The sequence below is a fragment of the Meriones unguiculatus genome, chromosome 6, assembly GCF_030254825.1.
Source record: "Meriones unguiculatus strain TT.TT164.6M chromosome 6, Bangor_MerUng_6.1, whole genome shotgun sequence".
NCBI classification, from domain to species: Eukaryota; Metazoa; Chordata; class Mammalia; order Rodentia; family Muridae; genus Meriones; species Meriones unguiculatus.
Window position 1 is genome coordinate 21,650,981 of NC_083354.1, and position 481,276 is coordinate 22,132,256.

At 42.6% G+C, this 481,276-nt stretch overlaps 6 protein-coding genes, 1 long non-coding RNA gene and 1 other non-coding gene across 23 annotated transcripts; 5 read left to right on the forward strand and 3 right to left on the reverse strand.

Moving 5' to 3' along the window:
* Window positions 1-2,594: 2,594 nt before the first annotated feature.
* On the forward strand, window positions 2,595-60,981 carry Aph1b (aph-1 homolog B, gamma-secretase subunit). Of its 2 annotated transcripts, XM_060384849.1 has the most exons (7): window positions 2,595-2,903; window positions 4,122-4,292; window positions 10,606-10,676; window positions 11,340-11,462; window positions 15,937-16,064; window positions 54,199-54,260; window positions 59,287-60,981. In XM_060384849.1, exons 1-7 carry the CDS (start codon window positions 2,791-2,793, stop codon window positions 59,300-59,302), a joined length of 684 nt encoding a protein of 227 aa, XP_060240832.1. In that variant the 5' UTR covers window positions 2,595-2,790; the 3' UTR covers window positions 59,303-60,981. The 2 variants fall into 2 exon arrangements, with proteins under 2 accessions (XP_060240832.1, XP_021494013.1); XM_021638338.2 differs by lacking the exons at window positions 54,199-54,260; window positions 59,287-60,981 and adding an exon at window positions 22,646-23,443 and having other exon boundaries at window positions 2,601-2,903.
* Window positions 33,852-85,775, reverse strand: Ca12 (carbonic anhydrase 12). 6 transcript variants are annotated; one of them, XM_021638332.2, is made up of 11 exons: window positions 85,436-85,775; window positions 81,940-81,960; window positions 53,907-54,086; window positions 52,745-52,890; window positions 49,622-49,717; window positions 48,614-48,677; window positions 48,173-48,330; window positions 46,926-47,052; window positions 38,004-38,036; window positions 37,132-37,219; window positions 33,852-34,563 (listed from the first exon to the last, which is right to left on the reverse strand). In XM_021638332.2, exons 1-11 carry the CDS (start codon window positions 85,662-85,664, stop codon window positions 34,461-34,463), a joined length of 1,245 nt encoding a protein of 414 aa, XP_021494007.1. In that variant the 5' UTR covers window positions 85,665-85,775; the 3' UTR covers window positions 33,852-34,460. The 6 variants fall into 6 exon arrangements, with proteins under 6 accessions (XP_021494007.1, XP_021494008.1, XP_021494009.1 ...); XM_021638333.2 differs by having other exon boundaries at window positions 38,004-38,033; window positions 85,436-85,774; XM_021638334.2 differs by having other exon boundaries at window positions 33,852-36,462; window positions 85,436-85,774.
* Window positions 85,776-185,263: 99,488 nt separating this feature from the next.
* On the forward strand, window positions 185,264-263,102 carry Usp3 (ubiquitin specific peptidase 3). Of its 6 annotated transcripts, none has more exons than XM_060384854.1 (15): window positions 185,267-185,573; window positions 211,103-211,163; window positions 215,627-215,758; window positions 228,971-229,054; window positions 231,413-231,494; window positions 233,269-233,351; window positions 234,786-234,899; window positions 237,906-238,019; window positions 246,934-247,080; window positions 250,202-250,308; window positions 250,404-250,484; window positions 259,995-260,113; window positions 260,384-260,497; window positions 260,593-260,660; window positions 262,385-263,102. In XM_060384854.1, the coding sequence occupies exons 1-15, from the start codon at window positions 185,483-185,485 to the stop codon at window positions 262,548-262,550; spliced, it is 1,563 nt and encodes a 520-aa protein (XP_060240837.1). In that variant the 5' UTR covers window positions 185,267-185,482; the 3' UTR covers window positions 262,551-263,102. The 6 variants fall into 6 exon arrangements, with proteins under 6 accessions (XP_060240840.1, XP_060240839.1, XP_060240837.1 ...); XM_060384858.1 differs by lacking the exon at window positions 185,267-185,573 and adding an exon at window positions 186,128-186,216; XM_060384855.1 differs by lacking the exon at window positions 185,267-185,573 and adding an exon at window positions 190,279-190,312.
* LOC132655027 (U6 spliceosomal RNA) lies at window positions 209,716-209,822 on the reverse strand. Its single transcript, XR_009592610.1, has one exon. It is a non-coding gene; the product is annotated as a U6 spliceosomal RNA (small nuclear RNA).
* Window positions 263,103-264,890: 1,788 nt separating the features above from the next.
* Fbxl22 (F-box and leucine rich repeat protein 22) lies at window positions 264,891-271,706 on the forward strand. 2 transcript variants are annotated; one of them, XR_009592239.1, is made up of 3 exons: window positions 264,891-266,676; window positions 268,798-269,678; window positions 270,577-271,706. XR_009592239.1 is itself a non-coding variant. In XM_021638326.2 (2 exons), the coding sequence occupies exons 1-2, from the start codon at window positions 266,258-266,260 to the stop codon at window positions 269,177-269,179; spliced, it is 801 nt and encodes a 266-aa protein (XP_021494001.1). In that variant the 5' UTR covers window positions 264,891-266,257; the 3' UTR covers window positions 269,180-271,706. The 2 variants fall into 2 exon arrangements, 1 of the variants encoding a protein (XP_021494001.1); XM_021638326.2 differs by having other exon boundaries at window positions 268,798-271,706.
* An 830-nt stretch (window positions 271,707-272,536) lies between these two features.
* On the reverse strand, window positions 272,537-436,378 carry Herc1 (HECT and RLD domain containing E3 ubiquitin protein ligase family member 1). Of its 4 annotated transcripts, none has more exons than XM_060384850.1 (79): window positions 436,221-436,378; window positions 414,780-415,735; window positions 411,087-411,182; window positions 404,490-404,684; window positions 402,902-403,213; window positions 399,828-399,924; window positions 399,206-399,349; window positions 394,579-394,706; window positions 390,326-390,470; window positions 389,951-390,122; window positions 387,832-387,966; window positions 387,372-387,537; window positions 386,911-387,036; window positions 385,853-386,074; window positions 385,416-385,568; window positions 385,158-385,290; window positions 383,533-383,724; window positions 381,158-381,379; window positions 378,615-378,788; window positions 375,426-375,540; window positions 375,216-375,336; window positions 373,262-373,433; window positions 367,558-367,870; window positions 367,009-367,129; window positions 365,387-365,438; window positions 361,200-361,265; window positions 357,059-357,327; window positions 353,566-353,781; window positions 352,520-352,640; window positions 352,055-352,292; window positions 351,772-351,959; window positions 347,038-347,193; window positions 345,515-345,621; window positions 344,898-345,008; window positions 343,163-343,339; window positions 340,009-340,248; window positions 339,531-339,614; window positions 336,662-337,182; window positions 333,715-334,490; window positions 330,973-331,171; window positions 327,712-327,872; window positions 326,241-326,357; window positions 323,200-323,431; window positions 320,990-321,114; window positions 319,320-319,519; window positions 318,134-318,406; window positions 317,375-317,423; window positions 316,531-316,731; window positions 315,300-315,474; window positions 314,156-314,426; window positions 313,821-314,034; window positions 312,696-312,952; window positions 312,066-312,193; window positions 310,384-310,511; window positions 308,347-308,547; window positions 306,675-306,805; window positions 305,221-305,420; window positions 304,912-305,017; window positions 302,123-302,269; window positions 301,688-301,789; window positions 298,556-298,729; window positions 297,106-297,399; window positions 295,651-295,716; window positions 295,359-295,484; window positions 294,357-294,495; window positions 293,122-293,303; window positions 292,314-292,469; window positions 290,909-291,031; window positions 289,743-289,845; window positions 287,342-287,511; window positions 286,122-286,260; window positions 283,385-283,554; window positions 282,121-282,290; window positions 281,743-281,908; window positions 280,756-280,832; window positions 279,122-279,374; window positions 278,526-278,678; window positions 276,049-276,354; window positions 272,537-273,176 (listed from the first exon to the last, which is right to left on the reverse strand). In XM_060384850.1, exons 2-79 carry the CDS (start codon window positions 415,707-415,709, stop codon window positions 272,991-272,993), a joined length of 14,676 nt encoding a protein of 4,891 aa, XP_060240833.1. In that variant the 5' UTR covers window positions 415,710-415,735; window positions 436,221-436,378; the 3' UTR covers window positions 272,537-272,990. The 4 variants fall into 4 exon arrangements, with proteins under 4 accessions (XP_060240833.1, XP_060240834.1, XP_060240836.1 ...); XM_060384851.1 differs by having other exon boundaries at window positions 312,696-312,901; window positions 319,299-319,519; XM_060384853.1 differs by lacking the exon at window positions 361,200-361,265 and having other exon boundaries at window positions 312,696-312,901; window positions 319,299-319,519.
* Window positions 388,093-388,374, forward strand: LOC110552701 (ATP synthase subunit g, mitochondrial-like). Its single transcript, XM_060384860.1, has one exon. It carries the CDS (start codon window positions 388,093-388,095, stop codon window positions 388,372-388,374), a length of 282 nt encoding a protein of 93 aa, XP_060240843.1.
* Window positions 436,379-436,399: 21 nt separating the features above from the next.
* On the forward strand, window positions 436,400-452,071 carry LOC132654603 (uncharacterized). Its single transcript, XR_009592240.1, has 3 exons — window positions 436,400-437,141; window positions 448,476-448,566; window positions 451,618-452,071. It is a non-coding gene; the product is annotated as an uncharacterized LOC132654603 (long non-coding RNA).
* Window positions 452,072-481,276: the final 29,205 nt, after the last annotated feature.

Genomic DNA, 481,276 nt, shown 5'->3' on the forward strand with positions numbered 1-481,276 from the left:
CACCTGCCCTTACATGCAGATACCCATATGCAGACGTACACACCTACACATAATTAAAAATAATAAAAATAAGGCCAAGTATAGTGCCACATGACTTCAACCTCAGCATTAAAGAGGCAGAGGCAGGCAGATCTTTATGAGTTCAAAGCCATCCTGGTCTGCATAGTGAGTTCCAGGCCACCAGCACTACCATGAGACCCTGTTTCAAAATAATAATAGTAATGATAAATCTTTTTAAAAGAGAAAAGTATTTAGTAGAATAAATGGGCTATAAATGTGAAGGTAAAAGATGGCAAAGATGATGTTCCCATAAGAAATAGTTTATTTAAAGACCTTATTTTCAGAAGTGATAAGCAAAATGCTTTCACTAGTTCCCAACTTTTTCTATCTGTCTTGTCTTTATTGAGGCTTTCCAAGAGTTATTTAAGATAGCTGCATTAGTTATTTTTCTCATTGCTGTGACAAAATGCCCAACTGAAACAGTTTCAGGGAGCAGTGGTTTATTTTGGCTTACAGCTGTTGAGGGGCTTACATTTCATTAGGGTGGGGAAGGCACAGCAGGAGCAGCTATCACAATGCATCCACAATCATGAAGCAAACAATGAACACAGATTGAACTGGGTTACAAGACCTCCAGGCCCATCCCGAGTGAACTGCCTTCTCCATCAATGCTCTACCTCCTGAAAACAACTTTCCTCAACAGTGCTGCCAATTGGGGACCAAGTTTTCAAACACATCTGCCTAAAGGGGACAGGTCACACTCAGACTACGGCAGTAGATATTAAAGAATGTATAGGTGTGCCAGGTTTGGTCTTCAAGATAATTCATGAGGAATTCTTACTGAACATGAATAAAGATGTATCTTAAATATGAATGACCAGGGAGCTTTATAACCTTTATTTCAAGCCTCTCATAAATTGCTAAATTAATAGATTTCAGATGCTTCTATGTTTCATTTCTAAAATTATTCTATTCCTTGAAAAAGTAGTGAGTTTCTTCTAGACCCCGGGAAGTAACAGTCTTTTCCCTCCAAAAGCTTACATTTAAATAGGAAGACAGATGCGCCAGTGAAATGGACTTGTGACTAAGAACATAGCGAGGTGATGTTAATGTTGTTATAGGGATAGCCTCATTTCAAAGGGTTTAAACAGTTGTTTATTCTGGAGCCAAATCTGAGTGATCTTGGCCTGCGAACACGGATTTGGGTTGCCCCAAATACTGTGTTTTAACATGAAAAATGGGTACATGAAGTTTTCATAGTTACAAAACAAAGTAATAAATCAAGGCCCTTTTCAGATACATTAGTGGGTCGCTGAGAAACAGGGACATCTCTGCTGCAGGCCTCAGATATTGCCAGCTGATGACATTCTTAGCTTTTGGGTTGGTGAGTAGTCACGTGATAGTCGCAAGGACATTAAGGCAGGTGCAGAGATGGCCCATACATAGCCATTAAAGCAGCTGGATAGCCTGAGATAAGTTGGCTCTGTATCTACAACATTACAACTTTCCATAATCGTGAAGTTGTAATTAGTCAATATCAACCTTGTAGAATCTTTAACATAGCTGTGGCTGTTTGTCCTGAAATTGAATTCATACATGCTGAAAGAAATGCCTTAAAAAATTTCAGTTTTCGAACGGGTTACTGGCAGGGAAACCAGATTGTCAGAACAATTCATCAGTATTTCATCCCTTTTCCATCGGGAAAGATTCTATCGCCTGGATCATACCCCCCAGTCTAGATGTTTACATCTGGTGGAGCACGACATTCCTGCAACTATGCGCATGGAAAAATGTACTTCAAAAATACTTATTTTAAAAGGACTCTTGCCCCTGTCCTGTTTACTTAAGTTGACCGTTAGCACAAAAGTGGGCTAGTGACCTCCCCTAGGCCATGTCACAGCCGGCCGGCACAAGTGACAATGTGTACCCATGGGTGAGAGGGCACTGAACACATCTTGAAGTCTCCGGTGAGGCACGCTCTGCAACGCATCGGGGTCTGAGGCTGGGTGCAGCTCCTCGGAACCTCTGAGGTTTAGGCGCTGGACGCTCCACACCCAAATTCCCGCCCAGCGCTGCCCGCAACTTTCATTGCTCCAGGAAACCATGCCCAGCCTGCTCCGACAGCACGCGAAGCCCCTCGCGGCCCCGACCCCGGAGCGCCGAACGCTCGCAGAGCCCCTGGAGGCCCCCGCCCCAGTCCTGGCTGCACGCGGAGCCCCTCGAGGAACCGCCGCTCTGACCGCGTACGGAGCTTCTCCAAGTCCCCGCACAGATTCTGACAGCACACGATCCCCTCAGGAAACCGCCGTCCGATCCCCGCAGCGCCGTTCGCTCGCTCAGTTCCCGGAGCGCCTCCTGAAACCACCTCCCAAGCTTCGCCTCCGCGCCCTTCCTTGACTGGCCGCTGAGCATCACCACGCTCCCTCTCCAGAGTCCCGCCCCACCCCCGGTCCTGCCCGGCCGTGTGGCCTCTCGAGGCTCCGCCCCCTGGGGTCTACCTCCGCTCGGTCCAGCCTTCCAGGGCCTCGAGGCCCCGCCTCCCGCTCAGCCCCGCCCTCCACGCTGACGAGCCCGGGAGCACCCTGAGGCTCCGCCTCCCGCTCAGCCCCGCTCCTCACGCCGAAGAGCCCGGGAGCATCTTGAGGCCCCGCCTCCAGAGCTCCGCCGGGCCCCGGGCTCTGACGGAGCACTAGGCGCTTGACAGACCTGCCCCGCCCCGCATCCCGCTAAGACGGCGGCGTGAGCACCTCGGGTCCCCTTAGGGCCCCGGGACTGGCTTCCGCGGGCGCCATGACGGCGGCCGTGTTCTTCGGTTGCGCCTTCATCGCCTTCGGGCCCGCGCTCGCTCTCTACATCTTTACCATCGCCACCGACCCATTGCGCGTCATCTTCCTCATCGCCGGGTGAGGCTGCGCCGAGTCCCTGACGCCGCGGGCTCCCTCCCCTAACCTGGGTCCCCAACCCCCCAGTAGCTCCAGGGACCACTGTGGGACCACTCAGGGCTGAGAGGAGGGGAGGCTCCTCTGCTCCTGAAAGGGTCTGGGGAGAGCAGGCCGGTGGTCTGAGCAGGCGCGCCCTGCGGGTCTTGGCTTCTGTGGGCCAAGTGTGGGAAGGTGGAGATATATTCGTGTATGGAGCCCAGTGAGTCGTTCTCACTTTCGGCCATTAAAATCACCTGGGGATCGGTTGCCCCGTTCTCCGACTCAGAATGCCTGTGAGGGCTTTGGGCTCAGAGTTTTCTTGTAGATCCCTGGCTAATGATTGGGGTGCAGCCAAGGGTGGAAGCAACACCCGAGAAAACGCAGCAACACCCAACTAGGCATGTCCTCCTCAAGAGCTTGGTAAATCTTGGTCTCTTTGCACCTGCTGAGAGTGTCTGGGACTTGGCATCGGGCCAGCTCATTAGCTAGGCCAGGGACTCCAGCCTACCTGAGTGTCATTTTGATTGTACTAAAGAGCGCTCCATTGCTATTGTCATTAAAAAACAATAGAGTCTGTTGAACCAAAGGCTTATAAAGCTTGCTGTCCTCATTAAAATCTGCGTGGTGAGGGGTTGGGGGACGACGGGTGGTATGGCGGTGGTGGTTTAAGAACCAGGCCTGGAAAACAACTAGACCAGAGCACAGGTTTTCAACATCTCAAGTTTACACACTGGAACGCTATAAATACAGGTTTAGGTATTCATTTTCTTTCAGAAAAGATACTTGTCTTTACAGATAAGTAGCCATTAAATGAGTATTTTGTAGTGAATTTTGAGGATATGAAAATTGCAAGAGTCACTGCTTGTATGTTGCTATGGGCACGTCAGAGGCAAAGCGTCACAGGAAAAAGCACCACCAACCAAGTTCTGCTTAGCCAGTCCTTGGCCGATGGTGTCTTAGTGTACACACAGCAGGGTCACTGTTATTGTTGAGCACATCTGACATTCCTCTTGGACTGTTTTTCTCACTAGGAGAAAAAAAGGACCATTGATTAGCAAATGCTGATCCTGAAAATCACTTCAGGATTTTTTCTACTTAAAAAAAAAAATCAAGATATTAGTTTCTTCTCAAGTAGATTTAAAGTCATTGTTTATCCTGTGCTTCTGTTAACTTGTGATTTTTTTTTCTTTTATATTCCAGTGCTTTCTTCTGGTTGGTATCTCTTCTGCTTTCATCCGTGTTTTGGTACCTAGTGAGAATCATTACTGACAACAGAGATGGACCAGTACAGAAATACCTGCTCATCTTTGGAGTGTTGCTCTCTGTCTGTATCCAAGAACTGTTCAGGCTTGCATATTATAGACTGTTAAAGTAAGTTAGATGCTTGTTTTATTTTCCCATTTAGACTTGAATTATGATTTGGTGATTGCAACATTTCTACCCTGAAAATATCAAGTATTTAAACTTATGACCCAGCTTGTCTGCCTACCTTCCTGACCTCCTTTGGCTTTCCCTCCTTTTTCTCCTTCTTCCTAAAAGTGTTTCTTGAGAGTTTTCTCAATGCCATACACTTGTAGAAACTGGGGGTACGAAGGTAGTTTAGAGACAGAAGCTGTGGTGGTGCTCATCTTTATCCTAGCACTCGGGAGGCAGAGGCAGAGGCAGAGGCAGGTGGATCTCTGTGAGTTTGAGGCCAGCTTGGTCTACAGAGTGAGTTCCAGGACACCCAGAGTATAGTGAGACCTGTCTCAAAAAACCAGAGGGGGATGAGAGGAGGAGGAGAGAGAGAAGAATAGAGGAAGGAGTCTGGCATCTTGGAGTTTATAATGGAAGGAAACTGGCAAAAAATCAATGAACAAGAAGATACGTTGTTTTAGAAAATGAGAAGTACCTTGAAGAAAAATAACCCAGAGAAATAATTACTGAAACAATAAAGAGCCTTCCCATTTGTACTTCATCTTTCCCTAAAGTCATTCTTATGGAGATTATGCCTTCCATTATTTTGACTATCAGTGGGAAACAGGGGCTCGTTTTAAAAATATTTCAGATCTTCAAATGAAAAATATATCTTGTTTACTTACTTATTTGTTTTCTGAGACAGAGTTTCTCTGTGTAACCTTGGATATCTTAGAACTCCCTCCGTAGATCAGGCTGTCTTTGAGCTCAAGAGATCCACTTGCCTCTGCCTCCCAAGTACTGGGACTAAAGGCATGCACCACCATGCCCAGCTCCCCTCCCTTTTTGTAAGTGCTAGCTGTAAGTTCTCTTTTGGGGACTAGGATATGGTTATCTGTTAGACCCATGAGGACCTCACATGAAAGCATTAATTTGAGAAACAGCTTGAACTTGGAGCCTATGTTCTTTCAGAAAGTCATGAGATTAGTTTTGCTTATGTAGTAAGGCTCAATGGAATGATAGATGTGCTGTTCTGTTTTCATTTCTGCTAGTGAGAGGCTCCATAGAGTTCATAGATGAAACCTAAATGAGCCTTATCGACAACACCTTGAATAGGCTTTTGGTCATTTGATTTCCTAATATATTTCCTAATATTATTATTCTGGATTAAAAAAAACACTTTGCTTTTGGCAGTAGATATTAGGTTTCCTTTTTATAATCAAACAACTGAAGTTACAAATTGAAACCAGGAAGCCATTTCTTAGAAGCAAAAACCATAGCTTTGGGGTGCCTGGCAAGATGATAGATAGTTCAGTGGGTAAAGGTGATTGCTACCAAGCCTGATGACCTGAGTTCAATTCCTGGTGCCCAAATAAATGTGGAAAAAAATAAAGGATTCCCTCAAGTTGTTTTCTGACCTTCACATGTGTATCGAGACATTTATGTGCTCACCAGTGTGCACATGGAGAAAATAAATAATAAGTAAGCGAAAAGGCTTAAAATAAAAATTGCTAGTCTCTGGGAAAAAGTTAAGGAATATTAAGTAAATATTGAAAGTAATGTTAAGGACTGGGAATGTAGCTTAGTTGGGAGAGTCCACACTAGAATCAGAATCTGGTGGATTTGATCCCCAGTATTACTTTTTAAAATGACAGAAAGAAAAATAGAAAGAGAGGGAAAAAGTAACATTTCAAGCTGAGCATGGTGGCCATGTGCCAGAAGTCCCAGCTGTTCAGAAGAGAAAACCTTAGGCCCAGAACTTTCAAAGAAACAAAGAGTAACACTTAAGTTTTTGTAAGAAGGACATCTAATTGTGTTGAATGTTTGTGGTATGCAGAAATTAGTTACTACCATCCTAAGATTTAATTTATTGTTGTTTTTATTTTAAAGTACTGGAGATAGAGTGCAGGATCATTCACACGGGAGGCAAACAGTTCATACCCCTTAACCCTAAATCTACAATCTAAATTTTAACTGTATATTATTATTTGAGATAATCAAATGGTTCTACTTTTGGCCTGTGCCACTGAAATTTCAGCCACATGATTGTCCTAGGGTCCCTGTCAAGGCTCAGCACAGCTCAGTTCTTTACATGAATCTCCAAAGGCATGGCTGTAGCTTCTAAGTCTTTCCCTACTTTGGCAAAGGACATGCCCCCTTTTGTCAGTGCCTGCTTTTAACCACATGGTTGTGCCGCAGTGTTATCCAAGCAGTCCCTGGACCAGATGTTTTCTAAGTAACTCAGCCTTACAGTGTACCAAGTTTTCAACCAGCATTGACACTGGCCTTTGCACTTCTACATGATGGTTTTAATTTTTGAAAAAGCTTAATTTCTAATACGGTGTTACAGTTTAGGACATGGGTTTAGAAACCTCTTATTTCAAGACCCAACTTCACCAGTGCCAAAATCTGGATGTGAAGAAGAAATCCTGGCATTTCAAAGCAGGCTATCAAACTAGGAAGTTGAGAGAAGCCTCTTTGGCTTCCTAGGGTATCCTTTGACTTTCTAGAGCTCTGCTTGTTCTTCCTAAAGGATGTTTGGCAAATTTGCAAACAGGTGATCAGAAAAACATGCATTAGTAGATGCCTTTGTTTGCGTTGCAGAGTTCATATTTAATAAGCTTTTGGTATATTCTACAAAACTTCCTGTCAGGCCTGGTGAGTAATTCTAGTACTTGTGAGATGGAGGTAAGAGATCACGCATTCAAGGGCACCTTCAGGTACTTCCAAGTTTAGGCTAACCTAGGTAACATGAGATACCATCTCAAAAACAAAAACAAAACAATCCCCAAACAAATCAAACCAAACTTCTCAAATTCCTGGAGAATTGACCAGTGTTGGATGTTGCATAGCTTTGTTGAAGCAAGTTTGAGAATTTTGACAATTTCTGTAGAACCAGTCTCTCTGTAGAACCAGTCTCGTATGCTATGCTGCATTCAAATATAGGGATTTGGGTTTAGTCAAATTTTGCTTACATAGCCCAAAATAAGTTTTGAGCCTTTTAGCTTAAAGGACTACCTTCATCAGAGTTCTGAGCCTTTTAGCTTAAAGGACTACCTCAATCAGAGTTTTCCTACCCGCATTTGCTTCCAAAATTAAAATGTTGAGCATTTCCACCCATTTTCTAAACCTTTGCAATCAAATAAGTTTATTTCATGAGTCAGGAATAGTTACTTCATTGTGAATGAATTAATGAATGAATATTAATAATGGGAACTATTAGTGCTACAACATTTCCTGTCATGAACTCTGTAACACAAAATGAGGAAGTTTATCAAACTTTTAAATTAATATATTCAAGACATATGAGTGTTGTGGTTTTGCTTGGTTGGTTGGTTGGTTGGTGAATGAATTGTAACTTTCAGCCACAAGTGGTGGCTCTTTCCACACAAATGTTAAAACTAAAGTTACCGTGGCCTAAAAAATGACTGTTTATTACCTAAAACAAATGTTTTCATAACTCTTTGTTGCCTAAAAGTGTTGTGCAATGCCTAAAATATATAGAATTTTTTTTCTTGGCTTGAAATTTTTGTAACCTAATTCATTTTTATTCTAATAAAAATACATATTTAGTGAGTTTAGAGAAATCTTACATTTACAGAAAAGAAAAAACCCCTGCCATGGATTTGTTTGTCCCTCCCTCACTGAACTATACCTTTCACCCCACTACAGTTTTTTTTAAAGAAGTGTTACTGTCTTTTACATTTTCTAAAATGGTGTTTTAGGGGCTACAGCTGTAACTCAGTTGCAGAGTTGTTGCCTATCAATCAGAAAGCTCTGGGCTCCCTCCCCAGGACCTAGTAAAATGGGCTTGGTGGAACACACCTGTAATCCTAGCTCTGCAATGATACGGAAGCTAGCCAGTTGCATGATACCATCTCAGAAACCAACCAACCAAACAAACAAACAAAAACAAAACCCTCAAATATCTTAAATACATAAATTTAGAAGTTGGGTAAACTTCCTCATACTCTGTTCCAGAGTTTGTAAGAGGAAATGTTGTGACACTGACAGTTTCCTGCTAACATTAGGAAGTGAGAAAGCACAAAACGCAGTGAGTTTTCATGTTTCTGATGAACAGGATAGTGACTGATGTGCTGGGTGGGATATCTTCTCTGGTTATTGACGTCTAGATTCTGTTACATTTGTTACTAGATTCCAAGAACAAAAATGAAAAGTTCTAATTCTTTACAATATTAATTTTGTGAAACTATTGATAAATCATGTTTTTTCCTTCTTACTTATTTAAGACAGCATCTCACTATGTAACCTGACTGGCCTGGAATTGGCTCTTAACCCAGGCTGGCCTTGAACTCAAAGAGATCCAACTACCTACCTCCCAAGTGCTAGGATTAAAGGGGTGCTCCATTATGAAGGGTTCTGCATAGAAATGCACCATTTGAGGTTTTTTTTTTTATCATTTTGTTTTTGTCTCTATTTTAGTCTGAACTTCTGACCTTGCTGGGATTTCAGACATGGGACACCATGCCTAGAAAGTTAATATATTCCTTATCGCAGTACCACAGTGTGGCCAATAGAGAAAAACAGCTTATGCAAAACAGAAATCCTCCCAAATTTATTGGTTAAATTACACTGGTACATATGCTGATACAGATTATTACTACTGTATAAATCATAAGGTTTAACTATCATTTAAAAGAATTCCTCTGAAAAGTGGGCTTCTTTTATTAAGAAAAACTGTACAATTTAGTTGGTTGCTGTTCCAGAGACAGTCACATTAACTATCTGGGTCACATTTTCCCTACCAAACAGTGCTTCCAGTGGACTAGACTGAAATAGCAAATGGTTCCTTTTGAGTCTAGAAAAGTAGAGCACACTTCACTATGCGTATAGCTATTTTGGTTGAATTCTATCTTATCAGAACAATGATTAATAAATCAGTGACATTTGTATTTACAGAGGTCCTATTTTTATATCACGAGCAGACCAACAGTAATAACTCTCTGTTCCTTGATGTTCTAACATTTATTTTAGGTTGGCCTTTGGAGTAGCGTATCACTGTATAACTCAGATTGGCCTTGAACATGCGGTAGTTCTACTCCCTCAGCCTCCTACGTGCTGAGACTGCAGACGTGAGCCACCCCACCTGGCTTCCCTGAAGCTTAAGTTAACGCAGCAGCTGGGAGATGAGTATGCTCTGGTTAACTTGTGTCTTCTCAGAGTTCATCTCACCTCCTTTTGTCTCAGCACTGGCTGACAGGTCATTCCAAAATACTGATTCTTCTGTTACTATAAAGTAGATGCACTTTATAGGAAGTATAATATGAATATCCTTTCAGCTTTTAAATGATTGCAGAGCTTCTGGGCAACAGAGACAGTAGTATAATGAACCACAGCAACCCCAGTGTCTGCATGGTGAGGTGGGGAACAGAGGCTGATTTTTGGTACATTTGTGATCTGGCTGTAACAGAAGTGTAGATGTAATTAATCACTCTGGATTGATTTCTTACTGAGAAGTATTTTTCTTTTCATTTAAGTATTTATATCCTTTTGTAAAGGCAGCATTTTGTCATATAATAGTATATTTATAAAAATAGCAGACTGCCTTTTCTGCTGAATCCTATGGGAATATGAATCAAATATGTAAAATATTTTAGAATCAGAAGACTGTATGATTAAGTACCAACCTGAGAATTTGGCTCCTCAGTATATCATCTTCTTTAATAAATTGCTGTGGGGAGTAGTGGGAAAAGTTGGGGGGCAGGCTGCAAGTGTTGCTCGGTGATAGATCTTATTCATAGTATGTGTGAGGTATGGGTTTAGTTACCATACCAAAAGGAAAACAAGGCTGCTGGAAGGGTGAGAATGATTTTGGTTCTTTGGAGTGGAAGGTAGAAGGGAGATTGGGAGAATAGAGCCACAGTGGAAAATACAGCAGAATGCCGATAAGTTGGAGATAAAGATATAAAAGATTGAGAAAAAGAAAATTCAGAGTGGTAGGTCCTTCAGGATAATGAGATAAGTATTTATTGACCTCAGAAATTAAAACATTGCTATTATTCCCAGTGAACTTAGTCTATACTGGCTTATGACAAATAGTTTTAATTTCTCCTTTTGTGGAGACATCAGCTAAATGAAGTTGGTGGAAATCTCATTTAATTTCAGTTTTTGAAATGTGCTGGGTTTGACTTAAGTGAATTGTGGGCTTAGGATGTAGCCTGGTCAGAAGCCTCACTAATATCTGGTTTTGAAGGGTCCTGTACCCTGCTTAATATACTACTTTTTAAAAAATAAAAATTTAAAATTTAAAAATGTGTTTTTATTTTAGAAAAGCCAATGAGGGTTTGAAAAGCTTAAACCCTGAGGAGACAGCGCCCTCAATGCGACTGTTGGCCTATGGTAAGTTAGATCCTGTGGTGTCATGAAGAAAAATAATAGAAGTGCTGGAGAGATGGCTCAGCTGTTAAGAGCACCTACTGCTCTTGCAGAGGATTTGAATTCAGTTCTCAGAACCACATGGTGCCTGACAACCACCTGTAACTCTAGCTCTAAGGGGCCCAACATTCGCTCACCATGCACACGCGCACTGGATGTAGGTCTCTACGTGGAGTTAGCTCAGTCTGGCCCAGGAATCCCACCTCACAGTCAGTCATCCCCTCACAGTTTGGCTACAATAAACCAAAGCTGGACCTTTGATACCTTACTCCCTCTTCCTCTCTAGTTTCTCTGTCTCTTTGTTCATTTATCTACTCCATCCTGCTCTGCACTTCCTTTACTCCTCTCTTCTCTTAGCGATTCCAGAGCTGGCATGAGCAGGTGTTTTTGTTGGTCGGTTTGTTTTCCTTTTGCCTTCTACCTTCCACACCAAAGAACCCAAATCATTCTCACCCTCCAGCAGTGCTTTTCTGTTTTGGTGTAGTAACCAAGCCCAGGCCTTACATGTGCTAAGAAAGAGACCCATTTCCCTGCAGTGAAATGTATTATCCCCTAGTCCTTGCAAATTAAATGTGAACCAAACTCATAACAGGAAAAGGGTTTAACGATGTTTTTCTTCCTCTTTAGTTTCTGGCTTGGGCTTTGGAATCATGAGTGGAGTGTTTTCCTTTGTGAACACCCTGTCTAACTCCTTGGGGCCAGGCACAGTAGGCATTCATGGTGATTCTCCTCAGTTCTTCCTGAATTCAGGTATGTGTCAGCTGTGCATGTCCAGGGTTCTGCTCTAAAGGACATTCCTCATTGCAGCCCATCAGCTTTGAAATTCAGGTGAACAGGGATTTATGTCCAGCCATTTAAAGGCAGTGTATTCTTAGGTACTGCAAGTGAGGGTCCCGGGGGTGGGGTTGATTGGAGTGCTTTAAAACAATACAGGAATTTACCTTGCATAAGAGGGATATATTTATTTTTATAGTCGAGGCATTAGCAGCTATGAAATATATTCTCTTTGTTTTGGGATTTTATATTTATCTTCAACATAAGCCTGTAAGCCCTTGCTTTTTCTTCTTTCCAGTGCTAGGTACTCAAAACAAAAACCCTAGCCCTAAATTCTAATGGTGGATTAATCTACAACTCAGTGAATTTTACAGATAGGCAGTGTGATTTGGTCTTTAAATTCAGAGTGAAAAGTAGACAAATTAATCTTTTTATGCAAAGATGCAGTAAAAAGACCAACTCTTTACACATTTCTTTTTATTCACCAGTTACAAGTTATGATAACAAGTTTGTTTTATAGTCAGAATATTATTAAACTTCACTTTGTTTAAAAATAGAAGAGAAATATGTTGAACTTATAGTTGTCTAGACCCACAGTTATGTCATTGAAATAAGGAACTCGCATACTAATTTTTTTCAATTAAATCAATGTTCATGCCCTGACCAAAATGTATTAGGGAGCTTACCATCTTCTAGGGGACTATGACCAAAAGGATAAACAGAGTTTCAGTAGCTTTACTAGAATAAAGAGTCAGAGAGAGAGATGGCCGACTTAAAAAGCTGCAGTAGTTTAGAGACATCACCTATCATCACGCCCCTGAACCTGGTGACAGCCCTCCCTGGTCCCCGTTTCCTTGTTAAGTTAAACCTTAGCCTCTCCCACAGGCTTTAATGCTGCCACCCTCTGGGCAGCTGGCAAGCCAGTCTTCCCTGTCAGGAAGGTCTCTGACTTTCTGAGGCCACAGCACACAGTCCAGACCCTTAACCCTGGCTGTGAGTAAAAGAAAGGGTTAATAGCCGTGATTTTATTAGAGCTGCCTCCAACGTAGACCACCTCCATAAACATTCCTGAACTTGGGCATTCCTGGCAGGGATTTCAATGATCATCATGCTAGATTTTAAAGAAAGAATCAAAAGACGTTTTAATGGCTAAAGTCTGTTACTGCTTCAGTTTTGTGAGTTTTCTAAATACTATTAAAGAGGCTATTTTCTTTCCACCTGCCTGTATTTCTGATTTTTGTCCTCTAGGTGGTGCTAACTCCATTCAGCATTCCAGGCTGATTTAAAGGCCAGCTTAAAATTAGTCCCTTAGAAAGTGGATTTGTTCCTAAAATGGTAATTAGAATAAGAATATGGGATTGTTAATTAGCATCTCTATCTCCGTCAATTGTGTTAATAACACACATACTGTATGATACCTGTATATACATGAATCTTTATGTTACACAGGCATAGTTTATGAAATGTACCTGTTAGTCCTTTGTTATCTATGGTTGTAGAACAGGCCAGCTATAAATTAGACTCATTGCCACTTCCCAGAAGTGCTTGGTAGGGAAGAAAGTATGGGATTGGGGTTCCAAGTACAAGTCATATCCTAGCTCATTAACTTAATTTTGGGGGACAAGTCCTTTCGATTATTTAACTCTGCACTCTATGAATTATTTTAAAGATTTCTCCATGCTCTCTGCCCATGATAGGAATAAAAGCAAATACAAAATATAATATAAACGTTACAGAAAGGAAGGCCGGCATTGACTCATATGGAAACAGTGAAGTTCTTTGCCTTTTTCATGTGTTCCCCAGCTGTGAATGACTGATGTGACTACTGTTTAATGCCTCTCTCTAGTTGTGTTCTAAACTATATAAGCAAGAGCTATGGCAACTTGTTCATGGCCATCCTCAGAGCCTCGTGGAGTTCTTTGTTACTACATGGTGCTTAGAAATATTTACTGAGAATTGAAGCTAGTCACAGCTTATGGAGGAAGGGCCGTTTGAATAGACATTTATTTAAAGATGAATGATACCAGGAAGGGGCTGCAGGGAAGGATGTTCCCAGCAGAAGCTAGAGACCTCCTCTCTATAGGCCTCCATTTCCAGTTCTTTCCAATTTTTTTTTTCAATTAAATGAATGTTCATGCCCTGGCCAAAATGCATTAGGGAGCTTACCATCTTCTAAGGGACTGTGAGCGAAAGGTAAATAGAGTTTCAGTAGCTTTACTAGAATAAAGAGTCAGAAAGAGAGATGGTCAATTTAAAAAGGTGCAGTGCTTTAGAGACATCACCTATCATCACTCCCCTACACCTGGTGACAGTCCTCCCTGGTCCCCGTTTCCTTGTTAGTTCAAAACTTTGCCTCTCAAGTGAATTGAATCCTTAGTGTGGCCTGCCAGGGCCTGATGTGTAGACACTGTTACAGAGATGTGACAGCTTACTCTCCTCTAGGCAAGCACTTATATGTTTGTCTGTTTTTCCAGACAGGGTTTCTCTGTGTAGGCTTGGCTGTCCTGAACTCACTTTGTAGGCTAGGCTGGCTTTGAACTCATAGAGATCAGCCTGCCTCTGCTGCCCTGAGCACTGGGATTAAAGGTGTGTGACACCATACCCAGCTCAGTTGTGTCTTTTAATATTGTTAGTGAGTCTCTTACTTCATGTGAATAATATGTATTTTCTTTTTAAAAAAATATTTTTTCTTTTTTCCTTTTAATTAATTTATTTTTTATTACAGTTTATTCACTTTGTATTCCAGCTATAGCCCCCTCCCTCATCTCCTCCCATGCCCCTCCCCAAATCTACTGATAGAGAAGGTCCTTCTCCCCTTCCCTCTGACCCTAGCCTATCAGGTCTCATCAGGACTGGCTGCATTGTCTTCCTCTGTGGCCTGGTAAGGCTGCTCCCCCTCAGGAGGAGGAGATCAAATGTATTTTCACAGCCTGTTTGTTCTCACTCAGCACCATGTTCTTTAGATTACTCTTGCTGTGGGTCATATATAGTAGTTCAGTGTGTGAGTACATTGTAATCTACTGCTCCGATGTGGTAAGGGTGAGGATTCTTTGTTATCGCAGCAGTGCTGGTCCAAATCCTTGTGCACATTTATGAGAATACCTCCTTGGCAGGCTTCTGAAACTCAACCATGCATGGGACTCAGGAAGGCTGTTTAAAGCAGCTTTGCTGGGCTCCTGCCCCTTTGCTTCTGATTCACGGGTGGAATGGGTACCAGTAAGTCACATTGACAACAAGTCCTTGGATAAGTGATTTTTTTTTCAATATCATAACAGTTATGAAAGAGGAAAGCCATCTGTAAAAATTACATTCAAAATATTTAGCTCATTTGTATTTGGCAACCTTGAAGAAAATACTATCTATCCTATCTAGGTGAGTCTAAAGCTTTGTATCTAAATCACTCTCTGTCATATTTTGTGTTTATCTACTTAAAAAACAACTTCCTAGACCTTAAAACATTTTCTTAAGTCCTAAACAATTTAAGCCCAACTAAAACTATAACTTATGTAGTCTTAAACCCCATCAGAGACTTGAGAAGGAATAAAATCATTACTTAACTAGGAAGTACAGGCAAGCAGCTTAGAAAGTTTATGTCTTGTCAGTTGGCTAGTGGTCTGTTGATCTGAGAACTAACTGGTATGGAGTACAGATAGAGTATATACTGTAGCTTGAACTTTTTGATGGACTGAAATAGATACAACTATTCTCCTTTGCTATGCCAGGCTATTTTTCCTTCAAGCAGTGTAGAACAAAACTCGAGACTGGGATTTTTTCTGTATGGCCGGTTAAAGCTCATGTTCTCTTTATTATATGGCAGGAAAAAGAAAATCTATATGCCCCTTTTCATGTTAAAGTGTGCAGAATATATGGGACTTGCCTGATTTAAAGAAAAAAATGTTATTTCAGAACACAGGACGCATACACAGGCAGTATTCCAGAGACATGGAGGTGCCGATTTATTGCCAGTTGCTTAAAACGAATTTAAGATAATTTTAATGACTTTTGATGGGTTTTTTATTTCATTCTCTAAAAAATTTTCTGAAGATAAATTTCCCCTTCAGTGTGGAAACTTGTTTAGACAGAGGATGTTGTACTCAATGGAGAAAATTCTTTTTAAGTAGGGCCACAGGCTAATTGAAATTAAGCTGTGTAGATTTTGTACTAATCTCATTGCAAACCTCAGGGAAACTCCTTGAAAGCCAAGTTGGCTTTTTGTCTAACAGGTTCATATTCTAGAGGAATAGCTGCTACAAAGGCTGGGCTCCCTTCCAGACAGATATGCGTCTTCAAAAGTTAACGTGGAGTTCTTCTCAAAGACATCTCTGTGCTCTGGAGGTCAAAGTCTATAGCAGCAGCTAGGGCCCTCAGAGCTGCTGCATGGCAGTGGGGCTTGGCTGGCTCTGGTGTATGTTGTCTGTAGACTGCCACTCACTGCTGACTTGTCTTTCAGCTTTCATGACGCTGGTCATCATCATGCTGCACGTGTTCTGGGGCATTGTGTTTTTTGATGGCTGTGAGAAGAGTAAGTGGCACATCCCCCTCACAGTTCTCCTGACCCACCTGCTGGTGTCCACCCAGGTGAGTTCTGTCACTGTGTTATCGGAGCTTGCAGAGCTCAAGTGCAGATGAGGGTGGATTCCACTCCAGAGAGAGTACACACTCATGGGGAAGTGAGGGCAATTTAGGAAAGCTCTGTTACAGCAGGTCATGCAGGTTTTAGCAGAGTGACAGTCACTGTGAATTTGGGAGTTTTCCCATGGCTGTCCTTTAAGTGGACATATGGTCAAGCCTAAAAGAATTGGCATCATTCTTGTGTTATAAAGTGTATCTGCAGCAATCTTCTTCATTACAAATTCCTTAAGATACAAATTTGAGTACATTTAAATCATCACATGAAAATTAGCTTAACTTGACTGGTTAATCACTTCCATTTTGTTTTTGTTGTTGTTCTGGCTGTTGTGAAGCTTTCTTGACTGTGTGCATAGAACTTTCCCATACTGTGAAGTCAGTTGGTGTGAATATTTTTAGTGCTTGATAGAAATTGCTAAAACAGGCTTTGTAAGATGGTGACCCTTTCCATGTTCTGACCAGTAGCAGAAATGCTGGCTCCACTCCGCGCTGACATTATAGCAGTGCCAGTCCGCAAAGTAAAGTTTCAAACACTTGTCAGATTTATTTTTAAAGCAGTATGTAATGACTTTGATCTGACTGGTAATTTGTCATTCAAATACATGACAGTTATCAAAGTGATCTTGCCATGGCCCTGTCTAGATCCTTTGTACATTTTATGTACAATATTAAAACAGTTTCCTTATGCCAGGGAGATGGTAAAAGTGATCCATATTTTGAGATAGGATTTCACTATGTATGGGGCATATGAGAGGAAGAAGAAGAACCAAGGATATGTTCAAGGATTTTGGCCTGAACAACTGAAAAGATGAGTTGTCATCAACTGATATTGAGGGCTGGAGAAGGATGGTCAGTAGTTCTATCTGGGGCCCATTACTTTGGAGGTGCTCTGTTAAACATCCAAGACGAGAGGTCAGGTAAAAGTTGGATAAAAAAAAGGGGGGGGGATAACTTTGGGGGAGGAGTTTGGTTGAGGAAAGATAATCCAAAGAGCTGTGGGTAAACAGAGAAGATGCTCAAGCATGGGGTCCATGGTCTCCATCATTGAGATTGGGCTAAAAAGGAGCCAGCCAAGAAGCACAAGGAGTAACTGAAAAGTAGGGAATTGGGAAATTCCAGAGATCTGGGTGTCCTGGGAGCCAAGCTCACCCAGGAGTAGACATGGGCTTTAGAAGCTTTTGGAATAAAACCTAGAATCTTTGTTTGATGTAAGGTTTATTAAATTGGGCCTTTGAAGCTTACCTCCAGCTGCTCTCCACAATTAATGTCATGCACCCCAGACACAGCATGCACATTTTGGTCCTGCCGTGTTCCATGCAGGATTTGTCTTTCCTATAACTTGGGAATGCTTTCACTGTTTGTGATACCTGCTCAGAAATCTGCAGACTGAGCACTACCATTGAACCTTACTCACTGCTCTCTTGTTCTTCACTAGAATTATTTTATGTGTTTTTTATGTCTCAACTAGTTTGATAATGAAAAGTGAGCTATTTTTCTTGTCAATAAACAAGTCTTTTACACATAAGGGTTGACTAGTAAACATTGATTAAAAACTAAATGGTTGCCGGGCAGTGGTGGTACATGCCTTTAATCCCAGCATTTGGGAGGCAGAGGCGGACAGATCTTTGTGAGTTTGAGGACAGCCTGGCCCATAGAGAGAGTTCCAGGACAGCCAGTGCTGCACAGAGAAGCCTGTCTCCAAAAAAAAAAAAAAAAAAAAGAAGAAGACAAAACACAAAACACCAAAATGGTTAACAATGAGTTTTTTCAATGTCAGATTTCCCAGAGTCAACAACAGTTTTACTAAAACAATACACACATGTTCGTCTTGCTGAATTTTCACAGGAACATACTTAGCACTGGCACGTAGATGAAAATCAGACCATTACAACTCTCCCCGGGAGCGGCCTGTGCTCAGTCACTGTCTGCTCTGTGGATCCTGCCTTGGGCTATTTCAGATCAATGGGTCTATATGGTGTTTGCTTGCGCATCTCTGCTCATTTTAGTCAACAATGTGTTTGTAACATTCCTCATTAAATGTATAGCATTCCACCATGTATAAACCATAATATGTATTCTACAACATAAGAGCATTTAGAGTATTTCCATGTTTTGTCTATATGTCTGTGTATTTTTATATTTGAGACTATCTCATCTTGTTTTCCCAGCTGGCCCCAAGCCCACTGCACTCCTCCTGCTTCAGCCTCCTGGTGCTATGGTAACAGGTGTGAGTCCCATGTCCTGGCCCTTTCTGATTTTAGTTTTGTGTGTGAGGTACATGTGAGGTACATGAGGTACATGCTGTTGTGTGTTCAGGTTGAGGCCAGAGGAGGATGTTGAGATGCCTTTCTCTGTGGCTCTCCACTTCATGTTTTAGACAAGGTCTCTCACTGAACCTGGACTCCACATTTTGGTTAGACAGGCTGAGCAGCAAGCCCCTGCCTGGCATCTACCTGTCTCTGCATACCCAACACTGGGGTTAGAGGTCCATGATCCTGCACACAGCACTCTTCTTTTCTTTCCTTCTCTTTTCTTTTCTTGAGACAGAGTCTCACTATGAAGCCCTTGCTGGCCTTGAATTAAAAGAGATTCACCTGTTTCTGCCTCCTGAGTGCTAGGATTAAAAGCATTTTCCCCCTTCCACACTCGGGCACATCTTATACACACCTTACCAGCTATACACACCTTCTTATGGGAGTTCTGGGGATCTGAATGCAGGTTATAAACAAGCTCTTGAAGCACCAAGCTTTCTCTTCAGCTCTCTAGTTCCTGACTACTGTGGTGATTATAACTATGCATTCTGCTACACATCAGCAAACAAATGTGGACACTTTTTCTTTAGATACATACCTAGAAATGGACTGGCTAAGGTCAAAGGAGTGCATCATCAGCTGGTCATATCACTCGATTTTGTAGCATGGTTGGATTGACATAAACTATAGCCATTTATTTATGAACTTCTGTTCTACGTCTGTGCCAATACTTGGTATGACTCTGCCTTGTCTTGCTGGGAATATGGTGGAAGCACACTGAACTTTTGTGTCCTGATAGTAACGTAAACATGTCTTCATGTGGCTGGTAGGCACTTGCATTCTTTCTTTTTTATGTCCCTGTTCAAATATTTTGCCTACCTCCTACTGTTGTTGTTGTTTTTTTTTTTTTTTTACAGTAAACTTTTTTTTATTTTTTATTAATTACAGTTTATTCACTTTGTATCCCCCCATAAGCCCCTCCCTCCTCCCCTCCCAGCCCCTTCTTCTCGCTTGCCCCTCCTAAGTCTACTGATAGGGGAGGTCCTCCTCTCCTTCCTTCTGATCTTAGTCTATCAGATCCCATCAGGAATGGCTGCATTGTCATCTTCTGTGGCCTGGTAGGGCTGTTCTCCCTTCAGGGGGAGGTGATCAAAGAACAGGCCAATCAGATTATGTCAGAGGCAGTCCCTCTTCCCATTACTATGGAACCCACTTGGATACTACGCTGTCATGGACTACATCTGTGTAGGGGTTCTAGGTTATCTCCATGCATGTTCCTTGGTTGGAATATGAGTCCCTGGGGAGACCCCTGTGTTCAAATTTTCTGGTTCTGTTGCTCTCCTTGTGGGGTTCCTGTCCTCTCCAGATCTTACTATTTCCCACTTTTTACTTACTTCCATGCACTTTGCCCATCAGTTGGCCTTAAGTCTCAGTGTCTGCTTTGATAGTCTGTAGGCCAGAGCCTTTCAGAGGCCCTCTGTGTCCTAGGTTGTTTCCTGTTTTCTTCTTCTTCTGATGTCTATCCTCTTTGCCTTTTGGGATGGGGATTGAGCGTTTTAGTCAGGGTCCACTCTCTTGATTAGTTTTAGATGCCTACTGTTGTTTTAATGTTTCAGTTCTTTATACTTCCTACAAGAGAATATTTTGTCAGGTATATGCTGTTGCAAACAGCTTCTGTTCATTGTCTTATCTTTCTTTTCTCTTTCTTTCTTTTTTTATTTTATATTCTCATTTTATAGCCCAGTCTGGACTAGAATTCACTCTGAAGCTCTAGCTAGCCTCAAGTCTGTGGCTATCCTGCCTCAGGCACCTAGACTTAGTATTATAGACAGGAGCAGTATAATGTTTCAAAGGTCTTATGTGTGTAATTCTGGGGCTCAAGTTAAGGGTTCCCTGCATGCACTCAGGCAAGCTTCCCGTGAAGTACATTCTCAGGCCCAGTTTTCCATTTTATGTTGTCTCATTTTGTTGGTTTTTAGCTACTTCATTTTTGTGTTCTGACAAATAACCTAGCTAAATTTCAGGTTTTAGGATTTATTTTTCTCATTTGTATTCTCACTTCCTGTAACAAAGATTTTACAATCTTTTGTAATTTTGCTTATAAGAGAAAATGGCTCTAAAAGAAATAAACCGAAGAAAATTCAAAGGACATCATCATTTTGCAATATGAATTAAAATTTAATTGGCTTCAATGTAGGATTAACCTGGAAAAGTTTCCATAATATTCCAATATCCTACCATTCCCAAAGTATGGCTCTTGAGGAAAGCATTCTTTCTGAGTGAGATGCTACCTGCAAAACGAACCCATTTCCTCGACCAGAGCTAATAGTTCAACTTTGGTGCCTTAGTCAGAGGCGTGTCCCAGTTGGGTGAAGATAAAGTGGAATGTGCTTGTTGTAAAGGTGTGTGGTTACAAATTGACCCAGTCAAATCTTTTCTTTTGTTAGGACCTGACCTTAGCCCTGCCAACAGATGCAATATCTGGCTCCCAGGCTAAGGCTGCTCTGCTCAGGTGGTGGCCCTGACCTGAGTACTTACCTCCTTTGGTTGTGGACTGTCATCTAGGACTGGTCTTTTCATCTTCTCCCCTCAGGCACATCTTACAAAACTTATTGGTCTGACCTTCACCCTTTCTACAACTTTTTCTCTTCTATCACAGTAACACACACCTCAAAAATTATCTCCACAAATTTTATCTCTACTGTAGTTCTTTTAAAACTTATTACATGTATGTATATGTTTGTATTGGTTTATATGTGTGTGTGTGTTTGTGTGTGCACACGCCCATGCGAGTCAGAGAACAATTTGCAGAAGTTTGTTCCTTCCTTTCACCGTGTCTGTCTCGGATGTGGAACTCACACCACTGACCCTTAATCTTGCATTGTCTTTTCCTGTCTCTGTAGCAGCTCCTTAGATACACACCGCCATGGAATGGCATTAATTCCATATGGAGGCTGTGCTAATGCTTTTCCTTGCCTTGTCCTGTCCTCTGAGTATTATTCTCAGACATCCAAGTGCTTATTTGACTTCTGCCTTTGAAATCTCGTGGCCTGTTACTCTTAACCATGATCTCTTTGGATATGATTTGTGTCCACCATTGCAAGCTTGTTCCTGCCCCTTCCTGCCAGTGCTCTTTAAACACTTTGCATACTTAACGCTTCATCTACCATGAAGCCAGAAATACAAGAATCAGCCTTGGCATCTCTTTCACATTCAGTGCATCAGTAAGCCCTGTGAACTGATCCTGTCCACTCTCCATCTGCACCACTACCTCCCTAAATCACTATCCTACCTCCTTCTCACCAGTGCAATCTCCTCGTAACTCATTTCCCGATTAACCCAGTCCCTTTAATCCATTTTATACACTTTAAAAATCAAAACCAATTATTTATTATCCCAATCTAAACCCTCTAGATGGCCTGTAATTGCACAGAGAAAAACATTTACATTGCTTAGCCACAGGCTAAATTTTCATCTGTACCCAGCTCTGCCCTAACCTTCGCTCCTTCTGTGGCCAGGCTGCACAGGGTTAGTTCATTCCCCTTCCTATCAGGGCCTCCATCACCCCTTCAGTCGATCACTAGTTCTCATCCTAGCATTTGTTACAACTAACTATTCTGCCTTAGCATCAATCACTACTTGAAATTGATTTATTTCTTCATTATCTATGTTACTTACTAGTATATAAGTTCCATCAGGGTGGAGACTTGTCTTCAGTAATGTCAGTCACAGCACCTGTTGGCACTCTGTTGCCATGCTTTGCTGCTGGGGGGTGAGCCCAGGGCTTCATGCATAATAAACAAGTGCTCTACCACTGAGCTATATTGCTGTTAGTATTTTATAATGAGTAAACCTTTGGAATCCATAGAAATTTCACAGCCAAAAACCTAACTCCATTTCCTCATGTTCCTTTGCATACTAACAGTTCATATTAAAATAATCTGGATGTACCTGACTTACTAACAAATTCTTAGGCCAACTTAATTAACACAGAAATGGATATAAACCAGGGCCAGGTGCTCCATGTGTTTTCTGTTCAGTATCCCATTAGGTTCTGGCTGAGAGCTGTCTTCTGGACTGTCATTTGAGTCAAGCAAAGTGCAAGTTCACAGACCACAGTCTGTTGAGTAGATTGTTCTCTGTGCTCTCCTGACACAGAGATGACATTCATCTCATGTTTGTGAGACAGTCCAGCTGTTGAAAGCATTGTGTATTTTCTTCTGACTCTGTTTTAGCATACTGTGCTTTTGCCCAGGCTGATTTATTTTTCCTTTGCAGACCCTCCTAAGTCCTCATTATGGACTAAACCTGGTATCAGCATATATAATCATGGTGCTCATGGGCATCTGGGCATTTTTTGCTGCTGGAGGCAGCTGCCGAAGCCTGAAATTCTGCCTGCTCTGCCAAGACAAGGACTTTCTTCTTTATAACCAACGCTCCAGATAATCCCTGCAGTCAGCACCTCCAAACAGCAACCTGTGTCTTTAGAGGAAGCACAACTGTGCCCTTTTCTAAAAAGCCCCTTTTCTCCTGGAACTTAGAAAGCAGCTGAACGGTCTAGCCTGGAACTGTCTGTGTGCTTTCATGCAGCAACCCCTGGAAAAGCTGCGGTGTGGCCTGTGGCCTGCGGCCTGGCTGCACGTTTGAGCTGAAGAAACAAAGACTGATGCTTCTGGGCTTCCCCTCCAGATTTGATTATCACGGATGCTCAGGACAGTGGAGAATCATTGGGGTCCAGTGGGAAGTTCCTAAGAACACCCAAAGGGAGTGAGGTTCGGTATTTAACTGTCCTGAGGCAGCTTCTGCTGAGCAAGTAAATCTGAATGTGGTAACCGGGGTAGCTCTTGTGTTTTTATGTACGGGTGTAACAGAAGACTAACAGGCTGTTCTGTGTGTGATGGCTTTGATGTCCTTCAGCAGCACCATGGGCTGTGCCTTTAAATGCAATAACCTGCACTGACATTATTACGTAGCCCAGGTAAGGTCTCTATAGAACTGTATTTTCCTCAAGGGCTCCCCCGCCCCCAATTTTGAACTTTTCTTCCTCAGGCATTAAATTATTTATTTGAATAAAAATCCAGCTCTTTAGGATTGATTATATACTAACTTCCTTGGGAGAATGTAAAATTTTGCCAAGTCTGTGAGCCTTCTCAGTTTAAAGCTGCTATATGTGCTGTCTGAAGCTGGGCTGGTGGAGGTAAAGCTCACCATTTTTATCTCTGAGAAGTGAGGCGGGGGGATGAATGTTGTATCTTTGGCAGAGCTTCTCTGGACCTTGTGAGAGTATAGCTAAAATACAAAGTAGTGTGATGCTGACACCTTTCATTTGCTTCTGCGACACTAAGCAGCGCCATCACCCAAAGGTATAGGGAAAGATTGGAGGTAGACATTAAGCTGCCAGATTTGAAGCTGGATGTCACTTTTCATCTTCAGCAAGTTTATCTGAGTTTCAGTTGCAGTGAAACAGCATTCCCTGTATAAAAATACCCAAGGGCTTTGCTCTCCTTCCAACAAGCCCTCTGATTTTCTTTGTAAGAGGAGATGCTACAGAACTGTGAGTGTGCTGTGGAAACAGTTCCCAGCCCAAGTCTTCGGGGGAGCTTCGAGTGTAAAGTAGAAATGATCTCTTCACAAAAGGGATACCTCTGTGGACCTAATATGCACCATCTGAAAGAACCAGGAGCGGCAGGAAGAGGGTTTGGCAGTGACACAGAAGCTGACCATGACAGCACAGAGGTGACAAGAATGGTGGAGTTTGAAATGAAGATGCAGCCACTGTTTTGAGTTAACAAGAATCTTACCCATGAACTAAACCTTAGTTGGTGAGCCCGCACCATACTTAAGTATTCGAGTGTCTCAAGTGTAGAAACACACGAGTAGTAAAGCTTCTAGCAAGACTACAAAGTACCTGAGAAACCTCTGTAGTTATCCCCTTAAAGGCTACTTCACCTCTAAGTGACATCAGTACCTTTGCTGGAGTTTGTGGCTGTGCAGCTTTATGTAAGATTTTCACTGGACTAGAAAAGACAAAAGAACAGAAGCTACACAGTGAACATCACGGTGCAGAGCTGAGAGCGAGAGGATACCCACAGATCTGCATGTGTTTCTACATGGGCATGGCGTTTTCCTTTGTTAAAAAAAAACCATAGTTACTTATTGATGCTGTCTTACAAGCCTTGTATATAGATATTTTGATAACATGTTTATCTGAGGAATGGAGAACCTGAGAATTTTACTGTTATTTATACTTGAGCTCTAAGCAAATTCTCTGAGTATTAGCATTATAATAGAAATGGTGCAATTATAAAAGCTCATTTAATAAAAACTCAGATGAAGGGCTAGTAAGATGGCTCAGAGGTGCAAGAGCAGATGCTGTTCTTGTAAGTTAAATGCCCAGAACCTACTTTGAGCAGCTCACAACCACTTGTAGTGACAGTACTAGTGGATACAAGGCATTTGGCCTTCAAGTGCAACTGTATCCATATGCCCACACAGGCAGGAACCTACATACTCACCAACAAAACCAACACATGTGAAATGGAAAACCTGCCCAGTGAAACCTGTCTTAGTTGAGGGAAATTATCGAACAGCCCTTGGTTGCCTGTGGTGTTCTTGCACTGAGTGTTGCTGCAGCTCTGACACAGCTGTCTCAGAGAGCCTGCTTTGCCCCTTGCCTAGGAAACCTGAGAGGCAGAGCTTACACATGCACATTGAAAGGCTGTCTTATTAGTAATTGAGGGGTAGGGCTGATGTGTGCTGCCCTTCACACAGGTTTTCTGTGCAGGGAGAAACGTGCACATGCAGTTAACCTTGGAATTATGAACACTGTTTTAGTGATCGAATAACAGACTCGGTGGCCACATGACTAGCAGGGATTGATTCAGTTGCTGTCTAATATGAGCCGTGTTTGTCTTTGGTTCTTTTGAAGCAGAACCCTTTAGGAGAGGTGTGTGTCACCTGTCTGTTCTGGCCTGCCTGACTAGCAGTGCCCTCTTCAGAGCATCCTGATGAAAGGTGCTAGAAGGAAGTGAAGGCAGTGCCTTCAGACTCCACTGAAAACAGCTTTTGTTCCCCGTGAACAAAAAGGATTCCTATACCTAGTTCTTGTTACATTAGCTTTAGCCCTGTACCCAAACTGGTGTTAACAGTACTGAAGCCTTGCTGAAGATTATTCACATATGCCACCATGCATGCTAAGGGATTCTATTTATGATTACGATATTTATCTTTTTAGTTAAATAATAGGCTTTACTTTAGTGTTTAGAGGAAATGGAAACTGAATCTGTGTATCATCCATAATGTTTTTATATGTTGAACCCATATGACTTTTATTCTGCAGCAGCAGACCTTCCAGGTTGTGTTTTTTTTTTCAATGGATAGTAAAGGAAAAAAAATAGTATTTCCCTTATTTGGAGTAGAGCATCCTTCAGTATCTGTTACTATAGTTATTGCCTTGTTAGAAACTTAGCTGTACATTCTGTTGTCTATCACTAATTTGTTCTGAGACTTTTTAAAGTGAAGTTTATTAGATAATTTAAAGTTCACAAAGCATGTCTCATATCTGTGTGTTCAGAAACAATTGGCACAGGGACATTCCTTGATGCTTCTTAAAGTAAGTGGGAAAAAAACCTTCAGAGATCTTGGAGCCTTACTTTGAAAAATCTCCTAAGTAATTGTGAAAGAGTGAACTTTAAAAACATCACATAGCAGTAGCTGAAGACAGAGGCAAGTGAAAAAGAGCATGGTTTAGCTTCTGCTAGGCAGCTTTGAATGGCTTAGTGTTTTCACTCCGCCCACCCCTTGCTAAGACGATAAAGCAGCGGTGGGGTCGTGTATGGCCTTTGCTCTGAGACAGGAGGCTCAGGAAACCGTGAGGAACTGTCTCTGGAATCCACATGGTAGTGGTTGGCTCTGTTTGAAATGAGGCTCTTCCAGGTTTATAGTGATCGTCTTCCCAGATAATCCAGCCTCTGGGTCAACGGCTCTGAACTACTAGTTTGTCTACAGGTGAAGGGGTGTGTATCTCTCAGGTGTCAGCCCAGAGCCAGGTTCAGCTTCACTGGCCCTTTCTCAGTAACACTGTGAGTCTTGTTAAATATCATCTGTTTGGCTTTTAGAATGGAGATTTCCTGATGATTATCCTTGGCATGTGAGAAGCCTCTAGTAGAAAAATATAAATATTTTGTTTCATCTCGTCAAAAAATAGAATAAAATAACCACTCAGCTGGCTTATGGTTCACATGAGCAGAACACTTGTATTCCATTCAACATACTCTAAGATGACCATTTCAACTTGTGACTTCCAAGACACTGAGGCTCAGCGCCTTGTATGTGTCATTGTATGTAACTTGTACTTGTCATTTCAGCATAAGTCTTGTAAAACTATACTTTTTTCCTAAGTGCTTGTGTAAAATCAGAAATGGAGTTTATATGCTCTTGAGGTTTGTTTGCCTTTCATACAACACTATTTAGATGGGTTTGAAGGATGGAAGAAAGAAGGTACTACAGAGATTTTTGTCACTGGAGAACTTGTAGTTAACTACACAGATTAAAACATCTAAGTTTTGGCCAATCATGAAGCTCATACCTGTCATTCCAGTGCCTGGGAAGGTAAGTTAGGAAGAGCACTGTCATTTCCAGGCCAGCCCGAGCTGCAGTAAGACCCTGCCTGCCTCAAAAACCTGTAACTATTGTGTTAAGGCAATATAACAATACTACAAATTATGAGTACTACAAAAAGCTTTAATACATACCATTTTAGATTTTAGGAGGATGGAAGGCACTGAGCAGCTTATAGAAATACAAAATAACAAGTACTGGCTGAGTAACCCAAGTGAGAACTGTAAAGCAGAACAGTTTGGAAAAAAAGGAAGGAAGGAAGAAAGAAAGGAAGAAAGAAAGGAAGGAAGACCAGGGGAGGTTGGTATGCTGGGAGCAAGAACAAAAGCTGTCAAATGCTGCTGATGGATGAGTAAGAAGAGCTGGAAGATGGTAACCTACAGAGAGGAGACACTTGCTGGTGACCTTTATGAAAGCAATTTCACTGTGGAGATAAGGCTGATGAGCTAAATGGAGGAGGCTCTAGAGGATGGGAGGACATTTCAGCCTCCGGGGTGCAGTATTACAGAATGGTGGGAGGATGGTCGGAGGAGGGTGTGGGAGCCATAAAGTCTGTTCTTTTGTGTTATGATAAGGGCTGTACCTGTGTTGGAGCTATTCTATAATGGGAATGATTCAGTAGAGAGGAAAACAGCTCCTAAATCAAAGTCCCCGGGGAGTGAGTAGAGAGGGATATATTTAGCATCAAAGCCTTATTAGATAAATACGAATGTTCAAAATCAGAAATTAGGAAAAAAAGGAAAAATAAAGCTAAAGGAAAAAAGAAAAGAACAGATAAGAACAAAAAAGTGAAACCTCACTAGAGATCTCACATTAATAGATACAAAGGGAACACTGAGGTGAACTTAATGTCAACAAATTTACATTTTCAGATGTGGGCTCTGCAGTTAAGAACAGTGTATGTACTCTTCTTCCAAAGTAACTGAGTTTCAATCCCAGCAACTGTGTCTGGTAGCTCAGAATCATTTATAACTCTAATTTCAAAAGGATCCTACACTTTTGGCTTCCATGGGCCTCAGTGCTCACATGCACACACCCACATATAGGCACACATACATGTATATAATTAAAAATAATGTTTTTAAATTTTAGATTAAATTAATGTCCAAGAAACACTCATAAAGCTTATTCAAGAAATAGAAAATCTGATAGTGGCTCAGTGGTGAAGAGCACTTGCTGCCCTTGCAGAGGACACAGGTTCAGTTCCCAGCATCCACATAGAGGTTCACAACTTTCTTTGACTCCAATTCCAGGGTTCTGACACCCTCTTCTTTCTTCTGAGGACACTATGTTTACATGGTAAAACATACAGGCAACCAAACACTCATCATACTATTGAATAAAAATAAATATACACTTTTTGAAAAAAGAAAAAATATAAAAATCTCTATCTTTTCAGACTCAGCTTTATTCTTGTCTCTTTTTCTGTTTCCGTGTGTGTGTGTATTTGTAGAGACTCGTGCACATGAATGTTGAAGTTTTATGTCAAGAATCACCCCTTGGTTAGATTGTTTTTCCATCTTATTATTTAATGAGGCAGGGTCTCTCAGTCAAACTCAGTACTTGCTAATATGGGTACTCTTGCTATCCAGTTGCTCTGGGAATTCCCTGTCTGTCTCCCACGGCTGGAATTATAAGCAGGCCACCACACCCACCTGGCATTTACATGGTTTCTGGGAATCTGAACTCCTGTCCCTACTCTTGCACAGAGTTCTAACCGCTAGCCATCTCCCTAGCCCCCTTCTTGATTTTTATATGGCTTGTCATTATCTGGTGAGAGCCAGAGATCACCTGGTAAGTAAACAAGCTATTAAGGGTGAGTTTCAGGTTATCTGCATAGGATTAGACTACATTGAATGCTTGCTGATTATTTGTACCAGAAGCAGAGTTTGCTGTCTGTTTGGGCCAGAAACTTAGGATTCTTTCAGGTGCTCTTGTTTTGATGTCCTATTGGCTGTGGCCTCCCTAAGTGCTTATTTTAGAGACTGTCTGTCTGGCAGCTTTTTCTGCTGTAACACACTGTTAGATACTGAAGTTCTGTTAGTGCAGCAGGAAGGTTGGTGTCAAGTAACAGTGGTTCTCAACCTTCCTAAAGCTTCCACTCTTTAATAAAGTCCCTCATGTTGTGGTGACCCCCAACCATAAAATTATTTTGTTGCTATTTCATAACTGTCATTTTGCTGCAGTTATGGATTGTCACATAAGCATCTGATATATGACCCACTCCCCAACATTGTGAACCACTGTTCTATAGTCTTAAAACTGTCAGCTTGTCAGTGAGGTTCATCCTGGACTTTCTCTTAGCTTTCTCCTTAGTGGATAAGATAGGAAGACTTAGAGAGGAACAGAATTGGAGAAATCCCCTTGAAGGCTCTGATAAATTTTTTTTTCCCTAAAATCAGGAATGAGGAAGACACAGGTCTACACTTACTCTACTTACATAGTACAGTACTTGAAGTAATAGCTACAGCAATAAAATCAGAGAAAAGATACACAGATATGAAAGGAAGAAGTCAAATTATCCTGTACATAAAAGGCTAAAGGGTTTTACCAGAAACCTCTTTGATCTGAAAACAGTTTCAGTAAAGTAGCAGAATACAAAAATCAACATACACAATCAGTAGCTTTTCTAAGAACCAATAATGAACATGCTGAAGAAGAAATCTGAAAAGCAATTCTGTTCATGATAGCCTAAAAATAGTCCTAAACCTAAATAAGGAGATAAAAGACATCAACAATGAAAAGTTTAAAACAAGAAGGAGGAGGAGAAGAAAAGAAACAAAGAATCAAAGTGATGAAAATAGTCGAAGGAAAGTTTCCCATGCTCAAGGATCAGAAGGTAGCACTATAATTTCAGCACTCTGGAGGCAGAGGCAGGAAGGTCGCTGCAGTGTGAGGATAGCCTGATCTATACAGCAAGTTCCAAGCAAGCCAGGGCTGCAGAGTGAGATACTTACCTAAAAAAAAAAAAAAAATCAGTATTATAAAAATGGCTATATTACTGAGAATGATTTATAAATTCAGTGAAGCCATCATTACAATGTCAATTATGTTCTTCATGAAATTAGAAAAATCAACCATAAACTTCATATGAAAGTACACTCCAAATTGCCAAAGATCCTAGACAGAAAGAGCAACACTGGGAGTTTCACTATGCCTGATTTCCAGTCATACTATGCATCCATAGTAACAGAACCAGCATGGTACTGCCACAAGAACAGACATATAGACTAATAGAATACAGAAAAGAACACCCAGAAATAAACCCACAGAGCTGTAGCTCACTAAGTTCTGACAAAGATGTCTTGAGAATCATACATTGGAGAGAAAGCCAGCCTCTTCAAATAAAGCTGAGAAAACAGAATATCCACATATAGAAGAATGAAATTAGGATATCTCACCCTATATGAAAATTCATTTAAAATGAATCAAAGACCTACTTATTCTTGGATATTCTCAAATACATCATTAGAGCTTCCTTTATTTAGTTGTGCCATGAAATTTTTTTCATCATTATTTTTTTTAACTTTTATTAATTACATTTTATTCACTTTGTATCCCCCCAAACCCTTCCCTCCTCTCCTCCTAATTCCACCTTCACTCCCCCTTCTTCACACATGCCCTTCCCCAAGTCCACTGATAGGGGAGGTCCCCCTCTCTTTCCTTCTGATCTTAGTCTATCATATCACATCATGAGTGGCTGCATTGTCATCTTCTGTGGCCTGGTAAGGCTGCTCCCCTCTCAGGGGGAGGTGATCAAAGAGCAGGCCAATCAGTTCATGTCAGAGGCAGTCTCTCTTCCCATTATTATGGAACCCACTTGGACACTGAACTGCCATAGGCTACATCTGTGCAGGGGTTCTAGGTTATCTCCATGCTGGTACTTGGTTGGAGTATGAGTCTCTGGAAAGACCCCTGTGTTCAAATTTTCTGGTTCTGTTGCTCTCCTTATGGAGTTCCTGTCCTCTCCAGATTTTACTATTTCCCTCTTCTTTCATAAGATTGCAGGTAAATGGTGGGAACTGGAAAGGATCATCCTGAGTGAGCTGTTCCAGAAGCAGAAAGACACACAGTATATACTCACTAATATAGACATATAATATAGGATTAACCTATTAAAATTTGTACATCTAAAGAAACTAATCAAGAGGGAGGACCCTGACTAAAATGTTCAATCCCCATCCTGAAAGGTAAAGAGGATGGACATCAGAAGAAGAAAACAGGAAAAAAGTTAAGAATCTGCCACAGAAGGCCTCTGAAAGGCTCTGCCCTTCAGACTATCAAAGCAGATGCTGAGACTTATGGCTAACTGTTGGGCAGAGTGCCATGAACTTTTATACCTCTGCACTTTCATTCTTTTTTAGCTCCAACTAGGAAGCATCTGATTTCAAGGTCCTTCTCAAGTGCCACTTCCCGTGTAAAGCTTACCTTACTTTATTAGATTTATAAGGATAAGTGGCTTTTTCTACCATGATCCTTATTTGTTTTATTCTTAAACTGGAGGATAATTTACATAAAATAAAATGAATATATACTGGCCTCTGTATACTCTTGTCACTCCTCTCCTGCAAAGACAGAGACCATTTCCTTCCCCTAATGCTTGCTCTTCCTCCTTTCAAACCTGTCCACACTGACACAACCAGTGGCACTTGTGTCTAACATCAGAGGTGTAAATTTTGCTTGTTTGGAACCCTCAAAATGGCTCAGTGGATGAAGGTACTTGTTATACAAGCCTGGTGACCTGAGTTCAATTCCCAGAACCTATGTAAAGGTAGAAAGAAAGAACTGAGTCAACAAACTTGTCCTCTGACTGCCACACAAACTCTGTGGCTTATATGCCCCTTCCCTAGACACAAACAAATATTTTTTTTTCAAAAAGGTTTTGTTTATTTTTGAATGTTGTATGTACAGAATAACATGATCTGTAGTTCTGTCCCTGGCTTCTTTTGTCCAGCAATTCCCCAAGATTCATTTGTTTTAGTAAATATCAGTATTTGAAACTTTTTATTTATAGAATTTAGTTTTGTGTGTATGCTATTATTTGTTTAGCCATTCTTCTGTTGATGGACAGCGTAGCATTAAGTTCAGGTTCATATATGTTATCGTCAGTGGCTTTTGTCTCCCTAACTGAGACTGTGAGCTCATTGATAGAGACTCTGTCACAACCATGTCACAATCACGCTGTACTTAGCAGACAATAGCTGCTCATTAAATCTTTGCTTTCAAATGAGACAGTATATGGTAAACTCAGCTGAACATGACTTTAATAGAGACGAGGGGTGTTACCTTCATTTCACCAGTGGTTGAAAGGAAGTGTTGGGCTTCTAAACTGTGTTTGTTAATGGCTGCATGGCCCTCCATGGAAAGGATTCAAATGATTCTATGTGAGTCACAAGGAGAGACACTAAGGTATGTGAGACCTAGTTTAGTCAGATATGCTAACTGGTTGTATTATATGTTTCACTAGAATATATATATATATTTTTTTCTCTAAGAGAATATATATGTATGTATACATACATACATACATACATACGCTTCTCTAAGCATAAATCTGATATGTGAATCCCAATGGGGTCATGATCCACAGGTTGAAAACTGATGATCTAAAGCGTGCTGTATGGCAATTTCATGTCACCTCTGTTGGATAGTCCTTTGGTTTGTCCTTCTTCTTTTCCATCTGTCTGTTCAAGTACACTTTTTTTTTTTTTTTTTTTTTTTTTTAGATAGGGTCTCACTATGTATTATTGAACTCTTGGTCCTCCTTACCTCATCTGGTCTTGAACTCCTAATCCTCCTTAGCTCAGCCTCCCAAGGGCTAGAAACACATGTATCCTGTGACTTAGTCTTCAAGGCCCAGCTTAGGTGTATTTAGATGAGGGAATGCCCCAGCTGAGGGAGGGCTTGAAGGCTTTCTGCCACTGGTATCTGTCACCTGCATGCTTCTCTGGCTTAACCCAGATGAGTCTTGGTTTATAGGACAGGGAGAAAGACTGCGAGAGAGGAGATGCTGCCTGACTCAGAAGGTGTCTTCCCAGCCTCCTGCCTAGAGGGATAAGAGAAAATCCCAAACATAAGCATTTCAGGGAGTCCTGTGTCTTGCTCCCAACCTGTCCGCATCCCTGCAAATGCCTATGACACTTGGGAGAGTGCCAGAGTGGAGAGCTGGAGAGTGCTTGGATTCTCAGCCGTCAAAACTTCTAGTTCAAAGCTGGGTCAGCTGCCGTGTCACCACCCAGAACATGTTACTCATGGATAGTTCACCGTTACAGAATGAAAACTGGAGGCTTCTCCAAATAACTCACACAAGCAACAACGGGACCGACTGTAACTTACACAGCACTGCCTCTTCAGCACGGCAGTATGTGAAATCTGGATTTAGACAAAAGGCTATTTGGAGGTGATAGTATGTTTTGCAAAGGATCCAAAGCAAGGAATGGGGCAGCCAAAAGAGGCTATCCACCTACTGTGTGTAGTATTCTCAGGTTCTCTTAACTCCTTGGCTATCCCTCCAGGCCCTGACCTTGGCCTCCTGATGCTCCTGTCTCAGCCTTCCAACTGCTGAGCAAGAGGCATCCCATGACTTGCTCTTGAAGGCTCTGTTTATACCCCTTTTCCCTCCTAAGCCCTCCCTAATTACTCCGGATTTCCCAGTCTCACCAATAAGCAGCTACATGACCCAGAGCTGCACACTCCGTATATCCTCATAACCTCCATCCTAAGCGATTTAGTCCATCTGTGTGTTTTCCTTGGAGCCAGATTCTAAGAGCTGGATGCAAATGACAAGACCCTTTGTTCTCATTAGTTACTCATCACCAATACTAATGCTTCATTCACTCTAACCTGGAAAAAAATCAATCTGATCTGAAAAAAAAATTTTTTTATTATAATTTCTCATATTTTCAGTGTATGTCTTCATTACAATCATTGGTACAATAAATATGGAAGTGCTAAACAGACTATCATCATAATGACCTATGGGCTGAGGCACAGGGATCCAGGGATACTGTCAACCCCTAGCACTTCCTCAGGGCCGATCAGGAGGCCTTAGAAAAGTATTGAGAGGGAGAGGAATAGAAACATGATCAAGACAGTAAGTGCAGCAAATTCTAGAATGTCTATTAAAGCCAGGGATGCAGGATTTACTATAAGCGAAGGTGGATGATAAAGAAAGAACAGAGAGACTCAAATTCTCCCGTTAGCGGCAGAGGAAAGATCTCGAAGCCAGAACCTTCCTTGTGTCCCCAGAGCATGCCCCCGGCCGCCCGTGCCTTGTGTTGGTTATGTCTACCTGCCATGTGCCCAGCCCTGTGCCCATCCTGGCTCTCCTAGGCACCCACCTTCCACCTCGCACAGCTGAGTTAAGGAGAGCAAGGTGAGCTGTGCACCATATACCAGAGCACTAGTTTCCCTCGGTGGTGGCCAGGCGTCCACAGAATGACGGGGAGTTGGAAGAAAGCTGCATCTTCAAGGGTTAAAGGTTGACAGCGCTGCTTCTTGGAGCGCTCTTTCTGGCTCCCTGGCTTTGTTTCAGCTCAGCCATGAGGATCGAACGAGGACTGAATGCCTGGACCATGCTGAAGGGGAAGAGGGAAGGATAAATGCCACTGCTTTCACCTCCTAGCACCTCTCCTTTTATGACCAGTCTTCATGCCAGGTACGATGACCTTGCTGTGCATAACTCGTCCATGTATAGTTCTTTGAGAGAGTATTGCTGTCCTGGAGTGCTTTATATTAGTTTCTGGCTGATGATTCTGGACCAGGGTCAGGAAGCCACTTAAATTGTGTTGCTCCTTCTTGAGGCTTATCCTTACTGTGGTGATGCCATCAGGCATGTTGGTCTCAAGGTTAGGGTGGCACCCAGACTCAAAGGCTGTCAGAGATTTTATGTGCATGCACATATACTGCACACACAGCTGAGCCCCCATCAGGTCACCTGTAACCTTGCCCACATGAATTATGCTACAAAGACACAGGGCTTGCTACTGAGAAATGTTGCAAAACTAGAAAAAGGGATTTTTATCAACACGGAGGAGTAGAAGAAAAAAAAAATATATTAACTTGTGCTTCAAGAGGACATTCTATGCTGTCAGAATGAGACTAATCAGAGAACTCCCTATGAACTGCAAGGAACTAGCAATTAGGGGCTGGTGGCTGAGGCTTCTTTTGAGCCATGAAACTGACTGCTCTCTAGAGGGTTCTCACTTCTGTGGGAGGAGCATGAAGAAGGGATGGAGTATTCTCAGAAACTAAGTGACAGAGTGGAAAGAACAGGGAGGATCTTAGAAACATTCTGTTGGCTTTGGTAGTTGAGTGCCGGGACCTGGGTTGGCTCTACAAAGATAGCTTCCTGCTTTGGCAGGAAGAAATAGATTTTAGCTAAACATTATCTAGATTTCCCCACATCCAGAGGAGTAGACAGCCCTTATACTGAGTGGGCAGTAAGGATATCAGACAAGGTAGAATTGACATTTGGGAAAAAAGGCAAATCTGCCCAGTATTCTTGCTTCTGTCTGCTTCCCATGGGTTCAAAACAGAAGTAGATCATTCCAGAGCTCACATCTACTCCAGGAGAGAGGAGGCAATTCGTTTTCAAGTAATGGAGTGAACTAGAAAGCATAACTGCCCTCCTGAGGCTAAGCAGGCAGTAACTTGGACTGTTTTTCTCATACTGGATATCTTGACTCCAGTTCTGACTTCAAAGAAAGAATCATGGACAACGTATACCCTCCCATCCTGTTTTCCCTCTGTCTCCTTTTCATTACCCACTAAGAAATAGAACTTGAGCATGCCTTGCTGTAAGGTTTGGTCAGTGTCGATAATCCAAAAGACAGGACTGTAAAAATGCCCTAATGTATTATAGTCTTCCTTTCTTTTGGATAATCTGATGTTTCCAGTCTCAACTCTTCCCCATAGGTATAAGGTCAGGCTGGAGGGTCTTTTAGAGCAGAAGGAAATCCAAGGAAGACAACTCCTCCCTGAGAAATGAGGCTGAGTTTTAAAAGTGTCACCTGAGCAAAGGGTGCATGTTCTAGTCTGGAAGGTTGGAGAATAACTAGAATGTTCAGGACACTAGAAATGTACCAGACAGAATCCTGGATACAAGTGTTTTTCACACCATAGTAGCCCACCAACAGGTCAGGTTTAGAATCTTCAGCTATCTCATGCAGCTGGAGAAGTTCACTCAATGCTCCTGACCCCTGGTTCAGTTCATCCCACTCCCTGGTCACCCTGGGGGGGCTGTGACAGCAGAACAGGGGAGGCCCAGCTGGGAGCCTCCCAAGAGACTGGGGGAAGGGGATACAGGTGAGCTCGAGAGAACACCTTGAGGTATTTCAAGTGTCCAGAGAGCCAAAGCATGTCCAAAGCAAGGTCCTTCCTTGGATGTCTGAGGGTGCCAGGGACCTCAGGCGTGGGCCTCAGTCTCCTTCTTGATGGCTGGTTTATAAATGACTCCCTTGTTGTCACCTTTTCTGCTACAGGAACAATAAGAACACAGTCTTGTTAGTCAAAAAGGAGAGAGACAAAGCCAGAGAGCAGCCTGGCTCAGGAATGGAATGAAGGAGTTTTGGAAGTCCTGATTCCTTTCTTGGGGACCTTTCCCAGGTCTGTTGGTCTTGGGAGAGAATGGTATCATACTGTGTTAACTAAAACAGAACCTATTCGTTTTCTGTTTTCAAGGCTGGATCATTCTAAACCTGCACTCTGAAGGTCTCATTATTACCCCCACTTCAAACTTCTGATGCCATAATTCCTAGAAACATTCTTATTTTTCTATACCAAGAGAAATAAATTACACACTTATACCTGGTATGAGTGAGAAATCAGGTTTTTCTTCATTTTTCTTTTTGGATTCATAGAGGAAACACCAGATGTAAAGATCTTAGTGCAAAGACAAACAAATCAGAACACTTGTCCAGCAAAGCTGGTAGGGTTGCCGCCACACCTGAGCACAGTAACCCTTAAACGGCCAGTGTTTCACACAAGGACGCCGGTGCTTGAGCGGTCTAGGAGCAGAACTCCCAGGATAGTGTTGGGTTACGCAACAGGGGTCTTCGGCAAAGTTGTCTTGCCAGGTAGACCAGTCATCGTGGGTGCATAAGCCACTCATTGAGAATGGGAATTCTGAATCCAAACCAACTCACCTTTTCTTCCTTTTGAAGAGCCAAATGGACACTGCCAAGACAATGGAGATGCCAAGAACACCAGCCAGGGCAACTGAAAGGATGATGCCTGGTGAAGAGGCAGGGAGCACATGTCACATTCCTCCCTTCTCCACATCTCATCCTCATCACAGCAATGGCACATGTGAACTTAGGTCCTAGCTCCACAGTCGTCCTTGGAACATTATCGTTTCCCCACCTCTGTTCTCAGATTCTGGCCTCTGGCTTTGTGGCACTGACTGGCTATTGTACTTAGAGGGGCATTTGCAAACTGTGGTGGCTTTCTAGCATGGATTCTCAAACTTGCATGAGGATCATGTTCACAATATGGACTTTCCGAAAGGTCAGCCCTTAGAGACTTGGTTTGCTCTATTAGACCTGGGACTCGGGAATACACATTTTATTTTCAAACATCTCCAGCTGATGGTCTGTAAACCACACTTTGAGAAACTCTGGGCTATAGAATAAGATCTACATTTGCTTGCTGGATGTAAGATCTCTTGGGATGACTCTATCAATGCTGTCCCCAATTTCCATTGCGGTCTCAAACAACCAACCCCATGGTCAAGGCCATGTGGCCAGCCACCTGACTTCAACATTGGGCTTAGGTATGTTTTTAGAATCTCTTAAATGGAATTTTTACATACACATCACTGTGTGATTCAGTCTTTCATTAGAGAAACATTTGATTGGCAGTTAATTTTTTTTAAATTAGAGAGCAGCTTGAGGGGTACCAGAAGCCAAAGCGACAGCAAAGAAGCAAGGAAGATAGGCTGAAAGGATCACAGGCCCAGATCACACTGAAAATCATGGGATCACCCAGTTGTAACATGCACACTCAGGAAGCCACATACCCAAACTCAGTCCTGTGTCGGTAAGGTTTTCTACTTAAAGGGGGGAGAAAAGATTAGAAGTTAATCTAGAGCCAGGGCATGATGCATCTAACCAGTGCATAGCAAAAAAAAAAAAAAAAGTTACCTTTTATTTTTGGTTGGTATTGCAGGGCTTATTCAGATTTGGGGGGTGGTTATCTTGGCTTAGGTTGGTGGGTTGATCCTACCTAGGGATCCATACTGTTTCCTCCTGTATCCCCTGTTTCTTATCATAGTCACTTTCTTTGCTAGGACAAGACTTGAGTTTTTAAGCGTAAAGGGCAAAAAGGCAGGGTGACAATGGGTAAGAGTCAACCTCCCTTGGCAAGCTGTTGTCTACTTCTCTGGTACCATCTTCCTCATTATGAAGCCTGCCATCAGCCTTCTGCTCCCACCTGCTCTACCATCATGCTTTGCTTCTTCCTTTTCCATTGTGGCTTGGCCCTACTGGACAAACTCCTCTGCTATGCCAGTCTATTTTCTCTGCTCAAGTATTATGACTTCCCCCAAAGTTGCTATTAGGAATAAGTAGGGTGAGCTTAGTGTTCTGAATGGGGCCCAGCCATTGAAATTAAAGTCCCACAGCCTACTGGGGATCTCCAAGTTCACGGTCCCCTGTGAGTACATCTTCCCCGAGCAGTCTCTGGACTCCTATAGGTTCTCACTGATCTTCTTTCTCTCAGCCATGTCCTCCATGTAAAGAAGTTTCTGTCTATATACACCCTCTTTTCTGGTGGTTTTCTGAAACTTGCAAAGCAGCTGTGTGTGTGTGTGTGTGTGTGTGTGTGTGTGCACACATGCCTGCCTGCCTGTCCCCATTCCCCCTGATTTCCTGTCTATTTGTAGTGTTAGTTCAGCTTCACACTGGAAGCCCATGTGTGACAGGTAGTGACACACAGAGAGAGCCTATGTCTATAAAGCCCATCATAGGAATCATGTCTCTAGGTGAGCCCTGGCCATGTGTGAGGTACCAGCAGAGAGTAAGAATTCACTCTTGGGGCTTTTGGCATACCCAGGCACAAGACCTGAGGCTGCAGCATAAGTTTTCACTCACCAGCCTTCTCCTGTCCTGTGGCCAGAGTCCGTCTGATTCCCTAGGAGCCGTAATACCTGTACACCTTCTTTACCACCTTACAGTGCCACATCCAGCCTGCCCAGCTTTTGAGATGAGCCTGACCCTCAGCTGCCCTGGCTACTGTGAAAGTAAACGGTCACGAGGACAGTGTCCCCAAGGGTGTGGACTGTTCGTGTTCCGGCTGGCCACCACCAGCTCTTAAGTTCATAGCTCTTAAGTAGCTCTTCTTGTCAGATAGCCTGCCCAGGCCTCCCTGGTGAACTGAATAGGGGGAGCAGTGTATGGTTTGAGATTTTTGGAGGGCAGGTTCCCACTTAGGGAGAATTTCATGCTTCTACTCCCCATGGCCTGGGTCCCAGCAAAGAACAACTTAGTATTTGAGTTTTCTGGGTTATGGTGCCCAGAGACCTTGTTCGTTTTTATCTTAAGCTCTAGCCGTCTCTTCTCTGGCTCTGATGAAACACTTTTGTTCCTCAAGCTCCAGGAGCTCAAAGGGCTGGCCCAGCAAGCTTGTCACCAGCAAGCCACCTGGCTAGGTTGTCTAAGCTGGAATGTCACTTTCACAGTCACCATAAACATGCGTGAGCCACATGGGCCCAAACAGCCACATGCTCCTACCACATAGCTGGAGGTACTTGTGTGCTGTGGTGTTGGTTGCTGGGCAAAGCCCACGGAGAGCTAGGCCATAGAGTGGAACTTTCTCCAGAGTGGCCCAGCTTGGTGGCTTCTCTGGAGGAAGAGTCTACCTTTCCTTGCTTTCTCTCCAGCATTTTGACAACAGCATAAGTGAACACAGTGCTACAACCCAAGTTTTTCACTCCTGGCTGGCCTCTTTTCAGGGACTAAATTGTTTCATCTTGGAAACAATGGGGTGAGCCCATTAATGAAGACAAAGAAAGTTCCAGAGACTGGGATAGGTGAATTTCCAGCTAAGGCTTTTGTGTTGTAAAAAAACAAAGCAGCTTGACCAAACAAGCTGAGAACTTAAGTACCAAGGAAGAAAAACTCTGAAGACCATGTCACCTTAACAGTTATACCTTTCTGTGATGTCTAAGGCAGGAAGATGTGCTTAGGACACCATCCTACCAATTTAGGCAGCACCCACCAAGGTCTGCAGAGACAGACCATGCTCAGTAGGTTTGAGGTTTACCGAAGATAGGGCCAAAGCATCTGCTAACTAAAGAGCCAGGGGGCTAGCAATGAGACTTTCAGAGAGAAATATTGAGGTGATTTGCGGACTAGAAGACAGAGTATTCCTCAGCAGGGACTCAGCCAGGTGAGGGCAGCCTGTGGACAACTAGAGTACAGATACCAAAGATAGTGTGGGATGGACAGAGCTAGAGAAGGTTATGTTCAGCCTAAACACAGATATAGGGTATTTCCAAACAGAGATCATGAGGTAGTTCCTAAAGAAGAACAATGAGACAGCTGGGGAAAATGGAGACAGGCTTGCTCTCAAAGGTGGCCCATCATAGCCAGCTGATGAGAACCTAGCAGAAAAGACTCCTGAGGTGTCTTCTAGGAGGACTCATGCCGAGAAGATGAGGGAGTGCTGCTTGCTCAGAGCCTCCATGGAGTCCTTGGGGACTAGCCAGAGTGAGCAGAGATAGGGCAACACAACACGCAAAAGGAAATTGCGCACAGATACAGACAGCTGCAATGTCCAGGAAAAGCAGGACACTTCAGAAGGTCAGGAATGCTTAACACAAAGACCTTGCTACCTGGATGGGCTGGCTCAGGAGCTGCATCTTCCACTGGCATCTGGCTGCACCGAGGATGCTGGTTAACTGCTTTTGAGGTGTTCTGAAGCCTCAAGTGCAAACACAAACAAGTCCAGCCCGAAGAACAAGCACTCATTTGCACATCTGGGCGCACCTGGAACAACAGCCTGGTATTTTCTAGCTCTATTTTTAACTTTGGTTGTTGGGTGCAATCTTCTCTTATTTCAAAGTCCAGTTAAAGCATGGACTGCTTTCGTAGGCAGCATGTTAGGTGGGATAGACACACAGGCCACTCTTCAGTGGTCCTCCAGTCTTATGAAGAAAAGCCAGGAGAGCTTAGGTTTACAGCAGTTCGATTGCTTAAGAACGTGAGATTGGCTTAGGCTGGTAACAAGTGACTGTTACCGTGTGATGTTCCAAAGCCGCAGAGTCAAGTGCCTGCAGTACTGGTCTCCCCTTCAGCACTCAGTGACCACCTAACCGGGCGCTATTCCTCATCAACCCTATACAATAACATCTACTAAGAAATCTGCCCAAAAGGCACCACTAGACAGACCATGGGCTGACTGGTTTATAAAACGGGAATAAGAACTGAGGGCTTTGTCTCCCAGATGGCAAGCACGCAGAGCACAATGCTCTGAGACAGGTGCCATGCCCAGCTCTTGTCCTATGAGTTGCGTTCAGTGGCCCAGGCTGTTAGAGCTTAAGGGGTAACGGGTAATTGGATGGGGAGCTGTATCCCTGTCAGCCCAGAGCAACCAAAAGCGTGTGTCAGTTGGCAACTTCCTCCAGGCCTTCAAGCCTCAGTTGCAAGTTTTAGTTTTGAATTACGTATGGTTTTATTTTATCGTTGTTGGCAAACTAAGAATAGAGCAAAGACAGACTTGAAGTTCAACAACTGGCCAGGTTTATGTGTAAACCATTCTAGAGAGAAGATACTTAGGGAGGAAAGGGAAAAGGAAATGGTCAGTTATATTCTTTCAGCAAGTTTATAACACACACCAGGCATGGTGCCAGGAATAAAGAATAAATGAGACATCAGGCATCCTTTCCTTAGGGAGCCCATAAGGTGTATATAATATTCTCTCTCTCTGGTTTTACTGTATTGTAATAAATAACTATTCAGTTATATGCCACATGCTTCCATAAAGATGAAGAAGTTAGATGAAAGAAGTTGAAAAGCCACCTCCAGGGTAGTGGAGAGAGGCCTTAAAATAATTTTGAGAATGAGAGAGTCATTGCAGACAAAGGAATAGTGTATGTACCTATCCTGTTTTAAGAGGCCCTGCAGCTGGGGCTGAGGCTGAAAGGACAGGGATGGGGGCCACAGAGAGCCAGTGTGAGAGGAGGGGGCAGGATCATTTCCCAGATGTTGTTCCTGAACTAGCCTGCTCTGGGTCAAGGGCAAGATGGAATGCTCACGGGGTTTTCTCTTTCTTTCTTTCTTTCTTTCTTTCTTTCTTTCTTTCTTTCTTTCTTTCTCTCTCTCTTTTCTTTCTTTCTCTCTATCACTCTTTCTTTCTCTTTCTTTTCTTTTTTCTCTTTCTCTCTCTTTTCTCTTTCTCTCTTTTTCTCTTTCTCTCTTTTTTCTCTCTCTTTCTCCCTTTCTCTCTCTCTCTCTTTCTTTCTTTCTTTTCTTTCTCCCTATAGTGCATAGTGTGCCAGAGGGATTGGGGTTTCACTTCTTAGCACATCTGATAACAGCTGCTGACAGTTCAGACCCCTGATCCAGATCTAGGAATCTGAAGGTAGGAACGTCTCTGATTTCTCATAGGATACCTTGGAAGAATCGATGATACTCTCCCATCTAACACCTTTTATTTATAAATAGAAACTTGAAGAACACAAGGTCAATAACCACAGAACATAAGTTCTAGTGTCAAAAAAAAAAATTAGCCATCTTAGCTGGGTAAGACTTCTCTCTTTCAAAAGTTTTTTTCTAAAACTATGCAGGTGTCTCTAGGAGAAGCAGGTTCTAATTACGTTACTCTGCAAATGGCCATTGGTTAGAGCCCCCCCCCACCCTGATGCCTAGCAAGCTCAGTAGTCCAGCACGTTCACTCATCTAAATGCCTCTCAGCTGGCTCTAGATCTCTGGTGAGTGACATGCAATTCCTCAGAGCAGGCTCACTAAAGACATGATTATAGAAACTTTTTGGCCTCCTGTGTCTCTCCAGTTTCCCTGCCTCTAATATGCCTAAAAGGAGCTAGACAGATATTAGTGTTAAGGTTTGATAGTCCCTCGCCTTGTTATCTATCACCATCAGGGCTCAGAGTTGGTGTCCCTGACTGAGAAGACATTAACCCATGTCTAGGCCCTGGCCTGTGCTCTTTGCAGCATCCTCACTTAGGGTACCTGGCTCTCAGGAAACTGAACTGGCCACAGGTGAGTCTTCTAGCACCCCACCTTGAGGACAAGCTCAAGTCTTCCTTGGAAGAAGCTATTTTTCAGAGCTGATTAACAGCACCTGGCTGGGCCTACTGGTTTCCATCTATACTAGGGACTCTAACAGTCAAAACAACCACCAGAAGAGAGCCTCATAAATGGAAAGGAGATAAGGGATGAGGAGGGTCCTGCAGAAAGGTGCCCAGGTGAAGTTCTCTCTCTTGCCACGTCTCCTAAGCTTTACCCAAATATATAAGAAGGATATTTTCTTGGGGAACAAGGCTTCTCTTGAGTTGGTTTATTCAGGATCATCATCCAAAACTCAGGCTTCCATGCCATAATATGCTAAAGACTAGAGATGGCTCCATGGTTAAGAACACCGGTTGATTTTCCCAGAGTTGCGTTTAATTCTCAACATGGTGTCTCACAACCATTTACAAATACAGTTTCACGGAATCCAACACCCTATTCTGATCTCATGGGATACAAGGCATGCACATAGTACACAGACATACATGCAGGCAAAATACCCACACACTTATAAAATAAAAATAAAAATTTAATTAAAAACAAATATCAGAGCATGTGATATTCAACTTTAGAATCCTATACTAATGGGGGGAAAACCAGTCCTAAGCCTACAAAGTCACTGACCAATCCCTGGGGGACAGTGTTTCTCAGTGGGACCAGTTTGCTCCTTCTCCCTAGAGAACTGGGCAATGTCTAGAGAGATTTTTTGAATGTCACAAGTGGGAACATGCCACTGGCATCTAATAGGTGAGGATGAGGGACCCTTGCTACTGCTATGGGGCACAGGGAAGCCTCCACTATAAGAACTGTCCTGCCCCATGTGTCAGTAGTGCCAGGGCTGAGAAACCCTACACTAGGCCACATTGAAGTACAAGCCCCTTACAGGCAGAAAGCAGGCTCTATACTTCTTTTATAAGAGTGTTCTAAGAAAGTAGCAGAGGTGAGTTAAATGGTTCAGTCCTATTTGTTCAATTTAATTAAATCTTGAAACACACACACACACACACACACACACACACACATTTTCTCTCCTGGAGATTCCCTTTATTTTCTGTTCTTGCAAAAATGTTTGGGTTTCTTAGCTCTTATTAATTTCCAAAGGAAACTCTACAAAATAGAGCCTAATTGTAAACAAGCCTCCATGGGAGAGTCTACAAATAACTGAACCCAAATCACTGAGGGGCTGTGTGTTCAGACAGCCTCACACTATAAACCTGGAACTGCATGTTAGCCAGACCTGCTCCAGCTTGGCTGTGAGAGGCCCTCGTGAATCTAGGCATCTGTGGGCAGAGGAGGATGGGAGCTGAGCCTAGGGGATGCTTCTTCATCTTGCCTCAGGGCATAGCTTTGTTTGCTGCCTGTGTCTTAGAGTGTGAGGAAGAGGAGTAGTTTGGCCAAGTTTCTATAATCAGTGTCTAGTGTCTTCTCCAAGCAGAAAGCTGAGCCTAACCTCACGGAAGCCACAGCTCTGGCTAAGCCATGCAGGAGGGCCTGTGGCAAAGCTGCATTTGGGCTTTGATCTTCACGTCCTAAGCCAGGAATTAGTCTTCAAGCTTCTGTCTAGAGCCTTGTCAATCTACTGCAGCAGGACTTGCAGGATTTACCAAAGCACTTAGCTACAAACCTGCCTATAGGGTCCGGCCTAGAAGCAGCTGCTTAGACCTGAGCCCATCTAAGAAGATGGCTAATTAGCGCCAATGCCACAGTCCATCGGTACAAGTGGGGGTTACTTTTAGTTGTCATAATCAAATTCCTGCATGGTTTCTTCTGATCCTCTGTAACTGCCCCCAAACACTGACCCTGCAATGTAAAGTTAGGATTGGCGGTTATTAGTATACATTTTGAACCATAATATGTTGGCACTGAAAGGATGTCAGAGCAGGTCTCCAGCCTGGCAATCCGTGGCCAAGGAAACCAACGACAAAGAAGGGTGTGCTCTGTTCACACCCTACAGCCAGGAGAAAATAAAGCAATGCCTTGAACTGAAGTCTCCTGACCCCAGGAAAAGCATCTTTCAAGAATGTATACAGACTTCTATGTGAAACAGCTCTTATAACCCTTGAGCCATAAGCAAACTCTTCCCTGATTTCTGTGGATGATTATCTTTATCTCTAGGCTTTTTAATTTAAGAACTGAAGTAATTCCATACCAGGTATGGTGCCTCATGCCTACAGTTCCAACCTCTTGAGAGGCTGATGAGGTCAAGGCCAGCCTGGACCTCCATAGTGAGTTGCAAGGCAGCCTGACATACAGGAGACCTTGTCTCAGGGATACAGAGAACTGAAGCAGTTTTGTTCAATACTACATAGTCCACGTAGAAGAATGGGGAAAGAAGAATGCTGTGCCTAGACTAGAGGGCAAATGAAAACATCCCAGGCATACAAGTCATTCCCGAGAAACCAAGTGGATTGCCACAGCCTTACACATTCCAGGATATAGGAAACCATCTGTTCCCGGATAGTGTTTCAGACTCAGAAACAGAAGAGAATGGGAATGACCTTAAGTGAGGGGTATCTGGAGAGGAGAATATGGGACACAGATCTTCAGGCATGAGGGTGACCCACAGAGATAGTCTACAGACATAATGCTGGCCATGCCAAAGGGTCAGTTGGGAAGGGCAGATTTCTTATGCCTCTGGTAAGGGCTTTGAAATACAGTCTTCACTGGCTGGTGACTAAGCTGAGCAAGTGACAATTACAATCTCCCATAGTAAGGGAGCATCAACAAACAGCACCAGGCTCCTCTGACAGATGGGCTTACAGATTATTTTAATCCTATTGATTCTATTGTTTGGCCCTATTGATCCATGAGTGACATAAGGAGGTGAGGGGGGCATGTCTGCCGACTCACTCTGCTTTTGACCATCCCAGATCCCCAAATTTAGCAAAGCTCAGGAAGGTGTGGTGAGAAAGTGATCTTGGAGGTTTGAACATGGGTGTGGATGGCAACATGCCCCACCCTCACCCCCACTGTCAGTGTACTGATGGAGGACTGAGCAAGTGAAACGTTAACTTTCTCAAGTTATAGTTACAGACCTAGAAGGAACAGTACGTTGCTAGCAGTTGGAATAAACAAAACTATTACGCTTTATTCAACTGGGAGTGTGTTCACTGGTATAAGCTCCAAGATTAAAACAAAAACAAACAAGCAAAACAAACAAACAAACAAAAAAAAGCTGTGACCCAGAGTGCTTTCTTGCCTAATGGGTCCTGCTACATTAGACGTTGAGCTGCTGTGGCCATGAACGTGGATTATACCCTGATCTTACAGAGAAGCATCTGTGGGTGCTTGTAGTGTGTAATCATCTCTCTAGGCCGAGGGCAGGGCTTATGTAGCCTTTGATGCCAAGAAGTTAGAAGCTTCTCCTCATGCAGAGGATTCCATGTGTCTTAGGATAACACATATCCTTTAGGGCAAAGAAGTCCCCAGGAGCATCTCATCCCCACCTGTGACTCCCAGACTTGATAAGAGCTCTGGTCAATATACCTCGGGGACCCCTGGCCTGGGCTTCTTTGCAAGGACTTGAGGACATGGCAAGCACGGGAGGAAAACTACAGCAGCCCACACACCAAAGCTCCTGGGTCTGCTCTGGTTCCTTGGCAGCATGTGACTCAGCCAGCCTCCTAAGGGCACTGTCTCCTTGGTAGGAAATGGACGCCTCCCTCTCCCACCCCGCCCCGCATCTTTCTCACCTTGTCGGAAGGAGATATACACCAGCCTCTCATCAAATTTCTGGACCCGACGGAAGTTGTTGACCATTTCTCTGGGGGTGGGATCATCCATGTGTGTGAAATACAGAGCCGTCTCCAAAGCCAGCAGCTGAGGGAAAGTGAAAAAAGGCACCATGAGCCGATGATGCTCAGTGGCCTGTCCTGCTGGGGAGAGGACTTCCAAGAAGCTCCTGGAATCAGCCCATGAGGGGCTTGGCAGAAAGCACTTGACAGCAAAGGGAAAGTCAGAGAATTGCATCTTCATCTGAGGGCCTGCTGAGTTGGGCTGGGCGCATCCCTGCTGTCAAGGTTCCTGATAACCCCAGAATCTGCCCTAAATGAAGGGAAAGCTGAAGAGGAAGATTCCTTAGCCTCTCAGCAAGACCACATGCCTTTCATGACCCTGAATTGGAACACAACTCTTAAAGCTGTAGGGGCTGGGCTCATTTGTATAGTCAAATCAGAATGAAAGACAGAAGGAAGAGGCCCTTCAGTGATCTGACTGCAGGCTCCCTGACATCTTCACACCCCCATGAATATGACACAATCCATTTTCTGGGTTAGGCTGCTGCTGCTTCCCCACACATTTCACCTCTGATTCAGCTCATCCCTTCTCACTTCCACCCACCAGCTGCCATTTATCGGGGCTTCTCGGCTCAGAAGTTCATAGTAAAGAGAATGCATTTGACAGTGAGGGCTGGCTGGGATGATTTGGGTGGGTGATTATTATGTAGCACCATCCAACCTCCTCTATGCTTTTCTTCTTCATGCTTTTAGGCTGTGGGGTAGCAGGATGAGCCTGAGTCAGCTCAGAAGTCAGGTGATCCCGAGAATGGCTTAGAGATGGTTGCTAATGACCTGGCTCCCCAGCCCCCAAACCAGACTGTAAACTCCGAGGGCAGTGACCCTCTCATCTCTGCAATGTGGGGCCCATGTGTTAACCTGGTGTGACCTTATTCTGGCCCAGCAAAGGAGCCAGGCTCTCTCCCACCTAAACACTGACTGCCAGCCAGCCAGCCACCGAGGGGAACATTAGCAAACAGCGTTGCAGCTCTCTTTAAAGAACGGTGGGAAGTGTGTTCATTTTCCTAGCTCAGTGTTTAACTCCTCTTAGAGCTTGCTCTGATTTCTACAGCATTTCCATGGCAGGTCCCATCTGGAGAGGCTCTGAGGAAAGTCTTTGATTAGCACAGCTTATGCCAGGAAGCATACAGACTCTGGCTTGCTACCTGTTCCTGGGAAATCTGCACAGGGTTTCGGAAAACTGTCCAAAGCACGGTAGGGTAGCAAGGAGGTGTGGTCAGGGAGCCTTCGTAGCGGTAGTACTCGCCAGGGCTGTTGGGCAGAAGTTCTTCAATGTTGAAGCCTGGGATGAACACTTGCTGGCCTGGAGAGATAGATGGGGCGTGAGGGTATCAGCCTGACTCCTGATAGGAGGGGCACGGCTAGACACAGTCACTGAGCTTAAACACTCAGATTCAGGCACAGTGAGTGTGCACAGTGAGTGTGCCATCTGACCCAGCATCACAGCACTGCCCAGCAGCCTGCTGCTCGCAACCTGGCGAACACAGATAGCACCCGCCCCTTACGCTGTTGCTGCTCTTATGGTGGCACAGGTGTGACCACATCCTCTGTAGCAGTGAACAAAGAAGTAGCCAAGTGCCCCTCACCTTTGTACTTCACATATTGAAGATGACTGAAGATCTTGTCATATGACGGGTTGGCAGAGCCTATCTGCAACAGAGACCAGGCAGGTTGAGCAGGGACAGAACAAGATAGGCTCCGCCTACACTGACAGTTACCATCAGAGGGCTGGGCTGGGGCCCTTCCCCAAAGAGCTGCCTTACAAAGAAAATTCTGCCCCATCACCAGATTGTTGAGTGTTAATATGGTGGTCTTGACCTTTGGCAGCAAATGATGTCTCATTTTCAGCTTGAGTGTTCTAATATATAGGTTGTGTTCTGGTTGTCCGACCTTAGCCTCAAGACTACAACCAGTCCATTTCACCTGGAACTTAGGGGAACTTTGAGTTCACAGACTCCAAGCTGGATAAGTAAGCACACTGGGAAATGGGAACATGCTGTCTCATTGGAGAAAACAAAGCAAGCTTATCAGCAGTTATTTCTTTCTCAAACTGCCCCTAACCCTGGCCAAGGTTTTGAGATAATAATCTTAGTATGTAGCCCATGCTGACCTCAAACTCTCAGTGGTCCTCCTGTCTCAACCTGTAACCTGCTGGGATTATAAGCATGCACCACAATGCCAGGATCCATTCTTGTTTTCTAAGATTAAATAATTCATTGCAGAATGGATTAAATAATTCATTACAGAATGGAGCTTGGATGCTAGGTGTTGTATCAGTGGTGGACGCACCTGATGGAACAGCATAAGGATCCCCACACCCCACAGGCCCTCCCCAGACCATGCAACAGGGACAGAGTCAGGGACTCATATTTCTCATGTCACAAAAGATACGTCTTCTTCAGCTGGCTAGAGACAGCGAAAGCTTCCTCTGAGGAAAGAGAGAAGCCTTAAGGAATAACCCCTACTCTAAGGGGCAATGCATGGCCATCCAGGAGCAGCTCACTATATGGACTGCTGTGCACGGAACACACGCCTCGTCCTGATAGCTTCCCGGCCACAGACTTTATGTCAGAAGCCCTTTGAACAGATCATACCTCAATGAGAACAGCAAGGACAGCAAGGCCTTCTGGCTTGTCACTGGCGGTGCTGAAGTCAGGGTACAGGTCAGAGTTGTAATGGACAATGTGCAGCTGCAACAGGAGAGAAGGACAGATGAGGGGACAAGCAACTCACAGGAACCTTTTTCTGCAGGAGAAAGAGAGAGAGAGAGAGAGAGAGACATCTGCCATGCCCCTCCCCCCCCAAAGAACTGATCCCTTACTATCTATCTCCAGTCCAGTTCCAGCAGGGCACATCCTATCTTATTCATTGACCCCTCATGTCTGATAAGGTACCTGGAAATTAGCAGCGATACATCAGACATGAATGAATGAATGAATGAATGAATGAATGGGTTTTTATTTTAACCATGAAAAGGTTTGGATGCTTTGGGGTTCTTCTCCCTTTGATCTTTTTTTTTTCTGGAGCCTGAGGCCAAGTGGTCTCCTGTAAATTGGCATCTCTATACTTGGTCTGGAAGCAGCAGGGGTGGGGCAGGAAACCAGTTGCCAGCTACAACTTAATCATAATTGATAATGCACAACCACTGGTGTTTATCCCTCAGGCAGATGAAATCACCGCACAGCTTTTACCAGCTCGGTCCTTAAGTCAGATTTTAAGAGTCCATGGAACAAGAATGACTTTCCACAAATGTAGACTTTTATCTTCTCAAAATGCAATTCTAAATGATGGTGGCTTTAATCAGATCAGACACTAATTATTAAGGCAAGGAGAAGTTTTTGAGAGGTCTCAGATTTAGAAAGTCTAGGCACATGTTATGACTACTGTTATTAGAAACTCTGGTGATGTTTAAACATGACTTTTAATCCTAAAGAGAGGATTACCCAGCCTTCGCAAGGCTTTGTTGTAGATAGCTCTAAATCAAACACATGCGTTTTCATCCCATGCTCCTGAGGCTATTGCATATCCAGATCTTTATCTAGATTTCTTTTTTTCCTAGTCGCTCTTCATCGCCATCATCTAAAGGAATTCAGCATAAGCTCTACTCTTTAATGTCATTGCACCACCCTCTTGCTGTTTTTCATTTTACTTTCTTATGTGTCTGCATGTGTTGCCTGCATGTGTATCTGTGTACCACGTGCATGCCTGGTTCCAGTGGAAGCCAGAGGAGGGTGTTGGTTAGAGTTACTTTACAGATGGTTGTGAAATGCCAGGTAAGGGCTGGGAATGGAACCAGGATCGCTTTGGGGGTGGTGGGCAGAATCTCACTGTGTAGCTTAAGCTGGCCTTGTGCTTGAAATCCTCTTGCCTCTTGCCTCGGCCTCTTGAGTGCTAGGGTTACAGGCATATGCCACATCTGACTCTCACGTTATTTCTTCTAAGCGATCTCCTGTTAAGGCTTCCTTAGGGGCCCTCGTTTCACTACCTTTCCACATAAAGGATGGCCTACCGCATGGCCCACGCCATCTTGGAAGGGCTTGGAGAAACAGTAGACTTCTATTTGTCTACATTACCCAAGATCTTTATTGCTTGACCTTTGACCCTGTGGTCTGCTTCAGCTCTGAATGTATTCAGACTGAGTTTAGAAAGAGGTTAAAAACTAATCTAATTCCCAGTGAGGGGCTTTAGAGTCTTCTGTAGTTCCCACTCAATAGAACCACTACCCCAAAGAGATTTTCTACACAGAATCTGACAGGCAGCAGCACCTGACGCTTTCTCAACGCTACTAGCAACCGTGGCCCATCAGGCTTGGTCTAATGATTAGCTCAAGCGCAGAGCATGCAGTAATTAGTAATAGTTTTTAAGATTTTATTTTTATTTATCTAGGCATAGTGGCACATGCCTTCAATTCCAGCACTCAAGAGACAGAAGCAGGCAGATTTCTGTGAGTTCAAGACCAGCCTGCTCTACATAGTAAGATTTAGGGCTGCAAAGTAAGATTTTTGTCTCAAATGTTAAAAAGATTGTGTGTGTGTGTGTGTGTGTGTGTGTGTGTGTGTGTGTGTGTGTGTTTGAACAGGTAAATGCAATGTCTGAGGAAACTATAAGGAGGCATCAGCTCCCCTGGAGATAGTTATAGGCACTTGTGAGCTCCCAAAATGGGTGCTGGGAACCCAACTCATGTTCTCGTAAGAGCAGTATGCTCTCTTAATTGCTGAGCCATCTCTCCAGCACCCCAAAAATATTTTTTAAATGCATAAACTCTCCAAACCTACATCCTAGCTGCCACTTTGTTCTCCCAGGGGGAAGCAGAAGCTTCAACATTGCAATTAACTTGCAAGAAATTGCAGTTCTCGAGCTCCCGAGAAGGAAGGGTCTGCTCTGAAATACGTGCGCCTCCAGTCATACCACTCTGTTGGGCCAGAATCACAGCCCCTCCACACTTGTAACAGACCCGTAATTAGCTTGAGACATCGGGCAGTTCAGCAGTTGCGAGCAGAGGAGGGAATGGTTGCACCATTGTTTACCACGGGACCTGCTGGCTGATCAACAGCATTATCTTGTCCCGCTCATTTCCCAGTACATACTCAGAGCCACACCCCCAACTCAGACCTTATCCTACCCTGTCACATTCTGCTTCTCTTCTCACTCTCTTTTGGCACTTTAGGTTAGAAGCTCGGGGTGACATGGCACAGTGCTGTGCCCACACCCCAAACCATGTTTTAGAGAATCTCTGACCATAGTGATGCCCTACACATCTTAATGCCCATCACTCCTTCATCTATGGCGAATGACAGGGACAGCCCTGGGTCAGTGTCCTCATATTCCCAAGTACAATGATATGGGAAAGGCATTTGTAAACAGCACGAGGTGTGAAGACCAAAAAGCACAGAGGAGCAACGAGCCTGGCAGTGATTAAGCAGTGAGCCGTGGCAGCCAGGCAAACTGTGAGGTCCTGTCGGCACACAGCAGAGGCATGCCTAGAGAAGGGCCGCATGCATCCCATCTGCAAGGCCAGCCTTCTCAACAGCCTCACACAGTGCGAGAAACAGGCAAACTCAGCATGCTCCAGCAAGGACGGGACAAGGACACCCGGAGAAGTGCAGGGCAGTGAGACCTTCCCGTCCAGCGGACAGGAGGATGGTGGGGACAGTGAAGGCCGCCATGGAGAGGGAGCCAATGCCAGGTTCTCCCTACCACACCGGCCACTCACTCACCTCAGCAGCAAAGTGCTTCCCGCTCACGGTGTGCTCAGAGCCGTGGGGGTCATTGCGGTTCCCCCAGTGCAAGTGCAGCTGTTCCGCCCTGTACTGGTGGGGCTGGAGGCCCTCGAGGTACATGTCCAAGTTCAGATTCAGTCTCACTGTGAGGAATGGAAGAGCACCCTTCAGAGCCCTGGCCAGCTGAAGCCTGCCAGATCAACCCTGCTAGAAAGCAGGTAGGCAGGCAACTCCCGCACAGGTACAGGAGCCACAGGAGCAAGTTGCAGACAAGAACCCTGGTGCCTCCAGGTCAGAGACATGGCTTCTTTCTCAGTGCAACTCCACTGGCACCAGAGCCTTCATGAGTCTCCCTGGAAAGCATCAAGCCTAGGCCAATGGCGGGTGTTTCTTTACATATCCATGTATCAGGCTCCTGTCTATGACAGTAAAACCTTCAGGGAAGACCTCTCCAATTTGGAGAATTACAATGGTATTTAAGAAGCACCTATACCAGGCATGGTGGTGCATGCCTTTAATCCCAGCACTCGGGAGGCAGAAGCTGGTGGATCGCTGTGAGTTTGAGGCCAGACTGGTCTACAGAATAAGTCCAGAACAGCCAGGCCTACACAGAGAAACTCTGTTACAAAAACAAAAACAAAACAAAAACAAAAAAAGCATTTACTATACAACAGACTCTGATGTACCCAATCCCTAGTGTTCACTGAACAAATCAGTAGGTCCCACTTCCAAATGACAAATCAAGGAAGTTAAAATTCCTACCTAGTCTGATTACTCATTAGTATCTGTGATGGTTGGTTGTCAACCTAACTACATCTGGAATCAACTAAAACCTAAGCAACTGGGGTGTGTGTGTGTGTGTGTCCACTCTCAGCAATCGAATTGCTGGTGCCCTGAATAGTTAATGATAACCCAGAATTCACCCTAGCATCTTAGTCAACAGACCAATGGGATCAGACCTATCTGCCGCCTCTCTGTCTCTCCCAGAGATGTGCTGCTCAGGAAGAATCACTGGATCCAGGACGTCAGCATCTCTTCCTACCCCACATGTGAGACAGTGGGTCTAGCGTGTCTCACAGCCTCCTCCTAGCCCTTTCTCCTTCAGGGGCCAGGGAGCTGAAAGAGTATCAGAGCTTTCTCTCTAATGTCCCTTCCTTACCTGAATGGCCATCGTTGGTCAGATTCAACAGCTTTTCAACAGACACATTGTAACCTTGGAACTGGAGGGGTGTGAGGCTGGCGTCATACTGGAGGATGTCACTGTGCAGGTCTATCGGGGACTGCAGGAGACCCCCACATGATGGGTACTTCTTGGACCAGTTCTTTTCGCCAGTAGGACCTAGGAAGAGAGACTCGAGCTGAGTTTTCCATGAGGAATTTTTCTCACCGTCTACTCTCTGTTTATACAATGGTTTCTTAGTATTGCTTTCCGTTCCGTTATCTTTCCATAGATAACCCCTCTATTCTACAAGAGGCGAGTCCCCCGGCATCCTGTGGACCTCATCCAAGAGTGGTAAGAGTCCACAGAAGTACTTGATACCTTTTTTTCACTGTAACTTCTATGGGGAAGAAGAGTTGAACAGAGGTAAACTGTTTTTGAAACCTGGGATACCAGCTTATAAAATCAGGCCTAGCAAACACTTCAAAACCACCTGCCATTAAAGTGCTGTGGAGGATGAAAACCTAGAGGAGCCCAGGCCAGAAACTACCAACCTAACCTCCGCTTTATTCCCACGTTGTCATAATACATATCCTCCTTACATGAAAACTAGCGACACCTAATAATATACCATCTGCTTGTTGAGCATCTATTATGAGCCAGAAATTACTCTAGGTCTTGAGGCCACCGGGTTGGACACTACAGGGACCTCCAAGCTCATATTATAGAAAGGAAAATTGATATTCCAGGTTGGTATCTGACTGACCATAGCTCAGGTAGGTCTTTGAGGCTCATGGATTCGAGTGTGATGGTCCTGATAGAAAACCCTGGGGATAAAGACTCCGATGCCCACATCTGGAGTGCAGGATGCAATCCAAAAGGGATGTTTGAAAATATTGAATAATTATAGGCCTGGGGAAACAAAGCCAAGCACGGCAGGGGTTTAACTTGAGGGAAGCCTGGTAATACTATAGTCGAAATATTGTAATCAAAATGACAAGTCCTCAGTGAGGAGAAGCAGGCTTAAAAAAAAAATCATCCAGGGCTCATGCTCCTTGGTAAATACTGGCCAGCAGTCACTCTTCTGTGAATAGAAACACACATTCTATGGGCAGATAAACTCAACCCATGAGTTGTGACCCCTTGGGTCAAAAAACGCTTTCACAGGGGTCACCCCAAACTATGGGAAAACACAGAGATTTACATTATGATCCACAACAGTAACAAAATGACAGTTATCAAGTAGCAATGAAAATAATTTTATGGTTGGGGTTTACTACGTGAAGAACTGTCCTAAAAGGTCTAAGCATTAGGAAGGTTGAGAATCACTGAAAACTATACCACTCCCACAGGAAAACGAATCTTGAAAGAATGTAAATCTGTGTTTAAAAGATTATCTTCCATGGTGATTAAATGGATTTTCAGACTAGTGGCAGACATTTCCCCCAAAAGAACTGAGATTCTGGGAGTCTAAAGGAGGAAAATGTCTCAATTGTGTCCTATGTGGTTTTTATTAGAAGTTAAAGCCACACTAGGTGTTTGGGAGCATGAAAAATGAGCGTGTTAAGGAGAGCAGAGCCAGTGTGGGCAAAGCCTTCAATAGAAACTAAGTGAGAACACTGGACCAGGAATGCCCAGAGAACAAGCCTGCAGGACAAGTGTCCACAGCCAGGTCGAGCTCCCTACCGGAGCTACCACCAACTCTGGTAGAGATGGCAAGGTTGGATACTGTATTCTGGAAGGTCCCTTCTGGCTCCTGGGATCCAAGATTTATGAGGATTGCAGGACTAAGCACCCTCACCCACTGCACCAGGCAAGTTGGGACGGCTTGCTCATGCCTGTTTGTGTCAAGGCAGCTCCAGATGCCCAGTGGGAACCAGCTTCAGAGGTGAAGGCACAGATGCCGGTGTTCCTGGGCTGGCTGGGGTGGAGACGCCACCTGCCCCAGTCCTGGCCTCTGTCCACAGGCAGGCTAGTCATGGGCCCCAGTCATGGGCCCTCATGGCAGCAGGGCCTAAAAAAGCCCTTTCCATCCCTCTGCTTCTTTCCCCATCAGCAGCACGGTTCACTGATTTTAGTAGTTTCAATCCTTCTAAAATCTATAACATTGACATAGCCAAGGGGAGAAGATGAAAGTGTTTTTTGTAGGTGAAATACTGATATGGAGTGATTTGTCTACAGTTAGACTTTAGCTTAATACCACAGTTACCCGGCTTGGATTACAAGGCTTTGGTGCCTTCTCTCTGAAGGTTCATCTGGGAGAGTTTTTTTCTTCCTTCCCTCCCCTACAGTCTCCTTGGAGGCAAGGAGTGTCTCCTTCATCCCCACATTTCCTCCAGTGCCTGGCACACGGCAGATCCTGACATGCTTGCTAACTCTCCCACCTGTCTCTTGCTTGTCTTCTAAGGGTGCTTGATTACCTGTTTGAAGTCCCCACATGCTCTTTTATTTTCCTCAAAAAAGAATTGGAGCCAGTTATGGCAGTTAATGTCTAGAACCTTGGTGCTGCTTCCTTTTCCTGCCCTCCCTCCCTCTCTCCCTCCCCTCTCCCTTCCCCTTTCCTTTCTTTCTCCTTTTTCCTATTCTCTTTCTGTCTCTGTCTCTTTCTCTCTCTCGTGTGTGTGTACAGGTACTCTAGATTACCTGCCCTGTGAGCTTCTGGGGAGATTCTCCTGCCTCTGCCTTCCATCTGAGCATTACAGGTGTGTGCCACCATAGCATGCTTTTTCACATGGGTCCCAGGAATTGAACTTGGGTCCTCAGGCTTTCACATTTAGCACATTTACCCACTGGGCCACTTTGCTGGTCCTCTGTAATCCTAGTCCTTGTGAGGTGGAGGCAGGCGGATCAAGAACTCAAGGCCAGCCTTGGCTACATAGTAAGTTTGAGACCAGCTTGGCTTCCTGAGGCCCTGCCTTAAAAAGAGAGAGAAAAGTTTGAAGACGAGTTTACTCCTTCAGGTTCAGAGTATCTCCCCTTGGCATTTCAGTTCACCGGTGTGAGGCGTGGTTCCAGATGGCTGGGACGGCCTGCTGAAAAGGGAACCTGCTTTCCATCCTATAGTGTGGGATATGGGCTGGCAAATATGACTCCATAGAGTTCGTAGGCTCACCATCACCACCTATGGCTTTTGTCCCCTTGTAGAGAGGGGGACACTGTCATACAGCTTCATGACTTCCTGGCTTGAGAGAGAGACACACGGCTAGGCACCTACACAAGCAGTATCAAGTATGACAGTGGCAGGCTCTTTGCCATCGTCCTCCAGTTTCTTTCCAGCCCATGTGACCTGCAGCCACAGTACACCTGGGGGAGTTACTGAAGGCCACAGTGTCTCACCTGAGTCTCAGCTTTCACAATCTTTTTTTTTTTTTTTCTTAACTCTGAGACAGTGTCTCATGTATCTCAGGCTGACTTTGTCCCTCTGGTGCTCGGCCCCTCTCTGTCCTGTGTTGGACCTCAGGCATATACCACCATGCCTAGTTTATGTGGTGCTGTGGATCAATCATTCCATCAACTGAGCTACACAGCCAGCCCCAGCTTTCCGACTCTTGCCGAGAGCCTGTGCTGGGAGCAACTCCTACAACGCAGCTCCTGTAAGCACTTGCCGTTGCTTTGGGTTTCCAAGGGACCTCTTCCACTGGTTGGACCCCATTCTCCTCCCCATGCTCAGCCAGAAGGCCACGCATATCTCAAAGCTTGTTTTCCCAAGTAAAAGCAAAGCATTGTTTCTTTCTAGTTCATGAATCCCCCTAACGGTGGCAAAAAAGAAGTGGACAGATCGTTGTCTTGAAATATAAAGTAGGATTAACATGGTGCAGCTCAAAACGCCTTGCGTGGCTCATGACTGGGAATTGTGAGGCACAAGGGTATGGGGCCCGCGTTATCTGAGGGTCAGATTAAAAGCAGAGAGAGATAAGCAAGGTGAACGCCATCACCCAGCTGTGGCAGCGTGCAAGTTAGAGCCGGTCCTGTTTCATCTTCGCCATCTGCCTGGATAACGCTGAAACAAACCGGGTTGGCTTCATCTGTGCAGGTCTCAGTAAGCTCAGAGCGAAAGCCCAATGCCACTGTCCCTCCCTGCAAAGATAACTTAGAATTTAATGTTACCAAATCCAATCAGCAGAAAGTTTTACAACTAGATCATTACTTCTTTCCTTCAAGGAAGCAAAGTTGGAGCTTACTGTGAAATGATGCTAACAGATTTATGTGTGGGTATCAGGGGACAGAGAAGGGCACTCAGGAAAATGCAGACTTCCAGAGTGACTCGTATTTAAGAGTCTTAGCTTTAGCTCAGACAGAGCATCGGTGGGTTCTGGAGTGATGCTGTTCAAAGGGTTTCTAAGAGCTTTTCTTTTTTCTTTTAGTAAATGTGATCATTGGGTCTATCTAAAAGTATTGGGTGTAACAGGCCGACAGGATTAAACGCAGAGATCATAAGGGATTATGGAATCTTTATTAGATTTAAGTTATGAAGAAGTCCAGACATGTTTTCACTATAAGCTCATACTCATGTTTGTAAGATTCTCAGAAAGTTACAGCTGGGGAAGAGGTAAGGTTAAATCCAAAGCTCATGAGCCAGCGGCTCTGCAGAAAAGAGCTTGGAAACCTGGTGGACTTGAGTTTGATTCCTGGAGCCCATGTAAAGCTGGGAGCAGAGAACTGGCTGCATAGTTGTCCCGTGGCCCCACATACATACATCACGTGATAACTTTTTTAAATCCAAATGTCATATATGCTTAGGCTTTAAGCATAACATTTCTTCTTAAATTTTATTTATTTTGCACCTTGCTCATGCCTGTGTACATGAGCGATTCACTCCACTGAGTTCATGTGGAGTCAGAGGACAACTTGTAGAAGTCCTTTCTCACCTCCCACCACGTGGGTCCCAGGGATCACACTCGGGGTAGCAGGCTTGTAGGCAAGTGCCTTTACCCACTGAGCCATCTCACGAGTCCTTCAGTGCTGTTTAGCATTCTTTTAAATTATTATTGTTGTTGTTACTGTTAGTATTTGTGGTACTGGTGAGTAAACCGATGGCCACGTGCATATCAGTCAAGTCCACTACCGCTGAGCTGCAGCCCTTAGCCTCTGCTATTTTAATGTTCCTATTTGCAATATCTTTATAGAAAAGGAATATTGCTTCTATGTGGCCAATACTCATTGTGAATTTTAGTGATGTTAAAATTCTTGGCTCTCGGCTGATGAGAGGTTTCAACCACTCTCCAAAGCCAGGGGGCTCCTTTCCCTTCTTATGTTCTCCCAATTTCCCCATCTTTCTGTCCAGCCTCAACTTCCCCTTCTTGAGATTTTGGCCCCTTATTTTTATGAGTCAATGATGACATAAAATTTCAGTTTTTGAAACTTCTTCACTATTGAACAGGAATGCATCGTGCTAGAGCCTGCCTACTCAGGATCTAAAGCCTGGACTTGCCTGTCCTGGAGGGAGAGGGCATGAGAAGGCCTCAGCCGGGAGGATCGTCATTCTGGGGGACTCAGCAATGCTTCAGTGTCATCTACAGGTGGGCCCCTAAGGAAGATGACAGTGGGAGGCGTGGCCTTCTACTACAACCAAGATCCTTGGCTGGCAGAGTAAAGTAATTTCAGCATGGCTTAGTATGAAGCAAAGTTGGAGCTGACAATGAGGCGGTTTTAACAGAATCGAAGCATGGATGTCAGGAGGAGGGAGAAGGACACTGACAGGACAGCAGCGCAGACCACTTGAAAGAGCGTTACCGGCTTATAAGTTTTTAATGATTTTTGCTTTGTTTGTAAAACTTAGTGTTCAGTAAGGTCCACACAGTGCACCAGTCAACGTGTTGGGCCCAATCACAGTTTGATGGTCAGAATGCCTAGGCCTTACCCCCGCAATACTCAAAATCTCAGCAGGGTGAGCCTGACTCGTCCTCTGCTCTGAGTGGGCCGAGTCACAACCTCCCATCACCACCTCCTCCACCTCAGGCTAAACCCTCAACAACTGAAGGGTACTCCACAGGCTGCTCAGTCTCTCTTTCCTCGTCACATTGCCAGGTTCCCTCTTTTGCCTTAATCGGATTAACCCCGTTCTCCTGCGGCAACCAGTCTGATCTAGTGGTGGCCTTGCCTCTGTCACCTGGTTCTTTCAAATGCTTCCTCATTCGCAACATGCCCTCCCCATTCTCCAATAAGAAAAGGCAGAAACTAGCTTTTTCACATTTTTTAAATCTCCCAGATTTCCAAAAGCCCCTGGTTTTTCCAGTAACATATTTTTCTTTCTCCTGTATTCAACCTTCCTTCCCTGACTTCTTTGGCCATCTGCATGGAAGTATATTTGAGTCTCTCCATTATGGAACAAAAGGAAAATGAACAAATACACAACAACAACAACAAACCCTTTGCAACCACCATTCTTTTCTCATCTCTTTTTGGCTGAATTTCTAAAGTGAGCTTAAGAGACCATGTATATCCATGATTTGTAACTGCCATTATGTGTTTGTAGGGACTGGCCTTCAAAGGCCTGAGACTTTGGAGAGAGCTGTAGTCTGGAGATAGCCTCAGGTGACTCGGGTGCAGAGAGGGTTGAGTTACTGCCATTGTGGGAATCTCCAGGCAGGTTGAGAAGTTCAGTCACAGAGGAGCAGACATTGGCTTTGACAAGATTTGAACTGGGATTTGAAACACGGATGAGCTTTGGAAAGCCACAGATTTTTCACACAGGACATTTGTGAAGTTTGTGGGCACAGCATGTTCAGATGGCGGAAAAGCAGTCAGAATGGGGGTGGGGGCAAGTTCCAGCCTGTCAGATCAGAATTCATCCAGAGCTGAAGACAGGATAGGATGGTTCACTGAATGCTGCAGACCAGAGCACAGTAGCCTGTCTGAAAATGACTCCCAGATAGTGAAAACCCCAACCGGACATTCTGAGATTCTGCAGGCTGCAAAGATGATGGGAGAGGACAATCAGCTATAAGAAGACAGCAGTCTGAGTGCCTGGCATTCTGCAGTGGACCCAGAGCAAGAGCAAGCCAGCTGTCCTAAAAGCAAGGTCTGATTTCTAATCCTGTACTCATCTGTAGCTATTAAAAATATCTGTGTGTATAGTATCTTTGCTTTCTTGTCCTTTGTTTAAGTTTTGTTTGTTTTGTTTGAGACAGGGTCTTACTATGTAACCTTGGCTGGCCTCAAACTCACAATGTACACCAGGCTGGTCGCAAACGGGACAGACCTCCAGTCTCTGACTCTTCACTGCTGGGATGTCAGGCTATGTGCAAACACATTCAACCCATTGCGTCTTGTTTTGAATTTTAACTACAGAACATTTTAAGCACTAGCAAAAGTAAAGGCACATAGTATGGGCTGGAGATGAAGCAAGAGAGGAGATGGTTTGCCTCAGTCCTCAGCATTGCATAACTCCAGGCATGCCTGTAATCCCAGGACTCAGGAGGTAAAAGCCAGACTACGTTACATGAGGCCACACCCCCCACAGAGAGAGACAGAGAGGAGAGTATAAGTAAGTGTAAAGACCATGTACCATCCTTTCGTGACTTCAGTAGTTTGAACTGTACTCTAACTTACTCCATTCTGTCTCCCAACTATAGAAGAAAGTCTGCTAATCCTGATAGTTTCATGTCAACTTGACCCAAGCTACAGTCATTTGGAAGGAGGGAACTTCAAGTAAGAAAATACCCCCACCAGACTGGCCTGTGGGCAAGTCTGTGGGGGCATTTTCTTGATTAATGATTGATGTGGTTGGGCCTGGTTCATGGTGGGCAGGGCCATCCGTGGTCATATGACCCTGATTTGGATAAGAAAGCAGGCTGAGCAAGCCATGGGGAGCAAGCCAGGAAGTTGCAGTCCATGGCCTCCTCTTTGTAGCCTCCGTGCTCAGAAGGTATCTAGGCACACAGCGTGTAGATGCATTATTGCTCTGGACAAATAATTTATGCGAATGCTTGAAGGATAATCTTATAACCTGTGTACAGACATGATGTCTGGGTAAAAAATATGTATGGGTTAAGTAATTTCTTATGTTTATATACCTGGTACATCCACATTATAGCATATATCATAATAACAAAAGCATGAACCATGTCATTACCCAAAAGGCTTGTTCACAGTTTCTCCCTGGCTATCCTGTGTGCTCAAGATTAATAACAATTTTTATTATTTTTTATTCTGTGTGCGTAAGGGTGTAAGTGTGTGCTTGTGAGTGAGGTGCCCACAGAGGCCAGCTGAAGAAGTTGGGATCCCTTGAAACTGGAGTTAAAGGCTATTGTGAGCTGCTTGTCATGGGTGCAGAGACTCACACCTGAGTCCCTGGCAAAGCCTCCTAACCACTCATCCTTCTCCCCAGCTCCAGAGTTTTAAAGAAAATATATTTTGTTTGTGACTTGACAGGATCGTATGGAGTTTGGGTTGACAACAATAATAACAAATAAAAAGTATATTCTTTGTCTCTGATTTTGAAGTTGGCCCTTGGAGTCCTTTTTTAAAAATTGGCTTCTCAGTCTTGCCTACTGCCCTCAACTTTGGTCATACTCTCTGAGGTCAGTGCCCTGGGTGTCTGTGTGAATGTTTAAGGCAGGCAGCTGCCTGGCAATTGGCCATGTCTCTCCAGACTGGCTACAACCGATCAGAACTTGCCTGTGTGGCAAAGTTGACATTCTAGATGTTGGTGAGACTTTTTGCCAACCAACATATTTTCCACACAATGAAAATGTGTAGGTTTTGGTTAGTCCGTCAAAGCTTTGGCTAGTTTTTCTGCATTCAGAGATCCAGGGAGAATAAAAGCAAGCCTAGACCTAATACATAAACGTGTATGCAAATGATCAGTGATTGCGTGCCGACTATGAATGTACACTTAACAGGATAGGTGGTAGTTACAGTAAAAACAGAGTGCAGGGGCTGGGCTGGAAGGCCGTTCGGGGAAGTACTTGTCCTGCAAGCATGAGGACGTGAGTCTGAGCCTCGGCACGTGAAGAGCGAGCGAGGTGTGCGTGCAATCATGGTGCTGGAGAAGCTGAGACAGGAGGATCTCTGGGGCACACTGGCTAACTAGCCTAGCCTAAAATTGGCAAGCCATGGTCCTAGTGAGAGACTATGTATCAAAAATAAGGTGGACCACTCCTGAGGAGCAACACCCAAGATTGGCCTCTAGTATACACACACACACACACACACACACACACACACACACATACACACATCTGAGTAACCATATACTGAACAAAGGAGAAAATCTCTAATTAATCTCCCTCTTGGACTGCTACTTAATTTTGAAGTTAATTTATTCATTTCCTCACAAAGGTGCCTTCTGTATGCCAGGTACTACACCTAATGATGGATGACGAAGCAGATCTACTTTCTGTCTTTGTAGAGTTACATTCCAGGGAGCAAGACCAGTAATGAGTCACAAATAAGCAAGCTCTACAGGTCAAATGATCGCAGTCTGCGGCTGGTGCTGCGAAGGAACTGAGCAAGGGCCATGACGGAGGAAACAGAGAAAGTGCTTCCTGAGGGAGGTGCCATTAAAGAACTTAAAGAACAGGAGAAATGGCCCATGCACAAAGATGGAGGAACAGCCTTCCAGATGGAAAGCCTAAGGCCTACAGGCCTGCCTAAGCTGTTAGCTGTGTGCATCAGGTGTGCGGGAGGCATGATCGCAGACAGAATATGGCGTCCACGTTCTTCCCATGGAAGACGCTGCTCTGGTGAGGCTGAGCAGGAACCATTTGACACCTACTTGTCTATGGGCCATCAGAGGCTGAAGGAGTCTTTTTCTCAGGGGAATGGTACCCACCTGGAGAGGCCATCCATCAGTCCTGATCCTAAGGCTGAAACCACAGAAAGTGCAGCTAAGCCCCCAGAATCCCTCTCAGAAGGGAAGGGGCCCTCTGTTCCCTCCAAAACCAACACCAAACCACATATCTCCTGGATGTTGTTTGGCTATAGAAGCTACATTTAAAAAATACATTTAAAGTACATTTCTGTCCCTGGCGTTCACTTTGGAAGTTATTTTAAAGAATATGGCTTCTCATAACAAATCAAGGCACACCTTGGCTGGACTTGGCCTGCTCCCCTGTCTATCAAGTGGTCAGACACAAGTATAAAGGCGAGAGCCAGGCAGAGGGAAGGAAGCTGCCAGGACCACGGGTTAATATTTGATGGCTGTGGCCTTTTGATTGTGTTATTTACTAACAGAGGTCAAGGAGTCTCACTGGCATGGAAACTTTCCCTTTGTTAATGTTATAGATGAATCAGGCCTTGCCTGGGACAGGGAGCAAAGGCTAGAGGGCCAGGATGACTCAATACTTATAAAGCTGCAAGTGGGCTGCCCCAACAGGCCACTTTTCCCCTTGGATTTTACCTTATAGGCCGAACAAAATAGATGGAATTTTCTAAAGAGGCATAACTCATCTTTTTATCTTTATTAGAATCAGCTTGGGCCTTGGAAAGTCTGCCCCTCTCTGCCATCATTTCTATTCCTGGCCTGGTGTGAGGAGCGGGCAGGTTGGGAGGGTGAGAAGGTGCGGTTCTCAATCAACCCTGCTAGCCACTGCAAGCTTTCTCTTCCTCCTGCCCCTCCACCCACCCTCCCACCTGCCTATAATCCTCTCCAATATTCTTCTCCAATATTGCTGGGGTAAGGGACAAAAGGTCTCCATGGTTATTCGCACTCTGACGTCAAGGCTTTTGTCAGGTTCTTTCTGGAGAGAAGCTTTTTATAGTGAGGGGGTGGGGTTTCCAAGATGCCAAAGGTAAATTATCTATTTGCTTTTGCTCCTCGGTTCAGCCACCCTCGTGGCAGGCCCTCAGGACTTGCTGTCTGAGTCTGTTGGTCACAGAGAAGCCATATCACCCGCTGAGAGTGCTGCGTGCCGCTCTCACCTTTCCTTTTCATTCCAGTGGGTAATCGTCTTTGCAGCTTCCCAGAATGTCTACCTGCTTACCCTCTAGTGCAGATCGAAATCCTTCCCCCCGCTCTGTGCTATGCAGGCCCTTTGTGCTCTTCATCCCCGCAGCAACTACACGGGCAAAAGAATGCTGGCCTTTCTACCCTAATCGAGTGGTTCTTAAGGGACTCCTCGAAAAGAAATATTGTTATCCTCATCATCTCCCTGGAGCTCTAACTGGGGCTGTAGCTCAGTTGGCAGGACACTTGCCTAGCATGCAGGAAGACCCATATTCCGTCCCTAGCACCATGTAAAGTGTCGTGGAGTATAGTGGAGTCATTCCAACTCTCAGGAGGTAGAAACAAGAGAAGTTCAAGGTCGCCTTTGGCTAAAAGGCAAGTTACAAGAAAAGCCTAGACCTACTGAACCAGACTCTGGAAGTGGGCACAGGGCCTGTTACTGAGTCTCACTTCCCCGGTGATCTTGGTGCTTGCCAAGGACTAAGACTCACTGCTTAGATTGGTAGCTTGCTATAAATTTATGAGATTCCTGCTAACGAGCCTGGACATCCTGAAGTGTTCCACACTTGAATAAAGTTCTTGAATAAAGGAACTTCAGTAAGTACAAACTAGTGCGGCAGGTTGCTAACATGACGCTAGCCCGCCCCCTAATGAAAATGAGCAGCTGCCTGTGCAAGCTCAGTGCAGGGTGTTCTTGCTGGCCGCCTTCGACCCGTTGACAAGGGAACTGTGCTACATGTGAACAGCAGACCGTGGCCACCAGCCTGGCCAGACAACAGTATTCATAAAGCCAAATGGTGCACATAATCCATATCTATCAACATATGAGGAATGAATAATAAGGAATGAATAAGCAAAACTGTGGCGTAGACATGCAATGGTATATTACCCAGCCATAAAAGGCCCATCTTACCGGGAGAGCCTAACCCACAGGACGCCTGAGGGCTTGGGTAAGCCTCTACATTTTCACAACAGCCGTCACAGAGCCAAACACACAACAGAGGTTCCTAGACTTTTACTCAAAGGTTGAAGAATGCTCTGGTTCACACGGCCTAGACTCAGAAGTGTGGTTGCCACACTTAAATGGGGCTTGTTACAACCCAGGCCTGAGTCTTTCTGAAACTCGGAACATTTCCGACACTGTAGTTTGGAGATGGAGCTTTGAACTCCACACGTCTGGAGCATCCCCTGAAGTGCGGCCGTTGCTGGGCTGGCTCCGCATTTGCAAACCACTGTCCTAATGCTGTATTTCTGAACCTTTGCCACACATAGGAACCTCTGTGAGCTTCTAATCTTGCCTGTCCCTGACTATGAGGTTTTGCTTAACTGGCCTTGAGCTGTCTTGGTGGTCCTAATATCTAGCTAAAGTTGAGAAGAGCTGCTGGATGCCCTCAGCCTATCAAGGCCTTGTGGTTGGAGCCAGGGCTGCATTTTCCTCTTGTGTCAAGGCAAGGTTGCTGTTTTGTTTTATAACAATAACCAAAAACATTTCTTGAGACAAGTTCTCATATGTTCCAGACTAGCCTCAAACTCCCATTTAGTTTAAGAATGACCTTGAATTTCTGGATTTAGGGCCCGTGGTGCTCACTGTCATGTCACAGAATCCATTGGCTGGACTTCTGCTGATCCTGCCCTTCTACCTCTTGAGTGCTGGATTATAGACATGTGCAAATACACTAGGTTTTGTGTGGTGCTGGGGATCAAGCTCAGGACTTCACGCATGCTAGGCAAACACTCTACCAACTGAGCTACAACTCTAGACTCCCTTTTAAAATTTTTAAAAATTACATTTATTTCTTTTTCTGTGGGGGGTCAGAATATAATTTGCAAGAATCAGTCTCTCCCACCACCTCATGGGTCCCAGGAATGGTCAGGCTTGGTGGCAAACACCTTTATCTGCTGACCCATCTCACTAGCCCCATTTTGTAACTATTCTTTTGTGTGTGTGGTATAATAGACAAAGAATAAAATATTCACAGCAGTGTGAAGCCATCAACTCTGTTTAGTTCCAGAACGTTTTCATCATGCCCAAAGGTCTCCTCAAACCAGTCAATAGGTTCCACCTATTCTCCCTCCTTCCAGCCCCTGGCAACCACTAATCCATTTCTTCTCTCTATGGAGTTGCCTGTTCTGTATTTAATGTAAATGCAATTGCATAGTTTGTGGTCTCGGAGTAGCTTCTTTCATTTAGCAACGTATTTTCAAGGCTCGTCCTTCTGGCATGCATTCACTCTTCATTCCTTTCTACAGCTGAGTACTATGTCATTCTGTGTACATACTACAATTTACTTATCCATTCGTTCATAAGGTTGATCATATTATAATTTAAGTATTTGACTCTAGCTAAGATTGCTTGTGTCCTTTTGTGGAAAGTAGTTGTTGGCTAAAGTAAAACATCGGTGGGTTCTCCCTCTTAGGTTTCAGAAAACACGCTGTGAATGGACCTGGAAAGCGGTTAGTGGGAAAAAGCTGCGGATCAAGAAGGCTGTTACTCATAGCAAGCTCCTGGGTAGAGAGAGAAACCATTTAATATCGGGAGCTATAAGACAATGTAACGATAACACGGAAAGGAGAGCCGTGGGAGAGTAAACACTGGGCGGAGGCCCCTGGCAAGCTGCTTCTCTGGCAGAGGGGAAGACCTGCAAATGTCACAGGTGCTTTTCTTCAGGGTGCAGCTGCCCTGCCTGCCAACAGAAACACTCTGCTCTCCCGCGCTCCCTCTCTTCAACCACCTTCCCAGGGTTCAACTGTTACACACCAGAGGCTGTGGCTTGACTGGCATTTGCACAGGGGTCAGAGAAATTTGGAATCTCTACTCTGAATGTCACTCTGGACTGATGACTAGTTGTGGCTTTTCTATGGTTGTCCACCGAGTGAGAACCTCCCCTCTGCTCCTGGTGTGGCTTCTCTCTGCTCTGACTATCTTACACTTGTCTGCCAGCCCTCTTCTGCATCTTCCTCCTGTTTTGACCTTGGCTGCTCACCATGCTCAGTTCCATGTCCACAGACCACTGGATCCAAATGCTCTCTCCTTTGCCCTCATTTTCTCCTCGTTTTCATGCTGTCTTGCAGCCCTTGATACTTTTCTTTCTCTTCCCTTTCTTCCCTTTCCATGTTATGAGATCTCACTGTGTGGCCCAGCCTGACTTCAGACTCTTCGTCCTCCTGCCTCTGCCTCCCAAGTGCTGAGATTACGGGTGTGTATCATTCTAAGCAGCCCTGCAGTCCCAGCTGATTCTAAAACTTCTCACTCTTTTCAGGACATGGCTTTGTCTGCATCGTCACCTCAAATCTCTTGTTCCTCAGAATCTCTGGGAGGCTACCTGTCTCATGACATTTTGGTTGTGAACCTATTAATGGCTGAGCTATCTCTCCAGTCCAAGACTACCTGTTTCTTAATGTGGGCTGTTTGGTGGCTTTTCCTTGGCTTTTTCTTCTTATAGATGCCTCTGGGATGACTTATTCTTATTCCATGTGATTCCCAGGGATCAGACTCGAGTTTGGTGGCAAGCCCCTTTAGGCACTGAGCCACCGTGCTGTATTTACCTGTCTTCATGTCTACTTCTCCTTAACTATCAGTCCACTCTGAACAGCTCTGGCTCTGATCCCCCTATATACCAAATGCTCAGCCCACAGAGCAATTTGGTAACAGTGGGGGGAAGGATAAATGAACACAAGTATCCAAAAACTCCCTCTGCAGCGGGGCAGAGTATGAAAACAAAGAAGCTGACAGGCTGGCACAGGGTGTTGGATTCATAAGCATGTTCACACCCTAGCGCAGCCTTCCTGGTATTGTGTGAGAGGGCATCTTGAAAACCCTTCTGGGCTGGGGGGATGACTCGGTCAGTAAAGTGCTTGCCATACAAGCATGGGGACCCGAGTTCAGACCTCTAAGGCCAATGCAAACGTCAGGCTCATTGATGCACATCCACAGCCCCAGTGCCAAGGTGGGACGAACAGACAGGCAGCTGCTCCCTGGAGCATCTTGGCCAGCTAGTCTAGCTGAATCTGTGAACTCCAAGTTAGATAAGAAGCTCTGTCTCAGGTGGTTAGATAGATGATAGATAGATAGATAGATAGATAGATAGATAGATAGATAGATAGGAAAGTGACAGAGAAAAACAACCAGTGTTAATCTAGGACTTACACACACACACACACACACACACACACACACACACACACTCTAAACCCTTCTTTTAGCTGAAGCTGTAGCTCATGGTAGAGTGCTTGCCTAACCTACAGAAGGCCTTGGGTGCAGTCCCCTGCCTAAAAGGAGAAGGAAGAGGAGAGCGAGGGAAAGGCAAGGGGAGAGGCATCTTAATAAGACAATGGGGGAGGGGCGGAAGCTACCCAGGGACATGCAGCATCAGCTATAGTTGAGCTGAGTCCTCTGCATTCTGTTGAGTGAAGCAACAGGGCCAATCAGACATACACACAGTGGCTCTATGCCCGGAACCCTGCTTTTGGAAACACGAACTTAATCCGCACCGGACCCAATTCTTGTTGCCTCACCTGCGGTGTTATTTTAGACAAGAACAGTGATTTTCGGTTGAAGCAATTTTCCCCAAGGGGAGCATTTGGCAATGTGTACAGTTGTTGGCTATTACAAGTAGGGGCATGCTGTCAGCATCTATTGGACAGAGGCCAGGCACGCTGAGAAACATCCTGTAAGGCACAGGACCACTCCATGACAGAAGTACCCCACTGCAAAGCTCAGTCAGAAAGAAATTCAAGAAGCCCTGGACTAGAGGGTTGTTCTTGTCCCACCAGGGGACAAGGAAGGAGGGACCAGAATCCACCCACTGAGAACTTGTTCTGGAAGGGAGGGGATGTTCTCACCGTCAGTCATTATGGGCAGAAAGGTGGAATGGAGGCCTGGCCTCAGAGGTGAGGGGACATAGTCACGGGGGACCGCAGCCCACGAAAGCAAGGCGGGTGCCTGTAGCAGGATGGCACTGTTCCCTGCCATCTGAAAGGGCAGGACACAATGCTCATGCTCAGGGAACACTAACAACACGTGTCTATTCTGGATTCCCCTCCACACCTTTTCTCTTCTCTTTTTTGCTCTTTCTTTCTTTTTCTTTTAAGAGAGAGAGATCATGTGTATGCCGTGATTTGAGTAAGGCTATCAGAAGACAATTTGCAGGAGTTAGTTTTCTATTTAAATTTTCTTAAACTCCAGGACTTAGTGGGTTTAAAGCTCTTTCTACAAAGCCATGATTCACTGAGCATTAACCATGTTCTGGGCAACTCCTTGATAAGGCGTTGACTAACTTTTCCTACAAAGAGCTAGATCAGAAGGATTTCCAGCTTTGCAGGTTCCACGGTCTCTGTTGAAATCCAGTTCTGCTGTTGTGGCATAAAAAGCAGCCACAGGGAGCATGCAGGCAAGGGACGGAGCCATGCTCTTGTGCAACTGAATTCACAGGAACTTTGAGGGCTGGATCACAATTCTGAGATAGTTCTGTGTGTACAGCTACCCTATTCTGTGGGTACCTTGCTCTCGCTTAGTAGAGAAGGTAAATGAGCTCAGAAAGATGGAGTAACACGTTGTGCTGGGTAGTTTTATGTCAACTTGATCCAAGCTAAAGCCAGCTGAGAGGAGGGAACCTCAATAAGAAAATGCCCCCATTATATCCAGATGTGTGGTGTTTTCTTAATTACTGATTGGTGGGGAGGGTGGTGCCATCCCTGGCCTAGCAGTCCTGAGTTCCACAGAAAGAAGACTGAGCAAGCCGTGAGGAGCAAGCCAGTGAGCAGCACCCCTCCATGGCCTCAGCTCACTCCTGCCTCCAGGTTCCTGCCCCATTTGTGTTCATCTCCTGACTCCCTTTGATGATAAACAGTGATTTGGAAGGGTAGGCAAAATAACCCCTTTCCTCCCCAACTTGGTTTTTGGTCATGGAGTCTCATCACAGCACTAGAACCCTAACTAAGACATATGGCTATTCACAGGGCCAGGGACTAGCAAGGCAGAACCAAGAACTGTGGGAGTCCTTGTCCACCATGATGACTTCTCAGCACAGTCTGGGCAGTGGTGAGAAGTGGCCAGGAGATAAAGCCTATGAGACAGGTGAGAGCTGGATGGGAGTGGGTTGTTACATAATAAGACATCCCATTAAGCGGTCCCTGGGGAGACCAGAAATGAGGAAAGGTAAGAATTGAACATAAGATATCAGCTTGGGCTGGGCTGCAGCTAGGTTTTCAGGGAGCTTGTGTAGCTCACAGGAAGCTCTGCATTCAGTCCCCAGAGCCTACAGACAGGAAGGTATAGCGGCACACAACTGTAATCTCAAAACTTAGGAAGTCAAGAGAGGAGGATCAGGAGTTCAAGGTCATCCTTGACTACCTAGCATGTTAAAAGCCAACGGGTCTACTAGTTGAGACCCTGCCTCAAACAAACAAACAAAACAAACAAAAAGACGTGAACTTTCTTCCCTTCCCTAGAGTGGGTTTGAGCTAAGGTGAGGTTGGAATGGCCCCTGGAGCTGACCCAGTGCTCCTAGGTTTCACAATGGGGAAGGCCTTCTGATAGCCAACCCTAGAGCACATGTGTGTATGTGTGTGTGTGTGTGTGTGTGTGTGTGTAAATGCTGTTTTGACAGTCCTACTTGATAACATTTGTTCATAGACTACTTCTAACAGTCTTTCCCAAAGGTACGAAGTGCAGTGGGGAAACCAAAGGCTTCGAGGCCGTCTACCCAGGCTGCCACTCACAGCTGTGCTAGCTGTGAGCCCTTGATTCTCAGAGCATCACTGACAGACTGTAGGGAGAAACCGCCATCTCACAGGCAGCCATGAGGAACGAGTGTCATTTCAGAATGGTCTAAACAATAGGTGAACTGTGTTACTGGAGCGCAGGGCTTCTAGAACTGAAGCGTCTCCGTTCTTCATCCTCCCCGATTAAGGGCCTAGTTTCCAGCCTTTCATGGTCCTCTCCTTTTGGTTCAACCCTAAAACATGCCTAGAGCTCCCCGCATGTCTTATTTTATGCCTAGTGTACAGCGGTTGGCTTTGTACTCCATTCCAGCCTGCTGTATCCTTTGAAACCCTACCTCCCTAGATCAAGTGTCTTCTCCTCAGTGCCTTTTCTGAATCACGAGCTTCGTCCATAGATATACGTCTCCCGAGTTCCCTCGCCCCCCCTCGCCCCCACCCCCAAGCCAGTCACAAGATCCTGGATCCTGGGCAGCCCCCACGGGGAAGGAGGATACCTCCTCCAGCACATGGTCACACCCCGCCCAAGTAACTGTCCTTCTGGGCATGTATGGCCCCTCACTGACCCATTAGCACTCAAAGGCCAGAGAACAGAGCCCCGCACACAGTGAGATCCAGATCCCAAGCTGCCCCTGGGGAAAAGGTCTTCACCAACAGTCCCCAGGCTCATGAGGCAGTTAGGTACAAGGACTGTGCTCAGACCCTGTGGTTCTCAAGTCTTCTACCAGAGATCCATTTCGAGCTAGGGACCTTCCCTGCGCCCTCCTTGCGGGGACTCATTTCACCAACAGGCCTATCAAAAGTGGACACACTTCAGGGAACAGCCAGCAGAAGAGAGGCTTTAAGATGGAGCCAAGCCATATGTGAAGCACAAACACGCAACCCAGTAACAAACTGGGAGGCCTGTAGGAGATGAAGGTGTCTGGACAGGGGCGGAGCTAAGAGCATCGTGAACATGGGTGGGCGAGCTGAGTCTCTCCTCCCACCATCTCTGCACCCAGCTCTTCTCGCATCAGGACCTGCTGTTCCACCCCTACGGAGGAGCCTGCAGGCCAGTCCCTCTGCTGGTAGGCTCCTTCACTCAAGCGCACCCCGCTGCTCTCATTCCCCACCATCTTAAGGCCCCAGAAAAGGGCACTGCTCAGGATGGCTCCCAGAGAAAGCTGCACCTCTTCCCCAGATACTGAGAGTGACAGTGGTGACTCAGATGCCACTCAGCAATCACCCCCGCCTGAGCCACCTTTCCCATGAGCACACTGAGCTCTATCCACACTGAGCTCTATCCAATGTTTGTTTATATCAACCGGTATTAAGTCTATTGTGTTTTCCTTAACCACCAAGGCTTTCCTCCCGCTGAGGGGAAGAAAAGCGACTTAGCGGGGTGTCATTTGCCTCTGACAAGCCTGCACGGTCTACTTTTTCTCCATCCCTGCATTTCCCCTAAGGCATGATGTGTCACGTAAGACTTCAATCCCCAGCCTAAAGCAAGCGTTGCCAAATGCCTGGGGAAGTGATTCAGATGAGAGTCAGGAGACCTGGCTCTGGCTGGACGAGGCCCTTGTGCTCTGCTCAGGCATTTGCCGACTCTGTTTGCTTGGCCTTGTTTGTAAATGGGCATGAAGTTTGGATGGCTACATCTGCACCCCATCTTCCCCATCCTATTGCCTATCCTATTGCCTACCAGGCAGTAGTGCCGGTCGGGTCGGGATGCCCGCGTGAGGACCCAGTGAAGCCGAGCTGGGAACGGCAGTCACCCACAGGAGGCTGCACTGTTAGCTGTCCACATAGCTAGCTAAATCTCTTCAGCTGGTCCGAGTCCATGTTGCCATTCCCTCAATCCAGAGCCCACTCCGCTTTCCTCACACTCCTCTGGGGTCCCTTTCTGTGTTTTCCACCCAATCCATTCTTCATCCCGCAGCCAAGATGGCCCCTCTCAAAGCTCCCGCATGGGTCTTCCACATCATAGGGTGCTCGAGCAGCAGCTTCCTGCTGCCTCCTTAGCTGGCTGACGGGGGCTCCTCTATCTCCAAGTTCCTTCTTTCTTCATGGAGGGTCTGGGTCATTCCCATAACAGACCAGCCTCCTAGCTGACGCTGTACAAGTTGTCCCTCTGTCCACAGTGCCCTTCTCTGGCTCTTACATGACCCTCACGACTCAGCTCACAATGATGCCTCAGTGAACGTCCCCTAATCCAGCGCTTCTCAACCTGTGGATCATGAACCCCCGGAGGGGAGGGGGAGAGTCAAATGACCTTTTCACGGGGGTTGCATATCAGATATCTTGCATATCAGATAGCAACATCAGGATTCAGAACAGTAGAAAAACTACAGTTACAAAGTAGCCAGTGAGGTTATGGCTAGGGAGCAGGTCACCACAGCAGGAGGAACTGAATGGAGGGACTGCAGCATTAGGAGGGTCGAGAACCACTGCCCTCTCCTGAGACCCTAGGCGGCAACTCTCTGCCCCGTGCTTTGAGAACCTGTCACTTGCTGACTCTCCAGACTGCCAGCCTCATAGCAGAGCTCAGTCCCGCGCTCGTCCACTTCCTGAGGCCCGTGTTTGGTGCTTGCTGTCCACTCACTGAATATCTGCACCAGGATGTAAACTAATCCTCTCGGGTGTGTTCAAAACCGCTGGTCTTAAAACCTCCGACTATTACATTGTAGCCAGCTCATTACCATATTAATGTCTTAAAATCGAACAAAAGTTGGCTGGGGGCATAGCTCAGTTGCTCACCCAGCATGGACAAAGTCACGGGTTTAATCCCCAGCACTGCATAAAACCAGGCGTGGTGGCAAACACCTGTAATCCCAGCACTTGGAAGGTGGAAACAAGATCAGAAGTTCAAGGTCATTCTCAGTTATAGAGTGAGTTTGAGACCAGCCTGGGATACATTAGTCCTTGTCTCAAAAAAAAAAAAATTATATATATCTATATATAAAGTTAAAAATAGACATTTATTCAAGTCGGAGCTGGTGTTCGTCCCTGGCCTTCCTGGTAACCAAAGCCAAGACGGGAAGCAGTGACTCGCATGACTGCTTCAGATCTGCTGCAGAACGTCTTTGTCACCTTGAGTGTCACCTCTTTTTCTTTCTCCATTTCTCACGCAGTTTTCAAGGACGGGCTGCTCCAAAAGAGCACCAGGACTCCTTGGCTCCTGTCACCCTTGTGTACAATAAGCAGAGCCCACTCCCGTCATGACCGAGGCCCGTCTGCTGGGCCATGTATCACGGAGGGAGGGACAGCAAGCCTGTCTGGCATGGAATCTGCACGTGTCCCCACGAGAACGGCAGGGGCCTTCCCCGTTCCGCCCAAGGTCCCGCAGGAGATTGGGTCACACGTAAAGCATTGCAAAAGCCTTGTAAAAGGCAAGGAGGGCCAAACAGAACCATCTGACTTGGAGGTGTGCCAACCCTGAGTCAACCTTTATAGACACAAGGAGGTGGCAGCCAAAATGTGTTCCTTCCTGGTTGGCATAAATCAGATGGCTGGCAGGGACCCGGGAAGCTTGCTGGTAAAGTGATACTTCTGTAAACTAAAAGGATACATCAATTACATTGCTAAAAGTGCTTTCTCTACCTACCCAGCACCACCTGAGCTTGGGAGCTGTGCACTGAGGGAAAGCTGGGCAGAGCTGTATTCAAGATCGATGGACACTGCCAGCCGAGGGTGGACAGCCACGGCCTTTCCCAGCCTGTGGCCTTCTTTGTCTTTAACTACTTGTTGAAATTAACCCTTTCTGCCGCTTTCTCCGTTAATCCTTAATTAGCCCTTAATTAGCCCTTAATCCCAGTACTAGAGAGGCAGAGACAAGGGGGTCCCTGTGAATCCAAGGCCAGCCTTGTCTACATCACAAGTTCAATGCCAACCAGAGCTACACAGTGAGACCCTTCCTTAAAAAAAAAAAAAAAAAGTATTTTTCTACAATGGCACATTCATTGAAACCAGACCTATTAGTGCCTGCCTGGAGCACACACACACACACACACACACACACACACACACACCAGCTTTGAATTCAGCTCTTTTGCCAAATTAAAGCTCACTTTTGGTCAGATGCAGAGCGAACCATGAAGACCTTGCATGGGTCTAGGGATAGGTAGTTCAGAGCCTCGCCATCCCTATGCCAAGTTCACTCCAATTCTTAGGCTCAGACACCCGGGATGGGGCCTGCTTCCTGGGAAACTGGCGCTTGGCTGAAGTGGCCTTGGATGTGCAGACAGGTACATGGTGTCTAAGTGCCAAGGACGTACCAGGAGATTAGATCCATCTTCATCCTGGTCTGAAGGACAAGCCAGAAGGAGCACTCTGGGTTGGGAGGCTCTGTGTGTTCTGTTCCATTCTCCCCTTCTCAAAAATAAGTATCCTGGGTGTGGGAGGGGCTACAGATGGGATACAAAGTGAATAAATTGTAATAAATACTAACTAACTAACTAACTAGGTATCCTTTGTTTAATAAGAATACAAAAGGGTATCTACTGTCTATAAAAACGCTACTTCAGAGAGAGAGCAAGAGAGAGATCCACATTGTGCGTTGGGTGCAAAGACGCGGCTTTTAGCTTTAAGGCAGCCTCTTTCCATGGATCATCTCCTTTGATCCTCACCTCAGCCCCATGACGCCCAAATGTGAGCAAACACTAGGCTCGTACAAAGGGCTAAAATAACGCTACCCAGAAGCGTTCCCGACCAGTGGACAGGCCTGCAGGCGAGGCCAAGACTCTGCATAGCTAACAGTCACACCGAGGCTGGTAGAGTTGGCCCGAGGACCACGCTCTGAGGCACACTGAACTGGATGCCACCACTCCGGGTTTCATAGCTAAGGAACTGAGGCACAGAGCAGTCAAGCTACTTTCCTAACACCAGCCAGAAAGTGGCCGAGTGGACATGCGCCAGGCCTGCCAGCTTCTGAAATCTCCACACGTCTACATCCCAGATTTCTGCAAAACTAGCCACCCACACTCATCACACCCAACTGTAGACACGAATACTGCCACCTCTGTCCTCTCACTTGGCTGGTAAGGCCAGCCATAGTCGCTATGACACGGGGATTTGGGGAGCCACAGGCCAAGGGCTGCCAGGACACACTCAAACCCCAGTTCTGCAACCCAGGAAAGATGAGGACGGTTGCAAGTGGGCAGACCACACCACACCCCAACAGACCCTGCACGTCACAGCTTTAATTAGCAGCAACTCAGACTGGAGCCCAGATTCAGTAAATGAGAGTGGGTCAGATTGCTGGCCTCAGGGAAATCCGCTGACACAGGGACAAGGTTCAGTTCTCTAATAGGAAAAGCGTGTCCGGCCTTTTCCAACTCTCGGAGGAATACTTTGGGCCTCTTGTTCACGCTCAGGATGGCAGCTGTGGGACACCGGTGAAGGACATGCACCCCCTTAATTAACTCTGCCTTGTAATTGTGTGCGCCCCCAGCTGCCGTTCTCAGCCTTTCGGCCCTTCCTTTGGCTTCAAGGCCTGCTCTTAGCGCAGTTTGGGGGTGGGGCCTCACAGGTCTCCATGTCTACTTTAGGGTAGCAAGTCAAGTTTGCCTCCCGGCCTCCTTTCCCGTGTTCCATTTCTGGGTCCTAAATTCTAAGAAGGGCTTGAAGGGCGTGTGCAGGGCCCCAGGGCACATGTGTTGGCAGCAGCTTGGTATTCCAGCAGAGGCAAGCAGAGGGCAGGTGGAGGCAGGGCCCGAAGGACGTGAGGGATGTGGGCATGATGTCTGCCGCTATGGAGGATCCCAGCCTCATCTCCTCATGCTCCTGTGTGTGCAGGATGAGCATGCACACGTGTGTGCACATGGATGTAGAAGCCAGGGTCCGTCTCCACCGTCCTTCTTTAGACTCTGCTAAGCCTGTTTTCTGAGACAAAGTCTCTCATTGGGACCTAGGGCTAACCAGGTAGGCTAGGCTGGACGGTCCGTAAGCCCCAGGGATCTGCCTGTCTGTGCCTCCTCAGCACTCGGATTACAAATGTGTCACCCTCCCAGCTCTTCTGTGGCTCCTGGGGCATGTGGACCATGAGGACCAGGTCCTCATGCTTGGGTGGTTAGCACCTTACTGGATGGGCCGTCTCCCCAGCCCTCCAAAGGAAACTCCTTAGGACGGAGACTCACTGTGCGTGGGAGGAACAGAGGCTCGGAGAAAGGACCGTGGTGCTGGGAATGCCTGACAGCGCCTGAGACACACCAAATCTTCCCCAAGCCAAAGCTGTCCAAGCTGTCCCGCGCTAGGCAGGAAGACCCGTGTCCTGCCGAAGCCCACCATTGTCCCTCCCAACACAGTCAAGCCCCCACGGATCCCAAACCCCACATGCCAGAATGGAGAGGCCAGCCCCGCAGATGCTCTGTGTGGTGATGACTTGGAGGGAAGTGGTTCTCTGTAGGGGAGGCCTCGGTGTCCATGTCTCCCAACATTGTGATGTCTTTAAGGTTCATCCTAAGTGCCTGAATCTCTTCCTATGCTAGCTCAGATCTGCAGACAACCAAACCAATGTCCGGCACCACGACCATTCTCTGCTCTTCGTCCAGCATTTCCAATACTGACATTCCTTTTTGGTTACTCCACTGTTTCAAACACACTGGCGTGTGTGTGTGTTGTGTATATGAATGTGTGCATGTGCATGCTCGTCCATGTGCCATGTGTAGAGGTTAGAAGACAACTTGCAGAAGTTGGTTCTCTCATTCTCATGCTCACCATGTGGGTCCCACCTGGGCCAGCTCAGGCCGTCAGGCATGGCCGTAGGCACCTTTGCCCACCAAGCCGTCTCTCTGGCCCACAGTGGGATTTTGTTGTTGTTATATTCTTGACATAAGACTAGCAAAACCTGCCTATCAGGGGAAAATGACTCTACCAGATAGCTGCAAACTTTCACTTTTTGCATTGAATCTAATGTATATACAAGCAAACGCATATATTATAAGCCAAGGGCTTAGTGGATTTTCATAAACTGAACCCGTTGTCAAGGAACTGAATATACCCAGCTGCCTCTGAGGCCACTTTCCAGTCACCTCCTCCTCACCACCCCCAGGGCTCCCAGACCTGCTTTAGCAGGCTGGAGTCTGTCCTCTGCTCACATGACAGCATGACTTGCCAGTCAGCCACTCAGCAGCGGATCAGGTAAAGTCCACCGCTCTGCAGGGCTGACTGGGAACTGGCTTAAAATGGGGGTGGGCAGAGGGGTAGGTCCCATCTCCTTTCCTTTCTTATGACTGAGCCTGGAAAGTTCTAAAGCCAGCCCAGGAACAGAGAGGGGGCAGGACTCGGCCCATCCTGGCTAGAAGACAGTCCTGTGTCTGGAGATCAACCTCGAGGCTAGTGTGATGGCTCAGGGCCAGGGACAGGGGTAGAATTACTTTCCCATAGACTTCTAGAAGCGCCACTTTGTGCATCAGGTAACGGGAAGGCCGGAACAAGGTGACTCAGCGTAGCTGTGTGCTGGGTTCTGGACCCTGCGGAAAACAGTGCGTGGCACTGGTTGGGCTTGTCATGTTCTGTTCAGCCCTTCCTGCTGGGAAACCACTGCCTTCGAGCACCGACTTCGGGCCTGCTCTCTACCTGTGTCATTCTGGGCACAGATGCCAAGTGCCAGCTGCCAGCCTGGACCTGTTGCCTACTGAGCTGTCCTTTCTGTCCTCCTGCACGTAACCCCATCAAGGGATGACTGTGCACCCCTCATGGAAGCCAGATTTAGGCTGGGTCTATAACCCATTTGGTAGAGTAAAAAGCACGAAGCCCCAGGCCTAGTCCCAGTGACACATTAATTGGACATGGTGGCACAAGCCTGCAATCCCACCTCTCAGGGAGTAGAGGTAGGAGAATCGGAATTCAATGTCATCCTCAGCTACAGAGGATGAATTTGGGGACCAGCGTGGGCTAAAAAGAGACCCTGTCTCGAAACAACAACAACAACAACAACAACAACAACAACAACAAAAGGCTAGGTTTTCCAACGTTCTTGCCACGCATTGTCAGATTTTGCCTTTTGTCCTCACCACAGAGCCATTCTAACTGCACAGTGCGGATGGCAGAGTCTGTCCAGGGCTAGGGAACAGGAAGAACAGTCCTGGGCCGGGATACGTAGCTACACAAAGAAGCCCTTCCTAGAACAACGCTGCTGGCAGCTGCACCTGCTAAGATGGCTCTGTTCCCACCTCGCTCTGCCCGAAGCCCGGGGGCTGTGGCAGAGACACAGGGAGCCTGGGAGAGGCCTGGCTTGTGTTTCCACTGTGTGTGTGATGCCATAAGACGTGGTGGGACGAGTCAACTCTGGCGAGAAGGATCTTGGGAAGCCTCTGCATACGACCCTTTAAGGGTGCATGGGACTCTCTCAGGCTTGGAGAATGGCTCAGTGGGCAGTGCTCATCTAGATCCTAGAGCAATGGTTCTCAGCCTTCGTAATGCTGTGACCCTTTAGTACAGTTCCTCATGTTACGCTGACCCCAGACATAAAAATGTTTTCATTGCTGCTTCATAACTGTAATTTGGCTACTACGAATTGTAACGCAGGTCTCTGATATGCAACCTCTGTGAAAGGGTCATTTGACCTCCTCAAAGGTGTCATAACCCACAAGAACACTGTTCTAAAGGCCTCAGCACAGCAGAAGTAAGTGAATAAATAATTCTATATCTTGGGGAATATTTTTTTAAATACAGGTGTCTGGGGTTCCTCCTTACATCCATGCTGAGACCCAGAAACCTGCATTTCATTTTCAGAAGGCATTCCAGAAGATTCTGATGTAGTTGGTGCCGAGATATAATCTGAGGAGCTCTGATCTAGACAGCTCCACACCCAGGGTTGCATGTGGGGAAAGTGAAGCCTAGAAGGCCCAAATGGCTTACTGAGAATCATAGAATCCAGTTGTCCTCCATTGTAACACACAAACACACAGAGAGAGAGAGAGAGAGAGAGAGAGAGAGAGCCCCTGAGGGGCCCAGCAGCCTAACTCTGTCTATTCTCCATTTGGTAGACTCTCACCCCGCTCTTCTGCAAGGTAGGTATGAAGACAGGGAACAGAACAGTGCTTTCACAAAGGTCCAGCACATTCAGGTCTCCCTTCCATCTGCCCGAGTATCTTTCTCCTAAAATCCAGATGTGCCCCCACCGCCCACTACATGCAGGACAAGGTGGACCTTCCCACCTCCTCTGCTTGACCTAGTCTCTCCAACGTCCAAACCCAGGACTGTTCTATAAACCCTTCTCCATGCACTTCCTTCAAATTCCAGCTTGCTCGGCCTCTGCCCATGTGATACCCTTTGCATCCGTGCTAACAATGCTTCTCTCACCTTGCCCAATCCTCCCATTTCTTTTAAGGCCCAGGTAGAAGCCAGGTTCCTTCAGGAAGTCTCTTAGCTTTCCAGCTTTCCTCTGACAATCAGAGCCCTGGACCATTCATTTGCAATCTGCTCTTACTGCCCATTATGTCCTGCTTTGAATTATGAACTTTAGTAATTCTCAGCTACAGAGCTCAGCATACCCTTCTAATTACCCACCCACCTAGTAACGTTCCTTGCACATAATAAGTACATAAAAGACGTTAGTAATAGTGGAGCTATGCTGGGGGGCGGGGGGCAGAGTGCCTGGAGGCTTGGCCTGGGAGAACGTGGCTTTCCTGTGCCTGCTGGGCTACCCAAACATTCCAGAGCCAGTCTTGGCACACCAAGGTCAGACTTGCCTGCAGTCTGCTTCTGCTCTCATTATCAACTTCCTTCACTGTGACCGCCCAGAGCCGTTGCAGCTCCTGGCTGTAATGTGGGGAGAACATCTGTGTTTTCTTCACTCACAGGGCCAGAGGACTAGGGGTCTGCCTTCCCCTTCCTACTCCCGCCAATGCTGACATTGCCAGGGTGACAATGCAGCCCTGACACCTGTGCTGCAGACTGGCCAGGCTGCCTAATATGCTCTTGACTCAGACCCCCAGAAGCCCTGGACCACATTTCACAGAAGACGGACCTCCCTCTCCACGGAGGCCTGACCATCTTCTCTGTATCCACAGTTCGCTTACAACATGGTCACAAGAAGTTAATTTCAGGTACACTGACAGCTTAAGTTCTAGGGCCGGAGCCAAACTTGCAGAAAGGAGCCCTTTCTTCTTTGTTCGTTGTAGGATACACACCCTACGAGGAAGAAGGGTTCTCTCCTGCCAGGGCCCCTGCAGCTGGAGGTCTGGGAGAAATCCTTCCTGGAATTTGGAAGTCTTAATCCTGAGTCCCACAGTTCAAATGCCTGCGGCAGGCTTTCTGCTTGGGGAAAATGCGGAATGGAACTCTCACAAGGAACCGTTCTCTAATGATGCCTCTTCTCTTCCAACAACACCAGCCCAGCTTTTCCCACTACCCCCATCCCCCAAATAACCTACACCAAGTTTCTAGGTTTCTTATTAAGTACATTCATCTCCTAATATATAAATATTTAAGAGCTCTACTTACCAACATAGGTCCACTTGGATCCTGTAAAGAAGAGGAAACAAATAAGCACAATGCAATGGAGCTGAAGGAGGTGATGAAGACACTGCATTACTTTTTAAATGGGTGAGACCAAAAGGGAAGTCAGTGTCCCTGAATAAGAACTTCCGACTTGGAGCCAGAACCATGACTCTTCAGAGCTGTGCTTCAGCAGAGCTCAGGATGGAGAGTTTATGGGGGTGGTTGTGGACTCAGTAGGAGGCTTCTGGAATAGCTGTTACCCCCAGACATCTTTAAAAAGCCAAACATTATTAACTGGACAGGGAATTCCACGTGACTTGAAACCCCAAAGCATTCAGAGTGTTGGTTCAGTGGGGCTCTCTCACCCACCCTCTCTTCTCTCTGCCAGTGGACACCTGCACTGGCAGGTGGGCTCCTTCCTCACAGAGAGACGGATGCCCATGCATTCTATCCCCTCCCCTGCTGGAAACGCTCTTTAGCGTCTCACTTCTTTCCACTCAACAACATCTCCTGGAGCACTCCTCACAGCAGTACCCAGAGAGCAGAAGACTACCTACAAATCGAAGAGGTTTTCCCCCGCGGGGAGCTGCCACCCTCCTCTGAGTTACAATGCCAGCAGTGGCAGGACCGAGGAGGGGAAACGTGCCAGGAATATAACCCAGCCCACCCACCACCTCCCACTCTACACGGTTCACGCCTGCAGGTCCCTCATTCCTAAACAGTCGCTGCAGGCCTCTGCTCCCGGCACCCAGCCTGCCCACCTCCTCGTCCCTCTAGAAGTGCCCCAAGCTGAGATGTGCTGTGTCCCCCGTACACTGGCGGACACGTGTAACTAGGGAGCAGTAGAATGCCTGAGCACCTCTCCGCTGTCTCTGGGTGTCTCTGTGGTTGGAGGAATAGCTGGGACACTAAGAACCTGGATCCCCTTTGTTTCTCAATACAATGTAGCGTCAAGGAGGAGCTGGCTGCTCGCCAGGAGCAGGAATTTCCTACTCAGGTCAAGGATGGCTTCTAAAAGCTGAAAGAGCACCTTGCCTTTTTATTTCTTTCTTTTTAATGTTGACCTCCTCTCTCTCATTGATGCTATTACTTCCTTGTTTCATTTCTTTGCCTCACTGCTAATTTTATTTATAGGTTTTTTCAAGACAGGGTTTCTCTGTGTGTTAATTTCATTTTTAATTTTCAAAGTTAATTGGTAATTTTTATCAAATGAGACATCTGCCCACAGTTTAGAGTCAGATGGCTCTACGAAGCTTTTTAACAAATATCAATCCCTTTAAAGTCACTTACCATTTACTTGCAACCTAGGACAACCATTTTGGATTCTTTTGAATAATTCTTTGTTTTCTCCATACCTTTAGAAAACATATTTATATTGTCCTCACTTTGATTTTGTAGATTCATGTACTATTTGTTGACATTTTATCTTGGAAGAGAAGAATTTAGTTTCCACAGGTGATGTAAACTGAGCTTTCATAGATCTTATACCTACTAAGAGTCTCAGCATAGTTGTCATTTCTGTACCGTGTTTCCATGAATTTCAGGAGCTTCCCAAGGTAGGGGTAGGATCAGGGTGGAGGTGTTGAGGGTCACGTTCTTCCTAGAATTGAACCATTACCTTTCCCAAAAAGGCTGGATTTGGGCAGCTCATGCCTGTTGGAACCTGCAAACCTGGCTGGCACTGGGCAGGGAGATGCCCTGAGGAAAGGGTATTCAGCAAAGTAAGACCAGGGGTTCAGGGGCTTGCCCTGTCTGCTTTCTGCCCTGAGTGCTTGCTGCTTCCAGGAGCCGATGACACCACATCCAGGCAGAGCGAACTGGTCAGGCTCTCTGCCCTCAGGTCAGGCAGAGCAGGCTTAATGGAACCGGCCCGGCCCTCCGCCACAGCAAAAACGAGCTCTACGCTGTCTCCAGAACCTTCAGCTTCATCTTGTGCTGCTTCTGCCCCTTGACCAAGGGCTTTTCTTGGGCTAACTTCCACAAATGTCACCCCCCCCCCCCCCGAGTATCAGGCAGAGTATACTTTGACCCCCTGACTCAGCTCATCTTCCAGCCCCAACTTTGGGTTAAGTGGCCTTCTGTCCACATCAGTGAATTTTGTTTGACCTTATCCCCCGAGGCAGTCAAGAAACCTGCCCAATAAATACCAGTATAAAAGCTGAAACTGCTCGGTGTGAGGTGAGAGTGGGGCTTTGCTGCAAGCGCCCCCTACACAGTTTGGAGGATGAGGAGGACAGGAGGGGGGCAACAGAGGAGGACGGGGAGCAGCTGCCAGAGAAGAAGAGACAGAGAGAGCCCCAGATGTGCGAGGAAAGACCAATAGGGAGGCCTCCTCTCCTTTGTGTGAGGTGCGTGGTACTAAGGCGACTTCTGGTGAACTTCAACCTCAAGCTCCATAGACTAGCCGAAGTTGGCAGCTTTTAAAACTGGCCCCCACTTTTGTGGAACTTCTCCCACATTCTGCTTCTTCCTGACTGCGTGGGGAAGGGGGCAGCAGGAAGACCCTGCCAGCCAGGAGGTGAAGATTCAGTAAAGGGGTGGCCTGTTGCCCAGAGGTCCAGCCTTCTCTACAGCGACTTCCAGGAGGAAGGGGTACAGAGCTCTGATATCACTAAGCAGGACCAATGCTCTCTCCCTGCTGCCTAGCCAGGGAGAATTGTTTTTTAGCCGTTATGGTCACTCTTGGTCCCTTCTGTCAATGTTCCAACCCAGGAACTGTACACCCACAAGTATTGCCCTGACGTGTGGCCCACTGTCACAGCAGGACCTAGTCACCACCTCCTCCCTCAGAAAAGCAGCTGAGGGAAAGAAAGGCAGGCTAAAGCTTGCTTTCCTTTTCTTGTTCCAAAGGAGTTAATTATCCAGGCTTTGGACACGAGCCCACAACTCGGGTTCCTCTTCCCGCCTCAACCTGACACCCTAACTCAGCACCCTTCCCCTTTGGGTTTCAGCCCCTTATTACAATTGGAAATAAGGGTGCACGTACACAAGCACGGAGGTTCGGGGTAGTGGAGTCCTCCAGGTGGAGGGCGGTGACTGGGGGTGGGCTGCCTTATCCTTTTGATCTGGAGGGGAAGCCTGCTGGGTCAGGCCTCGGAGGGTTCTGAAGGCCAGCCTGGCTCCCCTGCTTGCAGATCATAGCACTGGAGAAGACCGGCATTTCTCCGCGCTCTGCAGGTGGTTCCGGGATCCTGGCGAGCAAGTTTCCCAGCCCCGGCTCCAGAGCTAGTGGTGCTCAGAAAAGAGGGACACCCAACTGTACACCAGGCGTCGTTAAAAAGGCAACCAACCAGCCTCAGCAAAGCCGTGCACCCCGGAGGAAAAGCCAGCATCCTTCCTTGAAAGTGCGCGAGGCACTCGGCTCCTCCCCTGCTCCCTCAGCAGTGATTTTATTCTATCTTGCTAGAGCCTGGCAGCAAATCCTTCTCCCCAGGCACGGCTGAGCGCACAGGACTCTTTCCTTCATTCTTTCTTTCTTTTAAGCGAGCGGAAACTTTACCGTTCAGGGGGGCTGAGCTGGAAGGCTGCTCCTTGAGGATCACCAGCAGGAGGACGGCAGTCGCGTGCAGGCTGCTGTGGGGCATCTTTGTCCCGGCGCGACTTGAAGCTGCCACACGCTCTGGGGCTGTGAGGCGCCACCTGCGCAGCCTGGGACGAAGGCTGTGTCTGCTCCTGGCTGCCCCCAGGCTGATTTTTATGCCGCGACTCAACCCTAAACATGATGTCATCGTGCATGCAAGAGGGCGGGGGCAGAGCGCCCAGCCTACCGGAGGACAGGAGCCCCAGGTCCGAGGTGAGTTGCAGTCCTGACTGAAGCGGCCTTCGTGGCCCGCTGTGCCACGGCTATACCTGAGGAGCCAGTTCTCCCCAGGAGCTGTGGGAAGTCAGGTGACCATGTAGCGTTCACTTCACTGACGTGGCCGCATTCTGTTGCTGCCCTTACTTGAAAACCCCAGCGTAGGATAGTGTTTGAGCCAACGCCTCTCCAGGGCCCGAATGCCTGGTCTGGACACGGGTTAGCTAAGTAGCTGCGAATTGCACAACGCTTCCAGCTTAAGCTCTTCTCAACGAAACCGCAGAGACTTCGAATAGGAAAATGATAGAATGGGATTCACCGGAATGAGCAGCTTTACCCGGCGATTAGAATTTTTCCTTAGGAGGCATGTAGAGAAGGCTGGCTTCTTGTGCAAATTCACAGTGCCGGTCCACCCTCAGGGGGACGCTGGGGGAGATGGTGCCCTCTCTGGAGCAGTGGTGAGAGAAAAGGACGTGCATCGTTACTCAGGGTGTGAAAGCATCAGAGACCCGGCTAGGTGTTGTGTGTGTCTGTCTGGGTCAGTGGCCAGGCTGTTTCCAAAGCTGCTTTGCCATCAGTGGCTGCTCCCACCCACCTTTCTCCCACCTCTGCCTGCTTTGCAGTATGCGTGCTTCCGATCTAGACACGAGCCTGTGGGTCTGAGCTCCTTCGTGTTTAGCCCAAGTCGAGCTAAGTCTTACTGACCTGCTGCCCTGGTCCCCACATTTACTTCGTATATCTCCTCACCCCTGAGATCCTTCCTGCTTCCCAGGCTCCTCCATGTGTCTCTGCACAGCTGCAGGTCTGTGGGTCTTGGCTTCCTGCCCCTAGTAACCCTGTCCTCCTACTGCCTACACAAATGGCTCAGTATATAACGCCTAAGTCTGTAACATGGTCCATCTTGCCCTCTTCCTTGGGCCAAGGCCACCAGCCCAGCCCTCCCCAGTCTCTTGTCTGTTCTGACACTCAGCCTGTACAGACTCAAGCTGGCCTTGGTGACCAATGAAGCCATTTGTTCACCTAGAACTTGGAGAGACTGAGCAGCTGAGAACCTATCAGGAAGCAGGTGTCACCTACATTTCAAGGGGTGTTACTGTTCTGTCCCTAACAGCTAAGCTATTGTGTGGGTAATAAAAGGCTTGAAATCTCTTCGAGGAAGTTGTTACAATGACAATTCTGTCACAACTATATCCAGACCACAATAAGCTTAAGGGTGACCTTTTTCTCCACTATAAACGGCCTTGACTAAGTTCTGGAGTGGCCTAGGCAGTATCTTTAAAAGCTGAAATGGACTAGGGAGCATAAAAGCCAGAGAAACCCCTGCTGGTTTAGAGATGCAGATTCTGAGACCAGAGAGTAATTTAAGACAGTCTGAACCATACCCACACACCTGCCTGTGCCTCGCCCACGCCGGTGTTTTTCAGTATGTCTGACAACGTTCAAGTCAGCTTCTCCCCAAATGCTCACTTTAAAAGGATCCCCAAAGATGGAGAGGTGAAAGGAGAAAAAGGTGGAGTTAGTAAAATATTAAGACCGGATTGTAAACTAGGATTCATAGAGAGAAAGTTTGTGATGATTTTTGCATGTCTCTATCAGAAAGAGGGCTGGTTAGTGAAGAATGGCTAACAAAAGACAATCAAGAATATTGTCTTCGTGTGGTGGGTTATACCTGAAGTCCCAGCATGAGGGAAACTGAGGCAGGAGGCTCTCTGAGCTACAGAGTGAAACCCTGTGCTAACAAGAAAAGGTCAGGATAATAACTGGAGTGTGTAGAGGAAGAGATTGGTCAGAGGGTAAAACTGCTTGCTGGGAAATCCTAATGACCTGAGTTGATCCCTAGATTTCACACTGGAAGGAGAGAGCTGACTCTTTCAAGTTGTTCTCTGATCTCAACGTGTATGCCAAAGCAGGCTTGCCTCTTAGCCCCACAATAACAACAACAACAACAATTTTGAAAAGAAAGAGGGAGGTGTGGTGGCACGTGCCTTTATTCCCCAACTCACGAAGCAGAGGAAGGTGCAGCTCTGATTTCAAGACTAACCTGATCTACACGGTGAGCTCCAAGATAGCCAAGGCTGTATACCGAGACCCTGTCTCAAAAGAAAGAAAGGAAAAGGAATGGGCGGAGAGAATTGCCATAAGGACTTAGAGTGAATTGGAGGAGGAAATACTTTTAAAGGATCCGATGTAGGGAAGCAATTTGAAGAGGATAGAATGAACAAACCTCAAATGCGAGTCAAGATGAACAGCGCACTCCTAACCAGCTCACACCCCAACTCTGGACATCCTTTCCCTGTTTGTTATACAAGTGAGGGCCGGCTTTGACATCATCAGAGAGGGTTGTTGCCTACCCAAGAACAGCCCACTACTCATTGATTTAGAGTGAAGCTTCTGTGCACAAAATGTGGCAGCTGGACATCAGACAGACACAGGGAACAGCCCTTTTCCAGAGTGTTATGTCTAAGCAGACCTGAAGGCCAGGCTCAAGAGTGAAAGGGCACAGGAGAGTGGAGGAAAGAACACTAAACTGGCTGTCTAGAGGTCTGACTGAAGCAGCTGTGCCCCGGACCCCACTTCTGCCAATGTTCCTGTCTGTAAGAGGGGTAAGACCTGTTCCTGGGCCCCCAAAAAGAACCCATATATGGCTAGGAGGAGGGACAAGCCAGTGGAAGAAAAATGTTCATTCATTCATTCATCTTCTATGTGCCAGGAACTGTGTAGGCGTGGTTCTGTTTTTGGAGGGCACACAAACAGAAAGCAAACAATCACACGAAGGACACAGAATTATAATTGGTGCAATGGAAGGCAGGTGCATGACCCAGAAGGCCTCATTATGCCCTAGGGTGCTGACAGAAGACATCAGCAATGTGAAATCAGATTCCATGACTTCATAAAGCCTTTGAAATAACAGTGACTTCCAGGATCCTCTTTCCCAAGGCAGCTGCCATTGGGCATCTGCCTGTTCCATAAGCTGTTAGCCTTTGGGTGGAACGGTCAGGGGAGGAGAGCATGCATGCCTAAGTGCAGGTGCCCAAGGAAGTCAGAAGAGGGTGTTGGACAGTCCCGGAGCTGGAGCTGCCCCATGTGGGTGCTGGGAATGGAACTCAGTCCTCTCTGAGAGCAGCACCTGATTTGAACCACTCTCCAGCTCCAATAATTTAATTTCTTAAGGTAGAGATGAGCTCCATAGGGTTACTTGGTTGGGGAATTCACCTTTGCATGGAGCCAAAGAAAGGACTGCATGGAGGAAAACTAACATTTAGTGATTGTCTGCTGTTTGAATGATGGTGAGCGGCACTTTATTCTTCAAATCACCTGTGGGGTGGCGTTATGCTGTAGGAATCCGAAGCTTGGAGAAGCTCAATCCTTTCTTAACACAGGCTATATTCTTGACCCAGATAATTCTATCTCTAAGCCCAAGGCAGGCTTTTCCACACCTATCCCACCAATGCTTCAGGTGGGGTTGTTTTATGTTTGGAGATGTGTATTCTCTGATTTTCTAGATACTTCTGTATTTGCTGATAACAGGCAAAGTGTGCTCATTCCAAAGATCCATTCTCAGCAGGGGAAATGTCTGTGTCTCCCTCTCCAGAGGGAGGGCAGAGATGGAGATGGAGTGTCCTGGGGTGCCCCTGCTGGACACAGTGTCTGATGGAGCCCTCAGGACTCTGACTCCACAGTCAGACTCTGACTCTGAGTCCTCCAGCAAAGGAGGAGAAAGGAGTCCTCTGCACAGCTCCTTGTTCTGTTAATGAGCTGTGCTCTGACTGGGAAAGGGGGGCGGAGAGGAGGAGGAAGGTGAGGGAGAGGAGCAGGAGGTGGTAGGAAGGAAAAGGCTATGCTGCCTTTAACTGGTCAGAGGCTGAGGAAACTTCTGTGTCAAAACTTACACAGACTTGTTGTTATGAATGTGAAAATGCAGCAAGTTTTATAGCAGCGGGCATGGGTTTCTAACCTCTGTGTGAACTGTAGCCACCCTGCTCAGTTTCAGGCAGGATCAGTAAGAGGACAGTGTGACCTGGAGCAAACTGGCAAACTCTTAGCTCTGCCAGGAACCAGCCCTGGAGCCTTCACAGGCCTCTTGTCCTGTGCATGCCTCTGCTTTCTGATCTCGTAGCTGCAACAAGAATGCCTAATCCCACACAGGTTTGAGGCCATATGTGTGAAAGCGTTTTGGAAAAAAAAATCAAACACATCTCTCTCTCTCTCTCTCTCTCTCAACCCCCCCCCAAAGTCTGTACAATCTCGGTCTTAATTTTCTAACCTAAGAAAATGAAAACTGGGTTCCAGTGTGAGAATTCTCACCCATTACTGCCTCCAGTTACCATGGTGACACTGGTCCAGTTACTTGACCAATGAATCCTTCAGCTGCTTCTCCTGTTGAATATGGAATGATGGCTGTTAATGGGGGTCTTTATAAAATACTCTGCATAATTACTTTTTAAACGATAAAAGCCCACAATTCTACACACAGGGCAATTTTAAGAGAACAAACCTTGATGTAATATGCTTTACTCCTTTCCAAGGTGTCTGGAAAACGACGATTAGCTGACATGAAGGCTGCTTGGGAGGTACACTCTAACCACTGCAGCTTGGGTTCTTGCAGCCACCTCTTCCTGCACACCTGCTGGCTAGATCTGCCCTCCCTAACCCCGGGAGTCTCCGATCCTCTTCTTGGAATTGGTCCAAAGCTTGTCCTCTCTTTACAGTATAGTGACAGCTCACATTCCAGCAAGCCTGCAAGTGAAATATAAATCAAATAGTCCTGATCTCAAACCTGGCAATTTACACTGAGCAGACAGAAAGGCACAGGGGATGAAGACCTTGGGTTTTGCCTCTCAGCACCACCCTAGGCAAGCAGTCTCCTGTCTGAGGGGTGGTAACGGTATGACTGTAACCCCAGCAATCCAGAGTCTGTGGCAGGAAGAGCACAAATTCACAGCTAGCCTGGGCTTCACCGATAAGCCCTATTTCAAAAGTTTAAACTGATAACAACAATTACAAATCACGAGGATACAATGGCTGTAATAAGTATATCCCACAGGGTCATAGAGAGGAAGGAACATAACAAAGTAGGATTGTTTAATGTGGCTCAGGGACACATTTAACACTGCATAAGTATAGTTCTCTTAGAGGGTGAAGTGGTGCACGCCTGTAATCTCAGCACTCAGGGAGGCAGAGGCAGGTGGATCTCTGAGTTCCAGGCCAGCCTGGTCTATGAAGATAGCCCAGGACAGCCAAGGCTACACAGAGAAACTCTGTCTTGAAAAACCAGAAAGAAAAAAAGACAGAGGAGGAGGAGGAGAAGAAGGAGGAGGAAGAGGAGGAAGAGATGGGGTAGGAAGAAGAGGAGGAGGAGAAGGGGAAGAAGGAGGAGGAGAAGAAAGAGATGGAGGAGAGGGAAGAGAAGGAGAAGAAGCGGGGAGAAGGAGGAGAAGAAAAAGGAGGAAGAAGAGGAGATTGAGCAACTGCACTAACTTCCATGGGCCCTCAGGGATGAATAGGCAAAAAATTTCCAGATACAGCTTTCCCCATGGTTTTGCACTTTGGCCCCTCCAAAAATGTAGCTGATGTCACCACAAACCTAGTCTTTCTACTGAAATAAGATGCCATCTAAGCCGGTAGCCTTACAGCCACTGTACCCCAGGCAGTGTATGATTCGGGGATTTTGGACTTTGGGGGTATTTCTGAACTCAGAGCTGCTGCCACATAGTCTCAGAAGAGACTGTAAACTTCCTCTCCACTCTAGTGGACAATTTTCCTCTTCCATACTCCTTGCCTGCAGCTTCAGGAGTTCATGATCTTCTCTGCCTCATTTCAGGTACTTCCGAGGAAAACTGGCAAGCATCCCCCAGTTGCCTGCAAGTCCGTGTGCATCCGTCCCTACTAGGTGGGGTGGGGACGGTGTGGTTTTTCTACTTCTCTTCCTACTGTAGTTGGTGCACCAAGCTAGGCCTCCTCCTTTAGGCACTGAGGCCTAGCAGTGTTCAGGGCTGGGAGTGTGGAGCAGCAGTTTGTACCGCTGGCTTTGTGACAGGGATAGGCAACGGTGAGTAGAGTAAGCATCTCCCTGGACCCACCCATCAAACTGAGTCACTGCTCTGGCCAGCGGCCAGCCTTTCCTGGGACCTGATTTCCTCCCAGCCCCTGAGAAAGGCTAAAGAGTTAGCGGGTGGTTGGCCAACCCCCTTGGAAGGGCGTCGCGGTTCTCTCATGTGAGATGACTTGACCGATGAACTGAGGCTCTTCCCAAGGAGACGTGACATATTGAGACCACTGAGAGGGCTGAATACATCATAAAGCAACTGCTTTACACCACTCCACTTGAAGGTTTGGCCATTTTGTGGCAGTAATTAAATGACTAAAACCGAATTACTAGCTGAGCATTATGGCACAGGCCTGTAATCTCAGTACTTGGAGACAGAGGCAGGAGAATCGGAAATTCAAGGCCAGTGTTGACTACACAGAGAGTCAGTCCAACCTGGGCTCCTCGAGATCCTGTCTCGAAGACTGACAACAAACAAATGACTGGGCCCCTAGAGTCTACACTTTTTTAAAACCGTGACATACCAAGCTTTGTTCTGATATTGTTCATCTCTGCTTACCGCGCAGGGATTTTGTGAGTGGTGGAAACCATGGCAAGCTACAGTTAGAGTTCCTGAACGTTGAAAGAATCAGAAATTTTGAATCCTGCAAACTTGGACTCTGCTAGTTCTCGTTCCTCTGAGAGCTGGGGTGGCCTCGATCACACTGTCTTTATGACAGCGACTGTGCCACTTACTCCCCGGGAAAATGTGTGAAAATCTTTTTGTGATACTTAGGAAGGAAGATCACCGTAATTCCTAAATTACAAAGTCGACTGACACCTGCAACTCAGGAGTTGCTAGTGGAAGCATCAGGCGTGTCTGGGGAATGAGACTGCCTGGACCCATTTCACCTATGAAAACCAAACTAAACCAAATTAACACAGCCCCGACTCGGGGAATAAATAGATCAGACATAGTGAACAGTGGAAATCCCAACATAATTGCTTGTTGTTGTTTTCTTGTTGCTGTTTACTTGTGAAACAGGGTCTTGCTCTACAGCCCAGATTAGCCTTAAGTGCATCATCTTCCTGATTCCTGAGAACTAGATTGCAGGTGTGCACCGTGGTGCCCGGCTCAGAACAGTCTCGTGTGACTAGCTGTCCCTAGAGAGGGGAACAGTACAGGGAGAGAGCAGAGAATCTGTGGCAGGAGCTGTCCTCATTTGCAGCCATGGTCTAAACAAAAAAGGGGGGGGAGGGGCCGGGAGGGAAATGAAAGGTAATTCCAGAGTCATCCACTGGAGGGGAGTGGTGAGCAACATGATGATGGGCAAAGTGTTCTTGGAAGAGACAAGAAACAGAACATTTATGCTGAAATACAACAATGAAACATCTGGGCCAAATGAGTATTAAAAACAAAGTTACTAGCTGAGCTCTGGTGCCTTTAATGCCAGCACTGGGGAGGCAAAGGCTGGCAGATTTTTGAGTTTGAGGCCAGCCTGGACTACAAAGTTCCAGAACAGCTAGAGCTCCACAGAGAGACCCTGTCTCGAAAAACCAAAAGGAAAAAACAAAAACACCGACAAGGTTATTGAGGTGTAACTTTTTAAAGAAAGCCCAATAATCCACCCTACCTGCTATTCATTCTCAGTTTTTCTAATCTTGTTCTCCTTATTGTTCCAAAAACCAATACGGGGGCACAGGAGACACGGTTCATCAGTTCAGAGCACTTTCTACTCTTGCAAAGTACCCAGTTGGGTACCCCTCACCATTGACTCACACCTACAGGGGACCCAGTGCCTTCTGGCTTCTAACGAACTGCACAGGATATACGTACATCCATACACATAAAATAAATCTAACTTGGGAGGCAGGGGCAGGTGGATCTCTGTTAGTAGTCAGGCTGGTCTACATAGCAAATTCCAGGGCTACGTACTAAGATCTCAAAAAAATAAGAAATAAAATAAAAAACCAAAAAGCGCTAACCTTGGGTTAGAAATGTTTCCCAAACTATATCTTGACATATGTATCACACATATGATGTATATATTCTGATTGATATAGACATGTTCTTTATGTATTTTATATGTACCTGTTTGCTTTGTAGGGTTACCATTTACATTGTATTCTTTAATTGGTCTAAAGTTCATGTTTGTTTATGGAACTAAGAGTTAAGGGTCAAACATTTTTTTTCTATGTAGTGAGCCAGTTTCCCTACACTGTCTATGCAAGAACCCATTCCTTCCTGTTAATTTGTTTGCCATATATCAATTGTATATCAATGTGTTTATGGGACACACACACACGCGCGCACTCACATGCATTTTTGAGCACTTTCTTTCCTTTGATCTATTTAAATGATTCTGTTTTAGTGTTTTATTATCTAGCTGTGCTAGTTAGGGTTTCTATTGCTGCAATGAAACAGGAAGCAATTTGGGGAGGGAACCATTTAATTGGCTTTCACTTCTACATCACTGTTCATCACAGAAGGAAGTCAGGATGGGAACTCTGGTGGGGCAGGAACCTGGAGGCAGGAGCTGATGCAGAGGCCATGGAGGGATGCTGCTTACTGGCTTGTTCTCCATGGCTTGCTTGCTCAGCCTGCCTTATAGAACCCAGAGCCACCAGCCTGGGGTAGTACCGCCCACAAGAGACTGGGCCCTCCCACATCAATCACTAGCTAAGAAAAGGCCCTACGGTCTTGCCTACAGCAGAATCTTATAGAAGCATTTTTCTCAGTTGAGTTTTCTTCCACTCTGATGACTTTAGACTGTGTCAAGTTGACGGAAAACTAGCCAGCACGGTAGCACTGGAATATCCTGAGGTGAACGTTTCTTCTTGGCTCTTAGCAAAATGGACTAATAAAGTTGGGCATGATGACGCAGGACTTTAATCTCAACACCTGGTAGTCAGAGGCAGGCAGATCTCTGTGAGTTTGAGGCCAGCCTGGTTTAAAGAGTGTGTTCCTGGACAGCCAGGGCCATACAAAGAAACCCTGCTTGAAAAACAAAACAAAATGAATTTGAGGAGAATTGGTAACTGTTTATTGCCCACAAACATGGCATGTCTTTGCTTATATTGCTTATTTAGCTCTTATGCCCTTTACTAATTGTTGTGGGTTATTAGTATTTATTTATTATTGATTTATCTTTTAGTTATGCAGCGGTTATTCCTAAATGACCACACAGAGACTGCAACTTATTTAATTAACCAAGAGCGCAATGCTGGGCAATAGTTACTCCATCCTAAACCTCCAAGCCCACATAGTTTCCTATCATTCAGATTTTACCAACTATACTTGCTTTTGGTCATATCTTAGGTCCAGTTCATCTCTCCACGTGGTTCCAAGTCCTCTCCTGCTGATTTCTGCTCTTCTCCTGCCCGTAGTTCCAAGTCCTCTCCTCTCCCCCACTGGCTTCCTTCCCTTTTCTCTGGACCAGGATGTCCCACCCTATTCTCTTCATTGCTCAGCACTGGGGCTGGTTGTTTTATTGACAACACAGGGAACAAATGGTGGCATGTTTATTCAAACTTGAGACAGGTGATGCTTAGAATAAGCATCACAATGCAATGTCCAGATTGAAACCTGGACAGATAGTGGGGTAGAGAAATCAGCATTTGAATGAGCAAGGGTAAATTATATACATTCCACAAGAATATTATCCCAACAACTAATATTACATTTTTCTCAAAAAATTATCTTGGATTTAAATTTTATTGCATTTATTTATCTATTTATTCATCCAGTTATTGCTTTATTTAGTAGAAGGGAATGCTTGTGACTAAGCAATCCTATAGAAGTCAGAGGACAACTTACAGTCAGTTCTCTCCTTCCACATTTGGTCCCAGGGACTGAACTCAGGTCCTCAGGCTTGGGAACAAGCCACTGTACCTGCAGAGCCATCTTCCCAGCCCTGTTCTGGATTTTTTTCATAGTATTTTTATTGATTATATTTAGGAATTTCACATCATGAATCCCAAGCACACTCACCTCCCAGTCCTCCCAGGTCCACCCCCACCCTTGTGACTCCTCAAGAAGAAAAAGGAGGAGGAAAAAGAAGGAAGAAGGAGGGGAAGGAGGAGGAGGAAGAGAAGAAGTCCAATTTGTGATGCCCATATACTCACTGGAGCATGGTCACACTCCTGTGGCCAGCTCACCAGAAGCCGTCAGCTGTGGTTCGATACTCTTCATCACCCTTATCACAATTTTTAAGAGTTACCTTCAGTGGTTTCTGTCCAGGCTGTTACTGTTTGGTGGGGGAGGATGGAGGGGAAGATTGTCACGGAAGCCTCCTCCATGTCCCTTCTTCTGTAAGCAGATCTGTTCCTCACATCCTTGTTGAGCATGAGCATTCAAACGTTCTCCTGTTTCTTCTGTAGTGTGGGTCATGTCAGGTCTCAAGCCTGGGATGAGCGGCTAACTGAAGTGCCTATTAACATATCAGAGCTGATGTTGGATGTCACAGATCATCAGAATATCTGTAAAGTGAGGACAGTGTGTCGTTTCCTTTTAAATTCACATACCCGTTGCTTCTTTTTCTTGTTTTATAACACAGCCCAGGCCTCCAGTCCTATGCTGAGTGGAATCAGTCTCCACCTCTCTAACACGCCCAGATTCACAGGACCTGGGCAGTAGACGACACTGTCCCGAGCCTACTGTGCGCATGACTTTACCATCCAGTTCTCCTCTCTAGGGAGTTTTTTTAGGTTACTTTTTTGTGCTTATGAATATTTTGCTTGCATGTATGTATGTATACCACATGTTTACCTAGTATTTCAGAGGTCAGACAAGCATGTTAGATCCCCTGGAACTGGAGTTTCAGATGGAGCCATCATGTGGGTGCTGGGAACCAAGCCCAGGTTTTCTGCAAGAGCAATAAGTGTTCTTCACCACTGAGCCATCTCCCCAGGCCCCATAGCTTCAGTGTTTCAGATTTATTTTATTTTACTTAAAACGAAGTCTCAGTTTGTAGCCCTGACTGGCCTAGAACTTTCCATGGAGACCAGGCAGGCCTCAAACTCACAGAGATCCATCTGCCTCACGTCCCATGTGCAGGGATTAAAGGTGTGCACCACCAAGCCTGCCCGATGGAGGTTTCCTTTCCTCTATTCACCTACTCATCTTCAAAGCTCAGAGCTATGATGCCTCCTCAGACTCATCCCATTGGTAAGAACTATTGCTTCCCCGACTGCTTACCAGAGCCCAGATCTGTCAGGTTTCCCATATCATCTGTTGTTAGTTGTTTATCTGGCCCATTACGTGGTAGAGCAGAGTGCTTGATTGGTATTGCTAATCTCTGCTTCAGTTAACATGGAATAGTTGCTCAGTAAATGTTTGCTCATCACAGAAAATGATGGGGCTCACCAATGATAAGAAAAAGAAGCTATAATACGGATAAATTTATTCCTGGGCTAATCCTGGCCTCAGGAAGACTGAGTGGGATTTATAACACTGGTGTTCCATTTAACCTTTAGCAGTATGCAAATAGAATGGGAACACACACTGTACCTCCCTAATCACTCTCATCTGATTAGGTTCCTCAGCTGCCATGGCAACAGCGATTTAGCCTGGGCAGCACTGAGCAATATTTCCAGTGACACCTTTGAGGAGCCTGACACACAGGTATAATTATTAGAAGTGAGCACGTAGCCGGACCTTCCTGGGCCTCTGGTCTTGACCGTCTCTCTCAGCTGCCCTTAGGTGAGTGCCTTTACACAGAGCCGGAAAAAGGAACCTGCTTACAAGTGAAACCTCTGAAGCAAAAGGACCCATCTTTTGAAATTCTTAGCTTTAATTTATTTTCCACTTGTGGGTTGTGGGAGTGGAGACCTGCATGTGCCAAGCATGCATAAGGATGGCCAGAGGTCAGCTTTCAAGAGTCGTTTATCTCCTTCTACCATGTGGCTCCTGAGTATCCGGTCGTCAGCCTCAGGGACAAGGGAATTTATCCACGAAGAAGAAATGTATATGTTTTGTATATTAAATCTTCTCCTGGGCACTGGGACAGCACGGTGTGTGTGACACCTACTGGAAGATGAGTTGCTCTTTGCCCAGATACACAGTCTCGGCCACGTCTCCACAAACAGCCAACCATCAGGACCCAGGGCCAGGAGTGAGGCCAGCCAGCTAAGCAGTGAAATGCTTCTCCGGCCTAGATCAAAACCGATCGAGGGACAAAAATGACAAAAAGTCACTGATCTTCAGGCTGGTTTGTTATGCAGAGAGAACTAACTGGTATTTTGCCACAGGAAAGCCTAGTCAAGTCTGACTCCAGGATTCTGGTCCCCAAGTTTACTTACAGTTATTGTCAGTCACCCCTTTTCAAGTGTCAAGTTTAGACATGCAAAATTTAAACACATTATTTGGGATCTTAGGTCTGACCAAGCATCACCTTGAGTTTCTCAAGGGCAAAGAAGTCAACAAGAATTCCTGGAAAGGAGCTGTGTGGACAAAGGCAGGCTGATTAGGACTGCAGTGGCGTGGTGAGGTTGGAATGCTGCAGGTCCTCTAATTAACCTTATCTCAGCCTAGATTTAGCAGCCTGGATGGCCGTTCCTCGCCTACCTCTGTGTCAGCGCCAACATCCCATGGCTAATAGAGTAAAAAAACAAAACAACTTTTAGAGTCTATTGATTTAGCAGACCCCCACCTCCCACCAACTCAAAAGCTAAAGATATTATCAGATAGTATTAAGGGGCTATGAGAAAGCACGCGTGTGCACACACACACACACACACACCACCATCTTGCCTTTCTGGTGTTTCCACCAAAGTATTTCTAAATTGCCTTGATTTATGACTTTCTTTGTTCTGCTACTATAAAACTATAAAACTCTGCTTCCAAGTTGGGAACGTAGAGCTTGGGGTAACCTATCTCCATGATTTCCAGGCCTTGGTCACTCAAATTTAGCTCCAGAACAAACTGTTCTCCCTTTGAGGAGAAAGCTGTGTCTTGTTTTTGCTTTGTGTGTTGTCAAATGTCATGACTTCATTTTCTAGCTAGCTAAGTACATCGCTTTATTTTTAGATTTATGCTCAGTGAGGGTTATTTTCTGAAAAGGACTAAAATTTAGTGTTTCTTACAAAAATGGAAGGGAAAACTACGCTGTGGTCTACAAACTTCTCAAAGAGAGTATAGGGCACAGGTATTTCTAGTCAGAGGGTTTTAGATGAACAGACTTTCCTGAAAGATGGAGCAGAGCAAGGCTGGTATGTAGCTCAGTTGGCAGAGTGCTTGCCTAGCAAGCTTGAAGCCCTGGGTCCAGCAACCCGCAAGCTGGACATGCTGGCTCATCCCAAGGCAGGAATATGTGTAGGCTAATACAGAGATAAAGAATGCAAATGAGGTAGAGGGAGAGAGGGAGGGAAAGATAGAGATGGCCTGAGAGAGGAAGAGAGAGAGAGAGAACGAGAGGGAGGGGGAGCGAGAGCACATGAGCAGATGAATTGTACTTTAAGCTTTGGCCCCCGGGAGGCAGAGTCTCGCAGAGCTGCTGCTCTGGAGGTTGCATCAGCCATACTAAGGCCCATGTGATCGGTGGCCTCCTGCAATTGTGCAATGTGCAGCTCCTGCACTGTATGCGAGGCAATGTGGTAGACGGTTAATAATTGGATGAGTTTTGACTGGAGATAACATAAACCAAATTAGACTATCTCAACCAAGTAGGTTTCCTGAGCCCAAACTGCCTTGCTTTCATGAGACAAAATGAGAAAAACACTTGTCAATTGTATAGATAGATGAACGAGCAACTCAAAGAGACTCTTACTACATTTTGCAAGCTAAAGACAATGCAGATAGATAGATAGATAGATGATAGATAGATAGATAGATAGATAGATAGATAGATAGATGAAAGATAGGTAGATAAAAGATAGATAGATAGATAGATAGATAGATGATAGATAGATAGATAGATAGATAGATAGATAGATAGATAGATGACAGATAGGTAGATAAAAGATAGATAGATAGATAGATAGATAGATAGATGATAGATAGATGATAGATAGATAGATAGATAGATAGATGACAGATAGGTAGATAAAAGATAGATAGATAGATGATAGATAGATAGATAGATAGATAGATAGATAGATAGATAGATAGATAGATGACAGATAGGTAGATAAAAGATAGATAGATAGATAGATAGATAGATAGATAGATAGATAGATGACAGATAGGTAGATAAAAGATAGATAGATAGATAGATAGATGATAGATAGATGATAGATAGATAGATAGATAGATAGATGACAGATAGGTAGATAAAAGATAGATAGATAGATGATTGATAGATAGATAGATAGATAGATAGATAGATAGATAGATAGATAGATGACAGATAGGTAGATAAAAGATAGATAGATAGATAGATAGATAGAGCTCATTTTGGCTACTGGTGACACCTAGTGGTGTGTGAAACTGTGGGATTTCCTTGCAATGAATGATTTTGTTTTACACATTAGGTGCAGGAGTGTTTGGAATCAGTGGCGGATGCTGCTCCCATAACAGGCTCAGTAGTTGAAGCCAGACCCTTTTTAGGCCCTGGTGTGTCTGTGCCCCAACAGGAACCCAGCATAGAACTAGAGGTGTGATACCCAGATCACTCAAGACAGATGCTCTTAGCTGTCTGTGCCTTCAACTTTGTCTCAACACACACACACACTACACGGCATGAAAACCACACTCCCTTTCCAGCTTTCCTCTGGGGCTTTTACTCCTTTCTCGTCCTTCTCCGCTTGGGTTCATGATGCCTCCTCATCAAACGTGGAAAGCTTACAACTACACCACCCAGCATGGGAGCCACTATCCCACACACATCTATACAGAAATTAGAATTAATTGAAACAAAATGAAATTTAAAACGCAGTCCCTCTGTCTTACTAGGCGCACATCAAGTGCGCATGCGTAGTAGCGGCACTCCGCTTGGCCTGATGATAGAGCAGTCCTGTCTGGCTCGTCCTCACCGTACTAACTCCTCTTGGGAAGCACCGCTCCTGATCTCTTCCTTCACAACTCCCGTCCTCAACTGGCCGCTCCTGAGTCCGCCTGCCCCCTCCACTCCTTCCCTCCCTGCCCGCTGTCCAGGTTACTGGGTAGCTTTCTGCTTGCTGTGTATTATCGTGTAAACTCATTAAGGTGACCTTGCCACAGCGAGCACACACTATATAATCATATTGGACAGTTTATCCAAGACCGTGATTCACATCATCATGTTTTCCAAGCATCAAAACGCATCAAAATATTTTTAAGCTCAACACATCAACACAGCACTTAAAACAATTATACCACAGGCATTTTTCTTTTTTTAATCTACGAGTTTCTGCCTTCTTACCTTGTCTTTTACTAAAGTAACTTTAAAACATGAAGCAATGCCCCTTTTGTATTTAAAACTATCTAAAAACTATATTTTATATGCAGGATTGCTTTGAAATGATACACAGGAAAACCATAACAGATTGGCATTTAACTAGAATGGGGAGGCATTTGAGATTTTTGTTGAGCAACTTCTAATAGTATTTGAGTTTGTACTAGATGTGTGTGTAACTTTTTAAAATAAATTAAGTTCAAATTTAAGATGAAATCATAAAAGTTAAACTCACAACTCTGAAAGGATCAAACAAAAAATTCTAGAAAATTGGACTCTCAAGAAAAAAAAACGGAGTCTTTTTTTTTTTTTTTTTCATTTTTTAAGATCTCGATCATACCGCCCAGTCTGGCATCCAGCTCTGGGACTCAATGGAACTTCAACCTTCAAGCAACTGGAAGTACAGAGGAGCCTGTGTAGCTGGGGAGGTGATGTGCCTGAGATATACAGGGTCATGTATAGGAGCTGTGCGTGTGTATCTGAGGACATTTGCCAAGGATGCAAAACCTGAATAGCCCCAAATGACTGTCCATAGAAAAGTTGTGTTTTGAGACAGCCTGCTGGGAGCCCATTAATGTGCCCCACCTCTGATGGACCTGGGACAATGCCAAAAGCCCATTGGGTCTTCCCTTTGAAGGACTCACTGAGTCCTCTCTCTTTGGACAAGGCCTTGAGGAACAAAAATTTTTCTCAGTACTCCAACGATGCTTCAAGAATCTTCAGGGAGCTGGGCAGTAGTGGCACATGCCTTTGGTCCTAGCACTAAAGGGGCAGAGGCAGGCAGATCTTTGAGTTCAAGGCTAGCCTGGTCTACAGAGAAAGTTCTAGGACAATCAGAACTACACAAAGAACTCTGTCTTGAAAAGAAAAGAGAAAGAGAGAGAAATAAAAGAAAAAGAAGTTTAGGGAAGACAAGAAAGCAAACAAGAGTTCTTCAGGGTTCACTTCAGCCCAGAGGCACTTAAACATTTATAGACCTGTAGAAATATTTCTTAAGAAGGGATTTGGGGCCAGGATAGAACCATCATATCGGGGAAGTACTGTTGTACTGCTGGATTGAGAAAAAGAGAAACCGAGTCAGGGAACAGTAAACCTGGTGTGGCCCAAGACTTACTGTCACCACTCCTGACTTCTCGTAAGGCTGCAAGGCATGAAAACCATATAATCATACGTCCAGACCAAACTAGCGTCTCTTTGTGGATTCTTCTAAATAAAGCACTGCCTGGACCATGCAGGGAGTTGGCTTGTGGTTCTTCCCACTGTGGACTTCAATGGTGCCAGTCTGGCCTTGGGTAGAATCCTGGTCCTCCTCAAAGAACAAAGGTTTACACTCAGTCCCCTTGGACCACATAGGAGTCAGCTCCTAATGAAAGGCTCTCTGGAGCTCTATGTTGGGAAAGCAAACAGCAATTCGTTCCCTGGCAGGGCACCAGCCATTGTCCTTGATCCTGAGGAAGGCTGGCTGCGGATGATGGAGCAGTCAGTACTGTTGGTGCCCTAAGGGTCCTTGAAATATGGGTACCACACCTACATACAGAGACCTACACCGCTAGAGCCTCCACCAGGATCACCACAGTACTTACTGTTTCCACTGGGAGGCTCCTATGTACATACCCCTCTAGCCTCAGGAGAATATGAACACCTCACAATCTTCACTTATCAATTTGGTGATGAGTTTGTTCTGTGCGTGGCCTTGAAGACCCATCTATGCTAAAATTGTAACTGCCAGCGGCAGGTGGCTGCTGAGCTCCTGAAACAGGGCTAATCCTAATTAACCTGTGCTGTGATTGAAAAATCTGCATCTAATTTTAAATACTTCGCATGAAAAATATAGGCCGGAGCATAATTTTTATCGTAGTTGTATATTAAACATACAGTAGTTGAGCTTAATATTATAGACATACTTGGAGAAATATTAAAATTAACTCCTCTAAAGTTGGGCATGATGACACATACCAGCACTCCAAAGGCTGAAGCAGGAAGGTCTCAGAGTTGAGGACAGTTTGGGCTGAAAAGTGAATCCTGTCTCAAAAAAAGAGAAACCCTTTGTCTTTCCTTTTTTTTTTTTTTTTTAAGTGTGACTAGTACACCATTTAGGATGACCCCTGCAGTTTACATCAGATTTTGACCAGGAAATGTTGAATGACAGGAGTGGACCCTGCCACATGATTTGAGGTCTATGACAATGAGACTGATGATGCGATGCCTTTGCGCTGAAGTGGCCCCTGGAAACCATGTCACAGGTAGACACGAAGGAGGGGTTGAGAGATCAGCAGAGCAGGCGAATTAGTTCTACCCGGGGTGAGACACAATGGCTCTGCTCTCCTTTCTGTCATCCTGACGTAGCCAAGGCTGGCCTTGGACTCGCTATTTAGCCAAGGATGCCCTGCACTTTTGACCCTCCTGCCTTTATCTCCTGAGCCCTGGGATTAAGGTGTGTGCCAGCACGGCCCAACGCGCACGGTGCTGGGCATAGAACCCAGAGCTCCATTCATGCTAGGCAAGCAGGCTCCCTACAGAGCTTCATCCCCAGCCCCGTGCTTCCCTCTTCAGAGAGCTGAGTTCATGGCTCTTCTTCCTTCGCTCTTATGAGTAAAACTCAAAAAGCTGGCATTAAATGAAGAAGGCAAACTGAAGATACAGGCAACAGCTGTCTGTAAAACTGCATCTTTGGAAAGCGTCATTGTAACACTGCAAAGCTAGATGCTCATGGGAATGAGAAACAGAATCTAGGGAAGAGCATGTGAGGCCACTGGGGGAGGGGCAGTCACAATCCTCCTCTTTGATATTCATTTGTGCTTTTGTGTACCCTGGGTATGTTTCACAATAAAAGTGATTTAAGACGCATTGTTTTATACACTGATTAGGTACCAAAGGAGGCAGCACACATTTTTGGTGTCGGCATCCTATTCACAATTTCCTAGATTGTGCCCTATTTATTTCTTATAAACGTGAGGGTGGAATCATTAAAGTGCTACTAAGTGCTAAAAACGATTTTTTCTTTTAAATGTTCATACATGGATTTACACACATACACACATGTGCACAATGACTCATGGCACCATCCTGTTTGATTTCTCTCTTCTGCAAAACAAGCCTGTTGACACAGTCCGTGGCTTGCAGCACATCAGTCTGTGATGGCTGCCTGAGTGGCTGTCGTGTTGGCTGTCCCGTCACCTTGAACCACCCTGTGTTGATTTCCCCTGGAGCCGTCGTGCTGAGCATCTACTGGAGCAACTTGGTTTGTGCCCCAGCTGCCCGTGGGGGGGAGGGGCAGGTGTCCTCCTATGGCAGTCTTCAGACAGCATTCCAGCTGATCAAAGCCAGGGGCAGCTGTCTTGTAAGGTCTCGTCCCTAAACTCACAGGAGCTCAGCCTTATATGACTGGGTCAAAGCAAGCGGATGCTACTACAGAGTCAAAGGGCAGCCTCTTGGTGAGACGAGCTGTTAAAAACAAACAAAAACACCCATGGTCTTACATAGCATATATTAAAATAGAAGTTTAATGTTTCAAAATATACATATACCTAGCAAACTCAGAAAAAGTACTCTCAATTTCCACAACTTCCCACAAATAGTTGAAAAAAGCACCGGGTAGGCAAGATGGCTCAGTGTGTAAAAGCATTTGCATCCAAACTTAAGGACCAGAGTTCAAGCCCCAGGACCCACAAGGTGGAGGAGGGAACCAACCCTCTATCACCAAGTTGTTCTCCGACCACACACGCTGTGGCATGCTCCTGCTCATACACACATCTGTAAGTAAACACATATAATTCCAAAGAATACATGTGTCACTAAGTGCTATCACAAAATTGTTCTCAAACCCCAGATTTCAAATTCTATTTAAACCTAGAAAATTCCTTTTCTGTGTGCAAAATTTAAAAAAAAAAAAAGGAGAAGCTTTCTGTCAGTTAGAAGGAATGATGAAACACGGCCAAGAACTGAGTCCCCACCGGGGAGTGTCCAATACCGTTCAATGTTCAACCTGTACGCCCATGGCAAGGAACACGCTGGATTTTGTAGCTGAAGCTGCAACTATTTCCTAAGTGAATTTTGAGTGGATGTGGAATTTGTGTTTTAGGAAGGCGATTTCAAAGGCACGGAGTAAAGCGAAAAGGAACAGAAATAAGCAAGAAGAGAGATCCCTACAGTAGGGCGGCAGGTGCCAGTGTAGCTGGATGTCAATTAAATGTTGTTGTCATTATGGAAGAAAGGGGAGGAGTGATGATTTGAATAAAAATGGTCCCCATAGGCTCATATATTTCAATGTCTAGTCACCAGGGAGTGGAACTGTTTGAAAGGATTGCAAGGCTTAGGAGATGTGGCCTTATTGGAAAGGGTGTGGCCTTGTTGGAGAAAGTGTGTCACTGGGGGTGGCTTTAAGAATTCAAATCCCACACCGGGCTCTGGCTCTCCCTCTCTGCCTGTGGATCAGGATGTAGAGCTCTGAACTCTTAATTCTCAACGACTGCTTCAGTGTCTGCCTGCACGCTGTCATGCTCCCCGCCATGACGATAAACTAAACCTCGAAACTGTAAGCCAGCCCCAGTTAAATGCTTTCTTTTATAAGAGTTGCATTGGTCCCGGTGGCTCTTCAGAGCACTACAACACTAAGACAACATGGGAGGCAGCCATAGCTAGCACAGAAGAATACTGAGTTTCGAAAGTACAGTAGGCTAAAAAGTTTCCCTTCTAAGAGAAAAATTAGCATAATTTTAGAAGAAATTGTTCTGGAAAGTGGCTGTTTCAATCCCCAGCCCAGCCATTTGCGCTGCTGTGTGCCCACCACACCCTGGGCACCATAAAAGAACAGGCATTTCTTTTCTTCTAGTTCACGAGTGTGGCAGGCCAGCCAGTCTGTTTCCAAGATGGTGCCTTAAATAGTACATCCTCTGTGGGGAAAGAAAGCGGTACCCTCAGGCAGTAGATGATAGACCAAAAAGGAATCCCTGGGTCAGATGCTTGTACAAGGCGTCAACAAGGAGGAAGCCATGTCTTCAAAGACTGACTGACTGACTGACTGACTAGAACTGCAGTGTTATGGAGACGTTGGAATGTTGCAGGTCCAGAAATGAATTATGTAATTTCAACCTAGTTTTAGCCTCTGAACAGCCATTCCTCGCCCATGTCTGTGTCTAATAAAGAAAAGCCTTTTGGAATTTATTATCTGAGCATAGCACTAGCTTCCACCAGCCCAAAAGCTAACAGTGTCACCAGATAGTGTCTGGGACCTTCATTAATGCTTTCCTCATCTTGCTATAACTGCCTTTCTGATGTCCCCACCAGGATATATTTTTAATTGCCTTAATTTATGACTTTCTTTGTTCCATTACTATAAGGACTTCATGAAAGTTCTTCCACTTTGAAACATGGAATTTGGGACAATGTCTGTGTTCCCGGTCCATGATCATTCAAATTTGGCTCTTAAACTGTCTCTTATTCACTTTAAGGAGAGGACTGTTTTTTGTTTTGTTTTGTTTTGTTTTGTTTTGTTGGTGGTGGTTTGTTTGTTTGTTTGTGTATGTGTGTTTTGCTTTGGCAAATCACCTACTTTGACAAAAGTCCCCTAACTGTGCTGGCGAGGGCAGAGCTTTTCTGACTCAGTCGTTAAAGCCTCTGTTCATACTCTCACATTGGCAATGCTTGGAGTTTTGAGGAGACACATACAAGTGTAGCCATCCCAGACCTGATCCTCAGAGTCGATGTGACCATATCCAATTAGGGAAAGTACATCCTGAACTGGATTTGCACTCTGGGGTATCAGAGAAGGCTGCTGGTAAAAGAGCATCAGGAGAAGTCATGGGCTTGGTGATCCAGGCTGAAAACAAAAGGGAGGATTCAAGCCAGGGGAAAATGATTTTCAAAGGGTGATGTTTTGTGCTGAAGAATAAAGGAGAAAGCAAAAGAAGGACCCAAGACTTCATCATCCTAGACCAACAGCCCTGAAGGCCTCTTGACTGTAAGGCGTAAGGACCCAGGGCTGCTTTGCATCCTGGCCTGCCCTCACTACCTACTATTTGACCCTGAGTCACAGGATCTCTTTGCTTTGAGTTCTCATCTGTAAAGTGGGAGCATGGGTTAGTGCATGTAGTTAGACTGGGGAGAGGAACAGGCGGGAGGGCTGGAGAGATGGCTCAGCGGTTAAGAGCACTGGTTGCTCTTCCAGAGGTCTTGAGTTCAATTGCTGGCACCCACATGGGACCTCACAACCATCTATAATGGAGTCTGACGCTCTCTTCTGTCATGCAGGCGTACATGCAGATAGAGCGCTCATACACATTAAATAAGAAATATTTTTTATAAGAAATAAGGGCTCAGTGCTAGCTAAAGTCAGAACTTGACGCTGTGTTTGGAAGGCACAAGCTATACTATCACATTTCTTGTCTCCTCAGATCTTTGACATTTAAGCTCATAAAGTGCAGGCCCTGACTTAGACAGCTGCTTTGCCAGTCAGAGTGATAGCAGCCCCCCTTCAGTCGAAGATCCAGTTGGTCTGGAGATAAACAGTAGCATGACTTTACTTTTTTAGCATCTTACTGTCTTAGGGGACAGATAGATAGATAGATAGATAGATAGATAGATAGATAGATAGATAGACAGACAGACAGACAGACAGACAGATAGATGATAGATAGATGATAGATAGATAGATAGATAGATAGATAGATAGATAGACAGGCAAGCCAGCCCAAGGCCTCAGGCAACTCCAAGCAGCTCCCACAGTGTGCAAATGTGTTTCACTTGGATGTAAAATGCCAATTTTCTTAATGTGATTTTGCCCTCCCTGGGAGCCTTCAGAGATCCTTTAGATATTCGTTTATCTGAGTGCTCTTTGCTAGGAGATAAGAGAGTGGAGACAATAATCCACTGAGTTTTATCTTTAAACGTAACACAGTCCTCAGTGGTGGTTAGCTCACCTTCAGGAAATTGCCAAATACGTCCTGTGTTCCAGGCAAATGCAAGTGTCGGGTTGCGACAAAGGAAAAAAATAAAACACTGTCCTTGCTCTCTTGAAGAGGTATGGTCCAGAGGAGGCTGAAACCGCTATTCGAGTGTTTATGAAGGTCATAAGGCCATAGGCCAGGCAGGAACAAGGTAAGTCAGAGGGTCAAAAGGAACATAAGGAACAAAAAAATAAATATAAAAAACTAAAGGTCTTTTATTTATTTATTTATTTATTTATTTATTTATTTTGTTGTTGTTGTTGTTATTGTTTTCAAGACAGGGTCTCTCTGTGTAGCCCTGGCTGTCCTGGAATTCTCTTTGTAGACCAGGCTGGCCTTGAACTTGTAGAGATCTACCTGCCTCTGTCTCCCAGTGCTAGGATTAAAGGCATAAACCATCATATCTGGCCCTAAAAATATTTTAAATAAAACACCCCATTAAGTTACCAGTTTCCTTGCTCTGTGTTTTATTACACGACCTATTCACTCGTGTGATTTTATGGTGCAGTCACAGTGAAGCATGTGCTGTCCCAAGCAACGTGTTTTAAACAGGTACTTTGGCTAAATGCATCTCACCACCCTTACTTCTGAGTGCTGGTGTCCTTTCTCTTAGGATCCCCGTTGTGAGACTGCTAAGCTCTTTCTGGTTCCTTCCCAGCTGTGATGCAAGAAGACCCTTTACGTCTGTAGCTTGTTTTTTGTTTTTGTTTTTCTTTTTTCTTTTTTTTTTCTTTACCCTTGTTAGCTCTATTCTGAAGAACAGGATTGTTGGGGCCAGAGGCATGGACATTTCTGTTTCGAAATAAACTCTTTCTCCCATAGTCTGTATATTATGCAGTGTTTATCACACAGACCAACAGAACATTGGAGGGTAGGTAGAAAAATGCTTATAATGAGGGACTGGCTGTGTGGAAATTGATTCCCACCATTGTCCAGCTACAATCTAGAGACCCAGGGAAACTAGGTTACAGTTATAGTCCCATGCCTTCAGTCCAGAGCGTCAAAGGGCTGGTGTCTGCAGGCAGATGACGGCCCTGTTTAAGCAGAGTGGGAATCCAAACTTTCTCTGCTTCTCTCATCTATGCGTGCCCCAGACATGCTTACCTGCAGCAGGGAGGGTGGGTCTTTCTCTCACACAAGCGACCAATTCAAGTGCCATTTCTCTTGGAAGCAGAACTGCCCAGAAATACATGTATATTTTGCCAGTTATCTAGGCATCTCTTATCCTTGTCAAGTTGACTCATAAAATTATTTGTACCAGGCCATTCATAATGTCAGCAGCGATAAACATTCACATTCCACCAGAAGACCGTGCCCAGGTTAGTGGGTTTCCCCTAACTTGCTGTGGTGTCATTGCTGGGCCGTGATGCCACACTGCTATTTGGCTCACATTTCTTCTATTTCTTCTTCTATGTTCCCATACCCTTCCCTGCTTTACCCCTTACATAACTTTCCTGTTCACAAGAGTTGAGCAAGTTTCTCCCTGGCGGGGAGTTGGCGTCTTAGAGCAGCAAAGGGCCTCTTGGGACATAGAGATAGGTAACCTGTTAAAGTGGACAGAAGAGGGTTTGCCTAGAGCGTCGGTGAGACAGCTCAGTCAGTAATGTGCTGTCCCTGCAATTATGACGACCTCGCTCTGACCCCTAGAACCTATGTGTAGAAGCCAGGGGAGGTGCTGCACGCATGTAGCTGCTCTGGAGGGCAGGGACAAGCTGTTCCCTAGGCTCTCGGGACAGCCTAACCTAAGGGGTGGGGTGTTCTCCAGGCCAAGGGGCAGATCTTGTCTCAAAAAACAAGAGGTGGTAGCTGAGGAATGACTCCTGAGTTTGATTTCTGTAAAATCATATATTGACACGTGTGCGTGTGCACACACATACACACACATACACACAGGTACTCACTCACACACTTGAAGAAAACTGACGGCAGACCTACCAAAAAGGAGACTGAATGCCAGTGTGTGGAGACCTCCTTTTAATCCTATAGGGGCGTTTTGTTGTTTGTTTAATTGTTTTTTTTTTTTTGCAGTGTTATTATGGACAATTACTGGCCTGTTTTGGCTCTCACGCTTATGGAGCCAGCGATCAGGAAGGGTCAGCTCCATATGTCCTTACTACATCTAGCCAAAGTCCTGGGCTCTCTGGCTTATTTTTCACCTTAGAGCCCGAGTCCCATGGCTCCTACTCAGCCTGGCGGCTACCCACCTGCCCTGCCTCTTCTACCTGCAGCTCCACATCCCTGAACCCCAGCCCCCTCAGGTGTTACTCATTCTCTACGGACACACGTTCCGCCCACCAGGAACATAGCGATGGGCCTCAGGTTCTACAGTCACTAGCTTCCTGTCTCTCTTGGGGGCGGGGGGTATCATGAGGCCTGAGAAGGAAGCTTCCCTGTCTCTCCTCCTCTAACAGGAAAAACAATGAGCACCCTGAAACAAGCCACAGAAGGGAGGAGAATGGAGAAGTATCCTCAGGTCCTAGTCTGCTAGCAGAGTAGTCCCTGCTCTACGGCGCTCGTAGGTCTTTCGGAGAATCACTCTTCTTCTGGCTTTCCCCTGCCCAGAGCCCCATGGCTGCTGAAGGAGGCACTCACTGACACACAGCACGTTTCCTTCCTCGTGGGGAGGGCATCTGGCTCCGAACTCTCAAGAGTACTCATGCGCCCCGGGCTGCCCCATCTACGCAGATCTGAGGACCAGCGAGCCTTGCAGATGTCTGTGGCTCAAATGACAAGCCTCCCCCTGCCCACCCGCATGAGCAACTGCGAGTGTGCAGCAGGCAGGGAAGAGGAAACCCCTAATTCACAGGGCACAAGCACACCACAGTCTCCTCATGAGCAGGGTCGTGGTGGGAAGAGCCCCACCCAGGGGTCCAGGGGGAGGGGTGAGCTGGCCAGACATGACATCCCTAAAGGCATCTGCGGCTTCCACCTGGTCAGAGGTCTTGCATAGGGTGGCATCCCTGAATTCTAGAAGCCGCTGATAACCTACTTCCTGACAGCACAGAAGTGCCCTGCCCAAGCCGCAGAGCCAGTGTCATTCCCTCTAAATGCTCACAGGAGTTGAGGAGAGGTGGAGATGTCTCAAGGGGAGGATGGCGTGAAACCACGTCTGTGGAAGCCCTTTCTAAAGAGCTACCCAAGGGGGAGGGCTGACGACTGTGATTTCCAGCACCGGCCGCATCCCTCAGGCCCGGCTGGCGTGGAACGACGGGCAGATTGAGGTGGTTTTACAACCCTTCCTTACTTTTCAGACAAGGCTTGGTTAAATCACATCCTCCCAAAACCGGGTCTGACATGGGCTGTGCTCGTGACATCATTCAGATTTTGAGCTTGTCCACACACTGACCTGGCACACACCCTTGAACGAAATTTGGCAGTACCAAAAAGTAGGAAACAACTGGATATGATCCTGGACTATCAATTTTGCAATCAAATCATGAGAGAACTTGTCTCAACTTGACACTTAAAAACATCTTAGGGTTTGGTTGTTGCTGAGTTTCTTTAACCGGCACGTCAGACGGTCTAGGAAAATGAAAGGAAAAGTTGTGCTATGAAAGTTAGCGACAAGCTGAAGAATACAGGGAAAGACAATCCTGTTAGCATGTGTTAATGCTGGTGTGTACTAGAGACTGAGGATTCAAGTACGATCCTCGAGGTAACATAAGCACCATTTTAAAAACAAGTGTTATGGTTATTGGGGTGATCAATACATTGCCTGAATTTTAAAAAGAAAAATAACCTAAGCTTTATGTCCAGGTTAATCGGTGTGATGGTGACACTTCTCTCCCCAGACAGGAAGTCTACTGATCCTTGTCTTTTCCCTGGCTATTTCTCATCAGATTTTCCCTGGGCAGACCCAGTGTTAACATTAGCAGGGTTGAACTAGGGGTATGTTTTATGTCTGTGTATGTGTGTTTGGGGAGAGGGATACATGTGTGTGCCAGTGGGTGTGAAGAGGTCAGAGGTAAACCTCAGGCATCACCTCTCAGAATCTGTCTATCTTGCGTTTTGACATCCGGAAGGCAGGGGCTCTCATAGGTCTTCCGTCTCTACGTCCCCATTGTTGGGACTGCAAATGTATGCTGCCATGCCCACCGTTATTACATGGGTGCTTGGCATTGAACTTGGTCCTCATGCTTGGAAGTCAAGCTCTCTACCAACTGAGATCTCTATCCAGCCTCCTCCCCTGGGAATTTAAATGAGGGTTCCTAGGTCAGAGCTCATGCTCTCTCTGTAGGTATCCCTAGTTCTGGGCATTACATATATGTGTGCAGATAACCCTGTCCAAGCTTTATCCATGTATTCTACCAGCAAAGGCCTGCCCCTAAGGCCACCTCTTTGGCACATTACATCATATGTACCTTTTGGAGGATGAGTTTAAGGGAAAATTCATCAAATGCCCTGAAAGGGTACTTGCCATTGATTGTTTCAGCCAAGAGTTCTGTGGTTCCAGGAACCCAAAGGCCTGGCTTCCCTTGTCTGCTGCTTTGTGGGTCAGGGGAAAGGCCCAGCTAGAGGAAGGCCTTATAAAGAGAGTCTTGTAAAGGAATGCCATCAGCTTCCCCGGCCTGAGGAGATGCTGTCATTGTATTTAGTCCTGCTTGCCAATGCTAGCCCATGTAGGCTAGGGAACCAAAGGCAGAAGGCTTGGCTACCTGAGGTTGAGGGGGCCAGCCAGCATATCTGTGGGCCCAATGAAGGACCTTAGTAGGGAATTTGGAAAACCTGAGTGCCTTCATCTCAAAATCCTTCCTTGAATACTGTGAATGGTCCCCATGGACTCATCTATTTGAATTCTTGATCCCTGGTTGGTGAACTGTTTAGGAAGGATTAGGATGAGGTGTGTCACTGGGGGTGGAAGTTAAGGTCTCAAAAGCATGACATTCCCAGGGATCTCTGCCCCCTACTGGTCAATAAGGATGTAGGCTCTCAGCTACTGCCTGCTGGCTGCCATGCTCTCTGCCATGATGGTCATGACCCACTGGAACTGTCAGCCCCCAACAAGCACTTTCTTCTTTGAGGTAGTTGGTCCTGGTGTCCCTTCACAGCAATAAAAAGGTAACTGAGACAGAGACCAAAATCTGATCCGTTCTACATCTATTTAAGGGAGGAAAACTTCCCCCAAACTGAAGTGCTTTTATTTTTAGCTTCACAACAGTCATCTGGAAAATCTCAAAACAACTTGGAACAATTGCACAAATAGGCAAATTGGCAAGAACAGGGATTTTACTATCTAAAGGGCTGGGGACTCTCCCAAGACAAATGATGCTGAGGCCCTATGTCTTCCAAGGAGGAAGACCAGCTCCCTGAGAGGGGTGGCAACGGTGGCTGCTATGAGCTGGTTCTTGGTAAGCTCTGATTGACAAGACCCAGCACATTCAGGGTGGTGCAGAGGCAGACGAGGCCCTGGAATATCTAAGACCAGATGAACAGGCAGAGTTTGGGTTTCTAAGGACCAGAGTTTTCAAAAGAAAACAAGTCCTTTCATTTATAGCATGGTAGTTTGAATGAAAGTGTCCCCATATGCCCATAGAGATTGGCACTATTGGGAGGTGTGGCCTTGTTCCAATAGGTGTGGCTTTGTTGGAGGAAGCCTGCCCCTGGGGGTGAGCTTTGAGGTCTCAGAAGCTCAAGCCAAGGCCTAGTGGCTCGCTTGTTTTTCCTGCTGCCTGCCAATCCAGATGTAGACCTCAGCTACCTTTCCAGCACCATGTCTGCCTGTGTGCCACCATGCTCCCCACCATGATGATAATGGACTAAACTTCTGAACTGTAACTGGATTAAATGTTTTCTCTTAATTTTATTACTTGCCATAGTGATGGTATCCCTTTGTGGCAATAGGAACCCTAACTATCACATACAATAGCACCAGTGATAACTAGAGGGCTTGCTTTGCTCTCTTTCAGATGAGGGTCTCACTCTGTAGCCTAAGCTTGCCTGGATCTCCACTTTCTCTGTATCCAGGCTAAATAAGGGAAAAGCACTTAATTTAGGTTTTCCAACATTTCCTACTAAAGCACCCAGGGCCATTGCACAAAGCTACACAAAGAAATTGAGAAGTTTCTTTCTGACTCTATTTTGTTTTCCAAATGTACACAGATGTGCGTTTTCTTCCACTGAATTCCTCGTTTGGGAAATCTTGGGAGCCATTTCACATAACACCTCTACTTAGAAGGGCAGACTGAAGCAGAGGCATAGCCCAAGTTCAGATACTTCCGACTAGATACTGTGATTTAGTTGAAAAGCTGGACGGAGATGGCTGGTATCCGGTGTGAGGGTTTGGGTTTGGATCTGTACCTCTCTGGGTCAGCCAGCTGTGTCTGAGAAGTGCCTTGGAATCAGAGAGAACTGTGTATGCTTTCAGGAATAGGAATTAAGCATTAGCCATGCGTGCTGCTGCATGGCTTTAATCCCAGCACTGTCGAGGCAGAAGCAGGGGATTTGTGTATTCAAAGCCAGGTCCACATAGTCATTCCTGTTTCCAAAGGAAGGAAGGAAGGGAGGGAGGAAGGAAGGAAGGAAGGAAGGAAGGAAGGAAGGAAGGAAGAAAGGAAGGAAGGAAGGAAGGAAATAAAGAGGGGGAAGAAAGGAAAGAAGGGAGAGAAGGGAGGGATGATATAAATAAATCTTGACTAAATAGAAGGCTGTAGAGCAGAAATCCTCAACCTGTGGGTCATGACCCTGTAGGGTTGGGTTAAACAACCCTTTCACAGGAGCCACGTATCAAATATTTACATTGCAATTCATAACAGTAGCAAATTTACAGTTATGAAGTAGCAATGGAAATAATCTTATTGTTGAGGAGGGGAGCTGTATTAAAGGGCCACAACATTAGGAAAGTTGAGAACCACTGCTTCAGAGCCTAGACAGCTCCAGCAGGAGACACCCCCACAGGCTCCACTCAGAACCAGCGCCGTGGGGGAAGTCAAGCTCACGCATGAGACGGAAGAACAAATGAAAACAATGAGCTGCTGCCGCCACTGAGGTGCCAGTCCTGGAGAAAGGTGTTCACAGGCCAAAGCTTCAACGGCATTGAAGACTCATGCAAGATGGGCATGCTGGTGCACATCTTTAATCCCATCCCTCAGGAGGCAGGGGCAGGGGGAATCTCTGAATGTGAGGAGTCCAGCCTGGTCCACAGAGTACATTCAGGAACAGCAGTGGCTAAACAGAGAAACCCTGTCTTGAAAAATGAAACAAACAACAACAACAACAAAGAATCATGCAGGGTAAAAACTGCAGACTTTGTGCTCAAGACACTTAGTAATTCTGAGCCTCACACTCCTCCATAAAAGGATGATTATAGTTACACCCAAGTACCTATGGGGGATTGGTTCCAGGGCCCAATCCCCACAAGCATACCAAAATCAGGAGCCTGATATAAAGTGGAATGGTATTTGCGTAAGATTTTGGCACACTCCTGTGTATTCAAATCACCAATAGATTGCTTTAATACCTAGTACAATGGAAGAAGTTGTTAAACTGCATAGTTTGGAGAATTTTGTTAAGAAGTCTGTTAAGAAGAGAACATTCAGTGCAGATGCTCTCTCTCGAATATCTTTGCTCTTTGAGTTGTTGAACCCGCATAAAACCAAGAACAGACTGCGTAGCATGTCCCCATAAAGATCTTCTAAGCTTGCACAGGATAATGAAAATGAAGATGTTTTCTGCTTTAAAACACTTTACAATACGATGGAGGAACAATCACACATCATCTTGAGATCTGCTCAAATCATTGTTTGCTTTAGGCAGGATCTTTCTATGTAGCCTTGGTTGGCCTGGAACTTGGTACCTAGACTCACAGAAATCTGCCTGCCTCTGCAACTGGAGTGCAAGGATTAAATCTCTTTTTAAAAATAATTTTAAGGGTCTGGAAGATGGCTCAGTGGTAAAATCAGCTGCCACCATGCTTGATAACCTAAATTAAACCCTTAGGACCCACATGGCAGACGGAGAGAACCTATAGTCACGTAATGAAGAGAGGAAGAAGAAACGTAGAAGACGGATGGGGAGACACTGCGTGACAGGCATTATGATGCTGCAAGAATGGTCTCGCCAAAAGAGTATAAGAGGAAAAGAAGGACGCTCTCCTAGAAGCCAGTAAGGAAGCCCTTTGATTTTAGACCGCCAGAAAACAATTTCTGTTGCTTTAAGTTACTTCCTTAGTGGTTGTCGTAGTTACTTCTCTGTGACTATGCTAAACACCATGACTAAACTGAAGAAATAGTTTATTTCTTTCGTGTGTGTGTGTGTGTGTGTGTGTGTGTGTGTGTGTGTGTGTTTTGAGACAGAGTTTCTCTGTGTGTAGCCCTAGCTGTCCTGGAACTCACTCTGTAGACCAGGCTGGCCATGAACTCACAAAGATCCAACTGCCTCTGCCTCCCAAGTGCTGGGATTAAAGGCGTGCATTTCCAACTCCCTGCTGGTTAATTTCTTAATGGTTAATAGCTCCCAGTTCCAAAAGGAGAGCCCATAATGGTGGGATAGTGGCAGAAGCAGGAAGTGGAGAGGGTTATCTCTTAACCACACACAGGAAGCAGGGAGAGCAGGCAGGAAGTGGGGCAAGGCTACAGACCCCAAAGCACCCCCCCCCGCCGTGACATACTTTCCCCGGCAAGGCTGCACTACCTCCTAAAGGCTTTGTACTCTCCCCCATACAGTACCAGCAACTGGGGAGCATTTCCCATTCAGCCACCACAGTGGCGCTCTTTTACGGCAGCTCTGGAAGTCTAGCACGTCCATTTCCTCTGGCTCCAGCTGTAGTGGGACTGGTAAAAGTGACAACACCCTAGAGAGAAGCGTGTCAGAATGAGTCGTCACATCTTGAGCTAAAAACACAAGAGTCCAGGGTCTCACCATCTCCTTTGAGAACACATTCCCAGACACTAAGAACCTTCCACTAAGCTCCTCTTCCTCAAGGTCCCTAGGACCTCCAGGGGTCCAAGCCTACAGTAGGGACCACCAGGGTTATTTATCTAAGCCATTGCAGGATCTGGGAGGGTCTGGAGCTCTAAGAAGGGACGGGATTGGGTAGAGGAACTTCTGTAGGTCGGCCTGGACTGACGACCAGGGCATTAGTAAGGGATGTGAATATCCCAGAAAACACCAGCCTATTCCAGACCAAAGGCTAGCCCGGGTGGATTAGATCTCAAGGAGTGAAAAGGGTTAGGTGTCCACTATGCTGATGGTACTTTAACAGCCATCAGGAATCAAAAGGCAGCTCAGGATGATTGTGTTGAAAGGGTCCCTGCAGCTGTCAGACAGAGAAGCAAACCTCGCCAAGAGATGAGGATAAAACCTGGTGCAGATTGACCTCACCTGGATCAGACTTTGGGGACTCTAATGACAGGGGATCCGTTGTCAGCATATTAAAAACACAGGACTATCGGTGAAAAGGTTTCCAAGCAACAGTCAGTCCAATTCCAGGTGCACAATAAAGCTTAAGGTGTGACTACATGGAAACTCTTACAAAGCACGTGTGACCCTGAGGGTGGGGTCTACAGGTAAAAGGCCTAGAATCTACTGTGGTCTTTGAACACTAGCATAGAAGTCAGCAGGCCATAAAGTACATGTGGCATCTTCCCTGAGGATGGGTGATGGTCTAGAGAGGGTAGAGTCTGGGACGACCATTCTGGGGAATTTGGGTGAGGTCTTCCTCTACAGCAAAATGTGGGTGAGGTTTGCCTCCCCAGATAGCAAAACAAGTCAACAAAATCCATCCTCGGCTTTCTGGATGGAACCAGGTGTTTGATTTTTATTTCCTCCATTGAGGAGACACCCTTGGGTAATTAACATTCCTGGTTTTCTTGGTGCTCTTCTGTGATTAAAAAGAGCTCTGTGCACAACAACAATATGTAAAAAAATATATTAAAAAATTAACAAACTTAGATTATCCAGGGAATCCCAAGGCCTGAGAATATCTGTTATTTCGTTTAGTCCTCTCAGCCACCGCCATAGAGTTGGTATCATTCTGGTTTTGCAGATGGAAAAACCAATATGGAAGAATGTCAGTGACTTGCTAAATAGAGATCATATAACTTCTAAGCATCAGAGCTGGGATTTGAGTCTAGGTGTGTCTAGCCTCCAGCACTTGTGTTCTTCCAAAGATCCCACCACTGCCTTCTGAGCCAGGCTTATTCCAGCATTTCTAGAGAGGCCCATACGTCCGACAACCGAGAGGCTAAAAGTTCTTCAAAACCAGCTCTTGGGCTGGGGATAGGACAGAGCAAAACAAGACAAATGGGAGACGCAGGGGACCCTAACCCATTTCTGGTCCCTGATTATAGAGAGGCCTCTTGTTCTGCTTGTTCCCTTTTCCTCACACATAGTTTGATTTATATGCATCTCCCTCTCTGCCCAAATTTCTGAAAGCTGCTGTTTAGACAACTTGTCACCGTCTTCATGAGTTCATCTGTGTTTGCTGAAAGATCACCTCACAGCTGGGCTTCTTGGCTTTTAATTTTTTATTATAGAAGGAGATGGGCACAGGACCCTCATCTGAGTAGGTGAGGGTCTTCCAACTAGTACAACTCTAATTGTGCATGGTCTCAGGGAAGGAGTAGAGTATATAGGCCAGAAAGGACTAAGGGAGGGGGCTCCAATTGGCAGCCATGAGGAAATCATTGGGTCTGCTGGGAGCTGACCTTTCAGTGCAGCTGCTTTAGAGTCATCCATGCTCTACAAGTAATCAAAAAAATAATAACCTCACTTGTGGGCCCCAGGATGGGCTTTGACAGACTCAAACTCTGGTTTGTCATTGGGACTTTTTGAGGAATATCTTGCTTAGTTCCTCCCTGCCCCCAGGGTGGAAGTTCTCGTCAGAGAGGTCCTGATTTGAAAAGGCCTGAAGAGACAGAGAAGGAGGATAAAGGAAGGACACTTGCCACACATGAGAGAGATGTACAAGGACCTGGATTCAATATGAGAACAGCAGTGGAAGAGAGAGGGGAAGGGGGTGGAAGGGAGAGAGGAGAGTTATGCAGCCAAATGTTGATTATTTTGAGAGTATCCCCAAGAAAGAATCACAAGATGGGGAGTGTCTTGCTGGAACTTCTCCATGACAGCAAAGGAAGGATGAGGTCTCAGTTACTCCTCTGCTCGGTGGTACATTACATCATTTCCTAAAGGGTCAGACCTTGGTGCTCAGAGTCTCCGCACTGGACTCAAGGCCAGCCTCCTCTCCTTGTAAGCCACTCTCAACTGGCTTATAAAACCCCGCAGGGCTCCGCTCCTGAGTGCTGTGAAGCTAAAGAGCAGCAAGGCCCAGTGTAAAATGTGTGGATTGTTTACACAAAAATAAAAAGGAGACCCAGACTGTGGACCTGAAAATTCTTGGACTTAACTATGGTTGGTAATAGGAGAGCTTTGTTGTGTACCAAACACTTTGCTTTCCTTTGCCCCAGAGTTACTAAGTTCATGTTTGGGTGTTTCATCTGGCCCTTCAGGACAGTAAATTCATCCCCACTCACCCTGTTCCTGCACTTCTTTTCCACTAAGCATTTGGTCTGATTGTCTATTCTTGCAAGTAAAAATGAAGGCTGGTATTATCTAGTAGCGGTGTTATCTAATCCACTATCACAAATAATAAGACACAGACGCCTGCTAAATTGTGCAATTGCCTATTTTCCTTGGGCTGAGCAGATATTTCTACCTACACTATCTCAATAACCCCACCATCCACCTCCCAGCTCCGTCCAATGCTATCTGCCTATTCATCTTCATCTGCTCTACCTTCCATCCATAATCCCAAGATACTTGCTTATGTTTTTTTATCTTGGTGTTTTCTTCATTCACACCATCCTTGGAGTTCTTTCTCCCGGCCCATGTGATTCATGGTTCTTTCTCCATTGTGGCATCCTCCTCATCCTCCTTTCTTCTCATGATTCTCTTGAATCCCAAGTCCGGGAACCTTAGCCGTACCTGCCTCAGTTTGCCCTTCCCAGGTATAATCAACTGATCAGGTATAAAGTCTTAGGCAGGTTTATAAAACAAGGATAGGTGTATCCAGGCAGTAACCAGATCTTGAGGGCCAGAAATTAGCATCAAAATACAAGCATCAGCTCAACCCCCAACAGTCTATCTTGTTGTTCTTTCAGTTCTTGAAAGGTAGATTTTAAAATTATAAATGATAGGTTTTTTTTTTATTTTTGTTTATTCATTTTTCATCCCAGCTGTAGGCTCCTCCCTCCTCTCCACCCAGTGCCACCCTCCCTCCCTGTTTCCCCTCTTCCCCCTCCCCTGCTCCTCAGAGAAGGGGAGCCCCCTACCTACCCACCCCAGCATATCAAGTTGCATCAGGACTGAGCACATTCTCTTCCCCCGTGGCCTGCCAGAGGAAAGTGATCAAAAAGCAGGCAACAGAGTCCATGTCAGGGTCAGCCCCCATCCCCTTATTAGGATACCTATACGAGAACTGAGCTGCCCACTGGCTACATCTGTGTAGGGAGCCTAGGTCCAGTCCATGCATGGTCCTTGGTTGGTTCTTCAGTCTCCACAGGTCCCCTGGGCCCTAGTTAGTTAGCTCTGTTGGTCTTCTTGTAGAGCTCCTGTCCTCTCTGGGTCACTCTATCCTTCCCCCAGCTCTTCTACAAGGCTCCCTGTGCTCCGCCCAATGATTGGTTGTGGGTCTCTGCATCTGTTTCCATCAGCTGCCAGGTGGAGCAACTCAGAAGACTAGGCTCCTGTCTGTAAGCATAACACAGTAATGTAGGTTTTTTCTTTTTCTTTTTTTTTTTTTTTTTAAATACTGTGGTTCTCTCAGCTTTTGCTTCATGTGTTTTAAAGACTTGTACTGAAGTATACAAATGACTAGGATTATCATGTTATCTTCATGAATGACTCTTTTGTCATGAAATTACTCTCTTGATTCCTAGAAATAGACTTTGTCCTAGAATCTGACGTGGCATAATAAAACCATTTCCGTTTTCTTTGACTAAAATATGTATACAAGACATATTTGTATATATTTTCCATCTTTTAACTTTAACCCATTTGTAGTAAGATTTTACATATAACTAAGTCTTGTTTTTTAATCAATTTGGCACATACATATGTTTTCTTAAGGCTCAAGCCCAATTTATATTGGTCTAATTACCCCAGGGCATGCCCTCTGATTAATATACCAGGTGTATATTAATACACCTTGAAGAAAACTGACTTTCCCTCTGCCAGCTGCAATGAAATGCTTATAGCTCCTCAGCAAAGGGTGGGACTTCATCTCCACTCCCCCTCCTCCATCTTGAGATTCTGTCTGGCTTGAGTTTGTGTAGGTGTCACACACACCATGACAACCTCGATGGGTTCGTAGATGCATCTTCCCCATGTGTCTGGAAAAGGGTTTCCTTGAAGTCCTCCATCACCCCTCATTCATCCAATCTTTCCACTCCATCTTCTGCAGAGATCCCCTGAGCCCTGAAGAGAAGGGTGTAATATTGATATCCCACTCAGGTCTGAGCATCCAGAACTCTTTTAGTCTCTGCACATTGACCATTTGTACCCATCGTGTTAATTTCTGTCTATTGCAAGAAGCTTCCCTGATAAGGGCTGAACAGTGTCTTGATCTATGAATATAGTAATACGTCATTAGGAGTCATTTTAATATTTAATATGTCATATTTAATATGTCCATTTAGCAGAATGACAGTGGCAGGTTTTTCCCCTGAGACCCACGACCTGTCTAGTCAGGTCTTGTCCTCATTGACTGGGACTCAGTGGTAAGCACCTGACTTGCCTGGCATGTACAAGTCCATAGATTTGAACCCCTCACAGCCTCTACCTACAAAGCAAAGCCACTTGACTGTCTTTTAGTGTATTTTTGCCTCATTCCTAGCCATTTTGCCAGTCTGACACAAGCCAGAGTTACCTACAAAGAGGAACCTCACCTGAGAAAATGCCTCCCTCAGATTGGCCCACACGAAAGTCTGGGCCAATTAACGATTGATGGGGGAGGGCCAAGCCACCGTGGGTGGTGCAGAGGGTCCTGGGGATATAAGAACGACCTGAGGAGCAAGCTAGTAAGCGGTGGTCCTCCACAGCCTCTGCTTCGGTTTCTGCCTCCATGTCCTGCCTTGAGTTCCTGTCCTGACTTCTTGCTAGAAGTCCCTTATATGATGAAATAAACCCTTTCCTCTCCAAGTTACTTTTGGTCATGGTGTTTTATCACAGCAACAGAAAGCAAATGGAGGCAGCATCCAATAAAAAGCCTTCCATCATCTGGAAGAAGGCAGTGTGGTGCAGAAGACAGGAGTTCAAGACTAGCCTCCACCACGTATATATTGACTTTGAAGTCGGCCTGGGCTACATGAGAAGGAAAGAAGGGAGTGAAAGAGGAAAGAAGGAAAGAAAAGAGAGGAAAAAAAGAAGAACAGAAAAAAATTAGAGAAAGCAAGGGGAAAAGTAGAGGAAGAAATCCCCCGCCGCCCTTGTCTTTGTTCCTTGTTCTTTGCGTACTGTGTCTGCTTCCTCCGCTGCTTTTGCTCCTCTCTTTGCCTTTACTCAGTTCAATTGTGCTGTGCCTTGCTGCTGATCGCTTCGTGTTTCTGTGTTTGAAAGTGTTTTAGATTTCTTCATTCTCTTGCCTTAGAGTTTTTAGCGGTCTTACAGAGTTTGGGCCATTATTTCTTCTGATGTCATTCTTGCCCTGGGGCCTGAGACCCGTCTCTCACTGCGTGTGCATCACTCTGCTGGAAGTCACCCCCTGCCTCACTGTGCGTCCTTCATTTCTTCAGCCCTTTCCCCCCTTGATCACCTCTAACACCAGCGTTCGTTCCTTCTGCAATGGAGCATCTGTCATAAATCCTACCAGGTCCGTTCTTCACGTCAGAAACTGGAGCTGTCCCCTCCAATGGTCCCTGTGGGTACATATGCAGAACTTGCATGTCCACTTCTCATGTTTAGCATCCTTTGGCTTCTTGATCTGTCACATCAGTTTGTTCCTTTATACCGTGCTGTGTTTCTTGACCGTATTTTAATTTTTTTTTTTGAGTGCCTGCTCCTTTTTGTCTGAATGCCAAACACTGTCAATTTTACCTTGTGCCTTGTTAGATGTTGAACTTTTTTATTCACGGAGATACTCTTTGATCTATTAAAAGATACAGTTCAGTCACCTGGGAAGCATTTGATCATCTTAAATTTTGTTAGGCCAGAGTTGCTTTTAACTTAGGGTTAACCCACCCTCACCCCCCCCGCCAAGACGAAATGCTTCTTGATAATAGTCTTCTATTCTGCAGTTTTCTGTGCTGGCAGTTGGCAGGAAACATTGTTTCAGGCTGTAAGCTCTGGCCTCGGGTGGTCCCTTAGGTGCACAGGGTAATCAATACACGCATGAACACCCAGGGAAGACCCTCTGCAGACCTTCTCCGTCCTCTCACGGGGCAGCTCCCTCCTATTACTCTACCCAAACAAACGGCAGCCTCCTGGCTTCTCTGTTCCCTCGACACCAGGCACCCCGAGCTCTGTCAGGAATCTGCCGCTAGATAGCACAGACTGAATACTTTCTCCAGGAAACGAGCTCGGCAACTCGCCTCATTTGTTTCCCATCTCATCTGTTGTTGTTTTCAAAAACTTGGCCCAGTTTTTTTAGTTGCTTCATGTGGGAAGATGAATGAAATCCATATTGCCTCCTCTTGAGCGGAGAGAGAAGTCCTCTAAACTGCTGAGTGTCTCTCTGCACTCCAGAACATGAGCAGGCTGGCCCATGACTCAGACCATGCTGTCAGCCTACTTACAGACCTGTGCATAGACCCCTTCAGGCATGGGTACTCTTTAGAGGCAAACATAGGGGGTACCCTCGTGCTGACAACCAGACATTGTGCCTGAAACAAAGAGGCGAAGTGCAAACTGACATTTAATTAGACAGAAACTTACTCTGTTTTGTATCTTTCCCCAAGGTAAAATGAAGACAAAGTTGGACCCAGCTTTATTCACAGCTCATTAATGGTTAGCTCCTTGGCTCTTGGTAACACAATGCCCCCACATTCCCTCATACCCTAATGGTTTGGCCCATGCGCCCTTCCTCTCCTCAGCTCCTGTTAGCAGTAGTTAGTGATGATCCTAAAGCCAGGGGTGATGATGCATGCCTTTAATCCAGCGCTCAGGAGGCAGAGGTCAGTGGAGCTCTGTGAGCGTGAGGCCAGCCTGGTCTACACAGTGAGTTCCAGGATAGCTAGAGCTACATAATAGAGAGACCCTTCCTCAAACTGTGCAGGCACACATGTGCACGCGTGCATGCACATACACACGTGCACACACACGCACACACACACACACACACACACACCCCAAGTCCTAGATCTTTTGTCTTGATGTTCTAATATTTCCTAACCTCCAGAGTTGGACCATCAACAGCTGACAAGTTAGGAAACACAGAAATTCAGTTCCCAGAGGACACCTCTGGGCCCAGAAGTGGAAATCTAGGAAGATCCTGGAGTGTGGGGTGGGGTGGGAGGGAGAGGGCGGACATGTGCACACTGAAATGGAAAGGCCCTGCTCTGGAGTGCAGGTCAGGTGGCTACGGTGGACCCTGCCCAGTGCCAGCCCCAGCTATCTGGACTCTCAGTTGCAAGGCCAGGTGCAGGGCCTCTGCTCAAGCCCTGGCCTGGAAAACCAACCTGTTGTATTAATGGCAGCGACGACCAGGCAGAACCAGGAACCAGGAGCAGCTCTCAGCCAGGCTGGGAGGATGCACTGAGCAGTAACAAACCTGGCCTGACAGGCTCTTGGTCCCCCAAATCCTCTGCGGGTTCTTTAGTCTGCCTTTTATGGGACGGCCTTGTTAAGGCTGAGGCGGCAAGGGGGAAACCAACCTCTGTCACAGAGCCAGATCCACCACTCAGAGCTTCTCTGCGCTCCATTCCCGTCCATCTCCCACAGACCAGCGTGAGTGGGGGGGTGGGCAGACAGCTGGGTTGAGGGGTGTTTGCCTAGCCTGCCGGAGGCTTTCAAGAATTTCCTCTCCAGAATTGGAAGAAGGCGAAAAGGGAGACAGACAGCAGTGCAGAAGGACAGACCCTCAAGAGTGTGTTGGAGTAAACTTTCTGTGAGCTGACAATCACATGGTGCTCCCTTTGTTGTGGCTACTGCTGAGTGCAGTTGGCCAACAAGGAAACACTCTACCCTAGATAGCATCTTAATGCATGACTAGAGGAGATACCATCTTAGTGCATGACCCAGGAGATCTGGAACATGCCAGTCTCCATCAGGAGATAAGGGACTGGCTAGCACCGTTCCCAGTGTGACACTCACACAGAGCATGTGTATCCATTCAGTAAATATTTATGGTGTGTCTATTGCCTCAGCCCTAGGAGTGAAAGGCCAAGACATTGCTCTCAAGGAATTCTGTGTCAAGATGACATACAATTACAGAACACGTGTGTGTGTGTGTCTATATGTTTGGTATATGTGTGTGGTACATTGTGTGGGGCTATTTGTATGTACGTGCTGTATGTGTGTGGCATATGTTTACATGTGTGTATGTATGGTGCATGTGTGTGGTATATGTGCACACATGTGTGTGATGTATGTGTGTGTGTGTGTGTGGTATAAAGTGTGGGGTTATGTATATGTGTGTGCTGTGTCAGCCGGTGGTATGTGTAGTATATATGTATGTGTGTGGTGTATGTGTGTGGTATATGTGTAAATATGTGTGTTGTATGTTTTGTGTATATATGTGTGCAGTGTATGTGTGTGTGTATGTGGGGGTGTAAGGGTGTGGAAGGGGGACTATAAGGTGCTGACTGAAGCTCCTTCCAGGGAGAGAGGTGATAATGGAAAAGGAGGAAGGTGGATTTTGCCTTTCACTCTGTGTCCACATTGCTCATATTTTTTAAAGTTGTGTTTTATTATATTTTATTCTGTGTGTGCTTATGTGTGGGTATGTGCATGTAAACGCAGGTGCCTACAGAGGCCAAAAGACGGTACCATATCCCCCTGGGACTGCACTTAAGCTGGTTGGGAGCCAAGCAATGTGGGTTCTAGGAACCAAACTCAGATCCTCTGAAGGAAAAGAAAGCACTCAGCCACCGAGCTCTCTCTCCAGGCCCTTATCTACTTTTTTTTTTAAGTGCACAGTGATTATTGCTACTATATAATAGAAGGGAATAGGGAATGGCCCATAGGAGGATTACAGGGATGACTATGGAGTGAGCAGGAGTTAGCGTTAGTTCACGCAGGAAACTGCAAAGGCCTAAATTAAAGGGACTCATGCAGAGACCTTCCCCAGCAACCCAAGCTCTTTCCTCTGAGTTTTAGGCTTCTTAGAACGCCCACCCTGCCTTCTGTCCAACTTACCTAGCTTTCCTTTATTTCACCTGCATTTCTGTCTGCCTCTCCTTCTACCCACGCCTTTTTCATCCTTCTCCTGGAAAGCGGTAGCTCCTAATAAACACCTTCTACCCCAACCGAGCTCAGCATCTGCCTCAAGACAAGCTGTCCTGAGATGGTTGTCAAGCAAGTTAGCACTGGGTGGTTCTCTGTGGCTTCACCCCGCTGGGAGGCTCGAGGGACAGTGCAGTGCCTCAGACATCCTCCCAGAGAAGACAGCTGGGGGATTTAGTCACCAGCTCCCCTCAGCTGCTGACAGCTGTTGAGGCTTGGGGCCTGTCTCCTGTGGCCCTAGAGTTTCTCCAGCTGTCACTGTCAATGTTACATCCCAGCACTTATGGTGGCTCACAGCTACCTGTAACTCCAGTGCCAGGAGAGTCCTTTACCCTCTCTGGTTACTTGGAGCACCTGGATTCTCATGCATATACCTACACACAGGTTCACACACATACACATAAATAAAATAATAAAAAAAAATTAGCTTGGGGTTTGAAGCCAGCTTAGGCTACAAAGCAAGACACACACACACACACACAAAAAAAAAGTCTTCAATCTTCAATTTTCAATCTTCTTCATGCAACACTGCTATGCTATTTCTATGCTTATGTTGTCCATGCTTTTGATACTCTGCTTCTTAAATATCCATGTATATCTGTGCATTCATGTGTGTGCAGTGCCTACAGAGACCAAAAGAGGAACCCCTGGAACTGTAATTACTGACAGTTCTGAGCCTCCATACGGGTGCTGGGAATGGAATCCTGCTCCACTCCCAGCTAGAGCTCTTTCCTACCAAGCCAGCTCTCCAGCCCCTCATACTCTGTTTTTTAACTCACATGTATGTCCTTAAATGTTTCTCCGTGTCTCCAAAGTCCCCATAACCATCATTTTCATGGCTACATAATACTCTGTACAGTTGTCCTCCAACCATTTCCTTCTTCGGGACATCTGTGTTGCTTCTAAACTCGAGATATTCAAATAACTTAGGGCAAACATACTTGAGGTTTTGTTTATGTTAAATACAGCCTTAGCAGAAATTGCAGGGGTACAATTACTCAGTCAGAGGGTATGACTCCATAGACTTCACTGTGTAACACAGAGAACTCTCCCTTTGACAGGGGCTGTTTACTTAAAGCCCCAAGGTCTCATAAATGCCTAGGAATCTTCATTTTTAAATAAACTTATTTTGGGCTGGTATTTGTTTTGCTAGGCTTCGCTGAGAGTAAAGAAGATTGCTAAGAGTAGATTGGAAAATTCCAGTTTTCCCAAAGAGATTTCCTAATTTATTTCTTTCTCTCCCTTCCTTCCTTCCTTCCTTCCTTCCTTCCTTCCTTCCTTCCTTCCTTCCTTCCTTCCTTTATCTAAGGCACATGAAGAATTTAGGAGCCAGGCTGCCCTGATTTCTAATCCCAGTTTGGACACTGGTAAACCATCTAGCCTTAGAAACAGCTGGCTCTTGCTAAGCCTGTCTCCCCATCCTCAGTGTGTCTTCCCTAAAGGCTGTTCCAAGGATAAAATGAGAGCCATTCTGACCTGGCTGGGAAGTGCTCAGCAGACAGGAGCTTCCCTAGATCATCAGAAGCTTCACTTCTTAGACAGCACATCCTGGGTGTAACTCAACCTCTCAGGCCCTCAGGCCCTCAGGCCCTCAGGCCCTCAGCCCCTCCTCAGCCCCTCCTCAGCCCCTCCTCAGCCCCTCCTCAGCCCCTCTCAGCCCCTCCTCAGCCCCTCTCAGCCCCTCTCAGCCCCTCTCAGCCCCTCTCAGCCCCTCTCAGCCCTTCTCAGCCCCTCCTCAGCCCCTCTCAGCCCCTCTTAGCCCCTCTCAGCCCCTCTCAGCCCCTCAGCCCCTCAGCCCTTCAGCCCCCTAGCCTCTCAGCCCAGGAAGGGGAAGGAAGAAAAATCCCATGCCTACAGCTTCCTGGGACAAAGTAGATGCTGAGACTGAGGGTAAGGGGTGTAGACTTCTAACTGTACTAAATAGCTCTACTTCTAGTGAAAATATCTGAAGAAGCCAGATATGATGGCACATGCCTTTAATCCCAGCACTTGGGAAGAAACAAGCAGATCTCTATGAGTTCCAGGCCAGCCTGGTCTACCTAGTGAGCTCCAGGACAGCCAGAGCTACATAGTGAGACCCTGTCTCAAAAAAATCAAAGAAAAAAAAAAAAAAGGAAATTTCTTAGGTCTCAGGCATTTCCCTGCGTTCACTGCCTAGAGAGAATGTTAGTGTTAAGATTAGGGTAGGCCTTCAGGAAAGAGACCTTGGAATCCATCTGTGCCCCTGGTATTTGAATCCCAGACCTGCCAAACGCTGTGACGTGTGTGACACAAAATACTTGAGAAATACATTTACAGTGGTTCAAATAAAGGATTCCGCTGGGATTTTTTTTTTTTTTTTTTTTTTTTTTTTTGGATTGTGTTCCAGTGTAAAATCATTAAATTTGTCAGTGACTTCTGGAAACCTCCCCTTCTATCGAGGAGCAGTTCCAAAATATAGACAAGATTTGCTGCAAAGCAGCAGGCTGATAACAGAGATCCTGATGGCTCCACCTGGAACTCTCCTCTCCTTAAAATATACGTATTTCCCCCTACATGTGTCCGTTCATTTGTTGTCATAGTGAGGGGACATACAGCACAGCATGTGTGCGATGGAGTTGGTTCTGTCCTTCCACAGTGTGGGGCCCGGGGAATGAACCCACATCACCAAGCTTGGTAACAGGCACCTTTCCCTGCTGCGCCACCTCAAAGACCCCTCTGCTCCTTGCCTGATACCCTCCCCAGGAACTGCTGGGCACCGGCACAGGATGAAGCAAATTCAGGGAAAAGCAAAAGTTCATTTTGGAGCCACAGGGATGTTCAGACCTCGGTGAAACTAAGGAAACTAAGGCCCAGTCAGTCAGGCTGGTCACAATTGTTCTCGCCGTCCATGTCTGAGACAAAATTACCAGGCACTTTGTGTTTCTGGTAAACAGTGTTTGAGGTTTCATGTCAGTGTGAGCATCGTATATGAGAACATCTCTGGCCATGCAGGTAAATTACCACCTTGTTACAGTGATTCCTCCCCACCGAACTGAGATGGCCAAGGCCCTGGAGACATGCAAAGGTCTGACCTGGGAGAAAGTCATTCCTCTTGTCAGCAGGAGAGGAACCTCACACATCAGCTTCTTTCTGGACCGTAATATGGGGCCTGATTCCCAGATACCTCGTTTTGGCGATGGTTCCCTAGGCGAGGTGCCTCCCGTCATGCTGGTGACTTCCAGCCTGCTAAAGAGAGTAGGAGCACTACTAGCCAGTACCTAGAAGGCTGTGCTTCCCTGCTCCAAGCCAGGTTCCTTTGCTAGACGTGAGTGGAGCTGTATTCACACACCCGGTACCAAGGCTTCCAACACAGTGCTAGACCTCCAAAATGCAATTCTCCAGCCCTGGTTCCTTCCCGGAGCCCAGAGTCATACCTTCTGCCATCTGCTGGGCTCTGCTCAGGAGACCCGGCCTCCATTCTCAGAGGCCACCACTTGATGTATAACATGGGACACATCACTGATCACAAGTACCTGCTGGGAGTCACGTCCTTCATGACAAGGTTTTCTCCCCTGAGCTAGAGTCATTCCTCACTGCATGCCTAACAGCATGTCTCAAGTAGAATTTCCATCCACGAGCTCAGGGCAAAGACTCAGGAAGCCACTCCTCCTTTCTCCCACTCCACACCTGAGCCTTCACTTAGTCCTGCCAGCTTAGCTTGCAAAACACAGCCAGAAGTTGACCACAGTTCGCTGCCTATGTAATTTCCATAGAACTGTGGGCAACTCTGGGGGCTGAACCAATGGGCTTCTTTATCAGAATGATGTTCTCAAGTACATAGAATAAAACATGCAGGGCCACCAAGAAGACTGATCATACTGAAGGACAGAGCCCAAAATATGGTAATGGGCAAATCTAGGGTATATTGGTGGGCTGCTGCATGGCTAGCTATGGCACTAAATGAAAAGCCCTGGCGGCAAGCCTGGCAGTTGCCATAACTCCAGGTGATCCAGCACATGACGGCATTTCCAGAAACCCGTGGGCACTACGTGGAATATGTCACACCAGACCACCTGCCTAGGCATGGTGCCGCCCACAGTGGCCCTCAGAGACATCCCCACACACCCGCCTGATAAAAACGTGGCTAAATTGGCTCATTTTAGTTGATTCTAGGATGTGTCAAATTGACAGCTAATGCTAACTAGGGCACTGGCCTACATTTATCATTGAAGGGGATCTAAAATTAAGTTAGTCAGCTGGGACCATTGCTCAGTGGTAGAATACCTGCCTAAAGTTGAGGCAGAGGGCAATAGAATGAAGATACGTACACGCTCACACACACACATGCACCCATACAGGCACGCACACACATACGTGTGGACACACACGTGCATATTAAATGTTGGGGAAACTCTCTGGAAGCTGGCTGAGGACACCCGGCTGTGTCCACACAGCTGGTGTCTCTGGCTGGGGTTTCTGCCAGAGCCTCCATGCTCATCCTCGGGTCTCAAAACAGAGTTTCCTTGGGTCATTCTCTATGCAGCTATCCCATCGACTGCTTTCCTGTGTATGTCAGTCACTTCTCAGCCTTTGACAGCGTTCCACTGAAATCAATGAAGCAGAAATCCTCTCACAGCCAACAAGGCCCTGTGTGGTCTGGGCCCTCTCTGCTGCCTGCCTTCCCTCCTGCCAGCTCCCCACTCATTGCATTCTGGTCTATCCCATGGGGCCTTTGCCCAGTACATGTGGCTCTTTTCCTTCCTTGAGGCCTTGAGGCCTCACCCTCTGTTCAGTGTCATCACCTCAGAAAAGGTCTCTCCTGAGTCCCCCTCCCCCACCCCGCTAACAGCCCTCCCTCAGTCACTCTCTGTCCTCAGGGACAGCTCTGTGTCCTACCTAAAATGTGCCTTCTCCGCCTCTGTGCCCATCCTGTCTGTCTCTCCCATCAGAGCCCAAAACCTTTTCACCACTACTGGAGGACAAAACAGAGAGGCCACTATACCCAGTGGCTGGGCACACCTCTATGAAGTCTGGCCTGGTGGTCCTTGAGCACTCTGTGAGGGAGAGGGAAGCCAGAATGGGAGGAGCTGGCATGTCAGCAGGACCTGCCCACTCAAGTTGTCCTCTGCTATGCCTTGCTCCAGAAACTCTGCTGCCCTCATCACTTCCAACGCCCGCAGACTCCTGCCCGGAGCCTACAGTAAGTCTAGAAAAGAGCAGACCAGCAAGCAAAAGGAATCCTGCAGTTTAAACTCCAGCCCCCAGAAGGGACTGTATGAACTCTCCCCTTGCCCATGGCCTGCCAAGGTGGAAAGGTACATGCACAGAGGACACCCTGTCCTTTCCAGATCAGAGCCAGCCCTCTTGTCTTACTTCGTGCTTCATGCGTGTCCTTGCCCTCTAATGAGCACTTCCCTCTCCTGTTCTGGTCCCCTGGCTTCTTATCTCAATAGAAGCCCAACTGTCATCACCTCCCTGTAGCCATCATGCTGCCTACCCCAGTGGAGTCTCCTGGTACAGGCGCCTGCAGCTTGCAGAAGAAACCAGCCTCCACTTCCATAGCCTACTGCATCCCAAGTCGAACAAAAACAATGGGTTAGCTTGATCCAGCCGGATCCACCGGGTCTGGTTCCCAGTTGGAATCCTGTTGCCCTCTAGGGAACCAGGTCGAAGTGGTTCCCGAGGACACCAATGGCTCCAAGTGATAGTTAAATACAGGGATCTGGAGAGACAAAGGACCAGGAAGACTTGTATCAGGGCTGGGCTGGAAGCCATATCCCAGGCCAGAACATCAGGCCTGCCCCGGCTGGGACCACCTTCACCCAGACAGGGCTAGAATACAAACAGCTGCATAGCGTGTACTTAAAAGTTATGTCAACCTAACAGAGTGAAATACAAATGTCTGCTGTGCTCTCACCTTGATAAATATGCCTTCAGGATACAAATCCAAGTCTAAACTGAGAGTTTTCACACTTCTCAATGTCCCAAGTCTGAATGTATTAGCTGGAGAGAGTCCTCAACTATGGGTGCTCCTCTCCTATTTGTCCTCACTCCCAGCTCTGTCTCATGCCATGAGAGACCAACCTTAACACACACTAACACACACACACACACACACACAGCTGCCCTGGGTACCCCAGGACCTAGGCCAAGCATAGCAGTGAAGCACTTTGGCCTTGACTAGAAGGATGGTCAGAGAGGACATCATAGCCTACTAGTGAATGTGAAGCCATTTTGGAAGGAAACTGAGGAGTTTCTAGAACCCCAAGTCCAGCAGGAAACCAGAGGGCTGGACAGCTGCTGTTAGCCAGGGCTACCCTGAAAACAGGCATATTCTAAGCTGGATGAGTGAAGGTAGCTCTCACAAGGGTGGCCTGGAGGGTCAAAGCTTCATACACCCTGTCTGGCAGGGCAGGTGGAGGGTCGGAAGGGCTGGAGTGGATAGAATGAAGGAATCGGCCATGCTCCTGTTTCCGCACACAGGCTGTGTTCCAGATGTACTTGGCTCTCTGTGTCTGTCTCTGTGTCTGCGTTGCAGTTTGGAAGAGTGTAGCCTGACCTTAGCCAGATTTTTGATTATTTTTAAATAGAAACAGGCATTGAATCAGAGCAGCTAAACTCTAACACGGAAACCCACTGATAGAGCTGGCGGGAAGAGCTCAGATAGCCGGGGTGATATAGCTCAGTGGTAGAGCATTTGCTTTGCCTGTGCGAGGCCCGGAGCCAAAGCTCCAGCACTGCAAGGAAATCAGCAGCAGCAGCAAGAACAGAGTGTCTTATAACCGCATGGAAGCCTTGCCTGATTATACCCAGTCCTTTACGAGAACTTACAATATTGACTGTGGTGCCATGGCTTTTAAATTTGAGAAGTAATTTGGGGGGCTGGGGAGATGGATCAGTGAAGCTTGTGATTTGCACAAGCTCAAAGAGCAAAGTTCAGATCCCCAGAACCCATGTTAAAGCAGGGGTAGGTGAGATGGCCTCTTGCAATCCCAGCAATCCCAGCACTCAGTGTCCCTGCACAAGTCGGTTATTAGCTAAACTAGCTGGAAGTGGCAAAGTCCAGGTTCAGTGAGGGACCTTGCATCGGTGAAGTGCAGAGTGACCAAAGAAGATACTTAGTGTCAACCTCTGGCCTCCACAGCCACATGTGTGCATGCACACACCACACACACACCACACACACACACACACACACACACACACACACGCACGCACGCACGCACACACACACACACACACACGCACACGAAAAACAAAAAAGTACTTTCATCTCTGCAGCAAAGGGAAGAGAGAGGCCACTGGTCTTTGAATCGGAAAACATAGGCTGGGTGTTCACATGACACAAAATCCCTCTGTATCTGAGCTCCCTTGTTGGCAAAGTAATACAATCCTCCGCCTCCCCCAGCACACTGTAGAAACTAAATGGCCCATGTGAAAATTCTTTGCAAAGGTAAAGTAGTCGTGATATCATTTATTTGCCTGCTTGATACCAGTCTCCATTCAAACCTCACACGCACCCCGTCCATCTTCAGAGCAGCAACGGGAGACGGCTAATGACGTTATCGTCATTTCTAGACAAGGAAGCTAAGTCCAGGACCATCCGTCCTCAGATCTGTGGCTGTAAGTCTGTCCTCGGGGCCCATATGGTGGAGACCTCATACACTCTTCTGAAGATAACTGCCACCGCATTTTCTGCCGGTAACGTAGTCAAGCGTGCACACTATTTAAAAACAAGAGTAGACAAACTAGCAAGCCACACTGCCGAACACCAGTGTTTTACATTCCAGCCCCAAAAAAAGCAGGGTGACGAGTCCCAAAAGCTCCTTTAGTTGCCCCAAAGTGGCACCCGCCTCCTTCTATCTAAAGATGTCGCTCAGAATAGCCACAGACAGAAGCCAAAAGCATTTTGAGCAACTTGGGAGCTCAACTGAGTCACTGTCCGAGCTTTTTTTAGGTCGAGACTCTTCTTCTGAATAAGGCTCGGGAGAAGCTGGTGTTTTAAGCCGTTATAACAAGATGAAAATAGCTCCCCGGCTTCCCGCCTTTCTACCTGCACACCTGACTTACGGAAGCCGCCGGGCTGGTGGCCAAGAACTCATGGTTCACACTGTGGGTGGGGAAACACCCGCCAACAAGGCTGCTCTGTTAGCTTTGGACCGGCCAGCAAGTCTGGGCTCCTGGCCACGGGGCTCTGGTTTGGCCCCGCATAGCCTATATGTCTGAGACATGGGAGGCGACATGAGCAAGAGTCCAATCTCCTGCTCTCCAGCACCAGCCGACCCATCTATGACACGTCTGTGGCCTTGGGGAAACCTTGGTTTAGGACCATAGGTAATAGTGCTGCTCTTTTAAAGAATGTGATCCTGATAGAGATCTATACTAGAAATCCACTCAGAATCCCAGGCCTGAAAGAGCAACCGCCCTGAACAAAAGGACAAGTTAGAATCAGGGGGTGACTCTCCCCGACCCCCATCATATTCCACTAAACTGTGGGCCCTGTGAAGCAAGCATGTGTGTCCATTCACCGTGTTTTCTGATAAGCCCCAGCAGAGCCCGCTGGCTCCCCGGAGGCCTTCCGGGAAGAGTGGTGTGTTGTGTGGATTCGGCCTCTCCTCTAACCACTGGAATTAGGGTGCTCAGTTGGAGACAGCAGATGTGTCAGACCAATTCCACTGGGGAACTTCAGTCCATTTTTAAACTGATAAAGTAGGCATTAGGGGCTGGAAAGACGGCTCAGTGGTTAAGAGCACTGTTGCCACTGGCAGCCATACAGATGGGAGTGGCCTGCATTGCCACCTGAGGTGATATCTGTGGTCCGGGCTGCCTCCTGGGGTCTTTTCTGGATCTATTGTCCTACTGCAGTCAGGCGCCAAGTTCATGGCCTGTGTTGTCGCCAGAAACTGTGAGGAAACCCATGATCCGAGCTCCTCCTGACCGTAAAGAGCAAGGATGTCCACATCCTTGGCAGTGACTTCAATGACTGCAGAGTGCATTTGAGAAAGAGGGACACGGAAGGCTTCTGTGACAGCCCCTATCCCCTCAGCACTCCCTCCCCCTCAACACCCAGCCTCCCCCCCCAAAAAAAGTTGCAGCCTAAAAAAGGAAGTCATAAAAAAGAACCCTTAAAGGTCATGATAAAGATGCTGAGGTGCAGCTTTCCACAGCAGACAGGGGCCTGGGTGCAGGCCGGGTGGACCACTGGGAGTTTCACCGTGTTCCACTAAGTGAACAACACAAATTGTTTTTTGTTAATTAATTAATTTATCTATCTATCTATCAATCATACTTTTTTGTTGAGAGGGAGGTTACAAGGGCTGTGGGGCAGACATAGAAGGACTGGGAAGTGAGTGTGATCGAGTGTGTGAAATTAAATTCCCAAAGAATCAATAAAAATATTGGAAAAAATAAAAATAAAAACAGCACTGCCTGTTCTTCCAAGGACTCAGGTTCAATTCCCAGCACCCACATGGCAGCTCATGGCTGTAACTCCAGTCCCAGGAGATTTGGCTCTCTCTTCTGCCCGCTTTTGGCACTGAACGCATGTGATGCACAGACATGCATACAGGCAAACACCCACACAGGAAAACAAAATTAAGGAAAAAATTTTGAGTGGGCGTAAGCCCTTTTGTCCTTTTTCTCCTAAGGGCATATTTTAAAATGGAAACCGTCTTCCTTGTGTGCGCACTTGTGTGTGCGTGCTGCATGCACATAGAGGCCTAAGGTTAGACTCTCCCTTGATCCCTCTTGCACCTGACTCACTAAGGCAACGTCAGTCAAACCCAGAACTCACTAATATGGCTGGTCTCTCCAGGCAGCTTGCTCAGGAATCTCCTGTCTTCGTCTCCTGAGGTTGGCCTTACAGGCAAGCTGCTCTACCTCCCAGGCATTTCCACGGGCTTGGGGTATCTAACCTCCAGTCTTGACAATAGTGCTTTAGCTGCTGAGCTACCCACAGCCCTGAAATCACCTTTTCTTTTTCTTTTTCTCTTTCTTTTTCTTTCTCTCTCTCTCTCTTTCTTTCTTTTGGTGGAAGGGGCATTGGTTTTTGTGTTTTCAAGACAGGGTTTCTCTGTGTAGCCTTGGCTATCCTGGAACTTACTCTGTAGACCAGGCTGGCCTTGTAACTCCTTACAATCCACCTGCCTCTATCTGGCAAGTGCTGGGATTAAAGGCATGCATCGCCATGCCCAGCAAAAGCATCTTTTCTTAAGGGTTATGACTATTACATATGGAAGCCTCTTCCTCTTCCTTCAATCAGAAACAAGTTTTAAAATAATCAGAGCCTAAAACTATATAAATGTGGGGTGGGGTTTGGACATAATAGATGGTCTGGCTCTTCCTCTATCTCTGTCTCTAAGGAATTAGAGCCAGGGCCTCATTAATACCAGAATCTACACAGCTCAAGTCCTTCACAGAAAACAACTTCATGTTTGCATATAACCCCATACGGCTCCCTGTAACCCTCCTCTCTAGATCACATGAGTGTCTCATATACTGTAAATGCTATATACATATAATACTTGTTTTAGTGTATTGTTTAGGTTGTAACGACGAGGGAGGGGTCTATAGCTTACACATGATTAGAGCAGGAAATTTCTTTTTACACTTATTTTCATGATCTGGTTGGCTAACTCCAAGGATACAGAACCTGTAGATAGACAAGAGAACCACTTGAAACTAAAGGGGACCTCCTCAATGCCATCTTTCTTCTGTCTTCTTTTCTTTTAGTTTACTTTTGTTTCATGGGCATTGGTGTTTTGCATGCTTGTATGTCTGTGTGAGAGTATGAGTAGAGATAGTTGTGAGCTGCCCTGTGGGTGCCGGGAACTGAACCTGGGTCCTCCGGAAGAACAGCCAGGGCTCTTACCCCCTGAGCTGCTTTGTTTTAATTTATTTTATGTGCATTGGTGCTTTACCTGCATGTGTCTGTGTACCACGAGGATGAGTTACAGATAGTTGTAATCCCCACCCCCATTCCCCTCCCACCCCCTCTCCTACCCTGTTCCCTCCCTCCATCCACTTCAGATGTCTATTTTCTTTCTTCTTCTGAGTGAGAGTCAAGCATCCTCCCTTGGGCTCACCAGCGTCAAACTCGTACCACGCCTGTCTTATGTGATACTAGGGATTGAACCCAGAGCTTCACGCTTCCTAGACAACCCTCTGTGTCCTGAACTACATCCTCAGCTCCTGGGAACCCAGAAATTCGATATGAATCTGGACGCAACACAACTCAGTCCCTAACACTTACTTAAGCTCCTGTGTAGCCAGTCTCCAGATTCACGTGAACCACTCCCTCAGCTCACTATTAAGAGGGACTGAATCCTAACCAAGAAAACAGGCAGCAGTGGTGGTGCCTTTAAATGGTCCTGTGCAGGGCTCTGTGTCTGTCTTGTCTTTCACAGTGACAAGGATGGGGTGCCTGGAGGCCTGGGAGGGTGAAGGCAGCATGGACCCTCTGGCTCTTCCTCCCAAATGTCAGTGTTATAGGCACCCACCACACACCTGACTTGGCTTTTTTTTCAAGTTCTGTGAAGGAAGAGCAGCCTGCAGCAGATGTGTGGCGGCCTGGGAAGCCCTACATACTTCCTGGCTCTTTACAGAAATGTCTTGCTGACACCAGACTAACCTTCCCTGACGAGTGCAGCTTCCCACGGCACACCGCACCGGGAAAGACCTGATGACACTGCAACTCGGGGTGTTTAGAAATGGCATTTGCTTGGTGTGCGAAGTCGCAAAGTCCAGGTGTGCCCTGGTCACCTAATGTGAAGACGTGCTAGGAAGCACAGGTCATGTAAGCATCAAGAAAATGAGGGACTGGACAGACTGCTGTAAACCCTCCTGGCCCATCTGCCCACCTTCCTTGGCCTGGGCCTGGGCCCTCCCTGCTTCTTGACAAGAGTCAATCCCACTTGCTTCCAGCTTTTGTTAGGGTGAACTAAGATGGCATTAATATGGTTCACAATGCCTGGTACATGGCAGAGATGGGCAAGTCCGAGTGATTCTGGAAGAGGCTTCACTATTTTCATCACCACATTTGCTGATGTCACTGGCTGCGTTGGCCTCTCCAGGGATAACATGGCTTCCATCCCTCTCTTTGCAAGAGCCACGGAAACTCAGACACCTGAGCCAAACTTTGGCTTCTTCCCCAGAGGGTCCCAGAAGTGTCTGGTAACAATAGCTCAGGATGTGGAGATTCACACCACAGGACAAACCTTGGCTAAAGGAGTAAAGCAGGAGAGATGAAGGCGCTGGAGGCTCAGGGCTCTTCCACGCTCCAGAGCAGCTGGACCACCTTTCCGGAACACTCTCCACGGGCCTGGAAATCTGGCAGGTACCATCTAGGGTCTGGTCTCTCTTCTGCCTGCTCCTTTCCCTTTACTCTTGCTGAAGCCAGGCCTCTGAAAACACTGGAGCCAGCCTTTCCCCAGGCTCTGTTCTCCAAGAGCAAGCTAAAACTGCAGGAAAGCTGATGTTTGCTGCTCCCTGTTATTATTCATCAAGCGCTGTGAACCTTGATAATGTTCCCTCATCTCATCACCCTTAACAAACTGTAAGACAGTGATGTTCATTTAGTCTTACAAGAAGAGGCAATAAGAAAGAAAGCAGAAAGCCAGCTGTTAGCTGGAAAGGTAAAACAAGATCAAACGTAAAAGGCAAAGGAGGCAGGACCTTCCTCATGGGCCTATACGGTTCCTATACAGCTTCTACGGTTCCTCCAGCTTCAAACATTTGTGGAACCTGTAGCCACATCAGTGGCACGCCACCTTTGTTTGGACAGGTCTCTCTCTACTTGGTTGGAAGGGCAGCTCAGTCCTGTCAGGGCATGTGAGAGGACCTGTGACATTAGCCTGGACTTCCTCTGCAGCTTGCTGTCAGGCAAGGGCGCCCCGACCAGAGCTGGACAGAGGAGCCAGGATGCCCGAGAGCTCACACATGGTGCAAAGGCGCCCCCTAGGGGCATGCTGGAGTTGGAGAGCCTAGGATTCATGGCCCAGAATTCATTGGGGCAGCAAAACCTTTCTGTGCAGGGATAAGGAATGAAAACAACATAGGAGGAATATCAAATGGCAGAGAAACACTTAAAGAAATGCTCACAGTCCTTAGTCATCAGGGAAATGCAAATCAAAACAACCCTGATATTCCATCTTACACCCATCAGAATGGCTAAGTCCAAAAACTCAAGTGACAACACATGCTGGAAAGGTTGTGGAGAAAGGGGAACCCTCCTCCATTGCTGCTGGGAATGTAAACTTATACAACCACTTTGGAAATCAATCTGGCACTTTCTCAGACAATTAGGAATAGTGCTACCTCAAGATCCTAGTTATACCACTCCTAGGCATATATTCAAAAGATGTTCAAGTATACAACAAGGACATTTGCTCAACCATGTTTATAGCACCTTTATTCTTAATGGCCAGAATCTGGAAACAACCCAGATGTCCCTCAACTGAGGAATGGATACAAAAGTTGTGGTACATTTACACAATGGGATTAAAAACAAGGAAATTTGCAGGCAAATGATAGGAACTAGAAAAGATCATCCTGAGTGAGGTAGCCCAAAAGCAGAAAGACACATATGGTACATACTCACTTATAAGTGGATATTAGACATATAACATGGAATAAACATACTAAAATCTGTATACCTGATAAAGTTAAGCAAGAAGGAGGACCCTGGGTAAGATGCTCAATCCTCATTCAGAAAGGCAAATGGGATAGACATCAGAAGAGGGAGAAAATGGGGAACAGGACAGGTGCCTACCACTGAGGGACTCTGAAAGACTCTACCTAGCAGGGTATCAAAGCAGAAGCTAAGACTCATAACCAAAATTTGGGCAGAGTGCAAGGAGTCTTATGAAAGAAGGGGGAGATAGAAAGACCTGGAAAGGACAGGAGCTCCACAAGAACAGCAGAACCAAAAAATCTGGGCCTAGGGGTCTTTTCTAAGACTAATACTCCAACCAAAGACCATGCATGGAGATAACTTAGAACCCCTGTACAGATGTAGCTCATGGCAGCTCAGTGTCCAAATGGGTTCCTTAGAAAGGGGAACAGGGACTGTCTCTGACATGAACTCAGTGTGGCTGACTCTTTGATCACCTCCCACTGAAGACAATGCAGTCAGTCATGATGAGACCTAATAGGCTAGGGTTGGATGGAAGGGGAAGAGGACCTCCCCTATCAGTGGACTGGGGGAGGGGCATGGGAGGAGAAGAGGGAGGGAGAATGGGATTGGAAGGGGTGGAGGGAGGGGGCTACAGCTGGGATACAAAGTAAATAAATTGTAATAAGTTTTTTTGTAATAAATAAATAATAAAAATTTAAAAAAGAAAACAATGTAGGACTTCTAAAACCCAGGAAATACACGTGGAAAAACACAGGAACCCATTGAACAGGACAGTCCTAAGCAAGACATTTGGTATTGTAAAGTTTAGGGTAGAAAGCTAGATATTAGCTTTACGACTTCAGGTTTAAAAGAAAAACTCTTAAGATGCTAAAAGTGAAGGAAAGGCTTGAGGTCAATAGCGTTAAAATCAAGACCTTGTATCCAACAAAACTGTTAAGTAGCAGATAAGAGGACAAGCCAGAGGCTAGAGGATGGATGACTGTGACACAGCTGCAGGGAATTGGTGTCTGGAACCTACAAAGAGCAGCTACAGATCCACAATACAAGAATAGACACACAATTTTCATCATGGAGAATAGGGACTGGCTGGGTAAAGCGTCCACCCATGCTGAGTTCTTTTTCCTAAGATCTGTGCAAAACTGGACACTGTAGCATCCACATCTGTAAGTCCTAGACTTCCATGGCGAGACCAAAGGCCAGAGACGAGAGGATCTGCAGAACGCTGGCTCACGCAGTGGCCATGGGAACTTGTCTCAGAAGGTGAGGACTCACAGAGAAGGTATACTCTGCTCTCCACAATGCATGTGTATGCATGCGCACCCATGCACATGAGCGCGCACGTGCGCACACACACACACACATGCGCGCGCTCAAGGCACACCTGTAGTAGCAGCACTGAGAAGGCTGAAAAGGGAAGATTATGAGGAAAAGATCAGTCTGGGCTATTGTCGATAAATAATCAAGTAATAAACGTGAGGGGGCTGGAGAGAGCGCAGCAGTTATGGCTGCTTCCTGCTCCTGCAGAGGAGCCAGTTTCAGCCCCCAGAACCCACATGGCAACTTACAGCCTTTTACAACCCCAGTTCCAGGCATTCTGACACCCTCTTTCAACCTCCTCCAGCACCAGGCACATACGTGGTGTACATACATATAAACAAAAATAAACCACTTTAAAATTAGGGGGAGGTCGAAACGTGGATTTCAATCTTGCAAAATCATAGAGGCCTCACAAGCGTGAGGAGATGCCCAGCCCCCTTGGTAACAAGGACAGTGCAAAGGGAAGCCAAAATGCGATGTAGACTCACACACACACACACACACACACACACACACACACACACACCCGACCCGGTCGGCCGAAGACTGAAATGGGCGGCGGCAAGCGAGGGCGGAGGCGCAGGACAAGGAGCGATCTTGGGCACCGTTGAAGAGTGTTCACCGTACAGCCCCCGGGAGCAGCCTGCCCCTAGCTGATGAAATTCAGGACAGGCATGTCATACAACCCGGCAGTTCCACGTCTAGATAAACACTCTTCCCCGCAGCCAAAGACATGAGCAACCATTATTAATAACAGACCCAGACTGGAGTAATCGAAACTTCCATCCTCTGCAGGACCAAGAAGTCCCAGCGGACTCCCACGCCCGAACACTATCCCGGGCAATGGGTGAAGTACAGCTGTGCCCAGCAGCAGGAGGATGGGAACTGCGAGCTAGCCACTGAAGAATACTTACAACTCGATCCTCTTGATGAAAGCTCGGGGAGTGAAAAGAAAGATTACACAATGTGGTGCCTCACTAGGCACCACATGGGGCAACGCTCCGTTTTAAAAGCAAGGGGAGCTGGGGCAGTGGCTCGGTGGCTAAGGCAGCTTGTTCCACAAGTCCAGAGCCAGCCTGAACTACATGTGAGCCTGTGTAGAAGAGAGCTGGGCTTTCCAAAGGGCAGGCAGACTGCAATCAGATGGTGTGTGTGTGTGTGTGTGTGTGTGTGTGTGTGTGTGGGCCTGCCTGTGTGCCTGTGTCTGTGTGTTCATGTGTTTGTATCTGTCTCTATGTGTGTTCCTGTATATGTGTGTCTGTGTGTCCTGTGTGCTTATCTGAGCATAGAGAACCATCAGGAATAGTCAGTTTGAGTGGAGGCAAGAACAGGGAGGGCCTCCTCTGTGCCAGGTTTTAATTTGCAGAGTCTCTGTGGGCAGTAAATGCTGCCTTGTCAATCAGACACAGCCGAGAACACGCTGAGTGGCTGCAATTCTGGATTCCAGTGAATTAGAACTTACTGCTGTACCTAATAACCCCTCTGCAACATTTGCCTGGCATTTCAGTTTGCAAAAACACTCTCATGCGCCAACTCAGTCACTTCCCATAATCCTACAGAGAGGTAGTCAAAGAAGGTTATTGTATGCCTGTTTTATCTTATTTTAAAACCGGGGGCTCATGTATCCGAGGCTGGCCTCAAACTTACTGGGTAGTGGAGGGTGACCACAAACTGTTGGTGCTCCTCCAGGACCAGAGTGTCGGCATTAGAAGCATGTGACCCCCATCCCCAATTTATGTGATGCTGGGGCTCTAACCCGAGACTTTGCGCATGCTAAACAAACACTTCACCAACATTCCAAGCCCCTGCGTGATTATTTACTTATTAAGATTATTATTATCTGATAACATATATTTTCTATTAATTATTAAATTATAAATAAAATATCACATTTTATTATTTATTTAACTACAAGTGCGAATATGTGCACCTGAGCACTGTACTCAAGGAGGCAAGAATATGTTAGAATACCCTAACATATGTTGGACAGTGTTGGATTCCCTGGTGCTGGAGTTACAGGCAGTTGTGGATACTGGGAACAGAAACTCGGGTCCTCTGTAAGAGCAGCTAGCACTCTTTTTTTTTTTTTCTGTCAATTTTTTTATTTTAATTTTTATTAATTAAACTTTATTCACTTTGTATCCCCCTGTAGTTCCCACCCTTTTCCCCTCCCAAAACCACCCTCCCTCCTCTTTCTCCACGCATGTCCCTCCCCAAGTCCACTGATAAGAGAGGTCTTCCTCTCCTTCCTTCTGATCCTAATCTATCAGGTCTCATCAGGACTGGCTACATTGTCTTCCTCTGTGTCCTGGTAAGGCTGCTCCCCCCTCAGGGGGAGGTGATCAAAGAGCAGGCCAATCAGTTCATGTCAGAGACAGTTCCTGTTCCCTTTACTAGGAAACTCACTTGGATACGAAGCTGCCATGGGCTACATCTGTGCAGGGGTTCTAGGTTATCTCCATGAATGGTCCTTGGTTGGAGTATCAGTCTCAAAAAAGATCCCCATTCAGAAAGGCAAAGAGGAAGAAGACATCAGAAGAAGGATAAAATAGGGAACAGGACAGGAGCCGGCCACAGAGGGCCTCTGAAAGGCTCTACCCTGCAGGGTATCAAAGCAGATGCTGAGACTGATGGACAACCTTTGGGCAGAGTGCAGGGAATCCTATGAAAGAAGTGGGAAATAGTAAGACCTGGAGAGGACAAAAGCTCCACAAGGAGAGCATCAGCTAGCACTCTTAACCACTGAGCTGTCTCATCTCTCCAGCCTCACCTGTATGACTCATTTAAATAAATAAAAAAAAAAATCAAGCCGCAGAAAGCTACTGATGATCTTCTATTAGTCCCATCAAGCCCCTCTTCCCTGCAGCACCCTCTTCCCCTTCCTGGAACAGGTCCGCCTGCCCTGGGCCATACTCCTGGCACTCCCCAACTCATAAGGACCCTGTTTCTTTTACCTTGATTTATGCTGTCTTTGCTTCAATATGTGGATTTTTCTATTTTGTCTTTCTTAAGGAATTTTCCTTAGCTTTCCCACTGTCTCTCCAATGACTTTCTTTTTCTTTTACTTGCCTTTGTTTGTTTGTTTGTTTGTAGACGCCTTGCTGTGTTGCCTGGGCTATCTTTAAATTCCCGGACTCAAACAATCCTCCTGCCCCAGTATGCCCAACCAGGACTGTGGGTACATGCCACCTTACCCAGCTCTACGTGGAGTTCTGATTCCTGTCATGTGTTACCAGTGCTTTGACACTTGTCTTGACTAAGTATCTGTGATGTGACAATGGGCACACAAATTCTAGAGCACACCATAGATTGTGGCTGTTATCAAGGGCACAAGGGCACACTAGTCTGCAAAACTGCCTGGCCTCTCCAGAGCCAATGGCATGAGGACACTGTAAGTGTGAGAGATAACTGAGAACTCAACTGCTGTCATTTTATGTGGCCTGGGAAATTTTAAATTAGATAATCTCCACAGTAGGTGTTAACTGAATGACCATTCTCTTGTCCCTCCAATGACCCCAGAGAATAACAGTGAGCCATTAAACCAAAAGCCCTTGCTGACAGGGAGCCACACCCTCTCCGTTCCCCCAGGCTCAGTTTCAACATTTCCAGTCTATTTCAAGAAAAAGACTTACAGGCTGGGAATGTAGCTTGCCTAGCACACACAAAGCCCCGTTTTCCATTTCCAAGTGCCGCATAAACAAGAAATGGTGTCGGACACCTGTAATTCTAGCCCTTGGGCAGTAGACAAGAGGATGGGATGAAGAAGTTCAAGGTCATCCATGGCTGTTTAGCAAGTCTGAGGCTAGCCAGGGAAATATCACACACACACACACACACACACACACACACACAAAAAGACTTATGTACTGGCAAAATAGTTTAGCGAGTAAAAAGATACTATGAGCTACAATACGTTGGGCTCCCCAAAAGGAAAGGCTCAGAAGTTTTATTGCAGGGGGCACAGGCAAAGGAAACTCACCCCTAGCACTGAGCTTGCTCTGTGTCATCTAGGCTCAGAGCAGGCTGAAGGTAGGGGTCAGCACAGGAGGGACAGGGAGAAGAGGAAGCCAGGAGATAACTCCAGATTCCTTCCCACTGAGGTTGATGGAGGCTGGAGTTCTAGTCTTCATCTAACTTGCTGTGTGAGTTTCAGCAAATCTCTTTTCTCAGAAGGGCCTCCAACTGAGTCACTCATGGACGCACTCCCTGGTGTTTAGGACTGCTTGGGAACAAATGTACTCCTCAGTCACATGATCTTCACTTGCATTTTTATAACCTCGGCCAGTGTCCAACTCCTGTTCACACATCCTGAGAAATCATGTCCCGTCCATTGTTGAGTTGAAAGGCCAAGGGTGTTTTGGAGTCAGTTTTCTCACTTAGTGCTTCTGGGCAGATTCTAGATCCTGGAATGAGAGAGCTTCCTAGAGAAGATTCCAGAAGGAGGTGTTAACTGAATGAGTAGTCAGTGCCCTTCTGACTCTTTGGGTGGTTGTAACACAGTTTTTTGTTGCTCTTATATCTACAAAGAAGAGACGTATGACAAGAACCCGCTGACATTTTTAACCACAAGATAAACAGACATTTCATTCACAAGCAAGCTGTAAACAGCAAGTACAATTAAAAAAAAAAAAAAAAAAAAGAGTCTGCCTAACGCTAGCAAAAAAAACAGACCAAAGCAAAACTGGGAGCTCAAGCTAAGCTATCAATTCTCAGAAATGCTTTAAAGCAACACTCTTCCTTATCCCCACTGTTGCAAAAGAGCGAATTCTCTGATGTAATGTTGGTGGCACTGAAAACTCTCAATGCTTCTGGTGGGAAGCAGCATGATGGCACAGGACCACATTATGATCACTGAGAAGTAGGGCAATATAAACTCTGCAGTAAAACAGTAACATCAGCAGTAGCTATAATGGTGAGAGAAGAGCCCACAGGTTCTAGGCTTAAGAGAATTGCTGCATATATTCTGAAGACAGCCTCACATTTGTCTCTCCCGGGGTAGTCAGGGAGATTAGCAACATTGAGAGACGTTCAATATGAGAAAACTATCCCAAACATCAGGACAACACATGACTCTGATTGTAGCTCTATTAAAAATTAAAAAAAAAAAAAAGTCCATTCCTATTTCCCAAGACCAGAAGGTATTAAAATAAAACTGGCTAGAGTGCTTGGGAGTCAAGATGTTATGTTCTGAATTATTTTTAATTTTCTGTTTAGATGCCACTTTGACTTCAACGGAGTAGAGAAAAGAAAGCACAACAGTTTAAAAGAGAATTAATCTTTCGGCCAAATTCTCCACTAGACAATAAGAAAGGCAGGAATCCTGCCTAACTTCCTCAACAATATTTGCCAAAGTGTGTGGCTGGCACCGGCGCGGTGTTCTGTGAGTGTGTGGACTAGTCACTGGGGGCTGCCTGCCTCTCTCTCTGAGAGAATAACTGTGGAGGTCTCCTGCTTTTTGCTAACACCTCCACCGTCTCCAGAACCAACACACTTCCTTTTACAAACACCTTCTAGAAAGCTAAAAGGAAGACGTGCTCTCAAGGCTGCTATTTCATTTTAAGCCTCAACTGACAAGAATTCTGCAGATACACGAAAAGGAGACCTTATGTTGGAATGAGAGGAAAGACGGAGGATAAAGAGAGATTCTATGGCTTAGTAGAAAATTAAGGCGGAGTTTGACATAGGAACTATAAGGAAGCGCAATGGAAAAGGCTTATGTTTTTATAAACAAAGAGTCCCTAACAATTCAGTCTAAATATCTGGTAAATTAGTAGATGGGAAATTTGACCAGTTGCCTCCTCATCAGCCATTTCTCCTCTTTCTTAAAGGAAAGTAACAATTTCATTCACACTTCTGCTCTTCTGATAACTGAATGCTTTGGGGAAGATTGAGAGCAGGGTTGTTTGGGTGGCTAGGGTGTGAATCTAGATTCCCTAAACCAGGTATGGAGTTCTTGCCACTCAATATGATTTTATCAGTGAGGTAGGAAGTGAGGTCAGCAAGGAGGACCGCAACATTTTCTTTGTTTGTGGAAAGGGACAATGAAGAAGCTGGAGAGATGGCAATTAAGAACATTCACTCTTCAGGAGACCAGGGTTCAATTCCCAACACCCATGTGGTGGCTCACAACCATATGTAACTCCAGTTCCAGGGGATCCAACACCCTCTTCTGGCTTTCATGGACCCTGCATGCATGTGGTGCACAGTCACAGACAAAGACAAAACACGCAAACACATAAAATAAAAATGAAGGTTAAAAGAAAGAAGAAGAGAGAGACAATGGCAAAAATGTGTTTTTTTTTGTTTTGTTTTGTTTTGTTTTGTTTTTTTTGAGGATGTCTGGTCCCGAACTAAAACAGACCAAAAGTGATGGTGGCAAACACCTGTAATTCTAGCACTTGGGAGGCAGACATGGGCAGACCCCTAAGTTTGAAGCTAATCTGGTTGACATATCAGATTTCAGGCCAGCAAGGGCTACATAGTAAGACCCTGTCTCAAACAAACGAAAACCTAAAGCAAACATCTTTCAGCCCCAGAAGGAAAGCTAAGAGAACCTCAGGGAACTCAGACCATAGCCACTCCCTTTTGTAAGACCTCCCGGTATCTGCACACCAACACAAGCTGTGCACGGGTTCCATTCTCACCTCTGCAACAGCAGCCAGTGGTACAGAAGTGTTTGCGGAAGGGATGCCTGAATGGGAAACATCCTTGTTTGAAAAAAGAGAGTACTAAGGTTTTTGGTGCTTTTGATGTTAGCTTTTTCTGTTGTTTGTTTGTTTTTCAAGACAGGGTTTCTCTGTGTAGCCTTGGCTGTCCCAGACCCACTTTGGAGACCAGGCTGGCCTCTGTCTCCCAGAGCAGCCTCTGTCTCCCAGAGGGCTGGATTACAGGCGTGCACCACCATGCCCTGTTTCTGTTGATTTTTTTTTAAACAACCATTCAAAGCAATAAATGCTGTCTTAGGTGGTATGGCTCTAGGCACCAATGTCATGAAAAGTAGCAGTCAGACTTAGGTTTAAATCTGGCTCTGTTACTGGCTAGTCAAGGGCTCTTAGGCAAATTACTCACCTTCACTGAGCATACCTGTAAAATGAGCCTAGCAACCACTAAATTATAGGGTTGCCGTAAAGCTTAACTGAGAAACCACAGGACCTGGCACAGAAAGGGCCCAGTCAGTCATTTGTCACCTCCACAAATCCCTCTCCGGATGCAAGAACGAATCTGACTGAGAGGAGTTTCCATGGGCCAAGGGAGAACTCAGAGATGTCAACCAATCAGCCCAGCATCCAGCATTCACATCACCAGAGCTGAAACATACAGGCATCAGACGCCTCCCAGGTGAACATAGCATCATGCTGGGACCCTCCTGCCAAACTGGTACAATGTGAACTTATTGTAAGGAAACATCAAACAAACCCCAGATGAGACTTCTTATAAAATAACTAGCCCAGACCATTTGAGAAATGTCAATTGTCAGGAAAAAACAAACAAACAAAAAAAGACGAAGGAACTGTTCCACATTAAAGGACACAAAACACATGTGGCTTCTCACTGTGATGCACAGCCTAGGCCTCTCTCTTGCTATGAAGGACTTTACTGTGACAGTTTGTGAAATCCGGTAAGATCTGTATCTAGGCACTATCAGAGTTAATTTTCTAGTTTTGACAGTTATCTGGAATTACATATGAAAATATTCTTGGAGGAGGGAGGAGACTGTGAACCTAGCTTAGCCAGTGAAGTGTTTGAGCTGCAAGCATGAGGACCTGAGTTCGAATTTTAGAGCCCCTCAGCTGAGGAGGAGGAGGCAGAGGCATGCCAATCCCTAGGACTTGCTAGCCAGGCATACTAGCCAAACTTGTGAGCCCTGGGCCCCCAAAACACCAGGGAGACACGGCTCAGGAGCTAAGAGCCTGCTGCTCTCACGGAGGACCCAAGTTCAATTCCTGACTCCCACGTGGCAGCTCACGGCCATCTACAACTCCAGTTCCAAGAGACACAACCCCCTCTGCTGACTTCCTCAAGCACCAGGCACACACATGTGGTACGCACAATGCATGCAAGCAAACACTGACACACCGTAAGATAAAGGTAAAGACATCTTTAAAAAGCTTAAGTGACTAGCTCCTGAGAAGCCACACTTGAGGCTGACCCTTGCTTCTGCACATATATTCATACAAATACACCTGCACATGCATGCACATACACGTATACACATGAAGGGGGGAAAAAGGAAATGTCCTTGGTTTTAGGAAACAAATACACTGAGTGAATAGACAAGAAAGTCTGGAAATCACATGTGAACAGCTCAGGAAAAAAAAAAAAAAGGAAGTTCTATCTCTAGAGATGCAGATAGAGGAATATAAGGTTGAGTCAAACATGGCAAAAGATTAGCATTAGCCAGGTAGAGTGGCATACGTCTGTGATGGAGATACTTGGGAGGCAGACGCAGGGAGCTGAAAGCCAGGCTAGGGTACATGGCCACTTACCACAAAGCTGTGTGGTAAGAACAGAGCCCAAAAATAGCATAATAAAGCAGCATCTATAACAATACTTAGAGAATCTAGGTGAGAGGTATCTTGGGGTTCTTTGTACTATTCTTGCAATTTTAAATCTGAGATTATTTTTAAAAAGAAAATTCAAAGACGAAGGCGAAGCTGAATCCTGAAAGAGAGCAGGTATCTGGGGTAGCAGAAAAGAAGACAGAAAACTCATTCCGGATTGAGAAAAGCCTTCAGGAAGCCGCTGGGTGCTTGCAGGCCTGTTTATGTCACAGCGTGCCACACTTGAGCAGGTTGCAGACAGAGGTGTCACCATCTGTCACCAGGCAGACTACAGAGAAGGACACTGGGGTAGTTGCTGGGGCTTGTGAATGAGCAGGTCAATGGCCGGCAGGAGTCAGAGAAGCCTCAGCAGCAAGGATGGACTCGTGTAGGTGGGGCCCAGTTTCGAAATTCCTTGCATGCCTGCCAGGGCTGTGGGACTTTATCCTATAAGCTGAAAGTGGGGAGGATGACCTAATGAGAAATCTGTTGAAAAGTGAATAGGTAGGAGCCAGGAAGGCCTACAAGGTACAGAGACTGATGCTAAAGAAGGCAAGAGCTTGAACACCTTTTGCCCAGAGCTAGAAAGGCAGCACCCAAGGAGGCAAAAGGACAGGCCGTTGTTCGTCCTCTGATTCCAATTTGCTCTGTGGACATTGCAGAGGACAAAGGACAACTGGGCGATCTGAAAGGATAGACCGTAGGATGATTTTAGGAGGTGGAGAAGTGGGTGTGAGACAAACATCTGTAATACCAGCACTGGGGAGGCTGAGGTAGGAGACTCTCAAGCATGAGGCCAGTCTGCACTGTGTAGCAAGACACAGTTATTGTAAATCTAGTGAAACCTACATGTTAACTGTCCTGCCAACTTGGTATCATGCAGCCGCCACCCCCACGCCTGATTTCCTAAAAATCGGATGTGTCTGCCACACGGGCGCTATGGCCAGGCCTGCCATGACTTCTTCCCCTAGTTGGGGGGGCGGGGGGGTAAAGCCTGCTCATCAGGCTGTTTGTGTTACACAACAGTAGGGCATTATAAAGCAAATAGAGCCAATCCATTCATTGGTGGCTCAGCAAATATTTGGCTGATGTAACTGTGTGCTTAAGAGACTTGAGTGAAAGGAAAAGAGAAAGGGGGAAGGGTGGGAAACGTGGAGTTTGTATCGTGATGAGAGTGGCTTTTCTCACTGGGGGGGAGGGGAAGGGTCCTCACATTGTGCATCCAAATGACAGAGGGATGTGTTTCTCGTCCAGTTTGGAACGGAAATGGTATCTTTACGTCCTCCCAGCCTAGTGAGGAGATAGCCATGGCACAGAGGAGTGTTCTGAGCAGCCTCTGAAATGACCCCCATTTGGATGGGTTCCCCAAAGGCACCTGAGGGGTTCTTCCTCGGCTTCGTCGGGCATGGAGGTAATGGTGATGATAACGAGCTACGCACCTGTTACGTATCAGCCATCCGGCAAAGTGCCTCTCTCATTTTGCTCTACACCTAACACACCCTGCAAGGCAGACTCCTTATGCTGGAAGAAGTCGGGCTCAGAGAGACTGCTGGCTTGTCCAAACACACCCCCTCCCACACACACACACACCCGCCCAGCCACTGACGGGCAGAGGCAGAGTCTGAATTCAGATCTTTCTGTCTGTGAAAGCTGTAGCCATGCCTGTGGAGTGCCAGGAAGACCCAGTTAAATAAGCAAAAGCATCTGCCATGCCAGCAAGTCTCAACATGAAAGGTGAACAGGAACCACCGGGGACCTCATTAGATGCCCTAGCCCCAGGCCCCAGGCCCAATTCTCATTCATTAAGTCTTCGATAAGGCCTCCTTATCTGCATTCCTCACAACCTGGATTAGGAGCTGAGGCTGTTGGTGTTGGGACCTCATTCCATAGAGGGAGACTGTTGCCTCTCTCTGCTCTTTCTTTTCCATTCTGCATCTCTAAATCTCAGCTCCCAGAAGAAGGAGCCGGCATAGCAGCTGACCACTCCCAGAGCACCTTCCTTTGGTTCTGGGGAGGGGGAGGGGAAGGACTCAGAAGCTGGAGGCTGCACGCTCCATGCTGACTCACCCTAACAGAGCCCTGGTTTTGCCTGGCCATCTCTTCCTGTTTTTGTTTTTGTTTTTGTTTTACAGACTTACCTCTTTTAGATACTGCTGTCCCTATGGGGCTGTGGGCCATCTCAAGGCCTTGGGTGTCAATCACTAGGACTTCTAAGACTTTCACACTGAAGTATGGTCTGTGAGCTCTGTTAGCCTTTGGACTTTGGACAGGGAAGTAGAAACTTCTTCCAGGGAAATAGAGAGCAGAGGTTGTCCATGTTCCCTAGGATCCTGGCTCCATTTGAAAAACTCTCCCCAGTTACAGTTTGACAAGGGAGCATGTGTTTCAAAGACACGTGGGTACTAATACTTAAATGAGGTCTGTGCAGAAGAAAAGGAAGAGAAAGAAACTAGCAATGAGATCACACTCGCGTCCCACGTGAGAGGCATACACATCTCCCATGTGTGAGGCACTTCATTATTTACTCTTCTTCCTGATTTACAGTTGTTGCTTTATCAGGTGAAAAGCTGAGAGTCGAAGCTCAGTGACTACAGACATGATCATCCTGAGCCAGGATTCGAACCAGGTCTGCCCACGCTCTTTCTTCCATCACAGGCCCATTAGCTTATAGGGTTGATGTTTTATATACAAATCCAACATCCAGTTGTTGAGCTTTAGACCAAACATTAGGCCCACCCCATGGCTTAATAACACCATCTGTGGGTCATCATGTGGCGGTCAGTGATGGGAAGCCATTGCAGGTGTTTTTAGGGACTCTGGTAAAGGAAATCAGGATGGACAGAAGGAAAGAATCAGCATCAAGTAGTGGGTAGGCAGGAGAGAGATGCCAGGGTTCTCCCGAATCGGTACCCAGTGTGACCAAGAGCAGACCAAGGCAGTCAGAATCACAGCAGTCTCAGAGACAAGACACGGTGAGCTCAAGGGACCTTGACTCAGGCGAAGCCAGGCAGGAAATATTCTCAAGAGCCCGCTGCCACCTTCCTACTCAGGCTCAGCCTGTGTGAAGGACTTTCATGTCTGCAGGTGTCCGCCGGCCCTCAGCGTTATGCTAGCTATTGACACTTTTTTTTTACTTTTTTTTTAATTAATTAAAGATTCCTTCAGAGAGCTCACAGCTCATGTGCTAAGCAACTAACTAAGCATTTTTTTTAAACACAGTGCTTTGTAAGCCAGAGCACCAGTTCACATACAAACACAACATCCAGTGAGCACGTAGATTGCCAGAGGGGAGAGAGGAAGGGCACCGTGCTGACTACGATTTCACCCCTTCCACTCCCGACATCCTTGACATAACACTGCAGGGGACAGAAGATCGAAGAGAAGCTTCCTGGAGGCCCAGAGAGTATATCTTCACACTGAAGGGGGGGGGCTTTGCAGGCATGGTGGACACCCATTCCACACACTGTGACTTTAGTATCTTGTATCTCTCTTAGCTACAGCTGGGAGAAGGCCAGGGTGCTTGACACTGGCCTTTGGACCTTTCTCACTCTTGTCTGACAAGTACTAACCCTCATATATACCTCTCAAGGCAAATCCCTCCAGAAGAGCCAGGCTGCCCAAAGCGCTGGCATCTTAGGGCCTGATGGGTGACAAGACCCAAATTTGTGAACAAAAGCTTTCCCTGTGCCCTCTATATCTCTGTGGTTGTTGTTTTGTTTGTTTTGTTTTCATCTTTGTTTTTGTTTTGCCTCCTCACTGGCCTCTGGTTTTTTTTTTAAGTTTTTTTTTTAATGTGTGCATGCGTGTGTGTGTGTGTGTGTGTGTGTGTGTGTGTGTGTGTATGCGCGTGCGCGCGCGCGCGCACCATATGTATGAGGGTGGGTATAGAGTCCAGAAGAGGATGTCAGTTCCTCTGGAGCTGGAGTTACAGGTGGTATGAGTGCTAGAACCGAACTTGAGTCCTTTGGAAGAACAGCAATTGCTCTTAACTGCCAACTTTCCAGCCCCCTCTCCATTTTTCCCCCTAAATGACTATTTCCCTAGAGTGTCAATCATACAACCACCACAAAAGACAGGGGACAAGTGATAAGGGAGCCTTAAACCACAGTCTCTGTCCTCACTGAAAAGGGGAGGTGTGAGCTAGCCTGGAGTCAATGAAACTTGAGCAGGCAGCTGGAGAGGTCAGAGGGACTCTTGACTACAGCAGGAGTAGAAAGCACATTCTGAATCAGAACGAAGAATGGCTTTCCCCTTGGAGGACTAGGAGCAAGGGAAGACAGGTGGAAGGATCGAAAAGGAAGCTGGGATAGTATTGGGGTGACAAGAGTGTGCAGGGTGAGAACCTTTGGAATGGCTGGTTCCCACACAACTCCCAGCACCAGCGTATCTGGGTCCCTGCCTGTGGAAACCCTGTACAACACCCACCGGAATCAGCTCCATCTCCAGCAGTGCCAGGATGAGCCCGGGCCGAGAAGCCCCGGGGAAGTTACTGTGAACAAGTAGAGCAATCTTCCTCTGTCCTCAGCAGCATTCACGTCCCCAGACACCCCACACCCTGCCCTTGTACACACACGCGGCCTGGCTTAAAGTACTTCTGCTGAGAAGTAGCCAGGACCAAGAAGAGGAGGGACAATGACATCACGAGCTGCACAACAGTTGGGATTGTAATAACCAACGGAACTACAAGCCTTGAAAACCTTAAAAGGACTAGCGCCTAAGTTGTTAACTGAGAGCCTGCGGAGCCAGCCAGGCCAAGAAGAGTTAATGCCACCGCGGGAGTGCAACCAATCTGCCGTTGGCCCACATCAGAGTGATGATTCAGACAAACCCACTAGACTGGATTAATCCACAAGACAACTCTTGGGGTTGTTTGGTTTTTCAAATGTGGTGAAATTCACATAGCATATAGGGTTAGCCATTTTAAAATATAGGACTTAGTGGCATTTAGAACATTCACAGTGTCCTTTAACTACCATCTCCCAAGCTCTAGAACATTTTCACCCTTCTGCTGCTGTGAGTTGAATCTATGACTGAGGAGCTATGAAGTTTAAGGAAAGAGGAGTGACTGATTCCAGTGCGTTGTGGTAAAAAAGGACTTGAACCCAGACTTTCCAATTGCTGTGAGAGAAGAGGGGGCATTTGTCCTGAGACTGCCCAGTTCTGAGGCTGACTTCTTGCCACCCCTCGCCCAGACCCTGGCTAGAGTGTCTTGCACCCAAATAGGTAGGGCGAGACTCTGCCAGATTCCTTTCCCTCCTCGGCTCCAAAGGGTCCTCATTGGCATCCATGTGATGACCACGCTCCTGTTCTGTAACATAAACCAATGGTATCACCAGCAACTTGTCCTGAGAGGGCAGACCACACGAAGTGCTCTCCAGCGCTGGGTACAACTGCATCCCAGATCAAACTCTTCTTTATTTTCACTGCCTTACAGGTCTGCAAGGCACGAGGACCAAAGTTTCACCTCCAGACCCCAAGGTAAAACAAAAACAAACACACAAAAGGGGAGGTGGTGGCATTCACTTGTAACCCCAGAGCTGGGGAGGCAGAGATGGGCAGACTCTTGAAGCCCAGCCACTGACCAGCCAGCAGCCTAGCCTATTTGGTTAATTCCAGGCCAAAATATAAGGGGGGTAGGGGCAGAACCTGAGGAACAACCCTCCAGGTTGTTCTCTGGTCTCCCTGTGCAGGCACAGACATACACACATTCACGTACACACAAGAATACACACAAGTGAACAAGCATGCAAACAAGTCTGAAAAGATACACTATAACTACAAACAGTGACATGCTGATGACAGTGATTCATGGTTATGATTTGGAGTGTGGTTACATTTTCCTTTTGTTCATTTGCACATCTGCCAAGCTTCTTTGGACACAAACATGTCCCATGTAAGAAAAAGAGCAGTGAAGAGGTAAAACTCTTGCAAGGCCTCTGCTCTGCCTCACCTTGAGGACCTGGGCCTCACCCTGTTCTTCCTGCCTTCTCCCTGACATCTCCCTGATGTACTCAGGAATTAATCATCCAGCTAATGAGTGTATTCCACTTCTGCTCTCTCTAACCCCTGGTGAGTGCAAGTCCCTGATGCCCATCCGTCCTACCAGCAGTCAGTCTTCAAGAGGCCACGCTGGGGCTTCCTGGCCTGAGGTCCTGGGCTTTCTCCTACAAGGCAGCAGTATCAGTGAGTAGCACGGGCTGGCTGAAGGCTTTACGGCTATCTCCTCAGCTTCCTCCACTCACAAGGCCAATGTCTGGGCCACACATCTCGAAACTTTCTTATGGGTCCTAGCCCAATATGATTCCATTACTGTTAAGCAGATGTTTGATTGCCAGGGCAACCAGGAGAGGAACGGTACTCAGAGCAGCCTCCACTTTCAACTCAACTCTATTTTGTTAAACTCTCACCAGGCTCTGAGCTCGCATCACATCTGTGGTTGTAGGAGTGTAAACATTCCTCAGTCCTTCTGGGTTTTTTCTCCTCATCTTAGTGTGTCTCTCTTTGAAGGTCTAGCTGACATATCCAGTCTCTCCTGCAGTTTTCCAGCACGACTTGTTTTATTTTTACCGGCTCACCTTGATAACCTTTTCTCTTCCCTGCTGTCTTTGGATAAGAATTGCTCACTGAAAGTAGATGACTACTTTTTTTTCTCGGTGTATTAAAAGCTAACCAGGATGTCACAATTGGAAATTTCCAGTAGAGAGAATGTTTAAGAGGGCAGATTTAACTATGTTTATTTTCCCTCCTTGATCTGCCACCCCCTCTTGATTTCCTGTTCTAGCTCCATGGCTACACACACACACACACACACACACACACACACACACAGGCATGCATACAAACACAGCACAGAGGCACAGGCATACACAAACACACACACATACACAGAGGCGAAAGCACACATCCACAGGCACACACAGAAGCACACACACACACACACACACACACACACACACACACACACAGGGGCTGCGGTCTCTCCCAACTTCCCTGGGGGCAGCTGCCTATGGCCTAGCCTGTCTGGTGTGACTTCTCCCTCTCCTGGGAGGAGCCGAGACCTCAGCATGAGGGCCAGGAAGGTGGACCCCTCAGTGCTGACCAGGATCACACATTACCCTCTCATCTCAGCTGCTGCCCCAGTTTATTTATTTTTTTAATCTTTTCTCCCCCGAGTACTAGGATGAAAGGGAGGGGTTTTGCATGTGTGAGGCAGACAACCTACAGAGCTATGTCCCCAGCCCTTTAAAAATATTTTAAAACACTCTTTTATTTATCTTGTATGTGTATGAACAAGTATGGACACACTCCTGCTGTGGTGTGTATGTGGAGGTCAGAGACAATTTGGGGAGCTGGTTCTCTCCGTCTGCTCTGTGGGGTCTCAGGAACTGAATTCAGGGCATCAGGCTTGGCAGCAAGAGCCTTAATTCACAGAGACTCTCATGGGCCCTTCCTCCCTGACCCTTTTAAAACTGGCTGAGTGTACACGCTCGTGGGAATGCCTGCTTGTGTACCTGAAGCCAACATTAGGTGTCTTCCTCAATTGCTCTCTGACTTACTTTTTGAGGCAGGGTCTCTCACTGAGCCTGGGACTCACAAACCCAGCTATACACACTGGGCGGCAGGGCCAGAGAATCTTCCTGCCTCTCCTCCCCAGTGCTAGGCCCCCAGCAATGCGATTCTACCCCAGCTTTTGTACGTGGATGCTGAGCACTGAAAGCAGGTCTTCAGGACATTGGGAAAGCACCATAACGATTAGCAGCTCCCCAGCTCCTCTATCCCGTTTAAGCTTTTATTGTGAAACAGGGTCGCATTAATTTATCCAAGCTGGAGCTGAACTCACTCTGTGGGTCAAGATGGCCTTGAACTTGTAGTCCTGCTGTCTCAGCCGCCTGAGTGACTGGGATTACAGGCCTGTGCCACCAGGCCCTGGTTTCTTGCTCTAATCTAAATACCTTGGGTTCTAAATAGTTGGGTTCTATTTTTGGAATTATGTTACTAAGGGAGCTGTGTTCTGGGGAGTTGGCCTTCAGCAGCTTAGACACGATTGCCTTACCCAGCACCTGACACTTAGTTGTTAAGTAAATGAGGTCTGACTGAACAGAACCAAGCCCCATCAAACAGGCCGAGGACCAAGCAGCTCGGAAGGCAAGGGTGGGGATTCCTCAGTGGCAGGCCAGAGGGTTTTCCCAGCTCTGAGGGGAGGAGCTCACAGTGCAGGGCCCCTTCTGGGAGACTGGGGTTTCCCTTCTTAACTCTTGGAAGTCTTTTTGTTTTTTGTTTTTCCAGACAGGGTTTCCCTGTAGACCAAGCTGTCCTCGAACTCTCAAAGCTCTTCCTGCCTCCCCGTCTTGAGTGCGGTGCTGGGCGGGACTAAAAGCGTGCACCACCACCAAGCAGCTCGTGTTCTATAGGCCCCTGCTGGCCTCTCATAGTCACAGTCTTATTTATATATGTATGTTAAATACACGGCAGTTAACAGGGCGGTAGTGGTAAATGCCTGTAATCCCAGCACTCGGGAGGCAAAGGCAGGTGGATCTGTGAGTTCAAGGCCAGCCTGGTCTACAAAGTGAGGCCAGGACTATACAGAGAAACCCTGTCTCAAAAAACAAAGAAACAAAAACAAAACAAAACAAAAAACACTTGACAATTTTTCTAGTTCTGAGTACTAAAATAAGGAAACAGTTTCTGCCCTCAAAATGTTCCCCTTCTGCTGAAAGCAAATGGCCACAACTTTCCTCTTGCCTCTGAGGTTGGACTAATGGAGAAACTGATCCAGGAACCTATAAGCTTGAAGTATCAGTTCATGTTTCTCAAAGCTGAGTGGGAGGCTGTGGAGTCCCAATGATCCTCTCCTCCTTTGCTACCTAATACAGCTGTTCTGTGCAAAGCAGGGAGTCGCCTGAGGTCTTGCCCTGAAGTGATAAGGCTGAAACTGCCAAAGGGCATGAGGAAAGCAGGGGCATTCCTTTGGGGGGAGTGGAGAGCGTCCCTTGGATGGGGCGCACACAGCCCAGCTTGCTGGGATTCGAAACAGGAGCCCCAGAACAGGGCAGCAGCTCGCTGCACATCTGTACTCAAGTGCGATGGAAGGCCTGCCAGGGGAGACAGACATGGGCATAAACCTCTGCGTGAACGATGAATGACTGTGTAAATATACCACATTTTCTCCATCCGTTCTTCGGTTGAGGGACATCTGGGTTGTTTCCAGTTTCTGGCTGTTAAAAATAAAGCCGCTATGAACATAGCTGAGCAAGTCTCCTTGTGGTACGGTGCAACATCTTTTAGGAATATGCTCAGGAGTGGTATAGCTGGGTCTTAAGGTAGGGCTATTCTAAATTTTCTGAGAAACCTCCAGATCGATTTCCAAAGTAGTTGTACAGGTTTGCACTCCCAACCAGCAATGGAGGAGTGTTCCATTTGCTCCACATCCTCTCCAGCATGAGCTGTCACTTGAGTTTTTGACCCTAGCCATTCTGACGGGTGTAAGATGGAATCTCAGAGTCATTGTGATTAGCATTTCCCTGACGACTAAGGACATCAAACATTTCTTATTTTGTTTTTCTTGAGACAGGGTTTCTCTGTGTAGCCTTGGCTGTCCTGGACTCACTTTGTATACCAGGCTGGCCTCGAACCCACAGAGATCCTCCTGCCTCTGCTGGTATTACAGGTGTGTGCCATGCTGCCAGCTCCTTGAACATTTCTTTAAGTGCTTCTCAGCCATTAGAGTTCCCTCTGCTGAGAAGTCTTTTTTTTTTTTTAGCTCTGTGCCCCATTTTTTTAATTGGTTATTTGGTTTGTTAGTATTTAACTTCTTGAGTTCTTTATATATATATTTTAATATCAGCCCTCTGTTGGATATAGGGTTGGTGAAGATCCTTTCCCAGTCTGTAGGCTGCTGTTTTGTTCTGTTGACAGTGTCCTTTGCCTTACGGAAGCTTTTCAGTTCCATGAGGTCCCATTTATTGATTGTTGCTCTTAGTGCCTGAGCTGTTGGTGTTCTGTTCAGGAAGTTGTCTCCTGTGCCAATGAGTTCAAGGCTCTTCCCCACTTTCTCTTCTAATAGACTTAGTGTATCCAGTTTTATGTTGAGGCCTTTGATCCACTTGGACTTGAGTTTTATACAGGGTGATGGATATAGACCTATTTGCATTCTTCTATATGCAGATATTCAGTTATTACTCAGCTATTAAAAACAATGACATTGCTCTGACTTCTCCTAGGTGCCTCATCCTATCCCTCTTTCTCTCTTCTCCTATGCTGTCCCTTTCTCTCTCTCTTTCTCTGCCCTCACAACTCAATACTTCTCTTTGTGCCACAAACAAACAAACAAAACGTCATGGAATTTGCAGGTACATGGATGAAACTAGAAAAGAGCATCCTGAGTGAAGTAACTCAGACTCAGAAAAAGAACCATGCTACATATTCAATTATAAGTGGACATTAGCCATAAAGTACAGGACCACCATGCTAAAATTCACAGACCCAAAGGAGCTAAGTAACAAGTGTGGCCAAGGGGGGGGGGTGCTTGAATCACACTGAGACAGAAAATAAACATCTGGGGTGGATGGAGGGAGGGATGTGGGAGGGAGAGGGCTGGGAAGGGGAACAGGAAGGATCAAGCGTGAGAAGCACATTGGGAAAGAGACCTAGGCAAGAAATCTGAAATTGGAGTATTCCAGGAAACTATGAGGTGACCCTAGCTAAGACTCCCAACCATAGGGGATATGGAACATGAAATGGTCACCTCCTGTAATCAGGCAAGACTTCCAATGGAGGGCTGGGAATATCAACCAGCCCTCCTGGGTCACAGAAGGGTCACAGAATCTTCAACCCACAATTTTTCCTGCCTATAAGAGGTGCAGAGATAAAGAGGGAGCAGAAAGTGAGGGAATGACCAACCAATGACTGGCCCAACATGAGTCTCATGCCATGACAGAGAGCCCACACCAACACTATTAATAATATCTGCTCTACTTGCAGACAGGAAGGTAGCATAACTGTCATCTGAGTGGCTTCACCCAGCAGCTGATGAAAACGGGCAGAGACCCACAGCCAAACATTAGTCGAAGCTCAGGGAATCTCATGGAAGAGGGGGAGGAAGGATTAAAAGAGCCAGGGAGGTCAAGGACACCAGGAGAAAACCTACAACATCAACTGACCTGGGCCCGTAAGGGATTACAGAGACTGAACTACCAGCTAGAGAGCATTCACGAGATCGATGTAGGCCGTGCTACACATACATAACAGACATACAGCGTGGCCCTCGTGTGGGACCTCTAACAGCGCCAGCAGAGGCTGTCTCTGACTCTGTTGCCTGTCTTTGGATCCCTTTCCCCTAACTGGAGAAGATGCACCCAGTCCTGCTGCAGTTTGATATGCCAAGGTGGGTTGATGCTCATGGGAGGCCTCCACCTCTCTAAGGAGAAGGGAGGGGAGAGGAGGGCAGAGAAGCTTGGAGAGGCACCACCGGGTACCGTGAGTGAGGCAACGAGGGTGAAACATATATAAGTGGTTAGGACTAGTCGGGAGCACGAAGATCACTTTATTCTTTCTTTAAAAAAAAAAAACAAAACCAACTTATTTACCTTCATTTTATGTGCATTCATGTTTTGCCTGCACGTATGTCTATGCAAGAGTGTCAGATCTTGGAGTTACAAACATTCGTGAGCTGCCATGCGGGTGCTGGGATTTGAACCTGGGTCCTCTAGGAAGAGCAGTCAGCACCCTTAACCACTAAGTCGTCTCTCCAGCCCCAGAGACCACTTTCTTAATGTGCTAAGAGTCTATGGTCTCCCCTAAAGCAGGAGAATTTTAGGCTGCTGACGTGTGGCCCAGAGGGGCTGCAGAGGGCCCTGGGACCCAGCCCTCTCTCCCTGAAAGGACTAGGCTGAGCTCTACGACCTTCAGGTGATGAGGTTGGGACCCACCTGGGCACTTGATTTAGGGCCGGGAGTAGGAAGTCACCTTCTGCCTGGGTCTGTTCTGTGTGTCAGGAGCTTGTTCTGCACATGGTTTTCTCCATGTTTAATCTTCGCGTCCCTGTGAAGTGGGCATCGCTGTGTCCAATTCACAGATGAGGAGCTCGAGGGTCAAGAAGAGAATCGCTTACCCATAGTTATGCCGACACTAGGGGCTGTTGCCAGTGATGTCTAGAACTCACGTCTGCACCTGGGGCTGCAGCGCAGTTGGCAAAGTCCTTGCCCAGCACCCCGGAAGCCCTGGTTCACTCCCTGGAACTGCATCGCTGTATGTGCTGCATGCGGTGTGCACATCTGGAATCCTAGCCCTGCAATCCTGGGAGGTGGAGCCAGGAGACCCAGGAGTTCAAAGGTCATCTCTGGCTACATAGGGAGGCCAGCCTAGGACAGATGGGACTCCTATCTCAAAAATAAACAAATAACAAAGCAGATTTCCTCCAAAGTAGAGTATCATACCGGGCCTCAATTTACCCTTCTGTGAAACTGGTATAATATCTGCGCCACAAAATTTGAATAATTCATCATAGTGATTGATTTCTCTTGCTCCTTCTCTTCCTGTGCCCCTAGGATGCCAGCGTGCATCTCTCTGGGTGAGGCCCCTCTCAGGTACTTCTCGGGACAGTGACCTACTCATCGGGGACACAGCCATGACTTACGTGACCCACATCAGACCGTTCACTGTCTCCTGTCCCTGACAGTTACATGTCTTCATCCTCTGGTAACTTGTCGGGTCATCATCTCCCTGTTCGAGGTGCGCACTCTTCACGCTCCGCAGCCAGGTGTTTACCACAGGCAGTGAAACCAGCATTCACACACAGATACGGAGTGAAGAGGAAAACACCCAGCCTGGGGATGGCCTGGGTCCTTCTCCTCTGACACGGGAGAACTGTTGGTCCCACTAGGGTCTATAAAGCGGCTTCACTGGGCCGCATTAATGGCCTATATCTACAAGGCTGCTTCATAGCCCACCCATCCAGCTGGGGTTTGAGTGTAGTTGGTTTAATTCCCTCACTGTTGAAGAGCCTCGTTTAGCTGTGTTGGGTTAGCGAGCTACGTGTCAATGATGTCCAACTGTCTTTACTCATTTTGCTGTTTTTGTTGGTTTGTTTGTTATATCTGTTAAAAGGCCCAATCACAGCAAGTTTGCAGATCTGATCTCAACTTTGTGGTTCCTCATCCAGGCAGCACCACATTCTAACAAGCACAGCAAATGTTTCCTTAAGGGAGCGGAGGCTGGCTTCCAGACAGCAAAGAGCTGTGGGGCAGAAAAGGGAACTGAAAAATAAATAAATAAATAAATAAATAAATAAATTATGTTGGTTCTTTGAAAGTTATGTTCCCTGTGAAGGTTAAAGCCAGGGAACTGATCATAAAGGCTGACACTTCTTTGGGGAGAAACCTCCCTGCCCCTATCTCTGAGAACACGCTCTTTTGGCTGGTAACTTTGCATAAGTTAATAAGTAAATGCATTGCTTCTCCCCAGACATTTGGCTCACTCAAGTACAGTATCTATTCTTTTCAGTTTAATAAATAAATATAATTTAAAATTTTTAAAGGGATGGTGCCTGAGGAGTAACAGCTGGGGAATGAATACTTGCACACACATGAGCAAATGTACACACACACAAGAGAACTGGAAACAATAGCCAATACAAAACATATTCGCAATATATTTTATGAAAAATCATTCTCCTTTCTAAGTTTAGGGAAAGAAATGGCATCTCTCCTGTCCAGGAATGGAGAGATGAACTGGTGCTTAAGAGCACATCCTGCTTTTGCAGAGGACCTGAGTTCTGTTCCCAGCACGCAAGATGGACCGCTTACAACTGCCAGTAACTCCAGCTCCAGGGGATCTTTTGCCTCCGACCTCCTCAAGCACATTCAATCACACACACAATCAAAAATAAATATTTTTAAAAATTATTATCCAGCTTACTAGATACCAGCTGGACTCTGTGTATCGGTGTTACCACGTGTGGTTTGACTGGAGTGCGTAGGGAAGAGCTAGCTCCCACAGATCCGTAATTGAAGAGCAGGAATATTTTAACAGCCCCTTCAGGTAACTGTGTATGTGTCATCCAGCCTCTGGAAAACTCCACAGTACACTGACAGAATGAGAGTGCAAACTATTATGAAAATAGTCTTAACCTCACAACAGACTCCCTGAAAAGGCCTCAGGGACTCTGCTGTTCCCTGGGTCACACTTTCAGAACTGCCACCTTGGCGAAATTATTAGACATGCAAAGAGTTGTGTGTAATGGGAAGAGATGAAAACAGCCTCCTGTTTGTCACCGGTGGTAAGTGAGGCCTCACACCAAGCAGGTGTCTAAGAGGCAGACAAATGGATGAGCCTGCCCAAGCGCCGCAACGGGAGAGGCGAAGCCGAGTCACCTAGTTTCCTGTTGTGACTTGTGTCACATCAAACCTTCCTCCAGCTGGAGCCTTTTCATTTTCTGAAACACTTGACTTCAGACCAAAGATTAAGAGCCTGCTTCCTGTTTTGAAGTAATGTTTATGCTGCTGCAGTACCTCGCAAAAGCACGACTCAATAAACATGGGCCTCGGCCTTGGAGGGACTGACAAGTGAAACAATCTTCCCTTGTGAGATTTGGAAGCACAAATCTAAAGTGTGTTTGATGTTTAAAGCCGAGCCTTTTTTTTTACTGGCATAAAAATCTTTTGGGGGCAAAACTAACTAACTAACTAACTAAAAATAAAAATCATTGTCCTTCTTAACTCTAGTTACAAAGTAAAAACAGTGAAGAACTTTCTAGTGCCAAATAGGCCACTGAAATTATCCTCGTCAACACATAATCCTGTGGGTGGGTTTAAGGGAAGTCCTGTGAGTGGAACTGTTTCCCAATGGGCTCCACCCTCCACCAGTGCCAGCCCCACCCCTCACCCACACCCACACTCACACGGCTTCATTGTAGTGTGCTCTCTCAGCATACGGGGACAAATGGCCAAAGAGGTCTGAGCTGGGGCTGGAAAGGTGGCTCAGCAACCAAGAGCACCAGCTGCTCTTTTTAGAGGTCCCCGGTTCACTTCCCAGCACCTACATGGTGGCTCGCAACAGTCTGTAAACAGCTCCAGGGGATTGATACATTCTCTGGCCTCCATGGGCCCCCGGCACACACACAGCGCATATACATACAAGCACACAAAACACTCTTACACATAAAATAAAAGTGAAAACATCGGAAGCAAAAAGTCTGAACTAAGAAGAGAGTGCCAAAGGTCACAAGCTGTCCCTGTGCTTACAGGACACACCTATGCTGGTAGCAATCAATACGGGGAGGCCGCATGTATCCAGGCTCTTACCTGGGGGACACACTAGTGTCCCATCTAGATTGTCCATGTGCTCATATTAAAAAGTATGTTTGAGAGGCCAGACATCAAGATTTTCCATGCAGGTGCTCCCGTTGTTTGATGTCCCTTTGGCTGCACCACCATCCCTGAGACTCCCACTCGCTTCCCTGGTTCAGTTCCTAAGGTGCAGGTAACCAGGAATGAGGCGGTGTCTGTTCAGAGGAAACTCACCCAAAGGAAAGGACTACAGAGAGAAGGCTTGAGTGGCCACTTATATGCAGCTGAGGAAGTCTTGCCTAGTTGTTTGAAGCTTTTTAATCATTTGCTCTCCCTCTTCCTCCTTGTCCCTCTGTGATTTTTTTCCAAACGGCTTTGGCTATGTCATGACCCAAGTCTGGGGATGTAGGTTAGTAGACTACTTGGCTAACATCTGCCTGGCTAACACACACATATATATATATACTTTGTGTGTGTGCAAGTGTGTGTGTGTGTACACGCCCTTCCTGGCTCAAGTATGTACTTTAACTCTATCACAAAGATTCCTCCTGGTTTCTTTCAAAGAAACTGCTAATTGTTCTAAGTAAACTGTAAGGATGAAAGGAAAGAGAATTGTGCATTATTGGGGAGGAGGTGAGGAACAAAGAGTCCTTCAGGGATGCCTGAACCTAAGCATACATATGCGCACACGCATGTACAATGATCTCTGAAAGGTAGAGAGCAAAGCTAATAGTGATTCTTCCTTTCAGGAGAAAGAAGAACAAACCTTTTATTTTGTTGTATTAGAAATATACGGAGCATAGAAGGTATGCTGTTGTAACTATTTTAAAACGCAAACCCAGTGACTTTTACTATGTTCACAGAGCAGTGGGATCTGCACCGCTGTCTGGCTTCAGGACATCGCATCACCCCAAAGGAGACCCCCTTATCCGTGAGAAACCATTTCCTGTTCCCTGCTACCCCCAGCCCCTGGCTACCTGACCTTGCTCTACATCTCTCTGAAGTTGCCTCTTCTCCACATTTCATAGAAAAACAATGTTACAACAGGTGACCTTTTAAGTGCATGACTTTAATCCCAGCACTGGGGAGGCAGAGGCAGGCGGATCTCTGAGTTTGAGGCCAGCATGGTCTACAGAGTGAGTTCTAGGACTGCAAGACTACACAGAGAAACCCTGTTTTGGAAAATCAAAACCAACCAAACAAACAAACATGTGGCTTTTTATGCCTGGCTTCTGTGGTGGTTTGAATAGGGATGGTCCCCAGAGACTCATGTGTTTGAATACTTGGCCATAAGGAGTGACAGTGGTAGGAGGTGTGGCCTTGATGAAGGAAGTATGTCACTGTGGGGTGGGTTTCTAGGTCTCCTATGCCTAAGCTACACCCAGTGTGACACACAGTCTCCTTCTGCCTGTGAATCAAGTTGTAGAACTCTCAGCTCCTTCTCCAGTACCATATCCGCCTGCATGCTGCTCTTCTTCCTGCCGTGATGATAATGGAGTAACCCTCTGAAACCACAAGCCAGCCCCAACTTACATGTTTTCCTCTAGGAGAGTTGTCATGGTCATGATGTCTTCTCACAGCAATGAAGCCCTAACTAAGGCAGCTTCCTTCATTTGGCGCGTCTTCAAGACTTGCTTATATTTGCTGCTATTAATTCTTCGTTCCTTGCTAGGACTGAGTGAGAAATACTGCATTGTGTGGGGAAAACTTGTTTATGGTAGGTGGGTACTGGCGTCACAGCGTGCCTGTAGAGGTCTGAGGATAACCCTCGGGAGTCAGGGTTGGCAGCAAGCCTCTTTACTCACCAAGCCGTCTCGATGGTCTGTGCATCTGCTCATCGCCGACGACATTTGGGCCATTTCCAGCTTTAGCTATTGTGATTGGCACCATGAACTTTGTGTAGAGCCAAAAACCCTTCGGTGGCCTTCATCGCGTTGCATGTCTTACCTAACAACACAAAAGATTGTTTTTAATAAAATAACTAGAGACAAATGCATTACTCAATCACTGCGACTTGTCAGCTCTTCAAGAGCATTACTGAATCAACAAATGGGTCTCCTAGGACTTAAAAGAGGCTGAAGGGAGTAGAAAATAGAATCCAGTTTTAAAATAATCCAGTGGCTGCTGAAGCTGCAACTGCGCCCATCATTAAATGTTTCAGAAGCCTTGCCCTGGCGAGCGTGGGAAGGGCTGTGAGAATGTGTTCTTGATCCTTGTTTTTCAAAAAGGGAAAGCGGTAATTAAAGTTGGCTTTACCATGTGATTATGTTGACTTGGTCTGATGCACGGATTCTCCCCGGAGCCCCCGCAGCTCCACAGATATCCTCTAGGGGGCGGGCCCAGGAGACGCCGAGTCCCCTACGGAGCTCTGTGCGATAGCCAGGGGGAACTGGGCCAGCAAAGCCTTTGCACGGAGAAGACGGGGAAAACACCGTGACGAAGCATCCAGTGCTGGGAGGACACTTGGGAGACGCGTTTCTCAAGCGCTTTATTTTTATAAGCAGGGAGATGGCGAGCCAGAATAGCTGCTGCTGTCACAAACACTGGAGGCAGGAAGTCTGGAACTGTCTGCTATGATGCAACATGCAGTGCAGGGACAGAGACTTCGATAGACGGGGGGGCGGGGTTTGAATGTCGTCGCGCTGTTTTACTAACTTTCTACTTCCGATCCCACCACTTACATGTGTGACCCAGAGCCGGTAACTGAGTCTTTCTAGGTCACGTCAGTATCTGCTTACTGGGTCTGCTATCTCCAGATGGCAGAGACCTCCTTAAACCTTTGTATGAAGGAAATCCTCAACATGTGTTTGGTTGGTGACCTACTATAGTTCTCTCAAGGCCATGGTTCTGTTGAATAAATGAATCTCTCTCTCTCTCTCTCTCTCTCTCTCTCTCTCTCTCTCTCTCTCTCTGTCTCTCTCGCTCTCTCCCCCTTTCCTTTTCCCTCTCCTCCCTCCCCCTCTGCCTCTGCTTTTGAGACAGGGTCTCACTACATAGCTCAGGCTGATCTGACTGCCTTAGCCTTCTGGATTCTGGGATCTGTTGGTTTGCAGCATCCTGCCTGCCCCAAATAAATCTTGAACTTTTATTTTCTGCCTCACATCATCATCTGGGTAGGGGGCTCACGTGTCACCGCACTGAGCCTGAAGCTATCAGATGACAACTTCAGTTAGCTCTCTCCTTCCAGCATGTGGATGTCAGGGACTCAGGTGATCGGCTTGTATCTCCCGGGCTCCGCAGTAAAGCCTCGCTGGTGACATTTTCTCATTTGTAGGTTTACCCTGGCAGGGGAAGAGAATGAGAGTTCTGAGTATAAGCACCATAGTTAGGATCAAAAGCTCCTCTGTGGATCCCATCCTGTTTAGGCTCTGCTGTCTGCCTAAAAGGCATCCTTAGAGTTGTTCCAATGCGGAAAGGGCCACATCTTCCTTGCCCAACCCTACTCCTGCAACTGGACAGAGCTAGGTTTGGCTGTTTCAAATATCACTGACCCTCCTTACCCATGGCTATCAAATGCAAAGATTCAACCAACCATGTTTGAATATGTTCCTTTGGGTTTGTGTCTTTTAATTGTAACCAGAATAACTGGAATACATACAATTCTAGGGTCAGAGCACACATCTATGGTGCTAGGGTGAGAGAGGAGGGAATTCTTTTTGTTGTTGTTTGAGACAAGGTCTCTCTGTACAGTCCTGGCTTCCTGGAACCCACAATGTAGACCAGGCTGGCCTCAAACTCATAGAGATCTGCCAGCCTCTGCCTCTTAGTTAAAGGAATGTGCTACCATGTCCAGCTGGGAAAGCCATTCTTAAGAGTGAGGAAGGTGCTCTGTCTTTGCTGTGGTGGCTACCCAACTGTATACATGAGTCAAAATCTATAAACATATTCAATAATGGAGTGGTGTTTGTTGACTATGGAAAAACAGGAATCACTGAATCCCACCATCCACCATGGAGGTAGTAAATGGCTAATAAATTAAAGCTTTTTAAAGTTGGTCTATCAAACCATATGTTTTCTCTCGTATATGAATTCTACCCTCTAAGTTTTAAAAAAAGAACTTATGGGCTGGAGAAATGGCTCAGCAGTTAAGAGCACTGTCTGCTCTACCAGAGGTCCTGAGTTCAATTTCCAGCAACCACATGGTGGCTCACAGCCATCTATACTGAGGTCTGATGCCCTCTGCTGGCATGCAGGTGTACATGCAGAGGAGCACTCATACACATAGAACAAACAAATCTTTAAAAGAATTTATTTGGGGGACTAGAGAGATGGCTCCATGGTTAAGAGGACCTGAGTTTGGTTCTCAGCACCCATCTAGGGAGGCTTTCAACCTCCTATAACTCTAGGGGTGTTCCATGTCTTCTTCTGGTCTTGTGGGCACTTGCACACACATAGTACACAAACATGTATGCTCCGGCCTTCACATACTCCCATACTTTTTTGTTTAAGATTATATTTTTAATTATGTGTATACATGTGTTCAGGTACCCACAGAGACCAGAAACATTGGATATCCTTGGAGCTAGAGTTTCAGGAGGTTGTGAGGCATCTCTCCTGTGTGCTGGGAATGGAACTGGGGTCCTGTGCATACGCTCTTAACTGCTGATCCATCTCTTTAGCAACAAATGTAGGGGTTTTTGTTTGATTTGTTGGCTTGTTTTCTTAATACTTATGGTTGCACCTAGGGCCTCACGTGTGCTCAGCAAATACCACTAAAGTAAGAGGGCCAGCCCTCTTACCTTCTGATTTTTACATGAGTATAGTTATGGGGATTGAATGTGTGTAAAGGTAATAAACCTAGAAAAGGAAGAAGGGTGGGGAGGGTACAGGGTCACGTGACAGAGAAGTAGAAAGACGAATCTGGGGTCAGAAAAGACAGGCAGAATTTGGGAGTGGGGAGGATTAATCCAAAGAAAGAATGTGTAAAATGTATTAAGGAAACCTGCTATTTTTTATGCTATTTTTTTCTTCTTTTTTAAATTTTAAATGATGGGCACTTGGGCCTGTTGGCATACTCATTTAATCCCAGAACTCATGAGGCAGAAGCAGACATATCTCTTGTGAGTTAGAGGCCAGCATGGTCTACACAGTAAGTTCCAGGACAGCCAAGTCTACACAGAGAAACCCTGTCTGTGGGTGGGGGTGGGGAGCCAGGGGCAGCTGAGCAAGTGCACGATTTGCTCAGCACTAAGCTCCAGGAGTGGCAAACTTTGGCAGAGCTAAAGGCATCGTGTCTGGAATGAACAGTTTTTCTCCTGTCATAATGCTACTGTGTAACAGCCTTGAACATAGCACTTATATTGTTTTAGCTACCATAAATAATCCAACTGTCCAAGAAAACCATGTAGGTCATATGCAAATATTCCATATGCATATTCCTTAAGGGATTTTAGAGCCTCTATGAAGTGTAACCGGAAGGTTTCTGAAGCTAATCTCCCTCAATCTATGAGGGATGATTTACTATCAACCAAAATGTTTTAATGAGAACTGTCATTCATGCCCAGGTATTTGACAATTATGTAGACTGTCAAACATAGCTCCATAATGTGGTAGTAAATTTATTTTATTCCTTTGCATTATGAAAATCAAGCTATCTTCTCTAAGTCTTCATAATTTATACCTTGTATGTAACGACTTAAAAATTAGATTATAAGTCTTAATTCTTGCAATTCTCTTATTGGAGTAGAATGCGGTGGCACTAAGTCATATAATTTTTTTCATTATAGAAAGTGTTGCAGGGCTAGGGAGATGGCTCAGTAAATAACGTGCTTGCTGTGCAGGCTCAAGAACCTTAGATCAGATTTGCCAGCACCCGTAAAAGCTGGTCGTGGCAACACCAGCTTTTGTAACACCAGTGCTTGGGACGCAGAGACAGGCAGATCCTGCGAGCTCACTGGCCAGCTGATCTAACCCAAATGGCGAGCTCCAGGTTTAGTGGCAGAGCCTGTCTATAAATAACAAGATTTGCCTGGAGAGACAGCTCAGTGGTTAGAACACTGCTGCTCTTGCAGAGGACCCAAGTTTGGTTCCCAGCACCTACATCAGGCAGTTTACAACCACCTGCAACTGTAGTTCCAGGGGATCTAACACCCTCTTCAGGCCTCTAAGGACATCTGCATACGTGGGCACATGTACAGAGGAGCCTGGCACATATACTTACAAATAAATAAACAAATTAAGTAAGTGGAGAGTGGTAGAGAAAGACACCGGAATTTCACCTCAGGCTTCCATATGTCTACCAGGCACACTCACAAATAAATAAACAGATATTGCTCTTTTTAAAAAATGTTGCCAGCCAGGCATGGTGGCACACACCTTTAATTCCTGCACTGAGGAGGCAGAGGCAGGCAGGTCTCTGTGAGTTTGAGGCCAACCTGGTCTACAAAGCAAGTTCCAGGACAGCCAGAGCTACAAGGAGAAACCCTGTGTCTGGAAAAAAAAAATGTTGCCACAATTTACAAAATGAGGGGAAAGAAATAGAGAAAAGAAGTAAAACCTTTTCACAATCTCATCACCCAAGGACCGTTAGTGTTTCTTGGCAGACTTTAAAACATCTTAAATATATCATTTTACAAAGTTGAGGTCATGACATTTCTCTTTAAAAATATGCTTCTTTGCTGCATTATGATGAAATTTGTTCTTCAATCCAACATTTCTTAAGTGCTTGTTACACATTTAGCGATGGGGTGCAAAGATCAATTAAACAGCGTGCTGTACCTTTTTCCTTCCTAGCATTTCAGCTTCATCCACGGATAGAAAAGAGGGCACCCTGGCTTGACAGATAAAGTCAGGGGCAGGGCAGACCTGGGAGGAAAATCGAGAGCTAGGAGTCTGGGGAAACAAGAGGAGCCAGGTAGTGTTTGCCAGGCAAGTGAATCCTGTAGCAGGTGTTGTGAGCAGAGAGTTTGGTCCTTAGCGTGCCTGGGTAGCTCAAATTTCATCTCTCCTTAAGCCCTTTCTCCAAGATTACAAAACAAAAAACCAAAAACCAAAACCCCAAACACCTTATCTATACAGATGCTATGTGTGTCTGTGTGTGTGTGTCTGTGTGTGTTTTGTTTTGCTTGCAATAGTTGACCAATTTTTCAAAACCTCATTCCACCTGCTGTCCTTGGCCTTCTCTTTCCAGTTAGCTGAGAATCTACCCTTGACTTTGGGCTTTCTTCCTCTTGAGTCCTGTGCAAGCATTTTGCACCCTTCCTTGTCTGATTTCCTTGGAGCTCTTCCCTGGTGCAGTTAAGTGCTCAATTTGAGATCTTATGACTGAGTGAATGAATTTCCTCTTGAGGAATTCACCATTCCTTTCTTCCTCCCCCTTCCATAACCTCAGTTACACCCACGCCAGGCTCATTGACTCCTGCTCTTCCAGTCCAAATGAATTACCTTCAGGCTTCCACTCAGGCTGTTCCTTTTCCTGGCCAAGTGCCAGGTGCTACCTCCCAGAGGTGTTTCAGAGCACACCAGGCTCTTTTGGTCTTGGAGAGGCCAGTGAGCTCTTGGGAAAGAGGAAGAGAATGTCTGTGTACCTGGCCAGGACCCAAAAGAGCAGGCTGATCGAGTCAGAGCCCTCACACCTTGGACCTGCTCCAGCTCCACCCAAAGATTTTATCAGTGTGTAAATCTGGATACTGTGTGCACAAGCCTACCCTTCCCCCAGCAAGAGGCTACAGGCCAGGCAAGAAGCGAGGGTAAGACTCCAGTCTAACTTTAGGCAAGCAGGACTCACACTTTCTAGTCAAATCTGGATTTATTTGCATAGTGGCACCAGCATCATACTACAGAAAGATGTCTACGTGAGGCTGTGACAGAGAACAGGATAAAATGCTGGTGTGAAATGAGTAGCTCTGGGTTGTTGACCTCTTGTCTTGAGCACTTCGGGTCTCAGTTGCCTTGTTGGTGACAGGGTGGTCTCCAAAAGTCCCGCGGTGCCAAGGTCTTAGTCCTGGATCCTGTCTCCAGGGGATTTGGCTTCTCCAATGCTGACCATTTTGCCCTAAGAGTCAGCCTCACCACACTGGCCCCTCACAAAGACCTAGATTTAGGGTAGGTTGGTAGGATGTAGCGTAGAAGCAAGGGATCAGTTCATTCAAAGGAACCGAGCTCTGACACTCTCAAGATACTGAAAAGACCAAAATGCCCATATGGTGACGAGCCGCAGGAGCCACAGCTGCGGGTGGAAGTCCGTGCTATGACTCCACCGGGTTTTTCCATTCCCATCAATTACCCTTCCCCACCTCCCAAAATGCTGCTCCTGGAAGCCAAGGTGGGCTTGTTCGGCAAGGAGAGTGTCTCACAAGAGGAGGCTTCCCCTGCCTTTTATAACCCTGCTCCATGGCCCTCTGTCCTCCTCACCCGCAAAGCCAGAGAGACATTAGCCAAGTTCCTGTAGGGACAAATCTCATTTCTTTGTGTTTCAAGTTTCAGGTTCTCAGCAAGCTCAGTCTCCTTCTACAGCCTGTCAGTGACTCTAGGGAGGGCCTCTAGAAGTGCTAATCAGTAGCCTGTCTTCATGGAGATTAGAGAAAATGATTTCTCAGGGAGTATCTGACCTCTTTAGTCAGGAAGAAAATCTCCACCACTTCCAGGGCACGAAGCTACCCAACTACAATGTGCTACCCAACTCTTCAAAATCCCTTTAGTCTTTGCTATATCATGGTTTTGTGTGTGTGTGTGTGTGTGGTGTCTGTAGCTGGGGAACAAGCCTAGAGGCTTGTGCATGCTAGGCTAGCACTCTACCATTTATGCCTCAGCCATAACATTATCTTGCAGTGTGTATATACTGGTTGTCTATACTCTCCAAATGACCCATTCTGAGGAGGCTAGGTCAAAAGATAAAGTTCCAAAACACGGGGGATGAGGCTGGCGACTCATGTTTATCAGGAGCCTGCTGTGTGAGTAGCAAATGTCACACGTTGTACACATGATTGTGTACATTCCTTAGCACCTTATGGGGAGGGACGATCGTTACCCTCCATTTTATCATTTTGGGACCTCAGAGGCTCAGAGGGTAGTAAGCCTCTATCCAGGGTCGTATTGTTACTGGGAAGTAAAGGGACACAACAGCTCTGTCCAGCAAGCTGCTATACTCCAATGTCAAACATTTTCTAAGACCCTACTCCAGCGATCAGTGGCAGGGCCAGGATGATGATCTCTGTGCTAATTGTGTTCTTTTGCTGTGAGAAAGCACTGACCAAAAGCAACTTTGGGGAGAAAAGGATTTATTTGGCTTCTACTTCCAGGTCACAGTCCATCACTGGGGAAGCCAGGGAAGGACCCCAAGCAGGAACTTGAAACAGAAACCATGGGGAAATGTTGCTCTCTGGCTGGGTCCTAGGCTTAACTGCCAGTGAGTGGTGCTACCCACTGTGGGCTTGGTCCTTCCACATGAACTAATAATCAAGACAGTCTCCACAGACATGCCTACCGGCCAGTCCCTCAACTGAGACTCTAGGACAACACACAGTCACGTGGGTGAAGAGTGAGCAACTCATACCTCCAGAGTGCGGTGTCTAAACGGGTGTGTGAGGAGGAGGAACTCCAACAGAGACAGAGACAAGGGTTACCTCAGACAGACAGCCATGTGCTGTGGGGACATGTTCTAAGCAACAGTCATTTGGTGATTTTATTGTTGTTCGTACATCAAAGAAAGAACTCACCCAAACCTAGGTGGTACAGTCCGGTCCGCACCTAGCTATATGGTGTGGAATCTGTTGCTCCTGGGACCATTGTGAACAAAACACCATGATTACATCAAACACAAGAGACGATGATGCAACCCTGAGGTGTGGTAACCTCCAGATGTGTGGGAGGTTGCTGCCAGCACAACATCTCATTCCACAGTAAACATTGTTCATCAGTAGGAGTCGTCTCTAAGACACCAATAAGGAGCCTAATAAAATAAACACATAAACCGGCAACAGCCATTTATTATCAAGCATTTACTGTATATCATTACGTATGTCATACTTCGGTCCAGCCGTAGGTTTGCTTAGAGCAGCAGCAGCAGCACAAACACAGCGATGTTCTGCACTTTACCCTTACAGAAGCTGCGCTGTCACCAGGCAGGGGGGATCTTTTAACTCCATCGTGGTCTTACAGGGATACTGTGGCCTGCTGTGGACTGAAGGGTAATACAAGGCTCATGACCACACAGGCAGGGTGTCGTGGGAACGTGATGAAACTTGGGAAGAGGAAGGAGATGGAGGAAAAAAATAATTGAAGGAGTAGGAAAGAAGGGAGGAAGAAAGAAGGGAAAGAGGGAGGGGGAATAGAAACATAAAATGTGGTGGGTGGCAGGGAGTTTTTTGGAAATTAGGCGTTGGGTCTGGACCTTTGTGTGGGGTGAGCTTCTCCAGATGGAGTGGGTGAGAAAGAGGGATGGCCTGAGCAAGAAACCAGGGTGAAGACCTCCAGGGTTTGCTTAGCAATCCACCAGGGAAGTGTAGAGACAAGGGAGGCTGCCAGGTTGGTTAGGATCAAGTGCAGGGAAGGGTCTATGCCAAGGAGGCGCCTGAGCTTGCTTCTCAGGACAGTGGGAGCTGATGGGAACTTCTGAAAGCCTGCAAGCAGGAAGAAGCCATGAGCCGGCAGTGAGACCTGGAGATGGGAAGCTGGGATGTACCTCTTTCTTCCCTGGGACAGCCTCGGATGCCACATGAGGAAGAGGTTTGGTCCTGGTGTTTGGAACTCCAGTCTGCATAGGGGCTGAGCAGGAGGCCTGAGCAAGGATCTTTCAGGGGAGTATGTCCTGATGGGGGACTACAGGAGCATTGATGGTGCTGTGGCAACATCAGGTAATAGGCAGTGGAAATGGAAAAGGAAGGCATCATTGTGGGTGCTGGGCTCAACCAAAGGAAGATGTCCTTAGTCCTCAGGAACCCAGGTTCACCTCTAACTGTGAAACTCTTCTTGAGTAAGGGAGCATGGAGATGGGTAGGGTGTTTGAGACAGGATCTTGCTACATAGCTCAGGCTGGCCTTGAGCAATCCTCCTGCCTCCACCTCCCAACTGTTGGGATTGAAGTTGTATGCCATCATGCCTAGTTCTCTTTTATTAAGAAAATGTAAATAAAAATTTTCGATAATAGCAATAAAAGCTTGATGAAATTGTAAACCTGTTGTCAGAGACATTCAATTCACTGTAAGTTTTCTGATTCAGTTATAAGAAAAAGAGACAAATGATCACAGCAAAGTTAATAACATCATGTTGTCAAACACAAAAATATCTACCATTAATAACTCCATAAACAGTGATGTAAATATCAGGCACTCAATTCTAGGGCCTGTTGGCAGAGCATGGGAAATACAACATTGCCCATGAGTTTTCTCAACCAAAATTATGTTTTTAGAGGCCCCTGAGGAGCTCATAATATTCTTCAGTATATAATTTTAAAATCCTAAAAACAGTCCCCATCAACCTCGCCCTACAAATATTGCTGGGTGAGGAATAACATGAGGCTCTACTTTGTAAATTATTCAGTGTGTGTATGCGTGTGTGTTTGTGTGTGTCTGTGCGTGCATGTGTGTGTTTGGGATGCATGCCATAAAGCATGTGTGCAAGGGTAACCCGAAAGAGTTGGATACTAGGATTGAACTCAGATTGTCAGCGTGGCAGCATTTATCTGCTAAGTTGTCTCTCCAAAACTCAAAAGAAATAAACAGGTATCTAGTAAAAAGTAATTTTCCTTCCTCTTCTCTCTTTTCCCATCAAGGCTCCCTCTGCTGAGCCAGCAGCTGTTATATTTCTTCTTGGTCCTACTTCCAGGACCAGCTTTATGGTACATGGTTCAACAGGCACACATTTATTTGCCAGAGTAATGTAATTCCCTGAACGCCTCCTGTGTGCCAGGCCCTCTATCCTGGGCCACCATGCCTTTAGCTCATTGTTTTGAGCTTAGAGGCTGTGTTCTGTGCTTTTCCTCCTATTAGCATTTAGCTAATAGAAATAAATGTACATTTGGCACCAACTGTATACTCAGTGCTGCTCATTTCAGGTACTGGGAGAGGCCTAAGCTTTTTTTTTTTTTTCTTATTTAAACACCTGGAATAATTTTTATTGTATTGGATTATCTTTTTTTGGTCTAAGCAAGCTATCTTGCTTCCCAATAGAAGCAGTGTGTACATTCTGCATGCAGAAAAAGGCCAAGCCAAGCGCACGAAACTCTGATGTAGTGTGCAGAACCCAGCAAACAAGGGTTGAGGTAGCACTGGAGCTGCCAGGAGGACCCCACAATGCTGGACTAGTTTCTTTCTCTGAAGGTCCAGAGCCTGTTAGCTCTTTAATGGCTCTGCCCAAAGGGTGCTTAGTCATCTCCCATGGAGGCTTTGCTGCTTCTGATCTCTTTCTTTAGCTTGAAAACTCCAATTACTCAACAGGGAACTGAGAATGGCAAAAAGACTCCAAGGCCCCTTCCTGCTTTTCCACCATTGTTCTTTGGAAGGTCTCTACTGTTGAATAACCGCCTCAGATGCTGCCAGAAAATATTTATAACCAGGCCAGTGACTGTACAGAATTATTAATAATGTGGTTATAAAGTAAGCTTATAACCTTCGGAGTGATTACCCAAATGAGGGAATTATGGATGTTGACACCTTTGGAAGAACAGTTCCGGCCAGCGCTGGAAGCCCTGTTTTTCCTTTCCAAACGTTAAGTGTTTGGGTACAGGAGGCAAAGCAGAGATGGCCTCATTTATAAGCAGCTGTTGTTATTCCCGTTCCTGGACCTGGAGGCTCAAGGACGTGTGCCCACAGCCTGCTGGACTCCACAGTGTGGCTTCTCTCTAGTGCCCGTGGGTGGGGACCCATTTGGGGGTCCAGTGACCCTTGCACAGGTGTCACCTAAGACCTTTGGGAAACACAGATATTTACATTATGATTCATAACAGCAGCAAAATACAGTTATGAAGCAGAAAAAAAATTAATGTTATGTTTGGGGCTAGTACAACATGAGGAACTGTATTAAAGGGTCGCAGCATTAGGAGGGCTGAGAATCCACTGCATGGATTTCACCGGCTGGTCTAGGACTAGCAACTCCGTGCTCCAGGTAATTGAGATGTTCGTTTCGGGTTAGCTGAGTATTCTGATGGGGATGGGTGAACTTCTGAATCAGATTAAGGCTAGGGAAGAAGGTGGGGAGGCAGAGATAAGATTCCCTAAACCTGGGATTCTCTTCCCTCTCAGTGGCCTCTAAGCTCTTCCAGGACACAATTGTGGGATCCAGTGGTGAAGGAGGGTCCTGGCTGCACCCTCAGCCTCGCTTGCTTCAGGTTACTATACCCTGTGCTTTCAATTTGCATTTCCCAGATGACTAATGCACTTGAACCATCTTATAGATGTTTAATCATTGCTAGTTTCTTTCATCTTTCTAAATCTTTGTCCTCTACCCCACCTTCCAGGACCACAGGATGTGCACCCAGAAAAATGTCAGAGTTCCCCAGGATCTAGACGTCTCAAGACCTCCTCTGTCTCCTCTCCCTTTCTTGCCAGTCTCCTGGCAAGAGGTTCAGCCTTCCATGCTGGTGTGCCTGACTCTCTAGCCCAACTGGTGACTGGCGGACCTCAGCCTCTCTCTACCACCTCTGGGACCTTGCAGAAACTGTTCCCTCTCTGCCCTGGGCCACTACACCCTCCTCCTTTTTCAACCTTGCACATTTCACCTGGGGGACTGAGGTATCAAGCCAGTTCAGGATCTCATTCTGTTTCCTCCAGGAGGCCTTACTTGACACATCCCCTCCCCCACTCAGCAGGCTGGGTTAGTCGGCCCTTGTTTGTGGCTTAGTAACATCCTGTACTTCCCCCACTAGCACTTATCAGAGGCTGTTGCAATGGCCTGTTTGCTAGCAGCTGCTCTTATACCGTCCCTCCTATTTGCAGACAGGACTGTTTGATTCTCACGTTTATATCACAAAGCTTAGGGCAGCAGCGGTTCGTGTTTAATGATTTGGTCCAGATCCCTTTAAAAGAATAATTTAAAAAAAAAAATCTCTAAAACCAGGCGTGGTAGGGCACACCTCTCATCAAAGCACTCTGAAGGTAGAGGTGGAAAGATCCTAAGTTCAACATCATTCTCAGCCTCATAGTGAGTTTGAGTCTCACTTGGGATATATAATACCTCGTCTAAAAAAAGAAAAAAAGAGTGGGGCTGTCTCAGAGGCAGGAGAGAACGGGGATGCTGGAGAGATGGCTCAGCGGTTAGGAGCACTGGCTGCTCTTCCAGAGGTTTGATTCACAGCATCCACATGGCAGCCGCAGTTCCAGGGGGTGCAGAGGCACCGCGTGCAGATGGCATATAAACATACACCTAGGCAAAAAACCTGTAAAATAAAACAAAACTAAATAAAATCTCCAATAAAGAACAGAAATAAAAAAATCTAACTTTGTGCTAGTTATAACAAAACCGGTGATTTCAGGCCGCTGTGCCCCACCTTTCCACATCCATCCTCCTGACAAGGCCCTCGGGAAGCAGACGTCTACAGCACCCATCAGTCCTGTATATGACACCATTTCACAGTCAGGACTTAACGTTCTCAGCCTAGACGGCACTTTGAAACTGTGTGTAGTCAAGCAACCAATAACTGGGCTGGGGATGAGGCTGGGAAGCGAGGGACATCACAGCACTTTCCATCTGTAAGTGGCGGCGTGATGTCAGAAGGCCACACAGCACTGCGTTCTGTGTCTCTTCAGTGCCTGAAGGACAGCAAGTGTTGACGGAACGCTTGACGAGGGAGCACAGAAAGGGCATCCTGAACACTTAGAAGACACAGGGTTCCTTGACGCAGGGTCCCTTTGGGACTTAATTCAAGGTAGTGTTGTCTTCTGCCCCCTACCTGGTAGACCTCACTGGATAATGAAGTATTTGTGTTAAGAGCAGCTGTCCACATTGTCAGGTACAGCTGGTAGCTGCGATTTCCACTTAAATTCCATAGATAAAATACCCCAGCACTCAGGGAGGCAGGGGCAGGCAGATAGCTGTGAGTTCAAGGCCAGCCTGGTCTACAAAGTGAGTCCAGGACAGCCAAGGCTACACAGAGAAACCCCATCTTGAAAAACCAAAACCAAAACCAAACAAAAACCGGACAATGTTTGGTATGGGGGAGGGGAAGCTGCAAATTTTCTCTTTATGAATGGTGGGGACAGATTTGGAGTGAAAAATTAGCACTCACTGCTAGAGTGGACAAAGATGGTCTTTCCTCAGAGTGCCCCTGGTGGCTGAGTGCTATTATAGATGGGAGGAGGGGCCTTGGGTGATCATTTAGCTCAACTGACTTTACAAATGAGAAGATGGTTGGGCGCTGGAGTCCCACTGCTTTGCTTTGTCTGTCAGCACTTTTATCTGCAAAGCAGATCTTTGATAAAAAAGAATTTTTTTTTTCTCATCTGCTTCATTAAAGGAGCTTTCAGAGATAAAGAAAAGATTATCCAGCTTTTCTTCTTTTGGGTGGGTGGGTGGGAGCAGGGGACTGAGGCCAGAGGATGGAGAGTTCAAGGCCAGCCAGGGTTATATAGTGAGATTCTATCTAGATAATCAGAGTAATAGAAACTATGATGGTAGATAATTATGACGATGGCTGTGAGCATGAATGATTCTCCAGCTACTCATAAGCCTACCGTGGAGGCTTCTCATCAAGAAGAACGTCAGGTTCCCCAAACAGTGCTGCAAAATTCGTTTAAGCAATCATGTGTGGGAGGAGTGAGACCGCCTTCTTTGATAATCAAGCAGTTACTGTGTAAATTTATGTAATTATTTGACCTTTAAAGTTGTCTTTATCTTGAAAATAGTGGAGATAGTACCCCAGAGATTAAAGAAGAAATGAAAACTCTCCACATAGTCGCTAGCACTTATTTAATTATTGGGACTCAATAAATGTAGGTTTCTGTTCTTAACTGGTCCAGGCCCTTTTACTGACTACCAACGGGACCACTACATGTGATTGTTGATGTAATCACTCTCAAAGGGGACAGTTCTATCAACATTCCATCAGCAGATATAATCAGTTTTAATATCTGCTATTGCTAACTTGGAGCAGAGACTACACAGATGAAAATAAACATGTTTGCTCCCCAGGGAGACTGAACTGTGAACAGAAAATAATGGTGCCGTGTGACAAGCTGCAGGGGCAGGAGGGGGTGGTGGGAGTCGGGGAGAACAGTCGGAAGTCTGCTTGGGTAAATGATGGAGGGCTGCCCTGAGAAGGCTCTAGGCTTCACGGGGGTGGGGTGGGGGGAGGAGATAGCAGGTGGAAAAGGATGAGATGAGGGAGGACACAGGAGTTAGGAAACACATTCTGTATAACAAGGGGTTATTTTTGGAACTGTTGGAACAATAATAATTATAAAAAAAAAGCCTTAAGGAAAAGAGAGGAGGACAGGTGATGCTAACAGGAACGAATCAGGACTTCACTCCTGCAGACATGGGAGGTCTTGAAGAATTTGGTGCAGGAAAGGGATACGGAAGGGACGAATGGAAAGAAGTAGAGCGACAGAGGCCACCAGTGAAGGTAAATCGAGGGTAGGCTGGCTAGAGCCCGTAGGTTCCCAGCCGTCCCCACCCCAGTGTCTGGGGAAGCAGTACAGGGGGCTGAACACAGGCCCGTGCACAGGCAGAGTCAGCCTTACCGCTCTCTTCTCATCACTCTTAACAGGGTTATGGAGGCCCTGCTGTGTGTACTGAGTGCAGCTGTACTTCAAGAATTAGGAATCTGGGCAACACACAAGGACTGGAGAAGTCTATGTTCCCAGGGAGGCAGAGGATGATAGATAAGCAGGGACATCCAGATTTAAAGAGCCAGGCTCCGAGATGGAAGAGTCCTCAGGTGGCTCCCCTCCCTCAGCTTAACAACCCTCCCCAGTCTCCAGTGGTCTACCTTTGGTGTTCCGCCTTTGCTTCTAGGAAGACTGCTGTGGTAAATAATTAAACTAGAGTGTTGTGTATTTCCAGGGAGCTTTGCCTGAGCAAGAATGGTTAAACCTAGTTTACCTCAGGACCTAATTGGTCTTGGTAATTGGTTCTTGAGGGCCACAGATTCAAGATGTTACAAATCTAATGTTTTAGGAAGGTTGCAGTAACCTCAAGACCATGAGGAAAACCTCACCCTAGTTTCCATGTAACTAGAACCTTCCCCCTTTCCTCATTTCCTCCCTTCCCAATGCGTAAACACTCTTTATAAAGATAGCACTGCTGAAATTGTGCACGGCTTCCATGTACAATGTGCACACTTTGAAAACAGGCCCGCTCCTTTTGGTGGGCTTAAAGCTGAAACCCTGCTTCGAATGCACCTTTTTGGGCAGCTGGGTGGTGCATCGCTGGCAGCTGCCAAGCATAGCAGAGCGGGGGTGGGGGTGGGGAGCTGGAGGCTGGCACATCACCTTCAGGGGTGCTGGTGTGGAAGCCTTTGGTGTTGTTTGGTGCCAAAGGGATGCCAGCCAAGGAGAAGAAGCGAACAGTGTATTAAAAGCAGCTGCGGAAGCTAGAGGCTTGAAAAGGCAGATTTCCCAGTGTGCCCTGTGGTCTTCTTGAATTTGACATATTTACTCACTGTGGTTTTATTTTAGTTTTCTGTGATAACTTTCAAAGATGTAGGAAAATTCACTTTTAGGGTTACAAGTGAAAGACCTTGTTTCTTTGGATTACCTGTTATAACTTGTCCTCTAAGGGTCAACTGTCATAAGGGTGACTAATTTTTAAAAAAAATTCTGATTGAGTGAAAACACTACTAAAAAATTGTAATATTGTTTCTTTAGCAGTTTACAACAAGGTACTTTTCGGGTTCCTTTTAAATGTATAAACTCAGAACTGAATGCTAATTTTTACTTATCATTTCTGAGATTCCAGATATGTGCTCTACATTGATTGGGTCCACTTCTTAAGCTCCTCCCTTCCTGGATCTTTGGACCCATCCCCTTTTCATTCATCCACCCAACACGTATGTGCTGGACACCATCCAAGACATTTTGTTAGAAATAAAGCAGGAAACCAGGCAGACTTGTTTGCTCTCCTATGGACCTCCAAGGGGAAGACAGACATTAAACAAATAGTCACATACAAGAAGAGTGTTTTTTAAAGGCACTGTAGGGGCAGGCAGGGGCATGACACCCTGGGAAGCAGGGTCAGGAAAGGCCTCTTGCAGGAGGTAGGGAGTGATGGCTAAACTGGGGTCTAGGGTTTAGAAAAACAGTTTCTCAAAGGTTGAAAAGAACATGGCATTACACGCTAGTATGAAAGACAGCAGGGGGTCAGGCCCAAGCTCCATGCTCAGTGAGGGGCTGTGGATGTACTGAATGAGTGTGGGTGTCCAGAGGCCTCTGAGAAGGTCGATTGAGCCACACTTGTAAGATTAATATAGGTGGATGGGACTGAGTAGTTTATTCTCTTCTCTCTTCCCAAGGAAGTAGCCTTCACCTGCTGTTTTTTTTTTTTTTTTTTTTTTTTTTTTTTTTTTTAGAAAAACAAACTTTATCTGTTAATTACTACAAGGTAGGAATTTGCAGAGATAAGTAATGTTTTTCTTGGTGAGTTAAAGGCTTGAGGGAACTAGTTCAGGTTCACCATTAAGTAGCGGACAGTCAATATGAATACACTTTAGGCAGCTCACTTTCCACAGCTCCCCGCTGTCAAAACCGGTCCAAGCCTTGTTTTTTTTTTTTAATTTTAATTTTTCTTTTTTATATTAATTACAGTTTATTCACTTTGTATCCCAGCTGTAGCCCCTTTCCTCATTCCCTCCCAGTCCCACCCCACTTCCCTCATCTCCTCCCTGCCCCTCTCCCATTCACTGATAGGGCAGGTCCTCCTCCCCTTCCAAGCCTTGTTTTAACAGCAGTCATAAACCAGCTGAGGAGCCTTGACTGACGAATCTGAAATACCACGGTGGGCAGAGATAGCCCAAGTAGCTGGACAACAGCAGGCAGGAGGCTGTAGGGTGGAGATGAGGGGAGCACGAAGTGGCTTAAGGGGTGCTAGAGGCGTGTACTCCAGGGAGGCGCCCTGAGCTAAGTAACCACTATCCGGCCCAGCCGGTTTAATCATTTCCTGACCTTTGCTTTCTTGCCCGAAGGATTGCCACATCGGTCTTCCCCTCTCCCCTTGCTTGCCATCTGTCACGCGGCTCCTTCACCAGGTTAAACAAAACAAAACAAAACAAAGCAAAACAAACAAACAAACAAGCCCAACTTTAGGTTTGTGGGAGCCCCAGATATTCTCAAGGCCGAGACTGTGAGGTTGCAGGCTCTCGAAAAGCTTGTCCAATCTTCTTCTGGGGTCCAATCTTCTCAAAGCAAATCATGCTCCCGGTTTTCCCGACTGTGAAAAAAGAGTGGGGGAGAGGAGTTAGCAGCGGCTTGGGAGGCTGTTTTGGGGATTAAAGGAGGTATGGTATGCGAGGTGCCTGGCTGGACGACGGTGGTGGGCTTCTAACAAATGTTACACTGCCTCTTTTTTTATTATCTGGTAACACGGACCTCGCACAGCAACCCAGATCGTCATTTCTTTCAACGTAGAGAGGTGTAGGTGTGAGCATTCCCACACGGGGAGTCGTAACGGCAGGGTCCGGAGCCGGGCACACCGGCAGTCCTGCGGGCCCAGCTGTGAAGCTCCCGGAGTTCAGAACACAGGGGTTCCGGACGGCACCTGCTACGGGGAGAACCCGAAAGTCAGGGCTGTTGTGGGCGCTCTGCGGCCGGCTGAGCCACCGAGGGCCACGCCCCAAAGGTCCCCTCGCCGGCTTCTTCGTGTGTAAACGGGGCTACGGTGCCGGTCGGTGAGCGTGGTTTTCGTTTTCCTAGGCTTCGCGGTGCGGCCAAGTCTTCCAGCGCCAAGCCTCGCGGGAGCAGTCGACGCGCTGCGGGAGGCGCGGCGGTCCCGACCGGCCTGCCCCAGCCCAGGGTCCCCAGAATCTGCCGCCGCCGCCCGGGGCGGCTCGAGTTGGGAAAGTCACTTCACGCCCCTGCGAGACTCTACGTTGGCAGCGGGTGGGCGCCAAGTCCCCGCCCTCCGGCTAGCATGGAGGCGGGGCCGGGCCGGGGGCGTGGCCAGCGGGGTGGGCGGGGGCAGCGGGGAAGGCGGAAGCCTCCCGTCTCCGGGCGGCGGCGGAACCAGGAGTCCGGATTTCCACGCTCTCTGGAGCGGGGCGCCGGGAGACGGCGGGTGGCAAAACCCGGCTCCCGGAAACCCTTGCTTTCTTTGACGCAAAGGCTCGGGACTCGGCAGCCGCCGTCTGCCCAGCGCCGGGCCAGGGACGACCCCAGACGGAGCCTCCGGAGTCCCTCCGCCCCGGAGCCCCGGCCGTCCCCGCCGCCGTCCTCGTGGCCATGGAGTGTCCGCACCTCAGCTCCAGCGTCTGCATCGCCCCGGACTCGGCCAAGTTCCCCAACGGCTCCCCGTCGTCCTGGTGCTGCAGCGGTGAGTGCGGCCCCGGGGCTGGCCGGCCGCGCACCCGAGGTCCGGGCTCTGGCCCGGGCCTTGCCGTCGAAGGGCCGTGGGCGAGCGGCGCGCGGCCTCGGGGGAGGCCGAGGGGAGCGGGCCGGGAGCGCGGGCCGAGGGGACGCGGCGCGGCGGGCGCGGTGGCGGCTCCTTTGTTTCGCGCGGCCCGACGGCCGGGCCGGCGGAGGGGAGGCCCGCGGGGGCCTGAGGCGAGCGCGCCGCGGCGGAGTGACGCGGCGGCCCGCGTCCCGGGGCTCCGCGGACCGAGGGGCCCCGCGTGCGGCCGCACGTGTGGCGGGGCCGGGCTCGCGGTCCCCCGCGGGCCGGGCCGGGGAAGCGCCGCGGTGCGGGCGCAGCTTTGTCTGGGCTGCCCGGCGCGCGGGCCCCTTCGGGTGGCGTTCCTCCCGGCTCCCACAGGCTCCTGTCCGTCGCAGCCCCCGAGCCGGCTGCGCTGGGGGCGGATCAGCCTGGGAGGGTGAAGTTTGAAAACAGGCTGCGGGCTCCGAAAGCTCGGGAGGACGCGGCCAACAGCTGCTCTGGAGGGCGGCTCGAGTTTGATGCCTTCGACGATTGTCCCGAGACCGTCTTTCGAGTTGCCCGGGGTTGCATTGGGAATTCCCTTGTGCGTGTGAGACGCTTCTTGGGTTTATGTTATGCTTTTGAGTTGCTTAAGCGTTAACTCCTTCTGCCCCTCTGGAAGCCCCGGTGCCCTCTCATTGTCTGCCCGGACTTAAGGTCGGACCGGCCACCCGGCTTTGATTACTTCCTGGTAGGGCCCTGGTGCCGACGCAGGTCTTTGTTTATGAGCTTTAAGATTATCACTGGCAGCTTGGGCTGTAGTGTAAAATAGGAATCGTGTGCATCGGAAATGAAGTTCGTTTGCAAAGCTGGGAGACAGTGGTATGATTGAGGGGAGGTTTCTCATCCTGGGTTGGATTGGAGCTAGGAAGGTAGTTTAGAGACTGCTTTAATACTTTTGACAGGTTACTTCTTCAAAGGTGATTATGTTCTTGAAGCAAAAAAAAAAAAAAAAAAAACGGGGTGACACGAAGAAAACTGTCCTTCAGGATAAGGAATAGAAGTGACTGCAGTCTTCCGGAGCTCCAAGACGTGGTGTCTTGCTTACCTTTGTAAAGTCAGGTGTCCTTTTCTGCTTGAAGCCTTTAAAAATTAACCAGTTAATAGGTTTCACAGGGCACTATTGCGGTTCCTTTGGTTTTAGAGATTAGGTCTCTATTATAGTCCACGGTGACTTAGAATTCGTAATTTTCCTGCCTCAGCCCTTGGAGTGCTGGGATTATAGGCATGTGCTGCCATGCTGGGCCAGCATTGAAGTTCTTTGTGGGAATGCAAGAACTTGTGTGAGTGGGTCCTTACCTGTACATACATTTTCAACAGTGAGCCTTGAACTTGGAAAATAACAACAAAAAAGTGTATCACACATGGACTCGTGGTCTGCCCTGTTAGCTAATTAGCTATAGCTCTGAGGCCACAGCTGAAGTTTTTCCAGAGTTCTCTCTCTCTCTCTCACACACACAAGACCACTAGGAAACACATACACCTCACAAGGAATGGGGAACTTCCTCTTGTTTATCTGTAGTCAACTCCAGGGATTCAGAGGTGGGTGCGTGAGCACAAGCCTGATTTTTTTTTTTTTTCCTATGTAAAATCCCATTAAACTTAGAAATGGCTTCATTGTGCACATACATCTAAAAAAAGACAAGAATTATGCAAGTGGCAGATATCCTGTTGTGAGTCAGTCTTGCCTCCATCAGTCAGGGAGTCCACTTTGACTGGGGAAAAGAGATGTAGCAGATGAAGTCTCTCGAGGAATTCAGCACATTAAAATAGAGCATAACTGGGAGACTTGTGCTGAAAACAACCACAAATTAATAATGGAAGGGTAATTTCTGTTGGGGCAGGGTGGCAGAGACATGCAGCAAATGGCAGTCTCTGACCCCACTTTGGAAGGGTGGGTCGAATCACTTGCATTTGTAGGGCCAGTAAAGGTAGTTTCACAACTCTGTGGGTGTTTTCTTTCTTCTCTCTCAAGCTCATTTCATTCCGGCCTCCTATTTTAAACCTGTTCGCATCCCTTCCTTGGTACAATCAAATGTTATTGTATTAAGCTTAATCATGTTTTGCCTGCCTGTAGTTTGAGTAATTAAATGATTGGTAAATCTGTGATGCCTTAACTAACTAACTCATCATTTTGTAGTGTTATGTACTCGGGCTTTTTTTTTTTTTAACTTCAACACATTATAATGTACATATTTATTTATTATTATTTTTGATAGGAGATTAAAAGTGTAGCCAGTATATTGATATAATGCTCCTGACTGGTATTGAATTTTACTCTCACTGAGGAGGAAGAAAATGCCCATTTTGGCACCTGGACAATAAAAGTAATGCCCCTACCTTATTTTCTTTGGGAGCTCAAAATTATACCCCAGTGAAATAGCCAAGCAAATTGCAAAAGACCAAAGCCCAGACTCTAGCAGGCAGTACCTCCTTGGACCAGCACTTCTGTTTTCTTGAGTGTGAGTTTCATTATGTCATCTGGAAAAAGAGCAGTATTGTGCGTGCGTGCGTGCGTGTGTGTGTGTGTGTGTGTGTGTGTGTGTGAAACTGCTGCTTTCTGGTGTCTAAGTAATTCATGTTATCATTGACTAGAACATTTTTATAACAAGGACACTGGAAATTGAATGTCTAAAGCCCATTAAAAGGAGCCCAGACACATTGGCTGTATGCTGAATTGTTTTACAAGGAGATATAGAGCTCATCAAGAGTGGGGGTAAGGAGTGATGTAACTTCAGAACTAACTAGAGCTGTTTAGCCGTGGAGAGCGCTGTGTTAGGTTATGTATTGTATGCTACAGTACTTTATACAACTTTCTGTTGTAAGACCTCTTTATAGTCTCAATATTTTTCAAAGCCCTAGATATTTGTGTAGCTTATACCTATTAATATCATACTAGAAATTAAAATTAAAACTAAATATTTACTGACTTAAATACAAGTAACAATAATAAATCTAATACTTGTTAACAGAAATGTCAGTTTATGCAAAACATTTTCAGAACAAAATTTTAATGGGAATAGTTTCTTAAGTTTATATGTTTTTGTAACTTTTTTTGTTTTTGTTTTTCAAGGCAGTGTAGCCTTGGCTGTCCTGGAATTCACTGTGTAGATCAGGCTGGCCTTGAACTCACTGAGATCGGCTTGCCTCTGCCACCACCACCCCTGTTTTTGTAACTTTATTTTCCTGGAAGACAGCTGGGTTCTCACATCTGCTTCTGCATGCAGTATCTTGAGATATCATACTTCACATATTATCTAGGAAACTCCACTTTGTGCTCTTGAGTGATTGAAACGAAACATTCAAAGTAATATAATAGAGCTGGGCAGTGATGGCACATGCCTTTAATTCCAGCACTCAGGAGGTAGAGGCGGGCAGATTTCTGTGAGTTTGAGGCCAGCCTGGTCCACAGAGCAAGTTCCAGGACAGCCAGGGCTACACATAGTGAAACCCTGTCTTGAAACACAAACAAACCAAAACAAAAAACCACCCAAAACAAAGTAATATAGTAATATCTTTTCTTTCTTTCTAAATGTCATCTATGAAAATACCTTTGACCTTCTGGATCCACTGAAAAGGTACCCCTGAAGTCTTAAGGTTCAAGATCCTATTATGAGATCTCATAGGTAATACGTTAGGGACACCTATTCTTATCAAACTTGCATTACAAAATTAGACAAATTCATGAGGCTGGTGACAGGTATGCATTTATAAAGAGTTTGAGTTTGAAATACATTAGCTGAGAAACAGATCATGGGGTCTAGTGGTTGCTTGCTCTCAAAGAAGTTAGTCTAATTTAGTTGAAGAGTCAGGAAGCTCACTGGTTAGAAGAGAAATCCATGTAGTGGTTGAAGGTAAATGTTGAAAATAGCAATCTCCTAATAAGGTAAAAGCAGATTTCTGCCTAATTGTGGCTAAGAGCATTCCGGTTTTAAATTACACAAGTTTAAATGAAAACTGGGCCAGTCTCTCAGTTGTGTTCTCTGCACACACCAGATGTTATTTTCAGGAATCAGAGACTTGGGCATTCCTTATTTTTGTAGGTGGAACATTTAATCACTGACAAGACAGGGATAAAACATGAAGTGCTCAAAAATATATATCCTAAACAATACTGTTTTAAACTAAGGAAAGCCAAGTACTTGTTTTTGTTTTTAAAGATTTATTTATTTATTATTTATACACTACTGTGCCTGCATGTAGGTCTACACACCAGAAGAGGGCATCAGATCTCATTGTAGATGGTTGTGAACCACCATGTGGTTGCTGGGAATTGAACTTAGAACCTTTGGAAGAACAGCCAGTGCTTGTAATCTCTGAGCCATCTCTCTAGCCCCATGTGGTTTTAAGGGGTTTAAAATGCTGTTGATTTGGAGCTGTTTTAGTAGGGAAGTCAGGAGAATCTCTCCCTGATTAATTCTTCAAAAGTTGAGGAAGCCCCTAAATTTCAAGTACTCTCACCCCTCAATCACTCTATTCAAGAAAAAGGAATGATTGGACTTGTTCTGCAGTTTGTGTTTGGAGGGGTTATTGGAGATAAACCTTTACTTTTTATTTTTTAAAGATCCTTTTAGTAGGATGAGGTGCCGACTGGTTCTTTGTCCGGGGTAATAAATTTGTAATGGACCGATCTGATAAAGGTAAGAGTCACCTTGATGGACTGATGGGTTATTTCGTATCTTATTTCTCTCAGCCTACATTTAAAGAAGATGAGTTTGTCCCTTGGACTAAATTCTCTAAATAGGATCAGTTATTTAGTTCGCCAAGGTTTAATGCATTCACTACTTTTAAGTTGCATTCTATTCTGTGTTTACTAAATATCTACAGCAGTGGTGTACTCAGCGAACACTTGCTTGATGAAGTTTTTTCACATAGATTATGAAATTATGTGTAACCTCGTATCGAGAATAAATGCAGATGAAGTGAGTTTATTCCCCAGAATGCTTTCCCTACCCTTCTCTTGCCAGCATGTTATCCAGAAAGCTGGCTTGTAAGCAGCTCATGGTCTTGTCAGCACAGAATTTGTAGTCTTTGGCAGTGTGGGCTTATAGATGAGCAGATGGAAATTTAGTTGTCAGTGAACAGGGTCATTTAAGTCAATGGGTCAATAGTCTTCATACTGATTTGAATATTAATATTTGAACTTTGTGTACTTGCTGAAGAATTTGAACTATCTTGTAGTAATATTTGTAAAGATTAAGTCAATGGAGTTGTCTTTCTAGTCATGTTGGCAGTGCTCTTCCACACCCCAACCCCAGAACCTTAAACAGCCTCAGCCTGTTCCCACAGTCTCTAAGTGACTGGTAGTGGATTTGAAAACCCTGGAGCTGACCGTGTGCTCTGTGTTTGACAAGGCTGAGCCATGCCTGTTTCTTCTGTGATTATATGTTATTTTCCAAGCAGTATACTGAGTATATGAAGAACATCCTGCATGGCTTAAGCAGAGGGAAATGTTGGGCTGAGGGAGGAATTAGAACTTTTGTTTTCCTGGAGCTCATTTACCCTCAAGATAATTATAACCATTCTTTATATTGATACCATTAACAGTAAGATTTTATAATTCCTCATTGAAATTTAATTTCTAGTGGTGTGTGTGTGTGTGTGTGTGTGTGTGTGTGAGAGAAGCACTAGAGATTAGAAGTTAACTTTCAGGAATTGGCCCTCTCCTTCCCAGTGATGTAAGGTTATCAGGCATGGTGGCATGTGCCTTTGCCTGCTGAACCATATTGTGGGCCTCCTCAATTGCTGCAGTTCTTCACTGGAATATGAAAGATTTGTTTGTGCTCTTTCAAACTAGATGTAGAGATGCTAACAGCTTTATGGTATTCGTAGGCAGTAAGCAAAATAATGAGTACTTAGTATCTAAGTGAGTAATTTAAATTTCTCTTTTAAAATTTGAGTCCTCTTCTGTGGGAATAATTTACATGTGAAGTTTTCCTTAATGTTTATTTCCTCCTTGAGCACTTCCTTCTTGTTTAACATACATTTCCAGTGGGGGGAAAATCAGTCTTTGATTAAGCTGTAGTTTCAAACTTGTATAAATGTTTTGTGTTCAGCCCAGGCTTGAGAAGGGATTTAGTAAGAAGCTTTGCAGCAGAGAATGTGTGCTCTGCAGTCTGTTGGTGTTCGGTTTATTATATCCTTTTCAGATAGGAGAGCAAATGCTCTAGGTGTTTCCATACGGCTTTCCTGGACAGATGGCTGAGGAGGAAGTACTTTGATAGATTCTCAGTGGGGGCTGGTACTTGGAGGGTGTGCTTGTGATGAATCTTACCTTGATTGACAGTTGAGAATGCTGAGAATAGTTTCAACTGCAGTAACAGCTTGTTCATCTTACCTGGATTTGTCTTGTGCCAAGACCTCTCAAGATGCTCTGAGATTTTTATGTAACAGTCTGTTTTGGAAATGTAGGGAGGACTTGATGTCGTTGAGGCTCAAAAGGTATTAACCAAAAAAAGTATTCACTGCAGTCTTCTTTTGAAATCTGCGGCAATTGCTGAATGAACTTTGGCTTAGAAACTTGTAAATAAAAACCATCTTTTTAAACTACCAGGAGTCTGCAGATGTTATTATCTATAGTAATTCTAGATGTTTTCTTTTTTTTAAACATTCTTAAGATTTATTTATTTATACAGCATTCTGCCTGCATGTGTGCCTGCACACCAGATCTCGCTATAGATTGTTATGAGCCACCATGTAGTTGCTGGGAATTGAACTCAGGACCTTTGGGAGAATAGCCAGTGTTTTTAACCTTTGAGCCATCTTTCCAGCCCCCCCCCCATATGTTTTCTTATTGATTATTTTTACTGATTAGGAGGAGAACTGAAAACATATAAAGTAACTTCAAAGCAGCTTGGTAGCATTTAATTCTGAATAATTTAGTTAACCACCCATCCTTGTAGTTTTTCCTGATTTATAGATTGTGAAACTGAGACAAAGGTTAGGAGTTGCTTAAGATGTTCTGGGATATTAAAAGATAGCCCAAAGCTTAAGCTCAACTGTTCAAACTGTTACCTTGTCTTTTGGGGACTGAGGTCTTTATTTTATCATTCAGAAACTTAATGCTTAGTAACTTAAAGGACTTAAAGGGCTTGGAAACCTGCTTGAAATGAAAGGAGATACTTGGAAAATTTTTGATATAAGAATATGTTTTAAATTTTATATCTTAAAAATTACTCATTTTAAAATTTGGTATTTGACTTCTGTGATCCAATTGATTAAAGTGCTAGCAAATTTTCACAAAGAATTGTTTATATAAATGGGAAGAAAATAGCTTTGAAAGTCAGCTTCATTATGCTCAAGTCTTTTTATTTTTATTTCTTTTTGTAGACTGAAATTCACCACACAGACATAACAGTTCCCACAATATAGGTACAGAAAAAAAATGCAGTTTGGTTATTTAAAAAAAAAAGTCAGTTGAGTTCCCTTCCCCTTGCTGGTTTCATCTTCCCCTTTCTCTGTGTAGTCTTGGTTGTCCTGGACTCACTTTGTAGACCAGGCTGGCCTCGAACTCACAGAGATCTGCCTGCCTCTGCTTCCCTGAGTGCTGGGATTAAAGGTGTGTGCCACTGAGCCCGCCTGCTGGTTTTATTTTATTTCTAATACAGGAGGTTTTTGGTGGTGGAGTTTGTGCCCTGTAGAAGAGGGAGAGATTTCTGAAACTATGGAATTTTGCTTTTGCCTCTGATAATTTGGAGGTTATCTGAAATCTGCCTTTAAGCCACATGTTGGTTACATTTAGTTATAGGCTAATATTTTCCAGGTGTATTTCCTTAGAAGTTAATTACAATCTTTAGATTGCAGGTCTTAAGACAGATTCCCTCCTTGTGAGGCGCACTGAGGTGTGTGTGTTCACAGATGCATAAACACGTGAGCTCGGGAAAGCAGTTTCAGATTTTGAAAACTACTGTTGAAATTAAATTTGGGCAGTTGTGGTACATACCTTTAATCCTAACACTTGGGAGCTTGAGGCCAGCCTGGTCTACAAAGTGAATTCTAGGATCGCCAGGGCTACACAGAGAAACTCTGTCTCTAAAACAAAAAACAAAACAAACAAACAAAAAAAGGAAATTAAACATGTACATTACAAAATGAATGTGCACTTGTCTTAAATGGTTGTGTTAGATAGATACTTCACAATAAACTGTAGCTAACTTAATTTTACAAGCTTCTATGAGAAGGGAATTGGGTGTTTATTTTTAAGATAAACCAGTGCATGTGCATATCTTTTAAGAGATATTATAGCCAACTGGATTTTTATCTGCTTAGGATTGAGTAGCTCTATCAGTGATGTATTTTCCATTCTTGAGTCGATACTGTGTCTTGCTTTTCTTTTCTTCTAGATAACCTTCCTTGTAGAAATCTGCTTGCCTTTTTATCTTTGACCTGCCCTCAAGACTGGCTTCTAGGGACTTCTTATACTCTTTTTCTCATCCTTAAGAAGAGAGTGCTGTATTTTTGTAGGCTTGATGCATCTAGTTGTAAGATAGTACACTGTTTAGTTTCTTTAAGTCTTTCCTTGCTGACTAATAGGTTTCGGTTTTGACTTACTGATTTTGAGAGAGTGTCTCTCTCTGGCCTTGATCTGTGGCGGTGCTCCTGCCTCTCAGCCTCCCATGTAGCTCGGAGTAGGCCATCACACCTGGCTGGGAAGTAGTAACTTGGATAAGTTTTTGAAGAGCAAAGTAAATTTTTTAGGAAACAACTTTCTATAATGAAATGTTTCCCTATGGTCATAGATATTTTACAAAAATCTTTTAGTATACTAGGTGTTTTAAAGGAACCAGATAGGGAGCTGGCGAGATGACTTAGTGGTTGAGAGCACTGGCTACTCTTCCAAAGGTTTGATTCCAGCACCCACATGGCAGCTTACAACTGTATAACTCCTTCCAGGGAATCTGACACCCTCTTCTGACTTTCCCAGACAGCAGGCATGCACATGCTGTCCAGAGAAACAGGCAGGCAGAACACCTATACGCATGAATTAGAGACGTAAAAAGCTGTGTTACAGAGCCCTTAGAACAACTTTATTATTGATAAGAGAATTTAACATTTTACTTTCATGTAGTAAACTTTGGATTTAGTTGAAATTTGATTTACTTCAAGCTAAGTCTTTGAGTTAGTCTGGTTACTAACAGTGAGCTACATCAGCGTTTCTTTTCTTTTCCTCTCTCTCTACTTCCCTCCTTCCACTCCCTCTCTCCTTCCTTCCTTCCTTCCTTCCTCCCTCCCTCCCTCCCTCCCTCCCTCTCTCTCTGTTTCTTTCTTTTCTTTCTTCTGGTTTTTTGAGACAGGGTTTCTCTGTGTGGTCCTGTCCGTCCTGGAACTTACTCTGTAGACCAGGCTGCCCTGGAACTCAGAGCTCTGCCTGCATCTGCGTCCTAAGTGCTGGGATTAAAGGTGTGCACCATCATTGCCAGGCCCAACATCAGCATTTCTAAGTTGTAATAACATTCTAAATTGTAATAACAGATCAAGCCTCACCTGATATGTGTACAATAGCTACTTAGGTTCAACATTCATTGTGAGAAGTTAGTCCTAAGGGTTTAAATTCATTGTTTTTATTTATTGATTTTTAGTATTTTTGTTTGGTTGTTTTAGATCCTCATTAAAAAGTAGTTTTTCAGGTCTAAAAATATTTAATAGATATATATTTTGGAAGACTGTCAGATTTGAAATTGTATCTGTTCTAAAAAGAAATCCAACCTTTGGTTTTTGTTAAGTAATACTAGCTATTTCAAAAATAGTTAATTCTTGTGGAGTTGCAGGTGACTGGTAGAATATTGGGGCACTAGAGAGGTGGCTCAGAGGACCGACCTGTTCTCAGCCCACACCACAGGACTCACAGCAGCCTGTAACTCTAGCACAGGGGATCTGAATTCTCAAGGACACAGACACATGCAGATAATTAAAAATATAAATCTTTACAAAAAAATGAAATGTTGTAAATCTCATTTGGGATCATTTAAATAAATACATGCTTAATTTGTATTTTTTTCTGTTTCTTTGTAGACAGTCCCATTAATTTTAAAAGAATAAAGTTCCCATTCCAGCCTACCAGTAAATGTTAGTATGGAAATTTCCCCACTTTGTGCTTTAGCATTAACCTTTATTACAAAATCAAAAGAAACTAGAAAGAAATGTTAAACCTGTTGTTCTCTGAAGAAAGAAAGTCTTATGCTAAGAGATCTATAGATTTCAGGGCCTGGATAGATGGGTCAGAGGTTAAGAGCACTCATTGTTCTTCCAGAGGACATAGGTTCAATTCCCAAAACCCATATGTGGCTCATGACCATCCTAACTCCAGTTCCAAGGGATCCAGTGCCTTCTGGCCTCTGCAGACACTGCATGCACAGGGCACACGGACATACATGCAGGCAAAGCACCTACACACAAAACCAGGTGTTTTTAAAATGAGGTCTGTAAATATCATAGTTATTTTCTATACTTACAGGTAGGAGTTCTTCCTTAATGCATATACATTTTTTCTTAACTTGTTTTTATTTTGAAATAACAATTGTATAGTGCTTATATTGACTTATTTCTTTTAAAGAAATCATTACTATTTAACTGTGTATTGTTGGCAGAGGCATAGATTTTTTTTTTTTTTAGCTTGTGTTCTTTATTTATGTAGCATTCTGCCTGCATGCCTTCACACCAGAAAAGGACACCGGATTTCACTATAGATGGTTATGAGTCACCATGTGGTTGCTGGGAATTGAACTCAGGACCGTTGGAAGAACAGCCAGTGTTCTTAACCTCTGAGCTGTCTCTTTCGCCCCAGAGGCATAGTATTTTTACATCAGATCTTCTATACTAAATACACGGAAACATGTATGCTAGATTTTCTTAAGTGATTCATGGCTTTTGTTTTTATTCTCTATGTAATCAGCCTCTTAGGGGAAGTTATTTTTGAAACAATATTAAACTCTTAGTAATTTTTATGTAGCTATTTGTGTCTGGTTTCCCAGGCACGAAAATGTCCCATTCTGACTGTAATTTAGTGATCTGCTGTGGCTTTAATAGTTATTGGTTCCCACTTAGGTAGAGATTCAGTGCAGGATTTAAGCTGAAGATTGGCAGAGTAGAAGCAACCTTACAGATTTTTTTTTTTTCCAGAATAGGTCTGAACAAAAGTTTGAGTTTCTCAAAGAAGGAATAATAACAGGTTTCTTTAGCATGTTACAGTTTTGAGAATGTGGTTTCATTCTATATGTTGTTGAAAAGTGATTTTAGAAGTCCTCTTAAAATTAGAGTGAAATACTTGAGCCGTTTGGGCAATAAGCCTGATGATCAGTTTGCCTTGATGTGGGAGTCAGCAGGACCAGATGCCCTCTCTTTTCTAGCTCTGTAGGTTTCTGGATCTGTTAACATATAGATGATAAAGTTTGGCCAGCATTGAAATTACATTTGCTTTAGAAGAGAAGGAAAAATTAGTGTAAAAGTAATAGGAATTGGCCTGGACCCAAATGATGAACTACTATTGGAAATTTTATGCTTTTTACTATGTTTTAGGCTTCCCCCTCCCCCATGATTCTCTTATTATACTGCTTAGGATCTGACCCAGGCTCTTGTACACACTAGGCAAGCACTCTACCCAAGTCCTGACAATTTTTAAATTAAAATATTATTTGGGAAAGTTCATGAATTTCTATGACCATTACACTCTTTAAAAATTAGTCTTTAGAAAAACAGTTGTGGACTTTGATAGAAAAACAGTTTCCTTCTCGCCTGTCAGGCCTGCTGTCTATAGCCATCTCCCAGCTTTGCTCGGTGTGCATACTCTCTCATAACTCCCCGAGTACTTGGCAGAACCCAGTTATTGATGAGTTTGAGGCTTTATTTCTGGCCCCCTTTCTGCAGTCCATGACTGCTGTTTACCCTGCTGTTGCCTGTCTTCACTTCCTAACATAATGAGAGAACACATTTGCTTAATGAAGTGACTCATTTTTCTTTCTTTTTCAACATTCGCTTTTCCTTAATCATTGTCTGTTTTAGAATTGTTTAACTTTTGACATTTTCTCCCAGGTGTTCATATAAATTGGTCAAGGGTGGTGGCTGGTACTGTGTTCCTGCCTCTGTAGCAGGCTAGATAATCTTCCTTTTTCTGGAGACCTTTCCAGAACCCTCTGTACTGTGCTTCCATTAGGAATAATTGGTTCTAGGCTCACTGGGCAGCTTTCCTGTAGTCCCTTTGTTCTCTTACATGCGGCCTCCCATTTACTGGATCTCATATCTTTTCCTTTTTTTGTGCAGTATATTCTTTAGGTCCCTTCCCATGGAAGGTCAGTTTCTGACCGTTTACAAGTTTGGCATTTTATTATCTTTTTAAAGAGATAGCTTGGCTGAATATGGATTATTAGAGAAGAATTCTCACAGCTGAAAGGTATTGTTCTTTTATTTTTTAGGCTCACTGTGTTGCTGTTAGAAACCTGATGCCTTTCTCTTTTATATACACCCCCCTTTTTTTTTTTGCCTTGGTGTTCTGAAAATTCCAAATGTTATGTCTTGGCATGCATGCTTTCTTTTCTACTAAGGAGACTTTACATTTTTTATTTTTATTTGTGTGTGCTTATGATATGGGGGAGGTGCCCGTGTGAGGAGGTCAGAGGACACCTCTGTGGAGTTGGATTTCTTGTACATTTATGTAGATTTCAGGGGTGGAAGTCAGTTTCCAGGTTTGTGCAGCAAGTGCTTTCACCCTCTGAACCATCTTGCTGGCACTCAGTACGCTTTAAATCTCACACTCTTAAGTTAGGTAGGGGTGTGTGAGTGTGTGTTAAATTTGATACATTTCTTCACTGAAACTTAGGCACCCCCCTTTTTTTTTTGTCTCCATCTTCTGGAGCCCTATTAACCGAACGTAAGGTAAATTAGATAGAGCTTCTAATTTTCCTTTCCTTCCGGCATCCCCTTTTGGTTCTAATTTCTGGATGATTCCTTGAATTTTTTTTCTTCCACTGTTTCTGTTGAATTTTGATTATATCTTTAATTTTTAAGAGTTCTTTCTCATTCTCTGTCCATTCCACTTACAAAGTCCTGTTTTCATTTTATAGTTTCTTTATCCTTCTAGGACGTAAAGGTTTTTTTTTTTTTTGTTTGTTTGTTTTTGTTTTGTTTTGTTTTAAAGTGTTCCCTAAGTATTTTTATTTCTTTTGGGTTCTTTAAAAATTTTTTGATAATTTATTTTTATTTTATGTGCACTGATGTTTTGCTTGCATGTGAGGATGTCAGATTTCCTGAAGCTAGAGTTACAAACAGTTGTGAGCTGCCATGTGGGTGCTAGGAATTGTTCTTTCTTCTAAAGAGCAGCTGGTGCTCTTAACCACTGAGCCATCTCTCCAGCCCCATCCTCCTTTTTTTTTTTTTTTTTTCTTTTCTTTTTAAAAGTGATGCCAGTGAGATGACATAGCTGGCCAGGCTAGCCTTGGAACCTGCAGACCATCCTCCGAGAGTTGTTCTTTGACCCCCACACCTGAGCTGTGGCACATGCCTTTTTTTTTTTTTTTAATACACACATCACACAAATAAACACATTTCTTTACAGATCTGTTTTACCCCTGTCTTTTCATGTAAGACTAGCACTGTACAGCTCTGTCAGTGGATGGACTGTTTATACGAGCTTCCCTAAGAGGCGAGAAGCAAGCTACCTTCTTCATTGTAAGCAGACATTCAGAAGTCTGTATAGAGGCTCTCCCTGGATATAGTGTTTTGACTGTGACATACAGCATGTCTCTCCTGACTCCTTACCACCTTTGGACTCCTTGTTTTCAGCCCAGGCTGCCCCCTCTGTCCATGGAGTCCTAGTGTGCTGACCCTGTTTCCATCTGCACTCTCTTGGCACAAAGCTGCAACAGCCTCTTTGGGATTACTAGAATCTCCCTGCTCTTCAATTTTTTTTTTTTCTTGATTTACAGAGTCTTTTGTCTACTTTGGTGGCCTCATGAGTTCTCTTTATCTTGAAGGCTCGTGTTTATTTTAAGTTGAATAAGATTTTAGTTAGGGGAGAAGGCAAAAGGTTGGTCTGCTAAATGAGTTATTAGCAGGACATGGTGGTACATGCCTTTAATCCCAGCATTCTTGGAGGCAGAGGCCAGCAGATCTCTCTGAATTTGAGGCCAGCTTGGGCTACAGAGTGAGTCCAGGACAGTCAAGACTACATAGAGAAACCCTGTCTCGAAAACAAAACAAAACCAAACCAAAACAGAACAGAACAACAACAACAACAAAAAAGAAAACAAAACAAAAAATGAGTAATTATTGTGAATGTAGTTTGCAACATGGATCTTGGGTCCGGGAATGTGCCCAGTTGGCGTGGAACACTTTTTTTATTGTGAGCAAAAGACTGAGTTTCACCAAGAAAGAGGCCCCTGTTACTTGGAAAGTTCATTCAATAAACTGGATATTTGCACCATCCTAGTCAAGCAGAAGTTTAGCCATATTTACCTTCTTGGTGAGGACAAGAAGTAGTAGAGTCAGGGGATAGGGAAGCCCAGAGATTCTGACTGTGCCTTGGCTGTGTATGCCTATGTAGGAAATACAGTTGTCAGAGCATGTAACTACTGTAGTTACTATGCTGCAGTGTGTTTGCTGGACTAGTTCAGGATCACTAATGAAGACAAGTTAGTGCCTTATAGGATTCTTTGTATATATTAGTAATGCAATCTCACTGTATTTTTTGGTTTTTTATTTGATTATTTTTATTTTTTATATTAATTACAGTGTTTTTTTTTCACTTTGTATCCCAGCTGTAGGCCTCTCTCTCATTCCCTCCCAATCCCACCCTCCCTCCCTCATCTCCTCCCTGCCCCTCTCTAAGTCCACTGATAGGGGAGGTCCTCCTCCCCTTCCATCTCACCCTAGCCTATTAGGTATCTTTAGGACTGGCTGCAATGTCCTCTGTGGCCTGATAAGGCTGTTCCTCCCTCGGGGGGTGGGGAAGGTCAAAGAACTAGCCACTGAGTTCATATCAGAGACAGTCCCTGTTCCCACTACTAGGGAACCCACTTGGATACTGAGCTACCATGGGCCACATCCGAGCAGGGGTTCTAGGGTATATCCATGAATGATCCTTGGTTGGAGAATCAGTCTCAGACAAGACCCCTGTGCCCAGATATATTTGGTCCTTGTGGCTCCTGTCCTCTCCAGGTCTTACTAACTCCCCCTTTATTTTTAGTTTTTAAATTGAAAGTAAAAATTCAGTGTTTTTAATCGTAAAGCTAAAAATATACCTTTGATTTGGATGTAATTTTACTCTTAAAGAAACATCACACAGGGCATGATCTTAACACTCAGGAGACAGAAGCAGGCAGATCTTTGAGTTAGAGGCCAGCCTAGTCTATGTAGTGAGTCCAGGACAGCCAGGGCTACAGAGAGAAACCCTGTCTTGAAGATACAAACAAACAAACAAACAGCAATAACAATAAAAGAAACATTACTACAAATAGTACAAATAATCTCCATATCATCCTTATCTAGACTTGTCAATTGTTAAGATTTTATTTCCTTTCTATTTTCTTCATCATTTTTCCATAGGTACCTTCTGTTTATATATCCTACCTACTCCTAAATAATTTGAACACATAATGCTCCATTATCATAATTTTTTTTATAAGTACAAGGACATGATATGCAGTAAGATATTTAATAGCAATATAAAATACATTTTATATCCATATTTCTTCAGTTGTCCATATGTGTGCTTTGTATAGCTATTTCCACTTTCTGTTTGCCTCTTCATTACCCCATATCAAATCCAGGATCATGTGTTACTTGTAATTGTTCTAACTATCTCTCTTTCATATGAAATAGTTCTTTCACCCTTTCTTGAAAAACCTAGTTTACCTGTCTTATAAATACTACTAATTTTGACTCCTTCTATCTAGGGGTTACACCTATGGTTTCTCTCATTCTAAGCAAGTACTATACTACTGGAACACACCAATCTTTCTTTTTTAATTATGTTTATATATTTATAACATTTATAATATATACAATATATTTATAAACATATACAAGATAACATATCATCATAGTTGTAAGTGTAAGCATAGAACCTGTACAGGATCAAGCCAAAACCGCAGCATGGATAGACGAGGGGCTCTCAGCACCTGAAGGCTGCCGGAGGAGGGAATGCAGTTTTCTTGTGGGACACATCCCTTGAGAGACTACCTGTGCTCCTGTACATAGCCTTATGCCCACGTACATACTGGCAGCACTAACACACGTGCACACACATACGCTCCATAGATGTGCGGACATGAGAAGACAGCTTTTGGGAGTCAGTGCTCTCCCTCTTTACCCACTGAACCATTTTGCTGGCCTTACCCCCGGCTAGAAAAATAGTAACTTTTCTTCGCCTGATAGAATTGTCATCTCAGATGCTTACTACCTCCATCTGCTAACCTAGGCCTAGTCCTGGAAGCGTCTAGCCTCGGTACAATCTAACCTAGGCCTCGAAAGCTTTCAGCCTCTGAGACTTACAGCTGAATAAACTCACAAATGAACTCCGCCCTGGCTTCTTTGTTCTACCAGCTAATTTTACCTTCACTACTTGGGATTAAAAGTGTGTGCGAAAGGTGTGTCTATTCCAGCCAGAGTAGCTATATTGCTGGATTACAATCCACCTACAATAAACAAACAAATAAATAAGTAAAAATAAATCAGAATTTTAGTTACCTAGGCTGCATTTAAATTCGCTCTATCACAGGCTGGCTTTGAACTTGCAGCCCTCCCAGTGCTGGTATTATGTGCATGTGCCATGGCTCATTAATTGTTCTTGATAGAATGAGTTATTACTAGGATGGTCTCAAGATGGAGGTTTTCTAACTAATACTTCTTTCACATGTGTTGGCTGGTATTCCATAAAGAAGAACTTTCCTTTTTCCCTTGATTATGCGTTTGCTTACATACCATAGCACAAGCACAGATTTTCATTTATTCAGCGATACTGTTATCATTATTTTGAGACTCAACTTGTCTTAGATTTGGCCAGTGGGAACCTTCTTAATCTGTAATTTTGATGTGTCATTTTGGGTCTTTTTTTGGGGGGGTCTTTTCCTTTTTCTTCTTCTAATATCATAAGATGTTCCATGCATGTCTTGTACCCAGCCTACCCCAGACTTGGAATCAGTCCTTTCTCCAAGGAGCCCTCATTGGTTTTGGTTGGAAGTCATGTTTGTAAGCTAAGATCTCTTAGCAGAAAGATCTAAGATAGAAGTATGAATGAATAGGTATATTTACCACTGTTGGTGTGTATGTATGCATTTGTATGACCACGAGTTCCCATTGACATCCATGATTCCTTTCAATACCACAGGCTGACTCCTCTCCCTTCCATATTTGCTGCATATGTTCAGTGCTGAGAAGCTGGCTCTCATGACCTGTGTATGTATACTCACTTGCTTATCCTATAATCAGAGACAGTAATTCCAGAATTGCTAGCACATACCATTGCAAAAGATACTCTGGTCACTAGACTTGAGTTACACCCTGCTGGTCTTGTCTGTACGTGTGTACTATATAGAGCAGTGTGTTCAAAGCTGGGATTAGCTATCCTTCCCCTTCCAGATGCTCAGTTAAATACAGCTTGCCTAATTTGTGTGTATTTGATTTTCATTTTAAATTTCTCACCTGATCCTTGGTGCTTTTATTTCATATTTTGAGTACCTAGACCATTAACATTTAATTAACATTTGTTAATGTTTCAAAGGTTAAGTTTTACAAAAAGCTATTCTAATTAAGAATTTTCAGCAAACTATATATGCTTTCTATGTGTTGCTTTTTATCATTTACCATTTTATTTTATATATCAATCCATGTTTGTATGAGTATTTTTTCTTTTTCTTTTTTTGGTGTGGTGTGGTGTGTGTGTGTCTTTCTGTCTGTCTGTGTCTGTGTGTTTTTGTATGTGTAGAGGCCAGAGGTCAATGTCAGTTGTTTTCTTCTGATGCTTCCAACCTTGTTTTTTAATTAATTAAATTATTTTTAATAATAATAATTTTTTCTTCAGGTCACAGAGTAAGTTTTGGGGGTCACTTTTCTCCTTCCACTGTGGGTTTCAGGAATGGAATTTATACCATCAGGTTAAACCTGCTCAACAATTTTGGCAGCCCACCACCTTAGTTTTTAAGGCATGATATCTTTCACTGAACTTGGAACTCAATGATTCCATTGGACAGGCTAGCCAGTGAGTTCCAGAGACCCTCCTTTTTTTTCTTCTTTTTTTTGCCTCCACGTCCTCAGTGCTGAGATTACAAGCAAACTCCATCGTTCCCTGCTGCTGCTGCTACTTCTGCTGCTGCTGTGCCTGCTTTTTCTTCCTCCTCCTCCTCTTTTTGTTTTTGTTAATTGTCTGTTTCTTTTTTCCAGACAGGGTTTCTCTGTGTAGCTGTGGCTGTCTTGGAACTTACTCTGTAGAGCAGGCTGGCCTCAAATTCAGAGATCCTTCTGTCTGCCTCAGAGTGTCTGCCGAGTGTGCCGAGTGTGCCGCCGAGGTGTGTGCCGCCACCATCTGGCCATGCCCAGCTTTGTAAAACATGGGTTCTGGTGTTAAAACTCAGAGTCTCATGCCTGACAGGAAAGCATTTTACTGCCTGAGAGCCATTTCTTGAACCTCATTCCCTAACTTCTTTGTCACTTCCTCTCTCATCCAGTTGTCTGTCCGTTCATCCATCTGTCTGCTATTGATCTATCACTTTCTACTGTATCCCATTTATGAGTGTGTCACAGTGAAATGCAGCTGGTCTTCTGCATGTGAGAATGTAGGTTGGTTAGAGTACTTTGCACTTAACAATAATGCTACAACTAACAGCTTTGTATATGCAGGATGATGATGATGATTAGGCACCTTGCAGGATGAGTAAACATTTAACTTTTTGGTTGTGTGAGCAGTGTTATGTAAAAAGATTTCATAATAATGTAAGAGTTTTTGCCTACCCTGTCATTCCCATTTTCAGTGGTTTTATTAAAATAAGATGTCAAGGCTATTGAAGTAAATTCATTGTTGAAATTATTTTTCTGACTGGAAAACCTTGAAATCAGTTGAAAGTTACCTTGGGAGCATTCCTAGTTAAGAAATAACTACTCATATGGTTTGGGTCAAGGTTTTCATGTTGAGCAGTGGATTGTTTCTAATGCAAATTATTATCAGCGCTGTTTCGCCCTCAGACCACCAAGTGCCAGATGTTTCTGAGACTTTTTTTTTTTTTTTAATTAGTTTCCTCTGTATTGACTGTTAGCTTCAGGATTACAGAATGGCTGCAGGACAAGACAGTTCCGCATAGACTGGAAATAAAGATTTCAGCTTCTAGAAATGATGCCGATGAGTTGACATCCTCAAGGGGATGGCGTCTTATATTTTGAGAAATGTCCCAGTCCTCTAATCCGCTTTTGACTCCTATGCAGTGAAATAGGAAGGAAACCTGCTCCATTGCTAGTTATCCACGCAGAAGACTGTAGCATAGCTTCCCACCAGAGCTGACATGGATGGGTTACATATATGCTGACGTAGATGATATCAGGATAGGGGGTGGCTGGAGCTCCCAAAGCAGATTACCTCTGCCTCTGAGAAGTCTTCAGCTTCTGTATATAAACCAAACACTCTTACAGTTGGCTCTGTATGCCCTGTCATGGGAGAAGCTGGAAGGTGGGTCAGAGCACAGTGTCAAGTATCTAATGCCTCAAAAGAAGTATAATCTGAGGTTTCTCAGAATAGTTATTATATAACATAACTCAGAGAGGCAAGAGGATTGAAGGATAGGCTTTGTAGCTTTTCATGAGGAGAAAAGGGAATCCTGTAATTGTGGTGCTGTTTAAGAATCTTCACACAGAACAGGTGTATTCCAGAGGAACGGTGCTTTGGAACTTTTGAAGATTTGACCATCTATTTGTTACCAAGTTACTTTTTAAAATGTAATACAGGGAAAAATTAGAAGTGAGGCTTTATGCTCATGAAAGAATTAATCAGACTTAGGGCTGGGAAAATACATGGATTTGAGCTTTTGAGTTTCTGTAATACTGGTCAGTACAGAAAGATCACCAGTATAAAGTAGCTTAGTTCAAGGTAGACTGCCATGCCTTAATCTTCACTGCCTTTCCTGTAAAGAGGTAGTTAAGCCTTTGGACAGCCTCAATTCCTTTTGGGTGGAATCCCTTAAAACTCCCTTGTTCACTTAACTAGTTCCAGTAATGCTGGTAGATGGGAAGATGTTTCATGCTGCATGGTTATCTGTCACCACATCCTAGCAATTCAAAATAATTCAAAAATAATTGTGTGCTTTGCTTACAGTTTTGTGGGTCAGAACTTGTCAGGATTTCATCAGAGTATCTGTAGTTAGAACACCTTAACTCACGTGCCTCTATAAATGAGGGCTTCTTTGTGCTTCCATGATGTTGTTTCCCCCAATCTCTTTGAGTTCAGGCTTACAGTATGTTTGTTTCAGAGTAGCCTGACTTCTCACCTGTGGCCAACCTCCCTTTAAGCAAGCATTCCAAACAATAGCAAGGAGAAGGTCTGAGTTTCATAAGACTTGGATTTGCATGGAATTACCTGTGGTATTCAGCTGCCCAGGGCGGTCAGAAAGTCAGGGAATGAGAAGGGAGAATTCATAGTGGGGGCAATCACAGAATAACTAACCAGGAAGGGAAAACTGTTATGACAAATGCTTAACTGGCTTCACCAATGGATAATTTACTCATTTAATCGTTCAAGAGGACAGATTGCCAGCCTGGAGGAAGAAAAGGACAAAGGTAAAGAGAGATGAGTGAAAAAGGTTTTCAAGAAGAGTGGGCTGTGCTTCATAACTGTCTTCCTCACCTTGGCCCTGAACTCTTAGTTCTGCCATCTTTCCTTGAGGCTTTGTCTGGCATATCTACACACTTGGTGTCCACACTTGGGCTTCTCCCTGATTTGATCCCTGCCTACTTCCTATAGTCTTCCCTGGCACTCTTCTGGCCCCACAGCTGCCTCCTGTTGCTCTAGGAACTCCACTGTTGTCTTGTTCTTTGGAAACTTAATACCTATCGAGGCTTACATGCCTTGCTCTTTTTTTTTTTTAATTTATTTATTATTTATTCAGTGTTCTGCCTGCATGTGTGCCTCAGGACAGCAGAGGGCATCAGATTTTACTGCAGATGGTTGTGAGCCACCATGTGGTTGCTGGGAATTGAACTCAGGACCTTTGGAAGAGCAGACAGTGCCCTTAACGGCTGAGCCATCTCTCCAGCCCCGCCTTGCTCTTAATTTCAGGGAAAGTGGGTTAGTCTTATTATATTTCTACTTATATTTATAGACCCTTAATGATGAGTGATGCCAGCCTATTCTTAAATTTCAAGAGGAAAATACTTTTACTGTTGGATCTTATGTGGAATGTGTGCACCTACTTCAATATTAAATTAAATACTTTGATTATATTTTTACAAATCTATAGTTTTAATTTAGCACTATTATTTAGAAATTATAAATTTGCTAGTATAAATTGATAGTGCTACTCTCTTTAAACTTAATTATTGTTATGAGGGAAGTAATGTATTTTGAAACTCTTCAGACAGTATAGTTGAAAGTGAGAGCAAGCAGGTTCATATGTCTCCATTCACCATACTGTTTGGTTTTTGAGACAGGGTTCTTTATGTAGCCCTGGCTGACCTGAAACTTACTCTGTGGATCAGGCTGGCCTCAAACTCACAGATGTGCCTGCCTCTGCTGAGTGCTGGGATTAAAGGTGTGCAACATCACACTCCGCTTCCCCGTACTGTTTTTTTGTTTTGTTTTGCATAACTGTTTTTGACAGTTACTGTCTAGCCATCCAGACTTTAAAACAATTCTTGGGGAGTACATACACAGAAGCATTATAGTAAGTTGTCTTTTAAAAACAGAAGTGAAGCCAAGTGATGTGGTACATTGACACATGTGCTGCAAACCTTTAGTCCCAGCTACTCAGGAAGCTGAAGCAGGAGAGTAAGTCGAGCGGTTCCAGACAGGAGATGCTGTCTGCAAACAAAAAAGGGTCAACAAACAAAAACACGGCCTTCTGCTGTGGTGCTTTATGCCTATAATTTGGGCACTTTGGAAGATGAGTCAAGAGGATTGAGAATTTAGGGCCAATATGGGCTTCTTTAGCAAGACCTGGAAAAGTAGCATGTTTTGGACCCACTGCTTGTGTCTGTCTGTGCCTTCAAACACCATATGAACTTGAGTTCCAGCTGTCTTTCAGCAAATTAACAAAATATATAACTTCCCTGTACCTCTTTTCCTAATCTTTTTGTTTTGTTTTGTTTTGTTTTTCAAGACAGGGTTTCTCTGTGTAGCCTTGGCTGTCTTGGACTGGCTTTGTAGACTAGCCTGGCCTCAAACTTACAGTGATCCACCTGCCTCTGCCTCCTTGAGTGCTGGGATTTAAAGCCGTGTGCCACTGTGCTGCCTTCTCTTCTTAATCTTTAAAACAGGTTGAATGTAGTTCATACCTCCTGGGATTGTAAAGGGTTAAATGAAGGGATCGTCAAGAAAGTTGTAGTAGTTAACAGCATAATAACACTATGTGCTACAGAAATATTAGCTAAATGTAAGTTAACTTTATTTTAAAGAAGGGTATTGTTTGGGGTGCTAACATTTTCGAATGTTGTAAGTTTAAGATTATTCACGGGGGGGATGGGATTAAGGCTCTGTTTTTCTGTTGTCACAACAGTGTTTGTCTATGGTAGTTTGAATAGTGATTTTAAGAACCCCCCCCAAGTCCCTCACACTCACAGACATACTCCCCTGCTATAGTGCTGTTACTGATAGTGCGGTAGGATGCTTGCCTCTTCATGTTTATTTAGGGTATTTCACCTGCATGCTGGCACCATGTGTGTGCCTAATGCTCTTGGAAGCCAGAAGAGCATGTTGGAGTCCTTGAATGCAGTTAGAAATGGTTATGAGTTGCTGTGTGGGTGTTGGGTACCTAATTCAGTTCCTCTGCAAAAGCAGTGGGTGTACTTACCTGCAAGACCTTATCTCTCCAGTCCTTGTTTTAAGCCTTTTAAGAAAATTAGCTAGAAAGTAGAACTGGAAAAATTTTATTATGAGGGAAGATGATGCAAGTGCCCCCCCATAACCCACTCATAGAATTTTATAGTTTTAGTCATTACCTACTCTCCATTTTATAGTAAAGACATATAAAAGAGTCAGGATGCTCACTTTCATCTCTGGTAATGATGGAGAGCCAGAATCTGTGCATCCAATTCTTACCTTTCAGAATTCTCTTTTAAGTTGTTTGAGTCAGGGTTTCTCTGTGTAGCCCTGGCTGTCCTGGAACTCACTCCATAGACCAGGTTGGCTTCAAACTCAGAAATCCACCTGCCTCTGCCTCCTGAGTGCTGAATAGGTGTATGTCACCCTGCCCAGTACCTTTCTGATTTCTAACAAAAATTTTCTCTCCTAGTTTAAAGGTATAAATCTGATTCACATTAAAGTCTGGAGCTTTTGTGTCCATTTGCCTTTCCCGATATGCATTACTGCTTATACCCTCTTGAGCCTGGCTACCTCAGGAGAACAGCAAAGTTCTTCATTCCAGGACACACAGACTGTCCTACTGAATTGAGCTTGATTCTGAGGTGAGAGCAAGGACAGAGAAAGGTTCCAAGGCCATGGCTGAAGAGGCAGAGTGAAAGGGTCTTCCCAGGGCTGTGGTCTCATTGAAGAAGTCTAAGGGCCGAAAGGACAGCTCAGGACTGGACCCTGCAGAACACAGGAGATGGAGTGTCTTGTTGGGGGGGGGGTTTGTGTTAAGGGACTGCAGTTTGAGGAAGCTTTAGCATCTGAGTGATATGTAAGAATCTTCTTTTCAGATAGCACAGGAGCCTGCTGTGTAGTGAGGTCTAAGAGTCTGGCTCTTAAAAAGAAATATGGCTCCTTTGCCTTGGCAACACCTTGAAGTGAAATTAGGAGTATTAAAGAGTTCTTGTAGGTTCCCAGATTTAACTCTTTGAATATTCACAACTCTCTGCTCTTCTCATTTCTCTTGGACATTTAATATTGAAGTTTTTTTATTATTTTTTATTACACTTAAAAAATATGGAATGCTTCACGAATTTACATGTCATCCTTGCGCAGGGGCCATGCTAATCTTTTCTGTATCGTTCCGATTTTAGTATATGTGCTGCCGAAGCGAGCACAATATTGAAATATTAAAAAAAACTTTGCTCTAATATTTTTGTTTTTCTGAATAGACTTTGAATTCAGATTGTAAACATTATGGATTATGTGGCATGTGTGTGTGTGTGTGTGTGTGTGTCTGTGTGTCTGTGTACATGTGCCTGCATTCACATGTATATATGTTCCAGCTTCTCATAGAAGAGTCTGGAAAAAGTTCTGTTTCTGTGGAAAGTGTGTTCATATTATGGTTACACTTCTGAAACCTATCTATCTGTAAGTTGAAGCTTCCTTTAATAATAAGGTCTTAGATGAAGTAAACTTCCATGTTCTGGCCTGTTCTATTCTTAAAATGTTTGAGAGTTAAATTTACATTATTACATATTGGACTTTTGGTAACTGAATGAGGAAATAAAGAGCACTTTTTTTTGAAGTGAGTTGCTGGGAAAAACACAAGGACTCCAATATGTTAGGCAAGTGTCCTAATTGAGTGACAACAGCTCGACAACAATCAAGTAATCAACATTTTAAGTTTCCATACCCACTCCTTCCTGGGTCAGCTGTAATACTTAAAATGATTGTCCTGCTAACACCATCATCAAGAATTGTGTGCATTTCATTTGTTATATTATGCAATACTTTTAGAAAACTAGGATTAGGCCTAACTGTGACTTTAGGTTATACCTCTAAATAAAGGAAGAATAGCTATTTATAGTTGTATATAACCTGAATGGCAAAAATATGTGATTAAAAGAGACTTAAAAAGAAAAAGAAGGGCTGGAGAGATGGCTCAGAGGCTGGGAGCATTGTCTGTTCTTCCAGAGGTCCTGAGTTCAATTCCCAGCAACCACATGGTAGCTCATAACCATCTATAGTGAGATCTGGTGCCCTCTGCTGGTATGCAGGTGTATATGCAGACAATATTGTATGATAGATAGATAGATAGATAGATAGATAGATAGATAGATGGATAGAAAGAAAAAAAAAACCAACCAAATGCTTTTAATGGGAAACTAGCCTGTTAACTTGCTGACTACAAAGAAGATTAAGTAATAAAGAAAATGTGTACATGTTTAATTTATGGCTAGGCTATTTGAATTGAGTCAGTTAAAATGCACAACAGTGCGGATGTGCATTTCCGTTCTTTTTGAGTCAGCTTTAGGTAGGCAGTCATCTGTGTAAGCACATGCGCCAAGTACTGTGCGGCTGTGGGATTTATAATGAAGCACAGGATACCATTAGGGATTTGGGAAATGGAAAATAACACGATCCAAATGCTATGTTGTATTTTTCTTTTTATTAGTGTGCAGGTCCAACAAAAGCCCCTGGGTCTGTTTGACTTGTTCAGGTGTCCACTGTGGAAGGTACGTGACATATTTTTATTCATTACCCTACTTGCTTTAATAATTTGCCCCCAAGCCTTATATTGAAAGTGTATTTAAATACGTTTGTTAATCATAGCATGTCATTCTTTGTAGTGATCTCAGGTTGAATACTTGTTATCTGATACAAGAAGGGAAACTCTAGGGGAAATCCATTTATGCTGCTATGCAGAATTAAAATTTGGTGACCAAGAAAACCTACTAGTAATATTTGGTTGGGAAAATGAAACAAGGAAACTTTTAAAATCTTAAAACAAAAGTTTAGAAAATGGTTGTTTAAATTTTTGCTTGTTGTTTGTTTTGTTTTTCAAAAAAGGGTTTCTCTGTGTAGCCTTGGCTGTCCTGGATTGGCTTTGTAGACCAGGCTGGCCTCAAACTCACAGCAATACCTCTGCCTCCCTGAGTGCTGGGATTACAGACGTGCACCATTGTACCTGGCTTTAAAAATTTTTTACTAGGGTAAAATTTAAGCCTACTCTGGAGTAGTATAATTGAACCCATGTTTCCATTACTTAAGCAGTATCAGTGTGAAGCTGATCTTGTCTCACTTGCTATCTTGCTGTGTCAACTGCCTTTACTGACTTGTGTCAAAAATTTAAATATTTACAGATAATGGGATTACCTTTGAAAATGACATCTCTGTGTAGTTACTTATTTCTGTCTGAGCTATACTAAATATTTCATTATTCAGTTAAAATATTTTGCCTTCTGACATAGGGGATGTGGCTCAGTTGATAGAGTACTTTCCTGGCATACATGAAGCCCTGGGTTCTGCTCTTAGCACTGCACAAAACTTAATGTGGTAGTTATTCTTATGCTCCCAGCTCTCAGAAGACAGGCAGGAGGACAGGAAGTTTATTATTGTCCTTGCTGATGGTCAACCTGGGTTACAGGCCTGCCTTCCGTGAGACCCTTGCCTCAAAACCAAACCACACTTAAACAACAAATGTTTTGCTTTTTATGTAGATTTAGATAGAGGCTTCCATTTCAGTCCAAACCACTTCTGTCCAGTTTTTGCCTTCCAGATGCCATTACTTAGATAATTCAATAACTGATTCTAACACTAACTCAAGGATATTTTTATTGCCATTTAGCTTTAGAAACCACCTACTCTGAGAGCTAGGCTTGGTGTTTTCACACCTATAACTCTTAACATGCGGGAGGAGGATAGCTGTGAATTCGAGGCCAATCTGTTTGAGTTCTAGGACAGCCTGGACTAAAGAATGAGATCGTTCAAAAACTAAAGCAAACAAAACCCAACCAACCCCCCCCCCAAAAAAAAAAGAAAGAAAAAGTTGGGGGAGGAAGGAGGAGGAAGAGGAGATGATCTACTTTGAATTTCTTTTAGTAGTCACATACCAGGCAAATCACAGGGATTTACATCTATATTGTATTTATTTTTAGTATTTCCCATTGTTACTTTAAATCCTTATTACATAGAAAAGCATTTTTGTTGTTCAGTTATCTTGATTTTTATCATGATTTTTCATGTTGAGTATTGGAATTGAATATCTGTCTCATGCACACTTAAGACTACATTTGGAAAATGCTTTGTATCTTCATTGTGGCTGCTGTGGTTTCAAAATCTCCAGGATCTGTGAGCCTGAAAATATTCTGTACAGATAATTTTTTAAAAAAGACAAGTAGAAGGACTTAATTCCGCTCTGAAGAGTTAGGTTTCTCTCCTAGCTTTGAGAGGTGAGGATAACAATGTAGTAGGGTTGTGTGGCGCCTTCGGATGTCACAGAGTGCTCCATATCCAAATGTTGAAAGTCATATGACCGAGGAAAGACCAGGACATTTTTGAGGGGAAAAATTGGGTAAGATTAATATTCTTGACAAATAGGAAGCAACAAACAATTCTCTGGGCTTTGGGAAAGAAAGTTGACATTTTCTAGACACTGCAGGTGGATTTTTTCTAATCAATGGCAAAGGTAAGTTCAAGGCTAGGACTTTAACAGACATTTAGAGACGATGCTAGGCAGATTGAACAGAAAGTGGAGAACCGTCTGATTGACCTTGGCACCTCTTCTGTACTTCCAGTTATTGTTGCCAAATACAGAGTTTGTTTGTTTGTTTTTTTTTCCGCATAGTAATTTGAGACTGTTCGCCTACAGGGAAGTCTTAAATATATATTTTTTCAATTTAGTGTTTAAAAAAAATATGGTGTATCAGCACATCTGAGATAAACATTCTACTGTTCTTTACAATGCCATCCTACTTAGTTTTTAAGTTATTGAATTGTTATTGGGATCTGTGACATACATAGTAAACTTTGTTCCTTGTGCAATAGACCATATGTCTAAAGAAGTTAAAAATCTAAAACTGTGAAAGAAATACGTATTTTTAGGGAGGCTAGCTTTATACTGTTAACTTCTGACTAGTGTATTTGTTTATTAGCCAAACATTGCTAATGTTAGTGTCATTCATTAATAATTATACTTTCATCACTGATCTTTATAGGGGTTTAATTTTATTTCTTTTATCAAAAATTTAAGCTCCTATATTGGGCTTCACCACACCTCCATACATAAGTGCCATTTTCCTTTGTTCTCAGCCTCACAGGAACAATTTAGAGTACATTTGGAAACTACAGTATTGTAACTGAAGCTCTTCCCTGCGTGCACTATATAAAGATGATCAGGCTCCAAAGCCCTGCGATGTTTATGCCATTCACTATTTTTGTTGTGAAGGCACTCTTCATGGTGTGCACTGAGGGCAGAACATGAAGGTGTGTACGAGCTTACACAGACTAGAGCTTCCTTTTTCAGTTAAACAGCAAGTTCTTCCGAACTGCACACATTGTATTAATAGTGCTTCATATGCCCACTGTCTAAGCAGTTGGTTTATTATTTGGATTCTGAATAAACAATAGCTAAATATATAGGGGAAAGTGGTAGTGAACCACATTTTGAATCCTGAATTGTTTATAATCCTGAATGCCCAATAATCCATGTGAAACATGTACTGTAACCTCCATTCACAGATGAGAAAGCAAGTACAGAAATGTTAGTAACTCATTGTGCTTATATGAGCTCGTGAAGGAAAGGCCTGACTTTGAAGGCTAGTTGTAAGCACATACCTTTGTTATTTTGTTTTCAAAAAACTCAGTCCACTTTGGAGATAGAGGATCTTTCGTTTTGAAGTTCAGGGGGAGAAAGTGATTGAATTCTCATCCGAGGCAAAGGGTGAGAGTTTTCCTGGGAGGTGGAGGCTGGACTTGAGCTGCAGTGTACTACCACCTTTTCCCCAAGGTAACTGCAGCTCCTTGACCAACCACTGCACCTTAAGATGAAACTACCTGCTCGCTAGGTCTCTTTATTCTGGTGCTGATCAACCAGCATTTGTTTTTACCAGTGGAGGTTTTAAGTAATTGCCACCTTTTGCAGACTTGTTTTCAAGGAACTGGTATGATTTGGGTCGTAAGAGGTTTCTAGTAGAGGCCAGGGACAGCATTCTAGTCTTTACATGAAGGGCAGGTGTAATAAAATGATTTATTAGGGTTGGTGAGATGGCTTAGCTGGTAAAGGCTCTTGCCACCAAGCCTGATCCTTTTGGATGGATCAGGTAAGGAGGGAACCTACTTCCATGGATCATCTTCTGGCTTTTGCTTGCTTGTGCACCATGGCATGGACAGCCCTTCACCTGTAATAAAATATGGTTTATTAAACTTGAGTTGGAAAGTTACAAAATTGGTATGAATATAACCAACCACTGGTTGTGTTTGTTCACATGGAAACAGTAGTTTTTTGAAATTTAAGTTAATTTGTGTTTTGTTTGGATTGTTCTAAACAAATGCATTTCAATGAGTGTTGGTGATGAGGCATTCAGAGGGAAGGTCTGAAGCCATATTCAGGAGAACATAGATTGCCCTACTTACTGTGTAACTTTCATATTGGAGGTGCAACTTTAGCATATGGCTGTGTGGAAGGAGGTTTATTAATTTAGTGTACAGAGTTTACTTGTTTATTTTTTAATAACAACCTAAGCTGAAAAAACCTTTAAAAAATATATAAGAAAAGCATCAGCATAAAAGTTAATAGTGATAGTATAAATAGCACTGAAACCAGTTTGCTTATGTAATGCCTTTCCTCGCTTGGCCCTAATCTAGGTGTAACTAAAAATTGACTGTATATATGAGTGCTCTATCTGCATGTGTGGACAGTTAAGGGTATAGATGGTTTTGAGTTACCGTGTGGTTGCTGGGAATTGAACTCAGGAGCTCTGGAAGAGCAGACAGTGCTCTTAACCTCTGAGCCATCCCTCCAAAATTGACTGTAGTATTAAGTTGCAAATTTGAGTATTCTTGTTAAGTATTTAGCTTAATATATCACCATATATTTTTTCAAGAGTTCTCACTTAATTTGGTTTATAATGTCATCATCTTTTACTACTTTCCAAAGCAATATTTAAATTAAAATAAAAATTTCACTTGGCTTTGTAAGGTATGTGAATGGCCATGCAAAAAAACATTATGAAGATGCACAGATATCCTTACTCAACCATAAGAGATCAGAAAAGCAAGAGAAAGCTCAGCATACAGTGTGCATGGATTGCAGTAGCTACAGCACATACTGGTAAGTTAATATTTTCTGGAAATGGTATTGTTTTCACAAATGTGTTCTTACAAGTTAAGCTTCTTTGTTTGAAAGATTGTTTTGATAATTTTCCTTATCTCATTGTGGTTCTATTCTCTTGTACTTCCTGAGAGGTAAATGTCAAGAATTTAGTGTTACCAACTCAGCATTTCAGGCCTTTTTTCTCCATAAAATATCTTACTCTTTAAGAGGAGGTTGGAGACAGCCATGCCAGGTGGTGTGTGCTGGTATTCCTAGCATTCTGTAGGCTAAGCAAGAGGTCATCCTGCGCTACAAAAAAGTAGATCCTGTGTCCAAAAAAGTATGGGTTGGAACTGTTGGCCCCTTGTAATATAATGTACATGTCCATTTCATGTAAGTGGTAGTAAAGTCCTGTCTATTTTTATGACTACTTAGGAGTGAATTGTTCAGGCCACAAGCAGTGTTTAACAGTTTGTTACCCATGTGGCATATAAAGAGAAGTTTATAGTTTTTACTACTGTGTGAAGGAAATTTCTTTCCCTGATCATAAAGTATGACGAATAATTTTTTATTTGTTTTACTTTCAATTCTAGGGGTTGTTGATGTTGAGAGGGACCATTTAGAAGACTGTTTTAGAGTTATTTATTATGTATTTGCAAAGTAGTTCTCAAATTTTATATGTAGACAGTACTGAGCAGAAGTGGGCATTTAAGGTCCAGCTATAAGGATGGCTTTTGTTGACTTGCTTTTGGTGGGGGGGGGTGAGACAGGATTTTGCTATCTGACGCAGGCTTGCTCCTGCTTCATCCTCCCCAGTGCTGGGCTGTTACCGCACCTGTTGCCAAGTATTCACAAAGACCACGTTTTCTGTTGAAGGGCATGCTGGTCCTTCTGCAGTGTCTGGAGCTAACTGTAGGAAGATGTCTGCAAAGGAGAGAAAAGTAGACCAGTGTTTTTTCAGGTCTTTTAATGTTTTACAGGTCTACTAAAGGTTTAAGTTATTCAGACAAGGATTCTTTAGTGATCAGACCTGGAAGAGATAGAGGGGAGAGAAGCTTAGAGGTAGATAAAGACTTGAGTAAAATTAGTGTCTTCTGAGAGTATCCACACGCAGGGCAGTGTTCACTTACTATGGCCTACTCTTGTGAAGTACTCCTTTTTGCCACAGCTAAGCATTAGTCGTGTTGCTGCTGTTGCTGACCCAGCCTTATGTAAGTCTCTAACTCCACTCCCATCCTAGCCTTCATTAACCAAGAAGGGTACAGCTTCTTTGTTTATAGAATTATGTGTTCTGTGTTTATAACTACGTTTTTGCTTTAGAGACAGCAGAAATTGGGTCAATCTTGAATGTCTTTATCTCCCCTTCATAGTCATAGGTTATGCCAGTCTGTGGTGCAGGTGCTGACAGCATTCACTCCTGATTTCAGTTAGCAGTGTGCATGAGATGTTCAAACCAGAGCGTTTTAAGTACAGTTAAATCTGTTTTTTTCTTGCTATGGTAAAATTCTGAGGAAATGGTAAATCTTTGAGGAAATTTTAAGGATCAGCTTAATGGAATGAAATTATTTTCATAGGGCTTTACTATATGTTTTAGTGACTTTGCATTTTTGTTAACTGAACACTGGAATTTAGTTTCTTTTACATTGCTATAGTATACTAAAATAGTAGACATCATTTCATGGCCAAATTGATTTAGAAAATCTTGAACCTTGGGGTAGAACACACCCGAGAGTGGCAGGAGCTTCCTGGCCAATTGCCAGTCTTTTGTGTGCAGTTAAACAGAGCTGCAAGTGTGTGGATACCCAGAGCTGCTGAGATGCAGGAAGGAAGCTGCAGCTGCAGGGGTCACATTAGTGCTACGCCAGGGAACCACCCTGCGAAATTATACTCCATATAAATACCCCAAAGGAACTGGTGATTTCTGTGAGTTCACGAAGCTTTGGTTGAAATTAGTATTTTCCCCATCACTTAACTGTTACGGAGAAACAGATTTCTCTGAGTAAGAGTACTGTATCATTTCCTAACATAGTTTAGCAATTTCTTTGTACATCAGTTTCTGATGGCTTGGCTTGATTGATAGGATTAAAAGGTAAAAATATTTGTATATTTGAATATTAAGCATTTTGACTTCAGCTTTTCTTCCAGTTCTACCCCCTAGTAGTAAGGATTGAACCCAGTACCCTGGACATGCTCAGCAAATACTACTGGATTGTATCCCAGTCCCTTTTTTAATTTTTTTTTTTTTTAATTTGAGACAAGATTTTGCTAAAATATTCAGGCTGGCCTTGACTTTATAAGAGCCAGGATTTAGTCTTCCAAATGCTGGGTTACAGCTATGAGCCACCACACCCAATTGTGAAGCCCTCCTTACCACTGTATGGTTTGTATCACAAGATTCTGAGGCTTAACAGTTGTTTTTGCCTGTGTGCTCATGTGTGTGCACATGCGTGTGGAGTTCATAACTGTTCGGATATCATTGCTCAGGTGCCTTCACCTGGTTTTTTTTTTGAGACAGGATCTCTCATGGGACTTGGAATTTAGGTAAGACAAGGCTGGCTAACCAGAGAGCTCAAGGGATCCTCTTGTTTCTGCCTCTCCAGGGCTACAAACACCCCAAGTTTTTATGTCGGTGTTGGGAATCACACTCAGGTTCTTAGAGTATGTGATAAGTATTTTACCAACCACACCATCTCTCCAGCCCACTTACAGTTTCTGTCTTTATTTTCTTTTACCAAGAGAATTGCCCTGCCCTCTTCTTGCTTTTGAAGTTATTACTGAAAATTCCCTTCTCCTAACTCCAGTTACATGAGGTAATCTCTACTGAACTTCTAGCTTCTGGGACACTTGTCATTTCCTGTTATGTGTCAGTAAAAACCACCTCTTCGATCTTGGATGTCCCTCCTTGTCCTATGCAGACTAGGCAGTGTGGGTTTGCATGACGAAGGGCTGGGATTGGGGCGAAGCACTAAAGTGTTTGCCAACTACGTGGTGGGTTCAATTTTTACTACTGGGGTGGAAAAGATTTTCTTAGCAAGGGGGAAGTTGCATCAAATCTGTAACATTGTGTCCTCTGATCATCTTGGAGGACTGAAGCCACAGACAGAAGGACACATTCCTTTCCCTTTGAAGACTGGCAGCCTCTTCGTAACCCTGATACAAGCAGAGCCTCCACAGAGAAAGCAGATACTGTAAAGGTTTCTCAGGCCCACTCCCTGAGAAAATCCAATTAGCATAAAATAGAGTTAATGAAGATTTCAATAAAAGTGAAAATCTTCCCAAGATTTTCATATAAAGGTTATTTTTCAGTTTATTGCTTCAGTACTGTTTCTCTCCTCCCATCCTGTTCCCTTCCCTACCCAATATAAATGGAATTACATGTGCTGTACATTATTGCAGTTGAAAAGAAGTTCACATTAGTATTAGGAGGTTTGTGTAAGTAGACACATGAAGGTAACAGATTAAAAATACTAATATGATTCACTGATATCTGACTTCATGAACAGGAGCTGAATGTAGGAATGAAGAATTATGAAAAGATATTAAGATTACTAGAATGTCTTGTTCCCAAAGCATCCTTCCACACTATTGTGAAATATGAATTAATTTATATCTAAAAGCTGCTTGTATTTCAGACTCTTTTTTTACTTTTTATTTTTATTATACCTGGCTTACTTTATTGCTTTATTTATTCATTTATTTTTTACTTTATTGTTTTTAGCAGTTATGATTTAAAAAATTAAAAACGAGCTGGGCACAGTGGTGCACACCTGTAATCCCAGCACTCAGGGAAACAATTACAAGAGGATCGCTGTGAGTATGCAGCCAGCCTGGTCTACAAAGTGAGTCCAGGACAGTCAAGGCTACACAGAGAAACCCTGTCTTAAGAAAAACAAAAAATGAAAAATAAACCGAAAATTTTGTTGTGACATAAACTATTTAAATACAAAATGTTTAATCCCACCCCTTTTGTGTTTGTTTGTTTGTTTGTTTCTGACATGGGGTTTTTCTTTGTAGCCCTGGTGTCTTGGTGTCATTCTGTAGATGAGGCTGCCCTCAAACTCAGAGAGATGTCCCTGCCTCTGCCTCCTGAGTGCTAGGATTAAAGGTGTTCACCGAGACTGCCCAGCTTTCTTCTTTTTTTCTCCTTCCACCCCCTTTTAAGGTGGGGTTTTGCTCAATAGCCCAGGCTGCCCTCAAGCTCATGCTTGATTCCTGAGTGTTGGTACTCCTCTCCTGTTCCGTTTCCCTCCGTTTTCATTTCCTTTTCCCTGTAAGGGATGGGAGAGGGGTGGCAGGAGGAATCCTCACTCTGCTGCCAAAGCTGGCCTGGACTGCTGGGCTTAGGCACTCCTCCCGAGCAGCTGGAACCACGGGCATAGACACACGCCGGCAGTGCTTTAAAACTGGAAGGCAGAAAGAGATTTTTTAAAAACTGTTTTGAAGTTTAAAAGAAACTGTAATAGAGGTGACCTCAGATCATGAAAGGCTTTAATAAACCAGTGCTTATCTGCTTTTAACAGAAAATGGGTATTTTATCTGAGTGTACTCTTTCATTTCCATAATTGGATATTTGAGACCAAGACATCAGAATTTAACAAAAGAATTTAAATATACACTTGATTTCTAAAGACTTTGTTTTGGATTTTTAACTTTAAGAAGTTTGAAACATGAAATCATTAGAATGTCAGCTTGCTTTTTTTTTCTTCAGTGTCTGTCACTTATAATAAAGTGGTTGGTTATATTTGTAAATACTGAAATGTTATGCACTTAAATGAGAAGAAATTTAAAACTTAAGAAATCTACTGTCAGGCTGAAGAGATGGCTCAGTGATTAATAGAACTGTCTGTTCTTCCAGAGGTCCTGAGTTCATTTCTAGTGTCTATGGTGGCTCATACCATCTCTACTGAGAACTCATGCCTCTTCTGGCAAGCAGGTGTACATGCAGATAGAGCACTCATATACATAAAATAAATAAATCTTAAAAAAAAATCTACTGTCCCCTTTGTGATGGTACTTTCTGCATTCTGGATGTTTTCTTTTGTGGCATTATACATGCTTACTATATGAAATACTTGCTCCTCAGCATTATTTCACAAAGTCACTTCATTTGCATGATGGTTCCTTTTCATTTCAGATGGGTGTATGTTCTTCATCAAGAATTTGATGTGAAAAGTATGGCATTAGTAACTTCCATAATACTCTCAACAGCAACGAGGGGAGAGAATGCTAATGCCTTAGAGTGTTAAAGACAAGGGAGAGGTGGGGCCTTCAATCCCAGCACTTAGGGAGGCAGAGGCAGGCGGAGCTCTGTGAGTTCCAGGCCAGCCTGGTCTACAAAGAGACTTCAGGACAGCCAGGGCTACACAGAGCCTTGAAAAACAAACAAACAAACAAACAAACAAAAAGATATTTTAGCTATTAATAAGTAAAGTTAATTTCACTTGTAGTTAGCCAACATTTGTGATCAAAAGAAGCCCCATATTATTTTATCTTGAAACTAAAAATACATTTTATAAGTATTGAAAACTAACCATCATTTTTAATAAAACTACAATGAAGTAAAAAAGAAATTGTAAAACAGTGCTTTAACATAACACAGAAAGATTTGAGCTATAGATGATAAAATGCTGAGACTTCCATTAGTACAGAAACACTTCCTGCTACCACACATACCTCTGTTACTGTTATTAAATATTACCTGTCAGCTTCAGCTATGGAGATAAGATAGTAAGTGAAATAATTAGTCATATTTTTATGAATATGAGTTTTGGAAACAAAACCTGTATTTTCAAGTTATAAAATCTCTAGAAAATTCTGGAGGCTCTAATAAAAAAACAGCAGCTATATATTAATAGAAAATTTAGAAAAGCCAATTTATGAAAACAAATAGCTTTCTTTTTATTAGCAGTAATCATTTGAAAATTAGAATAATCAAATAAATGAAAAAATATTCAACAGAAATTAGCAAACTATTAACTATAGCTAGAAATTAATGTATTTAAGGAACTACACCCCAAAATGAGTGCCTAGTGTATATGTTGCTTTTATTTTGGTTCTCAGTGAGAATTTATTATGTACTGGAAATCTAGTTTTATCGCTGTCTCTCCAAAATAATGAACATGTTTGACTATATGGGAAAAAATAGAATTTTAATTAAAACATTTTTGTTTTGGGGAAAAAAAACTGGCTTTGGCACATATGGAAGGGCTGGTGGTCTGTAAGGGTGACGTATCTGCAGGAGCTGTAGGGCTCCTTGGGTATCTTCATGTGTGCTGTGCTGCCCTTACTGTTCTCCTCCTAAGATTTTTGTAGTGTGTATCTACCTAGTTTTACAGATTTACTGTTAGCCAAATGGACTCACATTATCAAGATTTTGTGAAAACAGAAACTCTTGAATACAATAAGAATACTGAATATATTTGAATAAGAGAATGACAAATGGTCATGAACCACATGAGATCAAGTCAAAAAACAGCAGGAATGAATGCAGTTAAAAACCGTTGTACGTTTACTCTCCCGTAAGCTGTCCGGCAGAGAGGGGAATAGCTTCAACATCACACACACCCTGCCTCAACTATTTAACAGTGCAAATGACTTGGGCCCACATGGTGCTTGTTTTCACTGTGTGGCAGTAGAGTCATTCAGACAGGCCCTTTTCCTTACGGCAGGATGTAGATATACCATACTGTGTGTTTAAGTAGGATTTTATTAACTATTGATTAGGTGAGGCTTAAAACTGCTGAGGTTTTTTTCTTTATTGCCAAGGATTGAACTCTAGTTGCTGATAAGCACAAGCACTCTACCACAGAGTGATAGCCTCGGCCCTGAACTACTTAAGTCTAGCTCAAGGAATTAAGGTTTGAGATGAATACACAGTGAAGATGCTTCCTTGTCTCATGGGTGAGAAACAAAGATATCAGTCTTTTTTACCCATTTCCTTATCCAGTGTCTGCAGATGTTACCAAATATGGTTCTAATTTTAAAAAAGTTTTATTTTTAATTCATATGCATATGTTTGTATCTGTTTAAGTGTGTCTCACATGCATGTGGGTGTCTGTGGAGGCCAGAAGAGGGCGTTGGATTCTCCTGGGGCTGGAGTTACAGGTGGTTTGTGAGCTCACTCATCATGGCTGATGGGAATTTAACTAGAATCTTCTGGAAGAGCTGTATTTCCAGCTCCCCAGCTTCTTTTTAATGCTCAATTTACCTAATTTTTCTTGTTTTGTTTTTTGTTTCATTCCCTACCCCCCCCCCCCTAAATAATTGAGCCTTTCTCTTTACCTGGAAAGTAGTCTGCTATAAGTGGAGCTCATATTTACTTGAAGTAAAAAAATCACTAAACAAAAGCTCACATAAGTATGAATATAATGGCTTAACAGTTGGCCCAGTGGATGGAGATAGTTGGTGGCTGCTGTGAATGTGAGGAGACTGAATTCTGGATTTCCTTGCAGTGAAGACTGTCTGAATTTTGCCCAGTTTCACCTATTCACAGTTTCTCAGTGCAAGTCACAAAGAAGCTAGGAGGGGACCTTTCTGAAGTGCCTTTTAAAGCTAGACTTTGTGGAACACTTGCATTTTCATGTACTAGGGCTTGTAGCTCTTAAGTCAGTGATAAACAAGCTATAATCCATAGAACCACAGAGTTGAGGTATAGAATAAGGGACTAGGGAGGGCAGATAGATCTCCTTGAGAAGGGGAACTAGGATAGTTATGAATGGATGGGGGTAGGGCTAGAACAGGAGGATCAGGTGAGGAGTGGGAAGGAAGAGGGAGGTAAGGTAGAGCATATGGAGAGAGATGTCTAAAATAGCCATTTGAGAGGCCATATGGAAACAATACAGTAGAATCTTCATAAAATATATACAGATATGAAAGCAATCTAATGAAATTGTCCAATGAGGGAGACAAGAGTCCTAACTGGCCATCTCTTGTCATCAAATGAAGCTTTCAGTACCAAGTTGTCTTATATCTAATTGAGTTGTTGCCAAAATGGAGAGGTCTCATAGGAATTCCCAAATAACCCAGGCTGTTGCCAGGACTACAGGTGCTCTGCTCTCCACAACCCCATTACTGAAGACACCTACACAACTCACTGAACATGGAGAAGTCGAGCTGGTCTCTACAGAGAGTCTTCACCTGTACCTGCTAATGTCTTTGGTACAGGAAGGTACTCTGTACATTGCCAAAGGAGAAATGTAAACATCAGCCCAAACACTAAATGCTACTGTTAAATAAGAAAATGACTCGTAATGACATTCTGCTATACTCATAGATCAGTGCTTTGCTCAGCCATCATCAGAGAAGCTTCCTTCCACAACAGATGGGAACAAACACAGAGACCACAGGACCAAATTATGCAAAGAGTGCGAGACTTTGGAACACTCAGCCCTAGAAAGGGATGTCTCCAGCTAGTCCTGTCCCTTAGGGCTCAGAAACCTTCGCAGGAAGAGGCAGAAAGTGTAAGGGCTAGAAGAGATGGAGGATACAAAGGCCCTCCAAATCAACTGGATCTACAACAAATAAACTGATAGAGACTGAAGCAGCATGCACAGGACCTGCACAGGTCTGCATAAGGGCCCCCAAAGCAGAGAACAGTAGTGGACACATGCTCCCATTCCTAACTCAGAAGCAGTATACAATTGATAACCACTTGCAAATGAAAATTTAGTTTCCTCCATGGGAGTCTCACTGGGGAAAGAAAGCACTCGTAAGGGCAGGCTGCATGTCCAGCAGTAGATGGCCAACAGAACACAAACTCAACAGCATCTTTGGAGGTTCCTTCCTTGTTATAGAATGTCATGTCAGCTTTTCATTTTCTCTCTTTTTTTTTTTTAAAGATTTATTTATTTTATGTATATAAGTGTTATATCTGCATGTACACCTGCCAGAAGAGGGAATCAGTTCACATTATAGATGGTTGTGAGCCACCATGTGGTTGCTGGGAATTGAACTCATGACCTTTGGAAGAGCAGACAGTGCTCTTAACCACTGAGCCATCTCTCCAGCCCTTCATTTTCTTTTTAATTATTTTTGTTTTATTTACATATACCCCCCCCCGTCTTTCTTTCTTTCACCTTGCAGGTCCTTTGCAAATATATTATGGCTTCCAATTTAGTGTTATTGTGGGATTCCTGAGTATGTGAATGAGGGGGTCTCTGTTTTTTGTGCATTCTCTTCGGCTCTTTTTCTTCTGTTTGTTTTGTTCAATTCCAAAGTGTTAAGTTTTTTTTTAAGATTATATTTTATTATTATCCTTCAGAAGCCTGTTTACATACTGTTGTATTTATATATTTAGGAATACATACATGCACATATACATATGTACACATATACATACACACATATGTACATATACATATATACACATAAATCTATATAATACACACGCGTGTGCACTCACACACATACATATATACATACATATATATACATGCATATCTATACATACATATATATACATACATATATACATACATACATACATACATATACATATATACATGTCACCCACACACAAACAAAGTAAAAAAGGCCATGAATTTGGGAGGGAACAAAATGGCTGCAATGGGAGGGGTTGGAGGGACGAAAGGGAAATGGGGGAGATGCTAGTATAATTTCAAAGAAATAAAAGCTATTATTTTAAAAATGGTAAGAGATGAGGAGTTTAATAATCATTTATTTATGTGCTGATTGTGTTTCCCTTCCCTTTACTCACTTCCTCCCCACCTCCCCTCTTATTAGATCTTCTCTCTTTCTGTCTCTCATTAGAAAACAAACGAGCATACTGGAAGTATCAACTGGGTAGTACCTCTTCTTTTTTGTATGTTTATTTTGACTGTGTAGCCATGTCTGACCGGGAGTTCACTATGTAGACAAGGCTGGGATCAATCTGCCGCTTCTGCCTTCCAAGTGCAGTTAAAGCGGCACCCACCTCAGTGTCTCCTATTGTTTTTCAGAATAGCTTTAGTTTTGAAACTATACTCCCATTATTTCCCCCATTTCCCTTTCCTTCCTCCACCCCCTCCCATGAAGCACCTTTTTTCTCTTTCAAATTCAAATTTTTTCTTTAATTGTTTTATATACATTGCATATGTGTGTGTATTCCTAAATATATAAATACAACTGGCTCAGTATGTATATGATCTCATGGCTGATCACTTGGCATTAGTACTTCAAGCCCCCTGAACATCATCTAATTTCTGATATCACTGGTTATGATTAATTTCTTCAGTTATTTATTTTTTCTGAAAGGCAACTTTTTATGTTAAAATACATTTTTGAAGCATTCTCCTTGTGTGCTTTATTACTGCAAAAATTTTTACACAGCATTTTAATTGTTTTTGCCATAGCAAGTTGCAATCACTATTCTTTAATTTGTGATATACCTTCTTCTAGGTATTTATTTTTTCTTCTAATCTCTATTTGATTTTTATCTCAATAGTATATCTTTATCTAAATGTTAAAATTTATGCTCATTCTGAAAAAACTCCTGGTGGCACATACCAGGAGTTGTGAGGCAGAGGCAGCAAGTCTCTGAGCTCAAGGCTAGCCTGTTTTATAGAATCAGTTCCAGAACAGCCAGAGCTACACAGAGAAACCCTCTTTTGAAAAAAACAATTTTCTCCCCATTCTTTTTGTGTGAATAGTATATGCATGCATGTGCACATATATAGTTGAATTTGCCTGTGTGCATCTAGGGGCCAGAGTCTGTATTAAGAGTCCTCTTCTTAAGTTGCCCTTGGTGTTGTCTTGTCTCTGTGCCCACCCCTCATACTCCTTCATACGAGGATAGGCTTATTCTACCATGCCATTTTTATATAGATGCTGGGTATGAACTTAAGGTCTTATATTTGTACAACAAATCTCTACAGCCCCTTCATTCTTAATTTTAATCTTGAAAATGGTTATAGTTAAGTGATATTTCAGTTTGCTTATCAATCATTAGTTAGGTCTTCCTGAAACTGGTGCTGTTTGCACACATGCCAATGTAAATATAGTACATTTCTCCATCATTTTGTAAGAATGTCTTTTGACTCTGTTGACATATGATTGATAGTGTTCTTTGTAAGGCTAGAAATGATGCAAACACTGCACACTGTTACATTCTAAGGATGAAAGCAAAATCCTGCCTAACAGGCTGAACTGTGGCTAATAGGGAAGGGTTTGACAGTGCACCACTTGTGAAGTAAACACATTAATGAAACTTTCTAAAGTCAGCTCAGTTCTCTGTTGGTGTTTTGCCACATTAGTACAGATCTACAATTTAGTAATGAAAGCAGAGTGTTTCATTGAGAGAGGAAGCAACTTGACCTACTTGAGGCTCAACAACAAGACAAGGTTACAAATAAGTCTTATATTTCAGTATATAAAAATGTTACTTTAACCAATATAATTTTATATCCTAGGCTGAATCCATGTCATACCAAAAGCCATACTTTAAGAAGCTGGGAGTTGGTGGCACACGCCTTTAGTCCTAATACTCAGGAAAGTAAGGCAGGTGGATCTCTGTGAGTTTGAGGCCAGCCTGGTCTACAAAGTGAGTACAGGACAGCAGGGCTACACAGAGAAACCCTGTATCAGGAAAAAAAACCTAAAAGAGAAGCAAACCAGTTAATATGAAATCATTTCTTTAAAAAAAGCAGCCATGTTTCGAGAGCAGTTAGAGGGTTACTTGTGATTATGTGTGGTGGCATCTGGTGATCTGAAGTTGTTCTTAAACTGCATCTCTTAGTGAATGCTGGCAATTGGAGTGGTTTTTGGTTTGAACATTTGGGTTCTGTTTTATCAAAATGATATGCATTAATTTACAGAAACATAAAATGAAAATATAATTTGTTCTTCAGGGAATGCTTAATGTTCACCGAGGTACCCAGGTTTTCAAAGATAAAGTAACATTGGCCCTTAAAATTGATATTGAGAGGAGGGATAATCAGATCTCCTCTTACAGGCATCTTGATTTTAGAAAGAATGGCAGTCCTGGGTTACGAAGGATTGCTCTGGATGTTTGTGGGGATGCTTGGAGGTAGCGCTGAGAACTTGAAGACTGCCTTAGAGAGGCCCTGACTGACAGTGTGTGACATTCCGAAGTCTCTGAGCACACCCACTTGAATTTGCACTGCTTTGAATAACCACGCCATAATTTTGTGTGTAACTGTTGTTTTCGATTACTTTCTCCTGTCACTTTCATTGTTATCAAGTAATTTCATATATGAAAGGGGTTCTGCTACAGATGACCTACTTTTTTCTAATTGTTATGTTTTCAAAATTTTGTTTGCTCTGAATTTTATTTTCATTTTTTTTGGTGCTTAATAAACAAATGGTTTTATACAAAGCTGCATATTAAAAACAAAACAAAAATTAAAAAAAACCTTAGTCTATAATTAATTTTTGTTAAAACTGACCTTCTTCTAGGAAAAATTAAATACCAATATTAAATACCAAAAATTAAATACCAAATCAAAGTTTATTTTGTGTAATTCCTTGAAGTCACTTATCAACTTGCTACCACATAGACTATCAATTTTTAAAAATATTTAAAACATTTTTTCTTCCCAGCAACCACATGGTGGCTCATAACTATCTATAGTGAGATCTGGTGCCCTCTTCTGGCACACAGGCACATATGTAAGCAGAATGCTGTGTAAATAATAAAGAAATAAATCGTAAATTTTTTTCCCCCTCAAAGCCTCACCATTGTACTGAAAGACGCAGCCTAGGCTGGAAGGTCTTCCCAACTCATCAGATTCTCTTTCTAGTTTAATGTTTAACATGCATTTCTTTTTCTATGTAGATATCCCTACAGGTTAACTACCTTTTCTCTACTTTTCACTTTAGTTTCTTCTCTTCCAAACTCCCCATTAACTTGGGTTGAGAAGTGTCACCGTAAGGTGTGAGGCTTAATGCCACCAGGGAAGAATGGGTACTTTTGGTTTCCTTTTCTGTGTATCTCCACTAACAAAGTGTATCTCATGTAACAGCTTATTTCATTTCCAAAAGAAGAACTGGAGTTTTTAAATAAAAACATGAAAAAACACTAGTGCTCATTGTCCACGAGGCTTTAAGAAAAGGCTCTTAAAATATTCCATTGTGGACCCCAAATCCTCCTTAAGCTCAGCCCAGCACAGTGACCTATAGAGCCCTGTGACTGCTGGCAGCAGCCAGGCCTCTCAGTGCTCCACTGATACACTTCCTCAAGGTCTTTACAGACACTGATTAGTATTTTCTTTGCAGTTATCGCTGTGACGATTTTGTGGTCAATGACACCAAGCTGGGCTTGGTACAGAAAGTGAGAGAACACTTACAGAACTTGGAAAAGTGAGTAGTGGTCCCGGAAGGGGGGCAGCTCAGAGTCACCCAGTGGGCTGGTTTTCTGTTTGTTTGGTTGGTTTTTATTTGTTTTTTTGAGAGCTTTGTAATCATCATGATGTGAATGCAGTTTGAAATGTTGATAGACAAAGCCTTAGGGTTAGAGATCTAAACTCTGCCTGTATTTCATTCAATACTAATGTAAACCATATCCAGGTCTAAGAGCCTGTTTTTAAGTTACTACCCACAAAGTTACAAGCTACTCAGTTCACTCACAGGGAAGAATTTTGTGGTTGCAAGGAAGCAGCATAAAAGGACATTAAGATAATTATAAAAGTACTGGCATTAGAACATTTTTTTGCTGAATTGAAGATCTGCTTTGAAAGATCTTTGAAAGTGTGTATTTTGCAAAGAAACTACAGCATAAGACCTCAGTTTGTATGTTTTTGTTTTTTTTTTTTGTTTGTTTGTTGGTAAAGAAGTACATAGATCTTGAAATTACAAAGCTGTGAATGCTTTGTGACCCTAAAGAAATTGAAGAATTTGTGAAGACTTGTCTTGCTATATCCAGATTGCTTATTCAGATAAAACTAAAACTGAAAATGATAAATAGGATCCCATATGGCCATTCTGCTTGGCCCTGTAATGCCAGCTGCCTTAAGTGAAATCTGTGTGGCTCATCACAGATCACGCACATTGTCAGGTCCATCTGATTTATTGGGCAGTTGGTTGGTGCACTGAAAAAGTATTGAGAAAATTGCCATCTGGAGCATCTCTTGATGCTGTAAGTGTAAATCAGTAGAATACTTCAAAGTAATAGACGTAGAGGAAAAAATGTTTTCTGTTGTAATACTATGTAGTCTTTGTGAACTGAAGTTTTTTAATGCATTTCTTGCTGCCTGAATAGATTATAAAACTGGAAAGAAGAACTAAAATAGTCTAGATACTTGTGTCATCTTTTGGCTACTTACTTTTCCAAAGTGCTTTTAGTTCTTTAATTGGAGATGAGCAGCATGGGATTATGTCTGATGAGAGACAGAGGTGCCGAAAAAGTCACTGAGAAACTGATTTTCATTTTAATTAACTCTAGTTTAAATAGCTTCATGTAATGGTGAGTGCCTGTTCTATTGGATAGAGTGGACTAGAGCAGTGGCTGTCAACCTTCCTGACGCTGCGGCCCTTTAATACAGCTCCTCATGGTGTGCTCACCCCAACCACAACATTGTTTTTGTTGATACTTCAGAACTGTAATTTTGCTACTGTTTTAAGTTGTAATATCAATGTCTGATAGTGAGGATATCTGAAATGAGACCCCTGTGAAAGGGTTGCTCAACTCCAAAAGGGGCCATGACCTACAGGTTGAGAACTACTGGTCTAGGGGACCCTACTGTCTTGAGAAAACTGAGAATAAAATACAATAACATATTTTTAAAAGCAGAATGCTTTATTTAGGTAGTTTAAACCCAAAAGGTATTAGTCATGTTCGTTAAGCGAATGGACAGTGTTCATATGACTTCCTCATTTTCAGTACTGGTAAAATAGTATTTTAATCCTGGGAGTTAGCCCCTGTATCTTGTCACCAGCTAGATGGCTTGAGGCAACTGATATTAGACCTGTGTTTCAAAGACACCGTAGTTCATGCGGAAGAAAAGTAAATATGTTTTTGGTAATTTTAAATGATATAAATGAATTGGCAAACTTAAAGCCTGTACTGTTAAATGGTAATTTTTATTTTCTTCAAATTAGTTCTCCTGGTTCTAACTTTAAAGAGATAGAGGATGGGAGATGAATTTTAAGCAAAATATTTTTGTTAAGAAAAAAAAAAAACGATCTTGAGATTTTTCTAATGTACTTAGGATTTACTCTGAAGTGTCCTTTGCAGTCTAAATTGGATGACTGAGCTTATACATGTCCTTGTCCTTGTGCTGTGTCATTCTTCAGAATCCTTTAGTCCACTAAGGCAAGTGAGTGAACTATGACAGATTATTTGAGACTAGCTGTTTCTTATCAGTCATGTAAGATCACGGTGTTTGTTTGTTTGTTTTGTCATGAGGAGCAGATCTTCTGGATTTTGAAGCTTGTATTGGGTAGGTTGAAGGAGTGGTGGTTGGGTGAGCCAGCTTTGTTTGAAGTAGCATCTAGCTCTCACCTGCTGTGGAGGAGCAGTGTGGATTTCCAGGAAGTGAGAAGCCTTCGCTCACTTCAAACACTAGGGGCCTCACTGGTTGCTTGATGGCCTGATAAAGCAGCCAGGCAGAACTGTGTGCAGGACTCTGTGCCTTGGACGCTGAGAGCAGCTTGAGTTTATCCTTTAGTCTACTGTGTATTCATTAATGTCTTTTTAACTGTCTGTTTATATTTTAATAGCTCAGCCTTTACAACTGACAGGCATAGGAAAAGAAAATTATTGGAAAACTCATCACTAAACAGCAAGTTATTAAAAGTAAATGTAAGTAATTAAAATTTATTTCTATGTAAGAGTTAATATCTAATCACTGTTTGTCACAGCTCTAATAAGTGTCCTTCCTCTTATAAACTTGTTAAATGTGTGCCTTGATCTGAAGTGTTTTGCAAAAATGTTTGCCACTTATTACCCACCACCACCACCTCTGTTTTTGGAGATAGTCTATGTAGCCATGGCTATCCTAGAATTCTCTATGTAGACAAGGCTGGCTTCAAACTCAGAGATCTGCCTGTCTCTGCCTCCCCAGTGCTGGGATCAAAGGCCTGCACCACCCTGCAAGCAGTTTTCTGTCTTTTGTTTTGTTTTTGTTGTTTTAGTTTGAGACAGGGTCTCACTGTATAGTCCTGGCCAGCCTGCAACTTTCTTTGTAGACCAGACTAGCCTTGAACTAAAAAATCAGTCTGCCTCTGCCTCTGAGGGCTGGGATTAAAGGTGTGGCCCAGCACACCCTGCACTTCCAGTCCAAGCAGTTCACTCTTAGTGCTTACCACCTAATTAGGCAGCTTCCGGGGGTTCTCTCTGAGAGATCCTTATTTAGAGTTATTGCTTTGATGAAACACCATGACCAAAGCAACTTGGAGAGGAAAGGGTTTGTTCGGCGTACACCTCCATATCACAATTCATCATTGAACTCAGGGCAGAAACTCAAACAGGGCAGGAACCGGGAGACAGGAGCTGTTGCAGAGGCCCCAGAGGGCTGCTGCTTATTGGTTGGTTTCCCATGGCTTGCTCAGCTGCTTATAGAATACAGGACCACCCGAGGTGGTCTCATTCACAATGGGCTGGGTCCTCCCTCACCAATCACTAATTAGGAAAATGCCCTACAGGCTTGCCTACAGCCAGATCTTTAATTGAGGTTTCCTCCTCTGAGATGACTTTAGCTTGTGTCAAGCTGACATAAAAACTTATCCTGCACTTCGAATACTAGTGGGTCTGACTGATCACTTCATGACCTGATAAAGTAGCTAGGCAGGATCCTGAGAGCAGCTTGAGTTTTTCCTTTCTCCTTTCTCCTAGGTTTTTTGTTGTTGTTGTTGTTTTTGTTTTTTTTGTTTGTTTGTTTTTTTTGAGACAGGGTTTCTCTGTTTAGCTTGGAAAGCACTCATTTTAAAGTTACTACATATTTTAAAATTACCCAGCAATATTTTTGCCTTGCATTTGACCTTTTGCCTCCACTGGACATGTACCTAACTAAAGTCTTAAGGATTTTTAGAAGAAAAAGCTAAGGTACTCTCTTAGTCATCTGACTAAGGCAGAGATGTTTTGGGTTGGACTAGAGGGTTTACCTCCTGGTGTAGTATTCAGATATCTTGGAGCATTTGTAGAACTAATCAGAAAACCAACCTTTTGACTTTTAAGAAGTTTAGGAAGTATTTTATGGTTATGGTTCATGACACATTGCTAGGAAAATATCTGTCAGTTGGGTATGCTTTTCAGTTAGAAGCTGGGGTTTACATGTTTGTGATTTTTATATTTTAGTAGACTCATGTAAATGTATTAACTTAGAATATATTTCCCTGCTTTCTTGCATCAGTGGTACTTACTGATGCTTATTTTCTCTGAAACAAACGCAAAAACATCCATGCCCTCACATAGCCTAGAGAATTTGTCTGAAATATTCACTGGGCAGACAAGGGTAAAGAGATGCTTCTAGATAGGCCTGGTGCTAGAGTTTCAAGCAGAGGCCTTGCCTTAGCTTAGATGTTTAAAACAACTAGCCACCCTTGGAACACTGATAGCCTCTTCTTCCATGTTACAGGGAAGTACAGCTGCCATTTGTGCCACAGGCCTTCGGAATTTGGGCAACACTTGTTTCATGAATGCTATCCTTCAGTCACTCAGGTAATGAATGCTACAGTCAGAGGTTTAAGTATTTGACATTACAGATCAAGAGCAAAGGCTCAGTGTTCAGAGCCTGCTTTCTGCCTCTAACTCTAGTTCCTGTGCTTTTCCTTCAGTAAAATAGAGTAGGAAGGAAGAATAAATAATGTAATTTCTCTAAACTCCTTCAAGCACGTTCTGTTAGAAAATCATGGTCAGCTCTTACTTCCTTTTGCTTCTTGAATGGCCACAGGAAGGATCAGGACACCTCTGTAAAAGGTGGGATAATAAATATTTTAGAACATGTGCATGTTTCTTTCCTATTTTATCCCAATCTCAGCTACTCAGGAAGCTAAGGCAGGAAGATGGCCAGCTCAAGCACAGGCTGGGCAACAGCCAAACCTCAATTAGCAAAGGAAAAGATAAGTTAAAAAAACAAAACAAAACAAACAACAACAAAAACCTTCATTGATAACATAAAAGTTCCCTGGCTGAGTGCTCTATCTGGCTTGTAGGCTTTAGTCTGTAGATCCCTGGGCTACAGGGGACCTGGTTTAGAGCTTATATCCACCACTAGTTAGGTCTCCATCATAGCCATAAGCACTTTACAACATAGCAGAGTGGCAATAAGAAAGTGGCCAATAGGGCTGACCTCAGTAGAAGAAACTGTTTTGAAAGTTTTAGTAGTTTTAGACTTTAATTGAGGCATCAAAGGCTGGAGTTAGTTATCTTCCCAGGGCACACTTGAGACAGAGCATGCTGAATCTGCTTTGAAGATTTTGCCTTTCCACTTATCTATTCTTCCTTAAAGAAATTCTAGTTACTTCTAGTTTGTTTCTGTATTTATAGAGCACATCTGTATTATATGTCACTATAAATCTTATATAGCATATCTAAATAATAATATTTCTATTGGATGGTTTCATAGTTTGTTTTATTTGAAGAAATTATTTTATTGAATACTTGGAAACAAGTACTCTAAAAAAGAAGTGAAAGCAGGATGTAGCTCAGTTGATAAGGAGCACCCCAAGTGCACATCAGGCCCTGGCATGAACCCCAGCACACATAAGCTGGGTGTGCTGGTGCAAGCCTGTAACCTCAGCATTTGGGAAGTAAGGCAGGGAATTAGAAGTCTGAGGTCATTTTTGGCTACCACATAGGAAGTTTAAGGCAAGAGAAGGGGAGGTATGAAGTGAATGAGTGAGGAGAAAGGGAAAGAGAAGGAGGAAGGGACAGGATAACCTATGATGGAGGGGAAATCTCCTCAAAGTTGTATATCTGTGCTATTTCTTAAAGTGAGGGAATAACAATGAACAGAACTGCATTATTTACTGTGTAATGAAGCAAATGAAAGATCATAGTTTAAAAATTCTTGTGTAGATTTTATAGAAACTTTTGCTTTCCTTTAAATTCTTTTATTTAAGAAATAATTTTTTTCACTTCCTTTTAAAATAGTAACATTGAACAGTTTTGCTGTTATTTCAAAGAACTGCCTGCTGTGGAGTTAAGGAATGGAAAAACAGCAGGAAGGCGAACATACCACACCAGGAGCCAAGGGGACAGCAATGTGTGAGTTATCAGAAATATCCTTTCTGGCTTTGAGCTGCAAAACAAATGAATCTCTCTGGTGATTTTTTATATTATTTGAGGTAATAATTAGGTTTTACAAAGCTCTTCTCAAATTGTGTTAATCTAGCTCATAATCTTACTAATTGTTCTTTTTTTTTTTTAATTCTGCTATTGTAATGGGAAGGATAACTTACCACTTCACCTGAGTCTTTGCAGGCAGGCATCTGTATATGCAAGACCAGGTGTGGGTATTTATAAGTATGGCTAGTTCATGTTAATCTATTGATCTGATAGTCTTAGGTAATTGGGTAATAAAATTAATAGTCAATTTGAGTTAATATGGAGGGATTGAAAACAGAAGTGGCACATTCAGACTGCACTGCCACTTGGCCCTTCCAGGGTTCAGAAGACCTTCTGTTACACTGATAGTGTAGTGCATCTTTTCCTTACCTTTACTGGCTTACCTGTATGCATGTAATGTTTTTTCCTGCTTGCCTGTTTCACTCCCCCCACACCCTTTTCCCACTAATTTTGAAAGGCCATTTTATGAGACACTGCTCTGCCTCAATGACTGAGAGGGAGGAGAGAGAGTGGGCTAGAGCATATTAGAATATTGGGTAATACAGAGCGATCCCCAATGTGGAGAGGGGTCATGCAGTGTGAAGGGTGTTTGGTGGCAGCATAGAGCATGAATGGGAAATTGCACCTGCATTTAAAGGGGCTTCCATTGTGTCAGAGGAGACAGCAATGAAATAGGAGAAAATGCATGTGTACAAAAGTTAAGAGAAACACTTGGTGTATTGGTGTTATTTGGAATTTGGTTACAGCCTACAGAAGTTATCTCTGGCCGATTTGGCCAAAAATGATGAGTCTGCATTATTGGATGTGTTGAAAGTCAGCCCAGAGCTAGCTCCAAAGCCACCATTTTGCAGAGCTGCCCTCCAAAGACACTGGTGCCTATTCTGTGCCTGGACTTGGGGTAGTACTTGTTCCCTCTTCCACCTCCAAGGAAAGTTTGGTGCTGTTCCTGCTTTTTTGTGTCACTTCACTTCTGCTTCAAGTGTACAGAACCCAGACCATGGAGCTTGCTTCAGCTGCATGGAAGGCTAAGCAAGCACCTTGCAGCTATTCTAGTGTCTGCTGGGAGTAGGCACATGGTTTGCATCCTAGGCACCTTCTAGATTACAGCGTTGAAAAAGAAGATACTAGGCTGTCTGAGATAACCTTCAGTCAAGTGTTCAAGAGTGGTTGGTTATATTGACAAATCTGGTAACTGAATTAAAAATGTATTAGTTTAGCTACATGCACAGAAAATCAAAATTAACTGTAACTTAAATATCCATGGTTTTATTTTCCCTTGTGAATTTAGAGGTTATCTGTCAAGCATTTTTTTGCAAAGTCATTAGGCTCCTTCTTGCTTAGAGGAGCATTTTTCATCCACATTAGCCCAGATAGTGAGGCACTTCCATTACTAATGTGTTTTAGCTATGACAAAAAGAAGGGATTGATAAGGACTACTTTTTTTTTTTTTCCCTGAGGAAATGCCCCTGGAAGGTGGCACACTCCTAGGTTTTTATTTTAGGAGTTCATATGATTGATAAGAAATGGAGATTCTGTGAAAGAAGTCAAGAATAGCTGTTGGGAGAAGAGCAGGAAAAGTTTTGCACATAATGACTGTGAAGTGATCAGGAAGATGTGCAGTAGGAAGTTCCTGTCAGAATTGGAAGGAAAGCTAAATAAAGGCTGTCCTGAAGGCCGGGAATGGTGGGCACACCTTTAATTCCAGTAGAAGCAGAGGAGTTTGAGTCTGAGGCCAACCTGATCTATATAGCAAGTTCCAAGATGGCCAAGGGTACATAGGGAGATCCTGTCACAAAACACCAAAAGTCATTAAGAGAAAGTCTCTTCTAGAGTTAGGTTGAAGGCTCACTGTGTGGCTTTAAGCCCAGAAGCAGCCTTGTGACCACATGCACTGTCTGGGGCAGAGGCAAACAGTTAAGTCTGGAAGTTCCCTGTGAAGTGAAGGCAGGAAATGGGGAAGGGATGTAGATTGTTTACATTTTTGTGTGGGGTTTGTTTGTTTGTTTGTTTGTTTGTTTGTTTTTGAGACAGGGTTTCTCTGCAGCCTTGGCTGTCCTCGACTCACTTTGTGTATCAGGACTCACTTTGTGAGATCCACCTGCCTCTGCCTCCCTGAGTGCTGGGATTATAAGTATTCGCCATCACACCTGGCTGCTTTGTTTATATTTTCAAAATGAACATGCTTAAGTAATTTGCTTGTAAATAATCCACTGCTTTACTGTTTTGTGTTTCCCTTAAATTCAGTGAACAAAATAATAGTACCCGGATAGACTCAAAGATGACTATATAGCTAAAAATTAATTTTGTCAACAATACTGCTATTTATATGGACTTTTAAAATGTTCTTACATAGCTGTCAGGCTTAGTTCAAAAGACTAAGCCCTTGAAATTTTTCATTTTTTATTATGTATTTTAGACAGCTGAGTCATATATGTTGAAATAATGGCCTTCAAAAATGCTAAAGCTTCCCAGAGACTCATACTCCAACCAAGGACTATTCATGGAGATAACCTAGAACCCCCTGCACAAATGTAGCACGTGATAGTTCAGTGTCCAAGTGGGTTACATAGTAATGGGAAGAGGGATTGTCTCTGACATAATCTGATTGGCCTGCTCTTTGATCATCTCCCCCTGAAGGGGGAGCAGCCTTACCAGGCTTCAGAAGATGACAATGCAGCCATTCCTGATGAGGTTGGATAGACTAGGATCAGAAGGAAGGAGAAGAGGACCTCCCCTATCAGTGGACTTGGGGAGGGGCATGCATGAAGAAGGGGGAGGGACGGTGGGATGGGGTGGGGAAGGTGGGAGGGGCTTATGGGGGGATTACAAAATGAATAAAGTGTAACTAATAGTAAAAAAAAAAATTTAAAAAAATCAGAAAAAAAAAAAAAAAAGCTAAAGCTACCGTCTTTCCCTCTATCCCAGGTCATTGGTAGAAGAGTTTAGAAAGACACTGTGCGCTTTATGGCAAGGCAGCCAGACTGCATTTAGCCCTGAGTCCTTGTTTTATGTTGTCTGGAAGATCATGCCTAATTTTAGGTAAGTATTGAAGAAGGGCGCTGAAGACGTCTGTGCTCTTTTCACTGCTTCTAAGATCTTACAAGGCTGCTAACACTACAAGTGCTCAAAACAGCACTTTTATTAAATGAACAAAGGGACTGAGTAAAAACTGCTTTATTTAAAATCCCCTAAGTAGCGTATGTGTGCTAGGAATATGTAATGGATGACAAAAGTTCCTTGATTTTTTAAAATTCTGCTCATTCTGTCATCTTCTTTCTTTCGTTCTCTTTCTCTCTCTTTCTTATCTTTCTGTCTGTCTGTGCATCGATGTTTTGCGGGTGTCAGAATCCCTGGAACTGGAGTTACAGAAAGTTGTGAGCTATCTTGTGGGTGCTTGGAATTGAACTCAGGTCCTCTGAAAGAACAGCCAGTGCTCCTCACTACTGAGCCATCTCTCCAGCTCTCTTTTTTTTTTTAATTTATTTTTTATTTTTTTATTTTTCTTATTAGTTACATTTTGTTAACTCTGTATCCCAGCTGTATCCCGCTCCCTCATTCCCTCCCAATCCCACCCTTCCTCCCTCATCTCCTCCCTGCCCCTTTCCAAGTCCACTGATAGAGGAGGACCTCCTCCCCTTTCATCTGACCTTGTTTTATCAGGTATCTTCAGGACTGGCTGCAAAGTCCTCCTCTGTAGCCTAATAGGACTGCTCCTCCCTTGGGGGGTGAGGAGGTCAAAGAGCCAGCCATTGAGTTCCTGTTAGAAATAGTCCTTGTTCCCCTTACTATGGGAAACCAATTGGTTACTGAGCTTCCACGGGCTACATCCGAGCAGAGGTTCTAGGTTATATACATACATAGTCCTTGGTTGAGTGTCAGTCTCAGAAAAGACCCTGTGCCCAGATATATTTGGTCCTTGTGGAGCTCCTCTCCTTTCCACATCATACTAACTCCCCTTCTTTCCTATGATTCCCTGTACTCTGCCGAAGGTTTGGCTATGAGTCTTAGTATCTGCTTTGAAACACTGTTAGGTAGAGTCTTTCAGATGCCTTCTGCGGTAGACTCCTGTCATATGTTCAATGCACATCCTATTTGTCTTTCTAAATGAGGATTGATCATCTTACCCCATGTCCGCTTTCTTGATTATCTTTTTTAGGTATATAGATTTCATTATGTTTATCATATCTTATAGGTCTATATAAGCGAGTATATACCATGTTTGTCTTACTCCTTTTGGGATACTTCACTCAGAATGATCTTTTCTAGATCCCACCATTTGCTCCAGCTCTGATTTTTTTTTAAAGTCTTACAGGGAAATAATTGCCACCTTGTACTGTTTATTATTCCAATTGAAAGAATGAAGTAAGGGCTGGGGTTCAACGGTAGAGCACTAGCGCCTGGTGTGTGTATGTGCGAGGCCACGGGTTCATTCTGTAATACTGCCACGCACAAAGAAGTGAAATGAAAGCAGTGGCAGTCCAGTGTCAGGCACTGTGCTGTGTAGGTTCTAAAGGTCACTTAGCTCACTAGCAGTCACACTTTGGGAGACATTAAGGCCAATCCTATTTAGTGACCTGCCCTTTCTCTGATAGCTTGTCCTACCTCTCTTGGTTGTCATTTCTGTGAGAGTTAAGATCATTACAGAAGTATAGTGCCCAGTGTTTGCCATATTTGGCTGATTTTATTCTTTTTTCTTAAATTTTATTTTTTTATTGAAGCAAGTTGTAGTTCTTAGAAGTCATGATTTGGCATCTTGCATATATCCTTCCTTATTTAAAAACACATTGTAGTGAAACTTAATATGTTTTGTACCTTTTAACATAGAGAAATGTTTAAAAGGTTAAAAATCAAAGTTCTGTAATTTACTGCGTACCAAATGAGTCCAGCCTTTAAATATATGACTTAACCACTGTTAACCTGTCTTTGTTTTCATTTTGGTTTGTTTGTTTTTTTCGAGAAAGGGTTTCCCTCTGTAGCCTTGGCTATCCTGCACTTGCTTTGTAGACCTGGCTGGCGTGGAACTCATAAGAGATTCACCTGCCTCTACCTCACATCCAGCTTTTTGGTTTTGTTGTTATTGTTTTGTTTGTTTGTTTGTTCTACAAACAGTTTCTCTTTGTAGCCTTGGCTGTCCTAGAACTCACTCTGTAGACCAAGGCTGGCCTTGAACTCAACAGAGATCTGCCTTCCTCTACCTCCCAAGTGCTGGGATTAAAGGCATGTGCCACCGAAGACACTGGTCTTTATTTTCAAGGAAACTTGTGTATCATTCTCTTTAGGTCTCCTCTCAGAAGAGACTCCAAAGAATTTTAGAATTTCCTAACTCTAAAGTAGGAAAAGTCAAAGTGAGGGTTTAGATGGCACTCCTCAGGCTCTAACTTAACATGTAACAGAGGTTCCCATTTATTGACTGTCTACTATGTGGCAAGCCCTAAGTACTTTATCCTTACTAAAAAGCAAGCAACAAAGCATTTTGGCCAATGCAGAAAGTATTACTCCTAAGTGTAGAGAAGTCAGAACAGAGAAGCAACTTGTTCAGTCTTACACATCTCCTTGGTGGTCTGACCAGAGTTAGAGCCCAGAGTGTTTAGGAGTTGGTTCACAGCACATGTTCTTTGAGTGAAGCCATGGTTCATTTTCCTTGGTTCCCAGGGTGATCATGGTCCTTCCACCTTGAATGTTTGACACATCCCCATATTTTGATACTATGTAATCTGCTTACATCCCTGCCCTTTCTGGTTTCTATAGCCCAACTGTGAGCATGGTTTAGTTAATGACTGGATTTACCGATTTTAGTATTCTACTGATGAATAAAGGAACTTGAGAAGAGATAGCCAGGTTGAGAAATGCATTTGAGTCTCTGGGGTGATTTCTGGTACACTGGAGTTCTGATGTTGCCTTAATTACTGCTGAGCATCAGCTGGCTTTCTTCTGGTTCTGCAATAATTGAGACTGTTCTTCATTTTCATGTAACCAAAGAATCTCCCTTTGTTGAAAGAGGGAGGTCTTGAGATTATCACCACACAGCACCCAGCAGTGAGTGGGGGGCACTTTTGTGTGGGTTCTGTGAGGATGCTGTAGCAGTGCTACTGAGCTCCTTGAGTGGGTCAGTGTGACTCTTAACCCATGGCCATGTGGAAGCTCATAACTGAATTATGCTCCTGTTGTATTTATTTATATCCCCAAACCATTTTTGTGTTTGTAAAGCCTGTTTTCCTTGATTAATACAAGGCAAGGTCTGGGGAAACTGACTCCGGAGATGAAATTTGAAGGATCAGAAACATAAACATTCATATAGAAGTAAGAATCTTTCATCTATGAAGTGATCGTGGGCAAAACCGTGAATGCAGCAGCTTTTGTGTACACATGAAGGCGACATTCCCCACTGGAACCAAAAGCCAGCTAACCTAGCAAGGAAATTTCTTCACATTTTGACCTTTTCCAGGGTGCATATCCATTTTATGTATGGCTTCCTAGAATGCCTAGCCTTGTTCATCTTTTTAGTAGGCAAAATACACATGGTTCAAAATTTAAAAGACTGAGATTAGATAGGTGAATGTTTTTTTTCACTATGGTTCCTCACTACCTTTCTGTTTTCTGGAAGCAAACAGTTACTAGATCTCCATGTGTGCTTTCAGTAATAGAAACTTTTATATGTTCATAAGAGTATGTAACTTTAAACGTGTGATGATTATATGTAATAGTCCCTTTCTTGTAACTCTGTAGATTTGTAGCTTTGTAGATAGGCGTGTGTGTGTGTGTGTGTGTGTGTGTGTGTGTGTGTATGTGTGTGTGTGTGTGTGTGTTGCTGTTCCCAATAGTGAACATTGCTGAGATGAACAGTCTTAGGTACATATGTATAGTTACCTGAAAGTGGACTTGCTGGATCAAAGTGTTTATGCTCTTGTAATTTGGATGGTCTTTTGTGATAGGGGCTGTTACTCCTATTTCCATCAATGTGGTCTTAGTGTCTGTTCACCTGCTTCTGCCTACGGAATTTGCTTTCTGATCCCCAACTCTTTCTTTAGGATCCAGCTATAGATACTCATTTCATGTAAGCCTCTTTAGAAATCAAATCAAGGAGGCTGGAGAGATGACACAGCAGTTGAGGGCACTGCTGCTTTTTTAACGGACATGGCTTCATTTCTAGCACTCACATAGCAGTTCATAACTGTCTGTAACTCTAGTTTCAGGGAAGCTGGCATTCTCATGCAGACATACATGCAGGCAAAATACCAATGACATAAAATAAAAATAAGTAAAATCAGCTTATGTGGTATTCGCTTACAATTTGTATCTAACTTCTGCTTCCATGTACAACTTGATTTGCTTTGACTTCCTAAAACATAACTCTCTGTGTTAAAAGATATTTTACATATGAATAGAACTTAAAATTCCACCGTGTATGCAAACAGTGTCAAGAGCCATTAATGGGCCAGGTGTGAAGACGCAGGTCTGCAATCCTAGCTCTCAGGACTGAGTCAGAAGATGGCAGGTTTGAGGTGGGCTACACACAGAAAGACCTTGTTCCACCTCCTGCCAAAAGAAAAAGAAAACTGATATGTTTTAGGATCTTAGAAGATGTTTATCCCAGATTGATAGACTTTGTAGAAGCATGTATTTTTCTCTTTCTTTTTTCCTTTTTTTTTTTTCCCTTGAGACAAGCTAAATAGAACTCGTAGATCTGCCCACCCCTGCCTCTTGTGCTGGGATTAATGGTGTGCGCCATCACTATCTGTCTTACTCCTGCTTCATGTGTGGTATTAGGGGTTGGACCTCGGGATTTGTACATCCTAGGCAAGTGCTCTACCACTGAGATATCCTCTGCCCTTTTTAGTTTGAGACAGGGTTTTATTAGGTTGCTCAGTCTGGCTTTAAATTTATGATCCTCCTGCCTGAGTCTCCTGAGTAGATGGGGGATATACAGGCTCCACTTGTGTAAAATAATTTTGATTCTTTTTCTTTTTGAGATGAGATAATACTCAGTTGTCTAGGCAGGTCTGGAGCTTGTTGATCTTCCTGCTTCTGTCTGATGAGTGCTAGATTTACAGGCATCCACACCCCCCTAAACACACACACCCACCCCACACCACACCACACACCACCACACCTGTCTGCTCCTATGCTGATTGGTCTTAGCCATCCTGGTAGATTATCCTTTGCTTAGCAGTACCAATACGTAGTATCACACAGATATGCCAATTGTAATATTTCATTATTCAGAATATTTGCTTTCACTCCCAACCAGGTGCAAAACAGATAACCATTTGTCTGGCAATTCTTTATCAGAACAGTGATTTGTCTTTAAAATGCTCATTTCTACTGTACCACAAGTTGTTGTAAAGAGACCCTGCCCTTTGCTCTGCTATACTGTGCAGCATCAGTGTGTCTTTCTTGGCCTTCCATTTAGAAAGGGTACTCCAGGCATCCTGTATTTGCAGTGTGATTTCTCCTATCACCATTTTGACAAGTCGTCTCTTAGTCTTTTTGTAGGCATCAGAGAGGAGGATAATCTTAGGTGTAATGCTTGATTGTAAAGAACCCCGTTACTATTAACATCTTTGTCCTTTCCCTTTGTCTTTTCTCTTTAATTCTGGTCTGTCACAGACACTGCATTTGGGTTTTCCTCATTAGTTCACAAGCAAATACTGGTGACACCTCTGAAATGTACAATATGCACGTCATTTATCCTAATTACAAAACAAGAGAAACCTAAGGTAGCTGTAGAGGATTCTGAAGCCTAGATTGTTGTATAACTGGGGAACAATTGAAGATATAAAATACTAAGTAATACTTAACAGATTCACTGGCTTATCTGGAAGTCTTTAAAATGAAATTAGTGATAAGGTTGTTGGGGAGAAGGCTCACTGGTTAAGAGCACTTGTTTGTTACAGAGGAGCTGGGCTTGTCCCAGCACAGACGTGGTGGCTCACACAGCTGCTAAGTTCAGTTCCAGGGGTCCATCAGCTTCTGGCTTCCTGTGGGCACCAGGCAGTCGCATGGTGCACAGACATGCATGTGAATATTCATACATAAAAGAAAATCCTTTTATTTACTTTTACTTTGTTGAGACAGGGTCTTTCTATGTAGCCCTGGCTGTCCTAGAACTTGATATGTAGACTAGGCTGTCCTTGAACTCACAGAGATCTGACTGCCCTAGCCCCACCCCCACCCCACCTCCTTTTTTTGTGTGTGTTTTGTTTTGTTTTTTTGTTTGTTTGTTTTATTTTGGATTTGAGACAGGATATCACTATGTGACTATGGCTGTCTTAGAACTCACTCTGTAGAACAGGCTGTTTTTTAATTCAAGCGATCTTCCTGCCTCTGTCTCCCAAGTGTTGGGATTTAGCCATATATTTCTTAAGGGATATAGTGTAAATGCATTTTTAGTGAGAACCAGAAAAAAAAAAAAAAAAAAAAAACAATGACTTTGGGTTTGGTAAATTTCAAATTTTTAAATAGCAACTCATAAGTTACCTTTATAGAAGAGTTATTTGTGAGCTCATGTGAGTTGAGAATTTTTGGGGAATTAGAGAATCACAGTGTAACTGGGAAATTCTTTAGCATTCATCAGGTAGATTGATTTTTAAAGGGATGAGTATATGTTCACCTGATGAAAATAGAAATTGTTCTACTACAAGGTATTGACTTGCATGGTACATTTCAGAAAAAAAATATGTGATTTAGATTATTTGGGAAAGAGTGAAATTTTTGTGATACGAGTTATAGGTAATACCAATCTTACCTTTGAGTCATGAAAACAAGTAGATGTGTTGAATTGGGTTAAAGCCCTTTCTTTGTATGTATATGAACTAGTAGCTTTGGATGTTTTGGACTATGCATTTTGACAGGTTTGTTTATTTTTAGTTTTGTTTTTTGATTTTTGTTATATTTCAAGACAGGGTTTCTCTGTGTAGCCCTGGCTGTCCTGGCACTGTCCTGTGTAGAAGAGGCTGGCCTTGAACTCACCACTACCTCCCAGCTGCACTTTAACATTTTAATTCACATTAACGTTAGAAGAATTTGAACATATATTGATAGGTGCTAATTATATATATATAATATTTAAGACAGCCTATAGTGAATAAATTGAGTTTCTAATTTTTAAGTTCCATTAATGGGAGACTTCATAATTTTTAATTTCTAGGAAAGGGCAAAAATAAATATTAAGGGAAACTGTGACTGGAAGAGTTTTTCTGTGTGAAACTTTGTTTGAAAGAGTGACTCTTAAAAGTCACCAGAAAAATTTACCAGTTAAGGAGAACCGTAAGTGTGAGATGTATATAGGACACTTTCTATCATAGTTTTAGAATACATTTTATATACCATTGTTTCTTTTATTTGGATCTCTTCATTGTTGTTGTTCACTAGTCCTTGATCTGGATTAGTGTAAGAATTCCATGAAGTTTCCTCTCCTAAATATAATCTAAAAGCAATATAAGAATATGTTGCTATGTGCATTCAAGCAATATATTATGGTGCATAATTGTGTATGAGTCAGTGTATTTTTAAGAGAACTCACTCTCTGGCCCAAAATGCATCTTTTAAGATGGATGTGCAGAATATTAACTCTTTGTGTGTACACTTATGGAGATCAAGGGTTGACAGCTGGTGTTTTTTTTTTTAAATGTGTTTTTGAGACAGGGTTTCTCTGTGTAGTCATGGTCATCCTGGATCTCTGTAGACCAGGCTGGCCTTGAATTAAGAGATCTGCCAGCTCTGCCTCCCAAACGCTATCACCAGCCACTGTCACCTGCCACCACCTCCTGGCTTCGTCTTTCTTTCTTTCTTTCTTTCTTTCTTTCTTTCTTTCTTTCTTTCTTTCTTTCTTTCTTTCCTTTCTTTCTCTCTCTCTCTCTTTCTCTCTCATTCTCCCTTTCTCCTCTCTTTCTTGTCTCTCTCTCTTTCTCTCTTTCTCTCTCTCTCTCTCTCTTTCTTTCTTTCTCTTTTTAAGTTACTTTATTTTAGTTAATTGGTGTTCTACCTCCATGTATGTCAGATTAAGCATGTCAGATCCCCTGGAACTGGAATTACATAGACAGTTATGAACTGCCAATGTGGGTATTGGGATTTGAACCTGGATCCTTTGGAAGAGTAGCCAGTGTTCTTAACCGCTGAGCAATCTTTCCAGCCCAGCTTGGTGTTTCTTAATTTATTTTTAAAATTGGTTAAAATTTTTTAAATTAATTAATTTTAAAAACTAACTCCCCTCCTTTTTTCCTTTTTATGTTTGAGCTGGGATCTCTCACTGAATTAGCAAGCTCTCTGATTCAGCTAGGCTGGTTGACCAGGCAAGCAAGCCGTAGGGCCTCGTGGGTTTTTATGTTTCACGAACATTGTTGGGGTGACAGGCATGTATTATGTGGTGCTGTGTCCAGCTGTTTTACATGGGTCTGGGGGATTGCACTCAGATCCACATGGTTGCAAAGCAAGCACATTATGGACTAAGCCATCTCCCTACTGGGCCCAGGTAATTTTCTTAGATTGAAGAATGAGTTTTTAAACATGTATAAGTGCTCTAAGTTTCTTCCTTCTTTTAGTATAGGCTTAGACATAGTTTTCAGGTTAGGTGAAGTTGTGCAATGTAAAGATTTGGGTCCTTTCTAGAGAGGACCCACAAGAGAGTGGGAAATTTCAGGGTCCATTTAAGAAGTGCAAAATTGTATGCTGTCTCTAGGACTCTCTTGCAGGATTTTACATAAAACACATGTCACCACCCCTAATTGTCCCTCAGCTTATCTCTAAAGTAGAGAGGTCAGTGAAAATCAGTACAAATCCAATTTTCTCTGGTATTCCATGGCTTTTAAAATTAAGAGAAATAGGTGTCAAGTGTGGAACTGGTGAGGACGAGGGGTGGGGTATTGGAGGCATGCTTGTGAGCATGGGGCTGCAGTCCTTTGTGATGTTGGATGGGCAGGGAGAGCTCCCCCAGCCTGTTTTTGTTTCCTTCCAGGGGTTATCAGCAGCAGGATGCCCACGAATTCATGCGCTACCTTTTGGATCACCTACACTTGGAACTTCAGGGTGGCTTCAATGGTGTTCCCCGCTCAGCGACTCTACAGGAGAATTCTACTCTGTCTGCAAATAACAAGTGCTGCATGTAAGACCTAGCTTACTGTTACTTTCAGAACCCCCAGAAATGTCTGCTGTTGTTGCTGTGTGTATGTGTGTGTGGTTTTTTTTTTTATGGGGGGGGAATGTCATGTGCTTTTAATTTTTCATTCTTATTGTGGTTCACATTACTGTGGGTGGGATTTTAATATAGTAAACAATTTAGCATTTTTCTACTAGATATACACATGATACTACTGAGGCGGAGACCCAAATCTGTAATCCCATAATGTTGGATTGTGAGATAGGACGATTATTATGAATCCAGCTCTAGGCTGTGTGAGATCCTGTCTCAGGCGCACACACAGTGGAAATATATTTTTAAGAAAACTGAATTTTTTTTTCTTGTCCCTTACTATGAACCAAGTACTTTGTCTTGTTTCCTTTACATTAACTGCATGAAACATACTCTGTCTGATATAAGAACAGTTATTTTAGCCAGGCGTAGTGGCTCACACCTTTAGTCTCAGCACTATTTATTATTCAGTCTGGATTCTAGTCACTTAAAAAAAATGACAGGGCTTTACTTTGTAGCTCTTGGCTAGCCTGGAACTCAGAGTGCTCCTGCGTCCTGCACGCTGGCACTGTGCTCAACCCTTTTCTATTGCCGGTATTCTTTATGTAGGAGAGGAATTTACAAGACACATTCTGCAAAGAAAAAAAGGAGTAGGTGGGGTTGACTAGTACTTTCTGGTAGCTGGTATCACTCTCATCCTGCAGTGCCACAGAAGAGTACTATGAACTGCAAGTCAGAGTGCAGTGTGGACAGGAAACACGATCCAGTCAGACTGTGTGTCCTCCTGGCACCAACCTAAAGATAGTGCTAAATGGAAATTTATATTTATAAATAATCATGGCATATTCACATATAGAAATACTGAATTGGGCTCTGTCAAAAATACCCTGTATGAAATGAGAGAGTATATGTCTTCATTATCTTATGATGCCCTGGGCCTTCCATTGGAATTGCAGTGTATAATCTTCATAGGATATGCTTTTAGGACAAATTTCAGTATTATTCTGTGTAAAGACTAGTAATTGCAGCTAGGCAGTGGTGTTGCGCCTTTAATCCCGGCCCTCACGAGGCAATGGCAGGTGGGTTTTTGAGCTCGAGGCCAGCCTGGTGTACAGAGTTCCAGGACAGCCAGGGCTACACAGAGAAACCCTGTCTAGAAAAACAAACAAACAAAAAACCCAAAAGAATAGTACTTGCAAGTTAGGAGAAGAAAAATATATCATCAAATAAAAAAAAAAAATCAAACTTTCCTTTTATTTATTTATTTTTTTCAATTCATAAGAGGAGGTGTTTCAAGATTTAGTGATGTTTGTTAAAAGCATTTCTTGAAGGGAGGAGTGGGGTGGTAAGATAGAAATGCTAATACAACAGAACAGCAAGCACTTTGGAAATTATTTATGAATCTTAATGACACATCCATTAGAAGGCTGAAACTTGATTTCTCCCAGGAAATGATTATGGGGAATGAGTTATAATGCACTTCTTAATGAAGCAGTTTCCATTTCAATTAAAGGTAACTTTGCATATGCACATTGGCATGAAAGGGTCAGTTGTAGTTCCCCATTTTGAGTAGATTTTGTATGTTCTTTGGTTATGACACATGTATAAATGGAAAACCTGAAATGGTTATTATGTTGTGTAGTTCCTAATGTCCGCTCAACCTTTTAAGATCTATTTCTTTTGTATGCAGTGAAGAAGTTGCTTGAGTAGGTTTTTATCTGCATCATGGCAGTAGCTTTAACTTGGTATGGTATAGAAACTGCTGTTCAGTGTAAGAGAAACTGGTTGCTACAGACAAAATGGTTATTTTTCTGGTTCAAGTAATTGCATATAATTTCACAAGGCTCACAAACAACTATTTGTTGTAATACCTTATTATTATCATTTCGACAGGGTCACACTGTACAGTCACTGCACATGCTATGTAGATCAGGCTGGTCTTGAACTCTTCTTCTTTATTTAAAATTCATTTTATATCCTGATTGTAGCTCCCTCCCTTGTCTCCTCCCAGTCTTACTGGTCTTGAACTCTGCCTGCATAGCCTCCAGAGTGCTTGGATTAAAAGTATGTGGCCTAGTTAGGCGTGGTGGTGCATGCCTTTAATCCCCACACTTGGGGAAGCAGTGGCAGGCAGATCCCTGTGAGTTTGAGGCCAGCCTGGTCTATAAAGCAAGTCTAGGACAGCCACGGCTACACACAGAAACTCTGTCTGGAAAAACAAAACAAACAAACAAAAAGTATGTGGCCTGACACTTGGCTATCATAGCACTATTAATGAGAGCAGACACTGAGCCACCTCACTATCCATTGATAGTGTCTTGGTTAAATGAAGGGCTTAGTGTGAAGAGCAGCTGCATGACCTGAGCTGAGTCCTGAGTCCCAGCATCCTGGTCTACAAAGCAGGAATAGCAGAATATATGCAACTGTGAGTGCTGACTTTACAAACAGGTATGCTCAGAATGGAGCACAGACACCGTGTCCACATTCAGGACACTCAGTACTCCAGGCGACCTTTCTTGTCCCCGAGCCTGTGCTAAGTCTGGAACCAAGACACAAACTTATAGGGGAAAAATTCAGCAAGAAGAGGTTTTGCTAATAAAGTAATGGCGAACTATTGAACTACTGTTTGGTGTTAAGGATTTCACCGTTAGCAAGTCTTGGAGTCAGGACTTTCACTTTTAGTGTTCATACTGCTGGAACAGAGGCATAACTGTTATGGAGCATTAGGGTGGTTACTTTTGCCTTGTTTGATAAGGTAGGGTAGGTATTTTTGATTTATACTGTTACTATGAAATAGTACTGTTTACAAGTGTGCAGTCGCTACTCAGTCTGTATTAAAGGTCTTTACTTTCTCAGGTTGAAGATATGCCATCATATCCTCAAGTAGTTTAGAACATTCTGTATCCTCAGCAAGGCCTTGTAGAGTGAAAGATGAAAACACAAGGCTTCTTTTCCTAGGGCTGTATTGGGGATGATGAAGCTGCCATCCTGTCCCATATACAGTCATACATGAGATATGTTTGCCCAGTGTTAATGTTTTAAGAGTCAATGGAGCATTTTTACTGAGCTGTTTCCTGTGTGGTGTTGTCTTTAGAAATGGAGCCTCAACTGTCGTCACAGCAATATTTGGAGGAATTCTCCAGAACGAGGTCAACTGCCTCATATGTGGGACAGAGTCAAGGAAGTTTGATCCATTTCTAGGTAAGGCATACTGGCAAGGTATATGATGCTCTGTTCTTTTGTAACCCCATAGTGAAGTCACATGCCTTTAACAACTCCGGTTCTCTCCTTTTAAGATCTCTCCTTAGATATTCCAAGTCAGTTCAGAAGCAAGCGCTGTAAGAATCAGGAAAATGGCCCGGTTTGCTCATTACGAGGTAAGGGCATTTTAATGTTGAGTTTCCTGTAAGGACTCACAGTCTATTCAGCTTTTTATCTGAATGTGGTTTACAACCATGTTGAACTTACTTCCCAGAGTCTATTTCGTAAGAACACGTCCATGCAGAATGTCAATGAAGGGTAACACACTTAGGTTTCTCCTAGTTTTATCTTTTTAATATTGGCTTTTTCTAGCCAAAGGAAGCAGGGTTTAGTTTATCCCACACATATCTACAAACAAAGGAGAGAATACTAACCAGAGTTTCGTCAGTTACAACAGTAATTTCAGAAAACAAGTGTCTAGGTAAGTCCCAAGACTGGCTTTTAATGGCAAGACCATTAAAATTCTCATATACTGTGGGAGATTTTTGAATTCATTTCTTCCATATTGGGTAATCAAAGAAAAAGACCTGATTGAAAATTTATGGAGAAAAGATCCAGATGGCTGTGATGAAGTGCCTTGTATGCAGTTGAGCATGTAAGGAAACCATGCAGCCCCAGCTGCCCTGGAACTGTGTGTAGACCAGGTTGGCCTTGAACTCACAGAGATCCACCCACCTTGGCCTCCCAAGTGCTAGGATTCAAGGTATGTGTCCCCACATTCAGTAGAAAAAGTGTATTTTGAGGAGTGATGTTTTGAGAGGTAGGGGATCGCTAGAAATTAGTGTGGAGAGTCAGGAGGGCACCAGAGACTAGGACAAAGCAGACTGCAGCACTTCAACAATCCTTGCCAGTGGCCCTTGCACTGCGAGAGGAAGGATAGACAGTAAGATGCTAGCAATCCCATCCTAACCACAGGTCCCCACAGTCCTCCAGCCTGAGCCCTTTGTGGGAAGAGCTGCTTCAAGAGCAACTCACCCTGCTACCCCAGAGCCCAAGCTGCCCACCAGGTACTGCTAGGCTACTATCCTACTTTAGGGGATAGAATGTATTCAAGAGAGTAGAAGGCAGCTCTTCTGAGTCCTACTCATAACTGCTGGTGCCAAAACCTCAGTATTATTACTGCTGTCACCTTGGAAAACTGAGGAAGTTCCAACCTCATATCCAGAAATACAGTCAAGACTGTCTCTCACTTGGCATTACTTGGATTGACCATGTAGGAACTAGAAAGGTCTCGCCTCCAATTTTAGGACCACAGATATAGAAATCTCAGTGTTATCCAGAATTGTCATGTTCTAGAGTTCCAGAACAGCAGACAAAGCCACATACTCTGGCACTACCCATGCTTGACCTGCATACACTATGAGTGAAGACAGAGTAAGAAAGTGACGAGATCTATAGGGCACTGCAAAGTGAACATGTGACTCTGAAAGCACCACAGTAGGATTTCCAAAGAGTGAAGGAAAGCTGGGAGGCGCTGGAAACTGCCCAGGCCAGAGCTGCAGGGACAGCAGACACCCACATTAGAAGCTCAGAGCTCCTAAGTCCAACAGAAAACCATTACCAAAGATGTGTTAGAGTGAACATGTCAGAGCTACAAAATAATCCTAAGACAGCAAGAGAGAAATAACTTGGAGACTACTTGTTATATTCATAGTAGTCTTTGTAGCAGAAATCTAATAGAGGCCAAAACAGTGTCAGACTATGGAAACCGTAGGCAAGTCCCTGATTAAAAGCTTTTTTGTATAAGTTGCCTTGGTCATGGTGTCTCTTCACAGCAATAGAGCAGTGACTAAGACTATGCAAGTGTGAGGAGGACCTATTGAAATGAATCCCTAGAATCCATGTCAAATCTGGATAAATGAGCATCTATGTCCCTAGCACTCCTATGGGAAAACAGGAAGTGGCAACGTGAGTGCTCCTGCAAACCCATTGGCCAGGTAGCTGGTAGCTATGTTATGAAAAACACATGACTGTGCTGCTCACTAAAAGTGAGCCTTTTGCACACAGAAAACCACCAAACTAATAAAAAAAAAAAGAGATAAAACAAAAACTACATAAAACAAACAGAAACCGCCAGATGACTGAAGAAAGCTACCTATCAGTAGTAAATGGTTTAAGTTAGCCAGACCAGAGACAACATGTAAACTAGACTAAACTAATTTAATTAACTCAAAATATATCACACAGCTGTTTTAAGGAAGCTACTCAAACACTTTCTTAGTTTCCAGTTCTGACCATCTCAGTAAACTTCTGTACAGTTGGAAAGCACATTCTGAAGCCAAGAGTTTCACTTAGAGGGTTAACCTGCCACTGTCAGTTGCATTACTTACTTGTTTTTAGTCGTTTCAGTACTTAAATACTCAGGAATTTGAATTCATGTATCTGTCTACTGCGAAGGAAAGATAAACAGCCCTCCTGCAAACTATGACATAGTTGAAACCTCCTTATAACCTCCTTTATGACTAATATGTCTTTTTGCTTACTTTCTTTTTTTTTTTTTTTTTTTTTTTGCTTACTTTCTAATGCAGAATTTTTAACGTTCTAACCTTGCTGTCTACAAGTAGCACACTTCATTGGTAAAGATGCACAGAGATCCAAAGTAAATGGTTAGAAAAGATACAAGTCCATTATATATTAATAAATGGATCAATTAAAAAGATTTAACAATTATATTTACTTCACATGGAACCACCCAAATATAAAGCAAACATTTCTAAAGGGAAAGTACAATCAATATAATAATACCTGGGGATTTTAACATGTCACTCTTCTCAGTGGAGAAATACTTAGACAGAAGATCTGCGTTGAGGTAAGCTGACTGTAAAGTAAATGGACCTAATGGGCATTTGCAGAATATTTATTCCAGTTGGAGAATACACATTCTTTTCAGCACATGCAGCACTCTCTTAATAAAGAGATTAAAATGGGTGTGGTGGCCCATGCCTATAATCCCAGCACTAGGGAAGCCAAGGCCAAAAAATTTCACATTTGAGGCCAGCCTGAGCTATGTGATGAGACTCTGTCTCAGAACAAAGCACTTAAAGTCACAACAGAGTAAAAGTGTAATTAAAAACAAAGGAAAATATACAAGGGAAACAACCAACTTGTTCTTAAATGACCTTAAAGACAGAAGGAAATAAAAAGTGACAGCACAGCAGGAGGAGTGCCGAGAGATGCATTACAATAGACATGTGCATCAAAAAAAGAAAAGGTCAAACCAGAAATAAAACCGAAATTCCCAAGACAGTACAAACGATCAGTTGGCTTTTTGAAAGAATAAATAAAACTGACAAAGCTATAGACGTAAGTAAGAAAGTGAAAACCCAAATAAAACCAAAGAGGAGTGATACCGTAGAATTATAAAGAAATTATGAACCATTCTTTACAACTCTAAAAAACTATAAGACATGGGTAAATTCCTGAACACAACAACCTTTCAAAATTTTACCAAGAAACAGAAAGTGTAAAGAGATCAGGAATGTGTTTGAAACAGTAATTGAAGGTCCATACGTCTCACCTCTGAACACCACCGCACTGGCCTGGTAGATCCCACACTTTGCAGAGAAATGGGTGGGTGGAACCAGAAGGGGTCAAATAAGTGAATAAGCTAGACACAAATATATGGATCACATGTTTCTACTCACACTTGAAAACACACACACACACCAACAACTTGAAAGCAGAAGAGATAAATACTGAGGAGTTGGGGCGGATGGAAGGGTAGATGGATATGATGTGTATCCGTTACAGTGAATCATTAATAAGCATAAGTAGCATGTGTTGCCTAGAACAAGTCGAGGTTGAAGGATTCTGCCCAGCATCTTTCCTGTGGAGATACACAGGAGCTGACCTACCAAAGCTTTTGTAAAATAGAAAATATAATATACAAATAAAATATTAAAAAAGCCACAAGGATGGTTCAACATATTCAAATTAATAAATGTGATACAGAATGGCAACAAAATGAAGGACAGAATCCCTGCAATCATCACAATATATGTAGAAAAGTTTGCTGAATTCTCAACACATTAGAAGTAGTCATAATACCAAAGACTGTATATTAATAAAAAAGCAAATAACTGACAAAGATAAGTGAAAGAACCTAGATGTTAGTCCACGTTGATACAGCCAACTACTTTTTGATAAAGATGATAAAAATAATACACAGGAGAAAGGAAAGTCTTTTTAATAATGACAAAATTGTATCCATATATTCAGAAGAATGGAACTAAAATCTTCTCACTGAATAAAAATATCAACTCAAAATAACCTCATCCCTCTTTGTAACCACTTTCATCAACTAAAGGCAATTCCTGGAGAGCTGGAGTATGCTGAAGTTTATTATGTAAAGATGGAAATGCATGATTATGTATAAGTCTTCTATATGATTCAAGTCTACTGCAGAGCTGGACCTGGACATTGTCCTGTTTGAGTATGTTACTAAGGGTTGAATCTTGCACTGTATTCAAACCCTCTCCTTCCAAATAAATTTGTATATTTATGGAGTCTTCACTGAGTGAAGTTTTGGCCTTGAGTTACCAATCCTATTGTTCCAGCACAAAATACAAACATTTAAATTATATTACATTTGTATGTATGGAGGTCAGAGGATGGTGTGGGGTAGCCTGTTCTCTCCTTCCACCTCGTGGGCCCTAGAGATCGTACTCAGGCTGTCAGACTTAGCAGCAGATGCCTTTACCACTAAGTCATCTTGTTCTCTAGATTGTAAGATTTATCCTTAACAACACTAATCTTTAACAACACAGATTTGTTCAAGCCACTTCATCTAGTTTCATATCTGCTCACACCTCCCCTCAAAACCACTCATGTTTTTATTTTCTTCATAGAATGAGTTTGGTGGCGTTCCTTCTGTTTTTATTTTGTGGAAGAGTTTGAAGAGTATTGGTCGCACATGTTCTTAATGCTTTCTTTCCCTCCCTGTAAATCTGGCAAAAGTAGTGAGCCACAACCATGTTTCAATCTGCATACTATACTATCTTAAAATTTCCTCCATTAAATAAACAAATTTGTGTGTGTAATAGATAGATAGATAGATAGATAGATAGATAGATAGATATTTAATAAACCAGTTCTAAAGGCCCACAAATCACAAAGTCAGGTTTATCACAGCAAGACTCCATTTCTTGGTAACACTTTTGTCTGTTACATTTCTAACAGAGGAGAACACAGAGATAGCAACACAGGAGAAAGGTTTCCTTTTGGCTCATGGTACAAGAGGCTGTAATCCATCATGGTGGGAAGGGCCCAAAAGCAAGGTTCTCTCTGTGGCACGGGGAGCTTGTAGTGTGACTTAACATTCACAACAGAGCCAAGTCTTGGCTGTCACATCCAAGGCTTATTCCTCAGTGACCCACCTCCTCTAGCCAGGCTCCACCTTCTAAGATTGCACAGCCTGCCCAAACAGTGCCATGGTGCACACTTAAACTATCAAGCTGGGAACTCTACTTCTCAATGTGGTCACTCTTCTGGAGGAGGAAGCCAACAGTCAAACACCAATAAGCCTCAGGAGCAGAAAGAACAGAATGTCAACATTTGCAGGTGAATTGATTACATGTCCCCGCCCCTCTTTCATACATAACCAGAAATCTTAACATATGCTAAAATGTGCCCTCAACCACTGAGCTATATCCTGAGTTCATCCTTCACCTTCAGTAGTAAGGATTGAACCCAGGGTTTCAGGCATACTAGGCAAGCTTCCACCACTGAGCTATAAATCTCCAACCCCATTCATCCTTCAGTTTTAAAAAAAAAAAAAAAATTAGAAGAAGGGCCTGGAGAGATGGCCCAGGGTTGAAAGCACTAGCTGCTTTTCCAGTCCCTGGAACCCACATGGTAGCTCACAACTGTAGGCCATTCAATGCCCTTTGCTGGCGTCTTGGGGTACTACAAACACATGGGGTGCAAACATACATGCAGACAAACGCCTATACACATAAAATAGAAAATTTAAAAAAAGGGAAGTAGAGGAAAAATTCATTTTGGTGACAGCAAAAGCCTCCCTATCGTAGTAGCAGCAAAACTCAAAAAATATTCAAAGATAAACTTAAAAATATGTAAGACCACTAGGCGTGGTAAAGAATTTCTGATAATCCCAGCACTTGTAACCAGAGTAGGATTTTGAGTCTCAGGGTAGCCTGGAATACATAAAACAAACAAATGATTTAGAGGAAGAAAGTAATAAGAGCCTCAGCCATGTCATGTGTGTGAAGACTCAGCTGGTAGCAGCACAGGTTTCTTCAAAATTACTGAATTGGTTCAAGAGTTTCTCTGTAGGCAGCCACTGCTTATGAGAAACTAAAAGAATGTCTTAAAAGTGCTAAAACAGCAGTTGACATAAAAAAATGTATGCATGTTATATGACAGAAAAAAATTCAAATCTGGAGCTGGACCAAATCAAGTCAGACATTGGCATAATTTCCAGTAGCATCATTGTCCTAAATCAGAGCCCTGGCTTTGGGTTCTATAACTTGCTAGAGAAGTTTCTTCATATCCAGGGCTATTATCTCTCAGAATGATCAGGTGACAATTCCAACCTCATACAGCAGGTGGGAGGTGGCTCTTGGGAAGATCTACCTGATTTGTCTTAGTGAATATTCTGGCAGAGTTCTTTTAAAGCACTGTTTATTACCAGAAATTAGAAACAACTGGCACAGATTTAACCCCAGTGACCTCCAATAGGTCAGGGTTGAATAGATTTTATGTGATTAGAGAGATAACATTAATAGCTGTACCAAAGAACAGTCATAGAATATTGTAAAAATTATTTCTGAGACTCTGTGTGTGTGTGTGTGTGTAATGATGAAATTTATGTAAGATAATGTGTGTGCCTTCATTTTCATGTGTGGGGGTATGCTGAACCCAGATTTACCTGGGTTGAGCCCAGGAGCTTGCTTTGATGTAACACATCCCTAAGGGTTTTATGTTTTTATGCAACTACAAATGGAATTGTCTTGTTTCCTTTTTGGCTGGTGTATTGTTAGTGTATGGAAGTGCACTCGTTTTTGTGATGACTTGGTATCTTGTCTTTTCATTCTAACAGTATCTTTTGCAGACCATCCATTTTTTAGTATGTGCTCTCCTGGGCTCTGCCTTTGGTATTGCAGCTACTGCCATATATATAGCCATCTAAACTGTTTAAATGCCATCTTGATCTATTTTGTGTTGTTTTGTGAGAGGTGCAATGCCATCTAGATGATGTTTTTAGCACGGGGCGTCTTCATGTAACAGTGTGCCCACAAGCCTTCCTGCCTTTGCTGTCTGTCACGTGTGAACTACTTGGGCTTCTTCTGTTCTCCCCATCCCACTGATCGTGTCTTGACCAGTTCCACACCATTTTGTTGACTAGTTGTATAGGGCAGTCGGTGAGGTCAGCGCTCCTCTGGCTGATGTGATGGAAGTTGTGGGCATCGTTACTGTTACTCACAAGACCCTTGGCTGGAATCTCTGTTGGAATTGCATTGACTGAGGTTTGGGAAGGAAGTGATGTCTTGGAAATGTTCTCTCTGCCCATGTACTTTAACTTCTTTGTTAGTCTTGTAGGACTTTCTACATAGAAAATCATCCCATTTACAGATTTTAACCTTCCTTTCCACATTGTCTTTTCTTTTTCTTGCCTCACTGCTCTGGCTGAAACTTTGAGGGCCATGTTGAACAGATGTGGCAAACACGGGGTCCTTGGTTTTTCACTGGAGTGGGATTATACCCTCGAGTGTGTGGGTATTTTCATATGTGGCTTCTGTCATGCTGAGTTCTTTTCTCCTAGCCTGAGAATCCTAGCGATTCTTCCCTCATTCCATGTCCCTTCTCTCACATCCCCCAAACCCTGCCACAGCCAGCTTTTTCACATGATACACCACATGCATCATGTAAAACACTCATGGTTAGTTTCAGAACTCAAGAGCACAGTGACCAGCCTAAGGGGAGTCATAGTGCCAGTGATCTCTACAGTTACAGAGACAGGGTGCTTGAAAGACTCTTTGAGGATGCAGCACCTTCTGTTACTTATACATTTGAGTTTAGTAGCTCAGGCTTGCTCTAGGAAGGGTATGGCTGAAACAGTATGTCTTCCTGGGGACCACAGGGTTAATGGGATCCATTAGGATCAAGCTGAGAAAAGAAGGGGAGGCTGAGAAAGGTTTAAAAGAGGAAGTGAAAACTGAGTTGAGGGGAGCCTATATGTGACTTGAAGGTATTAGAACCATGGAGCAAAAGTACAGTCACAAAAGTGGCCCATTAAGTACCAGGCTGCACATAAGCTCTGCTAGCCCTTGTCCTAACTACATTTTTCCCTAGGGGTTCTAGTTCTGGGACTAGATATAGTCAAAGCAGACTCTGACATGAAACTCTTTGAGAACAATGACATCATTGCCTTTCCTTGCCCAACCAGGTTCTGCTTGCTGCCCAATTTACCAAGCAAATTCACTGTTTAATAATATACAGCTTGGGCTGAAGAGATGGCTCAGCAGTTAAGAGCACTGACTGCTCTTCCAGAGGACCTGGGTTCAATTCCCAGCAACCACATGGTGGCTCATACCCAGCCATGAGATCTGGTGCCTTCTGGCATGCAGGTATACATGTAGGCAGAATGCTGTATAAATAATAAATCTTAAAAAAAAAATACACAGGTTAGCCAGGCGCAGTGGTGCACACCTATAATCCCAGCACTCAAGGAGGCAAAGGCAGGCAGATATCTGTGAGTTCGAGGCCAGCATGGTCTATACAGTGAGTCCAGGACAGCCAAGGCTACACAGAGAAACCGGGTCTTAACAAAAACAACAACAAAAGCAACACAGTTTATAAAGATAAGCAAAGAAATTAACATAAAAGCCAGGGATCACATATCAGGAAGAGGCTGAGGAAGTACCTGAGCTGGCTCTGGCCCACATCTGTATAGGTTTCTACTCCACAGCTCTGTCAGCTGCTGTGCATAGACTCAGGCTCTGAGAATTGGGTACACAGGCATTTGTATTTTTCCACACAGTGTACATATTTTTCACATACTTCTAAGTTACTAACTGCAGCACATGTCCAGAAACATTTTCTGTACAGGCCCAGTGAGCACAGAAGATTTGCATCTGCTCTTGCAGCCAGGCCAGGTATGACCAGAGCTTTATCTACAGAGCCAGGTGGCTGGCTAGACAGGCTTAGGACCACAGTTTAACAGCCCCCAGATTAAACAGCTAATGCAGCCCTGCCTTGAAATAGGCTGGACGGAGGGTTTGGATTAGTTCTCTACACTCTTTTATTTTTAAATAAGACTGAAAATTTTGATCTAAATTTAACTTTTTTAAAAAATATGCTTGGGTCACACATTGAGAGGAAATGGCTACTGAAATGTTGATTTAATCAGGAATCCATCTTTATTAGCATTTACATCATAAGTGTAAAATAAGTGTGACCATGTTTTAAGCATGGTCCTTCTTCTCAGCAAACATTTCTGGTCTGCAGCTTGCCCAAGAAGGGTTGACGTTTTAATGTTTTACCCAGCTTAAACATGAGCTTGAAACCTGGGTCATTTTGCTTCAAGGAAGTCTTTTTTTCTGCAGTGCACTGCCTCTGTAAAAGCCACCTTATTGTAATACTGTTAAAACCCAATCGTTTGGCAGATTGTCTTCGCAGCTTCACCGACCTAGAGGAACTTGACGAGACAGAGCTGTATATGTGCCACAAGTGCAAAAAGAAACAAAAGTCCACAAAAAAGTTTTGGATCCAGAAACTTCCCAAGGTCAGTGCTGTTTCAGTTAGGTTGTATTTTCATGGAGAAGATGTTCTTTTAGCACCTGTAAATTATGTGAACAGTTCTGGATTGGTCTGTAAGGTTTGCAGTCAGAGCTGAAACCTTGGATAATTTATAAGGTACACAGGAACAGAGCACTATCAGTAGCAGAAGAAAAACCAGGGCAGCTCATGCACTGAGACTGTCCTACCTACAGCAGGTACTGAAGGTGAGCTAACTCACAGCGTGTTCTCATTCTCTGTGCTCATCTGTCACTAGGTGCTGTGCTTGCACTTGAAAAGGTTTCACTGGACAGCATATTTAAGAAACAAAGTCGATACATATGTAGAGTTCCCACTGAGAGGCCTGGACATGAAGTGCTACCTACTAGAGGTAAGGCAGCAGGGTGGGGTCCAGGGGAGCGGGCCCTGCTGCCCTTGACAGCTGCTCCTGACTCAGCCCTTGATGCCCTCTCTTTTGTTCTGTAGCCAGAGAACAGTGGCCCAGAGAGTTGCCTGTATGACCTCGCTGCTGTGGTGGTGCACCATGGCTCTGGGTGAGTGTCAGCTTCTTGGAGTTGGGAGTACTTGGTGGCCACACAAGATGGCCTGCAATTTCTAGTCACTCACAGGTTGTCCCTGTACTCCCTAAAAATAGATCTAGAGTCATTAAAGGGGCTGCTGCAAAGAAGATGCTGCAAAGCAGGAAAGGCATATAAAAACGGAATCGGGAGCAGTCCATGCTCTACTCCACCACCACACATTGGTCTTTATGCCAACTCAAATTTAGGAAGTGACAATATTTGAAATAACTTATCCATGTCATCTGCTTTAATTCATTTTTAGCCAGGCACCATGGCACACACCCATAATCCCAGCACTTGGGGAGGCAGAGGCAGGTGGATCTCTGTGAGTCAAGGCCGCCCTGGTCTACAAAGTGAGTCCAGGACAGCCAAGGCTACACAGAGAAACCCTGTCTCAAAAAACAAAACAAAACATTCATTTTTAGTTTTGTTAACTAACAGCCTGATTTTCATGTCTTTCTCTTTTTTTTTGGTCCTGGAAGCTTGGGTTGTACTTTCTTTGGGTTTACCTTTCTGATTTCTGGTCTGATAAAGAATATTTTACTTTCAAATTTGGGCAAGCCACCAATAATATCACAGTCTTTTCACAGTCCTCACTGTGTAGACACTGTTCCACTGACTCGTCTTAACTTTGAGCTGGCAGGAGCCCGAGCCCTATTGCTTTTTATAAGCATCCTGTTGCTTCTAAGATTGTAGACATAAGGACAATCAGCTGTATTCCACATTAGTAGTTAACAGGGATGCTGTAGGAAATACTTTTTATATTCAACCTCATTGGTTTTCTCCTGGAATCTCTGCTAAAGATATATTTTGCTGAGTCAGTCTCTCAATTTGTCTTATCCTGCCAATCTACTGTCATGGTTTGTGTTGGCAATTATCTATTTTTTTTTCCTGACATACTATTCCTGTTTTATGGTTGCATTATGTTTTGCATTCTCTCTGGATTTCTGCATGGGATTCTACAGTGATTGTCTCATATATATATCCTCCCCACCTCCCGACTTATTTCTAATGCTGTTACTTTCCCCTAGGAAATGGGAGAGCAAAACTATGCTAAGGAACTTTGTAGCAGTTACTGAGCTCTCCACTTGCTCTTTTCACACCAGGCCGTGCTGACAGGCAGAGCCCTTAGTAACCAGGTCACAGGGGTACCTCTCTTGAGGGCAGACTGATTCTCTGGCGTCAGTCTTGCCTCTGTCCAGTGGCTTCTGCTCACGAGGCTGTCCACAGCTCTCTAGCTTCCACCCTGCCTCAGTGCCGTCTGCTTTGTTCCAGAAACTCAGTTTTGTGGTGGGTTGCTTTATTAGCTGTTTCCCAGTGTCAGTATATTCCTTGTCTGTGGGTTTAGAGGAAGGTAAACAGAAGAGCTCAACCACCATCTTAAACTAGAGGTCTCTAGGATTTTATTTTCTAATTATTATGCTTATTAAATTGATGACCTTTAACTGCTCAGCTGCAAAGGTCCTTTTGTGTCTTCTGTAGCTTTTCATCATCATTATTTGAGACAGAGTTTATAACTGCATAGCCCCAGTACTATGTATACCAGGCTGACCTCAAACTCACAGAGATAACTCCTGCCTCTGTCTCCTAAGTGCTAGGATTAAAGACATCTGCCACCCCCCAGCCATTTACTACTTTCCTTCTGTAGTCTTTTCCTTCATTTTTTTTTTTTTGTTTGTTTTGCCTTTTCTTAACAGAGTCGGTTCTGGACATTACACGGCATACGCAACTCATGAAGGCTGCTGGTTCCATTTCAATGACAGCACTGTAACAGTGACTGATGAGGAGACCGTCGGGAAGGCAAAAGCCTACATTCTCTTTTATGTGGAGCGTCAGGCCAGAGCTGGAGCAGATAAACTTTAATACCTCCTCTGATCATGATTCATCAACTATACCGGACAAACATTTCCAATTTTCCATAAATACTTGATCCAAGAGTTAATTTCATTATGCACTTTTCAATTTTCAGTTTGGGGTTTAGTTTGGTCAGTGGTAGTGACTTACTCAATATGGCCACCAACTAATTTTTGTTGTTCTACCAGAAAACCTCAGCAGGCATTTTGATTGGCTGCTTTAGTTGTAATAATTCGATTTTTATATGTAGTTTCCAGAACTTAGTTCTGACTTTTTATATTAATGTTTTCAGTTCTCACCAAGGCACATTTGCATTTGCTCTGTACTCACATGCTGAGAGCCACCCTACCTGCTGCCTTTTCACAGCAGCCAGGTCAGCGACTCCACAGTGAGGGTCGTGTGCGCAGGATCTGTGGCCCAGAGGTTTCACAGTGACTGCTCAGGAATTCCTTCTGACCATAAGCAGTAGCTGAAGGTCAGTGGACCAGGCCATCGCCACCGCCTGTGTCTCAGGCTGCTGTTTCTCAGCTTTAAATAAATCTGTCAGTTCCGTTGCATCTGTGCTGGAGTTCCGGAATTGCTCTATTTCTTGTTTCTGTTCTTCTGTTATATTTCCTTGGGGTAGACAGGCAAGGAACACTGGGAAGTGCAAATAAGTGTTTTAAAAAGCCCTGTGATTCAGTGTGTGGTAGAGGTGCGGGCTGTGAGGCAGATTGTTGGCCCATCAGAGTGGGCTGTTAGCCCCCAGAGCCGACCGCTGTGCGCTTGCCTCCAGGCAGAAGCCGAGTCATCTGTAGTCTGGGCTTTAACCCACTCCCTGCCTGAAAGCAGAGCCAAATCAAAGTATTCTGGACAAGACTAGTTTCTATTCTTAAATTCAGTAGCTTAAAAAATACTGTAGTAAGTGCTACTTGGGTTTAATCCAAATTGAAATTTGGCCTATTTAAAGAAGGCAGCTGGTGGCAAATGCTGGAGGCCAGTGATTGAGTTTGGAGATGGAGGTAATGACAGCCTGCATGTCAGAGTGCAGAACTCCAACATGGCCTGTTCCATGTTTGCCTCCTCAAAGAACAAAAATGCACTTCATGTAGACGTTTTAGTAATCCTGTTTTTCCTATTAAAAGAAAAGTAAGTTTGGTAGCTTTCCTTGGTGAGTGTAAAGTTGATGGAGCAGACATGGCCCAATTCCATTTTAATATTAGGTGCCCTCCCTCAGAGCAGAAGTTACACGTGGGATCAGCACTTTAATACAAACCTAACTTGAATCTGTCAGGACAATGGCCACATGTGGTTAAATTGAAAACTTGTTCCTCAGTCACAATAGTCATATGTCCAGTGCTGGGTACAGGACAGTGCAGGGCTAGTACGTTTCCACGGGGCGTAGGGTTCTCTCGCATACTGGTCTAAATTTCCATGCAGGAGGACACTGAGGAACTGCCGAGTTACATGAGGCAGAGGCATATGCAGTTTTATTATTCTATTGGTTTGATCCACAGATTGAGGGTCACATGATTTGTTTTAATATATTAGAATCTTGATAACATAGTTAAGCCTGAATTTGAATCTCATCTGACCTTGCACACAGCCCCTGCTAATCCAGGCTCGTCTGGAATTTATGTGTTGGCTTCTGAATGGGCAACTGTGGTGGCTTACACAGTGAGGACTCAGAGCTGACGCTGTCACAGCTCTGAGGTTGACGCAGCAGCGGACTGGACTCCTGTGTCGGGGAGAGTGCTCAGTAGAAGGCAACTGTGTTGGCATACAGGGGGAATGAAACATCTCTGGGAATTTTATAGCAGCTTTATTGCTTGATTTTACTTCAACGTTAATATCATCTGAGTGGCACTATCAAGACTACAGTCATTCGCATTGTGCATCTGAACACCCACGATGTAAATGTTCCTATTTGTGTTTTAATGTGTGGCCTTACTGCACCTGTTACAACCTCATTTCTCTGCTGTCTAGGGCTTTCTCCACATCATGCATTCTCGCCCGCATGCAGCTTTTTGCTCAGTTTACGCTGAGGCAGGGCCTCACGCATACCCTGTCCCGTCAGCCTATGGGATCAGGAAACTTCAAGTCCTCCCACACAGGTGGGGATAGAAACAGTTGTGGCAACACAAGTCTCTCTCCATGGTGGAGAAACCTATGCTTATCCACTGTATTCTACTCAGTGTGTAGTGACGACAGATGATGCAATTAAACCAGTCACATGTGCTGGCCCTGAATGAGTGTCATGTGTCTCACCTGTGGAACCTGCTCAGATTTATTTCTCTTCTCTGGTTTACTGTTTGTATGTTAACCCACTGTAACCTCCCCAGTCCCCCAAACTCTCCTGTGACCCTTCTACTGCTGCAGTCACCTCTTGCCCAGGCTCAGCAAAGGCTCAGATAAGAACTATTTCCACATCCACATCACAGCTCCCCTGTGTCCAGAGGCAGCCCTGAGAAGGGGGCACATGCTGTGACTGTCACCACTGGGCAGTAGTCCCCCAGGTGAGTGGTGGCTGTGCCAAGATAATTTCCCGTTAAAGCTTAGTAGTTCATACGATGCCAAGAGACCTTGTGCATGTGACGTGTTCACTCCAGCTGTAATCACGTCCTAGTCCCGCCTCACCAGCTGGGCTGTTTCGTGGCAAGTGGCATGGAAGGTCTCCCCTCTTTCCTCTTACTCCTGGATTGTTTCCATGAGAGCTAAGAAACGACAGAGCAGCAGACAGTAGGGGTGGTCCTGTAGTCTGCGTGGGCAAGAGCAAAGGCGGGCGGGCATCTCCGGGCTCTGCGGAGTCCTTCAGGGGGAGCTGGAGCGGTGTTAGGTTTCTCACGGTGTTGTACTGACAGCTTCGCGAAGTGCCTGCCCTCAGCTGCGCTGCAACACTTCTCACCACAGACACCTCACCCCTCCTAAAAAGCAGGGCAGCGGGAGCCGCATGCATGCATCTCCGTCCCTTTACACCTCTACTGCACTCTACGTCATTCACACCTCTAGTCCGTGTTCAAAATTAGAAACTGAGGAAAACTGCCTCTGCCCACTCTTAAATCTTGGGAAATACAGTATCTGGGACAGATAAACGAAATTATGCCCAAGAAAACATACACACACACACCCATACACAAGCTTTTAAAACAAAACACTTCAGCTGAATCTTCTGTGACAGTTCAGGGTAAAAATAGAGCCATTTGGGCCAAGGAAATCCTTTGCCAAGTAAAGGCGCTAAGGTTTGAAGACAGCTCAGCCTTCCCTGCAAACTGTCAATGTCCTAAGCTAAAGTAACTGAAAAGAACCTTTGGATTCCACTCACAGTTCAGGACCCGTCACCGCCCTTAATTTGGTAGATAGGACTGGCCCCCTCCTAGGAAGGGCACGCAAAGGAGCTGCGTGGACAACCTGAGATCTAACAGCTAACTGACCGTCACCCTGCCAGACAGAAAGACTGCAAGCTCAGGCAGCGCTCTTGTGGCTAATCACCTCCAGTGAAAACACTGGGAAAAGCCAGGAGCTCTGTGCTCAACACTGCTGTCAGCTCAGAGGAAAAGAAAGCCCTTTTAAGGAAACTTTGAGCTTCTATGGGCCGCTCTTCTGCCAGGACTTTCAGGCCCTTTGAACATAGGCCGAACCACAGATGGCTGTGCGTGTAAGTCTGGGTCCTGATATCCGCCCTCCCCACCCCAAGCACCAGTTGTTGGCCAAAAATAAACACCATTCCTCAGCCATATATGTCCACCAGTCTTGATCTGGGGAGGAGGCAGGAGGCAGGTCAGATCCTTGCTGGGCACACGCACGTGAGGCCACCACTCACCATGCACATAACGCAGCTCAACCGGGAGTGCCTGCTGTGCCTCTTCTCCTTCCTGGACAGGGACAGCAGGAAGAACCTCTCCAGGACCTGCTCCCAGCTCCGAGATGTGTTTGAGGACCCCACCCTCTGGCCCCTGCTACACTTCCATTCCCTGGCAGAGCTCAAGAAGGACAACTTCCGGCTGAGCCCCGCACTGCGCAGCCTGTCCATCTGCTGGCATTCTAGTCGAGTGCAGGTGTGCAGCATCGAGGACTGGCTCAAGAGCACCTTCCAGAGGAGCATCTGCAGCCAGCATGAGAGCCTGGTGAACGACTTCCTCCTGCAGGTGTGCGACAGGTAGGCCGCCTTGCCCCAAGCAGAGTGGCCTTGCAGGCCTGGGCGACAGGGAAGCACATCCCAACAGCAGTATGGCTCAGGCTCAGACCACGGCAGACAAACAGTGCCCAAGAGTTGGGTAAAATCGGCTCTCAGTCTCTGAGGTCCCGAAGCTGCTGCTGTGAAAAGGAACTGAGTTCGCTTGGCTCTATTTTTGGAGCAGCTGTCTTTCCTGGCAGCCACTAAGGGCTGGCTGGGTCCAGCTGAGCGAGTGTGGTCAAGGTCAAGCCCTGGGAGAGGACTCTCAGAGACATCAGTTGGTCCAGGCTTCTAATTTGACCAAGGCCTGAGACCTGCTGATGAGGAAGGAGCCACAGTGTGCAGGTAGCAGAGAGCAGTGAGCATCTCCACTGAGAAACACTCATTTTGCATAGTACCAGACAGAGTATTTCAATTGTCAAGGGCAAAAGAGTGCTCGGAGAGAGTGTTCAGTATCCAGTGTAGAAGCCCCAGGGTTTTGCCACCCACTTAAATTGTAATCTGAGCTAAAGTAAGTCCTTTTTAGCATAAGCATGACCTGAAAACATCCCGTTTTACCTTTAGACAAGGCCCCCTCCCTCGCACAGGCTGAGCCACCAAATGGATTGGTCACACGTTCCTAGGTAAGACAGCTTTGGCCAGCATGGCCCTGCCAGTTGCTGAGGAGAAGGAGCTCCCTGCAGGCTAACAAGCTGGGCTGGTTGCCCACTGCTACCACCCAAGGTTGACAGCCACTGTTGACTGGTCTCCACAGAACAGGAAATTACAGCGGCCTGCCTCTCCCTTGTTCTCTTTTCCCCAAGTTGGATTTAGGCTTGGCTTTGACTAGGCCAGGGCAGGCCATTTTGATGGGTTTTACTAGGCTTCAAAAAAAAAAAAAAAAAAAAAAAATTGAGGGTGATGGGTGGAAGGGGAGTGTCACAACCCCACATTGGTTCACTCTTGCTGGAAGATAACTAGGTTTAATCTCCCAGACCAGCAAGATTCAACCTCAGACTACAGTATCTGCTAAGCACTGGGTCCCTAGGGTCAGGACAAGTGCGAAGGGCACCGAGTTTCCAGTTCCGATGCTGACCCCAGACCAAGTGTTTGAACGTTTGCCTTACACCTTTCACTGCAAAAGGAGAAAATTCTCTCAGTCACAGGCCAAGAGGATGAAACGACACAGTAGAGAGAGGGGTAAAACGAGCTGGGGCTGTGAGGGGATTCTTCTGCTTTAGTCACTCTGTCTAAAACCTAAGGCCAGATCAGGCAATATGCGGAGGGCCTGAATGCACCTTTCGAACCATTGTGAGTACCTGTATCTTGCCCACAGAGTATCCACTTGTTAAGCCCCGGGAGTCACTCTGGGCCAGTCTCTTCATTTACAAAACTGGGTGTACGTGGTCAGCACTGAACGTGCAGTGAGGGCGGCATGGGCTCAGTGTGAAACGGTGCCAAGTCCCGTATATTTTAAATTACTTTTATCTTTCCAGGCACAGGAGATAGGCTGGGCCGGCTAGGTGCAGGCAAAGCACTAAGGGGTGGGTGGTGTGGAAAGGAACCAGTCCTTCCCATCCAGATTCAGCTCCTTGACCACCACGCCCAGACCCACTGGAGACACCTCCCAGGAGGAAGCCACGTGACCCTCCTGGTCTCCAGAAAGTGGGTTGTGTGCCTTTGCTCACTCAGACCTCAATTACCACAAGCGCATGGGTACACACGGCCCCATTCACCTATCACACAGAAGTAAACTTTGGGCCAGTGATAGTCGGGTCTCACTACAAACAACTTCCGCCTGGCTCTAGCTGCCTTGGTGCCGGCTGCTGCCCCAGGGGATGAAGCAACTGTTTCAGGCTACCGAGCTGAAGGCTAGACTCCAAACTATGGTTTTTAGTCACCAGCCATTACCCCACAGCCCCCGTCCCCAACCTCGCATGGCTTTCAGCCCGGGGAGGAGGAAAGGTCCACAGCTGTCCCTCCCAGAGACCCATGATCCCACAGGTTCAGGGACAGGGGCCCCTGGCCGCAGCCCTGGCCCCTCGGATCCGCGGCAGCCGTCTCCTGGGTTGGACCTCGAGTCCTGCCGCACCTCGGCCCCGTGTCACCGCCCTCTGCCCGCAGGTGCCCCAACCTGGCCTCCGTCACGCTTTCGGGCTGCGGCCACGTCACCGACGACTGCCTGGCGCGCTTGCTGCTCAGCTGCCCGCGCCTGCGCGCGCTGCGCCTCGAGAACTGCGCGCGCGTTACCAACCGCACGCTGGCGGCCGTGGCCGCGCACGGGCGCGCGCTGCAGACGCTGCACGTGGACTTCTGCCGCAACGTGAGCGCCGCCGGCCTGCTCCGTCTACGCGCCGCCCGCCCGCGCCTGACCCTGAGCGCCGAGCACAGCGCGACCATGATCCCCGACCAGCCGCCGCGCGCCGCCTCGCTTCTCCCGGCCGCGCCCCGGGGACAGTGCCCGCCGCACTCCACGGGCTCCTACGGAGGACGCGCACGCGAGTGAAGGAGCGAATGCTTGGGAAATGCGGGGTGGTGGTCTTTGAACGTCTGCCCCGCCCCCGTGTGTCCTGCCGCGCGCGCCCGTGCGCCCTAGCTGGCCTGGAGCCTCCGAACGAACCCGAGGCTAGGACCTCCGGGGCCGCCCCTGCCCGTACGGAGCAGCGTGCACAAGCCATTCTAGAAAACTCGCTTCCGTCCCTGCATGACTGATAGTTCTCACAAGGGAAGAATGCATGACCTTTAAAGATGAAAGTAGTAGCCGTAGTTAAGTGCTGACACAAAAACGAGACTTTTATTCCCTAGATTGGCTGAGCCTGGACTTCCAGGACAACCTCACTTTCGTCCACTCGTCCCCAAGGTCAGGACCCTCTGTTCACCCAGCGCCCCCCACTCCCCGCCGGACCTGGGACAGGCAGGCAGGATAATTGAACCCAGAGGGGAGCTCAGAGGGGCGCCTCCCTCCAGCAGCTGTAACCAAGACCACTTCATTTATCCGCAGGCAGGTTTTTCCAGTTTTCTGTGAAATGGTTTCCCGATCCCTACCCACAGGGCTCCTTAATGTGTTTCCCAAATTGGGGTGTGGGATGAGGAGGAAGCACACGAGAAAAAGACATTCTCTTCTGTTCCCATGCAGCCTCTCTTCTAGTGGAGGCTGTAATTGCGACAGAAGGCGGCTTGTGGGGGTAGGGTAGGGGATGAGTCGGGCAACCCTGGGTGTGGGGAGGCACTCAGAAGGGGTTCACCAACTAAATCTCATGGAGAAGGTGACACCTGAGCCACGAAGGGAGCCAGGGAGCCAAGCAAGCCATATGTAAAGTGTTACAGCCCAAGAAACTGCAGGGCGCCTGACTAGGAGCTCGGCTGGGATTGTTAACAGCAATGAGATCGGCTGGGAGGAGAGGAGGGGAGAACTGGATGGAAGGAGCTGTGAAGAACAGATTAGGCTCCAAAAGGAGCCTTTGGAAGTCACCTCCTGCTAGCAGGAGCCAGAACACCAAGCACAGGGAAGGCCTGTGAAGTTGCTCTGAACACTGTCCAGCCAGACACAGGCACAGCCTCCAAGGCCCTGGGGACTGCTGAGTGTCTTTCCTGCCGCTGCCAGGTTCTAAGCTGTGGCGTGTCTAGCCCAGAATCAGAGAACACACGGGTCTAGGGTAATGCCTTTTAATCTGTGGGGAACCCAGTGGATCACCCAGGGGAGTGTCCCAGCCATGAGGACGATGTTCCCCTTAGCAGGCAGGGCTCAGCAAGCGCGTGGCACCTTCAGGGAAAGTGGGTAAGTCGGGGCAAGATGGGGCTACCAGAACAACCGGAACGGGTCTTGGGTTTGATCTGTGCCTTCACAGGCTTATCAGACCACATCCTCACTGGAACCCGTCTTTTCAATCTCATGCTAGGAAGCTGAGTGCACAGCTTCTTCAGAAGACAGCCCACTGTCTTGGCTAGGAACTGCATAAAGATCTCATCAAGCCGGAGCCTGAGGCCAGCAGAGACCTGGGCCTACGTGGTGGGCCCCAGAGACCCTGGGAAAGTCTGAGGTGGTGCTCAAAACCTGTCTTGGAGGGACACACACCAGCTTCTGCACTAGCGAAGCCTCCTGGATCCTACTATGGCAGTGCTGACCTGTGACCCAGTACTTTCCCCAGATCTTTAAAGGGAGACCACCTTACCCTGAGAAACCCTCCTGCAAGCTCTCCCAATCAATGTACAACACTTTTTTTTTTTTTTTTTTTTTGCAAATACCAACCTTGCCAGACACAGCTTCTTCTAGCAAAGGTCACAATCTGGGAGAACCTGAACAAACCCACTTCTTCATAGACATATGGGAAAGCTTGTTTTTTTTTTTTTTTTGTGTGTTTGTTTTTGTTTTTTTTTTAAAAGCAAGAGGATTTATGTTTTCTTGAGATTAAGGGCATAAATCTGCAAGTATTTGTTAAATGAATGAGGCCACCAATTAAGGACCTACACAATTAAGGGGTGAATGTAACCAAGGCAAACCAAATCCCTACCCTTAGACCCAGCTGTTGCTCCACAGACAAGGAATACTAGTCTTCAAGAAGCAAAGAATGCAAGCAGGTTTCCAGCCAAGAGACAGCATGGTGGCGTGGAGTAAAAGCCCATTAGAAAACTCTTCTGGGCCAGCTGAGACAGTGCATTAGGTCTGAGCACCATCCTGGTAAGAGTGCTCCTGGCCTCTCCAGGCAGGGCATAGCCACTGTTAAAGGTCTGAGCCACAATTAAAGTAAACTGAAGCCTGCAGGCTGCACACTCTCGGCTCAGCAAGAGGGAAAACACTGCTTGTTACCAGGACGAAACCCAGAGGAGTCAAAGGGGCCGTAATCTCATCCCCACCGAGCATATTCTCTTAGGCTCTCCTGGCCCAGAGGCCCAGACATGGCCTTTCGAGCTCAAGCCCAGTGTTAAGGGCTTAGTCACTATCTAGAAGCCCCTGATGTCCCTCAGAAACATGATCCTTTCTCTAAGGCCCAATTCCAGATGAAAACTTCAATAAAATGATGTCAGACTTCTCAGCTTTATCAGGGATTTTCACTCAGATTCAGAAAGACAAACACCAGCCTTTCTACTGATAAATTCTTAACAGTTACCTGCCCATTTCTCTGCCTCACACCTTATTGGAGCAGGCTGTTGGCAATGACCTTTGCCTTGAGTCCACAGGAAGCAGCTTGTGGTACACATTTGGTGGGAGTAAAAGAGACAAGCTGCCCACTGGCCTCCAACTCTTTCTGGTATACTGCAGCAAGAGCCTCAGGGTGAGGTGGCCCCTCCCTCCCCAACATACTCAGCTAACACTCACGCACAGATGAGCGCCTGCCAATGACCACAGGAGCTGGGCTCAAGCACCAAGTGGGACTCTTTCTCAGCCTTGCACCCCCACACTAACCCTTATGAATTTACTCACTCATCCACTTACTGATGCGTGGTGATCCCTGCAGGTGCACAGCTGTCTCTTCTGCACCACCTTCCCCTCCCCCCTCGCTGTCCCATGCCGCCATCGGAGCTCACTGTCTCCTCCAGTTCACTGGCACAGAGGTGCTGCCTCACGCCAGGTGTGCTGAGGCTTTGCAGCAGGAGAGGTGGTGCCATAAAGCTCTGCTCTAGGGCCAGGGAACAAAGCCAGGACCCAAGATGCCAGCAGAACAAATGGAAGGCAGCATGCAAGTCCCGGCCTCCACCACATGATCCTCAGTAGTATCTTTCAGATAAAACCTGCCCCAGCTTCTGAATGGGCCAAAGAGCATCAAAGTGATACTGCTGGGCAGCCACACGTGTTCCATCTGGGCTCCTGTCTACCTCAACTCCTCGCCTGAAGCTCCCCTGGATCAACAACAGCAGCCCCCACTGATTCCTGAATCTGCTTTATTTCTCTGCATGAGGAACCCTGCACAGGCGAATCAAACTAAAACAAAATAAATATATGAATATTCATGTAAAACTGTCCTTTCTAATGAACAATTATACACAATGTACAATCTCATGTTCACTGGGTGGGCTTACAAAAATGTATCATTCCCAACTAACAATGCACCAAAATGGTTCCATGCAAACTTACTCAAAGTGACCAAAAATACAGAGGGAAGGAAACCTGACTGAGCAGTTTGTTTCTGCTTTTTGTTTTTGTACAATCACAGAAAAATAAAAACATCTAATTTCTTTGTTTCATTTGAAGTAACTAAATGTGGCCACTGTTTATGTCAGTTTATGTTCCTACAACATCTATGCAGTTACCATAAAAGTCAAACATCAAATCGCAAGTGAGCATTATGGAGAGAGGCGGGTGACGGCACCCTCATCAGTCAGTAGTCAGTGTCAGAGCCCTCAGCGTTGTCCACGTTCCTCGAGAGCATGTAGTTGTCCATGTCAATTGAACGGCAGTTGTTAATGGCATACCGCAGGCGCTCGGCCATGACCAGCTGGCTGGAATAGGGGGGCAGCCTCAGCTGGAAGAAGCAGGTCTGTGAGGTAGGCAGACTGTCGTAAGGCTGTGAAGGGACAGAGAGAGCAATTACTGAGTGCGGTGCCAGTCCAGGGAGCACGGGGCTGCTCACTACCACCCTCCCCAAGGCAGGAGAGCGCTTCTGCCTAGGCTGGGACCACCTGGCTGATTTACTTGGAAGCGGAGATTAGGTCTTAGCAGAAAGCACATGGGATCTACAGTCCTTTCCACTTCCAGTGGCCTGTGGTGGGAAGTGCTGGGCTCTTGGACTTGGGGAACACTGCACAGAACACGGCAGAGGGGAAGAGCACGGTGACAGTGCCCTCCTGTCCACCAAAGGCACAGACAGCATGACGGGGTGCTCCAAAGAGGGCACTTTCAAGCGCACTCTGCTGTACACAGTCTGCACACTTCTCTGCTGCTCACAGCTGGTGAGGAGAAACAGCGAGGCCCAGGCTGTGCCTTAGCTAACTGTCATCAGGAATGTGTGTGGAAAGCTGGGCTTTTTGTTTGCTTTGTTTTGTTTTTTTCAACACAGTGTTTCTCTGTGTAACCCGGATGTCCTGAAACTCGCTCTGCAGACCAGACTGGCCTTGGACTCAAAGAGATCGACCTTCTGTCTCCTGAGTGCTGGAATTAAAGGTGTATACAAACACCACCCAGCTTGGAAAGCTGGTTTTTTAAAATTTAGTTTAAAAAAAAAGCCTAAAAGGGGAAAAACAAAACAAAACAAAACAAAACCCACATGGCGTCTCACTATAAAATCTGGCTGGCTTGGAACTCACAAAGATCTGCCTGCCTCTGCCTCTGCCTCTGCCTCCCAAGCACTGAAACTAAAGGAGTGCTGGAACTATGCCCACCTTTTAAAGACAAATTTTTAAAATACACAACTGAAAATGGCTTCTGCTAGACAGCATGTTAAACATCTTCTCCCGCCCTCCCTGCTAACAACCATATTCTAAACTATTTGCAAGGACAGTAATGATCTTATGTAATTTCTTCTTTTAGGGTTCGTTATGTAGCTCAGGCTGGCCCTAGTGTGAGTCCTCCTTTGGTACTGGGATCACAGTGTGCACAGCTGGCTATGTGATATGTAATAGTAAATGTTTCTCTCCTTCCAGGGCTGGGTTGTGAGGGCCAGGAAGCGCTCCCTACTGGCCACATCCTTAGCCCTGCCCTCTCTCCCTAGCTTGGCATTTTTTTGAATCAGTGCTTCTCCTCAGAGTTCCCCCAAGCCAGGCTACATTTCAGCAGGGGTGGGGGGGATCTGCACCCTCCAGGTGTGGGAGCCGCTGATGACAGAGATACGGGCAGAGAAGCTGAGGACAGTGAGGAAGGGAAGGTCACTAGACTGCTCAGAGTACCTAAATGTGGACACTAGAGAAGTGATCTAAGAGCCACAAAAGATAGACCCCCAGTGGGCAATTTACTGAGGCAGGAGATTAGTGAGGTGGCTGGGTAGTCTGGGCACATTCAAGGCAAGGATCATTTCCAGAACTGAATGGAAAGGAGCTATTACCTCCTTCCCACTTCACTGTGCAACAACAAAACAGATTGACAGCTTATAGTTTTTGGCTAGTCATGCAGGAAATGCATGGAACGACTCTTTTCATAGCCCTCCCCCAGCACAGCAGTCCCAGGGAGCCTAGGCCACGGCCAGGAGCAGAGCTCCAGCTGGGGGCTGCAGGAGGCAGAGCTCTGTCTATGTGAATGGTTCTCAACATGTGGGTCGTGATCCCTTTCAGAGTCAAGCGACGTTTTCACAGTGGTTGTATATCAGATATTTACATTATGATTCATAACAGTAGTAAGATTAAAGTTATGAAGTGGCAACAAAGTAATTTTAAGGTTGGGTAAAATGAGAGGGTCCCCACAGCGCGAGGGACCGTACTGAAGGACCGCAGCCCCCGGAAGGTGGAGAGCCTCCAGTCTAGAGCAGCCGCCAGGAGCAGCGGGCGCCTGGAAGAACACAGGGCAGACGCTAACACTGAGCAAAGCGCTGCAGGTAGCATCTTGTTTTCCTCACCAGACCCCATTCACCCGCTCAAAGGACTGCCCACACACAGGGAAAGAGAAAGGGTTATGGCTGAGGAAAGAGGACAGAGCTACCCTAAGTGCTGTGCCAGAGGGTGGAGGTCAAGAGGAGGCCAGGCAGAAAGCACAGGAAAGAATTCCAGAGTGCCTGCTAGGCACAGGTGGAAGGGGCATGAAGGAGAGGATTCGCTATGTGCAGGCTCCAAAGCAGAAAGCGCACAACGTGCTGCAGAGACAGGCAGAAGCCCATTATGACCAGAACGCAGGGTGGGGCAGCGGTCTGACTGTGGGGAAGGCTAGCAGCATTTACCCTGGGGTCAGTCCAGGATCCCTGAAAGGTCTACAAGGAGAGAGGCACAGCCAGTAGCATACTTAGAAAGATGGCTCTGGACTGCAATGTGGGCTTCGGATTCCAAGCTTGTTTATTCCTAAGCCACCTTCAAAATGCAACCAGGCTGGGGATCTGCAGCTAGGGCCACTACCCTGTGCACCCACCTCCTATGGTGGCATGGTCGGCCGCCACTACTGCCTGTACACCAAACAAGACTGGACCCTGCAAGCAAGTTACACATGGAAAAGGCATTGGGGCCTGAGAGTCAGGGACACCTGAGGACCCCTTGCCCACTCAGATCTAATGCAAGACGAGGGAAGGGTGCTTGTGGCAACATGCTTTCCACATCTACGCAGGCCCTTTATTCACCACCACTAAGTGAAGTTCAAGTCTGATGCATCACGGTTTTAGATGTGTTATGAATCCCAAGAGCTAAAGCCTGAACAGGTAGGCCTTCTGGGGAGGTTAGACTTCCATTTCCCTAGCAGGCAAGCAATAAAAGAGGGGGAAAAGCGAACAGATTTTAAGCAAGGAAGGAAAACTGCCTACTTACCCTATCGACCTTCATGATCTGAAACCTCTGGGAGATGTCGGCGGTGTTGGCTGGCAGCCGGGAGCGCCCAGACACAAAGCGCATGAAGAGCACCCTCTCCTCATTGGAGAACTCCTCCAGCGTGCGCCACAGCCACTGCACCAGCTGGTGCTGCTCATCTACCTCGCGGTAGCGTACCACCTTCTTCAGGACTTCCACACAGATCTCAGGCATCCCGCACACCATCTGTTCCAGCTGTTTGGCCGTGAGGAGGGACAGCAATGGCACAGGGACAATCCAGGACATCCCTTCTCGAACTGCAGCCACCTGTCATGAGGTTGTCCATTTTAATACGTTTGTTGTGTGGAGAGATACTTATCATGACCACCTGTCCATTCTAGGTGTAAGTCCTGTGGCCAGGGCCACCCTTGCCTGAGTTCCACCCTGCTCTGAGCCTCTTACCTTCCTTCCAGTCTCAATTCAAAGTCAACATAGGAGCCTGCCTTCACTCCCTGCAAAACTTTAGTGCCTGGGGCCTTCTTCAGGGGCCCACACTCATGTTTCTAGTCACAGGGAGCCCCATGCTGTTCAGTGTGTTGTGTGACTGTTCTACCTCCTCATCCACGTAAGCACCTCTTAAGGACTGGTAGGGTATAGGTGGATATTCTTGTAAAAACTGTGTCCACTGAAAAACAGTTCTTGAAAAGCATAAAGAATGTACAATAGAAAGTCAATAAACGCACACAATTTAGTCAGAACATCTGGCATCCACCACTTACTATCATTTGAATTTTCTCACATGAAAAATGAGGTAAATATTGTTCGCCATGAGTAATGACAAATGATCTGGCAGTGTCAGCACCACTAGAGCCGTCCTGTTTCTGTTCTCAGAGCACAGGGCAGCTGGGTAGCTGCAGAACAGAGGAAGAAACTCCAGTTCTCTGCCTCTGTGGTACAGGAAGGCAACCCTACTTCAAATATTTCTTTTTAGGCCAACCTCAAACCATTTATTTAAAAAAAAAAAAAAAAAAAGGAGAAATACAAGCCCCCAGTCAGGAGCTCCACCCTTGGGGCTGTAAGTGGTGCTATGGTTACTGTGCCTGGGCTGAGGGACTGCCCACAGCATCTCTGAGGTAATAAGGGGCATAATCCGCTACAGACTATTAAAAGTAAGCCACCAAGGCCAGTAAGATAGAAAAAAAAAAAAAAAGAGCTGTTTGTAAGCAGCATGATACTAAGGTGTGAGGCTGGCTGCTTGGAGGAAGCAAGGAGATGACTGGGGACAATCACAGGAAGAACATTCAATTTTAAAAGATGAGGCGAAAGTGAAAGTGGAAGGGGCCAATTCACTGAGAGGAATGAGGACAGTGGGTGTCAGGAGCTCAGAGGGAAGGTCAGCAGAACCTGCCTGCAGGGAGGCCTGTGGTGGGGCCATTCTTATTTTCTCTAGGTTCTGTGCTTCTGTGAGGTGCTCACGATAACCCTTACTGCTTTGGCTCTGACACTGAACCTTTGCTAAACTAAAGAAAACAGTTTAATGACTGAACCGGCCCCAAAGTCAAACTCAAGGAAGGACCAGGAGTGAGAAGTATGGAACGTTAAGTAACTGTACTTTGGTATCCTCAGAGCCTAGATCCAGAGCTAAAAAGGACCCAAATAACCTTAAGATAAAACATTGAAACTATGAATGATCTTATGGAAAGAACCAACTCTGACATACTATCATCTCCTGTGGTCACTTATTCCTATTCCCATGATTAACTCAATGCTTATTTCAGGACAGAGCAAGGAGAACACAAATGAAATAGAAGATACTCCTCAGGTGCAGCCTTTCAGGCTGACTGAAGAAACAAGCCCCAAGCATCCTCAGGCCACCACATACACACAACTATGAGACAAGCTGAGGGCCTGCACAGTGAAGCAGGACTGTGGAAAGAGGTGCAACTCCTAGCTGCGACTCGCAGGTCCGCATCAGGAGAAGGAAAGAGGCTCTTATGAGGCTTTATGACCATGTAAGGGCCTAGAGAGATGGCTCAGCAGTTAATAGCACTGGCTGCTCTTCCAGAGGACCCAGGTTCAATTCTCAGCACCCACATGGCAGGTCACAGCTGTCTATAACTCCTGTTCCTGGGAATCTGACCCTCTTACACATGCAGACAAAAGACCATTTGTAGGACTGACTGACCTAGCTGGAGCAGGCACTAGATGGGATAGTTGTAAGAAATATGGGCCAGGTACGTGAGGAGGAGTGAGGAGTCAGGATCTCGATGCTGGGGTGAGAACTCAGCCTCATACAGCAATGATCAATTCAGAGCTGATTTAAGGATGGGGGTTGGGAGACATGACCTAAGAAGTCTCTGGATAAGGTCTGAAATAGAGATACAAGTGAATCTATGCGTACATGGCAAGTAATGCCCACATCTGGCTGTAACCAGTGAGTTCTGGTCTAGACAAACTGAAGCATCCCAGGCCACTTCCTGCATGAGGTTTCATCTCACCTGCCGGTCCATCTCATGAAGCCGATACTCAATGGCCCTCTCCACGTATTCCTTTCTATTGGAAAATGTGAGCGGGATACTATTTCCTCCAGGGATTATGGGAACCATTTTACCATCAGCACTCTGGCCAACAAAAGAATCAAGAGGAATCATCTGAGAAAAGAAAAATAAGAAATTTTATTACATGGTAGAGAGGATAACAAAAGGCACAGCTCTCACACAAAACTGTAAAAAAGTCAAGGCTTTAGTACCAAAAACAAGGCAGGCCAGGCAGGTCTGCCTGCTCAAGACCACGCTGGCTCGTCTGCTACAGGTAAAAAGAGGCACATCTTTGTACCAAACCAAGTCTGTTATGTTCCAGCTACCTAGGCCTCCCTCTCCTCTTGGTGCACCTGGTTGTCTACTCTGACATGCAGAAAAGTTGTTAAAGTGGAAGGAGCAGAAGCTGGAGGCTGGAGCCAGGTCTCCACATTAGCAGCGACCTGGGCCACTAAGGCTGAGCTACCCGGTCAGGCTGACAGAAAGAGGAAGACAGCTTCTGCCTCTACCCTGAACACTGATCGGTGCACACAGGAAGTCAGATGTGGCAGGTTTACCTCATGGAAACTCTCTTCAGTAATGCCGCTGTCTTCAATGTGAAGGATGCTGTTAAGGGTCTGCACATAGAGCAGATCCACCTCCTCCAGGTCCTCGAGGGTAAGTGGAACACAACACAATTGTTTCCACACCAGAGGGGCCAGGTGAAGGTCCAGAGGCTTCTTTGTACGAATGGCAACCCCCATTAAAATTCCCAAGAACTTAAACTGCATTAAATGTTCATCAAGACAAGCAGAGGGGTTAAAAAGGAACCTGCGAAAGAAAAGTAAAATCTTTTAGCAAAAACTTCCTCCCATTAGAAACACGTTCCCCATAGTTAGAGCATTAGATTGGGCCTGTGCCGTTGAGTCCAGTGGTTATTGAGCACGCTCGGCTGTTTAAAGTCTAAGCATCCCCACTGGCCCTCATTTGGTTCCAGGTGCTGGAAATTGTAAGCATGTGCCGTCACGGCACACTCACCTGCAGCTCTTTAGTTGCTCTAATCACGTGTGCGTGCTCACCAAGCTACATGACTATTGTTTTGGACAGCATCGGGACAACATTCTGAATCTCACTCTTAAGAGAGAGACTGAGCGCATGTCCATATGTGTGAGAATGAGCACGTGAGAGAGAGTGTGCACTTGTACATGCATGTGCGTGTGTGCTTGAGCACATGGCAGGTTTCTGAGTGTACGGAGGGCAGAGAAGGATGCTGGGTGTCTTCCTCTATTGCTCTCCACCTTAGATTTCTGAGACGGGGTCTATTACTGCTAGCTGACTTCAAAGTCACTGTGTGAACAAACCTGGCGTCAACTCACAGACATCAGGCTGCCTCTGCCTCTGTGTGAGGATTAAAGGTGTGTGTCACAACACATGTCTTTCGCCTCATTTTTTGAGACTCGATCTCTCACTAAATGTGAAGCTCACCTGGCTAGGTTGGCCAGCCACTGAGCTCAGACCCTGCCTGTCTCTACCCCCAGCACTGGAGTTCCAGGCACAAGCAGCCACACCCAGGTTTTATGTACTGAAGATTTGAACTCAGGTCCTCTTGTTTCTAAGTGCACCTACTTTCCAAGTCATCTCCACAGCTCATACTTTGTTTCTATTTAAGACAGAGCCTTGCTACGAAGCTCAGGCTGATGTTAAACTCATGATCCTCTTAGCTGTACTTCCCAGGTTATAGGCATGTCCCACCACACCCAGCTATACTTAGAAACAAAGGAAGAGCAGTAAATGGCTAGTAGCCACCTGCTCAAGAATGTCCCACATTCCGAAATCATTTCACTGCAAGATGAAAACCATTTAAACTTGCAAAGAAAGGACAGCAGTGGATCGTGACCAAGTAGCTCCATGACATGGCGTCAGCAAAGCTTTCTACATGAATCAAGACACAAGAAAGCTACACAGCCTGGAGAAACACAAGGGTACATAAGAGACCCTGAGTGTCCTCTTCCCTCGGGATTATCATCAATCTGTCCCTTAGTACTGAGCAAGGTTGGCAATGTCTGTTTCCCATCATGACAGGGTTGATGGCTGCATTGCCTTGGGGTTATAATGAGGATTTAGTGAGGAACATGAGTGAAGCAGTGAGAACAGGAAGCACTCAGTAGGTAACTGTCATTATTAAGACATTTGAGAAACATGCCCACCTTACCTGTCTCTATTGTAACCGACTTCTGCAGTAGCATTAGGAGAGGGTATGAGAAGGTCAACTATACCAGTCTCAAGTTCCTGCAGGAAAAGGGTTTTTTTTGAGAGATAACAATCAAATGCATCAAGAGAACAAACCAACTACACTGGAGGTAATACTGGAAAGGAGATATTTGGGAAACTTATAAAGCAATCTCTATAGTTTAGTTATTTTTGTGATTTCAACTTAAAGTAAAATTATGAAGTCCTCCCTGGGAGAAACCTTAAGAAGAATGAAGAACCAGCATGAGAGAAGCCAATAGTGAGCAGTGGTGTAGCTATGAACAGGGTATGGAGAAATTCCAAACTGTCTTAATACTGACAGCCAAGTGTTACCCACGCCACAGGGACAGAACTAATGGAACTGAACTAATCTTGAAGCAACCCACCAATGCGGCTTCTAAAATCAGAACTTTTTTTTTTTTTTTAAACATTGCTTTAACTCCAAAAAGAACGTAATTTAATTGTATGGGTGTTTTGTCTGCATTTTTGTCTGCCACATACGACCAGAATGAGAGCACTGAATCCTCTGGAGTAGAGAGTAGTGCTGAGAACCTACTACTGTAGGTTCTCTGGAAGAGCACAAGGTGTTCTTAATCACGGTGGTAGCTCCCAGCCCCTGTTTGAACTCTTTAACACACATTTTCTATTCTGGAGCCTGGTGGCCCACTCTGCTCTAAAGCACACAGTGGTCCTGGATCGGTCTCCTACTTGGTGCACTTGGTGTCACCACTGTTCTTTCTACTCCTGCACACCTGATGCTGGAAGGGAAAAGTCAATGACCTTGATATGCTAAGGTATCTCCACAAAACACTTCCTGAACTCACCACAGGCTGCTGCACAGCACTAGCAGGGGAAACACAGACTCACAGATGCAGCCATGCTGAACTGACAAGCACTGGATATCAAACACCATTAACAGAGTTTTCAGGAGGGATGCCCATGCAGGTACCTGGCACATCTCTGTGATGGTGTCATCAAACACTCCTCCAGCATCATCAGCCCCTTCTCCAACCAGTTTAACCTTCCATGCTCGGGAGGGTAGACGGAGGTCTGATGCATTTAGCTTTACCACTTGTCTCGCTATTTGAACAAAGATGGGCTTACACTTCCGACCTCTAAACAACAACAACAAAACCCATTAGAAATAATGTTAACACAACTCTTCTGCTCCACAGATTATCACAGAGATCCTTGGTGGCATCTTTTCGTTATGAATGGACATGTGAGCGTTGTCGCTGCCCTTTAGAACTGGAGAAGCTAGCGCACAGAGATGCGTTAACTGATTTCTAAACAATTCTAGCTGGTTGGAGAAACACACACCACCTACCTGGTTGATATTCTCTTTACAGTAATTTGAGGCCCATAATTTTTGCCTTGAACCATGGTCTTCCCTATGGAGCGCACCATGGGCAGCGTGTAGACTCTCGGAGCTAACAGAGGCCGCAGTTGTCCCTGTACGATGCCCCAGGTTCCAGCATTGTAATGAGAGGTGCTGCTCTGTAGACAACATGAAGAGATCAAAGATGGCATAACACAAGACTTCAAAGAAATAGCACTCTTAGATATAATTTCTTTCTGAAATGTCCTATAACAGCACAGATCTGAACATCAGTTGCAATTAGTAAATTTAAAAAATGATAAAATGTGATTAATATTTTTTAAGCCTTAGAAAATAAAGAAAAGGAAAAATACAGACAGGGTATAAAATCATCCATAATCCATCCACACAGAGATAGCACCATTGACGCCCTGCACTGCCTTTCAATCTGGGCATGTACACGTACATCCTCAACAATGTGAGAAACTATTTAGATGTTTCTTAGCTCCTTTTCTCACATGGCTTTGTATCAGACATTTCTCACTTAACTAGAACCAGCTTGTTGGCAATCTAGTACAGCAGAGCATCCTGCTGCCTGTCTGTTCCTGTGTATAAGAGACGTCAAGTCTTTACCTTTCTCTCCTAACTGATGATCCAAAGGTTTCTGACTGAGAGTTTTACAAACTGATACACATTTTGGAAGACATGCTTACTTATTAAATAACCTCATTCGCTTTCTTCTTAAATTGTGGGACCATTTTATAAAGACAAATTAGCCAAATTTACTTTATTTCCCCAACTTTCCTTTACTAGATTGAGAACGGTCCTTTGTGAAGAGAAGGAAGTCTTCTAAACTTCTCAGCTGACCTGATTCTTTGGTACCCTTTACTATGATCCTAGCAGCACTGTGTATTTAGATTTTTTCCCCCATTCTTTTTCCAGGTCTAGGGATGCAATCCAGCCTCCTTGAGAAGGCTAGGAAAACCCCTAACGTTTTGGCCACACACCATCCACTTAACATCATGAATTAGCTGGGCAGGAGATAAGACATGTTCAGTCACCCATGCTTCCTCCGGTTTTAAACAAATCAAAACACTTTCTGTTCACACACTTGCTCACAAATCAGCAATAAAATGGAATTACATCTGTTCTTCCTGTTCTCCTTGAGTCACAGAGCATAACAGGTTAGCCATGAGAGAAGTTTTCAAAGGCAGAAAGGGCCTGGGACCCGGAAAGCACGTCATGGGCACCCCTTCCCAACCCAGCACTTTACCTGGTTGTTGGGGCTGAGATTCAGTAGCCGCCATGATGAGTACATGAGGTCAGAGAAGTGGTAAAGCAGCCGGAGCCTAGCCCGCACGGTGTGAATGCTCACCTCCCTCAGTGCCCCGTACTGCGGGGGCACTGCATCAGGCAGGCCCAGCTGGAGAGGCACCGACACACCTGCCCAAAGCACAGAAGCACTTGTGAAGAAAAACACAGTGTTTCAATTCTGAGTATTTTGAAAACTTTCACACAGAACACAGAATAATCACTAAATGGACACCCAATCTCACTACCTACATTCTATATTAATATTTTACTATATTTACATATTCTACATGGATATCTATTCCCCTACCCATTAATTCATCCTAATTTTCTAGATGCTTTAGTACTTGTTGTGGTTTGAATGACAATAACCCCCAAAGGCTCATAGATTTTAATATCTGGTCACCAGTGTGTAGCACTATTTGGAAGCGTGTCACTGGGGGTTGGCTTTTAGTTTTCAAAAAGCCCATTCCATGGCCAGAGTCTCTTTCTCCAGCTGCCTGCGGATCCTGATACACAACTCTCAGTTACTTCTCCAGTACCATGTCTTCCTGTGTGCCACCATGATAATGGACTAAACCTCTAAAACTATAAGCAAGACACATTTCTTTTATAAGAGCTGCCATGATATGGTGTCTCCAAAGCAGTAAAACCCTGACTAGGACAGTACTGATCCTTAAAACTTAAAAAAACAAACATCGTAAGTTCAAGATCACTCTCAGCTACATGGGAAGTTTAGGGTTATCCTGAATTACATGAGACCATTTCAAAAATCCAAAACAATGAAACAGAACAAATAAAAAATTAAAACCAAACAAAAAAAGCCTCAAACAAACAACACAGGAAACCCAGTCTTTTCTCCTTTAGCAATTTCTGTTTGAATAAAGAGACAATAATAGTTGAGGTAGGGGATAAATTCTTCCTTTCCTACTGTCAATTTCATCTTAATGCATGCTGCAAATTAGGACCAGGTGTTCACCTCTTGCTGGCTGCTAATCTCCGTGACAGCCCTTAAGAAAATAATCTCTCCAAGAAGTATTCCCCAAGAACTTGTCGTGAAGTAGGGAGGTAAGAAAAACGGAAGAGAACTCTAAGGGCAACCACACATGGCTTCACCAGAGGCTAGCAAAAGGTGGATGAGGGTGTGGACAAGCAGTAACACAAATATGGCAACTACTGAAGAATGCCACAATTAAAGAAATGGCTGCATTGAGGGAAACAGAAGATACAGACAATCAGAGGCTTTATTAGGGAAACAATTATGCCTATGTTTGGTTTGGTTTGGGTTTTTTTGAGACAGGTTCTCTCTGTGTAGCTTTGACTGTCCTGGAACTCACTCTGTAGGCCAGGCTGGCCTTTAACTCAAAAAGATCTGCCTGTCTTTTATGCATAAGTTTTTGTGTGTGTGGCTATGTATTAAGTCAGAGGTCATTCCCCAGAATGACCATCCACCTCGTTTTTGGAGATAAGATCTTCTTCCATTGGCCTGGAGCTTGCTGAACAGGGAAGGCTGGCCAGTGAGCCCTGGGGTTTGCCTGTCTTTGCTTCCTCAGAACTGGGTTTACAAACTTGTGCCAACACACTCGGGTTTTTTTTTTTTTTTTTTTTTTTTTAATGTGGGTGTTTGGGCTCAAACGAGTCTTTATGCTTGTATGGTAATTACCTTACTGACTGAGCTATGTCCTCAGCCCTACCTTATATTTTTAAGTCTTTTTTTTTTAAATGACTGTAATGATTTTGTAATATTTAAAAAAATTTTAAAGCTAGAACAGCTACTATTCACATTCTGCAATGGAATAAAATGGCACTAACTAGACTTGTACTGCATCACTGAATAGACATCTTATTTCAAATAGCTAATGGAGTGAGGGATATGACACCTCAGCGTCATATTTTAAGTTTTTTGAGTCAGGGTTTCTCTGTGTAGTCCTGGCTGTCCTAGAACTCACTTTGTAGAGTAGGCTGGCCTCAAACTTAGAGACTCACCTGCCTCTCTGTCTCCTGAATGCTGGGATTAAGGGAGTGTGCCACCATTGCCCAGTTCACCTCAGAGCTCTTTATCTTTTCAATAAAAAAACCTTATAAAACAACTGTCACCTTTTTGTTGGTGTTTTTTGGCAAGGTTTCCCTACCATCCCTAGCTGTCCTTGAACTCACTATGTAAGTGAAGCTGGACTGGAATTCACACAGATCCCCTTGCTTCTGTCTCCCTGGGATTAAAGGTGGATCACCATGGCCAGTTTTATTTGTTACCTTTTTATCTATATGCACCTTTATTTATAAAGGTGCATGCTTTTAATCCCAGCACTCAGGTTGACAGAGGCAGACGATGGCTGCAGAGGCCAGCCTGAATCCTGGACAGCCAAGACTACATAGAGAAACCCTGTCTCCAAGAAAAGCCAAAAAAAAAAAAAAAAAAAAAATCTTTTAAATGTATATACACACACATATTTAGTAGATGTTCTAACAATAATCTTTGCTTGCCTAAAAAAATACTGATTTTTTTGGGGGACTAGAGAAAGAGAAAAAGAGAGGGCAGGAATCTTTGCTATACACTGAAATCTGTAGGAAAAATGCCTAATGTATAGTGTTTATAGCACAAAGAATACTTCAGAAGCCTTGACAGTTTCAGACAGATGCTGGATGCAGTCAGAACTGCCAGCAGAGTGCACCGAGGCACTGCTTGGCCTGTCTCTCACCTGGTGCTCTCGGTGGGACAGGTGGCGCTGTCCATGCAGCACTGTGGCACCGGCCCGCTGAAATCTGACGAATGTTTTTCCCTTGCAGAACTGTTACCAGGGTTGGTTCTCGGACATGGTTGGTATGGCCTAGGCCAAGCTAAAAGACAAATGCACAGAGACTGAAGAGACAGAGCTCAAGCCAATATAACCTATTAACATCTGTGTTACACACCAACATCAATAATGAAGTAAATTCCATATATATATGCATGTATATATATATGTATATATGTATATATATGTATATATATATATATGGAATTTACTTCACACATATATATATATTCCCCCCCTCTATCATAGTAGTCCTCACAGACTAGACTGTCTCCTAAAAACAAGGGCAACAGGGCCTGTCCAAACTTACAGATCATTCTTAACAACTGCTCACTCTCTTGGATTTCACTTCTGGAAACGGTATGAGTTCTTGGAAAGTGAAAAGAGAAGGATCTACAGAGCTCTTATGTAAAGCACACTGGCTTCTGAGTAACAATATACAGATATAAAATATACACAGACTCCAGGTCTCTGTTCTTGGCAGCTAAGTATTCAGCAGCAGGGAAGATCTTGTCACCATTAATTCTCTCATCAAGATTACTGCAACCACAATGACAAGCGACTTCCTGGTCTGCAGTTACGAGGAGAATGCTCATCGAGGCTGCTGTGAATAACTGACCTTGAACAGCAGGGTCTCTGATTCTGTGGGCAGTCAGATCTGAGATTATGGCAGGAGCGAGGATGGCTCTGCCTGTGGCTGAAAACTCCTGTAGAAGCACCTATCTCAGACATCTACCGAAGTCTTTCTCTTCATACCCAGAAGACCTACGCACATAACCCTGTAGTCTTTTCACATTTTCTTCACTTCCATTCCTGCCTTCACTCTTGTGACTACTGGGGATGACGAGATTTCCTGCACAAGCAAAAAATTCTCTGGACACTGCTGCTGCTGCTGCTGCTTTTTTGCTTTTCTAAGACAGGATTTCTTTGTGTAGCCCTGACTGTTCTGGAACTATCTCTGTAGGCCAGGCTGGCCTTGAGCTCACAGAGATCTGCCTGCCTCTGCCTCCTGGGATTAAAGGTACAGTGTGGACACTAATATTAGAGAATATAAAGATATTCTTGCAAGTAAGTAACACTGTCATATTTCTGGAGCGTGCGAGAGCAGCAAACAGGACACTCACCTGCCCTTCTGAATTGCTCCCCCAGGCGTAAACATCCCCAGTTGATGCTAAAGCAAGCGTGTGCTCGGCTCCGGCCGCCACATCTGCGATGGCCACTCCAGCTAAGACAGGGATCTGCTGGGGCCGATTGTGGTTCCGGGCGCGACCCTCCGGCAAGCCTATCAGGCGGTCTGCAGGGCAGCAAGAGGAAGCATTATGGATTGGGCACCTTGAAGTCTGTGTTTTGTAACAGGCCATTAACTTTTTGTGTTAGAATGGCAATGACGTACATAACTCACTGGGGCAAAACCTGCTATTCCAGAAAAACATACCAGACTTTAAATAAAAAGTCTGAGGCTATTCCTGAATGAAATGTTAGTCTTTTTATTTATTAAAAAAAAAAAAATCAAGACTAAAGTCAATATTTTAAGCCAAGACGCTTTTCAATATGAAAAGGACAGGCACATGTCCAACAAGGCCTTCAAGACTCTTGCATTCTTATGCCATTCAACCTGTCTTAGCCTCAAATTTCTCTCCTACGTCTCTCTTAACCAATATCCTCTAGGCCCATTAGGCATGGCACCTGACTTCCACTTGCACAGCTGCCCTAAAACTGTTCCTCAAAACCATGAGTGAGCTCCTGCCTGCTTGCTGCAATGGCCTCTCAGACGCTGGCTCATGGAATGACCTGCAGCTATCTGATTATATGTCCTGAGCTTTCCCCGGTTCCCCATAGACTCTTCCAATCTCGCCAATACACTACTAAAAACCGCCTGCTCTAATACTCCCTAGAATTCTACTCTACTCTTCACATGATCTCTGGGCTTCTTAAATCAAATGACTAAAGTTCAGCCACTATGTAATCAATGTCCTAAACTAGAAATGCACATCCAATTCTTCTGGAGTCCCAGCTCAAATTCAACCTGCTGGATATCTCCAACACATATCTAGAACAGAAGGGCCCATATGGTGATTACGATTTGAACATAAAATGGTCCTAAAAATCTCATGTGTTTAAGCTGTGGCCCCAAACTAATAGTGCTACTAAGAGGATGTTAACTTCATCAGTGGATTCTTCCACAGCTGAATGGTTACTAGGAGGTGAGACCTGGTTGGAAGAAGTGGTAATTAGAGGCATATCATTCTTCATTTCTCCTTACATTTATTCATTTAAAAATATTATTTATTTTCATTATATATGTGTGTGAGTACCTACATGCATGCTTAGAGCCCACAGAGAAAGGTGTTGAATCCCCTGGAATTAGAGTTAGGCATGGGTATGAACCACAGGATGTGTGTGCTTGGAACCAAAGCCAGGTCCTCTATAAAAGCAGCAAGTGCTATTAACCACTGACTCATATTTCCAGCCCCTTATTCATTTGCTGCTTTTCCTCCTCCTTCTTTTTCTCTTCCTGTGTGTGCACAGATACAGGCCATACTATGTACATAAAGGTCGGAAGACAATTTTCCCTTTTTTCCACCCTGTGAATTCTGGGAAGGAACTCGGGTCTCATGTTTGGCAGCAAGTGTCTTTACAGATGGAGCCATCTTGCCAGCCTGGAGGTATGTATTTGAAGGATTTTTTTTTTTTTTTAAAGATTTATTTATGTATACAGATGAGTGCACACCTGCATGCCAGCAGAGGGCATCAGATCATATCATAGATGGCTGTGAGCCACCATTTGGTTGCTGGGAATTAAACTCAGGACCTCTGGAAGAGTAGCCAGTGTTCTTAACCACTGAGCCGTCTTTCCAGCCCCTGAAGGATGTATCTTGTCTCCAGCCTTTCCTCTTCCTCTTTCTCTGCCTGATGCCTACAGAGACTAGAGGAGGATGTTGAATCCCTGGAACTAGAGTCAGGATCAGTGTGAACCCCATGATGTGTAGCTAGTCACAGGAGGTGAATAGCTTTGTTCGGCTATTCTCTTCTCCCAAGAGAAGCTGCTTCTTCACGAATCCAGAAGCAATGGAACCACAAAACTACAGACTGAAACATCTAAATCCATGAAACAAAACAATCTTTGTTCCATTGTCACAGTGAAGAAAAAGCAAACTAACACAATGACTAAAGTTAAGCTCTTTCTCTCCTGAGCCAGCTCATTCCTTACTCAAGGACTCAGTTTACTTCTTCACCTCTCCACCATCCACACTCATCTCCCAGTCTCTACAGCCTGCCAGCAGCAGAGAAGAGGAGGGAGAACTCTTGGCAAGGGTTCTTCCAGCAAGAGTGAGGGATCTCTCATGAGACTTAATGGAGGGAAGTTTGTTCTTGAAACAAAATTCATCAAATAGGAGCAGAAAGTAGCAAATAAACAAGGGTCACGTGGTAAACACCACTCAGAGAACTCTATAAACCAAGAAGGCAAATGTTTTTGTTTTTTGTAATACACACGTACAGAAAGTAATATAGTCTAGAATATACCTTGACCAAAAGTATACACATGACCATCCTTGGTCACAGCCACAGAAAACTGGGTTCCACAAGCAACCTTTTTAATTCCAATTCCACAAAGGACATCAACTTTCTGTAAAATAAAAGTATAAGGCATATGTTCAGGAGGAAAAAACAAATAAACCAACAAGCAAAAACTTCTTGAATTTTCCTATTGGCATTTATAACATCAAGTACTATCTCCAATAAAAAGGCCAATTGTCACTGACTTATATTTACCTAAATCATATTCTTAAATATTATTTTCTCCTACTGCTCTCAGTGGTAACTGAGTGTTGGGGGGAGAGTGCTGAGGCTAAGGAAGTCTGGCTAACATTCTCAGGAACACATGCGAAGTGGAGCATTCCATGAGGTAGCAGAAACCAAAGAAAACCATGACCATTTAAAGAACATGGCACAATTTTGTGAGACCACAAGCAGCTTCCTGTCAGTTTGCTTTTCTTTTTGCTTTCCCATTTGGTAAGAGCTGCCTTCAGCATTCCCCAGAAAGGAAGTTTTCTGCTTCTCTAAACTCCAATTTGAATATTCATCAAGCAACTATTAACATGTCACAGACAATATATGATAGCAAACAAGTTGAAAACAAAGTCAATCATGTCATGCTGTTTTATCAAATATGCAAGGAAATCCCATTTTATAACAAAGATTCACAGGAGGTTTGCGGAACCAAGGAACCTAAAATGTGACTAACTGTTCCTAGTTGATTTTATACGCACTCATTTCTTTTTATATAAATACATACACACACACATTTTTAAAGATGTACAATTCAATGGTGATGAGCTGGAACAGTGGCTGCAGGCAGAGTTGTAATATCTACTCATGAGTCCTCATAAGGACCCTGGAAGTTCCTGTTCCGTCTTTGCATGGGACAAGTCATAGGGCACTCAACCTGTCTGCGAAGACAGAGGCTCACACTTGCAGAATGTTTACATCCATTTTTCCTTAGTAATGGCTTATTTAAAAGTCAAGATCTAGAATGCTGGACATTTAAGAATAAGCAACTGAGGGCCTTAAACTCTTGTCACAATTACAAAAATGTTCAAGCTAAAGTACTTTCAAATCAAAAGATATACTGAGAAAAGCAAAGCCTAAGTTCTACTGTACAAAAACTAGGATTTAAGGCAGTAACTGACCTGAGGGGAAGATTTTGCAGTGGAATTTCCTAAGCCCAGTTTTCCATAGTCTCCATCTCCAAATGCCCACACCATGGAGCCGTCTGCTGACACTGCCAAGGTGTGGTTCAGTCCACAGGCCACCTTGGAGAAACATCAGACTACTCAGTGAACAGATCATCTAACCTGAACACAAACTCTATTCCCAGAACTTTTTCTCTTCTTGACTGAAAATTTTCATGTGCTGTTTCCGAAGAGTCTTACTGGTTTTGGTAACTGCTCCAAATGTTAACCCAAACACATCAACTAGAATTCCCAAGATCCCTAAATTATTACTTTACTTTCTTCAAAGTAAAATCCTTCAAGCATCTGTAGCTAAGAACATAAAAGTATAAAAGGCAGGAAAAAGTACATGTAACTCATTCAGTACACAGGCTATCTCAGCAACTACAGAGGGAAGTCAAGACATCTTACCCATTATTGAGACACTTTCAATGTGTATGCAAAGAGGGAAAAATTCAGCTATATAACTCAACACTGCCACACAGGAGCAACAAAAAAGCTGTTCTACATAAAGGCAGTTTTGTGTTGCTGCTGCTGTTTGCTTGCTTATTTGAGATGAGGTCCTGATACATAACCTAGGCTATGCCTGAACTCTATTCACTTTTGTATCCCGGCTGTGGCCCCCTCCCTCATCTCCTCCCAGTCCCACCCTCTCTCCATCTTCTCCCCCTATGACCTTCTACTGATAGGGAGAGGTCCTCTTCCTCTACTATCTGATCCTAGCCTATCAGGTCTCATCAGGACTGGCTGCACTGTCTTCCTCTATGGCCTGGCAAGGATGTTCCCCACCCCCATCAGGGAGATGTGATCAAAAAGCCAGCCACTGATTTCAAGTCACAGACAGCCCCTGCTCCACTTGGAGACTGAGTTGCCAATGGGTGACATCTGAGCAGAGGGTCTAGGTCCTCCCCATGCATGGTCCTTGGTTGGAGCATTGGTCTCTGGAGGGCCCTCTGGGCCCAGATTTTTTTTGGTTCTCCTTGTGGAGCTTCTGGTGCTTGAACTCTTGATCTCGCTGCTTTTCAGCCTTTCAAATGCGGGGATTACAGATATATGCCACCACACCCAGCTTTTTAAAAGACTATACAGCAAGGTGTGATAGCGTTTTTTGGATGGCGTTTGGGATGGGTTTTGGATGGATGGTGTTTTTAAACAGCCACATCCAAGACTAGGGGCCAAAACTGTGACTTTTTCACACTGGGAAAAACTCATGAAAAATTATAAAGTATGCCAAATAAAAGATACAGAGGTTAAACACAACTAGTGATTCTGGTCTTTCTGAATGATAGACGAACATCTACGTGCAAACAGAAGAGGTAAGAAATTACTATCAACTACAGCACCACATTGACTTATGCCATGCCTGTCCAATCTGATATCCTTCCAGGGCAGTCACTCTCTCCGGAAGTTTTTTGTTAGAGGTGTTTCCGAGACCCAGACGACCATAGTCACCATTCCCAAAGGTGAAGAGTTTGCCATCTGATGTCACCACTGCTGAATGCTTGAAGCCACAAGACATCTAGGACAGAATCAAGGAGAAAAAGGCTTGTAAGAAGGGAGACTAGGAAAGAAGGCAGTCGCTTTCGGCTAGGAATGTAGCAGTATAACTGGCTGACAAGTGAAGACTAAGGAGTCTACCTGCTCATGTACCCTCCTGATCTGCCTCAGCAGGTTCAGAAAAACCAAGCAGACCCAGGAAGAACTGTCATTATTCTTTTTGCTGTGTGTGCTAACCTAGACTAAAGGAGATAAATGAGAAAAAAATTTATAGTAAACTCTAGGGTGATATGTGATTTTACAGTATTATCTTTGATCACTAGCTGATCCTACAGACATGCACATCTCTTTACAACAAAACTTCACCACCTACCAAGAACTGTGTGGAGGACCTAATCCATTGGTGTTTTGTTTTGTTTTGTTTTTCCAAGAGCCTGCAGTTATCCTATCACAAACCAAGTCTGCTGGCTTGGAAAAGTTAAGTCCATTCTAACATTAAAAGCCATTTAATTTCTAAAAAGCTCAGGAATGAGCCTACATAACCAAAAATAGTGAATCTATTATACTGTCCATGAAATCTGTTTTTATACTATTCCTGCTAGCTAAACTTCAGAATGCTATTTAAAAACTCTGTATTTACACTAAAAGGCAAACTTATTCATTCTGTGCCTGACCTGCACCACTTCTTCTCCTTGTAAGGCCTCAATCTGCCTTGGCCGGCGCTGCCTGTCGCTGTTCCCATGGCCAAGTTTGCCATAGTCCCCATCTCCCCAGCTAAAGACTTCACCACTTTCTGTCAGGGCCATTGAGTGCCCATCAGAGCCACAGGAAGTCACCAGCTGTGTCACCACAAAGCCTAGAAGACAGAAGAAACACAAGAGGTACCAACTGTAAACTATCTCTCTTGTAGCCACTATAGAATGCCCTCAGATTTGAAAAGCACCAAAATAATACTGTGTGATAAGAAACTTCAAATAAAATTTATAGACATAACCTGGTATATCTGGGAGCAGTCACACAAATGATAAAGACGAGGGAGGACAAGAACAGCCATTACAGCCACTAAAGATGACATTCTAGTCACTCCTACAACTGCTTTATCAGGATTGTCTTATTTCTCCTTTCACACAGAGCAAGTGGCAGATACCACCATTCCCATTTTCCACAGTTGCAGAGATTGAGCTGCAAAGTGGTATGATGATTAGGACACGGGTCCAGAGCCAGGGACTAGAAAGAGCAGGTAGGAGCCCTGCCTGTGTTCCCATCTACAATGCAGCAGTCTATCACCCAGTTCTACAGGAATCTCCTGTGATCTCACTGAGAAGGCTTAAGTAAAAGCAATTACTTAAGAGTATTTGTGTTCTCCATGAAAAAGCATGCTCACCTTACAGCCTGTAGGCCAAATATATCCCAATATAGCTAGGGATGTGGCCTAATTAGCAGGTGACATCATGTCACAATGTTCAAAGGTTGGATAGCCCTTACTGCAAGCATTAGGATCCATGAGACCCTGCAGTGGCTTTTCTTGAGGCATTCTGTTTCAAGTGACACAAATCTCTGTCAGAGATATCCTTTAAACTCTCTAGCACAGTTGGAGATTTTCATGAAGTGTTTTTATGTTAATGAAACAGACACACCCACACACACAGAGATACCTAATTGCAGTTTTTTTATAATTTTAAACATTTTGTTTTCCTTGGATCTCAAATATATATGCTGCTAGATTGTAGCGCTCCTACTTATGAACTACATAAAATGTGGAAATTAAGGCTGTACAGAGTACCTAACTAGAGCCCAAACATAAGCAACCCCCCTTGGGTTCCACAGTTGGGAGGAGTTCCAGTAGATATGCACACTCCTACAGCCAGGTCACTGTTTTCTAACCACTTTAAATCCAGGGCAGCCTCACCTTGCAGGGCTGAAATGACAGTCAGCACATGAAGGTCATCTGAATTTCCTTGCCCTAATCTTCCATAGCTTCCTTCCCCACAAGCCAACACTGTGCCATTGGCCTGGATGACAAAGGTACAGTTCTGACCACATATAACCTAGTATAAAACACAGAATTAAAAACACTATTCTTATTTGAGTCAGACATGATCAAGATATATTGTGTACGTGCATGAAATTATCTAAGAATAAATAAAAACATTACCCCCCCCATTACCCTTATTGTTTATCTCTAACATTCAGGCATTTTAGGTGATTTCATGTACCTGAGGATAGCTCTACCACTTCTTTTTTCCTTTGTACCAAAGCAGAAAAACTGGCCTAACTGTGGCTTCCCTAGAACCTTTGATTACTATACTTCTGATAATAATCAAGGCACATATGAGGCCCATCTCACTGAAAGAGTTTAGACACATGAGATTTCAGTTAACTGCACAGTTAAACAACAACAACCTAAGGAAAGAAAGAAGAAAAGCAATGGGGAATTTTTAAAGCCTGGTGTAGAAAGAGGCAGAAACTGGAATGGAAACACATAGGGAACAGCAGTGAACTCTGGGACAGGTGAAGTGGCTTCAAGGATGGTATGGGAATACAGTACCATAACTATTACATGAAAGGAGGGGTATCAATAAAGTCTAAAGATCCTAGATAGTTTATATTCCCAAAGAGAACAGTGATTAAGATTTGCTCAGCTTCCATACATTTACACTGCACTGGCCTAGTCCATTGTGATATTAATTCACTACATTTGCAAGAGAGAAAATTTTAGAAACTTACTAAAATGTCTTCAGTACAATAAAACCTTAGCAAGCTTTTATTTGGAGACCACATATAAAATGAGGTTCCTTCATGTTTCACCACCTAGACTACAAAACTGATAAGCTTTAACCCCAAATAAGTTACTGACAGCAATTGGAATTCCCACATTTCTTCTTTGCTCTTCACTCTTCTAGTTAGTTACCTGTTGGGCCTGTGAGAAGGAAGGTGCTATAGCTGGTACCATTACATTTCTTCCAGCTTCGGCCAGCTGTCCATGCCTGCCAGCACCCCATAAGTAGACATCACATTTACCTCCCAGGTGCCAGTCCTAGAAAACCCACAGGCACCTAAAGTTAGGTTCATCCAGTTGCTCAAACAAATATACACTGAGCATAAGCATGTGACCTCTACAGGAAACAGAAGGACACAGAAACACATGCCTTTACAATCAAAAGACTGACTGAAGCCCACCACATAGGTCTATCTTTACTGACCTCGGGTCTGGAAGTGGCCCAAGACATAATTTGTTCATCCATGCCATTGATCCACTTGCTGTTATCCTGTAAGACAGAGCACACACCAAAACCAGTGATGCTTTGTTAGGACTCGTCTGCTCTGTTAGTGATAACGCTTTTCTGAAGAACATGGTGATAGCAGGACAAGTCAAGAGGACTTGTTCTTATTAGTTGTTCTCACTTTGTTTTGTGTTTAAAAAAGACAGGGTCTCACTGTGATGCTCAAGTCAGCTGGCTTCAAACTCTTGGGATCAAAATTCTCTTCCTTTTTCCTCCTAGAAAAGTTGGGGCTATAGGTCTATGCCTTCCCAACCAGCAAGTCCAATACCAAAGTATTTTCAAAGTTGCTTTTTACATTCTAATATTTACACACACACACTTTTTTTTTTTTTTGAGACAGAGTTTCTCTGTGTAGCCTTGGCTGTCCTAGACTCACTTTGTTGACCAGGCTGGCCTTGAACTCACAGAAATCCACCTGGCTCTTCCTCCCTGAGTGCTGGGATTATAGGTGGGCACCACCGCCTCACACCCGGCTTCAAATATTTACTTTTTTTTATACACACTTTCACTATCACTAGGTTCAAGGCTAATCATTCAGGTTTACTGAGTACCTATGGGTGCAAGGCCATGTACATAACTATCACCCTAGATTCTTTGTTTAGTTTATCAGGTAGCTCTTATCAGGGCTTCAGCTTTCTTATCTGTAAGATGATATTAGGGCCAAATGGGGTCCAAAAAACCCTGCTATATTCTGTTCTGTTGTACTTTATTTCACTCCTCTCTATTCTCTTATTTGTATGTGGTGCTGGTGCTGGGGACTGAACTCAGGCAGGTATGCTGAGTGTAACATTCACAACACCATGAAAGACATTTCTTGATTAAAAATGTTTTCAGATAGTTTTATTCAATTCCTGCTGTGTTTTCATTTTTATGTTCAAACACTTGCACAAATAAACCTTAACTAAGGTTAAATCAGGTGCTTGCTTGTACCCCCTTACATTGGCATTTTACCGTCATCTCCATTTCTACAGCTAGACAATATCAAATACAGTAAAAAAGAAAGGACACACTGAATGCTCTTCTGTATTCTCGCTTGATGCTGATTACTAACATGTTTAAAGCGTGGACTAATTCAGCATCTCCGTGTGGCATAAAGCCCATAAAATGAGCAGAGGAAAACTAAGCACATGTGTACTTAAGGCACTTAGCAAGCACCTACGGAGGAAGAAAAGAGTGAAGTATGGAACTCCTGTACGGAGTTGGCAGATTCAGAAGGCTCTGTCTCTACAGGCTTGAGCAGCCATACAGTAGGAAATATAATGAGTTTATCTAAGGGCTTGTCACTGCTGGTCAAGCCAGCAAAGGAACTGTGGCAGGCCAGGCAGCCATGGCACAACCTCCACTACAAGTAACAGCAGCTCCTGCTGCCCTTACCATGAGGAGGACTAGCTCATCCTCGGGAACAGGCTCCAGGTCTGGGACAGTAAAGGACTCTGGAAATGGGGCTCCATTGGTCAGGGCTTCTGCAGCCTTGATGGTAGTTGAGAAGCATTCTAACCAGGCCCACTCATTCGGATTCCAGGACGTAGGATCTGGGAGGCAGTTCTGGTGGTGTGGTGGCACTGGAGGGCTACACAGCAGCTGATCCAGATGAAGCCCCACAGCAAGGGAAGCCAGACATTGCATGTAGGGGCTATGAACAAGCTGGTCACCACAAACCACATGAGGCTAAGAAAAAACAAAAAAATGCTGGTGTCAGATATTCTGAATGAACTTACTATGTTATGAAAGCTTATAGAACTAGTAAAGAGAATGATACACATATATATGTTAGAGAAAATTGAGTGAAGATTATGTAGCATTCTCTTTACTAGTTATGTAAATACACATTTTATATGAAATAGTTATATATTTAAGTAGAGTTTTTTATTATGTACACAGTATTCTGCCTGCATGCCAGAAGAGGGAACCAGATCTCCTTACAGATGGTTGTGAGGCACCATGTGGTTGCTAGGAATTGAACTCAGAGCCTCTAGAAGAGCAGCCAGTGATCTTAACCTCTGAGCCATCTCTCCAGCCCATTTATATATATATATGTTTATATAAAATAAATTTTTATATTTAAAGACATATTTAGATAAAATAGAATATATAGTATATTTATATACAAATAACCTTATATAAACATACTGCATTAATAAATTATTCAGTATATTTATATGTAAATAGCCTTATATAATAATAGCATTCATAAAATAGAATATATAGTATAATTTATATATGTATAAATAACCTTATATAGTCGTGGCATTAATCAAAACTAAGAAACTTGTGCTAATACAGCATTACTCAAAGCAGAACTTTATTTGGCCACTGTAGCCCTTTTTGTTCCAGAATCCAACATGGGATCACACTAGACTGCACATGCGTGTGCATCTTTTGACCATAAACAAGGCAGATAACGTCAGTCACAGAGAGCTGAGCCCTCACACTTCTCTCCCTGCAGCAGTCAACCTTGGCAGTCATGAGAAGCAAGTTCTCTTTTATGTCAGTCTTTAATCACAGCAGAGCAAACCTATGACAAAGGCCATGAAGATGAAACCCAGGCAAATTCTTCAGTGAAATTACCTGGCCTTGGAGTCAACAAACCATCTGAAAGAATGTATCAACACTACAAACTTAAGGTTCACAGTTTCATTTTACTTAGACGAATATAAAGAGTGGGTTTAAGATTAACTGAACAACTGCTTCGGTGCAAGTGACTTCATTTCTGCCCATATCACTGCACTTATTTTCCTCAAACTTCATGTCTTTGGGTGGGTGGGTGGAGGGAGATCCAAATTACAAAGCACCAAGCACTATGGGAGTTAGGGTCATGAGTTACCTTTTCATAGGCATATTGCTCTTGAAGCATCATGGGTAGCCGTTCCAGGAATGCTCTCATGCAGGGAGCCATGTTTAATCCCAGAATACCCTGTTGTTTCAGGGCTGTCCTGCAGGTTGCTAAAATGTGATTGGCAGAAGCCCATTCTGCTGTACAGTTCACAACCAAAACATCCTAGTAAAAGTAAATCATGCCATATGATTAATTTCCCTATACAAAAGATTAAAAAATCATACCACCATCATTCAACCTGAGAAATTCTCTCCAGTAACTGGATTAACTACTTTTCCATTTTACAAGCAGAAAAGTCTATAGAACTTTTAAAACATCCAATTTTTGTCTAAGTTAAACAAATGAATAAAAATAGTAAGTGTGAATCACCTCAACAAATTTTCTTTAAAAACATCAATTATCTGCTGGTTCATGGGACTTGTAAGACAAGGCTCACAGTCTGACATGACTACCACACTAGGAGAACTGAAGAGTTGTTTCCTCGGAGCGCAGCGTGAGCCCAGAGTTGCCCTACTCCCCGCAGCAGGCTCAACAGCTGTTTGCAGTGCTGAGGGTGCTGCACACCACATTGCTAATCTTAAATGCATCCTAGGATTGCTTAGCGTGTAGTTTTACTTTTAGTAGGACCATTCACATAGGATAATAGCTTCTCTTTTAACACCATTTAAGCACATAAAATGTAAGTCAAACAGCACACTGGCTTTGTTCCTAAGAATATGAAGTTGACATGTGGAGTCCCATCTCAAATAATTAAAATTGTGAAGTAGGACATATTTAAAAATGTTTTCCATAGATTAGTTGAATTATTTATTGTAACAATTTACTTCATAAGAGTGTAGAGAATGTTGTCATTTTCATTTTACTGTTGAGGAAATTAAGCTCCATAAGTTTCTTTTATAAGATCACCACAATGAGGCATGGAGCCAAATTTTGAATATAGCTTGGTACCATAGCTATGTAAGTCATTACATGTAATAGCTTCCAGCAGAATATGTAGCCCTAATCATACAAATGTAGTAAGAATGTCTAGAAATATCCTGCATTTTGGAGGTAAACATTCCAATGTTGTAATCCTGACATATTTCTACCAGAGTAATCTTGACCAATTTCTTTGCTATTGTAATACTCAAAATATGTTTAAATTATTTCATTTTTGTTTTTTAAAAGGTGCATTATGAGTGAAGGTTATATATCTTAGTGGTAGTATTTAACTAGTATTGATGCCTTGGCTTTAATTCTCAGCACTGCAAAACTCTTTAACATTAAAATGAACAAAATTATTGTGCATGGCCTTGGGAACACGGTTAAGTGGGATGTACCAGGAAGCTCTCTCTCCTAGGAAGAATTGTGCTGGCAGGAACAAAATGAACTGTTTTAGATCTCTGGAATCTTATTTTAGTTCTCTATCTTCCAAAGGAGATATTGGCAAGCAATTGTTTGTTTGTTTATTTATTTATTTATTTATTATTATTATTTTTTTTTTGGTCAGGTTCAGCCTTAAATCATAGTGGCTAATGTCAACACTCCAGTCAACCCACAGATGTGTAGTAGACAGTCACACTTCTGTTTCTGGCATAGCTTTCTAGAGTTGCATGCACAATAAGTACTTTACTTCCAAGTCTCAGGGTATTTTAGATAATTTAAAAGTATGGGCTAATATTATTAACCCTATAATTATTGTGGCAGTATTATCTAACCCACTATTACAGTTAATAAAGACACAGACACCTGACAGATTGTGGATCAGCCTTATTTCACCTGAGACAGGGCAGATGTTACCTCTTAAGCTACTCAGTATTCCACAACAACAACAACAAATAAAAGGCTCCTGAGCAATAAAAAGCTTCAAATATCTTAAAATTGTAAGTGGAATAATTAAACAGGGAGGCAGAGGCAGACGGACCTCTGTTAGTTCAAGGTTAGCCTCATCTACACAGTGAGTTCCAGGACAGTGTCTGAAACAAAAAACAAAAAAACAGAAGAGAGAGAGAGGAGGAATAAAGGAAAAAAATAATTGAACAACTGACTTTCACTAGAATTTTGGCACTAAGGATAAATAAGGTTATTGCTCAATTTAATGCAGTACTCTTTGTTTTAAATTATTCTATGTTTAGTTATTTACCCTTTATCATCCTTTTATAAAGTATTGCTATGTGCAAATTGGAATAAACACTCTTACAAGAACAGTAGCTTCCTTAAACTTGCTATCCTTACTACATCTCCTCAGAAGTGATAGAATGTTACAGTTGTCATTCAGTATTGTAATATAAATGTCCATCAACAGCGGTATAACACAAAACAACAAATACGCCAAAAAGATGAGAGCCTTAATAACATATTTGGCTGTGAAAAATTAAAAATAATAATCCTGCTTTTATGTTTTTTAGTAAAAAACTCCTTTGTAATATTTTTCTAAAAACCAAGAAAATGATTAGTCATCACATATGCCAAGTATTTGATATTGTGTGTTCTTGTCATGTTTTCTGAAATTAGAGGAAAAAAAATTGTTTGAACCTTAATTTCTGTCAAATGACATGAAAACATGATTCTGTGTTGTGAGTTTTGTTATATTTCATTATCACAATGGATAGTGTATACTATGTACATATCGCTATACATTTATGTCAAGAAATAATAAAAATAATGACATTACCAAGTTTAAAAAAAAAAAGAGAGAGAGAGTATGAAGACTGCTGTACTGCACAACAGAATTTCTTCACAGCAGGCTGGCTAGCACTTTGCTAGAATCTTACATTTCAGAGCCATGATATATTTTGGATACTTAAATATCTTTGGAGATTTTTTTCCCACTATTTTTCTGACATAGTTTAGTGCTGCCAAAAATCATGTGAGAAAATTAGAATCTCCTATGTCTTCCAATGAAAATAAATTATTAAAAAAAAAAATCAATCCCTTTCAGCAAAGCCCAGGTGTAACAGAAAGGTGTGAGATGAGAAACGAGCATGCCCAGGGTTAACTCCCTTCTACTATTAGTTGCCTATCTTGGGCAATAGTAATCTTTCAGACAGCATTTGTTCTCTGTGTTGGGGAGGGCTTGAACTGTAATTTCTAAAACTTCTCTAGGCTCATAATCTATGGTTTGGTGTATCTGTTCGTTACCTTTGATCTATTTGAGCAGGCAGCTACCCCAACTTCTGGAATCCATACTGTGGTCTGAATAGCTCCAGAGCCTATCACAACAGTTTGCAAGACAGAGCCATCCTAAAACGAGATATATTTATCAAAACTCATTTCTTGACTTTAGGCACTGTTGACACATTTGTTACTTTACATTCACAAAATATACATTACAAATTTTAACTGAGCTGAATTCAACAACGTTCAATTTATAGCCTAATACCCACTTTTCATTTAAAAAATACTCATCAGTAAGAAACCCAAAGAACAGAAGATCGGTTCTTTTAGAGATGACTCTACAGGAACTTCTTAACTATCCAAGACACTGTTACATGAATATTCTTAAGACTGATTAATTTTTACTATATATGATCCAAACTAAAGTAAAATATTTTTTAAAAAAATCTGTATCCTTACCCTTAAAGACCAAATGTTCATAAGCCCTCCAAGTCCACCAGACACCAAGGCCAAGCCATCAGAACTGAAGGCCACAGTCCGAACAGGAGTGATGTGTCCCCGCAGCTGATAAACACACTTGGCTCCTGATGACTTCCGAAAGCCATCCTATAATTCATTGTTTTGAATAAATATTAGTTTAAAATATACTTCACAGGCCCAGTCTTGGAAATTTCACATTTCAGCAATACGAAACTGGGGATTGAGGTAGAGATACTTTCTCCCAAAAGTTACTTATCTTGATGAATAACAAGAAGGCAGTAACCCAGCTGTTTTATACTTTTTAAAACCAATTTTCTGTTCTTTAAACAAGCAGAAATTACTACATTTCAAAGTTCCAATCTGTGAGACAAAAAAATCTGACTTTTCTTGTGACAATAGTTTATTTTACAATTTTAGCTTCATATCATTTTTATTTTCTCACCTAATACTTACCACTGCTTGTGCCCACTCCATACAAATAGGATTTCCTATTGTTGGCTGACGGTTCTGCCTCTAAAACTATGTCTGTTGGAACACAGTTCAAGAATGGAGTTGGGAGAGAAAAATCCTCTGTGCTTGTGAGAACACTCCAAGAAAACAAGACAAGAGTCTTGTAACCTCAGTTTCTTCAAAACACAAAATTGTTCTTGGAATATGTTTTCAATGTTCCTCCCAGGTAGAGTAGATAGGAGTGAGTTTACTTCAGATGATTCATTACAACTGGCTATTGTTATTTATTTGCCAATACAGGAAAACGTTTTAACCATGTGTGGCTTGTCCTTGTGATTTGTACAATTTACTCTTATACAATTTACTTCTTAACCTTGGAGTATAAATTGTCTGATGCTCTGAATAAAGTTGGTTATTGCACGAGATTTTAGTCTGTCTCATTTTTAGGCTCCATTCTCCCAGGTTCCATTGGCTCTAAACAGTTAATGTCTCATCAACATATTCGTTCTGCCAGTTTTTGAAGTGAGAAGGCTAAGGCCAGTGCACAGGTCAACTCACTTGGACAAAAAGTAAACTATATTTACCTTTACTGATCTCATTTCCACTTCTGTAGCCCTTTCCTCTTATCATTTACCTCTTCATCCTTCTCTTTATATAAGTTAAGACTGATGCACTTATCTACCCAAAGGCCACTAAATAGAACTTTCAAAGAGTGTTTGTATCACAGGCAAAAGGAAGCTGCAAACTGTTCATAGATTCAGTTTAATCAGAATTCAGTTTTGTTTTGTTTTTAAAGAACTGCGAAATGCCAATATTAGTATCTAATTATTTAGAGTTTTTACTTAAAATGGTAGGTGGTTTGGCTCCTACTTAAAGCAATTAACTACTTTATTAACAATACGCTCTTAATTCTAGGGAGGTGACAATCAGCTGTGCAACAGCTGAGCACTTACATCAACACTTATGAAACAGGGTCAGGGCCTACCAGGCTCTGAAACATCTGGCAACATAAAAGGTTTCCCGAATACACCATGACTAAAAACTGCAGAATCCAGCACATAGGAATCCACGGTGTCTCTGACCCAATTGCCTTTGCATTGTATGACTTACGCCAGCCCTGGTTCTGAGCATGTGTGCCCTGCATTGTGCCTGTTCACACTGTTCAACAACAAGGAGGGTTTCAAGAAGCGTCTTGGTTAAAACTTGAGACTGCATGTTATAAACTATAGTGATTTTTACAAAGTTTTTGTTCTTACTAAAATGTAATAGCTGTATGGAAAACTGTGATTTGTATGGAATAGTTGTATGGAAAAGTACGGAAAACAGTGTTTTTGTATTTTTCTATTGCCATTCCACAGCAAGTATCAAACTATTGCATCTTTGGTATGTATTACATTTGAGTATTTGATTTTAAAATTTGCTGTTTAAGCCATTGATCAGTTTCATTAAAAAAAATCTTTTGGCTTGGAATTAAAATAGAATTTCTAAAAATTTTTGAAATGGTTCTAAATGCTTGTACTATGTATTTTATGCAAAAAGTGTTCTCTGTATTGACAATTATAAAATCAAAAATTAATTAAATCTAAAGGATAATGAAGATGTTCTATGTCTTCCCTTATCAAACACTCAACGAAGACTTACTTTTTAACATAAAAATAAACAAGCACATATATCCCAAAAGGATGTAAATTTGCTTTGCTCTTTAAAAAATGGTGAAATCACATGTACACCAAAGTGTCATTCTAACATAAATTTCATCATGATTTTTCTAAAATCAATGAATATTAGTTGTACTCACCTAATATATACCTACACCAGGGTGGTGAGAGTTTCTTAGGTGAAGAGGTTGAGAGCAGGAAAAGTTTAGGAAGTCCAGTTTGAGATGAAGCATGTGTGCTTCCTGGGGGGTTTTTGTCTGTGCTTTTTCTTCTCTATACTTTCCAATTCCCAGATTCATGAGTTTATGTAACGTATCTAGATGCCTTTGTAAGTATCCAGGCTCATAACTTTTCTTTCAAACTAATCATTCTGTGCAGGTGAAGTTCTGGCACTGATAAAGACACCCTGGCTGGGACCTCTCACAGTGTCACTCCATTGTACCAGACTTCACTCAGGACTAGTGTGTCCACAACATCCATTTTGTTTATCACCAAAATGATCACCGTATTAAACACCTCACTGCTACCAGAATGATGGTGTCCTTGACTTATAAAAATTACAATTATGTACAGTTCCCTGATGGGTCATGCCCTTCAGATAGAGGACCAAATACCTCACTGAGGAGGAGTTATTGTACTATGGTTTCAGCTACATATTACCTGACAATTTGATTCCAGGTCCCACCATCCTTCTGAGCTGGCCATACCAGTCTGTGTGGTATCTTGTGGAATACACCAAACACACACTAAGCCATTTTGACAGCCACTTAAAAAGAAAATAACAAAAGAAGAATATATTAAATGAAAATCTAAAAGTATGCTCTTTATTTCTCTTAGGTAATTTTATGGCGTTACACATTATAAAACAGTAATAGTAAACAGAAATTACTGAGAAGTAATACTACTGCAAGTAACAGTCTACACTTCCATAAAAACCAACACACAAATTTATACAAATTTATAACATACGTGGCCATCAGTAACTGCATCTTGGATCCTTTCCCTGGAAGGCCGCACCAGGCGATGCCATTTACAGTGGATGGATGGCAGAGCGAATGCAGACAGCGCCAGCATTCTGAAACAGGCCCCCAGAGTTTCACATTTTCTTCTTTGGCACATGTCATAAGAATATGGCCTGTCGGGTCCCATTTCATACTAACAAGAGTCTCCTTAAAATGGTAGGGAAAAAATCAGAGTAATACTCGCTTCATAGTGGGTACTTTATATTCATTAGTTTGTGGATGGTACTTTGATAACTCAATTGCTTTAAAATCAAGACCTTTTACACGAATCAGATTATTTCCGTATAATTCCTAGCCCTAATCAGCCCCTTCTTTAAATACAGTCTACATTACGTAGAAGCTGAATAAATGTCAAGTGTATAAATAATGCAAACGCGGCTCTGGAAAGATGCAGTGCCTTTCTTCTGCGTGTGTGTACTGAATAAATGTCAAGTGTATAAATAATGTAGACGCGGCTCTGGAAAGATGCAGCGCCTTTCTTCTGCGTGTGTGTACTGCATAAGTGTCAAGTGTATAAATAATGCAGACGCGGCTCTGGAAAGATGCAGCGCCTTTCTTCTGCGTGTGTGTACTGAATAAATGTCAAGTGTATAAATAATGCAGACGCGGCTCTGGAAAGATGCAGCGCCTTTCTTCTGCGTGTGTGTACTGCATAAGTGTCAAGTGTATAAATAATGCAGACGCGGCTCTGAAAAGATGCAGCGCCTTTCTTCTGCGTGTGTGTACTGCATTACTTTATTGACTGGTAACCACTACAATGTGAAAATGACAGAAACAAACAAATAAAAGCAATATCTACCCCAAATTAGTGAGAATCCTTATGAGAGCCAAGGCCATGGTTTGTGTTTCTATGTTCTGATCACTGTGCTTTTCTTCTAATTTTTTAATGATTTTAATTTATGCATGTGAGTATTTTGCCTCCCTGCATGTCTGTGCACTATGTGCATATCTAGTGCATGCAGAAGCCAGAAGAGAGCACAGGAACCCTGGGAACTGGAGTTAAGATGGCTGTGAGCTGCCGCAGTAAATGTCAGAAACTGGACCTGGGTCCTTGGGCAGCCTAGCCAGTGCTCGAAGACTTTGAACCATCTCTGTCACCTGCTTGGGTGGCCATGTAAACTCCAGGAATGAAAATCTCTGGGGAACCACCTTTGCATCAGTGAAAGTTCTGGCATTAAGGGAGACACTAGACAGGGGATATTTCAAGGGCGCTCCCATTTAACTCTCTTTGTAGCTTGATTTAAAAAAATTTTTTTTTTCTATGTGAACACATGGCACAAAGACTTTGTGTAACAATATAACATTAAATCATAAATGACCAAGGCAAAATATCTTCGAAGAAACCATTTCCAAACAAAACTACAAAAAAAAAAAAAAAAGCAGCTATCAAGATTTCTTTACCTTATGTGCATCAATGAGAACAATGCCTCCTTTCTCGAGTGGGTCCTTTGTTCCCATTAATAATTTTCCATCAAAATATCCTACTGCAAACGGTCTATCTTCACTGAACCAAGCAATGCAAGTGACAGACACTACCATGATAAAAACACAAGAAGAAAAGAGATTTTTCATTATCTAGAAACCTCACTAGATGCTTTGAAAAACATCTGTACTTCTATCAGCATAGCAAGAAAACTTCCACACAGCTAACAAATTACAGCTTCAGCACAGAGCCAATGTAATCCACCTTAAGAATGTCATTTATGAGTGAAAGAAATGACCTCACTTTTAACATTTCTTTCTTTCCCAGAAGGTTGTTAAAAGAAAAGAAGGAAGGAAGGAAGGAAGGAAGGAAGGAAGGAAGGAAGGAAGGAAGGGAGGGAGGGAGGGAGGGAGGGAAGGGAGGGAGGGGGGAGGGAGGGAGGAAGGGAGAAAGGAAGGAAGGAAGGGAGGGAGGGAGGGAGGGAGGGAGGGAGGAAGGAAGGAAGGAAGCAAGGAAGGAAGGAAGGAAAGAAGGAAGTGCCTTAGTATTAAGGCAGTACATCAGGTCCTTCTCTTTCCCAAGAGAAGTCTCTTGGGAAAGAGAAGGACCTGGTGTATGACCTACTATGTAGGTGTAGGACCTACTATGAATCTGAGAACTGAAGCAGCATCAGCCATAGGAAATCACCCACTCACTTCCTGTGAGATCCTAGTCAGTATTCTCGGGCTCTCAGGGCTGTCCACCCTAGCCTCTAACCACCACTGCTTTTCTGTAAGGCTGGGAAGTAGGAAATAGAACCTAGAGGCCAGAATGTGAAGGGGGCAGTGGGAAGGGGAGGATGAACAGATAAAATTGTACTTCTAAACCTTTCAAAACTTTCTAACTTTTGAACCCTATGAAGTTATCAAATTTTTAAAAGTGGATTGTAAGAAGTCCAAAACCACCCGCCATGGTGGCAAACACCTTTAATCCCAGCACTCGGGAGGCAGAGACAGGTAGATCTCTGTTTGAGGCCAGCCAGTGAGTTAGTTCTAGGGCAGCCAGGGGTGTTACACAAAGAAACCCTGTTTCAAAAAGCCAAAAACCAACTAACTAACCAAAACAAAAGAATCAAACAAAAAACTCAGAAAACAAAAACAAAACCTAACAAACAAATCTCCTGTCAAACAGAGTACCATATAAATCAGCACTATGACCTCTGAATTACTCAACTCCACCCAAATAACTGATAAAAACTGCTAGTAAGACATGCACTTACTCAAAGGTACTCAGTAAAGAAAAAACTCATCTGCTGAGTCTAGGAACCTTCCTCTTCCACCTTCCCTTTCACTTACTTGTTAACAATTTGTTCTACCAACGATTTTTCTCTTCCTCTACAACTCTTAACTTTTAAGGGATATTTGGATCCTGTTATGTTAAATCATTCACATAAAGGACAAACGACTAATATGGTGTAACTAAGAGAAATTTCCCTTTGACAGAGAGACACAGAGGAGGGAGAGAAACATTTCAATTCAGTAATTAATTAAAGTCAAATATGTAGTGGAAATATTAGAAACAATGCCAAAAGTAACATTCACTCAGCATTTATATTCAACCAAAACCCTTTTTGTCTTTTTGTCTACTCTCTTGAATAGTATAACTTCTTACCATCCTTTCGATAGCAGTGTTCCAGTTCTCGGCGCTGCATAGTGGACACATCAACAACTTCAATCAGTCCTAGAGACCCGTCCATCCGTCCCACCAGCAGTAACTCTGAAGATTCTCCTGACCAGGCTGTGGCTGGACCTTCTTCTGGCCAAGCCAGGGCAGACACCCAGTGAGGCTGAATATCTACTAATCCTTTCCCTCCTACAGAGAGAGAAATAAAAATGTTAACTCACACTTATTTAACTCGTGCCAGGGGTGGTGGCACACACCTTTAATTCTAGCAATCAAGATAGGTAGATCTCTGTGAGCTTAAGGCCACTCTGGTCTCCCCATGGCATATCAATATAGATATAGATTAGATATAGAGACAGACAGACAGACCGAACAATTGATCCCTGGCTGGCATGGAATTCAGTGAGGGATAGATATGTCCCTCAAAACGTATTTCTCAATCTCTCTCTGTGTGTATCTATCTGGAGACCCTTGTTGCAGTTGATCAGGAACTACTATATGGTTAAGCGTTAGCTGCTTGCCCCATAGGATCCTTGTCCTAGGAGCAGAGTCTTACATACTTAGGATGACACTGTGTGAACCTTGCCTCTCAAATTGTCCCTGATTGGATAATAAAAGTTGCTGACAGCTTATAGTTGGGCAGAAAGAGAAGGGAAGGTGGGACTTCCTGGGAGAAAGGAAGGAACTCTGAGGAAAGAAAAAAACTTTTACCAGGAGACAGACATGACTATGGGCCTGGAAGGTATAGCTATCCACATGGCTGGATGGGGCAAGTGGCTGGGTTAACTTAGATGATCTAGCTGAAAGTCTACCCAGCTCAGGCCTAAGCTTTGAAATATTAAAAGGTCTTGGTGTCTTTATTTATATGGATTAAGGGTCACCAGTGTCATACAACAGAACCTGTCTCCAAAAATAAGAATAAACAGAAAGTTCAAAAAAGAACAAGAGAAAAATATTATTAGCTAATACACCCAATGGAGCCTCCAATTCACAATAGTCTGTGAATCTAAAGGCCTGTGAAAACAAGATCTTTTATTCATGTCTTACACATCATTCAAGTCAACAGTCTTTTATGTACCTACTTATATAACAAAGTACTTCTATAGAAGACAGAATAAAAATAAATACACTTAATAGAAAACGGAAAACACTTAAGTGCTTTCCTATTGCTGGCAAAGTGGCACATGTTTCTTTTCCAGGACACTGGGAGAAGGCTGAAGGCAACATCACTAAGATACTTCTGCTTTTGGTTTACTTGTTTTTGACACAAGCCTCACTCTGTAGCCCGTACTGACCTCCAACACTCAGCAATCCCCCTGCCTCTGCCTCCTAAGTACTGAAATTCCATGGGCCAGTATGCTCAGTGACTGTTAATAATTACTGAAAACCCAAATGATGAGTAATTCACCTATGGCTAAGACTAGCTGCTCTTCTACTATGTGAATGACAACAGTCACTTCTTAACTATGTAAGAATAAGCAAATGCTAGTAAATCCAAAGTTACAGCAGCATTTTTTTTCCCAGAGAGGTACAATACAAAAGGGTGACTGAGATAGCTTTGTGGGTAAAGGCACTTGCTGCTAAGTCTAATAACCTAAGTTCAATCCTTGGGATCCACATGGTGGAAGGAGAAAACCAACCTCAAGTTATTCTCCAACACATTCACCATGCCATATGCATACACCTAAATAAATTAACAAACAAATAAATATAAAAACACCTAACAGAATTTTTTTTATCTCTGAAAGAAACATAAATAATAGAGCTATTTCAAGTGACTAAAAATTACAGAGCTTAAAATCCAGTAACTACTACTTCTCTCAAAGACTATTTCCTGCTGTATTAAAAGAAATTTTGGTTTACAAAAGTAGGTAACTAACACTCCCAGGAAGTGTATCCTGTGCAGTATTTTCATAGCTTTTCAACAGTTCATGGATTTCCAGGTAAAGCGAAGCCACTGCTTAGCCTCCAAGAGTAAGTGAGAGGAAGGCTGAGCCATACCCACTCCACTTGCACGACTCTTACCATTAACTTGCCAAATGTTTACCATCTTCTCCAAAGCCCCAGCTAGGTATTTGCCACTGATACTCCAGGAAACAGGTGAGAAGCTTGGGTCGCTGGGTGATCCAAGGCTTTCCTCAGCATCCCCTTCCCTAAAATGCAACAGATGAGTATATGGTTTCCATCCCCATTTCTAAATTATTAAGCTAGATTTCAAACTTTGAAGTAAGGGTGAATACAGACTAATTATCATAGGATATTCTTGGTCAGCAGTATTTGCCGTCACGGAGATGTCAACTATGAAAGAATGATGCTTCAACTACTCATAACTAGGATAGAATTTGTCAGCAGAGACATTCAGAATTGTTCTGGGTTGTAGACAGTTACCAGAGTATACTGATTTCTCTATGCCAAATTTATACAAAATGTTTCAGAAAATAAATACCCACAGGAAAGAACTGAGCTTCACCAAAGTCACTGTTGGTGTGACACAAATTAATACAGCCATTACGAAAATTAGTTTGGAGAGTTCTCAAAAATTAAAAACATAACTATCATATATACACTGAGAACTCTACTATTAGGATATTTGTACTCACATATTTATTACTATTTTTTAACTGTAACAAAAAAATTGGAAACCATCTAGCTGTCTTATCAACAGATGAATGTGTAATAAAATTTTGTTGTATATATGAAATGAAATAATACTCAGTTATAAATAAAAACATAATGCAAAATTTGTAGAAAAATGTACTTAGAATGTAAAATACCAAGTGAGGTCACACAATCTCATAAAAAAACAACACATGATCTTCCTCATTTGTCAATTCTAGCCAATAACATATGTATATGCAAACAAATGTATGTGTAGGCATAATATAATCTGTAGAAAAAAAAAAACACAAAAGAGGCTAAATACTAGGATGTGAGGAAGGACTAAAAGTGGGTAATGGACACGAGTTACACAAGCGGGTATAAAGCCAATTGTATTTTATTTCTAACTTTTGTGGAGTTTCTGTTTTTCATGGTAACAAGCAAATAAAAATATATTTAATAGTGTTAGTGTAAAATCTAGCACAACATTTCCCAGCTGCCATTCTAAGTGGGAAGTTCAATGGGATGCATACACTTTGGGCTTTGTTAACTTCAATGTGATTTTTTTTTATTTGAAAGTTTTTTTATAATAAAAAATTGTTAAATCAATTAAAAAAAATTAAAGAAATACTTAAAGCTAGATACAGTACTATAAGAGTGCAACACGCTGATATAAAAGCAATTTACTCTACTTCACAAAAAACTACTGAAGAGTGATAAAACAGTATACTAATTTTGATAGTATGTCAAAATTATATTTGATTATATTATATATTTGAGAAAACTTATATATAAGTTATATATAACTATATATAATTATTCATATTAAAATATGCTACATATAAATATATTTGTATATTTATAAAAATATATAAATTACATATTTAATATAACTAAAAATGTATTTCCTAGTAAGGCCCTATTCTAATTTTTTGTAAGCCTAAATAGAGTATAAGGATTTATTTCCTGAATTACTACTATGAAAAGTTAAACATACTCTGTGGAGACTTAGCAAAATCTTACAGTCTTACTGAGAATGGCTAATTAGCATAAACAAGTGAGGCCCGTGGAGCCCGCCTCCACTTCCCGCCAGTGGAACAAGCACTTACAGTCTACTGAACACACAGGTCTGCTGCAGAGAGTACTGCTTCTTGGTCACATTCCACACTCGAATAGTGCCATCGTTGCCACTGGTAGCCAACAGGCCTTTTTTATTACACCAAACACATGTCATTACCTAGAAAAATTAAAACAGATAAGCTAAGCCAAGTTTGGATTTAAAGGACTCCATCATTTGACGTTCTATAAAAGTTGTCTACCATGAAACTGTAAATACATCCATGATTGTGATTCAATATACGTGGTTTCATTTTCTCAATGCCTTGTAAAATACCTATTTAGAGTACAGCTTTAAAGTACTCTTCCAAGCTCCTTCAAATTATTTAAGGCCTATTAAAATCTTTTTTATACACTTTTATTTTATTTGTTATCATTTCTATATGTGTATATGGGAGAGAACACACATGCCACAAGTGAACAAGTGGCAGTCACATTTCGGGGGGTGGGGTGTCAGTTCTCTTCTCTACTGTGGGTTCCCTTTGGATCACATCAGGCTTGGATGGTAAGCATTTTACCCAATGTATGTGTATAAGAAAAAGATACACAGAAAAGAGACACCAAGACCTACGCTCTCAGCAGTCAGACAGGTAATCAACACACCTTATGCTCAAAATACATACTCTATTTTGATGAGCCTCCAACTTGATAACAGAGCATTTTCTAAGATCTCCTCCCATGTCAGCGAGTGTCTGTGGAGCAGTCTGGTTGTCACGGTCATGAGCAGCAAGAGTACGTACAAGCTGTTGAGCAGCCCATTGCCTGTGCTGTGAGGACAGCCTAGAGGAGAGGCAGCAGGCTGCCAGGGCATTAGCCAGCTCCAGAGGGCCTACAGCAGAAGGATCATAGGAAGGATGGGCATGCAATTGGGCAATAAAACCTGCTTAGACAAAACAATGAAATGATGCCCAGGTGAGAGTTGGTAGTGATGAACAAACAAAAATGGGTTAACCCATTTCTCTTATAAATTAGCTCTTTTGTAAGCAATTTTACTATGCTTATAAAATACAAAGTATTTATTTCACATCAAATTCTATAATAAGTCTGATCTACTACAAATTAACATTTTATTATACAGCAGTAAACAGTCCCTGCTCTAAGGATTGAGACTGGGAATACAGCAAACATTTTCTGGCCTATGCAAAGGCAATGGGCCCTTAAGAATAACTAGCTAGTGCCTGCTGCTTAACAGGGACATAACTGGAGTTATGGCTCAGCGACAGAGCGCATGCTCAGAACACACAAGGTCTTAGACTCCAATACTCAGCACCAAAGAAATAATTCTAGAAACTGGATCTTAATAGCTAGTAAAAGAACTACACCAAGAGATCCTAAAGCTCATCAACCTCAGCTAAATGTTCGTGATTAGAATGAAGATTAAAGGGTAACTTAAGCTGTACTTTCAAAGCGTTATCTTCAATACTATCTCTCCTTAAATTGTATTAAAGAGCCCTACCATGTAAGTTGATTCAAGCCATTATCTGTAACTACACTAAGTGATATATTTTCTAATATTTATTTCAATGTCTGTGCAAACTGTAATTCCAGTGCTTAAGAGACACAAGAGGAGTGCAGGTATGAGGACAACCTGGGACTACAGTTAGGCCCTGTCTCAGAAAACCAGGTTATCTCTAATTCTTTTTACATTACATTACAATTCTTTTTACATTACACACAATGCAAAACCACACTCTTAAGACATGAACTAAATCAATTAGAAGACTGTACTCAAACAGTATGAAACCTACCTTTCTTTTCTATTTCTGACTTATCATAATTAGGTCTCAGTTTGGCCCCTTTGTCTGCCAATAATGCCACAAGGGCCTGAGTTACAACAAAGTTTGGGGAGGTAACAAGCTTATTTTCTTCAGCAATTCCACGGAGAAAGCTGGGGAGAAACTTCCGCTGAATTGGATCATCAACTGTGGTGAGATTGACACCTGTTGCAGCAGAAATCAAGTTCTGAAGAGGCAATCAGGACAAATAGTTTATTTTTTACATATTATTGGAACAAAAAGGCTAATTTCAAATGTTCTTTAAGAATCTCCAGGATAGAGTGCAGGAATTGCTGAAGCGGCCTTACCTGTGTACACAGCTGCACCAGCAGCTTTGCAGCACTTGGAGTATTTGATGCCAGGCACCCCACCGCTGTGCTTAGGTAGGCCAGGCAGGAAATGGGCTTGCTGGCCTTGCTGTGCCCACCTCGTGAGCGCTCTGAGGTGCTGGCCACGGCAGAGGGGCTGGTGGAAAGCCCAGCTCTCCCTGCTGCAGCTAAGCACATTAACCGAACCAGCGTGCGGATATCTGTTAACCCCAGAGATTCAAGGCCAGCAGCCAGGCTACAACTGGAACCACTGTCAGACAAAGAAAACAAGTTTCTTTATAAATTCCCTTTTTATTTTTTTATTTTTAACGATTTATTATATATCCAGCGTTCTGCCTGCACGTACACCTGCAGGCCAGAAGAGGGCACCAGATCTCACATAGATGGCTGTGAGCCACCATGTGGTTGCTCGGAATTGAACTCAGGACCTCTGGAAGAGAAGCCAGCGCTCTTAACCTCTGAGCCATCTCTCCAGCCAAGAAAGCAGGTTTCTTAAGGAGCAACTGTGAACCCCACATACATACCATCCTCACCATAAACCCAAAACAAACAAAAGCTGTACCATCATTAATCACACATGTCCTTATATCAAAACATGATGTAAAATTGAAAAAGTCATGTAAACTTTTTCCTTTTTAGGAATATTGTAACCACTAAGAGTTATCACTAAATTGCTGGACTATGACTTTAGGACGGTCACAGAACCTACACTTTTAGTCTGGAAATCCCCAGGTAACCACTCTCTAGGTCAAGAAACAGAAAACTCCAGCAGCACCTCAAGGGGGCTCCTCACAGCCACTGTGCCTTCAGAAGTAACCACTGTCTCACGTCTAATCTTTATATAGTCCTGCAGAAACACTAGTTCACTCTTTAATTTCTACTTAGTACCAACTAAACAGCTCAATTCCCAGTTTCTGGAACAACAAAAAAGATACACAGCTGACGTTCTTACTAAATTGGCATTATTTCAACCTAAAAAGAACCAACTGAATAAATACCAATAATGACTAAGTCTAACCCAAATTCATTCAACGACATAACTGCAAGTTTTGAACGCTCTCTATCCCCGACCTGTGTGAATTCATCAGATGCTGGCTGCCTCACTTGGCACAGCAACACTCACCTGACGGAGAGAAGAGACAGTGCCCGCATGACCATGGTTCTCGCCAGAAGGACTTGAGCAGCAGCAGTCACCCTCCTTAAAGCCACAACTCGGTCATGAGGGTTTGCAAGGGCTGCTGCCTGCTCTCCTAATGTCACTCTTCCTGAGGAACTCTTTTCCACAGAGCCATGGCAACCTGAAAGCAGGATTTTGTTCAGTTCTCAACAAAGTAAGACTATTGACTTTGTGGACTATTGAATTTTTCCCCTCATTTTATGTAGGTTCTACTCTTCAAAGACATATAGCAAGACATGTGTTTTGTTCACCTAGAATTAGCAGAAAATTCCTTATTATGTTAAATATAAAAGATTTCTGAGTTAACAGAAGAAAATTTACATTAAATACAGGTTTGTTTTTCTTAATACTTTTTTATGTGTCACTTCTGATATTAACAGATATAGGAAAGGCATAGTTTTTTTAAAAAAAACATTTTTATTATATATATATATGAATATTTTGCCTGCAAGTATATATATATTTATGTGTGTGTGTGTGTGTGTGTGTGTGTACCATGAGTGTGCAGTGCCCAAGGAAGCAAAAAAAGATCATCAAATCCCTTGCATTGTAACTGGAGTTACAATGTGAACAGCCACGTAGGAACTGGGAACAGAACCCAGGATCGTCTGACAAGAGCAGCAAGTGCTCCCACCACTGATCCATTGCTTCAGCGCCAGGGAAGATACAAATAAAATATGCTTTGAGTACAAATAAAGAGCTGAGTCATTAATAGTGCCAATTTTTAAACTGTGATGTGTGTGGGAGGGTGTGCACATGTAAACTGGCCAGTCTAGACAAATCAATGAGCTCTGATTAGGTTCAATCAAAGACCCTGTCTCAAAAAAATAACATAGAGCAGGGCATGGTGGCGCCTGTAATCCCAGCACTCGGGGAGGCACAGGCAGGCAGATCTCTGTGCATTCAAGGTCAGCCTGGTCTACAAAGCAAGTCCAGGACAGCCAGGACTACACAGAAAAACCCTGTCTCAAAAAAAGAAACAATAAACAAACAAACAATAAGGTTGGAAAGAATAGAAAAAAAAAAAACCCTCCTGTTAAACCTCTGGCCTATACTCAGTGTCCCTCCCCCATCAACTCACTAAAGAGACTTGCTGGTGTGAGGTTAAACCATTATTTACCTAAGAAAAATATTAAAGCAGGCAATTAAATCAATGACAATCAGCCTTTCAGCTCACCAATTTGCATCAGAGTCTCTTCCATACTGTTGGTAGCTGTGACCATTGCCACTGATGCTCCCAGTGGGTCACTGTCAGGGAACTGAACTGGCTCTGGCACAATGCGCCGGTCATTTAAGCCAAGGGGTCCAGCAAGCAATTCAAATTCTTCTTCACCTGTAAGTTTTTCATCTTCATCAACATCTAACATGTCCCAGTCTTCTGGAATTCAAATAAATATATATCATGTGAATATAAACAGGGCATAGTTCTGCTAAGAATGGTTATTTTAACAAAAATCTAAAATGTTCAAGAAGTCAAAATCCAAAACCCATACCATGAACTATAGCACCATCTCCTGGAGACCTGAGCAACCTGCATTCCTGAGGCTTTTGAGACTACTCAAAAGGAAAGGAGTGGAATCAAAATCCACTGAAATCACTAGCAAATGTCACCACCAATCACAGAGGGCTCAACTAATAAACATCCAAGCCAATGAGGGTTCAAAAACAAACAAACAAACAAACAAAAACGCTCATCTCAATTTTGTATTTTTTTTCAACAATTAGTATGGTAAAAGTTTAAAATGTTACTTTTTTTTCCTATTCTGGAAAAAAACAAACAAACAAAAAAAAATTAAAAACAAAAAAACAAAAACCACCCCTGCAAACAAATTACCACTCTGTGGTAAAGCTGCCATTTCAGTTTGGGCTCTTTGTCCTGTGAAATGTTGTTATCAAGCGCACTAAGTAGTATGTACATAAACACAAACACACATGGTGGTAACGTTTAGTGGCAGATGGTAAGCAAGGAAGATACACAAAAATACATATAGAACAAGGAAGCTCTCAAAACAAACAACTACCTTCATACACACTGTCCTGCTTGCCAATTAGATCTGGAGCTTGTCCCTTGTACCTGCACCAAACATGAAGAACATCGTGTTTTTATATAAAGTTAGTACCCAAATGCAAATTAAGTCATTAGAATATTATAAGAGTTCATTAATAAAGCAGCAGAAAGTAAAAGTGTCTTGTGTTATGGGACAAATGAAGTAAAAACTGCAGTGTACGTATACATGCTTAAAGATCAATGGCTGCTTAACAAAACAAAGCAAAACAAAAACTGAGGAGATTTCTGGTCACCTCCAATAACTCTTTTAATCAAACTCTGTCCTAGGAAGTGTCAAAGATTTAATAGTTGCAGAACTAGAGGTCAAGTATATAAAGAGTCTCTTTTTTTCCTCAGAAGTTCATTTAAACAGAGCAGTCTATTTTTTTCATCAAGAAAAACATCTCAGTTAAGATATTGGAAAGTATTAATCTGAACTCTTGACCCTACACTTCTGAGGGTTAAAATGAGAACCCTGATCACAGCCTGCCAAGATGCTAACGGTTAACCCAGTCAAACTGCCATGAAAGGCCTGCAGCCATGTCACTATGCCTGGGGTCCCAACGGACCAAAATGGCCCCCAAATCTGCTAGAAATGGAATTCCATGACCTCCACAAGCTCTGTCCTCAATTCAGTCAAAATTAATTCTTTACATAAATAAAAAATACAGCTCCTATGTCTTAAGGAGATGCTCACATTAAAGGAGGCTGGCGTCTAGAGCACAATTTCAAGGTACCTTTCAGAGTTTGTGGTCTTGGTTTTGGTCTTCAGGGCTAGGTACTTCTCCCTGCAGCTGCCACACAGCAGGTAGTATGGATTTCCGCTCCCGCATTCACCACCAAACCAGCCATCCACATAGGAGCCATTGCTGCGGTAGCCTTGGCGGTTCGCACTGCGCCCGCAGCCGGGGTGGTTCCTCTTCATGTGCTGGTTGAAGCTGACAACGCTGCACTCACACAGCTCGCACACCACCACCTCTTCCCTGTCTTCAGACTCACAAACATGCTGCACAAAATGATTTCACATCAAACTACAGTCAACTCAGGGTAAAAGGGAGCCTATTTGTGACATAAAACTAGCTACTTTCTAATATCCTCTTATTAGAGGAAATTATATATTAATGCTACATAACTTTCTTTCAAATGAGAATTTAGATCACACAATGTAAAGGTGTTCTCTGCTCTTTTCTATTTGCTTAAGTTATAACATTAATATTACTCTACTGAAAAGAAAATGAATTCAATAATTTAAAGCTACCTCAAACCATTAAAAAAAATTCTCTAGTGAAAACTTTTTACCTAGCCATATAATAAAACCTATTTTCTGAGATGCTATTATGATTCATTATGTTATCAACCTAATCAAGTAGGTATGAGCTCACATATATGAGATTTTCACTATATAAATCTTCACTATAAAAATGTAATGCTAAATAGTGCATACACATAAACCCATGAACTTGATCCTGGATGTGGGGTATTTTAAGATCTGGGTAGTCACTGGTTCCCCTTACACTGACTAAATAGAAACTATGAAGGACAAGAGCATGCACTCAGATACGAATGTGATTAAAGCAACCATGTTAGATAACCCAGTAATATATACTAGGGCCTAATGTCAAGTTTTCAAATTTCTCTTCAACATCAGAATGAAGCATTACTACAATATGGCTCTAGTCATCTAGTCTGGGGAGAGAAGCAATAAATCAAACAGAGAAAGCAACAAGAAAGACTTTATCAGTTTGTAGGTATCAAAGCAATCCTCAAGCATTACATTCCCAAACCTCAGGAGGAGCTGTAAGGCTCTTTCAACTCTAGGCAAGGCTGCTGTTAGTAAGCTGTATGAACAGGAGGGCAGGAAAATAAGTCAGAGCAGCCCCCGCTGCAGTCACACACACCCAGGTAGGCCAATCCAGTACCTCTGGGATCCACATTCCCAGAATATCATTGTCACTGGTCAGGTCTTGTCCAAACATAGCTTCCATTGCTTCATCATCAAGATCAATTTCCAATTCCTCATCTAAATTAAAGTCATACAACGCCCCTGGGTCTTGCTGCAAAGATATTCCTTCTCTCCGACTTTGATTCCTGTGAGCCTGCACAGAGCGGTATAACCCCGCTCAGAACAAAACAAAAAAGGCATTTTATTTGCATGAAGAAATAACCCTGAGTACTTCGCCAGTTCTCAACTGCCACACATGTAGTAGAGAACCTACCTCAGCTACTTCTTTGGATTCCAAACCATACGCTTCAAATCACAACTATCACATGCTTCCTAATCTATAACACACGCTATCTCTCAGACTACTGATAAGTTTAAAGAAGATACTCCATACAAAAAGTTAAGAAGTTATATTGTTATTTATGTTACAAATATTATTAATTTGTTATAAATGTCAGCTGTTATTACTCTTCCAGGTTCATTCCCCCCACCCCAGGTTTAAATTTTATTAAATTAAAAGCAGTTGCTTGGTATGGTAGCACATGCCTGTAATTCCAGCATTTGTGAGGCAGGAAGCTAGCCTGGGTTTCATAGAGACCCTACCTCTAAAAGCCAAAAAAAAAAAAAAAAAAGAATACATCGCTGAAATATTCAAGGCTAGCTTCCTAAGAGAGGGCATGCTCACGGACGTCACATTAAAAGACCTGTTTCCAGTAGATGAACTCAGAAGACTTCCCAAATGCAATGGACCCACCACCTTCTTCTCAATTCCTACCTTCCCTTTAAGACCCCCATAGGTTCATTTTTTAAGATTCGGCCTCTCTTTATTTTCAAAAGAAGTTTCAAATTTCTTTCTCATGGTTCCCATAAATGATTGAATCATCACTTATGTTTTAATAATCAAATTCTTTTTAACAACAAATAATGTAGTTTCCAGCTTGGAAAATATATTTCCCTGTCGCTAGGGATATAGTTTAGTGGTAGAATACTTGCCTACCATGCATAAGGCCCTGAGTATGATCCCTAGCACTATGATGATGATGATGATGATGATGATGATGATAAAATAATGGAATAGAGATAGAGCTCTGCAGTGAAGTGTTTACCTAGGATGTGCAAGGCTCTGGGTTCAATTACTAGTACCATAAAAACCACACACACACAAAGAATATATTCCCATAACCCAAAGTAATCTTACAATTTACTAACGTATTGAGAGAATTTATTTTTGCTTCTCTAAGGGCCTAATGGTGAGGCTCTAAAGACCCAAGTATAACAGAAAAACCAGTGCCTGCCTTTGTGTGTATCCTGCCAGAAGCTTCTGACCACTGATGTTAAGAATTAAATATGCACCATCACTTCTCAAATTGTAACTGACTAAAAAAGCAGAGAGAAGCTACAAAATCTTTCAAAATATACAAGTGGTTACCATAAACGTTGATGCCTACAGGCAATTAAAGATAAACCTGTGAATGCATGCTATGGTATTAGTGAAATTATAGAGTACAAAATTATATGCAAACTGCTGTTCTAGTGGGGGGTAGCATCATTAGTTCACTTATTCTTTAGTTTGTATCTTCTTTAGTACTGCTTCTATGATTTTTAAATGACATCTTTTACCACGAGAGCGTTGTGAAAAATAATTACCTGCTCTTGCTAGCAATGTGCGAGCTGCTAAATCAAACTTGTGCCTTCTTGTTACTGCTGAGCGCCCTCGAGCTGGTGGTCCACTTCCAGAAGCTGCATTCTCTGTGTGATCTAGATTATCAGGGCTACAAAATCAAGAGCGAAGACAACACAACTTTTTAAAGTTCTCATGAAAAGAAAACAGAAGTACAAGCTTGTTTGTGGTATTGCCGTTTTTCACCAAATATCCTGAGAATAAAATAGTTTGTGCATGTTTGTGCGCGCACGAGAGAGCGCGCAAGGGAGTGTCTATGAGCATGTGCGTGGAGGTCAGAGGGACAACTTGGTGTTGTTTCTTAGCTACTGTTTTGGTTCCCCCCCCCAAAAAAAAAAAACAAAAACAAAAAAACAAACAAACAAAACAGGGTCTCTTAAAGCCCTGAAACTAACCAAGGAAGCTAGGCCAGCTGGCTGCTAGTGAATCCTGGGGATCCACTCATCTCTACCCATGGGAGGTGGGGGCTATGTATGTATGTGTGTATGTGTGTGTTGAGACAGGGTTTCACCATGTAACTAGCTCTGGCTAGCCTGGAAATTGCTATAGGTAGACCAGGCTGGCCTTGAACTCAGAGATCCACCTTTTCCTGAAGGGATTGAAGGTGTGTACCGCTATACCTGGCCATGCCTAGGTCTTTTAAAAAGGGTTCTGGGAAGCAAACTCTGGTTGCAAGTACTTTACCGACTGAGCTATCATCCCTTAAACAAGTTTTTAAGGCTTCAAAATTTTAAAATTAAAATTAAGACATTTTATAAAATACCATCATAACATATTTAGAAATTTTTTTTTTTGTTTGCTTGCCTTGCCATTCTCAATGTCTGCGGCTATAAAAGCATCCTATTAAAATAGACATGATTTGCATACAGTATTTTTGGTGGAAGACAGTTGCTGGGGACTAAACCCTGGGTATCGGGATACTAAAAGCATCTACCACTGAGCTATACCCTCAGCCTATGACAAAACTGAAATCTTTCATCCCTTGTGAAACCCTTTAGTTTTAGATATGCCATACACTGCTTCTTGGGCATTAATTTGGTCTGATTTTGAATTCTACCAACAGTAAAATGATGCTTAACTCATGTACAAGATCAAACAAGAAAAAAGAAAAAATCAAACAGGATCATAAATTGATATATGGCTAGTCTTTTGCCTAGAGTACAAAGGCTGGAATATAATCCCAAACCCTCACAACAAAAAACTAAAACAAAAAAAACCTTCAAACTAAATACTAAATGATTTAACACTTAACATCTGAAATGATTGAGAATCTGTGCCAAGGGGAAAACAGATACATCAAATTAAATTATGAAAATATTTATGGAACTTATAAAATGTTTTTCTGTTACGTTAAGACATAAGCCTTGATAACCTGCCCTTTTCTGGCTTCTATAGGCAATGGGCATGAATGTGGTGCATTGACACACATGAAGACAAAATATTTATACACATAAAATAAAAAATGTAAAATAAAAGAAAATATGGTTATAAGGTATGTAAAAGGAAAGTGACTGTAGGAGAAATTTTAGGACATTTTATTATATTTCATTATAGGATACATAAACTCTAGATATCTTTTCACAGCTTAAAAATCATATACTACTAGATAGTAAAAACTATAGGATTTTGAATATATCTATATCATTTGTATGTATTTATCTATCTATATTTGTATCTCTGTCTCTATATATGTATGTATGTATATATATATATACACACACGCACATACACACACACATATATATATCTGTGCTAGAGTACTTGCCTAACATTCATATAACTTTGGATTTGATTCCCAGCACTGAAGAAAACATTAAAATAAATGAAAATATGAATTCAATTTAAATGAAACAGAAAAGTTTATTCCTATGAAATTCTTTAATTATATCAGTTGGGTTTTGGGCTTTTCTGGCAGGGCTAAGGACTGAACTCAGGACCCTGTGCATACTATGCAAGCACTCTAGCACTGACAACCAAAACAACCAAAAAAATGCAAAACAAAACAATTTTTTTAGCCAATTGAATCAATTTCTAATATTAAAAATTCATAAACTTATAACTAAAATGCCAATCTTTTTATATTCTTTTAAAATTTACATAGCAGCAGAAGCATTTATGAAAAAAAGTGGCTTTAGTTGATGACACAAGAAACAGAAACAAAGAAGCTAGGATTTACTTTTCACTAAAGCCTTCCTCCATTTCAGCAGCATCGGCTGATGGTATGTCTCCTGGTGACTGCAAATAACAGGGATCATTTGACTTTCCACCACTCCCCAGAACTGCTGCTCCAAGTCTGGAGTCTGCTGTGCTGCTTGGCTGGGGCTCCTCTTCATCCTCATGCCCGGGGTGTTCTATCATCCACATAGCAAGAACAGTGATATTCTGGGCATCAGCCTCTCCTCGAGCACCTAGACAGGCACAAACAGTGACGGACACTGAATTTGGAGAAAGTAACCAATGTCTCATGTTACTAGTTCAAGAGTGTTTGTTCTAATGATTATATAATAGATCTGCTGTTTTAAAATCTTAAGAGGAGTGAGAAATGACTCAGCAGTTAAGAGCACTTACAGCTCTTCGAATGGATGCAAGTTCCATTCGAATACCCATGTCAGCCATCTCACAACAAACTCTAACCCCAGTTCCAGGGTCTCCAACGCCCCCTCTGGCCTCTGTAGTCACCTGCTTACACACATGTGCACACAAACAAAGTGTCTTTTGAAAAATCTTAACAACTTTAAACATGAAGGGGTACTGGATTTTGTCAAAGGCTTTTTCATCATCTAATGAGATGATCATGTGGTTTCTTTTTCTTTCAGTTTGTTTGTATGGTGGATTATGTTGATGGATTTTCATATGCTGAACCATCCCTACAGCTCGGGGATGAAGCCTGCTTGATTATGGTGGATGATATTTTTTATGTGGTTCTGGATTTGGTTTGCTCGTATTTTATTGAATGCTTTTGCATCTATGTTCATAAGAGAGATTGGGCTCAAATATCTTTATTTGTTGGGTCCTTGTGTAGTTTAGGTATCAAGGTGAATGTGGCTTCATAGAATGAATTTAGCAATGTTCTTTCTATTTCTATTTTGTGGAATAGTTTCAGGAATAGTGGTATTAGCTCTTTGAAAGTCTGGTAGAATTCTGTGCTGAAACCATCTGGCTTCTTTTGGTTGGGAGACTTTTAATGACTGCTCCTATTTCCTTAGGGGTTATAGGTCTATTTAAATTGTTTACCTGATTTTGATTTAACATTAGTAAATGTTATCAGGAAAATCATTTATTTTGTTTAAATTTTCCAATTTTGTGCTGCACAGGTTTTTGAAGTAAGATCTAATGATTCTTTGGATTTCCTCAATATCTATTGTTATGTCCCCTTTTCATCTCTGATTCTGCTAATTTGGATACTCTCCCTCTGTCTTTTAATTAGTTTGGCTAAGGATTTGTCTACCTCGTTGATTTTCTCTAAGAACCAGCTCTTGGTTTTGCTGATTTTTTGTATTGTCCTCTTTGTTTTTATTTTATTGATTTCAGCCCTAAGTTTGATATTTCCTGCCTCTGTTTACTCCTCTTGGGTATGTTTGCTTCTTTTTGTTCTAGAGCTTTCACATGAGCTTTTAAATTGCTAGTAAAATGCAGTACAGAGTTAAATGGAGAATTCACAACAGAGGAATCTCTAAAGGCCAAGAAGCACTTAAAGAAATGCTCAATGTCCTTAGTCATCAGAAGAATGCAAATCAAAACAACCCTGAGATTCCATAAAAAAAAAAACTCATGTGACAACACATGCTGGAGAGGATGTGGAGAAAGGGGAACCCTCCTCCATTGCTGGTGGAAGTGCAAATGTATACAACTGCTTTGAAAATCAATCTGGCGCTTTTTCAAAAAATTGGGAATAGTTCTACCTCAAGACACAGCTATACAACTCCTGGGCATATACCCAAAAGATGTCCCACCACACCACAAGGCTATTTGTTCAGCTATGTTCATAACAGCTTTACTCATAAGAGCCAGAAATTGGAAACAACCTAGATGTCCCTCATCTGAAGAACAGATTAAAAAAATGCATACTAAGTAGCAAGGAGGGCCCCAAAGAGGCTGTCTGAATGTCACTCAGAAGGGGAAACAGAATAGACAGCAGAAGTGGATGAAGAAAAGGAAATGGACAGGATTGGTGTAGGGAGGGAGACAGGGGTGGTGATCAGATGTGGGGAGAGCAGAGGCCCAGAGGTGAGAGAGCTGGGAGAGAGATGAACCAAGGTGGGGCCATCTCTGAGACAAGCTGGAGACCTGCGATAGGGAAGGCTCCTGAGAGGTTATGGGGATGACTTCTAGCAGGGGGGACACTAAGACTAAAGCGGCCACCTTCTAGCCAGGCAGGACTCCTAGTGCAGGGAGGGGAACACCAAGCCACTTACAAAACCTTTGACCCAAAATTTACCCTGCCTACAGGAAGTGCAGAGATAGAGAGAGAGCAGAGATTGAGGAAATGTCCAACCAATGACTGGCCCAACCTGAGACCCATCCCATGGTAGATAGCCAACCCCTGACACTACGAATGATATTCTGCTATGCTTGCACATAGGAGCCTTGCATAATTGTTTGAGAGGCTTACCCAGCAGCGGATTGAAACAGATGCTGAGACTCACAGCTAAACATGGGGCGGAGCTCGGGCAGTCTTGTAAAAGTGTGGAAGTAAGGAACCCAGAGGGCACAAGAACACTACAGGAGACCAATAGAGTCAACTAACGCAGGCGCTTACAGAGACTGAAGCATTAACTAAAGAACATACATGGTCTGGATCTAGGACCCCTGCACATCTATAACCCAATTGAAAGCTTGGTCATCATGTGGGTGCCCTAGCAAGTGGACTAGGGGTTGTTTCTGACATGGGCTTTGTGCCCTGCTTTTGGATCACTTCTTCATAGTGGGGCTGCCTTGCCTGGCCTCAGTCGAAGTGAATGTGCCCGGCCCTGATGTGACTTCATATGCTGTGGAGGGTTGGTATGGGGGCACCTTCCCATTTCTGAGAAGGGGAGGGGAGAAGGGGGGAAAGGATGGGAGTGTGGGACTAGGAGGAAAGGTGAAGGGGGCTGCATTTGGGATGTAATGTGAACTTAAAAACAATCTTAACATGAGTTATGACCTCTTAAATGCTTCCTTCAATAACATTTAGGATTTCTTGTATCTACAGATACTGAAATACAAAACATATCTCACCTGTAGCTTCCATGGCTTTGGCAATCTGCCGGAGAGAGAAGCCCATTTCCAGCAAGGGCACTGCAATTGCTGGGGGAGGAGGAGAGGTTGAAAGTCTGCTGCTTGGGTCTGACAAGGCTGAAGCAAAAGAAAGAGCAAAGTGGGCTTAAATACTACACACCAGAAGCAAAGCATAAACATTGCAACTGTGAGACTTCAATTTCCTAGAATTATTAGAACTAAATACAAGTTTACTGTTAAAATATGATAAATAAAGCTGGGTGTGGAGTTACATGCCAGTAACCCTAGCACCCAGAAGGATCATGACTTTGAGGCAAGCCCAATAGAAGGGTTTGTTTTTTTTGTTTTTTGTTTTTTTTTTTTCCTGCTTGCTTATTTGTTTAAAAACACATAAATGTATTGAGGCAAGCCCAACAGAAGGGGTTTCTGTTTGTTTGTTTTCTTATTGATTGCTTGCTTGTTTAAAAACACAGAGATATGTTGAGGCAAGCCCAGTAGAAGGTTCTGTTTTGTTTTGGATTTTTTTGTGTTTATTGTTTACTTGTTTGTTTAAAAACATAAGTGTGGGTAAACTTCTCACAGCAATATAGTGCTGTTGCACAGATAAGTAAATCTGCTCATAATAAAAATTTAAACATACAAAAATTTGCAAGAAGAGCACAAAGAATTTTTTTTCTTCTGAACTACTGAAGAATTACCAGCAAACCAGATGCTCTAATTTCTCTGAATGTTAACAGGTAATGCCTATTACCTGTAACAGGTAACACATCGAGTTTAGAGATTAGCAACGTCACCATTTAATCCAGCCCCCAGTCTAGTCCCACACCATGTACTGGTAATATTCTTTATAGCAAAGGATCTAGGATCATCTGTGCATTTTATCTGGTTGTCAGGGGTCTTTGATTTCTTTAATCTCTTTGGTTTGCCTCTGCTAGTACTAGGGATTGAACTCAGAGCCTTAAATGACAGGTAAGCACTCTTCCTTTCTATTTTTACTTTATATTTTGAGACAAAGACTCATTAAGTTGTTCAGAATGATCTTAAACGTGTGATCCCTCTGCCTCAGCTTGAGTTGCTGCTCAATCACTGTGATACATGAAATATTAATACTTAGTTATTTTGCATAAAGGCCTTCAATTTGGATTTCCTCTGATGCTTGCTTGTGATACTTTGTAATAGTGTGGGTTATGAATGAAGCTACACTTAGAAAGGCATTTATAGCACTGAATATTGGCCTATTAGAAAAGAAGGACGGGCATATATGATTAATAAGCATGTTACTTTTCTCTAAATGGCCATAATTCAATATACAACTTAAAAGATAGAAAGCACTGAGTTCGAAGTATAGTTCTCTTTCATTAAATCATTTCTTTATCTTCAATTAAGAAAAGACACAATGATTATAAATCAACATCCATACATCTAGAACGCAAAGAGGTTCAAGTACTGTAGCCTAGGACAGCAAATTCACCTGTGCGGTTAGCTGGCCTTGTAGACTGGGAATCAGGAGAAGTTAAACTCTGCCTCCTTCCTACTTCATCAGAAGGAGAGGTTGGCAATGACGATATTGGAGGAGTCTGTGCACGACGTGTAGGAAGTACAGTGGTGGTTGGATAACTAGAGAACATTTGCCTTTAAGAAAATAACAATGCTTAGCCAAAAACAAAAACAAAATTCCAACTGGGAAAGAACAGACATGTCACAAATGTTTTTAAAGAACAAATTATAACCAGAAAGACGGCACAAATTAGCTATAACTTAATACAGAGTGATAAGGGAAAGATTCTTCAGCATTAAAAGCAATTATGTCACAGAATACTCTTAACTACAAAAGTAATGTACTTTCCCTAAAAAAAATAGTAGCAACATATTGGGTAGTGATACAGAAATTACAAAAAGAAATTAACATTCTTTGTCTTTATGGTGTTTTTCTTCTACTATAATATCAAGGTGAGAAGGATAGTTTGTTATGAATATAGTAGTCATGAAACTAAAGAGGAATTTTAAGGACAAGAAACTTAAACTAGATCCTCTCCATGCATGATCCTTGGTTGATGCATCAGCCTCAGCAGGACCCCTGGGCTCAGCATTTTTTGGCTTTGTTGATCTCTTTGTGGTGCTCCTGTCCCCTCTAGATCTATCCCCTTCTTCCATAAGATTCCCTGCACTCTGCCCAAAGTTTGGCTGTAAGTCCCTGCATCTTCTTCGATCCCCTGCTGGGTAGAGTCTTTCAGAGGACCCTTGCTCAGATGTAGCCCATAAGCAGCTCAATCTCTGTGGGTTCCCTAGTAAGGGAAGCAGGGACTATCTCTGACATAAACCCTGTTGTCTCCTCTTTGATCACTTCCTCCTAGTAAAGCGACTTAGCCAGCCCACAGAAGAAGAGGATCCAGGAAGTCCTGATGAGAACTAATAGTCTAGAGTCAGATAGTAGGGGAGGAGGACCTCCCCATCAGTAGACTAGGGGAGAGGGGTGGAGGACAGTAGTACCGGGAGGAGATGAGGGTGGAGGCTACAACTGGGATACAAAGTGAATAAATTGTAAATAATAATAATAATAATAATAATAATAATAATGAAGGAGGAGGAGGAGGAGTAAGAAGCAGCAGCCTAGACTAGAGATATGCCTCAGGTGGTAGAGGATTTGCCTAGCATTCACAAAATCCTGGGTTCAGTCTCCAGCCCTGTATAAAATTTGGTGTGGTTGCATATACTATAACCCCAGCAATTAGGAGGTGTAGGCAGGAGTTCAAGATCAACCCTGATCTTTTAGAGAGTTCAAGGGTAGCCTAGGATACACGAGACCTGTCTCAGAACCAAAAAACAGATAGGAAACCTGAGGTTACTTTAAATATAAATCCACTAGCTATGAAATCAACACATTGATATCAAGTATTAGCCTATAGGAAAGTTAAAGAAATGGTAAGTGTGCGGTTACTCAGCACAGTTGAAAAATAGTGTGTGTGTATGATACAGCGGAGGGAGTTAACATGTGGGAGGCTATGGTGGTGTGAACAGTGTGTGGATGATGGGAGGGCGGACACTGACGAAAGGAGCAAGTCGGGCTACACCCCCTAACCAGGAGCTTTCTCTTCTCCGTAAGTGCTGGGGGGTAAATGCAGGGCCACTTGCATATGCAAGGCAAGGGCAGTGCTCTACCACCAAGCTTTAGTCCCAGCAATCAAGGAGGTTTCTAGCTTCAGAAGAGCACTGCTGACCCAGTCAACCATGGCACGTGGAGGGAACAGCAGGCTTGCGGAGTTTTGTGGGGATTACTGTAGCTCTGATCAATTCCAAGCCAGTAGTGGAGAAACACAGACTGAAAAGAAAGGAAGATTCTCAGGGTGTGGCTTTGAGTTCAATCTCTACTACTAAAGAAACAGGAAGTCATCTGGTGGGCATCTATTGCAACAAAGAGTTAGGACTCGAGTTTTTAACCCTATGCCCACTCTGGTCAGAGCCTCAGAGGAGACAAGAGGCCACAGATTCTCTGTGAGCACTCTTAAATGCAGGAAGCACTAAAAACCACAAGCATGTTTTATTAGCATCTCCTAGAATTATGACTCAGTGAGAGAGCTAATGAACAGGTAAACATCCGTGCTCCTCTGCACAAATATACTGTAGCAACTATCAAAATGTGAGCTGACGATCAGTAAAAAAAACAAAACAACAACACAAACACAATGAAAATGTAAACTATGGGCTCTACAGACCTACTAAATCTGATTTACTGCAGCATACAGTCCCAGAACTTTCAAGTAGCTCCTAGACAGTAAGGGCAGAGATGAGCTCCCCTTCTACTGTCTAGTTCAGTAAGAATAATGGAGATCTATCCGAGAGGACATGCAGAGAAAGGAGGATAAGGGAGGCTAGATTGCTTTCCTCACTTCATTTAAGCCACAGTGAAGAGAGGTCACAATAGTCTCTTCATGAAGAGCCTCTAAAGCTTCACAAGTGTGTATTTAAGTTGCAAACTAAACAAACAAAAAAAAAATTTTAAACAAGTTAACATTGTACAGAATTCACAAGCTTACTACATAGAATGGCTGAAGAAGCACCTTAAAACACTTTCTTTTCATTTGAAAAGTAGACTTACGTGATCATAGAGTGAAAATGAAAGTATAGAGCTGTTCAGCTGGCTCACAGGTGAATAACCTGAGCCCAAGGCATGATGAGTTCAATTCAATCCCTGCAACCTATGCAAGGTGAAGAGAACCAATGCCCCAAGCTGTCCCTGACCTTCACATATATACTGTAACATGTGTGTTGTCACGGCAGAGAAACATTAAAATAAACGTTTAAAAAAATATTCAAAAGGGAAAGAACCTGAGGAAAAATTATTTCATGCAGATGATTTTTCTTTATAGACTTTACTACTCAAAATTCAAGTACTGGACTGGCATTATGGCTCAGTAATGAAATATTTGTCTATCATGTAAGGGTCTTGAGTTTGAATCTCAGCAGCCACCAGCCCTCCGGCTCTCACCATGCCCTGCCCCAATAAAAAAAGAAAACGAACCAATTCATTTACTCTCTGAAGAGAACAAGTCTTTAAAAGCTTGGTGGTACGCACTCACACTCTCACTAAGACAGGTTTTTACTGTCCTAATATGATCCCAGGCACTTTCCAGCTCTACAATACCTGGATTTTGGCACACTCTGCGTACGAGAAGCAATGTGCTTTGAGAAGCACAGGCATCAGTGTGACAGACTTAAAGGCCAACTTCTCTACCTGAGAAGACTCAGCGGCATCACTCCTGGGGACTCAGATGCAGGCACCGTTTCTGTGTCGGTGACAGGAGTGGTGGCAGTTGTGGTGTCCTCCAGGGAGCTGCTCATAAAGGAAGTGGTGCTTGATGCTGATGGGCTGGTGGTAACTGGTGTCTGTGCTTGCTGAGCTTGGTCGCTCTCCTCAGCTTGTTGATCAATCTCTGCAAGTCAAAGGTTTAGAAAATAGTAAGGACTGGCCTTTTAAAAAAGCAACAGTCAAAAATGGAAAACTAATTTTAAAAGTTTCTAGGGGTAAGTGTGGTCATACACACCTGCAATCCCTGCATGTGGGAGCCTAAGGCAAGATTAAGTACAATGATATCCTTTTGCTATGTAGCAAGGCCAGCAAGACTACATAGTGAAATCTTGCTTCAAAAAACAGAGAAGTTTCTATACATGTTCTCTGAAGGAATTAAAAAAAAAAAACCACAAAAAACATTCTTATATACCGTTCTCCCTTTCTTTTTCTCTCTCTCCTTTCACTATTATTGCACTCATTATTCTAAATTCTATAGGCCCTTGCAATTAGTTCTGATTTTAAAGAATTCTCTTAGAAATGCATTAGAAGTGGGATGTGGTGATACACTCTTTTAATCTAAGCACTCAAGGGGCTGAGGCAAGAGGACTGCAAGTTAAAAGCCAGCCTCCTTAACCAGAGCCTGTCTCAAAAGACATGGAGAGGGGTCCTCTAAATATATCCAAACATTAAAACTATTTGCCTAGCATTTTGATGTTGATGCTTACCTCCAGTGTTGACAAGGGCATTTAAATACAAGAAGAATAAAAACCTTGACAGAAATTTCACACTGACTATGACTTGAAGGGGGTGTGTATGTTAAAAAAAAAAAAAAGTCTATCATATTTATAGTTTCCTTCTCCAGTAAAGGAGCAACAAATAAAAATAAAGCAACAGTTTCTACAAAAACAGCTAATTCTAGGGCTGGAAAGATGGCTCAGTAGTTAAGAACACTGGCTACTTGTCCAGACAAGTGAGTTCAATTCTCAGCACTCACATGGCAGCTCAGTTATGAGTTACAGTTACCATCTGAAATTCTAGTTGCAGGGGATCCAATGCCATCTTCTGGCCTCTGCAGGGACCAACCACACAAGTAATGCTCAGATACACATGCAGGCAAAACACCCATACACATAAAATAAAAACTTAACTATTTATAAAAATATAATTTTATTAGGTTCACTAAATGGCCACTTCCCTTACTAATCAACTGAGAACATGTCTACTTACATGTACCATGAACCTCTCCTATGTACTATCTAAACTAAGATGTAACAAGAATGAACACAAAGGAAAGGGAGAAGCAGAAATTATAAAGATCTAACCCTCTTTTCCCTTTCTCCTCCCCTTCTTTCTCTATTACTTTTTTTTTTCCTTTCTCTTCTACCTGTCCCTTTAGGTAGGGTCTCATGTAGCTAAGCCAGGCCTCACAACTGACTTATAGTCAAGAATGTCCTTGAAGTTCTGATTTTCCTGCCTCTATTTTCCAAATGCTGGGCTTCTAGGCTTGTGCCATTTCCCCCAGGATAGCATAAACTTCTTTTTTTATTTTTCTTTTTAAAGCTATTTTTATTTTGAAGTTATTAGTATTTGCTCCTACATTTTTTAATTTATTTTTTTATTAATTAGAGTTTATTCACTTTGTATCCTAACTGTAGCCCCTTCCCTCGTCCCCTCCCAATTCCACCCTCCCTCCCTCTTCTCCACCCATGCCCCTCCCCCAGTCCACTGATAGGGGAGGTCCTCCTCCCCTTCCATCTAATCCTAGTATATCAGGTCTCATCGGGTGCAGCTTCATTGTCTTCCTCTGTGGCTGGTAAGGTTGCATCCCTCTGAGGGGGAGGTGATCAAACAGCAGGCCACTGAGTTCATGTCAGAGACAGTTCCTGTTCCCATTACTAGGGAACCCACTTGGACACTGAGCTGCCATGGGCTACATCTTTACAGGGGTTCTAGGTTATCTCCATGCATGGGCCTTGGTTGGAGTATCAGTCAAGAAACATCATTTTATTCACTGCTGCCTCTAGAAATTTTCTAGGTTCTAGAGAGGTACATTCAACAAATAATCTTTGGAATGAATCTCATCTTTCTTTAAAAATTTATTTTATTTCCCAAACTGAGGATAAAGATAGGCAAAGCCAGAGTCTTTTTCACATAATACACTATCAATGAAACAGCACATATTAAAAACATCTCTGAGAAGTTTTAAGAATATCTTTTGAATCAGATCAATAAAAACAGTTGGATACCTTTTGAAGAACGAATTAAATATCAGTTGTTTTCATCTGTTTCTTTTTTTGTTTGTTTTTGTTTTTTGGGAGATAGGGTTTCACTCTACAAGTCTGGCAGTCCAGAACTCACTACATAGATCAAACTGACCCTCAACCCAGAGATCTCCCTGCCTGTCTCCTAAGTGCTGGGATTAAAAGTGTGTACCACCAGACCTGTTTTAATTTTAGCTTTCTAAAATTTAGTGAGTTATCAAATTCTAGTGTTTATTTAGATTTAAAACAGAAAACTACGTGCATACAATGATTGCTTAAGTAAAAATAACAAAATGACCATTTATCTTACAAAGATAAAACAATGTGCAAATTTCTTTGGCCAAAAAAAATATACTTTGACAAACCACTTTTAGGATTATATTACTTTTGACAGTTGTGAGTATGGTTTTATCAGATAACTTACCTTGCTTAATTTTGCCCCCAAACTGGTCCTCCAAAAGCCCATGGACCACCAGTTTGTAAATCATAGCTTGAGCTCGTTCCAGATCAGCTAACCCCAGCGCTCGCTTTATGGGTGACCGCATCACTGCTCGCTTCACCATGTGCCGCATCAGAAACTGGAGAGCGGCTCGCATCTCCACATCCTCGTGAACAACGGGAGAGCTTGCACAGTCTGAGTTGTGGCCATTTTCAGCTAGAACTTTTGGAATCAGCAAGAGTTCAGCGTATTTACTGCAGCCAAGAAGAGCACTAAGTGACTTCATAGCACCGAGGTAGAGATAAGAAAGCTGGACTGCTCTGATTTCTGACTGGGCTATGTCATGGGTTTTGGCTATATGTTCATGATTTTTTCTCTTTCCATCTGTTACTTGATGTTGGGATTCCACACCTGGCAGTGTTGGTTCTAAAGAAAATGAAGCTAATTCATTTTCTGATTTGGAGCTTGTGGTACCCTGACTTTTGACATCATCAGACATTAACCCTGTTCGCACTTCTAAAATGGATTCACTTTCAGGTTTCTGCTCAATGTCCCCCTTTTCCTCAGACTCATGACGGTGTTTCTTTTCATGTCGCTTGATGCTCTGTTTCCCCACATCTTCATGAATGCCTGTCAGATATGTTAGGTCCAGCAGCACAGAAGCTGTCAGGCCTCGGAATCGCGCCACATCAAACAGCAGTGGTTCACAGGGTTCCAGGTTATACAATGGAGTATCACTAGGCGACCAAAAAGTTGGGAAGCTTTAATAAGATCAGAATGACACAGGAAAAAGCAAGTGAGGGAAAGACAGGAGGAAGGTACAGAAAATAATGTAGACAAAACAAGACGCATCATGTACACAATGCAGAGAATAATTTACATAAACTGACATCATTACAGAATGAAAAAATAATATGAGGAAATAGAGATGTGATACTAAATGCAACAACAATGAAATGCACATGTCCTTTCGAATGAAACTATTTATCACTACGTATTGTAAAGTAGAGTGAGCAAAATTCCCATAAGGACCTAAGTCTAAATATCTTGAGCTTTGAAGGCATGTGGGCTCTGTTGTTAGCACTCAACTCTGCCATGATATTACCCAAGCAACCACTTATACACTAAGCAAAAGAACATGGCTGTGTGACTTTACTTACAAAATTGGAGTTAGGCAGATGTAGTCTTTTAGAAGCTAGCTGGGAAATTTACATAATAATGCAGTCTGTTGAATATGAAGCAGATCTTTGTAACTTCCTTCAGAGGAGACTTTGTCTCACTGAAAATTTTACTTTGTGGTCTTCAATTGATAATCATAACTTGTAGCTTAAGCAAGAATATGATTACATGTCCCTGATATTTGGCACAAGATTCCTGAAGTCTAAGAGCCACATTAATTACAGAAACTATAATAAAAAGCCCGCAAGTATCTCAAGTTTTGTTGTTATTGGCTTCTTATTGGTTTTGTCTAGCTTCCTAATATGATTTTCCCTTTGCCACATTGTTCTTTTTTCCTGTTATTAAGCATTTTACTATACTGTATATACATATACTAACAAGATATTGAATCTTTGGTGAAGCAAAGGTAGACACTTTTATGTGATTTTGTAAAGCTGTCACTAGGTTTCTTAGCATAGTGTGAAGTGGAGGGTGTACAATAAAGTACATTAATACCTGAAATTATATATAAACTTTACATATATGTGTTTTCAACTAAGAGAGACTATCACATTTATTTAATCCTAAAGTAGTACTACTTTCATTAAATACTATGGATCACTGTTTTAAGACAATGTTCTGTCATATTAATATATAAGAACTGCATTACTTAATATAGTCAACAATTACATAATTATTATTACCAATGAAGCCTTATTTTCCAATGATAAAACTATGTACTCAGATATGTGAGATTGTTTATTAATGGAAATATTTAACATTTTTGACTATATGAAGTTTATATTTGAAGCTCTCTATATTCAAATACACTTAAATACTTTTAAGTATCTTGCTTGTGTCAAGTAAACATAATTCTCATAACTATTCAAAATAATGTACATTGAGGGGTGGAGTATATGTGTTTTAAAAGGACAGGCTGGAGGTGATGACATGCACGTGTGCTCCCAGTACTCGGGAGACTAACCAAGGGGAGTAGGAGTCTGGGGTCTGCCCGGGTTACACAGCACATTCCAGGCCAGTTTAATCAACATTCAACCACAAGAAGAGTTGGGAGGAGCCCATCAGGGGACTGAAGGAGGGTTCAGTGGTTAGGGACACTAACTGGTCTTGCAGAGAAGCAGAGTTTAGTTTCCAGCACCCATATGGTGGCTCACAACTGTCCCAAGCTCCAGTTCTAGAAGAGGAAGTCCCTTCTGACCTCTGCAAGCAGAAGGCACACAGGTATGCAGGCCAAACACCCAATGCACAAAAAAATAACAATTTAATTTAAAAAAGGCAGATCTCATATGTTCATCAATCACTTAGCTGTTCCTATGACAGGGCCTTTTGAACCTAAAGTCTCATCAATAGATTACCCGGCTGGCTTTGTAATGTTCAAGTGTGTAATGGAAACGATCAAAAGGCAGGAGACAGGTGGGGCATAGCTCACTGACAGATCACTTGTCCAACATGCAGAAGACCAAGTATGATCTCTGGCACACATACCTCCCCGCACCAAGAAGCAGGAACTCAAATAAAAAATAGCAGTTAAACCTAGTGAACTTATCAGTTCATTACCAAGCAAATTTCAAAACCTATTTTATAAATCACTCATATTTTAGTAAACCCAAATGATGTATCTAGCCACACAGAAAACCATTTTCAAAAGTTAACTATCAGTTCACCTACAAAACATTATTACTCACTGTCTAGGCAATTGCCCATTTCACCATCAAATACTTATCTGCTAAAAGCATAACTCAACACATCATACCTGATGGTAATTTCTGCTTCATCCCACTGGACCTTGGCAGATGTGCTGCCTTCTTTGACCACTCCCAGCAGCGTGGCATGGCGCCCAGTTTGCTTGTGAACACACCGACCTCCAACTCTAAGACCAGCATCAACTCCTCCTATCACTGCTAGCACGGGCCACACCTCTATGCAAAGAGTCCTCAGCTGCGGCTCTGAGAGGTCAGCAAGACCATGCCTACTATGTTTACCTTTTTCTTCTTCTTTGTTCTCTTTATCCTCTCTCATTTCATTTTCCTCTCGGCTCTGAACCGAGCGGCTTTTCTTTAGCTTCTGACCTGACTCTTTAATACATATCTTAATTTTATGTAGCCTTTCCATCATCTTTTTGTTAATGCAGTAAGTCCAACGGTCTGTCCGGTGAAGGATACGGATAAGCTGAATAGTAGCCTCAGCTAGCACTGCTGCTACCGGACTACAAATAGGGTCTCCTGGAAGTAAATCCCGTGGCGTGCCACGCATCTGCATATCACATATTTTCACCTACATAAAAGAAGAGAAGGTGGGATAAATGATATTAGCATGTCTCCTTAACTATTTGTCAATATTGGTTCTAGCAAATAAAATCATAATTTGAACTAGTATTAATATGTTATAACATATCAAGTGACACCCCCCCACAACAATAGGCAGAAAACATTAGAGAACCATGGAAGTGATTAGCAATGTAGTCCTTTAGAATGCCCTACCATAAACAGGAGCCTACCACAGAGGGCCTCTAAAAGACTCTACCCAGCAGGATACCAAAGCAGATGCTGACACTCATAACCAAACTTTAGACAGAGTGCAGGGAATCTTAGGAGAGAAGGGGGAGATAGAAAGACCTGGAGAGGACAGGAACTCCACAAGGAGACCCAACAGAACCAAAATATCTGGGCACAGGAGTCTTTTCTGAGACTGATACTCTAACCAAGGACCATTCACGGATATAACCTAGAACCCCTGCACAGATGTAGCCCATGGCAGCTCACTATCCAAGTGAGTTTCCTAGCAAGGGAAACAGGGACTGTCTCTGACATGAACTCAGGGGCTAGTTCTTTGATCACCAACCCCAGATGGGGGAGCAGCCTTGCCAGGCCACAGAGGAGGACACTGCAGCCAGTTCTGATGAGACCTGATAGGCTAGGGTCAGATGGAAGGGGAGGAGGATGTTCCCTATCTGTGGACTTGGAGAGGTGCATGGGAGGAGATGAGAGAGGGAGGTTGACATTGGGAGGGGAGAAGGACTATGGCTGGGATACAAAGTGAATAAACAATAATTAATATAAAAAAATAAATATTGAATTAAAAAATGTCCTGCCATTTGAATCTTTTGTAGCTCATATGTTCCAAAGCAGTTACAACCATACAAAGGATAGATATGAACAAGGCATATGTAGCTGACTCAATTTAGTCCAAACAAATGTCTGGAAGAAACAGTAACTATCATCCTCAAATCTCTGGATAGTATTGAGTCTTGGAACTATCCTATATTGTTCTAAGGGCACAAATGTAAAATTAGAAAAATACACCACTGGGATAGTCCTAGTATGAACACGTACGGCAAGTAGGACACAGAAGTGAAGAGGAAGCTGGTGTGGTGCCCTGTAGTCACAGCACCTGGAAGATCCTGAGTCCAAAGCCATCCTTTCCCTGACAGTATACTTGAACCCTGGCACCAATGTCTTGTACAAAGTGGATTCTGATGTGATCTGCTCAGAATCATGCTTTCCAACATCTGTAAACCTTGGAGAGTTCACCCAGCCTTAGGATTCTAACCGTAAATGTATCTATTCTGTCTGGGGGATTTTTCTGATGACCTTCAAAGTCCCTGTGAGTTCAAAACAAGCCTGGGCTATGTAAAAGACCCCGTCTCACCTCCCTAAAGATGTTAAAAGAGCAGTCAGACTTGGATTTAAATCTTAACTGTTCACAATCTTGGCAAGTAATTCAAGTCTTAGTTTCCTCACCTGAAAAAGGACACTAATGACAGTACCCATCTCCTACTCTTATTTTAAAAATAAAAAAACTGATACAGACAGAACACTTAGTAGTACAGCACTAGGTTCATTGTGAATAGTTAATGCTAACTTTTCTTCTACAAAGAATAGTACAAGAGCTTCAGAATACCACCAGGGCAAAATATGATATCAGGTACTCAGCAGCCTCCATTTTACCCACAATTTATTGGCTACTTATTCAGGAAGTTCCCTGTCTTGTGAATGGCTAATCTTAGATTATACTTCCTTAAAACTTTAAATATATAAAGTATTAAATATATTTATAATTAATTTATATAGAACTACCACATATAATTTATTAGAATACCACCACTCTTACTAGCACAGGGAGACCCAAGAGATGCTTGTTTCTGCTTTTGTTTTAGATGAAAAGAACAAAAGCCGGTTTCAATGAGACTATGTCCTTAGTACTGTTCTCACCACGTTCAAATCTTACAGGGTCTGAGACCTCTCCCACATGAATGAAAGGTAGTTTCCCTACCATAACTTCAACTTCCATTGCTCTACTGATGTTACCTTATTACACTGGAGTACTGCTGCACTTCTCATATCTATAACTACCAATGAACCATAATACACCTAACATACTTCTGGAATTCTCACGGTGCCACTGTTTGTATGTTGATTTGCTATCCAACTAAAATGCCTTAATATGGAGTAAAAGACAATTCCTAAAATTATCTCCCTTCTAGAAAAAGGACTTCTATGGGTCAGGTACTTTTACTGGTACTGACACCTTACTATTTTAAGCCTTTAGTATCATACTAACATAACACTAATTTAAAATGACCAGTGTCCCATGTGCCTAAGTACAGGCTGGGCTTCTGTTACCTTCTCACCGGGGTTGCTGCTATAGAACATCACACATGGGTACAACTCTGCGGCATCCACATCTTCAAAAGCTAACTTGGGTTCCTAGAATGTAACAGAGGAAAAGCAAAGGATACTATGTAGCCACATTAAAAGTCAAAGGTTATAATAAGATAAAACAAAAGTTACTACAGCCATATACCAACTGCCCTTCCACCCAGGGAATGCTAATTTAGAATATGTAATCCTAAACTGATCCTAAATATGTGATCCAACTAAACTGTTGCTGGTTTCAAAAATCTGGTTTGATCCTTACCACCATCCTCTAAGTTTGACACTCATAAAGATTTAAAAAAAAAAACAGAAAGCATTAAAAGAAAATAGGAAGAGGAAAGTAAATAATCTATATACTAAATAACCAGTACTTGATAACTTGAATAGAATTTAAACTGGGCGGGGGGGGGGGGGAAGAGTAGTGTTAGTGAACAGGTTTCAGTACCTCTCCATTTTTCCCAAAGGAAATGGTCCTGGCTTCCATGTCTAACACACAGGTAATAAAATCTCCTTGAGTAAAGCTGGACAGCGTCAGAGTCTGCTCTCCATTGTGATACAGGTTTCCACTGTAAGCCCTATAGAGCCACATGTCTGAGGTAGTACGGTGATTAAAATCATGTACTGGCCAGCGAGAGACTCCAACACACGTGCCCTCATTACCTCTATTTTCCTTCACAATATAAAACTAAAAAAAGAGAGAAAGAAAAAACAACTCATAATGTTCACTAATAATGAAAAATCTGTGTGCTATTACTACATTGAGACTTAGACATGTTTATAAATAGTATTTTCATATTTATGAAAACATATTAACTTTCTTTTCAGCCTAAAAAGAAATAACCTAAAAATGAAATAATTTCAGCAGTTTATAAATATTTTTATAAGGCAAATTTATTCATCTTATAAAGAATAACCTTTGGTTATCTATAACATTTAAAGTAAACAATTTTAGCTTACAATTTAATTATGATGCTGAGGAGTATTTTAGAAAATTATTCATGGAAAGCTTCAACTTCCTATACATAGATTTTGTAACTACTCTCCGTGTATACTTTATTCAGAAAGGATGGGAAACTACAGGAGCTAACAACCTTCCTTCCAATCTTCAAGGGACTGACTCAACTCCCTGCTGTAAGGTTTGCTTCTGACTTACTGTGTTCACTGAGCTTTCTGGTTTAGATTTGAATGGTTTGATTTTATAACCTTCACCTTTCTCCTGACACACAGACATCTCCAAAAGACTAATATTTTCAAGGCTATTTATCAGATATACAATTGGAATAAAGTACTGTTTTATATTGTATATGAGTATATTACCACATGCATGCAGGAGTCTAAAAAGGTCAGAAGAGGAATCAGAACACCCAGAACTATAGTTACAAATGTCCCTGAGCTGCCATGTTGGTGCTGGAAACTGAACCAGAGCCCTCTGAATGAACAGCCAGTGTTCTTTACCACTGAGGCATCTCTCCATCCCCAACAGGTCGGTTTTTAAATCTTATTTTAGAAAGAAAGAAAAAAAAAAAGAAGTTGTAATTTTTGTCCTGACCAACTCCTAACTTTTCTGTTTAATTCTTTACCAAAAAAGTTTTGTATGAAATTCTTTTGTACTTCTTACATTCAATTCTTCTGTACAAAAGGATTTTTTAAATGCTCACGACTAAAACAATTCAAGTTATAATTACTAAATGGTACACCCAGTTTCTTATAGCACAGAGAAAACAAAAGCCCAGAGTCTAGGGAGGTGTGGAAAGGGCATCAAACATTACTATTTCTAACAACTATTCCTAACTGTTCTTCCTATGGAAGGGGAAAATCGGCACTGCGCTGAAAGCTGCTGTGATCACTTGAAACTCAAAATGATTGCTGGACCTCCCTCAAACCTGATTGCCGAGGTAGGCTCTTCTGACTTTCTCACAAAACACTGACAGTCTAGACACACACAAAGACAACAAAATTCTTCAAATATAAAGTCAAGGATAACAATTTTTCAAACTGACTGCTTGAAACAGTCCCTCTGAAGCAAGGAACTCAACTAACTGATTGAGAATGAAATAGAAAGACAGGAGAATGGAAGGCTCCATACGAACAAGCCCCACTGGGATGGTGGTAGCCTTACTTCTGACTATTGGTACGCAGACCAGAGGGGCCCTAACAATTACAGATGACTGGCTTGCAGTATACTAACATATGCTCCACAGGACTATATTTTGTATATGTACAGCAGCTCATAACAGCTGCTCAACCTCAGACTGATCAGAATTGTGTTCCGTTACACTAATACCTAAGCCAGACTTTAAAAGTTAATACAAGTCTAGCCTACGGGCACATGCCCATCATGGAAGCACTCTGAAAAACTAAGACAGAAATCCTGAGCTAAAAACCAGTTTGGAATACACAGCAAGACACTGTCTCAAGAAACAAATAGGAACAACAAAACATTAATACAAAAAGCTAATAATGGTGCAAGGTGCAGTGACACCTATCTTTAATCCCAGCACTTGAGATGCAGAGGTAGGCAGATCTTTTGAGTTCAGACCAGCCTGGTCTACATAGTGAGTTCCAGGACAGCCAGGGCTACACAGTGACTCTGTCTCAAAACAAAAAACAAAAACAAAAACAAACAAAGAATTAAGTCAAGTGAAATATAAGTAGTTAAGTCCAAGACACCTATATGGCACAAGTAAAGTCAATATTACAGTTTGGTCTCACAGGCTGCCTGAGTCCCTGCTAACAGTTTTACTGTAGGACATGATGGCCAAAAATCAAAGAGGTAGATTGCGTATAAAAGTGGTTGATGTAACAGAGAAAGTCCAGCTTCTAAGTTGGCCTTTGGCTGGCACCAGGCAACTTGAAGAATAAACTATTCCTTCCACTGATTTAAAAACAAACAAACAAACAAACAAACACCACCACCTTACTTAAATTATAAGGCTGGCTGTACAGCGCCTACCTTGATTTTCTAAGTAATAAGATTGATGTCACTTACCCACTTTCCTTCTTGGAACCTAAAGCATAAACACACAAATGTCCTGTACACCGCAATTATAAGCCTGCACCTAGTACAAAGCCTAGTCCAAAGTGCTGCATCTTAACAGCTTTCCCAGGCAAAAACATGACATATCTTATGGTATATTCTCACTAATGGGAGAACTGTGTGCCTGTGTGACGCTTTATTTCATACAATTTTTAAACCATCATTAAAAAAAATTAATTTTAAACTAAAGAAGTGTTACATAAATAGCAGAGTTCATGTATCTCCTTTACAGCTTCTACTTACAATACCATGACAGAGCATCATTTACAGAAAATATAAATCTTTTCAAAGATTTTATTTTTTAATTAAAGAACCCAGGGAAATGGAACCAAAAATCTTTTTAAAATACTTTTTTGAGATTATGAACACCATTTCCCCCTTCCCTTTCCTCCCCCCAAGCTATCTGATATGCTCCTTTATTCTCTTTCAAATTCATGGCCTCTTTTCTTTTCTTTGTTGTTTCATTCTTGTCTACAGTTGAGGCCTTCTGCTCTTTCCCCCATTAACATTATCCTTTTTAAAAAACTAAAAGTACAAAACAACTATTAAGAATGCTCCTTACCTTCCATTGATAGCACCCAGAAGTTACCCCGGTTGAGGCTAATCCATATCCTTTTCCTCCGCTGCCATGAGTTAAAATCTGTCCATTTTCTACAATGCAACACTGAGCTTTCTCTGGATCAAAAGAGACTTCTTGAATGGGAAGATTTTCATCTTCTTCCTCCAACTCTCCTTGCTTCTACCAGAAAGGAGGCTGGGTCAGTATTTGGGAATAAACAGACCTCTAATACATTCCTTGGTTTTATTTCACAGTTAAATATCTACCAGTTTTTAGTTACTGAGAAAGGCAGTAGAAATGCAGGGCCTATAAAAAAAGCTTATTGTTCATTTAGGTACGCAGAGAATAATCAAGTCAGTTACACAGACAGGAATCGAGGGTGACTCCGAGGTTTTTCACTTGCATAATAACTAGAACCTGGGAAAGTAACAGAATGCAATGGAGCTAAGGATGTTATTTTTAACATACTAAGTATGAGATGTTTACTAGTTATCATTCAAGCGGTGAGTTAAAAAAGACAGCACTGGGGGCTGGAGAGATGGCTCAGTGATTAAGAGCACTGTCTGCTCTTCCAAAGGACCTGGGTTCAATTCCCAGCACCCACATGGCAGCTTACAACTTTCTATAACACCATTTCCAAGGGATCTGACACTGTCACATTAATGAACATAAAATAAAATTTAAAAAAAGATAGCATTTAAAATTTAGGCACCAATGGCTTAGACAGCCAAATGAGGTTTCTCTGAATATGGAAAAGGGAAGAGGTGCAATAGTTGCAGGGCGTAGGGGGAATTATGACTGGGTCACACAATAACCCAACACTTAAATAGAGAAAGAAAAACCTAGGAGAATAAGAGGCCATTTTCTAAGGTAGAAGGAAAATCAGAAAAACTGTGAAATTGGGGAAAAGGTAAGAATGTATGTATATGAAGTAGAATTTAGAAGGTAAGTTAGGGGAGCCTCATGGCTACAAGGATGGGTACATAGAAGAACCAAGTAGGATGTGGACAAAAATGCAAACAGTGGGTCCTCTACATCTAAGCTTGTACAGCATAGAGTCAACAAACCATAGACTGGAAATGCATATGTTTTATACATAAATTAACTTGAAAAAATTTCCTAAGGCTTCAAAGCAGTTTACAAACGAGCACGCTTAGACTCTTATCAATTAGGAAATATGGTATCACAACTCTTTACAAGAGTTTGCACTGTATTATGTATCAGAGAAACTAGAAATGATTCAAAGTATATGGGAGAACTGCATGAGTTATAAATCAATACTATATACTGTTTTATATATGGGTCAGACTTGAACATCAACTGATCTGGGCAAGCACAGATGGTCCTAGAACTAACTCCCTATAGATACTGAAGAACAACTATAAATGTAATGTTAATACTTTATGGAATTTTGGCATCTTGCGGGATTATAAGCAATTAGATTGAACACATGCTAAGAAGTAGCTGACATGTGCTGATCCTTTGAGATGCTTAGTAGTGAGGACAAGAGGGAAGAACAAGAAGGCTTCATAGAAAAAATACGCTTTGAGAGGGGAGGGTGAAGGAGAAGCACAACTGAGACTGAGATGAGAAGAAGCCAGTAGAGATGATAAAATGCACAAAGAGGATGTGGAGCAAACTCTACAGCAAGACCCCTCATGGCAGGACCTGACAAGAGCTGGCACTAGGGTATTTACTTCTGAGACCTAAAACTACCATTTGGGGTAGAATCGATTACCTGCAATTTTATTTCTTGTTCTTTTTCCTTTATTTGAATAGCATGCTTGGCCTGAGCAATGGGAGTCTCCCACATACAGTCCGACAGAAGAGAAAATAATCGTTCAACAACCTGGTTTATTGAAGGGAAAGGATGATAAAATTTATAAAAAGAAAGGTTACATATTTTTTATGAGGCATCATATACTATACTAACTAATGGGACATGAAGACTGATTATACTAATATCCAACAGTTACTTCTGTAGTTCTATATGCAATCCTTTTATTTTTAAAAGATCATCAACTCATTACAAAATTGCTTTTACATCTCCTTTCTAGATAAAAACATCTGTTTCAGTTTTGCTGTCTCACACATTTCTCTCTAATCCTAAAATTCAATCTACTAGACATGCTGGATTGCCCTTTCCTTTTGACTTGGCATGTATTTTCTACTCCCTACTTCTTACACCACACAACTTATTTTCTTTCCCTTCATTAAGGATGAAGGATAAAGAAAGCAATTTCAGATGCAGAGACTATGTAACTGAAGACAAGACAAATTTATGACTAGAGAATTTAGTAACTCTCAGTTTGGGGTAATGTAAAAGTATTTTCCAGCAATTTTGAAAATACAAACCTGGGCCATTTGGTCATCTTCTACACCAGATTCACAAGCTGGCAGCACAGCCTCAAGGACATGAAGAGCAAGGAGCCTCGTTCTTAAGTTACCAACTAGAGGAATACCTGGGGACAGGCAGCAGATAAGTCTTGTTATCAATAAGATATGACTGGGATCCAGAGTTAAAACTGACCTAAAAAAATTTCCTAAGGCTACAAAGCAGTTTACAAAAGAAGCAGACCTGCATTTTAACCTACTGTCACATGAGTTCTGGCCCATCTATGTCTGTTGTTCTAGAAACATACTTCATGTACATGTTTCAATTTATGTCTTTATTGGACAAGCACTGCAACCATATGAATCAGATGTAGAATATGTATTTCACATACATTAATTCTAAACTCAGAGTCTGAATTATAACTCAGTTTAATGAGAAAACAGAGGCCTGAAGAGTTTAATAATTTGACCAAGACTCCTTCAGTAGAAGCACAATTTTTAAAACGTCTGTGAGTATAAAACCCAAGTACAGGTCTCATTCCCTTGCTCTAGTCCAGGTTCCATTTCAGAGCTTGGTAGGCTTTTGGTTTTTTTTAAGCATTCATACATGCATATATTGTATGTTGATCATAGTACCCTTCACTGTACATTAAGCAATTTGTGCATTTCTAAAATTAGAAAAGGTAGAGACAAAATTTTGGTATGTAAGTATTTGTTCTTCTTATAGACATACCAGTAAGATCAGGTGAACATGAATGAGTATCTTTTACCTTATGCTTTAAAAATGTAATACAAACTTCATGTCATTAAAGGAAGCTGTAAATTACACTAGATAATAAACATTGCTGAATTATATTGAGAATGTAAACATATATAATAACCTCTAACATGAGATACTATATTATGATTCAAACACATTAGGAAGAGATAATGAAAAAAATTCTGTAAATGGATGAAAATGATGCAACACTGTGACTATGCTTAATGCACTGAACTGCATACCTAAATGATCAAATTTAAATTTTTGTTATATATATTTTTTATCAAAACTGTGAATAGCAAAAGACTATCAGTAACCTGTATAAAACTACCAGACTTTTAGACTGGAAGTAGGAATTAAGTTTATTTTAGAACTGTCATAGATACTACACAAATAGACATCACAATCAAGGTAGCTGAAATTACCTCATGATAGAGAGGACAAATTCAGATCTGACCTGACAATCTAAAATGTGAGGTTAGACTCATAGTAAATTATGAAGTACATACAACTCTACTTATTTTCAGTGCATGTTATAATCTGAACAAATAGGACCAAAGTCTCTAGATTAAATCATAATTTCTCTAGCACCACTTGGCATTTTTAATTCTTTACCAATTGTTAACCCTGAAATTGGCACTTTCTATCAATTAAATAATCGGAAGTCAAAGCAGGAAAGTCTTGAAATCGAAATCAGGTACCCACAGTTATGAAAACTTTAGCACTACCTTAATAAAGTGCATGCAGCACATGAAACCCCTCTAAGCAAAGGCAGCAGACATACCTGAGGAGCACTTCTGAGACGCTATGTTGAGAAGCACCTCTGTCCACTTGGGGGAAGCCATTTTTGATTGAATTGCTTTTGAAGACACAACTCTGCGAAGAAAAACTAAAAAATCCCCGAGGTGGAGTTCAGCCGCATGTTGTTTCCTAAGAGTAGCTGCGCGGTGAAGGGAGAAGTCTAGATGTTAGCGGGAAGGCAGCAGGGTCAAGTTTGCCAGCTTACACTTCAACTGCATTAAGCACAAATCTAATGCACAGTCTAGGTTTTCAATATGCTACCAACATTTCAAAACTGAGAGTGGGAAAAGGTGAAAATGTAAACGAACCCTAATGAAACATCTTTTATATGTATGGATGAGAAAAGTAAGCATCCTAGAATGTGTATTGATGCTTAATCCTCATGGTTAATCCAAAACCTCGACTGCTTTTGGAATGACCTAGGAGATGCGCCTTTAGGGGTCCTTGTAAGGGTGTTTTCAGAAGTTGAACCGAGGGGAGAGACCCACCCTAGAGTGGGCAGCACCATCCCGGAAGAGAAGACTTGAGAAAGAGATCCATTTGCAAAGGGACATGCTACACTGACAACAGACATAAATCAACCTTCACAGGAAGGTGCATCCAGCATAGAAGACTTCTATCAGCTGAGACGGATGAACAAGACGATGACAGAACTAAACTGCTGGGAACAGCTGGAGAGGAAACTAAGAACTACTTCTTTACATTTCCTCCAAACAGTACCTTGTCTCTTTATTTTATACAAAATAATTTTTACAATATTAACTGGAAAAACGCAGCAGTACCAAGCTCTGTCTCTCCTGTCTCTCACTCTAAACATGCTCCTACACACCTCTTCAAGAGTCAGCTCCTCTTCTAGGAAGCCTTCTTCTACCCCTTGTACAATGTTTACTACAAGGGGTAAAATGTGTTTACTCTATCTCCTGCCTCCAGCAAGTACTTCTAGAATAAATTAGAACCAAATGTGGTGGTGGAGAAATAGGGTGAGGCAGGAGGATCATAACTTCAAGGCCAGTTTGGGCCCAGAGACCTCAAATATAAGCTGTTTGATACAACTTAAGTGATAAAATTCTATGTTTAAAATAAAGGTCATACTTTCCTTTTAATTCTGTATTTTAAAAGGATTGGAGGTTCTTCATACCTAAGCAGCCTGATTCTGAATGGTTGGCCATTAATAATTATAGCGTTAGACTCCTCCTAGGTGAGTTTCAAAACTGGGCCTCCTCTTTCTAGAACAACTGGGTCTAAGCCAATACCCAGTCATGAAGAAACTGTCTTTCTTTACTGGATATTAAAGGATCCCAATATCTGTTTTCTTAGATGGAGCATTGCTATATAGCTCAAGATGGCCCTGAATTCATGTCCTTCTCTGACCCTACCTCTATGGTGGGAGTTCTAGGCATGTGCCAGCACATCCAGCAAAGGATCCAATTATCTTGGAGCTTTATCGGCTGAAAACGAACTCTACAATTCTTTCCTGTTGTCTGTATATGCAGTACTCAGTACAGACAGGTAAGAACTCAGTACCTCAACAGCTTTTATCCCCCAGTGGATCTGAGAAAAGCAGAAAGAGGCAGGGACACTTTATTTTTACTGGTCATTTTGTGAGTTTGCCTAAGCTCTCTATATAAAGATAACTCTATACACACCTAGTGGGGAAAATCCCACTAGCTTGGGCTTGGAAACAAAAAGGCTAGTCCTTAATCAGAACCATATTACCTACGTTCTGCATAAAAGATTCAGACAGTTCTTTTTTTCTCTCTTTCTCTTTTTAAATTTTATTTATTTGTTTATTTTTTTTAAATTTATTCACTTTGTATTCCCACAGCAGCCCCTTCCTCATCTCCTCCCAGTCCAACCCCCCTCCCTCTTTTCCCCCTATGTCCTTTCCCTAGTCCCCTGATAGGGGAGGACCTCTTCCCCTTCTATCTGACCCTAGTCTATCAGGTATGAGTTTCTTATACTGTATCTGCTTGCAAGTTTACCTCTACCATGACCCTATGTCAATGACAACAGAAACAATACTTTATTACTTTGCATCTGTTTAGTATATTCTATTCCCCCATAAAAGTCAACAATATTAATATGGTCTAAATACCATTTAATTGCAAATATTATCTATGAAATTATTAACAATCATGAAACTTTCATTATGTGACAGATGTGCTTACATGGATCAAGCTATTCAGTCCTCAAAACAATCTTTACAAGTTTGCTCTGTAATTACCTTTATTTTATGGTTGATAGAACTAGAGCAAAGAAAGAAAGAAAGAAAGAAAGAAAGAAAGAAAGAAAGAAAGAAAGAAAGAAAGAAGTAGCTTGCTCTCTGCTATCTATCTATCTAATCCAGAAGGGACTTTTAAAGGGCTCCGAAAGTTATTGTGAGAATAAGACATGGTAACTCACACTCTTTTTGAAATAATGACCAATTTTAAAGCTTTATTCATGTAATTACATTAAAGACACAGGAGATAGTTCTACTGCTTCAGGCACAAATTCTACTGGAAACAACTACCTTCATTTCATTTCTTTTTTTAATTAAATTTTTATTTTTTTATATTAATTACAGTTTATTCACTTTGTATTCCAGCTGTAGCCCCCTTCCTCATTCCCTCCCAAACCCACCCTCCCTCATCTCCTCCCATGCACCTCTCCAAGTCCATGGATAGGGGACATCCTCCTCCCCTTCCATCTGACCCTAGCTTATCAGGTCTCATCAGGACTGGCTGCATTGTCCTCCCCTGTGGCCTGGCAAGGCTGTTCCCCACCTCAGAGGGAGGTGATCAAAGAGCCAGCCCCTGAGTTCATGTCAGAGACAGTTCCTGTTCCAATTACTAGGGAACCCACTTGGATACTTCGCTGCCATGGGCTACATCTGTGCAGGGGTTCTAGGTTACATCCATGAATGGTCCTTAGTTGAAGTATCAATCTCAGAAAAATCTGTGCCCAGATTTTTTGGTTTTATTGCTCTTTTGTGGAGCTCCTGTCCTCTCCAGGTCTTTCTATCTCCCCCTTCTTTCCTAAGATTCCCTGCACTCTGCCAAAGTTTGGTTATGAGTGTCAGCATCTGCTTTGGTATCCTGCTGGGTAGAGTTTTTCAGAGGCCCTCTGTGGTAGGCTCCTGTCCAGTTTCCTGTTTTCTCCTTCTTCCAATGTCCATCCCGTTTGTCTTTCTGAGTAAGGACTGATCCATCTTACCCAGCATCCTCCTTCTTGCTTAGCTTCTTTAAGTGTACAGATTTAGGTGTATTAGATTATATGTCTAATATCCACTTATAAGTGAGTATATACCGTGTGTGTCTTTCTGCTTCTAGGATACCTCACTCAGAATGATCTTTTCTAGATCCCACCATTTGCCTGCAAACTTCATGATTTCCTTGTTTTTCATTGCTGAGTAGTATTCCATTGTGTAAATGTACCACAATTTCTGTATCCATTCCTCAACTGAAGGACATCTGGTTGTTTCCAGGTTCTGGCTATTACAAATAAAGCTGCTACAAACATGTTTGAGCAAATGTCCTTGTGTACTTGAGCATATTTTGGATATATTCCTAGGAGTGGTATAGCTGGATCTTGAGGTAGCACTATTTCTAATTGTCTGAGAAAGTGCCAGACTGATTTCCAAAATAGTTGTACAAGGTTATATTCCCACCAGCAATGGAGGAGGGCTCCCCTTTCTCCACATACCCTCCAGCATGTATTGTCACTTGAGTTTTTGATCTTAGCCATTCTGATGGGTGTAAGGTGAAACCTCAGGGTCATTTTGATTTTCATTTCCCTGATGATTAAGGACATTGAACATTTCTTTAAGTGTTTCTCTGCCATTCTATATTCCTCTTCAGAGAATTCTCTGTTTAGCTCTGTACCCCATTTTTTTAAATTGGATTACTTGATTTGTTGCTGTTTCTTGAGTTCTTTATATAGTCTGGATATTAGCCCTCTGTCAGGCTATTGTTTTCTTCTGATGAGTGTCCTTTGCTTTATGAAGGTTTTCAGTTTCATGAGGTCCCATTTATTGATTGTTGATCATTTCTTATGGATGTGATAAGATACCCTAACAAACGTGAAGGCCCCTGCTCTCTATCCCTGAAGTCCCTGCTGCTGTGCCTTCTCTGATTTCATGGACTTAACCTGGAACTGTGAGGCGAATAAAACCTGTCTCCCCTAAGTTGCTTTTGTCAAGATACTTTACCAGAACTGAAAAAGAAACTAAAAAACCATGCTCACTACAAAACGAAGGATGCACCAGCAACCAAAAATTCTACTGGCCAACTATAAAAAAGAATTCTGTTAGTTCAGTTCTTCTGATTATGACCCTGATTATCAAAGCCCTTACTCTCAGAGAATCACTCAGGTCAGCACTTTGGTTAGAGGAGGTCTGTTAGAATTAAGTAACTCAAAAAAACATCTTATCCTCTCCCTGGATAGCCTGGAGAAACTAGTCACCCGATATTTAGGTACTTAAGAGCAGAGGCAGCCAAGAGAGGCTGGACCTGGAGAAGAAGCAGTGGCATTGAGCAGCATCAGCGGGGCCAGAGCATAGGTGGCTCAGGCAGAAGCTCATCTAAACCATACATAGGTGCAGAAAAAGGGGGTTGCAAACAAGTAAAAATCCTTTCATATCGCAACAGAAAGGAGCCAATGTTCCTATCATATGCACACCATAGAGACTCAGCAACTACCTGTACATAAGGAGAAAGGACAAAAAGCTTACACTTACCTCTGAAATCTTTCTTCTCAGTTTCTCCACTGGAGTCAACTTTTTTTTCTTCTTCTTCACCCTCTTCTTCTTCTCCAATAGAGGCCATAAATAGTACACCAGTTTGTGACAACAAATTTTTCAATTGACTACAGAGTAGATCCAACAAGGACTGAACTACTTTGGGGCTCAGTTTATCAGCATAGGTTCTATGTGAAATAAAAGGGAAAATTTACAAACAGGCACAAATACTACAGACAAAACAGGCCCCATATAGTTCTGTCAAGACTTTTGTAATATTTACCCAGTAGTGATGGCTAGAATCTGGAGCAACCTTGTACTGGCCACTTTCAAAGCTGTGCTAAGCTGGGAAACACCGGTCTTTGGCAGCAACTGCAGGGGCTGTCCTAACATGGTGTCTGTACCACATAACTGTGACAATACATTCAGCAGACCAGTGGAAATTGCCAAAGAAACATCTACTGGCTGATAATGAACACTGAGAGCAAAAACTGTAACCAAAAGAAGACGTTGTTGGGCTTCTAGAAAAAGAAAAAAAAAAAAGACTGTTGAGACTCTCTCTGGAATTCAATATTTACTAAAATAAACTCCAACTATAAATGATAGTATAAAGTAGTATTCAATTTTTAAGTATTATGCTCTTTATCTGTCAGTTGGTCTACTAATGTTAAACACAACATAGACAATTCTCTACCATAACCTCAGGCCAAAAATGTACATCCTTCTTTATTCTCAGGGAGCTACTCACCAATGTGATGCTTATTTGCTTGAAGGGCTCTCTCTAGAGTAGCAGACAACTGTTGATAAATTTTATGGACAGCCAGCTGGATTTCAATCTGAATATTTCTTTTAGCTGCTCTGATCCCATCCTAAATTACACAAAGTTACTTTTAAAATGATAACACCTTTTTTCAAAAAAAGAAAAAGAAGTAGTAATAACATTTTAGCCTTAGCATATGCTAGGGCTGTATGGTATTAATTATTCACTAAATTATACCATATGAAAGGTTTATAACAAAATTAGCTTAAAATGACTGTCAGTTTTTGCTTCCGTGTATTACACCTTCCTTTAAAGCAACTTTGCCTATCTAAATAAAGACATAAAAATAACAGTTCACAAGTGCCAGGTAAGGTGGCACCTGCCTTTCATCCTAGCACCTACAAAGCAGAGGCTTGAGGCTTCTTTGTGAGTTTGAGGCCAGCCTGGTACACAGTGAGTTCCAGGACAGCCAGGGCTGCATAAAAGGATCCTGTTTCAAGAAAACCAAAGCAAAACAAAAAAAAACAAAACAAAAAAAAAAAAAAAAAAAACAAAAGAGAGAAAGAAAGAAAAGAGAGAAAGAAAGAGAGAAGGAAGGAAGGAAGGAAGGAGAAGAAGGAAAGAAGAAAGAAAGAAAGAAAGAAAGAAAGAAAGAAAGAAAGAAAGAAAGAAAGAAAGAAAGAAAGTTGTTTACAAAATTAAAAAAGAAAACAGAGGAACCAGGTAAAATAATGAAGTCTAAAATCTTAAGCATTAAAAGCCATCTTCCCAAATTCTAACCCCCATCTAGCTCCACCCTATGTGGTTATGGATTAATAAAGCTGAGCAAGACAGAATCCAAAAGCACAATAGTACAATCACTCATGTAATTCCAACTGTATGACTTACAAACTCAGACAATGATACCTTAAAAAGTAACATAAACTTTTAGGATTTTAACCTTAGTCACACACATCACCAAGTTTCACATCATCCATCAGACACTGCAAAAAGATAAAGAACTGAATACAGAGCAAGTCATTCAGGTCACTTACTTGATAGTAATGCAATCGGCCACTCTCTCCTTTGGCTCCTGTGTGTCCAACAGTGCCTAAACCAAAACACCCTGCTAGAAACTGCAGTCTCACAGATGTGAGCAGGGTGGATGACTGCAAGCCTGAACTTGACCTGCTTCCTGTCAGCAAGATGCTACCCTTTTCCTCCATGCCAGACAATAGAGTGAGGATCTGGTGAAGGGCCTCCAGACGAAGCTTAAAGAAAAAACATTTGAGAGTTGGATACTAAACTCCAAGATTTCTGTATGTCACATGTAATATGTTACCTAAGACAAAGAAAATCTAACATTTTCTAGAAATCTGTTAAGATACACTTTTTTTATTACTGTTTATTAAATCAAGATGAATCTAAAGCCTCTCTAAGGATATTTTAATATAAAACAATACATGTAAAAGGGAAGAGTAGATTTGGGTCTGTTAGTACCGAAGATTAAACTCAGGATTTAAAATGTCCCACTAATAAATCATATATCCCAAGTTCCTACAGTCATAAATGTAGAACTTGGAGACTAGCTGTCAAGGCCAGACTCGTCTGCATGGAGAGTATTTTTAGGAAAGTTAATGAACTTCATGAGTCTCGGCTGCTTCAGATGCAAAAGGAGACTGATAGTTCAGTATCTGCCCTACTCAATGAGCTATTATGAAGCACACAGGTATCTGTGAAAAGTTAAAGCTACAGAGCTTTATAAGTACAAGCAGTAAGATTATGTGGGCTTATGTTTTCACTTTTCAGTGCCAGGATCAGAAGCACTTCTCTATGGTTTGTCCAAGCCTTGCTTAAGTTCCTGATTTTACCTTCTCTACCCACTATTGAACTACCCATTGCTAAAGTGGCTCAGCCTGAAAACAATGAAAAATTAAAAAATGAATTTGAAAAATAAAAAAAATTAATTTCTACTTTAAAATGTTTTAGATTTACAGAAAGTTGTAAAGACAGTTTTTATGTGAAGCAGTGATCTCATGATCATAAAATCAAAGTACTAATGATCAACTCTGAAAATGCTGAGGATGCTCTCCATCCAGCAACATCCAGTACCCAGTCAAGAGTAACTGCTTGTTTACTTCACTGAGTTTTCAGAATTATTTACTTTCTGTGTATGTCTGAGTGTATGTATGCGCACCTTGTGCATACAGGTACCCACAGAGTCCATAAGAGGGCATCAGATTTCCTTGAACTGTAGTACAGGTGGTTTAAAGCCATCTGAGGTGGGGACTGGCAACAGAACATAGGTCTTCCACAGCATGTACTCTTAATCACTAAGCCATCTCTCTAGCTCCCAATTAGATCAGGCTAGTCAGAGTTATATGGGGAGACTCTGTCTCAAGAGGAAAATAAGGACGGAAAAAGAACAAAAGACTAAATTCAATTTTAGATTAGATCCCCACAGTAATGATTACTACAGTAAAGATAAGCAAAACTTGGATTAAAAAGTCAGTCTCAGGACTAGGAAAATGGTCTGGTGGGCAAGAGTGTTTGATCTGCAAGCATGATGAACTGAGTTTAATACCCCAGCAACCATGTAAAAAGCAGGCCCACCTGTGTGGGTCTGTAACCCTAACATTGGAGGTCAGGAACAGGTGAATCCTAAGAGGTCACTGGCTAGCTAGACTAGCCAAAGCAGAGGTGAGCAATAAAGCAAAGAGCAACAGAGAACAATACCTGACTTCTTGCTCTGGATTCCACATATGCATGCCTAGGCTCACATAATCACACAAATTCATCTTATTACTGTACAAATTTTCTTTCCTCTTTGATAAATGATAATAAAAATTGTCTTAAAAGAAATTTCTTTAACATTTCTCAGTAAATGTTTGATTTGCATATGTATTTTATATACCTATATACTCAGGATTAAGTAAAAGTTTCTCAGGTAAAAAGGATAATGACTGGAAATTGCTCAAGAAGCCCTGATGTAAGACTGCATTAATCTGTAGTAGTATATACTCTTCATTTTTATAACCATGGCATGTTAGAAGTTCTCTTGGTATATCTTATAGGATGTTCCTGAATTTGGATTTAACATTCCCACCCTACTTCTCATAACTAGACTAGAGCTAGGGATTTGGAGAAGACAGCTACAGAGTTCAGTATTGTCATATTATATCAAAGACACATGATATCCACATGACTTGTTACTAGTAATCTTATTCATGATTGCTTAAAGTTTTATGTGCCAGATTTCTAATGTTACTATTTTTTTTTTTTCTCCTTCCCATACCCTATATTAGAAGTCCCTAAGAATATTCCATTAACAAGGGGGAAGAATTTAACTTCTTTCTTTCTTTCTTTCCTGACAGCCTTTTTCTGTATAACAGTCCTGGCTGTCCTGGAACTCACTTTGTAGACCAGGCTGGCCTCAAACTCAAAGAGATCTACCAGGTTCTGCCTCCCAAGTGCTGGGGTTAAAGGCCTGTGACACCATACCCAGCAAGAATTTAATTTCCATTGGAGGGAGGACTATCGAAGGTACTGTGGGCACATTAAAACAGTCATTAATATTTGGGGCTTACATGACTATGCCAACATCCTGGGTGCCCTAGTTTTCTCCTAAATGTCTCTATTCATCTGTGGGTTTTTACTGCAGCAACCATTATTGTGGGTATTTAATCACTAGTTCTTTGTTTTGCCTTCTTTTCTTTTCCTTTCTTTTGCCCTTGCTTTTATGATAAGGTTTCTCCTATGCAGCCCTAACTGGCCTGGTAGTGATTACATAGCCTAGACTATCCTCCAACTCACAGCAATCCCAGTGCCACCCTCCCTAGTGCAGGGATAAAAAGTTCAGAATGGAGGATGTGAGAGGCAGCTGAGAGCGAAAGACAGAGACAGAGAAACAGAGAGACACACAGAGAGAGACATAGAAAGGCAGAAAGAAGTCAAAAGCTCAACTAGCAGGCTAAGGAGACAGCCCAGCAGGTAAAGTGCTTACTACACAAGCACAAAGACCTGAGTTTGGATCCCAAGTACTTTACAAAACCTAGACCTGGTGGCATATGTCTGCAACCCCAGTGCTGCGGTTGGAGGTGAGGCACAGTCTAGCCAGACAGAGAACTCTAGATTCAGAAGAAAACTTGTCTTTGAAAACAAAAACAAAAACAAACAAACAAGAAACACAAAGTTGGGCCAGCAAGATGGCTCAGTAGATAGAGGTGCTTGCTGCCAAAACTGAAGGCCAGAAGCTCAATTTCTAGAAGCCACATGGTAGAAGGAAGGAACTGCCTCCTACAGTTGTCTTCAGAGCCCTGTGGCACAAGTACCATAGAGGACACTCAACTTAACCTCTAGACTACAACATCCACATGCATCACATCCTCTCCCCTCAACACACAAACACACACACACACACACGCACGCACACACACGCACACATGCAGGAGAGGGGGCAGTATGAAAGGAAACAAAGGGCAAAGATGTTTCAGTGGCTCACTTTTGGTCTGCAGAGTCTCTAATGAGAAGTAAATATCAACAACTTACTTCTGCCCTTAGTTGTTGCTGTTCCATTGCAATGATGGAGGCCTGCGGACTTGTAGACATACTTTCTTCTGGCTCTTTAAAACCTGGAGCATTCCCCACATCTCCACTCACAAAACTTACAACATTTTCAATCAATGTGTGAACTCCCAAAGACTTGGTAAGGTCAAAATCAGACTCAAAGGAGTAAGAGGAGTTGTAGAACCAATCTCTGGTATGTTTCAGGCGAGTCCAAGAGTCACTCAGAGATTCCAATTGACTATGCATAGGGCCTACATGAAAATGGGGGAAACGTCATCAACAGCAATCAACAGAGAAGAGAACATAGCCTCAAACGAGATGAGGGCTAAGTGCTGCTTCATACCAACTAGTGAGAAATGGGTACTCATGTCTGAACATACGCATGCATTAGGTGAATCTAGGCAAAATGCTTTGAATAAAAACAAAACAAAATAAACACACAAAAGCAAACAAACAAAAACTAGAGCAATGTAAGAAATAAAGAGAAAGCCTTGTTGATGTATCAGTATTTACGTAAGCACTTTAAAAATACAAGACCACAGAAAATAAAAGCAGAAGCTCTTCCTAAATGCTTAACCAAAAAGGCTCTGCAGTATTATACCACATCATTTCTCATGAGCAACAACAAATTAGGCACGTAGAACTCTGTTGGTAAAACTCAATCAAAAAAGGGTTTCATCTAATTTAACATTATCACTGCAAAAGTAAGTCACAACTGCATAAAATGTCTACATATCTGCAACAAAATGGTAACAGAAGTGAGTATAGAAAGGCAAGTAAACTTATAAAAAGAAGACACAGACATCACTTTTGGGTTACACTACCATAAGGAACGCTCTCACTACCTGCCGTGAGCTTATCTACCTCAGGTTGTAAAGCTCCTATGTAAAGGAAGCAAAGTTTCACCAACAACAGCACATGGTCTCTACGTAAAACAGTAATGGTATTACCAGCAGTACTGTGTAGCTAAATACTATTAGCTGGCTGGTGAGTATTTTTAAGTTAAACCTTTAAATAAACATCAAATTCTAACATGTTAGTGTACAAGAACAACTTTCTACATTACATGCCAAGTTTAGTTTTAAATGAAATATATTTATGTCCAACTCACATTCTTAGAAAGCTAAATTTGCTTAACTATAATTTGGGGTCATAATAAACCTTCTCATCATTATTCTATACATGGCCTGCTTTTGTATTTATGTATTTATATAATTTTTAATATAAATATAAAATTGACTAAAATTTTTATCAATTTGTTTTTCCAACTCATCTTTTCCTATCTCCTTCTACATAAATTTTTACTAGTCTGAATCTTAGGCTTATCATTCTCTTCCTTTTATTACTATTAAAATTTGTCTTACATGGACAGGTACTGTTTAACTGCAGTTATTATTCTACACAGGTATGTGCTGTGAGGGTGTGTGTGGATATGAACGTGTGTTTGCTGGATGCTCATGAACGTTTATGCACATAAATATAGATTTAACTTAGGGTGTCTTCCCGGGTTATTCTCCATTTTACTTGTTGTTGCAGGGTCTTGCTATGAACCACCCACTCAATGTTTTGGCTAGTCAGCTACCCAGCTTGCTCTGAGGATTCCCCCTATCTCTGTATGGTGGCCTTCAGATAGGTTCTAGGGATCCAAACTCTAGTCCTTACACTCACAAAGTAAGAACTCTGCTGATTCACCCACACAGTTACAATTTTAGCCATCTTTTACTTTCTAAAAGAAGTATTATTTATGTAATCATTTTAGATATACTTTTCCTATAATGTAATATTGCCTACATTAATTCAAATTCTATATGTAGCCATGAAGTATTATTTATGTAATCATTTTAGATATACTTTTCCTACAATGTAATATTGCCTACATTAATTCAAATTACTATATGTAGCCATGATTCATTTGTTTGGCTGCTTTCATGCAAGCATACCAACTTTCTGTATTAGGAATTTATTTTAAGGTACCCAACAAAATACACACACACACACACACACACTGTACTTGTTAAAACTATACCAGACAAAAAAGTTTGGAAAGAGTACTACTTACACACTAATGGCTGCAGAAACAGAAACTCTAATATAATATTTAGCATATAGTTCTGCTCTTTTACTATTACACTGGTGCCAGTTAAATCTTAGGGCTTTAAAATCATACATGGAAACTCATAATAGGGAACTAATATTATGACTATGCTACCAAAATAATTCAGCTACCAAAAGAATGTATGGTTTAAGTACCTGTTAAGTTTTCAATAGCTTCTGTGTGTGCTGGGGGGTAGTAATTGGTATGTGATAAACATGGAGAGTGAGTGTAGGCTAGCACATATCATGGCCCATAAGTGGAGGTAAAGGGACAACTGTGGATGTCTGTCCTTGCCTCCAGATGAGACAGGACATCTTGTTGTTTGCCGCGGTGTCTGCCAGATTAGCTGGCCTACAAGCTTCGAGGTAGTCCTGTCTTCCCTTCCTTCCTTTTTGCCATGAAGTGCTAGGATGATAAGCACATAGACGTGTAGGCGGTTGTGTGGCTTCTGAGCTGCTTCCAGAGCCCCAAGAGTTCTCTGTAATCAGGGCTCCCGGGCTGCAGACACAGCTCCACAATGGAGAGCTTGCAAAGGGTGTACATAGAACCCTGGCTCCATGTCCATAACAGGGGAAATCTTTCATGTTCAGTTTCATGGAGAAGAGAAACAACAATTTCGAAAAAATTTTCCAAATTGTACGTATAGCTTTCATATAATATAGGAAAAGTAAAACCCGCAGTTATACACTATATTACGTTAAAAATACTTTTTAAATAAAGCAAAAATTTAAGCAAAGATATCAAATGTCAGGTTTTGGTTCCTTGCACTGGGCTTGTTTTACTTAATAGCAAAATTTCAGAATAATAGTCTTTGTCTTTTAACACATGTAAGTAACTTTTCAGCACAAGTCCCTATTTTCCACTGTCCAGTGTCAGAACCACAGAAATAAATGAGACCTGAAGGCCTGACTTCCGCGTTCAGTTTCCTCATCTGAGGAAACGAGAAACTCAGACAAATGAGTCTATCAAAATAGTAAGACTGATTCCTTAATTCTACGTAAAGTAGATTTATAAATTACTGTTACCTAATGACTCGAAACTCACAGATCCATGGAAATTTCAATTGCCTGGTTAATTACACAAAGGCTCAATCACTAATCTACCAATAGTGAACTGCCTTTATATACAGAAAAATATTCCATGGAAGTACTGGGCATGCCCAAACTAAATCCCTTCTGAAAGCAGGGCTCAGAAAACTTTTTGTGTATGTGTAACATATTAAACAGTTCAGTGGTCCGTAAGGTCTCAGCCACAATTGCTCAATTCTGCTACTGCAATCAGAAAACAGACAGTCCATAAACAAATGAGTATGGCTGTATTCCAATTGTTTGAAAAACCTTAAAGGATAAAATTATTGTGTACATGATTCAAATAAACTCATTATGAATAAAATATAAGAGCAGGAAAGATATCATACCAAAGCACTGCAGGGGCACGGTACACACCTTTAATTTCAGCACTCAGGAAGAAGAGACAGGAGGATCTCTGTGAGTTCAAGGCCAGCATGGTGTACATGTGTTCTAGGCCAGCAATATAGTGAGACTCTGTCTCAAAACCCAAAACAACATAACAAAACAGTATGGGGATAAATAAAATAATTTTCAGTGAAATATTTAGTCTGACATAAAAAATACTTCAGAGCCCCAAAACTTAAATGTATAGAAATGAGAGAATTTTACGTAAAAAAAAAATATATATATATATATATATATATATATATATATATATATATATATATTAACTTTGGATCGTTCCATATTGTTTGATCTCAAAATAGAATATACTGTATCTGAAGACCATATCAAAGGCTTCTAGACCATATTTAAGATGAAGGCCAATGCTTACTACTAACTCAGAGGTTTAACAACTTAAGAAACAGTTCAGCAAGATACTGAGACTGTTTACTTGTCCTTACAACACTGGTTCTTAAATGGAATTTTCAAAATGAACATGGCAGAGTTGCAATACATACTTTATAAACCATAAAATATGTAGGCAAGCTAAAAGGGGAAAAAAATTTAAACATGCCATCATGTACTTGCTTGAAGCTCTTCTTTTTTCTGGGGCTCAACTGGCCAAAAAGGAGTAAATGCCCTACCACATGAGAATCAGAAGACAAAAGGAGACATTTGACACAGGAGATAACATTTACAATCTTTATGTAACTTGAAATGCACAGATAAAATAGCATTTCACCCACATACGCCATATGCTACCCCGTGAAACACACACTGATAAATGTTTCCAGCATTACTGTAGCAATAAAATGCTAACAACATACTGAAAGGCCTGACAGAAGGGACTCAAACTGTACTTTAACCAATAAGGGTTACCTAGTAAGACTTCTGCTACTGCTTCTTCAATTGTTGAGATTCTACCACTTTCACGATAACAGCTTCAGTTTACATTAGAAAAAGCAAGCATCAGCAAAAGGCATTAGCTTTCTGTAAATAATCAGCTTCATCTGCACAATTACAGCAAATCTTCTATTTCTCAAAATACCAAAATGTCAACATATTTTGTTAAGTTCTGTTGAGAATTTGATAAACTTATGAATAAATGAGTTCATATTTGATTAAAATAATGTCTGGTGATAGTGAGCAGTTTATAAGCTTTTGAATATCAGTTTCACTTTGTCCCTGAGGAAACAACTTGCTTCATCTGTTTCTTCTTAACAAAAATTTAAATTATCTTTAAATTTAGAATTTAGCTTTTTCTTCATTCCCCACTTGGGTCTTGCTAGGGTGCCAACAGTCTGCAACTCTTAGAGTCAGCCCCGCCCTGTACACACACCCTCCCCTCCAGCTGTCACTATAGAAACTCCTGGCCTACAATTTAACATTGGTGACTCTGAAAAGACAAACAAGGCGGTCTGGCTAAAGGTTATATGCTCCACTGCATTGCACCTTCCACATTCGCTTTCTTAGATCACAGTGAAACTTTAGCCAGAATTAAGGGCTTTAAAAAGAAAAAAGAACAAACATGTTTCATTAGCATGAATCTTAACATCCCTAATGCCAAATACAGAGTGAAGCACAGGTGATAAATACTTTCAAGGAGCTATTTTTAGAGGCACTAAATAGAGCATATATTGACCACTAATTATCATTTATACAGTTTAATTTTAATTTAAAAAGGTATAATGAAAATATTATTTCTCTCCTCTTCCTCTTACATGATTTTCAGTAAGTCATGACCACTAAGAACAATACATGAAAAGCTATTCAAGAGAGAAGTTTTGTATTTCCTCCTCAAATACTGGAAATGAATAAATACGCACGTAGAACAAATGCTGGCTAGACATTTGTTCACCATAGTATAAGCCACAATAATAACTCAACAAACAGTTTGGTCCAAACTGTTCTCATATTTGGAAAGTTCAACTGTCTCAGAGAAGACATGCACATTAAAGCTCTATGGCATCTGGTTCATGTTGACAAGTGAATAAGAAATACAATAAAAGATTTACTATAACAGCATTTAAAAGCAAAACAAAATATACACTTCCTCCAGTGTGTAGTCCAATCGTAATCACTAAATATGTAAGATTTGTAAAACTTTAGAAACACGTATTAAATGTTTTTAAATTTTTTAATTAAAGATTTATTTCAAATTATGTGTTTATGGGGGTAAGTAATCTGTGCACATGAATACCAGGGATTTTTGATTTGTTTTAAGACAGACTCCGTCTCCGTAGCTTCTCTCCTAACACCAGTGATCCTGAAAGCAGGAGAGCATGTGATCCCCTGGAGCTGGAGTTACAGGCGGTGAGCAAGCTGATACGGATGACAGGAACTCAACTCCAGTCTTCTGCAAGAACAGTGTGTGCTCTACACCACTGAGACGTCCCTCCAGACCCCTAAAATGTACTTTCAGTGTTTTTTAAAAAGGCATCTATTACAGTAAGTAACATAAAATCTATAAAGTAACATTTTTATTATGTACTAAATCTAGGATTTTGAGACTTAAAAATAACTATTTTAGATTACATTCTTAAACTAGTAACTCTCCTACTTTCTAGTCACTTGTCCCTAGGAATAAAATCAAGAGTAAATTTGTTCCCTAGAATCATTAGAAGAGAAAAATTAATACAATAAATTAGTACCAAATTAAGTGATATGATAAAATTTCAAATACCCACTTTTGCTTCCCTATTATAATTTCCCAAATGAGTAGTTATATAGAAAATTTCCATAATGGCCTCCAAGTGCTTTTTGGTTTAAAAACAACAAAAATGATAAATTCCAACAAGTCAATAGAGCAGTATAGTACTTCCTTGAGATTTTTAAGGAAGATTGTTTGTCCATACATGAAATTAAGATTAATGCACCACCAAGGTGCTGCAGGCTCACGGCAACTCGGGAGGCTGAGACTGGAGGATCCTAGGTCCAAGGTCTATAAATGATGTAAAGTGAGTTCAGGGCCAGCCTAGGCAGCCTGGAGGCCATCTGACAATGAAAAGTAGAATGAGGACTTGGTGTAGCTCAGGGGCCAAGTGCTGGCCTTGTAGGGCTAAGTTTTCAGGTTCACCTGCAATATCATAGACACCCCAACTCTCCACCAAATTTCAGGGATGGGGTTTATAAATCACAAGATGATCACATGACATCTTCCAGCTTGCTGCTCTGCTTCTCATGTGACTAGACACTGACAATTTGTGGGGTTTATAAATTTCTTCTTGGCTTCAAACCCTTGCAACACCCAGAATGAGGTATGGCTTATAGGTCGGGTGAAGTTCCAATGTTATTCAAATTAATTAATTTAATTAAATTTTTAAAAAGATTAATGGCTTAATTTGTTATCTATTTAGAGTTAAAGTTATAGTAAGTTAACATAGTTTTAGGATAATTTTGAAAAACTATCAAGGGGCAACAATTCTACGTTATAATTTTAATATTTTGATTAACAATTAAACTATGGACTGCCCTTAATTCAAAGATAAACATGCTACTTTCCTTTATTTAAAAGGTATTGCTTTGTTTCACCCTAGTCTGATTAGGAGGAATTAAATATTAAATGTATACTTCAAGAGCATTATAAAAACTTATAAGAAAATAACTACAGCCAGTGGAATACCACTTAAAAATACAGTCTAAGTGTATGATAGACTATGATTGGCCATTAGAAGGCTCTCAAACTAGAGGTTAGCTCCCTCTCCTCCTCAGCAATTCTGGAACTGGCCACTCCCTTGCATCATTGAGCACTTAGTGCTTTAGCACTCTTACTACCACTCCTGAGTGCTGGCATTACAGGCATGTGCCACCATGTCAGATTTAACATGAAACATTTCACAATATTCACCTCATTTAAACAAGCTAGAAAAATAAGTTATATTCCAAAAACATGATTTTTTAATCAAGTGAACTTCAATTTCCAAAGTATTTTAAAATAGAATGTATACTGCACATTATCACAAATAACATGTTTTGTGGAGGGTTCTGTCTTGTTTTGTTTTTTAAGAAACCCAGAATTTTCAATGTGTTGTAATTTCAAGACCTTTCAATAAAGAAAGAGTCATTTTAGTTTACAGGAGTAACAAAGTTTCTTCCTCTGAATATATATACATATATAAATTTTAAAAATAGTATGACCTATGGTGTTTTCTTCCCACATTCTTTTTTTTTTTTTTTTGTGGGGTTTTATTTGGTTCTTCTTACATCTATAAAGAAGCCTAAAACACCAAGAAAGGGTGGTTTCATATTGAAGAACAGAAGATTGAGTATCACAGAAAGAAATTTTCTTCACAAGCTTTCAGAAAACAACTACTAGTAGAAATTCTTAGTATTTTATATTTTTATAAAACCACTATACACATGGCTTTTAAATGAAAGTATTGGCTAATAAGAGAATACTAATATTTATGAGTGTTTTCAGTTATCCTTGGATTTATATTATCTAAAACCACTACTCTTTTCCTCTATTTGCATGTTACCTGACACTCATTAAGACAGAGCTACTAAGAAAAGGACAGGCAATGTTCCTGAAATTCTGTAATATTTTTAAAAAGGACTTTTTAACAAAACCCATGAAAAACAGACGGAACTAATTATTAACTCTTATACATTCCCAGATTTTAAATATATGTGCATTATAGAGAAAATTATCTTTCTTTTAACTTTCTAATAAAATACATCTGAATGGCTTTTTGGCAATGACATCCCAGTGACAATCAGATTTAAATATATCAAACAGAAAAACTTAATTTAAGCTGTTACCTCTCTTCCTATGAGATGATGCTAAATCCAAATCAACATTTCGTCGGCCACTCTACAAGTTAAAAAGAAAAAGGTTAGCTGTTAAAAGTTTTTTATTAATATTCAATAAAGCATTAAAAATAACCCATAATAGTTACAGTAATGTCCTATTCTTTTACCAATCAAGTCAGACCAAGAACACACCCACTGAAAACAACTATAGGAGTGAACATACATGGCTTCACAGGTACTAACTCAAGCAAAAATGTCTGAATTACCACATTGAAAAAGCGGTTGCACTTGCTGCTGCTACCTCCTCTCATCTTTACTTCCACCTTCCAGGTAGAGCATGACCATAATATTTTAAATACCAAAGTAATAATCTCCTAGTTCCCAAAGGTACTACTTCTTCCTCTGTCTTTATACGCCTTTCTTTTCAAACTTTGTATTAGCCTTGACTCAGAGTTCAGAGATCATCTAACAAATATACTAACAAAAAAATATTAAAAAATATTAAGAGTATTCTAAAATACTTTAAGGGTTTTTTTTTTTCTTGAATTTGTTAACATAGAGAAATCCCAAATTGGTGACACTGCAGACAGCCTAGTGGATAAGTAAATTCAGAAGAAACAGTTTCCTTTGTGTCTATCAGGTGGTGGAGAGTATAACCTGTCTACTCTCACTTGTCCATATGCACAACCAATCATACATAAGCCATACAATTAACTTAAGTTCATACGCTTCACAGTATAACAATTTCAACTGTACTTTGACAGTGTTTCACACAAAAAAAAGAATGTATGTCAAATAAGACAACAAAAGAAACTAATAAATGGATCACTTGGTAAATACTGTAGAAAGCCCTCATCAATTGCACATATAAACACATACCAGTGTACCCATCTGTTAGTAAACATATGTTGTCTTATCTGTCTCTACACACATCAACAGAAAGTGCTAGATCTTGGGCAATTTTATGCTAGATAAACCAAATCATTCAACCAGTCTCCTAAAGATATCACTGTTACGAAATGTTTTTATTACATGTACCTTTGCTCAAAGAAGAAATTAATCTCACCTCAAACCACAAAATGTTGGTAAGAATGACAATCTGAATTCAAATGATTCCAAATAAGGTTTGTTTTTTTTTTTTTTTGTTCACTAAGACAGAGTAGATAATTCACTATAAAATATATCTTGTAAAAGAAGGCTCAAACAAAGATTTATCACTGAACTAGTTACCTTTGTTTCTTTGAAAAAACATTATATTTCATTCACTAACAATCCAAAGGTACAGCTGGGCATCAAATATAGTAATAATGGGTTACCAACTACTAAAATAGAGTATAAGAGAAGAAGGTTACGAAAAGAAAAATCCACTATTGTACAGGCTAAAATTGGTGCAGACGAACTAATCCAGTGAACTATGCAAGAGTCAAATCTACGAATCAAGACTTTAGGAAGAAGTCAGGGCTGAAGATCAAAATCATTAACAGTCAAGTGGTAAATTATGTAACATAGCTATATTATTTCTATTACACATCTTTCAAGTTTGTATATGCCTAAACAAATATAAACAACTCTAACCAAAGTCTTATATATCTACAGATTGAAAGCAAGAGTCCTTCTTTAGATATACTTACCAGTGCATAACCCTCTTCATCTGATTCAGGTTGAGACAAATCAGATTCACTTCTTGATTTGATCAGTCTGTAATTTGGACTTGCGTGAACTAGCCGGCTCTCAGCAGTGAGACTTTCACTCCTGTCTCACATACACAAAGAAAAGGTTTTTGATTGGGGACTGTTAGCAAACAGAACACTGACTGGAACTAGCAGAACAAAGATAATACACAATGAAATGTCATTATGTCTGCCCACAGAAAGCCTAGCTCAAGTAAAGCATGAAACCCTTTAGAGTTACAATGAATACTTTTATACTGATAAACTAAATTACAGAAAGATGCAAGTAATTCTTAGATGTTTGTTAACTGTGGTTGTTTATATGTATGGGAAACTTCCTCCTCATGGATCCAGAAATTCACATTCCAGGCTAAACCAGCTCTACTGTTTATTTTAAATTCATCCTGGTCAACTTGAATTTCTTCCCGTCTTTGACATTTAAGAAGAGAAACTCCTTGCAAGAAGCAGCAAAAAGAAGAAAACAGCATCCCAGTTTCCAGTCATGCCCACCTGGTCATAAGTCCCGTGCCTTCAGAGGCACTCACGGAAGGCTGCTGCACCTGCCCCTCTTCCCTTCGCTTCTGAAGTTCATCAATCACAGGACTTACTCCTAATATCAGGAGCGCACAACGGTGGATTACAGAGTTGCAGGCCGCAGTGTACACATCCTGCCCCTCAGGAAGGTCTGTGCTGACCCTTCGCTCTTGCTGAGACTGTGGAGGTGGGTCCTCGGCTCGGGGCCCAGACCCTGCCCCACTGCTCATTCTATCTCGGTCTCGGCTACGAGCTACTTCTCGGGCTGAGAGGAAACATTGAAAGATTTCTGTAACATGCAACACAAAAACAAGGTCTTAACACATGGGGGGAAAAGAGCAAAAAAAAAAAAAAAAAAAAAAAAAAAAAAACACAACACCCAAATAAATAACAATGAACATAGTAAAAAAGTTTAGACCAAACTTACTGAAACAGGGAAAAATCAACTTTTAGGCAAGAAATACAGCATAGTAACAAAGTTATATCAAAGTGTCATTGCAATAGAAAATATTTCTATACTTTATAGAATTTAGATTTGGCTGGTTCTACCTTGAAAGAGTTAGGGTTGTGCCATTTTAATACATGTCAGATTGGTATATTAACTGCTTAGGTGAACTTGGAAAGGGCCATTTGGCCTGGCTTTTCCTCCATGAAGCAAGCTGTGTAGACTCTTTTGGGAGGAAATATTCTTTGCAGATAACCTCAATCACCAAAGACTGCCAAGTGAGACTAGGCAAACTCTCTAAAGTAGCCCTAGCTTCCACACCTCCCCCTGCTTCTCATATGTCTTTATAACGTCCTTGGAATTCTCCCCTGTTCTAGAAAGCCCCTTGTCCTCTCATTTCCTATATTAATTGTTTTTTATCAACAAAGTATAAAAGCATCAAGTTTTAGTCATTTCTTTTCAAATTCACTTTCTTGTGAGAATCCCTATGTACATACAAACCTAATGAAATTATATGCACTTTTTTTATTTTTAAAGTATTTTTTCATTATTTATTACAATTTATTCACTTTGTATCCTGGCTATAGGCCCTCCCTCATCTCCTCCCAGTCCCATCCTCCCTCCCTCTTCTGCCCCTATGACGCTCCCCTACAATCTCACCCTTGCCTATCAGGTCTCATCAGGACTGGCTGCATTATTTTCCTTTGTGGCCTGGTAAGGCTGTCCCCCAGGAGGAGTGATCAAAGAGCCAGCCACTGAGTCCATGTCAGACAGTCCCTGCTTCCTTTACTAGGGAACCCACATGGAGACTAAGCTGCCTAGGCACTACGCCTGAACACGGGGTCTAGGTCCTCTCCATGCATGGTCCTTGGTTGGTGCATGGGTCTCTGCAGGTCCCCCTGAGCCCAGATTTTTTGGCTCTGTTGGTCTCTTTGTAGAGCTTCTGTCCCCTCCAGGTCTTTCTATCTTCTCCTTCTTCCAAAAGATTCCCTGCACTCTGCCCAAAGTTTGGCTATGAGTCTCAGCACCTGCTTTGATACCCTAATAGGAAGAGTCTTTCAGAGGCTCTCTGTGGTAGGTCCCTGCCCTGTTATCTATCTTCTCCTGCTTCCAATTTCTATACTATTTGCTCTTCTGAATCAGAATTAAACATGTTCCTTAGGGTCCTCCTTGTCATTTAGCTTCTTTAGGACTATAGATTTTACTATGTTTATCCTATATTATATGGCTAATATCTACTTATAAGTGAGTATATATCATGTATTTCTGCCTCTGGGTTACCTCACTCAGGATGATCTTTTCTAGTTCCATCCATTTGCCTGAAATTTTCATGATTTCCTTGTTTTTAATTGCTGAGTAGTATTCCATTATATAAATATACCACACTTTCTGTATCCATTCCTCCATTGAGGAAATTCTTCAGGAGGTATCTCCATCCCTGATCTCAAGCTGTACTATAGTGCAACAGAATAAAAATTGCACAGGACGGGCATAGAAACAGACTGGTGGATCAATGTAATCAAACTGAAGACTCAGAAATACACCCACACATGTACGGATACTTGATTTTTTACAAAGAAGCCAAAACCATACAATGGAAAAAAGATAGCATCTTCAACAAATGGTGCTGGTCTAACTGGATATTTACATATGGAAAAATGCAAAGACATCCATATTTATCACCCTGCACAAAAAGTCCAAGTGGATCAAAGACCTCAAAATAAAACCAGACACATTAAACCTGTTAGAAGAAAAGTAGAGAAGAGCCTTGACCTCATTGGCACAGAAAAAAACTTCCTGAAAAGAACACCAACAGCTCAGGCGCTAAGATCAACAATCAATAATTGGGACCTCATGAAAGTGAAAAATTTTTGTAACGCAAAGAACACTGTAAACAGAACAATGACAGCCTACAGACTGGGAAAGGATCTTCGCTAACCCTGTATCTGATAGAGGGCTAATATACAGAATATATAAATAACTCAAGAAGTTAAATAGCAACAAATCAAGTAATCCAATTAGAAAATGGAGTACAAAGCTAAACAGAGAATTCTCAAAAGAGGAATATCGAATGGCACAGAAACACTTAAAGAAATGCTCAACATCATTAGTCATCAAGGAAATGCAAATCAAAACGAGCCTGAGATTTCACCTTACATCCATTAGAATGGCTAAGATCAAAAACTCAAGTGACAACACATGCTGGAGAGGATGTGGAGAAAGGGGAACCCTCCTCCACTGCTGGTGGTAATATAAATTTGTACAACCACTTTGGAAATCAATCTGGCACCTTCTCAATTAGGAATAGAGCTACATCACTCCTAGGCATATATCCAGAAGATGCTTGACCATGCAACAAGGACATTTGCTCAACTACATTCATAGCAGCTTTATTCATAATAGCCAGAAGCTGGAAATAACCTATATGCATTTGTAAATCAGCTCTTGTATTAATGTGATTCCTAGATTCAGTCAAAAAGGTCACATAAGAACTAAAGAACAACAAAGTGGGTCCCCTTCTCCAGAATTTCAAATCTTACTAGTGAGTTAGGTCAGTTTTACAAAGTGAGGTTCCAGCAGTAGCAGCAGCAGCAGCAGCAGCTATAGTATTTGTGCAACTGTGCAAATGCCAAGTATCAGGCCCACCCAAACTTTCTGATTCAGAAGCTCTAGGAATGGAGCCCAGCAGTGGAAACTCTTCCAATTGGTTCTGAAGCTCTGGGAAATGGTTCTCAACCTTCCAAATGCTGCAACCCTTTAATACAGTTCCTTGTGCTATGGCAACCCCAACCATAGAATTATTTCCATTGCTACTTCATAACTATAATTTAGCTATTGTCATAAATTGTAACATAAACATCTTATATGCAGGGTGGTTTTAAAGGGTCGTTTGTCATACCCCCAAAGGGGTCACAATCCACAGGTTGAGAACCGCTGCTGTCTATGTTAAGTTTCAAAATCAGAAAGCGTGCTTATTTCTCAAATGTTCATTATCTTTGTATGTAAAGTTGTCAGGTCACAAGGAAAACAGATACAGCTAAGTTTATGAATAATGAAAACCCTCTGCCTACCTTCGCAAGTTTATGTAATTTCTATCAACTGCACTTGGCTATGTTTTAAACAAATTAAAATGGAGCAACCACTGAAACTGCTTATGATGGGCAAGATTGCCTCCACAGTTAGACACCATCATCATGAAGGTCCATCTGAAACAGCCTATGCTGCTCCCAAGTATAAAATGGGCTAGTGAGTCAGCAAGGTTCTGAGGCTGCTGTTATAATAGTGAATATTTTGCAACAGCGAAACAATTTTTTGCTCAATTTTGGAACAAAAATAGTATTCTTAATTTAGGCAAATTTAGGCAAAAATTTAGGGTAATTTAGGCAAAACAGTTTGCAAAACAGATTCATCTGTTAATAGAGAAGTACTATCTAAAAGTTTGTACAACTGTACAAACTGGTATATGTGGAGGTCAAAAGCTACTGGCAGGAGCTGGTCTCTCCTTTTATCATATGGATCAAATTCATGTGGCCAGGCTTGGTGGAACAGCTTTTACCTACTGAGCCATGTTGCCCTTTAACCTCACAACCCTAAATTTACATTTAGAGAATTATATGACTTTTTTGTTATGCTGTAAAATGTTCCTTACTTACATAAAATCAAAGCAACAAGCTCTCAAGAGCTTGTTCACATAACAAGTTCACATAACAGATACTAGAATTTCCAACAGACCTGGTTCTAATTCGAGTGCTTACTAACTGTGGCTTTATGTACATGATTCTGCCTCCTTTTTTAATTTTTATATTAATTACAGTTTATTCACTTTGTATCCCAGCTGTAGCCTCCTCCCTTGTTCCCTCCCAAACCCACTCATCTCCTCCCTGCCCCTCTCAAAGTCCACTGATAGAGGATGTCCTCCTCCCATTCCATCTGACCCTAGCCTATCAGGTCTCATCAGGACTGGCTGCATTGTCTCCTTCTGTGGCCTGGTAAAGCTGCTCTCCCATCAGCGGCAGGTCATGTCAGAGAAATTAGGAATTAGTGCTTCCTCAAGATCCAGCTATACTACTCCTAGGCATATATCCAAAATGTGCTCAAGTACACAACAAGGACATTTGCTCAACCATGTTCATAGCAGCTTTATTTGTAATAACCAGAACCTGGAAACCCGGATATCCATCAATGGAGGAATAGATACAGAAATTGTGGTGATTCTGCCTCCTTATGCCTCAATTCACCTTTCTTTAAAATGTGACATTATTAGATCTTGAAGATTGCTATGAGAATTATTAATTACTCTGTTTGGAACCCCTGACAGAGTGCCCATTGTATCATTGGTAGCTCACAGGTCATAGCAAGTTCATACATTAGCATTCCCAAACAACTATTATGCTTTCTTTTATTGTAAGGTAATGTTACCATGTTGTTACTATGTTGTCCTCTCTAACTTCTTTTCCAGGAATTTTTGAATTGATTTTTAAATTTAACTACAGAAGCTCTCTCAGTTTAGCTTGCAAAATTCCACTAGTTACTCTCCCTATCTATGAATTCCTTTATTCCACTGTATTCTTTTTGTTGTTGCTATTTAAATCCTTTTTAGTTTTCCTTGAGACATCCCAAAATAATTCTTAGCAGTACACAAAATACAAATAATAATAAAACTAGTGGATATAGATCAATGGTACAGTGCTTGCCTTATGTGCAAGAGCCTAAATTTAATCCCCAGTGCCACCTCCTTGTAAGTTGAAAATACATATAGATGTCAAAACCAAATGTACAGCTGACCAGGAGTTACAGGCAACGAACTGAATATGCATATGAAGGTAAAATTGCTCAACATTTTGATAAAAATTTGAAAAGCTCTAATAATCTTCTTTAAACATATAAGTAACTATCTTTTTTAAAAATTATCTGGAGGTTTGGAATATAAAGTATTAAAGTTTTATCCACCCACCCAAGTTATTCTCATATAACTGTTCTACCATTGCTCTTATCTCCAATACCTACTAAAATAAAATAAATGAAATCTGCAATTTTAAAAGCTGCAAATTTAAAAGAACACAAAAGCATTAGAGTGGCACTACCTGGTTTCAAAAGTCCCCTGTAATGCTGGCTAATGAAAAGTCATACAGTGTCAAATGCTTTTAGAAGCACTACATAGACACTCTTTCTCTGTTTTCCTATTAAAAAAGAACTGCATGATATTCACTTATCCAGTAAGAAAAATGTACTTACTGCCAGCTGTCATTACTTCATGTTCCCGTTCTTCCTCCTCATCTTCTGGCTCTGGGTGACCGTCCTCCCTGTCTCTTTCAGCCTGCTCTTCCATTTCAGCTTCTTCATCAATGGTCCGGGTAAAGGAATGCTCTTGAGGATCAACGTCTGCAGAGTCTTGGTTGTCTGAGATCTTTAAAAAATAACAGGAAACTACACTGACTATATTTTTTCAAAGCTCTGAAAGTTTTCATAAAACCTGAATTTTATATCTTAGAAAATACTGCCGATATCAATAACGATACATAAACTTTCAAATGACACGCTGGTAAATTTCAAAAATTACACAGACTATATGCACACAAAATATATACAAACAAACATATAGTCTTTCTTGCCTGGTATTTTCATTGAAATGTCATACCATAAATTGATTCACATTTATTTTGCTGTTTGGCTATAAACTACAAAGCTGCAATGTTAAGTTACAACATGTTACAGGCACAAAAGGTGATTTTTATTATTTGGTTTTAGGATTTTTGTTATTGTTTGTTTGCTTGAGACAAGGTCTCTCTATTCAGCCCTGGCTATCCTAGAACTCACTATGTACGCCAGGCTGGTCTTTCTAACTCAGAGAACTGCTTGCCTCTGTCTCAAAGTGCTGCATTAAAGGGATGTGCCATTATGTCCAGCAAAAGGTGACTGTCTGAGTCTACTATCCCCTTCTCTATGCTATTACTCTGTTTAGGGGAGCAGAGCTAGGTTCAAACCCAAAGCCTTACGCATGCTTAATAAACACTCTGCCATTTAACTATAACCCCAGCTCACCAATAATTCTAAATAAGATAGCACTTTTTAAAATTTAACTTTGCCCCAACCCCCAACTGAAAAACCGAAAGTTCAAATCTAGTAAGAGTTATGTTAATGTAGTTTCCCATGGTGGTCATGCTACCCAACAGTTATCTAGAAAGAAGAAGTCCTGACAAAAGGTACTTGCAGAGTCACAAATACCGTAACTAAATAATTCATCTCATAAACTTCAATACAAAATACAAACTTTCTACTAGAATCATAATAAAGGCTATTTGTGATTTGACCAGTAAATAACTTAGAAATTACACTATATAGGGATACTTAGCAGTGATACCCATAGATCACATATTTTCTTTCATAATATATGAGTTTCAAACTGGAGCCTCAAGAAATGACAAATTAATATTTCCTATGGACTTTTAAGGTCATGCTCAAATATTCATATCCACAAATACTAACCCAGCACATGCTGAAGTCTTGACTATGCTTAAGAACTAAATTACAAAGAACAAAGGCTCTAGTGTGCCTCAGCTTTGAAGTGAGCACTGTGAAGAGGGTGCTCTGAGACTGTTTCTATAACTACAGGGTTGTACCACCAGAATCACCAAGCCCTTCCAAAAGCACTTATTTGTCATCAGGTTTACTCCTGGATCATCCTCAATGGTCTTAATTTTCACGTTCAGAGCACACAACTCTAAATATAGGACAATTAACTTTTTATCTTGTATCTTATCCCTTTTTCACCTGAGTATTTTTAATAGTTTCCAGTTCTTGTGTGAATGTTGGATTTTTTTCTTAATTAATCTGAGGTATCTGGTAATGTCCCTGATAATTTCTGGCATCCTAAGTTAAACAGGGTAATTCCAATGTAGCTTAGCCAATAAAAAAAAAAAAGGAGAATACTGCCTATGATACAAACAAGCCAGTTTATCACTATCATCTATGCAGTCTATTACTTAGCAGGCCCATCACATTTAATATAAATGAGGTAAATAAACCCTAACACTTTCATTCTTCCATTATTTTCCACTAGAAAACATGCTAGCATGTTTTTAATATCTGCACTGACTAATCAAGGCATATTTTTCTCTCATAAAAAATGTGGGGGCAACTCTAACAAGCTTGCAGGAAAACATAGAAATTAATCGATTTCCAACTTTACCCATCTGTCTCGTGATGATGACCTGGTCTGAATAAGTTCAAGGTTCTTGCAAGCAAGTAAACGACTTCGAACTTTGTATACACAACGGTACACTTCTGATAAGCTTTTACCAGGTTGGTATCTAAATAAAGAACCAAAATAGAAAAGTTACCTAATTTCTAACATCATGAGAGCAAATATTTGTCTGAGGATAGTTTTTAAGTTACTTGCCGGCTTTCTCCACATGCTTGACTAAGTAAGTTTGTGTGTTTGAGGAGTGCTGCAAGAACAAATCTAGACACAGTGTCCAAGAGTGACTCATTACTTAAAGTTGCACTGTCCCAATCTGAAAATAAAAATGACATTTAAAAGGACTCAGAAAACAGATCCCAGGTAATATTGAGCTTTATTTCTCCAACACCTGAATTTTACCAACATTCTGTACAACTATTTGACAAATGCACATACTGTTTCAGGTGCTACATAGTTTTGAACCATGACTCTGATCTTACAGAATTTGAATCTTGGTATGGATTATGGAAATGGGTGAGACAATAAGTGAATATGACAGGCAAGGGCTAAGGAGAGAAACAAAGGAAGGCGAGAAATGGGGGCACTGTGTTGTATAATCACTATTTCATACAGGGTGCGCTCAACAGATCTAAGTGAAGCAGGAAGAGAAATCTCATGGACAGAAGATAACATTAGGATAACCATGTGCTAAGAACATAGCTTGAGAATTTAGGAGGTCAGAATTGCTAGAGCTAAAGGAACATGTACAAGAGTGGTAGGAGAGGACATTAGCGAGCTGGTAGGGAATTAGATTATGCTGTCTCGCAAACCAGTGCACTTCCTCTGGACCTGACTTAAAGGAAGCAGCATTAGAGGGTTTTGAACAGAAAAATGACATGATTGTATTCCACAAAACCAAACAAAAAGTATCCCTGAAAAACATTAAACCCCAAATTAGTTTATTTGTTCTTAACTATTCTTAAGGCTTCTTCCCCAAAAGATAAAATGCTACATTTCATTTTTCACTTTATTTCCACATCTGGGTTAAAAATAAAAATCCAGACCAAAAACAAAAAAAAAAAAAAAAAAAAACTGACAATGCAATATGCATCACTTTATATAAAACCTTACAGTCCAGAAAGACTGTTATAATAACAGTGTATATATGCATACAGAATTTATCCACATCAGGTTTGTGTTACCTGTTCCACAGACCTGATTACTATCTGAGAACTGCTATCACATAATTAAAGCAGGACTCTAGTTTAAGCATGCAAATTCTCAACTTAAAGAGCAAAATACAGTAACACTGTATCTGTTTCAAATCTAGCATGGATTATCCTGCTTTTACATTTTAATGATGCTATATTCACTTTACATCAAACACTGCTGAATGCTTCTACTATTAAGCATGAAGTCCACGCTAAAGTATCAAGCATCCAAGGTTTTAAAAGTTCTCATTCCAACACAACAAATGATAATATGATATAAACCTTCATTATGGTTCAGCAAGAAAAATACCTGCTGTACAAGCTTAATGACATGAGTTCAACCTTCCAGAACCCAGGGAAGTAGGAGAGAACCTACCCCTCAAAGTTTTCCTTTCAACTCCCTGCATGTACCATGACACATCACACCTACACTCACACATGCAAACACAATGAATTTTTCAAAAAGAAATTTAAACCTAACTATATAATGCCACAGTATATTCAAATATCAAAAATGCGTCTTAGATAAGTAAATTTTTTATTCTTCGTTACTTTATCTTTCATCTCTGATATGAATCAACCTAACAATAAATGATCAAAAGATAAACAAAAATGATCTGTAGCTTCTTTTTGTCTGCTTTCAAAAACTGTTTTTATGTTACATTAATTTATTTATCTGTGTGAATAAATGCTATACCACACATGTGCATGGACCAGAGAACAACTTGCAGAAGTTGTATCTTTTTTCCCAAAATGTAGGTCTCAGGGATTGAAATCAAGTTGTCAAGCTTAGTAGCAAGTGCCTTGGTACCTGCATAGCCATCTCATTGGCCCTGTTTGCTTATTTTTAAGAAGGAGGTCTCACTATGCTGCCCAGGCTGGTCTTGAACTCATGAACTCAGTCATCCTGGCTCAGTCTCCCAAGTAATTGGGAGTAGAGGTGGTACCACCATGCCTGACTGAGCTAAAAATTTCAATGGTACCATTTCCTTTCCATTACATTACTTTAGAGAGAGAATGTGTGTGTGAGAGAGAAATACAGAGAGACAGACAGATGGACAGAGATTATGAGTGCCATGACATGTGAAAGTCACAGGACAAACTGCAGTTCTCATGTGGGTCCCAGGGATTAAACTCAGGACGTCAGGCAGGGCAGAAGCACCCACTGAGCCACTAGCACCAGCCATCAAGCTATCTTCCTACTGGTGTTTAGCTGAGCTAGTAATGGTAGCAGTATGCGGGAAGCTGAGGCAAGAGGACTAAGAGTTTAATGCCAACTTCGAGCTTACAACTCTGTCTTTAAAAAGAGAGGGAGATGTACAATATAAACCTCAGTTCATTTGTTTATAAAAGATAAAAGCCAACAAAAAGTAAAAACATTTACTTTTACCATCTGAGATTTCCAACATACAGAAGAAAACTAAGGATAGCATAAGAGAAAAAAAAAAAACAATATGGAAGAAAACAGAGACTACAGATGTGACTCTCAGCAATATGGGTGATTGTGCTTGTCTGGTTGGGGTTCTTGTTTTGAGAAAGGGCTTCCTGTAACCCACATTAGCCTCGAACTCACTACATAGCAGAGGCTGACCTTAAACTGCTCCTCCTGCTTCACATCCAGAGTGCTGGAATTACAGGTATGCACCACCATCTCTGGTTTTAATATGGATCACTGTTAAGCATGGGAACTAAGAATAAATCAAGGATATTGTTTGAAATTTACACATAAAATTATTTCTACTGATTAAAAAATATTAGAAATGGAAATGTCACTATAACTTGCATACTATTTCACTATTAAATTTAGTAGCATATTTTATCTCATATGGGTATTATTAGCACTTTGAATAGGCAAAAATTTTTATATATATTCAGTAAGTCTATAGCCTAGTCACCTAAATAAACATCCTCTAATATAATGCTTCACAGAATACTTTTATAAAATGGTTTATTACAAGATCTAACTTTAATACAATCAAATTTCTTTAAATGGGATATATGTGAATACAATAAATAACCTGACATATTTTCCACAAATAGAAAAACAATTATTTTTAAATGATACTTAATATAAAATCATTTTCCTCAAAAAAAGCAATAGGATGGCTCCTGTTATTTTTTTATCTACACAAACAGATATACTAGCTAGCACTTTGAGTTAGCTATACATGTACCCACTTCCTTCTCTTTATCTTACCTTTACTAACAGCGTAATCCTGCATGCTGATCCAAAGGCTTCTGGCAGGCTCTTTAGAACAACCCAATGCCAAGTCTACATAGACAGCAATTTCAGGCCGCAATTTGTAATCAAAAGGCTTCTGCTCTTCATTTCCTGAAAGAGCTACTTCTAGTAGGCAGCTCATACATTTATCTATTTTAAAAAATATAAAAAATTAATAATTCTATTTATTTATTTCTCTTTTTCTCCTGCCCTCCCTGTGTGTGCGTGTGTCTGTATGCCTGGTAATCAAACCTAGGTTACCAGTCCTGGCAGCAAACACTTTATACCTTGAGCCATCAATCCTCAAGTTTCCTTTTTAGGAATGTGGGTACGAAGAGGGTTGGAGGGGCTGGCACTAGGAACACAAGACAAGATTTCTTTAGGCAGCTTTGGAATGCACTCTGTAGACCAGGCTGGCCTCAAACTCAGACACCCACTTGCCTCTGCCTCTCAGGTACTTGGGATTAAAGGTGTGCACCATCAACACCTGGCTAAATTCCCAATTTTAAACTCCATAAATTTATAACTGCAAAAGAAAATCTTATTTACTCAATGAATACGAAATTATGTATTTGGGTCTAATTTAAAGTAGAGACTACTAAAGTGACGCCCTCTAGGAGGAAAAAAAAAAAGCAAATTAGAGGCCAGGATTGCAAAATGTACTAAGCACAACCTTGAAAACTGTTGTATTCAAAAATGCATAGTATCTTTTTTGAGAAAAGTAGGCCCACAGAGAAAGAGAATAAAACTTTTTCTCTTTAATAGACTTAAAGAAAAGCAAATCAGTTAATAGTGAAACAAAAGGGATACAAAATCTTTCTCTTTCTCCCCATCTATCCTACCTCCTTCTCTACCTCACAGACTCCCTCTCATTTCCTCTCTTCCTCTCTATGACTTTACCTTGTATATATCTGGGCCTTTTTCTTATTTGAAAAATAACAAAAATTAGATTTGATTCAGGCTAGCTAATTCTACTCATTATTTCATAGAATCAAATTTGGAAGTCCAAAGAGATTAAAATACCATTTCTAGATAAAACTACTAAATCATATTGGGGCACTGAATAAATCTTATGTTAAGTCTGAAAGCCAACAAAATAGAGAAATGGGAGATATGGAAAGGAATTCTCAAAGATATTACCAAGTTTTCAAAAACACTACAATTTCCACCTGCCATTCGTATCTATGGGTAGTGGCTGGGCTGGCTAGTTTTATGTCAACACATGCTCCAGCCCTCTGAAAACAGAGAACCTCAATTGAGAACAATGCCATCATAAGATTGGGCTACAGGCAAGCCTGTAAGGTATTCTCTTACTAGTGATTGTCGGGAGGGCCCAGTCCATTGTATGTCCACTCAGGGGCTAGTGGCCCTGGGTTCTATAGGAAAGCAGGCTGACCAAGCGATAGGAGCAAGCAGTGAAGTAAGCAGCATTCCTCCTGGCTCCAGGTCCCCATCCTCTTTGAGTTTCTGTTCTGAATTCTTGGATGATGAACAGTGATGTGGAAATATGAGTCAAATAAACCCTTTCCTCTCCAAGTTGCTTTTGGTCATAGTGTTCTTTTCATCACAGCAACAGTAACCCTGACTAAGACAGTATCTGAAAACTGGACACTGCTCTGCCCTGACAGGTGCTCTTCGGGTGCACTCCACTCAGCAGTTCTGAAAGCTTCAGAACACAAACAAATGTCTTTTCCATGACTTGATCAAAATGAGTGAAAATATTACAGAATGAGATCAGACCTGTATTTTTGGCTTTTTTGAGGTGGAGGTCTCCCATTGTAGCCGAACCTAGCCTGGAACTTATCACATTGCTTAGACTAAGCTCTTGTAACAGTTCTCCTGACTCAGTTTCTCAAGTGCTGGGATTACAGGGTGAGCCACCATAGCTGGCTCTACACCAGCGGTTCTCAACCTGTGGGTCGCAACCCCCTTGGGAGTTACACATCATATATCCTCAGTATCAGATGTTTATATTATGATTCATAACAGGAGGAAAATTACAGAATGAAGTAGCAAGGAAATAATCTCATGGTCAGGGTCACCAATCCATGAAAAACTGTATTAAAGGGTCATAGCATTAGGACAGTTGAGAACTACTGCTCAACATTTCCCCAGACCCACATTTTCCTACAGTTGTGGTTCATAACCTTCCTATCACTGAGACCCTTTAACATAATTCCTCATGGTGTGGTGACCCCTAACCATAAATTATTTTCATTCCTACTTCATAACTATAAGTGCTATAAACTGTAATATAAATATCTATATTTTCTGATGGTTTAAGATAACCCTGAGAAAAGGTCATTACACCCCCCAAAGGGTCACAACCCAAAGGTTGAGAATCACTGCCATATACCATGTTACAGAATTTAACTGCTTTTTGAAAACTGTACATTACAATTTTAGATCTTTTTATTACTAATGTGGAAAATGCATGAGTTCTGTTTTCAACACTGAGGTAAGAGATCTCCAAGGAGAAACAATGAAGGTGCTTCACATGCCTCAGAGAAGCATCTTACCTAACTGAGGGGTGTCCATTTCCACACCATCACTGAAAAGTGGTGTTTTCATCCAATACGCAGTATCCTGTTCTTCTGGAGTCACAGGGGAGCCCTGAAGCATGCCACCAAGACATCGCCCAATGAGGAGAGCAATTGTTCTTTCCAGATCCACAAGCCACACCCAAGACTGAGCTGGCTGAGGTAATGGCACACCAGCTGGGTCAATTACTTCTGGCCCTCCTAAAGAGAAAAATCAACAGTAACTGTGTCTTTACCTGTTACTTTTAAATTTTAAAAGCTTTCTCGTGGTCTCTAATCTATTATACTACAGTAAGATATTGAAGAAAATAATATTTCAAAGAAAGCGCATAGTATTTTCTATATATAAATTACCTGGTATATTAGATTAATTTAAAATTTACTCAGACATGTTAGGCTATCAAATAATTTTTCCACTGTGAAGTTACTAATTTTAAGATAAATACTAAACCAACACATGCAAACTTATCTCAATAGATTTTATTATACCAGCTAGATTAAATTTTACCATCTTTAGTCAGATTTTGGCACTATTTCTCCAAAGTGGCACTATTGTTTAATGCTCTGCTAGCTTGAACTCAGAATTAATCTTATACTAAGATCTATACTAATTAGATCTTATACTAAGATCTAGGCCCATGCTTTTTAGCAGATATTTGTTTCTAAAAGTTCTACACACATGCACACACACACACATATACACACACGCACACACACGACAGCAACAAAGATAACAGAAATCAGTGGTATAAAAAAAAAATTCCAAAAGGGAGTTATTTGAAAAGATTAATACTTTTAGAACTAGTAAGGAAAAACATACTCCATATACTTTAAAAATAGAAATAAAAAGGATGTATAGCAATGCCTGCATAGGAAAAATTTTAAACCACAAATGAATAAAATCAATTTTACACCAATAAATTTCAAGGCCAAAAAAATAATATTTTCTGAAAAATAACAATTTCTAAAACGGAGTAGAAAAAAAATTTTCATGATCCATGCACATGTACAATAAAAATATAAATAAATAAACCACAAGGGCCAGATAATTTCATAAATTACTTTAGCACTTCAAAAAAAGATAATCTTTATCTTACAAAAATTACATCAGAGAGTGAAGATTCCAAATTCATACTATATGGTTAACATAATCTTGACAAACTAGGCAAGAACAGCATGAAAAAGAAAAACTTTTTAAAAATAATCAGTTAACGGGGGAGGGGAGTGGGAGGAGAAGAGGTGAGGAAGAGTGGGATTCGGAGGGGACAAAGAGGGAGCTACGGTTGGGATACAAAATGAATAAACTGTAATTCATAAAATAAGTAAATTAATTTTTAAAAAATCAGTTAAAAACCCAAAGAATTCCAGAACAGAAGGATACTAAACTCACCCAAACCCAAGTAAGTTCTAAGACACTTTAGGAGAGCAAGAACAACCCTGCTGAATCACTATTCTGATATGGTCATGCATTTGGTACTTTGACCATTTCAATTCAGTGGTCAACAGAACTGACCACTGTCACAGCAAGCGGGCTTCAAGGTAATCCTGTCAGAGCCCATCACTTTCCAGAAAAAACAAGCAAACAAAACTCACAAAACCTCAAGGCCCTGAACAAGTGGCTTTCCCAAGGTTACACAAGAAATTACTAAGAGACTAAAATAGGCTTAATGGGCCTCAGTTTATGACTCTTTCCAATAAAAAAAAAGGACAATTCACTAATATGAAAGGTCTTTTTGTTCCAGTGGTAACATTTGACAGACTTAACACAGACCCCAAATGCAAACACAAGCTATTATCAAGTTTCTAGAATCACCAGCACTGTATGAATCAAGAATGAATTAGAATGCCAAGTCTAAAATCAAATGCACTAAAAAAATACTTTCTCAATTTCCATTTTAAAATCCAACCAGTTGCCTATATATCCAACCAAAATAAATGTTACTATCAAATAGATATTTAACATTAAAATATTTTATATTTGACTTAAAACACTTAAATCAAATATAATTATTCACTGTTTATAAATGTATTATTATTTTAAATACCTCAAAAGAAAGAGTATTGCTGACTAAATTAAGACACAATTTTGCTATCTGTTATAAGACACATTTTAATTTCAATTACGTCAAACTCTGAAGAACAGAAAAGCTTTATAATCACTGACCATAAAGATGCTTTTTGTGACATCCATAAGCAACTTTCTTAGCTACAGCATGGCAGGTGGTCACTTAGAAGATATCCCATTGTTTTGATCACATGAAACACCGTATCGTCAGATATAGTTTTATTTGAGATATGTAAGAAGAACAACCTTTCTCAAAGACATTATTTAACTTTTTACTGCCTGGACTTACCATGAAGAGGCCACTGTAATTCTTGGTCTTCTAAAAGAGCAGCAGCTGGCAGGAGTCTGTTAAGGCAATCAAGAGGTGGCAAGAGGTCGAGGAGGTAACTCAATAAAGGACGAGCCACTGACACGGGGAGTAACAGTAGGGAGTTAACAATCTGGCAGAGCATGCTGCCTGCAGCTGACACATAGATAACATCTATGAAGAGCAGAGAAATACAATGTAAATCAATGACCTCAAATAAACTTAAAAAAAAAAAAAACTAAATACTTCTTCAGTTTGGAAAGAGAGTAGACAAATTCAATATCTCTTTGTTCAATACCTACCTGACAGCTATTGTCATATTAGTATTTTGCCACCAGAAAATAACATCAACAGACACTATGGAAAACAAACTTACCTCGCATGCCAACAAACTCAAAACACAAAAACTGCTTTCTTAAGATACATTACAATTGCACATTCATTAATTTATCCCCACTTTAAAATTTTAGTCAAACATTGAGAGTATCTATAACAGACTAGAAACTAATTCAAAACAGAAAGACAGCCATGACCAAAGCAGCCAACAGTTGCCATCTTCCTTTGATGAGTAACATTCTAGTAAGGCAAGTTGTTTTATATTTTTCTAAATTAAAATAATTTTTAAAATTAAGATCATCATAAAATAGCTGTCCTTTCATAATGGGTATCACTTTTCAATCAAATTTGTTCCAGTATTTCCCTGTACTCAGGGCCAGGAGGAATATTCAGAAGTGAATCCAGTCTGAACGAACATTAAATTTATGTTGTATATAGAATAGCCAAACCAGAATAACTAATAAACAATAGTCTTGGTTCATCAGATTTCTTTTTGTTTTGTTTTGATTTTGTTTTTGTTTTAGGAAGTAAAACTTCAGAGATCAACAACAAAGAAAATACTCAGTAGGCAACTAAAGAGAGGCTCTGGTGCCTGGAAAGTCCTCAGCTAGGTGCAAACATGGGAGCACATGCATGGTGGTCAAAGACATTTAGACTAGATGAGCCTATTCAGAAAGAAAAGAGGATTAAAAGCAAAATTTAGAGGATCCCAAAGTGGAAGGGCATATCCAAAGGAAGAGAGGATAAATCCTTTAGCAAGTCCCAGAAAAACACTGGTCGAGACGGGTAAGAAAAAGGACTGTGGTACACAGAAGAAAGCTCATGGAAGAAAGCATTTCAAGAAGGAAATTGAACAGGGTGTGGTAGTAATCCCAGCCTTTGAAGGGCCGAAACAGAAGGATTGCTTTGAATTTAAGAACAGCATGTTCTAGAGCAGAACATTCCTGTCTCAAAAAGAAGGGAGGGAGGGAGGAGATAGAGGAATACTGCAGTAGATAAAAATGTTAATTTATATCATAAATTAACTGTTTGAGTTTATAGCACCCAATGCCTTTAAATTAGATCTGTTGAGACCATTAGAATCCTTTAAGATCAATCAGTATTACATCACCCCTAAACCAAGATGAAAGGAAACAAAATCAATACAAAGAAAACTCAGGATCATTTCTCCTCTATACAGAGGTGTAAGGTCTTCTTGAGGTTTTAGAAAAGTTCTAATAACTCTTGCTTTATAACCACTGGTTAAACGTGAAATTCAACACCAAACTCACCTCTTAATTTTTCTCCAACACTGCCATTCCAAGGACTTTCTTTAAGCAAATTTGCAGAACGTGAATAAATATCTGTGGCGTGAGGCAGCAAGAGTTGAAGATGTTTATGAAGCAATGCCACACTGCTTGAGTTCTGCAGAGAAAAAGTCTCTAAATCAACACTCTGAAAGATCCAAAATACAAAAATATTATGGCATCCCCAACTATCTGAGTTGTAGGTTCCCAATAGAGCACCATGAAAAGCATAGAACTGCATACCTCAGTAATGGTATTAATGTGGCAAAAAGCAAGCAGTTGTTTCTGTAGTGAACACAGCAATTCATGAAGATGAGCAGGCTGACTATTCTCTGAAGATGATGTTCCAAGAAGATATTTATCACTGTTCTTTTCTAGCTCTCCAAAGGCTTGATCCTAAAATGACACATAGTGAAGACTATATTTCACATGTTTTAGAAAACTATTTTATGTTTATTCTTCATTACATGAGAAACACTTAAGAAATTTTTAACATAAGTAGTTTTATAATTTTAAGTTACATATTACATGGACACTACAGTATTTCAGATATGACATGTTTTTCTCTTTGGGAAAGGGAATCTAAAATTTTATTTATATTGTTTAAATGTTGAAATGCTTTAACCTAAAAAGATCCTTACCCCTTAATCCTTTCTTAATATATTGAAAAAGCAAGGTACCGTATAAAACCCTAAATTTCTTAAGAGGGTCTTCATTAAAATTTCCGCCAGATGAGTGTCTGGATGGCAGGTCTGAGGACCATAAGGCTGATCTGACAGGTTTCCATAACCCATGCACACAGTCGAAAGGTCAGCAGCATCAGAAGGTGAACTATAGCCGAGAAGGGAGGCTACATGGGTATGATCTTGCAAACTTGTCAGAATTATATCCAGTTGCATTCTCTAAACAATAATGAAAAAGAAACATATAACAAGCATAACATTCATTAGAAGAGAGAAGAAAAGGATGTTAGGACAAAAAACTATACTAACAATGCTAACTAATCCACTTACTTGATACACAACCTTCAAGAAGTATATAATTATAGTAAAAACTTCAATTAATATCATTTGGGAAAATGTAAATTATGGGTTTTTAATCTCATCTATTATGATAAATAGATAAAATGATGTGCATAATAAATTAAGCACTGTAAGTAGACATTTGTTGGAAATGCCAACAGATACATACTCATATTATTCTACAAAATTAATGATGACAACTGCAAAAATTATACTGGAAAACATCTGTGGACATTACATTGCCAGTAAGTACCTTGTTTCACCTCTAATCTATAGCTCTACAATTGACTCTTCCACTTAGCTCAGCAAAGCACTTATTTTCATTTATTTCACTTAAAAATAACAAAAATTAAAAATAAGAACAAACCTCAAATGCTTTTTGCTAATGACCTTTTTCTTTTCAGAAAAGCAACTCCAAGCATAGGGCCAACAGCAGTAACACAAGAATGATTTCCACTCAGCACTTTACAATAAACCAAGCGTGTCTGGCTTGACACCATAATTAATACTAGAAAAATGAATCATGACTCTAAGAACAGACCCTGTGTATCATTTCAGTTCACTAGATATCCAACAATTCTCCCAACATCAAATAACCAGGCTGCACCAGAACTACCAAGCACTACTCTGTGAACATTTGACACTTGATTTGCTCTATTTTCTTCTCAGTCCAATTTCCTATGATGTGAATGGTTTCTCTACATGCAAAAGCTCACCTGTCCTTTGGATAAGCTTTCCCATCTATCAGGTCCTTGGGGCAAAAGAGAATGAAGTAATTCCATCCGTTCTCGTAATGGAGGTAACAGCATGGTTGCTCCCACTGAGAGTGTTTCAATTACCACCTAATATCCAAAAACAAAACAAAAAAGGAAAGAAAGAAAAAGGAAAAGTGCATTGATTAGCCTAGAGCTTCTCTTTTTAATAGCAACATAAAAAGTGATTGCACTAACTGTTGGGATTATATAAGTCTAAAGATATTGTGTAAAAAAAAAAATCTGTTTTTTAGTTAAGATAGTTTAGGAACATCTCCAGCACTTGGGAGGAGAGGCAGGCGGACCTCTGAGTTTGAACCAGCCTGTTCTACCGACTGAGTTCCAGGACAGTCAAGGCTACACAGAGAGACCCTGCAATTGATGATATCTAGTATGGAGAAGTTCAGGTCACAGATTACTCTTACCTCTTGGATTTCATCTGGGACAGTTGAGTCCATCAGCCTGAAGAGTAAATTTCGAAGTGGACCTGCTTGCCTCCCAAGAATACTGGTAGCTACCCCGCCCGCAAGGGCCAGAGCAAGGTGATTTGAAAGCAACTTCAGGCACAGCTTAAGAAAATTATGGTGTTCCCTGAAATAAAACAAGCTGTTGTGAATTTCTGAAGCATAAAAGTAAATATAATATCCAGTTTGAGGAACATTTTTTCTCTTTAAAAATTTTGTCAAGTAATGACCAATGATAAATTTTAAAATGTCATTTATGAAATTATATATAACCTTTTAAAACCACAAAGTTAGTAATAAAAGTTCAGCTCTTTTCTAACTTTATCAAGAAGACTCAGATAATTTGGAGAAAAACCAAGAATAAGTCAAAGGCTGAAAAGAGTAATTAATACATATGCCCATGTACGTATCTGCAACATACCGTGATGAAGGGAAAGGCAGGGGGGGAATCTCACTGTTTATTTTATCACAGTATCGCTCAAGAAAGGAACGCAGATGTGAGAAGGTGCTCTCTTCAAGATCTACACAATAAGGCCGGTGCCATGCAACAACTTGTCTAGAAGGAAGCATAAGAAAAGTATCTAATAGCCTTATAATGCAACTTCTATACACGATCAAAAGCAAAACATTGGGCAAGATGGGCCTTCTACCTCAGACCACGGCCAAGTTACTTCCTAACTTGATGGAGAAGGCTCCTGGGCTGGTGACTGCTGCTGTGACTTACTTGAAGCCTCTACTGGCCATATTTTGTCAGTATGCCAAGGTTAGCTGGTTCCCCAACCCTGCTGAAATCTCTACAGCTATTCAGAGAGGGAAAGAAATAATTCAAAGCGCTAAAACTGGTAGCTTCAAACAGCTTACAATTAAGGAAGCTGTGCTGAATGATTTGGTGGCCACTGAGGTGTGGACATGGTTTTATATCCAAGAGACAGATCATAGGCAAACATGGCATAGTTGGCTATAATGTTTGAAGACCAATCTTTAACATCTGATTTTATTTGAGTTCTTATTCTTGGACCATGTATAATGAGACTGCTATCTGAATAAAATACTAGCTATCGGAGAAAAAAAAAAAAAAAAACAAGACACAGTGGGGGAGACAACACAACAAAACAGCTTACTTGATTTAAAAGTATAGCAACTAGGTCTTGGTTTTTTGTTTTGTTTTTCGTTTCATTTTGTTATTTGGGAGTAATTTGTTTTGTTTTACAAAGAAGACCAATCAGAAAAAGGGCAATGAAGTTAAACAAATGTTTTAAATCAGTAAAGCCTAGTTCTGATTTTAGTTCATTTCCTCTTGATACAAAGACACTCAACTGTGTTTGTGATACACATGTGTTCACATGTGGTGTGTATGTGAAGGTGGGGGTGAGCCTCTATGTGTGTGGAATGTAGAGGCTGATGTTCAGTGTCTTCCTCAGTCACTCTCCACCTTATTTTTGTGTGCAAGGTCTTTCACTAAACCTAGAGCTCACTAACTTGGCCTAACAGTCCACAGAGTGAATTCCAGAGATCCATCTGTGCTCTCCACTGCACCCTTGGCATCGAGAGAAAAGACATTGTACTGCAGCACTTGGCCTTTATGTGGGGACTGGGATTCTGAACTCAGGTCCTCACGCTTGTAAAGCAAACATTTTGCTGACTCAGCCATCTCTTCAGCCTGACACTTAACTTTTAATTTTTAATTCTCTAAAGACAAAGAATTCAAAATGAGAAGACATTAAGTGTCTTAAATACAGCTTCTTCATTTTGAAATATATGTAACCTCAATATACACATGAAAAGGGATCCAAATGTTATTTCTATGATAACAGAGTAAATACTAGAAATTATATAGCCTTTAAATATGTACATATATATTCATATATATTTGTTAATCTTAAAAACACATGAAATTTTATTCTAAATTTAGTAATACTACTGTTTGTTATACTTTTGTAGGGTTGCATATGAAGTGTTTTGCCCAGCAACTTCTGGGCTGTGCCAAAATGTTCTGACTTACTTCGGGCCAAGGCAATGGAGCCAGAAGATCATGGATGGACACATGTAAACCAAAACAAATCCTTCCCACTTTTAAGGCGTTTATATAAATTGTTATAGTAGGCAAAGGTATTAACACAATTACCTACATAAATAATAATATTTCTTTGATACAAATTAAATTACTTTAAATTAACATATGAGTTTACATGAAAACTTTGCTGTGAAGAGTTGCAAATGATCCGTTTACTTTTCACACATACAATTTTACAAAAGAAGGCATCTTAGGATGAACCCAGTATCCTTTCCATGCCACCTGGACCTTCACTCACATGGTGTCCCATCAGGAACATCAGCTGAATAGTATGTATCTTATTATTTGTACTATTTAGGAATTTATTTTAATATAACATCATCATTATTACTAGTATTAAATTTAATTATTCAACTTCTGAAGTATATTGTGTAATGTTGACTCAATAGACATTCATAGTCCTAAAATAAATATAAGAAAATATTTTTTAAAAAAACTCATAAGAATGTTTAAATATAGCATTTACCTGTCCCTAGGGAGAGCAGTCCATGCCAAACTATGCGATGTTCCAGCTGAGATCTGCTGAATAGCTATGCCATCTAAGCCACTCACTTTCTTTGGTTTAGTAATAGGACCTGTGGAATTTCCCTGGCCACACTGCCCCATGGAGTTATTGCCCCACGCATAAACTTCATTATCTAAAAATAAAGACATAAGGCATGAAAGTTAAATTTAAATGGAAAACATTTAAGAAAAAGAACTCATCTCTTTAAAAACAAATGACCTAGAATATTCGTAATCCTTACACTAAGGAGGCTAACATAGGAAGATTTAAACTTTGTGTTTAGGCTATAAAGATGCTACCTAAAATACTAAAACAAACAAATAAACATGACTATACCATGCGAAAGAGACAAACAATGACTGTCTCCAATAGAAATATCAACTATCCTTGTGGCAGCCAATTCTTCAATGAGCTTGGGTCTCAAAGCGGTAGCTTCTGAAGAACCACAACCTAGACAAGCACCACAGCCCCAAGCATAGACCTGAAAAGACAGAATAGAGAACACGTTAATTCCTAAAACATGCAGACTAGGAACTAAAATTATCAAGGAGTGTAGTAACTTTCCGATATTAAATAATATAAAATATTAAAATAATATTTAGTGTTTTGATCATTTTAAAGACAATTGTGGTACCCTCAGGAGATTGATCGACAAGATAGCTAAAAAGCAAACATACCGCCCTTAGCTGCCTCACATGATCATCCCCACCTCATTTTCCAAACAATTCTCTCTCTAAAATGCAGACATAAAAGATAGAAATATTGGGGCTGGAGAGATGGCTCAGTGGTTAAGAGCACTGTCTGCTCTTCCATAGGACCTGGGTTCAACAAACAGCTCACAAATGTCTGTAACTCCAATTCCAGGTGGTCTGATACCCTCATACCACTGCACATAAAATTAAATAAATTATTTTTAAAAAGACAGAAATATTAAATTAGTAGCACACCCAAGAAAATTAACAGTAATTGTTTCTTAGCAAATATCTGCATCTTTCTTGTTTTATAAGAAAAAATTAGCTGGGCAATGATGGCACATGCCTTAAATCCCAGCCCTCAAGAAGCAGAGGAAGGCAGATCTCTGAGAGTTCAAGGCCAGCCTGGTCTACAGAGTTCCAAACTATGTCTTGAACCTAGCCCTCCCCCACCCCCTGGGGGGAGGAAAAAAAGTCACTGTCATTTATTGTGCTGTTTTTAAACACCCAACACCCAGTATATAAACAGATGAGCAAGTGGGATTAAAATAAACTGGTCACAGGTAAAATGAAAAAAAAAAAAAAAAAAATAGAAGAGCCTCTGCCAAATACCACTAATTGGCTTGCACTTAGCAAATACTGTTCAATCTAAGCAGTAATGGAAATATTATTTTAAAACTTCTACTTTTTCCCAGGCAGTGGTGGCACAGGCCTTTAATCCCAGCACTTGGGAGGCAGAGGCAGGCAAGGATCTCTTGAGTTTGAGGACAGCCTGGTCTATACAATGAGTTCCAGGACAGCCAGGTCTACACAGAAAAACCTTGTTTCAAAAAAACATTTCATTTACATGATTCGTACACAGAAGACTAGACCAAGGAATGAAAATATAAAACTTATAATATAAATCATAAAACTGGTGTTAATTATCACTCACAAAAAAATATATAAATCAGAAGTCACGACAGCTCCCCTGAACACCTTTATTTGTTCCTAATTAATAACAAAATGACTGGTGCTTGACTTAGGCTGTACAGGAAAAGATACATGAAGAAAAAAGAAATATGAAAGGAAGAATGTCTGCCAATTAGGCAATCCAAACTGCACAATCAGAAAACTGAACAACTTTTTCTTTCAATTGGCTTTGATTCGATTATATTCATCTTTATGTTTATACCAAAAGGGCTTTTTTGTTATGGTTATTATTTTTGTTTTGTGTTCAAGTTATTTTAGAAAAGACTGCTATGGATAGGCTAGATATCTCCACCAGAAGAGAAGACCATACATATATTTATATCAGTTATCAGAAAACATACTTCAGACAAGTACAGAGTGTAAGAAAACTCCAGCATAGCATAGGAGGTGTGCCCTTGTTTGAGGAAGTGCATCACAGTCGGGGTGGGCTTTGAGGTCTCTTATACTCAAGCTCCACCCAGTGTGGAACACAGTTTCCTTCTGCTGCCTTTGGATCAAGAAATAGAACTCAGCAACTTCTCCTTCTCTAGCAACATGTCTCCCTTGCAAGCTGCCATACTCCCTACCATGATGATAATGAACTAAACCTTTAAAACTATAAGTCAGCCCCAATTAAATGTTTTCCTTTATAAGAGCTGCCTTGGTCATGATGACTCTTCACAGCAACAGAAACAAGACAGACTTCAAGTCCAATACAGTAAGACCCTCTGAGCTTTCTTTTAAATATTCTTTTAGCTGAGCACTCATTTCAACACCTGCACTCTGGGAGGCAGAGGCAAGCAGATCTCTGTAACTCTGAGGCCAGCCTGGTCTACAAAGTGAGTCCAGAACAGCCAAGGCTTCACAGAGAAACCGTGTCTCGAAAAAACAAAAAGAAAAGAAAGAAAAAATATATATATTTGAGCCGGGCATGGTGGCACACACCTTTAATCACAGCGCTCAGGAAGGCAGAGGCATGCAGACTACTATGAGTTCAAGACCAGACTGGCCTACAAAGCAAGTCCAGGACATCCAACGCTACACAGAGAAACCCTGTCTCAAAAAAACAAACCAAACAAAAAAACAACAAAAAAGAATAAATATTTGTAGCTCAGTTGGTACAGTTCTTGTTTATCATGCAAAATGTCCCGGATTTGATCCCTAGAACTACAACATAAAAACAAAAACAAAAAACAAAAAAACATGCCTTGCATTTTGGGCATTATATCATACTGTATAAAAATACATTATCTTCATTTAAACTTGAGAGTTACATTTAGTGGCAAATTAGCACTGAGTAGGTCTGAGGGTACTGAGACAGATAGAGTAAGAGGCTCCACAGCTTTAACAGTAATCAGAATGGCTCATCAAAGTATTTCTCCCACTTTATTTCTATAAACATACACACTGGACTTCACATAACCTAATATGCTCATGACACAACTATTCTATATAGCAAGTAATTTGCAAATTCCTTTGGGATATAATGTTACACACTTACTATTTATAATTTACTACTAGCAGTTAAACATAAGAACTTTAAATTCAAATAATTTACACACAACCATCTGATACACAAAGCAGAAATTACTTTCTCTGTTATAGAAAGGAAGCATATGACAATGAAGGAAGGTCTAAGGTTTGCGTGGGGATATAGATGAAGTAACTGAGCACTTGCTGAGTTAGATCCATGGACTCTTACTACAAAACCTACTGTGAGGAACAGATGAACAATCATATAATAATACCAGAGTTTTAAAGTATGCAATTGACTCTATAATAAAATAAAATAAATAGCTTATATTACATTTTTAAGCAAATGGAATATTTCTGTCTCTCAAAGAATAATTCTTTTTAAGTTTTTTTAAAATATCTATTTATTTGTTTGTTTGTTTGTTTATATGTATATGAGTGCTCTATCTGCATGAACACCTGCATGCCAGAAGAGGGTATCAGATCACATTGTAAATGGTTGGGAGCCACCTCATGGTTGTTCGGAATTGAACTCAGGACCTATGGAAGAGCAGACAGTGCTCTTAACCACTGAGCCATCTCTCCAGCCCTCAAAGAATAACTAAATTAAATGTGAATTTCGGCTTTGCTGGTAATCTATTTTGGCCTGGTATACAATAGGCTCCTACATTCAAGGCCAATGTGGCTGGTGAACTCAAGGAAGAAAATATCACTATTCTTCACTATGTCTGGACCTCTTTGGTACCACCACACTTTCCATCTCAAGTTTTTTCGATGCTGTTGCTGTTTTTTGTGGTTTTTTGTTTTGGGGGTTTTGTTTTGGTTTGGTTTTTGGTTTTTCAAGACAGGGTTTCCCTGTGTAGCCTTGGCTATCCTGGACTTCCTTTGTAGACCAGGCTGGCCTCAAACTCACAGAGATTTATCTGCCTCTATCTCACGAGTGCTGGGAATAAAGGCATGTACCACCATGCCTGACCTCTTTACCTTCTTTTTCAATCATCTTACTTTTTTAGTTCTATCACTGGTCCCCTCAAGTTTTTGTTTTGTGTTCTCTCACTATTCTTTAACAGGAAGGAGCCTATAAGGTATCTCGATTTGGGTGAGACATTAAAGAGTTCTAAGCACTAATTGAATCAACTTACTTCAAAGAAGAGGGACCTAAAAGAGAATGCATCCAGGTCATACAAGCAGGTAAGAAAACCTGGCTTTTGAAACAAAATTAAGTATTTTTATCTCAATGTGTTGCCTTAAAATGCCTTTCTTACTCAGGCTCGGTGGTGCACACCTTTAATCACAGCACTTGGGAGGCAGAGGCAGGCAAATCTCTATGAATTCAAGGCCAGCCTGGTCTACAAAGTAATTTCCAGGACACTAGGGTTGAAAAGTTTTTCTTTTCTTTCCAAACTTCAAGTTAACACTTTTTAGTTACTTAGCCCATTGGCACGCTTATGTATGTTCATTCCTTAGTCTTACCTGCCCTGTTGATGTCAAAGCAAGTGAAGACTGGCTCCCCGCACAAACTTTGCGAATAAACATTCCTTGTAAAGCTTCAATAACTTTAGGTTTATATACTCTGTTGGTATCACCATGGCCAAGTTTACCTACATACATACATAAAAAAAAAAAAAGGCATTTTTCAAGTTGGGCACCTAATAAAATAATATAACTTTTATAACAATGAGCAGACAGATTTAGAAACCCATAAGTTTCTGCTAGCACACGACATTAACAAATGAACATGACTGTTGTAAGAAAGTTAACAATAATATTATTGAAAATATGATTGTATCTTATTCTCAATCCATAAAAACTATTTTAAAGAGACACAGAAGATATTTCCTTCTAATTTCTTCCTTTTTTAACAAAAAACTTTTTAAAGATTGTGTGTGTAAGGAAGAAGGAAAAAGGGGGAGGGGGGGAGAGAGAGAGAGAGAGAGAGATCAGAGGTATTGGATCCCCTGGAACTGAAGTTATAAGTGGAAACCCAAAGAGAAGTTCTAGCCAGCTCTTAACCACTGAGCTATCTTTACAGGCCTTATTTTTACTTTTTAATTTATATGTGCATGCATGTGTGTGTGTGAATAGGTTTCATGTGCAAGTAGGTTCCCAGAGAAACCAGAGGAGGGTGTGGGATCCCCTAGAGCTGAAGTGACACGTGGTTGTGTTACCTGATGTGGACGCTAGAAATCAAACACCAGTTGTTGGTATAATGTTCTTTTAAAATGTATATGCCTACAATGGAAAAAAGATAGCATCTTCAACAAATGGTGCTGGTCTAACTGGATGTCTACATGTAGAAAAATGAAAATAGATCCATACTTGTCACCCTGCACAAAACTGAAGTCCAAGTGGATCAAAGACCTCAACATAAAACCAGACACATTAAATCGGCTTGAAAAAAAAGTGGGAAATACCCTAGAACTCATTGGTACAGGAGAAAACTTCCTGAACAGAACACCAACAGCACAGGCTCTAAGAGCAACAACCAATAAATGGGACCTCAAGAAACTGAAAAGCTTCTGTAAAGCAAAGGACACCGTCATCAAAACAAAGCGACCACCTACAGATTGGGAAAGAATCTTCACCAACCCTTTATCTGACAGAGGACTCATATCCAGTATATATAAAGAACTAAAGAAGCTGAAAAGCAGCAAACCAAGTAATCCACTTAAAAATGGGGAACAGAGCTAAACAGAGAATTCTCTGTAGAGGAATACCGAATGGAAGAGAAGCACTTAAAGAAATGCTCAACCTCACTAGCCATTAGGGAAATGCAAATCAAAACAACCCTGAGATTTCACCTTACACCCATGAGAATGGCCAAGATCAAAAACTCAAGTGACAACACATGCTGGAGAGGTTGTGGAGAAAGGGTCTCCACTGCTGGTGGGAATGTAAACTTGTACAACCACTCTGGAAATCAATCTGGCGCTTTCTCAGACAACTAGGAATAGCGCTTCCTCAAGATCCAGCCATACCACTCCTGGGCATATATCCAAAAGAGGCTCAAGTACACAAAAAGGACATTTGCTCAACCATGTTTGTAGCAGCTTTATTTGTAATAGCCAGAAGCTGGAAACAACCCAGATGCCCCTCAACTGAAGAATGGATGCAGAAATTGTGGTACATCTACACAATGGAATATTACTCAGCAATGAAAAATAAGGAAATCATGAAATTTGCAGGTAAATGGTGGGATCTGGAAAGGATCATCCTGAGTGAGTTGTCCCAGAAGCAAAAAGACACACATGGTATATACTCACTCATATAGACATACAACATAGGACAAACCCACTAAAACCTGTGCATCTAAAGAAACTAAGCAAGAGAGAGGACCCTAACTAAAACGTCCAATCCCCATCCAGAAAGGCAAAGAGGATGGACATCAGAAGAAGAAGAAAACAGGAAACAACCTAGGAACCTACCACAGAGGGCCTCTGAAAGCCTCTGCCCTTCAGACTATCAAAGCAGATGCTGAGCCGGATGGGCAACTGTTGGGCAGGTGAACGGAATTTTAGGTAAGAACTGGGAAATAGTAAGAGCTGGAGAGGACAGGGTCTCCACAAGGAGAGCAACAGAACAAGAAAATTTGAACATAGGGAACTTCCCAGAGACTCATACTCCAACCAAGGACTATTCATGGAGATAACCTAGAACTCCTGCACAGATGTAGCCCAGGGCAGTTTAGAGTCCAATTGGGTTACATAGTAATGTGACATAATCTGACATAATCTGTGACATAATCTGACATAATCTGATTGGCCTGCTCTTTGATCACCTCCCTCTGAGGGGGGAGCAGCCTTAGCAGGCCACAGTAGAGGACAGTACAGCCACTTTTGATGTGAACTGACAGACTAAGATCAGAAAGGAGAGGAGAACCTCCCCTATTACTGGACTTGGGGAGTGGCATGCAAGCAGAGGGAGGAGGGAGGGTGGGATTGGGAGGAGAGGAGGGAGCGGCTTATGGGGGGATGCAGAATGAATAAAGTGTAATTGATGAAAAAAAAATGTATATGCCTTACCCTTGTTAATTCAAATGCTGATTTCCCCACCCCCAACTCTCTGGTTTACACAAATAAAGCAACTAGATACAATGTTGTGCAATGGGAGGAGCCAGAGGACAGGAAAGAGGGGAGGAGCTAGAGAACAGGAAGGGGCGAGAAGGTGGAGGAGCTGGAGGAGAGGAGAGCACGAAGAGAGCAGAGCAGGAGGAGAGAGCTAGGAGGACGCGGAGCATGAACCAGATCTAAGATTTCACAAAAAGCAAGTATAATGTGGGAAATCTAAATGTTAGGAAACTGAGGACATGGAGGTTTAGGAGGGAGTAAATATTGCCCAGCATTGTGTTCTAGGTTAACTAAAAACCCAGTCTCTGTGTGGTGATTTGGTTCTACAGCTGCTGAGGATTAACAGCAGCAATACCAGAAGTTAAACCCATAGTAAATATTAATAACCACTTACAACAACCAGTCCTCTAAAAGAGCAGTAAATGTTCTAAACCCCTACACCATGTCACCAGTGCCTATATTTCTAAATTTAAATGGTCTGACAGGCAAGCCAGGCATTGTAACACAGGTTTATAATTTTACCGCTAAAAAAGCAGAGGCAGAAGAACAGCTGCAAGTATGTCACACAGATAGATCACGTCTTTAAAGGAAGGAAGGAGGAAAGGCAGGCAGGCAGAAAGAAAGCCACTATAATCCCGGAATTTGGAGGGCAAGAGAATTGTTAAGTATTTAAGGCCAAGCCAGGACTAGTGGTACATGCCTTTAATCCCAGCACATGGGAGACAGAGGCAGGCAGATCTCTTGTGAGTTCTAGGCCAATCTGTTCTTCACAGAGAGAATAAATGAGAGAGAGAGAGAGAGAGAGAGAGAGATGGACAGACAGACAGACAGATATCTAGATGATAAATCTAAAAATAAGAATGAGTTTGAGGCCAGCAAGATCTACACAGCCAATTTCAGGTCAGAAAGGTATAAATAGTAAGACCTTGTTTCAAAACAGAAAAAAGTGGGGCTGGAGAGATGGCTCAGCGGTCAAGAGCCCTGACTGCCCTTCCAGAGGTCCTGAGTTCAATTCTCAGCAACCACATGGTGGCTCACAACCATCTGTAATGAAATCTAATTACCTCTTCTGGTGTGTGTGAAAACAGGGCATTCATATAAATAAAACAAATCTAAAGAAAAAAAAAAAAAAGCAGAAAAAAGTGCTAACAGTTTACATAATTTTTAAAAAGTTAAAGATTCAACTGTTTATGAAATAGAAAATGTGGAAAATGATTGAAAGCAGGAAAAATGGCTAACATAAAAATGTAACCTCACTAGAAATCAGTAAAATATAAAATAAATTATATTATTTTCACTACTTAAATTATCTTTTAAGTTACTTTTTTGTTTGGTTTAGTTTTTGGTTTTTGAGACAAGGCCCTGCTAGCCTCTAGCTTCCAAACCCTCTTGCCTCACCCTTGTAAATTCAGGTACAGAAGAACACCACCACACCAGCTAAAATGATCTCACTTTTCATACCTGGTATTGCTGATCTATGTGTACAAGGATTCAGACTGCTGACAGAGTAACTAATTAAAGTGGGCAAAGACCCGCTCACTCATGCAGTAGGTTTCTTTTGTTTTGTCTATCTTGCTGACAACCTTCTTGTTTTCCCATATGGTGGGGGCAGGGAGAGAAAGCACTGATTTTAACATTGGGGAAAAAAAAAAAAACAAAACTAGGGGACATCTTACTCAACAATGAGAAACTTATTTTATATACTGTCACATAATAGTATAATATTGCTCTAGGCCTTTCAAAAACTTAACATAGTACCATGTTTACTAATATAAATATTTCTATATTCGAAACAAGTTATAAAATAACATATATGAACTATACAGGCCCACTTTGGCTTCCAAAAAGGACATATATAAATGCATATGTATTTAGCAGTCTGTCTACCAATGTGAACATTGTAATAATGAAAGAAACATTTTGTTTTTATGACATTTGAGCTTTTCTATGCTAGGCATATATACTTGAAAAATATTTTTTCTTCAATTTTTAAGAAATAAAGCCCAAAGCTACCAATAGGTTTTCTTACATACCATTGTCTCCTCCTCCAAAAGACCACACAGTCCTTCCATCTTTGGACAAAGCAATCGTATGTGAACTTCCACAAGAAACTTCTCCTACATTACTAATGTCTTTTACTAACGTTGGAATGTTACGGCTGTTACTGTCACCATGACCTTAGATAAAACACAGAAATATATTAACTCCTTTTCTCTAGGTCATATTTTTCACAAGAGTAATGTGCTACCAGTTATTTTTAAATGCAATTAAAAGCAAAAAAGACAATCATCTCTATCTGTTCTACCTAAGTCTCTTAGGCTGCTCCTAACCTGAAGGCACACTGATTTTAGCGCATTCTAGGTTTCTGTAACAGCACTTGCCTTAATCTGTCTATAACACATCCACATTAACTTGTTTTCACTGACCAGCACATCATAAACTTCAGGGTCATAATGTTATGTTTGTTATGTTTCTTATCTCTTATGCCTGGTTACAGTTCTTGATAGATTTCAAAATCTAGAAATAATTATCTATAGGAATACTTACTTTGAGTTTAAAAGTAATAAAAGAAATGACCTATGAACTCATGCTCACTGGTTTAGTAATGGACTGTTTCCGTCTATGGAAATAATTCCAAATTGTAAGAATTCTTACCTAGTCTTCCGAAGTCTCCTTCACCCCATGTATATAATTCACCATCCTCTGTGACAGCAGCACTGTGTCTGTATCCAGCTGATACACAAACAACTACCTGGATTGTACATAAGTAAATCTGATAAGCATACAAATGCTAAAACACATACACAAAAGGGCTTTACAGGCATTATTAGCACAACTCATGTAAAAGCTGACATGAGGACAAGGCTGTTGACTAAAGCAATCACTTACTTTCATGTTCTGCTTGCTGAACCCTGAACCTTGGCTTTGACCCAAAGAAGAGAGTAAGTTTTCTTAACCCAAAAAGACACAATGTAATTTCTAGCAAAAGACATATCTGATCACTAGCAGGAATGCTACAGCATCAATTAAGTCTTTACTGAAGGAGTTGGAGAGAGTGCAACAAAAGTCAATGGCAACTTTTTAAATCTAAGATTAACAGAAAAGCTCTAGCCTTTATTGACCAACAACTCATTACATAGTAACTCAAAATGCTATCACAAATACAATTGGAAATATAAATTCATATCAAGATTCTCACAGCCCTTCTTCTTATCAAGAAATTCTTTGACTAATACAGTGGTTTGCAATCTTCTAGTACTTTGACCTTTAATACAGTTCCTCAAGTTGTGGTGACCCCCCCAAAACTATAAAGTTATTTTCACTGCTACTTCATATAACTAATTTTGCTACTGTTATGAATCATAATGTAAATATTTGTTTTCAAATGGTCTTAGACAATCCCTATGAAAGGGTTGTGACACCCACCAACCCCCAAAGGAGTCATGACCCACAGTTTGAGAACTGCTAGATTAGTAGGGCCAAAACAGTAAGGGCATACAACAACAAACCTTGGGGATCACTTATACTCGCTAACACTGACTAATGTTATCAGCTGCTTAGAAACACACACACACACACACAGAGAGAAAAAGTCAGCACTAATAACTCCCTATTTTTTAAACCTCCAAAAACAAGAATTCCAAAAGAATTTAAATGTGAGACTCAATGTTTAAAATGTGGACACCTAAGCCAGGCCTGTGATCCCAGCACTCAGGGAGGCAGAGGCAGGTGGATCTCTGTGAGTTTCAGGCCAGTCTGGTCCACCAACCAAGTCCAGGACAGCCAAGGCTATACAGAAAAACCCTGTCTCAAAAAAAAAAAAAAAAAATCCAAAAAATAAAATAAAATATGAACACCTAAAGTAGTCTAAGCATTGAGAAATTCTAAACTTTCCATTTGTAAATTAACTTAAATATTCTATTATTTTTTTCCACCATGACATTTAATCTATATTGCTGTACAAAGGGGATATTAAAAAGAATATAACTAAAGCAATGGAATTAAGAAAGAAGATATTAAAAGAACCAAAAAAAAAAATCACAATTGTTAAGAGTATTTAGCAGAAGAACCTTAGAGTTCCATATTCCATATCTTTTCAGTTACTGAAGCAGGGTATGCTTCGCTATGTTCACTGCCCTCAAACTAGCAATCTTAACTGTCTCTATCTGGAATTACAGGTATGTGCCACTACACCCAGCATACTCTGTACCTGTCAAGTATTTGCTGGTGTTTACAAAGTGGGATGTTACAAGACCCATTGTTTGGTGTCTTATAACTTTGATGAGTAAATTAAAATACTACAAGAAATAGCAGTGTGGAATTTATTTGATATCCATTTGAGAAAATGTCTCATGATGGAAAAAAATGTAGTATGTGTATTATTATAAAATTTGGAAATCTTAAAACAGAGAAACCCACATAAGTCTTACCTCTGTAAAGAAACGTCAAATAAAAATAAAAACAAGTTCTGTTTCTACTGGCACCAATTATTTAAATAAGACTCTTGACAATCACTTAACCACTCTAAATGCCTCATCATTCAAGGGCTAGAGAGATGACTCAGTCCATAAAGTGTTTGTATGAAAACCCAAGTTCAGTCACCAGAACTTCATTAAAAAGCCAGAAGTGGTGGCACATGTTTTTGATCCCAAGGCTGGCACAGTAGAGACAAAGGACCCTGGTGTTCAATGGGCAGGCAGCTTAACTTTAGCTGAGGCCCTGTCTCAGAAAACAAAGTAGAAGGACTAGAGAGATGGCTGGGCTATAAAGAGTTTGCTGCTCTTGCAAAGGACCTGGATTCAGTTTCTGGTGCCTGCACGGTTCCAAGAGATCCTCAGGTCTCTTCAGGCATTAGGCACACACACATACACAGACATACACCGAGGCAAAACACCCACATGCATAAAATAAATCTTTTTTGTTTGTTTTGTTTTGTTTTTGAAGACAAAGCTTCCTCTGTGTGGTCCTGGCTGTCCTGGAACTCGCTCGGTAGACCAGGCTGGCCTGGAACTCACAGAGACCCACCTGCCTCTGCCTCCCAGGTGCTGGGATTAAAGGTGGGTGTTACTGTCACCCAGCAAAATAATAAAATACATTTTCTTTATTTTTAATTATGGAGGAGGTAATGTACATGTGCATACAAGTGCCTACGGAGACTGAAAACACTGATTCCCCTTGGATTGGGGCCACAGGATAGCTGCGAGCCTCCTGACGTGAGTGCTGAGAACAGAACATGGGTCTTCTGAAGAGCAGTATGCATGTTTAGCCACTGCACTATTTCTCCAATCCCCCTCCAAAACAATATTAAAAAGTGGAATCCTGAGTCAGGTGTGGTGGCACACGGCTTTAATCCCAGCACTTGGAGAGGCAGAGGCAAGTGGATCTCTGTGAGTTTAAGGCCAGCCTGAGCTACAGAGTGAGTTCCAGGACAGCCAAGGCTACACAGAGAAACCCTGTACCAAAAACAAGCAAACAAAAAAGGGAAGGGTGGACTACTGCCCTAGAAACAACACTTAAGGGTGACCTCACGTCCCGCACACACGTAAAAACTAAAGTTGAAATTAAAAGGAACTAAAAATTGAAAGCTGCATGTAAAAATGTACTATAACCTATAAAATAAATACACAAAAAGATAGACAAGAGGAAACTCAGAAGAGAATCTATCAAAACCTGACCAATACTGTCAGTTACCACACCACTGTATCAATTTCTCAACCCAAAGCACATACCTTTCCCTGTAGTGGGCCCTGAATAAGCTTGGGGTATTTCTGGGTTGAACTATTCCCATGTCCCAGTTTCCCGTAGTCGCCATCTCCCCAGCTGAAGACTTCACCTTCTGTAGTAAAAGCTAAAGTGTGACCATCCGAGCCTTTAGATGATGAAACTTTTTTAATGGACCGGTGAGGCTCAAAAGTTAATTTTTTTAAAGTAGACTGATTATTGGAATCTCCAAGGCCCAGTCTCCCATAGCTGCCTTTACCACAAGCTCTGACAGAGCCATCTGTAGAAATGACAAAAGTGCAATACTGTCCAGCTTCAATCTACAAAAGAACACCAGAATCTTAAGTTAGAAAATGCTCTGAGAGATTCAAATACTTCAGGTCAGGTTTATCAAAACAGCAGAAAGGAAATCATTCAGAGCAGAGAATGACATGACCCTCCATAGAGAGCAGCAAGCAGAAAACCAGTGGCATTCTCAGATTAACCTCACGCTGAGTGTAAATTCATGTATCTTTTAAGTTATCTACCAGATCCATGACAAAAATGAAACAATGGGGCTCAAGAGATGGTTGAATGGTTAAAAGCACTAGCTGCTCTTCCAGAAGACCTGGGTTTGATTCCCAGCACCCACATGGTGGCTCACAACGACCTTTAACTATAGTTCCAAGGAATCTGTATCCTCTACTTACATGATATACAGACATTTGTGTACATAGGCTAAACATCCACATATGTAAAATTTTTAAAAAAATAAAATCTAAAAAATATAAAAACAAAGTAAAAATTATAACCTCATAATTAGAGAAGGGAAAAAAATTCTATAAATTCCTAAGAGTCTATTAAAGCAAGAATCACTCAGATAAAAATATATATTCACATATTCTATGCTCATTTAATTTAATGAAAATAAAGTATAAACTACAATATTGAACTACAAATATAAAAAGAGAAAGAAAAATTTGATCCTAAGAAAATGAAATGCCAATCTGAAAAATGGAAAAGTCCAGTTCTTACTAAGTAGTACTTGTGTGGAATAATGAAACCTACTTCCATTCACTAGGATCTGAAACAAGGTCTCTCCTTGTAGTGCTGGTTGGCCTGGAATTCATTATACAGAGCAAGCCACACCTCCTGAGTACCGACACCAAGGATATTTACCATGTTTACCTCATTAGGCTTTTTTAAAACACTAAGTCCCAAGTTAATATTTTGTATATAGAAATGGTATCAAACATATGATAAAAAATTCATTCTTCTGTTAAAATGAAGAACTGAGTGATACAGAAGTATCATAGGTAGAAATGCTCATTGGGCTGGAGAGATGGCTCAGAGGTTAAGAGGCTGCTCTTCCAAAGATCCTGCATTTAATTCCCCCGCAACCACATGGTGGCTCCCAACCATCTAAGATGAGATTTGGTGCCCTCTCCTGGTGAGCAGGCACACATGCCGATAGAATGCTATATAAATAATAAATCTTTTTTTTAAATGTTCAATCAAGAGTTTTTACTCATTAAAAATATATTCAACATAATTTAAGGCACAGAAGTATATATATCCCATTATCTACCAGTTCACAAGGAATATAAGAGAACTTACAGTCTGAGCATCAGAGAAACTAGGAGCCAGTTTGGGTTGTAGTATTTTCTCCTGTGTGCCTTCTACCAATTGATGGCTGCTATTGCTTCCCCAAACATACACCTCACAAGTTTCAGAAACAATGGGAGCATCACCAGTCTGAATGCTATCTGGGCTAGCACATGTTCTTGAGTAGTCAGAAGCCATTCTACAAACCTATTGAAAATTTAAATATACAAAAAAATTTACCAATACATTTTTAATTTTGTTTTACATATTCTCTAAAATTACTGATTTAACTTCTAATACTCTAAGCTACTCACATCCAACTTTACATACAGATGGCTAAAATATTTACTAGCACAGAATGAATAACTAAAATGGGAAGAGGAAAATACACAATCAAGCCTCTTTAAATAAAAATGTTATCCCATACAAATTTTACAGAAAATCAAAGTTCATAAAGACAAAGTAGAAAAAAAAAACACCATTGATAATGTTGTCACCTTAATACAATGTTACCTTTTATTCATATGCACATTCTTTAAGTCATTACCATAAATACAGAACTGACAAATGACACAGACAATAATGCAAAATTTTCAGCCTATCTTCATGCTTGAATAAACAATATTCCATCTAATGTTAAAAATCACAACTAGCCACTTTGCTGTAATGGAAATTCAAATCCTAATCTGTGTTATGTAGACCATTTACTGACCAGGCATGGGGTACACTCCTTTAATCCCAGTACTTGAGAGGCAGAAACAAGTAGATCTCTTGAGGCCAGCTTGGTCTATACAGTGAGTTTCAGGACAGCCTGGACTACACAGTGAGACCTTGTCTCAAAAATATATTATGTTACTGTATTTTGTCCCAAAGCATAGGAACCGAGGTGATCTTCTGACTGTTGCAACCAAGAAATAGGTCTATATCAGAATATCAATCTCACTAAAAACACACTGAGTATTAAGGTTTAAAGTATTTTACAAATTGATATTGCAGGAAAGAGGAATGCCATTATTTTAAAACCAAATCTTCAATCAGTGGAGCTAAAATTAATCCCTCTGTTTGCTTTCCATATTTTCTGATATCAACTAACTTTTGTCCAATTGATTTCTTTATTAATGTACATGAACACAATACATAAATATATTAAAACTATGACTCTAATTATTGTCAATTTGTTGTTTAAATGTTTTTTAAATAAGTAAAACAAAGAAAAATATTAAGAGCTAAAATGTGTTTGCCAGCATATTAAATGGGAAGGGATAGAAGAGTTTTACTCAGAACCTTTAAATGTAATGCAAAGTAATAGAGTAAGTATGTTTGACAAGCCTTCTTTATGAACACGGGGACAGTCCTAAGGACACATATCTGTCTCCTATAGAGGATCTGGAACGTCACTGAACACAAAAAGAGGTTGGTGGTACTAAGAGAGCAAAACTGATCATTTATAGACCTAGTACTATGACAAGGTCCTTCCTTACTCTTCTCTCAAAAAAGGAGGAGGGGATATTCATGAGGTTTAAAAACACACTTTTAAAGTAAAGCTGGAAAATGGTTGATAAGCAGGATTCTGTAAAAACCAGGTAACAGAACCAGCATCAACATAATTCTATAAACACTCCAAATCTGCAGAGAAAAACTCAAGCCCCTATTTAATATTTGTAACAAATTGTGTATGGCTCCAAAAACAATATGAAAGTAGGTGAGCACAGCATAACACCAAATACACACTCAGTATTACCATCTGGAGAGTGGAAAGTAATGGAGGCCCGGCAGAAAACAGGTGGGAACTCAAGACGAAGATAACAGGCCAATCTAAAAAAAAACCAGTTAAACCTCGGAAGAGCTCTGACCTTCCCACAGCAAACAAGACAAAGGGTTCCAGGACAATAAGTTTTAAATGTCCTGGGTTAGCTAGTTCCTGTAATTAAGATACATAGACGGACGGACGGATGGACGGACGGACGGATGGATGGATGGATACATAACCACATAACCATCCAGGATTCCCTCCCAAGACAGGTGCAATGAAGAGGACAAACTACTAAATTCAGAAATGCATGTGATACAAACAGCAGAGAGAAAAGATGGAGAAGGAGAAGATGAAAGTTAGAAGAAAAGGCTGAGGAAACACCACGGTTTTAAATATTATACAAGAACAGTAGAAAGGAAATCTAAAGGAAAACAAACAACATGCCATCTTGAATCCCAATTCATTCTGAAGTTCAGAAAAACTAATTTCACATAAAAGTTAATACGAAGGTACTCTTGAACTTGAATACTTGGTCATAAAGATGCCTGGCTATAATTCTAACAATCAAGAGACTAAGGCAGGAGAATAATGAGGCCAAAGTCAGCCTGGGCCATAGACCCTGAAACAAAAAACGAAAACAAGAAACACAGAATGAAAAGAGCAGGAGAAAACAAGGAAAGGAGAGAAACTAGGGGGAGAGGAGGAAGGTAGACAGGAAGAAAGAGGAAGAAAAGGAGAACAAAGGAGGGATAGAAAAAAGGAGAAAGAGACAGAACACCATCCCTATCATAAAAACATGACAGAAAAACTCACCCCCCCACAGTAAACTGTGATCTGCTTCAAGCCAAAAGAAATTAAGAAAATCAGTATGTACATGAAAAACACAAATCTGAATCAGAAATGTTCATATAAGGAAAGTAAGAGACAGGGATGCTTAGCTCTGAATGGGACTGACATGTCATACCTCTCCAGCCAGGCTTGGGATCCTCACTGCAGAGGCAGCAGAAAGAACGTAAGAACCAGATAACTTCAAGGAAAAGTCTTGTTTTATGGACAAGACAGGACAGTTACATATACAAACTCAAAGGGATTGTGGAAGCATGTATAAGACTATCCTAACACAAGCCAGACAAAAACTGCAGCATGGAGGGGACAGGTGGGCATGAAATTCTCCCACCTCTAGCTGAGGAACTAATGGCATCTGATAACTGCTGGAAGAGGGAATCTAGTCTTGTCATTGTTGCTTTAATGATGTCAACCATTAAATAGATCAAACTCCAAAATAAGCCCCACTTCCAAGAGTAGTTGGGCAATACAAACTGGACTTTGTAGAATAAAATAAAGAGAAAACTCAAAGTTGGATGGATCAGGGAAGTAAGGGTAGATTTAGGAACGTTGGGGGAGGGGAAATATGATCAAAATACATTGTATGATATTCTCGAAGAATTAATAAAAAATGTTATCTTAAAAATTTCAAAGGAGTCAGCCATAGTGGTGTATGCCTTTAGTCCCAGCACTCAGGGAGGCAGAGGCACACAGATCTTTGTGAGTTCAAGGCTAGCCTGATCTACAAAGCAAGTCCAGGACAGCCAAGGCTACACAGAGAAACCCTGTCTCAAAAAAACAAAAAAAGAAAAAAAAGAAAAAGATTTAGAAAAAAAATATAGAGGAATAAATTAGAAATTTTAAACATTTAGAAATGAAGTAGAAGAAATACAAGATAAATAAAAATAGTATGGGCTAGAGGGATACTCAGCAGTTAAAGAGCACTTTCTGATCTATTAGAGGGCCAAAGTTTGGTTCCAGTACTCACATTGGACTACCTCTAACTAAAGCTACAGTGGATCTTACTTCTCTGATCCATCCAACTTTTAGTTTTCCTCTTCTGGTAACTACAGGCACCACACATATGGCATCCACACATACAACAAACATATAAATAGATAAATAAAAATAAGTCTTTTAAAAATTAACAGACAGTGCCCTATGAGTAACAAAAATAAAAAGACATTGTATACATGAAAAAATGATTTTTTAAATTTCTCAATAAAAGGTGAAAAAGCATGGTAAAAGACTAACATACAAATAGGAGTCCCTCCCCAGAAAAGAACCAAATAAGCTGGGTGATGGTGGCACATACCTTTAATCCCAGGATATTCGGGATGCAGAGGCAGGTGGATCTCTGTGTGTTCCAGGCAAGCCTGGTCTACAAAGCTCGTTCTATTACAGTCAAGGCTACACAAAGAAAACCTGTCTCAAAGAAATCAGAAAGAAAGGAATGAAGGAAAAGAAAGAAAAGGAAAAGGAGGAAGAAGAGAATGAGAAGGAGTGGGAAAAGGAAAGGAAAAAGGAAAGAAGGGAGAGAGGGAAGGAGGAAAGGAGAAGGGAGGAGGGAAGGAGAGAAGGAGGGAATAAAGATAATATGAAAATCTACAATTTAGACACATTTTTCTGATATAAAAAGAGATCTGAAACTACATATTAAATTCTCACATTTCTAAGATTATCCCAGAAAAAAAAAACATCAAAATTTATTCTAGTAAAATTACTGATCTTTAATGGGAAAAACCCTTTCTTTCATCTGCTTCTCATCAAAATGAGCATGTGACTCCTACAGAAAAAACAAAATTATCTTCAGACTTTGACAATGTTTATGCCAGAAGAAAATAGGATAACATATTTAAGATTCACAAGAAAAGATAATATGAACCAATGATTCAATCAAAAGCAGTTTTCAAGAATAAGAAGCACAACAGTTATCAGCATGCAAGAACTCAAGAAGAGAATCTTCTTATTCCTCTGCACTGTTATTGAGAATCTAGACAATAGGCTTCGAAGTCAAAAAGAATAGAGAGGCTAGTGGGACTAACACTAAATGAGGGTCAAAAGGCAGAGACTGAGGAATGGCTGGCTATATGCTCTACAACTTCAAAAATAAATGAAGTACAAAAAAATTGTTTTTAGTAACCGCATAGCAGTCATTATTTGTTTTATTTTAAACTTGCTCTGTGTGTGCTCACAAATATGTATGACATGTGTAACGTGGTTAAAACAAATAAAGGATATTATATTTCTGTGATCCCATAGTCTTGAGAACCAACAGTGTCCATTTGAAAGAAAAAAGATATAATTGTAATATAGGAAAGCAGTCAGTAGCTCAGAAGGCATGTTGACTTTAAATCAATGTATCAATCAATCTCACACACATGCACGCATGTACACATGCACACTTTGTAGCTATGTCCACTACAAAATAGCTTAGAAAGATCACACCCTGATTGTGGTTGTGAAAATCAACTTTCTCAATAAAAGAAAACAGCAAATTTGGGGGAGACAGCTATTCAATTGCCTAGTGCAAGAAGTATATGTAAATAAGCCAGAAACATACTGTATAAGATAGCAAGAAAGCTATCAAAGGTTAGTAGCCTCATGTCAGAATAACCCAGGAAAAACCTTACACTACCACCTTGAAAACACTATTAGCCAAAATGAAGCAATATGCCCTATAATAATTCCATAGACCGAAACTCAAAGAGGCTCAAACCTAATAGTTTGTATGGATATTGTTGAATGAAGTCAATTGGTCATATTTAGAGAATGATAGGAGTAGCAATTCATTCAACTAAAAAAATCTAGTACATAAAAGCGAATAGGGAGCCTATGGTGGCATATACCTTTAATCCCAGCACTTGGAGATAGAGGCATAGATAGGTGGATCTCCTTGAGTTCTAGGCGTCCTGTTCTGCAAAGTGAGCTCCAGGACAGCCAAGGCTGTTACACAGAGAAACCCTGTCTCAAGACCCCTCCAAGCTTCCCCCTCAAAAAAAACTGAATGGGGAGAATCAAGCACTGACTCTACCTTTCTTTTATATCAGGAATAACCAGTTGGTCAAGAAGCAGTTCTCTAAAAAGTATTCCAACTAATCAATGGAGAAAAAAATAACAGAATTAGCATATCATACAACCACCACCATCCCAAAAAAGGGGGATATAAACACATACATTAAAAGATTTAAAAAACATTTTTTTTTGAGCTGGGCACGGTGGCACGTAATTCCAGGACTAAGGGAGGCAGAAGCAGGCAGACCTCTGTGAGTTCAAGGCCAGCCTGGTCTACAAAGCGAGTCCAGGATAGCCAAGACTCTATAGAGAAACCCTGTCTAAAAAGAGAGGAAAAGAGAGATTTTTAGAGCACTTTTTAAGTAAAAACTGAACTCAAGTCCAGGCACACACATGCGGACGACAAAACTACATAAACCTGCAAGGAAGTTAGATTAAAAGTCAAGACAGTGGTTCTGTTGCACAGGAAAAACACAAGTAATGACCAGAATTCTGCAGTGGACAGCAAAATTCTATTTCTTTATCTTTCATGAGTGTGTGTGTGTGTGTGTGTGTGCGCGCGCATTCTCGCATGCACGTGAGTGCTCACTATAACATTTATATAAGGGCCAGAGGACAACTTTCCTTCTACCACATGGTACCTGGCAATTATAATCAAGTTGTCAGTTTTGACGGTAATCTTTTTTTCTTTTTTTAATGCCTGAGTACTGATTAGAAGGGTATTTATTTTGTAACAATTCATAAAGGTATACAATTACTTATATATCTTTCTGAATCTGTTAGTAATTTTTTTTTCAATGAAAGTCATCAATACATGATCAAAAACTTAAAATAAATGAAAGGAGATACACTAGAAAGTATCTCTTTCTAATAACCCCTGCCAACTAAATCTTGAATTCCACTCTCCAGAGGCAACTACTGGCACCATTTTCTTTTAGAGCCTTTCTAGAGATAAATATATGCTATAACATTTTACAACACAGTCATTTTAATGCAAAGCTATGAAGATCACATACCTCTTCAAAAAGACATAATGCTGCCTCATAGAGTGAACATAATCCTTCAGATGTCCTAGTTGGTTCTCGCCACTGACTCCGATCAGCAGACGAACCCTGTAATTAAATATTTTGGGGTACAATATGGAAAGGAAACAGACATACATGTTAAAAAAAAATTGAAAAACCTTTTAAGATTAGGTGTATTATGACCAAATCCTAATATTAAGCCATGAAACCAAATAAAAATGTTAACAAATGTATTGATTCAAATTATTAATTAAGTACCAATCCCCTTCCAACTGTCTCATTAAATAGTGAGAAAACCATACTAAATAAAGTGCAGAATTCTTCATAGCAAATGCAGAGTCTTGAAGACAGCAGTCTATTTTTCAATGGTGTCCTTGACTCACTTCATATGACAAAGGAAGAGGAGGGGTGATTTCTAGTTAGGTCCACCTGGCACCTGTCCAGGAATAACAGGTAGACAGAAACTAGAAAGCCAGCAATAAATTGTTACATTTTATGACTACTATAAGGTAGTCATCTGTGGAAAAAGTTAATCAATTTAACAGAAGCAGGTAAAAAATATATAATGTGGTCAGAAAAATATGGATTTCAAAAGTAGACTCAAGGTTGTAATTACCTGATAGAGTACATGGCCCAGGAGTCTGTGCTATATTATAATAGCCAATAGTTGTATATATCAGGCTAACACAGTTGCTGCACACCTTCAAGATCAAGGTAAATAATATCTTACCTCACAAGTTAACATGGTAATTGAAAAAATATGCAAAGCGCCATAAAGAAAACAGGCACTAAAATTAGTTCACTTCCTCCTTACTCCAAGTAGTGAGGAACAGTGAATCAAAGAAACTGAAAAGGCATGGAGTAGAATATTATTAAATAAAGAATAAAAGACATCATATACAAAATTATACATGTATATATTTACTATAAGGATTTCTTGAGCTTATAAAGTCAATTTAAATACCAAGTCAATTTGTGCATATGTAGCCAAAGTTATTCTAGAAGATGCTCAAATAAAGTTAAAATAGAAGAAGGTGTAGAGTACTTGCCTAACACATGAGATCCTGGGCGATCCCAAGCACAGGGTGCAGGGGTGGGAGATAAGGCAAGGAAACTCAACAGTGCTGTTAGGCCATAGTTCCTCTAGCTGCTTCTCTCTCCCCACACATCAAGCCCAGCTCACTTGTAGCTTCTTTCCAGCTGCCTGGCAGTTTTATGCCTCCCATTTGCAGCTTTAAGCAAGACTAACTCCCTATGCACACACACCTAAATATGCAAGAAAACGTATGTTCCCACTCAGTATCTGACTCCTTGGCTTACAGACTGAGCCATATTAAATCAAAGGGTGCAGAACTTCCCCCTTGCCTACTAGAAACTTACAAAAGTTAGAGACCCACACTATGTGGTCTCAGTTTCTTTCCTGAATCTGCTGTATCTGACACACATTTCTGTTATAACAAATAGACACTGTGTAAAACAGCTAAAGTCCTGGGGTACTCCTTTCCTTCCAAGGAAAGGTGAAGGAAGCCTCTTACTCATTTTGTTCTAGAAGAAAAGAGCCATGTATAATCAAATATATATAGTCATGGTGTCTAATATCTTTTTCCTCTCTTTAGTAATAAAAGCAATACAAAATGCATAGCTGATAAGAGACATTGAGTGACTTTTTATAGGAATATTAACATTTGAGCAGATATTTCAGATTTGAAAGAAACAAAATCTAAAAGGGGCAAAAAAATACAATGAGAAAAACAGATGTTCAAGTAACATCCGTTTCTAAATAAAATATTTAAAAAAGAAATTGAGCTGGGCAGTGGAATAAAATATTTAAAAAAGAAAATTAGCAGGGCAGTGGTGGCGCACAACTTTTAATCCCAACACTCGGGAGGCAGAGGTAAGAAGATCTCTGTGAGTTGAGACCAGCCTGATCTACAGAGAGGGTTCAAGAACATCCAGGGCTATACAGAGAAACCCTGTCTCAAGAAAATTTTAAAAAAGAAAAAGGAAAAAAATCAATAATAAAGTGACCCAATATTTATCAGTTCACAAATACAAAACATACACCAGATAAAAGTTAAATGCTTCTTTTGAAAGTGACTTTTTAATGAAATGTTTTTATTAATCAAAAGCTTTGAATTTCACTTGGTGATGGAGGGAAGGTGCAAAATATGTAAATATAACAAGTGGCATTTTTAGTGATGTTTAAATACATTTAGATTATATTGGGCAATAAAGGGTACATAAAAACTCATTCCTCTCCCCCCCCTCTCTCTCTCCTTTCCCTCCCTCCCTCTCTCTCACACACATACCAAAAAAAAAAAAAAAAAAAAAAAACACCTGGAAGAACATGATGGCACACACCTTTAATCTTATAATCTTAGAGGCAGAGGCAAATGGATTTCTGCGAATTCAAGACCAGCCTGGTCTATACAGGGAGTTCCAGGACAGCCAGGAACACACAGTGAGACCATTAAAAACACACCACACACACACATGTATGCATACACACACGCATGTATGTGCACACACCAAAAAGAAAAAACAAACAACAAAAACTGACCAATGTAACTTTACTGAACTTATACCTAAATCAGTTTATAAGTATTTGAGCCTTAATACTTTAAAATTCAAATTTTTATTCTTGGATTTCAAAGTTATTACATTTCAGTCTTGCAGATTCTTAAAATGTATCATATATATGTTTGTTTTTTAATATGATATCCAAGGTTACGATGGTGAAGGGATTCACTTCTACTGGCGACAAACTCTTCACAGACTTCTGCCTAACTCACAACTTCTGTTTATTTAGGTCTCTGTTCAAACGTCACAACTCAGAGTCCTACCCTGACCACATTCATTCTCAAACTATCATTCCTCTTAAGATGTCTCACCTGAAAACATGAATTTGTTATGACTTACTTATTTTATGCATACAGTTTTTTACCGTATGTATATCTGTGCACCACGTGAATGTGTGCCCTCAGAGTCCATAGAGAGTGTTGGTCTCATGATACTAAAGTTACAGACAGTTGTGAGCCACCATGTGGGTGCTGGGACCTGAACCTGGATCCTCTGCAAGAGCAACAAGCTGGCTCGTAACTGCTGAGCCATCTCTCCAGCCCTCTAAATTTATGTATTCCTTTCCTGATGATCCTAGCAAGATGTAAAGTTTGTAAGAGCAGAAACTGTATCTCTAGGGCTATACCCTCAGGTCTTAGAATAACACTTGACATACAGTACATAATTTAGAAAAACTGGAAAAGGCCTGGGATGGTGGTGCACACTTCTAACTGCAGCACTTGGGAGGTAGATGCAGAAGGATTAGAAATTCAAGGCCAGTCAAGGCTCTATAGCAAGTTGGAGCCAGACTGGAAGAAAAAAAAAGATGAAATTTGAGATGCTTTAAAAGAAAAACAAAAAAACTGTCATCTACTCACTAGTCAAGGTTTCTCAGTTAACACATGAATTTACTAAACACAAAGTAAGTCTCCAAATCCCCTAAAATAAGCTAACACTTAAACTATAAATTCTGCTTCTGATCCAGGGACCTTTACTGTAATATATATTCAATTTAACATATCAAAAGAACTCCCAAATTGCTTACAAGAGCCACAAAATCATTAAAAGTAGGGTTGATTAGCTAGCAATTTGTCAACGTTGACATTTGGGGAACACGGTACATACCAAAGAACGCCTCATCTGCATTAATATAGCCATAAAGCAGTCAAAGCTGATCATTCCTTCCTGGCTTGATAGTAGTTTGTTTTTCTCCATGGTATGTACAACCGCTGAAGCCCCCAAAGCCATTTCTATCCATTCAAGAAGATATCGCAAAGAGCCTCTCTGAGCTGCTAGGCCAAGCAACAACTCAGAAGCTAATCTACGACCTAAAGTGTCTGCCCCAGAATTGGGAATGGTTACTCCTTTAAGAAATGTTGTAACTTGCGATAAGCAGTCCAAACCCATAGGAGGAATCTTGCTTTCATTTGCTAAAGACAATGGAGGCAAAGAGCTCACAACTTCAATTGCAGTATGAATAACGTCGTTGCAGAGACTGAGGCCAGGTCCCGCCACAGGCATCATCCAGCTTTGTCTCAGAAGTGCAAATAGTAAACTCAGACCAGTTCGGACACCCATTTCTATAAGTGCATCAGTGCTTGACCGGGGACGTTCACTGACAGAATGAACATCTGCTGAACCAGAGCTGCTCTCCGGAGAATGCTGCTGCTGCTTCACTTTGCCTTTGTCATGGTACTTATTTGAAAGTGCGTAAAAGACACGCTGGAGAACGAGCAATCGTTTCCTCAGTGCCCCAGCAAACGGAGAATCTGAACATACCATCTTTGCTAGTGCTAGCTGGCTGCTAAGAAGGGCATCCAAATAATGGTCCTGTTCATCACTTGAAAGAGACTCACGCTCGAAGTCCGGCAACTGGGGTCCTTTGAGACATAAAACCTGCTGAGGCAAAGGTACTACTTCCTTATTGCTGACCAGTTTAGAATACAAAACAGTAACTCCCTCTCTTGTTGCAATAGATTCACTGTCCTCTGTGATCCAGGAGCTGTTCAGGTGTTCAAGCCATTTCAGTTTCACTGGTGGAACCATAGTCGCCATGTTGGTTTATTCTTCAGCCATTAGTTCTACAAAGGAAGAAAAGGAGACAATAAAAAACAAAAACAAAAACAAACAAACAAAAACCAGCATAGGTGATTCCTAAAATGTTTCCGAACTTCTGTCTTATATTATATTCAGTGATTTCAAAACCAGTAAAATGTGACTGAAGTCTAAGGTTTATTAGCTCATAGCATATGCCATTGTTATATTTTAGCTTTGATAAATGTACCATGGTTATATAAGACAGTAAATTAAACAGAAATGGGTAAAGGTGTATGGAACTTAAAATTGCAAAATTTTTAAAGTTAGTTTAGAAAAAGGAATTTAATTCTTTTGTTTTCCTTCGAGACAGGGTTTCTCTTTGTAGCCTTGGATGTCCTGGAATTCACTCTGTAGACCAGGCTGGCCTCAAGCTCACAGAGATCCAACTGCCTCTGTCTCCCAAGTGCTGGGATTAAAGGCATAGCTCATTATTTTATTTTAAAAACAGACCTGGGGGAGGGATGGAGAGATTTAAGAGCACTGGCTGCTCTTCCAGAGGTCCTGAGCTCAATTCCCAGCAACCACATGGTGGCTCACAATCATCTATAATGTGATTTTCTGGCATGCACATGTACATAATGATAAAGATTTCAATAATAAATCTTTAAAAATAAAATAAAAAACAGAGCTGAAGGGTATATTCAGGGATAAAGTGCTTATCTACTGCAATGTGAGGCCCTATATTTGATCCCAAGCCTGGAAGGGAAAAAAAGGCACACAAACATAACAAACAAAATTTTACACTTGTTAAATGATGATAAAAAGAAAAACAAGAAGAGTTTTCTAATGTTCTATACCTCTCTTCAATCTTAAATGTTTCAAGAAAAGGAAAAGCTATTTCAAAAAACAGTGAGAGCTGCTGGATGTGCTAGAGCACCCTTTAGTCCCAGCACTCAAGAGGCAGAGGCAGGTGGATCTCTGTAACTTTGAGAACAGCCTGGTCTACATAGCAAGTTCAGACCGGCCAGGGATACACAGTAAGACCTTAAAAAAAAAATTGGATTTGAAATGTATCTCTGAGTTCTGAAGTCAGTACTATTTCATTGCCCCATATCATTCCCTGGGAAAAATGATTTTTAAAGTGTTAGAAGGATCAAGTGTTAGGGCCTGTCAAAATATACATGCCCCTACTCCACCCAAGCACTTTTTGAGAGAAGTAAAACCAGCACTTCTTTTTCCTGCTAGAACCCTTTCATTTCATTAAGGTGATGATCCCTCTTTGCTGCCCATTAGTATAGCTTACATATTAAACTCCCAGACAACAGGTTCTCCTCAACTCCAATCCATTCTCTAACTCAGTACAAACCCAAACCTAAGTTTACATGCTCAAAGCCTCAAACAGCTAATCTGATGTTCAACAACTAACTTTTTACAATCAGAAATTAAAGAGCCCAACTTGCCTTCCTCCCTCTCTCATTTACTCCTTTCATACTTAAAATTCCTAACACTGGTTCTTTTAAAAAGGCATTGGGAAAACTGCTTCTAATATTTTCATTTAATGAAGTCCTTTCTCTTCTTTCTTCCAAATTTACTTCAAAACTCTTGTAGGACCTTTCAGAATTAGTGCATTCTAATTTTCTAACAAAATGTTTGTTACTTAGAACTAAAATTATATAAGATTTTAAATCACCTAATAAATAACATAGACCTCAATATCAAAAACCCTGTTTCACTCAATTTTAACTCCCTAGCATGCAACTTAAATCATCACCACAGTGTGTACTAAATTACTAATTAATTGCAATTACTTTTCTCAATTAAATAATTAAGTAACCAAAAGGGTAAGTAGGGTAATTCCTGTCAGTTTCTCCAGACCTTAAGCATTTAGTGGTTAGGTACTATTTCTTACTCCAATAAAAGTATAAATAAAATATTTTCCACCAGACCTTGGGAGGAAGGTCCAGTTGCAAATGCAAAGCCAAGGAAGGGGTCACAAATAGCTGGGCATAGTGACATGGACCTGTAATCCCAGCACTCAGGAAAAAGAAGCAGGAGAATCATGTCTGAGGCCATCCTGTACTACATACTACCTTCCAGACCAGCCTAAACTACATAGGAAGACCTTGTATCAAAAAAGGGTATCTGAGTGAGGATTGATCATCTTACCCCAAGTCATCCTTCTTGTTTAGCTTCTTTAGGTATACAGATTTTAATACATTTATCCTATCTTACAGGTCTAGTATCCACTTATAAGTGAATATATACCATGTGTGTCTTTCTGCTTCTGGGATACCTCACTCAGGATGATCTTTTCTAGATCTCACCATTTGCCTGCAAATTTCATGATTTCCTTGTTTTTAACTGGTGAGTAGTATTCCATTGTATAAATGTACCACAATTTCTGTATCCATTCCTCCGTTGAGGGACATTGGAAGTAGGAGAAAACAAGAAACAGGACAGAAACCTACCGTACAGGGCCTCTGAAAGACTCTACCTAGCAGTGTATCAAAGCAGATGCTGAGACTCATAACCAAACTTTGGGCAGAGTACAGGGAATCATATGAAAGAAGGGGGAGTTAATATGACCTGGAGAGGACAGGAGCTCCACAGGACCAAATATATCTGGGCACAGGGGTCTTTTCTAAGACTGATTCTCCAACCAAGGACCATGCATGGATATAACCTAGAACACCTGCTCAAACGTAGCCCATGTCAGATCAGTCTCCAAGTGGGTGCCCTAGTAAGGGGAACAGGGACTGTCTCTGACATGAACTCAGTGGCTGGCTCTTTGACCTCCCCACCCTCCATAGGAGGGGCAGCCTAGCTAGGATACAGAGGAGGACATTGCAGCCAGTCCTGATGAGACCTAATAAGCTAGGGTCAAATGGAAGGATAGGAGGACCTCCCCTATCAGTGGACTTAGAGAGGGGCAGGGAGGAGATGAGGGAAGGAGGGTGGGATTGGTAGGGAATGAGGGAGGGAGCTACAGCTGGGATACAAAGTAAATAAACTGTAATTAATATAAAAAATAAAAATTTAATTTTAAAAAAAAGGATATCTGAGCCTGGAGGTGGTGGTGTATGCCTTTAGAGCACTCGGGAGGCAAAGACAGGTGGAGCTTGAGGACAGCCTGTTCCAGGACAGGCAGGGCTACACAGAGAAACCCTACCTCAAAAATGAATGAATGAATGAATGAATGATGGTTGAATGAATTGGTTGATAAAATCTATGTGACATGGAATAACAATTTTTTAAAACTTAGAAAGTGAACTCTCTCAAGAAGCCCGGACCCATGTCTTAGCCTTTCTTTGGCATCTCTCCCTTAATGCATTTCTTAATAAAGTATATAAGTTTGTTTCACAAAGAATAAAATACTAAAAGTTTTTGACAACTTACTATAGAAAACAAAATCCTATGGTGAAAGAACTGATCTCTTCCCCCTGGCTCTCCCTTCCGTGAGTATACTTCAGATTTTTGATTCCTGGAAAGAGTTTCCTGGGCATATGCCCAAAAGATGTACCTTTGTATTATTTGCATATGTTGTCCCTTCTACTTAAGAACCCGCTTCAGCAGCCATTATCTAGTGCAAGATCTCAGTTTAAATAGCCCAATATCAAGGACTTATTACTCCATATGCAATAAGTCAACTTAAACATAAGTTAACTATTACTTCCTCAGGGAAGCTATCCTTGACTGCACCCACATAAAAGCAAGTCCAACTTTTAAAATACATAGCAGCCACTACTTTAACTCCATTCACAGTTTGCAATTACATACTATTTGTGTAGTTATCTGCTTAATGTGCATTTATAATTAAGTGAGAAGTATACTGTTTAGTTTTTGTCCCTGGTTCCTGATAGCTTCTAAGACCCTAAAAATTTCCTAAGTGATGGGGAGGGCATTTTTTATACTCACAAGCAAGCTCTGTTCTAACATATCTGAACTTATACTAGGTGAGCTCCATTCTGAAAGAAATGGGCATCAGAGAAACCAAACAAGTGATTAAAGGGTTAGAGCTTTTGTGCCTACCTCCAGACCTTGGGGAGTGAAAGGGAGACTGCTATTGAGTAGACATTTACCAAGGCTATTTACTTCTCCAAGCTCAGGAAGAGAGCTCATTCCCAAAGTTCTGCAACCTAAATTCTAGCACATGCTGCAATGCTGGAATCCCACTCCAGCCCCAGGCACTTGCTGATTGATTTGGACACTTTTACTCATTAAACTATATAAATTGTTAAATAAAACTGTAGAAGAAGAGACAGATTTGGACTGACCACCTGCATAATTTTACAGACCAAACCATACTGGAGTGCCCAAGCTATAGTTTCCCATCAACAAGCTATCACTGAGTCATTATCTCATCTACTTACAGAGTGGGCAGACAAACAGTCACATCTCCAAAGAACCAGTCTTAAGCACGTGACAGAAACCCTTTGCTGTATCCTACAAATGCAAAGCAGATGTAAAGGACCAACCTACTTTGTTCTTTATTTCTGCTTCCTTTAGTCCTTTTCTGTCCATAAAGCCTATCTCCTCTTCTCAGCTCACTGGAATACTCTTTCTAGTTACAGAAAGAGGTGTTGCCTGATTCAGGACTCATATATAAAAGGGAATTAAATCTATAACTCAATTTGCTTTGATTTTGTCTTTTGATAAAACTATTGATGTTTAATTGCACGAAATCAACACTTAATGTTTGTGATTACTATTTAAAAGGGCAAGCACAAAAAGGGAATAGACTCGATACATTTGCTGCAAATTGTTTTGCTACAACATCAGTAAGAACTAGTCAACAAAGCAAGAAGGCAATGTGCTTATTCAGCATATAAAGAACTATAGACAAAAGAGAATCAAACTAATGGGGTTTTATTCTAGAACCACTAGTATACATAATTCTGATGAACCAGCTAAATCCTGGCAAACTGCTGTTATTTTGTTTTTAAATCTATAGTGATGATTTATCCTACTAAAAGTCCATTTGTCTCTTTCTCTCTTCATGACCCAATACACAAATCCAATAATCACAGATTACCAAATCCCCCAAATAAAAACCAGAATTGTAAAAACCACCAAAAGACTAGGGTTAAAAGAAAAAAAGTACTATCAATATTTTCCTGAAACCAAAATAAAGACTAAAAGAGTTGAGCAAAGGGTTCTTACAAACAAGACCTTGAAATAGTTTCTCCAAATGAATTTTTCCAAATCCTAAAGCTTTCACACATCTCTAGACAAACAAAGCAATGACAGCTGTTAGCATTTATTGAGCACTTTCTACAATGCAGGAACTAATACTGCCTACATTGTTAAGATAACTATGAAACAGGTGCCCAGGTTACCCGCCCCCCCTCCCCCACCAGCAAAGGAAATAGAAGCATAGAGAGGCTAAACAGTTTGCCAAGGTCACAGTGAGGACAACTAACAGGCTGCGTAATAATTCAAAGACAGCAGTTTGACACCTGACCTTTCAAACAATAAGTCACATTGCTTCTGATCATCACGGTGGAAGTTTTAACAAGTTCTACATCACTCTATATTTCTTTAATTAAAAACCTCAAAATGTTTCAAAGACTCAAATGTCAATTCAGCTCATTCTAAAAGTCAGCTATGATTTAAAATATGTTCTCCTAACAACATACTCAAGATTAAGAGATTTCAGGGGCTAGACAGGTGGCTCAGCAGTTAAGAGCACTGGCTGCTCTTCCAGAGAACCCGGATTCAAATCCCAGCACCCACATGGCAACTCACAACTGTCTGTAACTCCAGTTCCAGGGTATCCAGCATCCTCATACTGACACACATGCAGGCAAAACACCAATGTACATTTACAAAAAATTAAAAGGAAAAAAAGATATTTCAGGGCAGGCATGGTTGCACACCTTTAATTCCAGCACTTGGCAGGCAGATTGCTTGTTCTGCCTTGTTCAAGTCTTGTCTGGTCTAGAGTTCTAGGCCAGTTCAGGATAAATGGTGAGACCCTACCTCAAAAAAATAAAGAGAGAGCAGTTTCAAATCAGATAACAACCAAAGAAATGGCAAATGACTTTTCCCAGTCCTATTCAGAATTTTGCAGGACAAACATGCAAAGGCTGGGGAGGCTAAGACAAGAGGACCCTTGAACTCAGGAATATAAGACCAAGACATAGCAAAATTCTATCCCTACAACAGAAATGGTCAAAATGAAAAGCAGGAAAGAAAGAGGAGGGAAGGAACAGGAGAAAGAGGAAGAGAATAAAAATGGGGGGAGAGGGGGACCGGGTATACAGTTCTGATAAAGAACAAAGTTGGAAGGGGGTGCTGAGGTTATAGCTCAGTAAAAGTGCCTGCAAACATGAGGACCTGAGTTCAGAACTCCAGCACCCAAGTAAAAATGGAAAACCAAGTGGTACATCTGTAATCCCAACACTGGGAAGTCAGAGAGAGGAGGATCCCTGGAGGTTACTGTCCAGCCAATCTAACCAGTGAGTGAGCTTCAGATTCACTCAGTCCAAAAACAAAGTAGAGAGCCATCAAGGCAGACATCCAAAGTAACCTCCAACCTCCACACAAGCTCCACACATGCACAGAGGTGTAGACACACACACACACACACACCAAAGCTGGAGATAAAATTTATTGAATTAGAGACTATAAAGCTAATATAATCAAGGCTTGTCATACTGGCATCCAGAGAAATCAACATCAGACCCATGTAAATATATAACCAACTGTTTTTTAACTGAAATACCAAGGCAGTTTCATTGTTTCAACAAAAGGTGCTCAAACAACTGATTAAACATAAGGGAGTAAAATAAAGCTTGCCTTAACTTCATACCATACACAAAAGTCAACTCAAATTTGTTTAACGAACCAAAATGCCGGAGCTAAAACTAAAAATCTGTAAAAGAAAAACAGAAGCTAGACATGTGATTATACTTATAAAATCCCAGCACTTCGGAATTTATTCAAGAAGACACCAAATGAGAGGCCAGTTTGCGCCACATAACAAGTAATGAGGGAAGAAAATAAAATAGAGACAAACTTATCAAACCTGGTTAAGAAAACCATAACTTGGGACAATCCAAATTTAAAACTTTCTAATAACATTATTAAAATTGTATAAAGGTTGCAGAGATGGCTCAGCAGTTAAAAGCACTTGCTACTCTCAAAAAAGACCTAGGTTCTGTTCTTCACAGCCACACAGAGACTTACAACTCTAACTCCAGTTCCATGGGATCCAACGCCTCTTCTGGCCCCCACAGGCACCAGGCAAGCATGTGGTGAACACACATACACATAGGCAAAACACTCATACACTTAAAGTCAAATAAATAGCTTTTTAAGACAAAGAAAAACAAGCTACAATAAAGAAAACTAAAAGTTGGTCAACAAGACCAACTTTTTAAAGTTGTTCTCTGACTTTCATATGCACCAATGGCATGTGCACACCCACATTCACATCTGCAACACACAAACACACATCATAGAAACATAAACACACATAATATCAATGATTTTTGTGAAATTTTGAAAAAAAATTAAGTGCTAAGCACAAACTGAAAAAAAACTATTTGTAAACCATGTATCAAATAAACAATTGTTATTGTTTACAACAAGAATATATATTTTTTATTGTGGTTGTGGAAAGGATATTGGACTCTCGGGAGCTTCTCTACCCCAGCTAGTTCCCAAATAATCGAGACAGAGACTTTTATGTGGTGGTGCACATCTCTCATCCCAACAATTAGGAAGCACAGACAAGGGACTATCTGTGAATTCCTGGCCAGCCTGGTCTACAGAGATAATTCCAGGACAGCCAGGACTGTTAAACAAAGAAACCCTGTCTGAAAAATAAACATGTCACCAATATAATAAATAAGTAGTCAAATGACCATACAAAAACATATCCAACATCATTAGTCCCTAATAAAATGCAAACTAAAACCTCAATAAGCCCACTAGCCTGGCTAAAATTTAAAAACACAGCCAGTGCCAAGTACCTGGGAAGACATGGAGCAAGCAGAAGACTCACCCACTGCTAACAGAAAAGTAAAATGAAACACTATTTGACAACTTAGTATAAACTTCATTAGAAACAAACACAGTGCTTTCATAATACACAAAATTCTATTTCTTAGGGATTCACTACATATTTGCACATGACATTACAGCAGCAGCATCCCTAACAGCCAAAACTATCCTTTGCTGTACATATAACCTTATCACTTATTAAAGACAAAAGCAAATTTACATGGTAATAAGGTGGATGTTCTTGTTTTTAAATGATGAATTAAATCTCGGCTTCTTTGATGCAGCAGGACGTAACACATGTTCAACATTTCTCAGACTTGTGGGGTCTTTTTTAACATTTTTTAATCTGAATTTACCTTATGTATCTGTGTGTGCCCAAGTATACATATATTCACTGTGTGAACCTGGTGGCCACAGAGGTCAGAAGAGGGCATCAGATCCCTTTGACCTATAATTACAGGTGTCTGTGAAGCTGTCATACAGGTGCTGGGAACTGAACCCAGGTCCTCTCAAAGCACAGCAGTAAATGCTATTTACTATTTAACATTACTTTAACTTTAACCATGGAGAAGAAAGCAGAAGTAAAATATACTAAATTAACTATGGATTCAAATCAGAGATATGAAATAAAGTTGACTCTTGTTGACAAAAAGTCAAAGCAAAAATACAGAATTACAAGGTTTTAGTACAAAGTCTATGACATATAGCTATTTTTAAACCTACTGCTTTGGGACAGCAGATGGCTCAGTGGTTTAAGGCACTTGCCACCAATCCTGATGACCTGAGTTTAATCCCAAGACCCACGATACTGTTGAGAGAACTGAGTCCCAAAGTTGTCCTGACTTTTACATACATTCCATGGTACAAGGGCTTCCCCCAAACACACATACACAGGATAAGAATAATTTAAATTTTTCAAAGAAATAATAAAATATTACTATTTTTAATAATACTTTTTCAATGTAATGATTCCAAACAATGGTTGCAATCAAACACACATAGATTATCAACACACATTCTGGATTTTTTTGGTGGGTTGTTTTGTTTTGCCTGGTGAAAGGCATCATTTTGTTCATTTTTCAGTTGAATGAACAGATTCTGGGAGCCAGCCACAATTGCTGGGCTACAGAATAGAAACTGACTTGTAATGAAAGAATCTTTAAAAACAAAAAGAGTAAATTGCACATGTCAAGTTAAACAATCTGTTACTCTAATAGGTGTAATTAATCCAGAATGCAAACAAACTGCCAACACCTGCAGTTCACCTTAAATTGTAGTTGAGCTTTGGCCAGGATCCACAGGCTAGACTACAATAAAAGTGGATTTTCTAAGACTGTAGGTCTGCACCCCGTGGGTTCTCATAACTGAATAGGCAGGTTTATAGATGTACAGCTACCAACATTTAATTCAAAATCAAACACATAATGAATCCAAGGTGTCTGGCAGTACTCACCCACACTGTATCACACAACCTCACTACAGCCCTGGTTCTGAAGACACTGTGTGTGCTCTACAACGTGCACAGTCATGCCACACAATGCCAACCAACACTGCCTACAACACCTGCTCACAGTCCAGACTAAGTTACAACTGCAGTGCTATTTTCTGAACGTGCCAAGCTTTCTGCTCTGTGGAAACATAATAGTTTAATCACAGGGGGAAAAAGGATTTTAACAGTCCCCTAAATGTTATTTCTCAGCATGTAAGTATAAAATTAGTGTATCTTGGGATTATATTGTACTAAAATATTTCATTTTTAAAATTGCTGTTTAAGTTGCTAGCTTCAGTTTCACAAACAAATGATGAATTAATTTTGGCTTGAGATTAGGATAGAATTTCCCACAATTTCTTAAATACCCTTAAAGATAGTTCTGCCATTTTGAACATGTTTTGTTTAAGATTTATTTATTTATTTATATAGCATCCTGCCTGCATGTGTGCCTGTGTACCAGCAGAGGGCACCAGACCTCATTATAGATGATTGTGAGCCACCATGTGGTTGCTGGGTATTGAACTCAGGACCAGTGCTCTTAACCTCTGAGCCATCTCTCCAGCCCCCATTTTGAACATGTTAATGTGAAGATAAATGTTGAAGATATTCTATACCTTCAGTAGCTATTATACAGCCAAGTTTTATATCCACCTTATAGTATGCAAGTTTGCTTTCATCTTTAATAGTAAGATCTATGTTTATCAAAGAATTGTTTTATAACACACTTATGATTATTATCAGTAAATTCTTTGTATGTTTGTTTTATATAGCCATATAGCTGGGGTCATATACAATTTTCTCAGGAAGTCTAGTGAGATAACCCAAAAGAAGAAAGACATGCACAGTATATACTCACTTATTAGCCATATAACATAGGATAAACATACTAAAATCTAAAGTCCTAAAGAACCTAAACAACAAGGAGGACCCCAGGGAAGATGTTTAATCCTCATTCCAAAAGGCAAACAAAATACAAAATAGTCATCAAAAGTACGAGAAGACAAGGAATAGGATAGTAGCCTTCCACAGAGGACCTCTGAAAGACTCTACTCACCAGGGTTTTGAAGGAGATACTAAGAAGTCATAGCCAAACTTTGGGCAGAGTGCCAAATTCTTAAGGAAGAAGAGAGAGATAGAAAGACCTGGAAGAGACAGGAACTCCACAAGGAGAACACAGCCAAAATTACCTGGGCCCAGGGGGCCCTGCAGAAACTGATACTCCAAGTAAGGACCATGCATGGTGAGGACCTAGACCCCTTGTTCAAAGGAAGCCCACTGGCTGCTCAGTTTCCAAGTGGATTCCCTAGTAAGGGGTACAGGAGCTGTCTCTAACATGACCTCCGTGGCCGGCTCTTGATCACCTCCCCTTGTGGGGTGCAGCCTTGCCAGGCCATAGAGGAAGATCATGCAGCCAGCCTTGATGAGACCTGATAAGCTAGGGTCAGATAAAAGGGGAAGAAGGCTTCCCCTATCAGGGAACTAGGGAAGGGGCCTTGGGGGAGAAGGAGAAGGATGGGTGTGTGTGAGAGGAGACAAGGGAGGAGGCTGCAGTGGGGAGACAAAGTAAAGAAATTGTAATAAATAATATATAAATAAAATTAATTAAAAAAAAATAAAACATGGTCATCCTCAGCTGCAAAGTAGTATCCTACTTAAGCTACATAAGAATCTTGTCTCAAAAGAAGAGATAAAATAAGTGCTGAGGAAGGTATAGGGAAAAAGAAAAACCCACTGGCTGAAATGTAACTTAGGATAGTCATTATGGAAAGCAGTATGGAAATTGCTCTAAAAATAAAATGTTTTTAAGTCTCTCCTGATTTCACTCAACAGAAGTGAAACCAGCACCTCCCAGAGATACCCACATTCCTGTACGCACAGTGCTCTTATCACAGTCAAGATGTAGAAGCAACCTCAGGATCTGTGGTGGTTTGAATGAGAATGGCCCTCATAGACTCCTGTGCTTGAAGGTTTGGTGTCCGTGAAGGATCAGGAGGTGCGGCCTTTTTGAAAGCGTGTGTCACTGGGAGTGAGCGCTGAGATTTCAAAAGCACCCCTTCTGTTTTTTGCCTGTGTATCAGGATGTGGGCTCTCAGCTACAGCTACAGCACCATGCCTGCTTGCCTACCTTCTGCCATTCTCACCACTATGATGATGACGGACTCTCACCCTGAGCCTCAGTAAACTCCTTCTTGTATATGCTGGCCTAGTCATGCTGTCTCTTCACAGCAATAAAAAGTAACCAAGACAATATCAAAAAAAGGATTGGATAAAGAAATGATGAAATATACACAACAGCATAATTTATTCAGCTGTTAAAAAAAAAAGATTCTTATCCTATTCTTGAGGCAGGAAGATCACAAGTTTGAGAACAGCCTGGGTAACACAGAAAAGAAGATAAAGAATGGGAAAATAGGGTAGGAAACAGAAAGAAAGAGGGAGGGAAAAAAGAATAAAGTAAAAAAAAAAAAAAAAGCAAATTTGGGCAGATGGCTCACTACTGCAGCCTTGCATTCAGAAGCTTGAGACAGATTTTTGTGGCTTGCCCAGGTTACACAATGAGACTGTTTCAAAAGATGAACCAATCAGTAGAGGTGCTTGCAACACATACTTGACAGCATGAGCTCCAATACTGATAACCGTGTAAAAAGCCCAATGCTCTGGCACACAGCTCTAAGCCCAGGACTCCTATGAGAGATGAAGACAGGAGACTTGCCAGGTAGTTCCCAGGCCAGCTAGCCTGAAGAATACAGTGCCACTGTAGAAACAAGAGAGACCATGCCTCAAAAGAAAGCAAACGGCAAGAACCAACTCCTGAAAGTTCTCCTCTAGCCTATGTACACATACACACACCACAGACAAATAGTTTTAAAAGGTAACCATGTGAGATAGGTACTTTACATTGCTTACCTAAAATCAGCACTTCACTAAAAAGCATACAGTATACCTTAAATTTATACAATAAATAAACCTGAAATGAAAAAAAGGACAGAGAAAATTGAGTGAGAATGTAGTTCCATGGTATTGTGTCTACCTAGCCTGCACAAGGCCTTGGGTTCAATCCATGCAGTTTTAATTAACTAACTAACTAATTAATTAATTAAGAAACACAAAAAAAATCAATGAACACAACCAATCACAGCAATCAAGTGTTACCTGAAGTCTGTATCAGCATCAAAGACATTTTAAGACTGCACAGACCATTACTGGTTCTATTCACAATCAAGCACCTAGAATAAATATAGGCTCCTTAAGTGCAAAAATGTATCATCTTGTTTGTCAGTGTTGGGGATCACACCAGGCACCTACCACTTGCTAAGCAAGGGTTGAGATATATCCTCAACCCTGATTTTTAGTTAATGTGTTTTAGCACCTGGAGCAGTGTCCATTCTAGCAAAGAACCCAAATCCTGCCTTCCTTTCTAGCCTGTAATGGATATGATTTTAGTTGTCCTATTTTTTTTAAACTATCAGTTTCATCTTGAGACTGGTCTTCTTGGGGATAGGGGGCTGGGAGTGGTTCATACTACTCTTACCGTGGACTAGAGTTCAGTTTCCAGCACTGAACTCCATGAACTTATGAAAAGGCTCACAACTACCTTCTAACTCCATCTCCTGGGGAACTTGGTATTTCTAGCAATATCAGGCATCTGCACTCATGTGCACACACCCTCACACTCACATACACATATTTTTAAATGACAAAGTCTTCTTGATTATGGGAACTGTAACGGACTACAAATACTATTACTGGTCAATATGTCAATAGATGTCAATAGATGTTCCATAGATGTCAATATGTACTGCTTGTGTTGTTAAAAATATAGTAACTATCATGAAATGTGAACCAATTGTAACATTAAGAAATCCCAAAGGAGCCAGGCATGGTGGCACATGCCTATAAATCCCAGCATTTAGGGAGGCAAAGGCAGACAGATCACTGTGAGGGCCAGCCTGGTCTACAGAGTCCAGAACAGCCAAGGCTACACAGAGAAACCCCAACTTGAAAAAACATTTAAAAACTTAATCAAGTCACATATCTTTTGTGAACCACTACAATAATTTTCACAGATAGGCATTATGAATCAATCCTTTGTATCCATTAAATAAGAAAAGATTCAAATAAGAAATCATGACTAGGCAACAAATTGTATTCTAATCAATTTCACCTGCATACAATAATCTATATCCATCAGTATAATACTGATGGATAATATATTTCTCAATCTAGAACAATCCACTAAACCACAAGCTTTTCTACAATGATTACAAAGCATTTTAAGCACTTATCTATGGAAAAAAATTAAAAAGCAAGACAATACATTCTGTTGGTGAGGCTATGAGGAAAACACAGTGAGTCCATTTATTTCTGATGGTACAAATGTAAACAAAAATGAAAACACTTAGCTACCTGGGCATTAACTCTTGACCCATCAATCCTACTTACAGGAATCTACTAGGGAGATACACCATATATAAGAAAAATAGCAATGCACAAGGTCATTAATAGAAACATTGTTTATAACTGCAAAATACAGAAAACAATCTAAATTTCACACATAGGTGCAGCTATATCTAGATAGCTGTTTTTTAAAAATGAAGACACTCTAGAGGCAGAAATAGGCAAATCTCTATGATTCAAGGCCAGCCTGGTCTACAGTGAGTTCCAGGATAGCACAGCCTACATAGTAAGAAAACCCTATCTTTTAAAAAAAATTTTTTTAAATCAATATGAAAACAATATAACTTCAAAAGAAAGAATCAATCTGCATCAATTCCAGGATACATTACTGTTAAGTGAAAAAAAAAATGCAAAAGATTTTGATAAACTCTTCATGTAAGAAAGAAATAGAAGAGCTAGAGCTGTAATTCAGTGAAAAAGTACTAACCTAGTAAAACGGGGTCCTTGGCTCATTCTATAAAAATATACATGTGTGCATGTGTGCACACACACAGATTAACAAAAAAGCAGGAAGCAGTTCCTCAAAAAAAGTAAACATAAGATGGCAAACCCCACCACCATCACCACCCCACCCCCACCACCAACAACAACAACAACAAAAAAAAAACACAAGCAAACAAACAAAACTACACCTGGAATAATTGTTATGACCAGAATTGCCTCCTAGGTATACATTTTAGAAAGAAAAATATACGCCTAAACACACACACAAAATGTGCATGAATGTTCATAGCAACATCATTCCTAGTAGCTGAGAGGTTAAAAAAAAAAATGTCTATCAACTGACACATACATGAATAAAATGTATTATAGAGATATCATTCAGGCAGGAAAAAAAAACCTGAAGTACTCATACATGCTACAGCATAAATGAACTTTGAACAAATTACGCTAACTAAAGAAATCAGGAACAAAAGACCACATATTATATAATTTCCATTTACACAAAATACCCTGAATAGAGTAAGCAAATCCACATAGAAAGTAGAACAGGATGCAGGCATGGGAAGTGACTGCTAAGGACCACAAGGTCTCTTTGGGGTAACAACTGTTCTAGAATTAGACAGTGGTAGTAAGTGGCACAACCTAGTGAATACTTTTTTTTTTAAACTACATGACAGCAAAGTCCTGTAACCCAGTACCTGGAAGGAGGCAGAAGCCCCCCCCCAAAGTACTGGGAGACCTGTCTGAAGAAGGAAGGAGGGAAAGGAAGGAAGGAAATAAACTGGTTTATACACTTTAAAAGGTGGAGTTTTGATAGGACAAGGTGGCACATGCCTGTAGTCCCAGCACTCAAAAGGTTGAGGCAGGAGAATAACAAGTTTAAGCCCAGCATGAGATACTCAGTAGATCCTATATGAAGTCATCATCACCCATAACAATAATTAGTTAACATTAACCAGGACTGAGAACAATCAAAATAAAAAACAAGAAAGCAACAAAGGAACTGAACTGCACTGCACAAAAACAACACAGCCACACTGAAGAGAGCAGGGAATAAAACAGCTAACCTAAATAGCTAAAACTAAAGATAAAAACTGTACATAGATAATCTTGTGAATGAGATACTCCAAAAGTTAACAAATGTTACTGTACTGAGATCCAGACTTCTGTCACAGAAAGAAGATACAAATAAAGAATGAGGGAAGATCAGAACAAACTTGTAGTGTTGGAGGAAAAGGTATGGATATAAACTCATGGTCATTAACACATAGAGAAATACAGTTGTCCTTCAGTACCTCTAAGGGGTAGGTTCCAGAGTCCCTAACCCTGGCAGATAACAACACCTAATGTTCTCTGATCCCTTATAGTCAGTTTATTTAACTGTAGGCAGTGGTTCCAGCATATAACTAAATTCAGGGGTGGCCAAAAAAAAGCTACAATAAAAGATTTCACAAGAATGAATCCAAGCTGTCTCTAGCAGCATTCATTCATGTGCATCCTGTGACTCCACTGAAGTCTTGGTTCTGAACATAGAAAATATATGCTTTGTACTATGCATGCCATGGCACCATTCAATGCCAAGGAGCAATGCTGGAAACATCATGGCTCAGACTGAGATTGTTGTAAATTATGGATTGCAGTATTTTTACCATACAAACTGTTCCACTTTTATAGTTTAATTACAGAAAACAAGACTTCAGCCAGGAATGGTGGCACAAGCCTTTAATCCCAGCACTCAGGAGACAGAGGCAGGCAGATCTCTGTGAGTTTGAGGCCAGTCTGATCTACAAAGCAAGTCCAGGACAGCCAAAGCTACACAGAGAAACCCTTTCTCAAAAAAAGAAAGAAAAGAAAAGGAGAAGAGAGGAGAAGAGAAGAGAAAAAAGAAAAAAAAAAAAAAAGAAAAAAGAAAAGGAAGGAAGGAAGGAGAAAGAAAACAAGACATATTTTTATTATCATATTTTATTATCATTCCTAGCACATAAGCATCAAATATCTCTGGATTGTTTCGTGTTAAAAGGTTTATTTTTAAAGTTGTTGCCCTGACTTTCACATAAAAATCATTAAATAAATGTTGACTTAGAATTAGAACATACTTTCCCACAATTTCTGAAATGGCTCTAAATATACTCCTGCAATTCTATACTATGAATTTGGGAGAAGCAGAAATCTTAATGCTATTGATTACAAAACCCAAATATTGATCAACTCTAAAAACTGTTGGAAGATGTTCTATATACTGTAGTATCAAATATTCAGTCAGACTTAATGACTTATATAAAAGTAAATAAACATCCCATTTCTCAGTATTCAAATTTGTTTTCATTTTTAGTAGATCCATATGCATACAAAAATAGCTATTTTAAAATAAGCTTATGATTATCAGCAAATATTTCCTTTGTATACTTACTTTATATAACTACTTATTCAGGGTCACATAAAAACTTGACAAAAGGGAAATCATGAGTAGAAAAGGGTGAAGAAATCCTGCATCGTATTTGCCTACAACCTACCCACAACAACAGATTATGTCTAATACTTAATACACTGCAAACAATTATTTTACTGGATTAAATGAGATGGACAGTAGCTAATGATGCTTGTCACCAAGGCTTGCAACCTGAGCTGGGTTTCCAAGACCCACATGGTGGAAGAAGAGAACTCCCTCAAGTTGCCCTTTATCACTATACACACACACACAGACACACGCACATGCACACACAGATAAATGTAATTAAATAAAAGCTGCTAGTAGTAAAAGCTGGAACAATGTGAACAAAATGATAGTGTCATATTAGACAACAGTCTGTAGAATCAAATGAGTACCCATGCCATCACACTGATAAAAGTAATTGAATTAACAAATGAGGGAGAAAGGGCATTACTCCTTTGACAGATGAAGTCTAACTCATAAATGCAAGAATGAGGAAACTACAAATACCATAACAATGTATGCTACAATACAAACAAGGGAAGAAAGCTTGAGGGAAACGGTCTATCTACAGTTTTGAAGAATCTCCTAAGATATATATCAATATACTAAAGAGAATACAAAGGGACAAACACCTCACCTACCAAAACCCAGAACAAACACCAGAACAAATGCTCAAGGTTAAAATATCATGTTTCTGGTTAGACACATCAATACCGGGAGCTCCCTATGCACTGACACATCATCACTGTTATGGTCAAAACATGAGCAACTTCAATCTAATCATGAGAAGAATATCAAATAACCCAAATATGAGAGAATTTCTACAAAATAAATGAAGAATACTCAAAAAGTCATGAGAAAGAAATAGGCCAAGAGTGATGCCTCCCAGCCCTTGGACCCAGAGGCAGTCAGATCTCTGAGTTCAAGGCCAGCCTGGTCTACAACTCAAAAAAAAACAAGCAAACAAGCAAAACAAGCCAGGTACGGTATTACATGCCTGTATTCTCTGTATCCTCAGTACTTGGAAGGGGAAGCAGGAGGATCAGGTGTTCACAACCAGCCTTAGAGTTAGAATCAGCCTAAGCTGCATAGGCTCCTGTCTCAAAAGGAAAAAAAGTAAAAGCAAAACACAACAACCATCTGATTCAAGCCTCATATTTACTTGCTGGTAGATCCCCTCTGGCATTTAATATTCCCATTAACCTATAGGGCCAGCAGAAAAAATAATCAGAAGGGCATCTATTAAATACCTATTTTCTGCTCCTTTTAGTTTAAAATACTAGCCAAAGTGACTTTGCAATCTCCTTTTTAAATGAGTTGGCCATTAGTTTCTGTTCAAGATCTTGATAATATCTAGAAGGTATCCCTAACAACCTGTTATGTGCATGCATTAAGGAAAAGTTTTGTATACAATAAAAAAAAATTCTGTTCAATTGTTTGTTGCTTTTATGGTTGTCTACCTGCACAATTTCAAGGGCTTGTTCATTGTTTTTTGAGACAGTATCTTCCATGTTGCCAAGACTGTCCTGGAAATCTTGGTCATTCTGCCTCCACCTAAAGCTCAAGTTTTGTTCCACAAGCATGCTTTTACCTAACACAATATTCTACCTTATCCTAACATACATCATCAACATTACCATTTACATCCTAAAAACCCAAGCTTAAAAATCAGCTGTCCGCTGAACCCTGTCGTTGTGTTTACAAAACTAAGACTTCCCTGTTTATGACATGTCTTCTACTAACCAGTCCAGCCCAATCAACAACACATTCTCTTCAAATGTGTTATCTATTTAAATGTGAAATTCATTTAAATAAAATATTTTCAGACATGTTTGTATTAATGAGCAGATTAAGTAATACATTTACATTTGCTTTCTCGTCCATATGCCACTTGCATATCTGCATAGAGAAAATACATGACCAGCAAATCAATGGATCAGTGCTGAATGTAAATGGAAAGACCAGAAATTTAAAAAGCAAAGTGAGATTTAAAAAAGCAAAATAAGAACCGTAGGGAAAAGAAAATTCATAAATGTTGCTGATTACAGAGGCTTTAATAGCCATCCATTTCAATGACAACTGTCACTCTATCCTACTTTTGAAAAAAGCCAGGTTTCCAACCTCCCTAGATATATTTCTGTCACACAATCTTGTCATGTGATTTTGGGAAAACATTAAAATTGACTGTTTTCTGTCCTACCTTATGTTGTTGTTGTTTTTTTTTCCTCAAATAACATGACAAAATAGTATAGCTTATTTCTAAAATATACGAATGTGTGTGTACACACACGAGGACAAACACGAATAACGTGTATACATGCTTATGCATAATACAGGCATACAGAACATTCACTTTTGATTGCATGAACACACAGGTATGAAAACATAATAAAAGATACAACACCGTCAATTTTTAAAAACTTTGAAGCTTAGTTGTTTGTTTTTTTTTCTCATCATAATTAACAGTTTTTCTTTGCTTTACATAAACACTGGCCCAATATAGAGGACTCATCACAAACAGAACTATAAAAATATTCAGTTATTAAATAAATCCCCAAAGAAAAGTGTTAATTTTTAAAGGCATTTGAGGAACAATCATTTTGGAAGTAGATGGTGATGGCAGGGGACAGCCAGTGATAACGAACAAGTAACCAGGTTTAATCAAGTGAGTCAAAGGCATGACTCAAATAAAACAAATAATTTTGTGAATATACGCAAAATTAGGAAGTACCATTCAAGGACAAGCCAAGTACTATTAAAAAACAAAACATATAAGGGTCTGTTAGAAATATACCAGAATATTAACAATGAAATGCTATCTCTTAAGATGGGTTGCTAATTCGTTGGCATTCATAACTCTTGTTATTTGTTTACCTATATACACCTTCAAAGTATTAGACATTTTAAAAACGCAAATGCAGATTCTGTCCCTGTGCTCCACAGCTAACATACACATATGCACACATATGTATTTATATATGTGCATATGTGTGAGTATGTACATACACACACAAACACACACACATACAGTGTCTTTACATAACCTCCTGGTACCAAGCTTCTGTCCTCGTGTCTCTCGGGAACCTGCCACCCAGCACTGTTCCCAGGGTTAGCTCCTGTCAGCACCATCCACCTCTCACACTGGAGACAACACAATTGTGGCCCCGTCTCCGCCCCAGGTAGCAAAGGCTTTAGAAACTGTTGTTTTATCCGGTGAAAGATTTGGAGAGAGGTTTACCGAAAGGATGCGCAGCCCCCACCCAAAGGCACAGACGACGAGAAAGACACATGGTCCACCCCTCCGAAACCGGCCGGCGACCGGGAGCAGCGGAGTCGCGACTCTCCCCGGGATAAAGGGCGCGGAGAGCCGCTCCCTGGCCGGGCCCCGGCTAGGGAGCAGCGCTCGTTAGCGGATAAAGGGGAGAAGGTCACAGACGCGACCCGAGAAGCCCAGGAACGCGGGCAGGGGACCTACTCAGGGGCGGCTCCCTCGGCCCTCCCGCGGGCTGCCCGGCTTCTCGAGGCTGCCAGGGGCCGAGGGTTCCTCAGGCCCTCCCGCCCGCCGTCCGCCCGCCGTCCGCCCGGAGCCGGCAGCCCCGCTCGGCGGCGGCCCGGGAACGGCCCCGAGCGGCCCGGCCCGGCCAGCCAAGCACACACGGCAGGTCGAGATGGTCAAAAAGGAAGTGTTACCCACCTTATGAGTGTCGGGAGCTGGCGGCGGCGGGGTGCGGCTCCAGCGCCCGGCACCCGGCTGCCCAGCGGCTACGCTAGCCGCGTCCTTTATATTTTTGCTGCAGCGGCGGCGACTTGTCAAAGGGAAAGACGTAAGAGGCGGCGGCAGCAGCAGCGGCAGGCGAGTCTCGCGGGACTTGTGGGGAGCTCTCGCGAGATCCAGAGCTCCGGTCCTGCCTCCTCAGGGCGTTGCGCGGGCCGTAGAAGGCCACCTGAGAGGAGAAAAGAGAGGATGCCAGGTGAAGGACTGAGGGGAAGGCGATGAGAACTTTGCGGGCCGGGGTGCGGGTTCTGGGAACGCTACCGCCCCGTGCCTTTTGCCTCTGAGTCCTCGCGGAATCACGCCTGCCCGTAGGGAACTGACATTGGGAGACGTTTCACAAAAGGCGCTGAAGGATCCAGCGAGCATGGATGTGCTCAAGATGAGGCCAGAAGAGTCTGCAGGAGGATCTGAGTCCAGAGAGCTGCCAAGGACCACGAGGAAAAGCTTGGGTCGTGCCTAGTAGCCGCACCCCTTTATCTCGGCTGCGCACTGGGCCCTTCACGCCCTTTATCTCCTATCACCCTTAACCTTCTGGTTAAGTTCAAGCCCAAGGAGTTTTTCTTGACCTGCTTCTGCTGTTTGTGTCTGAGGAATACCGGAGGATTGACCCTAGTGGATGCACTTTGAGGACACTGACTGGCTTGGTCGTCTGTCCCCAGCGCCTAGCATAGATAGAGGTGCTCAAATTGTCGAATGCCTCTATGCTTAGAACTCCCAACGTCACCAGTGTAGCTGCCTTCATCCAGAGGTTTTTCTGGGGAGCTGAAGAGAGATCTCAGCTGTCTCTTAGGAGGGCTTACTGCTCTTACAGAGGACTTGAGTTCACGTCTCAGCACCCAGGTCAGGATGTCCACAACCATCTGTAACTTCAACACCCACTTCTGAACTCTGTGGGAACCTACACTCATGTGCATATACCCATACACACATAATTTTTATTTGTATGGGGGGGGTTAGTTTTTGGTTTGTTTTTGAGACAGGTTTTCTCTGCATAGCCCTGGCTGTCCTGGAACTCTGTAGATCATGCTGGCCTCGAACGCAGAGATCCACCTGCCCCTGCCTCCCGAGTACTGGAACTAAAGGCATACACCACCACGCCGGGCAATTTTTTTTTGGCATAATTTTTTTTATATAAAGTTTTTAAAAATTGTTTTGCTGAGCACCAATTTATAAATACCTGACAGAGGATATGGCATTGTATCTGACCCAGCGGCATAGAAGAAATGATAACAACATAAACATGTTTATGTGTCTATATACATATATATGATCTAAGCAGCTGGATGTAATAGCACATGCCTTTAATCTCAGCACTTGAGAGAGAGAGAGATATTTGTGAATTTGAGGCCAATGTGGTCCTCATACCGAGTTCCAGGCCAGCTGTAACTATATAGTGATACCCTGTCTGAAAAAAAGAAGCAAAGAAAAGAAAAAACTTACATCTAAATGGCACGGGCAGGAGATAGCATATATTCCTTAGGTTCAACTGGAGACATGTCATAGAAATTTAGCCCAGACAAAAAGCTACAATTCTGGACTCTCAACCTTTTACGTGACTTCCTGAGCCTCAGTTCCTAATTGTTTATAATATTGGTTATTATTACAGGGTTCCTTTAAAGAGTAAAATATATGCAAAGTTTCAGCTAAAGATGAGATAATCACTAAGTGGAACTTCTAATGGTATATATAAGTTTTTATGTATAAAATGTGTATCCTACTGAACTAGATATGAGGGGCAGATTAGCATGGAATGATGTCATTGTTGCTAGTGCTTTTATGATCTCAGTGTGTAAAGTTGACTCAGGTCCAACAAACCTGTCATCTTATTTTTCACCTCAGGCTAGAGATTGAACCCAAGGCTTGTGAGCTCTGAGCACTGGCTCTGCCACTGAGCTACTGGATGAGCCCCAAGCCATTGTCCTTATTTTAACTTCCTGTGAGTGTCATCTATGACATTCACACATATTCACAACATTCTTTTCCTCGAGTTGATAACGGTAGTGGTTTTGTTCATTCTATCAAGAAAAGGACTCCGCTTGCCAGGCTTGCATGGAATACACCTGAAATCCCAGCACAGGGGAGGCCGAGGGAAAGGACTTCAAATTCTAGGCAACATAGAAAGGGCTGGGCTACATTGGAAGACTTATTTTGGAAAAAGAAAGAAGCTGTATTACGAGTCAAGTACTCTACTGGCCAATTAAGGGTTAAGAAGGTGGCTCAGTAGTTGGTAAAGTGCTTGCCATGGCCAGCCAATATATAACCGAATCAGTGAGGTATAGGTTTCACAAGAAACCATCTTAAAAATAAGGTAGACAAACTCAGAACTGAGGGAGAGAAAGATGGACCTCTGTGAGTTTGAAGCCAGAGTGGTTTACTTAAATGGCTTCAGGCTGGCTAGGCACAGAGGGGAAAGTTGGAGAGCAACTGAGGAAAATAACTGATGTTGACCTGGTTACTAAATACACAGAGAGAGAGAGAAAATTAAGAGATTTGTTCCCTCTGGGGAGGAGAAAAAGTTCAGTAGTTAAGAGTATTCACTGCCTTGCAGAAGACCTGAGTTCAGTTCCCAGCACCTGTAGCAGGCGTCTCACGACTACCTGGAACTACAGCTGCAGAGAGAGCTGACACCTCTGGCCTTGGCAGGTATCTGCACTTGCATGTGCATACCGACATACAGATATGTACACATAGGTATAATTAAAAACATAATTTTTAAATGAAATTTTCTCCTTTGACCTCTATTTAGCTTCCTCCCACTAAATTAGGGGACATTTTCAAAGAGCTAAATAAAATTGAATCCAACAGCACACAATTACTATTTAATTTGGGGCTTTGTTTTTTATTGTTGTTTTGTTTTTTCAGGACAGGGTTCTCTGTGTTGCCTTGGCTGTCCTTGAACTCTCTTTGTAGAGCAGGCTGGCCTCAAACTCAGAGACCCACCTGCCTCTGCCTCCTGAGTGCTGGGAATCAAAGGCATGCACCACCACTGCCCAGCTAGTTTTAAATTTTTACTTATTTTTTTATGAGTGCTTTGCCTCTATATCTGTCTCTGTGCCACCTGCATTCAGTGCTCACAGAGGACAGAAGAGGGCACTAGATCCTCTGACATTACATACCACTCTGTGGGCCACCATATAGGTGCTGGGAATCAAACCTGGGTCCTCTAAAAGCGCAGTCAGTGCTCGTAACAGCTGAATCTTTTCTTCACCACACATACAAGTATGGATGAATGCCAGCAAGGAAACTACTTTCCCTGAGCACTTACTCAAATCACATTTGCTAAAGCCCTATCAGCAGCTCTCCCAGCTCTGCTCCTTCATTCTATATAGCTCTCCCCTAGAGAAAGATGTGAGACACAGAAGAAATGGAAAAGGGTTCTCAAGGCCTCAATATCAATGGTCCTTGTTCTGATAGCTCTCTGAGCCCTACACACTGGCCACACAGAGAGGCAACCCTACTCAGCAACCTCTGCACCATACTCAGGAGCTGGAAAGTCAGAAAAATATGTAATTTTCATCTTACACCTGCCTATACAATATGCTTATCTCCTAAATGAAACTTATAAATTGTAATCAAAATCAGCAGAGTAAAAATGTGGGGGAAAGGGGAAAAGCTAAAAGGATTCAGAGAAGATGTGGCTCTGAAAACAGAAAATTGCCAATGAAGGAATCCTGAAACTACAACCTGTCTGCCCTCAGTTTCCACAGCCTGTGAATAGTGGGTTTTCTGCTTACTCAACAGTAAGCAGATGGCTCAGTGGTTAAGAGCACTGGCTGTTAGTCCAGAGGTCATGGAACTCAATTCCCAGCACCTGTGTGGTGGCTCATAAAGGGAACTGATGCCCTCTTGGCATGCAGGTGTACAGCAGCAGAGCAATCATACATAAAACAAAATAAAATTTAAAAAGAGTATGAGTCAAAAAAAACAGGTGTAATGATGGACACTGAGTGTCAGCACTCAGGAGGCAGAGGCAAGATTATCTCTGTGAATTCAAGGACAGCCAAAGGGACAAGTAAAACTCCATCTCAATAATAATAATAAGAGTCAAATAATGTAGGAAATTAAATGAGACACATTTTCATTCATTCATTTAACACTTCTCCAATGACCGTTATTAGCCAGACACTGCATAAGGCTCTAAACAGACTGTTGACAACGATTTTTTAATCTTTTCTGAGACAGGGTTTCTTTGTGTAGCACTGGCTGTCCTGGACTCACTTTGTAGACCAGGCTCCCCCGAGTGCTGGGATTAAAGATGTGCCACCACTGCCCGCTTGGTGACAAGCTTTAATACCTCCCCTCAAGTAGCTTCTGGTCTAATGGAGGAAATGGGAAGAAGAGAATAGCTCATTACAATACCACTCAAATAAGAGTGGTGCAGGGGAGGAAGCCAGTGAGAGAAAGGCAAAGGGAGCTAAAACAATTGAAGGATGATCCTTAAGTCAGCTCCAGAATGACTTCAGCAAATTGCTCTGTTATGGGTTGTGAATTCTGCTTTGTTCTCATAAAATGCATATCTCCTAAACCATTAGAAAAGAGTCTTTGATGTGGAGTCATTATATACACCTATTAGCTTTGAAGAAAGATGGAATTAATAGAGGGGGGGAAAAAACGTAGTTAAAAACATTTTGTCCTTACGTGTGTGTTTAAACACCAGAAAGAGAATGTGTTCCACTGCACATGCTTGTCCCGTGGGCCAGTCTTCTGACTCCAGAGCCTGAGACATTTCCAAAACATAACAACAATACCTGCTTTTTTTTTTTTTTTTTTTTTTTTAGCTTACGGTTTATAAGCTAAAATATACTTACATACTTATATATGTCTTTGGTTCTTGATTTGGTTTGGGTTTGGGTTTGGACAGAATTTCATCATGTATCTTAGACTGGCCTCAATCCTCCTGCCTCAGGTCCCCAGGTGCTGGGATCACAGGTATGTGCCACCACATCCAGCTCCTTTGTTTTGTTGTCCGCAGCGTCTGTGATCTAACTCAGAGATCTTGCCTCTCTTCAGCAAGGTTGGTCTTACTGTATTGATTTACTTATTTTTACAGTGCTTGGGATTGATTCCACGACTTCATGAGGCAAGCACTCTGCAACTGAGCTACATACCAACCCAAGATAGCTTCTAACATTTTATTTGTAAAATAAATGTTTATTTGATAGTTCCACACAAAAAAAGAAGAAAAGTATTTATTGCAACTATCAAACATTTACTATCTATTATGCTAGAGCTGTAGGGGTTCAACGCATGTACACGGAGGGGGCAGCTAAACAAACAGTCAAGTATTGTGCCCCTCACCCCTCTAGTAGAGTCTGTTCCTCCATGTGTCATTAGTTGTCATTAAAGAGGCAGAGGCAGGAGGATCTGCTGCAGGTTGGAGGCCAGGCTGGTCTGCATAATCCCAAGCCAATGAGGGCTACAGCAAGACCCTGTCTCTTAAAAGACATAAAAAGACCTGAATTGAAAGAACAGGTGCCAAATTTCTGAAACTTGTTGATGCTACACTACCTCCCCTACAGAGAAAAAGGGTATCAGGAAGGGCAGTATGTTTACTGTACCTTGATATTTATAGACCTTCAATAGCTAATTTAGCTCCCTTGGATGTGCCCATCACTATATTCCCGTGGGATTAGTAAAATTTGGAATTGGCCGATCCTACAGACCAATTAAAATTAATTAAAATGAAAAAAAAAAAAAAAAAAAAGCAGAAGGTAGTGAAGCATGCTCCTGATCCCAGCACTGGCAACACGGAGGCAGGAAGATCAGAGTCGTCCTCAGCTCCATATCAAGGTCGAGGCCATATCAATTTGTTATGTATTTTTAGGAGACAAAGACCTGCATGTAAAATTGCCATCATGGCAAAGCAACACAACACAAACTAAAAGTCAGCAAAGGATGGATAATAGTCACAGGACATAGGAAGGAGATTTGCTGAACGTGGAGAAATGTTGTCTAGGTGGCAGAATTAGACAAGTGAGTTCATGGCCAAATGTAAAAGTTACACATTCTCATAATAATGTATTCTGAAAAACAAAAAAACCTCCAAGCCAAAAGTTTCCTCGAATTTTTGTTAAATATGTCTATATGTGGGAACACACTCATTACCTGTTTTTTTTTTTTTATTAACAGATAATTAATCTGCCAAAGAGGTCTGAAAGGAAACAGAGTACAAAAATAGGACCCAACATTGGCAAGTACTTCTTTTAGAAATGAAATTCCTTCTTGCTGCATGCAAAATGTACTGAGTTCCTACGTGAACTCTGTACACTCAGCATCGCTCTGTGTCACTCGTGTCAGGACTTAAACAGTATTAAAAACCTCCTTTACCATGTACATCTTTCTGCTTCTGGGATAGCTCACTTAGGATGATCTTTTCCAGATCCCACCATTTACCTGCAAATTTCATTATTTCCTTATTTTTTATTGCTGAGTAATACTCCATTGTGTAGATATACCACAATTTGTGCATCCATTCCTCCACTGAGGGGCATCTGGGCTGTTCCAGCTTCTGGCTATTACAAATAAGGCTGCTACAAACATAGTTGAGCAAATGTCCTTATTGTGTACTTGAGACTCTTTTGGGTATATGCCTAGGAGTGGTATAGCTGGATCTTGAGGAATTGCTATTCCTAGTTGTCTGAGAAAGCGCCAGATTGATTTCCAAACTGGTTGTACAAGTTTACATTCCCACCAGCAGTGGAAGAGGGTTCCCCCTTCTCCACAACCTCTCCAGAATGTGCCGTCACTTGAGTTTTTGATCTTAGCCATTCTGATGGGTGTAAGGTGAAATCTTAGGGTCGTTTTGATTTGCATTTCCCTGATGGCTAATGAGGTAGAGCATTTAAGAGTTTCTGTGTCATTTGATATTCCTCTATTGAGAATTCTCTGTTTATCTCTGTACTCCATTTTTTAATTGGATTACTTGATTTTTTGCTGTTTAACTTCATATAGACATATAATATAGGATAAACCTACTAAAATCTATACACCTAAAGAAACTAATCAAGAGGGAGGACTCTTGTTAAAATGCTCAATCCCTATCCAGAAAGGCAAAGAGGATGGACATCAGAAGAAGGAGAAAAGAGGGAACAAGTCAGGAGCCTGACACAGAGGACCTCTGAAAGGCTCTGCCCTGCAGACTATCAATGCAGATGCTGAGACTTATGGGCAACCTTTGGGCAGAGTGCAGGGGATCTTATGAAAGAAGTGGGAAACAGTAAGATCTGGAGAGGACAGGAACTCCACAAGGAGAACAACAGAACCAAAAAATCTGAGCACAGGGGTCTTTCCTGGGACTGATACTCCAACCAAGGACTATGCATGGAGATAACCTAAGACCCCTGCACAGATGTAGCCCATGGCAGTTCAGTATCCAAGTGGGTTCCATTGTAATAGGAACAGGGACTGTCTCTGACATGAACTGATTGGCCTGCTCTTTAATTACCACCCCCTGAGGGGGAAGCAGCATTACCAGGCCACAGAAGAAGACAATGCAGCTACTCCTGATGAGACCTAACTGACTAGGTCAGAAGGAAGGAAAAGAAGACCTCCCCTATCAGTGGACTTGGGGAGGGGCATGCATGCAGAGGGTGGAGGAAGGGAGAGATTGGGATGGGAGGAGGGGGGGAATCACAGGGAGGATAAAAAGTGAATAAAGTATAATTAATAATAATAATAATAATAAATAAAACTCCTTTACAAGACATTGCCTAAGCCTGGAATATAATAATCATTTCTATTTTTTGATTAAAAAAATGATTTTGTTATTTCTTTTAGCTTTGAGAGAAAGGCAGAGTTTCCTATAGCCTAGGCTAGCCTTGAACTTACTGTGTAACTGAGGCGGACCTTGAACTCCTGATCTTCTTGTCCTTACTTCCAAGGTACTAAAATTATAGGTAGGCACCACTGCATTTGGCTTCAAGGCACTATGCTTTTTAAGGTAGCATCTTCGTAGGCTGTTCTAGCCTAAATTTACACTATGGCCCACACCAGTCTCAAACTCTTAGTCTTACTACTCCTGCCTCCTGAGTGCTAGGATTATAAACACAACCATCATACTTGACAATAATAACTTTATTATTTTTAATTAACTGTATGTATGTGTCTCTCTGTGTGTGTATGCGTGTAGGGAATTTGTAAAACCCTAAGTGAATGTGCATTGTTGACACATGTCACGAACCCCAAGGTCTCAGACCATGGGAGTGGCAAAGTCTTCCCCAGGTGAGGCTAAGAGAGATAAATAGCACAGCTTTCCCTGGTTTTGGGAGTGAGCATTGGACATATGTACCGAAAACATCTGTGGTACTTCCTCACTACTTGAAGATTACTCCCTACAGAGACTAAGATTAACTAAACCTGTCTCCCTGTTCAGCTATATGCAATAATCCCACCTCCCTGTTCAGCTGTATGAAATAGCCCCACCTCCCTGTTCAGCTGCATGAAATAGCCCCACCTCCCTGTTTATCTGTATTTAATAAACTGTGAGCTTCCAGTGCTGTGGCTTCTCCATTTGAGAGCCCAGATCACCTGATCCAGCTTTTCTGTGTGTGTCTTTATCCTTTCTTCATTTCCATATCACCCTAGTCAGGGTTCTAGGACTCAAACTGCTCAACAGTTCCTGCATATGTGCTTATGAATGCAGGTATCCATAGGGGCCATAGGCCTCTGGGACTAGAGCTACAGTTTCAAGCCACCTGGTGTGAATCTTAAGCACTGACCTTAGGTACACTGGAAGAGCAGCAAGTGCACCAAACCGATAAACCATCTCTCCAGTCCTTAATAATTTTTTAAATTATTTTTTAACAACAGTATTAGTACTGCTTCATCAAAACACAACTAGTAAACTGGGTATGACAGTACAGCTTTATAATCCAAGCACTTAGGCCTTGAGACAGGGGGATCATGAGTTTGAGGCCAGTCTGAGGAAAGTCTGAGGGAGACCTTGTCAAGAAACAAAAACCAAGGAGCTGGAGATTTAGCTCAGTGGTAGAATGTTTGCCTTATAACTATGAGTCTCCAGCACCAGAAGGAAGAAGAAGAAAAAAAGAAAACACACACACACACATATGGAGAGACTACAGCTGTTTGGGGCAGGCACAGGTGACTTATTTCTCACTCCAATGCAGGGAATGGAAAATTGATGCTAAGGAAGGAAAACGAGAAAGTGCAGAGGGAAATGTGATGAGACAAGGACACGGGAAGAAGGATTTATAGAGTTCTCCATGACAGACACTAGCAGTACACTAAGTAGATAAACAACTAGAAAGCCTACAAGAATAGTAAAACTCTAGCTGATAGAATCAGGAACCTTTAATGAGAAGTGGAGTTTTGAAGACTGAGCAGTTAGTCTGGACCTATGAGAACAGGGAATATTTGAACAGCATAAACCAAAGTGTGCTCAGGACCAACAGCCAGTCTGGTTTAGTGTAGCCCTCTAGTGCCTACAGATCCAGGATTCTTGGTAGCAAGGGACAGAAACACAAACAGAACTTGCTTAGATGAAAGTGAAGAAGATTTAGCACAAAGGATCCAGACGAAAGAGAACGCGGAACAAGAGTGGGGCAGCGACCTACCACTTCAAGAGCATCAGCTCCACCGGAATTCACGTCTATGGCCACCTTGCTATGCTGCTTTGATTTCCCTCAGCCCAGAGTAGCTTCCTTCCCATGGCTGGGACGATGGCGGCACCCACGGTTTACATCTTATCATCTCCATCCTTAAAAGGAACCTAAATCCCAAGGACACGGCACTGACTGGTCAGGATTGGCTCAGTGTCCATCCTTATCCTCATCCTTAGAGAGGGCAGGCCACCCCACCACACCCCCATTGTGAGGCTGTGCTTGGGGAATGCATACAAACTGAAATGTGTGCAAGAACATGTCTGTGGATTGGGGAAAGTTTAATTCCAAAATTGTAGTTGTATTTGTTGGGTGATTAGGTTACCATGGAGTTTAAATTTTCACAACAATTCTTATTGGTTAATGTATTATGCAATTAATGCTTGTCACTTCAATCAAGATGTTGTGGAATGCAGAGGAGCTCTAATATAGGTTAAAGAATGGTTGCCCCAGATCCTTTATCGACATTCTGTCCTCATGACTTTAAATGCGTAACTCAATCTTCACCTCTACTTCTGTTTCCTTTATGAAAAATAATAGCAGCAAGAGCAGCTGATATTTTCATTAATGTTCCTCAACCCCACCCCCATCTTTTCTCTTTCCCCTCCCTTCTCTTCTTCCTCTTTTTTCTTGATGTTGGGGTGAAGAGTTTAAGATAGCCTGAATATAACTCCACTTTGAAATAAAGATCTTGACTGGGACTGAATTCAGGTACCAGGAAATATCACAGAATGTTCACCTGGCAGAAAACAAAGCTAACTCTCCTAGCAACAGCTTCCACGAAATATAACAGAATAAATGCTTCATAGAAAATAGAGACAAATTCCCTGGCAATAATCAATGGGAATCAGTTGAGAATCCGGTGGGAAAAGTCTCCCCAATGTTTCAGATATGGTTTAGAAAAATAGCCATTATGATTATATGCCTTAGCCATTGTGATTGTGTGCCTCAGAAAAGGTCACCCTGCCCTGCTAAACTTCACCCAATTCTGTAACGCCAAGGCTTGTGCCCCCCTGCTTGCTGCCATGGAAACCCCCTGCTCACAGACTTTCCCTTTAAAAATCCTGCTCACTCAGAGCTCGAGGCCCCACTTCTCTACTGCTGTGTCAGTGAGACTTGGGTCCTGAGTTTGATCGCTGTCATAATAAAGCTCTCTTGCAATTGCATCAAGTCGTCTCCTGGTGGTCTCTGAGGGTCCCGTGAACCTGGCATAACAGGGGATTGAACCTGTGGCCTCTTGTACACCTGAGCTGTAAAATCCCTCTAAAAATTCCCCAAACATTTCATTTAAAAATCAAAATAAACATATACAACTTCATAAATCTGAGATAATCCCTACTTATAGGGTTATTGTAAAGATTAAAGATTTCTAGCCTCAATGCTTGGCCAACAGCCAACACTCAGTAGATCATTATTTTTAATTATCTGTTGCCTGAGAAAGGAAACGCCTTTCATTTAATAATTGCCTTTGGCACCAGAAGCCTTGAGAAAGCAAAAACAACAAAGGGAAGGAGCCTTTATCTATGACCTTGTGACTCATATCTCTGACATAGAAGAGATATTTGGAGTAAAATTTAGAAGTTACTAAAAGAAGTTGAGAGAAATAATGCAAAAGAAGTGCAAAGCAGAAAACAGAAAGGTGCAATTGTGGAATGTACAGAGAAAGGTGAGTCTTATGATTTTCATATGGCATGTCCCCTTAAAGGGCTCATGTGCAGAAGACTTGGTCCCCTGCTGGACAAGTCACTGCTTGGATCATGAGACCTCTGATTTAATCAGTGGCTGCATCTCTTGATGAATTAATAATACAGCCATATTGAGAGCTGGGACGTAGTTGGAGGAAGTGGGTCACGGGGGCGGGGTAATGCCTGAAAGAGTTATCATATCCCTGGCCTCTTCTTCCTCTCTCTGCTTCTCAGAGAAGCTCTGCTCCTCATGTCTTTCTGTGAGATCTCTGCCTTGCCCTGACCCAGGCACAACAGGGAAAGGTAACCACAGATAGAGACCTCTGAGCTGTGACCCAGAATCAACCCTCTCTCTAGTTGCTTTGCTGGGTGCTTCATCACAGTGATTAAAGCTAACACACTTGTCTAGGCCTGGAGTTCCTAAAGGAAACGCCTTCACACAGTGCCTACCTGTAAAATTCGTATAAAGGACCAGCTGAGGTTTCTCTTCTATTGGACCTAAGCGATTTGAACGTTTAACCCACTGAGCTTATGCAGCCGTCTGCTGGGGTCTTTGCTGAGCCATTCATATGCAACAATATCTTTCACTCCTTCCATAGCCTGCAAGAGAGAACCTTCTCTTGAGCTATAATTTAGAACTTACTGAAATAAACCAGGAAGAAAAATAATGCAAAATCAGCAAAAAATGGAAAATTAAGACATGTAATTACAGAATGGCAAATGAAATATGAGTCTTATGATTTTAATATGAAATGTTCCCTAAAAAGGTACATGTGTATATTGACAATTTTGGAATCTTGCTTTCTTTAAAAACAGAAAGGAAAATAAAAACACAGAAATATTATAAGAATGTATTTTTGTTTTAATTCCAGGTGTGTAGACATGGGCCTGCTTCGGACGTCTGCAGCAGCTGACCATAATTGGCCTTGTGTTCTGGCGGAGGCATGCTTTTGCCAGCTTCAGGTAGTTCTGTGAATTTTTTGGAATTCTGGGAATTTTTCAAGAGAGTGTATAAACACTAGGGCCCAATAGGTGGGATTGGTGGTTGTTTAGGGAGGTTGTTTTTGGTGTGTTAGCCATAGTCAAAGAAGAAACAAAGGAAAGAAATTAGATTTAGGGATTTTCCTAATTGTTCTCTACCCTCTCTCCTTGTTTCTTCTCTCCTACCTAGTGCTAGACAGTGAAACCTGGGGGCTGGGAGAGAAGAAGGGAGGGAGGGAAAAAGAAGAGCCCACAAAGTATCAAAGGCTGGCTACACACGTGTGTGTGTATATATATATATATATATATATATGTGTGTGTGTGTGTGTGTATGTATGTGAGTGTGTAATTCCAAATGTATTTATGGAAAGTGAGCCTGGGATTTGGAATCGACTCTATGAAAGTCACCAACTAATAAACAGCTGGGCTTTAACCACAGCTGTCACTCTTCAAAGCCTCAAATACAAACTAAGCCCTACTTTATCAGAAAGAGCTGGTTAATATATAACCAGACTCTGAGAAATGGGTAAAATAATAGACACAGTGAACTTCTCTGTCTGCTACTTTTCTCATGTGTTCAATCAGCTCTTGGACCTCAGACACCACCTTCTGGCTGCCCAGGGATACAGTCTATCTATTGCCCCCTTCAAAAAAACAAAATAAACAAACAAAATATCACCAAAGATCCCCAAACAACAAAAACTTCTTATCAAGATGTATCTGGCCTACCCACCCCTGTCCTTCTCCAAATGATTTTTCTTTCTAAAGGGCTGGGTGCTGCTCCTTTCAGTTACTGTATTTTTTAATATTCTAGTCATGCTTCCTCAGCGGCTAAGCCAAATGGGACAGAACTATAGTCCTAACACTCAGGAGGCAGGAGAATTGCAACTTCAAGGCCAACCTGAGCTACATAGTAAGTTCTAGGCCGATTTGGCCTACATGGGGAGATAGTGTCTCAAAACCTAAAAGGAAAAAAGGGAGGCTTTCTGAAGTATGAAATAATATTAAGAGATGCTTCAAATAATGAAATTTTCAGAACCTAGAAGAGAGGAATAGACTAAAGAAGTAGGCCTCTGGGAGTTCCCAGTCTGCCTCCCACCTGCCCCCCATTACCCACCAGCAGCACCAATTTCTTTTTGTAGTTCAGGGTACTGTATAAACTCAATGTCTGGCCCTTCTTTGAGCATCATTTAATGTAAACACAAGTTTTCCACTGTTAATCTGTCTTACCTCAACTTAATTTTAAGCCCAACTAAAGAACCTAGAAAGTATTTTGAAGTGAAATTCTTAAAAACAAAAAACAAACAAACAAACAAACAGCCATACATCTAGTAAGGGGAACAGGGACTGTCTCTGACATGAACTCAGGGGCTGGCTCTTTGATCACCTCCCCCTGAGGGGGGAGCAGCCTTTCGAGGCCACAGAGGAAGACAAGGCAGCCAGTCCAGATGAGACCTGATAGGCTAGGGTCAGAGGTAAGAGGAGGAGGACCTCCCCATCAGTGGACTTGCGGGGGCATGGAAGGAGATGAGGGAGTGAGTGTGGGATTGGGAGGGGACAAGTGAGGGGGCTACAGCTGTGATACAAAGTGAATCAACTGTAATTAATAAAAAATTTTAAAAAAAGGAAAGGTGGAGCCCTCCTCCTCTACCATCTGACGCCAACCTGTCAAGTCTTATCAGGACTGCCTGCATCCTCTTCTTTTCTTCTATTACATGTATTAGAAGGACCATTCTTGGTCATGACAATTCTTGATGATGGAATATTTGGCTTATATGTAACTTCAGGTGTGCTGAAGCCAGGCCTGGGGAAGATATAGTTTTATAATTTATCACTCTTACTTTTTTTAGTAGACCAGAGAAGAATTTTCAAGAATTCGTAGCATTTGTGTGGGTTAGTTTTATGTCAATTTGATACAGGGTAGTCACTTGGGAAGAGAAAACCACAACTGAGAAAAATGCCTGTATCAGATTTGCCAGTCTGTCTGACAGCTCCTTCACTAATGATTGATTTGAGAGGGCCCAGTGTACTGTGAGTGGAGCCACCCCTGGGAAAGGGGCTTGGGTTGTAGGAAAAAGCAGGCTGATGAAGCAATCAGGAACCAGGCCAGTGAGTAGCACTCCTCCAGGACTTTTGCTTCATTTCCTGCTTCCACAAGTTTCTGCCCTGATTTCCCTTCATGCTGGAGTAAATTAAAATAAAGCCTTTCCTCCCCCCCCCTAAAAAAAACATTTTACAAGGCTGCTTGACAGATTAAAACCCCCTATGATTCTAGAGCTGGACTGTCTTGGGTCTATCTTTTCCTCTTTAGGAGCTATTTACTTCTGTTATCCATGTCTTACTTAATTCCTTTATGAGGGCCAGATAAACTCAGTGTACTCCTTAGCTTCCCCAGGCCTTAAAGCTAAGGATGCCACAAGGGAACATCAGAGGGCGGGAGTATGCCCCACTGTGTAGAATGTTTGTTTGGCTTTTGTAAGACCCTAGCTTCAAACTTCAGCACTGAAGAAAGCTGTAGCTTGAAGTTAAGGTTTCCTGGCTCTCCTGTAGCCTACCTACCTAACCCCCCACCAATGTCTTGGGTAATCATGTTGACTTATGACCTCCTTTGTGCATTTGAAGAAATAAGAAAACAATTACTTCTGAGCCAAATACAAATAATCATGGGCCAAGAACAAACCCAATTTTTAGTTTCCTGAAAGCTGACACTCAGCCAGTCCTACTCTTTCGGAACTCAAGAAATTTATGAGGAAAGAATGAATAACATCTGAAATTCACACCTGCCCCATTCTTTCTTCCCCTGAGCCCCTGATAAATCCACCAAATAATATTTTATCTGTCTCTAGCAAAACGCAAAACACTCCTTGTTATTCCCATGCTCAGTGAACTCTGCTGCCTCCTACAATAAGGTCAGAAAGAGCCAAGCCTCAATGATCAACTCTGAACATTCTCTCTCTTTTTCCCTCTCTTCCTCTCCGTATTCCATCCCCCTCCTCTCCCCCCACCCTTTCCTTCTTCCTCTCTCTGTCTCAGGAATAAAGCTTTCAAGGCCACTGCAAGACAAAGGTGAACGGGTTTGCTTGTGTGGCACAGTGATGCATTAACTACAGACCAACAGTGAAAGATGTTACCAAACTTTGAGCAGTCAGTAGTCTCCTGAGGACTACTCACCAGCCTCTTGACCTCCAGAGATGAGGACGGACCCTTTCTTTGGTTTGCAAACCAAAGCCATAAAGTAACTTTGATGGCTCATGTACCAAACATTCCACAGCTATATTGAGCTTCAGACGTGGGCAGAGGGAATAAACCAAACAAGCTCGTTACAGACTGTATGTCTCATATTGTTTCTCTAAGTCCAGTACCCTGAGATGGCTTCATGCCCATGCATGTGGAAGGAGTCCTAGTGCCCAGAAGCCCCAAATGTGTGTTGTCCTTTTGTGTTTATTTATTTAGAAACAATGCTCCACTCTGAACTCCAGGCTGGCCTCAAACCCCTAATCCTTAAATCTCAGCTTTCTGAATCTAAGATTACAGGAGGGAGCTTAAAACTGCTTTTCCTCAGTGTTGGAAACCAAACTCAGAACTTTGATCTTGTCTGACAAATGTTCTGCCACTGAGCTACAGCCTCCTTCTTTCACTTAAAAAATATATTTAATTTTATGTGTCAGATCACCTAGAAATGGAGTTACAGACAGTTATGAAGCTGCCATGTGGGTGCTGGGAATTGAACCTGAGTCCTTTGGAACAGTAGCCAGTACTTTTAACCACTGAGCCATCCCTCCATCCCTCTCCTTTCACTCTTTTTATTTTGAGATATGGCCTCAGAGAGCAATCTCCCACTGTAGCCCAAGCAGGCCTTGAATTTTTGATCCACTTGCCCCAGTCTTCTGAGTAGAAGGGATTACAGGCTGTGCCACCTGACCTGGCTTAGAACTTTTTTTTTAATACTGCAAAGTAATAAGTTGGGTAGAGTGTCACACACTTGTGATCCCAGAATTCAGAAGCCTGAGGCTGGAGGACTGCCTTGAGCTGAAGCCTAGCATAAGCTACACAGCAAGACTCATCGCAAAAAACAAAATCAAGCAAACAAACAAACAAACAGAAAACCTTACAAGACAAACTACAGCTATTTTAAACACATTCCCCCAAACACATATCTCAATTTAAGGTGAGCACTTTTGTTAAGAATTAGAACCCTGAGCGAGGCACTATAGCATAGTCTTTGATCCCAGCACTCAGGAGACAGAGACAGATAAATCTCTGTGAGTTCAAGGCTAGCTTGGTCTACACAAGGAGTTCCAGACTAGCCAGGGCTACATAATAAAACTCTGTGTCCCACCCCTCAACAAAAAAATAAATAAATAAAAATAAAAAGGGTTGGAATCTTGCAACCTGTCTCAAAATTCCCACTCACAAACCTTCCCAGATCCTGATTTTTGTAATTATCATGTCACTAGGCATATCTCTACTCTGGGCTTTAGTCTTTTCCATTGCTAAGTTTCTTTCAACCCATATTTGCATTTATTTTACCTGATCTGTTGAAGAATCCTTTGACTTGCATGTATACCTCTGGTCCAGATTTTGGTTGGTCAACATGTGTCTCTTGCCCATGCATTTCCTGAAAAATCTGTCCTTTGATAAGAGAACAAGGAGGGTTTGGCAAGACTGTAGGAGGCTCATGATGCCTGGTTTTCTCCTTTTCATGTAAAGTTACAGCCACTAGTACCTAGTGCCCATCTCGACACAGTTACCAAGAGGTGTTCAATGATGAAATTCTAAGTTAACGGTTGGCCAACTAACTATAGCCCAGGCCAAATCAGTCAAACTTCTTCTGTTTCTAAACATAAAATTTTATTGTCAGGAAGAAATACTGAAGCACTGAACACCAAAAGCTAAGGTCAAATTTTCTGGACACACCCAGGCTGTTACTGGTTCTTGGGATTACTGAGGTTAGGGTATATACCCCCAAGAGTCACAGATTCTGCAGAATTCTATTCCCTGTAGACCAGCGGCTCTTGTTTTACTCTCACTGCTTCTGATTGCCCTACCCAAGGACAGCTTCACCTCTCCCCATCTCTCCATGCCCCCAAGTCCCCAAGGACCTCAGACTCTTGGCAGCCTTCCCCAGGGCTGCCAACTGCCACAGGAACCTCCTCTCTCAGCTTTGCAGTTCAACTACTCTGTGCCAAGAGCCCATCAGTTTTCCTACGCAGGAGAGCGAAAGATGGCTGGACTGGTGGCCAGTGCCAGGTAATCCACCTGCCTGGAGGGGCAGAGTGAGCAGGTGGTGGATCATTCAAGGTCCTCGGTTATAAATAAAAATTGGGTTGTCAAGATGGCTCTGTGAGAGCAAAAGGATCTGAATTCAAATCCCCAGCACCCATGTAAAAGGCAGTAAACCAGCCCTAGGGGAGAGAGTTGGGCAGATTTTGGGAGTCGCTGGTCAGTCAGCTTGGCACACTGGCACATGCATACATACCTACACATTACACAAACATCTAAGTAAACTGATTAAATTTAAAACAACAACAACAACAACAACAACAAATAATCCAATGAATATTCTCTAATATTTATCAGGGCCAAAAGGTCCAGATGAACAAGTCATGGAGTTTACTCACACGCTGCTGTCTAACAGTTATATAGTTACACCCAGCTGTGAGGGAGACTGACTATATGGTCTCTAACTGGGTCATAGACTCTTTAGTAATAGGCGCTGCCTCTAGAAGGGCAGATAAAATAAAATGACTTCTAGAGTCAGCTTGCTCAACTATCATCCCTTGCAAATGCTTTTCTGTTTAAGGTAAGCATTGGCATGGCCTGAAGATAAAGCCAAAGATGCAAGAAGCCTGTAATCTATGAGATGAGAGAGAGAGAGAGAGAGAGAGAGAGAGAGAGAGAGAGAGAGAGAGAGGAGAGAGAGAGGAAAACTGGTATCACCAACAGGAAACAACTCCTCCTCCTCTTTTTTTTTTTTTTTTAATTTTTTGAGACGGGGTTTCTCTGTATGCCTGGCTGTCCTGGACTTGCTTTGTAGACCAGGCTAGGACTTGAACTCAGTTATCAGCTTGTTTCTGCCTCTGCTGGGATTAAAGCTGTGCACCACCATGCCCAGTTTTGATATCTTCTTCTTATCATAGGATAAATTCACAAAAAAAAATGGGATTACCAGAGGCTATGTATACTTTAATTTTTAAAAATCATATGACCAGATCGCATTTCTATAAGGCTGTAACAATTCCCATTCCTATCAGCTGAGCGTAAGAGTACTTGTTCCCTTAGCACTAACAAGCAGTGTGTGTTGTGAGGAGGGTAGTGTTGTTTTTGTTTTATTTTAGACAGGTCTCATTATATAGCAGAGGCTAGCCTTGTGGTCCTCTTCAGTCTCCTAAGTGTTGGGATTATAGGCATGCCCCACCAAGCCTGGGTGTTATTGTTTTTCTGTCAACATGAAGGATGAAAAGGGGGTATCTCATTGTTCTAGCATATATTTCCTAGTTAGAAGTATTTGCATTTTATCTGTGTATGTATGTATATGGTTCTTTGTTTGTTTGGGTTTTGGTTTTGGTTTTTGAGGAAGGGCATGTTTTAAGGTAGGGTCTCACTATGTAATCCTGGCTAACCTAGAATTTGCTATGTAGCACAGGCTGACCTTAAACTGGTAAGAATTCTGCCTCTTGATTGCTGGGATGACAAGGTATGCTTTATCAAGTTTGTTTGTTTGTTTGGTTGGTTGGTTGGTTGGTTGGTTGGTTGGTTGGTTGGTTGGTTGGCTTGGTTTGGTTTGGTTTGGTTTTTTGAGGCAGGATTTTTGTGGGTAGCCTTGGCTGTCCTGGACTCACTTTGTAGACCAGGCTGGCCTTGAACTCATAGGGATCCACTTGCCTCTGCCTCTCTTTCTCAGTTATTTTTATATTTCTTATTTGTGTTTTGGTGGTGGCTAAAGGCCATGCCAATTTGTGGTAGCCTCCAACCTGTCTCATTTTGGCAGTACAATGTCTCTCTTCCCTTGGCTGCTGCACTGGGGCCCTTTTAAAAACAAATTGCCAGAATGAATCATCATTCTCACTTTTAACCCAGTAAACTGTCTTCTGCAAATCAGAAGACAAAAATAATCTAAACTATAGAGAAAACTACACATAAAGGGGCAAAATGAAATTTCGCCTTTGCTTCCAAAGATTTATTAGAATGAACAATAAACATTTCAATTGTTTTTAATTAATTTCTTTTATTAGGTTTTGTGGGTTTTTTTGTTTGTTTGTTTTTTGAGACAAGGTTTCTCTGTGTAGCTTTGGCTGTCCTGAACTCTTCTTGTAGACCAGGTTGACCTTGAACTCACAGAGATCCACTTGCCTCTGCCTCCCTGAGTGCTGGAATTAGAGATGTACACCACCACGCCTAGCTATTTAATTTGATTTTTAAGACAGAGTTTCATGCAGCTCAGGCTGAACTTGAACTCACTTTGCATCAGAGAATGACCTTGAATTTCTGATCCTCCTGCTTCTACTTCCTAAGTACTGGGATTTCAAGAGTGTACCACTGTATCCTACTTTACAATATTTAACAAGGTTCAGTCAAGTCATTATATGATGCAATCCTGAAGCCATTAAAATAGTACTTATGAAGAGTGGAGAGAAATACTCATGATATAAACTAGATATTTGAGGTAATGTGCTAAAGTCCAGCTCCAGCGAGGTTCAGTTCCCAAAGAGGAGGTGTAGAGTCGGAGAGAGAAGGAGACAACAATCTGACGGCAAATCAGGGGAGCTGTGTTTATTGTACACTTTTTATACTCTATCTGCATCATAGCTACATCACAGGCAGTATTGAAAACAGACTTAATGATTCCAAGACATGTATTTTCACAGATTGTTTTTAATCCATTTTAAGCCCTATTTTTCAACATCCCAAATGAAAGAGGTAATCACTTTATTACACTATTTTTCTTTGAAGCAAAAGCAGTAAGTTCAGCAAGCATCTAAGTCCTTATTGTCCTCTGAGTTTCAGCAACCCCACCAGGTGTCCCTTTATGTTTCTTCCTGTAGGCTCCCAGCCTCTGTGGTCAGGCTGTGCCAGACATTGAGTCCTGAGAAGCAAACTCGTAAGAGCAATTTTCATTCCTCAAGGGGTCTGTCTGATGCGGTGCTCGCACCGCAGCAGAACAAGCATTGAGCTGTTTCCCAACTGCATTCCCATGTGTCTTAGTCTTACAAATGGGCCTCATCTCCCCATAGGCTCCCCAAAGGGAAGGTCGTAATATCTTATTCTTACTCTTCTTTTCTTATGCCACACCATCCTAATTCCTTCAGGGGGCCAATGAGATGATGGCTCAACAGATAAAGGCCCTTACCAATAGGGCTGAAAACCTAAGCTCCATGCTGTGGTATTGTACTCAGGACCCACGTGGTAAAGGAGAGAACTGACTCCAGCAAATTATCATCTGATCTCCACATGTGCACTTGCACCCTGCCACACGTGTGCATGTGTGTGGACATGTGGACACACACACACAGAGAACAAAAATAACATTGTGAATGCTAGGAAGAATTCTACTATTGAGCTATATCATATCCCTAGCCCCTCTCATCATCATCATCATCATCATCATCATCATCATCATCATCAACATCATCATCATCATCATCATCATCATCAACATCATCATCATCATCATCATCATCATCAACATCATCATCATCATCATCATCATCATCATCAACATCATCATCATCATCATCATCATCATCAACATCATCATCATCATCATCATCATCATCAACATCAACATCATCATCATCATTTCTTTTAATCTTGACACAGGATTTCACTAAATTGCCCAGACTGGCCTTGAACTTGTGATCCTCCTGCTTCAGCACCCTAGTAGCTGAGAAGACCAGTGCTACCCAGATCTGGCTCCTAGGATGATTCATACCCACCATATTAAGTGGCTCTCTAAGCTAAAAATACCTACAACATATTGTCTTAGTGTGTTACTCATTGAAACTCAGCATTTTAGGGAAAAGCGATCTGGTATATTTGAAGAAAAGGAGGCTCCTGAATAATAATAATGGGGCCTTGGGAGAGAATCACAAAAAGGAGGTGTTTGTACTTTTGCCCACACATTCTTCTGCGCCATGGTTTGCTTTCTCAACTGGAAAATGCCACGAGGAAATGCCTGTTTTTAGACTCTGGGTTCTGGCTTGTCTCCCAGACCACAGGACCAGCACCTTGAATCCTGGGCTCTGCCACGCCGCTGTATTCTCTTAGAAATGCCCTCCCAGGAATCCAGGCCTAGTCGAATGGCACAGTGCCAGAGTGAAGAAACGGAGATGGAGGCCTTGGCTGGGAATTTGGCATTAGCCTGTCAGCCAGGAGGCTGCAGCTCGAGAACGTGGGCACTCCAGCAAGGATGTGGGCAGGCAGATGCAGATATCAATCTCCTCAGCCCCCGAGGTCTTCAGGTTGAGGGAGAAGCGCCACCAAACAGCGGGGAGGTGTTGGGACTTCCACTTTCGACCCTTTCTGATGCTTTTCTCCCTCCTTGCTGCTGCTGCTTCCGTCAATCCCTCCCATGCTACGTGCTCCGCCAGGAATGCTGTGGTGTGCTGGTGCCCGCGGCAGCCATAGCATCGTCGGAACAAGCGTGGGAGTGACAGTGAGAGCAGTGTAGCGACGAGTAACCACTGCGACAGTCTATTGCCTTTATTGGCTTTGGGGTGCTATATCTGGTCTCTAGTCGGCTGGGTTTGCATTGTTTCCTTGTTGTAGAGCTGGCCCCAAATCATGTGTACACAAAGCGAAACCCTCATCCTTCACCTGCATTACCTTAATCTTCACGATCGCCCTGGGCAACGTCTGTGCTATACTTCCATACTTCCAGAGACGGGAAATGAAACTCAGCTGGGGTTTGGATCAGGTCTGTCTCTCTAAGGCCCATGTTCATTTTTAAAATTTGCATGTATAGCCAGGCATGGTGGTGCATGCCTGTAATCCCAGCACTCGAGGAGGCAGAAGCAGGCAGATCTCTATGAGTTCGAGGCCAGTCTGGTCTACAATGCAAGTCCAGGACAGCCAAGGCTACACAGAAAAATCCTGTTTCAAAACACCAAATAATAGTAGTAGTAATAATAATAATATTTATATAGTAATATTGTTACTAATAATGTGGTAATATTATAGTTATAATATAGTAATAATATTATTATAATATAGTATTAGTATTATTATTAATTTCATAGGTAGTGGGTGCTCAAATAACTTATGTCTCGGTTCTCCTTTTTCACTATGTGGGTCCCTGGGGTCAAACTCAGGCCATCAAGTTCAGCAGCAAGAGCCTTTAGCTGCAGAGTCATCTCACTAGACGAAGGCCCATGCTCTTTACTGCCATGTTCACTTCCTCCTTAGGAGACTTTTTTTTTTCTATTTCCAATTCCTGGTTTGTTGGTTGTCTTAGGAATTGATGGTAAATCTCCATACTTGTTTTCTATTTTGATGACAAATTATCATGAATTGAATTGGCTTAAAATAACACAGCTTTGTTATATTATTAGTCCTGGAAGTGTGTCTCGGAGTGCTGAAACCGATGGGTGAGCTGAGCTCCATTCCCGTTGGGGACTCTGGGGAGAATGCATTTCCTGGCCTTGTCCAATTCCCATGGTTACTGTCACTCTTTCTCTCATGGCCACATCTCTCCTCACAAAGCATGTCCCTGTAACCTCTGCCTCTCTTACCCTCTTTCTTCTCCTGCTCCCCTGTCTTCTTCAGTGGACCTTGGTGACCACCCTGGGTCCACCTGAGAATTCATGACCACCTTCCCAACTCTCCATACTTACATCTACACAGTCCTTCTGCCATATAAGGCAGAAGAGATAAGAGGTGGGCATCTTTGGGGTGGGGCATTATTCTGTCTGATCTACCTGCCATGGGTCAGTTTCCTCAACCTGAGCCAACCTTTGGGTTGGTACAACAATGGTCAGTGAGAAAGGACAGACCAATAAAGTGATGTATGCCTACTTGCTCCCCATGCTTCCTTGATAGGGTCATTGAAGTTGAGGCATGATTTTGTCTACAGAGGGTATGTCAGGAGTAGAGGACAGAATGAGAAGAGACAGAGTTCAGACTTGGAAAGGGTTAGAGGCCATAAAGATGACATCCAGTCAGTCTAGCGTGCTACTGTAGACTTCCTCTCCACAACACCATTTTGTTGGGTTTGTTTTGCTTTGTTTCTAGTCCTGGAGACTGAACCAAGTCCTTACATATGAGAGATATGATGGTTTATATTGGTTGTTGGGCTGGAGATAGCTCAGCACATAAAAGCACTTGCCGCACAAGACTGACAACCTGAGCTTGAGCCCCTGAACCCACATAAAGCTAGAAAGAGAAGCTTCACTTCACAAAGTTGTCTTCTGACTTCTACATGTGGACTGTAATACACACACATGCACATACACACCATGTTTCCTCTCAGCTCCACATATCTCTCTTTCATGCACACACACTAAAAATAATAATAAATAAATAAAAATATATCAATTTAGCTGGGTGGTCGTGATGCAAGCCCTTAATCCCAGCACTTGGGAGACAGAGGCAGGCAGATCTCTGACTCTGAGGCCAGCCTGGTCAACAGAGGAAGTTCCAAGATAGAGAAACCCTATTGAAAAGCCATATATTGAGCTCAAGGCCAGCTGGACTACAGAGTGAGTTCCAGGCCAGCCAGGGCTGCACAGAGAAGCCCTGCCCAGTAACCTTCTCCTTGACCCTCTGGCCTAAAGATGGACATGTCCCCACCATGGCAAGTCTCTGGAGTGCCTCACACTCCTCAGTGGGGCCTTGTTTTATCCAGCTCTCCACTTTAAATACTCAAAGCGGTCCTTGCTTTTAGAATAGACATTATGTATCGCCTTTTAGCTGTCACTTCAGTCCCAGCGCTGTTGGAGCAGTACTGTCCTTCCTTAGACTCAGCCTCTGTTTTCTCCATTTAAAAGCCTTGGTAACTTATTTACAAAGTTCTCCCCTGTCTTTCTTCCTTTCTTCCCTCCGTTCCCTTCCCTTTTTTTTTTTTTTTCTCCCTTTCTCTTTTCCTGGCCCCAACCCCTCCTCTCCTTAGAACCTCTGAAAAGGTATGGCTTTCTGTACTCCACAAAGGTTAAGAATCAGGTCCATGGTTGACAAGATGGCTCAGAGGTGAAAGATGTTTGCCATCAAACCTGATGACTCTATATGGTAGAAGGAAAGAATTTAGTCCCAAGGGCTACCACCTGACCTACACGCACACACACACAGATAGATAGATAGATAGATAGATAGATAGATAGATAGATAGATAGATAGATAGATAAAAGGATAAAAGGATCAGGTCCAACAAATAATTTAACAAATATTTAGTTTCTAGCATTCATTCATTCATAAAAACAAACAAAACAAACAAAAACTACTGACTAACTGACCACTGCTGCTTTTCAGGTACTGTTGTACCTGCTGCTTTTTACTGGAAGAATTAGTAGGACCTGCTGATAAGAAAGAAGAGAATTTATGCTACTGAATTTGAGAACCTGGGAGGATGTACTGTTTTCAGGGATACAGCATGAAAAAGACAAAGCCTTTGCATCCTCGGGGTTTGTGACCTAGGATAAACATGCAAACAATGAACAAATAAGGAAGTACATTTACAGCATATCAGATCATGATAAGGGAGAGCTACAGAGAAAATGCAGAGCTAGGTAAAAAGAGTGATGCTCATGCAGTCATGGACCACTTCTATTACAGTAACAAGGACTGTCCCTGAGGTGGGACAGGACCTTTAGAGCAGGACCTTTGGGCATTATGGACAGCTGGGAGGGATTATTCCCGAGAGGGAATGGAAAATACAGAAGTAGGTCCTAAGGTGGAGTAACCCTAATATATCTGAAGAGAGCAAGAAGACAGGGCTGGTTGGAGAGAATGAGGGAGTGAATGCAGTAGGTGGGGAGAATGGGAAGAAGTGACACCTGTAGGTTAATGTCAAAGACTCCGAGATAAGGGTGACGGCTGGGGTCTGAACAAATGAACCTGAACAGTTCTAAAAGATCACACTGGCTGCTGGATTGTCAGTAGAGGGGTTGAAGGCTTTGCCTGAGCCACAGAGCATAGTGTTGGTAAAAACTGGCGCAAAGATGCCCACATGAGCAATCCATAAGGCTAGATGAACAACCGAGGGACAACTGATGATGCCTTAGACTAGAGTGGGGACGGCGGAGTGGTCATCATATTTTACCGGAAGAATTAGTAGGACCTGCTGATAAGAAAGAAGAGAATTTATGCTACTGAATTTGAGAACCTGGGAGGATGTAACTGTCCTTTACTAATGTAGGGAAGACTGTGGAGAGTGAGTTTGAGAGGGAAGACCAGAAGAACGGTTTGGGAAACTGTGGAAATGAAAATGCTTGTCAGCTAACTATGTGAGTGTGTAAAGCAGACAGATATGAGTTTTCTAAAACAGAAGGAAAGATCTGGGCTAAAGATGTAAGTAAAGCTGAGGGTTTTCGGAGAACAGTGTAAAAGTCATGAAACTGGATGAAGTCATCTAGGTAACAGGTAGAAAAGAGCAGAAAATGTCTGAGGACTTTTATCCTTGTGTTAAAGATTCAGAAATTGTGGAGTATCTAGGACAGGGGCTGAAAAAAGTGCTGCATGTGTCCGTGTGTCTGTCTGTCTGTGCATGCTTGCCTGCATACAGAGAGTGGGGACAAGTTGTGAGCACCCTTGTGTGGATGACTTCAGTCCGTGTCCCTGTCTCTATTACTCTGAGTGTAATGCAGTGTAGCCAAAGGAAGCCATGTGGACTTTGAATGTACAAAGTTCTAGGCATGTAACAGTTCAATGACGGCCCCAAGAAGTTCCTAAGCTGTGAGAAGTCCCTGTAACTTGAGCCCAGTGTTGTCCCCATGAATATTCGGTTCCGGTTGGATCTGAGTTCAGCAGCCTCCCTGGACATTCCCACAATCAGTAAGAACCTCTCCCGAAAGTCCTTTTGCCTGAATTCAGTGAATCCTGTAGGAGCCCATATAGCCCAAATTCAGTTCATTTCCCAAATGGATCCCTCAGTTTCAGCTCAGCAACTTCAATGAACTGAACTCCACGGTTCAGATGTCACTGGGTTCTGAACATCTCCCCAGGGCCCTGCAACCTCAGTTCAAAGTCTTCCAGAAAAAGCTTCTGCCTGAATTCCCTTTATGTTGTCCTCAGAAGACTTCTGTGCCCCTGTTTATCACTGCACACTGTAAGTTACCAAGATTTTCAAGCCCATCGAGGCAGCTGAATCTGAGACTTTTCCCTCTTTGAAAGCAGATAGTTGAGTCTCTCTCCCTTATTCTTACCCTAAAGAAGGGCTCTCTCTGCCCCTTGCTGGAAGCCTACCCACTTATGGCACCCTTAGGAGACAGTCAGTGGTGGCCGCAGCAGAGCATGCTGGGGACTCAGGATGATGGGGAAGATGGATACCAAGAAAGAATAAGCCTGAGGTTCCTTGGCAGCCTGGTCTTCCTCTTCCTGTTTTCTCTCCCAGCTCTGTAGAACAGCTGGTAGCTGTACCCAGGCCTTGCTCCCTGATGAGCTCCACAGTGAGCGGGAGGAATGAGCAGAGAGGATCAGGAGGCCAGGAGGTCACTGAGCAGACAGCATCCTGGCAAGGAGCTGGCAGAAGAGCTGACATTAGAGAATTTCCACACCTTCTCCTAACACAGCCTCTGTGTTACAGAGGTTCCCAACGCCATCCTCTGGGAAGAAATTCTGGGCCTTGGTGTGCCAAGGAGTCTGGCCTTCAGTAACCTACATTGGTCAGAGAAGCATTTATTAAAACTGAAGCCAGGAGTGCTGGCATATATCTATAAGCCCAGCCCTCTGAAGACTGAGTCAGCTTGGCCTGTGTGTCAAGTTCTGGGCCAGTCTAGTCTGAGTAGCAAGACCCTGTCTTGGTGAGGATACCTACAATGGTAATAATAACAGTAAGAACATACTCTATGCTCTGGATTAAGGATCTATCTCATTGGTAGAATGCTTACCTACCAGGCTCAAGGCCTTGGGGTCAATCCCTCGCACTGAAAAACCACAACAACCAAAAACAAACAAAATATAGCAAAAAGAAAACAACAAACCCCTGTATCCTCTGTCTCCCTCAATGCCAGGAAATACATTCCGATTATATAATACATCTAATAAATATATAGCACCAGGGGCTCTTTGAAGGGTCTTAATCATTTAAGGACAGGCCATATGGATGTTCTATAACATTTCTGGCAGTGTTCTAAGGAGCAGAAGATAAAAAACAGAGAAACCAGCAAGGGGTAGGTTGCCCTTGGCCAGGCAGAAGATGGGTCAGTCTAGGGTGGCAGCAAGCTTCTGGAGGCAGGGATGCGTGTGAGAGAATGTCTTAGAGAAAGAATGGACATGCCTTAAAGATGGTTTTAGCACTTAGGGAGCGAGCAGGGACTCATCAAACACATTCTCATTACAGTGAATACCCTATTATAGGAGCTACTGTAGCCCTCCATGTTATGGATGCTTGGGATAGGCAAAACAAAAACAACTGAGTCCTGTCCTGGCAGAGTTTACAGTCCAGGAGAGTGACACCCGAGAGCTGACCTTAGTCACTGAAATAGGGAAGAGAATTCAGTTGGAAAAGGGAGACACCGAATCCTGTTAGATATGTTTGAGGCACCTATGTGATGTCAAGGGAGGGTGGCCAGGCAGGATTGAGGATGGAGCTAAAATGAGACTCTGGCCTGACAAGAAATAGAGAGTTGGTCTTGGTGGCATGTGGATGTCTTTGACTCCAAGGGAGATGGAGAGGCTATCTTGGGCAAAGGGGCCCAGCACAAAGAGAGCCTGAACTCTGAAGAAACCAAGAACATAAGGGCAGGGCAGAGGAAGGGAGGCAGAGAAGAGGGCAGCATTGAGACACCCAGACAGTGGGTCACCACCGAAGCCGTGGGAAAACCCCCAGAGCCACCAAGAGAAGCGTTTCTATTAGTGGCTTTTCTTGTTGCTGTGGCAGAGTGCTCAAGGAAAAAAAACTTTAGGAAGAAAGGGTTTTAGTGGAGTTTGAGCATATAGTACGTCATGTCAGGGATGCAAGGTAATGAAAGATAGAAGCATCTGGTCACAGCACATCTGCAGTCAGTAAACAGGAGATGGAAGCTGGTGCTCGCCTTGCTTTCTCCTTTCTGGTCAGTCCAGAGGTCCAGCTCAGGAAGTTGTGCCTCCCACAGCCACCTCAGTTAGCCCATCTAGAAACTTCCCTCACAGATATGACAAATTGACAACTCATATTAACCATCACAGTATCTGATGGATTTGGTTGCAGAGACAACTTCACAATGCTAACTGGGGAAGCTGGGAGCATCAGAGGAATGAGAATGAGAGGAACAGATTCCAGAAGGCTGAAGTAACCAGAAATAAGAAGCAGAGAGACAGAGAGGCAGAGAGACAGACAGACACACAGACAGAGAAGGAGGAGGAGGAAATTCTGTTGATGCTTTCAAAGGAGACCGGGTAGAGGGAATCACAAAGAACTGTGGAGGCCAGACGAAGGTATTAGGCAGTTGTGAGCTGCCTGATGTGAGTGCTGGCAACTGAACTTGGGTTTTCTGCAAGAGCAAGAAGTGCTTCTGACCATTGAGACAGCTTTCCATGCCCTCACTGCATGTGCGTGCATGCGTGCGTGCGTGCGTGCGTGCGTGTGTGTAAGTCAAAAAGAAAGGGTAAGCAAGGACCCCCAACCCACGTACACAAAATAGACATAACGAGTTGCTTAAAAACAGCTATTACCAGTGGAGAGTTGTTTAAAAGTTATAACTGCTTACTTCCAAAGTCACTTTGTGTGCCTGCGTGCATATGGTCCTGGGATTAAACCTGGGGCCTCAGGTAGGCTAGATAAATAGTCTTCCAAAAGCCCTTTGTGTGTGTTATTTTGTTTTGAGATGGCCTCACTGTTGCCCAGGCTGGTTGTGAACGTCAGATATCCCTACTCAGCCCCTGAGGGAACAACATGCCTGATCAGATTTGTTTGTTTGTTTTTGAGACACTTTTCACTCTATAACCCAGGCTAGTCTCAAACTCCTGGTAATCCTCCCCTGCTTCAGTTTCCCAAGTGCTTAAATTAAAAATATGTGCTATCATACCTATCCAATGCCAAATTATGTGTTCACCATTAAATGTTGTAAAGTTTTCAGTGCTGGGGATTGAGCATGGGCCTATGGGTTCAAGGCAAGCATCTACCACCGAATACACACCCAATGGGTTGTTAGTCAGCATAGTTAAAGGAACCAAGATCTCCAGGCTGGCTCAGGCAGAGCTACAGGCAGCACCTTGTTGGAGTCTGTTAGATCCCTGAGTTCAGTTCCATCTTCAAGATTGCAAATCCATCCGCAGAGCTCTCTGTGGTTAGCTGAGTTCTGGGAATCCAGGCCCGGCACAGGCTCTTAAGAGACTGATAAACAGGAAGCTCGGCTGATTCCTTTACTAAAAGGAACACGCCCGGCAGTCCTGGGGCAGGACACTCCCTGTCCCTGGACACCCGGCCAGCAGAGAGGAAGAACACTGGGCACTCAGTGCTCCTCAGCCGCCTCTTTCTCAGAAAACGACGACTCTGCCTTCCATTGGCCCGAAACAATTTTATTATGGAATAAAATTCAATGCCTCAGAATAGAATGTAAATGAGGAGCATTAAAAAGTAATGAATCATGTGCATTGGATCATGGGTATTGGTTTTTTGTTTTTTTTTCTCCAAAGTCCAATTAGCCTAAAAGCTGATAGGAAAAACAAGTCAGAGCCACCAACCACTTCCAATTCTCTCTCTCTCTCTCTCTCTCTCTCTCTCTCTCTCTCTCTCTCTCTCTTCCCTCCCCCCTACCACCCTCTTTCTGGTTAGAAAACAAATTCTTAAAGTCCTTAATAAGATTCTCAAATTCCACGGCTGCTCTAATAAAAACATAAACACTGTCTATACTGCATTCCGTTATTTTAATCATGACCCAGATTACAAAAACCTCTCCTCTACTTTCTACTTCTCTTTCTTGTAAAACTCTTTTAATCCTATTTTTATTTTTAGACAGAGTCCCATTTATCTCAGAATAGTCCCAAACTACATACATAGCCAAGGCTGATCTTGAACTCCGAAATCCTCCTATCTCCAGCTTCCAAGTGCTGGAGCTGTAGATGTCAGCACCACACCCAGCTTTCAGTTTGTTGTTATTGTGGGTTTTTAAACACTATTTCTTGTTGCAGTAGCAACATTTAGGACATTTTCTGAACATCAGGTTCAGTGGGACATTTGCACTGTTGTACCCCAGGCCTCACCTTCAAACTTTTTCAACACCTCAACTAAAATTGTCCTCCTTAACTGATAATGCCTCATTTGTCCTCCTCCAGCTCCAATAATCACTTTTCTACTTTCTTTCTCTAAGAGTTTGATATTTCTAGATGCTTCTTGTAAGTGGATTCATACATTTGTCCATCTTCCTCTGGCTTATTTTCTTTGCATGATGTTTGCAAAGATTATCTTTGTTGCAGCCTGTACTGGGATTTCATTCCTTTATTTCATTACATAAAGAGAGCATTGCATATATCCATTCAGCCAGGGCTGGACACAGAAACTGTTTCCACCTTTTGGACCTGTGAATGGCACTGTATGAATATGGATGTGCAGATGTCTGTTTGAGCCCCTGCTTCCAATTTCTTTGGGGATATATCTAGAAATGGATTGCTGGCTTATATGGTAATTCTATATTTAAGTTTTGAAAGATCTATTGTGTTTTTCTTGTGTGTGTATGTGTGTGTAATGTTTTTGTTTTTTGTGTTTTGGTTTTGTTTGTTTTTTAAAGAAAGGCTTTCTCTGTGCAGCCCTGGTGGCCCTGAAACTTGTTCTGTAGACGAGTCTGGCCTCTGCCTCCCTAGTGCTGGGATTAAAGGCATGTTCCAGCACCGCCTGGCATTTTGTTGCTTTGTTTTTTCTAATATTAATGATAAGGCAGGTGTTCGGGCAACTGTTTCCATAACTGAGCTAGAACTCTTTGTAGTTTGGTTAAGCTTTGTTGGAGCTGGGATTTGAACCCAGGTCATCTACCTCTAAGCAAAACTTCTTTCCCTCTGTCACCGACTCCCGTACTGCATTGGCCTTTTTAGCCTGTAGCACCTGACGAGGGCTATCAAAGAGATGCTCATTCTCCTCCAGAGCGTGTAGAAGACCACTGATACAGGCCATGGATGTTTGTTTGCCTCCATTTTTGGTATTTGCCATCGGCACATGGCTGATCTGTGACAGTTCTCAAATCAGAGCTCATATCACTTCCATTTAACTAACTTCATGATGCAATACGGTAGTCTCATTGGCTAGACTTTTTTCCATCTCTCTTCCTCAGGCTTCCTCCTACAAGACCAGTCACCTTCTACCAAGCCCCTACATTTTTTATTATTGTTAAAAAACTACAAGAATGCAGGAGGCCTGAAGAAGGCATCATATCCCCTAGAGCTAGAGTTCTAAACAGGTGAGTCACCATGTGGGTGCTAGGAAAAAAATCCTAGTCCTCTCCAACAATGCTATTAACCTGTGAGCCATCTCTGCAGCACCTGGTTCCTAGATTGTTTTGATGATTGATTTTGGTTTTTGGTTTTTGAGACAGGGTACTTCTGTAACCTAGGTGTCCTGGAACTTGCCATCTAGCCGAGTATGATCTTGAAGCCTGATCCTCCTACCTGCATCCTCCAAGTGCTGGGAACAGAGGCATAGGCTACCACACCTCGTTTACGAGGTGTTGGGAGTTGAACCTATGTTTTTGTTCATGACAGGCAAGTACTCTGTCAAAGGAACTACACTCCAAACCTCCAGACTCTAGATGTTTGTACTTAAACAAATTCCTTCTTCAGTTTAGGGATGGTGAGGGATTGGATTCCCATAGATCTTGATATAAAAGATGACCATGATCTCTATGTCTCTGGGCTAAAATCAATCAAATATACCTCCCTGTTTAGCCAGTTCTCACCATTTTATGTTGAACTAATGAATGAAAATTAGCTGAACATAGATATTCCACCTGGACAGATGAATCCCATCTACCAAAAAACAATACTGCAATGTTCTGTGCTTAAAAACATGGGAATAAATCTGACATGGTGGCCCATGCCTGAGGTTCTGACATCCAGGAGGCAGAGGCAGAAGGATCATAGCAACTTTAAGGCCTATTTCATTTGCATAGTGAGTTTCAGGTCAGCAAGGGACACACAGTGAGAACCTGTCTCAAACAAGCAAGCAAACAAACAAACAAAAGCAGATCCAGAAAAAAAAAAAAAAAAAGCTAGCAATGAGAACGTCATCAGACTGTGGGACAGCTGGAGAGGTGACAGTAATCTAATCTGATATGATTAGAAATTTAATGGTACCCAGTAATTCTAGCTACCTAGGAGGCTGACTCAGGAGGAAAGAAAGAAAGAAAGAAAGAAAGAAAGAAAGAAAGAAAGAGAGAGAGAGAGAGAGAGAGAGAGAGAGGAAGGAAGGAAGGAAGGAAGGAAGGAAGGAAGGAAGGAAGGAAAGAAGGAAAGAAGGAAAGAAGGAAAGAAGGAAAGAAGGAAAGAGAAGGTTGAGCCACCAAATAGAAATCCCAGTTTAGTCGCTTTCTGTGAGGCCTTGGGACACCTAACCTCCAAGAGTCATGTAACTGCTAGCTATACCACCTGCATCCCAGTTCCCAAAATAATGACTCAGACTTCATTATATATGAATAAATGCCTAGTCCATAAGCTTCAGAGCTCATATCTTATATTACCCATTTATTCTATTCTATGTTTGTCACATGGCTACTTATCTCTCCTCAGCTTCAGGCAGCCATCTTCCTCAGTCAGAGGCAAATCTCTCACCTCTTACTTCCTGCTTCAGATAATGAACCATCCGCTTCTTATTGGCAGGTGATGCTTCGTACAGAACACAAGAGATCCTCTCTACAGAGTCACATTTTTCTCATTTTTGAAAAGGGGGCTATAATTCTTGCCTTATTGGGGGATAATTAGGGGATTTCATGGTAGGAAAGTCCACGAATAGGGTCTAGTTCACAGGAGACACCAAGATACCTGATGGATGAGCAATTGTACCAACAACCCAGCAAGAAGTGTGCAACTTAGAATCTGTTTAAAAAAATAAAATTGTAACGTGTTTATGCATTTTGTGTTCTTTACAGCTATAAGTGGTACCAGGAAAAAAAAAAAGAAGTACGTCAATGAACAAGCATGACTCACAGTGAAAATGTCTAAGAATCAATTACTGGTTCCAACATTAAAGACAGTGAAAGATGTAAAAATATCCCATAGCCTAGGATGTGCCAAAATTGCTGTGTGGGATAAAATGCTTAACTGATAATAAGATTCTGAACATTCACAGCAGAAAACAAAACAATGCAATACAAAAATTTCCCACAGGATCGACTGAAGCCAGGCATGACGACAGACATCTGGAATCCCAGAATTCAGGAGGTGGAGGCGGGAAGCTCAGGAATCTAAGGTCATCCTTGGCTACATGGTAAGTTTGAGGCCAGCCTTGGCTACACAAGACCCTGTATCGATACAAAGAACAAAAACGAAAAACAAATAACAAGTAAAGCATCAAGCGAGAAGCCTGGATTCGGTATGCTCTAAAGGATTCTGGGATCGTGGCCCTAAAAGCTGGAGGCGGACCCCAGAAGCTACAGTCTCTTAGCTCTTGCGCTAAGGTACTAGAGCCTGGCCAGATGCCTCCCTCGCCCTGAAGTTTGGAGCTCCTCGCTGCTGTTGAGGCCCGCCTCTTCCGCCAGGGAAGATGCTTGCCTCTCTCACACCCTCGAGCCCACCAGCCTGCCTGTAGTCTGCTGGCGCTGCTTAGGGCGCTGTCCAGATGCTGAGAGTCGGCTTTCGGCCTCTAGAACCAGAGGGGGAGCTGTCCAGCTTGAGAAGCCAGCAACAGAAGCGGAGCATGGAGGTCCTTGAAGCTCAGCTAATGCTTACAGAGTCTAGTATTCAGAGCCCCTGGCCCAAGCCAGCTTAGCCAGGAGGGCCCTTGGAGGCCAGACCCTACTGTACAAAGGAAACAGCTGATGCCCAGATAGGACAAGGATCAGCTCAGAACATGTCTGGTACATGGTTTTCCCTATGTACTGTGAGCTTTTAGCACATAGAATGAACACTCATTGACCAGCATCTACTGGAGCATGGGATGCCATAGACCAGGATATTTTTATGTAGTCCTTCTGAGGTACTTTTTTTAAAAGAGCACAATTTTGCCTAATTTTTATCACTACACAGTGATTAGCTATTGTAGCACTATTATCAGTGTCTACTCTCTTTTTTTTTCCCAAATACAAGAGGCAGGCACAGAGACACAGGAAATGACCAGCCTGAGGGACTGGAATGAGTCATGAGAGCAGTGTACTAGAGAAGGGTACCCAGCGAAGGGAACCGTGATGGACAGGGAGAAGGCATTCACCCGGAGGGAGAGTAGGGAGACAACACTAGAGAGAGGGGAGCCAGAGAAACAAGCATGGCAGGTCTATGTGGGCCATGACTGGTGGCAAAAGGCTAGATGGAAGCAGAGAGTAAGGTAGGGTGGCCTGACTCTCAGCCCAGGGGTGTAGAGACAGACTTAACTGGGAGTCCTCCCCGAGAACACTTCCCAGGAGTATGACTCAGCTCTCCAAGAAGTTTCCTCCCAAGTGAGGGTGCTGGCTGCCCTCCCCATCTTAGTGCCCCAGGCCTGGGGTCTCCTGGCCGCCAGACTCATTAGCTGGCTGCCAAAACACGAGCCCTCTAGCCAAGACCATTGGGGGTGCTCATACCTGCCTCCTTGTGTATTTGCTTGAGGGTAGAGAGCATTGATGGGAGAGAGGACATGTCATCCTATACAGAACTCGGGATGGGGCCTGACAAGGAGGTAAAGAGAGTTTATTCATCAGCTTGCTGGGTATTTCACTTCATTCCAAATACTTTACATGTGCTATTGTTTGGTTTTTGAGACAGAGTCTCAAAGCAGTCATCCCGTCTCAGATTCCCAAGGGCTGGGAGGACAGGTGTGAGTTTCCACACTCGACACCGCATGTGCTATCTTATTCAATCCTCCTGATAACCTTCACTTGTGGAAACTGAGGCTCGGAGAAATGAGATAACCTGCCATTCTTACCCAGGCTGTTCCCAGGGGTATACTAAAGCAGCCCGGAAGTCGGGGCACACCTCTGCTTAGAAGCTTCTCTTCCACCGATGGCCTTGCCCACCTTTCTTAGGGGAGCATGAGAAACTACTCCCTTCCTTCCTTTCATCTCTTATGTGGGGCAGACCTACAAGGAGGTCTGAGTTCTCCCCAGCTCCTCCCCCCACAACTCTCTCTTGCTTCCAAGCATTTGCCTAATGACCTTCTGCTCACCCCATCCTGTTTAAGTGTCTGTTTCTTGGAAGACCTGGGCTGACACAGCAGCACAGCAAGCACTGGCTGGACACAGACCACAAGCCGTGCGTTGCTCTGCATGGCATGCCATCCTCCATGGCACAGCTGGCATCTGGAGCTCATCATGGAATGCCTACCTGGCTTTCCTTCCGCTCTCCCATGACAGAGTCCTTAGCCTTCTCTTCTTCAGCAGCTCATGTCTCCTTCCAGAAGGAGTAGCTGGCTCTGGAATGACAGAGAACGCCATGTACCTGTCACTTCTTGCTTTGCCCTGGACTCCAGACTGAGGAAGTCGATCTGTGTGGGTTTATGTCCTCCTTGGAATGAGACTTCATGCCTGTTTTACACCTGTCTCGCAGTTTCCTTTTTTTTATTGTGCCTCAGAGCTGAACAAGTCCCTCTACCGTGATAATGTTCAAAATCTCCTGAGCTCCCACATTCCTTATAACCTGAAAACAAATGAAACGAGAAGTAATCCTACAGATGGTGTAGGCACCCACAGATGGGGAGGGGAGCACTGTTCCTAAAAGGCTGCATAAACAGACTCTTCCTGCAAACTGAATCAAGATTTATAAACACAACCCTGAATCCACAGCTTCAGTCTCCTTTTGTTCCCTAGACTGGGAAACAGGGTGGTACCAGGCAAATATTTTCAGGGTGAAGAAAATGATTACCTTTAATGGAATCATTTTCTAAGTTCAGAGTTCCTCATTATTGATTTCTGGAAAGCCAACTATATTTTTAGGCATAAAATTGGAAAAAATAAAAGATGATTTAATTCCCTTCAGTTTCAGAAGTCTATAAAGGAACCACTGAGTTCATACCTTGAAAATAATGACTTCCAAATAGCTATGGCTGTTCCAGGCAGAGGGGATGACTGTGACTGTTTTTAGATTCATGAGTTGGAAGATGGGAAGACACCGAATGAAAAATGTGCTGTTCAGCACTGGCGAGATAGCTATGTTAGTAGAATGTTTGCTGTGCAGGTGTGAAGGCCTGCTTTTGGACCCCTAGTGCCCACATAAAGATATAGGTGTAGTAGCACACGATTGTAACCTCGGTGCTGTGTAGGGTGGAGATGGGCAGATCCTTGGAGTTCACTGTCCAACCAGTCCAGCCAAGCCAATGGGCTCAAGGATCAGTAAGAGACCCTGCCTGAAAGAACTAAGGAGGAAAATGGCTGAGAAAGGCACATAGCATTGATCTCTGACATCCAAATACACATGAATCAGCATATACATGTACACACACATGAATACATACATACACATACATGTACACACGTGCTGCTTTTGTACATCCTGACACCAACTGCCACAGCTTATATGTTCTGGTCCAGCCGGTGATTACAAGTGCCTTTCCACAGACCTGTCCATGCTGACCTTAACCAGTGTCAGACCTAGATCAGCAAATTATAATCTGCCAAGGAATCTAGCTGTAGCTCAGAAGAAAGGGGGGTCATGGAGCAACTGGTTGCAATAAGAATGACCAGAAAGAAAGGGTCCTAGAGGCACAGAAGTGGGAGAGAGCAAGGTTCTTGAAAAGCTGCATAAACAGACACCACACATTGACCCTTTTATAAAAAGAACCCCAGATCTATGATTTATCCCCAACTTTTGTTCCCTAGATCCGGATCATATACACTGTGCCCTGGGTAAATGTTTTTGGTGTAAAAGACTGACTAATGGAGTCATGGTATAAGCTCAGAGTATAAGCTTGTATGACTGATTTCTGGGAAGCAGAAAGTACTATGGAAATAGCCTAAAAGTACTATGACAACAGCCTGGGGTTCCATCACAAACACCCCAGGTCCAGGCCATGCTCACTCTTCCCAAATGTTCTTTTTGCTTGTTTTTCTTGACCCAAGTCAACTAGCAAGTTTCCCCCTATTACTGTTCTCTTAAGTGTTTGTAGTTCTTTTGACAGTGAACAGTAAAAGCCCCTCTATAATCCAACTACTCTCACGCCCAAGAAAGCAGTCACAGACTCTCACAGCAACCATCTTCGTCCCTGGAACCTCCCTCCTCCCTTAGTCAAGGCAGCCAATCCCAGATACGACCAAACCCGTATACACGTTTGAACCTCAGGAAGTCAGTTCTTCTATCAGGTGGGTCTTGATGAAGAACTCTGGTCATTGGAGCTTGGTGGCAAGCACTTTTACACACTGAGCCATCTCACAGACTCCTACTAGTCTTAAAAGCATATCAAAGAAGGGTTGGAGAGGTGGCTCAGTGGTTAAGGTCACTAGCTGCTCTTCTAGAGGACCCAGTTTAATTCCCAGATTACTAACTCACACATAAACATCTGTGGCTCCATTTCTAAGGGATTCTGTGCCCTCTTCCAGCCTGTTTAGGTCCCAGGCACACATGTGGCACACCCATACACATAAAATAAATCATTTTTAATAGCATATCAAGGTCGAGTGAGGTTTATAAGTTGGTAAAGTGCTTGCTGTGCAGGAATGAGTACTGGAATTTAATTCTCAGAATCCAAGTCAAAATCCTTATCTAATCCCAAGAACACAATACATGCCTTCTGAAACCAGAAACCACAGCAAGCAACTGTAGAAGATGAGCACATGACTGGAAAGATGAGCACATATCGGAAACCAGGCAAGTCTCATCGATGCTCAGCTCACCCCAGGATGCAGACACCAGCCAGGGTGCTGGTTCTATAGTTAATCTTGTTAAGAACATCATGCAGAACACAGACCTCCATAAGATCAAGTTTCCTTACTGCATTTTTAAATAGTGGAGAGTCCATATAACAGATCATGTGTGAACAGGACTGAGATATACACAAGTCTGCCTGACCTAGCAAAGTCATGGCTTTTAGTGTTTTGGTCATCTAGCAACAATTTATAAATCAGCAAGTTTGAACGAGATGGAGTTCTAAGTCTCATCCTTCTGGCTAAGATGGTGGAAACTTACTGTACTTACAGCCTTGTCTACATGGAGCTTTTTAAAGAACAGATACAAAAACATCGTTGGGATAACATACTTGTCATAGGACCTTGTAAGGTATTTAAGCAAAGGATGGATACTAGCAACTAATGATTGGTCACTGAAGACCCAAACAATCAAAGAATGGGAGTCAGTGCTTGACCAAGAACCACATGGGTAAAATACACTGCCTTGAATCTCATGTTGGATCTGTAGTCAGCCAGTATTAAACTGTCTGAACAACCACCCTCCATGGCAGATTAATAAAATGATCCCGAGACAATGTCTCCAGGTTATTAGGAGTTCTGTCTTCCAGTATAATGTAACCAACAGAACCTATATGTGTTTGCTGACTCACCATATTAACAGCGAACCATTGGAGACAGAGAGTGGCTCAGCTGATTATATGGAATCTAGTCTTTGATTATCTCGGTGGGTCAATTACTTCCCCAGCAAAACCCAACCACTGGATCTTAAGGGACTGTCAGTAAACGCCTGCTGGAAACGAATGACACTGTCTCTGTATTTTTGGAGCGTAATCTTCAGTGATCACTTGTAAACCTTTTCCCTGTAGTGATCAGGTTACAGAACCTAGCCAGTTTTTGGATTGCCTTGCCAACCTGCGAAGGTGGCTGAGGAGGAAGTGCACCTCTTTCGATACAGGGTCTGGCTGATGAAGTGTCATAGGATGAAAAGTCTGAAGAAGTGTTACCAGATAAGCGTCATTATTCTTCCTAAACCAATACCCTCAGGGCCAGAGTGTCTCCAACCATGCCAGCTTTCCTGGATTTCGTAAGTCATGCTATTCAGCCTCTCGAAAGAGTGAAAAGCCTCCCGTCAATCAAGGTGTTAACCAGTGTGGAATCACTCTTGCTAAGTCTAGGACGAACTGTTTACCAAAGAATTCTGGGTGAGCAGCCCTATACTCAACAGCCCAAATTCACTTATCTTGTGTGGTGGTTGTTGTGGTTTAAATGAGAAATTTCCTCCACAGGCTCATATCTTTGATCACCTGGTCCCCAGATACTGGTGGCATTGTTTGGGGAGACTAAAGAACCTTTAGAGAGTAGAGCCTTGCTGGAAGATGTATGTCACAGGATGTAGTGGAAGTTTTGGTTTCTTTGCAAATTCAATTATGTTATGTAAATATGTTTTAATCCCAAGTGTGGGATATGGAAGTGATTAGTTTATCCACAGCTGCTAACCTCATTCGGCTGAGAGAGGGGCGTGGTCTTTGCCAGCTACGGATAGTTTGATTCTGAAAACTCTGGAAAGGGAATAAATGCCAGAGCCCAGAGAGAGAAAGGGGCCTCCAAGAACTCAGAGATGTCCTGGAACAAAGCTCGGACTTGCCCAAGGAGCCAAACAGCCTTAAACAGCAGGAAGTAGTCCTAAGACACCTATGCCCCTCCTCCCCACTAAGCTTCTCTCTTTCCTTCCTGGTGTTGGAGAGTTGGAAAGAATTAGGGTGGGGAAGGGAGGGAGAGGCACAAGAATTCCTAATAAAATAGATATAAAAAGTATGGCACCAACAAGGGGGGGGGCTTTGAGGGTTTGTAACCTTGCCCCACATCCTGCTTACTGCTTCCTGTTCTCTCTCTCCCCAACTCCCTGTGTGCTAACAAAACGTCATCAGCCAGCTTCTTGTCCCTGCTGCCAGGCCCTCCCTGCCACTGCAGACTCCAGCCTTCTGGAAGCATAAGGCAAAATAAGCTGTTTCCTCTTTGAGTTGCTTCTGGTTGTGGTATTTTATCACACACCAGAAGATTAACTAAGAGAGCTGTCTACTCAGAAAAGACATTGTCGAAGTCAGAGTCCATGCCTAACTCAAGTATCTTCCCTCCAAGTACATGTCGCTGAGACCACCATATGAAAAGCGCAGGCTGAGCCCAACGTTCAAGGACATGCACGTTAACCATGAGTCACCCAACAGATTTGACGATGACCGCTGGCCGTTCTCCAGGTTCTGCTGGGTATCCCTCAGTGAATTCAAATTGGACCAAGAAGACACCGAGGAGCGTCTTCCCATAAGTTTCAAGTGCTGGTAGTGACTGAGCATCAACCTGCATCTTGTGAGATGCCTCTCTCCCTCTGACTCTAGCCTCTACTTGGGAGAAGCACATGACTTATGTGCCACAATCAGTTCCAGTGCAGGGTGCCTCACTGGCCTGGAAAGTCACCAAATAAGCCAACCTAGGTGACCAGCAAGCTTCCAGAATCCAGCTGTCTCCACCTCCTGACTCACCGTTGCTGGAATTTTAATTGCATTACCACACCTGGCCTTTTATGTAGGTTTTGGAGATTGTAAGGCAGGCACTTTGTCAACTGAGCCATGTTTAGTTTTTGTGGTTTTTTCTGGGGGGGTGGGGGTAGCATGTGGGGGGACTGTTTTCTTGTTGGTTTGGTTCGGGGTTTTTTGGGGGTTGTTTTTGTTTTGATATGGGGTCTAGGCTGGTTTCAAAACCACAATCCTCTTGTTTCAGTCTCTAATGTTTGTTCCACTAATGCCTCGCTCTGCTGTGTCATTGCTGGCGTGTGTGTGTGTGTGTGTGTGTGTGTGTGTGTGTGTGTGTTGTATTCATACGTAGATGTGTTAGCCTATTCACACCCACAGTAGAGGCTAAAGGAGTGCCTTCTTCCATCCCTTTTGACCTTGTTTTTTTCCCACAGTCTCTTGCTAAACTAGAGCTCACAGTTACAGAGACAGGTCAGGATCTCTAGATCCCACTGTGTTTCAATGCGTGTGCTGCCATTCCCAGCTTTTATGACGATGCTGGGGATCTGAACTTGGGTCCTCAGGCTTGCACTGTACTCACTGAACCATTTCCCCAGGGGCTCTACTGAGTTTTTGAGCTGGTTGGCTATACAGCAATATAGGTTAGTAACTAGTAAATACATGATGCACACTCAACAGTGGACAAAAATAGAAACTACAGGTATCCAAAAGAAAAAAAAATAAAACAAATGGACACCCATCACCCAGAGTACTGTTAGCATTATTGTGTGTGACTCCTGGCTGTTTCTATATCCCATGGTAAAGGGGTCTAGTTCACATACCTTTTAGAATTTTATTTTCATACCAACACTCTGTACAAGTATCTTTCTAAGCCTGTGAGTTTTTCAGCATCTTCTTAGCCTTCCTGACAACACCACAGAGTAGGTTCAGAGAGGCCACCTGATGAGATCAAGGTCACACCTCTAGGGAGCCAGAGTCCTGTGAGACTCCAAGCTTAGCACTCTTTCCACCTGGCCAGTTCTCTCCAGGGCCTTATTAGCATTTTTGTCATCTGCCAAAGTCTGCTCCTCTTCAACAAGAACAAAGCAAAACCTTCATTTTCTCTGAAAGAGAGCACCAGGGTTCAATTCCCTCTGCTCACTTGAGCCTGAGCAGTGCCCCGGTCCAGGGCCCTGCACCAGCTTGCACTGCAAGATAGTGGGGAGGCCTGGCCTCTGCCTGGAGTGGAGGGAGGCAAGGGATTAAACAGCCCTCCAACTCTGTCTCTCTGTCTTTCTGTGTGTGTGTGTGTGTATGCATGCGCGTGTGCTCGAGTTTTCACTCCTCCTCTTCTTTGTCTCTACCTCTCCTCTCTGCCTTCTCTCTCACATCTCCCCTTCTCTCTGCTTTCTCTGTATGAGTGTTTCTCTTCTCCCTCAGTCTTCCCCTAAGTCTATGTATCTTTCTTTCCCTCCCTCCTCAACCTTTTTCTTTACTCTGTGTCTCTCTCTCCCTCTCCTCCTCTCACCCTTTCCCTCCTGCTGCAGACTGCTAGCTAGACAATCATTCCACCACTATACCCTGTACCCCACCCTGGGATGTATTTTCTGATGTCCAGATGTGTCCAGGGCTATCAGCAGCATTCTTGTGAGCAGGAATGAAGCACAGAGTAGTTTCCATTCCTGCAGGAAAACTAGCCTAGGAGCTTTTGGCAGTAATCTGAGAAGCCCATGGAGCCAGGCTGCATTCCCAGTTGTGAACAGTCACTGCAAAAGGACTCCATGGAGGTTGGAGAAAGGAGGGCAACCAGATGACCAGATTAGCAACTGTGATTATTTACCTGAGCAGAGGGCCGGGACTCAGCGACAAATAACCTCTGCCTTCTGGTGGTCAGAACACTGGTTTTCTCATCTGTAGGATGGGGAGCCCAGTGAACCCTCACTTTTGACACAACAACACGGCTGTTGTGAGAATGGTGAGAAACAGGAAAGGTCTGCAGATACCTAAGGACAGGAGACTCCCAGAATCCTGGCAAGCTCTATCTCCTTGGGCAAGCCGAGGAGCCAGGACCTGTCAGTCCTCATTTGACAAGCCAAAAGGTAGCAATGAGAAGTAGCCTGGCTGAGGAGAGCACCAGATGGGGAAAGCCTGGCTCTGAGAACCCCTGGAATCCCCAGAGAACAGCTCCAGTCACAGCAGTGGTGTCCGGAGGCTCTGGAGTCCATTCAAGGTCACACAACTGGATCAGTCCAGGCTTCTTTGGCTTTGAAGCAGGCGCCCTCTTTGCCTTCCACAGCCTCTATTTCTGGATTGCCCTGCTCGTCCTCTTCCTGTAGAGAAGCTGGACGTGATATAGAATGTGGGGACAGGAGAGATAGCACAGGATGAGGACTGAGTTCAATACCCAGAACGCACATAAAAAAGCCAGGTGTGGTAGTGGCCACTTCTCATTCCAGCACTGGGGAGGCAGAGGTTGATGTGTCCTTCAGTTTGCTAGCCATTGAGACTAGTCAAACCAGTGAGCTTCAAGTCCATGAAGTGGCCCTGTCTCCTAAGACAAGATGATGGCACCTGAGGACAACTGAGGTTGACTTCTGGTCTCTGCACCCACCTGCACAAATGAACACACACACGAACTCACACAAAGTGAAGATTTTGCGAAGAAAAATCTAAAAACAGTAGGGAATAAGCATTCCCAAGCTGCCAGAGAATTAGTGAACCAGTTCTCCAGACTCCACGCCCAGCCTCACACCTCTAATTTTCTCATCGGCACTATGGAGCATGTGGTGACTTAACTAACTCTTGTCTCAGGGGACACCTACAGGTTGGGTCCATGGGGAACTCTCAGGCACAGCCTCCTTCCCTGAAGGTTCCAGTTGCCAAGGCTGCTTCCCACTGAGACCAGAAGAGGGTAGGTCTGCTCTTCTCCTGGGCTGGAAGCAGTGATCCACAGACAGGGATGACCCTAGGGGCTAACATTTCCAGCAGGCACATAAGAGAGCTATGGGGAAGACTCCGGTGGAAGCCTGGGCTAGAAGCTGCTCCCCACTCTAGTGACCTAGAGCTCCACAGTTCTGCTTCTGGAGTCAGCAGAGAAAAGGGGTCTTCAGAGAGCTTCCCAGAAGGGCTGAGCCCTCCACAGCAGGACCAGCAGAATTTGAGAGGACACTGGGGAACCCAAGTGTGTGAGGATCACCCCGGCTTGGAAACCTCACCTTAGCTTTTATCCACCTGCATATAAAGCCTTTATATGTAAATACCATGCACAGAGCTATGTATGTTTGCCACATCATCTCCCATCTCCCAGAAATCATAATTTCTTCAACACAATCACCAGCACCTGGAAGAGAGCTGCAAGGCATTTAGTTAAATGGGCTTTGAGTTTGAGGAAGGAAACTCAGCTGTATTCCTTGGGTGTTCTCAAAGATAGGTGAGAGCTCAATGTCAGACCCTGTTGCTGTCACAAACGCGGGATCACCATAATGTAAAAGGAGCAAAGGCTCGTCTCAGCTTCTGGTTTCCTCGTCTCGGCTCACGGTTTCCGGGGTTCCCTCTCATGGTCTGCTTATCTCATGCCTTCAGTGCAGTGGTAATCAGAGTATATGAAGCAGAGAAATGTCTCAGGGGAAAACAGGAAGGGACCAAGGCAAGATATAGAAGGTCATGACCCCAGGGACCTGCTTCCTCTAATTAGACCCCACTTTCTACCTTTCACCATCACCAAATCGTGCTGCCACATTAAGACTCCAGCAGGAGTTAATCCATTGGTTAGGATAGAATCCCCAGGATCAAGTCACTTCCCCAAAGTTGCTGCTTACAACTTACAAGAGTGCGAGAAGCAGAGGCTTGGCAGCAGGAACAGCTAAGAACTCAAATCCTGATCCACAAGTGAGAGGCTGAAAGGAGACGGAGAACGGCTCTGAGTCTTTTGAAACCTCAAAGCCCACCCCTGGTAACACACCTCCAACACAGCCGTGCCTCCGAATCCTTCCCAAATAGTTCCATCAGTGACGACCAAGTATTCAAACATATGTGTCTGTGGGAGCCATGCTCATTCAAACCAGCACAGCCTCTCGTCTTGAATCGAGGTTCTAGTAAGTAAAC

What these genes read in the sequence shown, in the direction of transcription:
- Aph1b (XM_021638338.2), top strand. Translation starts at nt 2,791, where the DNA reads ATGACGGCGGCCGTGTTCTTCGGTTGCGCCTTCATCGCCTTCGGGCCC. An exon ending in GTCATCTTCCTCATCGCCGG is followed by an intron (nt 2,904 to 4,121) that starts GTGAGGCTGCGC and finishes TTTATATTCCAG; the next exon opens with TGCTTTCTTCTGGTTGGTAT. An exon ending in ACCTGCTGGTGTCCACCCAG is followed by an intron (nt 16,065 to 22,645) that starts GTGAGTTCTGTC and finishes TTTCCTTTGCAG; the next exon opens with ACCCTCCTAAGTCCTCATTA.
- Ca12 (XM_021638332.2), bottom strand. Translation starts at nt 85,664, where the DNA reads ATGACATCATGTTTAGGGTTGAGTCGCGGCATAAAAATCAGCCTGGGG. An exon ending in GACCAACGATGGCCATTCAG is followed by an intron (nt 52,891 to 53,906) that starts GTAAGGAAGGGA and finishes CATTCCTCACAG; the next exon opens with TGAGACTGAATCTGAACTTG. An exon ending in CGACACAGGACTGAGTTTGG is followed by an intron (nt 37,220 to 38,003) that starts GTATGTGGCTTC and finishes CCTCTTCACCAG; the next exon opens with GCATCATCCTTTCAGTTGCC.
- Usp3 (XM_060384854.1), top strand. Translation starts at nt 185,483, where the DNA reads ATGGAGTGTCCGCACCTCAGCTCCAGCGTCTGCATCGCCCCGGACTCG. An exon ending in GCAAGTTATTAAAAGTAAAT is followed by an intron (nt 231,495 to 233,268) that starts GTAAGTAATTAA and finishes TCCATGTTACAG; the next exon opens with GGAAGTACAGCTGCCATTTG. An exon ending in AAGATCATGCCTAATTTTAG is followed by an intron (nt 238,020 to 246,933) that starts GTAAGTATTGAA and finishes GTTTCCTTCCAG; the next exon opens with GGGTTATCAGCAGCAGGATG.
- Fbxl22 (XM_021638326.2), top strand. Translation starts at nt 266,258, where the DNA reads ATGTCCACCAGTCTTGATCTGGGGAGGAGGCAGGAGGCAGGTCAGATC. An exon ending in CTCCTGCAGGTGTGCGACAG is followed by an intron (nt 266,677 to 268,797) that starts GTAGGCCGCCTT and finishes CTCTGCCCGCAG; the next exon opens with GTGCCCCAACCTGGCCTCCG.
- LOC110552701 (XM_060384860.1), top strand. Translation starts at nt 388,093, where the DNA reads ATGGAGAAGGCTCCTGGGCTGGTGACTGCTGCTGTGACTTACTTGAAG.
- Herc1 (XM_060384850.1), bottom strand. Translation starts at nt 415,709, where the DNA reads ATGGCGACTATGGTTCCACCAGTGAAACTGAAATGGCTTGAACACCTG. An exon ending in TGGTGCAGCTGTGTACACAG is followed by an intron (nt 314,035 to 314,155) that starts GTAAGGCCGCTT and finishes TTGCCTCTTCAG; the next exon opens with AACTTGATTTCTGCTGCAAC. An exon ending in TTCTCATTGATGCACATAAG is followed by an intron (nt 305,421 to 306,674) that starts GTAAAGAAATCT and finishes TACCATTTTAAG; the next exon opens with GAGACTCTTGTTAGTATGAA.